Genomic DNA, 576,716 nt, shown 5'->3' on the forward strand with positions numbered 1-576,716 from the left:
TCTATGGGTGTCATTTAAAGTTTCTCATTTGGATCATATAAAGAGCTATTTCCATGAATCTGCCATAGCAGTCATTGGAAGACATCCTTTTCTCCATAAAGGACATTGGCCCACATACTGAACTCCATTTTAGACTTTTAGAAAAGAAAATGTCATTCTTCTGCCAAGTAGAGTCCATCAGCATCCCCAGGGCCTCAATAGAATGTGTATACCTAGAGCACATGCCAGACATTTTCAGTCAAAATTTCCAGTGGCAGGACACAAGGATTCACATAAAAAAAGCTCCCTAAGTGATTCTATATATATTAAATATTGAAAAGCATGCCATTTTTACTTTTTCTTCAACAGCTTTGAACACCTATGACTGCATGACAAAAATGGCTTTTAGTTCTGGTGGTCTGATGGCCTTGGTTTATGTAACATGATGATTTTAGTGAACAGATTAAAACAAAAATAGGCTTATATGGGACAAGTGTTTAAGAATTAGAGAGAAAATTGAGGCTTAATGTAAAAATTACCCACAGAAAGTTTAATGTAATAAAAACTATGTTGACTTTTCAAGACAACTTAGTAAGGCTAAATGGGAAACTTCAGGGTCACTCATACATCAATGTGTGAGATGCAGAAAGGAGACCCTGGATACAGATGTAGATGCAGGCATGGGAGGGCTGGGATGGAATGGGCAAACCTGCTCCTCTTGTGCTTCTTGGGAAGTAATGGCATAATCATTTTGAAGGGAGAGAGGGTAGCCCAGGAGGGATTCCGGGAGAATCCCAGTCACAGCACATGAGGAGGATTCTCCCGTGTGGGCTCACTGTGCTGAGGTAGTGTTGCCTAAACTTCCTTCAAATACCATAGGATTATTTTTCACTTTGCCATTCTTCTGGGGTTCTGTAGTGTTTTCTCATCCTTAATCAAAGTCCAGAAATAGATGGAATAGCCACTATCAACACTGTTCCTTGTCATAGGACAAAGGCAAAACTAGAAGGCCTAGCAAGGCTATTAATTGGCAATCTAGAGAGTGACACATGTCATTTCCACTCGTCTTCTTGTCTGGAACTGGCTATATAATCCTAATACACCATAGTAGAGCTGAGAAGTATGATTCTAACATGTTCTAGGAAGACAAATAATGAAAAACAGAACCCCTCTGAGTATGTTATAGGGAAGTAAAGCTTTTTACAGCTAATTTACTATGTCTAGAGGTTCATCCAATTTTATTCAAAGTTGGTTACTGAATGTCTTATTCAGGCATCATGTAATGGTAAGAAATTTTTTAAAAATACTCCAATTAGTCAAAGCGAACAATGAGAATTTCATCACTATTTATTATTAGCATGGGCTATGAAAATTGCTAAGACATAAGATCTCATAAATGCTAGAACTCTCCTCCATTCAACCAATGGCAGCATCCTTCCTTCCATGCCAAACACTGTTATTTCCCCCAACTCTGCAAATTTTCTTGCATATGGCTCTTTTCTCAAATGGTTACACTGACCTAAAATGATATCTCCAGTCATTAAGCCTCAGCTACCTTTCCTGGCCAGCTCTGTCTCCAAATTCCAAAATTGCTGGAAAAAAACAAAAAAGCCTCTATGACTCACTTAGTGGGTCCATTTTTTTTTTTTCATATCAAAATGCCACTAATTTTTTTTTACACTGAGGACTGAAAGGACAGCCTCCTGTTAGGCAAGAATATCCCCTGAGCTATATCCCCAGCCTTTAAATATCCCTTATTGTTGTCACGATTCTGATCTTGGTCCCTCCCTTATGGCTAAAGTCATATGGTGACCCACTGGAAAAACTGGAAAGCCTTCTTCTCTCACATGTCCAGCTGTTAAGGGTAGCTGCCAGTTAGACCCCACAGAGGCTTACCATCTACTATGCTGACAAGACTTCCTCATAGCATGGTTACTGAGTTCTGGCAGCTAGTGTGCAGGGAAAGTAAGGCATCAGGCAGGTGGGATGAACATACTAAGAGAATTATGTCTGTCCCTTTATATGGCGCATTCTCAGAAATCATAATATGTTCAGTGAGTCACACACTGGTGAGTTTGTGCCTGGGTTTGAGGTCACAGAATACAGGCTATTGTGTGAAGGGAGCATAGCAGGGTAAATTGTAAGCTAGGACTACACAAAGGGAAAGTCCCCCACTCTGCCATTGAACCTTTACTTCCCTGTCTGGGATTTTGAAACATGTCTCCAAAAGCCTCTGAGAGCTTACAACAGCAGAGTACTGCCACACAGAAAAATAAAAACATGTTTACCTGTGTGATAGGAGTTGCTTCCATTAGTCCAAAGCTGCTCAATGCATATCTTAAGGCTCCAAATCTTTCAACAATGGTTGTCATATTGTCTTGTCTCAGGACCTTGTTACACTCCTAAAAAAAAGTTTTAAAGGTCATAATGAGGGTTTGCTTCTTTAGCAATACTGTATACAATTATTAATATTCAAGATTAAAATGCAGAACATTTAAATTTTATTTATAAAAGTCATAGCCAGATGGGAGGAACAAGTCTGGTGTTCTATTACACAGAAGTGTGATTATAGTTAGCAATATTGTAATGCATAATTCAAAATAGCTCCAAGAAAATGTTTAAATGTCCTCAACACAAAGAAATGGATGATACTTGTGATGACGGAAAACTGAAGCTTCCTTTTGTCAACATGCAACATATAAATGTAAATGTACTGGGACATTACACCGTACCACACAAGGATGTACGATTTTGATCTGTCAATAAAGACAAGTGAAAAGAAACATGTATTTATTAGTTTATTTTACAGTAACAATGCAGCAATGATGTGCTAATGTGAATAACATATTCTTGTGGAAATGACTATAATTTCAAAAAGCAAATTAGCCAGAAGTTTGAAATTGCTTTATACTTTTGCAAATTGTTGAAAGTCTGGCTTTCTAGAAAACTACCAGATTCTAATATTTGTTTCTGTAGTTAATCAGCTGTGACATCACAGACAGTGCATCTCCCAGGGACAGCCTGCTGAACACGGAAGCGGGAAAAGGATTCTCACAGAAGAAAGAGTGGACAGTGTGCCCCCTTTCCCGGTATGGCCATGTAGCCTAAGATAAGCCTGAGTTAGGGAATGGAAGAAACTTGAGTTTTATAGTATTTGGAAGCTAACAATCATGGGTTGCATTTACTCATTAAGGTAGAGGAAACACCATGCAATTTCTTATTCTAGGAAAAACGTAAAAAAACAGGGCGGGGGATGAAATAAAGTTGTTTATTGATGGTACACTACATTTTCCTGGCTTGCTATATGGCTATGCATATAAAACCACTTGGCCTGGGAGCTGGGTGGGAAAAAAATTTGTTCTGAAAACTTCCTAGAAGGGCTGCTGTGAGGATTAGAAACCATTTGATATGATTGATGGAAGGTAAGAAGACTTTCCTAAATTAAAGGCAAAATCTTCAAAGCAGCATAAGAGAAGATGGGGAAAAAAAGACATGATGCACAGACAACTGGTTCTTGGTTATATATTGTCCTTGTCACTGCTCTGTGTCCCCAGTTTCTCCTTGTCAAACTCTGGTCTTAGCATGTCACTATAGACACATCACTCAGATCAGAAGAAACTGAAAAATAAAAGAAAGAAAGAGAAAAAGAAAACCGCTGATCAGCCAGCTTTCATATACAACTACAGATCTCTGGCTAGGGAAAGCACTGCCCACAGTGGACTAGGCTTTCTATTTCAGTCATCAATCAACCAAGATAATATAGAACAGGCCGATCTGATGGGGGCAATTCTTCAGTTGGGGTCCCTCCCCTTAGGTATGTCAAGATGGCAAGCCTACACAAGATTTTTATTTTTCTTTAAATTTTGAGTGTAATACCAGAATAAAGGAGACTGTAATAGGAGGATTGTTCCAAGATCTAGGCAAACTTGGTCTATAGAATGGCACCCTTTCTCACACACATACAGAAATGGATTAGATACTCTGTGTATTAATCAGTCTCTAGAGGGACAGAACTGATGGGATGAGCAAGCAGGCAAAGAAAGAGCAAGCTTCCTTCTTCCATATCCTTTCTATATGCTGCCATCAAAAGGCATGGCCCAGATTAAAGGTGTATTTTCCCACCTCAAAAGATCTGGATTAAAGGTGTGTCTTCCCATTCCAAATGGTTTAATTTAGAAAATAATCCTTCACAGGTGTACTTCACAGCTGCTTGGGTTTCAGTTAATTCCATGCGTAGTCAAGTTGACAACCGAGAACAACCATCACATTCCACATGATTATTTTTGTTTCTAATGTAGACTAATGAAATAGTTAGCAGCAGACAATATATATCACAAATGTCCTGCCCATATGTGATTATGATTATTATCACATGTGCTGTGCTTGGAAATCTAGACTGAGGGTATGTGCAAAAGTGTAAAATGAACAGATTAGCAAATCAATTATCTTATCCACTAAGTAATGAGAATCCATCCAGTTTGTATGGCTTTATTTAAATAGTTTCTCATTTTTCTACTAACATATATTACTCTTCTTCATATAATAACTAATACATGTACTGTGGAAAATATCACAAAACTGTTATATATGAATTCACATAAATGTGTGCATCACAAAATCACTGGGAAGAAAATTCTCCAAATTACTAATTGTAGTAGTGAATGTAAGCAGCTTTTAAAATAGTTTTACTTTTATGTGTTTCCCAATGTTTTATAACAAGCATATATTACATTTTAATGGAAACAAAAATATTTATTCTTTTAATTTTTGAATGGAATGGGACTAAAGGGCTGTCTTTTAATTTTTATTCATTTTACATATCAACCACAGTTTCCCCTTCCTCCCCTTCTCCCCCTCCCTGTCTTCCTCCCTCCCTCCCTCCTATACCCATCTACTTCTTAGAGAGAGTAAGGCTTCCTATGGGGAGTCAACAAAGCCTGGCCTATCAAGTTGAAGCAAGACCAAGCCCCTCACCCTATGTCAAGATTGAGCATGGTATTCCACCATAGTCAATGGGCTCTAAAACCCAGTTCATGTACTAGAAATAAATCCTGGTCCCACTACCTGGGGTCCCACAAAAAAAAGACCAAGCCACACAATTGTCACCCACATTTAGAGGGCCTAGTTCGGTCCCATACAGACTCCCCAGTTGTCAGACCAGAATCCAGGAGTTTCCCAGCTGTCTCTGTGGGCTCCCCCAACATGATCTTTACTGCCCTTGCTCATATAATCCCTCCTCTAGAAGGCTCTATGATATGTATGTATGTATGTATGTATGTATGTACACATGCATATATGTATATATATAACATTATATATAATATATAATATAATATGATATATATTTAATTTAAATTTGAAACAAGTTTGTTTTACTTGTCAAATCCAGTTCCTGCACCCTCCTGCCCTCTCTTGTTCCTCCCACCAACCTCCATCCCATCCCCTTTCTGCTCCCCAGGGAGGGTGAGGCCTTCTATAGAGAGCCTTCAAAGTCTGTCATATCATTTGGAGCAGGGCCCAGGTCCTTCCCCATGTGTCTAGGCTGAGGGAGTATCCCTCTATGTGGAATAGGCTCCCAAAGTCCATTTGTATACTAGGGATAAATACTGATCCACCACCAGAGGCCCCACAGACTGCCCAGTCCTCCCAATTAATACCACATTCAGGGAATCTGTGTCTGACCTATGCTAGTTTCCCTAGAGGGCACTGTTTGGCAACAAGGTCACATACTCCTGGAAGAAGAGCATCAAAAGTACCCTGTCATTCTTGGCTGAGGCCACTTCTATAAAGTGTGTGTGTGGGGGGGGGTTCTTGGGTACCTGCTGTGAAGAATCAAAGTTGGGACCCTTTTCCTCCTATGGGATGCCTCATCCAGCCTTAATATGAGGGAATGTGCCTGGTCTTATTGGCAACTTGATATGCCATGTTTGGTTGATATACCTGGGAGGCATGCTCTTTTCTGAAGGGAAACAGAGAAGAGGAGGAGGAAGAGAAGAGTCTACCATTATCCGTCTTTACCATTTCCCCCTTTGTTTTCTAGAACAGTGCTTGTATGACTATCTAATAGGCTTCTCCTATTCCTATAGTAGTTTTTTTTTATGGGTGGGGAACTGGTAAATTAAAAGCTAGAAGATGCTGGTGATCATTATCCCCACCCTTTAGAAAGAACCTGCTCCCCTTAGACCACTCAGCTCCCTGAAGTCCATACTATATCCTTCATAAATCAATTACTATTGCCTTTAAAGAAACACACTTCCTGAGCTATTTTTAATTTGCCCTAATATTTTGTCTGTTGGATCTATTAAGAGGTGGTGAAATCCATGTCAAAAGGGAGGGCATAAGCTCCAACTGGAGAAACAAGTACAGCTCATCCCAGAAAATACAGTAACCCCTCACTACTAATATGATTGTCTCTTTGATTTCACCTCAGAATAGGATGAAACATGTGCATCAAAGACAGTAAAAATGAGATCACCTCACGGCCACAGCAGGCCAGCATCTTCCTCATCTGTTTTTCCACAGAAATTAAGGTCAGTCAGTTCTTCTCCAAACTAAATTACTAGGCAGGCGGGATTATATGATATGTACCAGAAGGTGATCTGATCTGACCCAAGTGCCACCTTTGACTTGAAATGCCATCCCATGAAGCAGCACAGCACAGACCTGGCATATCCTTCTAGGAAGACAAAACCTCTTGTTTCCACCTTTGTCCAGGTTCAAGTCAACACAGGGAAGCTTTCCATGTCAATAATCACTTCTGAGCATAAAGCTCACTGGGGGAAATCCCCATAAAAGGACCAGGGGTGACAAGGAGGGTGGGAAGCACTTTGTCTCTGAAGCTGGGCCACTTCCTACCTTTAGAACTTAGATTTGCTCTCTTCTTGCTCCAGTCAACCTAACTATAAAATGGGGTTACAACTGCGCATAATTATTCTTTTGTAAATATAAAGTAATTCAACACTTGTAAAGCACTTAAAATCATACTTAGGGTGTGTTGATGCACACCCACAATTTCAGTACTCGGGGGAATGAGCCAGGAAGTTTGCAGGGATTTCAAGGCTAGTTTAGACTACTTAGTGAGTACACAATCAGGGCTACATGGTTAGTCGCTGCCTCAAAACAAGCAAAATAATAACAATAAAAACTGCTCTTGGTGCAGAGTAAGGATTAAAGAAGGTTTGGAGATTGTGACCTCCATCACATGCAATAGCTGTGAATGGGGAGTTATAAGGCTAACCACATAAAAATCTATAGTATGTCCCTGTCTCAGAGAGTGCCCATGCTAAACAAATTCACAATGCTGTAATATATATATATATTATATATATGTACAATGGTTATAGCTCCTTTCAATCAAAATATGTTTCCAAAGTCTCCCTTACGTAATTAAAAAGTTCCAAGTATTGCTTTCAGAGGCCTTGATTCCACTGTATTTATCTTCCCATCTCAAAAGAAAATAAATGTGCATGTATATGCATATCTGAAAATACATACACACAGGAAGCAATGACTCTGAAGACAATATTACATAAAAAAGGACAGAGGTCGCTACAAAGTATGAAACCCACAAGGAAGCTTTATGTCTGCCCCAGCTCATTGCTTCGGAAGAAATTCCAGAATGAAAAGACATCAAACACATTTTAGCCTGAAGGAGAAGGTAACGGTCAATCATGTAATCATGTATCTGACAGAGGACTTTTCCCAGAGTACAAAAACAATTCTAAAAAATAAATAACCAAAACATCTTTGCCAAAATGGGGGAAGGATAATATTTGGATAGATATTTTACAAAAGAAGATGTAATGTACGTCAAGTAAGAGACGAAATTCTTCTCAAAACTGAACATTGTGGAAGGTAGGGTGGAAAGAATGTAAGAATTAGAGGATGAGAAGGCAAGCTTCAAAATACTCGCTTCTGACAAGACATGGCTGCTGTACCCAGGAACTCAGATGTATGAGAAAGGGCTTGCAAAGTCCAAACCATCCTTGAAGATCCATTGGCTGATGGAGGAGGGGTCATTTTCTTTAGTGATACTGCCACTGGTAGGTGGTCCATGCTCCAGTTTCATGCAAGGGACCCAGATCATAAAAATAAAGGCCCAGAAATAGGAGGGGGGCTTGTTGGAAAGATGAAAGGATTCAGTTGGGATGGGAAGGGTAATTTGGGATGAAAGTGACCAAAAATGCATTGTGTACAAGTATAAATAATTTAAGTAATAAAAAGTTCAAAATCACTTAACCTTCAGGAAATATAAATCAGCATCACAATGAGATGCTGCTATTCAGTATTAAAATGGCTAAAACCAGAAAGAATCCTGCCTCATGGGTAAGAAGGCTTCCTTGAATCCATCTCCCCTCCCTCCAATGTAGACATACTCACCCCTTTAGTTACCCAGACCTGAGAACTAGCTTGTCTATAGCACTGACTGACAGTACAATTATAAGGACAATAGCTTAACTTCTGGGCTTTCTGTTGTCTATAGATTGGGAATATTTATAATGTTCCTCTTACAACAAAAAAAATTTTCCTAGTGCTGAGAACAAACGTATGCAATCATTCAATAGACCCTACTAAGCAATTCTATATAAATTTTGTCTACTTATTTTTCATACAATAGGGAAGTATTCTTATTATTTTCGTAAAATTTACTTTTATTTTTACTTATGCATCATGTGTGTGTTGCTGGAGTTTCTTGTCCCGCCACCCTTCTCAGCCCCAAATAAGCACACAGATGGCTCAGGGATTCTTATTGTCTAGCTCTGTCTTAATTGTTAACCCATTTCTATAATTCTGTGTTTTTCGTGTGGTCTTGGTTTACCAGAGAATGCCTGAACCTGTTACTGGTTTGGCAGCTACATGGCATCTTTCTCTTTGTCTCACTGCCTCTCTCCCCAACATTCTCCTTGTCTTCTAGCCCCATCTATCCTCCTGCCTCTAATGGCTAAACAGTGTTTTATTCATCAATCAATAAGAGAAACATATATACAGAAGGACACCCCCCATCATGTGTGTTTGAGAGTATATACCATGCATGTGGGTGGCCATGAAGAACAGAAGCTGGAGCTCAAGCCACCTGATGTGAGCACCAGAAACTAAACCTGGGTTCTCTGCAAGGGCATCCAGTGCTGTTAACCACTGAGCCATCTCTCCAGCCCAATATTTTTTTTCCTTATCAACTTACTTTACTAGAATAGTCATCAAATATTGTTTTAATGGTTGTTCACAAAAGCACTTGGTGGTTTAGCAAAGCCCTCAACCCTACTAGCTTGTCAAGGAGAGGAATTCCACAAAAGAAATTCTCAAATCCTGCACTCTCTCCACCTCCACACCCTAAGGATGTCCTTGGCAACTTTCTCAGCTCCTAGAACTGACTCTCTGGGAGAGTCAAGTGGGAGTCCACTTGAAACTTCTCCAACCCTACAGCTCAATAAACAGTAACTGGAGTTTCCTCTACTGGAACTCCCAGATCTCTTCATTCCCTACAGATTTGTCTCTGCTTCATCACTATGGGCCATGGGAGGGAATGAACAAGACAAAATTCCTCCCTGTACTTTATCTTCCCATATCAATCAGAGTTTGCCAGAGAAATGAATCCACCATCTGCCACCTGAAAAACAGAGACAGTTAGTGTCATAGTTAGAAGGCCTGAGAGGAGCAAAGCCACTGGGGTAGATTCAGGCAGGAGTTTGGGCCTGAACACATGTGCTTGGGATGGATGACCAATGTCCTCGCTCATGCAGTTAGGCAGTGTTAACGTGTTAACTCAACCTCCATCTACCTTTTATTCTCTTCCTGCCCTCAACAGATTGGATGATGTGCACACACATGGGGAGGCCCACCTGCTTCATAAAATCAGCCCACCAATTTAAATGCTAATTTCTTCTGGAAACTCCCAGAAATAATGTCTTACTAGCTATTTATGTGACTATGCTATAACCCAGTCAAGTTGACATGTACAAGATGAGCCACCACAATCACTAACTGAGTTTCCCTACGTTTTCTGATTTTTTATTTTAAAACAATGCAGAGAAAGCCAATTCTTCACAGAGATGCACAGTAGCCCAACTCCATCTCCTTCAAACCCACACGCTGTGATCAGGACACATCCCTCCCTGTGAATGGTTCCCTCTTATGTCTGCCTTGCATTGTCTCCCAAATACAAGCCATGGAGGTGGCTCCCTGAAGAGTATAAGCTCTGACTGCATAACCTCTGCTGGTTTTAATGCAGGTTGTCTTTGTTTAGTTAGACATGAGTCACTGATACTTGGCGGTGGTGTGGGAGGTTGACTTGCAGCAGGTGAGATTATTTACATGGGTCACTATAGATCTCATACCAGTTGTGAATCCACAAAGTTGAAGGGCTTGCTTAACTGAAGTGGGATTCTCTGAGAAGGAAACCCAGGAGCCCTTCTCCATGGAGCCTAGTTAACAAATGTCATCATATGTAAGAATTATCTGGAAAGTGTATGAGCTGAGAGCCATGCTCAAACCTTCCCTTTCAAGGGGTCTGAGTTGGGGACCAATAATTAGCATTTCTATTGTTTTTGGGGACAGCTGCTGCTGCCACATGGCTAAGACTACCTAGGAACAATGACCCCAGCCCTTGAGCAGAGCAGAGATAATCATTACATCTCAAAGTTCTTCAAGGCTATGTTAGCTCCCCACTTCAATGCTTTGGCCATTGTGAGTTTTCATTTCAGACCTGGCCTCTGGACCTAAAGAAGTCCTTCCCCTCTGGGACTGAACCCAAGGCTTTCAGCTTTGCAGGCTAGCACTCTACCACTGATCACTACATCCCCAGCCTTATTATAACATCCCCAGTGTTATTATTATGATTAATTAATTAATTAATTTTACTTTGAGACAAAGTCTAGCTTAGTTGCTAATGCAGGCCCTAAACTCAGGTCTGTCTCAGTCTCCAGAGAATCTGAAGTTACAAACCTGTGCCAACAAGCCCAGCAAAGATACTTTGCAGTTCAGTGATTGAACTTGCTAGATAATGCTCTCTACCCATGATCCATGACCCCAGACCCTAGGATCTGAAGGGATCTTAAAGGGGAAAAAATAATGGTTAGTGAACTAGCTTTCTCTTATGGTTTATGTCACCTCTCTAGGCTCATATAAACAAGAATATTTGAAGAAACAGAGAAGGGTTTTGGGCAGCAGCTCTTTGCTATAGTACTTGCCTACCATGCATGAGGCCCTTTTCCAATTCCCAGCACTGGAGAGAGAGAGCTCCTAACAGGATATATGCTATCACTTGCCTCTTGCTTTCATCTTTTCTTTGAGTTCTCCCTAGTGTATCCAAAAAGGAGAAATTACATGCGAGTGCTTACATTTTTTTTATGTTATGTGTATCGGTGTTTTGTACACCATGCACATGCGGTGCCTGAAGAGTCCAGAAGTGGGTGTTAGATCCTCTGATCCTGAAGATGCAGATGGTAATGATATTTCCTGTCCTGTGTGCTGCAAATCAAAGCTGTGTCCTTTGGAAGAGGATCCTGCACTCTTACCAACAGAGCCATCTCTCCAGCCCCTATGGATTGTGGTTTTAAAAGAGAAAAAACAGACAAAGGATCTAAGTGAATCCACTTCCCCCTAGTGAAGAAAGATCTTTCCAGGAAACTGATGATTCTCTTCCTTGACTTGCCCTGACATGAAACTGACATGCCCTGGGGTCTCCTAGAGATCTTCCAGGCTTGGGCCTCTAGCTGCTGGTCAACCGCACTGGAACATGGTCTGGTGATCATTTCCCTTTTTATATGCCGGAGATGGGCCCAGAGCCTTGTGCCTAAGTGTGTGTTATGTCACCTAGCACCAGCCCCAGTCCCTGATCGTATATGAAAATATCCCCAGGTGATTTAAATTGTAGCTGCATTGAGAAGCCAGGCAGCAAGAGCTATACATTCTAACAAAACTTACCTGTAACTGTGTGGAATGTTCCTCTCTGTGGATATTGGCCCGCTGTGCCCTGGAAATAATTTGATCCACTATGACCAGCTCAAAGCTAAATCTAAATCTTCAAATTGTATTCACAAATGTATATATGCTACACAAATTCATAAGTGAGTTGCCACCAGAAAGACTGGCTCCATAGATCTGCAAGAAGTGTATAATTTCCTCTAAAACCAGGGAGGACTACATCTAAGAACTAAAGTTCACCCCAAACCCAACAATTCTCACAATTGCTGAAAGATCCAAGAAAGCGTGCTTTCATTGTGACATTCCTTATTCTGCCCACCTGTATCCTGTGGTGTAAAATGCAACTTAAGCTCTATAGATGATTATAATTAAGTGGTGTGTGGAACTCAATTTTAAAAATAGCTTCATCAACTCTTCATAGCATATTTATGCAAGACAAGTGTATGTGAAAGTAAGTAGGACCATTATTGTTTAGCAGGTTTAATTAAGTAAGTATTTCTTTCACCCTTTGGGAATTAAACATAGAGTGGGGAATAAACACAGGAAAAGCTGCCCATATTAATTTCTGGTTTACTGCTTTCATTCAAAAGCAGGTTGAGAACTGAGGGTCATGTCTACGATCTGCAGCTTTTATGTGCTGACTGAATGCATTAAAGGCCTCCCCTTCACTCCTGCTATTGAAATAGCCCAGGAAGTGGCCCCTTTGTGTTCTAGCTCAACTCTTTCCTTGAAGGATCCTTTCTCCTTACCAATAAACATATGCAATTTTTTCTCCTTATGCACAAGTTGTTACTCTCATTTAACAAGGGATGGGCAGAACTGAAGCTGGTCTACTGTGAGGGAACATGCTCATACCAGGAAGTCCAATGTGCGTGTGATAGATCTAGGGCCCAGGTGATGTCATGAGGACCCACTTTCTCCTCTTCATCGCTCAGCTCCCTTCCATTGTTCAAGCTCCACTTTTAGATGGTTCTTCCCCTCAAAGAGCCCAGGTGGCTGCCAAGCTTTGCCATCTGTCCTCCCAATTTCAAAACCAGTAGAATATAGAAATCCCCATTACTTCAACAGTCAAACAGAACCTCTGTCTGACCCTACTATTCTAATGGGATTGAATGAGCATCAAGCATTATTGATTGGGGACCAGTCATAAAAAACCTGCTTCAGGCAGAACTGGGGGCTGAGCTTTTCTGGAAATATGTGGACTAGGACTAGTGTATGAAAAGGCCTAAGGGCTGAGAGTTTTTTAATCAAAACCTGACTGATAGTTACTGGAAGAGTATAGGATTTGTGGCTAGCTCTGATGGCACACATCTATAATTCCAGTTACTTGAAAGGTTGAGCAAGGTGGATCATGGACAGTCTAGGATACATAGTGAAACTCTATCTCAACAAACAGGCAAACAAATGGACAAGACAGACCTGCAGTCTCAGAACTTGAGAGACTGAGACAGGAAGATTACCATGAATTCCAGGCCAGTCTGGTCTGTGTAACAATTTCCAGGCAGGCCAGGGCTTCGCAATGAAGCCTTATCTCCAAAAGCCAACAAACTGTGCAGGACACAACAAAATAAGCAACAAAATATTTTTTTGTGTTAAGTATGCTCCATTTTGTTTTGCACTTCATGCAATAGTTGGGACATTCCTAAAACTTTTATTCATTGCTTATCTGAAGTATGCCTTTTCTGGTCATGTTCCTTGGGGCCATGATGACCACTTCTAAGAACTCTCCTTTATGTTTCTGGTAGACATGCTTTTGGGTAGCTGTCTGATTGAGAGGGGTTCTCTGACACAAGGTGTTCTGGCTTCTCACAGTCTGTCCTCCACAGTTAGGCCATTACTCCAATTCCAGGGCTGTTCTGATCGATCAGGGTACCTGTCCAGCCTTCACCTTACAGCTTTCTGTACTCATATAAGTTGTAAGTTCTATGCTGAAATCTGCCACAAGCAGAGGGACACTGATCCACTCCACTTGTATCCAGTGGGCTGCAGGAAACTGTGTCAGGCCCAGCTAGCTGTCAGTTCTCAGGATTCTCCTCTCTCTCTCTCTCTCTCTCTCTCTCTCTCTCTCTCTCTCTCTCTCTCTCTCTCTCTCTCTCGGGCAGGGCTTGTAATACGTGATTAAGCTCTCAGGTGAAGGAGCTCTTGGTATATATACAGCTCTCCCTTTGTCCTTGCTGAAACAGCAGTTTATATAGACTTATTTATTTGTTTATTCATTTGAGACAGGATCTTGCCATGTAGCCCAGGCTAACCTGGAACTTATAATTCTCCTGCCTCATATTCTCATGCCCTGGGAACACACACACACACACACACACACACACACACACACACACACACACGTGATTGTATCAGGCCTTGTGTAGACTTTATAACTATGCCCTCAGCTATGAACTCCTATAAGCAACACAGCTACTTATGCTGTTTCCTTCCCGGTATAACCCCAAACTGATCCTCTATTTAGTTTCAGCTCTCCCCCCTAATCTTAGAAAGTGATTGGACATGGCCTCATCAAGATGCATTCTGGTCCCTCTCCTTGGTCCTTCCCCTGTCTTACACCAAGGCTTAGGTTGCAATAGGGTCTGGAGTTTTCCCTTACTTTAGCTGGGAAGTGTGGCCCACATGTCATATTTTCCAAGACATCTGGGTATTTCTGCCATCACTGTCACCCCATCCTTCTTCCTGGACCTACCTGAAAGAGTGTCACAGCTTTGCCCAAGGCATCTGTTGCTATGGTCTCTTTATTTGTCTTGCTGGGGATCAAACCCAGAGATTTGGGCATTCTAGACAAGTGTCCCACCACTGAGAAATATTGCAAGCCCCCTTTTAATTATATGTTTTCTTTTGCCACCAGTTCTCACTGAGTTGCTTGGGCTGACATTAAACTTTCTTTATAGCCCACACAGACCTTGAACTTGTCACCTTCTTGCCCCAGCCTCCCTATCACTGGGATTACAGGCCTCTTCCTTTGCTTCTTATGTCTTCTTTGTGAAGAAATCAGCTTATTGTAGTCCAGGTGCCCTTATCCCTCTATGGTTTAGATGGATAATCTCTTAGTCTGCCTGCTGTGTCCTGTATATCCAAAGCCAAGTTTTAGAATTAAAACACACATGCACAGCAAGGCAAAGCTTCTCACCCTCTATGTGCTTAGTTATTATGGTATAAGAAAATACATAGTGTGGCCATCACATCTATTGCCTCTGCTTTGTGTTAAAAGTGATTCAGAGTCAAAGGGCTGTATCCTCTCCTGAGGACTAGAGTATTGCTAACTCACTGGATAGAAAGCCATAGGACAATATGGAGAGCCATAGGACAACATGGAGAGCCATAGGACAACATGGAGAGACAGGAAAACTCCCAGTTACTACCTCAGAATCTATTCCCTAGTCACAGCTGCCAGCACATTCTACAAGTTTATATTACCAGAGAACCACAGCAGAGAGTGCAAATGTAATATATGAATGAATGCCTATAGTAATCCTTCCAGCTGTGTGGAAACACCTCCAGATGAGAACCAAGTAGGCTCTTAAGTTTGAGGTCAAAACTCATTGCACAGGTTTTAGTTCTGACCTGAAATATTTTAAATCACAAGATAAAAGGGTAGAGGAAAAAATTCTCAAATATTCAAGTAATATTTCAACACTTCTTACCTACCAAAAAAAAAAAAAAAAAAAAAAAAAAGGAAAAGAAAGAAGGAAACAGCAAGCTAAACCCCTCAAGGGAGGTTTCATTGGGCTTTCTCAGCAGTAGCTGGAGACACACACTGGCAATGCAGGATTAGCCTTGGGGGTCCTCCTCAGGTACAAGTGAGACCTTGATTTACATCACAGAAAAGGGCCAGCTGGTATGAAGCATACGTGGAGTTTATTAGGAACTAATTTAAATTAAGAATTAAATGACTTATTATAGGTTTAAATGTTGAGGGATGCCATAGGACTCCATCTCCCCACATACACACATTCCTCTGTGTGGGAAGTACTGGGGATTGAACCCAGAGTTTCACACATGCTAAGTGCACTTCCACCAATCTGTGCCGCTAACCTTTACATTTGTATTTGAAGAGAGAATCTTACTAAGTTGCAAGCTGACCTTTAACCTGCCCTGTAGACCAGGCTAGGCTTGAACTCATGATCCCTCTGCCTGAGCCTCCTAAGTAACTGGTAGAGTTGAGGCAGGCAAGTTGACTGGGACTCAGTTTCGTTTCAGTTATGTATGGAAACAATGCTCTTGGAAGCCAAGCTCCTTTATCTGCAAGTACTACACACATGCACTACTCCAAAACAACACACCTGGCTATCTCAAATCCACTCACACCCAAACCCTCATCAAGCTTCACATACACCCTCTATGAACAATATGTGTTTCTCTGCCACTAGCAACAGTCAAATTCAGATGGGTTCTATTTGAATCTAGTCCCCATTCTGGGTATATGGGTGTGAAGACCAAAAAGGTTGTCCCCGGCCTAAACTGGTTTCAGGCTCTTGTGCAGTAAGGCAAATTCTGTCCTCAATTAAACTTTTAAAGGAAATGTATTTACCATCTTATGCCTATGCATAACTGGGCATGCATATGACTAAAGTCAGATACATTATGGGAAATGACCTAACCCACCAATCAAAATAGAGAACCATCCAGACTACACAGCTTAGTAACCAACTCTTCCTTCTTTTAGATTACTTGGAGCCTTCAAGTATCTTTACTCATTTGTTTCCTTTCAATATGGTCTGACGTTTTCCCTTGCTTTTTTCTTAAAATAAGCTTTCTTTGTTGTTTTTGCAAATCACTCAGCTTCTATTTCAGTTCCTTGAATAAGAAGCCAAGAACCAGGAATCATCCTGCTGAGGCCCTGACCACCAGTAATAGAGAAACACAAACAAGGCAGCTGTCCATGAAGCAGGAGAGAAAGCTAAAGGGACATGAGACACAGGAAGGTCAGAAAGCCCTCACCATGGAATCTGGTTTGCCTTTACTGATGACTGAGATCGAATACACTTCTACACAACCAGTAAAGCTCACTTGCACACAGAGATTATGTGTGTTTGCCGAAAGCTATCTCAGACAAGGATGCTGCAACTACACACACTGCTTTCTTAGGACTAGAACGCTGCTAACTTCAAGTAATACTGTCTTAGTATCCTTCTCACATCCCTAAGTCTAAATAGTGATTTTATAAGATGAACTTAATTTCATTTCTAAAAGGAATTTATTTCCCATCATTTTATTAGTTAATTGTGAATTTCCTACAATGCATTTTGACTATATTCACTCCCTTCTCCAACTTCTTCCAGATCTATCCCCTCCTCCTTAGCTACCCAAACTTATCCTAGCCCTCTAACACATCAAGTGTAGTGTGTGCTATTTATATTAGTTTTGGATGGGTCACTGTCACTGGACCATGGTGGCACACCCCTTTAATCACAGAACTTGGGAGACAGAGGCAGGTAGATTTCTGATTTTGAGGCCATCCTGGTCTATAGAGCAAATTCCAGGTCCAGGAACCTTGTCTCAAACAAAAAAAAGGAAAGAATAAAGGAAGGTAAGAAAGAAAGAAAGAAAGGAAGGAAGGAAGGAAGGAAGGAAGGAAGGAAAGAAGAAAGAGAGGGGGAGGGATGGAGGGAGAGAGGAAGGAAGGAATTATACTCCCTCTCCCCAAAGCTATCAACTGCAATAGCTCCTTAGCTGGAGGTGTTGGTGGGCTTTATTCCCAACTTCCCTCTCTCCATGCAGCAATTTGTCTGGCCTGAGCCTGCATAATTCTTGTGCATGCTGTCACAACCACTGTGAGTTCATATATACAGTTACCTTGCTGTGTCCAGAAAATACTGTTGCATTGTAGATGTCTACTATATATACATCTAGCCCTCTTTCTTCATGAACTACAGAAGAAGGAGATGTGATATAGATGTCACATTTAGTGCTGAGCCTTCTGCTGTCTCCTATTCTCTGCACTCTGATCACTTGTGGGTCTCTGTATTAACTAAATGGGCATAGTACTAAACTGATACCTAATAACATTATGTCCATATTACATTGATTAAAAAGCATCGGAGAAACACTTTTTTGTTGTAAATAGTGATTGATTGTGCAAAGACCCCAAAGAAAATTCTTTAAGAAAAACAATAAGTATGAGGAATTATGATGACAGACAAGACTCAAGAGTTTCTAGGGAACAATCTAGAAAAAGCTGAAAACCAATTACTAGACAAGCAATGGACACACTAAGGTTCCTCCACTGGCACTGGAAACCAACAGATAAGAAACAAAGTGCAATTTCATGAAGATTTATACTGTATTGGCATCTTTAGAACCAAACACACACACACACACACACACACACACACACGAGAGAGAGAGAGAGAGAGAGAGAGAGAGAGAGAGAGAGAGAGAGAAAGAAAGAGACTTAAATATAAATGAAAACATGGAAATTAAGGTATAAAAAGAATAATAAGTTGGATTGCTGCTTCCAAGAAACATATCTCACTATCAAAGACCAATATTAATTATCTTTGGGGAAAGGATAGAAAAGTTGTTCCAGGCACAGAGCACTAAGAAACAGGTTGGTGTTGCTGTTCTTGTATTTAACAAGATAGGCTTTGAATAAAAACTGGTCAAAGGAGCAGAGAAAGTCACCCCAAGCTAATTAAATATACAACCCATTAAGAGGATATAACAATTCTCCACAGTGAGCACAGGTGAGGAATCAGGGAGAACTATGAAAGTCCCAATAGCTCAAAATAAATAGATAATAAACCTTGGAGTAAATTTCACTAAGAGAGTGAAAGATCTCTAGAGAGCAAACTTTCTCATGCTGGAGAAGAAAACTGAAGAGGACATTAGCGATGGCAAGGTCTCCAGTGTTCATGGATTAGAAGTAATTTTGTGAAAATAGTTGTCCTACCAAAAGCAATCCACAGATTCAGTGTAAATCCCCTTCCAGTTGCAACACCAATCTTTACAGAAAAAAAAGGCTTAAAATTCAAAGGAAAGCTCAAAAGATCCTAGATAGCCAAAGCACTGCTAAGCAGTAATAATGCCAGAGATGTCACCCTGTTGCTCTCAAGTTATACTATTGAGCCATGGTCAACAAAACAGCATGGTAATGGTACAAAGACAGACATTTGGGTCAATGGAGTAGAACAGAAGATTCATATATGAATTCACAAAGCTACAACCAGATGATTGTTTACAAAGAGGCCAAAAATACACACTGGAGAACAGACAGCCTCTTCAACAGATGGTGCTGAAGAAATTGGGTATTTGTACATGGAAAGGGGAAAGTAGATATTTATCTCTCACCCCATACAAAACTCAATTCCAAGAAGATGGGAGACTGTAGTGTAAGACCTCTAGTAAACTGCTAGAGGGGAAAACACTTGAAGATACAGGCATGGGTATGGCTGTTATGGATACAACTTTGAATGTTTAGGAAATCAGACTAACAACTGACAGAAGGAACCTCGGGCAATTACAGAAAGTCTGTACAGTAAAGGAAACAATCAACCAACTAAAGAGGCAGCCTACAGAATGGGAGAAAATCTTCATTAATTATATCTCTGACAGAGGCTTAATATGTATAATACAAAAAGAAATCCAAAAAAACAATAAACATCAATAAAATAATCTAATCCAAAAATTTGCTACAGAAATGAACAGAGTTTGCAAAAGAATAAGCACAAATACCTAACAAACATTTTAAAGCATTAAACATCATTAACAATCAGAAAGATGCAAATTAAAATGATTTTTAGATTCCATCTCACCCCAGGCATAACGGCCATCAACAAAAATGCAAATGACAACAATTTCTGGTGAGGATGTGGAGAAAGAGGAACAGTGTAAAATAGTGCAGCAACTGTGTTGTGTATGTTTCTCACAAGGCATAGAACAACCACCTGATCATATAGCCAATAGTTTCTGTATCCTACTAAAGAGAAATTTGCCTATCTCTGTTCCCGCTGCTGTTTCTGTATCCTACTATTGAGACACTTGACAATCTCTGTCCCTGCTGCACCTGAACAAGGAAAGGGAATAGGGACTATGGGGTACACATACAGTGGAACTTTATTTAGCAACAATAAAAGTGAAGTGAAATTTGCAGGAAAATAAATGGAACTGGAAAACAATATACTAAGTGAATTTACTAAAGCCAATGCTGCCTCCCAATACTCAAGAAATGCTGCATGTTGGCTCATATATGAATCCTAGCTTCACATATTTAGATTTGTATGTTTACTTTGTTGTTCAGATAGAATCCATGAAGCTAGACAGGGGTCATTATAGGAAAATACTAAAATAAGTAGTCCTTAAGAGAAAGCATAGTTGAACATCAATGATACAAAAGTAGAGGTGGAAGGGTTTAAGCAGAGATAGAGGTAGGGAATTGGGGCACAAGTGGGTCAATAGAAGGTTAAATGAAACTACAGATATGTGAAAAGGATATACAAAAACCTGGTAATTTTAAGCCAATTAAAATATAATGTTAAAAATGTCTGAACGGGGGTATACTACATGGGTGTTAATACTGCTCCCAGAAGTCATATGTTTGTAAATAAAATTCAAGTTCCTGGTATGTAATGCTTCTCTAAATTGCAGGTTAGGGAGATTCCAGAGGCCCCCAAAACAAGACAGGTTATTGTCACTGCTCTCAGCTGCCCATAGAACTCCATGCGGTCTTATGGGATAGAGAAATGAAGTTTTGACTGAGCTTGCTCCCTGCCAGCTATCTGGCAGGGCAAAAAAAAAAAGTTATTAATGGTCTTACTCATCAGTAAGCCCTGTGAACAACAATATCATCCTACCAGGAATGTTGTGCCCATTGGTGCAATAGTGGAAGACTGTTATGGGAGTGACTGACCACATTTTTTTATTGGACTTGAGGCCTGCTCCATAGAAGGGAATTCATTCCTGGTACTAAAATTTTAGTTAACAGTTCATGGCTGTGAGGTCATAGTCCTAGCATTCTTGTGTTTTACTAAAAGCACTTGATATCACATTACTTTGTAAACATCTGCTTATACTTAGCTTAATGGTAATCTCAGTATTCATCAGAGAAACTTTTATCTGCAGTAGATGATGGTTAAAATACAGACACCATATTGGCCAAAATGCTAAGAATATGTGACTGTTGGTTTCCCAGACCTAAATAGTACATCTATATCACCCTCTCCCCCAAGACACAGGGCATATTGAAGAAGAAGAGGGAAAAGGAATGTAAGAAGCAGAGGTTAGAGAGAAGTGCTGACATTCAAGCACATTATGACCACTGGACCCATTAATTCATAGTACTTGTGGTTAACTGAATGTCACCTGCACATGATGGAGCCTGCCAACACACCAAAAATGAATGAAGCTTGAGCAAAAGACATAGTGACATACTTCCTCCAACAAGGCCATACCTACTTCAACAAGTGCACAACTTCTAATATTGCCACATATTTTGGGGGCCATTTCCTTTCAAACACCACATTATACTTTCTGGCCCCCAAAGGCTTATAAGAGATATCATAATTCAAAAATGCATTTAGTCCAACTTCAAAAGTCCCCATAGTCTATCACAGTTCCAACAATATGTAAAAGTTCAAATTCTCTTCTGAGATTCATGCAGTTTCTTAACTGTAATATCCTATAAAATAAAAACCAAAAAGCAAATCACATAATGGCACAGGATATATATTACCATTCCAAAACATAGGTATTGGAGCATAATGAAGAAATACTGGACCAAAGCAAGACTGAAAACAAGCTGGGCAACCTCCAGACTCTGCATATCCTTGATAATGTCAAGGCTCTTTTCAGATCTCCAACTGCTTTCAGCTTTGTTTACTACAACATACTTCTTTCCCTTGGATTGGTTCCACTCCCTGTTAGCAGCTTCCTCAGGCAAGTATCCCACTACTCTGACATCTCTAACATCTTGGGTTCTCCAAGGCAATCCGGGCTGTACCTTTACAACTTCACACAATGGCCTTTCGAGGCCTCCATGCAGGGACACCCCTGACAAATACCTAGCCTCCCCAGGTTTCCTTAGTCACAGAGACAAATTCCATAGCCCCTTCCTTCTATTCTTAACTTAAGAATCATATGGCCAAAGCTGCCTATTTCTCCTGCTTGCTGGGGTAGGAACATGGCCCCCTCGTTCAATTATATCCTCACCAGCTTTCTGTTTAAGATGGTGTCTTTCACTGCCTAAGCTTGACTGTACTGAAACTGGATCTATAGACCGGCTGGCCTCAAACTTTGAGACCTAATAGCTTTTCCCTCTAGAGTACTGGGATTAAAGGTATGCATCACCTCACCTGGCTCTAAATTTTTCTTTAATTCATTTGCACAGGTTGGAAACTTAGCTGGGTAGAATCTTGCTCTGAGGTTACCCCTTTTATTCTACCTCTTAATCTGTTTATCTCCCTGGACACAGGATTTAGCTCTGTTCCACTCCCTGATGTCCCCTTTCTCAATCTGCATATTTTGTATTTTCATTTCCTCAGATTGTTCCTTTTTATTATAAATCTTCATTAGAATTAACATTAGTAATCACACAACAGGGTCTGTCCTAGGTTGTTTTGAGATTTCCTCTGCCAACAGAATGAATCCAAAACTTTTCACTTTAGCCTCAGGCAGACTTTTCAGACAAGGGCAAAAAACAGCTACATTCTTCATCAACATATCACAAGAATGATCTCTAGGCATCATTCTAAAGTTCTTCTTCCTGAAAACAAAAACATGGTTGGGTCTATCACAGCATCACTCCAGTCCCCTGGTACCAACTTCTGTCTTAGGGTTTCTATTCCTGTGAGAAGACTGCATGAGTCCAGCAACTCTTATAAAGGAAAATATTTAATTGGGGTGCCTTGCTTACAGTTCAGAAATTCAGTCCATTATCATCTGGTGGGACATGGTGATGTGAAGGCAGACATGGTGCTGGAGCAGTAGCTAAAAGTTAGTACATCTTGACTGGCAGGCAACAGGAAGTAAACAAAGTTTCACATGGAGTGAAGCTTGAGCAGAAGAGACCTCAAAGACCACACCACCACACCCACAGTGACACACTCCCTCCCTCTGGGGCCATGTTCTTTCAAACCACTACAGATGGGATTATTGTAGCCTATAGGTCCCGGTTATTTTCCATCATTATGAGGATGTCAAGGCAGGAATTTCACATAGTTAGGCACATTACATCTATAGCTAAGGGCAAAGGTAAATAAATGTACATGTGCTCACTTGATTTGTGTGTGTGGTGTGTGTGTGTGTGTGTGTGTGTGTGTGTGTGTGTGCTCTACTTGATTTCTCCATCTTAAATGGTTCAGAACCCCTTCCTAGGGAATGGTGCTACCTACAGTAGTCTGGAATTATAGAATATTCATTGACATTGTAAAGATGTGTCACTGCCTAAAGCACCTTCTGATTGGCTTAATAAAAAGTTGAATAGCCAATAGCTAGGCAGGAGAGGATAAGGCAAGATTTCTGGGGAAGGAGAGGGAAGGAGGTAGAATCTAAGTGTGCAGAGGAGAGGACAGGAGATTCGTGAGGGAAACAGGTAGTGCAAGATAAAAGAGAGGCAGTACCACATGATGGAGCATAGATTAATATAAATGGGTTAATTTAAGTTATAAGAAATAGTGGGAGAAGCCTAAGCTAAGGTTGAAATTTCATGATTAATATTAACTTTGTACGTCATTATTTAAGAGCTGTCTGGAGAGATAGAAAAAAAAATCTGAAGCTGAATGAACCCTACTGAGAAAACCCTCCACATACATACCCATAGGTCTACACCTAATATAGACCATTTTCCACTGAGGCTCCTTTCCATTCTAGGTTGTGTTAAATTGCCAATTAAAGCAATGGTCAGTGACATAACCAAAATGCATTTAATACATGCATGAAATTTTCAAAACAATAAAGAAAAACTATAAGTAAGCCAACTCCTATGTTTTAAACTCCTAATCTTTATTTAAATACTTCATCTTTAAATAGTGCTATAAGCCATGTCCATTGAGAAACATAATTTGAAAATCCCCAAGACTGTACACATAACCATTGTAATGCTGCCCAAGCATGAGTTGCTCATGAAGCCTGTGTTCACACGATGGAGTCATATACTGTCCTTTTTCTATATAACTGTTGGTTTAAATATTTCCTAAACTAACTACCCTTAACTCTGATTTGCCTGGAAATGGTTTCCTGTTACTTAATCAAAGATCCAACTTTACTTCAGTAGAGGTCTCATAGGAGACAGAGAACCCCTCAGGATGCTGATGGCAGTGCTGGGTGGTCATCTCACCATCACAGCTGGTGCACATCCAAATATGGGCATAGGCTACTGGAGAGAATCATCTTTCATAGCCTTAGCAATAACTATCTGTACAACTTCGAAGTTACATTGTTAAGAGTCTTAAAAAGATTAAGTAGAAATGTTTGTTTTGCTTCTTGTCTTTGTTACTGTTCTATTACTGTGAAGAGACACCATGATCAAGACAACTCTAAAAAAACATTTAACTAGAGTCTCACTTATGGTTTTAGAAGGTTAGTCCATTTTCATCATGGCAGGAAGCATGACAGCAGAAAGGCAGGCTTGGGACTCAGAGCTTACATCCTGATCCACAGGCAGGCAGGCAGAGAGAAAGACTGTGTCTGGGAGAGGCTTTTGAAACCTCAAAGCGCACTCCAAGTGATACATTCCCTCCAATAAGGTCAGACTTACTCCAACAAACGCCACATGTCATAATCCTTCTCAAATAGCTCCATTAACCGAGGACAAAATGTTCAAACATATAAACCTATGAAGGCCATTCTCATTCAAACCACTACACTCCTCGTCCTGACCCACATAGGCTTATAGCCATATCATAATTCAAGATTCATTAAGTCCAACTTCAAAAGTCCCCAGAGTCTTTCACAATCTCAACACTGCTCAAAAGTCCAAAGGCTCTTCTGAGGCTCAAGGCGATTCTTTAACTGTAACCCTACATAAAGGCAAAAGCAAAAGTGCAAATCACATACATCTAACACACAATAGCATACAATATACATTACCACTCCAAAAGGGAAGGAAAAGGCTGTAGAAAGGAACTAATTGTCTAAAGCAAAACCAAAACTCAACATGACAAACTTCAAATCTTATATCTCTATGATGGAAAAGGACTTAGATGACTTTTCCCTTCCAAGATTTCTGACTGCAACGTACTTCTACCTTGGGCTGATTACACACCAAGTATTCAGCTCTCCTTGGTAGGTATCCCATAGCTCTAGCATTTCCTAAATCTTGGAGTCTCTAACATAATCCAGACTCCAGTTTCATAGCTTCGCACAGTGACCCTCTGGGCTTCCATGCAGGTATGCTCCTGTCACGCTACTGGCCTCAATAGCTTTCTTCAACCATGGATGATGATTCTATGCTGCATTTCCCATATTCTTTGAAGGTGAGGGTGTAATTATTTCACTAGACCTAAGATAAATGATAAATGGGTGTTTATTTTGGAACACTTGACACAGAAAAATACAAAGAACTGCAGGAGCTCTTCTCTGCCCTTCCTACCTGATCAGCTGACCAAAGAGAAACCCCTGTGCAAGCAAGGCCATACCTTATGCTTCCCTCTTTCAGCTTCCATCCCCCTGAAGCCACACCCAAAGTGGTGTGGCCATCATTACAAGTTTGCAGGCAATACTGCTACAATTTTTCTCTGACTCTAAAGTCAGAGCTACATGGCAGATGTTATCAAGTTCTACTTGCTGGGGCTGGAATCTTGATCTGTCCTTGAATTGTGTTTGTAGAAGCCTTCTAATTTTGAAGTCTTCCTTCAATTATATTTTTGTAAAGGAAGCTTAGCCTGGCAGGGTCTTTCCCTGAGGACACTACTCTCTTTATTCCATTTTGAATCAGGTCTTTCTTCAAACATTATATCTCCATGAGCACAGAACTTGGCTTCAACATTACATTTCCTGCTTCTCTTTTCCCCCCTCAAACTGTACATTGCATTTCTCTTTGCCCTGCTTGCTCTTTTTTATTGTAGGTCTGCATAAGCCTGACCACTAATGACCGTGTAACACAGTAATACTAGGTTGTCTTGAAATCTCCTCTGCCACTGACATTATTCCCAAACTCTTCAATTTAGCCTCAGGTGGATTTTGGGGACAAGGGCAAAAAGCAGCCACATTTTTTGCCAAAGTATTGTAAGAATGTTCTCCAAGCTACTTGCTGATATTCTTGCCCTCTGAAACCTCATGGGCTGGGTCCCCACAATACACATTGCTCTTTCAACATTACTGTCTTCTATGTTCCTAGAACTCCCTATGAAGCCCTATTTACAACATTCAACTGCTCCTCAATCCATAGGCCCACAGTCTTCAAACAACAGCATGGCCAAGCTTGTCACAGCAAACCAGCTCCTGGTATCAACTTCTATCTTAGTTATTGTTTTATTGCTGGGAAAAGACACCATGACCAAGGCCACTGTTATACAAGAAAGCATTTAACTGGGGGCTTGCTTACAGTTTTAGTCAATTATCATCATGGCAGGGAGCATGACATCTGGAAGGCAGGTTTGGGACTCAGAGCTTCCATCCTGACCCACAGGCAGGCAGTCAGAGAGGTAGGCTTTTTGACTCTCTGTGTCACCTCCAATGACATACTTCCTTCAACAAGGCCACACCTCCTAATCTTTCCAAACAGTTCCATTAACTGGGGACCAAACATTTAATCGCATGAGCCCATAGGAGGTCATTCTCATTCAAACCACCATATTTACTTTCATTTAAGCAACTTACATAAATGATATTATGAGGTGGTTTACTAAACTCATAGGATAGTTGAAGAGATTAATAAGATGAAAATAGATTTTAAAAAAGTCAAAGGATTTGAGACATATATTTTGTCAGTAAACATGTCTTATTTAAATTGTTTGTTCAGAATTTTTTTTTTTTTTGTGAGAGACTTAAACCAGATCTCTGATATAAAGGGCTACTTTTCTTTTCCTCTCTCTAGTTAATTTTTCCCTTCTACTCTGCCTCAATTTGAAAGATAAGAAGTATTACACCAAATGATCATATCTCACCCAAATCTGGGCTGGACATAAGGACTTGCGTGTGAGCCATTTGCATAAAGGGAAGAATTGTTGCTTTGTATAAATAAGTTCATACAAGAAGAGGGTGAAAGTTGAGAAGACTGTGGATGAGGCAGGTTATCATAATACTAATGTTGAAGGGACAGGAATAGCAGAAGAAGACAAGGAGACTAAGAAGAAATGGTCACACAGGAAGGAGAAAAAAAAGGAAAGAAAGAAAGCTTGTCATAAAGCCAAAACAATAAAAGGCTTCCCCATCCAGGAATCAAGACTCAACTGGATCGAACAGAGACAAGAAGCACAGTAGAACAGTAGAGAGACAACAGCAAGCAGTGCTTACTGGACTGGATAACAAAGACACCACTAGTAACACATTTTATTATGAGGTTTAATTTGTAAGATATTTAATTATAATTTTATAAATGCAAAATTATAAGCACTGCCATTATATAGACCGAACTTCACATCTTTTGAGATAGAGTCTCAAATAGCACAATGTAGTTGAAAGTGTATATGAATTCAAAGATAATCTTGAATTATCTCTAAGTGTTGAGGTTACAAACATGCAACCCACAGTTCTTATTTATTTGAAACAAGACATTACTACATAGCCCAAGTTAATCTTGTCCTTGCCTGTGATTACCTTAGTCTCCCAAGTGCTGGAATTATAGGCATGAGCAACCATGTTGACTTACTTATTTTACTGTGCATTATGTAACTATATACAAAGAAGTAAACGTATAAAATTGAATAAGAATGGTAAAAATGAAAACCCATACTTGGACAAGGACAATACCAATAGACATGCTAACATGCATGAGGGAAAGCTCACAAGGCTTCAACCCTAAAGAACCAAAGGCAAATAAATGCTGAGAGCAGGAGAAACTGTCTTCCCCAGGGAAGAACACACCAACTGGTTATCCAATACTAATGGTCACCTCTGAAAATATATACAGGCAAGTAATGTGCAGACTGAGCAGGTTATATGTACCTAGGAACCTAGGAATACACACACACACACACACCACCACCACCACCACCACCACCACCACCACCAGCAGCAGCAGCAGCAGCAGCAGCAATTTCAGGAAGAGGCCATGAACTTGAAAAGGAGTCAACCCTGACCTGACAATTTAGAGTGTGTGCCATCTTGCAGGTGACACTCCAAGTCTGCTCTGGTCTTCGGATGTTGATGAAGCCCTGATGGGGTTATACATTCACCATCTCAAAAGATCCTAATCCACAACCATCTAGACAAGCTGTTTTCAGCATCCTCACCCTCTGCAAAATGCCTGGGATTAAGAATTCATTGTATTTTAAACTGCTAGGTTTGGGGGTAATTTCTTGTTGTGCCATATAGATGATATAGATATAGATATAGATGATATAGATATAGATATAGATGATATAGATATAGATATAGATATAGACATAGATATAGATATAGATATAGATATCATATTACATTGTTTCAAATAAAACCTAAAAAATTTCCTTCAAAAAAAAAAGTCAACTTCTAAAATGAACAGAAAGTGTGTTTTAGAGAAACAGGAAAACAGATGGCAATGTTTGGGAGACCACCTTCAGGCAGACATCTTCAGGGATTCTTTCACTCTCTGTATGTGTATGTACTCACATGCTTGTACAAGCTCATATGTACATGCCTGCCCCATACCAGTCAGAGCAGGATGTGGGGCATCTTTCTCTATAGCTCCCTGCCCTATTTTCTTGATAAAGGGTCTCTCATTGGACCAGAAGTTCACTGCTAGGTTCAGTAGCCAGTGAGTTCTTAGGATTTGTCTGTCCCTGACACTTCAGTGTTGGGGTTACAGTTATGCATAGCTTTTAGCATAGGTCTTGTGGAGTGGGGGTTGAACTCAAATCCTTGTGCTTGCCAAGCAAGTTCTCCTACCCATTAACACATTTTCTCACCCCATCATTCATCAGTTTTTATATAGTTGGTGCATGAGACAAATGAGATGAAGGGGTGGCGGCAGGGTGGGCAGGAAAGCCAGAGCAAGAGTGGCATAACTTTTATTTGAAAAGCTTATAGGAAGTGAATGGCCCTGAGTTCACTCTATGTACAAAACATAAGCAAATCGATACATTGGAGACATTAGCCATCAAAATGGCCATGAGGACTTCTTATGGGAAGGAGGGAAGAAGAGAGGGAGGGAAAGAGGGCAGAAGAAAGGAATGAAGGAAGGAATTATAGCATATGTAGGAAACCTCTGACATTTTTATTTTTTGCAATGTCTTTTTGGAAATAACAGTTATCAGATTCATTTTTATGCTTTCTTCCTAATCACTCTGCTTGCTGTTTAATGCATCAATGATAAAACACTCTGCATAGACATAATAAAGATCCATTTTCTAATGCAAACATTTTCATCACAGAACCCCTGGGTCCCAGTTATTGAGAAATCAATCATTTTAGCTTCTAGGCACTGTTGTTGTCCTGAGGGGGTCTTGTTAAGCCAAGCTGCTTTGATAAGTGCCACTCTGTTAATATTCCTTTGAAGCCTATTGTAAGCATCCACTTTACTCAGAAACCCTGCAGTCCCTGGGAGGTAATACAATCAGAGTGGAGGTGCAAAAAGTGGATTCTTGCAGACCTGCGGGCCTCATGCTGAGTGTCCATTTCCCTGGTACCCACACACCTTCACCATGCATACAAAGGCCCAAGCTGTTGATTCTGATCATGCAGAAGGATGGTGCCTGGGAGAAGTGATAATTTCAGGAAGAAATGCTTAGCATGCCACATATTTACATGTGCTTCAGAACATTTAAGAAAGGACCTGGGGCCTCTCCCACATAATCACCCAGCACAGATGCTCTTTTGGCAGATGAAGGCGTAGGCAGAGCAAAGTACTGGAGAATATTTTTATGATAATTTATTATAAATGTTTGAAGTGGTTACTAGCCACATGTACCTACTTAATTGTAAATTTAAATGAAACAATTAAGGCCTAAGTCTCACCAACAGATTGCCTGTAATTTGCAAAAAGAAAAAATCTCTCAGACGGTACTCTCCTAAAGTCTGTGAGTTATCACCTTGGAAAAAGACATGTGTATTGCATCCAACTTCCTTACATTTGTGGCGTTATGATTTGGCATTGGAAGTAACTTTTTAAATTATATATTTGGGATAGAGTAAGAGAATTATGTTGCTTGTGTATTGAGGCGTCTGAAGACTCTGATCTCACCATAGACAAAGGAATCCCACGCAAGCCTTTGCCTTGCTTTCTTCTGCACACCTCAGTCTACCAGACCATACTGGAAATGGGAGCCTCCACCAGTTTCCCAGCAACAGCGACGCGACCCCGCCCCTTCCCAGCCCCTTCCTACCTTATCAACTTAATGGGGCGGAGCTAGAGTACAGTACCCAATATAAGGAGAGCAGAGGCGGGAGGATTTGGTCTCCCTGTCGCTAGGGAAACACACGCGGTAGCAGCACGCAATGCCGGGCGCCGAGAAGCCAGCCGCACTGGCGGAGTCCGAGGATGAGGAGCCCAGCGACCCGAGGCTGCAGCTTCTGGGGACTTTCGTGACTCGGAGTCTGCGTCCAGTCGCGGGTGCCTGGGAGCGCTGCGCGGGCACAGCGGAGGTGGGCCAGCTGCTGCAAGCATTCCTGGATCATGGTGCTGCCACAGAGCCGCGGCCGCTGCTGGTGGTGCAGCCTGGGCCCGGGGGCCTGGCGGTACGACCCTGCCTGGACGCAGGACCGGAGACCGGCCCAGCTGGCGCCAAGGGGCTTTTTTTCTTGCGCACCAGGACAGAACCTCCGGGAAGCCACAGCCTCCGCGGCGCGGTGCTCTGCGGAGACCTGCCAGCGATGCCTCTGGAGCACCTAGAACCGCTGCTCTCGCAGGTGAGGGTGGGTGGGTAGCCCCTTACTAGAAGAGGTTGAAGCCCGGGGCGGGGGGGGGGGGGGACGACGACGACGGGGGAGGCGTGTGCATGAGGGGCGGAGTCAGAGCCAAAAGGGTGGGGCAACATACTTGGAAGGGTGAGTGGGTGGGGTCACAGCCAGAGGAGAGAGAAAAGGGGTGGAGTCTGGAAGAAGTGAGCTGTGGATGGAGCACAGCCTGAGAAGGAGTGGAAAGGCGGAGCTTCAAGGAAATCAAAACCCTGGTGAGCAGTAAGGAACCCGCTGGGGGCAAGCCTAGGTGGAGTCCTGGCCACAGTGAGAATCAGCCTTGGGTCGGGGTCGTGCTTTAAAGGGAACTGAGGAGTATCCGAGTCCTGGCAGCTTTGTAAGTCAAGAGGCAAGAACTAAGGATAGGAAAGTGGTGAAGTGGGGAGAGGGTGTATTTCGAGTGGGTCTGCTGGGTGAAGAAGCTTTGGTGCTTTAAACATTATTTTCCTTAGCAGAGTTTTGGGGGAGGCAGTTTGGTTTTGACTTTTATGTCATTCATTTACAATGTAACCATTTACCAAAAGGTCAGTCCTGTTCCTATAGAAATTGAGAATCATTTTGGAAATGGCTAGTGGTATTTGGAAAGGGGAAAGGCACATGGATGGAGCCTCTACCTCTCAGAGGATTTTCACGAGGGTATTCAGGAGACATTCTTGTTCTCCTTTAAACCTTAAACCTTCCCTAGTGAAAGAAAACTTTTCTGTGCTTCTGGGGGTTGGTCCTCTCTAGGTTCAGCTAGTTGCAAAATTGGTGTATGCAGATGCTAGCTGTGTGATTGGCACCCTGCAGACCACACAGAAATAGAAAGTAAGTTCTCATCCATGAAATGCTTCCCTTAAAGAAGCAAAAATGTATAAATCTATCCATGCATTCAAAATATTTGACACTGAAGACAGTGAGGATAAGCACTTTGAACTTATTGGTAGAACCAGGACATGGATGTTCCTTGCCACATCTAATGTTTCCTCCATAGTTGCTACTGAAGGGAGAAACCCAAGGAAGAACATGATGGATGGGCCAGCTCTCAGGGACCAGGGAAGCTAGACTAGCAATAACTTCTCTGATACTTTGAAATTGAATGGTCTTATCACTATATTATATGTGGACACCTTTTGTACAGAAGGTCACCTGTGGGTCACATTCCCTAGTGAAGGATGATAGGAAGAGCCCTTGGCTTCATAGGAAAGAAAGATTCAGGTAGTCTCAGATGCTGCCTTCATCTAAGTGTTGCACTGACTCCTGAGCAGGAAAGGCAGTTATGAAAGAGCTCATATTTCTTTTGCAAAAGATCCATGTCAGGCAGCTCACACCACCAATAGTTCCAGCTCTGGGGGATTTGATGCCCTCATCTGATGCCCTCTTCTTCCTCCTGTAGGTTTCTAAAGTCATGTGTGCGCATATACACACAGATATGTAACCTTACAAAATAAAATAATACTTTTTAAAGATTCGGAGATGAGACACAAACTGGTATATGTAGAGGGCTTAAGCACAACTCAGGATTGTGCAAGTACAAAGGAAGTACAGTCCAGCGAGCAAAGTTAATTTTAATTTTAGGGCCTGCAAATATGACTTAATGCTTACAAAAACACACTTCCAGAGGACCAGAGTTTGGTCACAACACCCAAATCAGGCAGCTCACAACAGTCTAAAACTCCACCTCCAGTGTATCTGACACCTTCTATGCATCAGGAGAACCTGTATACATGTGGCATGCATGCACATAGACCCATATGCATGCACATTAAATGAATAGATGATTCACTTTTAAAGGATTTCTTTTTTCTTTTTACTTTTTAAGGAAGAGTCTCATGTAGCCCAGGCTGGGCTCTAACCTAGCTATGTAGCTAAAGTTGATCTTTAACTCCTGCCTCCACCTCTCAAGTGCTAAGAGTGCAGGTACACAGCACTAAATACCTACCTGACTTTTCAGAAAACTTAGATTGGAGACAAAATTACTCAGTTAAGGAATAAATGAACAAATAATTGGGGCATTTATGCAGTTAAATACTGTAAAGTTGTTCAAAAAGAATTAACAATACAGAATACTCTTTAAAGTGTTATTTCTATCTTGGAAAAAAAAAACACATAAGATTCATCCATGTCCCCCTCCTTCCAGGAGTCAGACACTTCCAGATCTCCCCTACCCAACATGATTGAAACTGCATTCACTAAACAACACCTATATCTGTCTCTGCCAACCCATCAAACAGTATTCTCCAATTTGTCTTCATGAATTTGACTGCTGTAGGTGTGGTGGTTTGAATAGGAATGGCCCTCATAGACTCATGTGCTTGAATACTTGGCCTATAGGGAGTGGCCCTATTGGGAGATGTGGCCTTGTTAGAATAGGTGTGACCTTCATAGAGAAATTGTATTACTGGAGATGGGCTTTGAGGCCTCATGCTCAAACTATGCTCAGTGTAGGAGACAGACTCCTTCTGCTACTTATGGATCAAGATGTGGGATTTTCAGCTGCTTTTCCAGCACCATGAAGATAATGGACTAAACCTCTGAAACTGTAAGCCAGACCTAATTAAATGTTTTCCTTTATAAGAGTTTCTGTGATCATGGTGTCTCTTCACAGAAATGGAAACCCTAATTCAGGCTCTGTAAATGGAGTCATGTAGCATCTATCTCCTTGTGACTCTCATTGTTTCTCCTGACTTAGCACATATTTCAACAATTAAGAGGTTCTCCAATCACATGGCTTCTGGGTTCCCTGAGTCTGTTCTGTCCAGTTTCCCCTTCTTTGTGATCCAGCCCACCCCCTCTGAACAGAGCTTCTGATTTTCCAGTTTGCTTCCTCCCATACCTTGACCACACCAGTCTCTGGAATCTGTTGGGACTTCAATCCATTGTCTTTCCAATGTGCCTTGGTCCCAACAGTGCATGGGTTCCTTACCCCCCCCCCCGAAAGGCAGCATCATCAATTATCATTATCATTACACTGGATCACTTCACTTAGCCGATGCCCTCGTGGTTCTTCTTGTTGTCACACACAGCAATTGTTTCTTAAAGCCAAATAATATTACATGGTATTTATATAGCATTTTTTTCAATTATTATCTCCATTGTATTTGCCTGTGGGCATGTCTATGGGGCATCTTCTTAATTGCTGATTGATGTGGGAGGGTCCAGTTCACTGTGGGTGCTAGCACCTCTGGGCAAGTGATCCTGGGGTCTATAAGAAAGCAGACTGAGCAAGGCATGGAGAACAAGCCAGAAAACAGTACTCCTCCATGGTCACTGCTTCAATTCCTGCCTCCAGGTTGTTGCATGTATTCCTGCCCTGACTTGCATCAATTACAGATTGTGACCAGGAAGTGTAAGATAAACATTTTCCTTCCCCAAGCTGCTTCTTATTGTGGTAGTTATCACAGCAATGGAAAGTAAACTAAGACAAAGGTTGATTCCTGTTCTTGGCTATCATTGTAAATAATATGTTAATATGGATTTTTTTAAAGTACAGAATGTATATATAATATGCAACTATTTGTATTAAAGGGAAGAAAGGGGGCCTAGAGAGATGGCTCAGTAGCTAAGAGCACTCGCTGCTCAGTCACCAGAACTCCTTTCCAGCTTACTCCCTTCTAGACCGTGACTACAATAATCTCTAAACTTTGCTGGGACCTCTAGTCCATTGCCTCTCGGTGTCTCTCACTCACATTTAGGTTCTTGTACTTTGCCCAATTTCAGTAGCTGTTCATTTGTCATCATATCCTTGGGCCATCTCCCAACTGGCTTCTGACTTGCTGAGACATACTCATTAAGCAAAACTACAATCCACATGGAATCCAACTCTCTGCAAGCTCCATGTCTGCTCCAAGAAGTCAACAGGGCTTGGGAAAAGCCAAGTGACATCACTCTTAATACCTGATGGTGAATGCCCTTGTTGCTTTCTTTAAAAACAAGAATATAAGAATTAAAAATGGGGGGGAAGAGGAAGAGGAAAAGGAAGAAAAAAGAAGAAGAGGAAGAAGAAGAGGAGGAGGAAGAGGAGGAAAAAGAAGAAAAAAGAGGAGGAGGAGGAGAAGAAGAAAGCAACTTGAAACAAAAGAGCAAAGGTTTCACAAACTCTTACATCTACTCTGCTTACCAATACCCCAGCACTATCTTCTGCCATCCATTCCTTGCTATACGTTAGACTAGCAATTGCATGTTTGTGTGTGAGGGTGCATGTGTATGTGTGTATGTGTATGTGGTGGTTTGAAAGCAAATGTCTTCCATAGGAAGTGGCACTATGAGGAGTTGTGACTTTGTTGGAGTAGGTGTGGCCTTGTTGGAGGAAGTGTGCCGCTGTGGGGGTGGACTTTGATGTCTTCTATGCTCAAGCTACACCCAGTGTGGACACTGGTGCTTCTGCTGCCTGGAGATAAAAATGTAGAACTTTCAGCTCCTTCTCCAACATCATGTGTGCCTGCATGCTGCCATGAAGATAACGGAATAAACTTTTGAAATGGTAAGCTTTATAAGAGTTGCTGTGGTCACAGTGTCTCTTCACAGCAATAAAAATCCTCACAAAGACAGAAGTTGGAACCTGGTGGTGGTGGCACACTCCTTTAATCCCAGCAGTTGGGAGGCAGAGGCAGGCATATCTCTGTGAGTTCAAGGCCAGTATGGTCTACAAATTGAGTTCCAGGATTGTTACACAGAGAAACCCTGTCTTGAAAAGCAAAACAAATAAACGAAAGACAGAAGTTGGTGCCAGGAACTGGGGTTATGATAGGCCTAACCATGTTGGGACTGTGGGTTAGAAAATTAGTGGAATACTTTAAGTGCTGCTTAATGGGCCTTAATAGTAGGAGCATTGAAGACAGTGCTGCTTACAGTTATTTGAGCTGGGTGGGGAGCAGGGGTGCCTGGCTCAGGAGGTTTCAGATGAGAAGAGTTTTAGAATGTTGCCTACAGGTCATTCTTGTGACATTTTGGTGAAAAAAAAATATAGCTACTTTTTGCCTTTGTCTGAAAAGTCTGTCTGGGGCTAAAGTGAAAAGTTTTGGATTCATTCTGTTGGCAGAGGAAATCTCAAAACAGCCTAGTGTGGACTCTGTTATGTGGTTACTAGTGTTAATTCTAATGAAGATTATAGTGAAAAGGAGCAAGCTGAGGAAATGAAAACACAAAATATACAGATTGAGAAAGGGGGCACCAGGAAGTGGAACTGAGCTAAATCCTGTGTCCAGGCAGATAAACAGATTAAGAGATGGAATAAAGGGATGGTAACCTCATAGCAAGATTCCACCCAGCTAAGTTTCCAACCTATGAAAATGAATTCAAGAAAATTTTAGAGCCAGGTGAGGCGGTGCATACCTATAATTCCAGTACTCTAGAAGCAAAGGCTGGTAGATCTCTGAGTCTGAGGCTAGCCCAGCCTACAAATCCAGTTTCAGTATAGCCAAGCATAGGGTGAAGGATCCCATCTTAAACAGAAAGCTGGTGAAGATGTAATTGAATGAGGGGGCCATAGCATCTTCAGCTACTTGGTTCTTGCTTTAGACTCAAGGATAGAAGAAAGGGGTTACAGACTCTTCATCAGTGACTAAGAGAAGCCACTGAACCCAGGCCAACTATGTGTCAGCAGTGTCCCTGCATGGAGGCCTTGGGAGAAAATTATGTGAAGCTGTAAATGTGAAGCCTGGATTAATTTGGAGAACCTAAGATCTTGGAAATGCCAGAGCTGTGAGGTATCTACCTAGGAGAACTACTAAGCAGGAGTGGACCAGCTCAAGAGAAAGAAGTATGTTGCAGTCAACATAGCTGAAAAGAGTTAGAGATTTGAAGAGCATTTTAACATCAGACATGAAGATGCAGAGTTTGAAGTTTTCCCAGCTGGTTTTCAATATGCTTTGGTCCAGTATTTCCTCACTATCCTCCCTCTTCTCCATTTTGGAATGGTAATGTAAATCCTTTGCCATTGTAGGAAGTATGTGATCTTCTTTTTGATTTTAACTTTATATGGTATTGTAATTATGGTATTGCATAAATCTCAGAGGAAACTTTTAACTTTAGACTTTTAAACAAGTTTAAGACTATGAGGACTTTTGAAGTTGGCCTAAATGCATTTTGTATTATGTTATGGCTATGGTTCTACTGGGGCTAGGGTGTGTAACATGGTGATTTGAATGAAAATGTCACCGATATAGAGTGGCACTATTAGGAGGTATGGCTTTGTTGGAATAGGTATGGTCTTACTGGAGGATGTGTGTCGCTGAGGGAATGGGCTTTGAGATCTCCTATGCTCAAGCTACACCCATTGCGGATACAGTTGCTTCTGCTCCCTTCGGATCACGAGGTAGAATTCTCAGATCCTTCTCCATCACCATGTCTGCCTGCATGCCACCCTGAAGATAATGGAGTGACCCTCTGAAATTGTAAGCTAACCCCAATTAAATGTTTTTCTTTATAAGAATTACTGTGGTCATGGTGTCTCTTCACAGTGATAGAAACCCTAACTAAGACATTGTATATACCCATGTGTGTGGAAGCCAGAAAAAAACCTTGGGTGTTACTGTCATGTTCACCTCCTTTGAAGCAAGTCATCTCACTTGTCTAGGGGGTTGTTACCATTTGGACTAGATTGGATGGCTAGCAAGCCTCAAAGCCCATCCCCCAACCTCCCCGTCACTGACATTACAAATGTAGGCCACCACATGTAACATTTTTGTGGGTTCTAGAAATTGAGGTCAGCTGAGTCCTCTGGCTTGCCAAGGAGACATTTTTCCAACTGATCTATCTCTGCACCCTTAGAAGATATTTTGAGACAATGTCTATCATGGGTATCCCAGGCTGTCCTTGAACCCATGATCCTCCTGTCTCAGCCTGTGGCACCACATTTGGCTATTCTCTTTAAATCAATTCTGGAATGTGTTCTCCTGCTATCCCAGTCACCTTTCTTGTCCGCTCAGGCTTTCACTCCCACACTCCCTGAGAGAAGACAAAAACTGCAGTATTTCCAGTAGTGTCTGCTGGTCCACATCAAGTTGCTATAATTGGTGCCCATCCCACTGGCACTGTGGGTGGTTCATGAGTCACCTCTGCTCCACAGATGAACATTCTCCCTTTGGCTCCCAGGACCCCAACTCTTCAGTTGTTTCACATGGTCAGGACTATCAGCTCCATCCTCACTCCATCCTTGGTGTCTGCTGATGGTGCCCCCCCTCCCAGCTTCTGAACATAAGAACCTGTGTTGTTCTCACTCCTTGGATATCTTCCTTTGTCTATAAACCCTCCTTACTTTGGAACTCTCAGTCAGTTTCAAAATGTGTCAAACCACCTGTGCTTGATTTCTTCCAGGTTTGTTGTTTGCAGCCTTACTCCTGAACCCTCAAACCCCCAGAAGGCTTATCCATCTTACCACCCAGAGTGTCCTTGATATACAATAGATGCATCAAATTCCTGATGTCCAAGTACAAGCTGTTCATCCTTCCTGACGAGCTTCATCCTTTTCCTTTCCCATATTCCATGATGGAATGACATTGTTTCTTCTGCTGAAGACCTATAGTATCACATCAACTTCTTTATGCCTCCTACCATCCCCAAACTCGCTCATTAGCATGTGATATTGGATGCACCTTCAGAATTTATATAGACTCCAGTCATTCACAATTTGATCACTATCCTGATACCAAACCACTCGACCCTAGAGTTCATAGTAGCTGGTGCATACCTACCAAAGGATATCAAACCATGCCACTCAGAACCAGTCAACGAAGTTCATTTTCCTGGGAACAAAAACAAAACACCTATAAGCAAGGCTGTATATAATTTGGCTCCCTACTCTTTCTCTCATCCTGGTTCAGTGATGTTGGTCTCCACACTAGTCCATCACACACATGGGTTTCTATCTTGGGACCTTTGTACTAGTTCTGCCTTGTATCTGTAACATACTTCCCCTATGGCTTCACAGGCTCTCTCCCTTTCCTACCAACTTTTTGGTTAGATTTTGTTTCTCAGGAGGGCCTGCGCTGACTTACTAATAATGGTTCTATCAGTCCTGCCCACCCTGGATCTTCATGGAAATCCTACTCACACATGCAAACACACTAAATATTAAAGTTTTCTACCAGTTAAGATATATACCATAGAGGAACTAAATATTTTAATACGGTAATCACTCATCATGCTTATGTATAACTGAATGAATAGATTTTCATTTCTTCAGAACTTTAGCCATTGTTTTCTGGTCCTCAAAACCCTACAAAATTCAGTGCAAATCTCCCCCCCACTTTTTCCTCTGTTGGTTTATGTTTGTCAACCTCTAAGGGATGTGCCATGATGCCAGAACCTAGGGAAGAATATGAGTACTCAAGGATCAATTGAGATTCAGTCTCAGCCTTTGAGATCCTAGGAAAATCCTTTCCTTGCTCAGACTTCTGGACTGAGTCCAACATAAATGTGACTGAAACTTAGCTTTTTTTGCTGTTCCTGAGTTCCCTGATGGAATGATTATCTCTGCTCAAAACATGATTCCAGAAAGACCCACAAGAACTATTTTGCAGCCAACAGCTTTGAATCCATTTTGTCTTTCCATGATTGCCTAAACCTGTTACCTGACCAGCACATGCCCATCTGTCTGGCATTTCCATTGTATTAGTTGTCATATCGTAATGGGAAGTGGTTCCTAGTGAGCTGTGATGTTCAAGTTACTAGCATTAGAAACTCAGTTTTAAGCAAAATGGAAACTTCAAGAGCAGCTTGACTTAGGGGCTCAAATGGCCACTTGGTCTTTCTTCCCCTGTAAATTCTCTCTACTCTATATTACTTTGTTTTAAAGTTACTTATGAGTAAAGGGTTTACTCCTCCAATAGGTGAGTGTGAAGGAGTTGCTTTGTCTTCCACAAGAAGTTGGGACAAAGGTTGAGCCTGTCTCCCATTGTCTCAGATGGGGGTTGCCCAAGTCAGCTCATTTTCACCCTAGAGATGAAGTCAAGATTTTCAATGTGGCTGCTCTTTGAAAATGCCTACCTACACACCCATAGGGGGTATCATCATCTTTAGCAACATTGTTTTTTTTTTTTTCTTTTCTTTTTGTCTTTTGGGGCCATTTCTGTCAGTTCATATTCACCCTGTTAATTGGTGGACTGATTGATACCCCAGTGTTATGGAGACAGCAAATCATATTACTTCCAATACAGTAGATGACCTGGTCAGTGTTTACTAGTCATGTCTCCCAGGGAGAGGAGTAAGTCTGTCTACCATACAGGACCATATGGAGCTGACTATGGGAATAGAGTGAACCAGGGATTGTGGGGTGGAGCTGACTCTGGGAACAGAGTTAGCCAGGGATTGTGGGATGCAGGTGACTTTAGGAACAGAGTAAACTAGGTATGGAGCTGACCTTGGGAACAGAGTGAGATAGGGACCATGGGGGATATACTTTATAGTATCAAGATGGAGGGGTGCCCCTGATTCCTATCCCCTCTTGGAGAGAAAAACTGTTTGGCTAGGGAACATTCTCCAAGGAGCAGATGAGATGGAAAATCAAAGGAAGGCTGTGGGAGGCTTTCTTGATTTCCCCAGGGGTCAAGGCAATATGTAATGTTGGACTCTAACCTTAAGTCTTATAATGTAGTGAGCTGTAGAAGAATATGTATAGGGCTCTAGAAATGGTTCCTCTCCTCTCTCTCCTCCATCTTTCCTTTTCTCCCTACATTTCCTTTCCCACTCTTTTTCTGTTTTTTTTCTCTTACTTGAGTTTTAAAATTATTGATAGTTTCAAACTTATATATTATTAGCATACACCCTGTTCCTTCTCTTGTTCTTCCCTCACTCCTGCTGACCCCTTCACAATCCCCTCTGTGTGTGTGTGTGTGTGTGTGTGTGTGTACACGTGCATGTGCACGTATGTGTGCATGTGTGTGTGCTTCTGTCTGTGTGCTATCTGTCTTGTGCAACTGGTCACAGTTCTTATGTATTCATGATTGTCAGAGCCATGAGATCCCCAGAAGACAGCATTTTAAAGCTTTCTTCCCCATGTCCTGGTGGTCTCAATCTTACTTTTCCTTCATCTACAGTGTCTGCTGGACCTTGGGTTGGGTGATGGAGATATTCCATCTAGACATGAGTACTCAGCAGTCCCTTATTCTCAGTACTCCAATGGGTTCTGATTCTCTGTTTTAACCTGTCCATTGCCAAAAGAGGTTTCTCTGGCTAAGGCAGAGGCTACACTAACCTGTGGATGTTTAGGTGTCTTAGTTACTTTTCTACTCCCATGAAGAGACACCACAACCTTGGAAACATATAGAAATAAAAGCTAATTCAGGCTCACAGTGCCAGAATGTTAAGAGTCCATGACCACCATGATGTGGAGCATGGCAGCAAGCAGGCATGGCACAGGAGCAGTAGCTGAGAGACGACATCCTTATCTGTAAGTAGATGGCAGAGATAGCACACTTGGAATAGTGCAAGTATTTTGAAACCTAAGAGTCCACTTCTAGTGACATAAATCTTCCAACAAGGCCACACCTTCCAATCCTTCCCCAATAGTTCTAGCCCTGGGGGAACCAAGTATCCAAACATAAGCCTACAGGGTTATTCTCCTTCAGACCCTACTACCCAAGGCAACTTAACAACACATACATTTATCAGAACCCCAAAAGTAGAACCTCCTCAACCATGCCACACATGGGAAGATGCAATTGGACATAACCACAGTAGTCATATTATTACTCCACCAGTGGGGATATTTCTTTGGTCAGTATTGTTATGCATAGTGTCTACATATGGGTTAAATTACTGATGAATTTTCTTCCCCAAAGCTTTCGTTGTATCTTCTTGCACTGTCTAGTTCAATCCAAATTTGATTGCTCTATGTCCTATATACAAAGTATGTGTTGTCTTCAGCAATAGGATCTTCTTGTCTAGTCCTGGTGAGCAGCCCAAACCAGTGACAATAGCCTGTATTATTCTGAGGACCTTTGGGTATTCCTTCCAGTAACTAATAAGGAGGTATCCCACACCTGGTACTAGTATTTTTGGTTTAATAACCCATGACTTGTAGAAGCAGCAGCATCCACCCATGCAGGGTATTTCTATTAAAGCTCTTTTTTTTTCTTTCTATTGAGACAAGGTCTCACCATGTAGCACAGGCTGGCTTGAATTTTCAATCCTCTTGCTCTCTTGGTGTGTCTCTGTTTCAGGTCATTATCCCTGTCCTGGCCAATGAAAAGAACCATCTAGACTGGCCCCACATTGTGTGTCAAGACATCAGGCATCACGCCCACTCCCTGCAGTGTGACCTCCTGGTAATCCTTGAGCACATGAAGGGGAGAACCTTGCTGCCTCTTCCAATTGGCTTAGAAAAAGTAGAGTTCGTGGATGGCCACAGTGAGCCAGTGTAAGTACCACTAGCCTGTAAGCCTTGATGATGGAATAGAAGCTGTTTTTATCAGAGCCTTTCTCCCAGGGCCTTTCTCTTCCTGTCATTACACATCTCAATCCACACACAGTCCACTGTGGGCTCTGTCTGCCAGCATCCATGAACTGTATATTCACACTGATATGTCACTTGCCCAGTCCTGGAGGTCTCCTAAGGTTCTCTCAGCAATGTGGTCTTTTTTTTTTTTTCTACCCCAAATCATTTCAGGGCTGAGAAAAACCATGGCAGTTTCATGTGGGTCATGGCTGAATGATACCTAACCCAGTAACTGTGCATCTCCTACCTGCATCCCCTGTGCACTGTGCCATAGAGCCAGCTTTTTTTTTTTTTTTTTTTTTTTACTGTTACAGCCTCCTCTCCAGCCACTGCAGACTTTTCAGACCCTGGGGATCCCCCACCCACGTCTAGAAAAATCTGGCTCCACTGGGGCCTCTTGCATATGAGTGGGCATTAGAACCCCAACCTTCTTTGGTATGTTGGTTTTGTCTATCTATTTAAGATAGGCACTCATCCTATGGTCTAAATCTTCCTAGAACTTTCTAGGTAATGCAAGCTGGCCTCAAACTCAAGATTCTCCTGCTTCAAGCACTGGCCCAGGGCTGGGATACTGGCCTGGGACACCTGGGGCACCTGGGACATCAGATCCTTTGCTTTCTACTGTTCTGTCTCCCATCTGCTTTCTCCCAACTAATCCAGTTTTCTTTGTCTTTGTGTCCAAGGGTGCTTTTCCCCCTTCTAATCCAGTCTATGTATGTACATATAGATTTTTCTATATTTTTACCCAGCATTTCTATGCATTTATGGGCAATAGGTCACCTTCCTGAATGAGTGTGGTCTGCCATATTGCCAGTTTCCTCTCAGTACGTGACTGTCACTGTGTTTATTCAGAAGCCATGATATATCCGAAGAATAAGTAGTGCATGCAACTGCAGCACACTTAATGATTTTATGTGGGAAATGATTGTATAGCTATACATAATTTGAGGGAGCATCCCAGCTAACAGGAAAACTTATTGTAGTTTAATAAAAATATCCAATATTCAAAATAAATACAATTAATCTCCCCGTTTATCTCAGTTCCTTTATACCACACCTTAATAACATTCAGCCTGTGTATATAATTCCTTGCTGAGTTTGTCTCCTTTTGTTCAACTTTGATAATTTCCCTGAAGGCTGCATCATTTGGGAGAGGAGAGCATTTTCTTTTAATGTCTTTCATAACCACTTGTGCTGTATCATTTCTAAGCAAATATGAATTTTGCATCAAGTGTATGGAGGTGAGTTCCTGATGTGGAAATATCTACATATTGCCTTTCTCCATCACTATGTCTGTTACCTGGCACATACAAGTTTCAGCTAAGACTCTGAATGGCACCTGATTTTTATTTTAATTTATTTAAAATGAAAATGTATTTATTATTATTGTAGTGTGTATGTGTGTGTGTGTGTGTGTGGTATGTGTGTCCATACTATGCACATATGTAGAGGTCAGAGGACAAGAGGACACTTTCGAGAGTAAGTTCTCTCCTCTGCCCATTGTGTTCTAGCAATAGAACACAAGACATCAAATTTATGTGGCAGATATTTTTGAAAGAAAAGCCATCTCATCTGTCCTATTTTAATTTTAATCTATTGCCATCATACCTAAGTTATTTAAAACAAAACAATGTGTTTGAAGGGGGATGCTTGAGATACCATTCTTCGTTGGAAATCTGAAAACAGAATGGAATTGTCCTGGCATCCAGGGCTGCAGTTCATCTCCTGGAGGAAGATGTCACCTATTTGTCCTTGCTATAGAGTTAGAACTAACAACGGAGGCCTGGGGAGGTAGATGTGGCAAACTGTCTCCTGGAAGAGCCCAGCAGCTGAGGAATAAGCCACTGAGCTATGCAGGGAGCTTTCCTCTGGTGATATTCAAGCAGGGTTTGGGTAGCTGATTCAATGCTTCTTGACTTGATAAGATTTTGTGCCATTTAAAGTTCTTAAGTCAGTCTTCAGATTATTGATGGACCCTGGCTGTACAATAATGTTGAACGGACGCAAGAGTAAGCATGTCTTCCCAGAGAAGGATTTGTACACTTGATTTGCTTAAGGGAGTCTATTACTTGGGGGGAGGGGGAGTTAACAATTCATAGGTTAGAGACCATAGAGAGGGCTCTGTTGGTAAAATGCCTGGCACACAAGCATGAGGACCTGAGTTCAGATCCTAGCACCTACAAAACAGTGCATATGAAATCATGTAGTGCACCTGTAACCCCAACACTGGAGAAAAGTGAGCACTGGAGACAAGTGCATCCCTGGAGCTCATTGGCCAGCAAGCCTAGCCCAATCAGTGAACTCCAAGTTCACTGAGAGTATCAGAAAGTAAGGTGAAATGCTTCTGCAGAGACATTGAACATCAGCCTCTGCCATCCACATGCATATGCACAGGCAAAGCACCAACATGTTACTCTACCACACACACACACCACATACATGCACACCACACACACACACACACACACACACACACACACACACACACACACACCACTATAAAAACCAAAGGATTCACAGAGTAGGTGGATTTTCCACCTATTTTAAAAGACTTTAGGTTCTCTTTAGAGAATACCCAGATAAGTCTTGAATTGGCTTGAGTTTGTTCCCCAAAGATTTGTGTACTGGTGATTTGTTCCTTAGTGTTTCTCTATTGGAAAGTGGTAGGTCCCTTAAGACTTGGAGCTTAGTGTAGGGAAGTTAGGTCTCTGGGAGCACTGCTCTTGAAGAAGACTAATGTAGACTAATTTAAACCCTGGGAGACCTCAGCTCCCCCCAGATTAGCATGTTATAAAAAGGTAAAGATAACCCCTCCTGATTAATTGGCTTCTCTTGTTGCCCTTTGAATCTCCAAGTATATATTACTACTACAGTGTGTCCCCATGCATCTGTTACCACCACAGTGCCATCCACAGTGTATCATGACACTGGATAGTGAACTTCTGACCCTACAAAATATGAGCTAAATGAACATCGTTGTAAATTTTCCTGCCTCTGGAATGTTCTTATAGCAACAGAGGACAGGTGAATACAACCAGGCTCAAACAATTTTCCCATGCACTGAGATTTCTTTTGTCTGTTGCAGCCTGGATTCTGTAGACAAGTCAATTGTCTATGCCATTGAGTCTGCAGTGATCAAATGGAGCCACCAAGTCCAGGTGGTACTCAAAAAAGAGTCTTCCCAGCCACTCTTACACGGGGAAAATCCCACCCCCAAGGTGGAACTGGAGTTCTGGAAGAGCAGGTAGGCGGGGGGTGGGTGGTGGGTGGGGGGATGGCACATGTTCAGATCCTTGGAGAGGAGTACTGACAGAAGACAAAGCCAGGGCTGGCCTGCTGGAGCCGCCAGTGAATCTGGTTCCATCTCCAGATGTTTCTCATCTTTCCTAGGGTAGATGACTGTGTGTCTTAGGGTCAGTAAAGTTTCTTTCTATAGACTGGAAGAAGAATTCTTTCCCTGCTGCTCAGTAGCTGCCCTTGCTTTCTTGGGGGGCACTGTCAGTTCACTGGGGGAATCATTCAACCACATGCATGCGATTAAATCAAGACTTAAAATTTATCTTTTGGTCTTTGATTTTAAGAACGGTTTTCATTTTTTGTGTGTATAAATGTTTGTCTGCTAGTATGATGTGACCCCCCAGTTGTTCATTCCCCTTCAACTGGAGTTACAGATGGTTGTGAGTCACTATGTGTGTATTGGGAAGCAAACCTGGATCCTCTGCAAGAGCTTCCAGCACTCTTAACTATGGAGCCATCTCTCCAGCCCCGACTCTTAATACCTTTATTCTAAATTCCATTCCCCTTCTCTTGGTTATACATATACCTCTGGAAGGATCTGAAGAAAAGAAGGGATTTGGGGTATTGGCTGCAGAACTGCTTGGTCTAAGTTGCAGCTAATCATTATAGCAGCCACTGTGTCTCGTCCTATGGGGTGACCAGAATGCCTAACCATTGCTCTTAACTACTCCCCTCCTTCCCTCCATGCCTTTGCTCCTATTTATCATTGTGCTGGCAAATCTTTTCTGGAGGAGACAAGCAGATGTTGGAAGCAGATGTCCCTGACCCTACATAGAACAGAGTGTCTGTGTCATAGGACGACCTGTCCTGTAGGGCTCCAGACCTCTCTGCACCACCACGCTGAGAAGCTCATCCTCTCCCCCAATTCCTAAACATTAACTGACCTATGATGAGGACCTTCTCAAGAAGTCCCACTTCAACAATGCTTCTGTCTCCCAGGCACAACCTTGCTGCAAGAGCTAATGACCTCCAGCTGCCTTGATTTTAGGCCACCAGCTGGTCCAGACAGTGTTTCCTGGAGCTTTTGCTCTGAGTCCTTGTTCCTGACTCAGGTTTTTGTCCATACTGTTCTGAAACAATGTCTGGCTCTTGGGATTAGAGATCAGGCTGTGGAGGCACCTGAGGCATGGCTACACTCTACCCGCAGGAGTGTGGGGCATCACAGTGTGACAGTATTTCCCAATACTCAACCTACTCTGTGGTATTGCAGGTGTGAGGACTTGGAACACATTTATAATCAACTGATGGCCATTAAGGTGAGGGGCATGGCTGGACTACTGGACAAACTTCAGAGCAGCTACTTGCCAGCTTTAAGAGCCATGTTCAGAGATGTTGAAGCAGGTGAGGAACGGCAAGTGTTTCCACAAATCAGTTTGACTGGGCGTTTTCCTTGGTGCTGCATCTATTTTTCTCTGTGATGCCAGGATCTCCACATCCTTATTACCTTCTTATCTGGCACAGGGCAGCACGGTGGCAGGAATGCTACTTCAAGAAGCAACTATGTTTTTGGGTCAGTTGCCTGTGACCTTAGATAAACCATGCACCCTCTCTGTGGTTGGAACACTGGCTCTGGTGTGCCAACTGCCTTGTCTCCCTCAGCCCTTGAGAAATAATCTAGATGGAAGAATGCAATTATTAGCTGCAACACACTCGGAATACGTGCTGTGACAGAGGTGAACAGCTCCGCTCTGGAGTCCAGGCCCCTGCACCCTTGGCATCTTGAGGAATCTCTGTTCTGTTTCTAACATCATTCTGCCTTTTCTGTTCAGACAGGACTACAATTTCCTGTCCCTCTGAGTACCAGACCAGATCAGCCTTGGGCACAATTGCACAGCGGCCAAGGACTATGATGAGATATGGGTGTACTTTTTTCCCAGGGCTCCTTCTTCCCTCATTGATGTGGTCTTTACCCCCCCTCCCGCCACCATTTTCTTACTAAACCACCTCCTTGTTCTTAATACTGTAGTTCAAAATGTGCTTTTAAAGATATTTTCAATTTTGTATGAATTAAACTTAATCTAAACAATGACTTTTCAAATGCTCTCTTCTCCCAGAATTTTCTTTAAATACTCTATTGTTATAAGCATGTTTTCCCCACCATCCTGGTCCCACAGCCACGCCAGCCCCAAATAACACACAGAGATGCTGTATGAGATATAATGCTGTTAGCTTATCACTAGCATTTCTTATTGGCTAGCTCTATCTTAAATATTAACCCATTTCTATTAATTTGAGTATTTCCATGTGGTCTTATCTTACTGGAGAGAGAGCCCAGAGTTCTACCCTGTTGGTCCTACATCTTAAAACTCCTTCCTACTACTTCCCGAATCCTCCTTGTCTCCTAGTCCTGCCTATCTTGCTTTCCTATTGGCTAACAGTACTTTATTCATTACCCAATAAGAGAAACATATTTACAGAATGACATCTCCCATCACTCTGTCCCATGTTATGTCCAAAATATAAACCTAACCAAGGTCTACTTGTTCTCCTAACAAGAGTAATATCCTATATCCAGAGCCTACTAGCTGACCTGTCTTGTCATCCTACTCTCTCCTTCTGCCCTGGGGAACAAAGAAGTTAGGGACAGGCTATCTTTTTTCCTCTTTTCCTTTCTATGGATATATCTTTGTTGTTGTTTTTAAGACAGCATCTTGTTGTGTAATTCAGGTTGGCCTTGAGCTTAGTATGTAGTCCATGCTGGCCTGAAATTCTAACACTTACAGCGTCTTAAGTATTAGCATTACAGGCATGTGCTACCACCCCCAGCTTCAGTGCAGAGGTTCCTGGGGGGCTGGTAGCCAAACAACAAAGAAGAGCTGTCCTAAAATGTCCTGAGGTTTGCCTGGCCCCTTAAGCCATTGCAGTGGCTACTGAGCCAGGAGCTAAAGCTGCCTTGGAACAGGATGTCTGTTGAGGGTCAGTTCACCCTTTCTTCAGAGCTGCTGTGTCTCAAGGATACTATGTGTGTTCCCAATTTAAGCTTCAGTCAAAATATGTAGTCATCACTTACATTTTTTGTGGTATACCCTTGTGGATTTGATGGATGAGTGCACAGGTATGTTATAAAATGACTTGAAAGATGCTGTTTGGTAGATGCTACCAGCTTTCTACTCAGGTTTGAAACAACATTTGAGTGTATACGCAGTTAGCACTCCACATCCGTGGATTGTCAGTCATAGACTCAACTCAATGTTTTGAATTTTGTCCACCCTAAACACACACAGATTTCTTTCTTGTTATTATATACTAAACAACACGGTGCACAACTTTCTACATAGGCTTTGTATTCTATGAGTTAGTATGAGTGAACTCTAGATGATTTCAAGAATGCAGGAATGTTTCATACATGTAAATCTCAGTGCCTAGGAAGTTGATGCCATCCTTGACTAGTATGAGACAAAAAAAAAATCAACAATAAAAATATACAGCATTGAGTGACGAGGTTATACACAAACACTACACTCCTTTATACAAGGGGATTGAAAATTCATAGCAAGAGGTTCTGAAACTGATTCCACCCACCCACCCCACCATGGAACTGTTATAATCTTATCTAGGTTAAAATGGGAGATGATTTAGAGAACTGCGGGGGAAGCTGTGCTATGCACACATATGATGCATACAAATGTCTAAAGTTTAGAACGCAACTAACAGCACAATGGAAGAGTGTGCTGTGCATTGGTTATTCGGTAGCCATCTGTATCTTTCACACTAATAGACTTGTACTGAAGGTTGTAAAGAATTTGTTTCTCTAGGCAAGTTTTCAAAATGTTTTCTTTCCAGTCGAATGTGTACAGGGAGTAATACTTGAAAAAAAAAAAAAAACAGCACTATGGTGGTGTCAGATGTACAGTAAGACAATGGCAGAAGTCCTTTACATATGTGAGCAGACTACCATAAAGAGAGAGGAAAAAGGTGATAGGGAGAGCCCTAGTTAGGAATTTGGCAGAGTCTAAAAGAATAAAAAGATTTTAAAAGCTATTGACTAGTTTTTATCACTTCTAATCTGATTTCAGAATGTCTGGCTTTCTTGATCCTGAGTAGATAGAGTGGATACATTATTCTTATTAGTCATAGCAGTTCCTTGGCTCTCCTTATGGATTAGAGAAATATGGAAGAAAAAGAGTATCTGTGGGTGTGAGTTCAGATCAGAGAACTAAGGAGGAGAGGGAGAATGGATAAAGTGTGGGAACAAAGCTGATTGGATATTGGATTGACTGGAAATTGAAGATACTTGGGAAAAAGGAAGTGGAATTGGTCATCCCTTGGGGGCAAGAATGTCTGGCTAGAGGATTCTCTTCCTAGTCATTAGCAGGAATGATTGACATAGGACAGCCTGATTTCCAGTAGTCTTGGTATATCCCTACTGCCCTAACAACTACCACCACAGACTGGGTCATTTAGTTCTCAGTATTTTGTAAGCTAAGAGGGTTAAGACCATGGCCAAGGAGATTCAGTTTTCTGGTGAGGGTTGCTCCCCTCCTGCAGGGCAGCACTTGGTTGCTGCCTCCTGTTGCTGGAGAAGTGCTGTGTCTTCAGATATGGAAGTGGAAGGCAGGCTAGCAGAATGCTACAAGAAGCCTTAATCCTAGGAGCAAAGGAGGATCCCCAATTGCTAATTCCCCCCACTGACCATTAATTTTCGATACCTGATTTTTTGGGGGAGGGAGCCACAGCCCCAACCAGAGATGTTTGAAGGTCTAGACTATCCCTGAAAGAAGGCAAAGCCTTGTACTACACTGGAGTCACTGAGGACTTGCCTTCCCTTACATGGATCTTCTTACTTTCCTATTCCTACTCCCCAAGAAGCACTCAGAAAAGGTAAGCCAGTAGCTTGTAACTGGACATAGTAGATATATGGTGAATATTTATACCAGAGATTAGGAAATGGACACATAAAAGCATATTCCCTTAAAGTTTGTTATTAAGGGTTTACCAGCAAATGAGTGAACATGTTTGCTGGTCCTCTATCTGATTATTCAATTAATGGAGATTAAAGTTTAAATAAATAAATACAGTATAATAACATAAAACTATACAAATTCTAAAACAGGCAAGTGGAAAGATTGTTCGATGATAAAGTCACTTTCTCTGCAAACATTAGGACCTGAGTTTAAGCCCTGGCATCCAGACAAATGCTAGCCATGGATATGAGTGCCTATAAACCCAACATTGTGGGATAGAGGATAGCAGAGCCCAGGAGCTTCCTGGTCAACCATCCTAGTAGAAAGGAAAACTTGCAGTTCAGTGAGATACCTTGTCTCAAGGGGAAAAAAATGGAGGTTCATACAGGAATACATCTGATGACCCTCTCTGGTCTCACATGCACCTATGCTTGGGCAATACACACATATGCACACACACAAACATACACATTTACACACAAACTGAAAACAATATGGAATATCAGATTTCAAGGTATAGTAATGAACATAGCGTGAGACTGGCATAAAAACAGACATGTAAAATAGAACAAAACAGAAAAAAAAAAACATGAGCACACATAATTACACTCATCTCATATTGACAGTGGTGCCCAAAACACACTGGAGGAAAGAAAGAATCATTAAGAAATGGTTCTGGAAAAACCAGATATCCATATGTAAGTAGACTCATATCTATTACTCTGCACAAATATGAACTGTAAATTGATTTAAGACTGTGGTACCTGAACCCTGAATCTGTTAGAAGAAGACATAGTCAGTACCCTATAGGACATAGGCATGTGAAAGGACTTTCTGAATGGGACTTCATTCACTTAGGAATTAAAGTGACCAGTTAACAAATGGGACCTCTTTAAAACTAAAAGACATCTGTACAGAAAAGGAAGCAATCAGGTGAAAAGGATACCCAAAAAGGGAGAAAATCACTTTAGACTGTATGTCTAATAGAGGAATAATTTTCAGAATATACAGAGAACTCAAACAAAGACTTTAGCAAACAAACCATCCTATTAAAACTGAGCTCCAGATCTGAACAGTGACTTTGCAAAAGAAAGTAGCTAAGAAATATCTTTCAAGGTGTTCAACATCTGTAACAATTAGGGAAATGCAAAATATAACTGCTTGGAAATTCTATCTCACCTGAGTAGTAAAGATCAACAAAACAACAACAAATGCTGAAGAGGGTGTGGGGAAAGAGTACCCTTATTGCAGACTGTTGCAGCCACTCCAGAAATCAGTGTGGAGAAGTTCTTAAAAAGCTAAAAGTAAATATGCCACAGGACCCCGGCTATACCATCCTTGTTATATGCCCAAAAAGACTTGATATCGTTGTTCATTGCTGCTCTATTCACAGTAGGTTGGAAATGGAAACAACCTAAATATCCTCCAACTGGTTAAAATGTGGTGCGCGCACACACACACACACACACACACACACACACACACACACACACACACACACACAGTGTGATACTATTCATCTGTAAAGAAAAGTAGATTGTAAAATTTTCAGGTAATAGTTGGAACTGAAAAGTATACTGAGGTGACCTATACCTGGAAAGAAAAACTCAGTATCTTCTCTCTTATTGTGGTTCCTAGTTCTGAGTCTTTACATGTGGGTATATGACATGATGTAACTGCAGATATATATATATCAGTCAGTAATTCTCCCCACTAAAGCCATAACTAACAGGCATAGCAAACCTCTCTTGGAGTTGTTGGTTGGGTTCAAGAGACTCCCCAAACAATAAAGGCTGTTATCATTGCCTTTGGTTGCCTCCCAAAACTTGGAGGTAAGCTCCTATTGCTGAAGACACCACACAGTTTGGACAGAGGAATTGGAGGAACCCTGCTAGAACTAACAGACAGCCTCCTATTTGAGGACTAGCATTATCATAAGAGGAATTAACAATAGTTCTTTCTATCCATCTGCAAAGCCTACTAGCCACAACAATGACTGTTCCAACAAGGTTCCCAAATGGTATGCTAATGGCCCTTTTATCCTGGAGGCGACAGATAGCTGTGTAACTGAATGTAAAGCCTGTCCAACAGGCACTGCAATTCTAGCCAGCGGTTAGAGGTCATAGACTCTAGAGGAGAGCCATTTCCCTGAACTAATATAATTTCTAATGGTATTCTAAATGCCTATCCTTCTATACACAGGTAAGTGTAGCTCTTTCTCATCATCTCCTCTTACAGAAAATGGGGACTATCACAGAGATTCAGAACTGGTCAAAATTGAGAGAAAAAGTGACCATAGGATATTCATATAATGGTACATATAGTGACACAACACCTAAAATGGGGGAAAAAAGGGGGGGCTGGAAAGTTCCAGAGGACTGGAATGCCTACTGCTACCTAGTACCTTCTAGACATTACAGGGAGATTTACACCCATGATATCTCAGCAATATATAACATATGAACATATATGGGTGAAATTTCACAAGGTTCCACCCCTAGATGAAGAGCTATAGGTAATCAGTGGCTTTCTGAGCTAGGGTGATACAGTTTTCTCTGGGGACAAGGTCTGTGATAGGTTATCTAATCCCAAGTAGTCAATGCTAAACACATCTACATAGGAGTAATACCAAATTGACCCAGTAGGTGTGTTTAACATTGACTACACATGTGTGTGTGTTGGGGGGGGGGTCAGTAATACTTATATGTGTGTGTGTTATATATATATATATGTGTGTGTGTGTGTGTGTGTGTGTGTGTGTGTGCCTATAATGAGGAAGAAAAGGTTATGCATCTGAGAAGTAGTGAGAGGGCTGACAGGATTTGAAGGGGAAGCAGGATGGAAAGAAGTAATATAAATATACAGTACTTATTTATGAATTTTTGAAAAAATTTAAATAAAGAACTAACATAATGACTAAGTGTGAGCTCAGTGATGGAGTGAATGCTGAACATACATAAGGCCTTAGGTTTCATCCCTAACATGCACAGAAAGTGCAATTTAACATCTACTCAGCAGTGTCACTATATTAGCTACTGTAAGTGACACAAAGTAGATTTAACATACACAAGAGGACATGTAGAGCGTATATGCCAGCACTACGCCTTTTCATGTAAGAGATGCAAGTGGGACAATCAACCAGTACCCTTCAGAAATCGAGGAATAGATAATCTTAAAGACAAAACAAAAAAAAAACACCAATCATAATCCTAGTTCTGTCTTCACTTTTTTGCCGTTATTGCCATTTTTGTCTCATTTTGTTTTTCAATCAGTTGCTCCCTGATTGAACTATGGAGCAGCCCATGCTTTCTCCAATTCTGTGGTATTAAAACAATCAAGCTTATGTCCACATGTCCGGGTGTCTGAAGAAAGATTTGAGTTTTAAAGGGCCCTCAAACAGGGTGACATCCAGAGCAGGCTCCTGTGCATACACCTCAGCCTCTCCTCCAATAGCCCCTGCCTCAACTTCAACAGCACAGGTGAAGCCAGGTCTTGTGCTCTTTCGAATGGCTATTGGATATGAAATCCCGCTGTCTCAACTCAGTGGTCCTAATGCTCACTGTGAACCTCCCACATAGTATTATCGCTCTTATTAGACAGCCAAGTCATTTGAGTGACTCACACAGCGATTCTGTACACCACTTGGAATATAAAGTACAAGCATGCATATCCATTTCTCATATGTCCCTTGAGCTTCAGGCAATTGATGCAGAGGTTCAGAATAAACACGGATACCACTCCTTTTGTTAGGTAAGAGGGCTGTTTGAGCCACACAGTGAGCCTAGGAAATTACTTAGGCCTTATAGGATGCTGTGTGTCTAGTGGTAGAAAAATTCCTGATATATTAGAGGTTGCAGCTAGATCAGGGATATTTTGAGTTCCTTTAGGGTAGACATGGAGCCTCATCTGTATAATATGACCTAAGACCACCTGCTGTCACAGACACCCAATTACCTGCCCAGGAGGGGAACATCTGCAGATGTTCCCTTCAGCCCAGCTTCTGTGTCTTCTGGGTTGCTATGCACATGTCAGTGTTACCAGCTTTGTCACATGTCCTTCAGTTACCTCAAGATGACCATTGAAGGCTTCTCCCTTGGAGCTGTGTTCAAGCAGATGATAGGACAGTTCTGTGGTTTAAAAACCAGCAGAATCTTGTCATCTCTAGTCCCCGCTACTCCTCCATTCCCTGTGGCTTCTCTTTCATAAGCATTCTCGACAGTTTCTATTAAACACATACCTGCTGTGCACTAACTATATGCTACAGTCCAGACACCATGTTACTCTCTAGAAAGATGCCATTTGTACCCCCTACCTTTTTCATGACATGGGAAATAATCTTCCAGATCAGCCCAGTTTTGAGGCTTACAGATATTAGATGTGTTCAAAGTCACAGTGTTGGGAGGTGTCTGGATCAGCATCTGAAGGCACACTCTTTTGTGCTTGTCCCATCATCTGTATTCATGTCATCTTTGTGGTACCATCATCAAAGTCATCATCAGACATTTATCAAGGGAGGGGATCTGCCTAAATAGAGCAGCAGATTGGAGCAGTGTGCTGTCTAGTACCGTGTCAACTTGACACAAGCTAGAGTCATCTGAGAGGGGGGAGCCTCAGTTGAGAAATTGCCTCCATAGGATCAGGCTGCAAGCAAGCCTTAAGGCATTTTCCTAATTAGTGATTGATGGGGGAGGGCCCAGCCCATCGTGGGTGGGGCTGCTCCTGAGATGAGGAGGCTGAGTAGGCCATGAGAAGCATGCCAGTAAGCAGCTCCCCTCCATGGCCTCTGTATCAGCTCCTACCTCAAGGTTCCTGCCCCATTTGAGTTTGTATCCTGACTTCCTTTGATAATGAACTGTGATGTGGAAGGGTAAGCTGAATAAACCCTTTCCTTCCCAAGTTGTTTTGGTTATGGTGTTTCATCACAGCAGTAGTAACCCTGACTAAGACAGGCTGGGAAAACCAGGAAGAAATCCTGATACAGGAATGTTGTCAGTGAGATTTTTTTCTAGTACATCATTCTAGATTTTTCAGAGTGCTCCAGGTTTCAGTCTCCCTTCAGAAGATCCTGGAAGCTTTTTGAAATCATCTTCTCCATCTTCTCAAGTCAGGAAGAAATTGCAGTCTTGGCTTTGCTAACCCTTTGCTCCCCAGACACTGGGGCTCTGGGAAGTAGGTGGTAGCCCAGCAGACATAGCTGATCATCTCTAATTCCTTTCAGCCCTGACAGAGGCCCAGGATATCCACGTGCACCTGTTACCACTCCAGAGACACCTGGACATCCTAGAAAGCATGGAGTTTCCCGAGGTGAAGGGCAGGCTGAGGCCTCTTCTCCATGTGGTCTGCCTGATTTGGACCACCTGCAAGTGGTACCAATCCCCAGGGAGGCTCACTGTGCTGCTCCAGGAAATCTGCAACCTCCTCATCCAGCAGGTGAGCTCATCTGCACAGCCCAGCAAATTCTCCCTGGGGGCTGGATGGCACAAAGCAAGGCACATGGAGGAAGTAATTGCTGCCCAAAAAATTCTCTCACATTTGAATTTTATATCTTCACAAGCCAGCAATTGCCAAAGAGGAATTTGGGTACTGTTGACACACCCGGAGTGATCCAGTCTTGTCTTGCTTTCTGTCTAAGGCTTGAATGAGGCAAAGGGACGGATTGGTAAATTGCAATCTCATTCATGATCTGTGTGAGGGATTTATATCAAGTCACCAACAGAGCCCTGTAGTTTAGAAGGGTATTTCTGAAGGCAAGGGATTCTGCTCCTGACTTAGCATGGGTGAGCTGTGCGTTCCAGGGCAAGCTGCCTGCCTGCTCTGTGCCTTATCATCTTGTTTATAATGATGCAGCGAGAAGAGAACCATCTCACAGGGGTAACTGGGAGGCTTCAATGTAATGATGCCAAGGATGTCTGTGCCCTGCACATTCTCAAAGCTCCTTAGCTGTGAATGTTTGGGATGCTGCTGTTTGGGTTGCACAGATCATTCCTGCACTTTGTGTTGTAGCTGGTGGTTGTTTGTTTATTTGTTGTTCATTTGGTGATTGAACCCAATGCCCTTCACATGTTCGACAGGAAATCTATCAATGAGCTACATTTGCATTTTATTTTGAGGCAAGGCCTTGTTAAATTTCTCAGCTGAGCATTAAGCTTAAATTGCTATCCTTTTGTCTCACCTTTCCAAGCAGATGGGAATCCAGCTGTGTGCCATCACACTGGCATTCCTACCCCGTTAGGGATTCCTGTAGCGCCAAAGCAGTATGGCTCATAAAGACTACATCTGTAAGAGGGACTAGAAGCCTTGGCTTGGGTGACCTCCCCTCCATATTGATTTCTTTTGCCACCCAAGAACAGTCAACCCTAAGAAAACAACAAGCAAGCATACAGAATGGCTCATAGTAACTAGTACCCACTGAGCATGTTGAGGCCACAAAATGATATTATATTTCTAATCCCGGTCAGACATCAGATGAGGAGACAAGAGGGATCTTAGAACTTATTACTTATTTAGTGATGTTGGTCAAGGTTCAGGACATTGACTGCTTACCCAAGCATACCCACAGCAGCACCCACATCTGTTTGTCTGACAGATGTGCATGTCACCACCATCAGTGGGGACTTTGGGTTGAAATTATAAGGAGAACTAAGAAAATGGAGTATCTATAGAGAACACAGACTAGCTCCCATGCTTTGAAAATCTGTGCAAGGCAGGCTCCAGTCTGACTTACATTGTGGTTTCAGATGATGCCTCCCAAACCCAGTACTCTCTGCTGGTTCCTGTGCTGGTGACAGGGACTATCCAGTAGCTTAGCTTCCCAAATCCCAGGTTTAAGTCTCTCGAAGAGAGAGAAATATATGTGGCCCAAAGAATTCTTGCATTCAAAGTATTTTCTTGTCAAAATCAATAAATCACAGAATATTTGGAAAATAACTGACAAAGCCCAGCTGATCTAGCCACATCCCATAATGCCTTCTGTTCTCTGACTGGTCACTTGTCACATCACAGCATGGTTCAACAAACTGTGAGTGAAGGACCTTAGACTGTTGGGCTTAAACATTGGCTCAAGATTACCTGTGGAACTGAAAACTTGGTCAGAAGTTTTCTGAGTTGTACTTGTGAAAAGCAGTAGTTGGGCAATTATCTACTTCTGAGACAATGTTGACATGGTCATGGGATATCCTGTGCCTGCCACCATGCTCATGGTTACTAATTTATCTATATCCCAGGCCTCTGATTACCTCAGCCCGGAAGACCTCCTGAGAAGCGAGGTAGAAGAAAGTCAGAGAAAACTGCAAGTGGTCTCAGATACCTTAAACTTCTTCAAATGGGCATTTCAGGACAGAAGAGAACATCTCCACACTTACTTCAAAGAGGCCTCAGACATCAGGAGATGGGATTTCCAGGCATCTTTGGTCTTTGTGCGCCTGGATGGCTTTATGGGCCGACTGTGTTTGGTAGAGGTGAATATATTTATTCATCCCAGGCTTCAGTTCAATACCAGAGTAAAGACAAACCCTCAGAAGCTTCTGGGTGGGCAGAAAGATTTATTTTGGCTCAGATGGCAGAGAGATTTAGTTTTTCATGGAGGTGAAGTCAGGATGGCAATGAACTCCAGCTGTGGCCACAGGAACATGTATCGGTGATGTTCGAATAGAGATGAAACAGAAAGTAGAGAGCAAGGCTCGAGGCAGGGACCAAGCTGTAAGCTCAGAAGGCCTGCCCCTAGGGATCATGTATCAGCTAGGCTCTGCCTCCTAAAGATTTCAGAGCCTCCCAAAACAGCACCACCATCTGTGGGGTAGGTGTGCAAATATGAGAGCCTGTGGGGTAACATTTTTAGAGCCAAACACAACAGTCAAACATGGTTGACCGTCAGGACCATTAAAAAGTTGTCATTTGGATTGACCACCAAGCAGTGGTGGTTCTCTCAGCCTTTGGAGACTCTGATAGTAGCTACTTAGGAAGAAAGCCCCCAAAATCAGTCTGCTACCTCAGCTTATTTGCAAACTTGGGCTGGAAAGTCTGGTGTGCTAAACTGATAGAGTATGTCTACTTACGGCTGCCCATTCTCACAGACCAGCTGCTTTGAACTTCCCTTCCACTCCTAGACTGCCCAGTGACTCTCTAACAATCCCTGGGCAAAAGAAACACATCTTATTCATAGTTGTCTTCCCTGCCAAATATTGAAAAATTAATATGAATTTTCATTCAAGAACTAGGAAGCATGAGACTTTTCCATTTGTGTTTAAATCTCAGAATTTAGTACCTTACAGCTGCAGGCTTACTGATTGAATTTTGATATTTTTTAAAAAATATTGTTATCACTTTCATTCTCCCCTTTCCACCTCCCGGCCATTCCCAGCTACCTTTCCTTGAACCCCTCCCATGTATCCCCCAACTCTGAAGTGGATAGCCTATTTTATTATTATCATCATCATCATCTTATTATGTATGTGCCCTGTATAGATATGCATATACACATATGTATATATCCTGCCAAGCCTGATTTTTTTTTTTTTGTTGTTGTTGTTTGTGTGTATATGGTTTTAGGACTGACTGGCCATTTTGCATTGGACAAACAATAAGGAGGCTTGTCCCTGGGAGGGGGTAATTATCTTCCCAGAAGATGTTAGTTGCCTATAAGTCTTTGTCTAGGGGCAAGACCCAATGACATTTCCATGCTTCCCTGTTAACATATTCTATTCTTTGCATTGTTCTGGTCCCTTTTATGCAGTCATTTCTAGGAGAGACATCCCCCAGCAAACTTCTTGGTATTCCATCTCTTACACTTTTTTCAGTCCCTCTTTCTACAACTTCTCTGAGCAGGAACTGTGATGCAGATGCATCCACTAGGGCTGGGCTCTCCACAATTTGTTGTTCTCTGAACTGTGTCTAGTTGTGGTTTTCTGTGATGGTGTTTGTTGTAAAGAGAGGCTTCTTTGCTGAGGGCTGGTAGCCACACTTACTCAGCAAAGGTGGCTCATGGACACTGATTGAATTTTTGTGAAAAGGATAAGGGTCATAATAAGAAATACATATTTAGGAGTAACCTGCGGACTTGGGGTCTAGTTCAATAATAGACCAATAGCCGAGGGAACAAAGAAGGGATTAGACTTATGTTTCTAGTTATTAGTAGCAGAGATTTGGAGTGAAGAGAGATGTGTTATGGAAATTCTGTAACAAACCTAACAGTCCATTAGATGACAAAGATGAAATCAGGATAGACTAAATATGTTCATATCAATTTTTTAAAGTGCATATTTCAAAAATTCTCTAGGCACTGAGCTAAGTAGGGAGAGCCAAAGATGGATAGAACATAGTTTTGCCTAAATAACTTCCTGGACATACAGTCATGGCATGGAAGAAGAAAGACAAATTAGCACAGGACATTCAGGGTAGGATCAGTAAACTTTCCTGAGGTGAATTGAATGTCATAATAAGAGTACATTTGGGTTACTGGGAGCAAAAGAGAAGGGGAGGGGACCCTAACCCAGGAGAGCTTTGAAAAATAGCAAAGAGCACAAGAGGAAATCAATTTTGAACTAGAAAAAGAATTCACTGGGGAAAGGCATACAGGCAGAAAAATATATGAGAGAAAGCCAGAAGCTAGATTTTATGAAAGGCATACCTTAAAACCTTCGTCAGAATCGGGGAAGTATTAATAATTGATATCTGGTGTCATCCTAAATACCTCATTTTCTCTCAGCTGTTTCCAGCACAACTCTTGCTGCTCAGCACCTTCTCCCTTCCTCCTCTACTCATTATTCTTCTCATCTCCTACATCAACTCCTTGCTGTTTAGCCAAGGTGATGGACACCCTGACCTCAGGGCTGACCATGGAGGAATAATTACCTCTGTAGCACTGCAACCTTCATGTTTGCAGGCTCTCTCTCCAGCCTTGAAATAAGCTTCCAGTGACTGTTTGGGGGGGATCTTCAGCCTGGTATACACATGCTAATGATATGACTTCACATGGACAGCTATTCTAACATAAGGGCACCTAATCTGCATGGGGTATCAGTAAATATTAGCATAGCTGACCAAAGCTTCCCCAGAGCCATTACCTCACCATAGTCCCTTCTCAGGCTCCCTTATTTTCTGAATCAAAGACCCAGATGCATAAAAAGCAGCTGCTCTGGCTTGCCTGGAGGGAACTTGGAAACCTTCTGCCCTCAGTTCCTTTCCTTCTGGCCCTCCAAAGTTGTCTGTCTTGTGTTGCTCCTTTGCTCCCGGGCACAGCTCCTCCATTTCTTATTTTTCATCTCTCCACTTTTGGCTCTGATTCATCCCCCTTGCCCTTTGCTGTCTTCTGCCTCCCCCATCTCTTCCCTCCTCAGCTTAGTGCAGAAGGACAGGGGACTATTGATCGTCTTCTGGCATATTTCATGTAGCCCTTTAGTTAACATTCCGAGTATCAGAGTGATCAATGCCTGTTTGAAATGGGATTAATCTGCTTCTCTCCAGCAAGAATTAGCATGAACTTAACCTTCTCCATCTTCTATTCTCATGCAATGTGTGATCACTGTGATGCTGGCACTTGCGATTAATAAATAAAAGAAGCGAAGTGAAGAGAATGTCATCAGTACACATAGCTCTCCTCTGCTCATGCTGGGGAACAGATTACAGGGGGCTAGTTTCTAATCTCCACGGGTTCTCCCAGCCTTCTCTCCTCTCATCTATAATGCTCTTTACCCATTTGCTTTTTTTTTTTTTTCCCACAAGTATTCTGTTGTGCAGGTCTATGCTTCCCCTCTGGCTGCTTGTTAAAAGAAGGTAGGAGGCAAAGGAGGTGTGTAGTAAGAAGGGTGTGTGCTGGTGAATTGTGTGCAGTATGTGGAGCATATCAATCTTCTTCCTCGTGGTCAGTACCACATGAACTGATCTTTGCTGTGGAAACTGAGAACTAAGAACATAGGGAAATGACACATTTCTCATGTTAGAGCATGCGTCACTGAAGTCATTAGAAATGCTAATCATCACTATCCATCTTGAATAAACAGTCCAATCTAATTCATCAATTAATTTATCCACAGTCACCCAGAGCAAAATGCTGAGCTAGAATTTGTTCCTAGAAACATGTACTCTATTCATCAAACTTTGATATCCTCCAAGGAATTGTAAACATCTCCTTCCCCTGCTTCTTCCTTTCCTCCCTCCCTCCCTTCCTTCTTTCCTTCCTTCCTTTCTTCCTTTCATTCTTCCTTTTTTTCCTCCCTCTCACCATCCTTCCTTCTCTCCCTACCTTTCTGTTTTCAGGAGCTCACTCTGGCTTGGTGGTTTTATTTCTACTTATACATTCTTTTCTATCTTTGCATACCCTGTTTTTAACCATACAGTTTCTAGGTCTTTGTAACTAAGTACTTTGCTTAGGTAAAGTTCTAGTTCCTATTCTATAGAGGGCTTCATTAGACTTCATGGCTTCACTGAAGAGAATCTCCAACATATATAAAAATCTTTTGCATTTGAATGGTCAAGGAACTAAACAAAAGCTGTCTCCACATGCCTCTGAATTCCCTGACTCATGCTACTTCCCAGAGCCTCACTGGACCATAGCACACATGCACACAAACATTCACAGGCACAGTTCATTTTCATGCTGCACTATTGTAGAATCTGCACATTCTTGTTTATGTTTCTGTTTGCAGCCTCTTCCCTGTAAGTGATGTGGGGAGCAGCTTGGAAAGAGCCCTCATTTCTTTCATTATAAAATTGCTGTGATTCACTTGGAGACAAAATGATTTCCTGCTGGGGCTTTATGCAGAGTGATTAGCGGGGAGAAAGGTAATAAGCTGACCTGATACACCGCATTTCCTTGCGGTCCCTCTGCCATCTCCAGCCACTTTGCCCAGCCTCTTTTCATTCCTAGCCTAATTGGGCTGGCTTTCCTTTCAGCCCAGCTTGAACACGTGGTCACATGAGAGACCATTAGCTGCATAAGGTCGGTGGCAGTCTAAAGGTAAAGAAAACAGTCTTTTTTCAAATGACCTTTTGAGATTTTCATCTGTGAGTATCTGCTTTGTGCTGTCCCTTAATGAATTCCGAAGACATTTCTTTTAAGACGGGCAGCCTGCATGACCTCTCCTCCTCCGGGAATAGAGTAACTGTTGGTGAAGCTTGCCATTACATCTGGTTTTTGATTCTCCATCTCATGGGCCAGAGCACAAATTGAACCCCATCTCTCCACCTGCCACCACCATTAAATGTTGCATCATTTTTCATAACAATAGGTCCCAATCAGCCGAGTAAGTCTCCTGGGACCCTGGGGTGATTTGTGATATCTACCTACAAAGGAGCAGCAGGGTGTCTCCTGGGTAAGCTTTTATTTATCCAGTATCTAATGATATTAGGATGTTCATAATTGATTATAATGGTGACACTTTCCTGATGCCCTACATAGGACCATTCCAAAGAACCCCATGGTATGTTAAATATTACCGTCCCCCACTCCTGGGGTATATTAAATGTCATTGTACCCATCTATAGGTTAGGCAAATGAGCCATACAAGCTCAGTGCCTTACTCCAAGCCAGTAAAGAGCAGAACCAGGGTTGTATGAACATGAGTATCACAGCCCTTCTATGATGTGTACTTTAGCTGCAAGGCTCATAGGCACATCCTGTACCCAGCATAATGCATTTCATGGTTTTACTAGTAGGATTAATAAACATTAACATTTAAAAATGTTTAACCCTATTGGCTTAAATTTGTCATTTATCTGTCACTGAAGACTTTTAAAAAGAAAAGAGCCTTTATCTAAATTAGGAATCAGTAATGGGTTGTAGTCAAGGTTTAAAACCTGTACTCTAGAAATCATTTCTACAACATTGGCCACTGTACATTGTACCAGAATCTTCCTAGTGATAGGTTACTGTCCAGGATTCCCAGGCTATTGACCATCTGAAAAGTGGATGGTTTGTTTTATTTGATGGTGCCCCAGGAACTGCTCCAGGAACTTTTTTCCATATTAAAATTATTACTTATCAGCAGTTGCCTAACTTTGATATACATGGTGAGACCAGTTCTGTTCATTCAGGCATTTGCCTCTTCCCTCAAAGTAACAGAAGTGTCTACCTTGCACTTGCCAGAGAGCCTTCCAACACTGAGGTATCCTGTCTTTGTTTTCTCCACCTAATTTTTCTCATTCTCGCTAACTACTCAGCAGCCGTGGTTGCTACGTGTTCTGTCACTTTGTCACTTTCTGGTGGATGTGTGGTAGCTAAGTCAAAGTAGAAAGAACATTCCTTCACTCACCGAATACTGACTTAGCATGAAGCATTCTTTCAGGCACAGGGGAAACTGAGATACCTTCAGAATATGTGTAAACCTCCTGAGAAAGATGGCCAGAAAATAATATGACACAATATAATATTAAATATTACCATGCCAGCGTAATTGCCCAGAAGAAAGCTAAAAAAGCAGCAGAGGGGTGGTACTGGGGAAGTAAGAGGGAGAAACCCTACTAATAGAGGTTTAAGGAAAATCCCCCACACCTTCAGATGAGCCCCAAATAATTGTGTCATCCACTACATATTTGTTAAGTTATATAAAACATTATGAAGTTAGACAAACATTATAAATATAATCATTTCCTAACAAGAGACCACAGTGGGATGTTACAGCTGGCTTTAGGGACCCAGTATCCTTCTCCTTTGATGTCTGGGACCCTCCCTATATGGCAGTTGTGGCAGCAAAGACTGATAACTTGTCGTAACATCTGTAATTCCTGCAGTGAAAATGTGGCCCATTTGTTAGAATGGAGAAAGAATTTTGGAGAAAGATAATAACTAGACTTTCTCCAAAAATACAATGACTAAATACTGCTTGGATACCTGTGATCTCCTGCTTATATTACCAATAAAACACCTCCCACTGACTGCCTCAGAGCATACTTCAAGTCTTCCTGAGAAGTAAAAGAATATAATGAAATTATCTCATTTTCTGCTATAAGCAGACATATCAAGATGCATTGTTTTTTAAACATGGTTAGAGAGGATTTCCTAACAAATTGAAATTGACATCCACACAATTGTGAAGAATAACAACCAAGGAAATAGTCCAAGGTACAGATATTTTTCTCCTGTAAAACTAAGCAGCTTGTAAGAGATATGAATTACCATCAAAGTCAATTGCATTTAAATAGAATCCATTTGTTTTCTTGTAAGCATATAAAGTTGAACGTTGTTTCTTGAGTTGGGGTCTTGCTATGTAGTCTAGGCTGACCTAGAACTCACAGTCCTCACTTAGCCTCCAGAGTAGTGAGATTATATGTGTGTTTGCATTCCCAGCCTATATTTTGTGATTATTTGAATTGTGTAAATTTTTGAGACTCGGTTATGATAATGTGTCATGTGTATATAGTGTGGTGATCAAACCAGAGTGGTTAACATGGCCTTTTACTGACTAACACAGTAATCACTGTACATATTGATATTTCAATGCATTGTGCAATACATATTATCAAGTCAGGGTGATCAATAATTTTCATACTCCCCTTACTCTATGGAGCCTTTGAGCTCCTTCTTTCTACTCTCTTATCAAATGTGTGGTATGTTATGATGAACTGCCACTTCCCACTATTCTGCGGGAGTACTAGACCTTACTCCTATCTGTGTTTATGTACTCATTCTCAAACCTCCGCCCCCACCCTTGCTCTGACCTTCTCTGTCTCCAGGAGTCCCCAGTGTACTTTTTGACTGAATTGTTTTTAGCATCCTCAGGTGAGAGAACATGGCTTATTTGTCTTCTTGCATCTGACTTATTTTACCTCACATATATTTCTCCAGTCCATAGATTTGGGTACAAATGATAAAGTGTCATTACTTATAACTAATTTCACCCCTTCACCAGCTGATAGACATAAGGGTCATTCCATATCTCATTAGCTGTGAGAAGTACAGCAACAAACAAGAGCGTGAGGTGTGTCTGTAATATTCTGAAATAATTTCCTTTGGATACTTACGCAGAAGGGGATGGGGGTGGGGTGGTAGATCCAGCTTCAGTTTCTTGGTGACCCTCCATACTGTTCTCTCTTTGGAGCTGGCTGACATTTTTTTTTTTTTTAATCAGCATTTCTTAGCTTGTGTCTTTTGGACTCCAGCCACCCTAACTGTGCTGAGATATCTCATTGCAGTTTTGACTTGAATTTCCTTAAACACTAGTCGAGTTGAACTCTTTTTTTTTTTTCCCCACAAACTTGAGAGCCCCTGGTTTTCTTTCCTTTTTTTTTTTTTTAAAGCAAAATGTAAATATAAACTTTTAATGAATAGTGATCACACCAACTACCACACACCCACAATCACCACAGGCCAAGAATAAAACATGGTCAGCACACAGACATGTTTCTGTGTTCTTCCATGATTCAAACTCATCCCCTCTGGGTAAAAGCATCGGCTGACTTTGTGGTGTTTGTGTTATATGTACCTCCTCTACTCTTTTAGCGATTATGCGGGAAATCACAACATGAGCATTCACTCATCAAAACCTGCACATAATGTTACTCTCTTCCTAATGTCTTCAGGGCTGATGACCAGTGGAGTCTTTTAGCACACAAAAGATACCAACTTTAATTCTACTACATCATGCCTAGCCTTTATAGCTGACGCTCAGATACCACTAGTCCATCTAATCCTTGTCTCGTTTTTCCTATTTCTTTTTACAGGAAGTGTCTGATTCATGCCCTTTATCCAACTTATAATGGGATTATTTAGCTTTTGCTTACCAAGTTTTTAAAGTCCCTTATATATTCTGGACATTCGTTTCCCATCCGGTGAATCATTTGTAACACTTTGTATATTCACTGTTGTCTCCTCCCTCTGTTCCCTTTGCTGTACAGAAGCCAGCAACTTTATCTGTCACTGTAGATCTGCTATCAATTCTGTATCCTCTCGTTGGGAGGTCTCACCCAAAAAGCCGTTGCCTGTACTGATGTCTTGAAGTGTTTCCATTACTTTCTTCCAGTACTTTCCTTCCTTCCTCCCCCGCCCCCTCTCCCTTTTCCATTTCTGAAGCTAGAACTGGATACATCTCCATGCTAGACAGGTGCTTTTTCCATGACATACACCCTAATATTTTAAAGCAGGATTCCCTCAACCCCTTCCCCAGGAGGCAGATGCTTTGATTCTCCTGTCCCTGTCTCTTTTTTGCTGCTGTCCCTGTCCTGCCCGTCTGCTGACTTCTGCTGACAATGCCTCGGCATGGCTGAATGAATATACTTCTGAATGACTGCCAGAAGCTTTCTGGGTGACCTCCTGGAGTGTGGGAACTTGGTGACTCCTCCTCACTGCTATGCCTCCGTCACTATTTCTGAACTTGGTGTCAGTAGCAGCAACGATGCTGGTCATGGGAAGTATTGGAGCAGAGGCACGGCCTGATGTCCCACAGCCTAGGTGTGGTACTATGATCTGCTCCTGCCCTTCCAACCTCTTCATGTTGGATAGCCCTTCCCAGGCGTCCTCACTAACTGTTTGCAGAATGACTTATAACCTTTACCTTCACCTCTCCATGGGAGGAACGGGTACACAGACTGAGGGTTCTGACAGCAAGCACATTTTCATTTGGGGGTTTTGTGATTTTGGACAGGTGCTTACAAGGAATAAATTCATTCTTTCCCATTCAACATGCTCAGAAGACATTTATACTATTAGATGTGACATGGCTTTCATAGACCTGAGAGGGAGGCTATGCCATCCATCTGCCATTTGATTGTGAGCACAACTGGGATGTGGTGTGTCAGTGGTGATAGTCATGTACACTGTGTCCTGGCTTGCACTTCAATCCTATGCCTGCACTGACTCAAGTTAGTTCCCACAGCAGTGTCGTGGAGTGTTATCATTACCCTGTGCTGGGAGAAACCCAGCAAAGAGATGCTAAATAGCTGCCTTCTGTCACCGAGGGGAAATGTGGGTTCCCCTGCCCCAGGATACTTGTGTTGTGAGTCCAGGGTGATTCTTAATTTGATAGAGGGAGTTACAGGAAGGCCAGAGCCACCCTCTGAATTGGTATTCTTTTGAACACAGGGACCTCAAATTAACAAAGCTGGCCTTGATCCTCCTGCATCCATCTCCTCAGTGCTGGGACTACAGGAATGCATCACCATGCCTGGCTTGACATAGACATTTTGAATAAAAATCCATGCTAAACCTACTGATTATTATCATCTTTTATAATTTGTGGTAGAATGGAGAGATGCTGAAACATAATTTCTTGACTTACTATTTATTCTGGCTTCTGTGAATATACTTTATCTGTACTTTTTCTTCACTTTGTTAGGGAGTTTAAGCAATCCAATCTAATAATAGGTTAAAAAAAAAAAAAAAAAGACTGTCCATACCTTGTGTTTCCCTAAGCAACTACCACTCCTGTAATTTCTTTCTCCTCCATTTGGTATTGAGGAGGATGGTGGCAATGGTTCCCTTTACTGTTGGCAAATTGTCTTGATAGGATCTTCTGAAGACTGCATTGGATTTCAACAAGCTGGAAAAGCTAGAGTTCAGCGGCATCAGAGGAAATGCCCTGAGTCAGCAAGTCCAACAAATGCACGAGGAGTTTGAGGAGATGTACAAGGTCTTCTCAGAGTGCTCCTACAACTGCCTGGACCTCCAGAGCAAGGTAGGACTGGGAGGGGCTAAATCACAAGCCTTGGCCCTTTCCCCCACTGTGTCCAGCCACAGCACCTAAGTGTGTATGTGCTTTTGTTCTCAAGGATCCTCTTTGGCTCTGTGGTCCTAGTGGTTTTGTTATTTATTGTTAGGGTCAGGAGAGATTGTCATCCTTGTGTCATTAGAAAGATCTTAATTATTCTGTGTGCAGGAAGATAAATCAGAAAGAGCATCCCTTCACCACGGACAGGTCCAGACTAATGCTACCTAGGGTTATCAGCATGGGAGGACAGGGGGAAGCAGTGGCAGCTTTATGGCTTCAAAAGTTTCAGCTGAGCAAAATAGGCCAGTTGTAAGAGGACAAATACTTCATGACCTCCCTTAAACCTGAATCTAAGACAGTCAAATTGCCAGGTATACAGAGCTGACTAGAATGGACCTTGCCACTGGGCTGAGAGAGAGAAATGAAAGGAGCTGGTCAATGCGAGTGAATTCTATGGGTGTAATGTACAATGCGGTGATGATAGTTCATAACACTGTATTGTGTATTTGAAAGCTGCTAAATGGGTAGTTCGCATACGCACAAATGGTAGTTATGTGAGGTGATAAATTCCTGTGAATTTTGAATAAAAATCTATACAATTGATCCATTCCCTCCAGTGCTTTGATCATTTCACAGCACGTACATGTATCAAAAACATCACTGTGCACCTTAAATACACAGTTTTACCAATTATACTCAATAAAGCTGCCAATAAATTCTAAGGTTCAAGCACAGACTGCCAATCAAAGGCCAGGCATATTGATAGTTTATTATTGGTTAAGGGATGGCTAAAGGAAGCCCCACTTGAGATAAGGAAAAGCACTAAGGTTGGGACCACACCAAGGTCTCACCCTCAGTCCCTCAAAGCCAGGACCTATGAATTCAAAAGCACCAGAGGAGAATAAAGAACTTGCTACCATGGAGAAGGAGAATCCCAAAGAAAGGTGGGATTACAGGAGAAGAAATTGTAAATCAGAAAGGAAAAGCAGATATTAGGGCAGGAAGCTGTTCTGAGCACATTCAGTTTCCAGGGATCCTTGTTGACCAGATCCGAGGTGATGGGACTTAATACAATTTCCATTAGTTGGAAGAAGAAAAGAATAAAGATAGATTACAAAAGAGAATGTATACACATGTTTAATATTAAGTATGCATAAATTCCATATATGATGTGTATGCAAAAGTATAACAAAATATCATAATCCCATTTATTTTGTATTTTGTATATGTATTATATAAATATTTATTATATCTGCCCATGTATTACACACACATATACATATTATTTATAATCTATATAATATATATACATATATACATATACATATGTATATATGTATATATATTATATATATATTATATATATAGTTAACCATAATACCACAATGCCAGTGTAGTTGGAAAGTAGAGATGTACTGTTTTCTTACTTTTGTTTTTTTTCTTTTAAAGTACAAACATGTGGGGGCTGAAGAGATGCCTCAGTAGTTAAAAGTGCTTGCTGTTCTTTTACAGGATCATAGTTCAGTTCCCAGCATCCACTTTAGGCAACTCACAAACACTTACAATTTCAGATCCAATCTGACACCCTCTTCTGGCATCTACACGCCCCTGCACTCACACAGATACCACACAGACAGATGCCTACACATTAATGCAAAAAAGTAAACCTTTAAAATACAAAATGAGAATGCATATTGCAGTTATGAAACAATAATAACAAATAGTAATTGTACAAATTAATGAGTTGAATCACCAAAGTTTTATTGAAAATTGCCGCACACTAAGAAGTGATACACATTTAGCATTGCCAGATAAAGGACAATAATTAAAGCAAACATATATTTTTTAAAAAAATAATTGCTTATCTGCAACTCAGATTTAACTATGTTTCCTGTGTTTTTATTTGCTAAATTAGGAAACTTAAGAACAATGGCTAATTGCCGTCTTTGCCAATTAAGATGTATTTGGAGGGAATAGCATGTATTCGTTTAATTAGTTTGCTTTCCTTCTAAGGATTAGATTAATTTGGTTATGCTAAAAAAGAAATGTGTTTCGACTTGGGGGAGGAAGATAAGAAGGTGGTGACCCTGGGGCTGTTGCTCTTGAGATAATCTAGTATAGTATAAGCTGACCCTGTGGGCAGAAGAGAAAGGGGCTCGTAAAGTGGAAGAGACAGGGACACCGTGAGGAAGGCGAGTGGATGGCAACCACTGTGCCATTTGGGCCAAAGTGTCATGCTACCATGGTGTCACAGTAAGGTTTTGTCAACTTGACACACTCCTAGACAATCCTAGGAAGAAGAAAACTCAGTTGAGAAGTACCTCGATTACATTGTCTTCTGGACATGTTTGTGGGGCATTTTCATCATTGTTGATTGGTATGGGAGATCACAGCCCACTGTGGGTGGTACCATCCCTAAGCAAGTAGGTCTTGTCTGGATAATAAAGCTAAGCACGCCAGAAATCCAAGCCAGTATGCAGCTTTCCTTCATGGCTTCCACTTCAGTTCTATCTGCAGGTTTCAGCTTGCAGTTCCTGCTTACAGTTCCTGCTCTGACTTCCTTTAATGCTGCACTGTGATGTGGGAATGTAAGCCAAGTAAACCTTTTCCTCCCAAAGGGATTTTAGTCAGTGTTTTATTGCAGCAACAAGAGAACAAGCTAGGAGACATAGTGAGGTTTGGAGAATTAAAATAAATCTTTTGTATGACTGAGATCAGCACAAAAGTTAGCAACCAAGACTGTAGTGAGACTGGGTTGCAGAAAACCATGGTTTCCTTATATACATGTGGTGTCTCCTCAGGAATTTGAAAACGATGTGTACGAATTTAACAAGAGAGTAGAAGATCTTGACCGGAGATTGGGGACTATCCTAATTCAAGCTTTTGATGACACACCTGATGCAGAGCATGCCTTTAAGGTTGGTGCAAGTGGAGCAGAAGTCACCCCAAGTACCCCTCAATGTTTATCAGAGGACAATATGGCTACTCTTCTAATTTCTTCCTTCAAATATCCATGGGGGGGCAAGCATATATAATTGGGCTTCTCAGGTAGATCATTTATGCATTTTTGAACATATAAAAATGCTTTAAAAATGACAGTGATCTTTTTAGACACTGTGCATTTATCAGTAGGGCCACCATCAAGAGTAAAATGCTCTAGTGCAGTTGCTCTCCTGAAAGCATGGGTCAGCTCTACCAAGACTGCTTAATCATTAAGGCAAGGGTGACTTAGCCCGGAGCAAAGCATTTGCCAAGAGTGGCTTATAGGATCCGGGCACAGGTAGCTGCCATGCTTCTTGCCCTGGTTCTATGTCTCCCATATCAAGTAGTAAAAAGAAGAGATGAGGTTTGTGATGATGAGGGCATAATTAGCTGCACAGTCAGGGATGCTGATGTGAGATGTAGGACACTGTTGAGTGTGCTAGGTCTCCTGTAAACTTTGTAGAAGTCTGGTCCTTCAAGGACTTGAGTCTGGAAAAAGTCACAGGGAGAGACACTTTTGGTTCAGAATAGAAAGAAGATTTCTGTCAACATCATGAAATGAACATTCTTGAGAAACAGTTAATTTTCTGGTGATTGAAGATGTTCAGAGACTAAGTGATTCATAGGCCAATTGTCAAAGACACATGAACTTTGGATGGGCAAATGTATGCTATTCTAGAATATTAAATAGCCCCACTGTGGCATACTCCATTTGCTGTTGTGTGTGTGTGATTAAATAAACACCTATTATTTAATAACTCACCTGCCAAGACACCAGACATCCCTCTTCCAGCACCAGAAAGCGTTTCCGTGTGTCCATGGAATGATCTTATACACTATTAAGTGTCGTGACCAATTGGGAGTCAGACCCCAAATACACTGTAAAGCTGTATATAGCTCTACTTATGTGCCGGGACTACCATCTTCCACCCTAGGAATCCCTTTGCACCTGCTGTTCTGAGAGTGTTCATGTGAACCACTGGGCTCATCCCTGTCGCTGCCTGTGCCATCATTGCATGTCACTGCTCTGTATCTAGAGTGTCCTTTGGGAATTCATCTTCTTTGGAAGCTATTTCGAGTCTTCCTATTGCTCCTTGGATGCTCCCCTCATGAAAACATCTATATTTATCCCAGGAGCATATCTCTATCTACAGGCTTTTAAATTTTCAGTTCTTGAAAAAATACATGGCATAAGGGTTCTAGACAAAAGGAGAAGGTGCCCTTTACAGCATTGGCCCTGGTCCTGAAACATCTCTGTTTGCAGCCAGACTCCCAAAGTGCTCTCATAAAAGTATATCCCTTAGCTAACCCTAACTCTTCTTAACAGCTATTGGATACCGCTGGGAAAACCTGCCTGACCCATTTCCCTCTTTTTGGTCATCTCACAATTAGGAGATTAGCACTCTTCCCTCCTCTATCACCCAGTACAAATGTTCCAGTGGACATAAATTCACAGAAATAAGTAGTTTTTAGGATTTGGGAAGCTGGCCAAAGAGATCATCTACCCCCAGTTACCCACTGGTTACTGTCCACAATAATCTAACATCTTATGCAGCTCAGAACTCATGGCCAGGGTATGTGACCCCGAGTCAGTAGCACATGGCAGCCCCTGCAGACTATCACCTCTTTGTCTGCACATTCTCAAGAGGAAGATTGAATCCATAGTACAGCAGAGAATACACAGAGCACAGCTGCTCTCATGCCTCCATCAAAGGGAGCTGCATTCTCTGGCTTCTTCTATAAGCCCAGGGGCCTGAGATCAACCCCTACAGCTCACATTTGGAAAAAAAAAAACAGACTTATTATCAAAGTGCTGAAGATACAGAGACAAGTAAATCTTTGGGCAGTGTTGGCTGGCTATAGCTTCTTTGGTGAGTTCCAAGCCAGTGAGAGACCTTGTTTCAAAAAGTAATGGTAGATGGCTCTTGGGGAATAATACTTGAGTCAGTCCTCTGGTTTCTACATGCATATACATGTATGCATGCAGGTGCAGTCATGTACACACACGCGCGTGCATGTGTGCACGTAAAGGGACTGCTTTCAATTCTGTACCTGGGTGTTGTTTATAGAGGAAAAACCATCCCTACAGACTTCATTGAGAAACTTTTAGCATCCTTACTTAGGCTCAGAGGGCACCTAGAATCATTGAGGAAACAATTCAGGCTATCTGTCCTAGGATAGAATGTGTCCTGACTCATTGAATCCTCTCTGTGCTTACATGTTAGCCATGGCATGGCCTGAAAACTCAAGACTTTCTAGAACAATCTCAGATTCAGAGCCAGGCTAGCCTGCTCTTGGCACTTGCCCCCACTCCCTCTTCAGCAGACTTTGAAAGTTAGTGATAAAATGTGGTAATGAGAGAATGACTGGTATACATATGCTTGTGACAGAATGGGCTTGGGTCTAGGACACATGGGGTATATTCCACTTCCAGTTTTAGGATTTATGGCTATAATCTTGACATTATATCTCTTACTCCCATTTTCGTTGATTTAAAGCAAATCATGGCAGCTTTTTTCTTCCGGCAAAGACTCAGAGAATAAATATTTTAAACTGTGAGCATATATGTCCTTTGCCATATTCTCCTTCCCTCCCTCCCTCTCTCTGTAAAAGCTCATTTGAAAAATGTACCATGAAATAAGGTCATGGACCAAGTTTGGCTGTGCACCAGCTGTTCTCTTTCAACCTCTGACTTGAAGTGTGAAGTAGAGATGGGAGCTTATAATGCAGCAGTTCTCAACCTATGGGCTGTGACCTCCTTGGCAAACCCTCATCTCCAAAAATATTTACATTCCCATTTATAACAGTAGCAAAATTACACTTATGAAGTAGCAGTGGAAATAATGTTATAGCTGGAGGTCACCACAACATAAGGAACTGTATTGAAGGCCTAGGGAGGTTTAGAACCACTGTTACAATAGAATTGGGGTTTAGAAACAGCAGTGTATATCCTGATATGGCTCAGTCCTTATGTGGCTTAGGCTCAGGCAGCATGACACTAAAAATATTCACAATCCAGGAACAGGGCCATCATTAAACTATGTCCATTTTCTGCTGATTTAGTAGACACCTGGGGCTGGGTTAAATGTACAGGAAGACATCTCAGATTATCCTCATCATGCCTGTGATTGACAGGGCAGTCGATTCCTGAAACTTTCTTCTTTTATCTTTTTCCATCACCACCTCCCTCCCTTATGTGTCATGCCTTCTGTGCATAGTTCAGTTTACCTTGCTGGTGTCTTCACTTTATTTCAATTTCAGTTCTTAGAAAACTTGGTAGATTCCCGGCAGGACAAAGGGCAGACTACATATGGTGGGATAGATGAGTAATCCCAGCATTGGGGATGCTGACACAGGAGGATCATGAGTTTCAAGCCAAGCCTGTACCACATGGTGAAAACTTCACCTATAAAACAAATACTCCACCCTTCCCCCCTCGAAGAATTAAGAAGCCAAGAAATGAAAAGGGGAAAGTTCCAGATATCCACATGCTGGGGCACTGCTAGGGTTTCATCATAGCATATGTGTATCCCTCCTGCACCAGAAGAGAGAGAGAGAAAACACAAAGCAGATTTGTTTTTTGTAGCCCTGGGAAGGTTAAGTGCCTGTCCTTATCCTCTCTACAGCTGTTAGACATCGCGGGAACCCTCCTTGAAAGACCTCTGGTAGCACAGGATGTGTCACACAAATACCTGGCCCTCATCCAAATGTTCAACAGAGACCTGGATGCTGTGAGGCTCATCTACAATCAGCACATCCAGGAGGAGGCGGAGCATGGTAGAGTGGTTGCTGTGGGAATACGAGGGGCATGTTCTTTTACTGGGATGGATAGAATGCACTTATGTTCTTCTGGTTAACTATGGTGTCCTCCTGGGAGCAACAAGCATAGTCCTTTTTGCTGGAAATTCCAAATCATCTTGGGTGATTGTAGAGTTCACTGAACTGTATACATTTCTCAGAGTGGGAGGCTGCGATTGCCAGGGTGACCTAGACCAGTGAAACCTGGACACCCCTGGTCAGCTGTGGCTGTGGCATAATGGGTAAGTTGATGGGTCCCCGTTGCCACACTGGTTAATCATCATCATAACTCAATGTACATTTATATGCCTAAAAAGGAGTTTTGCCATACCTTGTACTGCCATGACCACTGTGCTTCTGCAGGGAGGAGCTAGCAGGAGCCTGACCAGGTGCAGTCACTTTGCAGATGTGTGACTCCACACCATCTTCTTCCACCCTTGGACCTGCTGGCCACAGAGACTTTTCTTTTCATCTTGGGTGGAGTGTGGCTCACATGCTGTGACGAGCCACTGTTCAGTGTTAATTATTTTGCCTCTCACCCAGACCCCACATACATTCCTTCCACATAGCAAGAACTCAAGACACATGTATGAAACTGAAACAAACTCATGTTTGACTTTCAAACATGTAAGATAGAGTATGTAGTTAATATAAATCTGCCAATGTCACAGCTCTGAAGTGGAACTCATGGTGAGGTAAAGGGAGTGTCCTCTCAGCTCCTACTGAGAGTTAGAAATGACAGCAGATGGTCATTTTACCAGGGAAACTGAATGTGGAGTGGTTTTACTTTAGGGTGAAATCTTACCTTTCTAAATCATGATAACCGTCTATAAAAAAATTCAAGGTATGGGCAAAGACAGCAACACACAGGCAGCTGACATACTTCTTAGCCCACATGATTTGTCCTTTCACAACCTAACCGAATTCTCACAGAATCCTTTGGCTGTTGTTAAGGAAGAGAGATGCCACCCCCATTTTACAGATGAGAAAACTGGGTCCCAGAGAGATGAAAATGTCTGTTTAAGACAGTTATCTCAACCCTCAGTGTTCAAGTAAAACTTTCTTGAGATGTCTTAAAAGATAACTATGACCAACCGCCACACCAATTCAATCAGAATGACTGGGCAGGAGACTCATGTACTCTGTTCTCCCAGGGGTCTCTTTAGCAGGGCATTTGACTCACGGTAGGCCCAGGATGACTTCAGTCTGGAAATAGATGCAGCAATGTGGGGGTAATTAGAGAAGGCTCTCCTGGGGTGGAGGAAGCTAGGGCTGTATCCTCTCTTAAGCATAGTTGTTTATGTCTCCAGGATTCTCTCATGTGCACAAGAACATGCCCACCATGGCTGGGGGCATCTGCTGGGCCCGGGAGCTGAGGCAGCGTATCAAAGGTCCCTTCAGCAACTTCACACACATCACACATCCGTGAGTATCTGGCTCTTGAGAGGTACTTATTGAACCTCCCACATCCACCAAAAACTAGCATGTGCCCATAAGTCCATGTTCAGCCCCAGACTAGGTTCTGTGTCTCAAACAGTGACGATTTTAGGACATGTGGGCTGAGATGTGGGTCCTTCAGGGTTAACTGAAGCTTAGCTTGCTGTAGGCTGCCTCCTGCTCCACTGGGTCATTTCTGGAGGAAAGCCAAGCAGGGGCTTTACACTCTGAGGAGGCCCTCAGCATTACTTCCTTGGAAAAGAATTCTGTGCCACTGGAGCAGCTGGGAAATAACAAGTGCTTCCCAAATGTGATGTAAAGATTGTGTTAGAGATACAGCTTCCTGGTCTCACCTGTCAAGTCTGAATCTAAGCTGGGATTCTGTTTCTTTGGCAACCTTCTTTGGTGACTGAAGATAGCCAGGTTAAAGAAGTACAAGACTGTTTCATGACTGGGTCTAGAAGCTGGGCCCCTTAGCAGGCTGTCAGCTGCTAGCAATGAGCGAGAGGAGACATCGAATTTGGGATGCCTCCTGTCCAGGGACAGGCAGTCTTTCTCTGATCCCTTCTTTATAGAAGACTTGATCTTGTTCAAAGCTCTTGGCATCAGTAAGTGCAACAAAGGCAAAGAATCTGGAAGCTGGCCATTGATGTGAGCCATGGATGTCCACAGAGACCCTGGGCTCAGGTAGCAAGATTAAGTGTCTTTCAAGATGTGAGACAGAAGCATGGCATCTGTGGGGATCAGTCACTGCCCCACTCCAGGGTCACCAGCCTGACAAGCAGCCCTCACATAAGCAATCTCCCCTTGGAGTGAGAACCTGATATCTGCTTTGCTCTGAGTAAGCTTTTGATGCTACAGGTTGAGAAACCAGACCAAAAGAAGGGAGGTGATGCCCCTCCTATCCAAGAGACAGCCAAGAAGTAACTGAGAGGCATCTGAGTCTCCAGCTTCCAGTCCACAGTTCCTTTCAATGGTCTCCAACTCTATAGAGGATTTAGCCAGAAGTAGGGTTGAGCCCTCAAGGCCTCTCAGACATGCCCCCTAACAGAAAAATGAAGATGGGCTGTAGGGAGCCAAGGCTACTTGCAGGCCAAGGAACTACAGAGCTGCTGTAGGTCTGGTTCCTAGGAAGCAAACTCTGAGACTGCAAAGGATGCCTCTAGGAACAGCAGCTGAAGGACAGAGTATTCTGGGGTTGGGTGGCTGGTGGGTGGGGATGAGCTGCTGGTTGGCTGTATCAGAGATTTTAGTGGATCCTGCAAAGAGCATAGCTCTTCAGAGGTCCCCATCTCGGATGGCTCTTAGCTCTGGGTTTCCACCACAAGTAACATGACTATGTGCTAGGTGTCTCTCAGTCCAGGGAATCCAATGTCCTCTTCTGACTCCATGGACACCAGTGCATGGGTATATATGCATGCAAAACACTAATACACACAAAATAATATTTTTAAAATGAGAATGCTATAGGTTTATACCACAAAGTGAAGAGGAAACATTAATTGCATTGTTTTGGGTGATCTCTCTGCAAAGCTACTGGCAAAATGGCCTGACACACACTATATACATCTCTGCTTTAGTCTCTCCAGATTCAAATCTGAGATGTGGTCATTGTGAGGCCTGTAGAAATCCTGCACCAGTGTGTGAGGGAATTAGGGGATATGAGGGGCAAGCCACCTGCCTGGTCTGAAGCACTCTGTGATACAGCTGCTCAATCAGCACAAAGGGAAAAGCAATCCAGCGCTTTCCCTGCAGAAGTGAAGGTTTGTGGAAGGCTCCAGGGATTGTGTGAGGAAACCTGTGCTGGCATAAGGAGAAAGTGGATGCTAAAGATTTGGCAATAAGCTGCCTCATTTTGCTAGCAAGACAAACAAAAACAGTCTCCACACAGTGTGAAGGTATTTGAAAATTAAAGATCCCTCACCCATTTTCCCTGGAGCTGGACATTTATTTATTATTACAGCCAGTGTCAAAAGCAGGGGAGCAAGCTGTGAGTAGCAGTTCTGCAGGGCAGGCCTTCCTTTTCTCTTCTGCCATTCTTAGCATTCTGGTAGGACCCTGTGTGAGAACACAGTGTTTGTGATGCATGACTGTGTGCAGGTGCATGTATGTGCTTCATTACGTATGTACACATTTTAGGAGGTGGGAGGAGGGTGGGGATTCATGTCAACATGTCAAGGAATAGCAGTGTTTCTGATCAAGTGTCCTAGATAGATTTCAGAAAGCCCTCTATCTGCACCTATCTAGCAAAGGGGAGTCACTTTCTCTGTGTTCCTGTATCTGTCTCTCTATGTCGTCTTCTGCATATCTATCTACTGACCATCATCATCTATTACCTATATAGTATATACACATATACATACATGAAATGTTATTAATGTTATATGGGTATTTTTTCTTTATACACAGAAATCAGGATCACCTAGAATTTTTTACTCCATCAAATCTCTTTTTATTCATATTTTGTGGAACCTCAATTACCTAGTGTGTATATGACGAGCTTAGCCAGGAGAACAGTTGGTGGAGCCCACAAGCAACAGAGAGTGCACTGACCCTGTCATCTGGGGAACTGCCTGGAACTTTAGGAAGTGCAGGTGCCCCCTAGTGGCCCATGGAGGATGTTCAGGGAGGAGTACACAACCTCTTCTAAGGCCCTTTAAAAACTAGTCCAGGAGACCGTTTCATCTCAGTTTTGTTAGGTGTTTGTTATAATCATTTTATTTCTTCAGATGCATAGGATCCCCATATGTATCCCAGGCAGGGATGGGACACATGATCCTCCTGTCTCAGTCTCCTAATTAACAATACTTGCCCTGTAGACTGCAGTTTATTCATTGGATCATAATTTGGACTTCTAATTGTACATTCCCCCCCCCCCTTTTTGTGTGAACTGATAGGTGCTTGCAGTCTGCTGAAGGAAAGCGAATGATACAGAAATACGAAGATTTGCTCTCACTGTTAGAAAAGTAAGTAGCTTCTGCAATTGCGATGTCCTGCAGATTGCCCAGCCCCCATACCCTGCGCCTTTTGCTGATCATAGCCCATGTTCCATATCAGCTCTGAAATATCGTTGTGTGCTTTATGTTATGGCCAAGCTATTTGTGAGTACAGTATTCCAGGGCCTTGAAAACAAGTCTCTGGGGGAATGTGGCTTTACTCTGGGTACAAATACATTCCCAGTGTCACTTTCTTGGATCTATGAACCTTGTGGAGAGGCGTGGGATGCCACACATGGTACTCTGAGAGGCCTGGAATTGCAATCACTGCTCAGTGAACAGAAAGCAATAGTTTATATTGCCTGAAGTGAAATTAGGTCTCGAAATACATCTTCTGTACGTTTAGAGAGAAAGCATAAGACAGATTTGCACACAGGCACATAATTGCTCCTGCTCTAAAACCCAGTGGATATTTCAGAGGTTCAGGGTCTCCAGGAACCTCCTCCAACGTGGTCCTGCCTCTGCCATTGTTCTTTCTCTTGATTCTGGAGAGTAGGCATAAAAGCTCAGATTCTGATACTGCTTGCCATAGGATTAGACAAACGAACTGGTGTAACCTCTACCTTCCAGCAACTCACACATCTCCCCCCTTTACCCTGTAAATATCTCAAGCGCATCTTCTCTTCCTTGTCTCTGTCACTGGACCCTTCTCAAAAGACTAGGTCTGCTGCAGCCTGAACTGCCATAGTGGCTTCCTGACAGTCCTCCCTGCCTCCATATTTGTGTCCCTTGGTCTACACACTGTGGTTAAATCCAATAACGTCACTATATCCCCAACAACTGCAAACCTCTTGGAGGTTCCCATTGTTCCCCAAGATGTCCTTCCCTCCAGCCTTAGCTATACCCTCCACATTTTGTTCCCAGTTCAGTGAGGCTGCTTCTCACTTCCACACCTCACCATTTTTTTCATGGGAATCATCACTCTGCCTCTCCTCAGCACGTGGCAGAGTTAAGAATTGCCCCCATTATCTCTCCCATGAGGCTTTCCTTATGCCCCTCCAGCTCCTTGCCTCTGCCATCAGATGCCCGACACCCACTACAACTCTCTAAGATTGATTTTACTGCACTGTGTTATTGTAATCTTCCTGTGGTCCCCACATTTAGCACTATTTATCTTGAGTTATTAATTCATTGATTTATTCTCCAAGCTCAGCACATGGCATGTGTCAGGTCAATGTGTGATGACTGAATAATGGACTCTATGAGCTACTTGACAGTTCAGTGTGAGAACAGTTGTTACCAATATCTTCTCTCTGTGTCTCTTGAGCTAATCACACTTTCCACCCCCAAAGATCGTGTAGAATCCATTCTCTTTTGATTGCAGTGGTATTGCCTTTAGAGATCAGTGGGCACCTCAAGATGCTGACTCAGCCTGGCTGGATCAGATACTACTAGTTGCTTCTCCAGTTTGAATTCCAGAACAAGGCCAGGATCTGGGAATTTTTCAGGCTGTTTCTGAGGTGGCTGCCATCTCTGGTTGTTGCAGGTATGAAAGGAGACTTTATGAGGACTGGTGCCAGACGGTGTCTGAGAAGTCACAGTACAATCTCTCCCTACCACTTCTGCATCGTGACCCCAGTACAAAGCAGCTCTCTGTCAACTTTAGCCCACAGGTCAGCTGGATGACAGGAACTTTCATTGGGGTTCCAGAAGCATTCAGATAACTGCTGATTTCAAGAGTCAAGAGGTTTTTTTAAAAGAATTTATACCCTGCACCTTCATGTGTGTGTTGGGGAGGGGGATTAATCCTCAGGTGGAATATTTTCATAAGTTACCCATGGTCATGATCTTTCTCTAGGGTTAACTAGAGTATTTGATTTTGCCCAACAGGGAACCAGAGTTGCATAATGGCAGGGACACTTCCTCAGAAATACATTGCTAGCCTGGTGGTGGTGGCTCATGCCTTTAATCCCAGCACTTGTGAGGCAGAGGCACAAAGAAACAACCAAAATGTACATTCCATCTCTGCATGTGGGTTGCTCAAGCAGATGATTGACCCCAGGTGGCTGGCTGGCAGTATAGCCTCTTTTCAGGAGCCACATACTCTGAGTATAGAAAGAAGAGCCCTCCCCTCTGCTGCCAATGAATGGCTCCTTTTGCAGTATCCCCTCTTCTTGCTCTTGTGCTTTACACATCATCTTACTGTCCTCCAACTTATCTTCTTTCTACGGCACACTTACCCTTCCTTCCCTGAAGCTGGCTGCCAGGATCTGATGGGAACAGAGGTCAACAAGAGGCCCAAGGCCTGTAGGCCCTTGAGATCCTTGGGTCCTCCCTGGACACAGCTGCTGTCTTGCTGATCCTGAGCAAATGCTACTTGTATCTGCCTCTCTTCTCAGCTGGTTTCAGTGTTGAAAGAAATGAGCTATCTTCAGCCCACTGAGGTGGAACTTATTCCCGAGACAGCAGCAACCATGTTCTCCTCCAGGGAATTCTATCGGCAGCTTGTGGCCAACTTGGAGCTGATGGCAAATTGGTACAACAAGGTTATGAAAACTCTGCTTGAGGTGGAATTTCCGCTAGTAGAGGAAGAACTGCAAAATATTGATCTCTGCCTGAGAGCTGCAGAGGAGACTCTGAGCTGGGAAACAGAAGGTAAGAGAACAACCTTCAGTCAGAAAGGAATGTAGGAACTGAAAAACGCAGTAAAGTTAAAAGAACCCCTCATTATTAACCACCCGTAACCCGATTTTAGTCGGAAGCACAAACCTGGCATCTACCATTCACATTTGTAGGAAGTGGGGGGGGGGCGGGGCTGTGTACAGTCCAAATCATGTAAGCCTGGCCATGATTTTTAAATGCATTATAATGTCTAATCTGAAGAGTAAAGATTTATGGAATAGAGAAGAAAATTAAAATTAAGGTCCTCAGAAAACTTATGAAAAGGTCATAGTCAACTCATGGCAGTCATAGAATGTTCTATTAAGTATGGAGGACTTTACCCAATATATGAAAAGGTACAACTTTTTTTAATATGCAACACACCACAAGTTACTATAATCAAAACGTGATTAATCCTAATAAAATCCTCAAATTTCTCTGGTATTCCCTGGCAACTATGATAACTCTTATGTACATGATAGCTAAGTACATCCCTGTTTGACTGTATAATCAGAATAATGGTAAGGGCTGGCTTTTTAATATAACCAGGAAAGGATGGGTTCTGCTAATAATGAAGTATTCTGTACAGAAAAGTTTGTTTCCTAAAGCCTGTAGGCATAAACTGCCATCATTCATAGTGCCCAGCCGTCAGCTTTGCCACCACCATGTGCCATTTCAGTTAATTCTGTTTCTTTTGGGGAGCAGGCATTTGGGATTATGCCATGCAAATAACCAAACGCATTCATGACCTGGAACAAAGAATTCAGAAGGCAAAAGACAACGTGGAAGAAATTCAGAACATCATGAAAACATGGTTATCTCCAATATTTAAGAGAAAAGATGGGAAAAAAGAATGCCCCCTTTCTTTGGATGATCAACAGGATCGCATGGAAAAATATTACAGCCTCGTCAGGGAATCTGGTCTTAAAATTCACACTCTTGTTCAGGTAACAACTGGCCTGTTAGACACAGTACCAAGAAGGGTATCTGAATGCTGAAAAGGAATCTGTTCATTAAAATAATCAATAGATAATGTGCCGTCTTCAGGCAACAATAAAACTTTAGAGTTACAATAAAATAGCTAAAGATAATACATAACAGGGGCCCAAAAATCAATGTGTCAGTATTAGCACTGTCAAAATTCATTCAAGTCTCACTCCTAACTCCTCAAACTAGAAGGTGATGGCAAAGCAGAATCCTAAATCATCTGCTATGCTAACCTGTGCCCATGTAGTCCTGTGTGGCTCTACCGAGTTATCCATATAGCCTATGGCTGAAGAGCCTGAGAGATGAGAGAGTGCTGTGGCACCCCTGTCTTTGAACAGGAGAAGAAAGAATTTAACAGTTAATACAGCAAGGCCTTTTTGTCCTGTAGCATGGTCAGGGCAGCCTCATGCCCCACCGTCAACAACTAAAGCGTTTCTGTGAACATTGGCATATAAATGGCCACTAGCCCCAACCCTAGTGAAAAAGCCACCAACACTTTCTGACAGGTTGACTCATGTCAGAAGTTGGGAATAAATCACTATTCTGTAAAGGTTGTGGTTTAAAACACAACTAAGATGACCAATTAAACGGAGGAGATAATTGCCTGTATTATGCCATTGAAAGATGAAAAACTTTTTTACTTTAGTTTTTCACATCTTCTGGTCCTACATTTAGTAATTTTAGGATGTATTTGTTTATCTTTCATAAACAGACTCCCATAGAAATGTAGGGTCTTGTTGTCAGGCCTTTCTTTCTTCCTTTGGCGATATCCTCTTTGCCAGTATGTTGCTTCCCTGGCAGAGTCTTAACCTGCCTCATGTCAACATTGAATTCAGTGTTTGCCTGTGCCACATTGTTAATCCAATGGTCATTTAGGAATATGAGTTCTAATTCCCTTGTATTTGGGGTTTCTCTGCAGATCTTAATGAAACTGATGCCTAATTTAACTCTGTGACCAGAGAGATGCTTAGAATTGTCTTGGTGGGGATTTCTTGGTCATTGACAATGTCTGTACTTCTGTTGGTTGGGTGTGGCATCCTTTGAATAAGAGATACAATAGTGCTGTTATAATCCTTGGGATACTTTCTGACCTTGTTTACTTATTTGTTTATCCATTGATGGAGGTGGAATATTAAAATCTCTGCGATTTTAGATGTGTCTATTTAATCCTTTAGTTTAGTCACAGTTTTCATCATGGATGTGAACTCTGTTGGCACAAGCTCACGTATAATTTATAGTGATCACAGCACCATCATTGTGAAAGTCCCTCTTGATTTCCAATAATACTCCCTTCATCTTGAAGTCTGCCTTTTTCTGATAATAATGTTACTTTCTCCTCCTGATTCATTATACCTATTACTTGCACTGTCCATCTCCTCACACTTCTACTTTCAACCTATTTACTTCTCCATACTAAAAATATTCTCCTTTGTAACCAGCACATAGTAGAAGCATTTGTATTTTCTTAGATTAAAAAATATGCACATGTACATGTCTGTAGGTATGTGGATCAGTCAGTGCAGGTGCCCATGGAATCCAGAGACAGCACTGAATCCCCAGATGCTGGAGTTACAGGTGGTCACTCCAAGTGGATGCTGACGACCTAATTTGGATCCTCTATGAGAACAGCATGTGCTCTTAATTGTTGAGTTGTCTTTCTTGGCCCAAGAAATGTGTTCTTATCAGTAACAATTCCATGTTTTAATTGGAATGCTTGGATTGTTATGTGCAATATGGATAGAATGGAATCTAATTCTGCTGTGTTCCTAGTTGTTTTGTTTCTTTCTTTCCCTCTGCTTTTCTGTGTCCATGGCCTTGTGGGTTCACATACAATTTTGAGTGTTCAGTTGACAGCTCAGTTGCTGTTCCAGCTTCTACACGATTGCTTTCCCTTGCTATTGGATGATCTAGGTTTCAACTCAGTTTTGTCCTGAGGCATAGAGACCTCGGACAGTACAGGTCTACTTAACTCCTCCTCCCCCTTGTGATGGTTAGCTTGGATGGACACAATGTACGTTCACCTAGGTAGGGAGTTTTAAGGAGAAATGATCTCAGTTGGTTGGCCTTTGAGTAAGTCTGGAGGGGCTTTGTTCGTGGGGTTGTTTGAGCCCACCCTGAACATGGGTGGCTCAAGCTGGACAGGCTGAACCTGTGAGGGCGAGTTGAGCACTGTCATACATACACTGTTTCATTGCTGTCTCTGCTTAACTGTGAGTGTACTGTTCCTACTGCAAGTATCTGCCACCTTGGCCTCCACACAATGATGGACTGGAATTACGAGATTAAAAAACACCTCTTTTTTACTTTTTTTTGGGGGGGGTGGAGTGGGGTGTTTTACCACAGCAATAGAAAGCAAAACTAAGATGCCCTCATTATATAATGCCTATGCTATATTAATGTATCAAACAGTAATATAGTAGTATATTCAAACATTAATATATTAAATGCTGATTTTTTTAATTAAAATTTTGAGAAAAAAAGAAATGAAAATGGGAGGAAGACTTAATGAGGAGAAGGGCTATCAAAGAGGAGTGGGAGAGGAATGGTAGAGTGTAATGAGAAGTGAATGCATCAGAATACAGTGTGCACATTTATAAAGATTTCAAGAATAAACACGAACTTAAAGAAAATAGGGAAATTCATTAATGACTGTTACACATGATTTACCCATCTTCTTTGTAAAAGTAAGTTAAAAATATTGATAGTGTTCTCTTTTTGCCCACATACTCAGCATAATAATGCTTTGTATTCTTTTCTTTAGATCTGAGCTGCTATCTATATTCATTTATCTTAGACCTAAAGAATCTTATTTAGTCTCCTGTAGTTCAGGCTCAGCTTTGAGCAAAACTTGCCTTGACCTCACTCACCTGGTTTTGGAAGGGCAATTTTACTGTATACAGAATCCTGTGCAGTCTTGTTTTACTTCCTCCATTGTTGCTTGGCCTTCATCCCCATACTGTGTTCCATAAGAAGCAATCCATAACCACATCTTTGTTTTCTCTGGGACACGTTGCCTCTTTTCAAGTTGCTTTTACTAGATGGATGCTTAATCTTTTCTCAGTTTTCCATTTGGCTATGATGTGCCTGAGTGGATTTTCATTGCTCTCACCCTGCTTGGAGTTTACAAGCTCTTTGGATCTTCTTTTCACCAGATTTGAGAATGTATTTTGGTTGCCAGTTGTTTTATTTTAGTAATGGGGTCTCCCTATTTAACCCAGACTGGCCTTGAGGTCATGATCCTCCCCTCTCAGACTACTGAGAATTAGGATTGCAGGTGTGTGCAAAACATACTTGGATTACTTGTTCACTGTTTGTTTTACAACTACAATGGTCTTGTCTAATCCAAAGCTATTCTATTTTCTAAGCCTGGTGTGTGTGTGTGTGTGTGTGTGTGTGTGTGTGTGTGTGAAACAGAAGTTTGTCACATAAAATAAGCCTAGCCATTACTTAGTGTAGAAACATACATCTTAACACCTGCAAGCCACTGCACATCATCACGTATTACAATTTGCATGATGATGGGCTTAAAGTCATTAAGGAAACCTTAAATCTACTTAGGATGTAAAGGCATTGGTAATGCATCTTAAAAATTTTAGAATCATGTCATTTGAAAGCAAGATTGTGAAATCATTAAGCCCCAGCAGGATCTGTAATGTGGCAGTGTTTCCTAAAGGGGTAAGTGTGAGCCATTGAAGAGAGTCACTTCCCTGGGCTACCTGCTGCCTTCTCTGAAAACATCAGCTCCCTTGAAAAAAGCTGTAAAGTCTTAATGAAAATAACAAAAAGCAGATGGATGTCTGTGCTGAGCATCATTGAGCACTTAGGCTCCCTCTCCTTGATGTCCAATCTTTGTTACCATGGTGATACTCAGGGTACCCTGGGTCAAGAAGTAAGAGAGGAGAGAGAGAGAGAGAGAGAGAGAGAGAGAGAGAGAGAGAGAGAGAGAGAGAGAGAAAGAGAGAGAGAGATCACTTAGCGTAATGATGTAAGACCTTAATATCAAATGCCAACCACAGAGCACAGCCCATTTCTAAGGATTATCTGTGAAATACTTTGCATCCTTGACTCCTAGGCATCCTCCTGCCTACCCTATCTCTTCCTCCTCTGAGGGTCCTCCCTCAGCAGCATGAACAGTGGGAATTGGCAAAGTACACATGTGCCATATCCCTTGGCATTCCTCCCAAGAAGCCATCCAGATCCTGTCTTCCATCCTTAGAGACAGACAAGACACCACAACCCCTTTATGGAACTGATTTGTGTCCCTCTTAATAAATGGCTTTCTCCATTTGGAAGAAGAGAATGTAAAGACATGTAACTGTGAATTATTTGCAGAGAGCTTTTTGTGCATGTGCGTGTGCGTGCGTTGCGTGTGTGTGCATGTGTGTGTGTTGTGTGTGTGTGTATGTGTATTCCCATTGGTGATGATTTTTCCAGTTCTTCTGTGTTGTTAAATATGGCTCACACCATTCTTTCTCTTGTAGGAAAACCTGGTTTTGTTTGCAGCAGACCCGGCATCCAGCATCTGGAAAACCTACGTTGACTACATCGATTCCATGTTGGTGGATGGATTCTTTCTTGCCATCGAGTGCTCCCTCAAATATCTCCTGGAAAACACTGGTGACTACCAACTGATGGCAGTAGGCCATGACTGGGCAGATAGTAGCAGCAGTCACTGCTATATTAAAATGAAGTGTAATTGAGGTTTGCCAAAGTGAGTAATGCAGAGTAAACTAGCAAAGGGTGGAGCAAAGATAAAATAATCATGCCTCTCAACATCACACATCACACCAGGCTGTAAGATCATAAGGATCATAGCAAAAGTAAAGTGAGAACTCTCCCAAACTCAGGGTCCAGGAGAGAAGTGACTGAAGCTGGAGCCATAGGAAATGGTTACTAAGGACAGCTTCGTCCACAGTTGACTTGTGGGCAGTTGGGGGGTGGGGGAGTGGGGTTTCTGTGACTTCAGGTTCTACATAATCTAGCTCTGTGGCCTTTGGGGAACACAGAGGGTTTGAATTTGCCAGGCAAAGAGGGAAAAATAACATCAACAACAACAAAAACCCCCCAAAGCAAAAACAAAACAAAAAACCCACAACTATGTATGGAAAAGAGACAAGAAGCAAGAGAGAGGAAAGCTCTCAGAAGGAAGACAAATGTTAGGAAGGCAATGAGCTACCTCTGAGGCTATTAGAAATAGGTAAAGGCTGGAGCGATGGCTCAGAGGTTAAGAGCACTGATTGCTTTTTCAGGGGTCCTGAGTTCAATTCCCAGTAACCACAGGGTGGCTCATAACCATCTGTAATGAGATCTGGTGCCCTCTTCTGGTCTGTAGGTATACATGCAGGCAGAACATTGTAGGCATAAATAACAAATCTTAAGGAAGAAAGGAAAGAAAGAAAGAAACAAAGGGGAAGAAAAAAGGAAGGAAGAAAGGAGGGGAGGAAGAAAGAAAGGTAGGTAAAGGCTGAATTAGAATTAGGGTGGACAAACTGGGGTAAGGCGCACAGAGTCAAAATCCTTATAACAGGCAAACTTGGCTAGTAAATGGTGAGACAGAAAGGGCAGAAGAGTGCAAGACTACAAATTAAATCAGACCCACATTGTGGTAGAGTCCGGGTTGCCTAGCAAGAGTCATGTTGAAGAATGAGTAAAAATACACCAGCAAAGGAATATTTTGAAGGCAGAAGATCCAGGTGAGATGGGTGTTTAATGTCAGGTCTAACCAAGTACAGAGATAACATCAGCAGGCCTACATGAATCCTGACACCTGTGAAAGAGGCTGTGGAATCAAACTGAGGATGCAGACAGGAGCAGTGCTCAGCTCAGTATATCTGCAAAAAATAGCTCCATGCCATTGGTACCTGGAAAGGCTGGATGTGGTCTCTGGCATGGTCTTTCTCTGTAGGGAACAGGGCTGCCCAAATGAATGAAATGCCGCAATGCATGCAGGGAGGTTAGTTTCTAGAGCCTGGGGCATGAACACAGAGCCTGAAATCTGAGACCTTACCCTTAGCTACCAACATGAGCATTTTCTCCTTAGTGAACTGGACAGAATTCTCTGTCCAGTTGAAAGTTTGGGCAGCCTCCCCTCCAGCCCTTGTCTAGACTGTGATGATGCCACGGCCACCTTAGGGACAGTGCCCACAGATGGCATCTCAGGTTAGTAGCTCTACTCTTGCCTAGTTGCCATCTGACTGTTGATATGGAGTGACCTGATGTGCCACTTGCCCTCTGATGGAAGACAAGATTAGAAACGAAAGGATGGAGAGTAGCTGACAGTATTTCTCTAAGATCACCAGGGTAATATTCCCTCCACAAAGACCAGGACACAGAGGAACACCTTTCCTTCAGACTACAGCCCTTCCAAATTCTTTGAGTGGTGACTATTTTGTAGTAGCACATGGGCTTTGCAGCTGCCTGAACTGAGACATTATAGGTTAAGATTTTAAACACAGGCAATGCTGATGTACACAAGTAATCCTAGCATCTAGGAGGCTAAGGCAAGAGAAATACAACTTGGAAGCCAGCAGGGGCTACACAGCAGAGTCCAGGCCAACTGGACTACGTGGAAGGACCAAAATCACAGCAAAACAAAAACACGTGCTTTACAGATAAAGACACTAGATTTTTCTTGTTAGGTCTAGTTTTTGCCTCCCTGCGTTGACTCAAGACTATATATCTCTATGGCTTTGGTTGCCTTCCTTGTCCTATCTACTCAAATTTGCATAAATAACAAATTACGTGCGACGTACCCCAACCAAAAAGTATCTCCTACAACCTTCTAAAGGACTGCCTTGTACCTGCATTGAGGAAGTGGGGCAGTTTTCCTCCTGCCATAATGATGTCTGCATTTTATCCAATGTAGGAATTTTGTTCTTATGCCAGCATGTGTATTAAAAAGCCCCATAGTCTCCAAATATTCTTCCAAATCTTGTAAGTGCTGTAAGCAGTATTTAGCTTTATCTACTAGCTTATGATGTTTTCCAGTAATGTGCAAAGTACCATGACTGCACATTGAGCACCCCTGATTAAAAATCTGAAATCCAAATGCTCTGAGATAGTAACCAGGCTCTAAAAGCTTCAGATTTTGGACCATTTGAGACTTTGGATTAGGAGTGCTCCGTGAGCAGTCTGTGGAGCTACTCTAACTCCCTTGAAGTCCTCCTAGCACCAAGCACTTCAGGCAAATGATGTCCAACCTATGTAAAAACAAATCCACGGGATTTTATTGCTGTTTGTATTGTGGTTGTTTCCCTGGCTCTCCCCAGAGATCAAACCTGCGAGACTATTGGTAAACTTGTCTCCCTTAGGTTAAAATGCACTTGTTGACACTCCAGAGTTCCACAATACATATTTATTTTTTATTTATTATTCAATCCCTGTGGTTTTTAAAAACAAGATCTTAGCCTTACATGGGATCTTAGTGGACCCTGCAGTTTTTAGTTAAAGTGAATGGGCAAGCTACAGCCACCAAAAACTCCATCCAAAATGTGATTTAAGGGATAAAGCCCATCCCACTGCAAATAATGGTCCTTGAGAATGGCTGTTTTGTGGCAGGTTGCCTCATTCATTAGCTCTGCCATTCTCCTGGGATTTTGGTTGATAGAGTCATGTCACATCCAAGGTTTAGTCTGTGAGGAGAGAAAAAGGAATGTGTAGGAAAGGATCACCAGGGGTCCCTTCCTATCTTCCCCTAGTGGGAATCCCATTACTACCTATAACTCTATGTAGGGCTGAGGAATTTGGTCACACACTCAGTTGTAGCTCTTTTACTAGGAAATGAGAAGGCAATGGATGGTTCGGTCAGGAGATTCTTTCACCCACACTGTCCAACCCATGGCACTCTCCCACTTAATTTCTACTATTAAAAGACACACAATTGTCAGTGGTTACCGGTTAAAACTTTATTTATCTTAGACAGGGAACATGGTGCTCCATGTAACATTTTGACTTAAATCTAGCAAGGCAACTTCATCTAGCAAGTAATCAGGAATCTGTGAATTATTTATGCTGTTTTTAAAATTTTTATCACTGCAAGACTAAAGTAAGTCCCTTGTTTATAGAAAAAGAACAGGAAATTTAGGATTGTGTTCTTTCCCGTGTGACTGTAGTCAGGCATACCCCTCGTGAAATGGGAAATGGTGGGGTTTCATGGTTGACTACTTGGGGTCTTCTTGAGGAAAAGCAGCATCACCCCGGGAGGCAGTTGAGAATGTAGAAGGGAACTGGCTTGGGTTGGTCAGTCACTGGGGTGTTCTCTTCAAGGACAAGGAAAGTAAATGTCCTATGATACCCAGGAGAGCCCCACATAAGAACAGGCTCGCTCAGAATGTCAGCAGTTCCCCATGGAGACACACTACATTTTCAGCTGTCCGCATTCTAAAGAAATGCTCAAGTCTGGGTTTTAGGGAACAGTGCCTTGCCCACTTGCCCCACTCACCGCTATTCTGTTGCTCTGTTTTCCAGAGTGTAAGGCTGGAATCCACCCGACATTTGAAGCACAGCTCAGCCTTGTCCCTCCAGACTTAATTTTCCACCCATCTCTGGACTCCGGAGTGAAGGGGGGCTTATATGACATTGTTGAGAGTCTCCTCAGCAGCATTTTTGCAGTACCATCTCTGGTGCCCCGGCTTTCCCCACACAGTGGCTCTCCTCACTATCAGGTACCGGACCTGCAAGCATCTGCTTCCCTCCTCACATCTAGAAGGTCTCACTCAGCACTGGCGTAACCTCCCTGCTGTTTTCTTACTCTCCCAGGGTGACCTGGAGGACATGGCTGGCTTAGCCAGCCTACGGAGTATGGTCATGGAGAGGGTGCAGAATATGATGACTGTCTGCTGTGGCTACCGGAATACCTTCAGCCAGTACTCTTACCTGTACGTGGAGGACAGGAAGGAGATTCTTGGTCAGTTTCTGCTCTATGGGCATGTCCTCACACCTGAGGAGATAGAAGCCCATGCAGAAGAAGGCATCCCAGAGAGTCCACCCCTCCTCCATCACTTTAAAGTCCAGATAGACTCCTATGAAAAGCTCTGTGAAGAGGTGGTCAGCCTGGAGCCCACCAAGGTGTTTGATGGCTGGATGCAAGTTGATGTGCGACCCTTTAAGGCATCTCTGTTGAACACAATAAAGAAGTGGAGCCTCATGTTCAAGCAGCATCTTGTTGACTATGTCACCAGCAGGTAACACCATTGTCCTAGCCACCTTCCAGCATCCCAGGCTGCAGGGATGTCATGCTTGGAATCCTCTTGGTATCTTTCCCCACTGATTGGCTGATTAAGTTAAAACAGCTTGTTGACATTGCTAGTCCTTCTGATAATGTGACCATTTCAGCCCTGTCCCTTCTGTCACTCACCAGATAGTGGTCTGTGTTAGTTTTCTCTTGGTGCTCAGTGGGTGAGAGGCACCCAGTAAGTGGTAAATAATGTTAGAGACCATAGCCACAGATCTTCTCCCTTCCACAATTCTGAGTGTGAAATCTAAGCCTTGGAGGTAGACGGAGGTCTAATTTCATTTTAGATTTTATTTCCCACCACTTCTGACTTGCTCCAGATGCTCCAGCTGAGCAATGTGGAAGTCATTAGAGCAGCAGGCTCCCGTGTGCCCCTCTGTGCCATCCTAACCATGTCACACATAGACCTCTGAAAGCCGTCTCTCCAAAGACCCAGACTACATAGCAACATATCCTGTGATCTGGAACACTGTTATCTGTATGAATGATCTAATAGATTGACAGTCCCCTGGCCGTTCTGTCTTAGTCATTGTCCCTAGAGTCTCACCGGCTGTCTCCACTTCCAGCTTCAAGGAGTGAGTATGCACAGAGAAGGTACAGACCCTCAGTCCAATGATCGCCCTTAGTGTGTCAGATGACCTTGCAAGGGAGCCTGGCCCCGCTCCTTCATTCTGAGCTGACGCAGCTCAGTGCTAAAGCTGCCCCGTCCATGATCTAGAACAGTAAGCAGAAATGAGACAGCAATACTGAAGCATCACCTACCTAAAAGAAATCCAAAGGATGACCAGAGTGGTGCCCCAGCACTGTACAAAGCCTTGCAAAGCACAGTGGGGGTGGCTTGCACACCAGGGTTCCTTCAGAAGCAGCAGCTGGTTTCCGGACATTCGGGAAAGCTTTTGCTCACCAAGAAGGTAGAGGGGAGGCAAGAGGGTGAATTGCTGGTGGGTGGTTTGGTACAGACAGGTGCCCTGGGGACAAGCACCATGAAGGGAATGTTTTGTGCTCCTCCAGCAGTAGGCCTGCTAACGCATAAACACTGGGCACATTTTGGAATGTACGATTTCTTTTTGATTAGGGTGAGAGCAGCACATTACAAGTGTGTGTGTGTGTGTGTGTGTGTGTGTGTGTGCACGTGCGCGTGTAGTTTCCAAGCAGAAAAATACCTGTCATGCGACACAATTTTATGCAGGGAGCATTTGGGTTGGGCAAGGAGAAGGGAGATAGTGTGAGTAAAAGACCCTTTTGTGGTTTCTGTGGAAAGAAATGGGTGAGGCATGTAATTCACTTACAATTGGTGCATTTGAGTAATTTTAACTTAGAATTGGTGCATTTGAGTAATGTTAGTGGGCTCTGGAGCTTAGGGCTGTCCTAGGGCTAATAGGGATAGGGAATCATGGCCAGAATATAGAGACCTATATAGGTAGGTTTGTGAGGCAAAGGAGCACTTGTCAGTCAGGAAGGCTCTATTAATGTGGACTCTTCCTGCTTAGAGTGGTCCCCTCATATGTGACTAAATAAAAGACCCTGGCTGCAAAGCACATCGATGGAGAAATCATGGCAAGATAGTACATAGATTCAGGGTGCCTGACAGTAAGGTTTAACAGGATGAAGCCAAAGCAGAACAATTTGGGGGCCTGAGCTCTTGCCTTTAACCTTATTTTCTTCTTTCCTCCTTCCTTCCTCCCTCCCTTCCTTCCTTTCTCCTTCCCTCCCTCCCTTCCTCCCTCTTTCCCTCCCTCCCTTCCTCCCTCTTTCCCTCCCTCCTTCTGTCCTTCCCTGTATCCTTTCTTGTTTGTTTTTCAAGACAGGGTTTCTCTGTGTAGTCCTGGCTGTCCTGAAACTCACTCTGTAGACCAGGCTGGCCTCAAACTCAGAATTAAGTCTGCCTCTGCATTCTGAGTGCTGGGATTAAAGGCATGCATCACCACTGTCTGGCAACCTTATTTCTGAAAACATACAATATAAGGTGGCTTCAGCTTAAACATTAATTCAGAGATTCTACCCACATTGCAAATCTTGAATATTTTATTGCTCTATTGAAGACTACATTAAAATAAAAATAATAAAAACTAAAAGACATTTGCTACTGAGCATCTGTTCTGTCCTATAAAATTAGTGACTTCTGCCTTCATTTAGTGACCCAGATGGACTACAACTTGCCTTACATGTTATACATGTCACTAAGTATCCAAAGCCCAACCCTCTATTATCACATAAACTCTTTTCCCAGTTGGCCAGGATGTCTCTAATCTGACCCAGTCCTAGAGAGGTCTGCCCTCCCTGCCTGTGTCTTTCACTAGACTCAGCAAAAAGTGACCCTGTTCCCTTTTCTTCTCTCTACCCCTAACTGGAACTTGGTTGTCCCTTTAGGACACTACAGTCCTCCCAGATGGAGGCTGGCTCTTCTGTATCCTCTGAGCACTGAGCCTGGAATAGAACTATGCCCTGCTGTTACCTACAGCTGGTTAGCCACTCCCCTCCATTTTCCCCCAACATCACTAGCTCCACTGAAGTAACTTCTATCAGAGAGTACCAACTGCTGCTTGTCCTTGCTGAAGCCACCTACAGAGCCCTTATTCTTCCTCACCATCCCCTTCAAGTCTTTTCCCATCACTCTAGCGACCTCACATGCCCACTGAATCTCCAGAAACACCTAATATGTTTTGTTGACTCTTGCATGCTCCATCTCTCTGCCATATGACTACACCTGATTGTGTGCTTTGCTCTCAGTAGGGGAGCGAAAGATGGGGAAGTAATTGTTCTCTATTCAAAAGCTCAGGTGTAAGCATTCCATTTTCTGACCACACCTGGTGTCTTTCCACCTCACTTATTCGGCAGTCCCACAGTGCAGAAGTTTTCAGACCAATCAGAATTTCCAGCCCATTGTTTCTACCGCCTTCTCAGTATCTGTCAGTTCACCATAGAGTTTTCTTCCTCCCACCCTGAAAAGTACTGACTCTATTTAAATCTCCACATCTGCACAGAGCAGTTTATCTTGGCTGAAACCAAAATAATTTGCTCTTCTGACCAGCTCTATATTCAGATATGTCAAGAACCTGCATGTAGAAGAGCCTCCAAGTACCTTAATAATGTTCTCCCTGATTCCATATCTCCCAGACTTCCTTGCCTTTGCTCTCCACAAACTCTGAAGGTTTGCCAATATCAGCAATGATGCTATAAGTAGTGTTGCATGCATATCATTATCTGCATGGGCAGACATTCCTTCAAGATCCATACATTTGGGCAGAGTACCTTGGTCAAGAGCAGGTCAGTTGTAGTAAACCTGTTCCAAGGTAGAGAATAGCCTTGTGTGAGAGTCGCTGCATCCCAGCATCCTTAGTACCTCTTGGCCCCAGCAGACTGTTTCATCCTGGCTTCTTTAGTGGGAATTTCACGGTGTTTCATGGAACTTGGCACGTTCCATTACTTTGATCAGCAATAAGGTGCACATTTTTTTTTTCATGTCTTTGGTGAACATTTTCTTTCTGTGCTATTCTCACGTCATCTTCCCTTTTCTATTGGACTTTATTTTGTATTTGTTACTATTTAAACATTACTTACATGTTTGAGCTGGAGAGATGGCTCAATAACAAAGAGCCCTTGCTGCTTTTGTAGAGAACCAGGATTTGGTTAGCAGCACACACATGGTGGCCCACAATCACCTGTAACTCCAGTTCCAGGAACTCTGGTGCCTTCTTCTGGCCTCTGTTGAAACTGCATGTGTTGTGTGTGCGTGCGTGCGTGTGAGCATGCGTGCGTGCGTGTGTGTGTGCGTGTGTGTGTATAACATTCATTACTCATGATAAAACTCAAACAAAACATTCATACACATAAATTAAAAGTAAAATCTTTTAAAAGTTTATTTATATGTTCTATGTGTGATATTTTGCTAGTTTTACATACATCGTCAATATACAACTACCCAATATTGTCACTAGTCTAGTGGCCTGTCTTTCCACTCCATTTACGGACAGCCATTTGTATTCACATGGTCTACATGTGTAGATTCAAACCACCACACATCAAAAATATAAAAACTGCCTTTGAGCTGAACATGTACAGACTTTGTCATTGTTTCTAAATAATATAGCATGGATATTGTTTCAGGTAGTTATAAATGACCTATGTGGGGGGGGGTGATTTGAAGTTCATGGGAAGTTTTGCATAGGGAAGAAGTAAATAACATACCTTTCTACAGAAGGGATTTGGATGTCTATGGAATTTGATATCCACAGATGGTCCTGGAACCCACCATGTACACAAAAGGATGACTGCATTCAGTGAACAGTTCCTAGATTCATTATAGCCAAATGCATCTGTCTTCTCCACTGGACCCTTTTTCTCTTGTTGAATAAATTATCCCAAGAATACCCTCTCATATTCTATTCGTAAAGTTTTAGAAATTCTCTCCCACATTGAGTAGTTCTTTGCTTCAAGAATATGGCAAAATCCTAATTATTGCAGCTTTTAAAATATCTTGACATCTGTTACCCACTCAACTTTCACTGAAAATGTCTTGACAATTCTTGACCATTTTTAATATAAAGTTTATCAATCATTTTGTAAAAAAAAAATGGGGCCTTTAAGACTTCTGATAAAATTTGTACTGACCATAAGTAAGTTTGGGAATCATTATCTGTACAACATCAAATGTTCCTGTGTAAGGCCATGATTTTTTTCTCACTCATGTCACTCTTGTTTGCCAAGGAAAATTTATAATTATGTTTATCATGTTATAAACATTATATAATGTTTTATAATTATATATATAATAAAAAGGTAATGTTATGATCATTATATAATTATATAAACATTATATAGTGTTTATAATGTTACCTTTAAGTTAATTCACACATGGTTTTGTTAAGATTATTTTAGTTCTTAGTTAAAAATATTTAAAAAAAATTATCTGTGAAAATAGAATTGTTTTTAATATATTGATTGTATTTTCAAGGCACCTTGCTAAATTACCTTGTTAATCCTAATGAACATTTTGTTGACTGTTTGGGGATTGCTATGTATATAGTCACAACTACAGATTTTATGATTTTAATTTCTTCCTCTCCAGTCATTGCAGATCTGGATTTCTTGTCTTACTATCTATAGGACTTCCTATCTATTGTTGAAACATGTGTATTGAAAGGCACCCATGTCTTAAGCATGACCTTGCTAAGAATTTGACTACTGAGTTATAGTTGCTGTGAGAATGTAGTCTGTGTGCAAGTGTGTGTAGTGTAGCATTATATATGTGTATGAGAGTGGGGAGGGAACACATATGTGGGTATTTGTTTGTATATATGTGGGTGAGTTTGTATGTGAGTTTGTGTTAATGTGTTGTGTATATGAGGAAGTATAAAGTATGCAGTGTAGTGTGTATGAGAATGTGTGGAATGTGGTGTGTGTGTGTGTGTGTGTGTGTGTGTGTGTGTGTGAAAGAGAGAGAGAGAGAGACTCCTCCTGACTAAGAAGTCCTCTCCTTTTCCTAATTTGTTAAGAGCATTTAAGTGCAAGCATAATTTTTCAAGTACTTTTTCTAAGTATACCATGATAATTCTGTTTACTCCTTCAAAATGTTCAGTCTTGAGAAATATTGTTTTGATTTCTAATATCAAACCAACTAGTGCTGCTGGGATAAACCCATCAGGAAGTGTCACAGTTTCCACTCTAGCCATGGGTTGATCTTGTCTGAAAATCCTTCCTTTAGCATTGCTATTCCTGTACTCGTGACAAGCTAACATTGGCCTCTTATTTGCCTTTTTCACACTATCTTTGTCAGATTTTAATTTTGAGAATTTGCCAGCTTTATGAAACAAGCTACGTTGTGATTCTATTTCCTTATTTCCTGGGAGAGCTATATGGTGTTGGGATCTTTTGGTATTTGGAAGTTTGATTTAAGTTGTTTACAAAGGCATTGGGACTTGTAGTTTTCTCTGTGTGAAGATTATTTAAAATACAGTTTCTTTAATGGCTATAAAGATTTGAAGATTTTCTAGTCATTATGAAGTCATACATTCTATAAATGTATCCAACACACATTAGTCATTAGATTTCTGTCATGTAATATTTAACTTCATCTTATTTCATCTATTCCAAGCCCTTTCATTTCTATTGATTTTGATCCTTTCCTGATCAGTCTACAAAGAACTACCTCATACACTCATTGATTGTGCTGTTATAATTTGACTTTTATTTCAACAATTTATTATGTCATAGAAGTATTGTTTCCTTTGGGTTTATTTTCTATTTCTTGGCTGGCTTAAGATGAATGCTTCATTTATCTTGAGTTCACTGCCTTTTTGAATGCTAGCATTTTAGATCATAAATTCCCTTCTCTGTGGAGGTTTACCTACATACTTGCCTTTAATGTGTAATATATTCATAATGATCTAGTTCAAAATATATTTAACATTTTAACATTCATCTTAATGATATTTGTTTCAATTGCTCTGCTCTGTGACTTATTTCTGAGTTGCATTGTGATATATTTTTCTGTTATATGCACAATTAAGGAGAGAGTATGTCCTGTAATGGACATACTGTATGTTGTGTTCTATGCCCCCGATATTTGCTAAAGTTTGTTTTAGTGAAATCTCCTGTCTCCTTGATGCCTTTTTGATTCTGCTTAATTATCAATTGCTGAGCTCAATCTGTTTAAGTCTTTTGTTTCAGAGCTATCTGCATTGTCGCATTGTCTGTGGGATCCCACCACTTTGCCCTATGCTGTGGGTGTCTACATCACTTGATCTAACTTATTGTAAACCAAATCCTTACCTGAACATCAGAGACTCCCTTCACCCTGGCTTTGTCTGTTGTAGTTAAGTCTGCTTTGTTGGGCATTACAGACCATAGCTAAAGTGACTTCTGTCTGAGTGCTACTTGCCTGGTGTATCCCATTATCCTTTGGCTTTCAACCTCCCCATGCAATTATATTAGAGGAAAGTTTTATTATACACATAACTGAATGTTTAAACTGCTTTTAGCATGCTCACCTTTAATGGTGGGCTTTGTTCACTCTACTCATTGGGCTGTGATTTAGTTTAAGTAAGTCTAGTATTTTATTTGGCATTATTTGTTTTATTTTTTACAACCATTTCTTCCTTGCTTTTATGTTGAACATTTTATTGTCCATTCCTATATTCCATTTTCCTCCTCTGCCAGCTTCCAGACTACACTATTATGCAGATCTGAAGGCTGTTTTAACCATCACTGTTAAGTGGATAAATGCAGCTGTATGGTCACTCTCCTCAAAACCAGTGCAGAAAGCTGGAAATAGAACTCAGGGGGCAGAATACTTACTTAGCATGTACAACTTCCTGGTTTCCATGACCAGCATCACACACACACACACACACACACACACACACACACACACACACACACACACACACCATGCACACTATACTATGCACACACACACATAGAGTATGAATTGCATTCTGCTATTCATTCACCAAAGTATATCATCTTATTCCAGGTCATTTAGATCACTTTCCAACATTTATTTAACTCTCTCAAATTGCATTTCATTTGAAGTATTGTACAGGTTGGTTTTTTGTTTTTGTTTTTTATTTTTGCTTTGTTTTGGTTTTGTTTGTTTGTTTGTTTCTGTAGTGCTTGGGATCAAACCAGTCTTGTAGATCCAGCAAGTGCTATGCTACTGATCCATATCCCTAGACCTCACTGCTATGTTCTGTTTTATGTAGATCCACTCATATCACAGTTTCAGGTATATCCATGAGCAGTTCCTTTAGAGGGGTCTAACGATGGGACTCTGTTCTTCATCTGAGTGTACTGATTTTACTCTTGTTAAAGAATGTGAATAACATTTTTTAGAAAGTCAAATTTTCTCAGATTATTGAAACATTATTCCACAGTGTCCTGGCTTCTGTTACACTTTCACTACTAATTAGTAGCTGTTAGTAAAATTATCCATCCTTCCCCTCCCCGTTTCTTCTTTTCCTTCTTCTGTTAACCTGACACTGAAACATCTACAGCTAGTTCTTTATATTTATTATTGCTTATTACTTTTGTTTTTGTTTGTTTGTTTCTTTTTGGCCTTTCTTGATACTGTCTACCAGCTTTCAGAAATTCAAGAAAATTCTTAGCCAGGCTTTCCTCAAATACTACTTTTCATTCATTCTTTCTGCTGTTCCCTTCCAGAGCTCTAGTCATGCTTAGAGTAGATCTTCACATTCTCCCATATCTGAACATCATCCATGTTGTGTCCTTGTTGTGTCACAGTTGAGATGGACAGATCTCAAGTCAATCATAGAGCAATCTGATCCCTTCAGCTTTAAACCATTCATTGAGAGTCTCACTCTGCAGCCTAAGTTGACCTGAACTCACACTGAAGCCCAAGCTAGCCTTAAATTAGCAGAGATCTTCCCACCTCTGCCCCTTATCACTGAGGTTACAGGCCTGAAATGTCACACTGTCTTCACTGCTAATAGATTTGAATATCCCTGTAGGTTTTTCCGTAAGAACGTATTTGCATCATCACATACACTGGGTGAAATTAAAAGTCCATGATTCTCTGTCTTGCTCTCACTCTGGGCTTCACTGCACCATGTCACTGACATTGTTTTTGTAAAAGTCACCAGAAATACTCACATTGTCCATGGTCATTTCCACTCTTTGCCTCTCTTCTGCTTGTCAGTGGCAAGTCGTCTCTCCTCCCCGAGGCCCTGGGTCCTTCAGGTTTGCTTGCTCTTCTTGTTTTCCTCTTGCCTCATTAGCTGTGTCTTCCTGGTGCCTTTTGCTGGGTTAAGCACCTCCCTGGGGTCTCTAAGCACAAGAATTCCCAAAGCCTCCATCCCAGTCTTCCTTCTCTGGCTAACTTCACTGTTTCAGGCATTTCTAATGCTTCAAAAATGTCTGTAGAACTAATGATGTAGCTCAGTTGTAAAACACTTGATTAGCATGTGAGAGTCACTGGATTTCATCCAACTTATTTAATCAATTGATTGGTATAAAATACCAGTGTGCCAGGCATAGTGACAGATAACCTACCATCTCATCATTTGGGAAACTGAGGCAGGAGAATCATAGCTCCAAGTCCACAGATACTACATGTTGAATCCTTGCACCAAAACAACACAAAGAAACTAAGTGGTGGTAATCGCCAGCTTTACATTTTAAGCCTCATCCCTCCGAAAGTCTAGAATTCTATGTAACAGCCTGTATGAGTTATTTTTCTCATTGCTATGACCAAGTGGTAGACAAGAAGCTACTTAAGGTGTTTGTTTTGGTTTACATTTTGAGAATGTGTGGGACACATCATTGTGGAGAAGCTGTGGTGGCTGTGAGGCAGCTGCCCAGTTTACATTTGCCCCCAGGAAGTAGAGAGGCAGATGGACACGGGTGCTCTGCTAGCTCTCTCCTTTTGTTCAGTCCAGGACCCCAGCTCCTGCAATAGTACTGCCTACCTTTAAAGTGGGTGTGGTGGTTTGAAAGGAAATGGCACCCAAAGGAAGTGGCACTATTAAGAGGTGTGGCACTATTGGAAGAAGTGTGTCACTGTGGAGGTGGGCTTTGAGGTCTCATATATGCTCAAGATACCACCGAGGGTCACATTTGACTTCCTGCTGCCTGCAAGATGTAGGACTCTCGGCTATTTCTCCAGTATCACATCAGCTTGCATCCATGCTCCCTACCTTGATGATGATGGACTGAATTTCTGAAACTATAAGTGAGCCACCCCAGTTAAATATTATCCTTGTTGGAGCTACCATGGTCATGGTGTCTCTTCACAGCAATGAAAAATCCTAAGTCAGTTGGTCTTCCTTCTTCAGGTAATCCAACCCAGAAACTTTCTCACTGACATGCCCAGAGGCTTGTCTCTCTGGTGACTCTAGATCCTATCAAGTTTACAATCACTACTAACCATCACACCTGGCTGATGTCTCCCTTAGGTGTCTGGAGTCTGCTAAATGTTCAAGACATTGCCCTCTTTTGTTCCCCACAATATAACTTAGCCTTACCTAGTCTTCCTCACGTCTGTAAATGGTGTTATTATTTGTCTCACTGCTAGAGGCTACTAGGAATTTTTCTCATCCCTTTATAACTCTCATTCAACCCGGTGACTAGTCCTGTACTCTGTGTGAAGAATTATCCGGAATCTCATCACTTGTTTTGTGTATTCTCCAGGGCAAGTGCAGCACTGTCTGTCAGGTGGACAATGCTAACCTCCTCCAGATACTCCCTTTGGCTGTTTTCATTCTTGTCTCCCATCTCCACTGCCACCATCCCCTGCAGCAGACCTCCAGTCAAAGTCCACTCTCCAGCTGCAATGCATGTATCATAGCATGCATTGTCTTCAGAGTTCTTTCATCTAGACTAGGACCTGAGCTTCCTAAGGTTGACAAGGACCCTGTTAACCACACTTTCCTTCTCTTTGTGTTCCTCTGCCACCTTGATTTTGCCTTCCCTAAGCCCTCAAAATGTAACCAACCCCTACTGCCTTTGCTCATGTCCTTCCTGCCATTAGGGTCCCATCTCTCACTCCATTACCCATTCACTTTTCTGATCAATATGCCCTTCATAGGAAGGCCTTTGTTGACCTCTCATCACACCAAGTCTTCACTTGACTCTCCATCTCATCTTCCTGATTTTCTCCAGTGTCTTTTCCTCTCTGTAAGAAGCTGTGTAGTGTATGTCATCCTCTTGCTTCCCACTTCCTTGCTTTTATGCAAGTTTCATAAGTGCGGGGACTTTGTTCATCTTCTCTGTCAATTTACTCTCATCCCCTGAAAAAATGACAGGGCTCCTGATGGATGCTCAATGAACACTTGCTGAATTATAGGGTGCATCTCACTGAACTGTCATAACAGCTAGCGACAGAGGAGAGTCTTCCAATCTTCTAGGTAAAGGAAACTGAGAACTTGAGATATTAAGTGTCTTGCCCTTACTGAATTGTCTAATAGCTGAGAAAAGGTTTCTCTACATGGCCCTGACTTCCTAGATCTCACTATATGGACCAGGCTGTCTTCAAACTACCAGAGACCCATCTGCATCAGCCTTTTGAGTACTAGAATTAAAAGCATGCACCACTGTGCTTAACTCTCATTTTTGTCTTTAAAAATTTATTGATTTAAAATTATTTCAGACTTAACAAAAATTACAGAAACAGCACAAAGAGTTTCTGTTTATGACCTGACTTTCCAAATATAACATCTTGTCTAGCTGCAATACATGATCAAACAGGAGTCATTATTGATGTAGAAGCAATAACTAATCCATAGCCCTACATGACCTAACATAAATTGTCCCACTCACATCCTTTTTCTGGTCCAAGATCTTTCCATTCACATGTCACATCTCTTGAGGGGTCAGAGCTGCCCCCATCTTTCACAACCAGCACACTGGTGAAAAAAGCCACATTAATCACAAGGGTAGTCCCTTGAAGTGCCAGGCCCATGGTGAGCTTTCTTCCACAATCACTCCTGTTAAAGATGTCATTATCCTTCCCCTAAAGGGGCTCAAGGAGACTGGTCCTGTGCTTTTGTGTTCTCCCAGCCTGGCTGACCTTGATGTATTTATAAAGAGCACTGAGAGCGGTTTGCTCAAGAAAGTGGAGAAAGGAGATTTCCAAGGATTGGTTGAGATCATGGGACACCTTGTCACCCTTAAAGAACGGCAGAGCAGCATTGATGACATGTTTGAGCCCCTGAAGCAAACAATTGAACTGCTCACGTCCTATGAACAAGAGCTGCCGGAAGCTGTGTTTAAGCAACTGGAGGTCAGTACATTGGACTATTCCTTGCAGAAGGAGAGTCTTGGGATTTTACAGTAGGGTGGTAGGTGGGGTTGAAGTAAATGAAGAATGGCTTGGTGATGAGTCCAGACCCAAAGTCCATGTCTTAGAACTACAATGTATAACACAGGAGTGATGTCTGACATTTGGGAGAAATCACGAAATACTGAAGGTTGTAGTGGCAGAACGCATGGGGATACAGGTTTTATCCCAGACTTAAAGATTAGTCAACTTTTTTTTTTTGAAACTGGGTTTTGCTGTGTAGCCTGGACTAGGGATTGTTTCATTTTATACCTCTCAGGTCATACTCCATCACTGAAGGAAGTCAGGGAAGGTACTAAAGGCAAGAACTGGAGGCAGGAACTAAAGCATAGACCATGGAGGCATGGTGCTTACTGGCTACTTACTGGCTTGTTCGCTGACTTCCTCAGCCTCCTCCTCTCTTTTGTACCATACAGCATCATTTGTACAGGGTCAGCAGAGCATATAAGGGACCTTCCCATATCCATAATTAATCAAGAAAAAGTTTGACAAACTTGCCTACAAGCCAGTATTATGAAGTATTATGAGGGCATTCTCTCAGTTGAAGTTCCCTCTTCACAAATGATACTGGCTTGAACCAAGTTGACAAAACAACAACAACAATAACTATAAAAACCCTCATCTAAGGTATCTTCCCTGCCAGATTCCCACTCTCTGACCAAAGGTTGAGCCAAGCACTTGATTTGGGGGAAACAAGCAGATCTTAGTGATGTTAAGAAGGTTTGAGGGAGAAAACCGGGATTCAAGAAAATACCTTGAAGGCTATAGAGAAGGGCAAGAGTTACCAGGTCAAAGGCTGAAGGGTCTAGGAGTGTTGCTGAGTTAAAAGCAGGTGGCTGTGGAGAGGGGCAAGATGAGGAAGAGTAGGATGGTGCGCAGTTAAAAATGGCACCACTACATCCCAGGGTGCCGTACTACAGGGATGGAAGCAGAGAGGTGGGGCGCAGTCTCTGGCTATAGCGGAGGGGAGAACAGCATGGATGCAAGCACTCCCAGGTCGTCTTTACAGGAACTTCCTGAGAAGTGGAAGAACATGAAGAAGATGGCCATCACTGTGAGGCAGCAGGTGGCCCCACTGCAAGCAAATGAAGTGGCCCTCCTCCGCCAGCGATGCACAGCATTTGACGTCCAGCAGCAGCAATTCCAGGAGAGGTTACGCAAAGAAGCCCCCTTCAGGTGTGGCCCAGGGTGACGCTCTTGCCCCAGACAAAAGCTTGTTACCAGTCTTCCCTCCATGTAGGTCCTTTGGTTACAGTGCAGTCCTGGGGTGGGCAGAGTCTTAGCCTTATCTGAATGACAAACCATCCACCCTTCAAGAAGGATTTAGAAGCTTCTTGTGCCCCTGGGTTAATGAGGGATGCATAGGGACTCATTGTGGAACTATGGTAAAAAGCAATTAGGATTTCTGAAGTTATAATTCTGAATTCTCAGACTTCTGGTCTTTGTAGGGGCTTAAAAAGTGATTGCTAGAAAACACATGGACACATATCATATTCACATGCCCCCCACCGGCCACACACACATTTTTAAAACTGGATATTAGACTGTTTAAATAATGCTTGAAAGTGGTTTGGTAGTTTAAGATTTTTATCAATGGTTAATGTCCCAGGTCATTTCTCTGCACTTGATAATCCTGTTGTACCTCTCTGTTGATAATCATAGTTCTTACATAAAGACATCAACCTCCGGAAAAAATAGCACCACTCATGTATGTCCTGTAGCATGCTCCTGGGTTCAGGTCTATAGGGCATCAGCTTCCCAAGCACTGCTTAACATCCAGGTCTCACCCAGAGGCAAAGCCACATCTGAATATCTAGGGACACCCCCCCCCCCTCAGCCCCTGTACTATGGTCTGTTTTCCAAGGCTGAGTTTCTTGCAGACTAAGAAATCTCCAAAGGGAGAAAGCACACACAAGGACTGAGAAATTTCTCCAGTTCTGCTACTCGTGTCTGGACCACATCAAGCTGTTTAATATCTTCATGATCCAAATAATTATAGTAGTCACCTCATAGGCTATTATTGGAATTAACAAGATAATTGCTAGAAGTATTTACTGTTGTGCCCAATGTGTTGATGTCCATCTGTCCTGGTAGGCCACTGTTCTAGTGTTCTAGTTTTTGCCCTGAAAGTCTCATGTCTAGGCCTAAAGTTATTTTTTAATCAATTGTAGTTGACAGGTAATTATTGCATATCTTCTGGGACACAGTATAATGCTGTGGCCCCTTTATACTCTATAAAGATCAATCTGGAATATTGAAGATATCCCTCATCTCAAACATTTCTGTTACTTTGTGGTGAAAAAAAAAAAATGTGACATCCTCTCTTCCAGCTGTTTTGATTCATATCATCCAATCATATGTCATCAAACCTATAACCAGCCATCTGGATAAGGAACTCTCACATGCTTCCCTCCCAGTCTGTCTATCTCTGTACCCCTTCATTCTTCACCCTCAGTAAGGACCTGCCCTCATCACTCAATCATCTAATGCTTACTAAGCAGCTGCCATATTGTAAGCAATGTCATTTCATCTACAAAACATGAGACATGACTAAGAGAGAAGCTAGAACAGGAGTCTAAATGATATACAATATGAACATATAAAGCTTGTGGCTCTATAGCAGGATAGTATCATACAATCCTAAAAGGAGCTTTAAAAGCCTGCTCTGTCCAGCCTGCCCTGAAGACCCACTAAATTGGACCTTCAGGGGCAAGACCCATGCATTAGTATCAAGTCAAGCCCCCCCCCTCAATTATTTCTGTGCAGCCAAGTTTGAGCATCATTACCTGAAAGGGCAGTAAACTGCTTTTCTTTGAAGCAGACATACAAGAACATTGACTTTCAAATGACTCTGCACTTTACACTTACTTTAGTGGGCCATAAAATTTTCCCAAAGAAATCCATTGTCAAGAACATTTGCGGAACATGCTGGGAAACCTTTCAGAATTCAAGTCATATTTTTTTGGGTCCTCTTTTTGGTGTACATTGGAAGTTCTAAGTTGAACTCAAACTGTAAGGAGGTAACCTGAATGAGGGAAGTTGGTTTTCAGGAAGCTCAGAGTTTATCACAGCAATGTTAATGGCAGCTATAAACAAGCCTTTCTGTCAACTGTCTACTTAAAAATGAATTCCATAGGTGCGTAGGTAAATATCTTCCAAGACTGACTGTTCTACAGAAAACCACCATGGTGTCCTTTTGTAGGTCCATCAGAATAATGGTGGCCATGGTTCATGGTCAGCTGGTGGGCTATTTTGTTCTCTTTCTGTGTGACTGCTTTTTTTTTTTTTTTCCATATCAGTGCTCCTTTCCGGTGGCTGCTACAATGCTGTTACTCTTTGCTGGGCATTTTAGATTCACATCTGTTAATTTCACATGCAGATGAGTCTTCAGAGAAGAATTCTTCAAAAAGCACTCTCACAACAGTCTGAGAAAACAAATGTTCCTGAAATTTTGATGTGTTTCTCTTCCAGAATTGTGGGGCTCTTGCTAAAGGGAACCTTAGCAGGCATTGATTCATGTGTTATTTGTTTTGTTCCTTACTTTGGTGTGTGTATGTGTGTGTGTGTAAAATTTGTAGTCAAGTATGCATTTATGCCTTTACATTTTGATCATTTATAGATCTCCAGACCCTGCTGCATTATCTAACAATACAAGTTTCTGTCCCTGAAGCTGGCCATGTTCAGCCTCTGATGTTCTTGTCTTTGAGAAGGAAGAAGAAAATGAGTGTCTCATTAGGCCCTTGCCATCTGACAGGTGCAAAGTTGGACTTCCAAAATTTAGATTCCCTCTTCATGCCCAAGTCAAATGTTCCTTCTTCCCTTAGTTCTTAACTCTAAGACAGCTCAGCATATTTCTTAGCTGAGTTCCCACTCTTCATAATAATTGACTAAACTGTCATATTCAAATTCAAGGACCCTCTACTGCTTTTTAAACCTGTGACAGAGTCTACTGAAAGGAATGTTCCATGCTCTGTTATTCTCTTGTTCAGACTTTGACTTTGAGCACCATTTGCTACCCTTAAAGAACCAGTGCCATGATAAGTACTCTCCCTCCCATCTCCAAGGCCAAGGTAATCAAAGGATTTTTATAGTCTACACAGTCTATCCTATCAGCTTCAACTTATGGAGAAGCTGTTATGGCTCTCAGCAGGCCACTGTATTTGTGATCAGCTGGCAAAACCTACCTGAAGATGACCTCCATTAGAGGCTATAACAACAGCAATAGGAAAGAACACATTTTCTTAATGGCCTGATGCAGAAGCATGAGGGAAAGGGGGGCCATGGGTCCTGTTTATAAAGTACTTGTCACTTCCAAAGCTTGAGAAAAGAGCCATATTGGTCACTCAGTTCACACCAGGAACAAAGCAATATCCTAACATAAAGACATGTCATTGGTTAAGCTTTCCTGACTTACCAGTTAGCCTGACTCATTTGTATGGTTTAGAATTCTGTAGAGTAGATGGGGCTTGGCCTCAACAGTGAGGTTAGCTAAGAATTATATGGGTACTATAAATTTTTAGAGATACACATCCCCTGACATCAATAAGTTGTAGCCTTAGTGATCATTTCAAAAATTGGTAATAAGACACATACTTGGTACTGTCTTTAGCTGAAGCTGCTCACACATCTTGGGAAACATGGCAACAGAGCCAATGCCAAGCAAGTTCCATTTGAGATTAATAATCAAAGTAGAAAGCAAGGATGTTCTATAGAAAGTAAACATAGACCAAAAGGCACGGTGACTGAAATTATGAGCCATGCAGTGAGCAGAGATGCAGGAGCTGGGACATGAGTGAGACACGAAGTGAGTGCAGAGCTAGGACATGAGGATTGACAGAGTGAGACATGGAGCGAGTACAGCTGAGATGCAAGAGCTGGAATATGGAGGGAGAGAGAGAGGTGGAGGTGACCCTGATGGAGAAGTTGGCATATAGAAGTGCAGTCTTTCTGATGTGCAGTAGGCTTTGTTCTAACCATATTCAATGCACCTGACCTACCAAACGCCACATCTAGCAACACAGTATGACACAGAAGGTCAGTTGTGTCTCTCATGATCACATGCCTGTTTCATGATGCCTGCTCTCTGGCATCATGACAGAGGCCTGAACCACATGGCTATTGCTAGCTCCAAAGAAAAATGAAATTTACATTCCAAATTACGGTGCTACTGAATTAGTATTGCTTTTGTGCCACTATAGGATAGAAGACATACATTAAAGCATTGAATATTGGAAATGTGTCTGTACTATAACTCCTACTTTCTCATGGAGCAGGACAGACTGAAGACCAGGTCTCAAATGAGAGGTTATAGCAGCCATGAATCAAAATGGTAGGGCCTGAACTGAAGCAGTGGCAAAGATTGTAGATTTGAGAAACAGGAGAATCAACAAGAACTGAGGGAAGAGAATATGGAATGCTTCTCCATCTTTTAGTGTGGGCAGATAAATGGATACTGGTAGGAAATGGGCTTGCATGGAGTTTGCAGGGCTAGGGATCATGGTTCAGGGTGAGCACCTGGAATTTTGTGTGCTGGTAGAGTATTGTGTGGGTGCACGCCATTCTTCATTCTCCATCAGATGCAGTACTATAGTCAGCATTCCCAGTGGCTAGCTTCCCAAGAGTCACAAGTGGCTCTTCCTCCTCTCTCTCTCTCTCTCTCTCTCTCTCTCTCTCTCTCTCTCTCTGTCTCTCTCTGGGCTCATATTTGAACAATATATTTCCATTACTTAATTGTAGTTTTGTTCATGTAGTCATTCCTCCTTCAGTCTAAGATACTCAATACTCATTGCATCTTTAGTTCATTTTCAAAGACATGGTGTGCCCTTCCCTTCTATGACTTTCTTGTCCTTAAACTCTCTTCTTTCCCTGGTTTGGAAAAAATGCTTGTTAGCAATTTTATGAATATCTTAACGAGTTGCCATAAGGAATGTTTTTGAGGGAGAGTCTCATTATATAGTTCAGGCTGGACCTCAGGAGCCTCCCATCACAGCCTCCTGAGCTTATAGGCTGTGCCATTATGCCCATTTTATTCTAAACGTTTGAAAGTGCTGCAAACACCCCTAACTTGCACCTTGTCTGATAGCTTCTTTGTGATTTTGCACTATGATGAATTAAATGGGATGCAGAATTTTTTAGTTTGTCTGAATTTCATAGATTTTGTTCTAACACCAAGTAGTCGATGTCACAGTCTAACTTCACTGTAGACTAGAGAGAAAAGAAAGTCCACAGACATCATCAGTTCATCTCTGCAAGCAAAAACCAAGAAGAAGAATCCTTTGTGCCTCGGTGACCTTTCTTGCTGAAACACTTGTCACAATGATAATTCTGTCTTCCATTTAGTTCATTACCTACTGCTCATTGTAGAGGAGGGAGGAAAAACCAAGAGTGGGCTTTTTCCACTCTGAAAACCACCCAGTATTCTGTGCTGAAGGCTAGCCCTGACCTATGCATGGTGTTCAGCCACATGTCTTGGTGGCTACAGACCACAAGCCAAAATTGGTTCAGAAGGAGCAAGTACACAGCAGACAGAACATGTACCCAAGCTAACCTGGCACTAATGCAATGGTGTACATGACTGTTATTGCATTGCACGGTGATGTGGAGTAAAGAGCAAGCAGTTCAGGTAAATAGCTTTAATTAGGATATCTTTCCATCAGTTATGGCAGACACTTCTAGAGACAAAGAAAGGGAGTCCATATGTCATCCTATTCCTCCCTTCCAGCCTTCCATATGCTGTCAGTAAACATACTGTAAACAATAGAAAGAGTAAATAGCAGTTCTCTAGTCTCTTGTATCTATTCATCATCCCCTTGAGCCTGTGGGGCCCTGTCCATTTGGAAGAATGTCTTCATCTTCATTAAGTCATAGGACCCTAAATATCTACCTCTCTAAACACACAGAAACAGAAAGAGCAAGCCTGGGGTTGGAGATGAAAGCTAACTGGTGATAAGAGAAGGAAAAGCAGAGGCCCCTTGAAACTTGGGTCATGCATGCCCTTGACTATGGGACTGCGTTGTGAGCCCCCTTACACATGAGGCTCTTCTGTTGAGGAAGGACCATGCCCTGAAGAGTGCCTTGTGGGGCAGAAGTGCAAAGTGTTAATACTCAAGGATCAGGAGCCATCTTCAACTGGGTGTGTGCTTTTAGTACACCACAGAAAGGGACAAGAGAACAGAACCACTAAATTCAAAGCTATGTTTCACTGGAACAATGGATATTGGTCAGCCAGGGCTGAAGAATCAGCTGTGGTTGAGAAGAGACCAGCATCACTGAGGTGAAATCTTCTAGGAATTGTTTCCTCAGAGTGAGCACACAGAAACTATGGTCCAAGTTTGTACCTCACACTCGAAAATGAACTTGGTAGAGTAGGGTCACAAACATAGTACTGGTTTTGAAGGCATGAGGGGTCATAGAAAGCAACTGAGGCTTCGCATTGTGGGAGAGCAGGAGATGCTGTTGGTGAAGGTGCAGCTTCAGTGGCAGTTGGCCACCCAGGTGCAGCAGAAGACCTCTGTTGCAGAATAAACATGTTTCAAGTTATGATGTGGATCAGCTCTGGCATATGTCTTTGATATGGGAGCTTTCTGCTTGAATATTGTGGACAGGCTTGTGTGGGGTCAACTAGAGGTCAAGAAGTGGAGCAAGCAACCAGTTAAGAGGAAATAAACATAGATATTAAGGGGGAGTCAGGAGGATGGGTAGTGAAACACACAAGAAGTGCAAAGGAGGGATATTGAGTTTGAGGAGATTTGTTTGAGATAGTAGGAGAGAGGAGGTAGATCAGCTAGGTGCTCTCTATGCCTCTCTGAGCCAGCAGGCTTTCACACCAGTATCTGGCTCCTGAGTCTATTGGTAAAATCAAATGATTGAGAATTTGTCAAAAACAACAGACCTCAGCATTCTGGGGATGCTAGTACCATGGGACAACCACCAAGAACAGCATCAGCAGTGGAGTGGAGTCAACCAAAGCCCTGAAGACACATTATGTGTGCTGCAGAGGGCAAAGCCAGAGAAATGATCCAACATTTTGGAGGAGCCCAAAAGATTGTAGTGGATCCCAGATATTGGATACTGAGTTGGTTTTGCTTTGCTTTGCTTATGACTTACCTCTTGAGGTAAGGAAATAATTTATTTTTTATTTTACTGGAGACCACAGTTGAGAGGCTTTGAACTTTTAAAAAGATTTTAGAGTTTTGCAGAGACCCTTTAAAACAGATGTTTTGGTTTGGTTTTCTGAGACACGGTTTCTCTGTGTAGCCCTGGCTTCCTGAAACTCCCTTAGTAGACCAGGCTCACCTTACCTTGAACTCTCAGAGATCTGCCTGCCTCTGCCTCCCGAGTGCTGGGCCTAAATGCACCACTTCCAATCGACAAGACTGGATAATTTTAAAGAGATAACTTTTAAAGTATTTAAATTTGTAAGGTTTTGAATTGTGATGTCTTTAATAATTAAAATTTTATTTTAATACCAACCACAGTTTCTCCTCCCTCCTCTCATCCCGTTCCCCCTTCCTGCCTCCTATATATACTACCATTCCATCTATTTCATCTTTGTTCAGAAAGGGGCAGATTTCCATGTGATGTCTTTATTAATGTGTGATCTTGGGACTAAACAACAAAGGAAAGATTGTGGCTTATCAATGATGTGTTTATGTGTCAAGTTGACAAGGATTCAGTTGTGCTGTCTACATTTATGTCAACTTGACCCAAGCTATCAGTATTAGAAAGGAAGGACCCTCCATTGAGAAAATGTCCCCAAAGGTCAGGCTGTAGGCAAGCCTGTAGAGTATTTTCTTAATAATTGATGGTGGGGGGCCAAGCCCATTATGAGTGGTGCTATCCCTGGGTTGTTGCTACAGGGTTCTACTAGAAAGCAAGCTTAGAAACCATGGAGGAACAAGACAGTAAGCAAAATCCATGGCCTCTGCATCAGCTCCTGCTTCCAAGTTCTAACCCTGCTTGAATTCCAGTCTGACTTCCTTCAGTGATAGACTATGATGTGGAAGGATAAGACAAATAAACCCTTTCCTTCCCAACTTGATTTTGGTCATGATGTTTCATTATAACAATAGTAACCCTGAGTAGAATACTGATTTCAGAGATCTGGGAGATGTTTGTGCATAGAAAACACACATATGCTATGCTATGTGCATAGCATAGAAAGTGCTAACATTCAGCCAAGGCTGAGAGCACTGACCTCATGAGGGACAAAGGCAGAGCAGTCTAATAGGGGCCAGAATAAAAGCCCTATGGATACATTTGGAGAAATACAAGATGACTGGTCTATTTTTATCTTCTTGGATTTGATAAGGTCTAAGCACATTGTTCTTTTATAATTGCTGTGCCTTTTGAGACAGGGTCTCAGTGTGGAGCCCATACTGACCTCAAGCTCAAGATCTTCCTGCCTCTGTCTTCCAAGTGTGAGGATTAGAGTCACGTACCACCACATCTTCTCTGATGTTAATGAATAGCTTTTCCTTCTAGTGGTCACACCACCCATTCATCCTAGGATGAGAAGCTGTGTTAGGATCCTTTCCTCTCCCCTGGGATGTAAACATTTCTGCAAATGCTAACATAGGGTTCTAGGAGTTTGTTCCTGTGTGTCATGCTTACCAAGAGAATATGTTTATTTTCTAGGTTTGATAGTGTCAGTCCCCATAAAATGCTGGATGCCTGGCACATGGAGATCCAGCACATGGAATCCACCATGGCTACCATCTCCAAGTCAGCAGATTTGTTTGAGGTCAATGTTCCCGACTATAAGCAGCTGAAGCAGTGCAGAAAGGAGGCCTGCCAGCTAAAGGAGCTCTGGGACACCGTTGCAATGGTGACCTCTAGTATCCATGCCTGGGAGGCCACCAGCTGGAGGAACATCAGTGTAGAAGCCATGGACTTGGAGTGTAAGCAGTTTGCCCGGCACATCCGGAACCTAGATAAGGAGCTCAGAGCCTGGGATGCATTCACAGGACTGGAAAGTACTGTGTTGAATACTCTGACCTCCCTGAGGGCTGTGGCTGAGCTGCAGAATCCTGCCATCCGGGATCGTCATTGGAGGCAGCTAATGCAGGCCACTGGTGTGAGTTTCACCATGGATCAGGACACCACCCTAGCTCACCTCCTACAGCTCCAGCTTCACCACTTTGAAGATGAGGTCCGGGGCATTGTGGACAGAGCAGTGAAAGAGATGGGTATGGAGAAGACCTTAAATGAACTGCAGACTACCTGGGCCAGCATGGAATTCCAGTATGAGCCCCACACACGAACTCACATACCCTTGCTGCAGTCAGATGAGGACCTCATCGAGGTTTTGGAGGACAATCAAGTGCAACTTCAGAACCTGATGATGTCCAAGTATGTTGCTTTCTTCCTGGAAGAAGTATCAAGTTGGCAGAAGAAGCTGTCCACAGCTGACTCAGTCATCTCTATCTGGTTTGAGGTGCAACGTACCTGGTCTCACCTGGAAAGCATATTCATAGGCTCTGAAGACATCAGGTCTCAGCTACCACAGGTATCTACTTAGGGAATCATATGCTACGTAGTCTCTGGTCCAGGTGAAGGGATGACCATCCCACCCCTGCAGTGTTGGTGTTCATTTCTCTGAACCTCAGGGTCCCTCCTACATACACTGACCTCATTCACCACCCAAGAAGTGGTAACATGGTTTGCAACCAGTTTGCCTTTACATGAGAAGGAGAAAGAAAGCCACGTTTTACTCCGTTTCTTTCAAGTATGTGTGAGAAGAGATAGAAGATTCTAGCTGCTGTGGCTGGGGAATGGTTCCTTAAGGGCCACTTAATAGGCCTTATATCACAAAAGAAACTGAGTCTTGTTGCGAAGCAAGTTCAAAATCATTCTCTCCATGCAATGGGCTATGCTGCAAATCTTTAATCAGCACTAGCATGTCAGTTACCAGTGCTGCTAAAGATTAACAGCAGATTTCCCCATAACATATGCTCCCATTATCACATTCGTCCATGCCTTCCCCTTCTCACTAGCCCTAATTAATGTGTCATTAACCAACACCTATCTCAGTGGACTCTAATTCCTTCTCCTTTTGCCCGAGACTACTTCTGTACCCATTAAGTACAGCCAGTTCTTTGCTGACAAATTAGTTTGATTATGAAATGTCACCAGTTGTCCAGGCCTTGTTATGAACTTAAAACACATGCCACCACACGTTGCCATTTTCTAGTACATCCTGCAGAAGCATGCCAGAGCAATAAGGTGGCCTAACGATTGCCGTTCACAACAGAAATTAACAGGGAACAGTTCTGTACAGCAGTTGCAATGAAGACAGCATCAGACTTTATCCTACACACCAGCAACTGAAGAAGAATAGGCTTAATTAGAAGGGTGAGGACACAAGTAGAGACTGTGGGAACTGTGGGAAAGACTTTAAGGGGATATTTGAGAGCCTCTTATGAAAAACAAAACAACAACAACAAAGAAAAATCTAGTTTCCAGATAGTGCTGCAGGTTTGTGAACACAGCATATAAATGCCCGCATTTCCTCCCTTCTAGCAACATAACAGAAAAGGGTTCAGTCTCATTACAGCCTAACAAGTAACTACTTTCATCGATTATGACTATTTCCCAACTTTTGTGCATGTATATATTTAGTTTTTACATGATTGCTTCCAGTGTAATTACAGTTTTCTGATTGGCTCTTTTCATTTGAACATTCATGCCAGGTATGAGTATACTTCTGTCACCTTCATGCCTTTTCATCTTCAGTCAAAACAAAACACCTCATGAGAGGGGATTATAAAGTATTTTATCCATGGCTCTTGTCTTTTGATGGTGATGGGTGTATGTTACACAGGGTAGGGCAGCAAGCCTAGGCTTCCTTCTTGATTCTCCCATGTTTGGCAAGTTGTTTACTTAATGTCTTCATGCCTTGATTTCCTCATATGTAAATTAGGACAGGCACTAGCGTCTACTTCGGAAAGTCGTTTAAAACAATGCACAGAGCATATAACATTATGATTACTGTTTTTAATAACAGCGTATGTTCTCACCAGGTGCCACATTTAGGCTGAAATCCTTTATATATACATTAGGGTTTTTTATTATTATGTTAGCAGCACAGTGAGAATGATGGTATTAAATAAATTTGACAGCATAGTAGTACATTTGAGGAAAAAGACTTTGTTTATACAAGTATTTTCATAGATCTAGAAAAAATCATCCAATATACTGCCTACTTGACTTAGGAATCATTTATTGGACAGTTGGAGTAAGAGTGATCATGCGTGTTATTTAACTTTTTGGCCTTTGCTCTTTCATGAGCACACATCAGCTTTTGTGATGCTGCATGGTCTGTGATGCCAAAGTCATTCAGTTGCAGAAGCAGATGTGAGAACACAGTCACGCAGTACAGCAATTTGGAGGGTGAAAGGATAGCAAAAGGATGCTACTTGTATTTTTATTGTAGTGGATTAGGGGTTTTGTTTGTAAATTATTTTTAGATTAAAAGCATGGTAGTACACTATATTGATAGGTTTATTATTATTACATTTGAACTTTTATTTTGAAGCCTCAGAGCAAACCCTCTGTTTCTCCAGTTCTTTTCACCCCCTTCCCCCTTTCACAATAATCCCAGGGCTGTGGGTGTAGGATTTGTGCTGATGAGGTATGATTTGTGGGCCCAGGCTCCATAAATATGCATTTGATCAATTGTGACTTTCTATAATGGACTCCATCTGTTGCAAAGAAAAATTTTCCTGATGAGGAGTGAGAACTACACTTATCAGCGGTATAAGGATAATTGTTCAGAATGTAGTGATGGATTATGTTGGTTTAGTGAAGTGGTGATTATAGGTTCTTCTCTTGGATCCATGAGTTTACTAGCCTGGAGTAGTTGCTTAGGTTTCTAGTACCACACATGGTTTCCTTCCTGTTAAATGGGTCTTAATTCCAATTAGGAGCTGTTGGTTACTGCCAAGGTATTCTTGCCACTATTGCACCCTTAGGGTTGTGGTACCATGCTTTTGCTGTTGTGGCTCATAGGTGGCATAGCTGCATAGCATTGTTGATTTCTTCCCTCCCTTGGGAACTTATGTGGCAGCTTCAAGCACCATGGAGGCTAGTCCTCAAGGAGCATGCTTTCAGGTGAGATTCCCTTAAGTGCCCTGTATCTAAAGTTCATGGTGTCTTTAGCAGTGAGAACTTATCTTCTACCTCTGGCAAGGGAGTGGACAATCTAGATCATCAGCAATGGCTGTAATGTTTTGGGAGTTTCTTGGAAAATCCTGGCCAACTCAAAAGAGGGCTTCCCATGCCTGATATTGGAGGTTTTGTTTAATAGTCTATGGCTCCTAGGTAGAGCATTGTCAGCTCACATGGGAAATTTTCATTTAAACTATAGATGTGAATTTACACAGAGACTTACATGTATTGTAGGTATTTGCGGGCAGAGAGTCAAATTACAATTCCTTATGATTCTTTGAGATATCCTTACTGACATTTTATCCCCCTCTGTATTTATCTTTCCTCCTCCTTCCTAATTAAAGTCTCCTGTGCCTTCTAAATGAATTAAATAATGAAAATTTTTCTTTTAAAATACTTTAGCTTCTTATGCAGAAAACACGCTCAGCAGATCATCTGCATAAACAAATGACAAAGGGTTCCAAGATGAACGTGTCCAGATGCTGCCTGTACCTTCTAAATGAATTAAATAATTTAAGTTCTTGTTTTAAAATACTTTAGCTTCTAATGCACGAAATATTTTTCAGCAGATCATCTGCATAAACAAAAGACAAAGAGTGCTGCCCTTTCTGGCCCACATATCTTCTTGGGATTGGGTGGATTTCTGCCCTCAAATGACTGCAAGGACCAAGCTGAGACAAATATTGATTATTAATTTCTGTATGTTTCATCCGTAGGACTCTAAGAGATTTGAAAGCATTGACTCTGACTTCAGAAAGCTGGCTTATGATGCTCAGAAAACCCCGAATGTGGTAGAAGCCACAAATAAGCCAGGTCTCTATGACAAGCTTGAGGATCTTCAGAGCAGGTGGGTAGGCTTGCTGCCCCTGCTGTGAGAGGATACAAACTTCCCTTCTTGGTCGCTGACCTTTATTAACTGCCTGCCAATGAGAGCACGCTTGGCCCTTGCTTTCCCTACAGGTTTGGGTAATACAGGGTATGGTATCATTAAGAGTTTTGATACAGATGTGAACAGATATGTCCATTTGCAAATCTCCCTAGGTATTCATTGTTCTTAAATCTGAAAATGTCCTACATATTGTAAATACAATCATCCTTCAGTTTCCTACTCAGAATTACTCCAAGACAACCTACAGATATAATCTGCAGCTGCAAGTTCCTTATGCAAAATATTGTTGCATATCAACCCGTGTAACCCTCCCATGGGTTTTATGCCCCCTTTAGCTTATCTATACTACCTAACACAATACAAATGCTTTGTAAAGTAAATGGTTATGTTGTATTATTTAGGGATTAATAAACAAACATATTTGTGTGTGTTCAAAACATGTGAAAATTTGTCGCAAATATTTTCAATCTGTAGGTGGTAGGAGCCTCAGATGAGGAAGTCATCTGAGGGCTGGCTGTGTTTGTATTTAGGTTACGTGTGTGTGTGTGTGTGTGTGTGTGTGTGTGTGTGTGTGTGTGTGTAGCTATGGCCAAGTTATGCTAGTTATACTAAACTAGGGGAACCTGTGTTCTGTGTCATCAGGTTGTTCCTGTGTGAGAAAGCCCTAGCAGAGTACCTAGACACCAAGAGGCTTGCCTTTCCTCGGTTTTACTTCCTGTCCTCCTCTGACCTGCTGGACATCCTTTCCAATGGCACAGCCCCACAACAGGTAAGCTGGGTAGCAGCTTTAAAACCATCCAAATGGCTGGTAACACCCAGCAGGAACCCACTCTCAGGCAAGAAACAAGCATTTCAGACACCACCACCACCCATTCCCCAGCAGCTAAAACAGAAGCAGAGTAGCAAAGGAGCATGAATTTAAGCCTCCGTCAGGAATGCCTTTGGTCTGGTTCTGAAGAAACCTCTAGTCAATTGTGGTCAACAGTGACAGCTATACAAAGACGCATGGTATCTGTCACTGGTAGGACAGCATGCATGACGCTGGGGGATCTGACGTGAAATAAGATAAGTCAGTCACAGAAAGACAAATGGCAGCTGGAGTTGACCTCATAGAAGTAGAGACAAGGGCACTGATAACAGAGGGGTGGAGGTAGTAGCTAGTACATGATGGGCACTGGATGTGGCATAACTGGATAACTTGTGAAAGTCTATAACACACTAAGATAATTATAGGACACAAAAGGTTCAAGAAAGCTAATAAAATTTCAATAATCCCAATAAAGAAGGAGCCAATTGTTTGATGGGACAGAAGTACCAATCACCCTGACCTAATCATATTTGTGATATAGATGTGTTGAAGGGTCACATCAGACCCCATAAATCTATACAATTATTATGTACATGTTTGTCAACTACAAATAAGAAAAATGATGGCAATAGTTTCCACAAAGCTTATAAGTTGAGACATATTATTGATTGGGTCTTAGGGTGGTTTAATAAAAAAATAAAAGTATATGTGAGGAATTCCATATTTGAGTTTTCTCCTTTAATTCTCATCACTTGCTAGCCAGATAGGCTATTACTTCTTTATAAGTTTTTGCCTGTAAAAGTAGAGTCTGCTACATTACTCAGTTTTTAGAGTGTTAATCACTAGATGAAACTCTTTGCTGTTTGCATCAATAGGCACTGGTCCTCCAGCTTAAAGAAGTAATAGATCCCTGTGTATGGTCTGTAACAAACACAGATCCCCTCTTTCTCCACAGAACAACTGGTTTCCTGGGTCTACATGGGTCTCATGCTTTGCCTTTTGAAGGCTTTCCCAAATGAGACCCTACTACAAGATCCAATGCCATGGGCCATACAGCCCGTATCTACTCTAAATGTTGGGGTTTTCCCGCTACTCACATGCTGGGATGAGTTCAGAGATCTTTGATTTTGCCTCCACTGAAGATATGTAACCCAAGCACTGGCCTGACAAGTCACTTGGCTGAATTCCTTTCTTCCCTTCTGTGTGACTTTGCCATTCTTTTGAAGTATGAAGAGGTTTATTTGTTTCTCCTTTTTTTCCTGATTTAGGCTGTTTTTTTTTTTTTTTTCAATCATCTACACTATTTATTTTAGTTTAGTTTTTAGTTTGTAGAACACTGATTTGATTCCAAGAGCCGACCCATGTCAGAAGATGTCTCTTTAAGAAGTGTCTCTTCTTCCTCTGTTTATCTCCCACCATCACTGCCTGCCCTCCCTCCTCATAGTCTGCCAGTATCACTGGGTCCTGATGTATCTTTCCTGTGTTTATCTTTACACAGATAGGCAGGTACACATTTGCATCCAGTCAGATATGCCCCCTTCTCCTTTCTCACACAAAACGGAGCAGGCTGCAATACCTATTTGAACTTTGTCTTGGGGGGGGGGGGCACGTAGAGTCTTCTATGTAATCTAAACTGACCTTAAACTTGTGATTCCTCCACCTCTGCTTACTGAAATTGCAGGCATGTGGTACTAGTTTTGTGCCTCCTCCTTCTTTTTACTTAGTTTTATATCTTAGAAAACATTCCATATTTATCTGAGCTCTTTCTCCATTCAACGTTTGCCTCATACTCTATGCTGGTATATTATAGTCTGGCCATTAGATGACTATTATCTTCCAACCAAATGATGTGGCATTAGGTAACCTTGTGTCTTGAAGACCTGTCTTCTAGATCTAGAAATATTCCTAGAGAGTTCTGGCTTCAAGAGTAAACACACAAAAGTCTTGTTAGCACTACAATGCTTTGCTGCACAGGAACTGTCCCCTTTGGCATCACCACCAGCCATGGATGAGAGCTCCTCAACAGAGCCAAACAGCAGCTCCAGCAGGTCTTGCTCTACTTGTTAAGAGGAATTGAATGACATCGCCTTTGCATCTGTGTTCCCTCTGTTTTCATCCTGTAGACTGAATTATTTCCCAAGTAGTCTAGCGACAGTGGAGTGGCTATGAACTACCTATCATATCAGCATTGTACTACATATCATAACAGCATCATACTAATTCTATGTGTAGAAGGAGACGTCAGATCACCTCCATTCTTTCTGTACCTTTGATACCCATGGTACTCATTCTTAAGTATTTCTTTTGATTTATTTCTCATTTGGTTCTAGTAAATCTTTAAATAATCCACCCCTCCCATTCCCTAGAGAATGAAGCATAGTGAAGGTATTTTCTAACCCTTGTTCTGTGTGTTTGATGGATTTAGGAGTCATCATGATACAGATAATACAGATAATTTCCTTTTATCTGTACGTCTGTAGAAATCAAAATTTATACCAATAATGCTTAAAATACATCTTTGTTTATCTATTTATTTATATTGTTATATTTCTGTGACACTTGAGGCTTTCCACTATCTGGAAACCATAGCATCTAGCATCTTGACAGTTTTCTCCCATTATGTTTTAGAGACTTTCTAATTCCATTGATCTGCCTCACCCCGGAGGGTTCATCACACATCTGTAAACTGAGGTCTGTGGCCTTTGGCTGTAGACACCTCTCTTTGAGTATAGACTTAGCTCTTGGTCCATTTCCTTAGCACTCTTCAGAAATTCTTCACTGTATTTAGTTTTTTTGTCAGTTGTACCCTTGAGTGGTGTTAATACTGTTGTAAATTGATTTGGAGTTGGCTCCCTTTGTTTCTCTACCAACCAGTGTTTTACTTGTTTCTTTTGTTTCTTTTTTGTGTTTCTTTTGTTTACATGAAAGCAAAACCAAGTGGTGATTTCTCTTTAAAACCTAAAACATATCAGTGATTTTACTTGTATTCATTCCTCTTTGCTCTTGTTTGGTTTCAGGAAAGAATACTGGCTCCAATGATGGAACAACAGTGGTCGAACCATATTTTGCCAGTTTTTGCTTTTGTTTATTATTATTATTAATAATAATAATAATTATTATTATTATTATTATTATTCCATTGATCATGTCTGTCCAGTTCACATGGTTCCATTCTCCATAACTCCATGATGACTATAACCTTCCTTCCATAGGCATGGCATTCACACTCCTATTTTATGTAAAAGTTGTTCCCTGGAAGTCCATAGATGACTATGATCAGCTTCCTGTACATCCTCTTATATCCTTCGCCATGGTTTCCTTTCTCAGGTTCAGCGTCACCTCTCCAAACTCTTTGACAACATGGCGAAAATGCAGTTCCAATTAGACTCCAGTAAGAACCCAACCAAGACAAGTCTTGGCATGTATAGCAAAGAAGAAGAATATGTGGCCTTCAGTGAGCCCTGTGACTGCAGTGGGCAGGTGAGTGACAGCCCTTTTTTCTCCTCACACCTCACCCATCCCTTGCCATTCAAACCAAACTCAGTGAAAACCCATTTCCCTCACACCAGAGGTTGAGACCTGGAAGATCAGCTTTCCTTGGGTGGGGTCCACACTGGAGCTGCCTCTGGTGCCTTCCTCCCTCTGAGAAAAACACTGATATTTCCTCATTCAGTAGAGAGACCAGTGCAAAGAGAAATAAAATGCACACAGTCACTGTAGTCAGCTGTGAGGGGATTGTAAGATGATTGGCTGCACAGAAAATATTAAGTTGCCAACCCCTGGAACACCCCACAGGGGAATAAGGAACTCGGGCACCTTCCTCAGGAAGAAATATCCTTTACTGAGATGTCTCCTCTCTTTGAAAATATGTCCGGGGCCATTTCCTCACATAGTTCTTTTCCTCAGAGAACTGACTATCTACCACTACTCTAGGAAGTCCCATTTGACTCCCAGATCTTCCACATCCAACCACAGGTCCATGAATCATAGGACAGTTCATTCCTTACACCCCACCCTGTCCTTCAGCACCACTGAAGTAAAGTCCTGCCCTGCTCATCATTCTCAGCAACACAGCCAAGCGTTGCCCCCAGAGTCTCTATTCCCACACAGAATAAGGCCTGAACAAGATGGACTTTCAGAAATGTCTACCTTTTCCACATATGCTCGAAGAGAATTGCTTTGATCGGAAAATAATCCAAAGTTCTCTTGTTAGAGAGGGGGTGGATGACAACCTTGGTCTTTTAATAGACCAAGACCAGAACACATTCAACTGAGAAACTTAAACCCAACTAACAGCTCCATGCTGTGTAGACAAGTCTGTGAGATTAAATTTTGTGAGATTTAACTTGATTAAATCTGCCTCAGTCCAGATATGTGGTTCTTTGTATGAGCTCTAATTAGTATTCTACCACCCCTTTACCTGTTGTCATTTTTTTTCCTGTGCTCCACATGAGCATATTAGCCTAGCTCCCACTCATCACATCCCAGACTATAAATGCAAAATGTCTACCCTTGCCTTCTGGCATCTGGTTGGTATACAATGCTAGAGCTCCATTGCCATTACTCCCTCAGGCTGGGTGAAAGAAAACAGTATCTATCAAATTTCCTCAGCCTTGTGGTGTCTAACTCAGAGGTCTTCTTCTAGGTTGAAATATGGTTGAACCATGTGCTTCGTCACATGAAAGCTACTGTAAGGCATGAGATGACAGAAGGGGTAACTGCCTATGAAGAAAAGTCCAGGGAACAGTGGCTGTTTGAATACCCAGCTCAGGTATTTTTCTAGTTGTACCATCTTAGAGCTCTGTCCTCATCTGTCTTTCTCCTCTAACAGCCTATGTGGGCCTTCTGAGGTGAAGAACCTCAAACTAACTGCCCCTGTGTGTCCCAATAGGAGGGGCTCGAATCCCAGACCATTGTGAGGGCCAGAAGATGGCAGCCATGACTGAATTTAGTCATTACTTCGGAAAATTTGGGTTGTGGATCTGTTGACTGTAGGAAGAAGATCAAACAGTTCAAAACTTGGGAGTCTGCATACACTGCCCAGGCAGCTCTTTGCTGACTTTGAGAGGGGAAGCCCAACAGAAGACAAGATAAGGCAAACTGCCCTGCTGGAGTTCACAGGCTCCTATAGAACCCAGTCCCTTGTAAATGTGGCTAGTGTGACCACAGGTTAGGCTCAGGGTTCCCTGGGCACATGTAACTTTCTTGTGAGGTCTGACACTGTGTTCCTGAGGATACACTTAAGCCAAGATTTGAAGTAGCAGTTAGGGAGCTAAATCATGGGGGAAATAGCACTCCATACAGGGAAGAGCATAGGCAAACATTCAGAAGCAAAAGTGAACCCAAAGTGCCTGAAGAATGGAGAAGAGCTAGATATGGCTAAAGCAAGGCTAACAAGGGAGGGAGCAGGAAGCAGCTCATAGACTCTATCTGGAAGCCAGTTCCAATGGACCACATTAGGGAGACTGTCTTGATCCCAAATTTTAACTGAATTCTGCCCATGTTTCTCAAGAGGGTCTCAATTACAAAGACAAATGAAGACTTTTTATGACTCTGGCTGTGGAACACAACTCTTCCTGCCCTCAAGTGATAGGGTAGGACTAATGCTGGTTTATCTGAGGGTTGCAGTAAGTAGTTCTAATTGAAGCCATAGGATTAGATTAGTGACTATGAGAATTTGATGGTATGAGGAAAAGGTTTAGCACAGATCCCCAGCCATTACCAGGAGCCTAAGCAGGTAGGAAGAGTTGAAACAGAAAAGGAACAAAGAATCATCTTAGAAGGAAGGCCCAGGCCACAGTTATCATGAAACATAAAACAAGCTGTTAGTAGCAGAACAGTAAGAAAATTTCAGCTACTTCCACAAGATTAAGCAAAACAAGGATGAAGTCTGTCCCTGGATGACTGAATGAGGTCATTTCATCACAGTGCCATGGAACAGGCCACATGGAAGTGGGTAGGAGGGTCTGAAGAAAGCAGAAAGGACTGAGTGAGTACAGACAGAATGGAGAAATAGGACTGTAGAGAGAAATGAGTCCCATCAGGCCATCTGATAAAGCACCAATACAAAAGGGCTTTCTCTAACAAACTCCAGTAGGATGAAATCTCACAGGAAGACGAGGCAACTTAATGGATGGGACTGCTTACAGCAACTATTCCTGTTTCATGAAAGGAATAATTTCCACCAGGCTTTCTCATAGCACAAATCCTGAATTAGAATTTTGAGCTTAAAAAAATGTAATGCCTTCCTACTATTAAATATATAGCATCTAGAACAATGTCTCCAAGTCTAATGGGTCCCCAAATGAACAATGCATCTAAATCTTCCCCTGTAAATACTCAAAAGGATATATTTGTCATATACAGGTTCACAGTCAACAGAAGAAATGCTGATTTAAATCTCCATTTCCATGTTTATTTTTAATCTCTGAAAAATACAAGCATAATGACCACAGTGGATTTTGGTGTTATTCACCTGACCTTCAAAAGTGGTCATTTTGGGGTTATAGATTTTTGAGAAATTAAAGATGTGGTGAAAATATCAAGAACAAGCAGATGTGGACGGCCACTAAGTTAGAGTACTTGGGCTGCTAAAGGATCAAGGGTTGAGTGTCATTGAAATGCTCAGTCAGCCTGTTGTCCTCCTACATGTGGCAGAGGTGCCATCTGTGGAAAGTGAGAGGTGAATGACACCTGTAGCTATTCCTAGAAACCGAGACATCAGCCAGAGCCAGCCTCAGATGTTCTCAACCATGATCCATCATTTGGGAGCAGAATGTGCTCTTCTCATTTGTGTTGTAATTAGTTCACATCTCTGAGGATTTAAAGCATATGGTTGCTTTAGTCAATGATCAAGGAAGAGGGAGGGAAGGGGCCTGCACCCACACAGTCACATCCTGAACTCTTGCTGTGCCATGAGTGGGTTGCTTGGAAACAAGCCCTAGTAACAGCTTGACTAAGCAGCTCTTTGTGCCACAGGTAGCTCTGACCTGCACTCAGATCTGGTGGACAACAGAGGTGGGCATTGCATTTGCCAGGCTGGAGGAAGGCTATGAGAATGCCATGAAGGACTATTACAAGAAGCAAGTGGCCCAACTCAAAACCCTTATCACCATGCTAATTGGCCAGCTCTCCAAAGGAGACAGGCAGAAGATCATGACCATATGTACCATTGATGTGCATGCCCGGGATGTGGTAGCAAAGATGATTGCTCAAAAGGTAGGCACTGTAGATCCAGGTATATTTCTCTTGTAAGTAGTGTCTCCATCAGGATCACTCCAATACAGCCCCTGGGTCTGCATATCAGCTGGGTAGGGAGCATGGTAGTTCCTGCTGCTTCTCAAAACTTCCAGCACAGCAGCACAGGGGTAGTCCTTGATTTATGTCTAGCAGCTCATGGTGTTTTGATTTGATGGTGGTAGAAAAGCAATGTATATTTAGTAGGAACTGCACTTTTGTTATAGTGGGTGATTAATTACATAAGCTACTCAACACAATCATGTAATGCACATTATGTAAAGTGATTTTATCCAACCACAGGGTAATGAAAATACCTTCACTCTGTAATGTAGTCATGATGTTTAATGGGATAAGTGAATTAAATTCATTTTATACCTATCATGGGTTTATTATCAGTATATAGCCCCAGTGCAAGCTGGGAAGCATGTACAATCAGAAACGCTTGTGCTTCTATGCTATGGGCAGAGCGTCTTGCACTCTCAAGTGTCAGACAGCATCCAAGCCATCCAGAGGCTTTCACTTCCTGTGAGCAGAAGGCCAACTATGTGTAAGGCATTATAACTCAGCCACATGCTCTGCCACTCTTTCTTTAGGTTGACAATTCCCAGGCTTTCCTATGGCTGTCACAGCTACGTCATCGCTGGGATGATGAGGCCAAACACTGCTTTGCCAACATCTGTGACGCCCAGTTTCTATATTCCTATGAGTACCTGGGAAATACACCTCGCCTAGTAATAACACCTTTGACCGACAGGTAAGTGATAGTACCATCTAATAATAGATTTCTCTATTCCTGATAAGTCTAACTAATGATCATCCAGGATCAAGATCACCATAATTTTCTATTTGTTTGCATAGTTTCAGGGGGGAGAAATTTGACTCAATGTAGCAGTTGTAAAAACTTGAAAGGAGATAAGGTGGTTGTCTTCAAATAAGCCTCCAGGGCAAATCATTGATCTGTAACTTTCTTCAGTAATTACTAAAATGATGATGTACACCTGAATTCCAACACCCACACAATTAACCATGACTAAAGTGACCTCACCTTTGGTCTCTGAACTGTGACATGGAAGGAGTAATTCATACCTTTCATGCTCTTTCTCTCCTGGGGATAAGACAATAATCCTAATGAAAAGTTTTGAGTCTGTTGAGTCAAGTATCTTAGTTGGTAAAGTGCTTACCATGCAAACATGAGGATCTGAGTTCAATCCCAAGCACTCACGTTTAAAAAGCAAAACAGGTATTCTGCACTGGCACATCTATTCATTGCCTCTCACACTATGAGAATACAAAACTGTAAGGAACATATCCATAACCATTAAGGTGCTTTTGGTGTTTTGGGTGTATATATTCTCTATCCTTCATCCTAGTTCATACATGAATGAACTCAAGCCACACACTGAGCTGGCCACTGGCATTTCTAGATTGCTAAAATATTTCCTACTTTTAAATAATAATCCTAGTGGTAAAATCAAAACACAGGTAAAAATTTAAATAGTACAAGGGGGAAGCTCTAGACCTTAGACTAGTGCTTCTTAGCTTTCCTAATGCTGCAACTCTTTAATACAGTTCTATGTGGTGGGGACTCTCAACTATGAAATTATTTTGTTGCTATTTCATAGGTGTAATTCTGCTACTGTCATGAGTCATATTGTAAATATATGATATTCATGGTATCTGGTAGGTAACCTCCAAAGGGGTCATGACTCACAGGTTGAGAATTATTGTCTTAAACTCAAGTAAGGCTCAAAGCCATTTGCTGTGAATTTCCAAGTACAGGACACAGAATGTGCCTGTACTTTGAGCAGAGGGCTCCATCACAAAAGGAAGAAAATGATGTCTAGAAGGGTTTGAACAACAACAGAGAATGCATGCTCTGAACTTTCTAGGAAAATCTGTATCCTGGGGGAGACTGTCAGATGGCTGTCAGGGTGTCCATCATGCAATATCAAAATCTGTGTGTGTATCACTCTTGCTGATAAAAGAGACTCTAGCATCCGTTTTGTTTGTCTGGATTTTTTTGAAACACTGTCTCCCTTGTATGCACTGTATAACTCAGGTTAGCTGTGATTGTGCAGTAATCCTTCCTCAGGCTTGGGCTGCCACACACAGTGCATTTGTCAGTTGTCAAAGTAGTTCCACAAAGTGAAAGAAATATAGTTAATCATTAATGAAATATTGCAAAGCCATGGAAATCAGAGAGCTTGGAGAGGGATGTAGATACTTGACTCTGGGGAAGGCAGCCTGTCACCAGAATCAGACTAAAGAATGTAAAAGATGGATTCTTTATCCAGTAAGTAGTGATGAAAATCACACTTTACAAAATTTTATCCAGAAATGAAGTGGGGATTATCATAATCTGTGTTAAAACAGGCTGTGCCATGTGTGTGTGTGTGCATGTGCATACATGGGGAGGATCAGAAGACAACCTTGAATATTATTTCTCAGGTATTTCAACCTTTATCTATTGTTTTGAGGTTTGGGTGTCTTGTTTTGGACAGGGTCTTGTTTTGGCCAGGGACCTTGCCAAGTAGGCTAATCTGGCAGGAATCCACCTGCCTCTGCTTCCCCAGTTCTAGGATCACAAGTACATACTACCACATCTCCGTTTTCTGTTTTGTTTTGTTTTGTTTTCATATGGATTCTGTGGATTGAACTCAGGTCCTCATGCTTGCAGATAAGTACTTTACCAACTGAGATATCTCACCAGCCTTCTAGTTCCTATTTTAAGTGGTAACATCAAATACTCAAACACATTTCTAAACATCTGATAAACAGCTTCAAATGACTTAAACTGCTTATAGAACTGGGAAAGTCTGAATACCTAGCATCCATGGTGGATGAAGACCTCTTGGCTTGTTTGCCTCCAGGTTTTCCACCCTCTTCATTCATTTTCCTGCTCAGTTTGAAAAGTCTCTCACTCCTAGAGTCTTACTCAAATCATCCCATTTATTCTCATGACTCCTTTTCTGTGTGTTCTTCATGAGGCCACATCCTGGCCTCCAGTGGCTCTCTACTGCACTTCAGCCAAAACCTACAGTCCTTGTAGGACATGCTGATCCATGCCAATCTTCCTAATCCTCTCTCCCTGCACTGTCCTCAAAGCCTCCTTTCTACTCATCACTAGAGGTGTATTTCAGCCATCTCATGCCTGCATTCCTCCAGGCTCTCCATTCCACCATGGCCCCTCCGTCATCCTTCCCCAACCACCATTTCTAAAAGCAGCCACTTCCATCTGATGTGCACATACAGCAGACAGCCCTTATGGAACCCCTTCAGTCTCCCTCCTAACTTTCCTTGGAATGATCTATTTGTCTACTTGCTTTCTCTTTGAGATCAGGGACTTTCATTTGCCTTGTGTAAAATCACCAACATGTAGGAGCATTTGCTGAAAGGATGAATGAATGAATGATGGCTAAAAGTAAAAGTTTCTAATCATAGGAACAGGCAATATCAAGGAAAAGTTGACTTGTGTTTCACTTGAACTCAATTAAATCCAGGACCCCTCTAGTGAGAGATGAAGTTTTTCCCAATTCAAGGTACCTTGAGCTTGGATTCTCCCAAACATCTCTTACAATTGTGATTCCCAATAAGGCATCCATTGTTAGAAATAAATCTGGCAGCACATTTCTTTTTACTGTGACTTTTCTGGCTTGCCATGGAATAGGAGCTAACAGTTAAGGAAATTACATCATTTGAAACAATATAATGAAGCCATCACATGTTTGAGCAATTTGATTAATATCTGTCTTCCACTCTAGACTGAATGTGCTACGATAGCCTTGACTTTGGCTTGCCCTGCTCTGCTCTCACTGTGCACAACTATAACAGGCCTTCTGGATAGACTCCCTAAGCCCATGCTGGGAGATGAGTTCCAGGGTCTGGGGTATGGATGCTGCTTCCTCATAGTATTCAGAGTATTTCTGTACTTTGTTTCTGCTGGCCTGTGAGACATTATTATTCCACGTCATAAGAGTATAAGACTCTTATTTACCTGGATCTTGACATTTGCCTGGTAGCAGAAGAAGATGATTAGTACTTTGGATTTAAAGGACTCTGGTACCCTCATGCCTGATGTCTTCAGGGAGAGTGGTAAGAAGAGTTGACAATAAATTGTTTCTAAAACAAGGATTTATCTCCTCTTCTGTGGGATTTTGCAAATAATAGTTTGAAAGGAGGATTTGCTGCAAATATTAGTGAATGCAATATAAACCTTGACCTCGTTTTGCACATTAGATGTCTCTCTGACAGTGCATGTACTTGAATATTGACATTAGTCTCCCTTTCTCGTTGACTTCCATCATTATCTCAAGACATGGTTTACCCAGAAGAAATAAAATTATTCTCCACATAGGAAGTCACATTTTAGAGAGCATTCAGCCTTCATTTGTGTGTGGCATCGGGACATTTAATTCGCTCCTGCTGGAAGAATTAATCAAATGGACAATTGATCCATACAACCTCTGCACATTCATTAAAAACACGCCTATGTACAGTACATCTGACTGCTTGTACCCCTGTCTTTGGAATTTCCCACTGCCTGGATGGGACTTGAATTTGTAAGTAGGCTCAGTCGCTGTCACGGGACTTAGGTACAGCACTAAATTGAAGAACCAAATGGAAATGTTTTCTCAGGCTGAACAAAAGAAATTCTTCTAGGTTGTCCCTCAGCCTTGGATGAGCTCTCCCTACCTCCTCCCAGACCCTCCCTTTCCCTTCACACACAAATGCTTCTATCTGCCCTGTGCTATATTAAGTAGTTTTAATCAACTGCTTATCAATTTTGAGCACCTCCTAATTTCTCTGGAAAAAGTACAAGTAGGTGAGATATAATTGATGCAAGAGTCTTTGAAGGTGGTTTGCTAGACAAGGACAGAGCCAGCAAGAATCTGGAAGTTTTCCTTCAGTTTTTCTGTTAGAGAAAATCTGAAAACCTTAGTAATTAAAGAAGAAAGCCAAGGCACCCAAGGAGGATCATGTGGCTTCTGAAGACAGAAATGGAGATGATATCATGATCTGTTACAAGGCATGGGAGACTTCTCATTTTACTTAATACGGTGTTGTAGATAGCTCTTCTCTGGACATGGGAGCTATTACCACCTTCATCAGAGCCATTTAACAACCTGCAAGAGATCCTCAGGCTGGAGTTGGAGAGATGGCTCTGTAGTTAAGAGCACTGTCTGCTCTTCCAGAGGGCCAGGGTTCAATTCCCAGCATTCACATGGCAGCTCACAACTGTCTGTAACTCCCGGTCCAGAGGATCTGACATGCTTTCACAGACATGCATGCTGGCAAAATACCAATGCACATAAAATAAAATTAAAAGGGTTAATTACAAAAAAGTATGGGGAGAGAGAGTGTGACCCCTGCAGACTCTGGTCTGTTGGCATTGCATACTTGTACCACCTCTAGCTATCTGTGGTTCTGCCTCAACTGTCCATAGCCTCTGCAGGTGAAGGAGCATATAGATTGAAGTGAGTTAACTGAAGGGGGAGACTCCATCTATGTAGCTACCGGAAGTTGTCATCCATGCTTGGTGAGACTCTTGGGTGGCTAGGCTCCTATAAGTAACACCTCACCTATGCTTTCTAAGTTAGCCCAATAAATGCATTGGTTGGCCAAGTGGGACATTAGTGACATTGTATGTGGTCTGACTTTGGAGGCTCTTCTGGGATGTGGAGGCATCTGTTCACATCTGCATATGTATTCTCTGGGGATACTTCTAAAACCCTGAGAAGCTGACTCACAGACTGCTTGCAAGTGTCGCATAATGTATGGAATGTAACCATGTGATGGGATAGGGGCATTGGAGTTATTACCGAGCTTCTCTGTTAACAGTGAAGCCTCACAAACTCCTCTGCGAATGTTCCTTTAAGGTTCTCTGTGAATTTCCTCTAAGATACCAAGGAAGAAAATAACCCAGTGGTACAAACATGCACATTATCATCTGTACATGTGTGTGCACACAAACTCATAAGGGTGAGTGTCCATGGGGGACTGAAAAGGGTGTCAGGTCCCCTGGAGCTGGAGTTACAAGTGGCTATAAGTCACATGATGTAGGTGTTGGGATCCTAACTCTGGTCCTCTGGAAGAGCAGCAAGTTTTCTTAATGCTGAGCCATTTCTCCAGCCCCCGGTTCTGTTAAAAAATAAGGTTGTCCCCACTCTCACTAGTTTCTGAAAGTGTTGAGTGCAGAGTACATTACATAGCTGTATGAATTGCTCTCATGTCCCTATTCATTTTGCTGGTCACCCTACATCTCCTTTGGGTTTGGGCCTTAATTACTCATAGACTTCAGAACTCTATGTTTATTGGCAAGTAGATTTTCTTGTCCTGAGAGTTATGCCATCACCATGCTGGTTGTTTATAAATTGCTCTTAGGTTTAAGAACCCATTGTCTGAAGAAAAATATACCTACCTATATATTTTCCTAACTTACTTTACTTTGCTTTTTGTTTAAACTCTTTGAGTATTTTGGGGAATGTTTTGACTGTTAAGAACAATGAGTCCAAATACTTTTTTGGTCAAAGCATTTTCAATTAATAATGATAGCAATCCAAATTAAACCAGCTTTTACCTAGCTCTATGGTACAATGGATAGCACATTGGACTTCTAGACAAATTAAACCAACTTTTAAACCAAACTGTGTTCAGCTGACTGGAGCATAATTATCTCTGGGCCCTAAATGTAGACCTTGGGGCTTCAATTGCATGGACATATTGTATTTTGTCTCTACATTTGGGCAGTGCCAAACTCTTGGGCTGTTTCTAGTTAGGGCCATTATTACATTACTGATATGAACATTTTCATGCAAGTATTCACATGGGTGTATTTTTTTTTTCTTTTGCAATGGGTGGAGACCTGTTAGATCTTATGCTCTTTTGTGCTTGACTCTTAGAGAAGCTTCCAAATTGTTCTCCAAATTGTTCTCCAAAATGGCTATACCATTTTAAACTCTCACAGGTAATGTGTGAGCATTCCCATTTCTCTGCATCCTTGATGGTGTTGGTCATTGTTGACTTACTTATTGCAGCCATTGTGGGCAGTATGAAAGGCTATCTCACTCAGGCTATAATTGATATTTTTCAATTGTGCAGTAATATCAAGCAACTTTTATCATGTGCCTTGTACTGTTCAAGTTTTCTTCTTTGGTATAATAACATCTGTTTGTGGAATTGTAATAATCATATTTATTACATAGATAGTTATAGACATGGTATCCTAGACTGTGGTGAATCTTTTCTTTTTCTTCATGGCATCTTTTGAAGTTCAAATGTCTTAGATTTTTATTCAGTTCAATGTATCAGTTTATCAACATTACTGCTTTAGGTGTTAAGTTCTTTGCTTGACTTGATGTATCTTAATTTTCTTGTCTTTTGTGAATATGGGAATTTTTACATATTCACCTTTTATTTTATCCACTTAAGGTCCTGAATTACAAATTCCAAGTATGTTACTTACAAGTATTTTGGGTTTTCTAACTCACTTCTAATATTTCTTTTCATATGTGAGAACAGAAATCAGCAATTCACAGTGATTACTACTCAAACCTAGTCACAGGCATGCTGCTCCTTTTGCTAAAAAGATTGTCTCAGGGACAGAGCGGGCATTTGTGTCATTTCTTCCCATCACATTTTGATAAAGACACTTCCTGTTAGTATAAACAAAGAGAATGATGTGTCCGAATGGGGAAGGACTTTAGAAACAAAATAGACCCAGAATTGTAGGTATTTGTGGTAAACATAAGCTATTGAAATGTAAATGTTATAATGTAAAAGGAACCAATTTGTTCTAGATTAAAGTGGCTGCCATTTTTCTTCCTTACTGCCAACTGTTATGTTGAGCTTGGGACCTATCAAAAATTCTGACCCTTTTAATGGACTACCCTCTAACTACATTCTTCCAATTCTCTGTGAGTAAGGATGCTAGAGATCAGTTTTGCATTTGTCTTTCTGGAGATTGACTTTATCAAATCTAACTCAAAATTTAAATTTTTATTAATAATATTATATAATGTATTTTGATCATATTTCAGACCCATTCCTTACCTCCCTTACCCACTCCCAACTTTGTGCCTTAAAAATAATAAATAAATAAAAACCCGCTGAATTCATTTTGTGCTGCCCATATCCTCATGGGCATGAAGCAACATTTTTAATTCCTAAGATTGTTTAGAAATTTAGTCCTGGCTAAAATCAGTTGGTCACAAAACAAAAAGATATGAATCGAAAAGTGGTGGGGCTCTAGTAAGAAATTGGGAGAGGATGGGGATCAGAGACAAGAGAAGATGGGATAGAAGTAAATAGAATGCACTATGTACATGTATGAAATTGTCGAGAACCAATAAAAATGTTTTGCTTATCTTCTACATGATAAATTATTTCTTAATTATTTCTTAATTCAAATTACCGATAAAAAATATTACTGAATGTTGGGACAGCGTAGTCCTGGGCATATTGCTTGAGGCCTCCCTTCAGGTAGACATTAAGGTGTCAGTTCGATTCCTCAGTTTTCATTACTGTAAAATTCCCTCTTTGGGTGTGGGTGGAAATGATGCCTACCATGAGGTCATTTCTACAATTGTGTTTCATTCTGTGGCAGGTTAGTCAGCTTTCTGTCACTGTGACCAAAAAGAAAAAAACAAACAAACAAACAAAAAAAAAACCAAAAAAACAAAAAAAAAAAAAAAAAAAAAAAAAACCCTCAAGAAAGTCAACTTGAGAGAAGACTTGTTTTTGCTTCTGGTTGCAGAGGTTTTATTCCCCACCACCTGGCCATGGTGCTCTGGGCCTGTGATGGCACTGTGCATCATGGTGGACAATGGTAGACAAGGCATGTGTCATGAAGACCCAGATTTTACATGGATGGTGAGGGCTTGAACTTGGGTCCTCATGCTTGACCAGTACAAGCATTTTACCCACTGAGTCCTTTCCCCAATCCCACCAGAAGCAATTGTAAAGTTGTCTTTATTCTTTGTTATTAGTGAAGATAGTAACAGGAATATTAAATTGGATGATTATCTGTTCACTCATGGAGTCATTCATGTGTCTCTTAAAGAGTTATTAAAATCTTATATGTATCTATAGCTGTGCTAGGTTCTGAAGGTAAAACACTGAACAAGAAAGCTGTGCTTCCTAGCATTTGCAAACACACGTGTGAGAGATCTGTGTGATATATATGCGGTGGGCATTAGGGAGGAGCATAAAGGAATAGGAGTTCATCTGAGCAGCAGCTTCTTACTCATCCCAGTCCTGGACTAGGACTGCTTAGTACATGGACTAATGTCAATTCCTGACCAGGAGTTACTAGCCATTAGCTAGCCAGATGGAAAAGCGATGTCATCTAGGTATGTTCAAATGGGTTGCCAGGGTGGGGAGGAGAAAGGACCAGTACAGTATCAGAGCACCCGAAAAGCAAGTGTTGTTCTACATTGTTTGTTGTTAGTGTGTTTGGGGAGAGATAAGGAACACCAAAGCATTGAGAAAGGAAGCTAGAATAGAAAGCATGGTCAAGGTCAAGACAGGTCAGTAAGGAGCCATCATACCCTACAAGGAGGCAACCATGGCCAGGTTGTTCTCTGGGAAGTTCAGACTCTATGAGGAATGACGGGGGCTGTTTGGGGTTTTATTTCCTTTGTGGACCCTAAGCCAGTCCCATCTATCCTTGAGCTTCCATCTCCCTGACACCCAGCAATGCCATCTGAGGCACAGATAATGGCATTTGGCCTCTTTTGTTTGGCAGGTGCTACATCACTCTCACTCAGTCCCTGCACTTGACAATGAGTGGGGCTCCATCAGGACCTGCAGGCACAGGCAAGACAGAGACCACCAAGGACCTGGGCCGAGCACTGGGCATCATGGTCTATGTGTTTAACTGCTCGGAGCAGATGGACTACAAGGTACACATTCACTCAGCTGCTAGAGAGACTGGGACCTGGGTGGTAGCTGAGATCAGGTACATGGTTTATCCATTCTTTATTGGTCCCACTCTCCCAGTAAATGCAGAGTGCAGATCAGAGGTTTCTCCTTACTCTATCACAGTAGACTTAAGGATGCTTTAATCCTTATTGACCTCCTGCCAACCACTTATTTAACCCAGAGCCCCATACATTCTGACTTTGCTAATGAACTTTGTGAACAAATGGATTATTTGTTGTGGGTGGATTATTTGACATAGTTGCCTTTCTTCTGTCATGTGTGAAATGATGCTCCTGAACAAACCCCCCCCCAAAAAAAAGTCGTAAACTGATAGGTTAGGAAGGGCAGAAAGGCTCTTGAGTAGTTGTGATGACAACACTTTTCTCAAGGTAACAGCTTTATTCGGCTTCCTCTGTACAGGGGGCATTCCCTTAGGATAGTATACAAGGGCATATGAGGCTTCTGTAAACAGAGATGCAGGCAAATAGGCAGTGCAAAGTCCATGATCTTCATCCCAGAACTTTTCAAACAATCAGTGTGCTCCAGGTTGTATTGTGGAGAAAAGGCAGAGAAACAAAGGGCCCATGAGGTCACTTCCAGCTACCAATATTCTGCTCACAATTGAATAAAAGCTCATTTTAAAGATGTGTAATAACAACTTGCCCTGCTGCCTCTATTCTGGCGTTTTCTCATAGTATATGTTTTTAATAAGATGCCTTATGTTTCTCTTGTAAGCAGAATAAGCAGATAAAGTTTTAAAGTAGAAAAGCAAAGTTCCATAAAAAAGATCAAATTAAATTTCATGTTGGAAAATACATTTAATGTAGAAATTGCAGGTACCAAACTATGATTCTTCAGATGACACTCTTTTTCTAGAACTGGGATGATTTACTTTAGTACAAAACATTTCTGTGTACAAGTCAGAGTCCTGGGAAGCCATGTTTTCTCATACTGAACAAACACAGGGGACATCCAGACCTGAATCCAGTCCTTCCCAGAGCCATTGCCTCTAATTTTGAGTGCAGCTGTTTTTAGTGGTGAATACATTAAGATAATGTTTCTTTTCAAGGATGGAAGACAATTTTCCCCTTTGAAGAAATAAACTCTGCCTTAAGGATTATCTTGAGCTTCTAGATTCTTCTATCATTTTTTAAATTATTCTATAATTAATTATTGGCAGCATTGCTAAAGTAAGTAAGTCTCCCATGGGGAATGTTCTGGAAGACATAGTCATTTGGATGTAGAAGGTATGTGTTTTCATGGCAGGAAATTAGCAGATTCCTCCAAAGTCAAACCAAGCACAGCAAATAGGAAGAGAGGAGTTGACTCCGTGGCCAGAGATTGCAAAGGTTGTTCATCACAGTTCTTTCAAAGTTAAACAATTGTCCCTAATCCTACCTATTCCTTTGAAAGTACACTGTAGAAGAGCATTTGTCCTTGGCTCACCTAGGCTTTAAGTAAAATTTCAGACAAGAGCACTATCAATAGAAGGAGTCTAATAACACTTCCTAAGCCCCAAATATCACTGTAGCCAGAGAGCCTTGCTAAACTGCTTCTGTAAGCCTTTCTCCTTTACTACCCAGCTGTTCAGAAATTGTATTTTATCATGGAGTGCTCCAGAAACAAAGTGTATTGGTTTATCAGTTGTTGTCATTGCTCAGAATGCATGGCACATTTTAGGAAGATACCAAAATAAAAGATGTTTTGTCCTGCAGAACTGGTGAGGGAGATGCTCCAAAAGTAGCCACAAGGGAGTTCCCACCAGGGAGTGTCCTAGGCTACCCCAAAATGGGACTGATTAGGATTCCAAAGAAAGAAACACAAAAAACTAGGGGGTAACTCAGTAGGAGAATGCTCACTTAATGTGTAGAAATCTATGGGAAGCTCAGTTTGATTTCCAGCATCCAAGGGAGCCCAGGAAGAACTGAAGGGAAGGAGGGAAGGAGGGAGGGAGGAAGTAAAGGAGGGAAAGAGGGAGAAAGGAAAGGAGGGAGGAGGGAGGAAGTAAAGGAGGGAAGAGGGAGGAAGGGAAGGAAGATGGGCAGACGTACTAGGTGCTAAGAGGATCAATGTAAAGCACTTAGTAGAGGAACGTGTAAAGTACTAAAACTTATCTCTGAACTGTGACAGACTGGGATATTCTGTCTAAGAATGTCCTCAGCTGTGACTCAATATGTGTCGTTCATATGAGTTTTAAGGAATTTTCTTCAGGACTGGGACCAGTTTCTTCAAGTAGTTTGGGAAGCAACCTAAATGTCTTTACCAGTGTCTAGGAATATTTAAATTTCCTGTTTAGATTCACGACTGGAATAACCTGCAGCCAGCTGAGTCGAGTGGTCATTGTACTATGGTTTCCAGTGAGGACACATAAGGAAAGTAAAAGGGCCCTGGGGAATCCTATGGATGATATAGACAATTAAATAGGTAGAGAAGGAAGAGCAATAATTAAAATTGATATATACATAGATATATACATATATCAAATATAGCCTAGTCTATCTGAAGGAACAAGATACTTATGGAATAATTAATAGAACTATTTTTTTGCTGAAATACAACAATCTTGGGCATGAATGAGAAACCTACAAACTCTAGGCCCTGGAATATTCCAGAACAGGGAGACAGAGTGGTTTCTGGTGAGGAAACACACTGAGGAGCTCCTGAGATTCAAGGCTGTTTGATTCCTGGTATGTAGCACTTCAACACAACCTGGCCTATAGCCAGGACCTAGTTCTAAGAAGCCAGCATCCCTACCCCAGCCCTCATCAGCTTCATCCTTTATCTTTTCTCCTAGAGCCTGGCTGGAGTAAAGAGAGAAAAAACAGAGAGCCAGGCATAACTGTCACACATTGTGATGTGTCTGTTGTGACACAAACAATAATAGATTCTGTTTGCATTTCTCAAGGGTAGACTCTAGAACCAAGCATAGCGGCTTTAGGAAGCATTGAGAAATATGCAGAGGAGGATGGGATAGAGTACAGATGTCAGGGGCCATGGTCCCTTCAAGTGGTGGGCAACAGAAGGCCTGCAGACTTCAGAATAGCCAGGAAACATAAGCATGAGAGGATGCTAATGCTGGGAGCCTTGTGAGCAGCCAGCTGGAGGGGAGACTGGAGAGGACTTTGTAATACTGTATGGAAAGGGAGAAAACCCAAGTGTCAGGACATTAAAATGAGAAAAGAAATAGCAAGAGGCTTAAGGAAATCAAACCAAATGGTAATCTAGGTAACATGGGGAAGCAGTGGGTTGATGAAACTAAGAGGCATTAGAGGGGAGGGCTATGGCTATAGTAGGTAGTATCTCCATATACTTTTGCCCCAGCAATTCCATCACAACACAAGCCCACTCAGCTCCATGGACCCAGGGGCAGGGCCTGGGTGCTCCTAGAGCAGCAGAGAAATATGGATGGAAGGGAAAGTGGAAAGCCTATAAAGCTAGCCAATGTCCCTAAACACAGCCAGTTAACACTGAGGAGCTCTATAGGTCTTGCCAGCGATGGGATTTGACAAGTTGAATTCACCAACATCGGAATAAAGCCACAGGGCTTATTAGAACACTGCAGAAGAGCTGAAATGGGTAAAACAGCACAGAGAATCTGCATAGAGTCACTCAAGGGTTGCTTTTATGTGCAAGGTTTGCACATGGACTGTCAGGCAGTGTTTCAATGACACAGTGTCCTGGAATAATTGTAGTAGGGATTTATCATGTAAGTAACAGCCTGGCTCTGAGGCAATGATGGTCTTGCCCCAGTCTTGCAATGATGGTCTTGCCCCAGTCAGAAGTTGCTCAGCACAACCACCTGTCCTAAGCCAGCACCCACATTCTGCCGGCAGGACATGTGAAGACAAGCTTTTCCTGATGAGATAATGGCCAGGTTTGGAGGCAGAAGTGACCTTGCAAAAGCAGTTCTGTTGTGAGGCTGGCTTGGCACAGCCATTTTTTTTTTTTCAGATTGGCATCTACACTTCCTATTACAGCACCAATACTTTCCCCTTGACCTCAATATAGAGGCCAGTGCAGAAACGCCCGATGGCTTTGAAGCTGAGCATTTAGAGCGATTTCTGAACCTCAGGGGGCATAACCTCCTGTAAGAGTTATGACTGTTTCTCAGGGCTTCTGCCTCCCTCAGCTTACTACGTGTCACTCTTCCACTCCTCCCAACTCTCCCCCACTGGGATCCCTATTTCCAGTGCTGTCCCTCTTCCAGAATGACCATCTCAATATGTCCTCTGGTGCCTCTGCGTCTGCTCCCATCCTCACCCATATTCTAGTTCTGGCTCTGGTATAGAGAGAGGGTCTTGCCCAACTTGGGAGGAGCCTATAAGTCTTCCCTGCCATATTCCTCACCGCAATTTTAAAGTAGAAATCTCAGTCATCCTGCCTGTGTGTACCCCCATTTCCCCAGTGCAAATCGCTCATCAACATGGATTCCCTCTTAGCATCTTCTGCTTTTCAGCCTTTTGCCATGGCCTGTCTTTTTTTCCAGCCCAGAATCTTGACCTCATGGCCAGGTGATGCCACTGTTAGCCAATAATAACACCAGAAGATGTATACAATGTGTATACAATAAGCAAGAGGGGTGTTGTGGGTTCTGCTGTTGGTCCTCAGAGAATAATGGGGTTGGGGGAATGTATCTACTTATAGAAATTCTCTTTAAGGTTTTATGTATTGTCTACAGTTCATAAAAGGGACACACAACTTTAAAGGCTTTCAATTCCCTATTAGGCATAGGATTTGGCTCCTGCATTTCTAACTTAACGATTTGTGATGTTTAATTGGTTGATATAGACACATACATACCTACATGTACACATACATACATTAGAAGGAGGATGACTAAATGAATGGGTAGATAGATAGATATAGATAGATATAGATGATAGATAGATAGATAGATAGATGGATAGGCAGACATGGTATTCTCAACCTATAGGTATATATGAGAATAAAACCTAATGCCTGGAACCACCTAGCCCTTCTGGAGACATCCCTAAGTACTGACTCTAAGGTTGCTGGTCATTCTCATCCTGAATACCATGTAACTCTCTCCACATTTGACATGTGTGTTGTTGTTCACTGTATTTTTCCTCACAGGAATGTCTGCCCAGAAAGGTCTTTCTTTTCCATCCTGGGTACCACTGATTCCCCATGTTCCAGAACATTATCTAACAGACAATACTTGCTCAACTAATATTTGTTGGATGAATAGATGAGCAACCAAAAGACATGTTTTTGCTTTATCTTATTAATAGTTTACTTTGTAGAGCATTCCTAAATCTTGGGAATAATTGGTACATAGCACCCCATGTACTCTTTCTTCCCCATGCATAACCCCCTCCCCTGCTATTATTAAATTTTAGGTGTACTGGGTAGTTTTATGTCATCAGAGAGAAGGAAGACTCAAGTGAGAAAATACCTTAACATCAGGCTGTAGGCAAGCCCATAGGGCATTTTCTTAATTAATGGTTGATATGTGAGGGCCTATCCTATTGTTGGTGGGGCCACCCCTGGGCTGATGGTCCTGGATGCTACAAGGAAGGAGGCTGTGCAACACATGAGAGCAAGCCAGTAAGCAATACTCCTCCATGGCCTCTGCATCAGCTCCTGCCTCTAAGCTCCTGACCTGCTTGAGTTCCTGTCCTGACTTCCTCTAATGATAAACAGTGATGTATAGAAGTATAAACCAAATAAACCCTTTCCTCCATACTTTGCTGTTGGTCATGGTGTTACATCACAGCAATAGTAACACTAACTAAGACAATAGGTTAGTGTAGCATATACAGTGCCAATATGCTGTTCTAAACTAAAAGCCAAGACTATGTTGCGATTTGCTGTTTGGAAGAACGATTGAATATATAGTCCTACAGGTTTAGGAAAGTGTATAATGTCATCTACCCAATGTCACCATACCACACACAGTAGTTTCTCCACCTTAGCTTGCCTCTGCTCCTGGAAACTGCTAATCTTTCTGGTTCTCCTTTGTTCACATTTTGAGTTTGAGCATTTTGGGGTTTAATGCGATGTGGATATATTTTCCCTTCTTCTTTAAACTCTGCCCTACATCCAACCTTGCCTAGGTAGATGTCTGACTGAGTCTGACAAGATGTTGCCTTAATCATTGTCTCTCATGCAAACCTCTGGAGACTCCTTGTAATAATTCAAGGCTTTCTGTTCCTAAGACTTTCTTCAGTAATCAATTTTCCAGCCCAAATGGTACCTTTACTTTTCTCTGGGCACATTGTTATTTTGCTCATTTTTCTTCCAAAATCTTTCATCTTCCTGGAAAGCCTTCCCCTCTCCCTGTCACACAGATATGAGCAAGAGCTTTAGAGTATATGCTGAAGCACCTTGTTCTGGGAGCTAGGTATTCAGGTGACTTCCTGCATCATTTTGTTTTCTCCCTGTGCCCATTTTTTTGGAGAATATTCTGAAAAAAAATCATAGGTTGTATGAGAAAAAGGGAACCTTATCCATGTATGAAATTTATCTTGTTACAGACATCTAAAGTGTGTATATGCATATGTGTATGTGTATGAACGGTTATATGTGTGGGGAGAAAGAGAAGGAGGGAGGGAGAGAGAAACAGATGGCTAGAGACAGAAACAGAGAAATAGAGACACACAGAGAGATACTCTTTCAAACATTTAACTAATGCATGCTCTGCTACTGGCCTACCCTCACAGCCCAACAGTATATATTTATAACTTGACTAGGTAGGTTATGGAATATAGTGCTTTCCCAGCTTTCTTAACAACACAATCCTTTCCTCAAGGAATACCTGGTTTCCCACAAAATGCATCTTGCATTGTGCTATTGTTCTGCCATCCCATCTTCATTGATCATACTGGGGCACTCTGACCCATTCCTCTCTGGTCTCTTTGACAGTGTGATGTGCAGTATTCATTATAACCAATACTTCTATAGTAGTAATTCCCTTTCATTTGTGTGCCTTATTGCCAACACCTTCCTAAAAGTTCTTGGAGGAACTGTATGTAGCACAGGGTCTTATGCACGCAACTAATCATTTTTTAAAATGACCCCTGGTCAAGTACACCACAAGGACCCACAGGGGTTCACAGGGGCTCACAGAGACCAAACTGACAATCAGGGCCCTCTGCTTATATGTTACAGATGTGTAGCTTGGTCTTCTTGTGGGACTCCTAACAAACAGAGGGAGCAGGGACTGTCTCTGACTCTGTTACCTGCTTTAGGGTTTCCTTTTTCCTACATGGTTGCCTTGTTCATCCTCAATAGGAGAGGTAGTGCCAAGTCTTACTGCAATTAGATATGACATGGCTGATTGTCATCTATGGGAGGCCTGGCCTTTTCTAAAGAGAAATGGAGGAGGAGTGGAAGGCAGGAGGGAGGTGGAAAAGATTGGGAAGAGAGAAAGGAGGTGAAACTGAGGTTGGGATATAAAAACAAACAAATGAATGAATGAATAAAATAGCCTCTGGATAAATGCCAGGACTCCAACAAATGCATATCCCCAGCACCTAGCCAATGGCCTCCAGTAACTGCACCTTACCATGGATACATAGCTCACTAGCTCCCCTTTAATGCTGGAGTTCCTTTTCATTTCAGGATAGAAATACATTCTTGCCTTTGAAATTCTTTTCTCGCTTTCTTTTGGCAAGATTTGCCCATAGTTTGTTTCTGTGACTGTTGTCAGATCCTGACATTTTCAACTCCACATCATCTGGGAGACCTGAGTGTCTGGGCATGGATTGAAGATACATGCATTAGCTTCCCATTAGGGTTTGCCAGAGCCGGAACAGAAGCCTGTTTGTCTATGTGGTATAAGAAAATGTATCTTTTATTCATTTTCTGGGACTTTGAAAGCTATATCGTGCTCAGAAAGAAACCCTGATGGCATCTTAAAGGGAATTTTCACTGCAGCATCTTGGAAAGTGTGCTTGATTCCATGACCCATGTTGTCACCCATCACCTTCAAAAATTTAATTGTTCTTGAGATTACAATGCAAGTTTCAGGGGACCGAATGTTTCCACAATAAAGAAGCTGGGAAATGAGTATGGACACAACTCTCAGATAGTGTCATCATTTAATCCTTATATGTTTCCTTGCAGTCCTGTGGTAACATCTACAAAGGCCTGGCACAGACTGGCGCCTGGGGCTGTTTTGATGAGTTTAACCGAATCTCTGTGGAGGTCTTGTCAGTGGTGGCTGTACAGGTATGGGTCGGAAGGGGGGGGGGGGCGTTGCAGTTTTCATGGCTGATCCTGTGAAAGTCTGTGGCCTGTTGTTTACATTCTTTAGCATCACTTCCCCCTCTATTTGCCATTCCATCCCCCTTCCTTCATCCTTACAATAAACATCCCTCTATTACCCACCAAAGCATACCCTATTCTAACTCGAAGAATGTCTTTCCATGTGTAAAACAGGGACATAAATTATCTATCCTACCTGCTCATAGAGGGGCACAAAGGATCAGCCAAGGAGGTGGATCCCAGCTGCTAGGAAACATCATGCAGTTTGGCTGTAAACCAGGGCTCCAGTTACAGCTCTTGCATTTGCTATAGAAGTCTGGAAGCAGATGCTCTGCCTCTCTCAGCCTAATGCACTCATTTATGTATAAGGCTGTGGTGTCCCTGGGCTTGAGTGAGTGGAGATGCCTGGCTGAAAAAGACATGCTTCCTGACTTCAAAGATGTTTTGAAAATGACACGAATCCTGACTTCAAAGATGTCTTGAGTGTTTGAGACAGATATGAACACTTTTGGTGTTCTAGAATTGATCATAATATCCATAGTATAGAATAAAACTTTGAAAGGTATTATCTTAAAGACAATCCCTAAATGCTGGCAGGAAAGGGTTTGAATTGAGCTCAGGGACCCATGGACAAAGAGGGGAGAAAAGAAGGAGGGGAAGCAGAAGGTGAATTCCTTTGCTCTCTTGTATCTCTTGTACCAGATACTCTTCACTTATCACCCCTCATCCTCCAGTGGCTCTTCTGGCATAACTACTACTTTCTATGTAGAAAGCATAGCAGGGAAGAAAAGGAACTTGTCCAAGGCCCAGTGTTGCAAACTGAAAGGGGAGGATTTGAACCCTGTTCCTCCATCCACATCATCAATGTACACATGTGAATTGCCAGAGAAGCAAGCTCAAACGGAAAAAAAATGGATGTAAAGGCCTTCTGGTGCAGGTGACAAGGAGCCCTGAGGAGAGTTCACCTGTGTTTGGCAGCAGTTTTAAGGAGCAGTGGTCTTTCTGAGGCACCCTCCTTGGGCTGCAAAGACTTGGGTACCCTTGTGCCTCCCAGGCTCCATTGCCAGGCCCTTTCCTTGTGCCCCTCCCTTTAAGCTGAGCATTTGCATTTCCACCAAGGGCTGACTGCTTGCAGGGACCCTCTTCCACCCTCCTTCCCCAAGGCAACACCTCTGTAGAGCACTACTTGCAATGAAGTGATTGGACAATGCTGTGCCTACTGCTCCAGGTTTGTGCCTGCATACCATACAGCCAAAGACAGTGGAAGCCACCTCCCTTTTGGTTCATTTCCAAAGCGTTCTGCAGAGAGAGTTATTTCAGGGGGAAAGGGGATGAAGGAAGAGAAAGGAAGGGGAGGGGGAGGGGAAAGGAGAATAAAGGGAGACAATAGAAGGAAAAGAAGCAGACAGGAAGGGAGGGAAGAGGATGGAGGACAGGAGAGTGAGTGGGAGGGGAGGGAGTCTATGGTCCCTGGAAATCTGTGGAATCCTTCCAGCCTGAAAATGGGGCTGAATATTTTCTTTTTCTTTGGCAAGAGCATGGAGTGGAGGGAGGGTTGGCAGAGCAGGGGTGGGATGGGACATCAGGCAGGTCAACCTTGTGGGAGAAACTGACCAAGGCAGCATTGTCCCCTTCGCTGGACTATGTGCCCTGGCAGGAGCCAGCCTCTGTCTACATAACCTCCAGCTGTCACCCCTCTCATCCAGCATGCTGTCCCTGTCACTGGAGGCTAAATGTGGAGCTGAAGCAAGTGCATGGCTGTGACGTGGCAGCCCCTATACCAGATGCTATTTCACAACACCACACCCCTGGGCTTCAGCTGCCACTGGGAACTAGGGGCCATCGAGGGAATCTCATGAGCCCTGCCCTTGCCTGCTCCACAGTGGTCAGTCCTCTGGGCTCCCTCATCTGACAAAGACTGCTTACAAACACAGACCCTTGTCCCAACTGTCCCTAAGTGAAGATTCCCCAGAGTGAGCTGTGGTTTCCCCTTCCTTAGATTTGCTCTTCTCAGTAGGAATTAGTGACAGTGACAGTGGGGGTTGTGAGGCCCAAGCAGTGACCTAAACACTGCCTTGCAGTGCTTACACTGACTGTCATGATCTGCCTTAGCTTGGTGTGTTGATCCTGCAAATTTCTGTGGCATGATTTGACAGGGCCTAGAGAAGGAGTACTGCCATCAGGAAACTGGAGCTGGGGATGTGGGCCAATGGTAGAGTGCTTGCCTAACAGGAACGGGATCCTCGGTTTAATCCCTGTAACTGTTTCTCCCAAAACCTACAGTTTGTGGCACTGATTTCATTCTACACATGAAGGCCTTGTTTCTCTGGAAAGTCAATGGTTAAACATTTATCAGCATACCTCTGCCTTATATAGATGGGAGTCTGGCATTACCTAAACTGAAACTGAATATTCATATGTATTCAGGAAGTTATATTAGTCTTTTTTTTTCCTGTGATAATAATGAAATACTTGAAGTTGGTCTGAACATAAAGAAATATTTTATTTTGACTTACACTCCTGAACTTTTTTTTTTCTTTTATCAGTTTTCAAGACAGTGTTTCTCTGTGTAACAGCCACAGCTGTCCTGGAACTAGCTCTGTAGACCAAGTTGGCCTCGAACTCACTGAGATCCACCTGCCTCTGCCTCCCAAGTGCTAGGATTAAAGGTGCGTGCCACCAACACCTGCCACACTCTGGACTTTCGAAGATACACATCTGGCAATGACGTCTTGCTGTCAAACCACGGGATTCAGTCATGAGCCCTATCCCACAACCTTGTCTAAACATAGCCACCTCCCAAAAGTTGAATCTCTAGACACTGTAGCTGGATCAATTTCCCACCCTCTCAGTGTCTCATAATGAGGATTTAATTCAATATATAAACCCCTGGAGATAGACTGAAACCATGCCCACACTCCAGCAGAAGTTGAGCATGTATTCTGGCTGTTTCTGCACTTAGGTAGTCACATCACAACATGGAGCCAGGAACAGTGTCATTGAATCAATCTCTCTGTGAACTGTGGGGTCTGATCCCTCCCTGAGTAGCTTGTGTAGAGTAAGCAAACCCTTATCAGGGCACTGGTTGCAGCCCATGAGTGGCCCTGAAGATCTGGGAGAAGCTGTCTTCCCCCCTGCCTTGCCCACTGGAAGTGGCTCCAATTCATTCCACCGCACCATGTGTTTAGAGCTTCCCTTCCTATTTTTCCCATCGCAGGCATCTGTCTTCTTATCCCCTTGCCTACTTACTGTCCTATTGTTTCTTCTTACCTGTATGTCTTCCTCTCATCTCTGCATTCATGATTTCTGTGCCCTCTCCTCTGGCTGCTTGCCACAGGATTTAGAGGACATCTCTTCTTCTCAGCAGCTAGGTATTATGTTTCCGATTCCACTAAGTCCAGAGTCACTCATTATGCATAATTCTATTGATCCTGGGGTTACGATTAGTGCTAGGGATTCACCACAGGTTATCTCCATATGTGTCCCAAGGCATTTTTCCTAGCATGCTCCACAGAGTGCTCATTGTGCTAAACACAGTTCTTTCATTATAACCTTTTTTTCAATGAGTTGATGTCTAAAACATTTAAATCAACATCTACAAAACATAGGTGCTCAAGTGTTAGGGTAACAATACTGGTAGTGGCCATGGTGATGATGGTGATGATGGAAGTAACTGATGATAATGCAATGGTGGTGGTAGTGATGGTGATGGTGGTGGTATTTGTGGTGATGGTGGTGATGAATTTGATCATTGTTCTGGAGGTAGTGCTAGTGGTGGTGATGATGATAATGAAAGTGGTGATGATGACTGATGATGATAGTGGATACATGATGTGGATGAGCATGGCACCGGTGATGATAATGATAATTGTGGTAGTGATGAAGGTGATAATGTTTTAGCAAATGAGACAAATGATGGTGGTGGTGGGAATGATAATGAAGGCAGTGGGGTTTGTGGTAGTGGTGATAGCGATGAGGAGGAGGGTAGAGGAGATAATTGTTATATCAGTGGGGGTAATGTATTGAAGGTGGTAGTGATGATGATGGTGGTGGTGATTATGAGGGCATGATGATTACACTTATAGTGATGATGGTAAGGATGATGGTAGTGATTACAATGGTAATGATGATGAATATGGTAGTGATGGACTATGGTAATGATGATGAGGGTACAAAGATTACAAAGGTAGTGGTGATGAAGGTAGTAAAGGTGATAAAATGATCTTTATCCTTGTTATTTTAACGTGACAGGAAATAATGGGAAATAGATGGCTGTGACCCATGGGACAGGGGTAAAAGTCCATACCTGCCTTGAATAGGTCTGTACTACCTATACCCTCACCCATCTCAACTGAACCATCCCCAGGTTATCATACCCACCCTAACCATTTACTAGCTGTTGAGAGGGTACCCATCAGCTGTCAGAAAACGGAATAACTTTATTTGGAAAGGTCAAAACAGGGCTTCTCTTTTGCTCCTAGAATAGAGTAAAATAAGTTCAACTTGGAATTCTCTGATGCTGCCACATTCTGGTCTAGGGATACACCCATAAAAGACAGTCAGGACGAAGTGGTCTGACAACAATTCAGGCAGAATTGGAGCTGGTAACATTTAAAATCATATAAGCATCCAAGGAGAAAATTGTGCTTAATTATTCACACAGTAATCCTGGCTGGCATATTGGTTTGGAAGCTGCACCAGCTGTTGACAGTTCTCTGCCATCCTCTCCTCTCCTCTCCGTGCTTCTCATCCCAGGAACTTCTGTAGAAGTGATTATGCTTAAGTGTTTACATTGCTGGATATTTTCATGCCTCTGTCATATTGGTCAAGCAGAATTGCATACCCATTTGGGAAAATCCTCAGTGTGGCAATTGCAAGAGAAATTACTTGCTATTTTTAAAAAGCATTATACTACTTAATGCTTTTCAGAATCTCCTCATTGCTGGCTCAGTCAGCTCTCTAGACCTTGGATTAGCTGAGCCTTGGGAAACATCCCACCAAGGTAACAACTCACCACATTGACCCTGTACCCTTGCCCTCCTCTCCCCCATATTCTTTGGTGGCCCCACTACTTGCAGTACAGGCATTGACAGGGTGTGGGCTGAGGTAAGAAGCAACTGAGCAACGGACCGAAGCCAGGTATGACAGCAAACACATAAAATCCCAGCTAAGACTGGGAGTTCAGGGCCAGCCTGAACTGCATATTTGGGCCATGTCCCAAATAAATAAATAAATAAATAAATAAATAAATAAATAAATAAATAAATATCAGAAGCTGTATTAGCAAAGGACTTACAGCATGGTTCCAAGGACTCCAAGCAAGGAACAAATGCTAGTCTCAGAGCCAAGAGAATGTCCCAAGTTGTACCCTTTGTAGAGGAGCTGATTATGAAAACAAAAACCAACAACAAAAACAAAACAAAACAAAAAAACTCCACAGAACTGTGACAAAATATACAAGGTGGTGATTGTGTTGTACTTCCTGAAAGCAGCAAGTTACAACCTATCATTATTGTAGAATTCAGCCAGGTTTTTAGTGATACATGGAATCTGGGCAAAGGTGACATAAAATAGTGACTGGAGAGTGGGCTACATCCCTGCATTAGAAGGAGTATGGTAAAGGGGTGAGGAGAAAAAACAGAACATTCACAGAGATTGGATTAGCCTGTGACCTCCTTAAATTATACCACCTGAAAAAAAAGATAGGACAATTTGTACATGTTGTCCACTATGACAGATTCAAGACCTAAATGGGAAGACACAAGACATAATCTTCTGAGAATGCCAGCTTCCAGGATAGGTCTGCTGCAAAGGTTTGTCCTGTGCAATGCAGAATGTCAACTTACCAGATACCTGCAGCATCCTTCCCTCCATGCTTCGAGAATATCTCTGGATGTCAAATATACCCATGGGGTATGGGTAAAAATGATCCCAGTTGGGAACCATAACATCTTCACAGCTTTACATTTCTTTTTCTTTAATGGGTAATCGGAACTTTCCTTGTTTTGTAAGAAAAGTTCTAGTGTACCATAAGCATCATTTTCATGGTAAAACAAGTAACATGTACATAAATACAAATAAACCTTGCAGAGACTCTCACCTAAGTGATAGCATCCTGATAGTTAATCATTGTGATAGTCATATAACAACCAAACTGCCTAACAGATTCTCAGAATATGTAGAGACCTATGATCAGTTAACTGATGTCAGACTGAGTCTGATGAGGTCATGCTCGACCAGAGCCATGCCCCTTCGGGTGAAGTGACTAAACATATGTGCTTTGTTTCCACCTTGCTTGCCTTTAAGATTTGACGTGTCCTTCTATTCATTTCTCCCTTAGTTTCCCCTGATGCTAACTTATAAATAGAATAGTTTCTCAACCACCATCTGCCTCATTCCTACCTCTATTAGGGTCTAAGACCACCCATCTCAGTATTGAGAGAATTGAGTGGGACATAGAATGTTCAAAATAGTGCTTGGTACAGACTAGTGCTTCAAAAATATTAGATGTATTATTAGTAGTAGTAGTAGTAGTAGTAATTATTCCTGGTGGCTCTAAAATTCCAGAGGTGATGCAGTCTTAGACAGGTGTATGCAGAGTTGACTTGGTGGCCTCCACCAAGTAGAGCTTGCACTTTGGCACTTCTCTCTCCTCTTTCCTGTATACCTATATTCCTCTTCAGCATCCCCAACCCTGGTCTTTATCCAGGCCCCTTGGATTCTGATTGCCATCACATCCCTGGGTTGGTTCCAAGAATCTCAGTTGCTGCAGTAGCAGTAAGTCATAGCCAGTGGTGTCAGGCTAAGAGAAACACCTGACAGCATAGAGGCTCCAGCCTCACCCACATCCCACAGCCTGCTCTGTTATTTCCCTCAAGAGCCCCCTACAGAATTTTACACAAAAGCACAGATGCCTCCAATCCGAAGTATGCCATAAATTCCTGCTGAATGTGGGCTTTCTGGGCTTCAGCATTCGGTAGAGTGCTGAGTCAGAGCAAACAGCAGGAGGGTCCTAGGCTCTAGCTTTGGCCTTTGCCCAAAGGTAGCACAGCATCTGGTAGATGCTAATTAAAGCTAATTAAACTTGCCTCCCTGTCCCTAGTCTAGAAAATGCTCTGTATATTTTACTTCTATAAGGTCTGAGAAGGGAGGGAGGGAGGGGAAAATGAAGGAAGGAAGGAAGGAAAGAAGGAAGAGAGGAAAGGGAAGGGAGGGAAGGGGAAGAGAGGGAAGGGGAGGTGAGGGGAAGAAGGAAGAAGGTGCAAGGAGGAAGGAAGGAAGGAAGGAAGGAAGGAAGGAAGGAAGGAAACTTGCAGATAGTGAGGGTAGCAAGGCTGTGAGCCTATCATGAATCAGCTAAGTTCTGCCTGGTGTTGGAGGCTGGCTCTGCCTGGATGGCATTGGTATTCTGTACATAGAGAAGTCTCAGGTTCCCACTAATTGCTGTGAGCTCAAATACATTCAGTTGTTAGAACTTCACTGCAGAAGAGCTGAATCCTAATTGCAGAACTGTCACATATCCTAGCAATATTGTACCCTTCCCTTTCTCTCCCACCTATACACACACACACACACACACACACACACACACACACACACACACACACACACGAGAGAGAGAGAGAGAGAGAGAGAGAGAGAGAGAGAGAGAGAGAGAGAGAGAGCACACCCTACCCCTCCATAGCCCTTGGCAGAACTAGGCTACCCTTGGCTTTCCTAGCAGCCATACTTGAAAGACTGGAGGCTCATTTCAAACCCTGCCTTGGTCCCAGCTTCAGGTTGTCCTTCCAAGTCCCACATGAGGCTAGAAATTTCCAGAGACATTGCGGTGCCTGGCTGAGCAAAGCCAGCCTGCTGGTGTGTGCCTTTTGTCTTCTTCTATACTGCACCCGATCATGATTGCATGTATTTCAAAGCAGAGTGTGAAAAGCATACACGGCTGAGTTCCAATTCTATCCCCCTCTCACTGCTGTAAGAGTTAACCCAGAATGGAGCTCTGACCAGGTCACACTAGTTAGATCAGGATTGATGGAGGTGACCTGGAAATAAAAGAAAGAGGAGAGGATCTCTACATTAGCAATGGTAACCTTTACTCAGAATAATGGGAGGCAGCAGTCTGAGTGGGTGCTGAGGTATGAGGCTGGGGTGGGGAAGGCTTGGGGTTTTATAGGGCAGAAACTAGAGCTTTGCAGGTAGAAGTTTCCATCCACAGGTTGGTTTCCCTGCATCTCAAAGCTGTAAATACCAGCAGGTTCCATGCTGACCTGTTTATCAGGAGTGGTCCAGGTCCTAACCTCTTGAAAAGCCTGTGAGACCATCCTGTCCAGAGCTGCTCAGCTCACCTGAAGATTTGGGGTTAGCAGCCCTTTAAGTAATGCCTCAGCTATCATAGTCCTCTGGCTTCATCAGAGGCATTTAGGGAGTGGATTCTCCTTGAAAATGCCCCCTTTCAAGTCTTAGCTTACCTGTGCCATCCTGGCACATACCACCCCTTCTCATAGTCAGAGCTCTGCAATGTGTGAAGGAACTGTCATTCAGCCTCCACCAGCTCACCTAGTCACTCTGGTCATGCAATCAGGGGAGAGATGGGGGGGGGCGCTTAAGTTGAGACAATAAACACAACTGCAGGAACAGTGTTCACATTCCAAAGTCCCATGCATGCTTCTGCTGCTGGGTTTTCTCTCCTTAGATCAAGCCCGAGGGTCAGGTGCAGGCATTCTCACCACGGGCCATGCCCCAGAGCACATGCTCGAGAATCCCTGGACATGGTTACTGCTGCCTCAGAGAGGGGCTCTGTGACTGTGGGAAAACCTTCACCTCTCTGCTAGTTTTATCATAGTGATGTGGAGGCAGTGTGTTCAAGTGTTCCAACTATCTTGATGAGGTTTGAATGGCTTTCAATATATAAAGCATACTCAGGGCTAGGACTCAGGTCTGGGGGTACATAACATATGTAAGGCCTGAGTTTGATCCCCAGCACATCTCTCTCTCTCTCTCTCTCTCTCTCTCTCCCTCTCTCCCCCTCTCTCCCTCTCTGACAGACACACACACACACACACACACACACACACACACACTAGCACTAGTTGTATTTTAGGTACCACTTCAAGGAACCCAGATTACAAGTGGAAAAAAAAAATCACCTGTTTCCTGCCCACTCCCATCTGAGTAGCCACAGCATGATGAATGTTGATGTGGACAGTTAGATGATTCCTTTTAGACTCACATATAGTGCCCATCAACAAAGGCTCCAGGACACAGCCATGGTGTCTGGCTTCAGTGCAGAGAGCCACCACATAATTGCCTGTGTTATGTCTAAATTTCCAGCTTTAGCTACTGCCCACCACCAGAATGCTGGGGGTCATTTTCCTCTGATCTCCCACCAGGTGAAAAGCATCCAGGATGCTATCAGAGACAGGAAGCAGAGGTTCAGCTTCCTTGGGGAGGAGATTAGCCTGGATCCTTCTGTGGGCATCTTCATTACCATGAATCCTGGCTATGCTGGCCGCACAGAACTTCCGGAGAACCTCAAGGCTCTCTTCAGGTGGGTGGCAGTGTGTCTTCACACACGGATGCTGCAAAGAGAAATTCCTTGTATTTTCCTACTGAAAATGTAGTTTATATATTAGGAGAAAATTGCAACATTAAGAGTAAGTCTTTTTTTTTTTAACCCATTGACATTCCATTGGAGAAAACTGATTTTCCCTTTGCCATCAAGTACCAGTTGTGAGTAGCCTCTGGGTCATGAGTGGGACCCTCTGTTTACTTCACTCTCCATGCTGGGTCCCAGGCTGACTTGAACCTGTGCAGGGCTTATGTGTGCTCCACTTTCTCTATGAGGAGTTCATATGTGTGCCAGTACTGTTATGTAAGGTAGGGGAAAACATGACCAAAATATATGTATGATAAATTTTATAAAAAGTGTAAAAAGTTTTAAATTAAAAACAATAGGTTGCTAAAGATCTACTTTTACTCTAATGGCAGCATCAGTAAAATCCTCCTTTGTTTAATTGTAGCCCATCCAGTTACATAAGTATAAATTTATTTTATGTACTTGCAATGTACAATCGTGACTAGTGCACAAATTCATTGTTTATTTTTTAATCCCCTAGACTATCATAAATATTTTCTCCTATTGGGTATTTTTTAGAAATCTCATTCCATGGCGGCATATTTTTCTATCAAATACATCGCCCATGGTGTAATTAACTAGCCCCTCATGGCTGAATATTAAGAGTGTTTCTAGCATTTAAAATAAATTCATACATAATTCTGTAATGTACATTTTTTGTATATAAATCTTTTTTCTGTATGCGTGATTATTTTGTTTGGCTAGCTTCCCAGAGTGGAATTATGGAGTTAACGAGCAGGAACATTTTTAAGGCTTTTGATACACATTGCCAAATTACTTTCTAAAAAGCTCAGTGTCAAATTACAACCTGGTAAAGACACGGAGAAACACCTCTTTTATTTCACCCTTGCCACCCTTGCCAATGGAGATCGTGTGTGTGTGCGAGCGCACATATGTGTGTGTGTGTGTGTGTGTGTGTGTGTGTGTGTGTGTGTGTGTGTGCTTTCCTAGCAAAAGCAAGAGTTGTATCCTTTTTTCAGACAAGACAAATTGGCCCAACAAGGAGAAAACTAGAGGATATATCCTGCTCTTGAATCTTCTGCTTATTAAACTTTTTCCCAGGAGAGATAGTAGGAAGTGTGAGAATATTGTCTGTCTCATTTGGCAGCTGGGGTGCAGTGCCCTCTCCAGGAGTAGGTGGCATCAACATTGTGATGGCCAGTCAGGCTGCCAGACATCTCCCTGGCTGTCTTAGTCTCTTCTGGTTTTGGGATTTTTGTTTGTTTGCTTCCTTACTTTAAAACAGGGTCCCCACTGTGTAACCCAGGCTGGCCAGGGACATGTGATCCTGTTTGCCTCAGACTCCTGAGTGCTAGGACTATGGCTATGTGCCACCACACATTTGGCCCAGCCTCTCACTTTAGAAGTCACTCCTGTTGTAGCAACTCCTGTGTGGCATCAATGTTGGTATGTCCTCACTCTGGCAATTCCTACTTGAACCAAAACCCATTGAAGTGTTAGCAGAACAGTGCACTGTTAGCTGTTTGTTTACCCAGAGTATTAGGTAATACAGTGGTCCAGGTAGGTCATCACCCAGGTAGGAATTACTCCTCATATGCTCTTCCTAAATTTACTGTAATCTTAGTCTAGGCCATCTGCAATAACAAACTGCCATAAACTTGCTGACTGAAACAGTAGACACATCTCAGGTTGCTTGAAGCCAGAAGTCCAAGGTCAGAGGGCCAGATGGTCAAGTTCTGGGATGGCTCACTTCCAAGTTGCAAGGGATGCTTACCTCACAGTGTTCTACTGTGGCAGGGGCCCAGCAAGCTTACCTCTCAGACTTCATCCTACTCATGTTCTCATGACCTCCACCACCCTATCCCATCACACTGGGGGTTTCCATAAAAATTCAGACTCTGGTAGTCTATGTTATATTTGCAGAAGAATGTTGGGAAAGAATGAGAACAATATTTTTGAGTTATCTATTTTTATTTGAGGTGTATGAGTTTGCCTGCACATATGTATAAATACCACATGCACACCTGATATTTATGAAGGCCAGAAAAGGACATTGTATTTCTGGGACTAGAGGTCACAAGTGGTTGTTAGTAGCCATGTGGAGCTTAGAACCAAACCAAGGTCCTTTGTCAGAGCAGCAAATTATCTTAAGCACAGTCCCATCTTTCCAGTCCTGAGAAAGATATTTTTAAAACATTCAGATAAACAACAATTTTACACTTAATTCTCATAAAGGCCCTGTGACGTAGATTCTATTAGTTTCCTCTATGTCCTGTGAGAAGACCAGTGTATTCCCTGGTTGGTAAACAGCAGAGCTGGTATTTGAACCTAGAGACTAAGCTCGTCCCAGCCCAGTCCTGTTACCCAGAGACAATCCTGTAACCACTTGGCATTTTTCTTCCCATACTGTGTTAGCATTTATTTTTCAAAGCTGGGAACTGGCCATATTGTTTAATATACTACTTTCATTAATTAATATTTTCCCATGCTACTTGCTAATCTTCCTTCTGCAGCATAATTTTTTCACAGCCGAATTAAATTCTGTTGATATCCTCATGTTCAGACTGCCAAATAATTTTGAGAATCTAAATATTTGGTGGTTCCTGTGATTTCAAATACAGTATAAAATATTTCAAAGGACAATATGTACTTGAATTATTTTGAAATATAAATGTTATCAACACGGGGAAATGCAGGGAAGAGAGTTCACCCAGTAAAGTGCTTGCTATGCAAATATAAGGTTATGCATTTAGTATAGGTTTTCAAAGCTGGGTGTGGTGTCAGGCTCTTGTCATTCCAGTGCGGGGGAGGGGGAGGGAGGGGAAAGGAAGACACAGGTAGCTTTCTGGGGCTTGCTGGCCAGCCAGCCTACCTGAGTCAGTGAGCTGCAAGCCAGTGAGAGGAATTGTCTCAACAAGGTGGGTGGCTTCTGAGGGACAACATTCAAGCTTGTCTTCTGGCCTCCACATACAAGTTCATAACCAGGCATATGCATGTGTATGCATGTGCACACACACATATACACACACAATTTAATAATGATATATTCCCAAAACATACCAAATAAATTAATGGCTTTAACAAGGCATTTAAAAATTATATATGTATATATGATATATACATAATGTATATATGTGTATGGATATATATATATGTGTGTGTGTGTGTGTGTGTGTGTGTGTGTGTGTGTGTGTATTGCCAGAAAGAGGAAAAGGATAGTAAGTTCTTATATAGAGATAAAAATCTCAGATCTTCTGCATTTTTGTGTATGTTATCCTGTGTTAAGATGTTGCTAATTAGTACCTACACAGTCCTTTCCACTGGAAACAAATAATTTTTTATACAAATAAGTACAAAATAAGCCATGGATATCTAGATAACATCCCTACTTTGAGGAGATGAAGCAGGGGAATGCTCTGATTCCATCAGACACCCATTGAGAGACTCCATCCTCCAATATTAGCTTCTAGCCTATTTTGATTTGCTGTGTTAACCCTTGCCTTGCCTGAGGCACAATGACCCCATCATATGAGACCTGAGCTGTAATTCCAACTAGGTCCCCTCCTGCTGATATTATCCACCACTTTGGGTAGGAGGGTCACTTCCTTCACCCTTAGTTAACAACCTCAGATTTAGAAGTGTGAGGTGAAATGATTACAACAGTCAGTCCTTCCATGAACTTTTGCCCTTGAAGACAGCTCTTTGTGTGATCGCAGCCAGCATCCCTTGTCCTGTAATCTCCCCTTCAACTCAATTTCTCAGCTTCTGTCTCCCCATATCCAGGCCTTGTGCAATGGTAGTACCAGACTTTGAGCTGATCTGTGAGATTATGCTGGTAGCAGAAGGATTCATTGAAGCCAGATCGTTGGCCAGGAAGTTCATCACACTTTATCAGCTGTGTAAAGAACTTCTCTCCAAACAGGTAGGCCAATGACCAAGCACCCTGCTGTGTCCCAACTATAAACCAATGGACTAGATTTCTTACAGAGTCTGGGTTGATAAACAATAATAAAACCTTAAAGTCCTTCTTTAGTAAAAATTTGTCTTCAGTTTTCAACTCATCACTCTTTCAAAGTCTTTGAGCTCTAAATTAGTTAATAGCCTTTCTCAGACAAGTGTCCCATGAGATTCATGACAATGGTAAGTGACAGTCCCTGGAATGAATGGTATCTTCCTAAGGGGACATGAGATGGGCTGGATGCTGGGAGTTATTTAGAAGAACAACTCCATGTTCTCCCTCAGTAATGTTATTTTCAAATGCCTCCTGCTGGAGGCAGGCCCAGGAAACAGCACCTTAATGAGGTCAGTACTCTGCACAGACAACTTCTTGATGTCAAGGTCAACCAACAAAGCTTCCCTGAACCAGTGAGGTTCACACTCCCTTGTGGTCATCTTGCCTTGATCATATTCACTGTCATGGACTTTATCAGCCCTGTGACATATTTACAAGAGAGAGGGATCCTGTTTTCTCCATATATCATCATTGTGTCTGTTCTTTCCATTCTCTGTCACCACCAACTTCCAGGCCTGTGACTTCTATGCTCAGAACTCCATCACAAACCTTTCTCTTATGTCTAAACATATGTTGTTAGTGGTGTACCACACCATTCCCCCTACATCTGAAGAGCACATCCACTCAGTGTGTTCAAAGCTGATTTCCCTGTTGTCTTGACACAGCATGAGAAGCCATCATTTAGTGCTGGTTCATGGGGGTGAAGTAACAGGATTCAACTTTGACACTTTCTTCTCCCTGCTGAACCTGATCATTGGGAAAAGTGTAGGTGGACATTTCTGTCCTGCCAGCCACTCCCCAAATAACCACAAAGAAACTTATCATTACTTATAAATGCTTGGCTGATAGCCTGGGCTTATTTTTAACCTAGCTCTTATAACTTAAATCAACCCATTCCTATTAATCTGTGTGCTGCCCCAAGGCTTGTTTACCTCACATACATACTTCCCGTCCTGCTCACTCTGCATCTCATGATATCTCCTATGACTCTGCCCTTCTCCCTAGCATTCTCTCTGCTCCAAAAATCCTGCCTAGGTATCAGCTTTTTATTAACAATGAGAGCAACATGTCTTCATAGTACGCAAAAGGATTATTCCACAGCAACAGAGTGATGTTGATTCTACTTTCTGGAGTCTCCTTAGGATGGTTCATCATCTCAATTGAGGAACTGTCTCCATCAGACTCACCTGTGGGGAATTTTCTTGATCCATAATTGATATAGGAAGTCCTAGATCATTGTGGGTGATACCATCCATAGGCAGGTATAGAGCTATAGAAGAAAGCACAAAGCTATGGAAGGGAGCTCAAAATGAGCCTAGAAACAAACTAGTGAGTGATTCTCAGTGATTTCTGCTTCAAGATCCTTGCTTGAGTTCCTCTCTTGGCTTCTCAATGATGAATTGTAATCTGTAAACTAAAATAAACCTTTTCTTCCCAAGTTGCTTTTGATCATGGTGTTTATCACAGCCAAGAATATACATGCTTCTCTGTCCTGAGTGCTGGAGCTCTAGTTACAAGTGCCCATGTCTCTTAGTTAAACTCTTGATTCTGCCTCTGAAATAATTTTTGCTGCTGGTGATTCAGCTTCCTCAACCCATTTTTGAGATTCCAGCTAAAGTAATTATTTTCAAATGCATCTCACTGCTCTTAGCATCAAAACAAACTTCTGGTCCCTCTGCTCAAGACTATAGAGCTCTGTGGTCTGCTGTCCTCAACAGCTCATGCCCATGGTTCTACCTGCCTAAGCCTCCTTAAGATAAATTATCCTCTCATCTCAAGCTTAGGGACATCTGCTCCTCAGGGCTTGACTGCAGTGCTCCATTGTCTGGGCCTAAATGACTTTTACTCCTTCCAGTGTTCTTCAGTGCCTTTTCTTCGGGACTATCTCTGGTCCAAAGCCCCCAGGTATAGCCACTGGGTCTTTTGCCTTCATTGCACATGGGGTTTTGTCCTTTGTAGCATTTATCAGAGCTCTAATTATGCAGTGATCTGGTGTAAATCAAGTAGTAAAGCAGGGACTTGAACCTGGATTCGTATAGTTTCAAACTCTGTATTCTGAATTATTACCTCCCCTTGCCATGTTGTGAGTCCTGGTGTAAGTCAGTTTTATGATCCATTAACCTCAGAATCTCCTATCAGCACTGGTAGTATAGTAGAACTCTTAAAGTTTTTGCTTGTTTGTTTGTTTGTTTTTTGTAGTGGTGGGAATCAAACCTAGAAGCTTGCCTACAACTAGGCATGATTTCTGCCATTAAGCTAAGCTCCCAGCCTCAAGGACTATACTTTTAAAAGACTATTCTCAGTATGTTTGAAGGTATCCAGGGAAAAATCTCATAAACCCATCATGTACCTTCTCTAACATTAAGTTGCTTTCTCCTTGACAGTTTGCCCACCCTCTGAATATATGAGAAGCAACTAGATCAATTTGAAAATGATTCTTGTTCATCCCCCAGAGCCCCATCTCATTGAATGTTCTATGTCTGCTTTACTATCATAGCTGAAAAAATACAGTCAATGCCAGACCAGGAACCATAGTGTTCAGAGATCTATTGACTCCACTCTCTACCTGAGCTTCACTAGTGACCTCTAGCATGTTGTATATGTAAATGTGTGGGCCATGCATGTGATGTTCCACACCCAAGCAACTCTGGCTTCAGCTCTGCTGCCTTCCCACAGGATCACTATGACTGGGGATTGCGGGCCATCAAGTCTGTTCTCGTGGTAGCAGGATCCCTGAAACGAGGAGACCCTGACCGACCAGAGGACCAAGTCCTCATGCGCTCCTTGAGAGATTTCAACATCCCCAAGATTGTGACAGATGACATGCCAGTATTCATGGGTCTCATTGGTGACCTCTTTCCTGCTCTGGATGTCCCCCGGAGGAGAGACCAGAACTTTGAAGCTGTGGTTCGGAAAGCAATCTTGGACCTTAAGCTCCAGGCTGAGGACAACTTTGTGCTCAAGGTACATGAGGCAGCTTTCCCTTAAAAGCTTTTTTTTTGTTTGTTTGTTTTGTTTTGTTTTTGGATTCTTTCCTTGGACCATGAGTTATACTTCATCCTTCATTCAAATAGAATTTTAGCCATACAGATATATATATATATATCCAATTAGTGAGGCCTCAATTCAGGTATTATTTCTTTTCTGGAAGGCCACAATGTGGAATGATGATAGGGAGGACAGGAGAAAGAGGGAGGCCCTGCCATTAGCATCAGTGGAAAATGAACTATCTAGTGTTTTAGCCATTAAGGAGGAGACACTAGTGTCTTTAAGAACCAATTTGGGTGCTCTGTGCTCTGCTTCAGAAGCTGCAAGGACACATGGAGAGCCTGGGAAACCATCTCCCTCACATTCAAACAGTGGATTAATGAGGAAGGTTCCATCTGGCTCTGATCTCTAATTGATATTAGAATAGTCTCCAACATAAAGGACCTGCCTCTCTAATGAGGAAGCCTAGTACCTGGTTGAAGCCTACAAAGGCAGACTGCCAATGAGGCAAGGTGAAAATGCATAGGAATAAGCTATTGCTGCCACTGGGTTAGAGACAGGATTCACTACTGACTTTTAGAGGGTTTGAAGCACAAAGTTCTCTGCATGTCTTACAGACCACACCCAGGATGGTTTTCCATAAGACTGCTGTTTTTGCAGAATGTGATGGTTACAGGATGTGTACCATCTAGAAATGCTAGAAATAACTGCAACGGGACAGGTTTAGCTTGCATCAAAAGACAGTTGCCACAAAGAACAACCAAGGCTTCTGAGTACAAAGACACAGGTTACACTTCCCATCATATAATAAGTGTGAGAAACACATGGCATCACTGTAGAGTTCACACGTTTTACATAATGTCTCATATTTGATTTCCCCTAACAACCCGAAATAGATCATACAGAGGCAATTCTCAGGTGGGAAAATGAGCCTTTACAACACAACACTGTACAGGAAGGCCTTTTATGAAGGAAAGTGTGCCCCCTGAAGGCATGTATGGCAAAGATCTTCTAGGAAGAATTTCCAACACAGTATGCTCACTGGTAGAGGTTAAGCCCTGATTATGTAAAGTCAAATTGAAAAGTGAATTGAACACATACCCCTTCCAATGCAATAAGGTGTATGTTTCCATTGCCAGACTTTCATTTACAAAAGAAAGGAAAGCATGACCTGCCCTTTGCAGCAAGTTGATCCATCCTCACTCACCATCCTGTGCCTTCCAAGTTCAATGAATAGACTGACTTTTGAAGTATAGGAAGGCAAAATTGCCTTCTATTTAGGGTAAAAGGGGTCAACAAAGGGGTGCATGTAGGAAACATAGAGGATGTACAGGAAGCCCAGTAATGCCAAAGGAAAGGGTAATGAGGTGGTGGGAACTGGGGTAAAGGATGTCAGTAAGACTGGAGAGACAGCAGGAGAGCCATCATAGAGAGGGCTCTGAATGTCAGACTGAGCATGTTCCCCTTCAAGAGGCTAATCCTCGGGTCCACCCTCTTTAGAGAGATGAGTGAAACTCAGAGAGGTTCATAACAATACTTGTAACTAAAGATGTTGCCTTAAAATCAGGGCTGGCTGTGTCCTTCCAGACTCTCTGAAGTCTGATCAGGGCAGCTGGCACCTCAACCCCTGACAGTTTTTTCCTTTTTTCCTTTTAGAATCCTCCTTTCCTTTTTGTTGGTTGAACAGCATTCTATTCCCCCTACCCCCTTCCCATGGTGGCTTCTGATAAGATGGAGGCTCAGCTGAAGATTCTTCAATAACAAGACAGTATTCCCTACCAACTTTGTATTTGCTTTTCCACTTTAGCTTCTAAAAAAAATAATTCCCCCCAAACTGTCCCATGGAGACCTTGTTGAATCCTGTGATTCCCTTTAAAAACAATTATATTTCAATCATGTAAAGGCAAAGAAATTTTCTATAGTTCATAGACCTTTAGAAACAGACATCACAGCAATTGTTTGAAAACACGGCAGAAGTGTCAGAGCCAGCAGACTAGAGGGGATGGTGGCATAGGGTGCCCTTAGGCAGAGCTTCTTTGGGGGAAAACATTCTGCATCTGGGAAGTGATGTATTCATCCTAGAAGGACTCAGCCCTGAGGAGGATTGAGTGCTTCAGGGTCAGTTAGAGATGCATCCTGATGGAGTTTCAGTGGTCAGGAGCCAAGAAGTAAGTTTTCTAGATGGATGGTAGAAGAAGTAATACAGTTGACCAGAACTTCAGTGTTCAAGGATATAATATATACACTGTCTTAGCCCTGATGAGGGCCAGCATGGTAAACAGCAATGGTGAAAGTATGTTCTCAAGCAAGCAAGCAAGCACATCTCATTACAAAGCCAGCGAGAACAGGATAGGAATGTGCGGGGTCTCCTTTGAACATGATGAAAACAGGATCTCACAAAAACCCTAGTCCTTCCAATACCATATCCCCAAGTGATCTAATAATAGTCACTCGCTAGGCCCCCCACTCCTTAAAACTCTGGTATCCTTTAATGGGCCAATGACCAAATAGTAAGACAGAAAAGTAGCCACTGTGATACTGTCAAATGCTGGGCTACGGGAAGGGTACCTTGTAAGCAGAAGGCAGAGAAACCAGCATAAGAGAGGAGCTGCATGCATGTCACTGTTGAAAATGTGTGTAGTGAGGGATGAGAGATGACTGTGGAGTCTGGTTTGGGTCAGATTGTCAAAGGGATTTTAAGCCAGTCTAGTGAGTTAGGACTTCATCTCCAAACCTATAGGTAGCTACTTAAGGAGGAGAAGGATGGCAATACCTTGATTATCTATGGGTCTGTTTGTTACTTTGGGCCTTAATTTAGTGTCTAACTGGCTGCACAGTGGTTTGATGCCTACCATCTCCATGAGGTTTTCTGACTCCATCCTCCACAAACAACCCAGCCAACCCCATCATACCCCATCATACTGCAAACCTTTGTTTATGCTGTCACCCTCCCACCCCATTTCTCCAAAATATCCTTCCTGTGCATCCTCTGAACAAACTCCTATCACCTGTGGAGCCCTGTTTCATATGCCTCTTCCTTTGGAAAGCTTTCCTTATTCTTGTTGTCTTTGAGCACTTTGTAACTATATCTGTTAGAGCATTATCACCTTGTACTGTGATTTTCCAACATGACTTTCATCCCAATCATAACATGGTAGCATTTTGGAATGCCCCCCATCTGGTACCTTCTTAAAACTTAGTTGGCCAGTGATACTCACATGGATGAATGAGGGACATATGAATAAATGAACTGTGATGCTCCTGCATTTTAGACCCACCATGCTTGTGATAAACATTATTGTCTTCAAATCTCGCTTCACATACGGGCCTTGCTCACAGAAGAGCCATCAAATGTATATGACAACCTGTCCCTCCAGCTGCTTTTCCTCCTCCCAGGTGGTCCAGCTGGAAGAGCTGCTAGCTGTAAGGCACTCTGTGTTCGTGGTGGGTAGTGCCGGTACTGGCAAGTCACAGGTACTGAGGTCTTTACACAAGACTTATCAGGTCATGAGACGTCGCCCCGTGTGGACTGACCTCAACCCCAAAGCTGTCACAAATGATGAACTCTTTGGTATCATCAATCCAGCCACACGAGAATGGAAGGATGGTAAGAATGAAACAAAGTCTTTCCTATTCTTAGAGTCAGACTCACTGTTCCAAGGGTAAGCTGGGGGGGTAGGGGCGGGGCACCAGAGAAAATCAGTGGAGCATCAGAAAGGAAGAAGTCACTTTGGGCTGAGAGGAGAAGCCTGGCTTTTCAATGACCCTCCCCTGAGAACTCTTCTAGCCCCCTTTAATAAAGGTCCTTAAAGTAGATAAAATATATGATACAACCAGAGTGGCTGCATTGCCTTGCATGGTTTCAAGGGACATGCAAGGAAGGGGAGCTCATTCTTAAAGAAATGGCACTTGCCAACATCCCACAGAGGGCCCTAGCAGTGATAGAGAGAGTGCTTGCTATGGACCAGAGTCTGGACCTGGTCCCTGGTGATGCTTGGAATGACCTTTCTACTTCAGAAGGGTTTGTGGGCCCATGTTGCCTTCCACAGGAATGAAGGGGACCCCAAACCCTGTAGGTTGGCTGAGGAAATATCAGGCTCTCTTGATGGCTCAGTGTATGATTTCATCAGAGCCAAACTGTCTGGTCTTCTCTAAGGAGTTTCAATCAGAGGCCCAGAACAAGTTAAGTTACTGAGCTGTGTCTCTGATTTTTATTTCCCTGTTAGTGATGCTTTCCTTCTATTAGTTCCCTGCCTCTTGTGTTTTGCTATTTTTTTGTATCAATGTGTAAGAGTTCATATATACACACATAAGCCACAAAGGCAACTCTATTTGTGACATGTTATGTGTGTTGTATTGCTGATGCTATCTCCTCTTGTGTGTCTATAGAACTTCATCTTGCAACTTACCACATATTCTTAAAAGGAAATTATGTGTGTCTCACTCTTTTAGCAGCTGGGATTTCTGTTCATTTATAACTCTAATTCTCAGCTGCAGATATAGGATCATAAATTTGTTCAATAAGGATTCTTTTACATTAACATTTTTTAATCCATCTGGAATTTAGTTGGTGAGGTAATGTAGGAAACTCAACTTTATTTCCTTCCAGATGGGCAATTGATTATGCCAGTGCCATTTATTAAATAAGCCATTCTTTCCATCTGAGCCTAAATACCAGCTTGTCATGTATTGAACCCATGCACACTGAGCTGACTCCAGGGTTTCCAGTCTGTTCCACTAATATTTTCCTGTTCCTAAACTACTATCATTCTGTGTCAGTTGCAGCTGTTTCAAAGCATATTTTACAATCTGATGAGGCACATTGGCCCTCACAAGTCTTCTGTAGTTTTGTTTTGAGACAGGGTTTCTCTGTAGCCCTGACCATCCTAGAATTCACTCTGTAAACCTTAGAGATCCACCTGCCTCTGCCTCCTGAGTGCTGGGATTAAAGGCATGCACCACCAACACCTTGGATATTCTCAGGCACTTATTTCCCCATATTAAATTTGAGCTTGTTTTTATAATTCAACATTTTAAACTCTGCTGTAATTATAATTAAAGCTATATTAAGATTATACATTATGTTTAAGAAGACTGGCAGAGATGATATAATAATCAAGAATTTGTATTAGTTAATTGCCCAATTTTTAAGCAAATGAAATATAGGCTATTTTTCTATACACTTTTCCAATATCATTTGGTTCCGATAGAGTGAAAAGGAAGTGTACACACAGAATTTCCAGATATATCATTGAATTCAAAGTGATACATAGTTATTCAACTTTACATTCCATAAATAGAAAATCCTTTCTTGTTTGGTTCATGATATAGTTTCAAATTCAAGGTCTCATTTTATAGGTTACATTCTCTGATAAAGCAACAGAATTAGAATTAATTAGCAAGAAAATAACCACAAACAATCTCCTACTTGAAAATCAAGTAGTGTTCTCTATACAGGAATCAGGAGGAAAATCAAATGAAACCCACGGAAGAACCAATGAATGGAATGCTTCCCACAGAGTCCGTAGAATCTTCTGAATCTGCAGATCTGAAACCTAGAATGACACTAAATTCTATCAAAAAATTAAACTGGAAATAAAGGAAGTTGTTATCCACACTGAGCAATAAAACTATACCTGAGTGAAGTGACATGAATAAATCTAGAACTAGAGGGACACAAACCAACAAACATAACCAAACATGGAAAAGATGGTACCAAATATCAGTCCTGTGTAAAGATAGATAAGCTCATTGGGAGCGTTCTTGGTGGGGAAACAGTATAGATTATGTGTGTGCATGTGTGTACATGAGAGAGAGTGTCGTAGCCAATGCAGCAGGGAAGCTGTGTGAAGAGAATGAGGGCCAGTGCTGAAAAATAAGCCACCTGTGATTCCTTTCAGGACTGTTCTCTTCCATCATGAGGGAACTTGCCAACATCTCCCATGATGGGCCCAAGTGGATCTTATTAGATGGTGATATAGACCCGATGTGGATTGAGTCTCTGAACACAGTCATGGATGATAACAAGGTATCACAGGGAGGGACCCCACATAATCCACGTTCATCCATGCAATGTTATCTGTGAAGCCAAATTTCCAGTGTGATAGCACACCTGTAAATCCTGTGATACCCAGCCCAGAGTAAGCAGCCATCACTAGTGTCTTCTGTGAGACACCCTAGAAATTACCTGCCCTTACTCTGACCTGCTTAAGAGGCTCTGCCATCGCCCACCCTGCTTTTTGGTGTTGTTTTCAGTGTCTTTCAGAATCTCCTATCTGTGGTTTCATTTAATATTTAGAGCTGAGAAGAATCTTAGTCATCCATTTGTATGTATCCTTTTTATAATTCATTACCCTTCAATAAATAAAGAAACTAAATATCAGAAACACCCCAAGTCTGTCACCCACCCTCTGGGATGATAAATGCCTACCCCAAAGAGTAAATGTTATTTCTTACAGTGGAAACTACGGAATCTCAGCAAAATGGTTGCTATGCTGATAGCTGCTTCTAAACTTGTTTAGAAACCATGTCCAGATTGGAAATGTTCAAATGGCCCTAGCACTCACAGACTCATTAGAATAAATGCATAGATTCCCAGCGGGGCCACTTAGAAGGAAGAGCAGAAATGTAACACCAGAAGTCCCTTTCTTTTTATAGTTTTATTGTTCCAGTATGGTCTGCTTCATTCAAACTATCAACCTCGATTTAAAGTGTTTAAATAACTTTTTTCCAGACTCACTGAGATGCAAGGGTGAGAGTGGGAAGTATACAAAAGAATAAAGAGAAAGGACTGTTGTAGAAAACATATGGGTGTGATGGCACACACTTGCAACCCCAGCACTGAAGAGGTGGGAGCAGGAGGATCTTGAATTCATTGGCACCTTGGGCTACATTTATTGTGTTCACAATTACAGGGGCTCGAAGTTCAAGATCAGAGGGCCATATCTAATGAAGGCTTTCTAGCCATGTAACCCCACGGTAGATGGGAGAAGGGCAAGAAAAAGCCAAGGGTGAAACTCAGACCAGAGCTCTTTTGTGTTCAGCATTAATCCATATATGGGGGTGGAGGGTTCAGGGCCTCAGCACATCTAAAAGATTCTACTTCTTATGCTGTTTGAGGAACATTCTCAAAGTATAACATATTCATGTTCCCCAACTGACAAGAACCCATCAAACCCCACTAGCTACCTACACATCTACACCATCTACTTGTTCTTCACTATGACTACACAACCCAAGAAGAAACTTAATAGAGGGAGGGCTGACTTCCATCACTACCATCATGGTGGGAAGACACACCAAGAGCAAACACCTGGGGACGGGTCTGGGCATCTCGGCTCATGGCATGTAGAATGCAGGACTGTAAATAGCACCCGGCTATAACCTTCACAGGCCTGCCACCCACAACCACCTCTGCCAGGCAGATCCCAACTCCCAAGGATTCCATAACCTCCCAACAGCACTGCCAGCTGAGGACAAAGTGTTTTCATGGGCCTCTGGGGGGCATTTCACCTTCAAACCACAACAGCATCACGGCTCCATTCTAAGTGACTACCCCTCCTGTGGTTTCCAGGTACTGACCCTAGCAAGCAATGAGAGGATTCCCCTTAACCCCACAATGCGTCTCCTTTTTGAGATCAGCCACCTGCGCACAGCCACACCAGCAACTGTCTCCAGAGCAGGTATGACCAGCCCTTCAAGTCATGTGGCTCACTTGAGGCAGGTGCTTATGAAATCACATTTGCTTTGGCATGTGCTGAAGGAAGTTCGAGACAGGAGCTATGAACCTGATCCATCAAAACTGTGTCCAAGTTCTCAGTCCTTAAACCACACCCACAAGGCAAAAAGGCACCATAAAGCCAAGGCCACATGACTTTGTATCTTCCAAAATGCTGTGTCTGTGGAAAGGGAAATAGCTCCTGATCTGGACTGTACACTGCATGGGAATGTCTTGAATTGGGTGGCATTCAGGCCAGCTCTAGCCTCCTTGTCATAGGAGACAAATAAGTACCACCACTTCTCATTAAACTATTGGTGGCAAGTGGCAGTATGATCTTAACCTCCCTCTGTCTCCACCCAACCAATTTATTAGCAGACACAACTGCATAAAGTCACCTTTCTGATGAGATGATCAAACTGAAGGTAAGATGCTGCAATGGTTGCTAGGATCCTACTGAAATACAGAACATCATGAGCATCATAGAAATCATGCATGTGATGGGCATATTGATGACCTCCACCATGGCGATGGTTTCCCAGATGGATTCACATATCCCAAACAAACAAGGAGTGTACATTAAATGTATGGTGCTTTATATGTCATTTGATGTCTCACCAATACTACTCAAAGCTTTGACAAGGTAATATAAAAATAAATAAACAGAAACTTTGTGATCTCAGACATAATAGATTTTCTCTAAATGGCCATACTGAGATTGGTAAACACAGGGCTGGAGAGCTGACTGTCTACTCTCCCTGTTCATTTTCTAGGGTAGCTGTGACAGGTCTAACAAGTTACATACACTTGGTAGCTTTGGAAACAGCAAAACTGTATTTGCCCATGTTTCCAGAAGTGAGACATCCAAAATTAAGGTCATCAAAGCTGTACTCCCTCCAAAGGCTCTTGGGAACATTATTCCTTTGTATCTCAGAGCTCAGGCAGCCATTAGATGGCAAATGTCCCATCTAGTTAATTCATTATAATCTCCTCCCAAGGTATTTAACTCAGTTATATCCAGAAAGGCTTTTGGTAAATAATGCCAAATTGAGAGTATCAGCAACTAAGATATGGACATATCCTTAGGGAACCTCCATTTTACTCAGTGTACATTTCCATGTGCTGACAACCATTGCTGATCAATCCCAGCTTTCTTTCTTCCTATCTAGACTTGACCCTAGGTTCCTTTCCAACACTACTCTTTGTCCATGAATTGACATTGGCCCTCAGGACCAATTACATGTGCCTCTCTGAACTAGATGAGGACCCAGTTCTATGTCTAATCTTCTATTCACTTTTAAACTGGGACTCTGACTTCCTCGGGTGAAGAATCTCCTGACATGCATGGGATACTTACCTAACCACATTCCCTGTGTACTCAGGGATCCTATACATCAACCCTGCAGACCTTGGATGGAATCCTCCAGTGAGCAGTTGGATTGACCAGAGAGAGATCCAGACTGAGAGAGCAAACCTGACCATCTTGTTTGACAAATACCTTCCTACGTGCTTGGACACCCTCAGGACCAGGTGGGCCAAGAAACAGGCAGAAAGTCCATTGATTCAGCCAGAGGGAACCTGCTGGCTCATAGTTGAAGCCCTGCTGATGTTCTGTCCCATTCTCAAAATGAGAGCTCTCTAGACACAGCAGTTGATAGAGGGGAACACACATTAGGAAGGCCATATGATGCTTGTTGTCAGTTCAGACAGGAGTGGAGGTGCAGGAAGATGGGAGGAAGGTTTAAAGTACTTTTCAACAATCTAACAGGAGGCAATGGCTGCCAGCAGTTCAGGTTTACAGAGCAGGCAGCTGTCCCTTCAACTGGCCCATGGGTAAATGATACGCTTTTCAAGCACATGGAATCTACTTCCTGTTCCTGGCTGTGTGCAATAATGTGGGATCGAATGTGATATGTCACTTGACCTGTCCTGCGGATGCTAGATTCAGTGAGTATGTCTTGATTCTGACCACCTGTGTTAGTCAGGTTTCCATCCCTGGAAAAGAGAAATGTCCTAAATAGTTCATTCCTAAAGAAGAAAGATTTGTCTTGGCTCTAGATCTGCAGCTTTAGTCCATGATCAGTTGATCCTGTTTTGAGGATGTCTAGAGGTATGCATGGGAGGGGTGCGTGGCAAAGCTAAACCATTCATCTCACACAAGGGAAGCAATAGAAAGAAGAAAAAAAATCAGACTGTCATATCTTTACAAATTTACATCCCCAGTAACTTACACAACTACACCCATCCTCTTAAAGGCTCCAGTCCCTTCCTCCCAATTGCACTAAAAATGAAGACCAAGCCACTAACACATTATTAGGAGACACTCAAGATCCAAACTCTAGCACTACCTGTCACTTAAATAGAAAACTAATTATGCTTAACTGGGTGGACAACTATTATAGCAAGAATAGTACATGGGTCAATGAAAATGCTCCCAAACTTAAAACCTACTTTCCTCTCATTCATTCATAATTTGCTGGTTGGTATATGTGTTTATGTTCCATTTGATGCATTACTCTGGAAACTTGAGACCCATCACCATAATTTGGCCAAGAACGGCCATCAGAGATGATATTGGAAAAAAAAAAAAACATGGCTCTTAGTCACTGGCTTCTCAAGCACACAGTGATTCCATTTGCTCACAGAGGCAGTGGGAAAGAAAATTCCAACATGCAATGAAGTCATAGGGAACCCAGACACTCTTACTCTATATTCCCTGCCGGGCCCCATTTTAAATAATAGATCTACCCACTTTGACAGTGTATTCTGTACAATTAAGAAATGTAGCTGTAGTCTACTAATTGAGATAGTAGCAGTTTGATTTTGATTTTGTGGTTTCATAATTATTTTCCACCTTTGAAGCATTTGAAAGCCTTCAGCACCTGGCGATTCTGAGCCCTGTGTCTTTTGTAGCTGATGGATCTCTGGAAGCCAGAACACTCTTGAAATAGTAACACAGTGTCTCAAGTGAGCACAATATGCAGCTAGAATGACACTGAAGGAGGAGGTATTAGCAAGATGGACTGGTGTTGTGTGACACAGCTTTTTCTGGGAAGACGCAATACATAATGTGTACTAACCCCATGACAGACCACCAATGTGCAACCTACTGAACCAAGGAGTTTTATTGGGATTACTTACAGGAGCAGAAATGACTCAAAGACAGCTGCTTCAGCAAAGCCCACCCAAGAACAGTGACAGCTCACAAAAGCTAGGAACCTTAAGCACACTGCACAGCCTGCAGGCAGCTCAACAGACCAACTGGTTTCCCTTCCAAGTGACTTGGTTGATCTAAACCTTTTCCTGGCAGCTCAGCTCATTTCTGCTTCTTCCAGGCAGCTGGTCTGCTCTCTGAGTCTCCTTTGCAACCTGGCATGTCTGAGAGTGACCCCCAGCAGTCTTCCCTATTTATGTACCATTGAGGAGGGAGGGACCTAGTGAACCTGGTTACTTTGGGGGCTTACTGAAGGGATTTTGAGTTGTTTATCTTCTGTCTTAGAGTGCTTCCCTGCAGAATAGAGTTGTTGTTTTCTCTTAGCTCTTTGGGGGTCTGCTACCCAGCTGTCAAATAAAACACAGGGGGTATTCTTATTACATATAAAAGCCATATCTTAGCTTGGCTTGTTTCTTGCCAGCTTTTCTTAACTTTAAATTACCCCATCTGCCTTTTGTGTCTGGGCTTTTACCTTCCTCCATCTCCATACATCTTTTCTTTCCTTCCTATTCCATGTCTGGCTGTGCAGCTGTGTGGCTGGCTGCTGGAGTCCTCCTCTCTCCTTTTCTCATTTGTTGAGTTCTCTTGCTTCCCAATCCGTCCTTTTCCCTTTTCTCCTTTCATTTATTCCCTCTGTCAGCCAGGCCCACCTGCCCTTTCCCCTGCCTTGCTTATTGGCCATTCAGCTCTTTATTATACAAATCAGATGTTTTAGATAGGCAAAGTAACACAGCTCCACAGAGTTAAATAAATTCAACATAAAAGAATGCAACACATCTTTACATCACTAAACAAATATTCCACAACATAAACAAATATAACACATCTTAGAATAATATTCCACAACAATATAGAATGTTTCAGTCTCCGAGGAAACTGCTGTACAACAGCTAGTCCCTCTTCTTTCTGCTGAGACCCTGAGTGACACTAACATATATTAGGATGTTTTTTTGTTTTTGTTTTATTGTTTATATTCATTGTCCATGCTACTGTGTCACATAAAGGCATTGTCATACAAGTACATCTGTTGCATCATCAGTGAATCTCATCTATACTCCCTCATCCCATGCCCATTAGTCCTCTTTGTTCTCCTGGCCAAGTTTTACCTCTACTTTCTTATCATGAATTCATGTGATATTATGTGCTTTTGTAAAATCAAGGAATTGCAAATAAGAAAAATATAGTGGCCTTTCTGAGACTAGGTGCATTTTATTAATATGATCATCTCTAATTGCATTCATTTCCTTACAAAAAGCACAGCTTTATTCTTCTTTATGACAGATGAAAACGTCTGTTATATATCTATACCACATTTCCCCCATCTATTCTTTTGTTGCTGAATATCCAGGTTGAGTCTATAACACAGCTATTGTGGATAGTGCTTCAACTCTGTGATACATTGACTTGGAGACCTTCCAGTAAGTACCTAAGAATATAGTATAGTCCGGTCATATGGTAGGTGTATTAATAGTGTTTTTAGAAACTCACATGGTAATTTCCATAGTAGTTGGACTGGTTTCATTCCTACCAGCAGTACATATAAAGTATTCCTTCTTGATTGCATCTTTATCAGAAGTTATTTGATTCCTGTATGACTGACATTCTGATTGAAGTAAGACTCTCAGAGTGTTTTCAATTTGCTTTTCCCTGGTGGCAAATGAGGATGAATATTGTTTCACATGTGTACTGACCATTGTATTTCATCTTTTTAGAACTGTTCATTTTATTATTGCATTTTTTTCATTGAGCTGTTTGGGTTTGTTTATTTAGTTTTTTGAGTTCTTTTTGTATTCTAGATAGTGATCCTTTATCAGGTATGTAACTAGAAAAGTTTTCTCTATCCCTATTGTCTGTCTTTTCCCTGGGTTGTTTCCTATTCTGCACAGACACTTTATAACTTCGTAAGGATCTACTTAGCAACCATTGACATTATTTTCTGAGCAACTGCAGTCCTATTCAGAAACTGCTTACATATGCCTATATCTTGAAATATTTCCTTACTTTCTTCTCTAACAATTTCAAAGCTTCAGGTCTTACATGAGGTCATTGATCATTTGAAGTTAATTGTTTTGTTTATTGACATATAGGGATCTAGTTTTATTCTTCCACAAGGAAAGCTTCAGTTTTCTCAACACTGTTTCTTGAAGGAGCTATATTTCCTCCAATGTGTACTTTTGGCAATTTTGTCACAAACTACCTGTCTTTAACTGTGTAGGTTGATATAGATGTTTTCTACTATATCCTATTGATCTATATACCTGCTTTTGTGTCCTACCCTGCTTTTTTGTCACTATGGCTTTGTAGTATAATTTGAGATCAGGTGACATGATATCTCCAGCTGTGTTATTTCTGCTTAAGATTGCTTTGGATATCCATGGCATTACATGTTTTGATGTGAACTTAATTTTCTTCTAGTCTAGTTCTGCATGACTGTCATTATAAATTTTATTGATATTACACTGAATATATAGATTACTTTTGTAATGCTTTCACAATATTAATTCTTTTCATACACTAGCATAGTTTTTAGAGGTTCTAAGTTCTTGTTCAGTTTTTTTCCTAGATATGTTACGCTTTCATTATAGAGGCCTTTTCCTTCCTTAGGTTATGCCAAGGTTTATTGTTGAAGCAATTATGAATGTGTTTATGTACCATATTTCTTTCTCAGCATGTTGTTTATTGGTATTTAGGAAGGATACTGATTTTAATATTATATTTTCCACTTATATGATAATTTCATAGAATATATTTCAATAATATTTATTTCATCCTCAAACTCCTTCCACATCCATGTAACATCTCCCTCCCTGCCCAACTTCCTTTCCCACCCAACTTCTTGTTCTCTCTCTTTCAAAAAAAAAAAATCAAGTCCAGTTTGTATTGCCTAAATACTCTTGAGTGTGAGGCCTGCTCTGGAGAGTCTTTGCCCTGCCATGAGTCATGTGCTAGAAAGAAACAGACTCTCCCACTCATAGCAGCTATCAAATACCAATAGCTCCTCATCTAGGAGTAGGACTTTGTGCCTAGCACTTTTTCTCCATGCTGAGATTTTTGTGTGGTCTGAGCTTGCACTGGTCTTGTGCATGTGGTCACAAATATTTTTAATTAATACATGTAACTAACTTCCCTGTGTATGTAGAAAACACTGTTTTCTTACAGCCATGCACTAGCTTAGCACTTACAATCTTTCTACTCCCTCTTCTACCATGGTTCCTTAGTCTTTCAGGAAAAGAGTAGATTTCCTGTTTGGGTCCACAGCCTCTTCTTGTACACTGAGCAGCAGAGTCTATTTGTCAATCACTTTCTCCTGCAAGAAACTTCTCTAGTAAGGATTGAGAGATGCACTAGTCTGTGGACACAGCAGTAAGTCAAAGGAGTTGTCTGAATACTATGTCCACTTAGCAAAATATTAGTAGGTTCCCCACTAAGACCTATAACCCATCTAGCCGCAGGTTCTTGGCCCCACTATGATGGCCTTTTTATATATTAATTTTTATGAGAACACTAATCATTTCTAGGAGTTTTTAGGGAGTTTTAATATCATCTACAAATGAAGATACTTTGACTTCTTTTCCTAATCATAGCCCTTTCATTTACTTCTGTAAATTAAATTTACAGAACTCTAAGTTTCTGTTATTTCTGTAAAGAAGATTTCAGGAACTATATGGAACAAGAATGGAAAGAATGAACACAACATCTCTGTCTTAATCCTGACTTAAGAGGAAATGCTTTCAGGTTCACATTTACAATAAGTGTGTAATATACAGATGTTATTATTTAGAAACATGTTCCTTCTGTTGTCAGTTGTTTTATTTTTTCAGAGCTTTGTTGTTGTTGTTGTTGTTATAAAGACATATTGGATTTTGTCAAAAGCTTTTCTGAATCTTCTGGCATGACTGCATGCAAAGTTGGCATTGGGCATAAAGCAAAAGAGGAATCCGTGTGAAGAGGAGCCCTGGATGGGGATAGTGCTTGAATCCAGTATGTTATACTTTGCAGGTTCCAGTTTCAGGTCCTTCAGGCATCCAGATGTCTGATGTACCCCTGAGGGTTCTTTCCAAGGTCAGACCACAGGTGCTGGTCATACATCTGGGTGAGCTTCAGATGTGTGGTTGGCCCTTCCCCAAGGCAGTCCTTCCTAGTGTTGGCCACACCACTTGTTCCCCTACAGACACTGGCTCTAACCAGTTTTCCACCTCACTGACTACTGTGTGCAGCTTTGATTTAAACTTTCTTCCCAGTGGTAGGAGTATCCTTGCCCAGGTGTTAGTGTAGAGTCCCATGTCTCTTGTTCTGAGTTTCTGGAGAGCATGATTTGCAGATGCTCTTGTGCCACCAAACGCCAATTCAACAGGGGTCTTTGTAAGATGGCTTTTCAGGGCTGCTCCCCTATAGTCTAAGAAGAGAGGATTTTCCCAGTGTGTCTCCGCTTTCTGCCATTGTAGCACATTTTAATCTACTTCCAATTCCTGTCCAGTTTTCCTGCTCTCTAAAAGTACAGTACAGGCTTCCTGAGGTTCTCTGCCTTGAGTTATAGATTCTGCAGCCTGCTGTATGCACTGTCTCTTACTAGGGGAAGGAAAAGTTCCTAAAGTGAGAAGATCCTCTGGGAGAAACTCTGAGCTATGCCCCCTACTTTGTAAAGTTCATAGTTGATTTGCTACTAAAGCTATATGTATCTGAAGAATGCTGCCCATCTCTCCTGAGCTATGTTCTAACGTCATTCCCTTATGAATATCCCAGTTCACTCCCTGATGATTCTAGCAGAATGTGCCTGTGTGTTGCTGTAGTAGGGGTTTTAGTATCATTCATTTTACAAGGCATAATTATAAAGCAACTTTATTGTCCCTTCAAAACTGTTTCACAGGGGCTGCCTTATCTCCTGCCCCTGGGTAAGATCTAGGTATGAGATATGTGTGGTGGCACATGTATGTAATCATGGAACTCTGGAAAATGTAGTGTTCAAGATGAGAGTACAAGATTGAGTTGCAGAGCAAGATAACTATCTCAAACAAGCAAACATGTACAAAAGATCTGAGTCAGTGTCTCCAAAGTTCCTGGTCATTATTTAGTAATAAATATCTGTATGCTCACTTCTACTCTCTCTCTCTCTCTCTCTCTTTATATATATATATATATATATATATATATATATCACACACACAATGCACTGAGAATTTAAAGAAACAAACCTTATTTATTTATGTATTTATTTATTTATGGTGGGGACTTCTGGTCCCAAAGCTAGCTCTGTCCCACAGTGAGGATGGACAGGCAGGGTTCTTCACCTCCTCTTTCCTATCTTCAGAAGTATCTTCTCATCCCTCAGAGCTGAAAGAAGACAGTGCAAAGAGAAAGGGAGAGGGGAATGTCACTTGGCTGGACCTGTGTATACATGGCTACTATAACTATAAAAGATCTCAAAATCTAACTCCTTCCTTTGGGAGATGTGGGAGCTCCTTGTACTCCTCCTCATCACTAGCATCTCCCATCTACATTTCTTTAAAAATATGTGTTCATCTCCTTCATCTACTGTTGTGCTACAAAGTGATCCCATTGTCAGCAAACAACCCCACATGCACACCAGATTTCAGAAACCCTTCCTTTGACATACTGGAGCTCAGGATACTGGAGCTAGAAACTGCTCTACACTCTGCTCTCAGATCCACAAGCCCCTTGGGTTTCCCAGGCACCAAACTTCTCAGCTCAGAGCAATCCAAGTGAAGCCTGTTCCCTTCTCTTTTTCTCCTCAAGACAAATCCTCAATTTCCTGTGCAAGGCAGGGTGTTTGCTGCACACCAGGGTTCTCACTGCAGTCCCTCTTTGATCCACAATACCACTAAGAAGTTGAGAGGTCAGAGCTGCAAGCTGGTCCTGCCTGAGTGGTTTGGACTCTCATTTTGAAGTGGAAGGACAGGGACAGCCAGCATCATTTATTTTGGTGCCTCATCCAATATGGAGCTAGAGATAATTCCATTTTATCATTCTGTCACAAGTGAGTATTGAACAAATGATGGATGGCTCATTAGGACTTGGCTTCCTTGTTACTCATGGAAGTAATGTCTACCATTAGAGCACACACTCATGCTGTTGTAGAGACTACAGACAGATCAGAAGCAGCTGCAAACAAAAACAAAACAAAGCAAACAAACATTGAAGAAAGTGGGCAACTCATAGGCCTGAGGGAGGTAAACAACTTTCAAGGTGGCCGTTGACAGTGCTATTTATCTGATAACACTAGAAGCCTAGGAAGACAGCATCTCATGGCAGGATGTGAATGAGGACTGGGTGTATGGTTGTATGATGTATACTGTCAATATAGATAGAGGGATAAAAGTGGGAAGACACGTGTGTATGAGCATGTGTGCATGCATGTGTGTATGTGTACATGCACATGTGGTGCTAGAGATTGACCCATGACCTTGGCACGTGCTCCATCAATTACTTACATCCCCAGCATTTAGCTTTTCTTTGGGCTTTAAAGAAATTACAAGATAGGTAAAAACACAAACACCAGGTCATTTTGTCCTTCCCCCCCACCCACCCCCCACAAATATTGTGAAGAAAATTTCAATGCAAATAGAGAATAAAGGAAAACTCTTATCAGAGGAAAGATCAGACAAGGAACCTTCTCTCAAAAGGCTCTATGCTCCCATTCTTTAAAGGACCCAAGAGTTGCTATGACTAGCAAACACCTACATAGCACCATTGTCCTTTGTGCTCCAAATATATACAACAAACCTTGAGCCCCTTGAAACCAGTAGGCTTCCATGGCTGGGCAATTGCACCATAAGACTAAAATACTCATGGATTCTCTCTCTTCCTCCCTCCTTTCCTTCCTCCTTCCCTCCCTCTCTCAATCCTTCCCTTCAAATCTCTCTCTCTCTCTCTCTCTCTCTTTCCAGATTTAAGAAGATGATCCCAGTCCCAGAGCAGAGCATGATTCAGATGCTATGCTACCTCCTTGAGTGCCTCCTGACCAAGGAGGACATCCCTGCAGACTGCCCCAAGGAAATTTACGAACTCTATTTTGTGTTTGCTGCCATCTGGGCTTTTGGCGGTGCTATGGTCCAAGATCAGGTAAGGTGACAAGCTGAGATCAACACCATGTTGAAGCATACAGTCACAAAAACTGATACTCCTATAGACTCAGCAAGTAGGCTATTAAACATTGCATCAGGGTAGTCTCCCCACACGCTACCCCATTAGAGGCATGCCCCCCTCTCTGGCAGGGGCCTCAGTGCCTGAGACAGAGGAGGGTGTGGAGTGTTTGGAGCTGTTGCTTTCTTAGCTAGAAAGTGCATCTTTGCTTCCATAAAATGCTGTGCAGTGTAGGAGCTTAGACAACTGCTGGAGTATGTAGATGATACTCTGCCAGATGATGTGTCTTTGATAGAGAGGCGTGAGCAGATGCTGTACTGTAGAAACCTAACTGAGAGGAGTGTTTTCAGCCTTCTAGAGATCTTCAGAAGCATATGCTATTTACTCTGTAGCAAGGCCGAGTTCACCAGGGTGTCTCCATATCCTTTGAACACCAAGAAGACCAGGTCAAATGTTAACTGTGAGTGAAAAACCAAGTAGTGGTTATCACCAGGTGTTATCCTCTGTAGCCTCATGCTGTTCAGGAATAGAGACATTGACTCAGAATATCTTGTCATTGGAGTCCCTAACCCTTCCTATATTCACTGCCCCTTTCTTTAGTATATTTTACTAGATATAACATATTCAATATTATACAAACCAGTGTTTTATAACAGGGTCTTTCTGTCATACAATGTTAGAAAGACACCAAGAAATGGACTAAGTGAGCAAATGTTTAAATCCACATTTAAGTGTTTTTAACTTTAGGCACAACCTATATAGATTTGTTTGTTTAGACGTATCTGCCTGGTATGAATGAAACATTTGACCAAGACTTACTACTTTCTGCTTCCCACAGTCTCTAGCTATTGCTTTTCTACCCTCTGCTTCTGTGAGCTTGACTATTTATCAGTCATTACATATGTAGAATTAGCCCCTCCATGCCTGGCTTATTTCACCTAATACTTCCCTGTTAACACCATGTTTTCATAAAGAGATTATATGTTTGGTATGCTTATCCCAAAATGCAACAATATTAACAGAAACTAGAGGAATGTGAGGAAATTGGGATGGATTGGGTAGGATTATAGCAATGACCTCACAAGAGTATACTTAGCTCCAAACTCACTACATTATATACATTGAGTAGGTTCAGCTTTATGTATCAATAAAACAGTTCCAAAATCAACCACTGAGAAGAGAAAGAAGGAAGAAAAGTAGGAAAGGAAAAGAAAAAACATTGACAGAATTTGAATTGTAACTGTCAATATTACCTGGGAGACTTTGAGTGAGAAATTCAACCTGTGTCTTTCTTACTCTTCCTGTGTGCCCAGAGAGAATTTGAATTGTAACTGTCAATATTACCTGGGAGACTTTGAGTGAGAAATTCAACCTGTGTCTTTCTTACTCTTCCTGTGTGCCCAGAGGATGCTGACAGCTCCTGGGTTGTTGATGAAGATATTGTTCTAATCACCCAATGTGGATATGTGGAAGGTACAAAGGATAATGCTGGTATGCATATGTGTTTGTTAGCAATATTCTCCTTACTGAGATACTTAGCTATATGGAAATAACTGGTGCTATCTCGCAACAGGAGGCCAGACAAACTGTGATTGCTATGGAGTTATGATTTATTCCTTCTGGTCTGGGTTGGTTGTGGGGCGGCTCTCACTCTCTCTGTCTCTTTCACTCTCTCTTCCTCTCTCTCCTTTTTCTCCCATTTTCTCCTTCCCTCCCTCCTTCCCTCCTCCCCTCCCTCCTTCCCTCCCTCCCTCCCTCTCTCTCTCTCTCTCTCTCTCTCTCTCTCTCTCTCTGTATGTATGTGTGTGTGTGCACATGCATGTGGAAGTCAGAAGTGGGCTCAACTTTTACATGGGTGTGGGAGTTTGAGCTAGGGTCTTCAAGCTTGTGTGGCAAGCACTTGACCAACTAACCCATTTTATAAACCATCTGAAGCTTGTTTTAAGAAAACTGAAGTTTCAGCCTTGCGGGACAGCCATATTAGAAGAATCTGAAAAGGCAAGGAATGAGACCCGAGGAATAAACACTTTGCTCCTTCAGAGGGTGCACAAGCCCTTATTGCACGTTGCTCAGAAAACACAGGGCAGCTCTCACAGGCTCCCTATTCCCTGATCCCAACACAGACTTGGAGGCCGGGTGGGAAGGGAAGATGTGCAGGCTCAGGTGTCTGACATCTGGAAAGTTCTGCACCTGCTCTGCAGTAGGCAGGAGCTGTTCTTTGTATTAGGGGTCAGTCTGCTCTTGCAGTGCTCTACAGTTCCCCTCAGAGGTCAAGTGTGCAGGGTGGATGGCATTTGGCTGGAAAGCACAAAAATCCCAAATGCAGAAGCTTATGCTTACCATCAAATGCAGTTTCTGGCCTTCTAGCTTCTAGCAACTCCTGGGCTCCTCACCCACATTAGCAGTGGGGTGTCAGGATGACAACACCTGATCAATTTTCCAATCTACATAGCGATATTTGAATCTATTCTACACTTTCTAAAAGCCTGGAAGGAAGCACCATTCCTAAGTGTCTTAAGCTCTGGGAACCAGGGGAAGCCATGTTGGTTTATGGGGAGAGACACAGGAGAAAGCTTTTAGCAGCAGGGAGTGCCTGGAATCCCACTCAACCTACATTAAAGCAAAACACCAAAGAGAGTGCTGTAATTACAGAGTAGAAGTTTGGCCAGATATTTGCATCAGCACCGCCAATGGTGCCTCACTTAAGAACCTGTCAATAAGGCCACACACTAAACAAAAATGGAACCTACACCTGTGTGGAAGGTCCCATTAAAAAAAAAGTCATAGTGAATACTTTTCAACAATCACAGAAAGTGATCTCCCACAGAGCACAGAGACATGGTAGAGAGAGCACAAGACTGGGCGAGGGCTTACACGTACAAATTAGGGATCATTCTAACCAGCCAGAATAAATCATTGTGAAGACTGAATGTGGTGAAGTCAGACCCCAAACTCTATAATAGGATGCCAGTAACATTTTAACGTTGTCTAGGTTAAAGGGCATGGCTGTAACAAAATGTAAAGCCATGGAGGACAGGATTTCATTAAAAATGCATTGCTGCAAAAAGCCCCACAGAGCTGAATACAAAAAGGACCAACCAATGGCTCGGTCAGCACAGGTCACCTTGTCTCCAATCAGAGTGGAAGCTGAGATCAAGTGACAGATTATGGGATGGCAGGGGGACAAATTATTATGACCCAGTCTGCCCAAGAACAAACCAGTTAGATCAAGGATGAACTGAGGTGATATGAGAAAACGGGTAGACATGTTCTTTCCAAAGGTTGCTTCAACTAGGGTCTCCCTAGTTGATTTCTAGGTTCTCCCTAGAAATCAAAAGTGTCCCCAAGGACTTCATTCATGAGTTAAAAATTGGGTTTTCTCTGGGGCTACAATTAGAGAGAAAAAGACAGCATTCCTTTAATCTGACTTGAAATCAGAGTCAAAACTACACAGAAGCCTGCCCATGTTTTTTGGCCTCTTCCCATTTATTTTTCTTGTTCTTGTTTTTGTTTTTCTATTTTGGTTTCACGTTGGCATTCTTCCTGTTTTGAGGCAGGCTCCACTTTATAGTCCAGGCTGGCCCTAAACTTTTGGTCCTCCTGCTCCAGCTTCTGAATTACTGGGATTACATGTGTGTGCCACTAGGTCAACCTCTACCCTTATTTTGAAACAAAATAATCCTATCCTATCACCTTGGGAGACAGTAAAATGAGAAGTGTCCTGTCTACTTCAGGATGCAGATTCATTCATCCACACCATCCCAGTCACTTGTCTATTCTTGGAATGCTGTCTCTGCCCTGCCCTCTTTGGATGTCTCCTACAATGACCAGTCTATGTTCCCTATGATATTGAACAATGAAGTACATTGGGCATTCAACCCTACCTGTAAGGGGTTTGTGCTTTCTATTAAGGCATATAAATTATATGTACAACCTGTTATCTCTGTCAGAAACAAACAAGGCCAAAAGGCTTTGTCTCCTCTGCTGTTTCCAGATGCTATACTAGGTCTTAAAGGACACTTAGAAGACTTTTCTAGAACCTGCATCCTTAGGTGACAAAAGTGAGACCCAGGAGGGTGTGACTAGTCTCTGTGCCTCTTCTTGCTCAACTTCACTGTGTCCCTTGCTGTCAGCCTTCATTTATGTCATGAAATTTCTCAGTCTCAGATGGCTAGGAGGGTGGCAGCTGGTTTCTCTCTTCCTGAGGTCTTGCCCCACACTTGTTCTTCTGGTGGTCAAGGACCATTCTTTCTTCTGTATCCTCACATCCTTCCTCCCTCAGCCCTCTTTACTTTTGGGCAACTGTGATATGGCAGTGGCAATGTTATAGCCACATTGTCAAGCCAGGATGCTGTATGTGGTTATCTTACTCCATATTCTTTGTACCACATGCTAGGACATTTATAAAGAATAGAAATTTGTTTAGCTCTTGGTTCTAAAAGCTAGACTTCTGGGAGTCTGACACTACACCTGCTTTCCAAATGCATCACAACAGGAAATAGAGCATTCATAGGTGACAGAGAAAAATGTTCTAACTTGAATCTGTCTTCTTTGGAATCCACCATGGAGGCCCTGCCATGTGAACTCATCTCATGCTATGTCCCCTTTCTATGAAGGTAGCACCTCCAGGTACCTTTACATATGACTTTGAACATTAACTTTCCAGCATATAAATGCTAGGACACATCTAAACCCTAGAAACTGCCAGAGGGCAACTGTCCCAGGGCATCCCCTACCTTCTGGTCCTTGATGGAGCCTATGCTCCAGGAGCCCTGTCGTTCCTGGGAGCTGCTTCATCATAGTGACATACATAGGCGGGAGTTCTTTGTGCCCCTGTCCCAACCTCTGTCAGTGCTAGGTTTACCTTCTTGGGCTCCTTGCGCTCTGAAGGATCTGTGGCCTCACCAACCTTGTCTTTGCAGCTTGTAGACTACCGGGCAGAGTTCAGCAAATGGTGGCTGACTGAGTTCAAAACAGTCAAGTTTCCTTCCCAAGGAACTGTCTTTGACTACTACATAGACCCAGAGACCAAGAAATTTGAGCCCTGGGCCAAGCTCATCCCCCAGTTTGAATTCGACCCTGAGATGCCTTTGCAGGTAAATGAGACTGAATAACCAGGAACATGGGTACCCACGAGGGTGCTCAGAAGTGACCCCTGTAGGTATCGAGTATTTGACTTTGTGTAAACCAGTTGGTCCCCAGATGCATTCTTTTTCAAATACCAGATGCAATGAAGCTGCAGGATCCCCTACAGGAAAGGAAGCAAATAGAGAGCCCAATCAGCATCATTAGAGACAGAGGACAGGAGGTGGCAAGGCCAGGAGATCCTGAAGTCCCTTTGGAGATGCCTCAGAGAGACAGACAACAGTAGTGGGTCTCTACTGAACTTCAGGGTGCATTGACAGTGAGTTTATAAGATGGGCAAAGAGAAGCAGCTAAGATGGATACTCAGACCTGTCCTGACTAAGCAAGCTTCCCTATGACAAGAACTCCTCTTCTGGAATGTCCCAGAACATGATGCCTATCACATTTCTGCTCCAGGCCTGTCTGGTACACACCAGTGAGACCATCCGTGTGTGCTACTTCGTGGAGCGGCTTATGGAGCGGCGGCGGCCTGTTATGTTGGTTGGCTCTGCTGGCTCAGGCAAGTCCGTGCTGGTGGGAGCAAAATTGGCCAGCCTCGACTCTGAGAAATACCTGGTGAAAAATGTGCCCTTCAACTACTATACTACATCAGCAATGCTGCAGGGTAAGCAGCCGCAGGGGGGCTGGGGTGTGCATGGCTAAAAGGATTTCTGGGCTGGGCACTCGTCACCCTTAACACTGCTTCCTCCCTTGCCCCACACACCTCTGTCCCATATCCCCAGCATGCCTTAACACTCCCTCCTTCTATGCTTCTTCCTGTACCCTGTGGCCTATTAAATCCCATCAGAGTAGTGTCAGAGATTTACAGACGGCCCAGCACCACATGGAGGTCTTGCCTTGTAAGCTCGGGTGCGGGAAACATCTACAAATATCTACAGATATCATTTCATCCATCCTCTGGGCTGGGCACTCGTCACCCTTAACACTGCTTCCTCCCTTGCCCCACACACCTCTGTCCCATATCCCCAGCATGCCTTAACACTCCCTCCTTCTATGCTTCTTCCTGTACCCTGTGGCCTATTAAATCCCATCAGAGTAGTGTCAGAGATTTACAGACGGCCCAGCACCACATGGAGGTCTTGCCTTGTAAGCTCGGGTGCGGGAAACATCTACAAATATCTACAGATATCATTTCATCCATCCTCAAATCTGGTAGGTGGGATCAGAGACTCAGGTTAGGAGGATAGCTGCCTAGGGTTCCACCAAGCAGAACCTCATGATGCATCTGTCTTCTGAATTCTCCTAGGGTCAGTAGTGAGCTATCCATGGATGTTCATTCAGTGGCTACCAGTGGAGGTGGACTCAGTGCAGACCTTCCCCCTGTGCTAGTCACTTCTCATTGGTCCTCTCTTACAAGAGGGTCTCAATTTATGAAGAAGCACCCAACATAGTAAAGAAAAACATTTCTAAGTTGAATGGAGGTATACTCTTGTAACCTCCATACCTGGAGGCAAAGACAGGAAGGGCAGCCTGAGTCCATCACCAGTGTGGACTACATCCTCAGTTCCATAATAGTCGGAGCTACAGACAATCCCTGTCTCAGAAAACAAAGCAAAACAAGCCTTCTTTTGAAAATCCATCCAACATGATCTTTCAGCAAAATGAAGGTAGAAGCGGGTTTGGGGAGCAGCCTCATCCCTGCCCTGACAATTGTAGCTGATAGAGCTGTGGGAAGTGTGTACACACACACACACACACACACACACACACCCATATCTATGAATGCACACTTGCACTCACACAAGCGTATATGGACACCCACATACATTCACACATGTGCACACACACATACTCATGAATGCACACTAGCACTCACATATGCATATATGCACACATACACACACCAATATACACACATACACACATACACACCAATACACTCACGCTGGAAAAGCTACAATTTAGATATTTAGATAGATGATGCTTGTATATTTTTATCTAAGTCATCATCATTTTGCTTGTTAACTTTAAGCATTTTTATGTAGTAAGCCCATGTCTATGATGCAAATACTTCCATCATAGCCTATTATAAGATATTAGCACAATGTCAGACAGCACAGAATCACTGAGAAAGAGATGTCCCCTGCATGCCCACTGCCCCATACATAACCCCTCGGATCTGAACAGAGAAAAGGACCTCCAGGGTATAGCTAATGGAAAAATGCAGTAAATTCATTAGGCTATCATGAGTTTTATGTTTTTATCCCATTGTTATTATAGTTACTTATATGTTCATTCTTTTTAAATAATGGTCTCATTGACTAAACAGCCAAGTGCTGTAGATAGTTCTGTCAACAATTCAAAATGGGGGAAGTTAGACACCAAGTGTCAAAGAGGAAGTGGAGCACTGAAAGACACCAATGAACTCAGGAGACAGCCATTCCAGGCTCACTTCACAAAGAGGCAAATTAGTGCAGCTACTGTGCAAACCCCTTAGTCTGACAACCTACTGTTTCAACCGCTGCTAGGATGTAAGGCACTGTGGATTAAGAAGACTGAAAGCACATGGCTTGGGAATACAAGGCAGACAATATGCTGGCAGAAACAATGAATGTTTACAATGGATGTCCAAGGGCAGGAGATGGGATGCAGCCTAGTTACTCAATGTGGTGGAGTAATTTTCAGAATTACAGACAGAAAAGTTTCACAAGGGTAAAGTTGGAATTATTTCCATAGCATTATCAGGGACAGAAAGGAGGATACAAGGCAGTGTGTGGAGCACTCTCTACATGAGGGTTTAAAAGGTGTGCACACGCGCAGAGAAGAGTAAAACTCTTTAAAATGTACTACAGGCTGCTTTACATTTGCAAAAGCTTGTAACACAATAGCTACATACCATGGCACATACATATTATCTCCAGAAGGACATATATGAAACTGGTAATAGTAGTTGTCTCTGGCATGATGAAACTAACACTGAGAGTATGGTGGGTAATTAAATGATTCTTAAATTAAGTATTTCAAGAGTGCAGAGAAATCCATATTGTGACTTAACAGATGCCCATGTACCACCCAGATTCAGCAGATGCTAACACACCTGCCATAAACCATCCTCCTTCCAACTTCTTATTAATGTGAGTACCACACCCAGTATGCATCATTATAGAAACTCTTGATACCTACCTGTAGTCATAAAACATATAGTGCTCTTGCATTAAATTCATATCACACTGTTCTCTTTGGCAACTTACTTTTTTATCAGTGTTTTGATACATGCAGATCTATTTCATTTACCTTCACTACTACATAGCATTCCATTGTGAAAATACATCGAGGCTCTTACATTCATCATCTTACCAAAAGGCAGCTTAACTTCCTTTTAAAATTTCTGTTAGTTCTTTGAGAATCATATACAGTATGTTCTTTCCATATTCACACATTACACAACTAGATCTATCCCCTTTCCTACCTACCCAACTTTGTGGTTTTTCTTATTTTTAACCCCTGTCTGACTTGTGCTTCCCATATATTGGATATGTATCCTTCTATTAGGACATGGTCAACTTACCAGGGAACACAATCTTAAGAAAAATTGATTCTGTCTCTCCCAGAAACTATCCATTGCCAAAAGTTCCTTTTCTGTGGGTGGGGGTGAGGCTTTGTGCCTACCACCCCTTATCAATCTTGCAATTTAGTCTGTGCATGCTCTCACAACTTTGATGTCCTGCTGTGTCAGAAGACACTGTTTATCTTTGTAGTTATCCACTGTCTTAGGCTCTTGCCACTCCCTTCTCCATGATTCCTGAGTCTAAGGAAAAGAGGGTATGAGGCAGATGTCCCACTTAAGGCTAAGCATTCCTCATTCTCTTACTATCCACATCTTTACCAGTTGATGGTCTCAGTGTTCATTGCCATCTATTGGAAATACAAACTTCTCTGACAAGGATTAAGATAGACATTAACCTGTGAACATAACAGTAAGTCATTAGCAATAAGTTAAATGCTATTTCCATTTAGAAGAACAATAGTAATAAATCCTCCTCAGGGCCTCTGAACTATCTAGCCATAGGTTCATGGCCTGAAAATACAGTGCCAGGGATATGTTTCATCTTGTGGAGCAGAATTAATTCCAATCAAATAGTGATTGGTTACTCCCATAGTATTCATAGCACTAGTACAAAAATGGGCATGTCTTACCAGGCCAGTTATTACTGTAGTTCCTAGGGTTCACAGGGAGTAAGGAGTGATGATTGCTTTTCTTCTACAGTAGTGTATATGGCACCTTCACAAACTTTGAAAACTAGAGCAAGTAGGGATAATGCTTCCTTCTCAATACCAGCTTGATTGATATGGTATTGATATGCTCTATAACTCAAGTGTGTGGTATTATCAGCAATAGGGTCTTACCATCAAATCTCAAAGGACAATTAAGATCATTAGCAATAGCCTATAATGTTTTAGGGTCTGTGGGTTTCACTGGCCAACAACTCCAAAAGAGGTAGCCCATTCCAGACACTGGGCTTTTTATTTGTTAGCCTGTGGTGTCAACTAGGGGCATTGTGGCACAATTAGGGTAGCTCCTAATTCTAACTACTTATATCTATTATATATAAGCATATATCTACATACTAAGAAGCTTCTACTGTAATAGGTTTCCATGTGATATTTGAAAAGGTCTGTAGCATTATTTATCACTCCCCATATTCCTTTATCTGCCCTGCCCTCCCATCTCCCAGCCCAGATTAATCCTCCCTGTTACATTGTTATCCTTTTACTCTATACCACTGACCCCCATCTCTTACTAATTTTCTGACATATATGAGTATTTCTAATGAAATATTGACTAATACTCCATTGTATAAATGCATCATGTTTTTGCTGCCCATTCCTCAGTTGATGGACATCTAGGCTCTTCCCTTATACAGTGGCAATGGACACAGGTAAGCAAGTACCTCTGTAGTAGGAGGCAGCTCTCTTGAGTATATGCCCCAAATTGGTGTACCTGGATCATGTAGACCTGTTTCTAGATTTTAGAGGAACCTGCACTCTGATTTCCATAGTGTCATGACAGATTCTACTCCCAAGCAGCAATGAATAAATGTTCCTCCTTCCCTTCATCCATGACAGCATTGTAACCATTTGTGGGTTGTTTTTGTTTATTTGCTTTCTTTGTGTGTGTGTGTGTGTGTGTGTGTGTGTGTGTGTGTGTGAGAGAGAGAGAGAGAGAGAGAGAGAGAGAGAGAGAGAGAGAGAGAGAGAGAGTTGATCTTGGCCATTCTGACTAGGGTAAGATGAAATTTTGAAATAATTTTAATTTGCATTTCCTTGATGGCTAAAGATGTTGAACATTAAAATACTTTTTCTTAGCCATTTGTGTTTCATCTTTTGAGAGCCTATTTAGTTTCATGCTTTTTTTTTTAAGTTGTGCTGTTTGGTTTCTTGATGTTTTGTCTTTTGAGTTTTTTGTATGTTCAAGATAATAACCCTTTGTGTCTGTCAGATGTATCTGATAAAGAACTTTTCTCATTTTACTGGCTCCATTTTATGAAAGGTTTTAATGAGTTAGAACAAATGTAACAAACTACACATATTAAAAGTGTTAACTTTGGTAGGTTTTTAAATATTCATACATCTATGAAACTGTTGCCATTGTTGAAATACTGAACATACCCACCTCCAGGTTTCCTCATGTCCTTTGATAATCCCTCACTGCTACCCCTCCACCCTGCCCTATGCCATCTTCCTTCACAGCCAATGAGGAGTTTGTATCATCTATTGTTTTATATACTAAAATAGCATACTTGTTCTAATTTGTTTGTTTGTTTGCCTCCTCACTCAGCTGCAATTTAAATTAACCCATGTTGTTCAGTGTCAACAGTTCATTCTTGAATAGGAAGATAAAATTTGTAAAAACACTCCAGATGATTCATAGCACACAAGTGCTTAGTAGGGGGAATCTATTATTATAATATTAACAAAAGTGCTTCTCAAAGTTGAGACTGTATGATATACCATTTTTAAGTCACAGCTGCCAGAATCAAAAGAGCATAAACTTTAACAAAGAAGCTGAGCAAAAATTATTCTGAAGAAGAAAAACGCTAGTATTATTGGAAGAAATGTTCTTTCTTTGAAATAAGAAATAGCCCCACCCCACAGAACAATCCCAAGGGATCTGGGGGACATTTTATGGCTCACACATTGTTTTAGCCCAGCAGGTTCTTTTTTTTTTTCCCTTCCCATCAGAAATGCTTGTATAAAGGAGGCACCTGCCTCTCTTCTCTCTCAAAGCATCCAGTTCTGGAATCTCCATTCAGTCCTCTTTGAACTGACTGAAATACAAATGAGAAATGTGCTTTGGGTGCTCCCACAGCTCACATAACTGTATAGACAGCACAAATTTAATGTTAATATAGTCAGCTTTTGCTAAGAGCTCCATCCCCACCCCTTTAGTTCATTTAATCCCCCCAGCCATCCTATGATGCTTCATTGGTAATGCTTTGGATACTTTGGGTTATAAGTAGCAGAAAACCCTAAGGGTGGTGGCATAGAAATTACAAATACACACACACACACACACACACACACACACACACACACACATGTTTGCATGCACACAAACACAAAGAAATTCAAAGGTAAATAGTTACAAGCTGTATATCAGTTGTTTAATAATACCAGTGTTCAAATATTTATTATCTCTTTGACTTATCCTTCAAGATGACAGAATATCTTCTATTTCATTCATTGTCTTTTCATTGCAAATAGGAAAAGGAGGGTGGTACATACATGGTGGTACAGACCCATAATCCTAGCTCTGGGGTGCTGCAGCAGGTGAATTGAAAATTGGAAGGTAGCCTGGGTATATGGGTAAACCAGATATAGATGGGTAGATGTGGATGGATGGATGCATGCATGCATGGATGGATGGATGCATGAATGCACAAGTGGATGAATGTATAGGTAGAACACTCAGGAACCTCCTAGGTTTGTGCTTGTGTCTCACTGTTCACAGTCGTGACCACCCCAGCTGGAAAGCATTAAAAGAGAATGAAGTTGGGAGCCATGATGATCACAGCTCTGACCATGACTTCCTTTTATAAGATGAGCACATAAGGCTTACTATTTTAAATATGTCTTCCTTCAAAGTCACCCTATGGGTTAGTAGCAAAGTTGTCTGATTTTATCCACCTATATGGCACTTCTATTCTGATACTCTCTCTCTTAATTTGCATAGTAGAATACCATCTTTGCTCTGTGAACTGTGGAATGTGCTAGGATCTGTCTCTTGGACAGTGACTATAATAGGACCTTCTTTCATCATGAAAAAAAAAACTCATCTTTTAGCAAGCCACTCTCTGTTCCATTCATAGCAAGGCTGGCAGTGCTTCAGCTCAAGCTGAGGCGTCTGTTCTCCATTCTAACAGATTCTCCACACACCCAGCTCTATGGCTATTCTTCTATTGGCAACAACCTAATTGTTTATCCTTGGATTTTGCTGAGGGTCACTGTGATGAAAGCTCATTTCAGCTTTATGTGGTGATATATTGTTTATGACTTATTAAAGTCACTGAAGATCAGATAAGCAAAGCAGCCAACCCAGGAGATCTTACCTCTACCCAGCTGAAATGGCAATCATGTCTCCATGAATTCTAAGGGGCAAAAGTTCTCAGTTCCTGTCTCCTCCTGCATTTTATTCCTTTCCCCGCCCAGCCATATCACTCCTATCTCCAGTTCCCTAGTGCTGGGATTAAAGGTGTGTGATCCCAGGAGCTAAGATCACATCACCTTGTGTGAACAGTTTCTTTTAGGACTGGATGAATTTTGTGTAATCAGTGTAGCCTTGAACTAACAGAGATCAGTCTACCTCTTAATCCTGAGTCCTGGGATTAAAGGTGTGTACTGTCACTGCCTAGCTCTATGGCTCACTAGTATGGTTGTTTGGCTATTTTGATTTTCACTGGTTTTAATAAATCATAAATAATATATCGCCACAGCTTTATTTGAATATCTTCTCTGTTGAAGACCATTTTATATCCTGGTATCTCTTTTATGAATAACTATGACCTATACATCTCAGATTGTCACCTGGAACAAGTTTTCATTTAAAAGAGGTTTGAGAAATTGTGGTTACTGAGATTATACATAGATTTAGCTCTGCAATTTTTAACAAGAAGTTCATAAAGGCAAATGTGAGATAGATTTTATGGGGTATGATAACTGTGTCATTTTAGATTACTAATACAAATAAGTTGCCTCTCTTTCCAAACTGTTTTGGGGGTCCCTTTCGGTCTGTGTTTTAGTAGATCTTTTTCTGTCTCTCCTCTCTTTGCTCACCTCTCATGCTTATAGAAAATGTTAATATATTTTTTAAATAATAATAATAAAATTTGCAAAGAGCTACAGACTGACCAAAATAGAAAAGGGGGAATAAAGAACTTGATAAATGTCAATGAACTCAGAGTTTCTGCTCAAAGAAGCTGGCTGAACTTCATGGTAATCCTGCATTCTCTCACCATCCAACTGCAATTGAATTATTAGTTCAACAAATACTTGAGAACTTAATTGCACTAATTAGAGAGGAGCTCAGATGTCTGAACGTGTAAGATGAGTCTCTATAACTTGCTCATTAAAACTTAAGGTTATCGAATACCTTCAAAGGTTTTCTCAAATCCCTACCTCAAGGCAGTGTTGTGCTTATACTGCTGTTGGTAGGTAGCTTCTCTTTGCTCAGTGTTTTTCAAAAAGGAAATGACACAAAATAATGCTAGGTCATCTGCAATCCATCATCTAATGAGCAAGGATTCTGCTTGGAATTATAGGTGATTCAAAACAAAATGAAACTACAAGCACTAACTTCAGACAATAGAGAACTCATCCCATTACTTATGAAACATAGCCCAGCCATTAAAATCATGCTTCAAAGGGATCTTTATTATCAGATAGAGAAATTTGCCATAGAGCCAGGCATGATGGCTCACACCTGCAATCCCAGCCTTCCAGAGGCTAGGGCAGGAGGTTCATTCGTTTAAGGCAGGCCTGTGTTTTATATATTTATATATGTTAAATAAAAACCAAAATATATAAGCAATATATTCACAACAACTATGGTTTGTAGGGATTTTTTTTAATCTAAAGAAAAAGGTGTCTTGAATCAAGTACAGGACACAAGAATATTGAAAGAACTGCTAACTGCTTGGTGATAGAATTTTGGCCAATTGTCACTTTCATCACTGCGAATTTTTGTGCATTCTAATCTTTGCAGAATGAATATGTATGATTTTATAGTCATGCAAAGCAAGCTATTTCTTGAAAGAATACATCAAAAAGCCTTACAGATACAATTGAAAAGTCTTAACATATGAAAAACTTAAATAATCTGAAAGGAAAATAGTTCAAACACAAGTACACAAATCATGTGATTGCAGGGGAAGTCATGATTAATTAATTATTGATGCTATCTACAAAAAATACCAAGCAGGCTATAAGCTGACAGTTCCTAAAGGCAGAAAGCAGATTGAAGGCCCTATGCAGACATAGTTGGCAGCAGAGTTTCCTTGAAAGTCTGCATCCAGGCAGACTTGGGGTAAAGCTCTAGCTTTACCTCTTTGTGGTCATTTGATCTTGGGGGTGGAGACTTTATTTATCTAAAGCTCAGCTTTCTTCCCTAAAATTCTTCGGAGAAGTAAAGACTGTTTGTTAGGAGCTCTAAGGGGAACTGGTTACACAGTGCAGATCAACTACTCATCACAGCAGGTCCCTGGCATACTGTATGGATGCATGAATGTACTTTTCTTGAATCTAGATACTGGAGGACCTGAATGGTCAGGTACAAGCTAGAGATGCTGAGGATGAAGGCACAAGGGATTACTCACCCGGTGGGATAGTTAATGTTTATTGTCAAGTTGACAAAATACAGAATCACCGAAGACACAAACCCCTAGACATATCTGTCAGGAGTTTTCTAGATTGAATTAACTTAGGTATGGAAATCCACCCTAAATGTGAAAGGCACTATGCCAAGGGCTTGGGTTTTGGCATGAATAAAAAGGATAAAGCATACTCATCTCTCTGCTTCCTGAAGATATATACAATGGACCAATTGCTTCTTGCCTCTTTTGCCATGATGGACTGTACTCTCAAGCCTAAGTTACTTTTATCATGTATTTTGTTATATTAACCAGAAAAGTCACTTCTCTATCCAGTGAGGAAGTGTCAGGATCAGTACCTAAGGATCAGTTTCAATAAGGAACTCAACCTTCCTTGCTTAACTCCTGTGTCATTAATTCTAATATGGAGAAAATAATTTCTTTTGCTGTCTTTCGGGGCTTGCTATAATATTTTCATTCACCCCTCAACTGAATAAACAATCCCTAAGCATTCTTCTGTGTGCTGAAGAATGTGCTAGAGAAACAAAATAATCCCTGTCCTCAGGAGTTTAAATTCTCATATGGAATGAGTGGGTAAGATAACAAACAAGCTAGATAGTAAACAACAAAACACAATAAGTAGTGTTATAAAGAAAAAAAATTAAACAGAGATAGGGGAAATATGTGGAGAGCTCAAATTTAGAGTACTAGGAAGACCTTACTGGGCAGTGGGCATAGTTGAGTAGATATGAAGAAACAAGTCATACTGGCATTTGGAAGAAGAGATGCCAGCTGTAAGTAGTCAGAGCCAGTTTTCGGAGGCAGTGAATGATACTTATAGGTGGTCAGAACAGAGAGTGAGGAGGCTGTCTAGACTGAAATGAGATATGATGAGGAGCTCAAGCAGGGCACGATCTAGCTCCCTCTGTGCCAGGGCTTCCCTGTCTGCTGCTTTGAGAGCATAATGCAGAGTGGAGCGGTAAGTCAAGGTGAGCAGCTGGAGTAGTCCTGCAATTGCCATGTGAGAGCCAGAGTACAAGATGGCAGCCACAGTTATGCTGAAGTGGTCTTCATATGGAAGATGGCAGTCACAAGACACTGGGGATTGGCATTAATAAAAACACAGATCTCAAAAGAAATGGATAGCATCGCTCTCTGAAGCCACAGGCTGAACTCTGCTCTTCCACACAGATCTCAAGAAGTTCAGAAAAAACAAATCAAAAAATGTGGTGGGCTTCACTCAGACCTGTGTGTAATAGGTCAGAACTCAACCAGAAATGCTCAGTGAGGGCTGCTCTCCTCGTCACTACTGTTTGTCTTACAACATCAATATCAACAGGGTCCTTCAAACCTAAGCCACACCCACACCCACTCCTCCAGTCCCACCAGGACACAGAACTGCCATTCAGTGTCATTCCCTCTTAGACATGAACAGAAGCAGAGGGAGGTCCACAAGGCTGAAGACCATGCCCCTCTCTTTCCTTTCTTTCTCAGGAGAACTTTGCATATTCCATTTGAGACAAACCCGCACTCTCCAAGGCCACTTCTTGCTGACTGGGGTACTTTTCTCCTCCACCATCCTGTAGATGCCTAAAGAGCTTAATCAACCCAAATTACAGGGTCTGCTTAATTCAAGGGTTTGATTTGAATGCTATTGCCTTGGGAGGTGGAGAAACAAGTATTCCTAAGGAGAAGCTTCCTATTAGCAGGACTGTTCTCAAAGTGTGTCCTTGGCAGCCCATTAATTATATTTCATTTTGACAGATCTCGTATATAGTTGTTATATCTTTTGGGGGTGGGGGAGAAGGTGTTGGGTGATTAATTGGTTGATAGTGTATGTTAATTGCATGCTAATTAAATTTAAATTTAATTCATATTTGAAACACTTAATTTAACTTGGGCCCAGGAAATTAGAATATTCAAGCGTCTTGAAGGAACTTGTCTTTCTATCTGTCACCTTCCTTGTCTGTTGACACTTTCTCCTTGTTTACAAACTTGTTTTTCAGGAGAAGAAATGAGATGGTTCTTAGGGCTCCCAGCTGTAATAAGGAAGTGTTGGTTCTTGCAATCCATACATATTTAATTGCTTTACTAGAAAAAAAAAAAGTAAACCCTAACTCTCCACCCTTTCCTTAAGTTTGTTCCGAACAAGCCCCATCAGGCTGGAAGCGGGGTGTCTGCTTCCTTCCCTCTGGCTTGATAATGGAAAAGACAAGTCCAGGAGAGTGTCTGTACTTAGTTCTCAGAAGGTCACTGTTCTTTACCGATAGGGAGCCATCAGACTGAAGGCAGGTAAGGGCACCCATGGATGCCTCTCAGACATTCTCCAAGGTTGTTTTTCCACTTCCACTCATGGAAAACACCAGGAGGTGAAGATTCTGCAAAGAAATATCCAGTGATTCCTCCTACAGCTTTCAGGTCAGAGGGGCCTCCAGCTGATCCCTGAAGCCACAGCTGTTAGTCTCCTCTGTGCTTGGGCACAGTGGAGAGGCCTTCCAGGGTCCAGTTCTATCTAGAGTTCCTTGGGGATAGAAACCTGGCCTGGTGACCATGAATGCATCTTCAGTTTCTAACCTATAAACAACAAAAACTGGGAACCATGAGAATGGCAAGAGCAAAGGCTTTGGGGCTTGACTGTTCTGTTTTGCATCCTTGCTCTCCCTTAGCAATGTAGTTTAGTGCTTCCATGCCTTGACACCCTTAGCTCTGAAATGGAATAGGATTCGTTTTATCATCCTATATTGTAAGAATTAGATGAGGTAGTAAGTACAACCTAACAAAACATAACAGTGGATGCTTAGTGCCTGGTGGGTAGTGAGTACCACAATTGCTGCCTGGTCACTCCAGGTTCCTCTTCTGGTCCTGCAGAATGTCTAATGTAACAGTATGATAGTTGCTCTTTGTGCATTCATGGGAATGCACCTCAGCTCATCCTGGACATGGACTGCCTCAGTATTCACTTCTAAGGTTCAAACTTGCTTCTCTAACTATCCGGATCTCTCCTCAGCTGTCCTGGAGAAACCTCTAGAAAAGAAAGCTGGCAGGAATTACGGACCTCCAGGAAACAGGAAGCTCATATATTTCATCGATGATATGAACATGCCCGAGGTGGATGCCTATGGAACAGTACAGCCCCACACTGTCATCAGGCAACACCTAGACTATGGCCACTGGTAAGTGTCCCTGCAGGAGGGTTTCAAGTCACTCAGCTATCTTGGGGTCACAGTGACAAACTTCATTCAGCTTTAATGGCACAAGAGGAGCCCAAGGTAAACCCTATTCCTTGGGAGATTCTGTGCTTTTTGGAGTGTTCCCTCAGAGGAGGCTTCCAGGTCAAAGGATACTGAGCTCTCACCCAAGTAGGAAGCTCTGGTTCTCTACAAGACTCACTGCCAAGACCTCTGGAGGTTTGGAAGAATGGATGTGTTGGAAGAGTGGTCAGGATGAAAAGGGAATTCGGAATATTATTGGCTATATGCTACACATACATATGGAAACATACCAAACTGCACTAAATGCACTGTTAATATTTTTCAAATATAGAGTGATGATAATACAATTTTAAAAAGAAAATGTTATCTCAAAATTGTATCCTCTGAGACTTCATCTATCCTCAGAGCTGAGGTCCCCCGACTTGACTGTGCTGTGAGTTGCTTCTCAGTCCTTCCTAAAATCTCTCTCAAATGCCGTTTGCACCTTGCCCACAGTCTCCACACCAGGGTCTGAGCTACTAAACACTGTAGAAAACATAAAGCTAAGTTGTTTAGCTTTGCTTCATTGTCACACATCTTAAGTGGGAAGTAGAAACGATGAAAATTCTGCCCTATTGCATTCTTTCTTTGTGTGTACTCTCTCTGAAATTCCTAGTCCAAACCCTCTTCTCTCTCCTCAAATTCCCAGTGTACCAAAGCCAATGACTTTGGTTTTCTGAGAAGACTGTTGGTAAATCCACCTGTGCTTCTGTACAACTTGCTCACTGACTTCCACACTCTGTGTCCCTGCCTCACATGACATCTTTAAACATAACTCCAGCATATTGGTTCCATTGTCTTCTGCTCCTAAAGTCTACATTAGCTGTTCCCATCTCTTTGTTGGCTCCTTTGTATCATTGAAACTTCTGTTTTGCTTTTTAAAACTCATTCTCCAATGGTTATTTGCTCTTTCTTCTGTGTATAACTAAATCCCCGCCCCTCTTCTTGCTTCCTGCTTGGCTTTCAACTCATTCTTTCATGCATTCCTCTTTGATTTCTGCCCCAACCTTCCTAATTTCTGAGTTGTTCCTGCAATCCTCCTCACTGTTGTTTCTGTGGGATCTGATGGACTCTGTTGGGGGGTCTTTCTTATCTTTACAGTGCTAATTGAGGAATATTGTCTTCCATTGCTTTCTGGGCTGCCACATCCCCCTGATTTCCTTCTTGCCAATCAGTCCTCAGCAATGTTCTCCTCCTGGGCTAATTCCATAGATATCAGGTTCCTCTTAATCTTGTCTTGGGCTATTGGTTCTTCTTAGTCTCTCAGTAAATCTACTTCTACTTTTTATATATATATAAACACCTGTTGTAGTTTGAATGAAAATGGCCCCCATAGGTTGCTTTACTTGGTCCCTAGTTGGTACTGTTTGAGGGAAGGATTAGGTGTGGATTTGTTGGAGGAGACTGCAGTTTCATGTGGTCAGACTGCAATTTCAAAAGACACATGTGATTCCCCATGCACTCTTGTTGTCTCAGGTTATGGATTAAGATGTGGATGCTCAGCTATTCCTTCACTCTGCTAATGTGGACTCTTACCCGTTGAAACCATCAGCAAAGTTAAACATGGTCTTTTATAAGTTTCTTTGGTCATGATGTCTTATCACAGCAATAGAAAAGTATGAAAGACACAATAAAAGCTTATGAATCATGGAAATTTTCCTACTTCATCTTGAGGAAGTGCTACTTGCCTCAGCCCTCACACATAACTCTCACTATAAATTTATTTGTTTGTTTGTTTTGTTTAGAGAGAGAATGCCACTATGTGACCTAGCCTGCTCTCATACTCACAACTTTCTGCCTCCTGAGCACCTGATATATATATATATATATATATATGTATGTATGTATGTATGTATGTATGTATGTATATGTATATGTATGTATGTATGTATATATATATATATATATATATATATATATATATATATATATGGAGGCATCTATTTCAGGTATGATCGGAACAAGCTGTCCCTAAAGGAGATCATGAATGTACAGTACATCTCCTGTATGAATCCCACTGCAGGCAGCTTTACCATCAACCCAAGGCTTCAGGTATGAAAGGAGTCAAGCATGGGTGATACTTCTGAATCCTAATGTTATCTCTCAGGGCTGATGGCCTTTGCTATCAATGGTAACTGGCCTTTGCTCTGGACAGCCTACCAAAGTAGCAAATCAACTTGCATTTCTAAGATAAAAGCCCTTAGAGTCAGCATCACAAGATTGAAAACTAGAGGAGTTCCCAGAGTCTACATGACTTGACTCCCTCATTCTCAATATAATACTTCTGATAGATGAAATTACCTTTTCAAGTGTACAGATACAGTGTCAACTCAGATTTGGATTCAGATTCTTTTCCTACTATCCTATATAGTGTCTTTGGTCAAAGCTTCAATGCCATTATTCTTCCAGTCACTTCGGGCTCAACCTAAGTTTGGATACAGAATCTTTGATTACTGTCCCCAGTCCAGAGCAGTTAACTTCACTGGGTGATAAATGATATCCAGCTTACTCCTGTCCCATGTTTCTTGTTTTCTTCTGCAGCGTCACTTCAGCGTGTTTGTTCTCTCCTTCCCGGGGGCTGATGCCCTCTCCTCTATTTATAGCACCATCCTGACTCATCACCTGAAGCTTGGAAACTTCCCCACCACCCTACAGAAATCCATTCCTTCTCTGATCAACCTGGCTATCACCTTCCACCAGAAAATTGCTACCACATTCCTGCCCACAGCAATCAAATTTCACTACATCTTCAATCTCAGAGATTTTGCCAATATTTTCCAGGTAAGTTTTTGAGATACTCTAAGAGCTTAGAGATGATCCATAGGCTCCTATTTGTAATAAAGTAGATGTTGAATGGTAAATCCCTCTCAGCAAAGACACAAATTGTATGGAGTTGTGATCATAAATAGATAAAGAATGTCATGAGCTTCATGAAGAAGACTTCAACAAAAGAAAGTTTTATTTTAAAACTAAATTATTTCTCAGTGAAGACAGCATATCTCTCAGTTGGTTCCTTTGTTCCAAGGCTCGGCATCAGTTAGGAAATTCTATATTACTATTCTAATGTATTGAAAAGGAAAAGGGAGAAGATAGGCAAGAAAATAGAAAGAGAAGAGAGAATGAAAAGGAACAATAAGAGAAGGGAAAAGAAGAAGAAAGGAAAAGGGAAGAGAAGAAGAAAGAAGAGTAATTATTAACAAAAATCCTTCATCACTTGTATTCATTATTTTCCTAATACTCCTAAAGTGCCACCTGCCATTTTCTGATACAGCCTCAGTCCTACAAATTTCAGGTTCATTTCCATATCAAATCTATTTCAGATATAGTCTAGTCTGGTCTCCAATGTGAGATTCTCCTGTCACAGCCAGTTGGGAAGGTCAGAGTAGACTATATAGTAAGATCCTATCTCAAAAATAACAAAAGCAAAACCTCACTACCCTGTAAAGCTTATGGTTCCAAGGTTCTCAGAGCATGGCAAAGTCTTGCTTATTCATAATTTGCTTGCATGCTTTAACATTAATTGAAGAAGAGATTGATTACACCATAGACCCATGCTTACACTCACTGAAATGTGATGGAGTCTGGGTATTAATGTCTGTGTTTCCTAAATGAAAAGGAAGAGGTAAAAACTTTGGTCAAATTCATATTGCTCTTCAGTGGCAGTGCTAAAAGAGAACTGATCAACCTTCCCTGACCAGAAGCAACCTTGCCTTGGTTCATGTGTGGACATTTGCCTTGTCATCTAGACATTCTAAAACTCACGCTTCAACTCAATATTTTGCAATCAATGTTGTTTTGGTTGTTTTTATCAAGTTGACATGAACCTAGACATATGTAGGAAGCAGGAATCTTTAATTGAGAAAATTTCTCCCAAAACTGGCCTGTGTTCAAGTCTAGGAAGCATTTTTTTAAAAAAATAATTGATGTTGGCCCAGCCCACTATTGGCAGTGCCATCCCTGACCAGGTGCTCCTTGGTTGTAACAAAAAAGTAGGCTGAACAAGCCATGGGAATCAATCTTGAAACAGCACTCCTCCATGGCCTCCTTAATAGTTCCTGCCTAGAGTCCCTGTCCCAACTCCCTCAGGGAAGCCATAAGGTGAAGTAAGCCTTGTCCTCCCCAAGTTACTTTTGATCGTGGTTATTCAGTAGAGACTTGGAGAAGTTACTGGCTAGCATGAATACTCAGGGAGACAGAAAGCACAAGGTGGTGTTAGCTTACATTGGCTGGGTGGGAACAGTGGTGGTAGGTAGTGGAGACACAAGAGATGAGACTACAATATAATGGGAAACCTGAAGAGGTCCTTGTATAGTTTATAATATTTGCTGAGCACATCACTAAGCCTTTATACACATTAATTCATTTAATCCTCTCAACAGCCATAGAAGGTAAAACACTGACTATAATCAGCCTTCTTTAACCTTGAGTTCCACAGAGCAACTGTGGATTGAAAATGTTTTGAAGACTTAGATCTGTACAGAAGAGATAGATTATTTGCTTTTTGATCAGTAATCCACTAATAGTAGAATGTACAAATGATTTATCCTATCAGCTTCATTAGATGTTGTACATAGTTTAGAGATGGCTAAAGGTATAAAGAAGAATCTGCATAGGCTATATGCTTATATTGCTATATTTTATAGAAATACACAAGTGTCCATGGATTATGATGCTCAAGGGGGTCCTGGAACCAGTGTCCTATGGGTTAACAGAAATGACTCTATTTCAATGTAAAAATAACATAATTGTGAGTTTCCTTGAACATTATCACAGAACCTGTAGTCAGCAGCATGTCCCAAGCATAGGTCCCAAGTATATGGCTTGATTTATTATCACAAGTGACCACACTTGAAATCACACCTTGCTCAAGAACTAAAATACCTCTAGTATCAACATAGCTCTCTTTCTCATTCACTCTTTCTTCTCCTTCTAACCCTCAATATTATCCAGACTTCTAATACCATACCTTACTTTAACCTAGTTCTTGACTTTGTAACAATAAAGTTTAAGTGAATATTACCAATCCATCCAGTATTTTTTCTGTTATTCATTTCTTTAATCATGTTAGTTATAAAAGTAATCTTTAAGGCAGAGCACAATGGTACAGGCCTTAAGTTATAGCATTATAGGCACAGAGGCTGGGGATCTCTATGAGTCTGAGGCCAGAATGGTCTACGAATGAGACCATGTCCAAAAAAAAAAAAAAAAAAATTTATATTTCCTTCCAATCTTTAATTTTTTTATTTCTTTTCCTTGTGGTATTTTGTTGGCTTCAGCTTCCAGTACAGTTTTTGAAGAAGAGTGTGAGAGCAGAATCTTTTCACAATCATCATTTTTCAGAGAGAAAAGCTTTAACAGCTCATTGCTACAAATATTATTCATAGGTTTCTGAGGGTAATCTTTGCCTTGGTAAGATGATTTTTCATAGTTTATTAAGAGTTTTATTCACAACTGAGTACAGAAACTTAACAAATTTGTTTACTGAATGAAATCATTAAAACCTTTTTTCTTCCCTAGTCTGATACTGTACTAAATTATGTTAATTCCTTTTGAATCATAGGTTAGCTTAGCATTCCTGGGTAATTTTGTTACTACCTATATTGTTTCACTGTTTTTCTGCTAGCCTACATAATTTCTACATCTGTATTACTAAATCTCTTTCCTTGCCATCCTAAGATAATAAAATCTAGATAAAATATTTTGGATTTTTTCTCCCCCCCCCCCACTTCTGGAAGATTTTGTAAAACATGGCATTGTGCTTTCCTCACGTGCTGACAGCCACCTAGAGTTTTCATTCACAGAAGGCTGAAATTATGAATTCAATTCTTCTGATACATGTAACACTACTGCATTTTGTATCATATATTTACCACTGTATCATAGAACAACTTAATAGGCCAAAAATCTACTGTTGTCCTTATAGTGTCTTTGAAGACTTTCTGCAGGCAGAATTATGGCTGTCTCAAGAAACTGTCTTTTTCCCCAAAGACTTCATCTGGCTGGTGGAGGCCCACCTACACAGTAGGCTTAATGTCTTTAGCATGTCGAAGACTTCATGGCCACAGACACAGCTGTGTCTGACCTATGTCAGATTTTTTATATTCTTGTGCTTCAGGAGACAAAGTTTTTAGAAGTCAAGCCTTACAGTTGTGCCTTTCCATAATACTGTTCATCTGCTCACGTTGTTATACATAATAATACATTTGAGATTTAGTCTACCTGTACTGTTTGTTTATGTATCCTCCATTCTGTTTCCTTTCACTCCCTTCTTGTATTCTGTGGAACTTTTATGTGTTTCTATTGTTTTATTTTCTCCCTCTTTCAAGATATACATTTTTTCACTATTCATCTAGTGAATGGCCTATCAATCATAGTTTTGTAAATGTTTGCATTTGTTCAGTCTAATACTTAGACCTTCTGTGAATTGAGCTTCTTTTTCTTCTCTTCTTGGATCATTTAGTCTTAACTGGTCCTAATATTATCCATAATTTTTGTTTGATATGCAGTTATTATTGGCTTTACCGTGTGCAGATAATTTGAGGGTTAGACAATGTTATTTGCCTTTGGAAGTTACACTCTTCTGCTTCCATGAGCAGCTGTGAAGCCTGCAATGACTGCTCTGGGCTTTCATCCCTGTAAGAGCCTAGAACAACTCTTTGGGGGCCTCCCTGTGAGTTATAAGCATGATTCTCCTCCTTAGCAATCCTTGCACCTAGTTCTCATCCTCCCTGCTTCATGAGACAAGACAAGATCATGCGGCATCTTAACTTCCTCTTGTCTCTGCCTTTTCCTTTTCCTAACTTGTATCCACAGTTTGTGACTTGATAAAAGTCTTAAGAGGAAAAGTGAATGTTAGTTCTTTGGATCTTCTCTCCTCTATCTTATCCCCTCTAGTCTTCACTATCTTGGTCACTTTCTCTATAACAACTGAAAGTAAGGAGCTTTAAAATAACATTAGTCTTTTTCTTGTTGATATAAGTGGGTTGGTCCAAGATCAGCCAGTCTGCCATTACTAAAACGGAAATCTTGATGAAGATTTTTTTTCTGTGCCATATGTGTGGAAGATTTAATGCTAGCCCACTCTTTGTTTCAAAAAGAATTCATTTCAGAGGGCTAGAGAGATGTCTTAATGGTTAAAAGAACCCATGTCGGGAACTAATAGCCTTCTATATCCCCAGATCCAGAGGATCTGGCATCTCTGGACTGTAGAACCTGCACTTATGTCCATATATCCACACTCAGATACACACATACACACACACACACACACACACACACACACAGAGAGAGAGAGAGAGAGAGAGAGAGAGAGAGAGAGAGAGAGAGAGAGAAGGAGGATATGTTTTAAATAGATCTTTCAAAGGGAGAGTTCATTGCAAATCTATGTCAGGCAGTATGCTAGGCCCAATAACAAAAATCAACTATAATCACAATGAAATCCACCTGCTGCTTTCTTTGAGTTATCAAGAGCATCAGGAAACATTTGAAGAAAAATAATCTGAGGAGATAATGATTCTATATTGGAGATTTATGCAGAAAAGACCTTGGGGGGTATATCAGAGGGGGGACTGTTTAACAGGAGAGGGAGTTTCTCAGAAGTCTTCAACAAAGGCATTAAGAAATGAAATCATGAAAGGCAAGCATAGGAAGTAACAAGAAGAATGGAGGCACAACATGTGTGCAGTATCAGAAAAACAAAAGTAAAAGTGGAAACTAGGTGTCATGGGAAGTAATGATGAGGATGATTATGAAGGAGTACACTGTAGCAATGTTACAACCAGATGTCTGTATTGTGTTGATGAATCTGAGTTTTATTGTAAGAATAACAAAGAACCATTGAGTGGCCCCATGTCCTCAAGCACAAGAAAGCAATGATAGAGAACAGGTGATGAATTAAAGCTAGATAGAGGATCAGTTGATATTGTTAAGTCTACCTCCATTTTCTTTTTCATTGAAAGCAGATGTTCATGTGTTGGCTAATAATAGCAAAGAGAGGTGTCAGAGACTTGAAGAATCAACACGTCTCTGTGCCACATGAAAAAGGAACTCAATCGAGATGAACACATTGGTTGCTGACCTGCAAAGGCCAGCTATTCTCATCCTTTCATCTGTCATTATTCTGATTTTATACAGTCAATCATTGGCAAAATCAATTTGCAAAATGAACCATGGAGGACTGAAATATATCATCTTCTGCACAAATTTGTTCGGAGAATTCAAGTGTACCCTCCATTGCAAGGAATTCTTTAGTGAGATAACCCCCAGTACCATCCCAGGTTGGACAAAAATGCTCTAGAGAAGTAGTTCTCAGCCTGTGGGTAATGGCCTCTTTGTCAAACCTCTATCTACAAATCTATTTACATTATGATTCATAACAGTAGAAAATTATGAAGTAGCAATGAAATATTCTTATGGTTGGGAGGTCACCACAAGATAAGGAACTGTATTAAAGGGTCACAACATTAGGGAGGTTGAGAACCACTGCTCTAGAGAGTTTTTTGATTTGCTGTCCTTCTGAGCTGTTGTTAACATTATCTGTTGTCTGATCTCCTTGAAGGGCATCCTTTTCTCTTCTGTGGAATGTGTGAAGTCCACACAGGACCTAGTAAAACTCTATGTGCATGAATCAAATCGGGTTTATCGGGATAAGATGGTGGAAGAAAAGGATTTGCATGTTTTTGACAAAATCCAAAGAGACTTCCTCAAGAAAAATTTTGATGTAAGTATTGCCTGTGATGTTTTTAGTTTTAAAAAGTATATATAGTGATGACCATGCAGATGATCACTCCAAATCAATCTAATCCACCAAGTTGGGGAAAGCCAGAGAATGGACTCAAAAGGAAATTCTATCATGATTTTGCTCAGTCAAAAAAATAAAGGGCAAAGCCTAGTGTACTCATAGATCTCATATGGAAAGGATCCCTAGAGAGTATCTGATCCAAAGACTCATATGATACCAAGGCCCATCCTGTCTCCTGGGTGATATCTCTGATGGTATTCAGCATCCTGAGATTGTAAACACTCATCTCTCCCATGGTCGCCATTTTGAAAGTGTTAATAACTGGAAATGTGGTGCTATTCTAAAACAACATTTAGAATGACTTCAGACCCGAATGTTCATGTTAATGACTTAATATAGTTCTCTGTTCAGAAATCAGAGAATGACTGATGATCTCATTAGTCATCCTCTCCTTTCCCCCTCCCTCCTCCCCCTCCTCTCTTCCCTCCTTCCTTTACTGTGAGATAGGGTTTTGCTATATAGTTTAACTGTTTTTGAATTCACTATGTATCCAAGTCATTATGTAACAGAGGCTAGCCTTGAACTCTCCATTTTCCTGCCTCCACCTCCTGACAAATAGGGTCACAAAAATGTGTCACCATGTGACCCTGTTTTTTGCCATACCATAGTTTTGTCACTGTTATCCTCAAAATGTGCCCTTCTAAACAGTTTTTTTTGATGGAGAGAGTGGAGAAGAGCTTCATATTCTGCCCCTTTCTTGGAAACTCATTGGGTATTTAACCCTTGAACCTGGAAATCTGGAATCATCCTAATTCACACACCATTTTGCATGCATCCTAGCTCTGGGATCAGGACGTTTCTAGATTCATCACAAAGTGATTCAGCCTTTTTTTTTTTTTTTTAAGTCTCCAGTTCCCTGACTGGTAGCTTAGGGTGGCATAGTGTCACTATTAAGTATGCTTTAGTTCACTGTATTGGGTGGCTTCATCTCTCCCTTCTACATAACGTGGCTCTGGTCATTAAACTGGAGAATCTTTGTAGATGAGGCTTTTCAAAATGCTGCTTTCCTTTCTCTTCTGATAGATCCTTAGTGTAAATTGACACCCATCAGAACCAACCCACTGTGTTAACTTCAGCCAAGGTGTTGCTGTACTCCTTTCCTGTGCTTTCTTACATATTTTATTTATATTTTATGTATGTGGGTATTGTGCCTGCATGTATGTGTGTGTACTGTATACATGTCTGGTGCCCTTGGAGGCTGGAGGAGGGGACTGGATCACCTGGAACTGAAGTTACAGATAGTGCTTAGAATCTAACCCTGGTCATCTTGAAGGGCATCCAGTGCTCTTAATCACTGAGTCATTTCTCCAAAGCTGTCTTAGTTAGAGTAACTATTACTATGATGTATTACTGTGATGAAGCACCATGACCAAAAAAGCAACTTGGGCAGGAAAGGGTTTATTTCATCCACAGTTTCATGTAACAGTTAATCATCAAAAACAGTGAGGGCAGGAACTCAAGCTGGGCAGAAATCAGGAGGCAGGAGTTGATGTAGAGGCCATGGAGGGGTGTGGCTTACTGGTTTGCTCCCCATGGTTTGCTCAGTCTCCTTTATTATAGAAACCAGGACCACTAGTCCAGGAGTGGCTCCACCAGCAATGGTCTGGGCCCTCCCACATCAATCACTAATTAAGAAAATTCTTTACAGGTTTGTCTATAGTCTGATTTTGTGGTGGCATTTTTCTCAACTGAGGCTCCCTCCTCTCTGATGATTCTAGCTTGTGTCAAGTTGACATAAAACTAGCCAGCACAGACTCTTACTGTCTTTTTAAACTAGAGAAACAGCTCTTTTGCATTTCATTCAACCTATCCAGATGTCTGGGCAATTGTTGTTACAATTAACAAAGCTAGAATAGGTTAGGGTTTTCTATGGCCCTGAAAAGACCTTCAAAAAACAGGGCAAATCTGATAGTCAGTCTTCTAGCCCTCTATTCTTATTTCTCAGATAGCTGGCCTTGTTTCTCTGTGTGTGATTTGTCCTGCTCACTTCCCTCCATTGTGTTTAGTGGATCTTGCCCAGGGAGTTTATGAGGCTAACACTGCTGTGACTTATCCCTGGCAATGGCCCCTACTGGTTATCTTTTTCCTAGTCTGTATTTTAGAAAGCCTTCCTAGGACACATCACTTCTATAATATTTCTTCCCACATGAAGTCTTAGGTATCTAAGATTTTGACAAGCAAATAATTTGCTACTGTGCCCTCTAATGTGAACTAACAATAGCAGCCTCCAAAATACTTAGAGAATAAATGGATAACAAAGAGATGAAGAGTTGTATCTGTTTAATTAATCAGATTATACTAGTCAATATACAACATGGTAATGTTTGTCCTGGGGTAAGATTTGACAAACAGTAAGACAGGATCCTAATGAAAGTTTTATTAACAGCACATTGCACTCTAAATGTTTTAATAGTATCAACAACCTTATATATAAACCAGCAAAGTAAGGATGGGAGCTATTAGAATATTCTTCACAAATCAAGTCCTCTCAATGAGTGGAGCCAACCTCACAGGAGACAGGAAATGTGTTTTATGACCAGACTGTAGGTTAGAGAATAAGGACCATTGGAATCGATGTAGAGTGAGGACACTGGGCAATGATCTCTTGAATCCAAAGTTGCCAAAGGAGGCCCTGCTTACGGAAATCCACCCATGTCCTCATCTCCTCTTTTGAAAACAAAAACATTCTTACGGTTCTTTAAAGATAGAGTCATCCCATTTTCCACTTCCCACCACTAATCTGTAAGGATTAACAAACAAACAAAGTTTATGAATTCCTAGATGTGGTCAAACCAGGGTAAAAGTCCACCTTCTAATGAAGTGTCAATGAGGCTGTGTTGGGAGTAGCTCTGATGCTTTCTTTGCAGGGAGCATGAAGAGAAAGCAGCCAGGCTGGTGCCTCCATCATATGTAGTACCAGACAAAAGTATGTAAGAACCTCACGCCTGTGTCTTCTCACCAGGGTATTGAAGAGATGATGCAGCAGACAGAAAGTCTGAATATGTATTGCCACTTTGCAAATGGCATTGGTGAGCCCAAATACATGCCTGTGCAATCATGGGAACTTCTGAGCCAGACTTTGGTGGAAGCCCTGGAGAGTCACAATGAAGTAAATGCTGTGATGGACCTGGTTCTCTTTGAGGATGCCATGCGCCACGTGTGAGTGTGAACGTCTTCCTTGTGTCTCCTTGGTGGCTTCCCTCTTCCCAGGGTCAGGGGTCTCATTTGGTTATTCTAAGTCACTTCCTTTCTTACTAGAGTTTTTAAATTAGTTCTTTAAGAATTTCATACAATGTATTTTTGACCACACACACACACCTCTCACCCCAGAACAGTTTCAGTTCAGTAAAGCCAGAAGTCAGCCACTGTTATCTCTGAGTGAAGGTCAAGATGGCTGCTGGTAGTGCTACAGCTGCAGTTTTACCAATGGCCTTAGGGGGCAGTAGAACACAGAACTCAGCTCAGACAGCATTGGATTTATTTCCACATTCACATTTACTATACCTGTCCATAATCACAGCAACACCAACAGACTTGAGATCATAAAAGAGGCAACAGGACCCCCCCATACACACACACACACACACACACACACACACACACACACACACACACACACACACACACCTTTTCCAAGTACACATATATTTCAAAACTTAAATATTAATTACTATATGTGTTCATACCATCTAGTGAGTCACTGCAATAGTCACCAGCACTCTCAGATAACTGACATTCACACAGTGTGCCTTATATCTAACTCTTTATATTGTCTGAGTTCTACTTAACACTCTTGGTGCCTTCCAGTATCCTTCCTCCCTGACCAAGGTTTCCAGAGTTTTAACTGCTAAATTATGACTGAAGCATGGCTGGCTCCTGAGTCCAGAGAAACTGTTTCCCTTCCCCAGCCATCCCATGAACCCCAGAGCTCAGAGAGGGACTGGCTCCTCATCCTCACCCTCACCACAATAGTACACTTAACTCCCTTTTTAAAGTTGTATTTGCTTTTTATGTTTTATGTGTATAAGTGTGTTGCCTGTGTGTATGCATGTATGTATGTGTGTGTATATACTACGTATGTGCCTAGTACCTGTAGAGACTAGAAGAGGACATCAGCATGCCTGCTATCAGTCATGAACTCACGTTCAGAGTCTGAATTACAAATCTCTCTGTGACTCACATGTCCATTTCCCCTCCTACTTACCATGGAAACCTCAGCTGTACTTCATCTCCATCAAGACTTCCATTTATAGGCCAGATGCTATATCATACTCCCATATCCATTTCCCTGCCACATCTTCTTGATTAACAGCTGGTTATCCCAACCCAGGCTTCCATAATTCTCCTGTCAGTGTGTCTATAGTACCAAATACACCTCTAGTTAAACCATCCCTCTTCCAATTGTTGAAGAAAATCCCCCAAACATGATGGCTAGTGTTTCTTCATATTTGTGGCCAGGCAAATCAGGTAGTCCCTAATGTGGCCTGAAATCCTCCCCCTCTACTCTGGTAACTCTATCCCCTTTGGATTCCTGAGATAACCACAAATATACAATTGTCCTTTCTTCTCAAACAAAGTCTTGTTTCCAGTTACAGCTAGAGAATGCATCTCTTATTTGGCTGAGATAAAGAAAAAAAGTGACTAGAAGAGAGTGTTCACACTCACCTCCAGGGCACATGTAGCCTACCTGAACCCCATCTCATGCATCCCAAGCACAAAGGCCGTTCAGCTTATCTGTTCCTTCTGAAGGCCAGTTACTTCACCTGTCATAGGATCCCATCCCTTTTCACCTCCTTGATAACCTCCTTCCTGCAGTTATCCCCTATTCCCTCCCTCCTCACACTTTATCCCATCGCTAATTTCTGAGTCATATGGATCAGCATGCAAACATTTTCAGTTGTCAAAAAATATAAGCTATTGCTTGGCCCAATCTTCCTTTTCATCTACTACCACCATTTCTATGCTCCTGATCACAACCAAACCCATCAAAAAGGCAGTCCATGTCCAAAAAGCCTGTCACATTTTCTCCCCTCTAGTTCTCTCCTCAATAAGCTCATCTTGCAACATGAGCAAATCACTGTACCCATCCCAGACCTCGCTGAGGTCAAATGCTATAGCTGGGTTCATACCTTGTGTTCCTTGGTCAGATGCTGCATACCTCATGATTTTGTACTTTGTTTAATATCCACCCATCCATCCACCATCTAACATGTGCTTGTAGACCAGATAATGTTTACCCCTACACAGCTTCTGGGAAGCATCCTGGCCTGATTGTGTACCTTCTTCTCTTTCTGAGAGACCCTTTGGTAACTCCTTGATTAACCATGCCAACAGAGTCTGCTCTGCCCTTGCTGAAGGCTTTATATAGATCTTTAACTTCACTTTCTTCATCCAACTGTTCTCCTTGTCTATTTGTTTTTCCTCCTTGTGTATATTTTCAGCATGTTCTTTTCATCCTCTTAGAATCACTGTAATTATTAATCACACAGAACTTCACATATACTGCTTTTTTGCTCCAAAAGTCTTATTAGTCCTCCAGGGTGAGTGAGTGTGTGTGTGTGTGTGTGTGTGTGTGTGTGTGTGTGTGTGTGTGTGTGTGTGTGTGTGTTCAAAGAACCAGTTTCCTCCAGCTGTGCTATGGGGCATCTTCAGCTTTTGTTTTTAATCTCTCAGAAATTCAGTAATGGGCTTAACATAGACAGTCTTGGTTTTCTAGCCCAGGAGTCCTCTAGAATATTGATCTTCTTTTTAAATTTTGTGATTAAAATTCAGAGTCCCTTGCCCTTGTCAGAGGTTGTTAATGAAACCCCAGCTGGAGTCTAATGCTGACAGCTGCAGACTAACCCATTCTAACTCAGAAACTTCATCACTAGCAATGTGTTTCACATCTATATATTGAGTAACACAGCCCTTGCTATGATGAATTCAGGCCTACAAGAATAGATCTGGGTACCAAGAAGCCCAGGGACCCTGTTGTGCCCCAATTCTTCCTCCAAGTCTGCCTCTCTCCTCCAGCAATCCATATGGTCTGGTCTCTCTCTTTCCTGAATGAAAAGATAGGGCCTGGACACTTGGCACCAGTGTCTCCTTTCGTCAGGCACTAATTCAGATGCAGAAAAAAACAATCCCCTGCACAGAATATAATGAAAAGTTACAAACAGTGCCTTCAATGTGATATTGCATGCAAACACTGGGTTTTGTTTCAGCTTAATAAAATTGTATTGGATAGCTTCAATGTGCTTGCTCTGTAATGGATACAAAATGAACATTTACACTCTTTAGGCATGTGGAAATGATAGTTTAATAAGAAGGCAAGAGAAGGGTAAATCTAGCTGATAATGACAGAGTATACGTTCCACAATTAAATAAGTGGAGTGAAAAGGGAAACTAATAAAAGAAGTAACTGTAGGCCAATAAATAACTCCTGAATATTTAGGCAGACAAGTCTTAACCACACAGAATTCAGTGACATACAATTTTAAGTCCTAAATAATTCTCTATGTCTAAGGCCTGGAAGGAAAACAAAAGGGATAAAAGCGAAAATTGAAGGGAACTCAGAATGCACATGAAAAGGACTTACAAATTTAAAAGTGAGCCTTGGTTGAGAAAACATCAATAGAAAATGCACAAATGAAAAACATTGTGGCTCATATACACGATAAGTATTCAACTCCCTAGAAAATCAAATTGAAATTAAGACTATACTATTTAGCTTTTAAAATTGTCAAATATATGTGTGTATATACAACAAATGTATACATACATAAATGGGGGTCTGTGCCTACTGCATGCTGCTGAAAGGGTCGTTGATACACAAACACTTATGCAAGGGTTTCCTTCCTAGCAGCACATATACTTCCCAGGAGAGATGAGGCAATGAGGACCCAGTTTCTGATGCTGATCATGACTGGGCCATACATGTACCTTTACAAACACACTTATTTTGTTAACATGTCAAACCCCATCTTCCAAATCCACTCCCAAGCACAATCCCCACCATGAGGTTACCCAGAACTTAATTGTTCACTGTTGTTTATTTTGAATATGCAGTGGCATCCTTAACCTATCTTGAATATGGTGTAACAGGGATGCAGGAGTGGAGTGTAGTAGTATTATCCAGTATCAAATAGAGCCTCTGCTTTGTAGCCAGAAGTACAGCACCCAAATTTTAATTCCCATACTCTTTGTCCAAAGATCCCCAATACCAGAATTCACTGACATACACTGTAATGCAGTGACTACAGCTCTGTGTGTTCTTGCCCCCCCAGCATGACAGAACCATTGATTGGGTCAGTTGTTTCACTCGAGAAGAGCACAGATGGGCACCTCACTTCTGAGGAGCTTTTCTTTTTTCATTAAATTTCCAGAGCCATTAAAAAATTGCCTTGCTATTTGGCTCAACAATTTTACAACTAGGAAACTCACCCCCAAGGAAATGATTAGGAATATAAAATACAAACAAAATGTTATAACACATTATTGGACCACCTAAGTATCCAATAGTAGGATATTTCAGACAAGCAAGTTACTGTGTTTTTATTATCAATACAATATTGATATCCTATCCATATACTGTTCCACCATCAAAAGCATAGTTTGGGAGATTGCTTAATGGCTTAGAGAAGTCATCACAATCTACCGCTAAATGAAAATCTGGTCTCAAGACAATATATTCCGTGTTTAGGGATTGGCTTGGTGGTAGAGTGCTGCTTATTATTGAGGGGACATGGATGTTATCACCAGGACTGGAAACAAATAAACAAAGTATTATGCTCATATATAAGCTGCCCTCAAATTTTAAAAGCTACAGGATAGAAATGCATTGACATTTCAAATGCAATAACCAAATATATATTCACAGACATCCAGACACACTGGTCCAGAAGACCATAAAATTAATGTCAGTAGGATTTATTGCTAGACAATAGAATTGTGGTGTTTTTTCTTTCCTATGTTTTCTATATTTTGTATAATGAGAAGCCGTTGGGTTCCTTATATAAGATCCACTGTAGGTGGAGATTAATGAAAGTTTGGCATGACAGCCTGGAGGAAGCTACCAGTATGTCATTTGAAGAAGGCCTCTTGGGTTGGGAATGACTTCCTTTGGAGAGTAGGAACTAAACCCAAGATAACCTGAGATACTCTCCCATCACTGAGGAGAAGAATGGGTACTGGAAGTGCTAAGATACTAGAGGGGAAAAATCTAGAACTCGAGGAAGTGAGTGCCTTGAAGGCTGCCATTAAGCATCTGCAAACACCCATTGCTTGAACTTGAGCATCTAGGAAGGGTCAGAGGATGGAGACTCAAGTCTGAACTCCCTGCTTTCTTTCAATTACTTTAACTTTATTCCCTATCTTCCTAAAACATTCAGACACTTGTAGCCTTGCCTCATCAGTTCTAGCCTACTCTGATTATTTTCCTAATAGCATGCTTATCTTTTTCTTTATAGTCTCTTTTTTACCTAAAGTCACAATTAGGTAAGAAAGGGAACTGGAACAAAGCTGGGTTCGGTGAGGGAGAAGAAGAAACTCACCCTGAGTCCCTCTCCAGCCTCACCCCTCACCCTACCAGGCATCCTGGCCTTCCCTGACTCTCACTAATTCACTGGGTCCTCTAGCTTTAGGGAAAAAAAATGACAATTGCAGTGCACTTAGGGAGGAAGATGATATCAAGTTAGAGGACAAGCTATGAAAGTTCCCCAGAGTACAGTTGTGCCTCCAAGAGAGGCTCCAGCTTCCTCTCCAACCATTATGCCCTTTGTACTTCTCACTGTGGACAGTGGCCTCTGTGACGTGTTTCTGCTCACTGTTCAGCTGCCATATCAACCGAATCCTGGAGTCCCCTAGAGGGAATGCCCTGCTAGTTGGTGTAGGTGGGAGTGGTAAGCAGAGTCTCACGAGGCTGGCGGCTTTTATCAGCTCCATGGACGTGTCCCAGATCACCCTGCGCAAAGGCTACCAAATTCCCGACTTCAAGGTAAGTTTGGCTACTTTTGGAAGAGACCCTGCCTCTCTCCAGTCACCTACAATCCTTGTCATCTTTCTTTGGTTCTCTACATCCCCTACCCAGAACCTCCCATTCATTGTCCATTTTCTCCTTAGTTCCCAGGCTGGTGAGACAAGGGGCTCTTTTCTCATTAGGCTCAGCTTAAGGACAGTGTTCTTTCCAGGGCCAGCCTCTGTGAGACCTCATCTGCCCTTTTACATCAATGTACCTTGGCTCTTGCCCAATTTGTATCAAACTTAGCATACAGCTTGCTAGCTGCTCAAGTAGACTTGGGAAAGGTTCAAACAGTCTGGCCAAGTTTTATGAGAAAATCATATTTGAAAAGAGAGGGAATAACCACTGCCACTGGGATCTTCTGTCATATTTACTGGTTTCAGATAGAAGCCATGATTTGTGTTCTGGACAGTGAAGAAGGGTAGTATGCACAACTTTCAAAGGTCATTTGTCCAGCAGCCTCTTGTATCTACAGCCATAACCATGTCATTGTAGAAAGTCACGGTATAGTTTCTAGCAGGAATTTTCCTTAGTATTCCTAGGAGAACTCTAGCCAGTGCTAAGCCAGACCTACCCACCTGCCCTCATCATCTCTCAGGTCATGATGAGAGCAGTAGAGGTTCACTTTTGCTCTGAAGCCACAGACCAGTTTGCAAATACTGGCTGCATCCAGGTTCATGTGTGGTCTTTGTTCAGTGTTTCCAAAGACAAGCTAGTGGGATAGGGAACAGGAATTTACAGAATGATGTTATTCTAAATTTTGGCTATGGACCAGAACCTCTGAGAATCTTCCAGTAATGCTGATAGCTGCCTCCCTCCCCATGCTGTTCAGATTTAGCTTGTGTGGGGAACCACGTGGGCATCAGAACTCACCTGGGGCAAAGGTTCTCAACCTGCTACAAACTTTTAAGATAGTTCCTCATGTGGTGGTGACCCCAACCATAAAATTATTTTTCATTGCTACTGTATAACTATAATTTTGCTAGTATTATGAATTGCTATGTACATATCTGTGCTTTCCAATGCTCTTCAGTTCATTCTGTGGAGGGTGGGTTGACCACCAAAGGGACCGTGCCACAGGCTGAGAACCACTGCTCTACATTATTCTAATGACAGTTGAGAAACGCTGTCTTAGATCATAAGTGTAGGATAAGAACCATTCATCCAAAGAGAAGTCAGTTGCCTCTGAGGGATTATTTGAATTCTACAGAAATTCTATAATAAAAGAAGGTATGAGGCTGTTAGGAAATCAGGTCTGAAGGACACTAGAGAAAATAAAGCATAGCAGAATGAAATGTAAACTTTATAGGAGTTATACTACAAGGAGCCAAGACTGATTATAGTAGGTAAAATTCAGGGCTCGGCATCTTAGCCCCAGATTTCATGCATCTTCAGCTTTGATTGGGTTTCCTGCAGGTGGTTTTGAATTTTCACCTATGCCTGTGTTCTTCAGAACATTTTTTTTTTTCGGTCTAAGTCTGTCTCTTGAGCTAGTCATAAGAGGCTAAGGCATTGCTGGTATGAGATACTTTCAATCCCATACAAGTAGACCTTAGTACATGACTTTTCTGATAGCTTGCCTTCTGGAGCAAGCCATTCCCTTACTTGATGACATTAGTAAAAACAGATGAGCAAGGTAAGGTCCTTTGGAAAGAACCAGCTCAGTTACCTTTCTGCAGGAGCTCAGACACAGTACATGGACAACTGTGGTGGTATGAATTAAGGACCCTATCATGTGGTCTTAACTGTTAACCTCCGTTGGACTGATGAAATGTGGCATATTTCCCTACCTCTTGCTCAATAGTAGCTTCCCTACCTACCTCTCATTGTCATCTTGCTCAATTTCCAACTGAATTAGACAAGAACATACTTCCATTCCTGAAGAGAGAGTTGATGATCTCTTCTAAGGAGCCTCTGTCATTGATGATCTTGCAGATGGACCTGGCCAGCCTGTGTCTGAAAGCTGGGGTGAAAAATCTCAGCACGGTGTTTCTTATGACTGATGCCCATGTGGCTGATGAGAGGTTCCTGGTGCTCATCAATGATCTCCTGGCATCTGGTAAGAAAGTCTCCACATTCAAAAACCTCTAACGAGGCTGGAGTCATTTAAAGATAGATAGGTGGTCCGAGGTCAGGAAAGTCAGGTCATAGGCAATAGAAAATTCATATAATGAGTCACCAAAGGCCTTCCCAAAACTGTTGTAGCTGACAGTTCTGTTGCTTCTTAGAGTCTGTTTTCACTGTGGATCAAGCAGTAATTCTGAGACTCTTTGTTGGATAAAATCTGATCAAGGGAAGAAAAGAGATTAAAGGTCTGAAATTTTTCTAAGTTCAGAGAGTAGATGCTGTTTGCTCAGAATACCCATGAGAAAGAGAAAGTAGAACATATGTATGTCTTCAGAGTTGTTAGATGCTAGGAGAAGACAGAGGGAGAGAAGATGCACTGACATCACAGGGTGAGATCAAATCACCAGTTAGTGGTTTAGCAAGGATTCAGAACTTTAATGAAGAAAAGTGAAAGCAGCAACAGACAAAGAAATTCTCCAGGTAACTGTCTTTGGTGTCCAGTGAAGTTCACATGAATTGCCAAGTGCCCCACAACTGAGGAAGAAGAAAGCTTAGTTCTTGGCTACTTTGTTGTTCTTATTTATGTAGGAATTCGGGATTTATGTAAGGCATTCTAAAACCGATTGTGTACATTTAAAGATGTACATAAACACATGAAAAAATATAGCACACAAATGACCCAAAGTAGTTAACAAATTTTGCCTATGACAATAGGTTTTGCAGTTGCATAAATATATATTAATGTCAATCAAAGAGAATATGTGTCCCCAGATCTTACATGAAACATACATGTAAACCACCTTTTCACCTGGGTCAAGAAACCATTCAATATATTAGTGTCCCTAAACAAAATGCTCATATCAGCTTCCTGTACACCAAAAGCCCATTCCCCAGGACCCACCCCTGTCCATTTCATGCCTCTTAGTCTAAGGACTATGGTTATGATATTTCTCCATCATTTCTCCCATATCATAAGTGTTACATTTCAGGATGATGTCACTGCTTCAGAGTCACTGTCTGCTTCATGTCACACACACATAGCACTGCCTCCTGTGGTATATGACAGTCATTCCATGAAGAACCACCAGCTCCTGACCCAGATGGTACACTAACACATCTGTATAGGCTTGTTTCTAAATGAAGATCTGTGTTCTGGATTCCTTACTGCTCTGGCTCCTAGCATAACACTGAGCCTACATTTATTTCTTTCCCACTTGATCCTGCTTAAACTAGTTTTATATCCAAGAGTTTTCCTGCCAATGTGTATGCTTTTTCTCCTCCAATCACAACTGTTCCCCTTCTTAAACAGTCTCCAACATCTCATTGTAGTATTTAACCTAAGGTATCACCACACTTTTGTGGTTGCATTAAAAGAGAGAGGGATCAATTATCCTCCCACCCCAAAGCTATCTTAAAACCTAATTTCTAAAACAACTAAGAGAGTAAACCCAAGTTTACTTACACCTTACAGCTTTGGAGACATGGGGGAAAGTGCCAGCTTCACTCTGTATTTCATTTGGTGTCAATCTAGCCAGGCCACCTTCTCCTAAAATAACATCCAAAACACTGACATTGTTCAACTTTAGCCAAATGGAGTTTCATTTCTCAATGAAGTATCTTTAATTTCTTTCATTTAAAAGACAACCCTGTTGAAGTACAGATGAATTTATGAAGCCTTGTGCAATAAAAATACAGCTAGCCTGCTTGGGAGTCATTGGGTACATGATTTCCCCTTGAGGGTGCAGTTGCCCAAAGGCTGTGCTTTGCCCATGAGTGTTAAAGTGGGAAAGCAGGTTGGATTTTGTTTGTTGCGTTGTTTTTTTTTTTTTAATGCCTTCCCTTTTAACTCAATAACATCAACAGAGAGGTTCAGAACATATCTTCTACTTTTCATTTTCAAATGAATAATTTCTGACTGGAAAGCAACTGGATGCCTGTCTAGCCACGGTCATAGGGGTTTCTAAAACATCTCACAATAATCCTTCAGTTCTGCTCTGCAGGGTTATGCTATCACAGGGGAAGGAAGAAACTGTACTTTGTGATCTAAGGGCAGAAAAGTTGGACTGTAGAAATAAGGGAGAAATCTGCCACAGTAAAAGCCTGGGTTGTGAAAGCTTTTCCCAGACCAGATGCCTTGGGTGCTCCTGCCAATAACTCAGTTTGTCATAGTAGTTTATCTGCACGTTGGGATGGCTGGAAACTTGCAAGGAGTGTGTGCTAATGGTTCCACCCTCCCCCAACATGTCCGTCCCAAAGAGCCAGTGACCTCATGCCACAGGCTATGGTCTTTCCTCCCACATACTTTCGGTTATTATGACATCATTACCAAAATCAGATCATGAAGACAATGCCAAAAAAAAAAAAAAGCCTAAATGATTACCTTCTAGTTTTCCTTTTTCTATTTTAGACTCTTAGACTCTGCATCCATGAGTCCCTCCTTCTGTCAGACTTTCCTTTTATATGTATGTATATGTATATGTATATGAGATAACCAACTAATGCTATTTTCTCTTTACCTATTTCTGAGACTGTTCCAAGATGTCAATTTTTGATATGACAAATTATGATACTTATTAACTTATGTCCTTCTCTCCCAGGCAATTCCCTAGTAATATAGTTGAGGCAGGATCTGTCTAAACCACACTCCTTTATGAATCTCTGAGTACAGTATAAAACCCAAAACCCTTTGGAATAGGGAAATAGTCTTTCTGCTTGCTACCCCTTCACTGATCAATCATGAGTGAGCAGTTGCTAATTCCTTGATGCCACATACCATAGTCTTTGCAGACATCCTGACCTCAGTGTTCCTTTTGAACCTTATCCTCTTCACTCATATCAGGAGTCCCTTCTCAGTCTCAAGTGTCTTCTTGGTTAGTACATCCTCACTCTTCCACTGTCAGAACTAGGAATGGACTCAGCCTCATCCACTCTGAAACATCAGTGGCTGCACATGTTCCCACCACATTGGAAGAAGATTGTAAGGATACTAAAACTATACTGTCAGTTGTTTGCTAATTTTATGATGCCAAGTAATTCTGAGACAAAAAACAATCATAATAATTAAATAGCTGCTCTCCAGTTTATGAGAGAAAGATGACAAAGCTATAGCCATTTACAGACTTTATTTTGCCTATCTTCTTAGTACTTAATGTCTCCTGGGTCCTAAACTAAAAGCTGTCTTTTAAACTAAAATACATAATACTGTGTGGATAGTACTATGAGAATGGTGTGTCAATTTAGATATTGAGCATTACTATAGGATAGTATGTTTTAGTAAGTCTCCATCATGCCATAAAGAGGAACATGGGTACTGAAATAATCATTGCAACCCTCTGATTTTTCTTCTGGGGTCAAAGGAAGTAGATTTGGGTCATGTTTTTTGTTTTGTTTTTTTGGTTTTTTTTTTTTTTTTTTTTTTTTTTTTTTGCTTTTTTATTTAACCATAGGTTGTAGGTGGGGTCAAAGTTGATAGGCAAGTGTAAGACAGAATCAAGCACTTTCCTTTCATCCCAGGCTCTAACTGACCGAGCCATACCAAGATATCAGTCTCTTCTACCAAAGCACACTGTGGTGGTTTGAAAAATAAAAAAAAAAATAAATAAATGGGCCCAAAAAGGAGTGGAACTATTAGGAGGTGTGGCCTTGTTGGAGTAGATGTGGCCTTGTTAAGGGTTACTGTGGAGGTGGGCTTTGAAGTTTCATATATGCTCAAGCTATCCCCAGGATCTTAATAGCAACTTCCTGTTGGTTGAGGGATCGCGATGTAAGAACCCTCACCTCCTTCTCCAGCACCATGTCTGCTTGCTTGTTGCCTTGCTTCCTACAATGATGATAATGGATTAAATCTCTGAACTGTAGGCCACCACAATTAAGTGTTTTCTTTTGTAAGAGTTGCTGTGGTCATTGTGTCTCTTCACAGCAAGAGAAGCCCCGAGACACACACTAACTGCACAAATGATAATCTGTCTTGCAAAACACTGAAAGCATGTAGCTGGAGGTGGAGATGAGTCCCTAGAAGGAAAGTTTTAAGATGCTAAAAGAACCTCTGCCTCCATGTACATCACAAAATTCCCCTCTGACAGCTTCCATCCAAGCATAGTGTTAATATATCACAGAGAAAGTGACAGGAATGTTGTCAGAAATAGAGGAACACATCTAAAAATGGGGACTTTGCTCACAGTGCATATGTATGTGTCACTAGATATTCCAGCCAGTACTTTTTTTTAAGTACTTGGGATCTTGAGTACACCAAGCACAACCATGATGAGCCTGGGTGACTGCATAAATGTCCCAGAGCTCTCATCCTCTTGGGACTAAGAATATTCCACAAGCTCAGAGCAGCAAGCATTCTCTATGGGGTCAGAAAGTAAAGACTTCAGGCTTCGAAGGTCATCTGGTCTCTGTCACAACTGCTCAACTCTGTCACTGAAGTACGGAAATAAACACAAACAATAAATAAACATATCAGCATGACTGTACCCAATAAAAATGATTCATGAACAATAAAACTTGAATTTCACATAGGTTTTGTGTGCTACTAGATATTATTTTATTTTGGACATTAAGGATTGTCTAAAATGTCCAATTCTTAGCTTGGAGGACATAATAAAAAGAGAGAGTAAACAAAATATAGTGTGCAGGCCATAGTTCTAATCCTCAATCTGCATCATATTCTAGAGAAACATCAAAAAGTACATCAACTCTGCATCTTTCAGATGACAGTAAGGTGAAAAAGATGCAGACCAGTCTATTATAAATATCTAAGATGGGAGGGGAAGATCCACACCATACCTGGAGGGCTAAACCACACACACACACACACACACACACGTGCAGAAAAGTGCAGAGGTCACAGAGCTAGAAACCCTGACCACTGCAGACACTGTGAGCATAGTGCAAGCCAACTCCTCCTGAGTACATCTTCAAATACAACACAAGCCCTGAGCTGAACCCCAATACTCCCAAAACACTAAATACCCTTTTATTTTCCTAGCAGATTTCTTGGTTGTTTTTAATCAATAGAGGCTGATATATGTTATTCTGTTTGGAAGTCCTTAATTTCAACAAATGATAGCATAAGACATTTTATAGGTATGATGCTTAATTTTTATATTTATTTATTTTATGTGTATGGGCATTTTGCCTACATGTAATGTTGGCTGTGTGCCACAGGGGTGCATGGTGCCTATGGAGACCAGAAGAAGTTGCTAGATGCCTTAGAACTGGAGTTAGGTGGTTATGAGCTACTATGTGGGTGCTGGGGATTAAACCCAGAACCTCTTTGGAAGAGCAGCCAATGCTCTTAACTGGTGAGCCATCTCTCTAGCCCTATTTTGATCTTTCAAATGACTTAGGTTATCTGGCACAGTATCCCTACCTGGGTTAGTGCAGGTGTAATAGTAGTCCAAGGATGTGCACTAGTTTGGGTAAATAACAGGAACATAATTCCAGACACACTAGTATTGGAGACCGTTGGCTAACTTGCACACTTCGGGAACATCAAGTACTCTTGAAAGGAGAATGGGCAGGATGAAATCAAGAATTTCTTTCATCTCCAGAATTTTTGCAGCACTGACTTTTCCATGCTGGTTTGGAAGAAGAAGAAACAAGGGCTCCTAAGAGTTAAGGACCTAATGGGACCTTTGGGTGGTTCTGTGTCCAGTTGTACCATACTAGCATGATGGTTTGCTCCAGGAATGTGCAAGGGTTTTCCTGACACCTATGAGATTTCCTAAGCCTTCATATCATGACAGTGCTTTTCAACTATTTAACTAATTCACTGCTTCCTTCATTCTTTCCTCTCTCAAACTCAGTTCCTTGAGACTGGTCTACACCATTGAACAAAGAGTCTCACATCTCCTTTGGGCCTCAGTTTCTGAGTTTCTTTTCAGTACCCTCCTGGCCTTCCTCATCTCCATTTCACCTTTCCAAAGCCCTTTCAGTAGGGCTTTGGTGGTATAGTGGTGAGCAGAGCTGCCTTCCAAGATCAGCCATTCTATCTGAGGAGAAGCCGTCCCAAGTCAGAATTTTTCTCTATCCCATCTCTTCCTTTGATTTCTGCCTCACTCAATTCCTAGCTTTCAAACATGTGTGTGTGTGTGTGTGTGTGTGTGTGTGTGTGTGTGTGTATGTGTATGTAGGTGTATATATATATATATATTCTCTGATATTAAATCCAAACAGCAATCTTAGATCCTTCTCCCAGACTAAATTATTTGAAGAATAAAATTTGCAATATTCACGTTATCACCCCCACATTGACTGTTTTCTTTACAAAATATTTTGAACACTCAAAAATCAGTAAAACAAACACCCTTGGGATTGGAAATGATGTTGAAATATTAAAATTTTTCCCTGTGTGTATGAGAGTTTCTTTAAGTAGATGTTCCACAGGTGCTAGGTGACTTGATTGCCCAATTATATGTCTCTCAACTTTAAGAATGAAGCATGAAACTGCTTTCCATGGTGGCTATGCTAATTGAGATTCTGCCATGGGGACTCTATGTGTTCTTTCCCTATCTCTTTTTCCTCCAATCCTCACCAACACTCCATTCATCTGACATTAAGTTTGTCAACAGGAATAACTGAAATCTCATCATTTTCCTTTACCATTTTTCAAGTGACGTTGAGCTATATGGAGCTCAAATATTTATTTAAAATATTAAATAAAGAGGGTGAAAGTACTTGCTGCCAAACCTGATGAGCTAACTTCAATCCCTGGAGCCCACACAGCAGAAGGAGAGAGCTCGCCCCTTCAAGTTACCCTCTGACTTCCACATGCTAAGTCTTACTGGATCACTCCATCCCGCCTATATATGGTCCTTCCTTACACACTTTGACCCTTGGGCTGATGTTAATTAAGAGTTTGTAGATGTTCTTTCTATACTTGGGATACTAACCCTCTCCTCATTGTGTATGTGGGTGATAAATGCCATTGTAAAGTCTTTATCTAATTTTCATCATAGCAATTTAGTTGTAATGCCATAAAAGTGAACCGTGTTTTTAACATCTTGGGTTTTTTTTTTTTCATGCTGTATTTCAGTAATTCTGTCCTATCCCCAATGTCTCCTGTCTTGATTTTGTATGTATGTCCTTTATCCACCTGGAATTGATTTTCACATCATGATCTAACTGTTTTATGATGCTCATATTGAATTATCCTAGCATCTTTACTTACTAGTCTATCCCATTGCATGTCAATCTTCAATATTAGATTTTGTCTTTATTTTTTCTCTGAGTCATCTTTTAAATATTTCACCTTTATTATGTTAATTTACCCCAGGACCAATTTCACCTCGCTTTAACAATCTTAAGCTTTACTTGGTATCTGATAGGGTGAGTATCTCACTCTTCACTCCTCTTCCAAGTACATCTTGGGATATGGTTGTTAGAATCAGATTCTGTCTTGTGTTTTTGCCTCTGTGTCGGGTGTGGTACTCACTGCATCATACTCAATGTGTACATGTCTCTCCTTCCTCCTAAGGATCTCATTTCTTTCCTTCAATAACACTTTGCTTTAGGACTAGTCCTTTGCACATTGTATGTATTCATTAGTTGGCAACCTATAGTTGTGTAGCTGTTCTAAGTGATAACTTCTAAATTAACTTTTTTTTCTTTTGCTGGAGAACAAAAATGTAATTTATTTTAGCATGTTGCCTTTGTATCCAGTAAGGCTGGCATTGAACTCTCTTGTGAGTTGTGCATATTAGTGTGAACGTTTCTCTGTTTAAAATTGGATTTCAAATGATAATAGTTGTGTGGCTTTAATTATCTTTATGTGTGCATCTGTTTTTCTTTTCTTAATGTTTTGCAAAGTCTGAAACAACCTGTAAGATGCTAAATAGAAAACATGACAGCAGCTATGCATGTCTTGTTCTTCCTTTAAAAGCAAACATTTAGTGTTTTATGGTTAGCATGTTTGGGATTGATATCTGTCATTGGATTAAGACAAATTCATTTATTCCTGTTTTAGTGGTTTTGATGTTTTAATCTTTTTAAAATATTTTATTGCTTTTCTTTATTGTAATACATGTGCCATAGTGCATGTGGAGGTCAGAGGGAAGTCACTTGAAGGACTGAACTCACTCCTTCTACCTTATGGATTCCAAACTCTGATGTCAGGTTTGGTGGCATGTGCCTTTACCTGCTTAGGCATCTCACCAGACTTTGCTTTGCTTCTTAAATCTTTTAATGTAGTAAAATATTTTCATTAAGTTTTCTAACATCTTGGCATTTCCAGGAAGAACCCTAGTTATCAATTCTGATTTTATGCATTTGTTAGGTTTTTAAATTTTATTCACTTGTGGGATTAAGCATGCAATTTTGTTCTCATATTGCCTCATTAAAATGTTTTCTGCCACTTTAAGGTCTCATCAATGTGGTTAAAAATCAACAATTAAACATACTTTCAGTATACATCTCTATTATTATGGGCAAGTGTAGAGTCTTTTCTTACTTGCAAACCTGATATATATAAACAAAAAGTCACCAGTTTTGATCAACATTTTTGTTATTACAACTAGGTTAGGCATCTATCCATGAGTCTAAAAGACATTTTTATTTCCCTTTGTATGGAATCCCCTTTCCTACCCTTCACTCATCTTTCTGCCGATTATTCATCTTTTATTGGTGAAGAATGTCTTCATCTAGTGAGGGAATAACCTGAGTTAGTGTCTATCCTCTGCAGTTCCTGTGTCATGCTATTGATTTGACATTTTTTAAGTGATCAAATATCTCCATTTGAGATCACCAGTTTTATTTTTATTTTAAAGTAGATTGAGTTCAAGTCAGAAAATCATTTCTTACTCAGAGCTCTTAAGGATTTTTTTCTCACCCCTTTTCTGGTATTTTTTTTATCAGTTTCTAATAGTTAAATAGTTGATCTACTTAAAATTCAACCTAGAATACAAATTAAGATGAGAAGCCAACCCTGATTTTGTAAGTCTTAGTTCTGCAAGTACAGCCTGTGGAATTCTTAGGTAATTCACACCCCCCCCCTTGACTTAATGCACTGTTCTCAGATTAAATCACAGCAGTCCATTCTTATGTCCTTTGTCCTGTAGAAAGTGACTATACCTCAGTCTCCTTCACTATATGTGCATAACTTTATGTTGCTTTTGTTTCCCTTTATCACAAATCTTGTAGATAAGTATGGTTTATATCTCCTTCTAAATAATAAACTTCTTGAGGGTAGAGTTTTCATAAAGGTCAGTAATATAGTAGTTAGTAAATAAATGCCTTGAACAAAAGAAGAAACTGCCAGTATGGTGTTACCACAAGATAACAAAAAAAGATATTCTATACCCCTTCTTCTCATTAATACATTTGCTTCCTGTCTTTGTATCATATGGCACCTGTCTGGTTTCACCAGTATGTGAGGCTGAACATAATGAAAAACCAAGAGGCCTGTATCTTAATGCCAAAGAACTCCCTTTATTTGATTATATCAATTATCAAGATGTCAAACCCATCCCCTCTGTGCCCCCCCTTATCCCCAGGTGAGATCCCAGATCTCTACTCTGATGATGAGGTAGAGGACATCATAAACAATGTGAGGAATGAAGTCAAAAGCCAAGGTCTCATCGACAGCAGAGAGAACTGCTGGAAGTTCTTCATAGACAGAGTCCGGCGACAACTTAAGGTACAGAAAGACAGCCTGATGGGCATGGACAAGAGCAGAGGTGGCTACAGGATGTAATAAATTGGACTCTGTCCCTCTCAACTGTCTCAGGAGGGGTTGGTGAAGATATAATGCTCTTTTTAAAACAATTTATTAAGATTTCTTTATTTTATGTATGTGGTACTCTACCTGCATGACAGGAAAGGGCACTAGACCTCATTACAGATGGTTTGTGAGCCACCATGTTGTTGCTGGGAATTGAACTCAGGACCTCTGGAAGAGCCCCCAATGCTCTTATCTGCTGAGCCATCTCTCTAGCCCATAATGCTCTTTTTTGACTGAGCATCACTCCTAGGATATGATTTCCCTCTTTGAACAGGGCTTTCTCATGCACAGAGCAGCCCTGTTGCTATTGCTCTCTTAGCTAGACGGATGGGCTCACATGGGAAGCTTCTACCACTGTTCAGCATGCTTTTCAGTTGTCTAAGAGATCAACAACCTGAACCCATGCCTGCTTCTCTGTGGACTTCTCTGATACCTTCTTGGTTCTCCCTCCCCTTGTGATGTCTCAGGTGACTCTCTGTTTCTCCCCTGTGGGGAACAAGCTGAGAATTCGAAGCAGGAAGTTCCCAGCCATTGTGAACTGCACTGCTATCAACTGGTTCCATGAGTGGCCTCAGGAGGCACTGGAGTCCGTGAGCCTCCGCTTCTTGCAGAACACAAAGAACATTGAGGTAAGAGGAGAAAGTGTCTGCCACTCCTCGGATGTCCAGAAATCAAAGTTAAAGTTGTGGGTTCAATAGAGCTATTGAGTGTAACTTTCCATGTGATGAAGGATTGAATAGTCATCTTCAATCTGGTTATTTCCTGATTTTAGCCTGCTGTGAAGCAGTCAATTAGCAAGTTCATGGCTTTTGTCCATACAAGTGTCAACAAGACATCCCAATCTTACCTGACCAATGAGCAGCGTTATAACTACACGACACCCAAGTCCTTTCTGGAGTTCATCAGACTATACCAGAGCTTGCTGGACAGAAATGGAAAAGAACTCCAGTCCAAAGTAGAGAGGCTGGAGAATGGATTGTTGAAGCTGCACAGCACCTCAGCCCAGGTGAGCAGTGTCCCCCTCTTCCACCTAGTAAGGAGCAGCCCCAAACCACTGCACTGCAAGTAAAGGACTGAAAACCCTCTGTGCTCATCTCAAGCCCCATAGCATCCACCAAGATGATCAAAAGTCAAGAGCAAGTTACCCCAGCAGGAGTGCACATCTTCAGTGTCAGGTCTTGCCTGTTCCCCTCCCTGAGGCTGGAATCTTCTGAGGGACCTCCTTCCCATTCCTCATTGACATCTTCTCCTCCTTCTCCTCCATTTTCCTTTCCTCTTCATTCATTACCCTTCTGGTATAGTCTGATTTGAGTTGCTATAACAAAATACCTGAGGTGGAATACTTTATAAAGAACAGAAAGATTTTTTTATTCACACTTCTGGAGGTTCAAAAGCACAGCACCTACATATGTGGAACGCTAATGAAGGCGATGTAGTGGTGGTAACCACACAGACAAGATCAGTATTAATCCATTTGTAAGGATAGAGGCCTTATGACCTTCTACACTGAACATCTGGGGAACAACACCACACCAAACCACACATCGTTCATACTCTGTGTGTGTGTGTGTGTGTGTGTGTGTGTGTGTGTGTGTGTGTGTGTGTACTGAATCTGACAAACAGCCCTTAGAGCCTCATATTTAAATGAATCTTGTCTCACTTTGTGCATTTCTTATAATACTTCTAAATAGTTGGTCATGGTAAGAAGGGCTGCTTCATCCTATTCTTTTTGTATTTTTCTGTCTACTCTTCCAGATGGAACTGACTTATTTCTCCCATCCTTCTGTTCTGCCCTTAAGGATTAGAAGATGTTCAACACCTACTTTGCCTTCACTCATTCTTGTCAAATACCACCTTGCCCTCAAGAGCCCATTTCTATCCTGTTTGTCAGCAATCAAGCCAGCTGCTAACTGCAATGGTGGCATTTCAGAAATCTGAAAAATTAAGGTGCCATTACGCTCACCCTAATAAACATCACATGTTCCTGTAGATACATGGGCCTCTTGATGAACAACAACCTGTGTTACCAAAGATATCTGGCCCTTTCTTTGTCTCCAAATTTTGCCTTTGAAATTATGATTTTGAACTTCTTTCTCTTCTGCCTATTTTGGTTCGTTGATTCAGAATACAATGTATCTAAAGGATTTAAGTTCCCTCAAGGGGATGAAGTGAGCCGTTGCAATCTGATAGGAAAATTCCTCTCTCCTGTGTGGTTCTGTTTATCTGGCCTGGCCTCTCTTCTTGGAGCAAAGCATGGCTAACTGCACTGGTTCCTGTCCCGAATGGATTATGTTCTCACTGAGTTTTTCATCCTGCTGGTCATTTTCTCTGCTGTATAGGAAAGATTCCCAAGTTAATGCCAACAATGATGTATTCATAATATGTAATATTGCATCTGCTTCATATGCTTGCAACATGAATTTTAATTATGCCATTGTGCTTTAATGTCCTAAAGGCCCTTCCTCATCTCACCCTTATCAGTACACTCAATTGCTTTTTACATTGTCTGATTTTCTGCAAATGGGTTCCTGCAATTCCTCGTACCCGTGAATCCAACATTCTGCCATGCTTTCTCCAGTCTGATTATGGTGTGTTCTTCGTCTTCTAGACTATGCCACTTCCTTGTTTGTTGTACAGGTTGGGTTTAATTATTTTTCTTGGCTTACCTGTAGGCAAATTGATATCAGTTCAGTGTTTGTCATCGAATCATTTGTGTCATGACCAACACCCTGTCTTGGAACTCCAGTTCGTGAAAAACTGAAGCACACAGATCCTAAGCATTGTACTGGTGCTTTATGCCTTTTTAAAAAATTGTTTCTCTTCTGCTTCTTTCAATCTCTCAATCGAAATAGAGAAAAATCAGAGTTTAGTCCCCAATACAATATCAGACTTCCTGATGCCTCCTACTTCGCCTTCCTTCCTCCTGTTATCACCTAGAGGTCTTCAGAACATCCCCCAACCCCCACCCCTGCCCCAGCATCTGTGCCTCCTCCTCCTCCCCTCTGCTCTGGTAGCTGTAACGTGTACGGTTTTTCCTCCCGCCGCCAGTATTGTCCCGCCGCCGCGCCAGCCCCAAATAATACACAGAGACTCTGTATTTGATACAATGCTGTTGGCCCGGTTACTTGTTTCTTATCGGCTAGCTCTGCCTTAAGTATTAACCCATTTCTGCTGATCTATGTATTTCTCTTACCGGGGAGCTGGCAGCATACTGCTTTCTTCACACTCTCCATCTTGACCCCTCCTTCCTATTTCCTATTTCCTCCTTGTCTCCTAGTCCCTCCTATCTTCCTTTCCTATTGGCCAACAGTGCTTTATTATTAACCAGTATGAGAAACATATACAGAATGACATCTCCCATCAGGCAGCTATTGATTTATTTGTGCAGAGTGGTAGCAGAGTGGTAGTGCAGGAAGTGAGGGGTGCGAAATGCATGGGGCAGACACTGATACCTCTGTGTTCAGATGCTGTGTCTTTTTGTAGAAAATGAAGAAGGCACAAGTGGAGGTGACATCTATTAACAAGCCAAGGTCAGGTTATCCCATTAGGTAAGTCTAGCTCTCAGTGTACACAGTAGAGAATCTCAGCCTCAGTTTCAATACCTGCCACTATGAAGAACAAGCTTCTCCTTCTGTGTTCTCTACCTCTGTGATTTCTACCTCCAGCTACCTATTTACCCACACCAGAAAGTGTCACATTCAAGACTCCCCAAGTCCTGTGTTTCCTGAGTATTTTAAAATCTGTTCACTAAGCTATTTCACCAATTCATTCTCTTTTTTTGAAAAAAAAAATGGTTTCTACCTGATTGCTTTTGATAGAGTGACTTCTTGATCTCTCCTCCACTCCAAATACACTTCACCTATTATCCCACATCACCCATCTCAGCCCAAATCCCTGGAGCCATCCTCGGCTCTGCTCAATCCTCTCTCCTTGCATGCTCCCACCCAGGCCATCAGAGTGTCCCTGTTAGCTCAGGCTTCAGTCTGCTCACATTCTCTACCCCACTCCCTGTACTGTCACCAGCTCAGTCTGAGCTACCATCTTGACCGGGATAATCTTAACACTCTCAGAACTCACTTATCTGCTTCTGCTTTTACCAAGTGAGCAGCCAGGGTTTCAAAGGGAAATCAGGCTCTGTCTTTTCTGTTTAAGACCTGGTGGTCCCCTTCTCTGCTTCCCAGGAGCTTCCAAGGCTCCTCTCTAACCCTGCCCTTCAACTCCCAGACTTCATCTCTTACTAACCCATCACTGCAACATCCCTCTCCAGCCAGGCCACACTCTTCTCAGATGCACTGGGGCTTGGCATCACTGTTCCCTCTACCTGAATAAGGAACACAACTCTTTGCTTAGTATCACTTTCCCAATAAGTCCTATTCTGATGACTACAACATAAATCACCACTCCTCTCCACTCTCCCCCCCCCCCATTATTCTACCCTACCAATTCTCTATAGTGTGCTCCCATATCTGGCATAATTTACATGTTACTTATTACTTATTAGTTATTTAATCACTTTGGTCTGTTGCTATCAGTTGCTTACGAGCTCTGTAAGGACCAGAATTCTTGTCTGTCTGAACATTATATCCCAAGAACCTAAAGAATGACTGACAGGATGAAACTGATGTAATAGCTATTGCATGGATAAATCAATGAATGAACAGTGTTCAATTCAGTGTCCCTGGCTATGTTCTGGACCCTTGCATGCTGTTCCACTCTATGCTTTTCCCCCTCTAGCTAGTTTCTGTGTATGTCTTCAATGACTGCACTTTGCCAACTGATCCTGAGTGGTTTTGCTATCCCTTCCAAAGCACTTCTAAGCTGACGGAGTTATGCATGCCCTTGTCTGTGGTTCCTTCCTTGAATTACATTTCTTCTCCTGCATAGATCATTATCAGTCCTTAGTAGAAAACAGCAAGATTCATTTCTCTTTCATCTCAAAGACCAGTACACAGTAGGTACTTATGAAATATGTGATTAAATGGACATGTGAAAATATGGTGGATGAATAGACAGTCAATTCATCACCTCCAAGCTTGCAGTAGGGATCCAGGCTGACATTGGGCAATGTTGCATAAATGGGGAACATTCTATAAATATTTATCAATGGCTGCCTGGATTATTCTTTTAGTAAAATTGCATCTCTGTTCCTAACTCTGGTGTAAGCACTTTATCTGCCATTGTTTTGGTTGATTTTTTTTGGGGTAGGAAATTGCTAAATTATATCATCATAATCATGGTATAAGGCTAATAATTTAAATTATATTATTAACAGAATTCTACCACCTGAGTATGACAGTTTTCTGTGATCCTAATCAGTATGAGTACACTAAAAGAATGTTACAGCTCTGTCTCAAACAAGATGCAAATTAATTTACTAATACTTTTTATACCAGAAGCACTCATGATTATGATAATAATGAAAATTATGTGATAGGGACTGGAGAGGTGGCTCAGCAGTTGTGAATGCCCATTGGTGTTGCAAAGAGCTCAAGCTCAGTTCCTAGCACCTATGTCACTCACAGCTGTCTGTAACTGTAGCTCCAGGAGATCCAATGCCCTCTTCTGGCCTCCATAGGCATCTGCACTCATAATTACACATGCCCACATTATTTGCTTGTGTGGTAAATTGAAAGAAAATTGACCACCATAAGCTCATAGGGAGTGACACTATTAGGAGGTATGGCCTTGTTGAAGTAGTTGTGAAACAGGCTTTGAGATCTCATATGCTCAAGCTACCCCCAGTATGCTCCTCAGTCACCTTCTATTGCTTGTGGATCAAGATGTAGAACTCTTGGCTCCTTCTCCAGCACCATGCCTGCTCGTCCACCACCATGTCCCACTATGAGGATTTAGTCAGTTCAGACAAAACCTCTGAACTGAAGGCCAGCTTCAAATAAATGTTTTCCTTAAGAGTCATGGTCATGGTGTCTCTTCACAGCAATAGCAACCCTGACTAAGACAATGTATAACTAAAACTAAGTAAATCTTTTAGAAAATTGTTTAATAATCCAACATTTATCAGCTTCAGATGTATGATTTTTGTACTGAGATCTTGTCAGACATGTAGTTTTATTATTGTACAACTAAACTTAACTTCCTTCTGATCCAACCTTTTCAATTCAGACTCTGGGCTCTTAATTTTAAATTTTAACATGATTTATCTCCTCTGAATTCTAAAGCTTGAGTATTCAGGGGATGAGACCCAAGAGCTTGTATGTTGGGGCCTCAGCCAATGTTCTGGTGGTGTTAAGGAATATTTAAGAGGTGGAACATAAATTAAGGTAATTATATCATGGGGGCCAACTGTGGAGGGATTAATAGTTTCTGAGAATTTAGTTCTTTAAAGGGTAGGTTGCTTACTTTTGTTTGGTTGGTTGACTGATTGGTTGGTTAGGGTTTTCGGTTGTGTTTCTTATATTCTGAGACAGGTTCTCACTTTGTGTTTTAGCCCAGGCTGATTTGTGTTTTAGCTCAGGCTGGTCTCAAAGTCATGGTGATTCTCCTCCCTCAGCATCCCAAGTGAGCCACCTCAGCTGATAAAAGCTGTTATGTGTATTTCTCCTCTTCTATATACAACCAGTTCACTTTCCACTTCTCTACCATGTTGTGATGCAGCCGGAACTCCACCAGCATGTTGGTGCCATACTATTTGGATGCGCTACCCACCAGAGTCAGAAGCCAAGTCTTAAACCTCCTTACTCTGTAACATAGCCAGTTTCATGTGTTTTCTTACAGCAAGAACAAATTCTAAAGCTTAGTATTGGGGATTTCTCAGCAATTAAAATACATATTGCTCCTTCAGGTGACCTAAATTCAGTTCTTTCACTCACAGTTCAGGCACCCACGCACAGTGTGTATACTTACCTACAAGAACACACACACACACACACACACACACACACACACACACACACACACACTAAAGCTTTTGATAAAGCCTAGTGTTTTGGAAGACAATCACTTCAGATTTAAAACTCCACCTCATGGATAGTTTCCTCAGACATGTCTTTATCCTCCTTTTCTTGCTATACTGGTATGTAGTTCCAGGAAACTGCTGAAAAGCTTCATAGTGTTGGCACTTATAGTTGGCAGTGGCTCTGATGGAGGTCTTTAGGTGACATCTTCAGTTGAAGCTGAAGTCTTGGTGTAAACTGTATCGTCCCTTGGTATGCTCAGAGAACCCAGCCTGACTGAGGAGGGAGGGGGCTGTTGGACTCAAGAAATATGCACTAAAGACTCAGTTCCCTGCATACAGTATTTAATCTACAAACAAAACCTTGGAGGGGCTTTTAAAATTATTTTACATTTTTTAAAGTACAGTCTAATGTTGTGAATCATATATATTAGATCCAGTTTATGTTGGGGTTCTCAAATAGTGTCAGGAATTGAAGGTACTAAAAGATGATGGGTTTAGTGACATTCACCCCTTTGTTTACACAGTTAAAATGTAATTCAAATTCAAGAATACAAAAATGGGAGGGAGAAAGAGAAGGAGGGGAGGAGGAGGATGAGAAGGGAAGGGAACAGAAGGATAGAAAGGAAATACACAAAGTTCCCAATCACATGGTGGACACACTCAGCCACTTATATGTAAACTGAGTTCTTAATTAGTCTAGATAATAAAAAGCCAGAGTCAGATATAGAGGGAAATGCTGAGAGATCAAAGAGAAGGAGCAAGCCACAGTACACCTTATCTCCTTAGCATCTCAGAAAGAAAACAAGAGAGCAAATTCCTTTCTCCCTGCTTATATCCTGTTTCTGCCCAGCCACCTCACTTCCTGTATGTCTGTACAGACCTCCAGACCTCTATGGTTAGCTAGCTAGTGGCAAGCTCTGTTCTCTGACCCTATGACAGGCTTTATTTGTACAAGTAAGATATCACCACACTTATCACCTATAACTACCAAATACTCAAACTATGACTATGGTAGGTGTAGTGCTCAGGGCTAGACCATTAACCTAATTGGCACAGGGGCCTAAGTTTGATGTCCAATACCATAGAAGAAGAGAAAACTTGGGGCAGGGGATCAACTGGTTGTCATGTGCATGTCTGTAATCCCAGGATGTAATGGCACATGCCTGTAATCCTAGATTGTCAAGGTGCATGTCTGTAATCCCAGGTTGTTATGGTACATGACTGTAATTCCAGACTGTCATTAGGCATGCCTGTAATCCCAGGTTGCCATGGTGCCTGTAGTCCCAACACTCAGGAAGTTGTGATTGAAAGATCCTGAGTTTGAGACTGGCCTGGACGATATAGAGAGACCCTGTTTCAAAACACCAGTAACAAAAATGTGGCTAGAGGTAGGTATCATGCTAGAAGTAGGTATCATGTACACCCTGGAACTTGAAGATTTAATTTGCTAAAAGGGATGTAAGATAGCTTAGTAGTTTCCTATAATTAAGTGTTAAAATAACACGTTGCCTATGTTGGTTAAATACAGTGTAGTGTTGTAATTTTTTAAATTACATGATATAGTTATGACTCTTTTGATAACTATCCAACCAAACTTTAAGTTGGTTTAAGAAAAACAAAACAAAATTTAAAATATGGCTTGATTAATGAAACTGAAATATCCTGTAGGACTTAACTTGGCTCAGGCTAGCACTAGCTTCTCACACTAGGCCCTTGTACATTGTGGCTTCATCCACATCTCAGCTGTCTTCTCTGTCACTTATGCTCAAACAGGTGACCTCTTGTCCCATAGCAACCTCCGGCTTATATGATGCCGGCTTGACAACCAACCCCAGGGTCTTTTCCTAGGATTTTCAGCCAAGTTCCCAGGAGAAGAACCATTGGCTCTGATGAGCCACTCTGTCCACAGTCTAATATTCTCTGTGATCTGGATCCCCATTGGTCAACCTAGGATCAAAACCAGCACCATCTTAATTACAAGGGCTTTGTGAGGGATGTTCTCCAATGCAAACTCTGCTCCCAAAAGAGATAAAACATTTGTATTACAAAGGTAAACATGCTGGTAGAAAGGGGGTCTGTGTTTGAAAGGAAGATGCTTTGAGGTCTGTGGTAGTGTGAAAGAGGTGTTCCCATATTCTCAGGCATTTGAATACTTAATCCCCAGTTGATGACTTTATTTGAGGAGGTGTAGGACATGTGGATTTGCCGAAGGAAGTACATCACTGAGGGGTGAGCTCTCCCGCATCCCCAGTTCACTCTCTCTGCTTCCTATTTGTGGTTCAAGATAGAAGCCCTCAGGTCTGTTTCTGGCTCAAGTCACTATGTCTGCCTGCTGCCATGCTTGCCTCCCATGATGATGAACTAAAGCATTAATCTAATTAATCTTTAACAATAAAAAAATCAGGAGTCAAATGTCAGGGTAAGAACCTGAAAGATCAGAGAAGCAGGGAGCAATTGCTCCCTACCTCTACCATTCCTCTGTCCAGAAGAGCTGAGATCCACTCTCAGCCCCGCCTTACTACTTCCTATCTCCTCTCTGTCTACAGTCCTCCAAACCTCTATGGTTAGCTAGTGGCTAGCTCTGCCCTCTGACTCCAAGCAAGCTTTATTTGTCAGAGCACAATCAAAATATCATATAGCAATGAACCCTTATTCCTCTGGAACCATGAACCCCAAATAATAGTCACTTCCATCTATAAATTGCCTTGATCTTGGTGTTCTATTGCAGCAACAGAAAAGAAACTGATACAAAATCCACATTCTCATTAGAAGAGTTGGCAGAATGGATGAGGAAGAAAGATGTTCTGTACTCCTACCCCTTGCTGGAGTGCCTGCTCCTACTGGTACTAAAGCTCCATTTATCCAGCAAGTGATCTGGTCACAGCCCTCCCCAAGCACCTTAAGCTGCAGGAAGTCAGTGTTTCCCCCAGCATGGACAACTCTAGGAAGATGCATGCAAAATGCATGCACTTTTGTCCAAGAAACATGCTTCTTCTCAGCTGTGATTCTCAGCCACATTCCTTGGGTTCTGGGATTCTGGGGCTCTAGGGAAGAGGCCAGGAGAAATTAAGCCTCCCTCTTTGGCACTATGTGTTTGGTCCTTAAACATCCAATGCCTTACCACAACCTGGATGCCCTTACCCTCTCATCAGGTGTTTTCTTGAGAATGGAGTATGGTTCTGATTCATGGATCCAGCAATACTGTGGGAAGAGTTTTTCTGTGTTTCTGAGATTTTTTTTTTTTTTTCATATTGCTGTTTGGGGAGCATTAAGTAAGGAGACAAACAAAGTGTGGCTTGGATGATTTCTTAAGAGAACAAGAAAGCTTTAAACCAGTCATCTCTAATTTGTTTTTCTGTTGAAGAGGAATCCTAAAATGACCCTGAGCTCCCTGTCTTGGGTGATTAGGGGGAGTGGCCTCCTTCTGACTGACAGGACCCTGCTGTCACTCCACATCACAGTTTAAGAGCTATTAAACTCCTATTCATAGTGAAGAGGATTATTTACCTTGGGCTTGAGGTCACAGCCATATCTGCAATCAGCAAAACAAAACAAGCACAAAGAAAAACGAAGATGAAAAAGAAAAGAAGAAAACTTCAATTTTCTCAAATCTCTCAAGATTTAAAAAGAAACAAAGTTACTGGTGTGTTTGCTGACTGGGTGATTATGCAGCTCAATCATTTTGATTTACAATTGCATCTTTGTCCTTGTAGAAGCAACGTGGCAGCTGAACAACTGGAGATGGAAGCAGATTAACCTTCCAACTTGTGAATATAAGACATGTTCCAAGGAGCAGCCTCTATTTGAGGTTAAAACAGGCTCTGGCTTCCATGAATACACAAAATTAAAGAATATTCTTCTTTTTTTTTTTTTTTTTTTTTTGCCCCCTTTCCTTTTCTTCCTTTTGATCTGCCATGAAAGGGGAATTATCAGAGGCGTCTAAGCCTCAGTTTTATTTTTCGACTTATGCATTTTGCATCATAAAGCACTCAAATCTGTTTGGCGTGTTGTAGGAGCTCCGAAGTAATCTGTGGTTGTTGCATGCAGTAGACCACAAGAATGAGAGGCAAGAGGTCAGGCTGCAATGTAAGGTTTATGAGCCATACTGCAAATACAAAGGGCTTCTTAGCTTTTCAGAATAAATAGGTCTGTCTTCCCTTTGCACTTGAAAAGGACATTATGCTAGACCAGCCAGTCTCAAAAACCTAGGCTAGCATCAGAATCCACAGAGGCCACTAAGGCCTCACCTCCAGAGTTTGACTCAGTAGGGGTTGGAGTAGGACCTGGGTGTTTGCATAGTCAACTTGTTTGCATAGTCACCAGAATCCTGGGTGATGCTGATGTTGATGCTGATGATGCTGGCCCAGTAAACACTGTCTCAAACCATAACTCTGCTGATCTAAAGAGACACAGAAAACCAGACCCTCTCTAATCCATTCATGAGGCTTCATTATGTCTCCATAGGACATTTGACATCAGAAGCTGTGTGGGGAATCCAGCTTGCTAGGGTCATTGGTACTCTGGCTATCTAATCTTTATATAGTCATCCTTTAAGGATTGTAGAAATTAAATAAAGACTAACCACATGGAGGCTTTCCAGAGCTTCCAAATTAGAGCCTATTAACGGTACAGCTGTGCCTGTAGTTAACCAAGACCCAAGGGGAAGAGTAGAAGAGCTTTGTAGGATACAAAGAGAAGGCCCTGATTGGAGGCTGTTCACCTGGGGAAGTGAAGGCAGGCATCCCTAGAAAGCAGCATTCTATGGGATGGGTTAGGGCTTTCTTTGAACCTACATGGCAAGTAACAACAAAATAATAATAATAATAATAATAATAATAATAAGTTAGTTGTCTATTATTAATCACATTCTTGCCATTGAGAGCAACTGTTATATTTATCTTTCTGGATTGTGGCTACACGATGTCAATCAGATTGCGTACGTCTCTAATTCAAAGCAGGCTGGCTTCTTGAGTTAGTCATTAGGCAGTTTCACCTGGGTTTCCTTTGAATTTGTTCTAGGCATGGAGGGAGTGTTGTTCTTTTGTTACAGTTATAAGATAAAGCTGGAGAAGGGGGTTATCCCTCGTGGGGGTCCCAAGGTAAGGGACCATGTAGGAGAGTATATCAGGTTCCATAACAGGAGAGGGTGTCCGAGGTGGAGGGAATAAAATGCCAGGCAGACAGGGCTTAAGTAAGAAGTTTATTTAGAAAGGGGAGTGAGGAAAAAGAGACAGAGGAACCAGGAACAGAAGAGGGAGAGAGAGGGAGAGAGAAAGAGAGAGAGAGAACAAGAGAAAACAAGAGAGAACAAGAGAGAACGAGCAAAAGAGCTTAAGTGGGCTGGGGGGGGGCTTGCCTTTTAAAGGGGTCCTTTACACCTGCCTGCAGACTAGTACGCATGGAACGCTGGGCTGGCCAGAGTACTGACTGAGTGGCCTGAGTGCATTCTGCCAGGTGACAGGGGCAGGCCAGTATAATGCCTGAATCCTTAGAGGGAGACTGCGTGGGTTTGTACATCTCTCTTTTCTCATTTCTCTTGAAGATAAGAGGTTAACTACCTGGACAATTGCTGGAGGTCATAGGTCAGACTTGTCCTTGTTTGTATACAAGGCCGGGACACTGCCCATTTGCACACTTGATCTCAGGCTGCAGAGCAGACATTCCCTTTGGTGAATATCCAGCACATTTGGCAACACACAATTTGAATTATGTAACTACTGATCCTTGCTAAGGAGCTATCACAGGGAAGTATAATGTTAGGCACATCAAAGGTTTTAATAACTATTTTTAGATTTACATGGAAAAGAATTGAGTTTCATCATGGCCTCTTCATGTGTCATTACACTGTTTTCTCATTCATTACCCTCCCCCACTGCCATTGTACTAGTTACTTTGTGTCAACTAAACACACATTAGAGACACCTGGGAAGAAGGAACGTCATTGGAGGCATTGTGACCACAGCTGTGGAGTATTTTCTTAATTGCTAACTGATGGAGGAGGGCCCAGCCCACTGTGGGTGGTGCCAGCCACCCCTAGTCCTCTGCCATGAAGAGCAAGCCTGGAAGCAATGTCCTCTGTGGTCTCTGTGCTTCCCATTCCTGCCCCGAGTTCCTGCCCTGGCTTCCTGCCCTGGCTTCCTTCTAAAGGACACCAACCTGTAAGATAAACCCTTCCTCCCCAAGTTGCTTTTAGTCAATATTTTATCACAAACAGAGAAGCAAACTGAGATATTGCCCCCTCACTCCCTCCCCACCCCTAGCTAGTTTACTCCCTTCTCCTGGTTTCTTCTCCTATGTTTATCTCATTACTCTTTATTTCCACCTCCCTTAAGACCTCTTCTCTCCTCTCATAATCCCCTTTATAGCTTTATGGTGTATAACATAAACACACACAGACACACACACACAGACACACACACACAGACACACACACACAGACACACACAGACACACACACATACACGGGGAGGGGGAGGAGGAGGGGGAGATTTTAAATCTCAGAGCTGCATGTAAGAGAAAATATGTGTACTTGTTTTGACTCTAGCTTTTTTTTTTTTTTTTTTTTTTTTTTTTTGCTTAATTATTTCCAGTTTCTTCAATAAGCGGCATGGCATGATTTTTCTGTGTGGCTGAAAAAAAACTCCATGTGTGTCTTTCTCTGTGTGTGTGTGTGTGTGTGTGTGTGTGTGTGTGTGTGTGTTTGTATGTTTGTCCAAAGGTTGATGGAAGCCTAGGCTGGTTCCATTTCATGGTTATTGTGCCCACATCATTTGAGCATCAAGGAGAAGGTTCTAGGCATTTGGATTTCAGGGCACTTAAGGGCATCCTGCATGTCTTTTCTTTTTCCCAGTTCAGGGAGTTTTGTTCCTCTTGAGAGTGCAGCCTCTGTCTGTATATGAATGGGCTCTCGGTTCTTTTCCTGCAGCTTTAGGTTCATGGGGCCATGAGCACCATCTCTCTGGTCTGCTCCTAATCGGCCCTGTGTTCTCTGCTGCAGGTGGATGATCTGAAAGCCAAGCTTGCCACCCAGGAGGTGGAGCTGAAGCTGAAGAATGAAGATGCCGACAAGCTGATTCAGGTGGTGGGTGTGGAGACCACCAAGGTGAGCAGAGAGAAAGCCATCGCAGATGAGGAGGAGCAGAAGGTGGCCCTGATCATGCTGGAGGTGCAGCAGAAGCAGAGGGACTGTGAAGAGGACCTGGCTAAAGCTGAACCAGCCCTTACAGCAGCCCAGGCAGCCCTCAACACTCTCAACAAGGTGGGACAGCCAGGCAGCCTTGCCTACCTTTCACACCTAACACCTGGTTCTCATAAAGTGATGCAGAGCACATCTGGGGGAGGGGGAAGGCTGAGGGTGGGTCCCCAGCAGCCACAACTGCTGATCATTAAGTAAATAGACATCAGTGTAAATTGGCTGCACAGTACAGCCCAGGGCCTTGCAACGAAATCCCAAAATTGTGAGTCTTAGAGAAACAACCAAAGAGTCCATGAAAGATCAATTGGTCCACCCTCCCCCCTTCAGAGATGAGAAAACCAAGACCCAGGAAAGAGCTTTACATGCCGAGGTTCACAGATTTTGAAAGCTGGAACTCTGAATTTTTATCTTCAGAGCTCAATCCTAAGGTTTGTCTGTTACATAAAGCCAGGGTTATTTTCCCACCAGTCACTGCAGGCCACACAGGTTGGTAGGTACTTGAACATTTGAGCTCTGGGACTTAAATAAGGTGCTGGTTCCAAACTATATTTTAAAAAAAATAATAAGCCACAAACCCAAATGAAAACACATTCAGCTAAGTGGCAACAGCATAATTATGCCTCGACTAAGTTTAAGTTACATTTGGTGCAGAAAGTGTGACTTTGACATGAATTTGTCAAATTCCTTTAAGTCCGATGTGGGTGAGACAGGCATATGGCTTTCTGGTTCTCCTTTCTCCTTTTCCACATTTAACTTTCCCATTTGGTAACAATTGTTGAGAAGCAAAGGAAGAAGGAAAGAAATGAGTGAGCAGACACATTTGCTATGAGGTGACACCAGAGAAGGGCTGGGGACTGACCCTGCATTCAGATGCCCACAAGGGTTCCTGGGAGATGCTGCTCTAGTCTCTGAGACCTGGCCCGGTCCCAGTGGACTTCTTCCTCCTGATCTTCCTGGGGCTCTGGCAATTCATTTCACCCTGTGAACAAGCATCTTACCTCAGATCTATGAAAGCATTTGGCATCTCTGCCCTGCAAGTAGCTTGCTTGCTTCTCATCTACTGGAGACATCTGTATCTCTGTGTCATCTCCAAATAAGTTGGATTTTTCATGTTTTTGTTTTGTTTGATTGTTTTTTATTTAAATTTTTATGTTTTGATCATACTTTTTCTCCTCCCCTAACTCCTCTCTGATTTCCCCATACCTCTAGCCACTCAACTTTGTGTTCTTGTTGTCTTTCTCTATCAGTTTAAACAAAAGCCCAAAAATGAAGCGCACACACACACACACACACACACACACACACACACACACACACACACACACACATATCCTGGGCATGGGACCTGCCTTAGAAAGTGGTTCATATACCCAGTGTCACTCTATTGTAGAGAACCAATTTTTTTCCTTTCCCAGTAGGTATCAATTCAATTGCAAATAGCTTCCTGGTTAGGATTGGGTGACTGTGTCCACTTCCCTTCTCAGTGCTGGGGTTTTGTGGATTTGAACCTGTACAAGTCTTTTGTGCACAGGCACAACCTATGAGATAAGATGTACATCAGTCCTATTGTATCAGGTTCCTCCCTAATTACATCACCCATGCCTGCCTTCAGGCCTGCAACCCTACCCAGATTTCAAAACAGAACTTATACCCACCTTCTGATTTATAGGTTACAAAAAAAAAGAAGAAAAGAAAAAGAATATACCCCTGGCTTGTGGCTTGTTCACTAATAATTTCTACTAAGAAAATTAACATCTTTCTTAAGATCTTTTGACACAGGGATTACAGTTCCTAAGATGTACTGAAGTAAATATAGTACGTTTGCTGTGCTACTTTGGAGCAACAATGATATAAAGTCCCCTCCACATTGTTATAATGACTAGAGGAGATAATGTATGAAAACTAAGTAATCAATAGCAGTTGTCAGAAGCTGTCTTTGTGGGACTGCAATTGGAACCAGTGGAGTGGCCCCAAGTTTGTACGCAAGTGCGGTGTGTGGATGAGGGAAAGGCCAGCTGTACACAATAAAGAAAAGATGGAGACACAGAATAAAATCAGGAAGGCAGATCAGTCAATACTGAATTGCCATGAGTTTATTTTTCACCACTCTTATATACCGTAACCAAAAAGGGGAACATGGTATCATGTATACGGAACAGACTTTTCTTCCTCCTTATTCTAAGGGTTCAGTAACCACAACTTATATTCAACTTCTCCTTCCCTAGTCTTGAGGGTCAGGAGTAGCCATGCCTCAGACCGGTTCTGTTATTTAGAATAAGACAGCCAAACACCCTACTGTAACCTTTAGGTCTTAATGACTTGCTGAGGACAGTTTTGAACTCTGTCCTTGTGCCAAGATGGAGTGCAATCATCTTTATGGGTACCAACAAGCAGCCACTAACAAAAACTTCATTGCTATCCCTATTGTCATGGTTGGCACAATCGCTTTGGTTTTCATAAAACCAGAATAAAGTGAACACCTGTAAACTCTCTGGTTGGTTGTTTAAATGATAGATTGGTAAATAGATATAAATAACAGAGTATAAGTCAATAACTCAAGAAGTGATAGACACAAATCATCCTGGATCCCTCTGCCACAAAGGAGGTGAAATGAGTTTTAATCACTGCAGGCAGCATGATAGGTTGTTTACCTACCTGTGTGGGATGATGCAGTTTACTCTTCCTTCCAGTTCATTTTCCTATGGCATAGATAGGAAAAGATGGGGATTAGTGGGCTCTTTGTGATACATAAATAGTATGTCAATCTATTAGAAAGTTTGATCAATGTTATTTTTACAATACACCTAGGATCCAAATGCTTGCAGAATCTCGCCTGCATCAGCTTGATGAATGCATATCCATCTTCTGGTGCTGTGTACACCAGTGCAGCCTCATAGTGATCTGTCCCCTTTACTAAACACTGACAAATTATAAGAGGGTATGATATGTTCATGGGATATGTGTATCTATGTGTGTGTGTGTATGTAGAATGATTAAGCTAATTATCATATTACTTGCCTCAATATGTAACAATTTTGAGATTATAAGAGTTGAAATTTATTCTATTCGTGCTACAAATTGTATAGCCCTTAACTATTAACTATACATTTACCACGCACAGTGGGATAGATCTCCAAATGCTGATGTTTGACATGCTATCCTAATCCACGTGGTTTCTGGCAGCCACTGCTACATTCTCTATTTGTGGGAGCTTAATTGTTTTAGACTGTACACATAAATGCCATGTGATGTTTGCCTTTGTTTCGTTTATTCCAGGTAGCATAATGTTTTCTGATTATAGTTGCCTTCCCACAAATGACAGATTTTCATATCATCCACTTAATCTACTGGTGAGACTTGAGTATCTTTCTACGGTGACCCCGGTGAATGGTAGTCATGAACATGGAGGTGCAGACATTGCTTTAGTGTACTGATTTTAGAGCATTCGGGTAGATACCTACAAATGGATTGTTGAATCATTCATTGACTGTTGGGGTTTTTCTGACACATCTTGGTGTTGTTTCCCATAATGTCTGTATTATTGTGCATTCCTATCAGAACTGTACAAGGGTTCCCCTTTCTCTGTGCCCTTGTCAGAAGACTCATCATCCAATCTGTCTAAAAGGCCAGAGTGAAGTGCACTTTAACTTGTGTTTCTCTAATGAATGCTGAGACTCTTGTAAGCTATGAGCCATTCGTGTTGACTTCACTTACAACTATCTATTTATAACCATTAACCTTTTCTTAAATTGATTGCTTCCTATCTATGGAGTTGTTTGACATCTTCATGGATTTTAGATGTCAGCTCTAAATCAGAATGAATGCAGGTTGCAGATATTTTCTACCAGTTTGTAGATTCTACCTCCTTACTCTATTCGTTCCTTAGTCATGAAGAAAATAAAGATAATCTATATCCATATATCCATTTTTGCTTTTTTTGCAGGTGTTTTAAGGATCAAATCAATGTTGTGCCATTTTTCCCCTAGTTTAGTGTCTAGTGGTTTTACAACTTCAGGCAGGTCTTAGACTTGAATCTTTAATGCATTATGAGTTGATTTTTATATGAGACCTAAGTATTCTGTTTCAAACCTTTGCATTTGAAGACCCAGTTTTCTCACATTGTTCACTGAATGAGATGTATATTCTCCACACTTTTTATCAAGATTCAACTAACCATAGACTAGTAAGTTCAATTCTGGGCATTTGGTTCCATTGATCAAATTGTCTATTTTTATGCCAGTATCATGTGGTTTTGATTAATATTACTTTACAGTATACTTTGAACTCAGGCAATATGATGCCTCCAGTTTTGTTCTTGGGTTTTGTGGTTTTGCTATCTGTGAACCCACATGTACTTTAGGTTCATATTTTCTATATGAAAATGGCATTTGAATTTTGAAAGGGATTACACTAAGTCTGTAGATCACTCTTAGTAGTATGGACATTTTAAAATACTAAGTTTTCCTAATCCATGACTATATAGTATCTTTTCACTTATCTGTGCCTTCACTATCTGTTTTATAGTTTCCAGTGTTCTTCTCTCTTTCTTCCTTGGTTAAATTTACTCCCAAGTGTTCTGTGCACCTAGCATAAATGGGATATGTGGTTTCAATGAGGACACACCATAGGCTCGTGTGCTCAAATGTTTGGGCCCTAGTTAGTGAACTATTAGGGAAGAATGAGAGGTTATGGGCTTGTTGGAAGAGGTGTGTTGCTGGGGGTGAGCTTTGATGTTTCAAAAGCTCACACCAGGCCTCTGTGAGTGTGTGTGTATGTGTCTGTCTGTCAGTCTGTCACTTGTAGATCAGGATATAGCTCTCAGCTACTTCTTCAACATCAAGCCTGCCTGTTGTCATGTTCCCCACCATGAGTCCAATGAACTAAACATCTAAGACTGTAAGGAAGCCCCAATAAAATCCTTTCATCTATAAGTTGCCTTGGTTATGGTGTCTCTTCACAACAATAGAGAAGTAACAGACAGGATAAATCGCTTGGTTTCCTTTCTGGAACAGTCATTGTGAATGTGAAGAAATGTTAATTGCTTTTTGTGCACTCACTTCTTTGTCTCCCTTAACCATACTGAACTCATAGTTCAGTCATGTCACACAAGTTGGTTAGTGGATTATTTAAATTTGACACATGGTATTGTGTTGTCAGCAAATAGCAACAGTTTTCTGCATCTTGTATGTCTTTTATTTCTTTGTTACTTTATTTTCCATACAAGAATTTGAACTCATATGTTGAATGGAAATTGTAAGGTTGGGTGTCATTTTCATCTTCCAGACTTTGGGAGGAAGGATTTTAGTTTTCCATCATTGCACATAATGTTAGTTGTAAGTTTATTTTATATGAAGTGCATCCTTACTACACCTAATCTGTTAAGTGCTTTTGTCATAAAACACTTGAATACTGTTAAAATGTTATTAATGCTTTTCTACATCTAAAAAAAGATTCTTTGTCCTTTAATCAGTTAGTATTATTGAACCTTACATTCCAGGCATAAATCCTATTTGAGGTTCATGAATTTTCCAGGTAAAGTATTGTAGGATGATACTTACTGCCATTTGTTAAGGACTTTTTCATCTTTGTTCATAAAAGATGTTGGGCTATTGGGCTATAGTTTTCTTGTGCCATCCTTTCTGTCCTTGGTGTCAGAGTAATGCTGACTTCATAAAGGAACTTGAAAGTATTTCTTCCTCTATAGATTTGAGGGATTTTTTTTGGTTTGTTTGTTTGTTTGTTTGTTTTTAAACAGTATGTTTTTTAATCATCTTTAACGGTTTTGTGAAATTCATCACTGAACCCACCAGGTTCACTTAATTGAGAGGATTCTTAGAACTGATTCAGTTTCCTCATTCATTATCAGTCTATTCAGACATGCTATTTCTTCATGACCCATTATTTTATGTGCTAATTTGTCAATTTCTCTGAGCTTACACAACTTGGGGGTGGGGAGTAATGACTGTTCAGGGTAGTCTCTCATGATCCTCCGTATAAGTAGTCTTTTTACCCTGTGAGTGTGATACAGTCCAAAGTGGTCATCATGATTGCAAGGCACTATGAAATTTCTCCTACGATGCCTCCTCTATTACACTGGCTGTTGTGTTTTCCTTTGCTATTCTCTTCAGCCATTACTGACCTCTCTCTGTACCTCTATTATTCCAGCCACAGCCAAGAGCTCTAAATAAACCTGTGGAGAATATTCATTTCCCTTTCTTTCAGTGTTTTCTCAAATTACCTTAACAAATAAAAATATCAATTTCAGAAAGTTAAACTATTCCTGAAAACATATAATCTAAAGCAATGTTAATAATTATATACACATAAAAGCTAACTAAAAATTTTATGCCATTATTTAGAGAGAAAAGTCACTAAAAGTAATCAAATAGTCAAGATGAATGTTTGAAAAGAAAAGATAGTTGCATGAACATGCTCTTTGTTGATAAGGTATGAAGTGTGGACATGAGAGTGAAGTCGAGAGCATATGGGGGCCTCTGGGAGTAACAGTCAGGATATATGGTCTTGCATCTGCCCTATTAAGGTTTATAAGCTGCCTGTAGGTAATACACAATAATAACAAACCTTTTCAACGGCTTGTGAGCATGGATGAAAACAGAGATAGCTGCCTGAACAGGTAGGAAATTGAAAAGAACGCCCTTTTACACAAATATTATTAGGACGGAATCTGTAGTAGGAAGGGCTATCCCACTTAGGAAAGACATTTGCAAAAATACAGATGCATGAGGGGCATGGTGTGAGTGAGCTGCCAGTATAGAAGTAGGTAGGTCTGATGCTGATAAGACAGGAGGGATTGTAAAGGTGAGCCAAGCAACACTAAGATTTACTGACAAGGAGTGTTACCCTCTGCAGGTGGCAATGGTCAAATGGTTCTTTGTTGTTTGATAGAGTAAGATGGACTGGGGCAGTCCATATGTAGTTAAAACAAACATTACTTCATGATCTAGAAGGATCCTGGGTATTATCCCCAGATCCTTTGGCATTCCCAGCACTCTGGCATTTAAGAACCATTTCCCTGTTTGCTCATTGTTCTCAAAGTTAAAAATAAATCTTTAACCAATGCATAAACAATTCCTGTAAATCAGAGCTCAGTAGTAACTGCATAGTCTATCTCCATCATGGCAGGTTTATTTTGCTTTTATTACTCAGATGAAATAAATCCAGTGTCACTTTCCCTGCCTTAGTTTAGGATTATTTTATCTTTTAATGTCATGGCCTTTCCCCCTCCACAAAGCTATGTGTAATTTTCTTTTGTCCATGCATTTTTACAGTGAATTTATTTTTACTACACATATAATATTCAGTGACATTTTTATTGCTAACTAATTCAAATGGCAGAGAACACACAGGGTTAAATGCAAAGTCTTTCTCATTTCCCCTCTAGTCACAGCTTTCTCCCAAAAGGACCCCCTGTAACAATTCAGGGGTCTCCACCCCAGCAATTCTTTATGCATTCAGTTTTTATGGAAACACACATACAGTATATATTATATTTTGGCTGGATGTAGTCCACACCTATAATCCTAACACTTAGGAAGCAAAAGCAGAAAGATGGGTGAAAACTCAAGCCAAGGGCTACATAGAATGTTCCAGGCAATTAGACCTAAAAAAAGATGTAAATACAAATGCAAGTCAATGCTAACAATTTCATTTCTCTTTTTGATGCATGCAACATGTTTTAATGTCTGTAATGAAATAATCAAGGAAACCAACAAAGCCATCATTTTACAAGCTTCTAGTATGGTAGGTGTCTTAATTTTATTCTATTACTGTTATGGAAACCCCCGATGAAAGCACCTAAAGGGCAAAGGGGTTTCTTTTATCTTACAGTCCCATGGGACAATTCATCACAGCAGATGTCACAGTAGCAAGAACAATAGATGGCTGGTCACAAGGCATCTATACTCAACATGGCAGAGAGCAAGAAATGAATGTTGGGTGCCATTCAGCTTGCTTTCTTTATTTAATAGTCTTAAATCCTGTTCCTGGGGAATGGTCCTATCTTCAAGTGCTTCAAGTATGGTGTGTCTTTCCATATCTACAAACATTATCAAGATAATCCTTCACAGGCATGCTCAGAGATACACCTCCTGGATAGTCCTAGATTCTGTCAGGTTGACAACACTAAACATCTTTATTAGTTAGGGTTTCTATAACTGTTATGAACATCATAACCAAGATCAACTTGTAGGGGTGGAGGAAAGGGTAGATATTTCACCTTATTTCCAAAATCCCCTCCATCCCTGAGAGGAGGAAAGGCAGGAACTCAAGGCAGGAACCTAGAGGTAGGAACTGATGGAGAGACCATGAGGACTTCAGCTATCACCTTGCTCACTTGTGCCTTACTCAGTCAGCTCTTTTCTTAGGACTCCCAAGACCACTAGCCTAGGGGTAGCATGATCTACCTTAAGCTGAGTCCCCCCACATCAACTACTAATTAAGAAAATGCACTACTAACTTGCCCACTGGCAAATCTTACAGAGGCATTTTCTCAACTGAAAGTCCCTCTTTCTAAATGACACTAATCTGTGTCAAATTGGCATAAAACTAATGAGCACCATCATAGTGAATGCAGGTGTTAAGCAGAACTAAAACCTCCTCTCTTAGCAAATTCCCTATGAGATGGGGGGTCTAGGTTATAGAGAAAAGGGATCTTTTATATTCTGATGTTAATGTGACTGAAAAGTGACATCTGTATGGCTCCAAAAATAAAGCAACTGAAAAATTCACTTCTAAGATGGAAGCAACCTTTGTCTATTAGCAGGTACATGAATCAAACATCAATTTCACTTATGCTGAATGACATAGGCAAAGAAAAATAATTTGTGATCTAGCCTACATGTAGAATCTTGGTTCCCCCTCACAAGATGATTTAATGCACATACCGATCATGAAACTTCATGTAATATGTTAGAGTTCCCCATGTTTGACTTGCTCTACATTTTATTGGTTCATCCAACATTGAGCACTTAAAGTCTATTTTTTTCATAATGAAAATATTCTTATACATATTTTAAACTGCAAAATCATTTGGGGGTCAAATAAGTAGTTCTTTGATTGAACAATGTGACAGGCTGAATAGTATCCTTTCCAAAAATATCCAAACTGTAATCCCTGGGACACATGCAATGTTATTACATACGGAAAGAATGGTGCTAGAGATACAATTAAGTGACAAACCCTGGGATGGGAAATTTTCCTGGCTTGTCCTGGTGGACTCAGCACATAATCACAAAGACCTACAGAAGTGGGAGACAGGAAAGTCAGAGAGAGAGAGAGAGATGTGTGATGGAGGAAGTGGGGGTAGATGGCGTGATGCTGGCCATGAGCGTGGGAGTAAGGACAACTGTGAGGAGCTTGAAGAAGCATGGAAAGTGTTCTTATAGCTTTAGAAGGAACAAGCCCTTCCAGAATTTCATTTTCATGTTGTGCTTCCAGAACTGTAAGATAACAAATCTGGATGTTTTAAAATCACTGAGTTACAGAAGCAATAAAAAACTCAACATGGTCTTTTTAATAAACACTGCCTGGTTTCTGTTCAAGATGGCTGCTCTTGTCAATACTTACAAATAAGATTTCCCCTACTTTTTTGCTGCCGTTGGATATTTTCAGACATTTTAGTTTTTCTCAAGTGAGTAAAAATTTACTTTCAATTTGAAATAGTTTCAGTTACAATACAGGGTGTATACACATATTTTTTTTTCCTCCATTTGCTAGTAAGAGATTTGATCCTCCTTTTTTTTTTAAACTTTAGTTTTGAGATTACAGTATTTCTCTCTTCCCTTCCTCCTTCCAAATTCTCCCATATACCCCTCCCAATCTCCCCCAAACTCATGGCCCCTTTTTGCACTAATCATCATTGCATGCATATATGTATTTTCCTATATTTATTTTATATATAATATATATATTTTTTTTCCAAATTATAACCAGTTGAGTTCATGTTATGGCACGTATATGTATGTTTTTGAGGCTGACCATTTGGCACTGGATAACAAATTGTTGAGTTCTTCCCTAGAGATGACTACCTTTCCTGGCTCAGCTTTACTCAGTTGTCTATAGCTCTTTGTGAAGGGTTAAGGCCTCATGGTTTTTTCCCCCATCCACTTTGTCATGTCTATATTGGTGTTGTCCTTGTTCAGTTTATGCTTGGGTGGTAATGTTGGTGAGACTTTATGGGTATAGCTTCTGATATTACTAGGATACACAATCTCACAGTAAGCTTCCTGATCCTCTGGCTCTTGGAACCTTTTTCCCCCTCTTTCACAATGTTCTATGGGCTGTAGGTACAGAAACGTTTTGTAGATGTATCTCCATTGGGACTGGGCTCCACAACTCTGTATTTTGATTGGTTGTGGTTTTCTGTAGTGGTCTCCATTTGTTTCAAAGAGATTTCCTTGATCTGTGGGTCTAAGGACAACTGTTTATAGATTGTTAGAGATTTTGCTGGTTTAGTAAACTAATGGTTGTAGATTAATCTCCAATAATTATGACTTAACAAGCACTGGATAGTTAGCTAGGTTTCCAGTGCTGGCATAGTTTCTATCTTACTAAATGAATGTGAAGTCCAAATAAAGAGCTGTTGTTACCACCAAGGTATGTGTGCCACTACTGCACTCTTGGGGTTATAATGCCATGCTGGTTATTGTTCTAAGTGGGACTTTTGGTTGCCTTCATTCTTTAGAAGCTTGCATGGTGCCTTCTGGTACCACAAAAACTAGTCTATTGGGGTTATTTCCAGCTCAAGGATATTTGGGTCATTTCTCTGAAGTTCATGATTTCTTCAACAATAAGGACTTACCTTCCACCTCTGGGAGTGGGGATAAACAAGGACAACATCCATAGGCTATGAGTTTGGGAAATCATACCATTAGCAAATAGACTTCTTCTTTCCCTATTTATATCCCTTTAATTTCTCTCTCTTGCCTTATTATTCCAGCTAGTACTTCTAGCTCAGTATTGAAAAGGAATGGGGATAGTGGGCATCCATGTATACTTCCTGACCAATGGGATTGCTCCAAAATTTTCCCCATTTAGGATATTGGCTCTAAATTTCTTACATATAGAATTTATTATAGTGAAGCACATTCCCAGTAGCCCTTCATTCTCTAGGATTTTTATAACAAAGGCATGTTGTATTTTTGCCTAAGAATTTATCAACATCTATTGCTGTGATCATGTGACTTTTATATTTTAGTCTATTTATGTGGTTTATTGTATTTATTGTCTTGTACATGTTGAGTCATCACTGCATTTCAGGGAAAAAGCCAATTTAGTTATGGTGTATAATCTTTCTGGTACATGTTTATATTCTGTTTTCAAATACCATGTTCTTCTTGAGTTTTTCTTGTGGGCACTTAGAGCTATAAATTTCCCTCATGAGACTGCTTCAATGTGTCCCAGAGGTTTTGTGTTGTATTTTAATTTTCATTTAGTTCCAGGAAGTTTTTCTTTCTTGGTTACTTCTTTAACCCACTCATTATTCAGTAATGAGACATTTAATCTCCATATGTTTGAATATTATTAGAGTGTTTTTGCTCTCAATTGTAAGTTTTATTGTGTTGTGCTAAGATAGAGATACAGGAAGGGATTTCAGTCTTTCTGACTTAAGATTGTGTGTGTGTGTGTCCCAGAATGTGTTCTACTTTAGAAAAGCTTCCTTTGGATGTATGACATCAATTAATTCTGATGTTTCTTTTTTTTTTTAACTTCATACAGATGACATGTTTATTATAGAAAGTTGGGTATTGAAGTATCTAATATTAATGGATTGGTGTTATCCCATGTCTGTAAATCTAGTAGTAGATTTTGATTTTCTTTTTATGAAGTTGGGCACCCCACAGTGTGGTGCATGTGTGTTCAGGATAGTTATGTTTTCTTGGTTAGAATGAAGTGTCCATCTTCATTTTGAAGTCTTCAGTTTGAAGTCTATTTTCTCAAATATTAGGATAATGACACTTTCTTGTTTCCTGGTCCCATTTGATCAGAATACTTTTATCCATCATTTTACTCTAAGGTGGTGCTATATTTTAAAAATTAACGTGTGTTTCTCATAGGCAGAAAATAGATGGATTTTTTTTTCTTGATCCATTTGGTCAGTTTGTATCTTTTGAATGAAGAATTGAAATTGTTAATATTTAAAGTTTATTTAAAGTTCTTATTCAAATGTGTGTGTAAATTGTGGTCAGGTGCTGGATTTTGGTGATGGTGGTGCTCTCAGTGGTGTTTTATGTTTTAGTAACTGTGGCTTTGTATTTTTTCCACAGTCCATCTACTATGCTCACTCAGCCCAAAATATTCTCATTCTCTCTCTCTCTCTCTCTCTCTCTCTCTCTCTCTCTCTCTCTCTCTCTCTATCTATCTCTATCTATCTATCTATCTCTGTGTGTGTGTGTGTGTGTGTGTGTGGTATGTGTGTGCGCACACGTGTGCATGCGTGCGTGTTTTCAAGACAGGGTTTCTCTGTGTGGTCCTGGCTGTCCTGGAACTCACTTTGTAGACCAGACTGGCCTCAAATTCACTAAAATCCACCTGCCTCTGCCTCCCAAGTGGCCCAGCAAGGGAATGGACTCTACATGGGCTGGGGAAATGAACCCAACTATATTTTCTTTGTGTCGTTTTAATTTTTTTAGGATGCTTATGCCATGGAAAAGTTCTTTCTTCTTCAATCAGGACGAATAGTTTTGCTTGATATGTTATTCTAGTGTGGCCTTTTCTAGCTTTCAAAGTTCCCACTGAGAAATCAACTGTTTTTGAAGGGTTTTCCTTCACATATGTCTTGCAGTTTTCTTCTTGCGGCTTTCAACATACTTTTTTTGTAATATATACACTTAAAAGTTTTAACTATGATATGCCATGGGGGTTTCCTTTTCTAGTCCTGTCTATTTGGCCATTTGTGTATCTCTTGTATTTGTTTTATTTGTTCAGGTGTATCTTTCCTTATTTGGGGGAAGTTTAGTTTCTATGATTACATTGAGAGCCTGATGTACGCCATTGACTTGGGGCTCTTCTCCCTGATCTCTGTAAGTCAAAAGTTTGGGATTTGGGGGTTTGGGGGTTTGGAGGTTTTTGTTGTTGTTGTTTTTGTTTGTTTGTTTTTATGTTGTTCCATATTCCCTGTGTGTTGCTTTCTTATTTTTTAATGTTTCATATTCCTTTATTTTGTCTAGGTCCTCTACTTTATCCTTGAGGCCTGATATTCTGTCGTCTTCTTGATTCATTCTATGTATAAGGCTTTTCTTTCAGTTTTCTAGTTGTGCTATTGGGTTTTTCAATTTCATCTTCATTTCAGCTTGAGTCATCTTCACTGTTTCTCTCCCCTGACTCAATTCCATTCTCAGGTTTTGGATTGTCCCATTAGCTGTATGTTTGTCTTTTCTTAGACATCATTTAGATGTTTATTCTACTTGGGCTTTTGCTCCTTCATTTCACCCAGCTGTTTCGAAGTGTCGTCTTTAAACAACTGGAGTTCATTGATGAAGTTTATTATTGTTCTTCTACATTCTATGTCCTGGAGTTCATCTAGGTAATTCTCAATGGCAAATATTTCTACATGACTGGTAGGATTGGAGAGTAGATACTGGCTTGGTCTTTCATATTGTTGATATTTTTGTGATAAGATCTGGGCATATGGACTTCCTTTATTCTGTGTTTATGAACAGGATAAATTAGGGAAAAGAGAAGACATGATTGCAGAAAAGGTCTAAAGGTTGGAAATGGCTTGTGTGACATGAAGTCATGTGGATAAAGGCACTGGGCTGGTGTACAGGATTTGCTTCCTGTTCCAAGCATGGATTGTGGGGGTGGCTTTGTCTAAGTGGAAAGGTTGACTATGACAAGGTAAAGTCATATGGCTTGGGGGATAGGGATGGGGGGATCTTGGCCCAAACATAGAGCTCTTTTGTACTGAAGTCAGGGGAAGGCCAGGCTAGGCCTGGTGCACTGGTGGTGGAACCAAAACTAAATATGGTGGGTTGCAGGGAAAGCATGGATGGGGAGAGCAGGGTTGTTCATAGGTGGGACCCTGGAGACTGATGTAGGAAGTCTATGTACCTAGTGAGGTGGTGGAGGCAACCCAGAATGGACCTATGGGTGGTTGCAGATAGGGAAGGTCCTAGCAGAAGCCTGGAGCCTGGCTGTGGCATAGAGAGATGGCCCATTTCATTTTCCTACTAATTTATACTATTGTTCTGCAATTGTTTCTATTAATTCTTGGTATATACATTGTCATATTCTCTTTCAGTCCATCATTTGACTTTTAGCTTATTAATAAGCAATATTAAAACAGATTTTTATACTCAAATAATTTTTAGAAATACAGCTTAACAGAATTAGGCAGCCTTCTTTCCTATTGGACTACTTTAGGCCCTTATTATAGGATAAGATTAATCCTAAAAGTGATAGATATCATATAAGAAAATAAAACTTCTGGTTAATTTATGAGCAGTCTATATGAAGCCTCATGAAATGCTAATCATGTGAATCCAGCAATTCAATGAAATACCAATATGCCAGCAAATGGTACAATACATTAAGCTACTCATATAACCATACCCACCCAGTCATATACCTAAAAAACTGAGTTGTCACTTTGAGAAATGTTAACAATGACTGCATTTACTACTTCACTGTTGCCATGACAATATACCTGACAGAAACAGCATAAGGGAGGGAAGTTTGACTCATGTTTCAATACCTTTGGTCTCTTGGCCCCTTGTACACAGACAGATCACAGCAGTGGAAGCCTATGGTACAGGAGAACTTTGTTCATGGCCAACCAGAAGGAAAGAATGAGACAAGAAAGGACCTGGGATATTATACTCCCAAGGACCCCAGAAATCTATTATCTCTATCTTTACATCACCTCCTAGTTTCTACAGCTTCAACAAATAACCACTATCTAGGGCTAAAGCCTTCAAATTGTGAGCCTTTGGGGGAGTGGCATTACATAGTCAAACAGTAACAATGGTGTTTAATACAACTCAACAACCATTACTTAGCAAAGCAGGAATGGAAGGGCATTTGGATACATTGCCAACAGAAAACAATTAACCCAACCCAAGGACAAAGCACCTACTAACAGGGCATGAGACATAGTCCCATTAACATAGGGAAAGCACAACAACAACCACCTTTGCTGCTATTACTAAAAAGAGCTTGTCCTAGATTCTTATCTAATGCAATAATACATTAAAATATTAACTACATACCTATTATGAGATAGCATATAAATGTGTAATTTTCCATACAAGTTATAGAAATATAGTAAAACAAATAAAAGGGAAAGAATTGGGTCTGATTATAAAATAAATTATAAGATGTAATAGCTTTTCTAATAACAGCAGTAGCCAGTTGGAAAACAATTTCAAAATAACAACCAAAACATAACGTACAAATAAGTGTAAGGAAATTTGTTGAAGCTGTGAAGAAAACTGTACCTCATTTTTGAAGGATTAAGAAATGATGTGGACAAATTCATGTATCAAGCTTGGAAATGCCAAGACTACTCTTGCTGTTATCAATCATCCAATTTATTCATCAGTTAAATATAAATCTAATTGAAGTCCAATTTGGTTTTTAGCTTGTCTCTAATGTCATTAGAAGTTCATATTTTTAATTGTTTCAACAACATAAAACTGGCTAAATTGTGATTCAAGTAAGAGAACAGTACATTGCTCATTTTAAATCATGATTTATAAAATGATGACATTAGAAGTTTGATGCTTGCAGTAAAAAAGGTTTAAAAATAGAATGATTAATATGTATGTGTAAGTCTCTGTACATATAGGGTGTATGTGTGTGTGTGTGTGTGTGTGTGTGTGTGTGTGTGTGTGTGTGTGTGTGTGTGTTACAGAAGAGGGAGGAATGTCAGCCTAATAGAAAGACAGATCCAAGAAATCTACTCGATAGAATATACCAGGACATAAGTATCTTGTATTAGTGAAGCTATGAACGCTGCTTGCTTTCATTTTTTTTTTTTTTTGTCTTTGCTGAATCTTCCACAGTGTGCCCTCCTTTAATAAAAGAACAAGACAGTGTTGCCTTCTAAAATACTGACTGACACATCAGAAAGAAAGCCTAAAACAAGCAAACTTCAGCCCAGGTTTTAAACAAGTGAAAGCTTTCTTTGAATAGAAATAAAGTATAATGTCATTGAGAAAAAATTGTGCTAGACTTGACAACACAGAAACTTTAAACTGTTGTAGAGCACAAAATACCATAAAATTCAACAAGAAACTTTCAATCTGTAAGAGAAAATGTAGAGAGCCTTTATACATAAAAAGTCCTCAAACTGTGTTGAAAAGCATCCATGTCTCTCTCTCTCTCTCTCTCTCTCTCTCTCTCTCTCTCTCTCTCTCTCTCTCTCTCTCTCTCTCTCTCCTACTGATCACATCAGTTTCCCCCATTCTGTTGTTCCTATGACCTGAAGACTGAGCTGTATCGCCTTTGTCCTCCAGCTTCCTTTGATCTTGTCCCACATGAGCCCAGGAAGTCACTGGAAGAAGAGCCATCAAGATGCAGGCATGCATTCCTTCCATCCCAGCTTGCCCAAGCTGAAGGTTACAGATCTCTACAGACTCCTAACTCACATACATTTACTCACATACATTTACTCAGCCAAAACCCTAAACCAATCCATCCTCCTCTCTTCCCTGGACAACTTCAGTAGCCTAGCTTTCATATTCACATAGCCCCTGCTGGAAGATTTCCCACCCAACATCAAGCTCTCAAAAACATAAGTCTGATCACTTCATTTCTGCCTTAAGCTTCAAACTGCTTCCCATTCAACTGAGAATAAAGATAAACTATGTTTTTATAAGCACCTTGTGCTGATGGTTGCTGTGATTGATTGAGACACAGCTGCTTTTATATAAAAAAATAATTCTTCAAGAATTTCATACATTGTATTTTGAACATTTTTATCCCCTCTGCAATCTTCTCCAAGATTCACCCTCTATTCCATACCCACTAACTTTGACTTCATCATTTTTTAAACCCACAGTATCCCATTAGTGAAGCTTATATACTCTTGGTGTCTGGTTATTGACAAGGGACTGATGAATTAGACCTACCAGAGGCCACACACTTGAAAAATAATAAATAATAGCTCTTTCTCTCCTGGCAGCTGTTAATTACTAGTAGCTCTTCAGATAGGAGTGAGACTTTGTGACCATTCTCCTTTCCCTTTCTCTCTATACTTGGATGTTTGTCTGTTTTGAGTTTATACAGGTCTTGTGCATGCCATCATAAACTCTGAGTTCTTAAGGGCAACTGGCCTTTTGTGTCTGGCAAACACTTTCTTGCAGTCATCATCACCTCTGGTTCTTATAATATTTCTGTGCCTTCTTCCAAAATGATCCCTGAGCCTTGGGAAGTGGGTGTGATATAAATGCCCCAATTAGGGTTGAACCCTCCATGGTCAGTTATTTGCAACACCTTGACCAATTGTCAGGAATGAATTGTCTATTGGAGTTGCTGGACAATGAGACCTATGAACCCCAAAACATTACAAGTTATTGCTATTGGTCTTGGTTACCCTCCAGAGCTTGCTGGTAAGACCATAAAACATCACATACTTGAGTCACAGGACATGGAGATCAAGCTGGTATTGACCTGGAAGCTTCATGTACTATCAAGGGAGTCAAGTAAGCATCAGTCTTACTTAGCTATGAATGCCATGAACTGTATCTTGTCATTAGTAATGACCTGATTCTCCCTTTCTCTCTCTCTCTCTCTCTCTCTCTCTCTCTCTCTCTCTCTATCTATCTCTATCTCTATCTCTATCTTTATCTATCTCTATCTCTATCTCTATATCTCTCTGTCACACACACACACACACACACACACACACACACTTATTGGGCTAAGCACAAATCTATGAGTACAGCAGAATATTGTTAGGCATCATTATATTAATATTTCTTTTTAGAGCCTTACCATCCCAAACGTGCCCAATCCATCTAAAATAAGGATTTTTAAAAGGAAGAAAATGTTTAGACTCGCTGGTGAATAGGTATACCCACATACATATATGTAAACTAACCAAAGTTTAATGCCATCTTAACCTATCAATTAAACACTAAAATGTGCTATGCAGTATTGGAAGAATGGGGATGTATGTAGGCCTCTTCAAATACTTATCATTGGACTGGAATTTATGCCAATAATTTTATGGTATGGGGCTGGGAAGGTGGCTCATACTATAAGGTGCTAGCCTACAATACACAAAGACCTAAGTTCAGTCACTAAAACCTAAACTTTTAAAAAGCTGGCCTTGAGGCACACACTTGTTACCTAAGGATATCTCATTTAGAACTGAGTGCTCCAAAATCTGTCTCTACACATTGTCCAGTTGTGGATCTCTGTATTAATTCTCATCTCTACAATAGGAAGCTTCTCTTGTAATGAATGAGAGAGACACTGACCAGTGGGTATAACATGTCATTAGGAGTTCTTCTGTTGCTCTGTGTCTTTCTTAGAACAGTAGCACTTAGTTTTCTCCTAAGCTCATGGCCTGTCTAGTCTAAGGTTCTTGGCCACCCAGACATTGTCAGGCATGGGTTCAATTTCCTGGAGTGGCCTTAAAACCAACTAGAGAGTGGTTGATGACTCCCACAACTTTTGTGTCACTATTGTACCAACATGTCTTGCAGACAGGTCACTGTTTTAGACCACTGGATTTGTAGCTGGGGTAGTGTTAACCTTCCTCCTCTGGAAACATGCAGAGTACCTTTCAGTACCATAAACTCTAGTCAGAAGTGATGAAGGCGCTAGGTAAGCACCTATCTACTTCTCCATTTTCAGTGAGATATATAATCTGTTATTTTCAGAAATAGGCCTTACCATCAATTTTTAGAGAGACCAATAACCTTGGCAATAGCCTTAGTTATTGGTATTTTCCATAGGACTCTTTTATCCAATGACTCAATTCGATGTAAGGTAAACCATTTCTGGTAGTGGAGTGTTCACTTGGTTAGGAAAGATATCTAGTTGGGTGTTGTCTCTCCCTCACTATTTGATTCCACTTAGATTTCTTTCACATACATTAATGTATTTATTTTATATAGTAGGTTTCCATATGGGCCTTAGTTTTATTTGCTCATCCCTATATTTCTTCCTTTATCCTTTTCACCTATCCCCTTCCCCATTTAATCCTCCCACTCAAGTCTCCCCCATTTCCCATAAATAAATAAATATTACATTCCCCCTTTTGTGGGGAATTCTCCCTTTCTCTAGTTCCTAACTTAAAACATAACCTCTGTGGTTATACAAATTGTAGCATGCCTATTGAAGGCTTAAAAGCTAACATTTACATATAAAAGAATAAATAGAATATTTGTCTGTTTGGATCTGGAGTAACTCACTCAGAATGATTTTTTACTAACTATCCACTTACCTAAAAATTTTATGATAGTGTTTTTTTTAAAACTAAATAATATTCCATTGTATAAATGCATTGCATTTTCATCATCCATTCATCAGCTGGTGGACATCTAGGCTGTTTCTAATTCCTATCTATTATGAATAAAGCAGCAATGAATATGGATGAGCAAGGGTTTCTGTGGTAGAATGTATGTCCAAGAATGGTATAGCTGTATCTTGTGACAGTAAATTCTCAACTTCCTGAGAAACTGCCAACACTTATTCCCATGGTAGCTGTACAAGTTTGCACTCCCACCAGCAATGGATGAGGGTTCCCCTTTTTATATATCCATGCCAGGTTCTACAAACTGTTATTTGTTTTATTGATCTTAGTCATTCTGATTGGTGGAAGATAAAGTCTAAAACTAGCTTTAATTTGCATTTCTCCAATAACTGAAGATACTGAGCATATCTTTAGTTATTTCTCGGCCATTTGTGTTTTATCTTTTGAGAGTTCTCTGTTTGAATCTATGCACCATTTTTAATTGTGTTGCTTTCTTTTTTTTTAAGTTCTTTGTATTAACCCTCTGTAAGATATGTAATCAGTGAAGATCTTTTTCATTCTGTACCCTGATGTTTTACCTGAATGATAGTATCCTTTGCTATATAGAGGCTTTTCATTATCATGAGGTCCCATTCCTTAATACCTGTACTATTGATGTTCTATTCAGAAAGGCTTTTCCTGTGCTAGTGAGTCCAAGACTATTCCACACTTTCTCTTCTATCAGACTCAAGGTATCTATCTGGCCTTATGTTGAGGTCTTTGATCCATTTGGAATTAAATTTTGGTTATTATGGTATATTGAGATCTATTTGTATTCTTCAACATGCAATGTCCAGTTTGACCAGCACCATTTGTCAAAGATGTTTTGTTGTTGCTGTTGTTGGGTTTTTTCAATGTGTAATTTTTTGCTTCTTTGCTAAAAATCAAGTGTCCATAGTTCTGTGGACTTGGGTCTGGGTCTCTAATTTTAATCATTTGATCAGTGTTTTATGTCAATACCATTCTGATTATATTACTGTAATGCTGTAGAGCTACTTGAGATCAGGGTTGCTGATGCCTCAAGCAATTCCTTTATCATTCAGACATGTTTTAGGTATCCTGAAACTTGTGTTTTCATGTGAGGCTGATTTTTTTCAATTTGTATGGAAATTGTTTTGTCATTTTGATTGGGATTGCACTGAATATTTAGATTGCTTTTGGTAGGATGGCCAATTTTACTACATTAATCTTACTGAACCATGAGCATGGATCTTTCCATCCTCTGATGTCTTCTTCAGTGTCTTAAAGTTTTTATTATATAAATCTTTCACTTGCTTGGAGTTATCCACAAGATAATTTTTGAGGCTATGCCTACGCCAATCTGTTAATCTGTGTCTTTTACTAAAGAACTGAGACCATTGATATTGATAGTTAACAACAAGCAGTGTTTATTGATTCCTGTTATTTTGTTTCCCCCTTCTTTTGATTTACTCTACTGGGATTATGTATCCTGTGTTTTCTTGGTTATTGTTATCCTCTTCAGACTGAAGTTTTTCTTCTTATACTTTCTATAGAGTTGAATTGATGATAATATACATCTTAAATTTGGTTTTATTGAGTTTTTCTTTCTCTACCTATTATGATCCATGGTTTTGCTAGGTATAGTAGTCTGGGCAAGCATTTGTGATCTTTCAGAGCTTATAAGAATATCTGTTCAGCTCTTCTGGTTTTCAGGGTCTCCACTGAGAAGTCAGGAGTTATGATATTCTATTAGGGCTGTCTTTATGTGTTACTCGAACTTTCTCTTGCAAATGTTTATATTCTTTCTTGGTTTTGAATATTTTGTGTTTTTATTATGTGTCATAGGAATTTCTTTTCTGGTCCTGCCTATTTGGTTCTCTGCTTCTAGTACTTTGGGAGGTACCACCTACTTCAGAATCAGGACATTTTCTTCTATGATATTCTTGAAAATATTTTCTGTGCCTTTTATCTGGGCAGCTTTTCCTTCTCTATCCCTATTATTCTTATAATTGGCCTTTTCACAGTGTGCCGAGATTTTTTTTTTTTTTAATTTAACATTTTCTTTGACTGGGCTACCTATTTCTTCTGCCTTGCCTTCAAAGCTTAAGACTCTTTTTTACCACATCTTGTTGGTGAGATTTACTTATGAATTTCTGTTTGTCTTCCTAAATGTTTTGTTTCCAATTTTATTTCATTCTGGGTTTCCTTTAATAATTCTGTTTCTGCTTTCATCTTGAACTGTCTCATTATTATGTTCCACTCTTCCTTGTGTTTTCAGACTTCATTAAGTGATTTGTTCAAACCCTTTTTAACATCCTTGACCACATTCATAAATGGTATTTAAAGATCCTTGTCTTGTACTTCAGCTATATTGCATTTCTCATGCCCTATTATAGTAGGGTTACTGAGTTCTGGTGGAAGCATATTGTCTTGTTCATGTCTGTGGTTTTGTGCTGATGTCTAGACATCTGGAATTAGGATGGTTGAAGTGATTCTGGGTGTTGTCATCTAGTTTATCTTTATGAGTGGATGTTCTATTGTTTGGTTTCTGTGACCCTCTTTGCATATTATGAAAGTGTGGTAGCTGTGGGTTCCCTCATAGAGACTGCTTCTGAAGGTCAATGGGTAGCAGAGAGGAATAGTGATAGACTAGGAGAAAATGTTCTGCTCTGTGAGTTTCCCCATAGAGATGTAGCAGTTCTGCTCTGCTCTGCTCCAATGAGAGTCCTTACATCTCTGCTCTGTTCTGACAAAAGCTGTTACTTCTCTGCCATGTTCCATTCCAGCAAAAGGTCATTACCCAAAACTTATTCAAGAGATTTATTGGGAGAGAGAATCCAGGAGAGTGGCTGCCTCTGCCACGGTGGAAAAGGGCAGCTCCCCACTGTACAGGTACAGGGCTTATATAGGATTTCTTAGTGGCAGAGTTTTTCCAGGGTGAATATTTCAGGGTGGAAATTATTTGAATTTCAATCCCTGATCTTGGACAAGCTCAGACATTGGCTGAATTTCCTGTTCAGGGATTGGTTGATGGTTGTTGTTGGGGTTTTTGCTTGTTTGTTTTTGTTTTGTTTTTGTGCCCAAGGAATGGTTGGTTTCCATGATGAGTTGGTAAGGGTCAGGGAGTGCTTCTTTGGCTCTGGTTTCAGAGCCAGGGTGTGTTTCTTTCACTGACCCTTTTTAACCTTTTAGCTCTGGTTTCAGGGCCAGTGAATTGGCTGTGGTCTCAGTGTCGGAGTGTGTTTCTTTGGCTGGCCCTTTTACTCAACATAAGATTCCTACTTCTAGGAAGTTTATTCTAGCTAAGGCAGGAAACACTGAACCAGATAAAGCTATTTTATCCAAAGTAGTAAAACACAACAGATGCTATGAAGGAAAATGTGCAACAGAGGGATAGAGTGCTAGGGCAGGCAGCTGGGGAGTGGAGGTGAGGGGACCAGATGGTTTCTGTGGTACAGAAGGTGGCATTAGCTTATTTAGCCAGAAAGGGGGCACAGCAAGAAGGTTTACATCAATCACAACAGTCATTTCTCCAAATGAATGGCTCTGCTTTCTGATGCCATAGTGGTGAGGATCCCCCACTGACTTAAAAATTCAAAAATTAAGTAAATCAAAGTCTAAGTACTTAGCTAAGTTTAAATGAAAGCAAACACACACACACACACACACACACACACACACACACCAAAGTCACTAACATTAACAAACATTAACCATGCATTAACAGTATTTACAGTACTCTAATGCCCGTGAGACTCCTGCCCCATTGCTCCAGAGAGAGATGGATTCCTCTCATCTGTCGTCTGAGGCAGGAGTGGAGTGGTGCCAAAGGCCCCTAATGTGTGTTCACTGAAAATAGTGTCTACTCCCTCCTGAGAAATGTTCCTTTCCATCTTGTGTTCCGCTCTGTGGTGGCTGGCTTGAGATCTATGCCTCACTAAACAAGACCTTTTCGTAGGCATTTTCAAGTGTTGACTTCTGTTGGAGGAAAGGCTGTTTCCCTTCTGCTTGCAAAGCTAAGGATGTGAGCTGAGTTGCCATCATGCACTCACCCCATTCAGCCATTCTATGTCCAATCTGGTGGGTGTTGGCCAAAGAACAGTTTCTCCAGAGCAGAGGAAACCAGGTTCTTAGAGGTTCAGCAGGGGTCCCTGTTCTCCTGAGGAAGAGTATAGTAGGTCTGCTAGGAAGAAGTGATAACTTTCAGATTGCAGTAAGTTTTCTGAAGAAAATCACCATGGTTCTAAGATAGGAAAACTGAAGGAGAAGAGAGGTTTGTGGCTAGAGTTTCTAAGTAGAGACTCTTTGTAGTAAGATCTTAAGGAACACAGGATGGCCCAGCCATGCAAATGCCCCGGGAAGAAATGTTCTTATAAGGATTCTAAGATAGACATGAGCTTCATAAGTTAAGACCCCCTGAAAGGAAGTGTAACAGTCAGTGCTGAGGTGCTATAATAAATACTCCACACTGGCAGCTTACAGGAAATATAGGTTTGTTCAGGTTTATGGTTGTGGTGGCTCATGACCAAGATCAGGTCTCTGTCAAGGGTGGTGCATCATTGTAGGAGCTAGTGTTTATACCTCCAGCCAAAGAAGAGAAGAGGCCTGAATCCCAGAAGCCTCTTTGAGGCCATACCCTGTTAAACCAGGTACTTCCCACTAGACTCCTTAAAGAGCCAAAGCATCATAATAAACAATGCAACCTTTGGAACCCAGTTTCACACTTTCAGGGACACTTCCAAATCCCAACAGAAAGAATTTGTAATCTGAAAGGGAAAAGGGGGAAGGGTCCCAGGGCAGAGAGTCCAGAGAGTTGGGCCAAGTGCCTTGCAACATGTGAAAATCAATATGTGAAAATTAACCTCCACAAGGAGACTGAGAAGCATGAAAATAGCCAGAGTTCCCTGTGGACACTCAACATGTGGTTGTGCTTTTCACTGCCCCCAATCCCTACCCTGCCTAGACAAGTAAGCCATAAAAGAAAGCCCATCTCAACTCCAGCGGGCTTTTGTCTTTTCAACCAACACAATCGCCATTGATTGGTAGATATATGTGGATATGAAAAGGGTTGAAATGAACTCTATTAAAATCATAACAGTACAAGACCTGGGTTATGAACCTATATCTTTATACATGTTTTCTACTAATTCTATCCATTGACGGTGTCTAATTCACTAGTTTAGATGATGAAGATTCTTGCTCCAATTTGTTTGCTCCTCAAGACATGTCCCCACCCATGCTAGCACCCACTTAATTTATGCTGTTCTTTCCTCCTGGCTGGCAATGTGTCATGATCAAATATGAAAAGAGTTCAAGAGTGGGTATAACCTATGAGTTCATTTTAGGTATTTGTGTGTATATGCTTTCAAGTCTGACCACTCTGGACTAGACAACCAATAAGGGGGGGTTCATAAATATGTCTATGTACACACACGCACACACACAACCAAAGAAAAAGAGGATATCAACTTCAAGGGGGTTGTGGGGGGGTCCATGGGGCTGAAAGGAGGAAAGGGAAGGAAATAGTGATGTAATTATAGTTCAATTAAAAGCATTTTTTATCTGGAAGAAAAGAGTAAATGGAGCATCTCCCCCCTCCTACCCCCACCTCTAGAGGTGATAGATTGGTTCCCCTCACTGTGGAAGGGAGCTCTGAAGGAGCTCAAGCTAATTTGCAGGTCTAAAACTTTGAAATAAGAACCTCCCCACTCCACTTTCAAAATCACCCTTGCAAAAACAGCCTTGCCTGTCTTTCTCAGTGAATGTTACAGCTTGCCTTGAATCAACTTCACATGCTCATCCCTGGCAGCCACAATTTCATGTCCAGATCAATGATGCTCCGATTCCAGATTACAGAGGAGGGCACCAAGAGCTGGGAAGCCTGAGTGTCAGAGTCAGCACTTTCAGGTTACCTGAGTGTCAGAGTCAACACTTCTGGGTTACAGATGAGGACATTGAGGCCTGGGATCAAGGTCAACATCTTCTTGTAGCAAAGGACAGGACACACCTGAGACCAGTCAGCAGCAGCTGACTCTCAAGCCACTCATGACTTTCTATCTGAGTTATTTCTTGGCAAAAAATGCCACTGTGCATTAAGGACAGTCAAGTGTATTTAGAATGAGATCAGGGAAGAAAGCAGTTTAATTAAAAGAAGAAGAAGAAGAAGAAAGAAACGTTGAGTTTCAGTGCTATCCTCTTCAATCCAAGATGGAAATTAATTTATAATAACCTTATCTTTTATTCATGTCATGCTGCATGTTACAGATGTATTGGCATCCTTTTATTTCTCAGCTAGATGTGAAATAATAGTGTGTTTCTAATGGGCTGTAAGTCACTTAGTCCTGGAGGAACATAGCTGAGTTTCCTCCAGTAACCATTCAGGGATCTCTGCAGCCACTGGGGAGTCACTCTGCTTTCCCTTTGATGAGTCATGATATTTAAAATTCAGAGGGCTGCTGCAGGCTTCAAAGCAAGCCCTTTCAGATTGATCACTCCACAGCCGAACTCCATTAGCAGCCTAGGACAAAGAGAACTCATCCATTTTCCTCTAACAACCTCTTCCTCTTTTCTCAGACCAACCTGACAGAGCTGAAGACATTTGGGTCCCCACCTCTGGCTGTTAGCAATGTCAGTGCTGCAGTGATGGTACTCATGGCCCCAGGAGGCAAGGTGCCCAAGGACCGCAGCTGGAAGGCTGCCAAGATCACCATGGCCAAGGTGGACAGCTTCCTGGATTCCCTAATCCACTTTGACAAGGAAAACATTCATGAGAATTGCCTCAAAGCCATCAGGCCCTATCTGCAAGACCCTGCATTCAACCCAGAGTTTGTGGCCACCAAGTCCTATGCAGCTTCAGGCCTCTGCTCTTGGGTAATAAACATTGTGAAGTTCTACGAGGTCTTCTGTGATGTGGAACCAAAGCGTCAAGCTTTGAACAAGGCCACCTCAGACCTCACAGCTGCCCAGGAGAAACTGGCAGCCATCAAAGCCAAGATCACTGTAAGTGAACCTAGAACCCTCCTACACAACACTGTCAACCTATAAAATAGGCAGCACTCTCTGGCCAATTCCAAAGCCTGACAATATAATGCCTAAGGAGAAACCAAATGTTATGCAACATTTCATCCCTTTTCAACTAGCACAGTTTTTACATTTCTTTCGCCAAAACACATAGACCAAACAAGAGTGGGCAATTTGTACATAGCTCTGAGGGGAAAAGCGGGGGTGGGGGTATATTGTTCTCCTATGAGGAAAGAGGAGCCCCAGAGACACATAGCAAACTAAGAGTAGGACCAGTGGAGTCTTGGCTGTTCCCTCATCAGTCAAATATGAATTAAATGCTGTAGTAAAGAACAAAAGGTTAAGGCTTTGAGATTCTTTTCTCCCTTGAAATGTAAGTTAGAGCTGTCTTAACTTCACTGTAACGAGTATGTTTTTTCTCCGCCTGCCGCCGCTGGTTTTGTCCCGCCAACGCACCAGCCCCAAATAACACACAGAGACTCTGTATTTGATATTATACTGTTGGCCAGTTACTACTTTCTTATCGGCTAGCTCTGTCTTAATTATTTCTATGTATTTCCACGTGGTCTTACCAGCGAGAGGCAGCTAGCAGTTCTATTCTCTTCAGATTCTCCATCTTGACTCCTCCTTACTACTTCCTATTTTCTCCTTGTCTCTCCTATCTTCCTTTCCTATTGGCCAACAGTGTTTTATTATTACCCAGTATGAAAAACATATACAGAATGACATCTCCCATCACTTCTCCTTTTCTACCCATTATTTCCAATTCTGACCCCGTTGTCAAGTCTGCCTCACTTTCTGGTGTGGGCATGGTGTGTGAGATCATCACTGTTCATTGGAAGTTATTAAAAACAAGTCATCGTGATGCAGTATCAGCACTCAGGAGGCCAAGAATTAGTAGACTGAACTACAAAATGAGATTAAAATAAGTAAATAAGTAGTATGCTGTGGGTTATAGTGGTCCCTGTTCCATCTGAGGCTTGTTAGCATTTATAAACACCATGCATCATTAAGTTTGTTTAACTCAGATGTGAGGGGTTGTGACCTTGGGATTACACCTACTAGAGCAGCGGTTCTCAACCTGGAGCTTGAATGACCCTTTCACAGGGTTTACATACCAGATATCCTGCATAGCAGATATTTCCATCATAATTCATAACAGAAGCAAAATGACAGGAAGTAGCAACAAAATAATTTTATGGTTGGGGTCACCACAAGATGAGGAACTGAATTAAAAGGTCGCAGCTTTAGGAAGGTTTGCCCTTGAATTTCACTTTTACCATTGAAATGTTTACTACCCCACTGGGTAGAGTACAGCCAGCTTGGAAGCACACATAATGCCATAGGCTTGAATCTCAGCCAAAAAGATTTAAAATGAGCAAAATGAGAGGTAGCCATCAGAAGAAGACTTAAGATAGCATAGTTAAAAATCTGTCCTCCTCCACAAAGTCCCACCCCTAACCAGGAAGGTATTCCTCAATGGATACCTGCTGGGAAATGAAAATAAGTTTTCTCCAGTGGAGTGTCTCTGGGTATAATGGCCACACTTCAGAACAGGCTAAAAGGCCAGAACTCATCAGCCAACAGAAGATGAACTCATGCTTTGTTTCGGGGGTTTTGTCTAATTTTTTTGTTTTGTTATTTTTGTTTTGTTTGTTTGTTTGTTTGTTTTTGTTTTTGTTTTTTTTTCCTGTTTTGCATTTTTTTCCCAAGGGAAAGAGACAGAGAAAAAGATGAAGATGGCTTGGGAAGGGAGGTAAGAAGAACCTGAGAGGAGTTAGGGGTGGGGGAAGAATATGATCAAAATATATTACATGAAAAAAAAATAAAGGTTTTAAAAAATAAGTAAGTAATGTGTCCATCTCAGCAGACCTTGGCTTCAATTTCAGCTGTAATATTTACTTCTTGTGTCTTTAGAGTTCCCAGACTTCAGTTCCCTGAGGGAAAGTAGACAGGATAATAGCATCTGCCTCAGGGGAGATTATCCTAGGAATGGAAGACAACCATGCATAGAGCATGAGCGAGAGGCAGCCTGTGACAAAGAAAACAGCAAGAAGGGCCTTGGGGACCATGATCACTGTTGCTGCTCTCCCTCCAAATCCCCCTTGCTTCCTGTGCTGGCTCTCTCCCCCTGCCCCCCTCCCTCTCTCTCTCTCTCTCTCTCTCACACACACACACACACACACACATACATCCCACATGTACAAGTTCAGTTACTGCCAGGATCAAGTGCAATCCAAACAGTATTCTGGGTATCTCCTTCCTCCACATGCACTCCAGGCAAATAAGATTCTTGCTGTGAATGTGTGGTAATGAAAGGCAGGTTTTACACACTGAGAAGTAGGATTGGATTGTAGATGTGTTACATTGCTCATGTGGCATGAGTTTATTGATGTTTATTGATGGTAAGGTGAGAAGAGGCACATGGAAGCACTAGGTGGAGGATCATTGCAAACAGTCTTTCAGTGTAATGCAAATCCTTGAGACTGTGGATGTAGCTCATTACTAACATAAATTTAAGATGCTCAATCCATAGCATCTTAATAAATAACAATAGTAACTTTGGTGAAGAAACTGCATTCTAAGTACATGCTTTCTAAACCCAGATGTTTGTAGACCAGTTCCTTAGTACAGGTGGTAATGGCCAGAACCAGCCTTCCACAAATACAAAACACCTTAACAACCCCATTGTAGCTTTTTGGGGGAAGGATTTCCTAATAATTTTCATATCATTCATTCCCAGAAAAGTGTAAAGAACTGAATTTTGAAGGACTTTTTACTCAAGTTACTTTAACTAAAAGAACATGTTTATACTTTTCCAGTAGCCAAATTCGCATGGGAATGCAAGAAGTTAAGAACACTTGGCTACCGTAGCAAATGTTCTGTTCTGCCAAAATATTTTCTTCTTTTAACAGCCTCCTACTCTTCCCATTCTTATATGTTTGCCTATTAACAGCCCAAGAATATGACCCCAAACACTTACTACTACATCAGAAAGAGGCAGCACCCATCCTTTTCATGGAGGCCCACCTGGGCCAAGGAGATGCATTTCAGCCTTCTTCATTCACATATGTGTAGTCACACTTTCACACGTTTACACACACACACACTCTCTCTCTCTCTCTCTCTCTCTCTCTCTCTCTCTCTCTCACACACACACACACACACACACACATACACACTGTTAACAGTATTTCGCCTCTAAGTGATATGTGGGACTTTTTTTATCATCTAGTTTTTATTCTTTTGCAATAAGCATATATTGACATTACAACAAATAAAGCAAAATAGTAATAAGAACAAGTTGGGACATTTTAGTAGAACCAGGAAAAGATCAAATGGTAGAGAAAGGTCCTCATAAGAAACAGCAGTTCTTTTTTAAGTCTTTGATCTGCTTCAACCACTTCAGAACATCTCAGAGCCTGCAACAGGGCAGCTGAACTGTCTCCTCTGGCCTGTATTTCATTTCAGAGGTCCTATGAAGTTGGTGTCTTGGTTAATACTCTATCATTGTGACAAGACACCATGACCAAGGCAACTGTGGTGATATGAATGAGAGCGGCCCCCATAGAGTCATATGTGTGAACACTTGATCTCCAGTTGGTGGATCTATTCGGGAAGGATTAGGAGGTGTGGAATTGGTGGAGGAAGTAGTCACTGGGATGGGCTTTGAGGTTTCAAAAGCCCATTCCAGGCACCCAGGGTGCATTCTGTCTCTCTGTCTCTACCTCTCTCTGTCTCTGTCTCCCTCCCTCCCCCTCCCCCTTTCCCTCCCCCACCTACTTCCCTCTTCCTCTCCTTCTTTGCCCCCTCTCCTTATAGATCAGGGTATAGTTTGAGAATCACTTCTCCAGTACCATACCTCACTGCCACCTCGCTCTCTGCTGTGATAATGAACTAAGTCTGATTTCTGGCCATTATACAATCAGAAGACTCCTCTATATCATTCACTGCCCTGCCGTTAACTAGCGTCTTCGTATTGGAGTGAATGGCAGTGTTGCATTTTGCAGTCAGCCCCATTAGTGCCTGCTTCCTAAGACTGGACTCTTGTCTAGCTGGTTCTTGCTCTGTTCATTTAAACATTCAACTTTTGTCCTTATGCTACTCCCTGTGTCCTCTTCAGGTATCTGACTTGTCTTAAGTCATTGATTCTGACATCTTCCAAGAAAATTTATGGCAACTGGTTTTAGGTGACATCCTCTTTATTTCTTGCTCCATTGCATAAAGGTGGCTTCCTGGACACCTCATCTTCTGGGATGAAGCTGTTTATCATCCCAAACTTCTGCTCTTCTCTCATCCTTCTGCCTCCCAACTTCCGTCATCACAACATTTTTTCTGTTTTGTGATTGCCATGGCCAGGATTATCTACACTGACTTCTGTAACCAAAATTCTCTCCCCATAGACTGATACATGAAACTTTTAAAAATCAGTAACTTCCATTTATTTTAAAGTGAACATCTCTATTGTTCACAGTAGATCTAAGTGATAAGCTGTACTAATATTTTCTTTTAAAAATATTTTATTGTATGTGTTATGCATGTTTGCCCTACATGTACACATGTGTACTACACATATACCCAGTTGTCCTCAGGGACCAGAAGAGGATGTCAAATCCCCTGAAAGTGGAGGTGCAGCTGGTTGTGACCCACCATGTAGGTGCTGGAAATGAAACCTAGGTCTGCTGCAATAGCAACAAGTGCTCTTAGCTGCTGAGGTCTTTCTCTGGCTCCTAACTTCCTTTTTTACCATCTTTCCCCTGTGGAGTTTTGATCTTCCTTTATTGGTTTTCATCCATGACTTCCTTTTGTGTAGTTGCCATTATTTATCCATTCTCCACCTCGCCAAGTGCTCTATTAGGTTATCTACAGTGTCTTGTTCAGAGCTCAGAGCTCCAGGTAGTTCAAGGATAAGCAAGGACCACTGACTGACTCATTTCTTGAGCTTGTTTCAATGGTGTCTAAACCCTATAATGGCTCCTTTCTTGGTTATTATTTTATTTTGCTGTATCCGATCCATAAGTCACTTTCTCAGGAAAGTGAAGTGTTATTGGAGAAGTAAATTTTCACAACAATTAGTCTGGTGATGTCTTTATTTTGCTAACAAACTGAAACGAGAACTTTGCAGAGTTACAGAATATGGAAATCTGAATTGTTCATTTTTTTTCTCCCTTGAAACACTGAACACATTCTCTGCTCTAGTCTGCTGAACTGTCAATCTCCTGACCCTTGTGCTGACTGCCTTTACAGAAGCCCTTTGACCTATTATTCATAGCACCTGATGATCAGCACTGATGTACTTAGCTTTCATTATTTGTTATTTCTTCACAATTTCATACATGCATGTGATGAATTTTCATTTTTGCATATATCTTATTGCCTTCCTTAGCTTTCTCTTTTCCACTGAAACCTTCCTAATCCCTGCTCCAATTGTGTATGTGTGTGTGTGTCCCACTGAGTTTCAGGAGGGTTGCTTGTATATGCATAGATGGGGTTGTTACTGCCTTGAAACTTAGCAGTGTCTACATTGTTGAAGAAAATGACAGCTCCTCTCCCAGGAACCATTAACTATAAACAGACCCTCAGAGAAGGGTGGAGCCTCACAGGCCTCTCATTCATGGTAAAATGATCAATGGCTCTTAGGAGGGCAACCCATACCTTGGCACTTCAATTTTCATTTAATAACCAATGGCTTCTGAGAGAAGCATTATCCACCCAATGCAAGCTTTCTCCTTTCAAACTCTTTTTAAATTATAATGTTTAATAATCTTATAAGATGGTAGGTTTCCATAGGACTTTTTCGTGCCTTCTTAGTTTGAGATAAACCATACCCCCACCCTCTTGTCTTCCCTATCCTCTGCCCAACTTCCATCTTCACTCAAGCCCTTCTGTCTCAGTACAGCTCCCTATTTTTCTTACCTGTCTCTAATATCCCATTCTTTTATGTTATTCATGCTGACATGGGAAGAAGTACTATCTTCAACCCTGAGATATTACTGTTTTCTTCTTTGGCAATCCCTCTCCCATTTTCTTTGTAATCTTATCTTCTGCAAAACAAGTAGATTGAATGCTGAACATCCTAACTTAGTCCTCCATTTCCTCTCACCCTTTCATCACTGTTCATTTTATCAGGCTTATTGGGAGATTTCTGAATCCTTGCCTGGTTCATCTTTCTAACCCACACGCCAGTCACTATTGTTTATATTAACAATAAACTGGTGATTTCCCAATAGTGACTTTGTTCTCCATCCTGTTCTCATGTTATAGCTGAACCCTCTTGGACCTCTCTGAGAACTGGCCACAAGGCCTTTAGTGCTGTTCTTATTGCTATTGAGAGCCCTAATAATAAACACACAGCAGCTGTGATCACCTGTAGGAAACCTACAAAGACAAGAAAGCTGGAGAGGAGTTAATAGGGAGAGGAGGGCTAGCAGGAATAAGGGGAATATGAGAAGATAAGGTCACTATGCACTGTATATAATTAGGAAAATGTCAACAATTCAAAGATAATTTTTTTAAAGCTGGTATTATCCCTGAAGATAAAGGCAGATCTGACTGATAAGGTTTATTTTTAAGATCAGATGAACTATGCTGGAAGCATCCTAAATGCTAGAGTTTCTCCTTGGTGGCTGTGGTGATGCTGCATTCTACATTTGGATAGAAGATACTTGTTGGGATACCAATAGGCTTCCAGTTAGCCCTCCTTTCTGCCACCCACCCAGCCACAGTTCCAGTATCTCCAGTTGATGGAGGCTTTGCAGATAAATAACCTTTGTAGTAACCTATGGAAGCCACAGCCTCCTCTGCCCATCTCCAGCCATCATCTACCATTCTGCTGGACTCTTTCACTCCTGAGCAATACCCATTGGTTCACATGGTGTGTAGAGCTTATGCCTGTTGAAATTGCTTCCTGATCACTTTAGTGATTGCTTGGGAAGAAGAGGAGGTGATGGGCATGTTCAGTCTATCATTAATCGGCTGCTTTTTAACATGCTGGTTGTGTGAGCTCAGACACTGTCTATTTTACACCTTCACAAGGGCTCACAAAGCAGCCTGAACTTCAGTTATGGCACAGACACAGGACGTGTGCAGAGCTATCAACTGTGTGCCCCTGTGTCTTCACCTATGTAGATGCACACTCCCAAGGTGACAAGTGTCATGCTGCTGTTCTTGATAAACTTAGAGCTATGCCTTTTCTTAAAAACCACCCCACCCTTTATGATGGTTTAGGGCACGAAATGGAGGAAAATAGATGAGGGCTAAGTACGCTCCAACCAAAGAAGGCCCGCCCAGCCTCAAGCCAGTGCAGCCCAGTGTGCTGCCACATCCCCACTGGGCCTGCAGCCATGGTCTTGCTTCTCCAGCTGTACTTTTGCCTCCCACAGTAGCTTTGTAAACTCACCAGAACCCCTTCCCCCAACCAAGGAGAGGTGGGACTTTTTCTGTCTCTTTCCTCTGCTGAATGCCTGCCTCAACTCATTGCCTCTCAGCTTTGCTCAGCCATCTCTGGGCTTCCATTCCGGGCTCCCCCTGCAGGAAGAAGCTGAGATTGTCTCTGGGTTGCCACCTGAGATCACCCCTCATTTGGCTTCCTTCCTCTTTTCCTTCCTGGCTACCCTTAGTCTCTTGGCCTTCTTCCCCTGCCCAGCATTTGCATCAAAACCCCCTTCTCATGTAGCTTTATCACAGAAGCACTAGAAGTGGCTTGGAGTTACTTAACCAACTTTCCGTCCCTTCCTCAACAGCACCTTAACGAAAACCTGGCAAAGCTCACCGCCAAGTTTGAGAAAGCTACAGCAGAGAAACTCAAGTGTCAGCAGGAAGCTGAAGTGACAGCAGGCACCATCTCCCTTGCAAACCGCCTGGTGAGTCTGAGTTCTAATTACATTAGCACTTTGTCAAGTGCCCCAGAGGTGTGACTACATGAGTTCAGCACAGCTGAGCTTTGACTGGCCTTGCGGAGGAGGGCGGGACAGTATTAAAACTTGCAGGGATGCAGGGACTGTGCCCTGAGACGTGTGGGTACTTAGTCTTCTCAGTACAAAGCTGATTTGATAAGGGGGACGCTTGACAGAAAGGTACACCGGATCTACCAGATAGCTGCTGCAAGTGTGGCCGTGCTTGTGACTATGAGTGGGCCAGAGAAGTTAGCGTTTTGTGGGTCAGTCCCAGAGTTCCGCGCCATGTGACGTCATAAGGTGCAAGGTCAGGGACAGCAAAGCAGAAAGGAAAGAGAATGACTGGCCCGGAACATTTCTGAATGTGACCTTATTTGTGTACACCTGTGTGTACACATAGGGAAATAGGGGAGAAACGGCCAGGCTCTAGCCTTCCTGAGAAAACAAATCTAAGTGTCAGGACAAAGGTGTATTGTTAACTCAGGAGCAAGTGTAGATATGCCATCCTTGGTTGGGGTAGGAGAGAGCAGGAATTGGTATGTGTGGGACCAGAGGAAAGTACTAAGGGTTAAAGCAGCATTTTATGTCTCCTGAATTGGTTTACTGGGGCCCAGTGATGGAAGGCTTCATAGTCCAGGCTGTGTTTATAAAATTCAGACTAATGGTAGTTCCCTTCTTCTTTCCTAAGAATCCAATAAACCAAACTGTTTTAGAAAAGCAAAACAGTAACCATTATTACAGTTTTTCAGTTTTATGGGGACAGGTCTTTGGGTAGAACATAGCTTGCTGTGTTATCTCCATGCCTGAAGAATTCAGGGTTATTTGGTCCTGGGCCTGGGCTGGGCTGGGTTAGAGACTCCAGAATAACTTCCTTTACCTGCTAGGTACCCTGACAGGTAAGGCTAGTAGGGTGGACTCAGAAGGGCCTCTCTGTCTCCATGAACCTTATCGCGGTAAATAAGGATCAGGATAAACAAATAGGCCGAATAGATGTTTATTCAGGGAGAAATAACTTACAACCTAGACAGATGAACACCAGGAAATTCAACCCGATCCTCTCCTGTCCGAGTCACGCCAGAAAGAGAGAGCCTTTCCTGGCCCCCTCCGACCTCCTTCCACCGGTCACTTCCGCCCATGGCTCCACCCCCCAATGGGCGTGGTCAGTGCCACAGAAGGACTATCTCACTATAACTCCCCTTTTAGTCTAAAGAAAAGATTTAGGCTTAATACAAAACTATATACAAAACAGTGAATAACAAGTGTGCTCTAAGAAAAGGAAAATCGAGAACAAAATGACCTACATATCTAGTCCTAGGGTGAGGGCATAATGGAGTTTACAATAGAGTTGTTCTAAGCTGGAAAACGTAAGTCTAGTACCTAATATATCTAACTAGGAAGAGAGAATAATAGTTGTGATAGTTTAATCTTCAACCTCATCAAGACCTGAGAAGGAAATTAACAATACTAGAGTAGACAGGAAATGCGGATGGACACCTTCCAAAAGGTGCAGCAAGGACAGAAACAGCAAGCCATCTGAACAGTCACCCTAGGTCTCACAGCAACGTTGGTACACCCAGATTTGGCTAAGGCCAAGAGAACTTGACAGACCACAACAACAGCAGAGAGGTAGAATGGCTGTCTTACCCTGACTTGGCAAGGTCAAGCAGTCTTCTATATTTGTCTCCTGCAAGCACATAGGACTGTATGTCCAAATCAGTGGTCAAGGTGGGGGCAATTCTATGCCCAACAGGCCATTAGCTGAGGCGAGATTGAACTCCAGCAGGAGCAACAAAAGTGTCCAACATATTTTCGGGAAAGTGCACGGTGCTGTCAGGAGCAACAGTGTCTCATGTCAATGGAGTACTAATATTAAAACATTTAAATGCCATGTTCTGCATGTCTATGAAGTGATTGAAGATTAAGCATCTATATCTGACTAATCTCATAGGTACAGGAAATGTGAGTGAAGATAATCTGTAATACTCGGGAACTTAGCTAAAAAGACTGATTAAAACTTTCCTGAGTAAAGCAGGAACAAATACTTAAACAATATAACTATTTACATATACATACATGTAAATCCCTAAAATAGAGGTAGAGTATAAGTGTCAAGACAAGAGGTAGAACTATAAAGGGCAGCAAGATAAATATCCCAAATTGTATCAATATACAAAATGTCTTGAATACAAGAAAAGTATACATACATAGAATATGGTAAAAAAAAAATAATGTGCATAAAACATTGTAAGTGGAAATATTTAACATAATATAACAAAATATAAACTTAATTTTACATAGCTTACCACATAAGAATACACAACAATGTAAGCTGTAAAATACGATCTCGATGAGAGGTCAAAGAACTTATGGCCTTTTAAAACTCCTCATGGCTTGTATTTCTCTCACATCCAGCAGAAGAGACTGGAGAGCAGCTTCTACTGAGTGTGACCTCCCTTTATTCTGGAGTCTCTGAAGCACCACCCTCACCACAGAAGGGAATTACAATAAATTTCTTTCCTCATTTTTTCCAGCTACAGCCATGTTTCTTTAAGGAGCCATGTGTTATAGCCACCACTGGACTGGGCCTTGGTTTATGGAGACAGAAATCCACATGTGTGTCAGTTACTATGTATTCTGATGTTGCATTAGGACAGAAAATTGATTTCCTCTTAGAACAGTTTAGACCAAGAATGAGCATAAGTATGAATTCTCCACTTCTCTCCCTATGTCTTCCCTGTCTTGTGTTTGTGGTCTGTGGCCTGTCGGCTGTGTTTATCTGACCTGTATCTGTTGTCTGTCTGTCCCTAACAAAAAACTTGGCTCTGTGTTAACTGAACCAAAATCAATGGTATGGGAAATAAATGGGGGATATTTTTCAACAGAAATCTCTAACAATTTTGCAGGGAAGAGGTTACTTTACTGACCACAACTGTCAGAATAGCACTCAAACCCACACAGATCTTAGTAACCATTAACATAGTGCTGCCAATACTTATGGGAGATATGTTTTAAGGTTGCTTTTAATCTATTGGCTGCTTTCTGGAAATAATTTCCACAGCACACATACACATACTGTATTATGGGTGAGGAGCTTGGAAGTACATGAATTAAGATTAAAGCTATGCACTAGCTTAGGTTGAGAAAGCTGATTACACCGGAAGGGTAAAGCATGATAATGAGGCTGGTTACATTGTTCTCATAAAGACAGTTGTTACATTGTTCTCATAAAGGCAGGTCTGGGTCAAACAGGCTGAGCTCATAATAGGAGAGCAGGCTAAGTACATAGTCCTAAACAATCTCAAAGCATGTTACCAGCTTAAAGGCAGGCAGAAAATGTGTCACCACAGGTATGGATGGAACAGGCTGCTGTGCATCCTTGAGATGATCAATTTCATCAAACAACTTGATTTAGAGATGGCACCCCACAGATGTGCAAGAAATTAGCCAGATCTGGCTAGCCTGCCTCCTATCTAGCTGCTTACCTGGCTTCCAAACCTCAGCACAGCCTTCTCCATGAGATGGGGACTTAACCATATGCATCTCCATGGGAAGCTCCCAAGAAGAGTAGTGTCTTCCAAATATGAGCCAGGCCAAATGAGATGTGTTCTATAGTCTCTGCTACTTTTTACACACTCATATGTATATTCCTATCACTGTTTTAATTCACCTCTATCATCCCACCCACTGGAAAATTATTTAGGGCACATAGACTTGACTTTATTTCCATATCTCCAGCACTTAGGGAGGAGAAAGAAGAAAAGACCTGGCACTGTGCTTAGTGGTAACATACATGAGCATGTTCGATCCTCACAATAACCCGTGGAATTGTATAGCTGTCTCCACATGTAGAAAGGGCAGAGCCCTGCATCCTGCATCCAGAACTGATTATCACCCCGAGGACATGTGAAGGACAACAAAGAGTAGGGGCTTGTGTGCTGGAGTGTCACCGGAAGCTGGGACATTGCTTAGGGAAGGGCAGTATGATGATAATGCACAATGGTTTGCTGGGACTTGTTGCCGTGGACATATGGCATGTGATCTCCTTGACTAAATACATAGCTCTGTGTATTCCAGTTGATATTTCTCTATCCTTTCTGTCCTTTAAATGGTAGGTTGGAGGACTTGCTTCTGAAAACATCAGGTGGGCAGAGGCTGTGCAGAACTTCAAACAGCAGGAGAGGACGTTATGTGGAGACATTCTTCTTACTACAGCTTTTATTTCCTACTTGGGCTTCTTTACAAAAAAGTACCGAAAGAGCCTCATGGATGGGACCTGGAAACCCTATCTGAGCCAGCTGAAAGTATGTATGACCTGAACTTGTCCTGACTCTGCCAGCCTGTGTGTACCACTAAGATCGTATGACCATCACAACCCACACCTTCCAGTATTCCTTGCATATGCACTGACACTCTCACCTGAGCATCAGGCATGGGGCATACACGATCATATCCTTTACACTGTCAAGTATTATGGTCCTCTGTGCTCCGGTCCCATGCCTTAATGGGGTTCTCATGGGAATTCCATGCTCTGGTCTTCCATACTCTGGTTCTTTGATGAACTCTACCTCCTGACTCACTTCCAAGTGGTGAAACCTGGGAGACACCAAAAGATCTCTCTGTTCCTTCTCTGTTCTTCCTGGGCCATTGTTGTTGGGTCCCAAAACCATGCAGTTTATACCCATGGCTCAGAAACACAGCTATAAAAGCAACCTTGCACACCAAAGCTTCCATGGTGCAGAGGGACACGCACCTGTCTGTATAACTATTCCCAGATACTCCCTATGTATATAAAAGTGCTGAAATGGGGAGGGGGTGATGGTTGCTGAGTAAAGGAGATTTCAAGCCTTACCTAGACCCTAATATTCCCTTGGCACGTTCTTATCACTCGGGCTCATCAGTTCCCAAACACTAACCAAATATTCAGAGTATCTTACATGCTATGCCAATGGAATACAAAAGACATGGCAGGCCAGGATGGCTCCAGGTGATCAGGTCCACAGATAGAGAGTAAAATTCACACTGCACCCTGAGACATATTCCAAACTTCACCCACAAGTACCACCCTGGAATTGCAAAATGCATTTCTGTAGTGATACCTAAGTTTTCCCATATCTGCTCATAAAATTCTAGCCACATGATGATATGATGGACTGGCTTAAAATGGATAGTACTGGGAATAGCATGAATATTAGTGGTACTAGTTGTGTTATCTAGTGGAGCTAGCAGCACTCGTTGAGCTGTGATTTGGATGGAAGAACTAGCAACAGAGAGGATGCTTGGCTCTTAGCAACATAGGGAGGTTGGGCATGTCTGTGATGCATAAGCGTTCTTGTGCCATAGATGCCTTTGGCAGTGTCTTAGTCTATTGTCTTGTGCTGAAACAGAGTGCTGGAGAGCAGCTAATCAATAAAGAACTAATATTTACTTGGTTCATGATGCTACAGTCTGGTGAGTCTGCTGTAGGTGGCCTTCAGTACTTTGACATCCTGTGGCAGAAGAGGAAGAAAAAGTGAGAGCTGGAGAGAAAAATGGGACCAAACTCACCTCTATGGCCCACTTAACAGGAACTACGTCTTTCCCATGATATCAATGGGAGCCATTTACAGGGCAGAGCCACAATGACCTGCTCACTGGGGATTAAGTTTTCAGTTCCTAAATTTGGGGAAACACATTTGAACCACAGCAAGCAATCTCTGGTAAAGTCTGTGAACCCCAGAATAATGTTTTGTTCATGAGATTATAAAGAAAACATGGCAAAACACATCTCTGGTTTCATTTTGTTTTCTCTATATATATCTCAAGTCTACCTCAAAAATCACAATCCTCCTGCCTCAGCCTCCACCACAGTGCCTGGCTATATCAAGCTTCCTGAGATAAGAGGTGTGTTTCAAGCTGTGCATAGTGTCATATATGTGTAATGTATATGAAATTACAGCCATCAGGAAACTGAGATGACAAGATTATGAGTTCAAGGTCAGCCTGAGCTACATAATTAAGATGTTAGAGGGAGAGAGAGAGAGAGAGAGAGAGAGAGAGAGAGAGAGAGAGAGAGAGAGAGAGAGAGAGCACTAGTGCATGATACTATAGCATGGAACGTCTGTTTCCTTCATTTAAAAACTTGTTTAACCTTTCACATTGTGGCATGATATTGTCACAATAAATTTCACAATCTTAGAATGAATAATCGCATTATCAAAAACAACAAAAATAACTTTTGAAAAATATCATGATGTTTTATATAAGTTCATGATTTTTGTGAGACAATATTCACAGCTGTCCTGGGGATCATGTGGCTAAGGACTACCACTTCAACATGCGTAAGAGAAAAGGAACTTGAAAAGGGTTAAATAGTTTTCCTGAGATACCTGAGCAAATCAAACTGCAAAGACAGTTGAATCAAAGAGTTTAAAGAGTGTAAGTCTAAACCTCAGAAGCATTGTACTAAACGGAAGTGGCCAGACCACAAAAGGTCACATCTTGTATGATTCCATTTGTATTAAATATCTAAAGTAAGAAAATCTATAGAGACAGAAAGCATATTAGTGATTGCCAGGAACTTGTGTCAGAGACACAGGGAGGATTTTGAATGATCATGCAGCTTCCTTTGGAGCCATGAAAATACCTGGGATTAGATGGATCAGATTGAAGACTGCATAACACTGAGAATGTTCTATCCCCCACCAAACTGTACAGCTTACCACGGTGCATTTTACATTGTGTAAAGTTTACCTCTTTTTAAAAGTATATAAGCCAATGAAAAAGATTGTTTATAGAAGAATTAGATGAGCTGAGAGAGGCTAAAATAGAAAAACAGAAAGGACTTCCCAGCTCTGAGGATACACATGGGTGGAGGAGGTCATGGGTGGAGTTCTCAAGGCTGAGGGTGGGCTCCCCAGCAAACCCCAGTAGGTATGCTTGTTGCAAGGGCCTTGTGAGCAACCTTAAGGAGGAAGGATTGGGGTAGGGGAAAAAACATGAACCCAGCCATTTGCAAGCTGGTAAAATAATGAGAGGAGAAAGTGGTCTGTGTGGGCTAGTACAGCCACCAGAAAACTGATGTAAGAGATAGAGGAAAAATGGCAAGGAAGTAAATGTCCACATGGTTATGGATATCATAGATAAAGTTATAAATAATCAGGCTGGCAAGATAGCTCAGTCTCTAAACTCAGCTACCTGAGTTACATCATGGAGACCCACACAGTAGAGCAAGAGAACCAATTCCCCAAATTATGCTCTGACTTCCACGCACATGCCATGGCATGTGCACACCCATACATATACATACACATGCAATGAGTAATTAAAAAAAGACATAAATAAGCTGTAGAAGGGATTTGATTAAGATGAATATAATGAAGAACATAGAGTTGGTTATATGAATTTCTACTCATCTATCATGATGCTTTTGGCAACAATCACATATCCAGAAAAGCACTCTCTGGAGTGGGGGGGGGATGTTGGTTGCTTTTAAAGGGGTATGTTACACAGTAGGATACTATGGATTCTCCACATAGAGATGGAGATTCCCATTCAGAGTGTGCCTGTCACCTCTTCATCAGGTTCCCATCCCAATCACCTCAACCCTGGACCCCTTGAGGATGCTGACTGATGATGCTGATGTGGCTGCCTGGCAGAATGAGGGCCTCCCTGCTGACCGCATGTCCATGGAGAATGCCACCATCCTCATCAACTGTGAGCGCTGGCCACTCATGGTTGACCCTCAACTGCAAGGCATCAAATGGATCAAGAACAAGTATGGAGAAGAACTCCGAGTCACCCAGATTGGCCAGAAAGGGTGAGTGGCTGGGCACACAAGTTGACACTATTGCTGTTTGTGTAAGAAGGAAATATTCCATGGAGTAGACAAGCCCTAGTGGCTTTTTTTCTCCTCTTCTGACCTCTCCATTAGGCAAACCTCCTGATTTCTTGCAGGTTTCCCTTTCAGTTTAGGAAATATTTCAACAAGATACTTGGGTACCAGCTCTGTGCTTTTTCTCATTAGGAATCATATGGTCAGTAGGATGGCTGTAGTCTATAATTTATTATACATTTTATAGGAAGAGAAGAATTCAAAGGTTCTCCAACACAAAGAAATGGTGTTTAAGGAAGCAGAAACCCCATTTACTCTGACCATTGTGTTAAATAGATCATATCATAATCACCTAGAAGATAAACCCCTGGGCTTGTTTGTTGGGAATCATCTTGACTAGGTTAGTTTCTGGCCCTTGATTGATGTGATTAAAGTGAGAGGACCCACCATAAAAGTAGATAGCACCATTCCCTAGACTTGAGTCCTGAAATCTGTGATTCTTGGAGAAATCTAACTGTGGTAGTTTGAATGAAAATGGTCCCCAAAGACTCATAGGAGATGGCATTATTTGAATGAATAGGATATGTTGGAATAGGTGTGGCTTTATTGGAGAAAGTGCATCACTGGGTAGGGGCTTTGAGGTTTCCGAAACTCAAGCCAGGTCCAGTGGCTCAAACTCTCTTCCTGCTGCCTGATGATCCAGATGTAGGACTCACAGCTATCTTTCTAGCACCATGTCTATCTGCATGCTGCCATGTTTCCTACCATGATGATAATTCACTAAACCTCTGAACTATAAGCCAGCCTCAATTAAATGCTTTGCTTATAAAAGTTGCTGTGGTGATGGTGTCTTTTCCTAGTAATGGAACAATGACTAAGACAGAAGTAGGTTCCAGGGACTTTGGAATTACTGTGATAGGCCTGACTACGCTTTTGTTTGGAGGGACGTGGACTTTGGGGACTTTGGTTTAGGAAAGCAATGGAATGCTTTAAGCAGTAGAACATGGAAGACAGTGGTGCTGAGAGTAATTTGAAGTATGGAGGCTGGGCTCGAGGTTTCAGAAGAAATGAATATTAGAATGTGGACTATAGACCATTTTTGTGATATTTTTGGTGATGTGAATGTGGCTGTTTTCTGCCCTTGTCCAAAAAGTCTGCCTGAAGATAAATTGAAGAGTTTTAACTTAACAACATTGGCAAGGTTTCAAAACAGCCTAATACTGACTATGTTGAATGGTTCTTAGACAGATATAATGAAAAGGAGAAATTGAAGCAAGGAAAAATGCAAAACGTACAATTATAGAAGAAAGGAATGTCTGGAAAGTTCTGTGCCCAAGGAGACAAAGGGATTAAAGAAAAGCCCACTGCTAAATAGAATAAAGGGAGTAGTGACCTCAGGGCAAGACTACCTTGTATACTCCCTATGCAGAGGCAGGCAGATGTCTGAGTTCAAGGTCATCCTAGTCTACAGAATAATTTCTATGGCAGCCAAGCTTAGGAAGTGAAGGAAAACATTGAAACAGAAAGCTGGTGAAAATGTATTTGAATGAGGGAGCATGATCCAGCCCTAGCAAACAAAAGAACTTGGCAACTTCAGCCAATAGTTTTGGCTTTAGAGATACAAGAAAGGGATTATTGTCTATACCCCTGTGACTAAGGAAAACCACTTAAGCTAGGTGTGTGTCAAGGGTGTCCCTGCATGGAGGCTCAGAGAGGCAATTGAGTGAAGCTATGAAGATGAACCCTGCACTTTGTTGAAGAACCTAAGATGTTGGAGATGCTGAAGTTATGGGATATCTCAAGGAGAGCTGCTAACAGGATGAAAGAAATATGTTTCAATCAACAAACCTGAAAGGAGTTACAGATATGAAGAAAGTTTGGACAGCAGACATGAAGATGCAGAGTTTGGAGTTTCCCCAGCTGTTTTTTTGGGGGGCTTGCTTTGATCCATATTTCCTCATTATGCTCCCATCCTTCCCTTTTGGAATGGTAATATATACCCTGTGCCATTCTATTTTGGAAGTATGTGATCTCCTTTTTCATTTTTATTTTATGGGGGTTATAGTTAAGAGACTGCCCTGAGAATCAGAGACTTTAAACTGTGGACATTTAAGCAGTGTTGAGACTGTGATAAATTGTGACGACTTTTGAAATTGGACTAAATGTGTTATGGAGATCAGGGAGTGGAATGTGAAAGTTTGAATGAAACTGGACCCCATAGGCTCATAGGGAGTGGCATTATTTGAAAGATTAGGACATAGGCCTGGTTGGAGTAGGTATAGCCTTATTGGAGGAAGTGTGTCACTGAGGATGTGTTTTGAGGTTTCAGAAGCTCAAGCCAGACCCAATGACTCTCTGTCTTCCTGTTCTCTGCTGATCTGGATGTAGAACTCTCAGCTACCTCTCTAGCACCATGTTTGTCTGCATATCACCATGCTTCCCATCATGATGATAATGGACTAAACCTCTGAACTGTAAGCTATCCCCAATGAAATGTTTTCCTTTGTAAAAGTTGCTGTGACCATGGTGTCTCTTCAAAGTGACAAAACATTGACTAAGACACTAACAGCATAAGCATTCAATTCCCTCTAGGTGGGGGCTATAAATGCAACTTAATCACCTTAAGCTTTTCCCTGTAGGCTTTCCCTAATGGATGGTACCCACGAGCCAAAATAGACCTTTTCCCCTTGATCCAGATCAGGCCTAGAGGCACACTAAGTGCAGGCCAGCAGCAATCAGGACTACCTCTTGATGGAGGAGGGCAACCTCATCACTGTAGTAGGTTCACTATGTTCAGCATGGGTTCATGAGTGCTTGGACTTTGCTGCCAGTTCCCATGATACTCTTCAGGAGCCTGACAGGTTTAGTGATAATGTTTGACCTAGTCTGGCAGCTAAGTAAGCATCAGCTTCTCCTCCTGCTACATCATAACTTTCATGATGTTCAACATGGACTGGCAGGCTCATATAGAGAGAGCCACAGAGGTCATCCTGACTGGCACCTATCACTCCATTCTCACTGAACACAGATTGACAAAGGAAAGTCCCCATGTACCTATCTGGCTAAAACAAATGTCATGAGGAAGTAACTAGACCAGACTATTATATGGCCTTAAGAAAAGATCACAGAAGGGGACCCCCTGCCCACAGATGGGACTGGCAGTGATAAATGGGAAGTCACAGAGTGAGATTGTCACTGGAAATGAAAAATAGCCTAAGGCAAGGCTGGCCTCTAGCCCCAGAGTGGCTTCAAAGTGTTTCCATACCCATAGGAATCAATGGGAATAAATTGAGTTCTGGCAGCAGCTTCAAGCACCACCATGGATCTGTTCCCTTCTCCTGTGATGGGGAAAAATGACGGCCATGTTGTCCCTCAGTTTTGAGGAGGGATTATCTTGGAAAAGGGGGAATAGGGCCAGGACCCACTAACAGTTATAGAGACAGTGCCCAAAGGAGAGCCATGGGAGTCTAACGGCCAGAACATCCTAAACTGGTCTATGTAGTCTTTATGGTGAGCTACCAAGGCTTTCTTCTGAGTGACCAAGTGTGAAGGTACTGTCTTGCCTGTGTTTGGAGTGGTTTCCAGATCCATGTGGTCATCCAAAAGTTGTCTGGAAAGATGGGACAAGATGAGTTTCCTTGATTGTCTCAATCCCCTGTGTTCCGTTCAAACAACAGAAAGCAATTGGATCATGTCATATATAAAAAGTATCCCAGATGGTCTTCGTATAATACTGACATAATTGGTTCTGTAGCCTTTCCAACTAGCAAAGCCTCAGTGTCAGAGTTAAGGTATAAGAATGGTCAAACAGTGGGTAGATTTTCAGCATTGCCTTACAGTCACCTCCTATTGCCTTATCTGCATGCACACAGTACTGCCCTGCAGCCCTGCAGCCCTGCTTTGATCTGCATCATCACACAAACCATAGTCCAGTCTGAACTCCCTGGAAGCTGGTTGGTGTGAAAAGATACTCTTGAGCATGTTTTTAACTGGAAAGACACTTGGAATTGGGAACCTTTCAAAAGATTATTGCTTTCTGGTGCAATGTCAGATGAGAACATCTTGATTATTATGAAGTTCTTTTGGAGTTATTTTCTTGTCTTTGAGATAGGATCTTAGATAGCCCTTGGACTTCTGATGTTCCTCCCTCCACTACTCTAATGCTAGGTCTACAGGAGTAAACCTCAATCCAGTTTATGAGGTAGTAGAGATGAACCCCATTGCTTCACACATGCTAAGCAAACACTCTGTCAACTGAGCAATAGCCTAGTTTTTCATGAAGTTCTTAATGTATCTTGAATACACACTCTTAAGGGATCCTGTCTAAGATAGTGTTTTAGCTTGTCTCTGGTCATCCAATAGAAGTAGATATTTGTAATGATTCCCTGTTCAGTCTGGGGTGACATGTTACCATTTCTGCATTTTATAGAATCATTTTGATCTGTGGTGCTTGAAATATCACCTAAATGGAGGCCCTGTGGTAGAGTTGCAACATTAAATTAAGAATAATCTTCTCAAACTAGGAACTCTAGCAACCCTCAGTACAAAGGAACCCAAGCCTGTCTCTATCGCTCAGATATAGAAAGCAAGTCACATACCTCCCTTGGAAATTTCCCAGTACTAAGAGTTGAGATACCTTTTCAATATTTTGTTTTGTTTTGATATTTAGTTACTTGGGGCTGTGGGTAAATGTGCCACAGTATATGTTGTGGAGGTCAGAGGTCAGTTCTCTCCTTCTACTATGTGGGTTCTGTATGTGTTACAGCTCTGAGGGGAATGGCTTTCCCAAGGTGTTAACAGCTGGTGAGGGAAAGACTTCCCCAGTGGAAGTGTTACAGCTCTTCTCTGGGATGCAGGAAAAGTTTCCCCACTGCAAGTATTACAGATCTGCTTTGACAGAGGAAGTTTTCCCCTAAGTGCTACAGCTCTGAAGGGAAAGGTATCCTGGCAGTTGGGAGCCAAGGAATACCACAAAGTCACACTGTGCAAAAGACCTCATACAAAGGATTTATTGGAGGGAAGAATCCAGGAGGGTGATTGCCTCTGCTTGGGTGAGAAACAGTAGAGAACTGAGCAGAAGTCAGGGTTTATATAGTGTTTCTTAGGGGTGGAGCTTTCTGGGGGTTAAACTTTCCAGGGTGGAGCTTTCCAGGGTAGTGATTAGTGGGATTTCAAGTACTGGGTTTGGATTTTTTACTCTGTAGGAAAGCTATTAAGGGCAGTTGAGTATTCTGTGGGTGGAACCCAACAGTTGGAGGGCCTCAGAGGATGGGCCTGGCCACTCATGCTCCTTGAAAGGATTACAGGCTTCAGGAATCAAACTCAAATTTTCACCATTGGTGAATGCTTTTATCCACTGAGCCTTCTTACGAGCCAGCCCCAAAGTCCCTTTTACATTAAGATTTTCCCAAAATAATCCCCTTGTTTTGTTTTAAAAATTTAATAAAACTCATTTAGAAATGTGTATTTGCAAACACAGCATGCAAATAATAAAAACAAATCTTTTAAAATAATATTTGTGTCCTAGGACTTGTAGGGTAAAGGGGCCAAGGGAAGATCAGCCTTACCTTGACATGACCACAAGACCAGGGCCAAGGGAAAATACCCTGACTCTGACTTGACCCCAAGACCAGGGCCAAGAAACAGAATCTCACCAATACCTGAGCTTGCCCCAAGGTCAAACCACAGAATTCCACCATTCCCTAAGATTTCCCCCATGATCAAGCCACAAAAGTAATCCCTAATTCCTGGGTCACCCTAGAAAGCTCTGTCCCCCAAGAAACTCTATAAACTCTGCTCAGTTCACTGGTGTTTCTCACCCAAGCAAAGGCAGCCCACACTCCTGGATTTTTCCCTCCTAATCAATCTCTTGTGAGAGGTTGGTTGTGCAGTGTAATTTTGTGGTGTTCCTTGGTACCCAATTGCTAGGATACCTTCATCTTCAGAGCTGTAACACTTGCATTGGAAAATATTCCCTGCTGGAGCAGACAACACTTCTGTTGGGAAAGCCTTTCCCTTCAGAGCTGCAACACTTACAGGACTCCCAAAGTGAGACTTAAAAGCAGCTATCTGTGGGTTAACAGGTGGCATATGCCAACTTGTGCTGTGTGCTAAAGGGATACATCATGCGCTATTTTAGTGTTCTCATCAAGTGGATAAAATCTGTTCTTAAGTATAATGAATCTTACTTTACATGTATAAAAAATGACTTTAGAAGAATATTCAATGCTTTGAGAAAATGCTTATATTTTGTTAAAATAATACTAGATTATAAAGCAAAAGTGCCATATGAATTCAGTAATATGAAAGCTAAAATTAAGAAAGTAATGTTGTCAGCTCTCCATACCAAGTTGCACAGAGAGCCAACCATATACTTGGCAACAATTTCATCTGTGCAAAACATACAGACTTTCCCTCTTACTAATAAAACTATGTAGCCACCATTACATAGCATTTCTCTGAATCATGTGTTATAAATAAAAGTCCATGAAAGGATGGCTGCAGATTGTATGCAAACATAACACCATTTCATGTAAAGTAAAATAGAACACTTGTTTTTGTTTCCCATTAAGCCCCAAGCCAATTCCCCAGTACAAAAGGACCACCCAAACAACCAGATGTCCACAATAAACACTGAATTATACATAATAGACAGACTATGGTTAATCTTCATATTGTTTTTTATTTTATCATATCTATTTCTGAAAGATGTAAAAAGTCTATATAAATCTCAGAGACATTTTAAAATAGAAAAAAGTATAATAGCTGAAGACATTTCTGGAAGCTGTGCCTCCCTGCCCAGCACTGTACTTCCCTCCCTCTGAGGCATGATGGTCTTGTTACATTGCCTTGGATCCATGCATTTTGGACTCACACTGTCTAACTTGCTCTGCAGCTGCCTTCAGACCATAGAGCGTGCCCTGGAAGCTGGAGATGTGGTGCTCATTGAGAACCTCGAGGAGTCCATTGATCCTGTCCTGGGACCTCTGCTTGGGAGAGAAGTCATTAAGAAAGGACGGTGAGATATACCAATGCACAGCTGCCCTGGTCTAGACCTCTTCCCCTCCACTCAGATCAGAGAGCACTCTGCAGCTGACTGACCTTCCTCTACTCTAATAGCAGGCCATTTCATTGCCCTTGGAATCTGGAGAGACTTCTGGAAACCTGCAATTCCTCACAGTGTGCAATGTGAGAGGAACCCTGAGGGGAATGGTCAAAAGCAGAGAGACTTTTAAGACAAGCATTTTATTCAAGCCAGATGTGTGACCTCAGACCTCAGTGCCCTGTCAGTTTGACGGCCTTTTGTGACTTTGAAGGCTTAGCACATACAGGGAAGAAAGAGGTGGTTGATATGAATGAGAAATCGAGAAAAAGTGGAAGGACTTCCATCTCACGTGATATAAGTGCTAACTAACATGAAGGTGTGGTTGACTCGGGTCATCCTTGCCTGTTTTCTGTTACTATAGCAAAATACTCAAAGCTAGGTAGTTTATTAAGAAAACCCATTTGTATAGTTCGTGGCTTTGGAAACAGAAAGTTCAAAATTGACCAGTTATATCCTATAAGAGTCTTTATTTTATAGTATCACAACATGCCAGATGACATCGTGATAGGAGTACATGAGGTGAGGGACCACATAATGAGACAGGGAGCAAGAGATTGTGAAGGGTCTAGACCTACTCTCTGAGGCTAATCCACTCCTGCTAGACTCAGCCCCCTCCCAAAAGATAGCACCTAACTCTCCCCCTTCCAGTTATCTTCCACCTCTACCTCTCAGGTTCTCTCTCTCTCTCTCATACAGAAAACATGGATCTTTGGAGACAAACCATATCCAAGCCTTAGCAGGAGCCTTACCAGTTGCTCAGTCCCCAGGTTACCCTTCTGTGTTTTAGGCTATACCTGCTTCTTAATTATTTTATTTTTGCCCATCAAACCATTCTCTATCTGGGAAAAAAAAAAAAAAGGAAGCTCTCTGGCTTGCCTAGGAAGATCTTCCTGCCAACCACATGCAGATGCCCCTTGCGCCACACTCTATGCTGCCATCTGCTGGGGCATTTCCATAGCGTCTGAATCTATACTGACACAGTGGGAACAGCTCTGCCAGGAGTTTCTCGCTGTAAAATGAAACATGGTGACTCTGAGACAAGACTTAATCCTTCCAACCTGCTCCCAACATTAAGGCAAAAAAAGGGTCCTAGGTAGTTGTTAGGCGTAATTGGGAAAAATTATGATATGGTATACTGTTGAGTATGCTCTTATTAAAAACAAAACAAAACAAAAAAATCTAAGATTCTACCAGAAGGCACCCTGCCTTCACTTGAGCCTTTGTATTGCAGATTCATTAAGATTGGAGACAAAGAATGTGAATTCAATCCCAAGTTCCGGCTCATCCTTCACACCAAGCTAGCCAACCCTCACTACCAGCCTGAGCTACAGGCCCAGGCCACCCTGATCAACTTCACAGTGACCAGGGATGGCCTGGAGGACCAGCTGCTGGCCGCTGTGGTCAGCATGGAGAGACCAGACCTGGAGCAGCTGAAGGTATGTCAGAGATTCCCTGAGGAAGAAAGAGATGCTCTGCTACCAGATCCTACAGTGCAGCCACTGTGGGGACGGGGGTGGGTAGTTTTTCCCAGGATTCAGCAGAGTGGGTTCTACTAGACACTGGATGAGTCCGACCCTGCCTTGTCACCTCTGCACACCCAGTTTGGAAAGGGAGAATGTGGTGAGCTGAAGGACAGAAGTAGGGATAGCTGGGAGACTGGGCATTCCTGTCCCCAAGAGCAGGACCTGGCTCAGGGCTCTGATATGTAGACATCTGATATCACATACTCACAAGGAGACATCTCGAACTAAGCAGGGTTAAATTATGCATGGGTGTCAGAAACAGGGTTATCCTTGCTGAGGCTGTGTCAGTGCAAGGCACAGGTCAGGCATCTTAAAAAGCAAGAACCTAGGTCCTATCAGCTGTGAAGGCTGGGAGCCCAAGACCGTGGTGCTGCCATAGCTGTTCCTTGTGAGGCTTCTTATCTTGGCTAGATGCCTGCTCACATAACCTCTTATACATGATAGAGCTGGGAGAGTGTTTCTTCTAGGAACATTAATCCCATCTAGCAAGAGCTCCCCTCTTACATCTAAGCACTTTCCTATGTAGTCAATTGGGGGATTAGAGTTTCAGTATACAAATTTGGGGGAGCATAATTCAGTCTATAGCATGAACATGCTTTCCTTCCTCTCTTCAAATTTGATTAGATTAGATAATGCAGGTCAAGAAGGGAAAGCAGCCTTCCATAGCATATGTGAGACTGAGTTCAAGGCTCCCCAGAACTCTCCCCTAAACCATCATGTATTATTCAACAGATGTCCTGGAATCTAAGTCTACAACAAACAAAATTATAGCATGTAAGACTCAGCAGAGCTGAAGGAAGACCATGTAGTTGTTCATAGTGCTTATAGCCAAGCTGAGAAACACAGAAAGTAGAAATGCAAACTGAGAAATAATGTATTTTTAGCTACTCATAAGATGTTTCAGGAAATGGAACAAGGTAATATGAAAATTAAGGAAAATAAGGAAATATGAGCCCCATACTGGCCTCAAACTCACCATCCCTCATGCCTCTGTCTCCCACTTGCCAGAATTGTGTGTGCATGTATGTATGTATGTATGTATGTATGTATGTATGTATGTATGTGTACATGTCCCAGTGTCCATGTCTAAGCACACACACAGCTTAGGGAGACTAAATAGTAGTTATCAGAAAAGTTCTAAGAGGTGTTGGCATCTGAGCTAACTCCTAAGTGCTTTGAAAGCTTCCAGGTACAGAGTGTTCCCAGAAGAGACCTAACTGCACACATCCTAACCTCAGGCTTGACTGAGGTCTGAGTTTGTAAAAGACAGAACAGGGGCTGAAGCAATGGCTCGGCTATTAGGAATGCTTAGTGCTCTTATGGAAGATCCAAGAGCAGTCTCCAGCACACATATGACAGCTCACAACTATCTATATACCTCCAGCCCCAAGAGATCTGACACTTTCTGGCCTCTTTGGGCACCTGTACATAAAGACACATATGCACATGCTTAAAAATTTTTTTAATATAAATCTTAAAAGTATTTTTAAAAGAAACAGTGGTAAGAGTTGGCATGGGTAAAAGCCCTAACATATAAGTTATTTTTTGGCTGGGATCAAAAGTTTTCACAGGTCAAAGATGCTAGAGCTACCTGGAGTTAACTCCTAACTGCCAGCATACAAACAAAAAATGCCCAGTGCTTTAGGATACCAGCCTAAAGATCATAAAGCAAAGAGGACCTGAGAGCTACTCAGATTCTAATCCCACCCCAACCTCAAGGTAGGAGCTTGTTGGAACTATATGAGGCAGATGGGGTTGTCTTTCAAGTACTTCTTTACTGTTAATCCATTGCTAGTGAAGTGAGAACTGAAATAATATTCTCTGTTCACAAGTTTCATATAGTGACCTTAGCTCTGTTCCAAGCATAGTATAGAGCTCTTACGTGTAAGGACTGAGAGTCACAGATTACTAACATGGAAAGAGAATAAACCAGCCCATGGTCTCCACTCTAAATCAGTGAGGGATGATATCCTGGAACCCCTCAGATAACAGATCAGCTAATAATTCCAGTCCCTTGTGTAAATGGAGTGGATTTTACATAGAACATGCCTACATCTTCCCATATACTTTGAATCACATCTAGATTGCTTCTAACACCGACTGCAATGTAAATGCTACAGCAATCACACATAGACTGCTGTTTGGGAACAATGATGTGAGAAGGTCTGGACATGTTTCAATCAGCTGCAACTTTAACAGTAGTTTCTCAGGCTAGGCTACTTGCATTTCCACACTCAGGATCAGGGTGGTACCTGCGGATGGGACCCCACTCACCTGCTCACATCTGCTCATGGTCAAAAGCACTCTACTGTTTTGCCTTGGTTCACTATCTCTGCAGGGAGGAACTCTGGCCCTTCCAACAGTTATTTATTTGGGCCTATCCTAGAGTAGAATGCCTTGGTATCTCTACCTGACCCCTCCTTGCTTGTTGTTTACCAGTCGGATCTCACGAAACAGCAGAACGGGTTCAAAATCACCCTCAAAACCTTAGAGGACAACCTGCTGTCTCGCCTCTCTTCAGCCTCGGGGAACTTCCTGGGAGAAACAGCCTTGGTGGAGAACCTGGAGGTCACCAAGAAGACTGCTGCAGAGGTGGAGGATAAGGTACACATACACTGTGAAGTGCCGAAAGCCCCAGGCCAAATGTTTCCTTGGTTTCCACTTCTCTGCTTTTAGTACCCGAATCTGGCTTCTGTTTCCATCTTCCTAAGTTTCTTCTAAAAAGCACATACACACACACACACACACACACACACACACACACGCACGCACGCACGCACGCACGCACGCACGCACACACACACACACACACACACACACACACACACTCACACACATGGGTAGCCCTACTTGGATGTAGTAGGTTGTCAAGAAAGACATAAAATTAGGAGAGAGACATGTTGAGGGTGATATAGGGAAGACTGGAGGAGGAAAATGGGGTGGGTGTGATCAAGTTCATTATATACATGTATGAAGTCCTCAAGAATAAAGAAAAATTGGAATTTTCTTTTAAAAAGTTGGAATGACCCTTACCCATCCTGGGTTACAGAGCTTCTACCTTCTAGAAGACTTTTGATATTTACACTTCACAAATTGGGCCCTGGTTTTTCTGCAGGCAATGGTGTCCACAGAGAATGCCTTAGTTTGTGGAATAGCCCCATAGTTGTATAAATTGACACTCCAGATGTGATTATGTACTAAGACAATCCACTGGGCTGATGAGAGAGAGAGAGAGAGAGAGAGAGAGAGAGAGAGAGAGAGAGAGAGAGAGAGAGATACATAGCCCCCTTTCTGCATAGCATGTTGGGAAAGATTTTTTTCTCCCATGGAGACTAGAAAATGACTTAATGAAACCTCCAACCATGCATGGGCCCTGCTGCATTTCCTTGATGCCCAGATCAGACCAGTCATGAGACTGCCTCTGATGAGGACTTCACACATCTGCAATGGGGACCGGAGCAACATGTCCCTACATGAGTGTTCTGACTGCCTCCATCCTGGGATTCTTCCAAACAGGAAAGTCTTTCCAAATAGGGACAAAATAGAAATTAATTAATTCATTAATTCATTCATTAAAAGGTGGGTAGAATGGTGGCTTGTTAGAGAGCATTTTCCTTGTGCTCAGTCCACAGTGTTAAAAACAGAATAAGTGAAAAGTCACAAGCAGCCAGATCATTCCCACTGTGAACCAAGAAATAACTGTGATGACCCTCAAGTCCAGCCTAGCTCAATGGCTACTCTGTGACCAAGGTTTACCAAGGTGATCAAGGTTATCTTGGCAGCTACATCTTCAGAGGGAACCACACAAGCTTGTAAAGTGTAGAATGTCCACAGCCCTAGGCCAGAGAGACCCAGCTCACCTAGAGGGAGTAGGTCAGAGGGTGGAACCAGCCTTGTCAATCTCTCCGCCGCCTCCTTCTTCCTTTCCTCATCTTTTCTTAAAAATCGACTGCCTACCACATATCATATGGAATTTTGTCATCTATTTCACCCCCCCCTTTTTAAGGTTTTCTTTCTTTCTTTCTTTCTTTCTCATGTAATAGATATTTATTTGGCAGCTGTCAGGTTCCAAATTCAATGACAGCAGTTGGGGATATAACAAGCAGCATGCATGGGTTGTAAGGGGAGATGGGCATTTGAGGAAAGGCCCTGAATTCATGGCAATGAGAGAGGATGTTTAATACAGTGGAGCTGGTGAGAATGTCTACTTCAGGGTAGATGAAAGGTTTGTGGGAAAATGGAGAATCAGTTTCTGATGACATAAGGGACAAACACAACTCTACAATTGGTCTGTGGGTTCATGTGTGAAACTAGGAGATACAGATATTTAGAGACTGGAGACAGGCAAAAATGAAGGGAGACTGTTCCTGATTGTCTCTATAAACAGTCATGGGGGCCTAATAGCAAGGGTGCATTCTGAGAAGTGTGTCATTTTGAGGATATTACAATGTACTTACACAGAAACCCATACAGTTAGGCCATCTTTGTACAGTCTCAATATGGGACTCCATTACATATGCATTGTGTCCTTGACCGAAACCATTATGTGACTGTACTTTGGGAACCCAGGAGTCAATCTTATCTATTACAAGTGAGGGAGTTGTGATGAGTTGGATGACAGGTGAAAATTTATAATATTTATGAAAAATTAGAATAAAATTTGACTAGAGGCATAGAGATTAATGAGTAGTGTTAAGTAGTTGAGAGCATTGAAAACTAAATCTGTAATGACACCGACTGAAATTATTTGATTTTTTTAATGCTCTTCTAAGGTTCAGCTACTGAGCTTAACCAATATATATTTATTAACATCATTGACATATGATAGTTGGGTTTATCTTAGAGTTTCTTATTAATTAGCATTTTCTTTCAAGTGTTACTGCTTGTGTGTTCTTCAACATTTCATCCCCTCCTAGTGAGTTTGAAATAGGTCACAAATTCTTATAGACTCTAGGCTATTGGATCCCAGAACTATTTGTGTGGGGTGTCTCTTAACAAACCCTTTTCTCATTACTCCCCTCACTGTACCCTGTTCTAGCTATCACCAATCCACTCTCTGCTTCTGTATTATCCATTTTCCAAGCTACACAAATTAGTGAAAACACACTAATTGTGTGCCTGGCTTATTTTACTTAACACAGTTGCGTCTAGTTTCATTTACTTTGATACTAATAGCAAAAATACAATCCTCCTTTTAGCTGAATAAAATTCCATTGTGGATATCTACCACATTTTTCTTTGTCTACTCATGTGCCAGTGGCCATCTTTGTTGATTCTATAACTTGGCTATTGTGAATTGAAAATGTTTTGTGTGAGTGTGTGTGTGAGTGTGTGTGTGTGTGTGTGTGTGTGTGTGTGTTTTGTTCTTTTGCTTGTTTTGTTTGTTTTTTGAGACAGGGTTTCTCTGTATTGTTTTGGAACCTGTCTTGGTCCTGTAGACCAGGCTGGCCTGGAACTCAAAGAGATCTACCTGCCTCTGCCTCCTGAGTGCTGGGATTAAATGCTATTTGTAATGAACTACCTCTTGATACATGTATTTCATCCTTTAGATATGTGCCCAGTGATAGAATTTCCCCTTCTACAGCTCTACAAAAATGTTCATCCTTTTTAACTTTAAAAGACTTATTGACGTTAAGAAAACGAACCATTTTCTTAAAACTTTTTAAAAATTTTTTCTTTGTTTTTGAGAATTCATATATGTATACAATAAAATATGATCATATTTGGTGGTTTGAGTAAGAATAATATATTTGAATGCTTAGTCATTAGGGTGTGGCACTACTTGAAAGGATTTTAAGGATTAGAGGGTGTGGCCTTGTTGGAGGAAATGTGACACTGGAGTCCAGCTTTGAGGTTTCAAAAGCCATGACAGGCCCAGACTCCCCCCTACTTGCCTAGAGATCAAGATGTAACTCTGAGCTACTTCTCCAATACCTGCCTGCATGCCATGCCATCATGCTCCCACCAAAATGATAGTGTACTAAACCTCTGAAACTACAAGCAAGCCCCTAATTAAATGATTTCTTACATTGGTCATGGGGTCTCTTTACAGCAATATAACAGTGAATAAGGCATATATCTACCCCCCATTCCCCTGAAACTTCTCCCAAATCATCCTATTCCATCAAACCTCTTCCAACTTCATGTCTTTTCATGTTTTGATAACCAATAAGTCCAGTTAGAGCTGCCTATATGCTCCTGAGGGTGGCTGTATTTGCTGGAACATGGAAATCATAGTAGTGGCCCATATCCTCAGGAAGAATGATTCTCCCTCCCCAGCAACCATCCACTGCCAATAGCACCTCAGTAAGGGATGGAACCTAGAGATCATCTACTCTGTGTATGCCAACATCAGGCTGGCTTGATCTTTTGTAGCTCCTGTGAAGGTAACCATAGCTGCTGTGAGCTAATGATGCTGATGGCTATGTCATGTCCAGAAGACAGCATTTCACAATACTCCACAATATTTTGACCATCCAAGTATCTCTCCATTAACTCCTATTCACTGCAAGTAGATGCTTCCTGACCAAGGCTGAGAAAAGCCGAAGTCTGTAGCTATAAACATTGATATTCAGAAAGGATCTTGATATTGTAATCATTTGACAAAATAACAATAGCAGGTTTTAACTCTTTGACCTCTCTGACCATGAGTTTTGATTAGGATTAAAGTAATAAGCATAGAAATACTCCTACACAGCAGGTTTCAAATCCAACCAGAAACTATTTAGTTACCCCCATAACAATCATGCCACTATTGCATGAGTGGACATTTCTCACCTGGCAGGTCAACATTGCAGCATTCAGGGTCAATCACTAGGTAAGACCATTGATGCCTTTTCTTCTCAACAGTCACATAATACTTTCTAGTACCAGTACTATGAAAACTAGCCAACAGGTACAAATTTTCCTATGTGGTTTGACTTAATATTTCTATGTCCTTGCAACCAGCATATGCTATATTGAGCAATAGGGTTTTGCCATGTAATTGTTGAAAGTAATGAGGATAGTAGCAATGGCCTGTGTTGTTTGGGGGAATCTCAGAGGTATCTTTGAATAAATAACTTTTAGGGAGGTACCCCATACCTTATATTGTGGTTTTTCATGTTAATCCATATCTTCTGGGGTCAACATTATTCCCTTGTGCAGAATAATTCCATCCTACTCTTTTTTAAAGTTTATTTTGAAATTAGTATACTGACTACTGTGTAAAATAAGACTTTTTGATCATATATCCTTAGTTTGAGCTAATACCAATTTAACCAGATTAAGATTGTCTTTCTTTTTTTTATTTAATTATTATTTTACATGTCAATCATGGTTCCCCTCCCTCCCTCACTTTTACCTACTCTGCCCTCTCACATGCACCCTAACCACCCTCCCCTCCCATCCCCCCACCCCAAGATTGTCCTTCTTCACTATTTTTTCTTTATACTTCTTCTCTTAGAATTTGATGATTTGAAAGATGTTCACTATATTGTATTTTAACAGTTTTTGCTTTACATATAAAATCATTTCATTTTAAATGTGATTTTAATAAATGTTTTAATGAGGTATAAAATTAACCAATAAATCTAGTGTCTTTCAAAATCAATTTTCAAGTTCTTTGGTTTTAATCATTTCCTTGCATCTTTTGTTGTTATTTCACAATGTAGCTTGTAGGTTATAATTGCTGTTAAGAGTCTGTTTTCAGTCTAATTACTGTTCTTATAGGTACTTTATACTTTTTGATTGCTTTTAATATTATATTGTCATCACTGATATTCTAAAACTTCACTATCTGGTGAAGATACATCCTTATTTATTATACTTAAGAGGGATATACTTCTTCCAAATAAAGAAAGCTCTGATATTTTGTTGACTTGTGGAAATTCTTAGCTTCAGACATTGCCTCTCTTTGATTTTCTTTATTCTCTACATGTTTCTGTTAAATTTATTTATATTTCCTCTTCCTACCTGCCAGTTCCTATAAATGTTCCCAATTTCCTATCTTTGTGTCATCCACGGCTGATTGTAACCATTCTTCAGACCTTTCTACCCATTTCCTTATTTTACTTATACACCATTTCATCTAAATAACTGTGTTATTTTCAGGCATTCTTATTGGTGCCTTTACAGGTAACCCTGCACCTTTTTGGAATGTCTTTGCCTTAGGCTTTGTGTACCTACTGTCCTAAGTTACTAATTTAATGATTGCTTTTAGGTTGTTTAATCCTCCTCAATTCTTGGTGTACTAACTTTTATGAATTTGTGTTTTGTTTTGTTTTTTATTTTTGTTGTTGATGTTTCAGGGGTGGGGAAAAGCAGTGTTTTAGAAGAAGTCTTTGCTTTTGAGACAAAGCCTCACTGTGTGCCCCAGTGATCATGTGATTTTCCTGCCTCAGCCTCCCAAGTGCTGAATGAAAGAAGTATCCAACCCATTCTTTTGGTTACTTTCTGTTGCTGTGATGAAACACCATGACTAAGGCAACACATAAAAAGAAAACATATAATTTGGGGCTCATGGTTCAAAGGGTTAGAACCCATGACAACCACAGCAGGAAACATAGTAGCAGGCAGTCAGAATGATGCAGATATGAAGCAGAGAGAATTTACTGGGAATTGCATAGACTTTTGAGACCTCAAAAAACTCCCCCAATGACACATCTCTTATTCCCAAAATTTCTACTGACTGAGGACCAAGAATTCAAACATGGAGGCCATTCTCATTCAAACCACCACATTCCATTCCCCAGCCCCCAAAGCTTATGGCCACATAATAATGCAAAATGCTTTAGTGTAATTTCAAAAGTCCGGACAGTGATTCACAGTTTAAAAGTCCAAAGTCCAAAATTTCTTCTGAGACTTAAATGGTAATCTCTCAGCTGTAATCCTTTGTAAAATCAAAAAGCAAATTGCATGCTTCCAACAATACAGTGTCACAGGATATATATTACCATTCCAAGAGGATGGAAAGAGGGCATAGTGAGGAAATACTGAAGCAAACAAGACTGGAACCAGCAGGGCAAACTCTAAATCCTGTAGTTCTATGTCCAGTGTCAAAGGGCTTTTATGGGTCTTCCCTTCTGGTGTTGCTGACGGCAACATACTTCCCTCTTCTGGTTCCACTTCTGTCTACAGCTGTCCTTGGCAGGTATCCCATGGCTCTGACATCTCCAACATTCTAAGATCACCAATATAATTCACTTTCACAGCTCTACACTGTCTATACTATGGCCACTCTAGGTCTGGATGCAGGGACTTCCCAACCTCACACTTGGCCTCTGCAGCTTTCCTTAACCATAGAAGATTTCTACAACCCTTTACCCTTATATCATTCATGATTCTAAAGCCAGAACCACATGGCCAATGTTGTCAAGTTCTGCTGCCTGCTTGGGATGGAACCTAGACCCCTCCTTGATTTACATGTGCCTACTCTTTGATTTGTTGATGCACATGGTTTTTACAAATTGCAGGACTCGTTGGGTCTTGCAATGAGAACACCACTACCCTTATCCCATTTCACATCAGGCCTCCTCTCTTTTCAGAACAAGAATTGGTTCCAACATTAAATATCCTGGTGCTCTTTTTTTTTTTCAAAATTACCATGTTTTATTTCTTTTTGCCTTTTCTCGATTTAAATTTTCATAAGGGTGATTACTAAAAACCAAGTGACATTGTCGGAATTGGGCTGTCTTCACACTTCCTCTTCCAGTGAAATTTATCCCATGCTCTTCAATTTAGCCTCAGGCAGATTCTTAGTACAAGGAGAAAAAGAAGCTACATTCTTTTCCAAAATATCACAAGAATGGTCTTTAGCCCAGGTGCTAATATTTTTCTCCTCTGAAATCTGAGTTGGGCCTTCATAGAGGATTATCCTTTCAGCACTACTGCCTTCCATGTTCCTATTAAAATGGCCCATTAAGACCCATTTACAGAGTTCAACCACATTTCTAGTCAAAGTCCTAATGTCTTCCACATTTCTCAAAAAAGCAGCATGGGAAGGCCTGCCACAACAGCCCACTAGTACCAACTTCCATCTTAGTTACTTTTCTTTTGATGTGGTAAAATACCTCAACCAAGACACCTTATAAAAATAAAGCATTTAATTTAGGCCCCACAGTTCCAGAGAGTTAGAGTCTAACATAGTGGGGAGCATAGTGGCAGGCAACCAGGTATGGTTCTGAAGCAGTAGCCAAGAGCTTAGACATTGATCCACAAGAACAAGGCAGAGGTAGCTACCTGAGAATGTCTTGGGCTTTGGAAACTTTAAAGCCCACCCTCAATGGCACACTTCCTCCAGCAAGGCCACATCTTCCAACCCTTCCCAAACAGTTCTACCAACTGGGAATCAAGTATTTGAACATGCCACCACAACTTCCAAAAGAAATGAGTCATTATCATTGCTTTTTCCTGATGGACTTTCCAGTTACCAATAGTTTTATTGTTTAGAATCTAAGAACAAAATAAGCTAAAGGCCATGTGCAGAGACACAGTATAAAAGGAGGTTTCTCTGTCATGCCCTGTCCTGTAGCCTCTTCCAAATAATCACTCAGAGGTTTATATTAATTATTAATGCTCAACCAATAGCTCAGGATTATTACTAGCTAACTCTTACATTTAAATTAGCCCATACTTAGCTTGTTTGGTTGGTTGGTTTTGTTTGTTTGTTTTTTCTTTTGCCACATGACTCAAGGCTTAATACCTCATTTACTACACATTGTCCTGCTTGTTTAGGGTGGCTGGCATCACCCTTGACTCTGCTTTTCTTTTCCCAATCATTCTCCATTTGGCCTGATCTTATCCTGATTGGCTATTGGCCAGTCAGTTTCTTTATTAAGCCAATCAGAGCATAATTTACCTACTGTACAGGAATATTCCACAGCACCACAATCTTACAGAAATATATATTCTGGGTACTTAAATCTCTTCTTATTAACTGTGATAAGAACTCCTCTGAAAAAACCATTCTACTAAGGTATTCTCCTTGTGGTTTCACTATAAAACTATTCCAATTGAATTAAGGAGAGGGCTATGATTCCTTGGTGGTGAAATACTTTCTAGCATGTACATGACTCTATAATAAACTCCCAGCATTGCACAGACACATGGGGGGGGGAGGCACACAAGAATAAAGTATGCTGTGATTCCTTCCTGAACTTTTACTACTTCTTGTTTTCGAGTGATGTGTATTGCTTGGTTTTCCAAGAATTTGTTCTGTTAAACATGGTGCTTAGAGTTTTTCATACTTGCCTAGTTAAGGAGATGACACACTCACTGCTGTGGTAAACCTGGAATATATAATCTTCTCTTACACTTAAGTTCTACTAAGAAATACCACAGTGACTTTTTGAGCTTCTACCCACTTAACCCCACCCCAGGTCACTGCATTCCATATGCAGATAGGTATCTACTCACATGGAAGGCCCAGGCTGCTTCCCTGAAGTCCTAATTGATTTGAACCATGGACTGCTATTTGTGTTCCCAGGTCCAGGAAGCCAAATTAACTGAAGTGAAAATCAACGAAGCCCGAGAACACTATCGGCCAGCAGCTGCCCGGGCATCTCTGCTCTACTTCATCATGAATGACCTCAGCAAGATCCACCCAATGTACCAGTTCTCCCTCAAGGTAACTTTCTCCTGGAGTTTTCCCTATAGTCATAATATGCAGAATAGCACTACGAACCTAGGGTAGCATGAGTGCTTACACACAAACCCCATTAGTGATGGCAGATCTTTAACACTGAAGCCAGGGGAGCAGCTACATTCCCTTTAGACCTATGTCACAGCCCCCACCCTCTTTGATTTCATCTTACATAACTTACTCTAACAGAAAAGGATGCTGCTGCAAATGAATGTTGGCCTCATTTGTTCAGTAAGCACATTGAATATCCATTAATACTGGGTGATGCATAGCAGAGGATACCAAAGAAACAGGAAGTACAAGAAGCTATTCTGTCCCCAAAGAGCTTAAGACATAATGGAGAAGATCCAAAATGTATATTGTTTTTATTGATGAAAGACCAACTCTAGCAATTAGGATGGGCCAGCATTAAATTACTTTTCTTATTATCCTAATATTCCCAAAGCTACCACTTAGGGTTGTTAAAATACCCATAAAACTAAAGTTCTTAGCACATTTTAAGTGCTGACTAAACTTATCTTACTCATGAAAAAATAAAGACCTATAAATTTTTGGGACTCTCTAGAAGTGCAACGTATCCCCTAGTGCATTCATCAAAAGGCCATAATTAAAGAGGCATTAAGATGTCATGGGAGGGGTGAAGTTCTGAACAGAGGTTTGCACCAACAAGCAGAAAGTTTGTGCACAGAGAGACTGAGAGACATAGACACAAATTCTGGCATTTCCCTCTGAATGGACCATGCATGCACACAGAGAGCTCACCTCAGTTCCATAAAATATTTTCAGCCAAGGTATAGGGTTGGTGAAAACAAACAAAAAACCACTTCAGACTTCCAATCCCTAGACTCAATTTAATTGGAAATGGTATGTCACCATTTCCCAGTCTCTTTCTTACAGACTTGAGTCTCTGTAGCTTGGATGAACTGTGTTTATGATATTTTGTGGTTTTAAAAAAGAAACATGAGTTTATATCCATATCAGGACCACGCAAAAAGAATTACAGGATAGTGAAAAGCCAGCATAAAAGTCAGAATAAGCCAGCTGTGGGATGTTGTCCTTAGTTCAGGAGTAGTTGAAAACCACAGTAAGAGGACCAGGGACCGGCCACAGTGATGCTTTCTGGAAACAGGACCTCACCTGGAAATTGTGGGTATGTGTTCAAAAGTAGGTGTAAGTTGTTGTGCAGTGTTAGCATTCTGACACAGGAGGCTCTGGAGTGACTTCTGAAAAGGGAAAGGGTCACCTGGCATGGTATCCCACCTGTAATGCCAACCTTAAGGTGTAGGACTGAGGCAGGGGGATCATGAATTCAAGACCAGTTTAGTATGCAGAACTTGTCTAAAAGAATAATGAAAAATGTAGTTTTCATTCTCGGGTTGTGAAGAATTTACAAAGACAGTTGTTTGCTGACCAACTTGATCTTTGAAAACAGATTTAAATGAGTAATGATTTGGTAGCTGTGAAAAGACTTTGGGTAATACAAGCCAACAGAGAGGAGGAAGAAGAGCGATGGAGGGAGAAAAGGGGAGGGGCCCCTTCTGGACTCCATGGACACTGGACACAAATTTGGTTCACAGATAATACTTAAAAGGAAATAATGGCAATAGAGACTTCACCTAACTCGAGTTTCTGGCTTCTTGTGAAAATTAGGAAGATGCAACACTGTGCACATGGTGTGAACTTGCTGACACTAAGGCTGCTGCTCCTTCCTTAGGCCCCCATGTGCCATGTTCGGTGAGGACACAGCCCTTTTCTTTTTGGTCTTAGGTGCCATGCTCCTTAAAGCATTTGACTTTAGCCCCTTGTCTGAGCACCCCTTAAACTTTCTCCACTATTTTTCGGTCATTAGAGGAACACAGTCATTCATTCACTCAGTGTTTTCTGGAGCCTGTGCTAAGTAAGACAGGGGTGGGATTCTGAGAAATACAAGCATAAGGGCCAGCTCTACGCTCACAGCGTTCATATCATTTTCATGTAAGTGGGAAGGGTTTATAAAAAACACTAGTAAGTTTAAAAAAAAATTGACTTAGCTCCTAAAAGTTTCAGAACAGCTGCTGAGGATCTTTGGAGGCAGCCAGAGTCAGTGAGAAAACCTTTTGTAGAAGAGAGCTTCTGGGGAAAGCTGTGAATGTAGAGATCAAGCCCAGCCCCAGAGCTCTTCACACACCAACCGGGGGGAGAAAATAGCAGCCAAAGTACACCCAGTGTGAAGGGAAGGCTAAGTGTAGCCAGGATTTCTATTTTCTCCAGGTATTTTCCTGGATCACCTTACCCCAATTCAGTGACTCAAGGTCCTTTACTGACCACTGCCTTTGAACAGAATTTTAAAGGAAATGGGCAGTAACAACCTGAGGAAAGCTGACCACCCCATGCTATGTGCTTGCTCTGCCTGGAAGTTTCACAGCCTCTAACAAGCTATTATTTCATTTGAAAATCTACCAAGGGAAGGTAAGCCTCACAACGGGTTAGGTTAAGTATGAGCAGATTTGCTGAGATCACCAGCACATGAAGAAAGCTCTGAGGACTTGGTTAACAAGTAACACCTCTGCATGGCGCATAGGGGAGGGAGGGCGTCATCTCACATTCTTAAATAAAGAACACCAAGACTCAGGGTTTCCATGGCTTCCACGTAGGTCCAAATACTGATGTGACCGGAAAAAAAAAAAACTAGGAGGCTTTTATTTTCCTCTTGGAACCACAAGAATTTTGTTATTTTGTCATCTATTAGATAACATCACTAACTCAAATAGTCACTGTTGGCTGCCTCATCTTTGCATGTAGGTAATTATCCAATAAAAATTTACTGGATCAAGTCCTTTGGCTACAGCCCATTTGCTTTTCATTGACTTCACTAATCAACATTCAATATGCACATGTATTGATCCAGTTTGTTTTGCTAATAATGAAGTACCACAGACTGGGTATGTCATAAAGCGAAGTCTATTTTGGCACAAAGTTCTTGGTCCAAGGCCTAGAGGAGGCTAGATCTAGCGACAGTCAACTTGTTGGCAAAGTCCAGAAATTGCACAGGACAACACTTGATACAGTGTCCTGCTCCTTCACCCCTAAAAGCTACCAAGATTCAGTCATGGAAGGACCTACTCTGAGGACCTCACCTCCCAAAGGCCACACCTCCACATACCATAGTCAAAACACATTTCCACCCTCTTAAGAACCCAAGAGAGGGATTAAATCCCAATGTGAGCTAATAAAATGCCCGGTGCCCTCAGAGGACATCAGCTCCCCTGGGACTGCAGTTACAGACAGTTGTGAACAACCATGTGGGTACTGAGAACTAAGCCTGGGTCCTTTGAAAGAACAGCCAGTGCTCTTAAGCATCTCTCTGAGCCATCTCTCCAGTCCCTTATAGCGTGGCAGCTTCTTACTAGTGTCTCCTTTTAGCAGGACGTACTGGGGAAAGTTTTCAATGAGCAGACTAGAAAATTATAATAGTCTTCATAGGAAAGAGGATTTTACAAATCGCCTGTGATTCATCTTCTCTCCTAGGCATTCAGCATCGTCTTCCAGAAAGCTGTGGAGAAGGCAGCTCCCAGTGAAGGTGTCAAAGAGAGAGTGGCCAGTCTAATAGACAGCATAACCTTCTCAGTGTTCCAGTACACAACACGCAGCCTCTTCGAGTGTGATAAGCTGACCTACCTTGCCCAGCTTACCTTTCAGGTAAAAGCAAATCAGAAATATTTCCAGAAGTCATATTTACCATCCAGGCAGCAAATGTTAAGGAAACCTCTGTTACATCATTTCTCAAACAAGTTCAACCTTGCCAGAGCCCATGCACTGACTCACCATTGTCCAACTCATGGAAAACACTCTTTCTTGACCATTGTCCCACTCAGAGCAGACTTTCTTAGTCATTGTGGTTTTCCCTGCTGATACTGCATACCCTGAGATGTTTCTCAAAACGGTACTGGTACTTCAGAAACCACAAGTCCATCAGATTAGCACTGGACATACAGTGCTTTCTATTGCTGTAGCCACAGCACATTTTGGGGTATTTCCAAAAACTTTGGTTCTTAGGTGCTTGGGAATCTAGAACTTGCCATGTCAGTGCATCATTAGGAAGAAACCTTGATCTGCTACTTAATCCCAACATCAAAAAGCCTTAAAATGTCACTTCTTTGTACATAACTCCCTCCCCATTTAGAATTGGGATTTTTCAAAATATAAGTGTATGTAGCACAGGCTCTATGAGCCCAGTGCTCCCTCCAATGCTAAAAGTCAGATAGTCTGCCATCCACTTGTGCTGTTTGTATGTTTTGATGCCTGGGTTCATGGGTGCATGCTAGCATGCCTATATCACTCATCCTCTGTATTCCCAGCTGTGACCCACAGCTTGATCTTCACAAAGACACCTGGATCCCACTTCTCATTGTGAATCATATCCATAGCCAAGCCAAAGGCTTCCATCCTGTGTACACACCTCTCTTAGGTGTCCCTCCAAGCCTCTGTACCGTCAGTTCCCCTTCCCTGCGAAGTCCTCCCTTCCCGTTCCAATATCTCCATCTCTTAGCTTCCCCACGACCCCGAGACAGAAAGCTTAGTTGAACTAATCTCTCCCTTCTTCTTCCTGCTAGACACTCCCCTACTCCAGGATGCTTTCACATTATTGATTTATATATGCGCTTCTATTTTGCATATATTCATATGTTGCTTTGACACTTGCCTCAAATCATGTCGTTTGTATGTGTCATCTGCTCAATTAAATTGCAGGCACATACTCCATGGCACTTCTGATTGATACATAATACTTGCTAACCAAGATATATAGTCATCCTCTGTGTGCATTGAAGTCACTCTGGTGTTTTGGTTGAAAACAGATGCACACAAAAGAAATTTGCATGAATACACACTTCCAATCCACCCTCTTAAAACAGCCAAAATTGATGGGCAAGCTCTTCAGCTAAAGGCAGCAGTAATTACACTGAGTGACAATCCCCAAGATCTCCAGCCACCATGACCACAGCTGAAGAATCACAGTGTTATTTTTTTCCCACATTGCAGATTCTCCTCGTGAACCAGGAAGTCAATGCAGCAGAGATGGACTTCCTGCTTCGGGCTCCTGTACAGACAGGAACCCCCAGCCCAGTGGAATTTCTCTCCCACCAGGCCTGGGGAAGCATCAAGGTCAGTACCAACCCCCAGAAAAAGTCAAGTTCTCTCAAAGGTTTGACCTCATGTGTCCTCATGACATCAGTGTGGCTAGCTGTCTCAGAGTAATAGATGCAGTCCCTCGCTTCCTTGTCCCACCACAACCACCTCACCCTCCCAAGCCTGCTGAAAAGAAACACATACATTCTGGGGTGAGAGATCTCCCTTTAGGGTGGGAGCGAACTGAAAAGGTCCTGATGGGTTTTATTGGGTTTTTTTGTTTTGTTTTGTTTTTTTGTTTTTTTTGGTTTTTTTTTGGCCAAACTATCTTTCATCTGCTCCTCAGACTAGCCCAGGGGTTCTTGTGAAGATGCTGTCACACCATTTCTAGAAGTGAGGCAAAGACTGGAGCTCTGGATATCTCTGTTGTTCTGAACTGAAAATCCAAGCAGAGGATACTTTTCCAGTCTGAGACTCTTAGCACTTAGGAGCAGCTCAAGCCTATTGAGTTCATTGGACATAATCTACTATTTCATCCTCTTGTCCATCTGGGAAATGGGTCTTGTGTTCCATTTAACATAGGAACATGAAACATAGGCCCTACCACTTACAAATAGAAAATCCAGGACACAAAGCCATGTTAGGCAGATGAGTCTAGTTAGGATTTTATGAATGTTGAAAAGATCACAAACTCTAAAGTCTTTCAGTAGGGACTGATTCAGCGTTCAGAGCCAGACCTGATGTCTGCCAGGAAATGAGGAGTAAGTGACTTCCAGCTGCAGAGAGTCCACACCTGCACTCTGTGTAGGCAGCTCTCTAGTCCATACCCAAGGGAACACACGAAACAGCATGTTTGTAGGATGAATCCTGCTTATGGTCTCTCATGTTTGTTCTCACATTGTAAAACGTTTAATAGCACTAAAAGCATTCAACTGAAGTAACATAATCAGCTTTCTCTATATTTCTTGTTCAGTGTTTTTAAGCAATTTTAAGAAATGATTCACAGATATCCCTTATACCCTATCTCCTAAATGCTGAATCCTTGCAGTACTGTCCTACAATGCCACATCCTGAAAGCTGATACTATGATTGTCCACCTGTCTTCCTCTGATTTCACTGGCCCCCACATTCTTTTCTGTGTGTGTGGTATGTGTACCTGTGTATATTTAGTTCCATCATATGCATTCTTAACCATCTTATAAATTGATTTGGCTTGCTCTTATGAATGGAATACTCCTTTATTTCTTTCCCAATGTAGTTTTCCTCTTCTCATACCAAATGGGCATGTGTAGATTGAAGCAATCACTAGTATCAAAATTCAGGAAAGGCCTGTTATTACAAAGACTCCCAACTGGCTCCCTCTGTCCTTAGCACCAACCAACCACCAACCTGTTCTCCATCTTGCAGAATGATAATTGCCTCAGGGATGTCTCATGAACAGAAACACAGTATAAACCCTTTATAGATTGGACCATCCACTCAACCCGATTCCCTTAAGCTTAATGCAAGCTGATTCATAACCCCGAATGTAATCACTTATAAACATGCTGCCCGCATCAAAAGAGTCACCCTTGGGAAATCCCAGGCTAATTCCACTACTGCAACTGTTGCTCAAAATACTGCCCTAACTTCCATTTTAGAGAATCGGTAACTGTTCTTACAGTCTTTCAGGACTGCATTAGCTACCTTCCCTGCTATTGCTACAAAATACCTGACCAATCAGCTTAAAAGAAAAGTTTGCTTTGGCTCACAGTTTAAGTGTACAGTCAGTCAGTCAGTCATGGCGGGAAGTCAGAGTTCAAAAAGAGATGAATGCTGGCTCTCCACTCACTTTTTTATTTAGCCCAGTACTTAACACATGGAAGGGTGCCATATACCTTCAGGATGAATCTTCCCACCTCACTTAATGCAATCTAGAAACCTCTTTACAAGCATGCCCAGAGGCTTGTTTCCATGGAAACTTTTAAGTCCTATCAAGATATCAATCAAAATTAACCACCCCAATTCTAGTTCTTGTCCAGTTGATACCCAGACATTGCCTATAAGCCATAATCTTCCATTACTTGCCCCCAAAAGCTCTTGGTCATCTCAAAATGCAAGATATATTCAACCCATTTCTGAAAGTCCTCAAAGTCTTCAAGAGCCCCAGCACTGTCCAAAATATGAGACTCTTGGGAGACCCATGTCATCTCTTACCTGTGAGCTCCTTATAAGATGAAGAATAAATCACATACTCCTAGCATACAATGACAAGGCCCTTGGTCCCATCCCCAGCAAAGGAGCAAAATTAGCTTAAAATGAGGTAATATATGTTTGACTCACAGTTTTAGAGGTTTCTGTCCATGGCTTCTTGGGTCCCATTGCTTTTATCTTTGTTCCTGTTTTGTTTGTATTTATCATTAGCATTCAAAATAATCCCTTTCATTAGGGATTCACATGCATATTTATTATTTTAAGACAGAGTTGCACTACAGAGCCCAAGCTGGCCTTGAATTCACAATTCTCTGCCTCAGCTTCCTGAATGCTGGGGTTAAAGACATACACGTCCATTCTCAGCAGGGCCATTGCCCTTGGGCCTTTGGGGAAGCAGTACATTGTGGGATGGAGGAAAGTTCATGGCAGCTAAGAAACAAAGAAACAGATGGGGGGGGAGAGAAGGGGAGCATTAACCCCTTCAGGGACTGCACCTTTGGTGATCCAGCGTCTTGTCACTGGGCCTTGCTTCCTAGAGTTTTTGTCATCTCTCAGTGGTTCCACAAGTAACACCCAAACCATTCAGAATATGAGTCTGTTAGATATTTAATGACCAAACCATAACTCTTATTAATGAGATATTGTGCTTATATGCTGTCTTTGAAACCTGCTGAATATTTTGTACATATATACTCAACTCAGATGTCAATCGTCCCTCCAAAGTATTTGTACTTAGATTTTACGTTCTTGTTGAAACAGTTCCCTCATACATCCCTCCATAAATTTTTTAATTACTAATGTAAGTTGTAGTTTCTACTCTTAAGCTGTAAAAATCATTCAAATTACATACAGTTGAAAATTAAGTCTAAACCAGACAAGTGGCATTTGCCTTACAGTCCCATCTGTCTAGGCACTGAAATAGGAGGATCTCTTGAGTTCAGAAGGTCAAGGACAACCTGAAATGCAGAGAGAAGCCTCAAAAAACAGCCCCACCAAATGGTGGGGGCACACACCTTTAATCCCAGCACTCAGAGGCAGAGACAAGTGGGTCTCTGTGAGTTCAAGGCCAGCTTGGTCTACATCCAAGACAGTCAGGGTTACACAGAGAAACTGTCTAAAAACAAAATACAACAAACTAACCCTATCTCAAGTTCTCAATATTCCTCCGTGGCTACCTTGTTGGACTTGGAAGTCCTGCTGCCTTTATGGAAAGTACAGTTCTGAGTGAAGCCATGTGCAGAACAAGAGCAGCAGTGGAGATGGACTAGTAAGGACAGACCCTGGATTCAAGCATACCTGGGTCCAAGTGTAAGAGTGAGTGTGTGTGTGTGTGTGTGTGTGTGTGTGTGAGAGAGAGAGAGAGAGAGAGAGAGACAGACAGACAGACAGACAGACAGACAGAGACAGAGACAGAGACAGAGACAGACAGAAATAGAGAATGTGTATGAGTGTGAATGTGTGTGTGTGCTTGAGTATGAGTATGTATATGAAAGTATTGTATGAGTGTCTGAGAGAGAGAATATGTATGAGAGTATTGTGTATGAGAGAGAGTGTATATATATATATATATATATATATATATATATATATATATATGGTAGGGTGTGTGTGGGTGTGTGTGTGGGTGTGTTCTCTGGCAGGTTATTTAACCATTTGTATCCTTATCTTCAAAGTGACCATCATAACATCTTCCACATAGTGAATGTTGGGTATTCAAAATCCGCTGATGGCTGTAGTGATGTTGGCGTTGATGGCTGCTGTTATCAAGCTCTATAGGCCGAGTTTCCTAAAATGATAGAAGTGTACAGTTGTGAAGCCTAGAAATCGGAGGTGATGATATAGGAAGAACAAGGTTGCCTCCAAGTCCTCTAGGCAGGACTTGCCTTTGCATCTTCCAGTTTCTGGTAGCATTCCACATTTAGGTATTCAGAGACCCAGTCTCCATCTCAATCTGTACAATCAACACAAAGCTGCCTTCCCTCTGTCTCTGCCTTTCTCCTCCTTGTAAAGGCACCAGTCATAGTGGATTAGAGCCCACCCTAGTAAAACCATTTTAAGTTGAGTATACCTACAAAGACCCTATTAATTTTTTAAATTTAATATTGTTGAAAGACAAACTATGCTAGGGAACAACTCTCCATATATCTTTTGAAGAATGAAACTCATAATAATCTTGATTATTAATTTCTCCAAAATAAGGGACATACATGCTGTGCCTGACAGGTCTGCCTATAGAATCTGTCCACGGAAAGAAAAACTTTTTCAGGCACTGTGAACTGCCCAGCTAGGCCAAATCTGGTATTCTTCTCTGTATTCTTCCCCACTATGCACTCCACAACAAAAGTGAGGAAGGCCCCAAAAGCAATGGGGCTGCTGAGAATGGATGTGCATATCTTATTAATCCCAGCAATCAGGAAGCTGAGGCTTCCATCTTACACAGCTTACCTCAAGCTACTATATAAATTATTTCCTTTCTTCTCTCTCAGAATGCATGCTTGGCTTGGCTTGGCTCCCTCTGCTTTTTCTGTTTTATTTTGTGGACTGAGCTCATCTGGCCGTTACAAGTGTTCTGCAAATGAGCAAAGCTCTCTCTCTCTCTCTCTCTCTCTCTCTCTCTCTCTCTCTCTCTCTCTCTCTCTCTCTGTGTGTGTGTGTGTGTGTGTGTGTGTGCGCGTGTGAGTTTGTTATGTGCAACACACACTCAAACACACAGCCTGGGATGTACACAGGTGAAGCCCAGAGCAATAGGTGGTACATCTCGCAGAGGCCTTTGATGGATGCTTTTCAAGTGTACGCTTGGATTTTAGCCTAAAGAAACAAACTGAGTATAATTGAATAGGAGATAATAAAAAAAAACATTTTAAATGATTCTATCTAATGAGGAGGGTTGATTGCCTTGCTTCCTTCCCCAGAAGAACTAATAAGCAGGTAATGAATGACATTTCTGTGATAGAATCCTGCTTTTGTTGTTATCCTTTGTAAGGATGTTTTCAGTCCCCTCAAATGTTGAACTTTCAGGTAATGGGCATGTTCTGTTCTTCATTAGAAAATCTCATCTGCACTGAATTTCTTTGTTTGCCTTTGAAAAGGCCCCTCACTGCCACTCTGGATGCCAATTTAGCACTGTTGTATTTTGCTGCACAGCCCAAAGTAATTAGGTTAATTAGTCATTTCCATTTAGCTTATTAGAAGGCTAGAAATCCCTTTCCCTCATTTGGGAGATTAAATGGTGCAATTGTGTTCACCAAAGAGCTTCAAGGATGAGGCTTCGGACCGAGTCCTGGCAGCTGGGAGCTCTGGTCATGGTATAATTTGCTTTGTTTTGTGGAGACAGGGTAAAGGCAATTGAACAGGAAAGGGTTAATGCTGCAGGCTGAGAAGTGTGGCAGCCTGGAAGTAGGGGAAAGTCCCTGCTCCTTGGCACACAGAGAAAGAATGACAGCAGCTGCAGTTTTGAGCAGCCCCGCCCCAGGTCCAGCACCAGGCCCAGCACCACCACCACTGGCCCTCTAATGGCTCTGCAGATATTAGACTTCCTTAATTAAACACTTGCCAAAGGCTGCCCATGCCTGAGGAAGTTCTTACCCACGGGGAACTCACAATCTTGTGGGAATTAGAGAAAAATAATGTGCCAGTTGAAACCCAATAGCTCCAGGGAAGGAATGTTTGTAGTCTTCAGAGTTTTGTGTCTAGGCTAGAATATAAGATATGACACTTGATCACCTGGCCTCGTTTTTTGTCATTGTTTTTGTTGTTTGGCATGAATAAACCCAAGCACAAGTAAATGCATGCCCAGTTGGCAGTGCTGGGATTGAACTCTGTCTCCCTGTGCCTCATCCACCTTTCTTCGTATCAGCCCTAACCACTTGTCATAAAGGAAGGTATCTTACAGCTATGGAGCTGGGGTGAAACTGGTAACCCACAGAGCCCAGGTGAAAGGATGTGTGTTAGTCCCCACAGGAGAAGAGTGCAGGCCAGTGTCTGTGTCCTCCTTCAGCCTTCCTTCAGCCTTGTTCCCAGGAAGGGTTCTGTTGCCACCATGTTTTCACAGTCCCATCTCAGCCCTCAATGTTTTGGCTCATTTTTATCCTTCCCTTAAGACGATTTCTCATTTTCTCAATCTTTTGCCTACCTAACAGAATTCTCATACCTTCTAAGACTTCCCTTACCTCCCTTTTCCTTAAAATTGAAAGCTACTTGAAGCTATGCATCATTTTTTCCACTATTGCCTTCTGATGTCCTTGGGATGTAATAGGACATTAGTAAATGTTGAAAGAAATATGAAAGGGTGGATGATTAGTTTCAAATAATTATAATAATTTTGAAATCCTTAACTTTCACTGTACTGAATGGGTGATTTTGACCCTCAGTCTACTGTTGAAAAAATGAAATATAAAGGCAGAGTGGAAGCATTGCCAGTCACTAAATGTATAAGGGGGTTGGTCTATGTCAAATCCCCTACTGAATTCATTTGCTTTATGGCACTGTGGTGAAATACCTAATAGTACAACTTAAGGTGGCAATATTAGTTTTGGTTCACAGTGCTAGAGGGCTCAGGTCATCAGGATGGAGAAGGTGTAAGGGACAGTTCAATTTACATCACAGTAGACTAGAAAACAGAGAGCAAGACAGAAAGTAGCCAGGGATGATATACCCACCAATGTCCACTACCAGAAACCTTCTTCCAGCTAGCCGTTACATCAGATTTCCAAAATAACACCACAAAGTTAGTGATGAAGGTTTCAAAACAAAAGCTCTATTTAAGCCATAATACCCACCCAAATTTTCAGTATTAAGACTGATGATACCATAGACATACTAAGGCAGTATAATACGGTTTACTAGTCTTTGCATACCCTGAAATAGATCATCTATACTACATCCCTTACCTAGTGTCAGAGATCTTTGTAGAAGAAAAGACGGAAAGGTCTTAAGAGCCAGAAGAAATGATGGATAACTGCAAATAGACAATGTTTGTTTTCTGGACACAATAGGCCAGTTGCAATATAAACTCACAGTGACTGTGACAGCATGCACAAAAGACCTATGTCAACTTAACTAGACAAAAGCCCAACATGAAGGGAGGGAGATGGGAGTTAGTCCCCTAACTGGAGAGCTATTGGCTTTTGATAGCTGTTGGGAGAGGAAGATTCAATTTTCTTTAGGTGACCTCTGGTAGGTCTACCACACTCTAGAATAGGCACTACACCCAAGAATAGATGGGCAACACAACTTGGACTCAATTTGGGGGTAGGGGAGAGAAAAAGAGAGAGATAAAATTGGGTGTCCAAGTGTTAGAATTCTGAGGGGAAAGGTACCCTGACTGTGGAGACCCAGGATATGCCTACAGCTGTGAAGGGAAGGTGTCCTGGATACCTACAGCTCTGAAGAAAAAGCTAACCTGACTGCTGGGAGCTAGGCTAAGCCTATAGCTGTGTTCTGGTGGGGGTTGGTTTCCCAGCAGGAATGTGGCAATACAGCTCCTCCTCATGAAGAGAACCATTACAGAGACATCCATTGCTTTGCTGCTCTCCTGAAAGTTGTTACTTCTCAGCTTCACTCTGCTAAGCGGGGGAAATGGCCATAGAAATGTAGTGTTCTGCTCCTGCTTGGGTGAAAATTGTTACTTCTCTGTTCTACCAAGGAGTTGCCTAGAAGAGATGTTCATTGCATCTCTGAGCCACTCCACTCTGGCAAGAAAGAAGGTCTTCACCCAAAACTCATCCTAGAGATTTATTATTGGGAGGGAGGAATGCAGGAGAGTGGCTGCCTCTGCCAGGGTGGAAAAAGGGAGCTTCCAACTGAATAGGAACAGGACTTACATAGGGCTTTTTAGGGGCAGAACTTTTCCAGGGTGAAGATTTTCAGGGCAGGAATTGGTCAGATTTCAATCCCTGAGCTTGGACAAGCTCAGAGATTGGCTGGGTTTTGTGCTCAGGGATTGGTTGGATTCATGCTCAGTTGGTTGGAGGCAGAGTGTGTTTCTTTGGCTCTGGTTCCATGGACAAAATGTTTCTTCCACTGGCCCTTTCTAACCTCTTGGTTCTGGTTTCAGGGCCCTGGTGTATTTCTTTCACTGGCCCTTTTCTCCTCCAGGGTGGGTAGGAAGGTAGGGGTGGATCTGGGAGAAGTTGGAGGAAGGAGATAAATATGATCAAAGAACTTTACACTACTGTGAGAATGAAGTTTTCTGGAATGAAAATACAAGCTTCCAAGTTGTGCACAAAAGGCTAGAGATCCAGCAATGAGGACTGCCTCGGGGTGGTGGGAGCTATGAATGGGCTGGGGTAGGGCTTCTGCACATGGACAGAGGTTACATGGTACAGGTTCCCTCCAGCTTCAGAGGAAGGAATGGCCTGGCTTACTTCCTATCCTTCCCAAATATGAGGAAGAAGAAGGTATAAGATGCATACTATCTGTGAATAGCTGTAGGAGTTCTAGCAAAAAGGTGCAATGACATCTTGTTCTAATTTGCAAGAGGATGTGCTATGTTTGTTGACTTTGAACTGGACTTTGTAGAGCCTTAACAAACAATAAACATAACCAGCACAAGAAAAGGCAGGAGTCAAAGTTAGTGGAGATGAGAACAGAACTTGAATTGAATTGGTAGAGTCAGGCACACACCCAAGGTTGTCATAGGAAAGTTCAGTTGGGATGGGATGGGATAGAGAAAAACACCTTGGAGAGGGGCAGTAAATGAAGAAGTGTGGTTCCCGTGTTCTTTATTTGAAGTTGATGCTTACAGACTAGGTAGCTCCTGAAAATGTTGAGTTGGCCTTCCAGAGATATTGGAGAGATGGATGGACACAGTGCGGTGGTACAGTAAGTGTGAAAATGCAAGGAAGAGCATCTGACTTACATGCTGAGGCTCTGTGATCCCCCACACACACACACACAAAAAAAACCCTGCAGCACCTACTTTGACCCATTTCCTGTGTAATAGTGCTGCTGGGTGTGCCTGTATTGTAACTGGCGGGCAATGTGTGAACGAAGACCTTGTGTATATTCTTCCTCGTTTTTGACTTTTTATAAAGAAAGATCCAAGACTCATAGACCAGACTAAAAAATGAGGCCTGTTTGTATAAAGAATGTCACTTGCCGCTCAGTCCTCTACCCCCAATCTAGTGCAATCAGCTTTCTAGAGAAACTGCATTTTCAAACAAGATTCTCTAACCTTCCTTAGGCACTTTCATCAATGGAAGAATTCTGCAATCTGGATAGAGACATTGAAGGATCTGCCAAGAGCTGGAAAAAGTTTGTGGAGTCAGAGTGTCCTGAGAAGGAGAAGTTCCCCCAGGAGTGGAAGAACAAGACAGCCCTGCAGCGCCTCTGCATGATGAGGGCCATGAGGCCTGACCGGATGACCTATGCCATGCGGTAGGCAATAGGCCACAGGTTCTAGGAAGGCATGTATACAGAGAAATCTCAGGAAGACCAGACTGGCATACCTGAACTTCAAGGCCATGTTCTTAATAGTAATGGTCACCTTTATACCAACCCATGAGACCAGTTGCCTTGGGTACGCTATCTGTTGTCTTAATGTCCTAATAGAAAGTTTGGGAGGAGATGCTCATCAATATCAGCATTTAAAAAAAAAAAGATGCAAATCACCTATAATATGAAGAAAGATGGAGGGATCCAGAAAGTATATGGAAATTCTTTTAACATCACAGAAACAAAGAGAACGAGTGAGGTGGTTAAAACTTTAGGTTGATAAATGAATGGTAAAGAATTAATAAGGATATTTGACTTCTAACTTCCCTGAGAAGTATGATGATCACTTAAATGGAGCTAAAAATCAGAGAATGGAAAAGACTTGAAAAGAGGTCTGTGACTGGAGAGATGGTAAAGCATACCATGCAAGTGTGAAGATCAGACTGTAGGACTTCAGAACATATACACCCACTGAATAGGTATGACAGCCTCCCTATAACCCCGGTGAATGCACAAAATCTTTAGAGATGCCGAAGCCAGCTAGTCAGAATCAATGAGGTCTGAGTACCAGTGAGAGACCTTATCTCAAGAGCAAAGGTGGGGAGAAGGTATTTAGTGCCAACTTCAGCCCTCCACAAGCACATACACACATATTCATGAGGACTCTACAAATGCATGCACCATGTATGTAAACATGCATACATGCACACATACCACATATATGCAAAAGAAAGAACAAGGGTCTGTGCAAATAAGAGAGAAGAGGGATAGACATATATATATATATATATATATATATATATATATATATATATATATCTCAGTCAGTGTAATGCTTGCCTAGCATTCATGCAGCCTACAGCTAGATCCCAGCACCACATAAACTGGGCATGGTAGCACAAGCCTCTAATCCTAGCACTCCGGAGGTAGAGGCAGGAGGATCATCAGAAGTTCAAGATCATCCTTGCTTCATAGAAAATTTGAGACCAGCCTGGAATACATGAAACCCTGTCTCAAAAGAGAGGAGGAAGAAGAGAGCAGGGAGCAAATGATGGAGAGATGGGGGAAAGTGAGAAGAAATAAACAGAAGTATGGCTAAGGAAACTCAAAGACTCCCAAAGCTACACTTGTAGTGGTGCCAGACATCACCAATGGATGATTCTCTCCCTGAAGATGTAAGAGTCAAAGGTACACGGTTCCCAGGCTAAAGTTCCAGTGACTTCAAAGCAGCGAAATAAGAGTCAGGAAAGGCAGGGTACAATATGATTCAAAGCCAAATGCCATGGAGTCTACAAAGGCAGAAAGCAGCTTAGCAGCTGCTTGGGAAATATGTGATTGTGAAAGGTCTATCTGGTGCAATGAAAATATTCAGATACTGGACTGTCAAGATTGTATAATTTGGTAAATTTATTTTTTTAATCATTGGGTAATATACATACACGGGTGAGTCATATGGGGCATTTACTATACCTCAAAACATTACTTTTTAAGGAAATTAATTAAGACACAGCATCTACACTAGATAGGAAAGAAGTGAGAAGAATGAGCTGATGGGGCCCAGAAATGGAAATTCCTGCACTTTTCATGGCACTCATTCAAGCAAAGGCTTGTTGAGATAAAAATATAGTAGCAGTGACTGCAAGGACTGAAGATTTCTGTCTGAGAATGAACTGTTTCAGAATTACAATAGTTTACAAAATCTCAAGTTATGACTTTGATTAAAGGATGGCCATGTACTGGGTAGAGGAAGGGGTAAAGAACGAAAATCAATTGGTTTGAGATCTGTCCACACAGATGTTGATGTCACTCAGACTGTAGGAAGGTTCATGAGCCAAGAAGCCAAGTGTTGAGTGAATGGGGAAAAGTACCAAATGGGATGATAGATGGCACTGGTGTGATGGGTTATATCATTCTGTAAATATGTTTCTCATACTGGTTAATGAATAAAGCACTGTTGGCCAATAGGAAAGCAAGATAGGCGGGACTAGGAGACAAGGAGGAGAGAGGAAGTAGTAAGGAGGAGTCAGCATGTAGAGACTGGAGAGAACAGAGGTCTAGGCCCACTCTCCGGTAAGATGAGACCACATGGAAATACTTAGATTAATAGAAATGGGTTAATAATTAAGACAGAGCTAGCCAATAAGAAACTAGTACCTGGCCAACAGCATTATATCAAATACAGAGTCTCTGTGTGTTATTTTGGGCTGGTGTGGCAGTGGGACCAGACCGGCAGAGAAAAACCTACTTGTAACACTGGTGTGCATGTAACAGCCAGGAGAAATGAATCTCAGTGAAGCCACACAAGTGGAAATGTGTTGACTTGTGAATATTATGTGGTCACCACCCACATTGAGGTCCATCTACTGCAATAGAATAGCCCAGCTGAGAAGGATACAGGAGAAGCTATGTCTTGGGGGAATAGTGGAAGGGTTGATGAATGTCAGGAGTTTGTCCAGACATCTAGTAAGCTGGAAGGATTTGTTTCACACAAAATGAGAACACTTTGGAAGAGTACTGTGGGTAGAAGAAAAGCCAGTGAAGACAGACTATCAAAGGGTCCTGTGGGACCTTAAATCTTGGGCATGTTGGCACATCACAGGGATATAGAGTAGGTCAGGTTTAGCTGCCAAAGTCATTCAAAGACAATGATGCTGACAGTGTCCAGAATGGTGAGGTGATTGAGAAGATGCCAGGTCTACAGAGAGTCTACAGGTCTGGGTAGAGAGCAGTCAAGAGCCCAGATCTAGATGCATGGCTTGGAACTAGTAGTATAGACAGTAAGTGTTGACAAGGTCTGAACTTAGAACCAGTCCTACCTCTTTAATTGTCATGCCTTTTCCTTTCTAGGAACCTCTTTTTCTCAAGTGTTGACTTTTAGACTGATACACATGCTTATCTTCTCCCGCAGAGATTTTGTTGAGGAAAAGTTAGGAAGCAAATATGTAATGGGAAGAGCACTCGATTTTGTAGCCTCATTTGAAGAGTCAGGACCAGCCACTCCCATGTTTTTCATCCTGTCTCCAGGGGTGGACCCACTAAAGGATGTGGAAAATCAAGGTGAGGAAAACTTGGTTTGGAGCTAAGGTTGCAGTAGTCTATGCCTTACATTTGTCAGGTCTATTGCTTTTTCTTTTCTACATTCAAGGATCACTGTGCAAAACTCTACCTTTGTAGCCCAGCAAAGCTACAGCATTGTGAACCAGAGAGAAGATTGGATTTCTTTTTAGCCATTCTGGGTTATAAATAGTATGAATAAGGTATCCAATTTTGTCATTTGGTGTGTAGATACCTTGTCTCAGGATTAGCTGTTGAAAAGATTGAATTGTCTGGGAATTCCTGTCAAAGTGAAGTTTATCCAAAGTAGGAAAAGTGGATCAGCAGTTTAAAGTGCTTGCTGCTTTTGCAGAGGACCTAAGTTCAATTCCCAGCACCTACATCAGGTGACTCATGAACACCTGGAATCCTAGGTCTGGGGAATGTGATACCCTATTCTGGCCTCCATGGGCACCACATTCGGCATACACCCACAGAGATACACATAAATAAAGATAACAATATTAATTTTTAAATTGATCATAAGTATAAGAGCTTCTTTGGGGATAATTAATTCTAATCCATTAATCTGTGTGTTTATGTATGCCAACAGCAATACTGACATTGGAGCTTTATGATAAAATTTTTAAGTCAGGAAATGAGTCCTTTAATATTTTTCTTTATTTTAAGATTATTTCAGCTCCTTAGAGTCTCTTGTATTTCCATACAACTTTTAAAATTATCTTGTCAAGTTCTGTAGAAACTAAGGAGAAATGAGAAGTCCATTCAGGTTTAAATAGGGATTTTTATGATTACAATGTAAGTCAATTGAGGACATGTGGCTACCTTAACAATATGATGTGCTCTAACACATGAAAATGGATTATCTTTCCATGTGATTTTTAAATTAAGTTTGAAACTATTGCATAGTTTGTAGTGCATATATCCTGCACTTGTGTTAATTCTATTGTATATAAAATTTTTTTCTTAATTTCAATTTCATTGTTATGGAAATTTTATATATAAACTTCTGTTGGAAAAATTGCTAAATTTGTCTATTGGTCTAGTGTCCTTATGACTGAAATGTTACAATTTTTCCAAGATACTGAATTCCATACACATGCATACGTGCAACGCACACACCAACACAATATACACATACACACATGTATACATACACACATACATATACATACACACCCTCAGCACATATATACACATGCATATATATATATATACACATACACAAATATATATACACACATATATACATATACACAAGCATATACATACACAATTTTCTAAGTATAAGACCATGTCATCTACAAGTAGAGATAATATCATTTATAATCTGAATGTTTTTTTATTCCTTTTTTCTTATTGCCTTGATAAGAATTTCAGTATGATGTTAAATAAAAAGTGGCTAATTTGGATATCTTTATCCTATTCCTAGTCTTAGAAGAAGGAAGATTTTTCAACCTTACCCATTGAATATATTAGCCATGAATCTTTTGTAGACATCCTTGATCAGACCCAGGAAGCTGCTTCTATATCTTAAATATTTCAATTTTTCTTTAATTGTGAAAACATGTTAGATTTTATCAAATATTTGATCTTCTAGTAAAGTGATAATGTAGGGGTTTTTTCTTCATTGTATTTATACAACATATTATATTGCTTGATTTTTTTTTTAATTAAACCAACCTTGCCTTCTAAGGACCCCAAATGATCCTACCATACAATTCATTTTCTACATTACTAGGTTCAGTTTGTCTGTATTTTGTTAAAGATATTGGTGAGTATCTTCATCAAGGATGTTGGCCTACCTTTTCCTTTCATTCTGGTTTTAGTTACAAAATAATACTAGGAATCTATTAATTTTCTTAATTTGACTTTATTCCCTCTTATTTGTGTGTGTGTGTGTGTGTGTGTGTGTGTGTGTGTAGATTCTGTGATGGATTTGTGTATTAGTCACATTTAATCATTACAACAAAATAATTGAGGCAGCTAACTTCATTAAGAAAAAGAGGTATGTTCATCTTTGAGATTAAAAGTCCAAACAGCACAGTGAAAGACCCATGATAAAGTCCTGGATCATAAATGGGGAGAGAATCACAGAGGTAGGCCTGGAAAAAGAAAGGAGAGGCCAGGCTTGGTTAAGATAATGAAACCTTCTCAGACTTCTCAGAGAGCTCAAGGGTAGACCACTCAGTGACCCAAGGAATTCTCATTATGTCCCACCTCTTTAAAAGCTCCACAGCACCTCCCAATAATGCCACTCTGGACACTGGACCTCCAGTCACTTAGACCCTTGGGAAACACCCAAATGATGGGACCTTGCTTCCATTCCTATGAATGTTTGTGGGAACTCAGTGAGGAAGCCATTGAGCTTGGGATTTTCTAAACAGGAATTTCTAAAATGAGAAGTTCAGTCTCCTTGCCATTTTATGTCTTTTCTAAGTTTCAATTTCTCTCACTAGGTAAGTTTCAGGACTTTGTTTTTTTCCAGTCCTTTGTTCACTTCATCAAAGTTATGTAATTTGTTGATAAGTAAGCATGTCCCTAATGATATCTGTATTAAAATGTATTAAATAGAGTTTCTCTGTGGTGTGTGTGTGTACATACACACATATATATGTATTTATTATATACATATGTATATATGTATATTTTAACTAGTATAAGACTTAGTTGTGTGTGTATGTGTGTATACAGGTATGTGTCCATGTGAGTGCATGTGTGATCGTAGGTCAGAGGTCAACATCAGACATCATTTCTCATGAGCCATCCATCTTGGTTTTTTGAGACAGGATCTCTGTGTTGAATGGGAATGACACTTACAGGCTCATATGTTTGAATACTTAGTCTCCAATTGGTAGGACTGTTTGAGAAGAATTAGGGGATGAGGCCCAGTTGGAGGAGGTATGTCACTGGGAGTGAGCTTTGGAGTTTCAAAAGACTTGTGCCATTCCCAATGTGTTCTCTGCCATTCCTTGTGTGTTCTCTACCTCCTATGTGTTCTCAGATCTCGAACCAAGATGTGAGCTCTCAGCTGCTTCCATGCCTTCACTTTATCATAGACTCTAACCCCCGGATCTGTCACTCTATCATAGACTCTAACCCCTGGATCTGTCAGCCCAGTTAAACTCATTCTTTTATAAGTTGCCTTGGTCACTGTGTCTTATCCCAGCAATAAAAAAACAAAAAAAAACAAAAAACCAATAGTCTGTAATTGCCATGAAGCTCACTGACAAGGGTAGGCTGGCTAGCCCCAGGGATCCATCTATCTATGCCTTCCCAGCAGTAGGATTATAAGCATATACCAACACAGCTGGCTCTTTCGTGCAAGTTCTAGGAATTAAACTCAGGTCCTCATGATTGCATGGCAAGCATTTAACCAGCTAAGCCATCTCCTCAGTCCCAAAGAAATATTTTATGCTACAAATTTTAGATATTCTTCTTGACTTCCCACTATATAAGCTAAGGCTTCCATTTTTCAGCTGGAAGCTGTGGTTTTATTTTTAGATAATCAAGGCCAAGTGTATGGTCATTTTCCTCTGTTACGATCATTAATTCTATACATGTCTGATCTACTATGTTCACATTTAAACTTGAAAATAATAAATAGCCTTATCCTAGTTAATAGAAAAGTCTCCCTCTGAGATAAACAACAAGGCACATGCACATGATGTTGGGGAGTAGACATGTGGTAGTAGACATGTAGAGGTCAGAGGACAACTTTGTGGAGTGGGTGGAGTCTAAGCCATCTCACTGGCCCACTGACTTAATTAGGGTTTCTATTCCTGTGTTGGAACACCATAACCAAAAGCAGTTTTGGGGGGAGGTTTATTTTGCTTACTTTTCCATATCACAGTCCATCATCAAAGGCAGTCAGGGCAGAAACTCCCAAAGGAACCTGGTGGCATCAGCAGAGACTGTGGAGGAGTGCTGCTTACCGGCTTGTTCCTCATAACTTTCTCAGTCCGCTTCCCTATACCATCCAGGGCCACCTGAGATAGTGACACCACCTCCTATGGGATGCTCACCCACATCCATCATCAATCAAGAATATGCACCACAGACTTCTCCATAAGCTAATCTGATGGGGATACTTTCTTAATTGAGGTTCCATCTTCCAAAATGACTCAAGCCTGTGTCAAGTTGACATGAAACTAGCCAGCACAACTGTATTCTGTGGTTTTTGGTTCAGTGTTATGATCTCTAGATATCCTCAGAAGGATTAAAAAAAAAAAAAAAAAAAAACAGGTGGTTAAGCCCATGTGAAATTACACTTTGTTTCATATGTAAATGAAGATTTTCTTTGAGAGCTTCCAGTTTTTCCTGCAAATTCCCTTGAGAAAAGACATAAATATCATTTATAATTATCACTAGCTTCATACTCATTCTCTGTATTGAAAGGCATTCTCTTTTTTACTCTAGAAGGCACTCTTACTAGTGTTATTAGCATTCTCTTACAATGTGAATGAATTCTATTTTAGCTTTCTAGGAAGTTGATATCCCCAGATTTGATTTGACAGTCTACCTTAATTATTTATATTGTAATCCCACTTATTTCCTATGTCCCATCCTCATTTTGCTGGCACACATTATCAGAAAAAAAAATCCTATGAAATAACATTCCTGAGCCCTGGTTTGACCCTATATTTTTTCGGATAGTTTTGCTAGGTACAAAAATGATTTCTACTTGGATTTTTTTGGCTACATGGATCTGCTGTTCTAGAAGCCAGTTTTGTTTGTGAGTGAACGTATATCATGTTTCTTGGTTGGTGAACCATTTTTATCCCCTGGTAACTTTGAGATAATCTGACTTGTGTTCTGTTCTTTCATAAGCTGTGTCTACCTGTGGGTCCTTTTTCACTCATTTGTTCAGTTCTTGGTATGTCTGTTCAAGAGAGATTCACACCTTTCTTCAGCTTCCCTCTATAACTTTTGGTAAATGCCACCATTAGTTACCAAGAAGGAATTGGTCATCTTAAATGACCCTTACCCAACCCTATCAAATTATTTATCAAATTGTTTTAGATTTTTCCCTGGGTTCTACTTAATGGCCATAATCTCTCACCTGGGTTATCAAGATTACCTCCTGACTCGTTTCTGCCCTCCTCCCCTGAAAATCCTTTGCTACTCTGTGAGCAAAGTTCCCTTGCTAAATCTCAGATCCTTTAATATCACTCTGCTCCTTGAAACATTCTCATGGGCTCCCATTATCCTAAAGGTTAAGTCAAGCATCCTTACATGATCAATGTAGCCTGTAAGGTCTGGGCTTTCTGTTGAATCTTGGATCTTACCTGCACCTGGATTCCCTCTTTCAGATCCTTGGCCACATTGTAAGAATTTCAGCAATTAGCTCCCTTCATGTGAAATATTCTCAACAGTGCAGTATTTACGCATTGACTTAGATAGGATTTCTATTGCTGTGAAGAGACATCATGACCATAGCAATTCTTATAAAGGAAAACATTTAATTGGGGTGGCAGTTTACAGTTCATAAGTTTAGTCCATTATAATCATGACAGGGAGCATGGCACTGGGAATATAGCATCATGCAGCAGACATGGTGCTAGAGAATTCTACACCTTAATCCAAAGCCAACAGAAAGTGAAGTGTCGCAGAGGACATGACTTGAGCAGCTATGAGACCTCAAAGACCTCAAAGCCTGCCTACCTGCCTACTCAGTGACACACTTTTCCCCACAAGACCACACCTACTCCAGCAAGGCCTCCTAATAGTGCCACTCCCTTTGGGGGTTATTTTCTTTCAAACCACCACATTCCACTCCCTGGCCCCAAAAGGCCAGGCTTGTAGGCATATCATAATGCAAAAATGCATTCAGTCCAACTTCAAAAGTTTCCAGAATCCATAACAGTCCCAAACCTACTTATAAGTCTAAAAGTTCAGTCTCTTCTGAAATGCATGCAATTTCTTAACCATAATTTCTCGTAAAATTAAAATCAAAAAGCATAGCATATACTTGCAAGATATAATGGCACAGGATATACAATACCAATCCAAAATGTAGGAGATGGAACATAGTGAGGAAATACTGGACCAAAGCAAGACTGAAAACCAGCTGGGCAAACTCCAAACTCTGCATCTCCATGTCTGATGTCAAAGCACTCTTCAGATCTCTAACTCTTCACCTTTGTTGACTGCAACACATTCCTCTCTCTGGGGCTGGTTCCACTCCCTGTTAGAGCTTTCTATGGCAGACACTCCACTGATTTGGCATCTCTAACTTCCTGGGGTCTCAAAGGCCATCCATGTTTCAATGTCACTGTTTCACACATGGCCTTTCTAGGTCTCCATTCAGGGAACGCCCTGACATATGCCTGGCCTCAGTAGCCTTCCTTAGTATCTCCTTGACTCTAAAGCCAGAACATATGGCTGAAGCTTCCAGTTATTCTGCTTGCTAGTTCTAGAACATGCCCCCCTTGTTCAGTTATGGTTACCTTCACTGTCCTTGAATTTGCTCTGTAGATCAGGCTGACCTCAAACTCAGATATCTGCCAGCCTTTGCCTCCCAAGTGCTGGGATTAAAGGCATGTGCCACCATCACACATGAGCTTTTCTTTAGTTCCTTTTCACAAGTTGGAAACCTAGCTGGGTGGGATCTTGCCCTGAGGTCACCACTCCCTTTGTTCTTAATCCATTTATCTCCTTGAACATAGGATTTAGCTCTATTCCACTTCCTGGTGCCCCATTTCTCAATCTATACATTTTGTATTTTTATTTGCTCAACTTGCTCCCTTTCCTTAAAAATCTTCAAAGTTATCACTAATAACTATATAACAGAGTCTATATTAGGCTCTTTGAGGTTTCCTCTGCCAGGGGAATTAATCCAAAACCCTTCACTTTAGCCTCAGGCAGACTTTTTGGACAAGGGCAAAAAGCAGCCACGGTCTTCATCAAAATATCTCAAAGCCAGACTTTAGGCCACATATTAATATTCCTCTCCTCTGAAAACTCTTGTGCCAGCACCCCACAGTTCAAATCACTCTTTGCAACACTGTCTCCCACACTCCTACTAGAATGGCCAACTAGTTAGCACTTAAAGCATTCCACTGCTTTCCTAAACCAAAGTCCAGATTATTCCAAATAAAAACATGATCTAGCCTATCACAGCAATACCCCACTCTTGGTACCAACTTTTATCTACTGCTATGAGGAGACACCATGACCGAGGCAACTCTTACAAAGGAAAATGTTTAATGGGGTGGCTTGATCATAAGACAACAAGTAGACTGTCTCACAAGTCTCACAAGATATGGCTTGAACATATAGGAGCCCTTAAAGCCCACCTCCACATTGTCACACTTTTTCCCACAGGACCACACCTACTCCAGCAAGGTCAACTTAATAGTGCCCATTCTTTGGGAACCATTTTATTTCAAATCACACTCATCATGCAAAGTTCAGCCTATCCTGATCTCATTACTGCATGACCATTTGGTTTTCCATCATGACACTCTGTGTATTTGTGTCATAGCACTTAATACAATTCTAATTTAATCCCTTTCATTGCTGGATATTAAGTTTGTTTGCTTGCTTTTTACTAAGATCCTTGGGGTCAGAAACCATGTCATCTTGGTCCTCATCTTAACAGAGTCTGTTATTGTGACTAGCACAGGGAAAGCATTCAGTAAATATTTGTTAAATGAGTTAATGAATATCATAAACTATTTATCATAACTACGGTATTCTTGACTTCCATAAGTTTCTGGAACTCTGCCTTCTTTCTATCCACAGGGGCTTTATTGGTTTCAGATGAATAAATTTAGTTTCCTCATTTTCATTCACCATTCTTCCTTTGAAAGCTTTCATGTACGCTGTTTACGAGCAATTTTGTTCTTAGCCAATTGACCTCCAACTACTCCATCATGTTATTTGAAGCTTTCTGTCATCTCAGGAAGACTTGCCCCTCCCTATCTACACTGTTTATCTGTCTCTGACCTCATTGCCTTGCCCTTGGCTTCATCTTAACACATACTTCTAGAAGCATTTTGCTGTTCATCAACAGGCGATCACTTGGGCACCTGTGCCCTTCTCTCTTTCCTTACCTTCCTCCCTGACTTCTCGATGGTTTGATTTACTTTCTGATTTTCCCATTTAGACATAGATTCTGGGCTTACATATTTCCCGTTTCTTGAATCCAATCAGTTTGTCTGATGAGCCCCAGTTCTCGATTGGAATCCACACAGCTGACCCAAGCAGTTTCCCCAATTGCCCTTAATACCGGCATATTAAGTACAGTCTCCTTGCCTGGTTTCATAGTGTGTGTATCAGATAATTCATCATAGCCCTCTGCTTAGTCGCAGAATATTAGTATCCCTTCGCACCCTTAGGCAGCTGCTATCCTCTTAACCCTTTCAATGCTTTTCTCCTCTGTTTTATTGTGCAGTTGTTGGCACTTGGTGTGTAAAACCCTGAAAGTCAGATTGGAGATTTGTTTTCTTGTCTTCATCTACTTCTCTACTGAAATGCATGTGACCAAATACTAACAGATCTATGACTCTGCTCAGCAGCCAAAGCATGCCTCTGATCCCTGGCTAGGAGTCTATACTTTTGGTACTTTGTGCCACTGGGTCTCCTCCAGGATGGCATGCCCTGGACACTGTAGAGCAGAAGAGAGAAGGAAGAAGGGGGAACAAAGAGAGGAATGGGAGAAGAGGATGGAGACAAGGACCAGGAAGTGGAAGAGAGAATTGGATCCATACTTCTTGGCCTCTGTTTGAACTCGGAACTCCACCACCCCCCTTGTGTCTCTCCTTGCGTACTCTGATTAATCCCCTAACAGTGCTTTAATGTTACCTGTCTTCTCTCTTTTCTTGTCACTTTCTTTGCACATTATTTTCTCTTTTCCCCTTGTTTTCTATCACCCAACCTGCCTCCCTAGCCCTTCGGGTTACTGTGGGGATAAAAATGAAATCTCTGATGTGAGAAGACTTTGAAAAGTTAAAAGTGAAGCAGCCTGTACAGCACGATACTGACAGAGACACAGCTTCTCTTCTCCGAGGCGGCGCAGTGCGCTCCTTCCCTCATATCCTGTCACATCTTTCAAAGCCAGCTCCATCTTCACCCTCACACAGGCCTCTTCTCTGGCTTTTCACATGTCTGTAGCATGGTCTTGCTTGGTCCCCTTTCTCCTTTACCTAAGTACTTGGCTTTGAGCAAATGAGTTTAGCTGCTTCTGTTTTGTGATCAGAAAGCAGCTGTTTACCTCACATCTGGCTTCTTCTGCATCCTCTCTTGTGTGTTCAGAATAGCAAGCTCACATAGATTGGGCTAGGCTGCCACAAGGTAAATTCAGAGACAAGATTTCATCAGTGTCTTTGCAACCAGATTATCAATATGTTGCTTAGGTCTCCCTTCAGAGTTCTAGCCCATATTCTTTTTCCTTTGAGAGGCAATGAAATGTGGGTTAGACTGGCCAAAACTGGCCTCCAGAAGGCAGTGTGAGGACTGATGCTTTTTTTTTTTTTTTTTTTTTTTGAAGGTGAGAGAACTCCTGTGTTCATGTGCAAGGGAGCAGAAGGGTGAAGAAAGAGAAAAGTTGAAGATGTGAAGAAACAGTATTTATAGAACAGACTGATGAGCAGAAGGAGAGTGTCCCTTCTATTAAGGGGGGAATGCACAGGAGGAGACACAATGGCAACCAATTGAAGGGGTCCTGTCAGAGGGGGGCATAAGAGAGTGTAGAGTAACCAATTCAGTGGTTCTGAGGAGGGGGGAGGCTTAAAAACAGAAAGGAAGGATGACATGGCTAACATCTGAATACATGAAAAGCTTTCCCAATAGCATTGAGACAGAGGGCCATGAGCTTGTGGTGGCACCAATTCACCAAAGGCATGTGTCCATTTTCTCTTTTATTAATGCTTGGGTTCATGTAGGGCTAAGATGTCTCAAGGTTCCAAAATGAAGATATAGAAGGAAACAGTGGAGCTGAAGATTTTATGAGATCATGGTTCAAGTTCAGCATTATTGGATACATATTAAACTAAGGGAAAAATGGAGGAGCCGATAATCTGGACATTGATTGAAGTAGAGTAATAGGTGGAAAGGGAATCAGGTGGAACCTGGGAGTCAGCTGTCATAGTCTTGATGCTGCATGGCTTAACCATGCAACAGTTTTCAGTAAAGGGAACATCCTGGGTGCAGCCTTTGGGGGAGGAGAAGGGGCAGTAGCAATGGTTCCAAGGTAAGTTCTCAATGGTTATAGAGAATAAGGAGGCATGAAGGTGTGTGTTAGCCAACTCATCCATAATGGCATTAATAACAATGATGAAACAGCGACCAATTTATGCCCTTCACAAAAGTCAGTCTCACCAGGAAGCCAGTCAAAGCACAGAACACGAAAGTTAGTAGCCAAAAGGCACACGTACTAACAGGTGGGGTAGAGTGGGGGGGGGGAGGCTTTTTCTAGCATGTAGCAAGAGAATTCTAGAAAAGCATGCACCTTTCTCAGAACTGGGGAGATAAATACCTAACATAGGTAACTCGAGAATGGGCTGCTGAAGCTGTGGGATCCTCAGAAACTACAGGGAGATGAAGCACCCTAGGAGAAGATAAATGGGATGTATGGCACTTGCAGGTAACATAGCTATCTAGAGAGGTAGACAGATCAGAAATAGGAAAGAGGCTCACACACTGCAAGGTGAGCATGGAAGAGATCTCACGAGCAGTGTGAATGTGACCCTCATAGGAACATCAATATCTTGAGGAACTTGCTAATGACTTACATGGTACCTATGGGCCTCACAGCTGTGCATGAAGACTCCAGTGGTTCACCTCACACACCATAAGGCTCATGTCTGATATGGCTGGCTGAGTGTGGAGTAAACAGAGCCCCATCAATTGTCCCCCTCCCTACCACTTACAAGATCCATTTCTTTTTTGTCAGCCTGGATTAATACAGATTAGTCCAAGGTGACTCTGCAATGCCAGGCTTTGTCTCACCATGACCCCGCCAAGTCTGCCATTTTCCAACTAATCTTTATTAAGCACCTCTTTCCCCTTATCCTTCTCCAGCGAATAAAAGGGAACAAATGGGCTCCTTTGTGAACAGAAAAACATCACGGGAGCCATCCAATAATCCCCGTACCTTTTAGCCTGGTGTTTGCACTCGAATTAGGTGTTTATCTCCCCAGTTCTAAAGCTGACATCAAATGCTTGCCAGCTAGGATTTACCGAGTTTAATAAAGGTATTGCATGGGTTCATCTCAGTTGAATCTATAGTAACTATTTCTCAATATAAAAAGTCATCATCCTACTTGTATACAGTTGAAGGAGAGTACACGTACTTTTTAGTATTTAAAGGAACTATCCAATATAAACTGTTTTAAGGGATTTCTCACATGAGTATCAAATTACATCTATAATTTTATCTTCTGGAAGTAAAATTCTTTGTACAACTTTGTATTACTCTTACCTTTTTTTTTTTTTTTAAACTTCTTCCTCATCTATTTTACCTTCCCAGGGGAGGGGGGTGGAAATGTTCAATAGTTCCTTCATGGTATTACACAGTTTTATGATCTTTTATATAAAGAATGACATACACCTTTCCAAAACTTTATTGGATTGTGCTAACAGCTAATGTGTAAATAAAATTGGTCCTCTATATTAAGGTCATTTTTTTTTAGGTTCAGTTTTCTTTGGGCTTGAAGAATAACTCTGTGCCATTGGATTTGCTTCTGTGGTGTGGCTATATTTTTTTTTATTGTTGCTAATCCTATCTTGTTTCCTACACTACCAGCACAATACAATATTCACACCAATCCCTGTTCTTATTTTCTTTCTTCTCTCTACTTTCTTACACACAAGGGTGACACAAAGCTTCCTATGTATTGTGAATAGTAATGGAGGATGGGAAGCCAGGACTGACTGAATTCTGCCCACACCTTCCTAGAAAGTCCCAAAGAAGATTGAATATAATCAGAAGATAAGGAAAACCAGAAGGGAACACAGCCACATGCCTGTCCTTTATCTTTTTTTAATGTTAGCATTTTGTGGACCAATGCCAAGTTTTCAAGTAGGGACTATATAAGAGAACATCAACAACTTCAAGCCATTCTTGAGGGATAGCTGATGAAGCAGGGGTGAGGTGACTTGGAGGTGACAAATGTTTCTCCTTTTATCTGAGATGGCACAACTGAAATTTTTAGGCTATGAAGAGAAAGAAATTATGAGGCTTGGGTCTGGTCCAGGCATACCTAGGTTTGAGGGATGACAACTGGGGGCACTTCTTAGGAATAGCAGCATGGATAATTAGACTCAGGAAATGATACTAACAATCTGGTGCTTGTTTCAGGAAAGAAACTTGGATATACGTTCAACAATCGAAACTTCCACAATGTGTCTCTGGGGCAAGGACAGGAAGTAGTTGCTGAGGCTGCACTGGACCTGGCAGCCAAGAAAGGTCACTGGGTCATTCTGCAGGTATAACCCCTCTGCCCAGATCTGGATTACTCTTGCCTTTGTGTCTGTTCAGGCTGCATCCCATAGACTCTGGGCTTCCTGTGCCCTCTGCCCCTCTTACCCTCCTGGCTCTCCATGCCATTTCCCCCTTGACTTCCTCCGCGCTCTGACTCTACAGTCTCATGTTCTCTTCCCAAGACAACCTCCAATGACTCTTCTTCCCAACGGGTACTTTACCATTGTCTCCAAACAGTTCTGAATTCCACTCTGATCTGCTCTCAAGAAATTAGCATTTGACTAAAGGCCAAAGTGGCTAGATATTTTCAGTGGCTGGTCTCTTCCTATGAATGCCATGGCTGCTCTCTCTGTGCTCTTTTTTTCTGTCCTGTGATAAGTTCTGAGTGACCTTATGACTAAAAGTTAGCTACTTCTTTGGGAACTCGTGCTGGTATCTGGAAATGTGGAAACCTTCTGCTGTGATTCTGCAGAACAAGGGTTCAAGGATAAAGCTACCATTCTTCTGCTGAAGGCTGCCTGTTTCCTACACAGCTCATTTAGAAACTATGGCTGAGTCAGAAGCAGCTCTTTTTTCTTCTCTCTGAATGCACTCCATACTCAATCCTGTCAGGGCATCCATTGGCTTGCTGACTGGTTTGTTATGACATGTTCTTCACCAAATAATCCTTTGACAAAATGATGCTTCTTATTTACCTTTACCATCAAGACCACTGCCTTAAACTGCTCGGCAAAAGCCTATGGGGGGGGGGAGGTGATTACTTGGTTAAGAGTGCTTGCTATTCCATCAGAGGACCAGAGGTCTATTCTTCTATTCTAGCATCTGTGTGTCAGGTGGACTTGCAGCCACCTCTTCTGGACTCTGCAGGCACATGTATACATATATCCATTCTCTCTGTGTCTGTCTCTAGCTCCCTGGATCTCGATCTCGATCTCTCTCTCTCTCTCTCTCTCTCTCTCTCTCTCACACACACACACAATAAATAAATAAATAAATAATTTTTAAGAAGGCCTATTGGGTATGAGAGGGTAACAAGAGAGTCATAGTGAGGGTTGAAGTATATAATGGGCATTTTTCAAAACCTGTTGGGTGACAGAATTAATGAGGAAACTAAAGAAAGAATGGCTGCAAAAGCCAGTCATCCACCCATCCTGACTTCATTACCAAGAACTTCATCAGTCCCCTGATTACTTACTCCCCCACATCTTGCTGCTGATTTCTCCTTAATTATCCTTGTATTTATGGGGAGCCTGGCAGCTGAGAGATCTGCCATTCCCCGAAACTCCTTTTTCGGGAGCAGTAGGAATCCCAGGAGAAACAGTGACAACAGCTGGAGTCCCTGGTCCCTCAATGTGCCAGGAGATAAAATCCCCATGTTTGCAGATTCAGCTGACATGCTCCTGGCCACCAGTAACTAAAGGAACCCAAGCCCTGCCATGGAAGAAAAGGAACTGTTTCTGAAACTGGTTCCCCAGACAAGGAGCTGAGTTTCCTTTCTTAGCACCCACTTAGCACCCAGTACCCCTACATCTTAAGTTGATGAACTCTTAACTATCTCAGCATCTGAGTTCAAAGCCCCTCTTTAATCCCTGGTGAACTACAGAGTAGAGGTAGAAAAGGACCCCTCAAAACTTATATCTTCCTGAGACTCCTAGATACTTTATTATTAACCTGGGGTTGCAAAGCATGGTGACATACACATGCAACCCCAACAGTCAGATGGGAGAATCAGGAGGATCTTGAGTTTGAGGCCAACCTGGGCTACCTATCAGGTTCCAGGCTAGCATGGGCTATGTAGTGAAAACCTGTCTTAACACCCCAACCCAAAATAGTTACTGGAAAAGGAAAATCCATTGAAATCATTCCTCTTTCAAAATTGGAAAACTAAATAATAATAACTTTCTCAAGAAGAGTTCAGCATCAACAGGCAAGTGCTTCTGAGAACTTGACAGTTCCAGTCACTGTTTTCAACAACTGTTATATACCATGTCATACTGGGAAAAGCTGCCTGAGCTCCCAACCCAAGAACAACCAGTGATCTTTCCCAGGAGGCCTGGCTTCCTCGGACCTGAGGACCAGCCAAAGCTTAGGCATTCTCTGCTCTTCCAGGCTGTAATAGCTGTGGTTGAGTTTCCCCAGTTCTGGAAGTCCCTGAGATCCTTGAATACTCCCCCAGAGTTCCTTCCATAGGAAACAGTTTTTCCTCCCAGCCTTGCCCTACTCAAACATGCCCTGCTCTGTAGGGACTTGGAGTTCTGAGGCACTGCTAGCTTGCTGGTATTGCCACCTAACAGGAACCTTGGCTCTCCAGAAAGTTCACTGAACTCTGCCTCACTGACATGATTCAGAATGAACTCCTTAACAAGTTTTTATTTCACCCTCTGCTACTAACCTTCACACAGCAGCTTCCAGTATAAAGAGCCATTTTAAATCCATCACCTATGGGTCTTTGCAGAAACTCTGGAGTAAGTGTAGCAAGCATGATTGTTACTTCTTTCTATAGGAAAGAAAGCAGCACTCAGAGGCCAAATTACTGTGTTTCTCAGACTGTGCTCGGTGCTGATCTGTGTATTTAAGGCTCTTCAAGCCTGCTTGCTCAAATATTGATTGAGGAGCCTTTATCTGTTCATTATAATGAAACATTTCAATGATGCCAAGGGACCTGCTTCCTAAAGGGAAGGCTCTTTCTCCAAAGAAGTATGATGAACTAAGTGCTGGTCTTGATAAAAAAGAGGAATCAGATTTGGAAGCAAAAGACAGGGTCAAAAGCTAGACAGAGATGCCAATAATGAGAGTAGGCATACACATGGGCCTTTGACAGCAGTGCCCCCCTGTGTTTTAGGGAGATAATTTTAATGGCAATTAGAATGGTCTGGTGAGGAGGAAGCTTGGTAGACGTAGTTTGAATCTGTGCCTTTTAAAATTGAACATGCACATACCTCACTAGAAGGTCCCATTAATATATGATGAGTCAGTAAGTCTGAATGGAACCTGAGATTCTGTTTTTCCCAGCTCCCAGGCACTGCAGCAATGTTCATCCCTTTAGGTTCTCAGGGGTTCAAATAATCCAGGCTCCAGGTAGTGGAGAACTAGACTGAAAGTGTAATTAGATTTTAGACTTAAAGTACAGTCCCAGTACCAGCAGTGTATCATCATCTGGGTGCTTGTTGAAAATACAAATGGTCAGGTTCCACTCTAGCTATTGAATCAGAAGCTGTAAGGAGGGGCCAACAATCAGTGCTTGAAGCTGTCCTCCAGGGAATTCACATACAGTCAGGTCTGAAGACAAAATGCTATATGATTTATGATTATCATAGGGACAAGGTTCAACAGGACGATGCTGGGAAGGCACCAACCATGGTTTCCCTAACCCTTTCAGTATTGTGATTTTAGACAGTTCTGTCACTGAAAGCTATGTATTACATGGCAGCCTTGGTGAACATAATTCCACTTTAAAATGTATGTTATAGGTCTAGGGCACAGTAAGTGATAAAGTTCACACACGCCTGGCATGTATAAGACTTGAGTTTTATCCCTAGCACCACCCAAAACAATAACTGTACACTCAAAAGTAGTTCAGGTAGGAAGTTTTACATTGTGTCTGTTTCATTGCAATTTTTTTAAAATTACTTCAAGTTAAACCCAAACAGTGACAACTCCAATAGTCATGCTAATGCCCCCCCCCCCCAGACAAAGATCTGTAGGTAACTAACCACCGCTGAGAGAGAGAAATCATCTTCAAGGACGAGCCCCGGGTACCAAGTGCTCAGCCTTGAAGCCATGCATATACAAGCAACAATAAACAGAGGTGGCAGGTTGTATTTATATAGTCATAAATTTGTGTATGTAGATGTATGTATAACAACAATAATCATTGAAAAAGAGCTCCTGAACTTGAGGAGTGAGGGAGAATTAAAGTTACAAAAACAAAAAACAAAAAAATTAAGCTGATGAAAGGTGAGGTGTCCCCCCAAGCTACCCACCTGATGACTGTTTACTGCTAACAATGTAAACACATGCCAGCTTCCTTTCCAACAGAATATCCACCTGGTGGCCAAGTGGCTTGGTGCCCTGGAGAAGAAGCTGGAGGAGCTCAGCAAGGAAAGTCACCCCGACTTCAGGGTCTTCATCAGTGCTGAGCCTGCGCCCTCCCCTGAGGGCCACATCATACCCCAGGGCATCCTGGAAGACTCTATTAAGATCACCAATGAGCCCCCCACGGGCATGCATGCTAACTTGCACAAAGCCCTGGACAACTTCACTCAGGTACTGTGTGGGAAGGAAGGGTTAAGAGCACCCCACCCCACAAGGGACAATTCAAACCCAGTGGGAGAAAAGTATGCGTCAGGAACTGCCCATCAGCACTGACTGATGTGAGCAAATGTGCACTGTCTGGAGTTGACTGCCACCCAGTGCCCACTCAATATCTCTCAGCTCTCAGTTTCTAGACAGATCTCAAGGTGCTGAAGGTAGGCCCTTTCTTTTGCAAGAAGAGGAAATTTCGCGCAAGTCTGTTAACTAATATTTCAAAATGAAAAGGGGGCCAGTTGCTATCTAATTGATAAAACCATCTGTAACGAGTAAGGGTTTTTTGCTGGCCTGAACCCACCATGACACCAGCCCCAAATAACACATAAAGACTCTGTATTTGATATAATTTTGTTGGCCAGTTACTTGTTTCTTATTGGCTAGTTCTGTTTTAATTATTAACCCATTTCTTTTAATTTAAGCACTTCCATATGGTCTTATCTTACCAGAGAGGCCCCAGACATTCTGCTCTCTTCGTATTTTATCTTGACTCCTCCCTACTACTTCCTGGAATCCTCCTTGTCTCTTAGCCCCGCCTATCTTGCTTTCCTATTGGCCAACAGTGCTTTATTTATTAACTGGCGGCCTCTATCTCCGGTAAGATAAGACCACGTGAAAATACTTAAATTAATAAAAATGGGTTAATAATAAAGACAGAGCTAGCTGGTAAAAAAAACAAGTAACTGGCCAACAGCATTATATCAAATATCAAATATAGAGTCTCTGTATGTTATTTGGGGCTGGCATAACTTTAGGACCGGCGGTGGGGGAAAAAACATACTCCTTACAAACATCAGGTTAGCTGAGCATCCTATCTTCAAGCAGAATGATGCTCCATTCAGTTATTATCACTGGCTAGCTGCATCCATCCTCAATAGTAAGGGATCAAATAATCTAGGTGTTGGGTATCTAAATCTAGGTGTTGGATGGTATCTAAAAGTTATAAAGTGTGGTCTCTGGATCAGGAGCAGCACCTGGGGACTCTATGGAAATACAAACCCCAAGTCCCACTCCAGAAAATGAGGCTCACACAAGTCAGATTTGAGAGTATTGTGCTCTAGAGAGACTCAGAATACTCAGAATATCAAGGCATAGGACTCAGGAACATTCCCACAATTCCCCATTACTCGGAATCTTAGACTCATGCTGTAGAGGAGTTCTTTAAAACATAGTCAAGGAAAGAAGGGTGTGTGTGTGTGTGTGTGTGTGTGTGTGTGTGTGTGTGTGTGTGTGTGTGTCATGAAAGCAGAAAGGACAGGGGCCTGTGAAGAGGGAAAAGAGACACAGGAGAGGGCAATGTTGCAGGAGAATATGGGAAAAAGAAAATGATATATGCATATGAAAATGTCAAAATAAACCCATAATTTTGTTTGCTACCAAAAAGGTTGATTTAAAACCAGGCCCATGGGTGGCTGAACCCTTATGTGCAGTGTTGCTGCTCAGACCTCTTCAAGATTCTCAGGAAGAAACCACTTCTCATTGCTTCTCCCTGGGGAAGGGAAATACATGAAGGTGTCCATCAAAGGAGGGTAGGGGCAAGGGACCATCTTGAAACCCCAGTGAGCTTTATTAGTATCTACAGAGAAGTTTCTAGGAGCTGCCAGAGGGTCTTTGTCTCTGATGTCACCAGTGAGGCTCTGATTTCTAGACATGCTAACACACACATCACATCCAGGATCTTTAGGTGTGCCAGCAAGTCCCCAGCTAAGTCTCCAGGCTGTGTTAACCACCTGTGTCACTAGCCCTTTGGGCCTGGTTTAACTTACAATATGGTAAAGACAATGGCAGCGTCTCAAAAGGTTTTACTGACTCCATGTTTCAGCCACAGTATGGAAGTCACAGACTGAAGAGGGAATCTTGCACAGACCTGAGAAGTAAACTTGTCCATTCTTTTCATGTCCTATGATCCTCTCCCCCCACCACCACCAAACTCCCCCCCCCCAACACCCTTTATCACCTCATGATGAGGAACACCAAGAGGAGTTGTAGCATTATTTTAGCTTGAAATGTTGGGTAAGAAATATCCTGGTCATTGCAAAGCAGGATAGAAGCTAGGTATTCCCCTAGCCAGAGGCATTTTCTTTACTTTCCCCAGGTAATTAAACTTGATTAAATTCCTAAACATTCCTAGGTGCCAAGAGCAGAGGTCAAACATCTAAATTTTCCATCTTTACTATTCCATGTATGGGGAACACACAGGCTTAAGTCTACACCCAAATAGAGAAGCCTTGCCCTCAGAAGTATGGGGTTGGACAGCAGCATCACCACATGTAGTACCTGGGAAAGTGACAATGATGGGAAGTTTTATGTTTGTCTGTTTTACCACAGCCATTATTATTATTAATTATTATTATTTGGAGGATGGGGATGTAGCTCAGTGGTAGGGTACTTACCTCACTTGAGCAAGGCTCTGGGTTTAATCCCCTGTGTTAGGAGAGGCTGGCAGAGAAGTTGGAAGAGAGTGGTTGTGTTGGGGGAGGGGCTTTCAGAGAAGGGAAGCATCAGAATGTACTTAGCTGGCTCGAGATCCAAGAGCCCAGCAGCAAACCACTCTTCACCTGCTGTACCTTCCTATCATGAAATATACCTGGCCGCCTCTTCACAGCCAGCCTGTGGCTCATTGTCTCTGAGCTGCTTCCCCTGCGCTCCTGATAGTCAGTCTTGGATATGGCCCAAGTGGGAATAAATCCAAAGAGATGCTCTCTCTTCCTGGCTATGTGGTCCCTGCCTCAAAAAGTTCATTCATAGTTTACTGCCACCCTAAGTAACTCATTCTGAGAAGGATAGATTCATTGTTTACAGCAGAGGCCTTTGTAAATTCACCCTGCTCCCCCACAGGGCCACTTCAACCACATGAGGGATAAATTCCTTGGCCTCCTTTTCATTCCTGCTTCCCTAACACACTATTTGGGGGGAGGGGGGATTATTTTATTCTAACTTCTGTGTGAGTGTTTTTCATAGTCAACCAGTCTGGGCATTAAAGGCATTTTTGTGCTTAAAGGCATTCTCCCACAGAATTTTTTTTTTTTTCCCAAATGTGTAAGAAGTAACATAGCATCCTATAGTTTATGGAGTGCTCCATCTAGAAAACAGTTGTGAACGTGTCACAAGGTAGTATCTTTACTGTCCATACCACCTCTGACCACTGAGGATACCACAGAGATGCCATGTGTTCAGGAAGCATGTATCCATGGGAACATGAGCAATACCAGAAGCTACCACTGTTTCCTCTGTGTGAACACAGCCTGAGTGATTCCTAGAAACATCATCGGGACTGAACAAATCTAGTGGTGGGAGCCTTGAGAGCACCTTCTTGGGCTCTGACTACCACATCTTGATCCAAAATGAACAGAAAGAATCTCATTCAGAGAAAACTATTTTTCAGAAATCACCTCCCTGCTATCCCTTCAGTCTGAGTCCTGTCCCATCCTCTTCCTCATTTCAAAAGCTCATCAGTATAGAAGGGGTCCCTTAAGACATAGATGGAAGGACATTTTCTTATTCTGTGATGTGCAGGAAAAGACAGTGTAGAGGTAAGGCTGTAGGTGTTCCCACCTACCTGGTGCACAGTGACATTGATAGAATGAATAAGACACTCATGTCCACAGGCTGTCTACAGCTGTCATTAGCTATGCTTGGGAACCAAAATAGTTAATCCATGTGCACAAACTTAAATCATAGACAAGCACACTGTAGCCTGAATACAAATCTTAACTCAAGTGCTGGACTGAAACTCGTCTCTTTTGCATGTCTGCCTCAATCTCTGAGCCCCACCCTGCCTCATGTCAGTACGATCGCTAACTAGTCCCTTCACCATGGGTGAAAACCTAAACCTTACCCAGGTGTGAACCCTGATCTTCCCCGGACCCTCACCTACCCCAGGCAAGAGAAACTGTGTTAGCATTGTAAATGATGCTTCTCTTCCAGGACACTCTGGAAATGTGCTCCCGGGAGACAGAGTTCAAGAGCATCCTCTTTGCTCTCTGTTACTTTCATGCTGTGGTTGCTGAAAGACGGAAGTTTGGGCCACAGGGATGGAATCGCTCCTACCCTTTTAACACGGGGGACCTCACCATCTCTGTCAATGTGCTCTACAACTTCCTGGAGGCTAACACAAAGGTATAGCAAAGGGGTACGGGTGAAGGTCATTATGATGTGGCCTTCCCATACACAAGGGTTTTGTGGAACGAGGAAAGTCTAAGACCCTACACAAATAACATAAGGAAGTTCCAGGCCCAGGACCAACCTAAGGCTGAGAGGTCAGAACACAGGAAGCATGGGGACCCATACGGTTGGCCCCATGAGAATCCATTCAAGCACCCATCAGACCACCTGTATGTACTGGCATCAGCAGGGATTTGTTAATTGACAGGAAGAGACCACATACTCACCTATTATAAGTTTCCAACCCAACTTGCTTAGGCAACAGGGTAGAGCTTTTATTGGTACACACAGCTCCTCCTGTGGATATGATTTTGCCATGGGAGAAAAGGCCAAATCCTGTAACCAACTGCCTCTTTGTCAATTCCATTTCAGAGAAACTTGTGCTAACAAAGCCTTCTGTCTAAAGGACTGCTCATATCATCAAGGTACCTCTTGTCTGAAGCATCAGCAAGGGCACCATAGGCTCAAATGCCCTGAGAAATTCTGCTAGGAGCCCTAGGTCCTAGGAAGCCCAGCCCCACAGCCTCTCCCCCTTTATTGACTGGCTTGTGGCAAATGCTTTCCCTCCCTAACTCTTACTCCAGAGATTTGTCTAAGCTGTGTTTTATTTATTCTGAACTTTCAGAGGGGACAACTGATCCTGTTGTTATTGGCATAATACTTTGAAAAGTGTCATGGTCCTCACTTCCTCCATTTGATAGTCACTGCCTATGTGAAGGGCTTCTAGGAAAATTCTTCTGTAATTTTTCAAGCCTTTAGTGATATCCCCCAAGCAAGCTTAATACTGCCAGGCTCTGTGGGCACAATGTTTAAAAAGGCATCACTTTTAATCTCAGGAAGATTCTGGCACTAAAGCTTGTGGTGAAATCGTTCTTTCCTGCTCTCTTGTCTCTGACTCAGGTGCCCTACGATGACTTGCGCTACCTGTTTGGTGAGATCATGTATGGAGGTCATATCACAGACGACTGGGACAGGAGACTTTGCAGAACCTATTTGGAGGAATTCATTAAGCCAGAAATGCTAGAAGGAGAGCTGTCCCTGGCGCCGGGGTTCCCACTCCCAGGCAACATGGACTACAGTGGTTATCATCAGGTGAGGCATAGCTGGGTATACAGCAGTGTGATGGTCTCGTGGGGGGACTGAGTATTCCTCCTGTCTGCCATGCACATGTGCACATGCTCACACTGGAACAAGACTGGGGGCCAGGAAAGGATGGCCAGAAGAACTGAGCAGATTTCAGCCTTGTTCTCTGCCCCAACTTTGCTTAACCCAAGAGGCTCAGGATTTCTAGTCACAAATTAAAGATGAAATTGAGCCTGGAGATCTTTGTATCCTAGATGGCTGATTCCATAATTCTATCTGTCATTATTTTATACAGCTAGCATCCTGGGGCAGTTATTTGTTCTTATGATGTTGACAAAACAAACAAACAAAACCCAAAACATTAATAGGGAAAAGTCTCAGATAAGAATTTCAAGACCTTTGCATAAACTTTGAGTGTCGTGATAGAAAATGATCTTGTGCTCATATCACTCACTCCTTCCATTTCCTGTTGGTTGCTATGGACACAGGCATGTTTACTCACATAAAAGAAAAACAGTGTCACTAAGACTTTTCTTACTAGCATTTCAGTTTTTTTATGTGCTATTATTGTGTACAGGGTTTCTCTGTATTGCTTTGGAACCTGTCCTGGAACTAGCTCTGTAGACCAGGCTGGCCTTGAACTCACAGAGATCCACCTGCCTCAGCCTCTGGAATGCTGGAATTAAAGGTGTGTGCCACCAACACCTGGCCCTATTGCATTTATTTTTAAATCATTCAGCTCTCTCTTTAACCTGCCATGAGAAATCTACTGAGAGATAGAGGGGAGGGTTTAGACTTTTAAGCATTCTTGAAAGAAAACTTACTGAAGTTTATGCCAAATTTAAGTGAAAAGAGTGGTCATATAAACAAACAAACAAACAAAACCGAACTTTTAATTCAGAAAACTTAAGAATCATAGTCACTGTTACTGAGAGTTGTAAGCAGAAAAAACTCTTGCATCCCCAAGTTAAAAAAAAAATATATCAATCACAGTCACACCTGTAAGAAGAAATTCAAAATGAGGGGACTCCTTATGAGAAATAAGGAAGTTCTAACCACCTGGAAGGCTTTGCCCAAGATGATAGTGCAAGAGCATCCCCTGGTGTCTAAGGACAATCCACCTATCAGAGCAGCATCCTTGAGGAGGCCTGGTCCTTGCATCCCACAGTAACAGGACTTGCCCATTCCCAGTGGATTAAGGTAGAATCCCTTCCTTGCACATCCCTGGAATTAACCAAATCAAAATGGTTCTAGTGCACCTGCCAAGGGCCCAGGAATAGGCTAGAGAAAATGCAAGGGAAAACCACAAAATTGTCTTTAAAGAATGAGCAACATTTAAACTAATCAGTAACAACACCAAGACATTTCAAAAGTCCCTTGAGGAACTTAACAGGGGATGTAGCTTTCCCCTTTAAAAAAAGAACTGTGAAGGGGTACACAAAACAATGAAGAAAGCGACTTCTATAAACTGGGCAAGATTCTTGGGCAGTCTGTCTGTGGCTACCAGAATTAACCAGAGATGTGTTCCGTGACACGGTGTTTTAAATGCTTCAACTCCAATTCCTTTCCTTGGGAGTATGAGCCCTTCAGTTTGTATGGGCATTTATATTTTGTACCATGTTTATATTTTGTAGGGGAGTTTCAGGGAACTGGTTTGGTGTGAAAAGAGGGTGACCTCAAGAGCAGAGTAGGGGAAACTGTGCCCGATGGGAGAAGTATGCCATGGTCCTCCACCAGGATATTGGTGCTCTGTCCCACAGAGGACCTTGCAGATAGGAGAAAAGTTAGTTACTCTGGCTGATCTCGCCCTTGGTTTCAGTATATCGATGCTGAGCTGCCCCCCGAGTCTCCTTACCTATATGGACTTCACCCGAATGCCGAGATTGGCTTCCTTACCCAGACATCAGAAAAGCTCTTCCGAACTGTGCTGGAGATGCAGCCTCGGGACCACCAAGCTGGAGATGGAGCTGGCGTTACAAGGGAAGAAAAGGTGCGTGGTGGGTATTGCCTGAGATAGTTTGGGATCGCAAGGCTTGCAAGTGGACGCCTTCTGCTAGTAACATTGGCAGGATTGCCAGATGGCTTTGCCAATCCAAAATCAGATTTCATTTGCCTTGTCTGCTGAGGGACGGTCAGGGCTGAGCAGGAAGGGGCATTGATATCAACTTATGGATTTGGGGGGGGAGCAAAGTAAACAATGATGCTGCAATTAGTTGCAAAACAGCTTTCCACTCACCTGCCAACCAGACCCCATCTGGACAGCCACACTTCTCATTGTGGATGACCTCTAGCCCCAGTGTTACGGACACAAAATACTTTAAGCACAATGCAGGCAAGTTTCATGAAGCTAGGGAGAAGTTACAGAGTAGAAAACAAAGGTGGCTGGCATACCAGTTTTAGGAGAATCAAAGGCTTAACATGATGTAGAACAAAGGACAGAAGAATGGGCCGTCAGAGTGAAATTTCTTTATTTTTTCTGAGACCAATGAATTCTACTTAGAAGAGGTGTGTGTTCACCAGCCCCCCAGACCCCCCAGCATTGCCAGACCCCTCTAACTCAGTGGTTCTCAACCATCCTCATGCTGCGATCCTTAAACACAGCTCCTCATGTTGTGGTGACCCCCCCACCATCAAATTATTTCATTGCTACTCCATCACTGTAATTTTGCTACTGTTATGAATTGTAGTGTAAAAAGTAGATGTGCAGCACCTGTCAGGACTCACAGGTTGAAAATCATTGACTGCTCTAATTGGCACCACTATGGGGCTCAACAAGGAAACAGTTTTGGAAGGTTAGGGTAGAAAAGCTGGGCACTTATCAAACATTCATGCTGATTCTAGGACTGATTCCTAGAAAGCAAACTGATTGACACTGAGGAGGCTAGACTTTTACTAAAAATTGGGAGTGATATCCTTCAAATAGGAGTTATAAAGTTGTAATATGCAGTTAAAGTGAACTACAGGGTTTGAAAGTATAATTGAGGGATATGTGTAAAGCTCAGTAGTAAAATAACTTTCCTGTATGTACAAGACCCCTAAACTCAATCTTCAGAACTTGGAAAAAAGGAAAGGGAATTCTGAGTCGTAAATAGAAGGTAACTGGTTACTGACACATCTCTGTAACTACAGAAACAACTTAGGAAGAACGTGCTTTGGCTAATGGCTTCAGGGGGATTTCCACTCCCATGGCATGCAAGGCCATGTAGAACAGCTGGGAGCATGGGGTAGATACCCTTCTTCACCAAAGAATAGACCATGATGCAGAGAGAGCACAGTCAGAAGCAGGGGAGAAGAACAGAACTTAATGGCCTACTTCTAGAAGCCAGGCCCTATCTATCTCCCAGACATCAGCAGCCTTCAAAATGAATCCTTGGGGGGACATTTCAGACTCAAACCATGACAAAGGGTTAGGTCCAGGAGTTGGTACACTAATGATTTTGATGTAGATGAGCATATTAACCAACCTTTTCCACCATCCCATGTGTAAGATAAAGCCAGAGGATGAGGGGAAACAGTGACATCACCCAGAATGAAAAATGCCCCTGTTCTCTGCAGTGGTCAGTTCCTCAATTGTGCCCTTACATGCCCTTGTTTTCCTTTTTGTATGTGCCCAAACCTCCTCATCTGCACTAATAAGATTGGAGTGAGGCCAAGCCTAACAGCCCCATTATCACATAATGTCCTCTGTAGAGCTCTGTGTTCAAATCCAGTCATATTCTGAGATACTGAGGATTGGAGTTCAACATCTAAATGTGGTGATGCATTATTTATGATTAAAGCTTGCCTGAGGATTCAAAAAAGAAGTGGGCCACTAGCTCTTACCACTACCCCAGGCTGAATGGGCTGACCCTGCTGCCTCTCCTCAATGTGGCTGAAGAATCCTGACACTGGATGTCTTGCTATCCTCAATGTGGCTGGAGAATGAATGCCTGATACTGAGACCTTGCTCCTGTCTTATATACCTCCCTAATGCTGGGATTAAAGGTGTGTGATCCCAGGTGCTGAGAACACCTCTGTGTGAGCTGTTTCTCTTTAGGTCTGGGTCAGTCTTGTGTAGATCTGGGTGGCCTTGGACTCACAGAGATCCATCTACCTCTTAATCCTGAGTTTTAGGATTAAAGGTGTATACTACTGTCAGGTAGTGGTGGCACACACCTTTAATCCCAGCATTTGGGATTAAAGGCAGGCAGATTTTTGTGAGTTCAAGGCCAGCCTGGTCTACAGTGAGTGCCAGAAGAGGCTCCAAAGCTGCACAGAGAAACCCTGTCTCGAAAAAACAAAACACCAAAAATAGAGGTTTGTACCACCACCTCCTAGCTTCTGGCTGCTGGGATTAAAGGTGTGTGCCTGGCTTCTATGGCTTGTGGCTGACTTTGCTTTCTGAATCCTCAGGCAAGATTTAATAAATCATAAATATCTCCACATCTAAACCTGGAGGGGACTACTGTGATCAGCCAGAGCACTGGCCCCCTCCAGTAGTGCCCTGGAATGTAAGCCTTCCTCCCTTCTGTGATGATAAAGCAGTTCAGTGCCTAAAAAAGAGCTAGCCATTTGGAGAATAGCTTCAGATTCTCACATATTTAAATGTAAAACACGAAAACCATAAACACATTGTACCTTCTTTTATTAGAAACCTCAAAGTCTGGGGAAACAAAGATTGGTACTTTTGGCAGATTAAATTTCTTTAATGCCTAGAGAGAAGTTAGGTGCACTTGCTGCTTGGGTTCAGGTTCCAGCACCCACATTAGGCAGCTCACAACCACCTGTAGTTCCAGTTCAAAGGGTTCATTTTCAGTTACAAAAGTGACACTATCTCAGTGACACCTAAGGGAAGCAAAATGTCATTTTTCATAATGCTAAAGCTTTTCATATGTGATGATCCACAGTGGTGAGACCTAAAAAATGTAGGCCTGTTCATCTGTTGGTAAAGGCTGAATTGACAGTAGAACAATCTAACAGTAGCTACCCAAGCTCAAAATGTTCGTTTTCCATTCATGATTCTGTTTCTTAGAAACCATCCACAGGAAGCACTCAAATGTACACAGATGATTTTATGATATATTTACATGTATTTATTGCCAAATTTTTATGGTGTAGAAATGAACAGAGCAATTACTTACCAATAGAAGGACAATAAATTGTGTGTGTCAAAATAGCAAAATAATCCATACTTAGAATTAAAGCCATCCCATATGTAGTGACAGAAAAGTGCACTCAAGATTTATAGGAAAGCCAGCCATGGTAGAACACACCTTTAATCCCAGCACTGGGGAGGCAGCAGCTGGTAGAGCTCAGTGAGTTCAAGGCTCGCCTGTTCTTCATAGCAAGTTCCAGGCCAGTCAAAGGTACAAAGTAAGACCCTGTCTCAATAAGTAAATAAATAAGGAGACATTATAGGGACAGCTCTGTAGCTCAGTGGTTGAGTGCCTGCCTAGTATGCATAAGACCCTGGATTCAATCCTCCTGAAGGGGAGAAAAGATTATAAGGCAGATTATATATATATATATATAATATATATATTATATATATATATATTATATATATTATATATATTATATATATTATATATATGTGTGTGTGTGTGTGTAAAGGCAGATTTTATATATATATATATGTGTGTGTGTGTGTGTGTGTGTGTGTAAAGAAAGGAGAGACTGATAAGCATCGTGGTGGGTGAATGGGTAATAAATGCATAAATAACAATTGTTAAGTGAATGTGGCTAGCTAGCTGATGACTGAAAAGACAAAGTCTTCTATACATTGAAGGACATCTGTATGACCCAATCAAATAATCAAATATTGGCAGCTTAACAGTATTTTCCCTCTTATGAGAAGGTTCTAGGAGGTGCTTTTCTGATATTTCTGGAAAATATGTATTACTTTACCAAATAGAAGGGAAAGCAAAGGTTTTGGCTTATGAAGTAGACATAATCCCTTGGAGCCCACCTCCAAGGAGCCATGGGGTTCCCTGAGCACAGGAGAGAGTCCTCCTTTGTCTATGTCCAGCTCTTCTCCCTCCCCAGCTCCTTCCCTAGCCTCCAAACCTCTTCTGACCTGATGAGAGGCAGGAAAGAACTCTGCGTCCCCATGTTTGTGTATTCTGAAGCAATGCCTCTAGACCATCTCTTCATCTCTTTGTGAGTCACAGCCAAATGGCTGCTCACCGATACAGAACTGTTTCTTCAATTCCACTCCAGAGACAGAAGTATAATATAAATTTAGTCATTTGTCTTCGGCTCTGGCAGCAGCTTTCAGGTACCATTTAAATTCCATTCTACTTTTTGCTATGACAGCAACCAGAGACCCATTTGGTGTGGGGTGATAGGCTCTTGGTTTCTTTTTTTTTTTATTTTTTTTTTCTAGCATTAGCTCTTTTCCTTGGAAGTGGATTGTGTGTTAGCAATTCAAGGCAAGGTGAATATTAATCATCCTTTACATTTATATAGTTCTCCAAAGCTTTAGATGCTGTGACATCCATCAGCTCATTTGATTTGATCTTCAAGACAACCCTGGGAGTTGGGGGAGGGGAGCAGCCAGCCAAGACACTCTATGTATATGGATGAAAACCTAAGGCCTAACTGACTTGCTTGCATCCCATGAGAACTGAGTAAGATGATGCTTGGGCCCAGTGACTATGTCCAGAAAGAGGGGCAAGGATCATTTCTCGAAGGAGATAGAGGCCTGCTGTTGGAGGAGGGGATGGAGATGCTAAAGCTGACAAAGCCCAGGCAGGTGCAGGCCTGTAGAGCTTAGCCCTTAGGACTTGGGAGGGCTGGTGCTTGCTTACCTGCTCCCACTTTCCTGTTCCTTCCCCCCCTACTCTGCAGCCCATATGACCATTGTGTGTGTGCAGCTTCATTTGTCTTTCTCTGCTAACAGACCTCCTGGGCTAGCCCATTTACTCCAAAATGGCAGACTCAGCCTCCAAGTGCTTGCCCCCAAATAACCCACAATCTCTGTAACTCAGTTCCAATTTTCTAGGAGAGAAATCCAGGTTATTCTGGCTCCCCTGGTCTAATTAGCTGATGGTTTGTATGGGAAAAGGGATGTGTGGGAGGGTGTTTAAGTGATAGATGGCCATGCCTCTTTTAGAATTCACAAATAGAAAACCACAGTATCGCCCCCTGGGGATACTGAATAGAAGGAAGTGTGTGTGGGACGGGGGGGGGGGTCCCTCAATATCCATGCCCCTCCCTATGTATGCTAAAGACCCAAATGCCTTATGTTGATGGCTTTTTATCTGCATATGTTATGCACATCTTCTGGTATATTTTTTACACAGTGCTGGGCCTTAGGCATCCATTTCATATACCTTAAATCACCACTAGTTTAGTTATAATGTCTAAGGTTGTGCAGACAATTATACAGTTTATGGAATAATGACAAGGTATATTTAGTTTTTGATCCATGATTTGCTGGACCTGAGGATGTGAGGACCCACACACACGTGTCACTGTTGCCCACCACTTCATCCCCGTGCAGAACCACAAGGAGCATCTTAGGTCAAAGCCTTAAGGGTTTCCAGTTTAGTTCCTGTAGCTGACTGGGTCAGGTCAGCCTGTGAGTTTTTCCACCTCATTTCTTAGAAAGGTGTGTTGATCTTTTTTATGCTGGTGACAGAAGTCACCGGGAACTGGTCAACCTCTAGAGAGAAGTGTCCTGAGGTCACTCCTCAACCCTGACCTAGCAAACCGGAGTGTGATGAGAAGAAGGGCAGCAGGTGACTTGTCACCTAGTGTTCATTGCAGGAGGATGGAATCCCATAGCTTAAAAATAAATATTTTTTTAATTCTTCAAGAATTTCACACATATACACACCACACACTCCTTCCCTTAACTCCAGATTCAGGACTCTCACCTCCATACACCCTCAACTCCATGGTTTGTTTGTTTTTTTAATAATCAACTACGGGGAGGAGTGGACTCACTTGCAACCACAGCTGAGACTGAGTTTAAAAGTACAACAGTCCTATCACATCCTGACAGTGCTTTGCTCAGGCCCTTACTAGCTTCTGGCTATTACAATCGTCCTGTTCCCTCTCCAGCACTGCTCCTGATCCCTGGAGTGATATAGATGTCCCATGTGAGACTGAGCACTCCACAGTCAGTACTTGAAGCGCTCTGGTTTTGAGTTGCTTCTGTGCTAACCCTCATCTACCGAACAGAGCAGGTTGTCTGATGAGGTCAAAGAGCTGCATTATGTATGGGTAAAGAACTATGAATTTAGAAGGCAGTTTAATACTATGTCCATTTAGGAGATTACTAAAAGTAAGGACCTAATACTCCTGGAGCTTGTGAGGCCCCCCAGCCATCAGATTATTGGCCAGATTTACTATATACCAGGCATATATTTCCATGGAGGCCCTCCTTAATCGCCTATTTTCTACCATGGAGCAGGTCAAGACCCTTCTGGAAGAAATACTGGATCGGGTGACAGATGAATTTAACATCCCAGAATTGATGTCCAAGGTGGAGGAGCGCACCCCCTACATTGTAGTTGCCTTCCAGGAGTGTGAACGCATGAACACCCTTACCAGAGAGATCCAGCGCTCACTGAGAGAGCTGCACCTCGGTTTACAGGTGAGCAAGGTCATGGGTAAGACAAATATGGCTGGACCCCACAGGGGCAGAGTGACAGACACCAAGGAGTCTAGGAGCTGAAGGGCAACTGTCCCAAAGCCACCTAAATGTCTGAGAGGTGTCAATACAGAAGCCAGAGTCTGGTCCTGGGGACATCTGAAAGAATCTGCATAGAGCTCGGCCCCTGTTCAAAGAGTCTTCTATGCCCATGGGTAATGACTTACATCTTTAATTTTAGTAAGAGTTATAATCTCTGGCTGGTGGAACAGCTCAGTGATAGAGCTTGCCCAACATACATAAAGCCCTGGGTTTGATTCCCAGGGTCTCAGAAGTTTGTATGTATGTGTGTCTTTTGGTTTTGTAGCTTACAGTGAAAGCCCAGCTAGGCTCCCATAATCCAAGTCTGGATTCTTCTGGTGCTTCATGTCTAGTTTTTAGAGCTACAAAGTCCAGTTGTATGTGAAAAGCAATTAAATTTTCTGCATGTAGACACCTATAGAAAGTACCAAATAGAACAAAAGCTAAGGTTGTTTTAATTTTTCTACTTTTAATCTCCAATCCCCCCTACACACACACACACAATATGGACAGAGGGAAATAATAGGAATGCCTAGCCTATTAAGGACAGGCAGTGTTTGATGGCTTTCAAATTCCATGCCAGCATATAATCAGATAAATGTGAAATTCCACAGCAGTCTCAAATGTAAAGCAGTCCCTCGCCCATCATATTTTGCATCTCCAATCCTGGGGAAGCAGGTGTATAGTGGCAATTATCCTGAGTAGGTTTGCTGCAGTCATAGCTTATTGAAGCCATGCAATTTGGTGCAGGCTATTTACCCATTTGACTTCCAATTTGTTCATTTTTCTTCTAAGAACCTTCACTGTGGCTCTGTGTAGTCAATCATGAAGAATGCCTGGGCAAAGATGGGAAAGCAGAGTGGAGTTTCTCTTTCAGTCTAGTTCCCACAATGTTGATTGATGGGCTCTGTGGGGAAGGATACTAAGAGGCTAAAGAGGAGCCTTCCCTGTCTGAACAGCCTGATAGAAGGTGGGGGTTCATAAATAAGAGGCTCAAGGAAGAAGCAGACAAAGGCCTGTGACACAAGGGAAGGCCCCAGAGGAGAAGGCACAGAAGAGACCTTTGAGGAAAGGTAGACAGGGACAGTTGAGGACAAAAGAACGGGGCTTCTAGTGATCAAAGGCTCCTCTAAGAGTTCACCTAGACAAGAAACAATATAAGATGAACTTCTAGAAAGTGATAGAATGATGACCTAGAAGTAGTGAGGAACTTGTATGAGCTGTAAGGTATTTTCAGAATCCTCAGAAAACAGTTCCATGAGTTTCCCCAGAGTAGTCTGGTCATCAGACTCATAACACATTCTCCCATCCCTATCTCCATCTACCAGTCCTTCTGTCCTCCCTGATGACATCAAGGTTGAAGCCCTGTAAGCAGTGCAAGCTGACCCTGGGGTGAGTGCAGCTTCTAAAACACATCACGAGAAAGAAAGAAGACAGACAGAGGATGCCCTTCATGGCAAAAGGAAGCAGAGTTCAGAACAGGGAAAGCAGCAGAGGAAGGGCCTCCCAGATGGGCTGGCCAAGACATAAAGCACTCCAGCACCTGCTAGATGGGACAGTGGGGAAGTCTGCTTCCAAGCTTGCTGGGGGAGGGGGAGAGTAGGTGACCTGCTGACTTTCCCTTTGTCCTTTACTTAGCTTCAGCAGTCACTGGTTCAATATAGGAAAAAGTGGGCATCTCCAGTCCCCCAGCACATAAGACAAGCCAAATGACATCCCAACTAAGCACCACAGTTCCAAAATGCCTGACCCTTTGAGTCATTAACCAAACACTCTTAGCCTTTATGATGAAAACGGACTGACTGGCCATAAGACCATGTTCCCAGAAAGTCCTAGCTGAGCTGCCAGATATATCCCTGAAAGCCTGGAGCAGCTCAAAGCACACAGAATATGTATGGGTAGGGAAGAAATCTGGGGAAAGGCAGCCAGCCATGGACACGTACCACAGAGAGAATTTCTCTTGGGAATTCACCACTGTCAGACATCTGGCTCTCAGCCTCCCTAGGTGTTCTCATTCCCATTAGTCAGATGCACAAAGGCCTGATCTACAAAATTCTTAAATGGTAGTCCATTGTTTTTTTCATTGTTTGTAATTTTCAAGGGAGCATATACTTTTCAAAGGAGCATGTTTAGGAGACTATTTAGAAAATTCTCTTCTTAGAGGTAAACATGAGAATTCAAGTTTTAGACTTATCCAAAACAGTAGACATTAATATAAATGACACATTAGATTTTAAAGATAAAAGACCAAAAACTGTAAAATATGTCATTAATAATTTGTTGATTATATATTCAAATATTTGGCATTTTATTTTAGGTATCATGCAAAGAAATATTAGAAAAATTAAACTAACCTGTTTCACAATTTGAAATGCAGCTGCCAGAAAAATCTCAGAACCCTCATGGGTCCCATTTCACTTGGCTAGCCCAGCATCTGGGCATGTCTGGAACTTCTCATTATTCAAATGATGGATGACTTTGGGTTTTTTCACTATGCTTTAGTTTTTCTAATTTGTGCACTTGTTCAAATGCAAAGGCTGACTTTCATTTGGTCTTGACTCCTGCAGACTATGCTGACTTCCAGATCAAGTTGGGAGGGGCATAATGTTCTGATCTTTTGATCAGCAGCTAGCCAGGCCTGATGATACCATGATACCTTTGGCTATCTTGTTCTCTACCAGACACTAAAATGCACAAGCCACTACCAACTTCAGTCTGGAAGGCAGAGTGGAAGATGACTTCCTGGTGACTTATATAAATGAAAGCTAATGGCCAGGAGTAATGATTTGTATATATGCCAGCAATGCCTACACTTGGGAGGTGAGCTTACAAATTCAAGGTCAGCTTTAACCATGTGAAATTCTATTTCCCAACACTGAGGGTTGGAGAAGTAGTTCAGTCATAGTGTAGTGCTTACCTAGAACATGTGAAGGTACCAGCAGAGTCAAGCCCAGCAAGGGGTGGGAGAAAATGGATAGTGATCTGTCAGCATAGGGTTGGCATGAAATACCCAAGGTAGTGTTTTCCCCAGCCTATCTATGTACTGATGCTGCTGCTGCCATCTGACCATAGCCTGGCTACTGACGACCTTTCAAGGGGAGGCTTCTCGTCTCACCTATACCTTCTTCCTTAGCTTTGGCCTGACCACAGCCTATGAATCTAACACATTGTGACTAAAAGGAATGAAGGCCTATAGGAAAAAATAAAGCTTCTATTCTATTGTACCAACAGAAGATTATGAAAGCACTTATTTATAGGGATGGATAAAGAGGATAAGGTCACAGACAAGCAGCCTTCATCATACCTGGGAAAGGTGCCACACAAACTGCAGTGTTCTCTCAGCTTCCCATCTGTATGGGAACCAAGGAAGTATGTCACAGGACTCTGGGACACAAGGCTGCCCGATAGATGCAAGAGTCCGATTTTTAAGTTTTCTTCTTGCTGGCCCACTCTGTGGGCAGGTAGGCTTGGATACTAACCAGTACTGCTCAGAGCCAGGCCAGAAAAAGTCAGGAAACCATTTTCATTATTGTATCATAATTTTAAGGAGACCTGTACTAGAGGTTGCTGAAGGAGAGGGGTGGGGAGGGCTGGTGGCCAGAGTTTGGCCATAGACTCTTGCCTGCCCCCCTATGACAGCTTCCATTGATCTGGCAAAATCTTAGGAAATGTGTTGTTTGTTCTGAATAGTTTTAAGGACAGGCTGCCAGTGCTGTATTTCTCTAGGCTAAGGAGGCGATGCAGGTACACTTTGTGAATCGGGGAAGGGCAGGAACTGGTTGCCTCCAGCCCCTTGAAGACAATCCTTTCTACACTGCTCAAGGTAATGAAAATGCCTGCATTCGGAAACCAAACTACAAGGTGGCTCCCACTCTTCAGTACGTCCTGCTTCTGTGGTAAAGTGGGAAGCCTAGGAGACAGCACATTCTTTTAGTTTCTCTTGCTTGTGCATTTGGTCATTCATTGCAAAATCATCAGAATAAATGATACTATAAGCAGATGCATGAGAAATCCTAAGGAAACTAAGTTAGATATTTTATGCTTCTTTGCTGTCAAAAAAGGAGTTTAGGTTTCTGAAGGGTGTTAAGTATTGCACTTAAGAAATTATTTAAGTTCATAGCAACTACAGATTCACATCAGGCAGTCCCATCACACAAAACACTCCTAGCATCCCCAAAGTCTACACGTGTTACAACTGATGAGCAACGCACCCACAGTTCACTTGGGGATTTCTCTTGGTGTTCTCCTTCCTATGGGTTTGGACAAATAACTCAGTACATAGCCACAATCGCATAGTTCCACTTCTCTTCACATCTGTGGGGCAGGGAGGTGGGTTTGTGAGGATTTATGTGGGTGAGATATATATACACATGCATATAGGGACCACGGGTCAGCCACGAATGTTGTTCCTCAGGGACCATCCATCTCATTTGGGTTTCTCATTGGCCTGGAACTCAAGTAGACAAGTCTAGATGGCCCCAGTGAGTCTCCACCTCCCCAGCACTGGGACTAAAAAGCACATACCACCATGCCTGGTTTTTTTACGTGTGATCTGGGGGATAGACCTCAGGTCCTCGTGTTTGACAACTAAGCTAGCTATCTGCCCAGACCATGACACTTATTTCAACAGTAAGCACATCATTTCTTATAACCAAGACTTAGCAGGCTTCAGTGAAATCTGAAACTAACAGTATTGTTGACTTGTCCAGGGAGATAAATGGAGACAAAGGACTTCTTTTTACAAGCAAAGGGCAGGTGCTGTCTCAAGTCCTGAATTACTAAGTATTTGTCTCACTCTGACATAGTCCGCACAGTAGACTACCAAAGAACCAAGGCGTTTTCATTTCATCACACTTCACTGCCCTAAAGACTTATGAATCCTGTGGGGTTGCACTATGGAAACAAATCCCAGACTTCCCGAAGTACAGTAAATAACTTCCATAGATAAACCCAAACTTGATAAAGCCTAGGACTGTTTTGTGGAGGCGTAAACTTAACCTTATCACTTCCCAGACATGGTGCTGTACACCTGCAATCCTAGCACTTGGAAGGCCGAGGCAGAAGGATGTAAGCTGAAGACCAGCCTTGGTTATGAAATCTTTTACACACATACACGTGCATGCATGTCACACCATTTTTTTCTTCTCGATAGCGCATTTAACCAAATTGGCAAACTAATGGTGACATTATAGGCACATTAAGTTTGTAGTTCTCTGGCTGTCCTGGAACTCTGTAGACCACACTGACCTCAAACTCAGATTTATCTGCCTGCCTCTGCTTCCTGAGTCCTGGGATTAAAGGCATGTACCACCGCCAGCTCAAACATATAAGGTTTGTAACATAACCTGGAAAAGGCACATCCTACAGAAAACATAGCCTTCCCCATCTATGGGGACTAACTACTCTGAGAACCCAACTTAATACCCAGTATCATTATCCTCTGTATCTGTGCTGTGCAGGACAGACTGGAACATCTGTTCTGCCCGTCTTTCCTCAGCCCCTTTACTCATATTCATGTTGAAAAGAGTTCACAAGCACTCTGGGAATCCAGGAGAGCCTTCTGAAGATCAGAATCCTGCTTGGCTTCTTTTGCAGCTGCCTGACTTCCTTACCTTCTCTCAGAATTCAACAGTAAGACCAAGCAAAAAGCTTGAGTTGCTAGGAAATCCATGCCTGCCAGGCCACGTGTAGCTTCTGGGCACATGAAATGCAGCCAACAGGACTTAAGAAGTGTGAAGCCACAAAAAGGTTGCTGAATTTGTCAGGTTTGTGGGAGCCTTTAGCACCGAGGCCCAGTAATTCCAGTAGGAATTCAGCTTATGCGCCTGTGCTGCCTCAGCCTCATGGAGCAGAAGCAGCTTTTATCATTGTCATTGTGAAGAGGCAGCAGTGGGTGTTAGGCACGCTCTAAAGCACCAGCCTTGATAAGACAAATCTTGCAAAGCAAAATACTAGACAGGACCACACTTTGTAGCCCCCACAACTGGAGTCAGCTCCTACCTGTGAGTCACAGTATGCAGAGGTCAGTGCTTCCCAGGACTTCTGCCTCCTTACTCTTTGTTCTACTCTTGGTCTTTAGGGGGAGCTGACCATGACCAGTGAGATGGAAATCTTACAGAATGCCCTGTACCTAGATGTGGTCCCAGAACCCTGGGCCAGGCGCGCTTACCCATCCACGGCAGGCCTGGCAGTCTGGTTTCTGGACCTGCTTAACAGGATCAAAGAGCTGGAGGTGTGGACAGGCGATTTCTCGATGCCTTCAACTGTGTGGTTAACAGGCTTCTTCAACCCCCAGTCCTTCCTGACTGCCATCATGCAGTCCATGGCTCGCAAGAATGAATGGCCACTAGACCAGATGGCCCTGCAATGTGATGTGACAAAGAAGAACAGAGAGGAGTTCCGGAGCCCTCCTCGGGAAGGGGCCTACATCTATGGTCTCTTCATGGAAGGTGCCTGCTGGGACACACAGGTATAGTCTGGGTGCAAGCCGAAGGACACCTTGGGGCAGGTTGAATGACATGCACATTGACTGCCCAGTGCAGTGCTCCGGAATATTTTTTACATGGGTACATTTCTCTAGAGAGCATTTTTATGCAGTGAGAATGATACAGAGCATAGGCTCTGAAGAGGGAGAAGGATGTACTTAAAATGAGGCCTGTGCAACCACACTAGCTGGGTCTGATCTCAGCACCACCATTTACTAACCATGTGGCTGTAGTCTATATTTCCTCTCAAAAGCCCCCTCCCCCACCCATTAACCAAACTGTTAAATGAGAGAACAGCCACTGTGAAAATCAAACGGGTTACCATGTAAGAGAACTGGACTGCATTTGGCACATAGATAGCTGACGATGGCAACTGGTAAGAGACACTGCATTTCTCTCTGGGGTGACGAAGCTAACCTGAAACTAGTAAATTGTTATTAATCTCTAGGAATGCTGAATCATGCGCTTTAAAGGGGATGGCTTTATGGTATGTTAAAAACAAACAGTCTGAGCTTGCCCTGCTCCTCTTCAGCATCAGTGGTCTGCCCCAAGGACTAATGAAAGCCCCGCTGTCCACTAATTCTGGCACCCACCAAGCCTCCCATCAGCCTCAGAACTAGAAAGACAAATCCTTTCAATACGCTTCCTCCCCTGCTAGATCTCTAGCACCTAGCACGACATCTGCCAAATACTTGCCTTTCATATTCTGATGAAATGAATGTATGAAAAAGTAAAAAAGAGAATCTATCTGGAGATGGATTAATCTATACATGATGGGCAAACTAAGAATTCTACATCAGCATCTGACTTTTAAAGGCAGTTGTGGTATCACCTACTTAAAATCCCAACACTCAAGAAGCTAAAGCAGGGGGATCATGGCTACATAGCAACGCCTCCCTCTCAAACAAATGAACAAACAGTTTCCATTGTGCATTAATGGGTGAGCCTGAAGAGTGGGCAGGAATGACAGTAGAATATCTTGATTCCTCTCATTGAAGCAAGGCTGGTTGGCTGAGCTCTGGCACTAAAGTGCATCTCTTTGTATTCTTATTCCCAGGCTGGCATCATTACAGAGGCAAAGCTGAAGGACCTGACACCTCCCATGCCTGTGATGTTCCTCAAGGCCATTCCAGCAGAGAAGCAAGATTTCCGAAGTGCCTATGCTTGTCCTGTGTACAAGACTTGTCAGCGGGGACCCACCTACGTGTGGACTTTCAACCTGAAGACTAAAGAAAACCCATCCAAGTGGGTTCTAGCTGGTGTTGCCTTGCTTCTCCAAATTTAGCATCCTGAAGAGCCCTTGGGAGAACGGCGGAGGGTGGCTGACAGGGAAGTGGGTGAAGGGTAATGGCAGATTTTTAAGAAGAAATCACAGGCACTAACCTTCTGTAGAATTCTCTGGGGGACTTGGGGTGCCTGAAGTGAGGCTAAGATGAAGAATCTACCCAGGAGTAATGAAAGAACTCTGTAGTAGTGCAATTTTTCTAATAAAATGATTCATTCAATTCTTCTAAGAATTTCTGAGTCATAAATAATGGTGAAAAGACCAAGAGAACCACACTGGAAATGAACTCTGACCCTGTTACACAGTACAGTGCTGGACCCTGGGGCACTAGCTAGCTCCCAGATGCCTCAAGCACATAGGGAGTGCCCATCGGTAGGGATTTCCCTTATTACTGTTTGAGAAACATTAATATTTCTCTCTAAATACAGAGTCAGAATAAATACGCAAAGCTTTGCAAGCCAGTCTTGGCCCAAAGCAGCCTAGACAGCAGGTAAACAAGTGAGTGTGACCACATTCTAGTAGACTCATAAATACCTCTACGATGGCAGTTGCTATATGATCTGTCAGTGATCTGTGACTAAGTCATACATCTACTAATGTTTAGTTAGCACTGCTCTGAACACTACTAATGAGAGACCCGAAAAGCAACTTATCCCATAAAGCTACTCACCGGAAACTTTCCAAATTGCCTACTTTGGAAATGTCCACTGGAAACCAAAGGGCTCTGCAGTTTGATGGGTTCCACAGAGCTCTGCGAGGTGAGATTGGTAAGGAAGGACAGGGTGAGTGGGAATCACTCTCCCTTTGGACCCTTGCAGCAGTGTACGTCTATTCAGATAGTGCTTCATGAACTGGAGCAGGCACCAGACGCCCCTGGAGAACTTGTTAAACTAAGAGTCCCACCCTGCAGAATTCTGACCAGACTCAATAAGATTTAAGAAAGAAATGGGAAAGAGGAGTGCTCTAGGGACAAGGGAAGAAGGTAAACCCGGAAGATGGAGGGAAGTAGATAAAACTATTAGGATGCCCGAAAAAGCCAGGGGGAATCATACCATTATCACAAAAAAAACCCCAAAAAACCTATAATACACATAATCCTGTATGTAAATATGCATATATAGTTTTGATGACCTTTTCTCATCTGAACTAACAGTGCTCCCTCCAAGAGCCAAAGACTACCTAACAAAAACCCCAACACCAGAATGAGAAGCTGACTTTTGAGTTGTTGCCCAGTGCTATCCAAGACTCCCAAAACATATAGCCTATTGCTGTTGCTCTTGGTTACCCCCCAAGAGGTGGAAGGTTAAGTTCCTATCAAGGACACCATGTGCTTCAGAAATAGGGATCGAAGACCTCTAAGCTATAACTGACCTGAGCACCCCCTCCCTGAGAACTCTCATGGTATCTACCAGAAGGCACCATGCAAGCCTCCAAAGGAGAGAGGGAAACAAGAGTCCTAACTAGCTATAACACCTATGAACCACACCACACCACACCAGCATAGTACAATAACCTTATGGTGTACTGGTGGCACACATACCTTGGCATGTAACCAACAGCCCTCTAATTGAACATAAGATCTGCTCAACCAGAGGGAGACTACTAACTAGCTAACTACTCAGTGTGAATGAAGTCATGACTATTGAAGGAGAATCTACAACCAGTAATTTACTAAGCCAGAATAATCCATAACAACAATCTATACAGTTGTCCTTAGACCCACAGATAAGTGTAGTCTAACAGAGACCACCACAACCAATCAAAATACTGAACTGTGGAGCACAGTCCCAACAGATACATTTACAAAACACTCCCACAACTAAGGCACAGGGAACACTGGGTAGAGACAGTGAAAATGTTTTAAAGTCAGAAACTATACCTATGAAGTGGCACTAACATGACTGAAAGAACAAATGGGCAGGTTAGACATATATATGTTAATAAAGTCCTAGGCAGTATTAAAAACTAGATCGATACTATTGGTTTCTTCCCAATACCCTACAGGCAAAAAAGGTAATAAAGAACATTTGAAAACATAAAATACTCTAGCAAAAATAATAGTCCAAGAAGGATGCAAGGATAAAGAGGGGACACTTGAGCTATTTGATCAAGTGGAAGACAGACTCAAAAAAAGCTCATCACAAACAGACTTACCTGAGATAAAGGTGTTCCCAGCATGGACCATTCTCTCACTTTCTAGTTACTTTCTGCTACATATTAATGTGATAGGTTTCTATGGGCTGGTCCTGGAGCTCTCAATTCCCAAGTGCATTCTTCTATGAAAATGGTATGCTCAGAATTGATAATTAACACAGTGAACACAACAAATACAAGGAAGATAGAGACTAACTCAGTTCAGTTTATTTCAAATAAGGGACAATTAAATAACTTTGTCACCTGTCTGACAAAGACAGCATGCACTCAGGCCTCCCTGCCTTAGCCTGTTCTAGACCCACATTTCTAAAGCTGATCTGAAGTTCTCACTGCCAGCAGCAATCGTGGCCTTATCAGTAAGGCTCTTGTCAGAGAAAGCTACTAAAGCCATTATCTACATGAGATGTCTTTCCAAAGGGGTCCAAAGTAAGAGACCAGCTGAGAAAGACTGGTTTCTTTTCCTGGTGCAAACGGAAAAATTAAACCAAGAAATCCAACTCACAATAACATCCCTCCATGTCACAACAGTGCCCAGCTCCTCTCCCTTCAACCTTCAGGGAAGAGGGCAGGTCCATTCTAGTCGCAGTCCCTCCAGGCAGAGCTAAGCAGGGCTGCAATGGACTGGCAGGCTGGCTGGGAGTGTGGCTATGGGCAGGGCTTCTTACCCAGGTGTGATCTCTGATGCTTGTCAAGGCTGGAGCTCCAGCTGAAGCGCTTGCCACAGTGGGTACATTTATAAGGTTTCTCACCTGTGTGAACCCTTTGATGCCTATTAAAGTTTGACCTCTGAATAAACCTTTTCTCACAGATGGGACATTTATAGGGTTTCTCTCCTGTGTGGATTTTCTCATGGTAGCGCAAGCCTGATAAGTCACTAAAGCCTTTCCCACAGTAATCACATTTACAGGGCTTCTCTCCTGTGTGAGTTCTCTGATGTTTCACAAAGTCTGAGCTTCGAAGAAAAGCTTTCTTGCAAATGGGGCAATGAAAGTATGTCTCTCCAGTATGAGTCCTTTGGTGGAAAACAAGCTGTGAATTCCTATAGAAGGTTTTCCCACAGTCTCTGCAGGTGGGCAGTTTCTGGGCCATGGGAGCTCTGGCCTGTCCCTTCTGAGAGGCCTCTCTCTTCTCCTCCAGCCACAAGGCAGACAGCTCTCCTGAAGAAGAGCTCTGTATGTGCTGACCTAGCTGTTTCCCAGGGCCCCTTTCAGGAGGAAAAGGCTGCCCTCCTGGTGGTCCCTCACCCTGAAGGCTTTCCAGAGCTTCAGGGACATTCTCTCCTCCAAAACGATGTAGTTCACTCTCACCGAGGAAATCCAAGGCAGTCTGTGGTGGTGCCTCACCTGATTGCTGGCAGAAAACATCCAGAGACCCCTGGTCCCTGTGATTTTCCAAGTTTAGGTTCTCTTTGTCATTTTCTTGTCTGTCTTCTGAAAGGAAAAAGGAGGTTTAAATGGCAACAATTGTTACTCCCTCTTCTCCAACTGATGAAAGAGGCACCAGGGCAGCTTCCTTTTTACTGAGAGGGTATCAATAGTGTGGAAGAACACTATCACCTGGCTGCGTGAGCGCTACAGACTCCCTTTACCTGTGCTGAGTTCAAGGCTAGACTGGCTCTGGAACTAAGCCACTCTCAACACCACAGGCTGCTAATGGGCTTTTTGGACCCCTTTACAAGCAAGAAGCAGGCACTTATAAAAACAAAACAAACATGCTATATTAAGCCGTGCCTGTTAAGATGGTTGGTTTTCATTTTAAGATTTATTTTTTATTATATTTAATTATGTGTATCGAGTATGTTTGTGTATATATGCAAATGGTGTAGGTATCCACATAGGAGCTAGTGTCACAGACATCTGTGAGCCACCTGACATGTCCTCTGCAAGAACAACAAACATGCTCTCAACTGCTGAGCTATCCCTCTAGCTCCAAGATTTTTGTTTGAATATATATAAAATATAAGCATAATTTTTAAAACTTTAGAAAGGGAAAATAAACATACATGAGAAAACCAAATCAACCCCAACAGCACTACCAAACATGACTACATCTGTCTTCTCCCAGTCTTCACTTTGAGATAGGGTCTCATCTTGTGGTCCCAGCTAGCCTGAACTTTTGTAGATTCAGAGTGGCCTCAAACTCCTGCCCTAAGTGCTGGGATTAAAGGCATGAGACACCACTATAGCTGGACTTCCAGTCTTTCTAATTTAATTTCCATTTATATATATACAACTACTTTTAGATATCACTGATGTCATACTGACATCAGTTCTCTGGCTATGTAACATTAATAAATATTGACACTGGTTTATTTAATATTAAACAATTTAACTAATAAACTTTATTAATGTAACAATTTTATTGTAGGTTAATGCAATAAGGCTATATTGTACCACACTGGTTAAATACAGCAATTGTGTGTGCCTTGTTTTTAATGTATGTTTTCATATATTATTTTGGTTTTGCTATGTTGTCCAGGCTAGACTCAAGTGATCCTCCTGCTCAGCCTCCTGGGTAGCTAGGAATTCAGGTATTGGACACCATACCCAGCTATACATACTTTATTAACTTTTATAAGTAATTATACTTTCTCTCATAATGTAGATTTCTGATTATTAGTCATGATGCAAATGGTATTTTATTTTGGTTAGAAGACTTAAAATTTTTAAAATTATTTTATCCCTATAAATCTAAGATTCTATTCAGTGTCGGGCATGGTATCATACACTATAATCCCAGAGTGGGAAGGTGAGGCAGAATGATCAGAAGTTCAAGGACAGCCTAGACCACACAGCGAGAGCTACCTAAGGTAAAGAGGCTACTTAAGCTGGGTCTGGTAACACATACCTGTAATGCCACCTGCCAGGAAGTAGACGAAAAAGGGACAGACGTTCAACAGCATCCTAGGCTACACAGTGGGTTTGAGGCTAGCAGGTCTACTTAAGACTCTGCCCCAAAAAAATTAAATAAAAGGAAACAAACATAAAATAAGAGGCTGTTTTCTTTTTTTTCATTTTCACCTTACCAGTGGCCTGCCAGATATAGGAACCTGTCAGAGAACTACAACTGAATGTATTAATTCTCAGAGTGCCAGGATATAACCCACTCAAAGTGTACAAGTACCATCTCTCTCATCTTGAAAGACGACTCTATAAACAGAACCTTAAAGAGCCAAGTAACAGCCACCATCAAAGAGCTATAATAAACACATTGTGTACTGAAGATTTCCCAACAGGTATCCCAGCACCTGGGAGGCAGAGGCAGGTGGATCTGAGTTTGAGGCCAGCCTGGTCTACAGGGAGAATTCTAGGACAGCCAAGAATAGCTACGGCTACACAGAGAAACCTGTCTCAAAAAAAACCACCCACTGTGGAAATCTATGCTGTTATAATCATGTGTTTACTACAATAAGTACCACTGTAATAAGCAATTTCCTTTAAGTTTTTGCCCATTTTCTGATCAATACCTTAAAGGAATTCCTCAGAGCACAACTGTTATACTTATGGCATGAATATTACTGGTTCTTTTCTAAAAAATTGTTCTTAGGTTTATTTATTTTAGTGTGTGTCTGAGTGTATGTATGTGAATCACAGGAGCCTATGTAGGTCAGAAGAGGGTATCAGATCTCCTGGGACTGGAGTTACTGATGGTTGTGAGCTGTATGTAGACACTGGGAACCAAACCCAGGGCCTCTATATGAGCAGTAAGAGTCCTAAACCACTGAGCTGTCTCTCCAGCCCCGAGGTCATTAACACCTACTGGCAATTTCACTCCCAGAAGGATTCTCCCAATTCTGGTATGTAGTAAAGCAGAGGAGATGCAGAAGGAGCTAATAAATACTGAATATTAAATGGTTTTCTACATATGCTACTTAGACCAATGGAAAATGGGTTTTTGTTATTGTAAATCTTAATTCCTCAGTGATGAAAGGATAATTTTTTTTCACCACATCTGGGAGCTATTTTTCATATTCCAGGACTGCTGTCCAAATCTTACTGAGAAAGTAATTTGTTTTCATCAACTTGCTTTCTAACTTTCTCTATATTAAGAAAGATAGTATAGACCATCATTTATCTATCAAGTTCACCAAAATGTTTTACACCAATTTAGTTGCAGTAATTTTGTTTGGACTAATTTCTATGTATAGAATTTTTTTACTTTACAAGTATGAGTATCTGTTAATCTTTTCCTCAACAATTTTTTTTATTGTCTCTATCCTTAGAAAAAATGTTTTCAATCCAGACAGGATGCAGATATCTACTCATTTTCTTCTTTATGTCTACTTAGCACATTACTTTTCAAAAATTGATTTCTAACTTATTTTGTTAAGCAACACAGAAAAAACTGAACAGTTTTCCCCATCGCTTCCTTACAGCCCTGCACAGGGAAGCAGCTGGAGCTATGCTTCCTCCATCAGAAGTGAGCCGGACAGTCTAGCTCTTCCTGGGTTCCTTTCCTAGGTGACATTCCGGAAGCATCTCCCAGCTTTTCTCACCACTATCCCTTGCCACTAAGACATCCACTTAGGAATCATAACTTTTTGATTTTTGTTGAGTTTTTTCAATCCCTTGGGACTCTGATTACAAACACAGACCTGATTTTACTCTAACTGTCCTTCCATATGGTCAAAGAAAACAGCATTTCTCTCTTGTGACTTCTACAGCTGGTCTGTTATTATTTTCCAACTGGCCCTATACTCTGCCCCAGTTCAGAGTCTCTTCCCTGTGCAGCTGCTTCTCTATTTCGGCTCTTCACAGGCATCCTCTTCCCATTTGTCCTTATCATCACCAAATTAGTCTCTCCACACTTCCTTCCACTACCTTTCCTCGCAATTCCATCTCTAGCTATAAAGACAGGCTTATTCAAGGAAGAACCTAATGGGGCCAAGTCAGCAAGGGGGATGGCTTTAAAACAGAAACAGTTTGGGATATAGTGAACTATCACAAAATCCTATTGCTACAAGGTATAGGCAACCTCTGTCTTTAACTCTTTTTGTTTTTCGAGATAGGGTTTCTCTGTGTAGCTTCGGAGCCTGTTCTGGAACTCGCTCTGTAGACCAGGCTGGCTTCAAACTCATAGAAATCTACCTGCCTCTGCCTCCCAAGTTCTGGGATTAAAGGTGTGCACCACCAATGCCCAGCCACTTTACTCATTTGTATTGGGAATATAATACTGCACCAAAAAACAGTATCATGTAGTAATAATAATACTGGGCTCGGCATATAAGACCGCTTACTGCTTATACAGAGGACCTGGGTTCCTTTGCAGCAATGGATTTTAAAGTATTTCATGTCAGCAGAGAAGAGTGGTGAGAAAAGCTGAGAGAGGTTTCATGAATGTCCCCTAGGAAAAGGAGCCCAGGGATAGCTGTACTGTCTGGTTCACTTAGTAGGATTAATACTGTCATTTTTTAGATGTTCAAATTTTGCCTGCATTTGTCTGTGAACCATGTGTACATGTAGTGATTAAGGAGGCCAGGAAATACCATCAGATCCCCTGGAAGTAGAGTTACAGAATGTTGCTGAGCTGCCATGTGGGCGCTAAGAACACAACCTAGCAATATTATGTTGTTTCAAATTAAAATCATAACTGGGTATGACGTGTGCTTTGCATATAAGAGATGTCTTGACTCACAGGACCAAAACAAAAAACAAAAACAAAACCTGATAATAAAGTCATATCTATCAGTTCTTGTTCTCTGTAATCCATTAACAATTAGACTCCTTTAGGGAAAGGATTATGTGTCACGTAATTTCTACCCTAAGTCCTTTTCTTTCTTCAAGGTTCTAGAACACAATGGGCATGTGTGTTCACATAGGTGTATGTGAGTGAACTCTTAAGGTTTCCATGACAGACGTGTTTTAGAAAGAGCATCCAGGGCAAAGGAGAGCACAGCACAATAAACTCAGATTTATTCCCAGTGTTCAAAACACGCTAAGCATCAGTTGCTGCTGCTATTTAATGAAGGTTAGGTACACAAAGAATAAATAAAACATTTTTCTGTTGGCTTATTTTGCTGATGGTAGGTGGTTACTAATGATTATGAGCACAGTAAGAAAAATTTAGTTTTGGGCCAGCAAGATGGTTGACTGGGTAACAGTGCTTGCCACACAAGCCAGATGATCTGAGTGTGATCCCCACAACCCATAAAAAGGTAGAATTAGATTACATTACATAAAGCTGTCCTCTAGCCTCTACGCACATGCACTGGCAAAGCATACCCCTACACACAAATAATAAACATAGATTAATAATAAAAGTATTATTTTTAAATCAAGAAGAGTAATTTCTCTGAATTTTCTGGTTGGTGATATTAATAACGACTATTACAAAGTATCTTTTTAAGGAATTCTAATGACCTGTATTGACCTCATTTTGTCTGAATGTGAATTCTCTCTGAGAAGGGAAACTATCAAACTACACAAGACTGAAAGTAAATCCAACATGTGGTCTTCCTTTCATGATTAATTATGTCAATGGCCCTGAGTGAGCAACAAGGAAACCCAACTTTGTCATTCAGTCAGATCATAGTTAGCTATAAATAATGGGAAAAATTTTTTACCCACTGCTTCCAATTTAATATGAGGAGGTCAGAAATGACTGGAGACCAATGAAACCCACTGACCTTTGCAGGTGAGTCTTGGTATCTTCTCACTGATGTGAAGTTGCAGCCCTGCCAGCTCTTCCCCATATTCGGCTATGTTAGTCAGTTCAGGTTTGGAGTTAGAAATACCTGCTACCAAGAGAGATAAATTTTGTGGACTTAGGTGAACAGTGACCTCTGGGAACTCAAACTGTGTCTTTTAAAACAGAACCCTACACATGGAGACAGTGATGCCAACAGAGAATGAGATGATAGAAACATGTGGTGAATACCAAGAAAGCAATCCAGACAGGTGACCTCAAAGATGTGGGGGCCACTGGCAGGCTGGTACAAGGATCAGGACATGGACTCCACCAGCTAATTTAGGCAACTTAGGAGAAGAGAGCATAGATTCAAAACCAGTCACAGCTGAATGCATCATAACCCAGGCCCTGGGAGCTGTGGAAGAATGAGCAAGTCCTTGGTCTGATGCTACTTCCAGCATCTTTAAAAGAGGAATGGCATGGCTGGGTGGTGGTGCATACCTTTAGTCCCACCACTCAGACGGCAAAGACAAGCAGGTCTCTGTGAGTTCAAGGGCTACAAAGTGAGACTGTCTCAAGAAGGGAAAAATAAGGGGTTGGGATAGGGAATGCTATCACCATGCCTATTTATTTCATACATTAAAGGTATTACTGAATGTAAGACACCCACACAGTTTCTGACAAACAGCAATTTCAATATCAGGACATTCCTACTTATAAGCCTGCTCCCCAAGTTCATACAGTAGCACCAATGATTCCCTTCAACCACAAATCCTGAGCAGGTCTCTAGGAATGCACAGATAATGCCTAATACTTTTCCAGTCTTTTCATCTCCTATCAAGCGGGCCCATGCCCTCACCTCCTGAGACCATTTTCCCATAGGTCTCCAGCATGAAATCCCAGTACTGTTCCTTCTGAGTAGAATCCAGGAGTCTCCACTGCTCCTAGGAAAAAAAAAACAAAACCACACAAGTAGCATTGCAATGAAGGTGCTTAAGCCTGCTTCCCAAAGCACAGAAAGCTGAGAGGAAGGAATGGGCCATTGACCCTGGTCAACAGAGACCTAAGAACTCACAGGAACACAGGACAAGAACAAAGAAACCAAAGGGAAGACAACAGGCTTCAGGTCAGCATTTCTTGCCTGGTTTAAAAAACACTAGGGGTTTCCTGCTGACAGGGGGCGCTGTTACGGGGATCCTAAGAAGATGCAGATATCCTGGCTGTAGTCTGCAAGGCTGCCTTGTTCAAGCTGTTTTGAATGTTGGATCACCAGGAACTCTGTTTCAGGGGGTCTGGCTTGATCAAACCACATTAGTCTGGAAGGAATCCATAGCTTTTCATTTTTTTGTGGAAACAAAAATAGAAATCCTTTTCCCCAGTAACTTGTCCTTAGACTTAAATTTTGAAGACAAAGCATTTTTAAAATATATAAATTGAATTAATCCAACAGTATTTCCTTTAACAGTTGTTTCCTCAGCAGTCAAATGATATAAAGACAATATAATGTCATATGGTATACATTGGGGTTTTATGCTGCATGTATTTAGGAGTGAAGAGCGCCACCACACACAATGACCCTTGTTCTTATCTCTTTCAAAAGCTGCAGTGAAGCTTTTGTGGCTCTGAGGACATGCTGTTCTCACTATTGGAAACCTAGATATTTCAGAAAGGAAAGAAACAATAAGGAATTACTGGGAAAAGCAAGTGTAAAGGAGTGAAAGGTAGGAAAAGTCAACAATGAAGTCAACTGCAAAAGCTGATTCTAAAACAAAAGCTGGTGGATTCAAAAGCATCAGGTGTTGCAGCTGGACTCCCTCAATGGTGCACAGAAGGCCTAACATGAAGTTGGTTTAACTCTCAGTGCTCCTGAGCAAGGTGTTCCCTTATTACCCAAAGTAGCATTTCTTCTTCTCTTCAACGGCAGGCTTAAGACCCAAAACCTGGAAGGCACCCATCTCACATCTATCTACTTTTTAAACTCAACTTTCAGACTCCCCAGGAGACGCTGACAATAGCAACCCAGAGAGGCTGGCAGCACGCTCTGTGGAGTCACACATAATGAACCCCAAGTCCCAGACTGGCCACTTTCTAGCTGTGTGACCTTATACAAGTTATTTAACCTTCTGCAGTGTTGGTCTTCACCTGCTAGTAGCATTGAACTCAAGAATTTATTGGGAGGTTTGAAAGAAATAATACAAGTACCCCTCACTGTTACAACAGGACATGGCCAATTTTCTCAGTTCTAAAGCAAGTCTGCCACCTAGTGTCAGGAATGTCTCCAGGAGTGACACCAAAGGTCTCAAGTTAGATGCTGGGGTGGGGGTATTTGGTATTAAAAATATCAGAACACTCAGAAGCTCTCTCAATATGCCTATCTATGTTTTATACAAAAAATACAAATTTAAATTTACTATTTTGTTACTTTTCAATGAATGAAGCCTGAGTAAATATTGCTGAATACAGGAGTCCTTCTCTGGAACACATGAGATCCTCATTTTGGTTCTGGCATGGGAAAGGACCCACACAAGCACCTGACAGAATGCCAGCTTTGCTGGACACTGGGCATTTCCCACAGCACAAAGCAGCTGTTGCTAAATGCAGTGTCAAGCAAAAGAGCACAAACACCGGACACTCCAAGAGTCACCAGCAGCCAACAGACAGTCCAGAGCAGTGGGTCAGGCTCACTCAACTCCAGAAATTCCAAAAAGCTGAGTCTTGAATATAACTCCCTCTAGGGATGCAAGGTAGCAGCAGCCATCACCTTTCCCTGTGAAAACCACAAGGTCCTCCTACTTTGGAGGACACAAGCAAGTGCTGTGATGGGGAACTCATGTTCCTGTGTGGAAATAGCACCATCTTGTGGCCGTATGAGCTATGCCACCTTTGACTCAGTGAAGGCAGGAGTCCTACCCATTCAGTTTCTGATAATGAAGTGAGGTAATCACACCCCTTCAGTATCCTGACATGATTAGCAAAATCCCCAATTTACAGATAAGACTGGAGGTAGGGGTTACTTATATATAAATTTCCCTTCATTTTCAAAGGATTCCATTAAATATGAATGCTTTGCCAAGGCAGATGATGGATGACTTGTTTGCTTTAGTGCTTGGTAAGTGGTTGTCAGCTAATACAGGTACCGTATTGTATGTATAATTGCCAATCAGCTAATACAGACACTGTATTTGTGCATAGTCACCAATGAGCGAATACAGGCACTGTATGTGTCTACAATTGCGAATCTGCTAATATAAGCATTGTACTGTATATATAACTAACTGCCTAACAGCTAATACAGGTACTGTGCATGTTTATAGTTGCCAATTGGCTAATATAGGCACTGAAGGTGTGTATAGTCACCAACTGGCTAATACAGATACTCTAAGTGTGTACAGTCATCAATCATCTAATATAGGCACTGTGTATGTGCAACTACCAATAATGAACAGTGCTGATTAACATTTGGTTATTGTTTTAGTTTGTGACTGGCCTTAAATTCTAATCCTGTTTCCTCAGCCTTCAGCATGCTAGAATTACACGCAAGTACTACCATGATCTTTGATCTTTCAAGTTATCCAAAAGAAAGTGATAGTTGGTGTCTGCCCTGTTTAAACTATATTAACCAATTCTCCAGGACTGTCCCTATATACTCCAGAAACAATAATCCTTTCATAAATTAATAAAGGCATCTTGGTACTAACATAAATTTAGACAGATAGACCAATGTCACAGAATAGAGGATTTGAACATAAGATGACAAAGCCTTGCACACATAATTTTTGACTACAGAGGCAAGAATTTACATTGGGAAAAAAGATAGCTGTTCAACAAACGGTACTGGCAAAACCAGTAATCTGAAGAATGAAATTAGGTTATTTCACCATGTACAAAAATCAACTCAAAAACGGGCTGAAAACCTTACTTTAAAACCTTAAATGCTAGTACAAGGTGATCCTACATTCAAAACAGCTGGACAAAACAGCCCTACAGACTACAGCCAGGATATCTGAATCTTCTTCGAATCCCCCATGGACAGCGCCCCTTACCAGCAGGAAGTAGTTTGGAAAGAACAACGCCCAAATTCCCAAATATTGTGTATAAATGTTTGTTTTCATTTAATTGGACTTTGTTATATAAAATTAAATAAAATAATAATAATAAAAAAATAAAAAATCTTTGCCACAGTGATTCTTCAATAAAGGCTGATATGAGATAGAAAAAAAACAAAACAAAACAAACAAAAAAAACAAACAAACAAACAAAAAAAAAACAACCTTAAATGCTGAAACTTCCAGAAGAAAACAGGGACTTTCTGAATAGAACACCAGCAGCACAGGAACTGGCAGTAACAAACAGATGGACCTCATGAAAATCAAACCCTGCACAGCAAAGAAAGCAAGCAGCAGAACACACAACCCACAGGATGGAAGGGAGAAAAATACCCAGAATTTACAAAGAACTGCAGAAACTAAATACCATGGAATGGAAATGCCACTAAACAGAAAGGAATGAACAGTTTTCAAATGAACCTTATCCCTGAGTAACAGGCTTCTCTAGTACTATGCCACAATCCTCCCAATCTATATTTCCACATCTCTGGTTTCAGTCACTCACTGTCAACTGGAAATGGAGAGGATCAAATGAAACTTTTCAGGGTGAATTCCTAGAGTTTAAGATGTATGCCATTCTTTAATTTATAATCTGTCTGCTTGTTTGTTGTTTTTTAAGACAGCTTCTTCAGTACAGTTCAGTCTGTCATGAAACTCACTATGGAGTCTAAGATGGCCTAGAACCTACAATTCTCCTACTTCATTCTTCAAAGTGCTGGAATTACAAGTGTGTCACAACACCTAGCATCTGTGCATCATTCTAAGTGGATGCTTCTATCTTGAACAGGATGAAAGTCAATTTATCTAGCATATCCACCGTGCATGTGCTACACACCCACTTGTCAGCAGCTGTTTGCTCAGACTCACTGTTGCAGTATCATAGTGCTTCTGCTCAACTGGTCCTTATTTTACTTAACAGAGGCCCCCACAGAAGTACAAAAGATGATGGACATGCCAGACAGAGCCATAAAGTACTGTGTGGAAAATGAAAACATTCTCTATTCATTAAGAAAAAAAGCCATACACAGAGGTTGCTGAGACATGTAGTAAGAATGAATCTTCTACCCATAAGATGGTGAAAAAGAAAGAAAAATTAGTGCTAGTAATGTTGTGAAATGTGCTTACATTGTGAAGGTGTCTGTGCTAAGGCGACCTCTGACTGGTTTAATAAACAGCTGAATAGCCAATAGCTAGGCAGGAAGAGGTTAGGCGGGGCTTCCTGATGACTTCTTTTTCTTGGGTAGGCTTGGCATACAGAGGTGCAGCTCTTTTAAGAGGCTCTGCAGTGCAGCTGAGCACTTGAGCAGATGGCACTGGGTACAAACACCTGCTGCAGGCAGACACAACATATTCCCAGAGATAGAGCAGGCAAATGCTGCTCTAGGGCTAATACCTACTAGGCCTGAGGCTAGACTCTCAGGAAACCAAGGGAGCAGAGCCAGCCAAAGCACAGGACCTAGTCGCCTTCTACAGTTTTAAGTTTTGGCTCAAATGGTAAGAGAATACTACAAACTCAGGGTTTGGGGGAAAAAAAGCCACGTCCAGGCCAAGAAAACCTGGATTAATATAAATAGGTTAATTTAAGTTGAAACAAGTCTAAACTAAAGGCTAAGCTTTCAAATTAGTAAGTCTCCATGTTGTTATTTGTGAGTTAACTGCCCAAAGAAAAGTCTGACTATAGAAGTGTTGCTGTCACACTGTGAATTGTGATGTTATGGCCAGAGTGGATGACAGCACTATCATCTACCTTACTCCATCTTGTCACAAAGGCCTGTGCCATCTGACATGGGCACATAAAGGGTGAGTACAGCACTGCATGGTAAGACACAGTAACATAGGAAATCATACTCATCTAACTCTCATTACAGTTGCCATTATAATTACTGTTATTAGATGTTAATCTCTCACCTTTCATAACTTACAAATTCATCTTTATCAGAGGACTGATAGGATAAGGAAGCCCCACTATGTACAGGGTGTGCAATGTTATCTATAGTTTCCAATATCTACTAGGTCTATGAAATGACACACACACATACACTGGAAAAGTCTGGGCAAATTAGAACAAACTTTGTTCAAATAACTATATCCCCTAGCAAAGCCCAAGAATATATATATGATGCCCAGCAACTGCTTTAGATGTAGCTCAGGAGTAGATGTCACTGAGCATGAATGAAGACTTGAATGCCACCCCTGGAATGGACAATACAAAACCAGCCTGAAGACATTAAAAACAAAAACAAACAAACAAAAAACAGGAAATAATACATTATGTATTATAGGAAATACATAGGAAAAAGGAAGGTGTGTTATTCGGTAAAATTCGATTTTACATAAATTCTAGAAAACACAAACAACTGTATGCTAACAGAAGGTAGTTAGTGGGTGTCTCAGAATGGCTGGGGTACAAAAAAAAAAAAAAATGACAAGAGATAAGAATTCAAAAAGTAAAAGAGGAGCTGGAGAGACAGCTCAGCAGTTAAGAGCACTGGTTACTTTTCCATGGAACCTGGGTTCAATTCTCAGCACCCACATAGTGGCTCACTGACAGGGAGGGACCTAGCAGAAATTATAGTACCTTTAACAAATGAGGGAATTTCCTCCTTATGGAAAGATAATGAATATTGGCACAGAGTTCCTGGGCAATCTGCCCTCTTTTGGCCTCTGTAGGTACCAGGTATACACCTAGCACACACCAGGTAAAACATCCATACACTTATTTTTTTTTTTTCTTAAAGAAAAACTTAAAAGGCAACTTGAATGTGATAGAAACATGTATTCTTGATTATTCGTGTATTTTAGAGCTGCATATGTACATCAAAATTTACCAAACCGTATGTTTTGAGTATATGTAGTATATCAACAATACTCCCATGATATCAGAAATGAACATATTCTCTTGTCACACGTGAGAACTATCCATTCCCAGTTTCTAACAGACCCCTGTGTGGGTATCTCATACTAGGAAATGAAAAGCCCTTTCTTCTTAGCACAGATTCAAAGTAATTTTTTTTTAAAAAGCAGAAACTACCATATTTGGGCAAAGACTTACCCGAGGTCAGCTCAGACCCATCAGTCAAAATGACTGACTAGAGATGCAGGGACTCAACATGGAGCATGGCTGAATACCATTTGTAGTGTGTGGATTGAGCCTCACCTCCACACCTTTTCTGAGTCTGTGGCCCCATAAATCCTCCTGGGCCAGGAGAGGGAGGGCAAAGGACCTGGCTCACCTGATGTACTGCTGGGAGAAATGCTGTTCCCATGTCCTGGTCTCTGCTACTAGGCCTCTCCTCTGGTCTTGAAGGAAGCTGGGAAGCAGCCAGAGCTGTGGCAAAGAATGGACTTTCAGAATCAAGATGTCTCACTTAACCATTCCCCAGAGGGCACCATGAATTCTTCATAAATTACAACAATTTGCCGTAGCAATCAAATTCACAGGCTTGTATTTTACCTCCTAACAACTACACCCCCTCCAAACTTCCAAAAAGTTTCACCCATGTTCCTCCCAGTTCCCTCCAAAGAACCAGAACCCAGATGGTGTGGCCCAAACACAGAATGGTTTAACACACAGACTCGGGTCATTTCCATACTTTCCAGGCACTATATAGTTTTAGGATACAGTTAGCCCTACTACCATAACCCCCAAATTTCTCCCAGAGAGCACACATAGCACAATGGATAACTGTCCCTCACCTAATTCTGGGTCCATGTCTGACTCTTCTTTCACACCATGGCTCAGCAGCTCCCCAGGAGCTGATGGTGAATTCTGAAGGGGGAGATCCTGAGACACCACTTCCAGCCTGGGCTCCACCTCACCACCTTGGCAGTGTGCTGAGTTCACCTTCTCAGACGGGATCTCTTGCCCTAGAACTTGGATGCCAATCTGGACACCAAACACCGTTAATTACCAAAGGATGCAGAGTCAAGGTTGCTGAAAAGTTAGTGCAACTAGCCTTCCACAACAGAGCGTGAGACAGTCTTATAGCCATGAGGCACAGAATGAGAAAAAAAAAAAAACCTTTTTAGCTCATAAAAAAGACCAGGAGCTGAAGCCTGAACCAGGTCTGGGAGACCTTCAAATCATGCCACTAACATGTGTTCTACTGGACAGCCTCCAATAATCAAAACTCAAGGCTGCTTTTTAGTAAGTCAAAATTTCTTAGGTGGTGTGGGTGGAAGCTAAGTCATGAAACCAAGTAAAATATGAGGAGACCTAGATTTAATGTAAGCAGCACATACTGTGGTCTTTGTTTTCTGTTCTGAGAACTCCTTGAACCCTTGTTATTCCAGAACAGGAATTTTCCATTATGCATAATGCAGACTTTCCACCCACCTCAGAGTCCAAGCTGGAAGCCAGGTCTTGGTGGCCCTTAAATAGTTTCAGGATGGGGCCTGGTTAACAGATGAGCACACCATGGATTCCAGGCTTAAGAATTTTAGCTGACCCCACCCCCAACTCAGAGGAAGGGAAAGAGACCAGAAACATCCAACCATTGATGGCAAGTGAGTTAAGCAACTGTGATAGAATGGTGAAACCCCAGAAAAATGTCTAAACAATGGGGTTTCTGGAGCTACCAATTGGAGTACTCACCAAGGCTCTGAGGAGGTGACACCCTGGGAGAGGACTGGTTTGCTCATGCATTTCACTCTATACAATGAACTGGTTAACAGTAATGAAAGCACTCTCCTGGTCACTAATCATCCAATCTGACAATCAGTTTGTTAAGACACATGGTTCATGGTATTAGTGAGTGACATCTCAAGTGCAAGAGTAGCTCTGTAGGGCCAGGCTCTGGACTAGTATAGACACAGTTGTCAGAATTGCACTGACTTACTAATGCTTGGTTTGTATCAGAGAATCAAAGGACTGATTATTGGCTTAGAGACCCTACATATTTGCAGTCTTAAGAACTATCAGAAAGGAAAAAGAAAGGAAGGAAGAAAGAAAGAAAGAAAAAGAAAAGACAATGAACCAGAGAAGCCCCAGAGGAATCTGAGCTTAATTCACAGACAAGATACTATGCTTACCCACTGCCATAGTCTCCGAGGATCTCCCTTCAAGCTTTCCACAAGGGTCACTGCCTCTTCTCCACTGCCTGGACACTGTTTCCTCACCCACATCTGGATCTCCCCGGGAAGGATGGTCAGAAACTGCTCCAGCATGAGGATCTCCAGGATCTGCTCTTTGGTGTGAACCTCTGGCCGCAGCCACTGGAAACAGAGCTTCCGAAGTTGTCTCAGGGTCTCCTGGGGCCCAGACATCACCTGATAACGAAACTGCCTGAAAAGCTGGCGAGCAGTCTCAGGGTTGGTGAGTTCTCTTTGCTGGGTCACATCTGATCCAGAGAATGTGGCAGCCTCAGCTTTGGCCTTGGCCAGAGAAGGCTGCAGGCCCAGGGCCTGCCCCAAGTCAACAGGCATCGTCTGGCTTCACAGGGCCTTTTAGGTGAAGGGTTTCCAGGATGGAACTGTCTCTGAAGAGAACTGTGTCTTCTAGGGACACTGAAGAATGAGAGCCAAGGCTGAACAACAACAATACATGATCAGGAACAACATAAGTGTGTACCCCCAAAGGCCTGCAGGTTCACAACTGTTCAATGCATATATACTTCCATTTTGAGACTTTATAAACTTGAAGCTACAAAGCTAACTACACAATTATCCTGTCCATATTTATATTTTTCATCGATCTTCAAATGTCCAGAGACTCTATAAAAGAATGGAATGTGCCAGGCATGGTGATACACCCCTATAATCTTAGAACTTAGGAGGTGGAGGCAAGAAGCGGTGAGTTTGGAGCCAACTTGAGCTCAAGGTATTCTTTGGATATATGGCAAGACTCTATTTCAAAACAGGAAAATAAGAAGCTGACATGATGGCTCAGAAGATAAAAGCATTTGCTGTGCAAATCTAACAACTTGAGTTTGATCCATAGAGCCCATGGAAGGAGAGAACCATGCCCAAAAGTTGTTCTCTGACCTCCATACATGCACTGTAGCATGTACATGAGTATCTGTGCATACATATTTTAAGTTTTTAAAGAGAAAAACATGAAAGAAATGCACACATGAAATAATTTTCACTATTTCCAAGAAAACATGTATTCCTGCATCTCTGCACCTATATACCAGTAGGCTAACATGTAATGTTTTTCCGGGCTGGTGATGCGCTCAGTGAGTACAATGCCTATCTAGCATGAACAAGGTCCTAGGTTCAATCCCTAGCATCTGTAAACTGGCACAATGACCCATGACTGCAACACCAGCACTCAGGAGGTAGACACAAGAAGGTCAGTAGTTCAAGGTCCTCCTCAGTTACACTGAATTCAAGACCAACCTGGGATACACGTTTCGAAATAAATATAAATCAACAACTCTGGACAAGAGTTACCAGTACCCTAGGGATACAGGCTAATGCTGAATCATATACTTCATAAGATATATATCTCCAATGTATACTGTCTCAGCATAGTTCATTATCACAGGGCCAAGGCAACAGGGTCAAGAGACCACAGATCAAAGCCTACAGTTTCTTTCCTTCTTAGAACTTGTTTATCTCAGGTATTTTGTTACAAAGACACAAAGCTTTCTAACACAGCATCAGGATTTAGAAGGCAGCAAATGAGGCAGTGAGAAGAGAAGCACTAAGTGCCAAAGCTTAAGAGTTTTCAAAGGACCATTTATTCTGTAACAGTTGACTTTATTAAAGGTACTCATTACAGCGGGTCACTGGACTGACCCTTCAGATGTCATTTCTCTGTATCACTAATAGTGCACATGCAACAAACGCACACAAACACACCATGCGCATATACAATATGCAGCACATATACAACAACAACAAATAAATTTAAATAAAAATGACAAGAGGGGGAGGACAAAAGGGACGGGGAGAGAGGGTGGGAGGAGGGAGAAAAGGGGGAAAGAAAAGGTAAGTACAATATTCAAAGATGCACAAAAAGGAGAGGAAAGAACAACTTAATGGCATACATTTTTCATGTGGACCTCACTAAACTCATGGCTTTTATTTTTTGTTTTGTTATTGTTGTTTTAAAGAGTTTACAGATTTCATTTATATACTCAGGTAGTACTCTGTGGCACTAAAGTAATAAAACACATATTTGGGAAATTCCATTTCTGACCCTGGCAAAATAAGTGATAATACAGACTAGTCAGACAGCTAAACAACCCCCAAGCTAGAGAAAGCATGTAAGACAGGCAGTTTTAGACCCTCCACACAGCAGATGAGAATGCAGTCCTGAAGAGAAATTGCTGAGGTAGGCCCAAGACCATATGGCTGATTATGTGAGGATAACTCTGCAGCCATAGTGCAGAAAGCTCAAGAGGTACACGATGGTCTTGAAAGCTGAGGCAACAAGAACAGAACTGAAAGCCATTCGAGTGACTGGATTCTGAAGAATAGGGCAGGGAGGAACTTTGGGGTGAGGGTGAGGACAGGTGTCTCTATACAGTGTCCCCTTGACCCTTGTATATGCTAGAGACTACCTATCATCAGAATGGAAACACCAAGGTTTAACAAAAAGCAGAACACACAAAAGGCCAGTCAGGAATGAGGCGCTGGAATTTTTAATCACACAGGCTGAAAATGCATGCAAAGACCATGTGTTAAGAATGACAATCACAGACCCCGGCAAGGCCCATTCTCACCTGCCCTAACAAAACCTAAAAGTAAGTTGCTACCAGATTCATTCTATCAACTTGGAAAGCTGTGGGGAAACACCCTGCTCCTTCCAAAAATCTGATCCATCAAAGCATAAAGTAAAGCCTAGTATAAGTACAGTACCTGCCCCCAACAAACAGCAAGAACTCTCAAGAAGAGAACTGGTCCTCAGAATCAATAATACACCCTCTGAAAGAGTCAGAATGTGATCCAGGATCAATAGATATACAAATAAATAGGAAAATATGGCTCAAAGTCAAGGAAGAGAAGTAGTCTACAGAAACCAACTTAAAGATAATCAAAGGACTTAAGGAAAATTTACTGAAATATGAAACAGAATAAGGACTCTCCACAAAGAAATGAAAATAAAAGCAAAAAGAAGTTAATTCTAGAGGAAAAAAAAAAATTAGACCCCAAAATTCTAAGACCAGCATAAACATCCTCCAAATATTAGAATTAAAATACAGTTTACAGGAGCTAGGTAGAATACATGCCTAGCATGCATGAGGCTGTGGACTCAGTCTTCAGAACAAACACACACACAGACTCATGAACAGATTTTTCAAAAGACCCAAGAAAATCTGTCACCAGTGAATAGATGCTACAAGAATAAAGGGCATTCATTTCTCCAACTAACAGAAAACTCAGACCTTCAGAAAATAAACAAAAGCAAAAACAATCAATGTTTGGTGAATACAATTACTGTAGTTTATTATTATTATTATCTGATAACATTCTTAAAAGGCAAATGAGGGTTGTTAAGATGGCTCAGCAGGTAAAGGGACTTGTTGTCAATCCTGACAACCTGAGCTCGTTCTCTGGTACCCATATAGTGGAAGGAGAGAACTGAATTCCACAAATTGTCCTCTGACTGCCACACATACACTGTGACCTGTGTACATTCACATACATAGACAAGTAAATAATATAATTTTAAAATTAACACACAGTATCAGATATTAAAAGTGCATGGTGAGGACACATTTAAAGAATCTATTGTGTTAATATATTTGTTACTTGCCAAGCCAGATTAAGAAAATGGGGAGCAATTTCTGGGGGTGTCAAGTGGGAAATGAGAAACATTAAGCTAGAGGTAAGAAATGGCAGATCTAAACTGGGAAGTGTAAACTGATAAAATTATAAAGGAGACTTTGACAGATTAAACTCTACTTAAAGGTTAAGGATGCATACTATTAGCATTGGTTGCTTTTCCAGAGGACCCGGGTTTGGAACTCAGCATCCAAAAGTGACCCATAACCATCTGAAACTCCAATTTGAAGGGATCTAATACCCTATTCTAGCCTCCTCTGCCAGAACCAGATACACATGACACTGCAGACATGCACATATGCAAAAAAAGATAAAAAGAAAGAAATAAATCCATATACACATAAAAATAAGTAATTTATTTATTTAGTAAAGAAATGTCATAGGAAAGAAGAAATAACCAGAATTTTTTAATGGAAAACAAGAAGACAATGCAGTAAAACCCAACCACATCAAAAACTACCTTAAGTGTAAATGAATAAACACTCAAAGTACAAGAGAGAGCTTTCAGATTTTAAAAAGCAAGACTCAGCTATATGCTATCTGAAGCAGACATTTTAAATGTAAAGACAATAGCCTGACATGTAGCTAAGTGGTTAAAACACTTGACTAGCCTATGTGAGACCCTGGGCTCCATCCTCAGCACCACAAATATTTAAATATTAACTAGTTGGATATAAGAATAGTTTAAAAATAAAAACTAAGGAAAACTATATTCTGTATGAAGATATTTCTATTTCAACTGCACTGTAGTTGAAGAATACATACTTGAAGTTTCCAGTTCTACAAAACTTGTGCCTAGGATTAGTGTTTATGTACTTGAATATATTGCAGCTGTTGTGTCTAATTTTGATTGCTACTACTAGGAGCTGGCACAATTAGCATATGAAAATCTATATGGCTATCAGTATATGGTCAAGCTGACTGGAGGACTGTCTTAGGGTTTCTACTGCTGCTATGAAACACTGTAATCAAAATTAACTTGGGGAAGGAAGGGTTTTACCCATACTCTCCATCTAAAAGATCATCACTGAAAGTAAGTTAGGGCAAGAACCCAAACAAGGAAGAAACCTGGAGGCAAAAGCTGATGCAGAGGCCATGAAGACTGCTTATAGCATATTCCTCCTGGTTTATTCGGCCTGCTTTTTATAGAACCCAGGACCACTAGGCTAGGGGTGGCACTATCCATAATGGGCTGGGCCCTCCTTCATCACTAATTTACGAAAATGCCATTTAGGCTTGCCTACAGCCCTATCTTAATGGAAGCAATTTCTCAAGTGAGGCTCCCTCCTCTCAAGGGACTATAGCTTGTGCCAACTTGAAGTAAAACTACCTAGAACAACAACAAAGGTCATTTCATTTTGAGAAATGTGTCGATTCGTCAATAATAAATAGTATGGCTACAATAGAACTGACAAAGAAAAGGGAAAATAGAGGGCATGTCATTAAAACAGATGGGTCGGATCATCTCCAACATGTAATACATCTAGTATCAATTTTTGTTGCTGTTTTGGTGGGTTTTCTTCTTGAGAGAGAGAGAGTTGTGTATTTGGGGTTATTTTGATAGGGCTATCTCTATAGCCCAGGCTAGCCTGGAACTCAAGGTAATCTCACTGCATGCATCAGGCTGTTATTACAGGAGTAAGGTGATCTGCCTGACTTCTAGTATTAACCAAAAGCTAGACTGAACACCTAAGGTATGCTTAATTTAAGTGCATAAAAAACACTCAGGAAAACAAAGCATGGATACACATTTCATACAACTACAAACTTCGGGTCTAAGTCTTCTATTGTAACAGTGTCCAAGTTAAGGTTGCGATTATTAGGCTGAAACACCCTGGCCAAAAGCAAGTTGGGGAGGAAAGGGTTTTTATTTGGTTTATACTTCCACATCATACAGTCCATCACTGAAGGAACTCAAGACTGGAGCTCAGGTAGGGCTGGAACCTGAAAGGCAGGAGCTGATACAGAGGTCATAGAGAGGTGCTACTTACTCATTTGCTCATCATGGCTGACTCGGCCTTCTTTTTTACCAAACCCTAGAACATCAGTTCAGGGATGGTACCACCCACAATGTGCTGGGCCACCCCCATCAAACACAAATTAAGAAAATGCCCTACGGCCAGAACTTATGGAGGCATTTTCTCAATTGAGGTCTCTCCTTTCAGATTAACTCTAGCTTTAAGAATTCAAACACTTAAAATTCCAGTCTCAGCTAAGCAGTGGTGGCCTACACCTTTAGTCTCAGCACCTGGGAGGCAGAGGCAAGCAGATTATCTGTGAGTTCGAGGCCAACCTGGTTTACAGAGTGAGTTCCAGGACAGTCAAGGCTACACAGAAACCCTGTCTCAAAAAAAAAAAAAAACGTTGTGGAATACTCCTTTACACTGTGTGAAGATTTCGTCATTGGTTTAATAAAAAGCTAAATGGCCAGTAGCTAACCAGAATTTTTCCAAGCAGAGAGAATACTAAGAAAATAGAATCATCAGCGAGGCACAAAGGAAGCAACATGAACTCAAAAAAAAAAAAAAAAAAAAAAAAAAAAAAAAACCAAAAACTTATTAAAAGTTCGAATCAAAATCTCTCAACTATGGGCTCCTGTAAAATCTAAAACAAGTGCTTTCTTACTTCAAGAGGGAAGAACCAGGGCACACTCACAACCAAATCAAAGTAAAACCAAACTCCAACTGTGTAAATAACTCAATGTCACAATCTTCTGGGCTTCTCTGAAGGGCTTGTGTCACCTTAACTCTGCCCTCTGCAGCACACACAGCTTGTCTTCTAGGCTCTGGCTGACTCCACTCCGATGCTCCTGCCATTTTTTGGTGGTCATTCCACAGTACTGGTATCTCCAAAACGCTGTGGTCTTCTGATGTAATTGGCCTATACTTTCACCAATGCCCTCTCCTAGGCTCTCTTCATGGTGCCAAGCCTCAACTTCTCTCCATGACCCCTCCAAATCTGGAGTTTCAAATGCTTCTGAAGCTGCACTGTCTCCAAGGGCCTATCCATGTCTCTCACAGTGCCACACTGCAGCTGCTTTTCCTGGCCCCTTCAAAACCAGCACCACCTGGGTGGCTCTTAACAGTACCAGGTTCAGCTGCTGACACAAGATACAACCTTGGTCACCTCTGGAACACAGCTTCTGTGTGCTAGCCCTAAGAAAACACTTCCTAGAAGATTTCACATCAGTGATGCTGATCTCTTCTTAATCACCACTAATTTATTAGCTACAGTGGACCAGCATCAATTGTCCCAGAAAAGCAAGGGTTTTATTTTAGAGCAGTGACACTCAACTTTCCTAATGCTTCATGTTGTGGTGACCACCACCCACCACCATAAAATTATTTTTGCTACTTCATAGCTGAAATTTTGCTGTTATAAATCATAATGTAAATATCTGATATGCAAGATATCCAATATGTAACCCCTGTGAAAGGATAATGGCTATGGGATCTCAACCTACAGGTTAAGAACCATTGCTTTAGTCATTCTGGTCCCTTGTTAACCACAGCTGATTCTTCAACCACAGCTAATCAGAACCACAGATTAAGTGAAAATATGCAACAACCTTGATAGTCTTTAAATGACTCTCAAACTTCACAACTAGGCCTCTATGGTCTGCATTTCTCAACTCTCTCATCATCCAAGCTCCCACAGAACAACTCCCCAAGGTTTGAACACTCCATGGCTTTTTCTAGCCCAAAGTTCCAAAGTCTTTCCTCCCAAAACAATATGGGCATGTCTGTCACAGCAATACTCAGCTATGCTGGTACCGATTTCTACTGCTATGATGAAACAACATGACCAAAAGAAAAGTTGGGGAAGAGGTTTGTTTGGCTTACATTTCCACATCATATAGTTCATTACTGAGGGAAGTCAGAACAGGAACTCAAGCAGCACTGGAACCTGGAAGCAGGAGGCGATGCAAAGGCCATGGAGTCTTCTGGCTTGCTCCTGTTGGCTTACCCAGCCTGCTTTCTTATAGAACCCAAGACTAGGGAAAAAGAGCAAGTCAAAGAAACACACTCTGGCCCTGAATCCAGAGCCAAAGAAAACACACCCTGAGTGTGAAACCAGAGCCAAAGAAATACACTTTGACCCCGAAACCAGAGCCAGTGAAAGAAACACACCCTGACCCTGAAACCAGAGCCAAAAAGTTAAAAGGAGCCAAAGAAATGCATGCTTTCCTGGCCAACTCAGTACAAAACCCAACCAATCCTTGAGCAAGAAAACCAACCAACCAATCCCTGAGGACAAAACCCAGCCAATCTCTGAGCTGTCCAAGCTCTGGGATTGAACTCTGACCAATTCCCACCCTGAAAAACTTGGCCCCTAAGAAGCCCTATATAAGCCCAGTGCCTGTCCAGTTTTCTCAAGGTAGAAAAGGCAGAATCGCCCTGCTGGATTCTCCCCTCCAAGTAAATGTCTTGAATGAGTTTGGGGTGAGACCTTCTTACCCAGGAATAAAGCTGAGCCAATCAGAACTGTAACAACTGCGCTGGGGAAACCCTCCACTGGCAGAGCAGAGCAGAGTTGTTACACTGGGGAAACCTTTCCCTGGAACAGGGCTGTAAAACTGTTATGCTTAAGATGAATTTGTGCTAGCCTTTGGCTCCTGACTGTCAGGATCCCTTTCCATCCCAGGCCCTTTCCATCTGAGCTGCTATGCTTACAAAGTCCAACAACCCAGGAATGTAATCACCCATAAAGGGCTATGCCCTCCCCATCAATCACTAAGCAAGTGCCCTACAGCTGGATCTTATTGAGGCATTTTTTCTCAGCTAAGGTTCCCTCCTTTCAGAGGGCTCAAGCTTGTGTCAATATGACACAACTTGTGTTTTATAACCAACCAGCCTGAACACACAGTACAATTAAATTAGAAATGAAATTAGAGATCAACACCAATAAGGAAACTTGAAATTCCAACTTGTAGAAATTAATAATCAGTAGTCGAAAAACATCACAATGGAAATTAAAATATATGCTAACACAAAATGATCATGAAATCACAGCATACCAAACATTTTGAGCTTAGAGTAGTGGTTTTCAACCTGCAAGTCACTACCCCTTTGGGAGTCAAGCAACCTTTTCACATAGGTTTCTTAGACCATGGGAAAACACAGATATTTACATTATGATTTGTAACAGTAGCAAAATTATAAAGTAGTCAGGGGTCACAACAACATGAGGGAACTGTATTAAAGGGTTACAGAGCGTTAGGAAGGTTGAGAACCACTGGTTTAGGTGGAAAACCACTGGGTTAGGGAAAACTTACAAAGAAGCCTGTTTTATAAATGAGTATACAAAAATCCTCCACTATCTAAATGAACTTATTTCTTGAGTTTCACAAAAAAATAGCAGGATTTCAGTCGGCAAAATTTCCACTTATAAACTTATTCACACTTAGTTCCTGAAACTAATTTGGAGAATATTCAGAAAACTTTAACACTCAATCTTACATATTTAAATCTTATGCTAATACTACTTGCTCCGTGCAGTAAAGGCCAACTGCTAGCTAGTAAATGACAAGATGTCCATTTACTCAAAATTAAATTACTTTATGGAGGGACTTATGGGATTTTACTGTAACGAGGATTTAACTTATCACAGAAGGAACTCCAAGATCATCAGTTACATTTCTATTACTGACGTCGCTTTAACAAATCGAAATGAAATGCGCATGTAGGTCAGCATTCTTCTACACACAGGTTAAATTTCACACACGTAGGGTAGCCCTTTGTTTATCAGCTCACTGTGGGCTCTGCTCCTGCTGTAGCTGACCTTCTGGAGCGCCCTGTACGATAAGTATTAAAAGTTTACAGATCCGGTTCCTCCATAGCTCCCGAGCTGCAGCGGTTTAAGCCCAGGAATCCCTAGAGCCGACTTCTGGGGATTGCGGGGCGCGTCAGTGGTTGTCGCTGAGGGCAGGGTAACTAGCAGCTGGCCTTCCAGAGTGCAACCTGAGCCCCGGGTCATCCGAACCCCTCTCCTGGGGCCGACAACCCGGAAGAGCACTTTGCGTTCCGCCCCAGTCCCCTCCCCCGCACGCGCCTGCTGCCAGCGAACGCTACGAGAGGGCGGCCGAGGCCGCAGTCCCCACCGCGTCTCGCTCCCGACAGTTAGCGAGCTGGAGCGACAACAGGCTTGACCACAGGAGTTAGGGACCCCGACCGTCAGCGTAACTCCTGCGCTTACCTCCGTCCGAGCCACCCGTTCTGGCGCACTTCCGGAAGCTGGGCAGCTGCGCGCCGCCGCGGCCCTGATGATGCGCCGTGCCGGGGCGGAGTAAGAGGCGGGGCCTGTGAGGAGCAACCTGAGGCCGGCTTTCCCATTGGTTCCCGCGAAGCGCCGGAGGCACGGCCCGGGGCCTGTGCCTCCCCGAGCTAGGACCGGAGCCGGTGGTTCTGATCACCACAATTACCGTCCGGGCCGCCATTCTAACCCACAAAGCGGCCACACGTCTCGCCCATTTTCTGACCGTCCTACGTGACACTAAAGCGAGGCGCCCACTGAGCCTCGTGTCTAAATCCGGGAGTCCAGTATTGAGTAACTGACATACGGATAGTAACCGTTTAGACGAAGTGAGCTCTCCCTGTCCCGTGGTTAGAAGGATTGACATCTCCAACGAAACAAGGCGGGGGCAAGGGGAGCATGGTATGCTCACACGCCTGAAAAACTGAGCAATGGGAAAGGGACCCAGAGTGTTGGCGCAAAAAGGATCTTCGTAGTTAGTGAGAAAGCATTTCACAGCGCTGGTTAAAGCAATCATTAACTCAAAAGTCAAGAGACATAAGCGGTTGACAGGTTACCAGCCCTACTGAGGAGGAAGTGTCTGTCACAGCTCCTGAGGAGAGTTGGGCTGACTGATCAGACATTTAGGGGGAGACCTACCCTGTGGGTTATTTTTTACTATTATTATTCCGAGAAACACCGTTTGGTCGGGACCTTGATAAGGTTCCTGTTAAACGCGTTGGGCTTTATTTGAACAACATTAACAGAGAAACTCAAAGCTTTGAATTGCTCAATAACCTATGAAAATCTGATGGGAGCTGAGACTTTTCCCACGGGAAACGTTTTGTTCTGAAACTAGGCAACCTTGAAGTCCACAAACCCCAAGCTGACAGTTCTAAAAGGATGTTCTTTTAGCAATTTTTTTTTTAATTAAGCTGGCAATAGGGAAGAGGCATGGCACTTTTTGAACAGACTGAGCAACCAAAACACGTTTTAAAAATAGACGTCTAACTTAGCTGAAGAAATAATAGAAAAGTACCATCTATTTTCATTTACTTCATAAATATTTACCACCTGCCCCGTTTGTGCCCAATATTATTCCGTTAGTAGGGAAATAGCAGTGAACTACACATGCAATGCTCTGGAACTTACAAGACTATTTTGTGACGAAAGTTGAACAAATAAATAAATGCATGGGTAAAAAGAATGTTGGGTAATGGTAAGTGGAAAAAATTAGGTAAGACCGATGGTATTAGAGCTCGATTGCAGTTTATGCAGGATGATTAGGGAAGGACTAAAAGATATAATAATCTTGAATTCAGACCAGAAATTAAGGAGCAAGTCTTGTGTTCAGGTGAAGTTTTCCAAGCATAGGAAATAACAAATGTCAAAGCCTGAACACAATGAGTGAAAATAAAGGGGTATGAGGTCTGAGCCCTGGTCCACACCAACAAATAGTCCATATTAATGAGCATTTGTTGAGGAAGAAGGGGAGTATAACTAGGTGATAGAATGCATTTCTAGCATGCAGGAAATCTGACTTCCCTGGGACTGAATATAATGGACTGAGTTAGCTCCAGTGTTGAGCAGTCAAGAATGCCCAAGGGAGACATTATAATGAAAGGAGAGATCCTTCTCATGGAACAGGTGAGTTCAAGGCCAGCCTGGGCTACATGGGATCCTGTCTCAAAAACAATACAATATATTTGCTTGTTTTAAACCTACTGAGACAGACAAGTTGACATTGAGTTCAATAGATTTGTTACATGGTTTTAACGAAACACTAGTAAAATGTACATCTCATTTCAAAAGTTCACTGCCAATAATGTCAGTTAAAAGATGTGAGTTATAATACATGTAAACATGGCAAAACTATATTTCTGTTTTGTTGTTGTAGCCAAGGCTAGTCTTGAACTCACTTCTGACCCTCCCGCCTCTACTTTCAAGTGCAGAACTGAAGCTAGAAGCAGAATATAAATAAACAAATATTTATGAATTGTAAATAAATAACTTAAAAACATGTGTATTTATTTATGCATTCTGTGTACCTGTGCCAAGGTCTTTGTGTATGGAGGTCAGAAAGCAACTTTAGGGAGTTAATTCTTTCCTCATCATGTAGGTTCCAGGATCAAACTCAGCATCATTACCCACATTCACTACATGCTTAGTCAAGCACTATACCAACAGAGCTATATCCCAGACCCTGAAGTACATTCATGATCAAGTCCTTTACACATACAGTAGATCAACAGTAATACTAACTAAATCAGATATGACCAAGAAGCCAGCAAAATACATATGTGATACATATGTGTATATACATATAAATTATATGTACAGATAATATAGTTATTATACATACAAATCATCTATGTAAATTGCATGAAGATTATATGTGTATATATTGTGTTGTGTGTTTAGTTCTGGAACATAGAGAAACCTTTTTAGCAGTTTGCAATCATATAGTATTTTATGAAGCACTTTATGAAACATTACTAAACCTAAGGAAAATGTTTGGCAGCTTCTACTTGGTACCTAATAGGCAAGAATCAACATATAAAATATTCCATATGAAACACTTTAATGCTTTTCATTGTGAGACTATTGATTAAAATTATTAAGAATGAAAACTACATGATGATTAGCTTGCAAGAGCTACTTACTCACATAAAAGACTATGGAAATTAATAGCCACAGATGATATTAAAAATAAATATGTAGTCAATAAATTAATTTATCCATTTGGAGTTTTTGTGAGGTGTTTTTACTTTTTACTTTGACGATGGTTAAAACTATAACAAACTTAAAAGTGACCCTAAAAGTCTCTATATTGTAGAATAGTAAAACAGTATTTGCTCAAATTCAGAGTCCATTATATTTTAATAATAACTTTATTTAATAAGTAACATTTATCTTATTCTTTTTCATTTTTACTTCCTCCCCCATCCTCTTTTACACATCTCATTGTATATATTAGCAAAGGAGGCAAAATAATTACATAGTTACTAGTTTAGCTTCGATATTTTAACCCATTGAAAGTGCTTGAACAAAAAGTAGAGTCACATTCTAATTCCATTCTGGCCATGCAGCATACAGTGAGAGCATGTTAAAACTATGTTATTTATGCCTTCTCCAAATTGGAGTCTCTCAGATACAGAGCCTGCAATTGAATCTTTTAAACAAACATTTTAATGCAGTTCTGTGGTCACTGATCTGGGGAACAATTCATGATTTTAAGGCCAGTCCATGGGAGATGGAGAGATGGTTCAGTGGTCTGGAACACATACTGCCCTTGCAGAACACAACAATTCCTATCCTAGCACCAATGTTGGCTGGGTCCCAAGGGCCTATAACTTCATCTTCAGGAGATTTTAAAGCCTCTGTTCTCTGAAGGCACCCTCAAAGACATGCACAAACACAAATGAATGCACACATACATACACATACACATAAAAACTATTTCCTCAGTCTTTAAAAGACAGATACCATTATTTGCAGTGTTAGTGAGTTTTCAGTTAATGTAATAAATACACAAGGTAATCAACTTATAAAAGAAAGAAATATTTGATTTATAGTTTGGTTGCTTTGGCCTTATAGCTTTGGATCCTGTGGCAAATTAGCACATCATGACAAACAGTGGAGAATAAAATCACTACTTATGGCAGGGAAAAAAAAAGAATGGTGTGGTCAGGGTCCACTATTCTGTTCAAAATCATCCTCCCCCGGGGGGGGGGGAGTTGGATAAATGGCTTAGTGGTTAAGAGAACCCATTGCTCTTCCATAGAATCAATGTTTAATTCCCAACAACCATATGGTGACTCACAAAGGTAGGGAGTTCTAGTTCTGGAGGATCCACTGCCTTTTTCTGACCCTCGAGGGTACCTAGTGCATAGACATACATGCAGACAAAACATTCATACGTGTACATCTAAAACAATTTTTAATCTTGTATTCCCTCTGAGAAAGGGCTTAGGGATTTAGTCCCAGATACCCTTCCAAACCAACAAAAGCAGAGAGAGTTTCTCTGTGTAGCCCTGGCTGTCCTGGAACTCCATTTGTAGATCAGGCTGGCTTCAAACTCAGAGATTCACCTGCCTCTGTCTCCCAAGTGCTGGGATTAAAGGTGGACACCACCACTGCCTGGCAAGACTTCACTTTTAAGATGTTTGTGTCCACTGATCACTTTTTAAGCTTCAATTCTTGCTGATGAAAGGGCAGCCTTCACTTAGACTGTCAAGCTGTTGAACTCTATAGGAGGTTCCTATTTGTTTTCTTTTGTTTCATTTTTGTTGTTGTTAGGTTTGCTGCTTGTGGATGAAACCAGAGGCTCCAGCTCAGCCTGGGCCAGGGCTGTACTCTTAGCTTGACCCAAGCCCTATGTATGATTGTCTCAATTAACTAACCTAAGATCCTTTAAAGTTCAGTTCAATTGTCTTTAAAGTGCTTCCTTCACTTTAAGATACCTAATTCCTTGTTATGCCTACAAATCTGCCAGCTCTGAACAGGCAATTTCTGCCCAGCTATGACATCAACTCACCTTGACAACTAGGAATCTGCAAACTCTCTTAGCATTGAGTAGTGGGAGGTCCCATCTGTCCCTGCTGCCTGTACTGGAAATGAAAATGGTTGGATGCCTGCCCAGGCTGAGATTCTGTCTGCATATGTTTTTTTTTTTTTTTTTTTTTTTTTTTTAAGACTGAACTTAACTCCTTCCAACAGAAGCCCCTGGGAGCATGTGGTGGCTCCTGAAGGTCGCCTGGATTAAGGGAGAAACAAGTTTTTTTCTTCCCCTGGAGAGATGACAAGACTGAGTTATCTGTCACAGCTAATTAGCACACAGGTCTGAATAATGTGGAACACACAAAGAGAAAAAGATTGGGATTAACAGATTCCAGGGGGCTTTTCTTTAAACTACTACTTCTCAGAATGTGGTATGTCAGTCAGGAAAACAGAAAGAAAATGAAAAGTTTATCAGCAAAAGGGGATCTGTTTTAGAAAGGGTTAAAACAGATGCTTGAGGGAGTTTGGGGCTGCCAGTGGAGACATGTGTAACCAAAGACACCAAATATAAGTTCAATGGTGAAGACACTAGTTACCAACAAGCCAGCAAGGAATGAACACAGATTTGTGCTGGAGAAATGGGTCAGCAATTAAGGGCTCATAGAAGATACAGGTTCACTTCTCAACACCCACATTTGGCAGCTCACAACCTCTTGTAATTCCCAGCTCCAGGGAAGTCATTGCCCTATTTTGGCCTCCTTGGTACTACATGTGTATCACATGCACACAGAGAAGGGGGCAAACAGACATACATATAAACACAAACGACATGTTTTAAAGTGTTTATCCATACATGATGTGTATGAGTGTTTGTCTGCATGGATATCTGTGTATCACATGTGTGCAGTGCCTACAGAAGCAAGAAAAGGTCATCATTCCCTGAACCTGAAGTTACAGACAGTTGTGAGTCACCATGTGGGTGCTGGGAACAAAACCAGGATCCTCTGAAAGAGCAGCAAGTGCTCTTAACCACTGAGCAATCTCTCCATATCCCCATCTGAGAATGTCACATGATCACACCCTCATCAACATAGTGTGTTAATAAAAGTATGCCAATTCAGTTACTAAAACATCATATCTCATTGTGCTTTTAATTTGCAATTCATTTTAGTATGACTAAGGTTTTTTTCCCAACACTCATCCATTGCTGGTAAGAGTGCAAACTTGTATAACTACTATGGAAATCAGTGTGGCAGTTCATCAGAAATATGGGACTCAATCTACCTCAAGATCTAGCTATACCACTCTTGGGTATATACCTAAAGGATGATTCATCGTACTACAGACATCCTGTTCAATCATTACTGTTGCTGCTCTGCTCATAACACCCCAAAATTAGAAAGAACCTAGGTGTCCATTGATATGTGAATAAAGAAAATGTGGTCAGAATAAAGAAAATGGAATGTCTCTCAGGCACTTAAAATTAAATCATAAAATTCACTAGCAAATGTATGGAATTAGAAAAAAAATAATCCTGAATGATGTAATTCAGACCCAGAAAAACAAGTATGGTATATATTCACTTATATGTGGATGATAGCTGTTAAGTCATTGATAAGCAAGTTACAATCCATAGAACCACAGAGGCTAGGAAAAGAGTAAGGGACTGGGGGGTGGGGATAGATCTCCCTAGGAAGGATAACCAGAATAGTTATGGATGGATGAGGAAGGGGAGGACTGGAATGGGAGGATCAGACAGGGATGGGAAGTGAAGAAGGGGTGAGGGAGGAAACAAGTTAAGCAAAGGTCATTTGAGGGGTCATATGAAAACTCAGTACAATAGAAACTCCCTATAATATAAATAAGTGAGGGCAGACAAAGTTCCAATTGGACACCTCTCAACACCAAATGTAGCTTTCAGGACTGAGAACCGGTTAAAGCCAATTGAGTTCTTGGACAAAGGGATCCCCATGGGAACCCTCAAACAACCCAGACTATTGTCAATGCTATTTGTCGCTCTCCACAAACTGACAGACTCTATGGATGAAGACAACACCTACACAACTCATTAAACTCAGAGAAGTCAAGCTGGCATTTACCGAGAGCCTTCATCCCTATTCGTGGTACTGGAAGGTATTCTTCATGCTGCCCAAGGAGAAAGGTAAATACCAACCCAGCTACAAACCCCACAATCCACAAGAGTGCCATGCCTGCAACAGATGCTGGTGCGATAGCAGCACAAAGCTGGTGGGAGTAACCAACCAAAACCCGCTTTTAGTTAAGGCCCACTCCATGAGCTAGAACCCATACCCAACACTACTTGGGTAGCCAAGAACCTGAGACTAGATAGACCAGGAACCCAGGAGACAAAATACCACTGTTCTTCTAAAGGAATACAGCAATAAAATGACTCCTAATGACATTCTGATATACTCAGATCTCTGCCTGGGTCGGCAATCACCTGATAAGCGTCCTTCTGCAACAGATCAGAACAAACGCAGAGACCTTCAGCCAGACAATATGCAGAGAATGAGAGACCTTGGAACACTGAGCCCTAAAAGGGAGGTCTCCATCAAGTTCCTTCTCTTGAGGCTCAGGGGACTCTGTGGAAGAGGCAACAAAAAGCATATAAGAGCCAGAGGTGATAGTGGACACCAAGGAATCAGGGCCTTCTAATCACATATGTACTCACAGACATGTGACAACATGCACAGGGCCTGCAGGCGTCTGTAGCAGATAGTATCCTAGAGCTGAAGGAAGAAGTAGCCTTACATTTTATCCCTAACTAAGAACCTATCTCCAATTGATAGCCACTTGTAAATGAATAATTAGTTTCCTCCAAGGGAGTCTCACCTGGGAAACAAGGCACCCTGAAGGGTAGGCCCCATGCCCAGCAGTTGATGGCTAAGAGAAAACAAACTCAACAGTATCTCTGGAGGTTCTTTGTCTCATAACATTAAATCAGGGCGTTGTTATTATTATCATCATTATTGTTGCCTTACAGGTCTTTTGCATATATATATTATAGTTCCTGGTTTGGAATCCTGTGGAATTTCTCCATGTGCAAACATATGTATCTGTACATCTATATGCATTTCTTGTGCTCTTTTCTTGCATGGTTGTTTTGTCATATCCAAATTTGTTTGTTTTTGATTGATCATATTTTATTTTAATAGTATTATGTCTTAAATGCCAATGTGTTTTCTATGGAGAGACAGAAAGGATGTAGATTTGGATGGGATGGGCGGTAGAGAGGATCTAGGAGGAAAGGAAACTGTAATCAGAACATATTGTATAGTAAAACAATCTATTTTCAATAAAAATTTTCCTCATTTTTCTTTCTTTATTACTTCCTTATATTTTCTTCCTTTATTTTGTTTTGGTGTGTGTGCATGTGTGTGTGTGCTGGGGCTCTAAGCCAGAACCTTGCGCATGCTAAGATTGCACCCTCTTGTGCTATATCACTCCTATAGGAAATTTTAACAGTTAAAGTAGCTCTTTATCTGTTATAGACTGAAGCATACAATCCCTGTCAGTTGTTTGGTCTTCAATTTGTTCACCATAACTTTTGACAAAAAGCAGTATTTTCTTTCTCCTTTATCCCTTTTGTGTTAGCCTCAGAAATGATGGGATCTTCTTGTATTGTATTGATTTCTTGGTGGGTTTTGTGTATGTGTGTGAATATTTTTTTAATTATGTTGCCAAAATTCCTTCTCTGGGGTAGAGGTAAAAAATGTCTACCCCTTCTATTGAGGTCCCAATAACAAACCACAGCACGATTCTACCATAGTTCATTGGGGAAACCTATCTTAATTACTTTTCTATCCCTCTGACAAAACACAATTACCAAGGCAACTTATGGAAGAAAGAGTTTACTGGGGACTTACATGTTAAGAAGGTGAGTCCATGAGCATCTTGGGGGTATGACAACAGGCAGGTGTGGTGCTGGAGGAGTAGCTGAGAGCTTACATCTCCAGACAACCACCAGGAAAAAAAAAAAAAAGAGAGAGAGAGAGAGATAGAGAGGCTTAGGCTTTTGAAAACTCCATTTGAATCCACAGTAACACACCTCCTCCAAGACCACATCTCCTAATCCTTCCCAAGCATTTTCATCAAATGGGGACCAAGTATTCAGTTATATGAGTCTATGTACACAACTGGCTGGGAGAGTTAGATAGATACTCATGTGAGGATTCTATGACCTTCCTCACCCTGTCCTTCTATGAGGAAGGTAAATAAACAATAGGCCAAGCTCTGATGTTCTTTTGTGGCCAGGCACAGCAGAACTCTTGAAGGTGATCGTAGTTTGTCTCAGAGGATAGTCCTGTGTTCCAGATCCATTGTACCTTATGCTGATTTAATGTTTGAGACATGAATTAAAGTTTAGCTGTTTGCAGATGTCTGCCTCTAATTTGAGAGCCCCCATCTTCAATTATACTATGCTGCTGTAAGTATGTGTTTTATTTCTGATTTTGCTCATTAGTTATATAACTCTCTATGCTCATACACTAAGGGTCAGAACTACTACCCTGGACTTTCTAGGGAAGGATTCTGTCACTCTCAACCCCTCAAATATATTTTCTCAGTCTGTTATATTTGGTGAATGATATTTTATCAATCTATCTTAATCCAAGAGAATGAAATTGACCATGTTGTCATTTCTATATAACCTGGATGAGATTACTTTTCACATTTGATATGAACTATAATTCCTTCTTTATTCTTTAATGATTTTTATTGTGTATGTATGTGTGTAAGAGAATGTCCTCTCTCTCTCTCTCTCTCTCTCTCTCTCTCTCTCTGTGTGTGTGTGTGTGTGTGTGCATGCACGCATGTGTATGTGTTTGTGCTTGTGCATAGGCATGCTCTGGTGCTCACATGCCCTAACATTGGTGTGGACATCTGAGAAGAGCTCTCGGGAGTCGGGCCCCTCCTTCCACAATGGTTTCTGTGGATCAGACTCAGGTCATCAGGTTCTCACAGAAAACATTTTTACCCAGAATCACCTCAGTGACCTACAATTTCTACAATTTACCCTTTCCATAAGTTAAGTTAGCTATATTTTATAGGAGAAAAATGAGTTTTTGTTTTGTTTTGTTTTTGTTTTAGTCTTGGTTTGAAAAAACCTGGACTGATTGTAAGGCAGAACTCTAAAGGATGAAAAATCAAGAATCTCTAATCTCTAGGTATTAAAATGAACCAGGCTGGCCTCAAACTCACTCTGTGGGAGGGTTTATGAGGGTGACTTTGAACTTCTGGTTCTGCTTTTACCTGCCCCATGCTAAGATTGCAGGTGTGTTTGTCACCACACTGGTTTACATGGTGCTGGGAATTGAACCTAAGACTTTCTGCATGCTATACAAGCACTAAACCAACTAAGCTATACTATGCCAAATTTGGACAGGCCCAGCCCAAATTTCATCTCTTTACAACAAGATTTACCTATTGGAATTTGAAGATTGTGCAGTTCTGTGTTGACATTTAATGTATTATATAAAATTCAGGAGGGGTGTGTGTTTTTTTTTTCCTATTTTTTTTTTCAAATGCTAACACTTGAACTTAGGGCCACACATTTGCTAGGTAAGCACTCTTTCTTTGAGCAACAGTCCCAGGTCAATCTTTTCAGCTACTAGTTAAAAATAGAAATAGAATGAGAAACGGAAGAATTTTGAATAGGAGTTAAATGAGTTGTCTTTGAAATTCTAGGGATTATATATGAGATATCTTATAAACTAAAAAAGCAAAAAGGAACTGGTTGTGGTGGTGTATATCTATGATCCCAGTATCTCAGAGGCTGAGGTAGGATTTTTAAAAGCTCCAGATCAGCACAGTACAGAGAGGGACGCCTTCATGAATAAAACCTATAAAACAACAATTACAAAAGTCCAGCAGTTGGGTATTGTGTGATCTGTTCCTAAGGGGATGTAAACAAATTATCTACTCACTCTGATAGGAAACAGACAATAGATCAAAGCAATGATACTGTCAAAGTCTAATTGGTGAATCAATGAATTTACCAGGATTACTTAGAGCAATGTAGGTGAGGGGCTGATTAGCATAACAAATTTCTCAAAGATAGTTACATTACTTAAGTCCATACCAGCACAGGTGGCAACCCACAAAGGTTGGAAAGTTAAGAGTGCACTGAAATGCTTCCAAGTAGCTCAATAGGTTACAAAGTATCTTTTTTTTTTAGGTTGTTCTGATGGTCTGAGAGTATAATCCTTTGGGCTTGTATATGCTTGCAGAGGAAGGGGCCTAGTGATCTGGTCAGTTTCAGAGACTTCGTGAAGCTTTTGTGTTGGATACTTCTTGATCTTCAGGAGCTTCCCTGAATAATGGAATGTTTTACCCACCTGTAGAGCATTTCCAGGATTAATGAGCTTCCTGGAAAGATGGGATATTTTATATAGGCAGAAATTGCTATGTAGAGGCTGGTGGATCACTTAGAGTTCAAAGCCAGACTGGTCATGTAGCCAGGACCAGCCTAGGCATAGCTACACAGTGACACCTTGTCTAAAAAAGGTGGTGGTAAAGGAAAATCAATTTAAAAAAGAAAAACATATCTCTATTTGTCTATTTTATTTGCAAAATGTTATAATAAATCATTGTTTTAATGTGCATTACTATAATTACATGAGAGTTGTAATCACAGGTTATAAGTAATGAAACATAAGTAAATCATTCATGTTTTATTCATTTTTATTGCATTGTATTAGCATATTGGCTGTATGGTCTTTAGGCATTAAAATAATCAAATGCTTTTTTATGAATTATGCATCTTATACAAACAAGAATATAAAGTCTTTTTGGTAGCTGGTCATGGTGGAGCATACTTGTAATCTCAGCACACAAGATACTGAGGCAGGAAAACTGGGAGTCTGAGGTCATCTTGGCTTTCAGTGAGTACTGAGACTACATCTGAAAAAAATCCAAGCCAACCACACATAATCATTCTTTAAAATTAACCCAGTTTTTCCTCTTGTGACATCTCTCTCGCTCATTAATATTATTGTGCTGTGTATAACTTTATTTTCTTGTTAGTCCCTAAAGTTGGGGAATTCCACATTCCTAAAATAGTTACACGTCCAGCAATAATTGTCAATCTATGCTGATGGTAAAGTGCTTTCTTTTTCAATCACTAGAGGATTTTAATTTCTGGTATGTGCCTCTTGCACAGAGAGGACAGCTTTCTTGAGCTCTGATTGGTTGAATCTGTTGTGATCTGATTCATTCAGAAGTGACTGATAATGGCCTCAGAATTCATGGCAGTCACTCTTGGAACACACAATGGTACATGGTTCCTTTGTAGTTCTTGTATATTCTTCATATAGTTTTATATATAAAATAGTTTTATATATAAAATGCAATATATGTTAATGTTCAGTTCATTGACTAGTGTAGGCAAAATGCCCCCCCCCAAACATAATGAGACTCACTAGGGAGGCCACAGTAAGAAAAAGACAGATAACAATCTGCATGTATGTGGTGAAATTGTACCTCAGGTACTCTGGGAAGACAAATGAGGCAGCCACTCTGAGGAGTCTGATAGTCCTGTAAGTGGGTACACACAGAGCTTCTCTATGAGTCATCATTTTTACTCCACATACCCAGAGATCAGAAAATTGAGGTCCCATACACAAACATTCACTGCAACATTGTTGTGACTAACCAAAAAGTGAAAATGCCCTGAAATGCCCATCATTGGACAAAATGGATAACAAAATAATCACATTAATGCAATGTACTGCTATTGTCATCATTTGTATATATTAGTGTTCACCTAGATCTGGGGAGGGTGTGTTAGTTTTATGGTTTCTGTCCATGTAATAAACATGACCAAAAGCAACTTGGGGAGAAAAGGGTTTATTTCATTTTACAGCTTACAGTTCATCATGAAGGGAAGCCAGTGCAAGAACACAAGGCAGGAACATAGACACAAGAGTGGAAGCAGAAACCATGGGAGAATGCTGCTTACTGGCTTGTTCCTGCTGCTTTGCTCAGTTTGCCTCCTCATACCTCCCAGGACCACCTGCCCAGGCATGACATAGCCTACACTGGGCTCTTCTACATCAACCACCAACCAAGAAAATATCTCACAGACTTGCCAATGGGCCCGTCTGATGGAGACATTTTCTCGGTTGAGGTTCCCTCTTCCCAGACAACTTTAGCCTGTGTCAAGTGACAATACAGAGGGCATGGCGGGTAGTCACTGCAAGGTGCTGGTAAAAGAGATAGGATTCTTTGGGGGGGGGATGATGGAAAAATTCTAAATTTTCTTCTTGTGATGGCTGCATAATTCAGCAACTATACTAAAATCACCGGCTTGTGTGTTTTAAATAAGTAAACTATGTGGTATATGGAGCATAGTTTAAATCTCTTGCCAGAAAGACAGACCGAGCCATGTGCACCCACACTTTTCTTCTTGCTGTGACCAAATACCCTTAGAAGAAGCAACTTAAAGAAGAAAGGTCTGGCTCACAGAGTGATGGTATAGTCACTCCATCACGATGGCAAAGGTATGACAGCAGGGGCATGACTCCGTTGGTCACATTGCACCTGCGGTCAGGAGCTTAGAGAGATGAATGCCAGTTGGTGTTCAGCTCAGTTCCCCCTTTTTATTCAGGCCACAACCCCAGCCTGTGAGATGGTGCCTGCCACATTTTCAGAGTGAGATTTCTCACCTGAATCAACCCGACTCAGAAATTCTCTCTCAGATTCTCCCAGAGGTGCCACTCCTAGATCGTTCTAATAGAGTCTGTGTTTGTCTAGTTGATAATCAACATTGGCCTTCCCAGCAAGCAAGAGGGCACGTGCCTATAATCCTGCACGTGGGAGACTGAGACTGACTAAAAGATCGCTAGTTGTTTCCATAAAACTAGCCTCTGTTCTATGACAAACTGCCCAAAAGCAAAAGAAACAATGAGTTAAAGCAATGTTATTAAATTCACTCCATGTATTGCTATCTAATTCCAAATAACAACAAAACAACCACCCAACCAGAAGGCAGCAATAATGTACTATACATTCCCTTAAACAATGACTAAATTCTACAGTCAAGAACTAGCCAGTGGGTCAAACTTTACTTAGGTTTAAATTACATTGTTTCTTTTGTAATTTCATGGACAGCATAATTTAGCAACGTGTTTAATTTTAGAATTTTTTTTTTTAGTGGTCTTGTACTTTTGAGTTTTGTGATATTATGAACAACTTCAGACATGAAACTGGAAAACATTATAGTTTGAATCAGTGTACTGATCCTCTAGATTTGTCAGTAATGTTTTATAAAGCTTGCTTTAGCACGCATCTACTGATCTTTTCATCCCTGTGTTCTTCAACTCTCCATTTTTCAAAGTATACTGCAGATTATCAGTCAGTACACACCTCCTTGATTACCTCGATGTATAATTAGCTACAGCTTTGACATATGTTAGGTTTCTTTGAATGTGAAATAGACACACAAAAGTACACAAGTCTTAGGTATCCATTTATAGCTTTTTTGCTACGTGTGTACACTTGTGTAACAAAACATCAAGAAACACAATAGTGCCACCATCCCTGGATGGTACCTCTTCCCTCTCCTTTCAGCTCCATGCTCCTGCTCCCAGAGGAGAACATACTGTTTACTTCCCTCCCTATTCTCCTTCCCTATGCCCAGATCTCCTTCCTTTTTCTATAGTGTCTCACTATGTAGGCCAACCTGGCCTTGAACTTGTGATTTCCCTACCCAAGCCCAAGCCGGTGGTCCTGGGAGGTAAGAGGAGGCAAACTGATCATACAGTTGTATGCAGCCATGCTTGAGTTTCACTTGACTTTTCTTATCTCCCTGACTTCTCTCCTTCCTCACTCCCTCTCTTTCTTTCTCTTTTCCCTTCTCCCCTCCCCCTTTCTTCTTTTTGATATAACCTCCCTCCTCCCTTCCTTCTGTTTGAGATAATTTCTCCCTATGTGGCCCAGGCTGGCTGGGAATTCTCAATTTTCCTATCTTAGCTTTCCTTCCAGCATTCTGGGATACAGACTTGCACCACAGCACTCAGTTTCCCAGTGTGTGTGTGTGTGTGTGTGTGTGTGTGTGTGTGTGTGTGTTTTCTGAGTTGGAGAAATAAAACACAGGTTCTGAGTGTTGGGGTGTGGATGTAGTTCTGGTAGACTAAAATCACATCCCTTTGAAGTGTATTTTTATCCATGCAGCCCATGGCCAGTGCTGTCAATATTCCTTTTCCCTTGGTGGTAATAACTTAGAGTTTTACTACTTCCATTTTTTTTATTGTAACAAGCAATGCCATGATAAACATTTGCCTGCAGATGCATAATTATTAGTAGTCAAAATTAGTAACATCACCTGAATGGCCATCTGACTCTGGTTGAAGCTCTGGCTTTTCTGGTGGTAGGATGGGTCAAAGCTCCTCTCATCCACCACGTTTCCAGTTGACAAGCTGCTCAAATGGTACCCAGAATTAGATGGTTTGGTCTTCAGTCCTTGGTGACTTCAGGTGTAAAGGAAATGTGTTTTTTGTGAAGTTATCTGTGGAACCCTTACAGGAAATATCTGATGACTCTGTTAGCCACATCAGGGTGTCTGATCTCTTATTACTTTCCCAGAGGCTGACACTGGGGTCCTGAGGGGAACTCTGGTAGAATATAAAGTGAAATATATCCTTTTTACTTAAAACAGTTTTAGATTTATTTTCTTTTATGTTTATATTGCTTTGCCTGTATGTATGTAGCATGTGCATGCTTGCTGTAAGCAGAGGTCAGAAGAGGATGTCAGAGTTCATTGTGGATGGTTGTGAGCCACCATGATATGCTGAGGGCTTCTGTAGGAAAAACAAATGCTCTTGACCACTAAGTTATAGCTCTAACCTCTGAAAATTGGATTCTTAATCTAACCTCTGAGACATGACTCAGAAAGAAGCAGCAAGCTAGATTTTCCAACCAAGTTTCTCTAATCAGGGGCCAGACAAACACATCTTTTTCTATGCAGCTTCTCCCAGTGAAGTTGCTGAGGTTTGATACAGGTTGCCTAATTGCCTTCCCCCTCCCATCAAAGTATGCCAGCTACTATTATTATTACCCCAAATTGTACATTTCTTTAGAGGTTTTTTTGTTTGTTTGTTTGTTTGTTTTTTAGTTTTTCAAGACAGGGTTTCTCTGTGCTGGCTGTCCTAGACCATGCTGGCCTCAAACTCACAGAGATACTCACAGAAATCTGCTTGTCTCTGCCTCTTGAGAAATGGGATCAAAGGTGTGGGCCAACATGGCCTGACTGAGAATTTCATTTTGTAAAAGCCATGGACAGTGTTTGCTGTGACTGCCATAACAAAATACTGCCAGCAGGCAGCTTAAGCAACATAAGTTTGTTTGCTCAAAGCCCTGCGACCAAGGTGTGGGTAAATGTGGTTTCTTCTCTTGGCTGGTTGATCCCCATCTTCTTGTTTCCTCATGGGGATCTCACCTATGTGTGCCCATCCACAACCTCATGATATTCACACCAGGCAAGTGGGATAGGACTTACCCACATGATCTCTTCTACCTTACCGATCTCTTTAAAGATGCTATCATCTTCGGACACAGTGTCTGTCACAGTAGTGGGGCTCAGGATTTCAACAAATGAATTTTGAGGACTCCAACTCAGTCTATAACAAGCACAGTACAGAAAAATACAAGAAAAATAGAAACATGAGAACAAGCAAACACCAAGTGGGTAGGTTTTTCATCTTTAACAAATTAAAAAAAATATTTTTTTTTTTTGCCAATGTGTAGACTTAATGAGACATTCCTATTCTCACTCCTTATCTATTAGTGTACAATACCAACAGTGATGCAAATTTTACCAGCTTTATCACAAAGCTCAACATTAGACAAATAGCTTAACTGGGTTCGTGTTGTCCCTTTAATTGCCTTGCCATCATGAACTTGCCTGGATTGATTGTATTCTCCAGTTTTCTTGGCTACTTATTTTTCTCATTCATGTTTATTTAATTATATTAGGCCAATGTTTTCCATAGATAAATTAAAATCCTTTTGAACAACTTACACACCCTCTAAGGCAATATTGGAAACTATGATATATACATCTTTCACTACTTATCCAAGCTGTGGTAATGCCTTTAAGAGATTGGTATAGCTACATATACATTAAGTTCTTACTAAAGAACTATGTACCTGGTAGAAGGGGGTAGGGGGTGGTTTACAAACGCACTTTTCATAAGACTGTGAGTATATTGATTATTCACACCACAGAGTAGGAGTGGTGCTTATGGAAATTTAAGAGGAAATTTAAAACCCTTCAAACTATTTCTTGGCATCACTCCAGACCCCAAAGAACTGAAACTGAGAACGGCGATGACGCTAACACACCACAGCACACGGCACAGTGATGTTAAGGCTGCCTGAGAACTACTGGCAAGGCAAATGTCATGACACATTGTAGTTAGAGTCTGATAATGATAGGATATAATATTTGGGACACTGCTAGCAAATTATGGGGCCCTTGATGCCTTTTCCTTGTGTGTTGAAGTGTCCAAGCCAAAAGAAACACACAACTGTATTTGTGGTTTTGTACCCATCCATGTTTTCTAATATTGCAAGTTGTTTTGGAAGGGGTACCTCCTAAGTACTGGAATTAAAGGCATGCATCACCACGGTCAGTCTTATGATTTTTGAGTCTTATCCTGGAACTAAAAAATAACCTCTCTCAAAGAAAGCCCCCTTTTAACCTGCACTTGAGAAGGAGATATTTGAGAGTCACCACTGTTTCTCCTTTTGTTGTTTGCTGTTCTCTTCCCACACAGAATGAACAAATAATAAAATTAGACAAAATATTTAGCATGCATTCTGGGCTGAAAAGTCTGAACTGGAACTTTTCCGTTTTCTTTCAAAGCCCCCTGCTAGCTTCCAGCAGTGCAGAGAGCATTGGTCTGAGACCACAGCTACAACAGACTCTTTTGCAGAAGCTGGACAGGAAGCCTGACCTCTGAGATTTCTTCCAGAGCTACTATTCTGATTTTGGGTTCTGAGGTTCCAAGAAGGTAGTTCTAAAGCTTTGGAGTCATAGGCCTTCCCCTCCCCGCAAAGCGTACAAATATTTCTGATTCTTCAGATCACTTTGGGTCCCTGGAGGGTAGAGGACCACTGCATCCAGGATTGCAGGCCCTGTTGGTCCTCAGCACAACCTGAATTGCTTCTCTGGCGGGGGCGTGCGCGGGGGCGTGTCAGAGGCGTGTTCGGGGCGGGGCCAAGGCGGCGCACGCCGCGCCCTCAGCGGAGTGAGAGGCCGAGCTTACTGCATTGCAGCCGCCGCGGCGCCGCTCGGCTCCTGACTTCCAACAATGGCGGCTCCGACCCCGAGCGGCGGCGGCGGCGGCTCCGGGGGCGGTGGCGGCACCCCGGGTCCCATCGGTCCTTCCGCCCCCGGCCACCCGACGGTCAGCAGCATGCAGGGTAAGGACGGCGGGCGCGCCGAGACTACGGGGCCTCTTGCGAGGCGCTTGACTGAGCCGCGGCCTGTGAGCCGCCGCGTCCCCGGGGCTGTCTGAGGAAGCCGCCCGAGCTCCGCGTCCCGGGCCCGGCCTCACCCCGTCTCCCAGCTCCGGCTGGGAGCTCGCTGCGGCGGCTCCGGCGTCGCCGGCTCGGGCCCACCTGGCTGCCCCCGCCCGCCGCTCACCTGGAGCCCGCGGGCTTCGGGAAGGCGCGCGTCCGGGCCTCTAGCTCGCAGGTCGGCCGCGTCCCGGCCCTCGGCCCCGCCGCCCCCGCGCGCCGCAGTGGGGCCGGCTCAGGGCCATCTTGCGCCTCGCCGGGCGCCGCTGGGGCCGGGCCACTGCGCTGCCCCCCGATCCCCAAAACTTTGCAGGGTGTCTGCGTGGGAGGGGCGGGGGTTCGCGAGGCCCAATGCCACCTGTAAGGTGGGTAGACAGCCCTTGGTCCTGGAGAGGCGATTCGACCCAGGCTTGGAGATGTGCTTTCCTCTCGCATGCAGAAAAGAAAATCAGATAAAAATAAAAGACCGAGTAGGGTTGAAAGGGAGAGATTCAGGAAACCGAATGGCAGAGGTCAAAGTGATCGAGTCTGGGCATCTGAGACAGCTCTCCTGTAATGGCCTTTCCCCACTGGGAGGCCTTAGTAGCTCTGTGTGGGTTTTGACAGGGGGTGTTATGAAAATAACAGGCCTGGGCCCATTAGGGACCATTTCTTAAGTTTACTGGAGGGATTTTTTGGGTAGTAGTGCTATTTTTTGAAACAGACAAGCCCAGAAATCTCTTGATAACTTTAGCAAACGACTCGTTGAATTATTAGAGTCATTTGGATGTCCTTGGCATTCAGTATGACCATAGTTTCTCAGTAAAGGGCTTCTTGTGTCTAGTTAACAGATTATATGTTGAATATATTGTGTTATGATAGAATACCATGATTCAGGCAGCATAAATAACGATCTGCATTTGCATCCCTCCGAATAATAAAAATTTAGCATACATATGATAGATATATCAACAGGACCAGGACGAGCTCGGCATTCAGAAGATATATTCTGTGCAGTCCCTAATTAATTCAAATTGATCTAGTTATTGGATGCCTGCTGTGCTGCATATTACATTATTTAGAATACATGATTGATTTCTCGATCTCACACTTTTACTACCTGCTCAGATAATTTAGGATTATCTTCTCTTGTGCCTTTTCCACAATGGGTGACTTAAAGTTTTTTTAAAAAAATATTTTAAGGTTAGAGATGTAGCCTGATCTGAGTTCAATCCCTGGGACCTACATGGCAAGGAGAGGGCTGATTCCCTCAAGTTGTCCTCTTACCTCCACTTAAACACACAATAAATAACTCAGCAAAACAATGTATGTATTTCAAGCTCACCCCCCCAGGCTGATAGTTTGAAAAACTGTAATAATTTTTTTCTTCTTGTTCAGAAAATACTGAACAGATGCTTAAATCCAAAACAGTGCTGCTCATAGTGTGTAGACACCAGTGAACACAGCCATCTCACCTCTGATGGAGCATGTCCCCTTGAGAATGGAGAAGGGAAGACGTGTAGGTAAATAGTAGAGGTTGCTTAAGAAAAATGGAAGGCAACAAGCTGGGTTTTGTGATAGAAGATAACAGGGCAGTCTCCTTGATAGGGCAGACAGAGAAAGCCTGTTTGGAAAGGACAAAGATGGGGCCAAGGCAGAGAGAAAAGTGAATGGGAGGTTTCTGCAGTGAGGAAGAGCTCCTACAAATTCAAAGTCACATGGCCAGGAATTATTCTGGTGTTCTCTAGTCTCCTGTATCTCTGCCTTTTGATTTTTGGAACCCTTTTTAAAAGGGAGAAGGGCTCTAAACTGTCTTTGAATTATTGCTGAATTTTAAAAAGACTTTTTGTGTGTGTGTGTGTTTTGTGTGCATTTTTATATGAGCACCACATGCATGCCTGGTGCTGGAAAGGTCAGAAGAGGTCATTAGATTCCCTGGGACTGGCTTTACAAATGGCCGAGCTGCCCTGTGGGTGCTAGGAATCAAACCAGGCTCTTTTACAATAGCAACATGTTCTTAACCCCTAAGTTGTTACTTTTTTTTTTTTTTTAATCTTTTCTGAAAAATCTTTGATGAACGCAGGAACATGCTAGTTATATCTTGTGTTTTGAATCTGTTTTGATTGCTCAGAATAAAGAGATGTACTTGAAATGTTCAAGGTGTTGTGTAGCATATTCTGAATTAGAAAGCTTGAACTTAAGCAGCAAATTAGGTTTTTGTTGTTTTAGTTTTGAGCCAAACTTCCCATTCTTTACCAATAGATTTATTTTTATGCAGTTGCAGGACATAAGAATTATACTTCAGTAGTCATTGAAGTCATTGAACAGTCTCCTGTACTATACTTGACAAAGGACTTGGTACTGTTTCATTGTTTCATGGCTTGACATCTGTGATCAACTGTGGTCCAAAGTTGGAAACATTATTTCCTTTTTATTGTAATGTTTTAATGGCCAGAGCTCTGGAGTCTTGCCTTTGAATCTTATCCTCCCTCCACCCCACCAGTACCTAAGCTTTCTGTGAGTACATTACTTAGCCTTGCTAAGCCTCTGTTTCACAGTTGGAAAATAAGAATAATGCTTGTCCCCCGGGCACAAGGAGAATGCACACAAAGTATGGGACCTGGCATTCAGTAAGTTGTTGAAGTAAGCCATGAGTGTTGGCTATCAGCATTCTCAGCACACATCCTGTTATTTGCAATGATCTCTCCACTTTACACCATGGGTCCCTAGTCCCTTAAGACCAACTTGCACATTTCTTTTTTTGAGCTTTATCATCTGTGGGTTGGACAATTCTCCTAACCTGTTGATGTAACCGTTTTTTCACTATTAAGGGATCCTATTTTTAGATTCCAGAGAAGACACTGTTCTGCTTCAAACTCTAAATCCTGTTGTTTTCTGGATCTGAGAATCTCAAATGGTGATAATGTTGCTATTATGAGGTACTACTGTAGCTGTAAATAGGCTGTGGGTTGTGAGTAGCTGGAATGAGAATTGTAGTGATTTTGTTTCATCATTTGTTCAATTGGTTACATTTTCACAGAGAAGTTGTACTTCTGATCTGGCCATTTTTAGAGCATTCTTCCCACAGTCTCAGCTGATAGAGAATAGTAGCTGATTTTGTTATTACTCATACCTTTTGCGTTTTCATTCATTCTGACTCATTTTTTTTTCTTTTTAATTTCCTCATGCCCATATACAGAAGTACAAACATTTACAAGCTTACTATGCCTCCCTCACCTTTCCTCCCTTGATTGTTTGGTGACTAAAACTATCAAAATGTAGATCTGCTTACCCAGTAGTGTAAATAGTATTATAAAAATGTATTAGACATAAGGGTAAGCATTCTTTTGAGAAAGAAACAGATATTCAAATGAGCTACTATGAAATGGGCTTTTATTCTCAATAACTAGTTGAGATTTGGAAAAATTATTTCCTCAGTAGTTTAAGAATTTGAAAAATCATTTCCTTGACAATTTGTCATTACAGATGAATTTAACTGAAAGGTTTTTTGAATGGTACAGTACTATGTAATAGTGTAATTCTTTAGCTCAAGAAATTTTAGTGAACTTAAAAAAGTGCAACTGCTATCTTAATATTGAAGAGTCTTTCTAGTGGTGGCTTGTAAAAACATAGGTATTTAACTAAGCTAGTGGAAGGATACCAAGTGATCAATCTCAGGTGAGCTGGGCAGATGTCTAGGACCTAATGTTCTAAAAAGTCACCATGGGCATGTCAGAGAATAACAAATATTCTAGTGAATAAAGCTTGCCAGCTCAGAGTTGAACATCTTCAACAATGAAGACACAGCAGGTGATTTCTCCTGTGCTGGTGGTTTTATCTTTGCATGGATGAATATTTTTAAGAAATAGGACATCAGTGTTGAGACACGGTGGATTTGGACTAGGAAAAACCAATGCTTAGCATCTGCCATATACAGGCTCTGTACCCTTGAGAAATTACTAGGTTTTTCTATTTCCCATAATTTCTCATCTATTAAAACAGATGATACACAGTTTATAGACTGTTTTAAGAATCATGTTAAATTATTGCATGTGAAAAAATGCTTTAAATCATAAAATATGACTATGTAAAGATTATTAGAAATGATATTTACCTACTTTAGTTGCTAGTCACTTAATATGTAATGATTATAAAAGATCTTTTAAAAATACGTGATGTTAAATTTATTATAAAGGCTTAGGACATTGGGGAGATGGCTCAGTCTATAAAGTGCTTGTTGCATAAGAACAAGGCCCTGAGTTTGAACCCTCAGCACCCACGTCAAAAGCTGGACATGGCAGCATGCATCTACAATTCTAGCTAGCCATGGGGAGTTAAATACAGAAGGATTTCTGGAGCTTGCTGGCCAGGAGGCTCAGTGAGAGATGCTGCCTCAAAAAATAAGTTGGAAAGCAATTGAGTAAGACAGTGTATGTTGACATCTGGCTCCTACATGCACCCACACCTGAATGCACAAATGCAAACACACACACACAATAAATTAAAGTCGTAATATATATATATATATATATATATATATATATATATATATATATATATATCTTAAACTTGAGTAGTTAGGGAATACCACTTTAGAAATGTTTTTTTTTTTTTTCCAAAGTGGTTAGCATAGTTACAATTTATTATGTTTTTATTTATTTATCTGGATTTATGCTGGACTCAAATTTGTAATCTAAGGATTGAGACTACAGGTATGTACCAGCATGTCCAGTTTAGAATCCCATCAATTTTGAAAAACACTGAGCTATTTGTCAAGCACCTTACTGTACAAGTAGCTGTAGCATAATATACTCTGATTCTCTTAATGTGTTGATTTAGGCAGTTTTGCTCTATTTTCTCCTCAGATCTTAAGTATAGATATATAGCGTGTGATTAATGCCCATGTATTTAACCCTCAAGTGAGCATTTTATATGTACCAATTAAAGTAAAAGTATGATAACTTAATGCAGGAATATAAACTTTAAAATGTCATGAAGTGTGTCTATTAAGAGAAAGTGAAGATTTCACATCATTCCCAGCAATATTTAAATGTATATAACGTATATGAAAATCCTGCCTTTGATTTAGTGTGTGGTTTAAAGAACCGAATTCTGAGTTGGGAATGTAGCTGAGTTGGTGGAGTATTGCCTGACTTGCAAGAAACCCTGGATTCTAGCCTAAGCATCATATAAATTGAGTGTTGTGAATGCTGTGACCCAGTTCTGAGAGGTGGAGGCAGAAGGAGTAGAACCTCAGCATCATCCTCCATTACATAGTGGGTTCAAGGCCAGCCTGATTCGTGTGTGTGTGTGTGTGTGTGTGTGTGTGTGTGTGTGTGTGTGTATTTCATACACACAACAACAAACAGACAAGCAATAGATCCTGACTGCAGACAGTGAAGAGTTCCAAATCCTATAGTTGCCTATTTGTTCCAGGATACTGTTGCTTTGTTTGTACCTGCGGTGTGCACAGGTTGTGAGTACATATGCAGGTAGAGGACAGAAATCAATCTTAAAATAGCCATTCTTTTAAAAGATGGTCTCACTGGGATCTGAGGACCTTCAATTAGTCTAGACTGGCTAGCTAGTGAGCTCTAGGGAGCCCCTGAGTCTGTCATCACTGGTCTGGAGTTACAGGTATATGCCACTTTAATACCTGGCCTCTTATATGGATAAGCTTGAGACCTTGTGTTTGCAGTTACTTTTTGTGTTGCTGTGGTAAAGTGCCTGGCCAAAGCAACTCAAGGAAGGCAGGTTTATTTTGGCCCACAGTTCCAGGGTACAGTCTGCCTTGGCAAGGAAGTCATGGTGGCAGGAATTTGAAATTGATGGCCACATTGTGTCTATAGTCATGAAGAAGAGAACAGTGAATGCTTGTATCCAGTTCACATTCTCCTTTTTATATATGCTGTCCAGAATGCTAGCTCAGGAATGGTGCCCCCCTGACTCACATATACACAAAGATTCGGGCATCCCACTCCTTTTAACCTAATCACGATAATCTCATGTTGACAACTGAGATTAACCACGCATGGCAACACTTTACTATGCATTTCACTTCTGTTTAACATGACCTGATACGAATACAGTGCAAAGATAAGTTCTCCCCTAAAGCACGTGTTGAAATTCTCATATGTGCCTTTATATGAGAGCATACTTAATAAGATCCCCAAAGCTACAGAAAAGAAAAAAAAAATCTTGTAGAATACATACTTTCTCAATTTTGTCTCCTGTACCTTAGAGTGATGACATGGTGAAAGGAGTCCTAAGATGAGCTAGACTGGGAACACACAGTGAAGCAGCATCAGCTAATAGTTAACACTGCCCAAGGTGGGCTCTTCAAAGGACAAAACAGACCATGTGCTGCTTGATTCTTGAAGAACAGCACATTGTGCCCACCACTTGGGAAGAGAACAGAAGTGAATATTACATGAACCTTGTGCAGCTCTAATGTGTTTCATCTTACTCAAAATTGCCGGAAGTTGTTTAAAAGGATAAAAAAAGTGCTACCATATGTATTTGTATGTGTGTGTGTGTGTGTGTGTGTGTGTTGTGTGCAGGCACAGGGCGCATGTGGGGTCGAGGACACATATAAATGGCATGTTTATATTAGTGTGTGGCTTTGCCAAGAAGTGAGATTATTGTCTCCTGGTTTTATTTTATTTTTTGAGTATGGATATTTTGTCTGCATTTATGTATGTGTACCATGATTATGCTTGGTGCCTGAAAGGCAAGAAGAGGACATTGCACTTCCTGGGACTGGAGTTAACAGATGGTTGTTAGCCACCATGTGGGCCCTGGGAATTGAACCCAGTTCCTCCAGAAGAGCAGCCAGTGCTAGTAACTATGGCACCATCTCTCTAGCCTTTCTTCTGATTCTTTTGGCAGTTTCTCTGGGACCTGGGTTAGGTGCTTGTCAGGAAGTAGTAGTCACGTTAGGGGGTATCAGAGGCTTCAGGACACCAGATTGTGTCAGCAAGAGCTGTAGGTGAAGCATTTTGTTTGAAAAACATTGTCTGTTTTTTGCCTCTGTTGACACAGAAGACTGCTGTGATCTCAAAAGGTGTGCACATATTTCCTTACCAGCAAGCTAGTGATAATTTTTGCTGGGTGACTTCTGCTTCAGTTCTGATAGTTTGTTAGGAGATTAGAACTGATTGCACAGCTTAATCACCTCCCCCATATTTATATGCCAGTTGAAAGTCCAGAAATTGGCATTCTTGATCTAGTAAACAAGTTCACTAACTTTTTATAAAGAATATTACAAGGGATACAGAAGAGAGGATGCCTAGAGCAAAGTAAGAAGAGGGAGCTTGGAGCTTCAGCTCACTCTCCAGGAGACAGAGGGGGGGGAGGAGGGAGGGAGGGAGGGAGGGAGGGAGGGAGAGAGAGAGAGAGAGAGAGAGAGAGAGAGAGAGAGAGAGAGAGAGAGAGAGAGGACGAACCATGCCTAAGCTGTACAAGGAAGATAACTGCAGCCTACTCTACTTTTGGGGTGACAGGAATTATTTCAGGTTCTCAAGCATGCTGAGCAGATGATATTTCACATGGTGACATTCCCAGCAGCCACAGAAATTCAGTGCCAAGGCTGAGAAGTCAGAGAAGATTAGAGCTGTCACCAGGTGATGGTGGCACATACCTTTAATCTCAGCACTCAGGAGGCAGAGGTAGGCAGATCTCTGTTGAGTTTGAGGCCAGCCTGGTCTACAGAGCTTGTTCCAGGACAGGCTCCAAAGCTACATAGAGAAACACTGTCTCAAAAAAACAGACAAACAAAAAGATTAGAGCTGTTAAGATTCTTTGGGGGAAGAGAAGCCTGTTCTCATGGCCTGCTTGGCGAGGGAGTTACCAGCCAAAAATTGTAGGTGGAAACCAAAACATAGATGTCATAATACCAAGGTGGTAGGATGTTGGGTGTGGGGTTGGCTGTGAGTTCTTCCTTGTTACCCTCTTAGGTTCCTGGGAATCAAAAGAAGATGAATGGGCTTTGTATAGGGTAAGCTGCTCAGATGAGCACAGGGAAAGGCAGAGAAGGTGTTGTTGGTGTTGCTCACCCAAGGGAAGGAACAGGATAATTATTTCTGCAGTAATGAAAACCTGCTCTATTTTGGTTCTATACTGATCATCCCAGTCCATTCTGGGTCTTACTGAGTCTGATAGAAGAGAGGCCCTTACTTACTGTCATACAATTCTATGTTGTTCACCCTGGGAGCCATGCTACATTGAAACAATGTGGTATTCAGTTATGCACCCAGAATGTAGAGAGGGTGGCTGTTGGGCACAAGGAGAAAAAGAGTGGGCATATATGGACTACAAAATCCCGAGTTTAAAAAAAAAAAAAAAAAAAAAACATGGGAAGAATTTGATGACTGGTGTCTGAGTGATGTAGACAACCTGGAATTACTAAATTAGGGAAGCTCCCTTTTGATAATGATAAGAAATAAAAGGGAAACAAACCATCAGAAAAGTCTTGTAGAAGTTACTCTGAAGTAATAATGCAAATACAAAGTTAGGACAAGTTCAGATAACTAGGTTTTAGAGCTATATAGTGATGTGATGTGCTTAGCTGTGCTGTCAGGGATGTGCCAGGATTTTGAGGTGGAAGTTGGCCAACAACAATAATCTTAATGCTTGTGCTAGAAGGAAGGATTTGTACCTGGGCTGTGGCATGAGCCAGTAAAGAATCACTGATTTCTTTTTACATTAATGTGGCTTTGTGATGTATTTCAGCAGCTCTAAGCCCCTAAATGCTCAGATGAGGAGGATATGTACTGTGCTTTACAACCAAAGGAAGGAGAACAGAGGTAACTGCCTAACTCTACAAGGGCCAATATACAGTCGAAGCTAGGCTTAACCACAGCTTTCAACCCCAGAGGCCAGAGGTTCCTGTGGTTATTCTCCCTCCCTCCCTCCCTCCCTCTCTCTCTTTCTCTCTGTTAAATTTTTTTAAAACTTTTATGTTTTGTGGGTTTCACATCATGTGTTCCTATCCCACTTATCTCCTTGTTCCCTCACATCTGCCCTCTGCCCATGCAACCTCCCCTTCCCAAAACAAAACCAAATTTAGAAGAAAAGTCAAAAACCAAACAAAAAAAGAACCAAAACAAAAATAAAAACAAAAAGAGAAGAAGAATCTTGTGGAAGCTATAGTGTGGCCCCGTGAGTCACACAGTTCACCCTTTAGTCCATACAGCTTGTCTTCATTGATATGAGTCATTGGTCTGGTTCGAGGCCTCTGGTTTCTGCTACACCCCCATAATGGAGTCTCACTGGGACTCCTCTTATATGTCCTGTGTCATGGAGATCTTGCTGTTTTGAATTTTAACTTAATATATAAACAAGAAAACTAGAGCTGTTTCATGGAGGGCCTACAATGCTGGTGTGATACCCTTTAATTTGTTTACCTCTTGGGTAAACTTATTTACCTTTTGGTTTACTGCTTGGGTTCTGCTTTTATGTTATAGCACAACCAGGATTTTAAACTATATGGGCCATCTTCTATAGTAAATTACAGATTTCCAGTAATGGATCTCAGAATTGAGGGAGAATTTGAGAATGAGGAGAAAGCCTGCGGTGAGCCATAGCAAGAGGGAGAGGAAATCCTCTTAAAACTTTATTTCCATGTAGCCTTATTAGCAGTTGGTACTGTGAAGTCTGGATGCTGCCTCTTTAGTTAGGGGAAGCAGAGATTTACTTGTCTGGGACCAGGAAAATAGAAGGACTTCCCCTGGATGCAGTAGGGAGATTGAAGGGGAGGGTCATAAATTAAATCATGAAGAATAGATAAGGGTATGAAGAAAGGAGGAATCGCTTGCAGTGATGAGTTACTGTCAAAAATTCACCTGACAGCTTGCACTGGTGGGGTGGAAGACTTAATGTAGATGAATGGCAGGATGGAGTTTAGGAGATAGAGAAGCCTCAGATTGAACAAAGGTGTGCCTTGGTAGGAATGAACACTCTACAGAGGTGAAGGTATTGGGTCTCCTTATACTTTTACTTCAACTATCTGCACAAGCTCTTTGAGTATAATGGGTCTAGTGATCCACTGGGCACTAACTTCATGACTTGCACAAGTCTCTCATACAGACATACATGGGGCATAAAATGATTTAGCTAGAATAATTTTAAAAAATTTAATTGATGTTTTTGAAAAGTGATAGAATTACTAAAGAAATGGTGAAATACTGTGTTGTAATTAATTATCCTTTGCTTATCAGGGCCCCAAGTCTGCAGAGAGTGAGAAGTAATTCTTAGAACTGAACATTGAGGGTTCAGAATTCAGACACTTCGTTATTAATAATTAGGTAAAATGAGCAAGTTTATAACTATGCATTAAGACTTGAGACCTTCAGTTGAACAATTCTGGATTGATGGCAGAACTTAAAGTTTTAGGAATTTTTTTTTTTTTAAGTACTCAAACTAGGTTAGTTCTAATGTGTTACAGTAATATTTGGTGATAGTTCACCATTCTCAGCCAAATGTTCTTCCACTGAGCCACTCCTCAGCCCCCCTCCCCATCTAATCAGGTTTTATTGTGTATTTCTGCATGTGAAACCTTGTACTCAGTTTTGACTCCTACATTAACATACACCTTTCAAGTTTACTTATATTTTGTTTTGTTGGGGGACAGGGACTCACTATGTAGCTGTGACTGGCCTGGAATTTGCTATGCAGATCAGGTTGGCCTCTAACTCAGTGATCTGCCTGCTTTTGTCTCTGCCTTCCCAGTGCTAGGATTAAAGACTTGTGCAACTATGTTTCTTGTGCCACCATTCACATTGCTGTTTGTCCACAGGCTCTCTCCCTACCTCTATCCCCCTTTCCCTCCTCTAATAGCCATTAGCTTTGAAGAGAAAGTTAACTGTTGTCCTAATTAATTGCTACTTTGTTTTCTAGTTTCTCCCTGCTGTGATGATACCCTGACCACACTTGCTTTTGAACTAAGAGTCTCAGGGTTCTCTTTCAGTGCTGCTTCCAGAAGCCCTTTCCTCCTTACTTGTACTCTTCTCATTTTGTCTGCTAGGAGGCTGGCTGGCTTTTGGATGCTTCAGTCTGAAGAGCATGGATTTCTAGTTTCCTTCCTGTATTCTGCTCTGCTGTATAGTTGATAGTACAGCATGTAGAGTTGCTGTCTAGGCTTCCCAGGACTTTGTTCCCTTGATGTTTCCATTTCTGTCTCTTTTTTAATTCATTTGGGGTATTAAAGGGTCAGCAGTGGGTTATTTAGTTGTGTGTGAAATTAACTGCATAAGCATGTCCCAGCTTTTACTCATTGTAAATGTTATTTGTATCTTCTTAAGTCTTATTTTGGCAACTGAATAAACATCTTTTAGATAATGCTCTTATTTATTTTTTATTTTTTTAAAAAAAACCTGTTTTGATTTAATTTGTATAAACAATTTGCCCCTCTCCCCAAAGCACTAGTATGTACAAGTTTAGGCAGATTTCTAAGAAAACCAACCACATAACTGACTCAGTAAACTGGGGGTAAAAGAATGTTTTGCAGAGGCATTGAGCTTCATTTTGATTTTTGAGACAGGGTCTTGCTATGTGGCTTTAGCTGGCTTCAAACTTGTATCCCCCACTTTTTCCTGAGTGCTGAGACTGCAGCTGCTTCACTGTGTAAATGTCTTACTATACCAGGCCATTTGACAGATAATGATGTGTGGATATGGTACATACACAGGGTATACAGACCTTAGGAGACCTAGAGATGGGTTATTAGGAAAGGTCATAGGTCTATAACTTCTAAAATCCCATTCTGCTAAAGAATTCCCAAGAACACTTTTTTTTTGGTGGGGGGAGGGTGTCCTGTATAGGTCTGGTTGGCCTCAGACTAGAAGCAATACCTTATGAGTGCTAAAATTACAAAGCATGCCTTTACACCCAGCAAGGACCCCCCTTCCCCACCTACTATAGGAGAATTTTACTATTACTTTAGTGATTTTATTCTTGTCACTTGAAGTTAGCAAGTTTAGAAAATTCTGCTTTCTAATAAATACATTTTAATATATTCTGAATTTGTAGATTGAAAACATTAAAACAATTGAAACAGCCTTAAAACTTTTGGAAATATGGGAAAAATAAAGACTAACAATATAAGATAATTTAAACTTTGAGTGTAATTCAGTGCATCTGAAAGAACTCAGTATTTACAGCAAGCCCTCTGCTGTCTTTGTTTCTGTGGTGGGGTAAAATGTGGTTTGAATTGTTCATTAGTTTTATTCACAATGTAATATAAAGATGAAATGTCATGTTCTGACTTGGTTTGTTTGATTTACAGCAAATGAACTGCAATTTATCTCTTTTACTTTAGGCTTTCAGATAAACTTCTGTGAAAAGGCACAAAGTAAGCTAAAATTTTGATATTCTGTTACTTATTTTTTTATTTTTCATATCCATCTTGGTATTGGGAATGTTTCCACTATTGTTTCAACTAACAGACCATGGTGATTTCACATTGAAAGAGCTTCCATTTTTCATTCTGTTCCTTCCCATTCTTTGTTTTATTCTTGACTATAAATTGTTCTTATTTTTACTTGAAATTCAGATAGGAAAAAAGGTCTGTATAGAGATTCAGATGCATGTGGGCTTAGAAAAAGAAGTATTCAGACTTAACTGTAATTTAAACCACAAATTGCAAGTTCACATTTAAGATTGTGGTGCTGAAAGCCCTTAACTGAATATAAAGACTATGCTTTTATTTAAAAGTATTTAATGTTCTTACTTTTTTTCCCCTTTAAAACACATCTTATTGCAGCCATGTCCATCTGTCTGCATCCCTCCCTCTGCAAAGAGCTCCATGGATAGGTTAACAGTATTGTGGAGCTCTTCATAGACTTCTTCAGAGACCCATGAGCTGGACTTAGCACAGCCATAACTCTTTGACAATGTAAGTGCTAGTCTCTAGATTTGCGTCCCAGTACCAGATTAAAACAAAACAAAACAAACAAAAAACAAATAAAATGTTTGGGTTTATAGAATATAGAATAGATTTTGTTTAAAATAACAAACTATAAAGCTAAGTCAAAATAGATTTTGAACTTTTGAACTTTAAACAGATTATAAAATGCAGTTTTTAAAAAAGGCTCATCTCAAGGAGACTAGTCTAGTTTACATGAAGACATTCCAAAATGAAGTAGTTTTATCTTCTGATTCTTCATGTCTGGGGAAGAATGATAACCACTTGATGTATATCATTCTTAGTTTGTAGGGAGAGTTTAACTGGAGAAAAAGAAAAAGCAGTTCTGTTATATAAAGCTTTTATTTTACTTTTTTTTTTTTTTTTTTGGATGGGTCAGGGTCAGAAAGTTTAATTTTTATTGGCTGGACATGGTGGTTTTCTTTGTAATGCATTGAACAGAAATTTATTTCTTGAATGGGTTACCTGTGATGTGAGTATGTGTATATGGTAGAGTTGAGGCAACAAACAATACACTTGGATAAAAGTTTTTTAGTAGGCACACTATTATCTTCCTCTTTTAAGCACTGTACCGAAAGTGTATAGGAATTTCTGCCCATAGCAAATCTACAATTATGTAGGTATGAAGTTGTCGTTTCTATTCCATGCTATCCTAATTTTTAATACACTCATGGTAAATTTTAGCTTTCATTTACATTTTAACATAATATTTGCTTAATATTTAGCAGTTTTATTATATACTCCAAGGCTGATCTATTTAGAATTTATTATTTTCACTGTAGTCTCTTTGCCTTTAGTTCTGCTGTGTATGTAAAACAAGAGGCACATGGTTGTGCTAACTCTAAAATGTGTGCAGTGCTGCAAACAGCTCTGAAGATAGGTTAGCAGTACTGTGGGGCTCTGAGTGGCTCTGCCCTTTCCTGTTGCTGCAGCTCTGCGTGCTATGTCATTCATGGGTGACTCTAATGAGGAGCCCCAGAACCTATAGGAGATTAATTGTAAGGGAGGGACATATGCAGGCACACTTTTGAACTCATTTTTTCATGCTGCTTGTCATTGTTCCTGTTTTCTCCTGACTTTCCTCAACACTCCCTTTGTCTTTCCCATTTCTCTTTATTTTCTGCCTTTGAGATTCAATATCATTATATTCCCTTTTTCATGAGGTACCCATTGATATTAAGAATGGAACAGTGAGTGAGGTTCCTGTGCAGAAATGAATAAAAAGAGGTACCTGTCCTTAGCAGGCTCACTAATTATCAATATCTAACTACTGATGCTACATGCAGACAACTGAGAAACTGAAGCCAGGTTGAGAATGGTTGCAGGAGCGGATGTGTCCAGGACACCTGTATTTCTGCTGATTTCAGGAGAGAGCAAGCCTAAGAACACAGTGTGTCTTATGTTCACGCCTTTCTTCCTTTTTCCTTTTCTTGAGATGGGAGTCTGACTTTGTCGCTGAGATTGGCTTTGAGCTTGGTGCTCATATGGTCTTCCTGCCTCACTGAGCAGTTGGAACTGTATGTACATTCCACCATGCCCGTTTCAGTTTCTGCTTTCCTAATGAGAACTGTAGGCTTGGGGACCCTGCTATGGGCCTAACCTACTTCAGAGTTGAGCAGAGCTGTCTCTGTTGACTTATCTTAGAGAACTCCAGACAGGAAGTGCACATAATCAGGGAGAGGAGAAACTGGAGAGTTAGTAGGGATGGCCAGCCTTTAGCCAAGAGCATTGGTTTTTGTGCACATCACTGCTTATGTTTTAGGATAAGGATAAGCTTATATGTTAACACTTTTCTAATGTTTTAATGAATTTAAAACTTTAAAGTGCAATTTGTAATGTCTGTGGCAGTTTTCTAGTTTGCAAATGTTAAGTTTGTTAATCACCATTTCTTTAAAAATTAAGAATTTGAAATTGTCATTTGAGTAGTTGTTATCTCTTGGCTGATGCTTTGCCAAAAATGCCAAAAGAGTTTCAGAATTAAGGAAATCTATTTAATTCATTAACACTAAGTATATGTCTTATAGTAGTTGTAGGAGAGAATGTAGCAAAGAACAGAAAATTAGGCATTTTAAAGGTGCAGTTGAAGCAGCAATACCCAATTCCCCACCACAATCCAGATTGTTCTAAAATAATCATGACTAATGGAAGCTCTGAGAGATTAATGTTCCCATTGCTTGACATGCACAGTTTTTGTTCTTTATGTTTCTCCATTGCTATTCCAATCAGATATTGTGATTGACTGTTTTAAGTTATTGGAAAGTTATTGGAAATGTTTATATGCATACTTATATGCACAGATAGTTTGAGATTCCAGTTTTAATTTGTGGTCCAGATTTTAGTAGAAACTGAATACTCACTTTGTATCTCATTTTTTTTTTTTTTTATTTTTTAAATAAATTAGTCTGTGCATGACTGATTTTTGATTTTAGAAGTATTTAAGATAATATATTTTAGATAATACAAATAAGTAATTTATTTATGATAACTATGTTTCTTTTAACACTCCTGAATCATTGAATTTTTCTGAATGTAAAATTCTTGAGGAAGAAATAAATGCCTTTTCATTTGTCAGAGTTCTAGATGTACAGTTTCTGCATTCCCAAGATTAAATTTCAGTTAGAGCCTATTGGTTACCCATGTTAAGTAATTATCTTGTTCATGTAAATATGCTTATGTAGCTTATGAATGCATCTTTTGTTTTTAGTAGATGAACTTCACAGTATGATTTGCTTACTTTATAAAAACCAGTCTCTAGGAGTGAAGGTAAAGGATTACTTAGAAACATGTTCTGAGAACTTTTTTTTTTTGCCTGAGGTCTGCCAACCACTTGACTTTGGGGTGGATAGGGGACAAGGACAATGTCTATTATAGATACTTGGACATAGGGTTTCCTCAGAAAATATCTGAAATCCTGTGCTAATCAAATTGAGAGTTTTTAGGAGGCTGTCCAATAATTTAGTTTTTATTTCACTGTATTTGTCAGCCCATAGCAGAAGACTTCTTGATCTCTGAAGAAAATTTGGTTTCTGTAGCTTTGTCTTTTACACTTTTAGTGGCTTTAAAAGCTTCTTGTGTCTTTTAAAAATGTTTTGCTTGGGAATGTTTGCATAGCAGTAGAATATTGCCCCCACTCCCCTTCCTGTGTCTCCACCATAACCTAGGCTTACTTAGGACTCATTTTGTAGCTCAGGTTGGGATTACAAACCTCTTCTGCGATTCTTAGTTTACAGCAGATTTATTCTGCAGAAAGTGTGTGCTCCAGAGGTAAGCATTGTCCCATGGCATTAGGTGAATTAGACTACATAGCAGTTATTTTTGGTGATGCTACACATTGATAGATTGCAGAAAGGTTTATGTTTATGTGTGGAAGAGAGGCTTTCTCATGGCTGATTCTTCTTGCTATTTTTTTTTTTTTTAATATTTTCTGAGCCAGCTGTAGCTTACTATTGTAGCCTAGGCTGGCTTGAACTCTGAAGTTATGATCTTCCTGCCTCAGCTTCGGAATGCTAGGATTACAAGCATGTATCTTCATACCCTTAATTGTGAAGCCTCTCTTTTACAGTAATTATCTCTTATTGTTTTAAATTGGTGGCAATAGTAAAACTGGAGGAAGGATGTTTCCTGAATCTTTTCAGAAGTTTGTGTTAGACATTCATAGTTTGCTGAGCTGATAGGAGTGTTTGTAAAAGGTGGTGTTTTGGCTTTATTGATGGGATAAAGAGAACCAGGGTAAAGAAGTTGTGGATCGAGGGTCAATTCTTCATGTTTTAAATACTTAGAAATTCATTTCTTAAAAAATATTTATTTGTTTTTATTTATCTGTATATACCACTGTGTGTAATACACATATTCAGGATCCTCTAAGCCAGAAGAGGGTGTTGGAGCTCTTGGAACTGGGGTTACAGGTGACTGTGAGCTGCCTGATAAAGGTAGGCACTGGGAACTGAAGATGGTTCTACATAAGAGCATTAAGTCTTCCTCATTGCTGAGTCATCTTCCCAGCCCTGGCTGATTACATTTCTAAATTTTTGTTGTTGTTGTTGTTGTTGTTTTGTAGTAACTGCAACCAATGACTAAAATTTTGTCATTTAAAAGTTACTGACCTCAGCTGAGTTTTTTTAAGGAAACAAATGAACACATTGGCTTTTGGGTATCAGTACCATTTATTTAGCTTGATACAGATGATGAAGTAGTTTTGTTTTGTTTTTCCAAGACAGGGTTTCTTTGTATAGCTTTGTTGACCATGCTGAACTCACAGAGATTTGCTTGCCTCTGCTTCCTGAGTGCCAGGATTAAAGGCATAAACCACCACTGCCCAGGGATTAAAGGCATACACCACCACTGCCCAGCTCAACAAAAGCGATTTTTTGTAGAGCTGGCCCATAAGCTATAGAGGCTGATGCCCAGTATATTCATCACTTTCTCTGAGGACCATGATAAAATGCCTGTATACACCCTTCCTTGGAACAACACCACTTCTATGCTGAAGCCCCAGAAATATATCTATGGTGTATGGGCAGAGCCATGTCCATTTGTTCCCTTTTAACATACCATCCCAAGAGATGTTCCTAATTATTTTCCACCTTGGAAGTTGTTAGAACACAAATTCTCCCTAACATTTACTTTTGTTACTAGAAGGAAGATTTCTAATGGTCCTTATGTTTAAGCCTGTGCTATTTTTGAAGAAGGAAAGCATGTAAGTGGGATCCTCTCACATTACCGAGTTTTTCCTTTATGTGCCAGTTGCTATTACAGACAGTAAAGAGATGTTTGACAGAACATGTGTGGCTGAATGGATGAGAGTAGATGTGGTGTGGAAAGACTAGTCTCAGCTGCATTACCGTTCAAATCTTTTCAGGGTTGCTTACAAAGTTAGGGTGGTGGTTTTCAAATAAGATGTGGTAAATGCTTGAATTCTCACTTCTTGGTTTTCTTTGTGTTTCAAGTCCAGACAAAAATTTTCTAGGAGGTAGGCTGTGTCACCAGAAATTTGTGGCTGTCATCTTGGTATTGGTCTTCCTATCAGGTGGGACTACAAAGCAAATATTAACCTGAAGTGAGGACTAAGTGTGGACAAGCATTTCTCCCCTTTAGCTTGGCTCTTATAACAATATCTTGAATGACTGAGATCCATCTGTACCTGTGTCTCAGTGCTAGAGACTTTAAAGCTGAAATAAATCTAGAGTTCTCTTTGAAGAACCATGTCTCCTTAGAGAGTGGACATGTGTACACCGGCTGTGTGGTAGAAATTATAGGTGATTATTATGATGATTTGAGACAGGGTCTTACCACCCTGGCCTCTTCACTTAACCAAAGGTTCTGTCTCCTAATTAAAAAAAAAAAAAAAATCTAATTAGTGGTCATCATTAAGTAAAAAGACATTTTTCATGTACAAGACTGGCCTTCTGAATCAAAAGATTTGCTGTTTAAATTTTCTTATTTTATTTTTTCCCCAGATCCCAGCAGGCGCCATTCACTATTTAGCAGCAACACTGTTAGCCACTTCTTTTTTAACATTCCCATTAGCACGCTGATTCTGAAAGTGGAAAGGGTGCCCCCCCACTGTGTTCTAAAACTGATTTGATCTTTCGTTATTTTCCTTTTTGGGTCCTGAGGGTGTATGAGACAAAAAAGAAATATGTCAGTCAGGATCTGTCTGTGTACTGCATGCACAAGAAGCAGGTAGGGTGCCGGGTGTCTTCTTAGAGTACCATTTACTCCTGCTGTGCTTAATGTAGGCTAACCTTTTCAAAAACATAAATTCATAGAATAGTTCATGGGCAACAAATAGTGGTTAATTGTGTCCCCTAAGAAATGAAAATCGTATTTACATTTTGGTGTTTCTGAACTTGGAAAGTGTGATGGTTTGAATAAGAATGACCCCCATAGACTCAGGTTTTAATGCTTGGAGCAGCACTATTTGAGAAGGATTAAAACTTGTGGCCTTGCTGGAGTAGATCTTGTTGGAGGAAGTGTGTCAGTGGGGGCTTTGAGGTTTCAAAAGCCTCTAACCGGCCCAAGTCAGTCAGTCAGTCAGTCAGTCAGTCAGTCTGTCTACCTCCCTCTCCTTCTGATTTCAGGTCAGGATGTAGCTCTAACCTCCTGATGATGATAATGGACTAAACTTTGTACAGCAAGCAAACCTTCTTTTATAAGAGTTTGCTTGCTTTTTTAAAATAAGAGTTGCCTTGGCTATGGTGTCTCTCCACAGCAATAGAATAGTGACTGAGACAGGAGGTGTTCAGTAAGGGTCAGAAGGAGCTATTCCTTTTGTAGAAAGAGGTAGAACAGTGCTGTGATACTGTACTGACTTTGCATAGATGAGTTCACTCTTTTCCTACCTCTCTTGATTGCCTTGGTAATAACACAGTTAGGTTTAAATTAAAATTGGACTGTACTTTCTTTCCTTGAGCAAATGCGTGCATTCACTGTGAATTGTCTGTATCTTAAAGCTTACTTTATCCTAGTCTGTTTGCTAATGAAGTTTTTACAGAATTGGGAAGTCCAGAAGAGTTAATTACTTAAAGACTGATGGGAATCCCTATGGTAGTTGGGCAAATAAGGAAAGAGTATATATATCACATTCGTTTTTGACAAAGAATCTGAGTTTCTTATATGGTTAATAATAATATCCTAAGCAAACTTCCTAAAGAGGAAAACTCAGATCTGGTGGTTTTTGTGGCTTCTCAGCTTATGTGCTGCTGTGCATATTTTGCCTGCCTGTTGTATACAGGTGTCCTTAGTTCTGTTAAGGCTCAGTGGAGCTGCAGGCCAATGTGCTTCAGTCAGGAACATTCTTGTTTTCCTTCATTGCATTGAACAACATTTTTTATCTCATCATGACACATACAGTTTTATAATATTGACTGAAAAAAATACTGATAGAATAGTAAGAAATGTGGTTAAGGTGCTAAATGTTTTCTATGAGGAGTTTTGTGGAGCAGAGCTCAGTGATATAGTCCTCTCTTTTCATTATGCAAAGCCCTGGGCTTAATCCCCAATACCACAAAACATTTGAAAGACAAAAATATGGGAGAACTCTGACCTGGGAATAAGTGAAGGACTCAGAGAATGAACACCCTCTTTCTCCATCCCTGAACTTGAGCTGGAGCTGCTACCTTTTAGGTATCTACTTGGTACCATATAGGGTGATGATATAGTTGTGGAATTCCAACTCTTAGATTCCTGTAGAGCTTGTTTGTAGAACCATTCATACTTGGTGTTAGGTAACATGTCTTCATTCATTACATCAGTGATTACAATGTCATTAGATGTAACTGAGACACACTCCTGAGACTAAATAGGTATCATCTGTGAAAATGAGAAATGATAGGAGCATGAATGTTCAGGTTGTTTCAGCAGGTATATGAAAATGTGTGTATTTGTATTTTAAGGACTTGAAAAACCCAACTTGTTCTCTAAGCATCAGTATGACTGAGTTTAGAGAACTTTTTTCCTTTAGAAAGATCTGGAATAAGTGACAAGGAAATTGTAATTTAAAACAAACAATAAATGCTAATTATAGAAAATTATGTGTATGTATGTCCATGCATGGTCATGTATTTGCTTGTATGTGTGGAGGCTACAGGATGCAGACGTGTGTGTACATGTATGTGTATGCATCTATATACTAGTGGTCTAGTTAGCATGTGGAGGTCAGAGGAGTCTCTCCTTACAACATTTGATCCCTGGGAATTGAACTCAGTGCCTTTATTTTATCTTGTTGGCTGTAGTCATTTTTTCAAATGGAATTTTTTCTTGACAGTAATGGGCATGGAGCGTGGACCCTCATGCCCCGACTCAGGAAAGGTGCCCCTCCCCCCAAATCACTCACGAGAAGCGGTCTTGATGTAAAAGCATGAGGTCTTTTATATTCCAAGTGCACTGGGGTCCACAGTCAAGTGCCATGCAGAGGCAGAGAGCTAAGGACTACGAGGGCGGAAGTAAGATAGCTTTTATAGGATTACAACAAAGCCCGAACATCTTAAACCAATCACCTCATAGCATCCAGAGCCCGTGCGGTGCAGACCAATCAATTTAAACCATCCAAGCCTGCACTTTATAGACCAATCAGTTTCCTATAGCCCCAGAGGTTTGTATTCCCGCGGGTCCTGGGTGGGGTGAAAAAGCTCACGAACTTACAGGTCCTGCCGTAAACCGCAAAGAATGTGACTTTTTGCCTATTTATTGGCTGAGGATATGGTCTGGAATTTAAGGTTTAAACTTCTAGCTTCCTGGGGGTCATTGGAGAGTTGGGCTGTATTTTTCCATTCTTACAGTTGGCTGTAGTCATTTTTTCAAATGGAGTTTTTCTTGACAGTAATGTAATAAATAGTTAGTTATGGATGTGCCACAGTTTTTATAAGTAATGTAGCATAAGTCATCAATGCTTTGAGCATTGTCTTTGTATACTTTTTAATATCCTTCACATAATTTGTAGAAATGGAATTATCAGTTAGTTAAAGATACTTTTAAATGTTTGCTACATGCTGCCTTTTGGAACTTGGATCAGTTTATAGTCATAGTGACAGTGTGTTGAAGGTTAATGTATCTGACATAACAAGTGCTAAGACAAGTAAGAAGAAAATGAATTTTTGCTCTCCAGGCAGATGACATGCTTGTGGTCAGAAAAGTACTCATTCCTCAGATAGTGGCAGATTGATTGGGCATTTGAAGAGCATGTCTACCACTGCATTATTTTGCTAATATTGACACTAGGATCTCTTTATTTATGATGGGAATAATGTTTTAATTTTCTTATTGCTATGACCAGAAAGAAACAGAAGTAAGGGAGGAAAAAATTCATTTTGACTCGTGGTTTCAGATGGTTTAGTCTGTGATAACTTGACCCCTTGCATTTGGGATGGCAAGTACTTCATCATGACAGTCTGTGTGAGGATGTTGGATCCCTCAGAAGTGTAGTTACAGATAGTTGTGAGCTGCCATATGGGTGCTGGGAATTGAACCCAAGTCCTCTGCAAGAGCAGCCCATACTCTTAACTCCTGAGCCATCTCTCCAGCCTTCCATAGCCTTTTTATAACACAAGTTCTTTTCTGGTAGTGAAACATTACTTCAGGCTCTCTCTCTCTCAAAAAATACATAGTAGTGTTATGTGTGTTTGTATTTTTAGTAATTACAAATAACTGAGTATATAGTTTAGTGTTAGAGTGGGTGCTTAGTGTGCAGGAAGCCTCAGGTTCCACCTTCAATACCAACCTATCAACAGGAAATACCTGCATGCATAGCAACAGTGTTTGATACCCTGGATCTTTTGGGGCACTTGAGAAAGGGAGGAGTCAGCATTGATGGGTGAGGGAAGAGGATGCTCTGAAGGAAAAGCTATGGCTGTTTGGAAGGATCATCTCCGGTCTGAAAGGCCATCCTTTCCTCCCTTGCCTTAGTCTCACCTGCCTGGGTTCTTCCTTTTCATCCTCAGAACTGTTTAGTTTCATATTCATCATCAGCTAATCATATGCAGGGTTAGGGTGTCTGCATGAGAGCTGGCAGGATAGTCTTTTTGTAGTCGAGATGTTTGTATCTGGAGGGACTGGAGACTTACAGTTCTTTCATAATATATATATATATATATATATATATATATATATATATATGGTTGGCATATATACTTATTTGCAAGATTGAGTTTAGAACATGTTTAAATCTAACTTATGTAAGTCATATTGTGTTAAATTATGTAATTTGTTTTTGAAGTCAATTGCCTTTAAAGCCCCTCTCTTCCAATTTGATTTTTGTTAAAATACATTGCTGAAAGAAAATTCCTCTTTTCTGTGTGCTTTAAACATCATTAAGACCATAGTTCAATTGAGTATTCGTTGTAGCAACATGCTTCCGTATTCCCAGAGTTTGCCTGTTACTGGCCCCTCACCCACAAATTGAGAAAATTGTTTAGTGTTTTGCTTTCATAACAATTCTTTGTTCTATCTTTGACTCATGTTTAGTCTGCATCTTTTGTCAGTTTTTCTTCATGAAGAGATGTCATACATGATTTGTGTTAGTTATTTTTAAAAAGATTTATTTATTTATTTATTATACAGTGCTCTGCCTGCATGTGTGCCTGCAGAACTAGATCTCATTACAGATGGTTGTGAGCCACCATGTGGTTGCTGGGGATTGAACTCAGGACCTCTGGAAGAGTAGCCAGTGCTCTTAACCTCAGAGCCATCACTTCATCCCTACTGATGAGTGAGGGAAGAGGAAGAGTTGTTTTTAAGCAAAGCATGTGACAAATGATATTCAGCTTTTGACTTGGTGACTTTGTTGGGTTTCAGCTCACTAAGATACGTGCTTGCTCATCTTTAGTCTTCTTGCTATCCCTGCTATATAATGTAATATTCATAGGTTCCAGGGGTTAGAACTTGAACTCTTTGGGAGTCACCATTCGGCCCACTGCACTCTGGTCCTAAGTTAGTTATATATAGCTTATGTGCAAAATACATTTATATTACTTCAACCATCCGCAGAGTTTTTTCACATCACAGCATCAACACAGACAATCATCAGAATCACTTCAGTCAGTTAGTGTTGAGACTCAGTGTGTTGTCCATCCTGGCTCAGTAATTTGTATTTGTGGATCTAGACTCCACAGTTCAGTGGTGAGAGGGTGGTGTGAGCAACAATCGCATTCACAGAAGACCAAGTAGAAGGAACAGTTTAGAATCAAAACAGTGAGTCCCATCAAGGCAAATCCCTTGCCTTTGAGAATCACAAGGACAGATTTTCAAGAAGAAAGGAACATTTCATTAAAAAATGGGTTTATATGGCTGAATTCTGTCAGTTTGCTTTTAAAAAGCTATTTGCTGTTCATGATTCTTTCGCCCAGTCACTCTGATCAGTATGTTCTTTTAGCCAAGCTTGTACTTAACACAAATCCTCTAGACTGGGCCACTTTAACAAATAAAACATCTTGAATGTTTCTGGTGTTAGCATTTCACACAGTTCTTCTTGTTGATATTAATGTTCTTTGTCAAATTCGTTTTGTTTTGCTTGAGAAGGAGACTCACAGTATAGCCGTGGCAACCTGGAATCTGCTTGTGTTGACCAGCTGGGCCTCACACCTGCGGTAATTCTCCTGCCATGGCTTCCTGTGTGCTGGCATGAACCACCATACTCAACACGTTTGCTTCTTGTTTTGCTTTTAAATGTTAAAGATCACATTGCTGTGCCACATGTGGTGGTGACACCTGTAATCCCAGCACATGAAAGGCAGAAGCAGGAGATGAGTTGTTAGTTTGAGGCTAGCCTGGTGTATATTAGCAGGCTCTGTTTGGCTGGGTTACTCTGTCATTGTCTCCCTCCTTATCCCACAAATCCAAAGAAGCAGTTAAAATGATTTTATTTAATTTTTTATTTTATTGAGAATATTTTTTTCGATGAAATATTTCTTGATTGTGGTTTCTCTTCTCCCTACTCCTTGCAGTTTCTCTCCATCTCCCCTCCCATCCAGATCCACTGCCTTTGTGTCTCTCCTTAGAAAACAAACAGGTGTCTAAGGAATAATAATACAATACTATACAATACAATGATAATACAAAAACAAACAAATTAGGCTATGACAAAACAAACAAGAAAAAGAGCCAAAGAAACAGTACAAGAAACACATATAGGTGCAGAGACACAAATGTTGATGAACTCTTAAAAACCCCGAACTAGAAACTCTAATATATACACAAAGGACCTGTAAAATTAGAAAAAAAAAATACCCCCAAAAAACAAAAAAGAAATAGAACCCTCCCTGATATAACACTATGAGACAACCTCCAAAGATGCCTTTGAGTTCATTTTGTGTTAGCCATCTACTGCTGGGCATGGGGCCTACCCATAAGAGTAGTTTCCCCAGTGAGACTCCATCTGAGAAAACTAACTTTTCATTTGCAAGTAGTTATCAATTGGAATTAATCTCTCCTTGCAGCTCTAGGACCCCATCTGGTGTAGACCCCTGCAGGCCCTGTGAATATTGTCACAGTCTCTGTGAGTTCATATGTGTGCCAGCCCTGTTGTGATGAGAAGGCCTTGATTCCTTGGTGTCCTTGGCTCTTACACTCTTTCTGTCCCCTCTTCCACAGAGTCCCCTGAGCCTCGAGAGAAGGAACTTGATGGAGACCTCCCTTTTAGGGCTCAGTGTTCCAAGGTCTCTCATTCTCTGCATATTGTCTGGCTGAAGGTCTCTGCGTTTGTTCTGATCTGTTGCAGAAGGACGCTTATCAGATGATTGCTGACCCAGGCAGAGATCTGAGTATATCAGAATGTCATTAGGAGTCATTTTATTGCTGTATTCCTTTAGAAGAACAGTGGTATTTTGTCTCCTGGGTTCCTGGTCTATCTAGTCTCAGGTTCTTGGCTACCCAAGTAGTGTTGGGTATGGGTTCTAGCTCATGGAGTGGGCCTTAACTAAAAGCGGGTATTGGTTGGTTACTCCCACCAGCTTTGTGCTGCTATTGCACCAGCATCTGTTGCAGGCATGGCACTCTTGTGGATTGTGGGGTTTGTAGCTGGGTTGGTATTTACCTTTCTCCTTGGGCAGCATGAAGAATACCTTCCAGTACCACGAATAGGGATGAAGGCTCTCGGTAAATGCCAGCTTGACTTCTCTGAGTTTAATGAGTTGTGTAGGTGTTGTCTTCATCCATAGAGTCTGTCAGTTTGTGGAGAGCGACAAACAGCATTGACAATAGTCTGGGTTGTTTGAGGGTTCCCATGGGGATCCCTTTGTCCAAGAACTTGATTTGTTGAGACCCTCCCTCAGTAATGGAAGCTTTGTTTTGGCTTTGAGAGGTGTTCAGTTGGGGCTGTCTCTCCCCCATTATATAGTCATTTCATTTAGATTGCTTTCACACACATATATATTATAGGAAGCTTCTACTGTATTAGGTTTCCATGGCCCTCAGTTTTAATTCCTCCCCACATTCCCTTTTTTGTTCCCCTTTTTCTGTCTCCCTACCTATTTGATCTCCCAATCCAGTCTTCCCTCTTTCTCATCCATCCATAATTATCTATCCTGTTTATCCTAGGGAGATCTATTGCCATCCCAAGTCCCTTACTCTCTTCCTAGCCTCTGTGGTTGGATTGTAGCTTCCTTATCAATGACTTAACAGCTAACATCCACATATAAGTGAATACACATCATATTTGTCTTTTTGTCTTTCTGGGTCTTTTTGTCTTTCAGGTTTTTTTCCTGGTTTCATCCATTTACCTGCAAATTTTATGTTTTTTTTTTTTTTATGGCTGAGTAATATTCCATTGTGTAAATGTACCACATTTTCTTTTATCCATTTATCCTTCATCATACGTCTGGTTTCTTTCCAGTTTCTGGTTATTATGAATAGAGCAGCAATGTACATGATTGAACTAGTGTCTTTATAGGATTAAGCATCCTGTAAGTATATGCTTGAGGGTGGTATGGCTGGAAATTGAGATAAATTGAGTGCCATCTTTCTGAAGAACCACCAAACCGATTTCCGTAGTGACTGTACACTCCCTTCAGCAATGGGAGTTCCTTACTGTATATCCTTACTAGCATGAGTTGTCTTTTATTTTATTGACTTTGGCCATTCTCATTAATATAATGAAATCCCATAGTTTTGATTTGCATTTCTCTGATGACTAAGGATGTTGAACATTTTTTTTAAGTGCTCTCATCCATTTGAGTTTCTTCATTTGAGAATTCTGTTTAGATCTCTACTCCATTTTTAATGGAATTATGTTTTCTTGATGTTCAGTTTATTGTGTTCTTTATATATTTTGGATATTAGTCCTCTATCAGATGGTAAAATCTTTCCCTATTCTTTAGTCAGCTGCTTTATCCAAATGGTTTTTCCTAGTTTTGGTTTTAATTTTAAAAGTTTTAAACTAGGTGTGATAATGCATGCCTATAATCCTAATACACTCAGGAGGTGGAGACAGGGAAAATTAACACATCAAACTCATTATTCAGCTACATGGTGATTTTGAGGCCAGGTGGGCTATGAGAAACCTTGTATCAAAACTAAACAACAAAAAATGTTTTGTTCCTCAACCGCCTAGTAATATATACTTTTGAAATTAAATATGATGTTTTTGTTCACAGAGCATCTTTTCATGTAGTTTGAATCTTCCTAGTTGAATCAGATGAAAGTGGTTTGAAAGTAAAATTTTGATACCTGGAAAACTCCTGTAGTGTCCTCATTTCTGAAGCAGCTATGCCCAGTGTCTTCCTTATCTTCTGGAAAGGTCCATCCCTCTGCTCTTAGGACTGCCCAAGAGCTGTATTCTCTCAGCCTGTTACCGGTTGCTCCACTCCCCAAGCACATCTGGTGCGGTCTTGTAAACCTTTAGCATGTACAGGTGGGAAAATTGATTGTAGAGATCAACTGAGTAGCTAGACATCTGTATAAAACACTTTGGAAACAGGAAGGCTGGAGAAAGTATCCCTACAATAAACATTAAACTAGAATGAGTGAAAACTTGCATCTGTTATAGAATATATGTAGAATCCCTAAAGTGATTCTTTGTGTTTTATTGGCCCAGACAGAAATATGGCTAGCAAGGAAAAGCACATTGAAGCAGTACCATGGCCTGAGTAAAATTTTGAGATAAAGCATGTGACTATGCTTAGGGAAATAGATTGTAACAGAAAGCAACAAATCGTTATTTTGGGGGTAATTAGAGTGATAAGTGATTACACTTTTTTTTTTTTAAATGCTATGTATTACACATTTGTTTAACATTTCAAAAACCTGTTTTCTCTGAATTTTCTGCCTTTTTATAATGGACAATGTTAAAAAATTGAATACTTCCCTGCTTTTAAGCCCAAAGAAATTGCTTCAAGGACGTAATTATTGAGGCTGGTACTTTCCCTGGCAAGTATTAGGCTTCTGGACTCTCAATTGGAAGCACCAAGCATCGTCTGATGCCCTGCAGCACAGAGTGATTTATGGGAGTGGGCATATGATAACTTTTGTTTACTTTCTTTTCAAAGGGAGATACTTGTTGCTTTTAAAATATTGTTCTATATTGACTGATTTATTAAAGCAAGTTTCTCTGCCTTTCACTGAATTTCTCATGCCTTCAAAGAAATACCTGCTTTTATAATACTTGAATGTTTAAAAATTATTAAATTTAATCCACAAAAATTGCATGTATTTATGGTTAGTATTTGAAACTTTACTTTATGTTTGTTATTTCTCAGGTAAACGCAAAGCACTGAAGTTGAATTTTGCCAATCCACCTGTCAAATCAACTGCACGGTTTACTCTCCATCCTAACACTACAGGAGTCCAGAACCCACACATGTGAGTATTCTCAGGGACTAAGGGCAGAACTTTCCCTCTGCTGCACTTTATGCAAAGCAAGAGGCTGCTGTTTCTGGTTGTTTTTTTTTTTTTTAACAATAATTTGAATGTTACTCTTTGAATTTAAATAGAAAGTTAAAGTTACCGATTCTGTATTCTTAAGTTGATGAACACAGTTTCCTTTTTTAAAAGTTTACTTTGGAAAATACTGTCAAAGACACAGGTTCACTTATCCCTCTCTAAATATCTCTTAATAAACTTGGGGCTTTCAGTTACAGTGCAGGTTGTATCTAGGCAAGCAGCTATATCAGTCCTCACTATTCACTTAGTGAAAACATTGATTCTTGTTTCTAGAATGCTGATGTGATAAATCAAAGTTGGGTTAAGTTAGTATATAGATTTTGGTGTTATCTTTTATTAGTTAATATTTTAAAAAGATAGAAATGATAGTGTATCTTACTGAAAATACTGGGAACATGTTAGTTGATTTTTAACTAATAACATCAGAAATAATAATTTACCAAAACCTTCAATCTAAGTGATATGGTGTATTAAATACTGTATTAAATAGCATGACAGCCAGAGGATTTACATTAATTCATTTGCATTTTCATCTAGTCCTAGTATTGAGACACAGACAGGTGGTGAAAGTTATAGTTAAAAAGCTGGCAATGGAGTACTTTATGTTTAAAAAATAGTTTATTAATGTCTGGATTCAGGCTTTATTGGACTTCAGATGTATCTAGTCTTCTCAGAGAGGTACAGTTATTGGTTCGCTTATGAAGTTAGACACACCTTGTGTTTGCAAACAGTAACAAGTGGGTGCAGTGTGCTTTAGCAAGGGTGACTAAAATACTTTATTTTTGCAATAGTAATGTCTACAAGTGAGGACTCTATATGTATTAAGGGTTTCACCAGTAACCTTAGAATGAAGGATAGCTTATCTTTCTGGGAAAGCTATGTACTCATGGTTAAGTTTCTCTTAAGAACTTAGTTGAGTCCTAGTCTTTTTCTTTGGAAACATCAAGCAGGGCTTATATTAAGTAAGGAAACCCAGTACCTAACCAGTCAAAGCTCCAGCACCAAGCAATGTTCCTTTCACACTTTCTACTGTTTAGTGAAAACAAGTCCAAAGTGCACCCCCCAAACATAGTTTACTTTATTGCTGTGGTTACCAGTTAGTCACATGCTTGCAGTATAAGCTACCTCCAGTCTCCTTTTCCTTTCCCCTTCCCATTTTAGTCCTTGGAGGATAAAGAAATCATCTCACTAGGAAGTACCAGGCTTTAATTAACATCAATTAAAACTATAAATATTTCTAGCATGTGAGAAATTAGTTATATAATAGAGACCTTTCTACATTTAACAGCTGTTTTTTGTTTTCTTTTGTTTTTTTTTTTCTTCTTTTTTTAGCTCCTAAAATGAAAATTGTCTGCTGACATAGGTGTTGAGAACTGAACCTGGGTCCTCTCTAAGAGCAGTATGTGCTCTCAACCACTGAGCCATCTTTCCAGTCCCGAAAAATTAAGTTGTATAAACCAAAGAGTGTAAAGGAAAATAGATTAAAGGAAAATGTATGACCCATTTCTATTTATTATTTCTGTCATATTTGCATTATGGCAGACACACTGTCTTCCTTACACCCCAGGACTATTTGCATCAGGCTTGTGCTAAAATCATATTCAGCATGTAAACTTGAAAAGAACTAGATACTCTATTGCTAAATTCTATGACTTTATCATTCTGAACAAAATTGTGTAAAGAATGCATAGGACAGCTGTTGTATAACACACTGCAGTTATTCAACAAGAAAAAAGAAGTTTAAAAGTTAACTTGGAAATGGGCCTAAGCGATGGCTCATCTGATAAGAGAAATCAGACTTCATTCCCACCATCCACATGGTGTTTAAAATCATCTGTAACTCCAGTTCCCTGGAATCTGATACCCTCTTCTCGCCTTTGTGATACTGGGTGCACAAGCATACATGCAGTTGAAATACCCCCCCACCCCCACCCTCCCATGTACACACACACACACACACACACACACACACACACACACACGCTTCCCCCAACCCCTGCACACTATATAGTTAGATTAACCTGAAAATAAATGAGTCCTGATATGTTTGGGGCTTAAGCACTGGGAGCTACAATTTAAATTCAGGACATTTTTTGAGTCCAAGGCCTCATTTACCTTTGCTTGACATATTAGAACAAAGATTCCATATTAGATTCCACATATTAGAACAAAGTGCTATGTTAATTATCAGGACCCTGAATTCTAAAACACTCTTCTTCATTGAAGCTTCTCTGAAAAGATAGATCACTTACTGTTGGGAAAAGTATAGAAACTTTGATCTTTTTTATAGGTTCACACTGACCTAACTGACAGCATCCCTCCGGCTTCAATTTTCTGAGTGCTAAGATTATAGATGTGGGGCAGTGTACCTGGCAAACTCTTGCCTTTAACCTTTTCTGTCCATATGAGCTTTAGGTGGAAACTAAGTGTGGCTTGTACTCAGCGTTATCTCTGGCTTGATTGTGGTGTGCATTCCAAGCCTGACTTAGAATACCAGTGTTCATTATGAGGGAGAGACTGGGAAAGGTGAAGAGTTTGGTGGGAGGGCAGGGAGAATGAGTTCTGTGGAAGTGCTTTCTTCACTTTGTGTACAGAGTCGACAGGCTGAAAGACAAGGAGATTTTTATGTGGGTGTAGGTGGGAAAGGGCTCTGTCTGCATTCTCCAAACAGCCTAGTCTTTCTTTGTCCCTTTCTCCCCCTTTAATAGGCAGAGAGTAGATTTTTTTTTGTGGAGGGAAGGTTTATATATGAGGCTGCTTGCTGCACTTTGGGATTCAAACTAGGCAAAAATGTAAGATTTAATCTATGTTACAGACCTTTACTGTGTTTCTTCCCTATAATTGTGCCTTTGGTACAGTCACTCCAGAGTAAACAGCCTTATGTCACTGCTGAAGCAAAGAGGGGTCATGTTTGCTTGACATCATTAAGGCTCTGTGACTTCTTATGTCCTGTGGGTTTAAATAGCTTCTGGGATTGACCCTATCTATCCTGCATCCTCACTGATGCGTCTTGTGTTTGATATTCTATAGTGAAAACCAACCAACATTCCTTCCTTCTTCTGTCTGTCTGTGTGCCTGTCTGTCTGCTCTCTTGAATCCTCTGTTGTAGGCAGTTCTTCATTTCAGTTTTTTTTTTTTTTCCTGCGTTGCTGATTCAGTTACTGCTTACTCTATTGCTTTGATCTTCCTAGTATTGTTACTATTTCTTCTTTTTCTTCTTCTTCTTCTTTTTTTTTTTTTTTGGTAACAAGTTTTGCTTTTATTTTAGTAGATATTATAGAAAGTAACTTTAAATTTCTGAATTTGGAAGCTATGGTAATTGGATGACAATGCTAGTTAGCTCTGTGACTTACTATATATACATAAGGTAATAAACAATATGTACAAAATTAACTAAGAGACTCTTGTAATAGTTCAAATAAAAAATGAAACAGGTCAGAATCTATAGACGAAACTTTACAGATCAGTTAGATTGAGAAGATTCTTAATTGATTAGGTCCAAATCAAGAAAACACCTTGTAACAAGTATGGTTTTTTCTGCCCGCCACCGCTAGTCATGTCCCGCCGCCACGCCACCAGCCCCAAATAACACACAGAGACTCTGTATTTGATACAATAATGATGGCCCGGTTACTTGTTTCTTATCGGCTAGCCCTGCCTTTAATTATTAACCCATTTCTGCTGATCTATGTATTTCTCTTACCGGGGAGCCAGCGGCATACTGTTTTCTTCAGACTCTCCATCTTGACTCCTCCTTACTACTTCCTATTTCCTCCTTGTCTCCTAGTCCCTCCTATCTTCCTTTCCTATTGGCCAACAGTGCTTTATTATTAACCAGTATGAGAAACGTATATACATAATGGCATCTCCCATCATCTCCTCTTTTCTGTTTAAATAAAAAGAAGGGTTTTAACCTTAACATAGCAAAATATATCACATAACAGTTATCAAATAAGAATCACAGTTAACAATATTTAGTCCATTAATATTTAGCAAGATTTGAAGAAAATATTTCATCATCTATTCTATCTTTGTGTGTCTAAAGTCTAAGTAACTTATCTTTAATCCTAACTAATGAAAACTATAACCATAACTATCTGTCTTCAACTCCTTCAAAGACCACAGAAGGATAATATATAAGCTCTAGAAATGACAGAGACAACTCATTGCCTGGCCACCTGAAGTTCTTCTGTAATCTTCCATCTTCAGCCCATAGGCCATAGTGTGTCAGGCAGACTCTTCAGCAACGTGGGAAACTTTAAACTGTCTTCTTGTATTGGCAGTTTGTCAGTCACTTTTGTCTGTGTCCTGCATACTGTCTCGCAGACTCTTCCATGAAGCAGGATCTCTGTAGCAATGTCCATCTTGAATCAGAAGTCACTTTCCTGTGGGTCCTGCATGTCCAGTTTATACAGCATAAAGTCAAACAGTCCAGACAAGAGCAGTATCTTGTCCAAATGGCTAGTCTTGCCATATTGGAAGCAAACTCCATAACACGTTTCTTCTATGTCCATCTTCCTTTCTGACCCAGGTGGCGTTGCCAGGGGCAGTTATGTCTCACTGTCAAGAAAAACCCTAAACCATTTTAAATGCCATATTCTGTAGGTCTTTGAAAGGTTTGAAGAATGCCTATCTATCTCAAATACATCTCTGTATATCTAGAAAACCTAACTAACTTAGCTATAAGTTTTGACTATTATAGGTAACTATGTAAAATCTGTACTAAATTATACGTTACATTTTTAAATGAGCTATATAAACACAATACATAAGCAAGAAGAGAAATATACATATCACAACATTGACCTTAAATTGTATCAATAAATGAAAATCCATTCCAAAACAAAGTATTCATATCTATACCATAATCCCCTTTTTACCTTTAAAAAGAATTGGCTGTGATCATTACCCATTTATAACCAAGTCCATTTAAATGAAAACAAACATAAACAATATTTGGGAATTTGGGCGTCGTTCTTTCCAAACTACTTCCTGCTGATAGGGGGCGCTGTCATGGGGATCCTAAGAAGTATCTTGGCTGTAGTCTTCGAGGATGCTTTGTCCAAGCTGTTTTGAATGTTGGATCGCCAGGAACTCTGTTTCAGGGGCCCTGGCTTGATCAAACCACATTAGTCGGAAAGAATCCACAGCTTTTCATTTTCTGTGGAAACAAAAATAGAAATCCTTTTCCCCAGTAACTTGTCCTTGAACTTAAATGTTGGAGTCAAAGCATTTTTAAAATATATAAATTGAATTAATCCAGCAGCATTTCCTTATCAGTTGTTGTTATTTTCTCAGCAGTCAAACAATGCAGAGACAACACAATAGCATACAGTAACCAGATTCTCTCTGAGCTTTTCATCTTTACGTGGCTTTATTATTACTCTGTTTATTTTAATTTTTTATTTTTTTTTATTTTTTGACATAGGGTTTCACTGTGTAACTCTTATCTGTCCTGGAATTTACTCTGCATACCAGGTTTACTTTGCAAATCACAGAGATCTGCTTGCTTCTGTCTCTTGAGTGCTGGGATTAAAGGCGTGTGCTACAACACCCAGTTCCTCTTTGTCTCTTTAAAACCATTTTTTTTTCATGTCTACGTATATTTTAAAACACATTGTAAACCTTTAGAGGTTTTTCTTAATATGAATCTGTCTTTACTGTAAATCTTTATCTTCGTCTGGCCACAAGACTTTTATCTGGTAAACAACAACATTGCTAAAATGAAAGTCATAGCTGTGTCAGCCGCGGTTTACCAAAGATGGTGGCGGGTAATTTACCGCCAGCACGGAAAGCTGTGCTCACTGCCCTAGTCAACGCTGCCATCCAGCCGCATGCTGCCGGCTTGGAGATGTGGTCACTGCCATTTTCATCTCTCATACACACCAATAAATTGTTAGCAGAGTTATTTAAAAGCTGTGCGTTTTTTTGCCGCTTATTCAAAGTAAGTAATCTTCCCTTAAAGGAGCCGCGCGAATATCTGCTTGTCTCTAGCAAAGCAGAGTTCAACTGAGAAAAATGCTGCTACCAAGAAACCTTGCTTATCTCTGTTCTTTTGTTTCTAAAATCCATTTTTAACCTTTTGTTAAATTTTAAGTGGAAGTTCTTACTAGCCACGTGGGCGCCATTTGTACACCTTACAACACCTTAAATACCTCTCTCTCTCTCTCTCTCACATGCACGCGCTCACACACACATACAAACACATACACACACACACACCATTCCTGAAAAAATTATATTAAAAATAGAAAATTAGAATGATTTTCACTTCTAAGACCCTCAGAATGAGGAGTCTCCCAGTTTCGGTCAGTACCCCCAAGAACTCAATGTCCAGTCCAATTGCTGCAACATGCAAGAGGCTTTAATGAACAGGAAACTAGGTTGCCAGACATGTTTTTAACATTATAGAATACTCAGAATCATCTTGTTAGAGGATTTTTTTTTCATTAAAAAACAACAACAACAACAAAAACAACCCCCCCCCAAAAAATCCAGACTAACAATGAGATCAATAGGACCATGCTTAGTCCCACAGGCAGTAACACATCCAATTGTTCTGAGGCTGTTTTCAGCCTCATGTTTGTGCTGTATCCATAATCTTCAGTTTTAAATTTATTTCTCTTATATTCAATGTGGATACAAGCAGTATTTTTATGTATACCATCAGTTCTCTTTGGATAAAGTCTTAACTACTTAATATAGGCTTTACTAAAAATAAATAGGAGGGGATGTATAAAATTAAGTGTTATGCTGTCATTTTAGATGTAAAAACACAGAAACACAACTTCAAAAATGTCACACCTACTAAGAAAAAAATACAAAACTATGCTTTCTAAAATATATTTAAGATTAAACTTTTTGGTTTATTAATAGTTTTACAAATATAGGATGTCCAGGTGCTTAGATGACTGTATTACAATGGTGAGCTATATATACACACATATAAAATACTGATATGTATATATGTATATGCATAAATACACACATACACATTCTTTCAAGGTTAAAACATCTTTCTTGACAGTTGAATCCAAATGAAATAGAATACTAATTGTGATGTTTTCTTTTTTGTTATAGGTATGTAACTTAAAGCCAAAGGGTTATACAATAGAAAGGATATTGAGGATAATTGAATAGTTAATATTAAATTCTAGACAACTCTTATTACATAAGTGTTTATCATCTTATGGAAAATCTTTTCTGAGCAAAGTATCGTCATAGAAAGGGAAGGAACTATAAAGAAACAGACTATTAATGATCAGTATTTTACAGATTTGAGACTGAGTCTCTTCTCTTTTTCCCAATACTGGTGACTGAGCTCAAAGGCCTTGTATAAGCTAGCAAGTTCTCTATCACCAAGCTACATTCCCAGACCTCTGAGAGTCAAGACACTAGTTTGTTCAAGTCATATGCCAGTGGCAGACCAGTACTGACACAGTCTAGCAGTTTTGACTGTATTTTTATTCTGTTCTTTTTATAAACAAATTTTACTGTTTTAGCTAAAATTAGGAAAACTATCAAGTAATAAAACCATTTCTGTTTCTTCAGCCTAATACCTCTTCTGTTTCCCCTATTATAATGGTCATTGTAAGATCAGGATGTTGTTTGTTCCATTAGGGCATTTTCATAGCTTAAGAACTTTACAGGTCAAAGTTTACTTTATGTATAATTTTGACTTAAGTGGGGGAAAGCTTTTACAAAAATCAAAACTTATAGTGACATTGTGTGTTGTGAAATGGTTCTCTGTTATCTTGACATTTTCTTCAGATAGCCAATTCTCCTGCTATAGTTGGCTTATAAAAGCTTCCAAAGCCTTCAGTCTTGCTAGAGATTGTTCTTGTAGCTCAAGAAGAGTAACCTTTGAATATAGGTTGGAGACTTGCCAAAGATGTTCCTTCTTTATGCTTTGTCTGCAGTATGAATGTTCGTCTTGTATAACTTCTGCACTGTGGTCTATATCCTTATTTAAGTAGTCTAAGTCAGTGTCTTCCATTCCCATGGCTTACTTTGGGTCTGATATGACAGAGTTAACTGCAGCTTTTGAATTTTCTGTAGGTATAAAAATGGCAATAAGAGATTTGTTATTTATGTTTAATTCTTAAATGTGCTAAAGGGAATGAATTTTCCTGACCTGACACAGTTTTCACATAATTATTTATAACATTTGAATTAGCAAGATGATTGGTAATGACATCTTCTGAATTTGAAGTTGTCAGAATAACAGTTGTAGAGTTGGATCCTCAGAAGATGCACAAAACCCAGATACACCTAAATCTTGATTTACTGATGTTTCCCAAGTATCTTGTTTAATATAATACTTTGTATATTCTGCTATTAAAGCTGGTGGCTTCACTAGGGAAGTTGAATCAAGTAGGTAACTGTACATGTTCAGGTAGTACACCTGTGTTACCTGTATTTTCTTTGCTTCATTTGATGCAAATGATTCTTTGGACTCAGCTTTCAGGCATACTTCTTTCTTATCTCCCAGTTTTCTCATCTGGTATTTTTTTTTTTTAAGAAGTATCTTTTCCATGACAGTTTACTGTTAGAATTGCAGTTTGCTTTAAATAAGGGATACCCTATCTGATGTCAACAGAGTCAGGAGAAAAATGATCACTACATGGGAACTGATATTTACTGGGAGTCCAAGAGTCTCATTTCATACTCTCTAGCCACTTTTCAAGTCTTTCTTTATCATGTAGAATAAAAAAAAAAAAAAAAAACTCAGCTTCCAGTCTTTACTATTACTGTGGTTCTTGCAATATATGGCTGAGTAGTAGCCATCATACCCACTTGGTGGTCCGGCTGCCAAGGGTGCAGGCAGCTGCTGTTTCTTTTCTAGTGCTACCTCCTTTCCTAGTTTCTTCTACATTGTGAGTTTGATTCTCGAAAACATCTGTTTACTTGTGTTAGAAGAGCAAAGGGAAGATACTGCATTTATATTTAGAAGTTGTTGTTAAAGGGGATTTTGAAATTAAGCATTTTGATTGAAGGAATTATGTGCTTCCATTGAAACCTGATCTCTGAATACTTTTCTTTTTGTGATGTAAGAGAGTTTAAGAGAGAGTTATAAGAACGATCTTAAAATCAGTATATAGCCCAGGCTGGCTTGAAACTCCTGCATCAACTATCTAAATGTATGGATTCTGGGTATATACCATGAATCTTGGCCCTACATCACTCTGTTCCCCAGCCAAATGGGCATGAGTCAAACTCAATGTGAGAAATAATGAAAGTTCTAAAGAGTCAGAAAAAGAAGCCTAAGGATATTGTACTAAGTATCTCACTGCCTAATCAAGGCACAAAGTCTCTTTAGAAGATTAATGAGTAATATTGAAGAGCTAGGAAAGAGTGAATTCAAGTGTTAAATTAGAAGAAAGGAGATAATAAAAATAGCAGAACTCTAGGAGACCTTAAATAGATGAATAGTAAAAGATATTCAAACATTACAAAGGGTATTCCTAAAACGCTAGTAAGTGAGGTACTGTATTGCAAAGTACAATATTACTAAGCTGTCCATTCTTATTACTTTCATTTATTAATTCAACTCAGGAATAGCTTAACAACTTTAATAACACACACACAAAGCCATTTTGATTATGTAATTTATGTGGAAATGTAAAGGTTATAGAATAGTGAAAAATACTTTTACAAAAAGTAATGAAGGTAGCCAGACCACCTGAAACAGAGTACCAGGTGATCCTACATTCAAAACAGCTGGACAAAGCAGCCTTACAGACTACGACTACAGCCAGGATTTTTGAATCTTCTTCAAATCCCCCATGACAGCTCCCCTTACCAGCAGGAAGTAGTTTGGAAAGAACAATGCCCAAATTCCCAAATGTTGTCTATAAATGTTTGTTTTCATTTAAATGGACTTGGTTATATAAAATAAATTTAAAAAAAGTAATGAAGGTGAAAGATGTAAATTACTTGATTTCAAGATTTAATATGACGGTACAATAATTAAAGCTTTGTTGAAAGATGGTATTGTGGTTAGACAAATAAATTAATAAGATGGAATGGAAGTTTAGCACATGAGCACATATGTTCAGTCTGTTAGTTTTTGTCTAAGATGCCTGTACAGTTCCAGGTAAAGGATAGACTGTTTATGATGAAGGAGCACACTGGGATGACAGCTATAACAGAATGAACCCCAATTCCTAATTCACACCGTGTGCTTGAGATACAACATTGTCCTAAGGGGTAGAACAGAGATTCCATTCAACTTAGAAAGGGGAACATCCTAATATATTTATCTGGCACAGGCAAAGACTTCACAGAGGAGCATACTTAGTAGTGTAAATCACCACCAACTATAAATTGAACTTCACTCAAGATAATGTTTCTGCTTACCAGAAGTTTCTTAGAAAAGTATATGGGCCATTATGCAATGAGAAAATACTGTGTATTTACCTGACAAAAGACTTTCAGATATATAATGAACTACTCAGATCAAATGATCCTGTTTTAAAAATGGTTCTTAGGCTTATGTGGACATTTCACAAAGAAGCTTAGGAATAGGTAATAAATGCATGGAAAAGGAAGATATGTTTAACATTAGTAATCAGAAGAGAGAGATTAAATTGAGAATGATGTTGCTTACCTGCCAGAATGGCCCACACTTAAAAACATGGTATTACAATTCTCATATGTTGTTGAGGAAATGGAAAAGGGTTCAGTTATTATAGGAAACGCCTTGATAATTTCTTATGAATTAAAACATGGCCTAGCCTTGTTACCATTGCCCAGGGTGAAAATGTTTTATGAAAATTTACATTTGAATATTCATAGTAACTATTCATTGTGGTACCCACAACAAGAAAGGATGAGAGGGATGAATGGATAAATGGTGTCTTACTATAATGCAATAAAAATTACTGATTCACATGATCATATGTGAATACAGAAGTGCTAAGGCAAAACCAGGCACAAAGGAGACTACACACCATTTGGTTCATCTGTCTGAAATTTCAGTCGACAACCCTGAAATCAATTGTAGTGGTTGAGATTAGAACAGTCCTTGTCTTGGGAGATTGACAAGAATGGTACAAGGAGCCACTTAGGGTGGCGGTTTTCTTTCTTGTTAAATCTTGCAATACCTAAGTGTGTATGAATTTGCCAAAACCTAAGATCTGGACATTTCACTATATGTAAATGATACTGTAATTTAAATAAACAGAAAGTAACAATAATACATTTTTATTCCTACTCAACAGTAAAAGTGGTTTTCTGTCCTTTTTCTCAAAATGCATTTCAACAGTCATGATATTTGGTGGTTAAATATATGAACATGCTTGTTGGTTGGATTCACTTCTTAGGCTAGTAGAGAAGTATGTGACAAATGTCATTTCTGCTCATTCAATTTCCCTTGCTAGGATGCTTCAAAGAAACCTAGAATGATTAATTTATTTAGTAGTACTAGTAATTTCATCTAGGGCCTTGAAAACTGCTGTTAAGGTTTCTGCTATTGGACAGACTCAACTATAGAGAGATTTGCTTGTGTACATTTTACTTAATTTATGTGCATATATTGTATGTGTGCTTGAGTAAGTTCATGTGTACCATATGTGTACTGGTGCCTATGGAGGCCAGAAGAGGGTGTTGGATCCCTTAGAACTAAAGTTACAGGTGGTTACTACCTGATGTAGGTATTGGGAGCTAAACACAGGTCCTCTGAAAGAGCATTAAGCACACTTAGCTACTGAACCATCTCCCTAACCTGACTAAAAATTTTTATCACGTTGTTAACAAATATTATGTGGTGCTCAGTCTATTCTGGAGCATTTGTTGCATCATGCCAAATGTAGGGGTATGCCTGAGTGGTTGGCTGCCTTTAGATAACATTGGGGACTTGCCTTTATTGTGCTTTTAAAAGAAGGTTTTTGAGTCAGGTATGTATCTTACACCTATAGTCCCAGCTACTAAGAAAACCAAAATGGGAGTTCCCTTGTGCCCATGAGAAAGGCTAGCCTAGATAGCATAGTGAGGCCCTGTCTTAACAAACAAAACAAAATCACATTCTTTTAATGTAGATAAGTAATCGTATCATTTAGAGTGAACATATTATCTTTAAAAAATTAATGCATGCTTCAGGTTAAGAGTATTCAATTTGGCCAGATAAGGTGGGTGCAAACCTTTAATCCCAGCACTTGGGAGGTAGAGGCAGAGGCAGGTGGATCTCTGTGAGTTCAAGGCCAGCCTGGTCTACATAATGGGTGGACAGCCAGAACTATATAGGGAGTCCTTGTCTCAATAAACAACAAAAAAGGAGGAATTTTTTGATAAAGAAAATTATAAAATAGTAAACTCTGAGCTATTACTACTTCTTTTCTAAAAGCCTCACTAAAATAAGCATAAATATGTTCTTGTGGGAAAACTTAGCAAATATCAAAATATACCCTTGACTTTTCATTGTAATAAAGTATGTGACAGCAATAACTTAAGAGGGAGGATTAATTTTGACTTGTAGTTTTAGAGAATTTCACTCATGGCAACAGTGGTATGTGGTGAGAATAACTGTGTGGGTGGGAGTGTGATATAACCTGGTCACATCTATGGACTTGACAAGAAGTAGGTACTAAATTAGAGCTTTAAGAGAAGCTAAGAGTCGTCAGGATATTGGTAATAAAGTTGCCTAGTCAGAAGATAGAACTTTATTTTGGTGAGAAATTATACATAGGGCCAAACCTCAAAGAAATGTGATAGAGGCTTAAGGAACATGCAGAGAATAAGATGATTGAGAGGTGGAAGGCACATTGGTTTTGTGTCATGTCATAGGAGTCCAGCATTTTTCAAGGAAGAAGTTGGGAAAGGACAATTTAGCAATGTGTAATGCCAAGAGAATCTTTAGTGGAATTCCTTCCATACATTTTTAAGTGCTGTGGTGGGGTTAGGGGTTGCAATATAACCTGTTAGGTTCACCTTCCTCTGTATGAAGCATAGCCCAGGGAACAGAAATGACTGTAGTGGTAAGCTTTGAGCACTGGTAAAAGGGCTAGCCCTAAGCAAATACACCAGCTGTAGCAGCAATATATGAACATGAATGTTTGCCTCATCCTCTTTACCATCACTCTTTCCTTGATGAGGAAACATTTGTCTTTTCATCTTAAATCAGTATTGGCCCAACTACTGCATATTTCTTTAGTGTGTCCCTTCCTCTTCCTTCCCATCCTTCCAAGAGACAGGGTCTCACTACTTAGCCCAGACTGGATGAGGTCTTCCAACCTCTGACTGCAGCCTCTTGAATGCTGGGGTTGTAGGTGCCTGCAGTACATCCAGATTCTTACTATTTTCTCACTAAGAATATGAAAGTGTGAGTGCTTCTAAGTGGATTGTTTGAGCAAATTTTTTGGTGACTTTTTTCAGATTTTCCTTTTGCTGCTTCTTAGGTCTAGAGAAAGATACTCATTTTGTTAGTAGTGCCAGGAAGCAGGCAGTTTCCATGGTAACCAACAGGCTGAGTTTACTGTGGAAATTTCCGGAATTAACAGAGCTGCATTGCAGAAGGATGCTTAGAGCAGTATTCATCTAGAGAGCTTCACAGCGTATGCAGGGAGGAGCAGTTGCTGTGGATCAGGATATGTGCATGTTTATTTTCTTGTCTAAGGAAGATTGACAGTGTGTGTGTGTGTGTGTGTGTGTGTGTGTGTGTGTGTGTGTGTGTGTGTGCCTGTGTGTGTAAAATAATTTTGTACATCCTCGTTTGGTAACCTGGAGCTTGCTTAAAGACAAAAAGGAAATAGTGATTTGGAAAGAAGGATCTGCTGGGTATCTTGGGGAGAGAATTAGGTAAGTGCATCTCTTGGAGGAGTGGTGAGGAGCCGGAGAAACACACTTCCGTTTCAGTAGACAGGGAGAGGCTCTTAAGGAAGGTGGGCCTAGACAGAAAGTGGGTTTTAAAGGAAAAGCATCATCATGTTTGAGAAATCTGGTGTCTATTTTGAGCAAGAAAGCCATCAAGGTAATTAGTATCACCTGCTGATAGACAGCAGCTAAGAGGCACCCAACACACTAGTAAGGAAATCTGCTGCCTTCTTAGTGCATTTAACTAAATATTAAGGAAGCCTGGAAAAAGGTTAGCAGATCCCTAATCCTATTGATGTGGGGGCAAAATTTTTAAGAAAAAAAATACAGGTTTTGAGATTAAATTCTGGAAATAAATCTGTAGGATCTGAGTAGATAATTAGGGTTTCTTATGGTATAGGTTAGAAATTTAAAAGAGCAAGGGATCTAGAAAAATAAACCATGGTTTTGATGTTTTGATAACCAGGCAGCGTTCAAGTCATGTAGTCAGTGTGCTGTACCTTCTGGCCAGGTTGATCTTGTAAGTGAAGTTTAACTGGGACACAGCCACAATGATGTGGCAGCTTGTTTACAGCAGAGATTGTATTGCAGTGGTTGCATTCTGAAGCCTGAAGTAATGTTTGAGACATATAACATATTCTTATGTCTGTTATAATTAATTGTGACAGACTTGTACCTTAAAGCAGTAGCAATTATTCCCTCACAGTACTAAAGGCCAGAAATGGAAAATTAAGGTGTTGGCAGGGCTTCTCAGGCAGGCTCTAGAGAAGGCTCCCTCCTCTCTTCTTCCTTTTGATAGTTCCAAGCTTTTCTGACCTCGTCTCAGAAGAGCTATAATCTGTGCCTTTATCTTTATTTTACCACCTTCTGTGTTTTTCTCTGTCTCCTTTAAGGGGAGTCATCTTGTTTGAAATGTCTGAAAAATCATGCACGTGTATGAACAGCAAAATTCTGGGGTAGGTTGTTTGTTTGTTTGCTTGCTTGCTTTATTTTAAGATAGGGTTTCACTACATAGCGCAGTTGCTTGGAACTTGTTATGTAGACCAGACTATCCTCAAACCCATAGGTCTCCTACCTGCTTAGGGCTGAGATTAAAGGCAGATGTCGCCACACCCAGTGCTTCTACTACTTGGGACCTACTGAAATTAAGGTGATCCCTTTCTGAGGTTTTAAAATCTTAAGATTTATAAAGATAAGGTTACATTCTGGGGTTCTGGGTAGACATGCATTTGGGGAGTACAGGGGATTGTTGAAGAACTGGGTTTGTTTTCTTAAACCACATTCTGTGTTAAGGCTAGTCAGTTCCTGGCCAGTTTCCTTTGGACACCTGTGAAGAATACACTCTGCAGGAGACTTGAACTATTGGGAAAGACACTGGACTCATTCTTCAAGTATGGGACCATCTAAACCATATAGCATGGCCATGCGGTATGAACAGAGCAGAGCTCACAGGGGATTTAGGAAGACAGTGCCAGGATCCTTATATATCCTCTTCTCATCTTTTCATGTCTTTCCTCAGCTCTCAGCTCTCAAACTCCAAACAGTAACAAAATTTGGAGTTTTAATGAAAAATGATTGGAACCAAAGCAAGAATCTGAGTTATGAGGGATGAGACTCATGGCTATGTCACTGGAAACAAACTGATTCAGAAGAAACACCAAGTAAGCAAATAGTAGATGGCGGTGTCAAAGAAACACACCTTTGTAAGAACCTGAGGCTTGGCTTTTGCTGGGATGTGTGTACTGTGGGAGTATTTAAATAAGCAGCAGAGGCTGGGAGGTCTACAATGCTTTTTTCTTCCTGCGTGAACACATTTGTGAGCTGTGGTCAGGATAGTGGTATCTGCCCTTGTTGTCTCTGGAAATCTCAATCACTATATTTAGGTGTATGTTTGAGGCATGATGAATATGTGTAGTGAAGAATCAAACTAGGGGTTCCAGTGCGGATATTGGTCTAGAGAGAGAAAACCCTCTCACATTTTAATTAGATGGGTTAATGCCTATGGCTTTATATGAACACTTTAAAATGAAATCCCTGATAGAGACACTGTGGAGATGACCATAAGAATTAAGCAAAAATAATTAGAAGTATACCCAAATTAAAATTTACTGTAAATAGGAAGTACTAAACGACCACCCCCATACTTTTTGATAATATTGCTGGGATTATAGGTCAAATGTCTACTAGGGACTTGTATGTTCTGATTCCATTCATAGATGCAGTGGAGAAACATAAAGCCCAGCCCTTAATTTCCAGGGAGAGTTTCCCAGAGAGAAAAGACCAAGTGAAGTCTTTTCTAGTTGAATTCTTTAGTCTATAAATATGTTCACATTGGATGCCAAGTTGAGATGGTAGGAGGTCATGGGAATATATATTTTTTTCACTTTATCAAAACATCTGTGATATGATTGAATTATATGATATGATTAAGCCTAAATAGTTTTCTAGAAATATAAAAATTCTCATGAATACAATAACAGCTTTATTTACTGTAATCATGAGTATATGGTAAGAAATATCCTAAGAAAACAGAATGAAGTCAGGCATATGGTATAGTCTGGATTAGATTAAGCTGCTTTATTCCAGATTCCAGCTGTGCTGAACTCTTCACTTCCCCTGGGACAGGTCTTGCTGTATGCCCTAGGCTGGGCTAGAATCTGTGATCTGCTTTTAGCCCCCTGGGTGCTGCCTTAGAGGTTTGTAGAGCACACCTACCTCTCATGCGGACCTCTTATTGGCAGCTGTGCTTGTTATGATGCTACCAAAATTTTTTTATCCAGGTTTTGTCCTCAAGCAGAGACTGCCTGTGGAGGGATGGGCCCCTCTCCCCTATCTCAGGCCCCCTTTTATCCCTTTCTCCAGATGGAAAAAACCATTTTTTTTTTCCTTCATGGAGGAGAAATGGATGGGGACACACCTTATCTGGGAAATGGGTCGTCATGAGTAAAGCCTTTGACTGTCAGTAGAATATTTAGCAGCAGTAATTTATGGTCGTTTTTACCAGGATTTATGCTTTACAATCCTCTACTGTCAGTTCAGAGTTTATTAGTAAAGAACAGGGAGACTAGAGGTGGGAGAATTTGCACTGGAGCAGTGGATTTTCCCACTACTACACTAGGCCCTGGGTCTCTCACCAGCTTCTCATTCCTCACATGCACTGGTCTGGAATAGGGAAAGGTCCACTACCATCTATGCATGATGTCCAGTGCCTTTAAAATTGTTTTGTGAGTCTGTCTTTTCAGCTGTGAGAGTCATCCATGTCTCCTACTCTGTAATGGGAAACTTGGTGCTACCCTGACACAGATAGGATTTGTAGGAGTAGATAGAAAACATCTTGGCGGGTCTTAGAAAGATTATCTCTCAGTAACATTTCTCAGGACTCAAAATATTTTTTCCCCCCACTCCTAGCAATGATTAGTTTTCTTCATAATTTAAAAAAAAAATGAATTTGTGGGGGTTGGAGAGTTGGCTCAGTGGTTAATAACACTTGTTGCTCTTGCAGGGAACCTGGGTGCAATTTCCAACACCCACATGGTAGCTCTTAACTGTCCATAACTCCAGTTTTAAGGGATCTGACATCCTCGTCTGGCCTCTGTGGACACTAGACGTGTACATGGTACACGTACATACATGCAGGCAAAGCATTCATTACAAAAATACAAAAATTTTAAGGAAATATAACTTACAAAAAAGAGACTGAAAAATCCGAATGTGAAACTGGGTTTGGATGAATGAGCAGCAACATTACTGAACAGGGTGTCAAATGAGGAAGAGTGATTCTTAGGAACCTGGAGACACAGTGGTAGAGTGAGAGCATGTTATGTGCAGCATGCGTACATATACACACCAAGAACTAGAGGGAAATGATTGATTTCAAAACATAAATAACTGAATTTTTTACATACATAAATTCTTGGCCTTCAATGAGGTGAACAAATCAGTGAAACATGTATGATGGTCAGGATTTATGGTTCTAGATAAGAACTTGTTAGGTGAAGTAGCAATGACAAAACAGACAGCTGGATTAGCAAGTCTCAGTGGTGCTCTTTCAGGTGTTAACAGAACAAAATGCTTATTAATCAACAGGCACAGGATTGTTCAAGTGCAGCAGTGACACAGTAAAGTGCAATTGGAAACTGTCTCCAGCCAGTACTGGTGGTATTTGCCTGAAACTCCAGTACCTGTGGGGCTGAAGCAGGAGTTAGAGACAAACTCAGTCTGTATAGACCCTGTCTCAAAAAAGAGGGGGGATAGTTACTTAATCTTAGTACCCTTTCAAATTAGAATGCAAGGCAGAGTGTGCTCTCTTGATTGGTGGGTATTGTTGCTTCTGCTAGATCTGTGCAAGCATGCTGTGGAGCCCCGACCAAAAACGAGGTCTCTGTTTATTTAATGACTGCTATGTTAAAATATTTTAGTGGAATTTGTAAACTAGTTTTTTTTTTTTGTTATTTATGCATACTGTATAGAAAAATACAAACAGAAAGTGTTTTCTTGCTGAATTGTGAGTGACATTTTCCTTCTCTCTACCGCTACCTTGGTGAGGGTGCAGAGGTAGACAGGAGTGGCTCACAAACCTGTCTTGCCACTGAGTTTGCAAAGCAGACACTGCCACTGTATTAACAACAGAGGTTAGGTATGACGTTTCCAGTGAGGCTGGACCTGCCTGTCATTTCTTGGTTGTGTCACTATATTTAAAACAAAAGCAATGTGGAGTCTGCCCATCTACATAGAAAACAACATGAGATTTACCCACCTATATAGAAACCCCTGGACAGCTTTCTCAGTCACATGAGATGGAAATACAACTTTTTGCCTGGTGGTGGTAGAAGCAGAAGCAGGTAGATCTCTATGAGATCAAGGCCAGTCTTGAACTGGTCTACAGAGTGAGTTTCAGGACAGCTGAGCCTACCCAGAGAAATTCAGGGTTTGGTCTGATTAATGTTCTGTAACATCATGTCACAGCTCTTTGTTTTGTAAATCTGTAGGTTTTGAGAAATTATAGATTCTGTGTGGGTCAGTGAAAGATGACAGCTATCTTAGACACAGTGTTAAGTAGTAAATGAACAAGTTGGTTATATCTGTCCAAAAGCTAAATAATCAGAAAAGACTTCAGTACAAATTTGTAGGATCAAAAGGGACAGTTTGCAGATTTTCATGTGACAAGGTAAGTCTGTGATTTCAGACTTTAATCTCTGTGCATTGATTCACAAAGGCTTGTATTGAATGCATTAAAACCCAATGTCAAATGTCCTCCTTATAATCTTGTCCAACTTTTATGAAGTTTTTCTCTCTGTGAGTATGTATGTGTTTTCTTTAGGAACCAATAATTATTAGATTTAAGACTTATGTCGCTAAGAATCCAGAGATACATGAGTTGAGGATTCCTTTCAAGGCAGAGCTTTTGGCTAGAATTTGGCTGTAGGTTTGAATATATTTGGGGTTATTGTCTCCAGATGCTATATTGTGAGTGAATCTTTCTGCTGACCTGTCTCTTCTTGTGCCAGATGCTAGGGATGTGGGACTCTCCCTCCTTTGAGAACCACTGGGAGATAAAATAAGATTAGGGACTTTATTAGTTCAGAGTAAATTTGTGTGCATATAAGCATAAAGTACAGACAATAGCATAGGTCTCATAGTTTGCTTTCCCCTTTCCATAGATTCATTTAGAGATCAGCCAGGGCTTATGTAGTGTTGTCACAGGTGAAGTCTAGAGTGCTTTTGTGGTCACCCTGTCATTCTCAAGATACTTTTTCCATTCTCAAGAATCTTGAAAAAGCCTGGGACAACAAAGAGGAGGAGAGGGAGTTATATCAATTCCTTTTAAAGTGCTTTGTTCCCATTTACCACTTCTAACTGTAAGAGTTGTTGGTATTCTAGATTGGCCTGCTTAAAAACTAAAACCAAACCATTGACTGTGTGGCTTAAATAGCAGAAAACATTTCTCACAGTTGTGGAGGGTAAAGAGTCCAAGTTCAGCTTACTAATAAGATAGTTCCATTCTGTGGTCTCTTCTCACAACTTCCAGGTGGCACAATCTCATTCAATGTTCATGGGACCTTTTTTCTTTATGCATGTGGGAATGAAGCAAGGTCTCTAGTGATTTCTTTTACAAGAATACCAGTCTTGTTGGAATAGGCCCCACCTTATTAACCTTCTTTAACCTTGGTTATCTCTATAGACCCTATCTTCAATACAGTCAAGCCAGGGATTCTTTGGTATGTGAATGTTGAGAGGAAAGATAATTTAGTTCATAATTGGTTAGGATTACTACCTCATGTGGGAAGGATGGAGAGGAGGATGGGTGCTGGGCAGCATGATGATTATATCTGCCTCATACTCTGGTTGAGTTTCCCAGCTTGGTAATAAAGAGCTTGCAGTTGGGACATTATGGATTTATTCACTGAAGGCAGCTTAGGGTGGTTTGTAGAAAACTGTGAAGAGAACATGAAGGCTGTTGGAGATATTTTTGGATAAAACATGTTATTTTTGTTTTCTCAAGAAAGGGGTTACCTTAGAGAGTCAGGGAACTTTTTTCTTTTTAAGAGTGCCGTCAAAAGAGTATGAATTTACATATTTTCTGTGTTTTTTTTTAAAACCCATTTTTCAACTGTGTGTGTGTGTGTGTATACGTATGTGTACGTACATACACACCTGCCATAGCATGCTTTTTGAGATGAGAGCACAACTGTGGGAGTCGATTTTCCCCTTCTTATGTGTGATCTAGGGGTTGAACCAAGGTAATTGGGCTTGGCAGCAAGTGTCTTTATCCACTGAGCCTTAATGCTGGCCTGCTTGCCAGGCTTTCCAATTCAAATTCATATGTTCTTTTGTTTATAGGCTTCCTTTCCTAGGTCCCTGGCCCTGGCTTAGTACTCTCCTATTATTGTGAGGAAATGCCATGAAGGTCACAATCATCATGGAGGCAGGCAGGTAGCAGGCAGGCAGGGTACTGGCGCAGTAGCTAAGAGCTTACTTACATCCTGGTCCATAGGGAAGAGACAGAAAGACTGGTCTTGGTTTGGGCTTTTGAAACCTTACTGGTAGTGACATCTCCTCCAGTAAGGCCACACTATTTCAACAAGGCCACACCCCCTAAACCTTCTCCAAAACATATCAACAACTGGGAGTCCAACATACAAATAAATGAGCTTGTGGAGGCCATTTTCATTCAAACTATTATGGCCCCTAAAGTAATTTAGGGCAGATATTGACTGACAACTAGAGTTCAGACAAGTTTCCTAGCTACTGCTATACTTACTTATTTTTTGGAAGCCATTTAACTGGGCTTTTGAAGCAAAAGGTTTAGATTTCCTGCAAAGGTTGTCAGCCCAGGTATGAGTGAAGGCTGTAGGAACATGGTGTGCTGATATCATAACCATGTAATGTTCTCTGTAGTATGTTAAAAAAAGTTGACTATATGGTGGCTTACTCAATTTGTGGCCTTTTATTAGCTCAGTAAGCTATTTTGTGTCTCTTAGCTATTTATTTAACTGTTCATTTTCAAAAAGAAAGTAAGAGTTAATCTCAAAACGATATAGCTGACTAAAGTAAACTGAACTGTTACCAGAGAGATTCCATAATGCTAAAATTTGCCCTTAAAATTATAGAGCTTTATGCCTGTTGGCATTCCATGCTTTTTATGTAAGAGTGATGCATTCATTTCCATTCTCAAGGAGAGTAGCATATGCGTGTGACATAATGTAGTCATGGAGTGGTATCCCATAATCTCTTCCATATTTCGTTGGTTCAAAGCAACTCACAGATTGGCCCCTCCAAAAAGAGAATCCTGAAAACAGCCTGAGGCCAGGAGGGGAAAGATACTGGGAACCATGTGGCCCTAGTGTTAGTGAATATTTTAAATTTGGCTTCCAGTTTACAAGTGGTTTCAATTAACTCTTTCTAGCTACTTTCACTGTTAGGCCAGTGGGGTGCTTCATCAGTGATTAAAATGGGCTGTGGAGCTGGTATTACCAACAATTATAGAACGATGGTCATTATCAATGGAATTTCTTGGCTTACTCTGTCTACTTCAGGAGAAAGGTAACCAAGAAGAAACTCTTTGTTATCACCTGAATATATTTTCCATCTTCAGAGATCAGTGCTGGTTTCATCAGGACTGAAGTGGTCCCTTGTCCCTGGCTCTGGGATTCTATCACTGGGAGCTAGGCAGAGGTGGAAGTGGAAAGCACTTTTGTGACTCCAGCCTGCAGTGTGAGCATGGCTTTCCTACATCATTTAGATAAAATATACAAGGCTTTTAACTATACCCTTCAATACTGGTTATTACCAACATTAGTCAGTGTGGCCATTTGGGAAAAGAGACTTTTAGCATTCTAAAGTTTTTGAGGCCCTTAGAAGAAGCCACAGGAAACCATTTCTACAAAATGAAGATAGTCTAGAGTTCTGCAAGAACAAGATAGAAAACTGAGCCTGTAAACCTTCCTTGTTCGCACTACAAGGCTAGACTTTGAAACAGATTCTGGTAATTTAGTGTGAAACTGAAAACTAGTTAGTTGAAACTCAGTCACCTGTACGTGTTGCACATCCTATGTAAAAATAGCTTATTCTCACATGTGGGAAGAGGGAGAAGAGAAAGGTTTCTGTGTTGGGATTGGGTATGGTATTTAATGCAATAAATACCTCTGTTTTTCCTAGTAACCAACTCCCTTTTCAGCTCATTATTCTTGCTGTTGAACAGAGGTTGCAAGGTTTGAATGAAGACAGCACAGACTTCCTTTTAGTATCTGGCACTTCAGCATGGTGTAAGCAATAACAGGATAGTATATTAAAGTACTCATTCCCACATATCACTGGGGATGCTTAGAAATGCTGCTCCCAGTTTATCTCATACACTCTGCTTTAACTGCTATAGGCTGCTTCCTGGACTTTGGAGTTTAGAACAGTAGGTCAGACTGTCCTCAGGTACAGCAAAGTTTTGAAACAGCTTTACCATCTAGAAGGTGTGATAGGGTAAGCACTTTGTAGAAATGTCTCAACTCTGGGGCTCTTGCTTGGTAACACAGTTTTGTAGGCTCAAAAAGGATCTACTATTGAGTAATCAAAACTGGTAGACAGTGTTAGTTTCATCAGCAAAAGGAGATTGGATTGAATGAATGTCTTTGAAGCTGTGCCTTTTGGTACCTAAATGTATTTTACCAAAATTCAGTGTGTAAAAAGCAAGGTGATACAAATGGCTCCAGAACTGAAGGTCATGCTACTTGTATCCTTATGATTTGATGAGCTCTCCCACACAGAACTCAGTGATAGGTAAAAGAAAAAAAGTTAAAACCTATTTAAAATGTGGAAAAATTGCTTCCCAATATTTTAACAGAGAGAGACTGAGAACACACAGCATTGAGTCATCAGGAAAACTGAAGATCTCCCCTGAACAACACTGGGATTTCACTGCAGAGGACTTGAAAGACCTTGGAGAAATTGGACGAGGAGCTTATGGTTCTGTCAACAAAATGGTCCACAAACCAAGTGGGCAGATAATGGCAGTTAAAGTAGGTGATGCCATGATTACTTTCAGTACTTTAATGCATTAGCTGGAATTTTGTGGTGCAGCAACGCACTGCACTGCTCTGTTCTTAACCTTTGTGGTAATAATGGGTGTTAAAAAAATTCTGTCTCTGCTTTCCTGAGGGTGTTTTGTGTAGAGGTTGTCTTACTGGTTGTGTTTTCTTGCTCTGGAACATGAGTGTGTGAAGTGTGTGTGTGTGTTCATTACACTTTTGCCATGATGCCATAACAGGTTTTAAACTTCTGGCCCCTTCACAGCCAAGGTGAGTTCGTGCTGGGCCACCACACTCCTGGGAGCAGGGCAGTGCTGCTCTGAGCCAGGCCAGGCGGGAGCTGGAGGAAGAAGCAGCACACTGGGCTGGGCAAGGTGCGGGGCTAGGGCTAACAGCAGTCTTACTGAAGGTTTCCTGGAAACCACACACATGCTGTTGCCACTAACCTCAACCTTACTCAGTCCTGACCGGCTCGGCTTCTGTTGGTTTATTCCATCTCTACTCAGTACTGCCCTGTTCCCTGGTTTAAAAGTTGTATATAAATGCGTACCTTGTGATAAACTGTCACATTCTGTCCTTATTGTGTTGTGCCAATTAATTTGTTCATTTACCTCCTTCCCCTAAAAAGGGCCAGAAGTGGAGATTTGGTTTAGAAGCCATATCCAGCAGGCCTCTGTGTACCTGTGACGAACTAGTGTTAGTCTCACTCTTAAAGGATTTGCTTAACTGTACTTTGCTTGTTCAAATGTTTAAAAAGTATTCCCTTCTGTTTAAAATGTTTAAGGCACATCAGCAATTTGGAGGCATTTTTAAAAGTTAAAAACAAGACACAGCCATATTCTCATTAAACTTAAAATATCTATGAGAATAAATAACATCTCAGTTTATAACAGTTAAGAGTGGCTTTGCAGGTAGTCTAATTTAATCTTGTCACAATGACTTGGAGAGATGACACTGGGGAGTGGGTCTGTCTCACAGCCCTTGAACGCTGTCAGGCCTGTTTCAGCAGCATCTTACTTGACAGTCGGTGTTTGTCTCCGGTGCTCAGTGCTTCCTCACTGCTGGGTCATCTCATGATAATGTTAAATTAATGTGGAGGAAACATTTAATGTTTCTCCTCAGTTTCTTGTTTTTCACCATATTTTTACAATGAGGAGAAAAAGGTGCTTTTGGTAGGAAAAAGTGTGTACTTTCATGATATTTTGCATACAGTCCAGAGACCTAAAAATGTACAGACTGAGACCTCTGCTCTAGAGTATCCATCAAGACAAAACGTGCTTCCAAGAAATGGTTTCTGTATTCTTGTCTTGTGCTCCTGCAGTGTAAAGAGAAAGAAAGGCATTGGGTTTAGATGCTTCTGATGAATGTTCTGTTGTCCTTCTGTCCTCGTACTGTCTGCATGTGGGATCCAGCTTCAGGTGAAGGTGCTTTAAGGGAAGGCTTCATGAATAGCTCAGGCTTGAAACTTGCTTCCCAAGTACGAGGGAAAGTACTTTTACATATTATTACTGACTTTTTTCTTAGTGCTGAATGTACTTCATCTGTGGTGATCAACACCGTATGTTATTTAGTAATGTGGACAAACTTTAAAATGAGTAAAAGACTTTAAAGGAAAAGAAAGCACTTCATTTTGACATTTCTCTGATTAATTTGATCACATTTGGGGTTGTATAATGGTTACTCAAGTTTTGATGGTGAAAATATTGAATTATTGTCCAACACTCATAATATAAATAATAGATACTATTATAATACCGGTGACTTTTGAGGGCTCCATTGGGGTGCTAATATGAACTCTACCTCTTATGAGATGCACAGAGACAGTTATGGAATCTACACCTGTTGCTGTCAAATGTACACTTGCTAGCTGAACTGTCTATGTTTACTCCCTTAAGAAACTGAGCACACACAGCAGTTTGGTGGTACACGAGAGGATAGCAGTAAAGCACAACTTAACAAAGATGAGCGAGTGTCATTGGATTCCATGACTTCATTAATACTGGAAGAATAAGATCAATGTACATTCATTTGATGTCAGTTGATGAATGATAGCTGTCACCTACTATAGAATTTTAAACAAATTTATTGTTGATTTCTTTGTCACATGTCATCATGTAGGCACTCACACCACCCTCACAAGCATAATTATATAGAAGTGATGAGTGGTTAAGCATGAGTTACATTTGGTATGCTATATTTAAAGAGAGATAGCTACATAGTCAATAACTTTTTATGTTAACTGAGAAACATTTCCTGAGGTAGCTCAACACTAGTATTTAAATATGTATTTCGGTACTATGGAGAAGGATTGCTTTATTAAACATTAAGTCTGCCCTACAAATCATTTTCAGGATTTACTTTCAGGATTCACCCAAAAGTGAACTGGAATTTCTTTTCATATTATGATTCCTCATTCTTCCTTTTTAGAATGCCTTTTCCCAGATTGATTTTGCTGTGTATAAGAAAAGCTATCATCTTAGTTATCTGACATAGTTATCTCAAAGACTTAATCTGAAAGTTGACTAAGGTGTAATAAATCAGATTCAATAAGGAACATGTAAAATGTGTCTTTAGATAGTTCCTGATGTGTTAGCAGACAGATGTAGACAGTTTTAATCTCAAAACTTTAATTGCACACACTAGGCAAAGATCTATTGCTAATCAGTGAGTGTGAGTAATACCATTTGCCTCTCAACCCATGCCAGGATGGTTGGGCCATAGCTGCCTAGGAGAAGTCATTGTTGGCAGTGAAATCTCCTGAAGTGTTGTAAAAGGAGGGCAGTTGTCAACTCTTGACTTTGATCAGTATTCTCTACAAATGACATTTATTTAATATTCCTTTAAAAATTAAAATTAAAAAATTCTAGAACAGACCCATAAAAACAAAAACTTCATAATGAGGAAATGTCCCCCCAATATACACACATGTATATACACACATACACAGAGAGAGGTGGGAGGGAGAGGGAGCAAGAGAGAGAGAGAGAGAGTAGTACTTAAATTCATTTAAAAGTATCAATTACCTTAAATTTGTCATTTTTTATGTTGGACAAAACTAGTTTTTTGAAATGTACAGCACATTCTCTATTAAAACATTAATTTCTATGCAATAAAATAGCATACTAGAAGTTCCAACTATAGTAATAACTATACCCATAGCTCTCTCTTGTCCCTACTACCCCAATATCCACAACTGTGTTCTCAGCTTCAGAGAAGAACTTTTGTCAGGCTCCACAAATGAGACTGCATAGCTTGCCTGCACAACTGGCTGGCTTGCAGTGCCAACAATGCCTTTATGACCAGTACTCCATACTTTTTTATGAATGAATAGTATTCCACAATGTAAGTGCACTGCATTCTTTTTATCTACTTCTTCACTGGTGGATGTGCAAGTTGTTTTTGTTTGTGGCTGTTGTGAACAGCACTGAAGTGAATTTTGAGGTTACTGGCCCATTTTCCTTTGATGGTGGAGTAATCACGGAACAGAACAAACACGAATTCACTGTCCTCTAAGTAAAGAAGGTTTCTCTGCATAGCTGTCCACAGGGGTTGATTGTAGTAGGTAAATCTCAAGGTTTGAACCCTGTCTATGAAGAAGTTATTAGGATTAGATTTCTTAGGGTTAGAGAAGTTCAGGTCTGGGACAAACAACTTAGTTGCATCAGAATGTGGGTAAATCAGACAAGACAGGTCCTGGTATGTGGGAAGAGATGAGAAAGAGCCAACGAGGTGTCATTCAGTAACTCAGACTTATGGCCTGACGTGTGCCCAGTGAGCAGCACCGATTGCTAACTACGCAAAGTAAGACTTACATGATCATCCACCTAGGTCTTTTCCACAGTAAACCCTGCATGCCCAGAAAGTGTGGTGTTAGGATGGTGTTACATCCTCTGCTTGGGGAGCAACCTAAGCTAGTCAGGAAAATAGTCCAGTTGTTTAGATTGGATTTTTGTACTAGACTGCTAATGGCATGATAGTGTACATTAGGGCTTCAGGAAATTTCTTTTTTGTTGATGATCTGCCTAATTTGTCTCATTTTTTTTCTACCCTCAACTCTGCTCTTTTGCTTTTTCTGTTTCATTCAACTATTTTTAATCCAGGACTGGCCACTTTATTGTTTATATTTGGATTTTTACTTGAGTGTTCTTGAACTAGAACATAGATGTTTAGTGGGAAGGACAAGGTTCCTCTGGTGACAGTATCAGCAGCCGCACAACTGTTCAACACTTCCCTATCATCTGCTGGTTAGGTATGTCTACCTTTGGCGCAGATGGTACAGGTGTGGTATTGTGTAATTTTTCCAGGGAGATATAAACAAACATTTACCAGAAGTAGGGCACCAATGACATAGTGTACTTATTGAGTTACTTATAGGGGCATATAAGATGAGAGATTACTTAGAGGAGTAGGAGGACTTGGGCAGTTGTAGTAGAGAAAAGCCCCGCCCCAGCACTTAGGAAATCTGCATCCCTGATGATGTATATGTATATGTATATGTATATGTATATGTATATGTATATGTATATGTATATGTATATGTATATGTATATGTATATGTATATGTATATGTATATGTATATGTATATGTATATGTATATATCTTTCAGGTAGCTCAGCCTGCTGTGGAGAGCAGTTGTTACTATTTATGTATTCCCCAGGGTATGTGAGTCTACTAACTTTCAGGAGTTTCCTGAGCCTTTTGCATTTCATTTATTTTCTGAGTCTTAATGTCTTTCCTCTCTCCCAGTTGGAAATACTTCAGTTTGAAGGAAAGAGCTACACATTGTTCTACCTCTCTCTCCAGCTTACTGTTTTTGTTTCCTCTTCGCCACCCACTTCAAGTTCTCTTAGATGTGGAATGGGTAGTGGGTATATCTGATTATTTTCTCCCATTTATCACTGAACATTGGGCTACTGTACTACAGCAACAGGCATCTACTCTCAAGAGCTTGATGGGCTATGAATCTGCACTAAACACTGACCTTTACAAGAAAGAAGTTTCTCTTCATGAGTCACATAAGGTGATGATAGCAGTAACCTGTGGTTGTAAATACAAATATTAAGAAGGCAATTGGATAGGCATATCATATCTGTTTAACAAATAATAGTTTTGTTCTGTTTTTCCCCACATTAGGCCCTATTATCTCCCTAGCCATAGCCTTTTGTCCTAGAATATAGTAGCAGATACAAGTTCCATCTGCTGCAAAGGACCTTACATCCAATCAGAAGGTAGTTGGTTGTACCCATGACAGTTGTGGAATGCACTATTACTCCAGTTAGCATATCTTAACTGGTGTGGTGGTATAGCTTACAGGGTCCATAACTGAGCAGCACTGTCAGTGACAGTTAGCTCCTAGAAATCTACATAATGCCTTCCATCACAGTCCTAGTCAGATCCCTTCATGTCTGAGTCAAAACCATGGTGTGTCAGCCTGGGGTTTTACTTCTAGTTCTGGCATGTAACCAATAGCAGTGGCGATAGACTTTATGGTTTGTAGGGGCCTCCCTGGCCAATAACCTTCAAAAAGGAAGCACAACTCCTGGTACTGATTTTTCAACCAACAACCTTAGGGCTCCCAAGAGTGTCATTTTCCACTTAACAAGGCATTTTCATTTAAACTTCTTAACTATTCTTCCCAATGCTTTTAGATTACTCAAGGTTTACATTATGTAAATGAGCCTTTTTACAGGTAGACAGGATCCCTGGAAGCCTACTGTTTGTTCCAGCCAAGTACCAGTTTCTTGGATGTCTAAGAATAGTTAAGAAGAAAGATTATCCCAGGTCCATTACAGCATGAAAAGATCACAGTACTTTGTATCTTTCCTTAGGAGAGCATATTGAATGGGTGAGGTGGCTCAGCTGTAGGCCCTTGGTGGCAACCTGATAGCCTTATTTCAGTCCCCGGGACAAACATGAGGGAAAGAGAGAGCCAACTCCCAGCAGGTATCCTCTGACTTTTGAACATACACATGTGAACTCCCTCCACCCCCAGAAAATATATTAAGAAAATATAAAAATGTAAAACAAAAAACAATATTGGGTACAACAGTGTGGATGAGAAACACCACTTATGTGACACTCTAATCCACTCATATTCCATGAGTCATCTACTGGCCCAACCTGAGGTGCTGTGTTTTACTCCACCCTGATGGTCTCTGTAGGACCAGCACACTCTGATTGGCCTGGCTTACTCCTAAGGGAGAGCAGGGCCACAGTGGTGTCTATCACTGGATCTGCTACCCAGTTCTGACAGGCTCTGGGTGGTGGCCCCTGCTTTTCCATCAGCTACATCTGGCTGCTGAAAGGGCGCCAACCCAGGGAAACAGTATACACTCCCAGAGTTGCATTACTTTTCCTGGGGGAAAGGGAACAATAATTCACCCCAGATAGGACACTAGCAGCAGATCAGAGAAACAACTTCACCCAAGTGTAGCTTAGTAAAGCACTGAATTCATTAGGGCTGCTCACAGGAGCATAGGTGAGGGATTACTTTATTGCAGCATTGGTGACTCAAAGGCATCCATACCACTGAAAGCCCCACCCCAGAGTGGGTGATGCCTCATGAAAGCTGCATTCCTCAAGTTCCCTGCACAACTTGTAGGTGGCAGAGCCAGTAGGAGCCTCCTCCCTGGCAGTTGTTACTGTTTGTATAACCCTAGGGTGGAAGTGTATAGGAGAGGGCAGCTTATGAATCTTGTGAGCTTCAGGAGTTTCCTGAGTCTTTAAATTCATCTCAAGTTCCTGAGTCTTGTAAACCTTCCTCTTCCCGGGGGGGGGGTAGCAGGGAGGTGGTGCTTTAACATATGGAAAGACAGGGATGGTAAAAATACAGTTTTGTTTTTCCACCACTCTGGGACTGTGTCAACACTTCTGTTTAAAGTTCCATCATTGAATGATTTTGGTGAATATTGATGGCCTGTAATCATTGGGGAAGAGTGTTCATTTTAGTGTTTATATTTATGTCTTGCATATTGTCCTGAAGGCCCGAATGTGGTAGTAACAGAGGTGACTCCAATGGGAAAGTTCCCTTTTGATATCATACAGTGCTTTATTAGGCATTTGGAAGACCATAGTGACAACATTTGATTATGTAAATCTGGATGGGATACAGAATTTGTGGCTATGTTGCTTGATTCAAGAATGATCTTTATTGTCTTGTGGTCTTTTTTTAATTGGTCAAATCATGTGGATAAATTAAGAAATCCATGACTGACTGAGCCATTACCTTCCTAGTGTTGCTTAGAGGGAATTCTAGATATGACAAACCTGCCTCCAGTCAGGCTGGGTTTTGAATTACATCTGTGCTTTCTTTGTTGTAGCTCCAAGTTACTGGTTTTCACAATATGGGTTCTTTCTTGTAAGAGTTCTACATGAAACTCGGTAAATAAAATAAGATATCAGTAGAGGTTAAAAGAGGCTAAGAATATAGTAAAGTGGTAGAATGTGTTTAAGTATGCCTAAGGTCCTGGGTTCAGTCTTTACCATGAAACAAACAAACAAAATAAAAAGGAAGGTATTAGAATTATGGGGGAAGTAGTTTGGAGATGCTTGTTACATTGTGTACTTCAGATCATACTTGAATCTAGTTTTTGAAACTGACCATTGCTTAGTAAATCTATCTGATTCATGATACTGAATTATACCCCAGCATGCATAGTTATTTGAAGAAATACTAGGCTTATTATACCTCACTTTCCATGGGGACATCTGAACTAACATTTGGTGTATTTCCTAATACTGCTTGCTGTCTTAAGACCTTTCTCCTGACTATCCTTTAGATTTGGATCATTGTCTCTTTTAATGTCTTAGGTACAGGAGTGATGACATGATCTTTAGATGTTAGAAACTTTAGTGCTGGTCACTATTATGCTATTTGAATGACCATGATGGATATGCTTAGTGAAGAGGAAGATGCTCCTTTGTCAAGGCTTATCAAGCTTATTCCATTAACTCTGTCTTTTTCCTGTGGTAGGATATGACATATTCTCCCAAGTTCTCAGTGCACAGCCCAAATATGTAAGAAGTATCAGCCCCTAGTGTCCTCAATGAGAAAAATGGGCAGCACTAATATTAATTTGTTAATTTGTTCAAGATAAAACTAGAATTTTATAAATTGATTTAAAAGACATCTGTGAGCTTACAGCTAAATAAACTTCACAACATTTCTTCTGGACTAAGTAACTGCAAATACCCTCATAATAATTTCATACTCAGTAGATAAGATTTATTACTTTTGGACATGAAAACAAATTTATCTTTGATCTGCATTTCGTGCTCCTTGCTATATCTCACCTTCCCTGCTTGTTCTGGATGATATTGCCATCTGTTTGTCCTTGTTGGTTATGGTGCTGTGAGATGTCTTGGGAATTTAAGCATGCCATCTGTATAGAGGCTCTAAGGATGAACTTGGTCAGCAGGGATATGAGTCAGTGGAAGACAGAAAATACAAATTCTTAAGATTGTATGTGGCCCAGAGGAAGGTTATATAGAGTAATAGGGCTCTAGCAGGGTCCTGGGCATCTCCTTTTCTATTTTCTTATCTGAATTTGCAACTCTAGCTAGTGGGACATGCTATTGTAGTAATTTTAGGAGAATGAAGATCTTTTTCTAAAAAAAGAACTATAAGAAATAGCACTATTCCAAAAGCTAGAGAGCTGCACATTTAATTTATATCTTTCTTCTGTGATAATAGTAGAGCCATTTGGCACTTCTGACCATATCAACATGCTTATTTTATTGATGTTTACCTGCTTTTAAAGTCTTACCAGGTGCTTAAATGACCTCAAATACAAATTTGCACTATTAAAATAGTTTTGCTGCTCTAAGAATATAATTTCGTCACTGGGGGAAAAAAAAACCCTGTATGTGAAAGTTATAATTTCCAATTTTTGTTTTAGATGTTTATTTAAGTTGTGTTACATTCAGATAGAGTAAAAATAGAAATAGTTCAAAGATATTTTGTATTAGAAAGAGATGTGAATTGCTTTTCAAGAATGACAGGTATGCTTTTTTTTTTTTTTTTTTTTTTTTTTTTTTTTTAACCAGGGGATGTGTTCACTAAACATGGTTAATAAAATAGTGATCAATGAAAACCTCACAATGGCCATAATAAAGAAAACTATGATTTTGTAGAACTTCCCTATATTTGATTGTAAATGAAACCTCTTTAATCATGAGATGACTTTTTAAAGTGTTCTGTGGTCTCTTATGGACATGTCACCTACTATTTGAGTAAGAGAAAAGAAAGAAGAAAAGGATAAAGGCTTGTGCTGCCCAAGCTAGTATCACTCCTACTCAGCTTAAATTTAAGATGTAAATAAGTGAACATTTCTTAGAAACCAGTGCGTGAGTTCCCTGGTTGAACATCTGAGCATGGTGAGTGTTGTTTCGGTTCTTACTGATGTGTTCAGCTTTTCAAGGTTTTGCTCCCTTGTTGAAAATGGTAGAAACCCTTCCCATGCTACTGTTCTGATTTCCCATAAGAATTGTGTTCTGGTAGTGACTGTGTTACTACTAGCTTTATACTAGTCATTATCCTTAGATATTCTCTAACTTTAGTTATTCATCAACATCCTGAGTTAAGTCATCAACTTGAATATACTGATAATATAGGTTTGTACTTGTAGTTAATTCTCCTTTGGGAGTACCGTTAGGCCTCTTGAATTGGTTTAGTTTGTAAAGTGCTCACTGAGATAACTGTTACAACTCAAACCTTATAACTTTACATAGTTACTGAGTTATGCTTGCTCAGTCCAACATCATTTCCGTAGAATCCCACAGCTGGCTGCTGCTCACCTCTACCCAGTGTTTCTTGAACAGAGTGAGAATGTAAGGATGTATTAATCTAGTGCAGAGTCCATGTACAGTGGTGTCACGTTGGCTCCGAAGCCATCAGTGGTGGTGTTCCTTTTTGTTCAGAGTGAACTGTGTACAGTGTTGCCGGAGCCTTAAGCTGCCCAGGAGCTGTCCCTATATTCTAGTTGCTCACAGGGCTGTCACCAGGCATTTCAGCTGAGCCTCAGCACTATGGAGCAGCACTCATACTTTCGTTAGCTATGGTCAGGTTTTGGAAACCTGCTTCTAGAAGTTAGACAAGACTGTGAACTGTTGTGGTTTTAACTGTAATGTTCCTTTTTTAGACTTAGATAAACTTTGTAAAAAACCTAGGAATATAGAATTTAAAATTATATGCTCTAATCTTGTGTGTTAGTATAGTTATATTATATATATATATATACTAAATATTACATATATATATATATATATGAATAGTGAGAATTCATAAACTACTACATAGAAATCTCAACCAAAGGGTAGTCTTGAGTTTTTTTCTCTCTTTTTTTAAAAAAATTAATTATCAGCTTTTTGTTTTAAATTCTGATATATGGAAATAATAATTCTTTTAAAATCACATTCACTATTTTTACAACCACACATTAAAATTGTATTGTTAAAATAAAAATAAATGCCAATTCAAATAATTACTGATTATTAGTTAAAATTATCCTTGCCATGTTTGTTTGTGTTTTGAACAAGCACAAATCACATGTCTATTTTAGACTTTTCACAGGTATCCTTCTGCAGCAAGATGTTGAGTTAGAAGCAAAGTTATTCTCAAACTATGAAAATGAGAGAATAAGAGTGAAAGAAGGAAACTGTTCTCACCTCTAAGGGTGCTAGTTGTCTTTTCTGTCTCAAATCCTTTTATTTTTATTTCTATGACAGTGATATTCAATGTAACATTCTAAATCAAAGTCAAGACATTTCCTTTTATATGAAACACTGTAGCTAGCAAGGTATGCATTTTAATTAAATACATTAAAAAATTTATTTGGAGTATATGGGATGGATGCCTGGTGTAGTGTCAAAACATAAAACTGAGAGAACCCACTTCTGTTCTTTAACTGCTTGTTCTCGTGTCACATGGAATACTCTTTTGTATCTCTGCCTCTGGCTTCTCTTCTGTAAAATGGGCTCAAGAATTTAATTGACTGCCTTCACCCCTTGCAAGAACATTGAGGACAGATACCTTGAAGTCTTGGAGGACAAATTGCTACCTTGTGTATTTTTTGATACTAACTTACCTTGTAAGTATGTGCTTTGTGTTGTGTACAGTGACAAAGTGTGACATTGTGAACTTTTTTATAAGAATAAAAGTTCTTTGCATGCTTTAATGTTAAACTGTACTTCCGTTATTACTGTTTTATTTTTCTGAACTTGATTCTATCTTAGTAGTATGCAGTAGGGAATGCTCATCTAAAGCCTATGCATTTTATAGTGTTCTGGGTGGGAGGTGGAGTATAGATGTTTTCTGACAGTCTTAGAAATGTGCAGAGTTGTACAGTTTATTAGGTCTCTGCCTCAGGTCTGCACTGTACAGAAGACTGTCTTTTCAGCTTAGGAACAGGCTAAAGGAGCCCTCTGTTTCTCCATATTAGGGTTTCCCCACAAATTTCTGCTGACCTGCATGCCAAATCACTAATAGAAAGCCAGGGAGAGCTTCCTGTTTTTAATGTAGAGGAAGTTCAGTGAAAGAAGACCCCAGTCAGTATTTGAAAGGCTTGGAATCTCATCTCTATGCTCCCCATACTGGTCCTCACCTTTTATATTTATTTATTTATTTTTAAATCTCAGACGGTTTTCCATCACAGTCTAGTGACTGAAGTTGCTAGGTAGTTAAGACTGTTGTTGCATTGGTTGCTAGAGCCCATACAATTCTGAGATGATGGTTAAAAATATATGTTGTGAAGCTGCCTGTAATCATTCATATGAAAACTTCTATACTCTATGGTTTTCTTTGTATTTGCATGTGAGCATAATTCTCAGAGCCTAAGAGCATTGTTGTGTAACCCCTGCAATCATCAGTGAATGTGTGATCCAGAGTCCTGTGCCCTTAAAAGAATTCCTGAGTGCTTTTTGTTAAGTGTTCTGTGATCAAACTTAATTATAAAGTAAAAGAAACAATTTTCCTGTCTGGTTAATATTGTGAAGTTTGGTAATTTTCAGTGCTCTGACAAAGGTTTTACTCAAGTTTCTAAATCTATTTTGTTTGCATGACATCTGTTATCATTCTTTTCCAGAGAATACGGTCAACCGTGGATGAAAAAGAACAAAAACAACTTCTCATGGATTTGGATGTAGTAATGCGGAGTAGTGATTGCCCATACATTGTTCAGTTCTATGGTGCACTCTTCAGAGAGGTAAGGGTAAACTGTTGGGGTTTCAGCTGATAAATGAATATCTAATTTGAATGTGTAAGAAATGGGCAGGATAAAGTTCTGATCTTCAGCAAAGTGACCCATTAACAAGGAAGTTATCTCCCGTTATTATAGTACAGAGCCATCCAAGTTAACCTATAGGTTATTCTGCTTAGGATCGCTTTGGCTACTCATTTGTATGCTTTTGTTTTGCTTTTCTTACTAGTTGTAGAGAGGAATGCCAGTGAAATTTGGGCTCACAGCTTCTCATACATTAAAGGATGATTATCATCAACAGAAATGTGAAGTTTTGTATATTTATAGTTGCTACTTCTGATTTCCATAGGTTTTATGTAAAGAGTGTGACACATCTGTGTGTCAGTACTTCAATGTAGATTTTTAAAAATCAATGCTTAATTTTTTTTTTTTTTTGGTTAGTAATGAGTGTCATGGTGACATTTTTAGTTTTTAAAAATAAAATTAAAATAGGCATATCACTTTCCCCCTTTCCTTCCTGTAGCCCCCATTGTGTACATATTATGTTACTCTTCATTCTTATTTGCCCCACCCATCTTCCCTTCCTTGTTTTTCTTTGTCTCTGTCTTAGGTGGGCTTTTCTTTATTACTGTGAAGGGACACCATAACCATGGCATCTCTTACAAAGAAAACATTTAATTGAGGTGGTAACTTACAATTTCAGAGGTTCAGTCCATTGTCATCACAATGTTGGGAGCATGTTGGCATGCAGGCAGATGTGGTGCTGGCTACATCTTGACCAGAAGGCAGCAGGGAGTCAACCGACTGTCTCGCTGAGGGAATTTTGAGCAAAACAGACCTCAAAGCCTGTCCCCCACAGTGACACACTTCCTCCAACACCTCCTAACAATGCCATTCCTTTTGGGGACCAATTTCTTTCAAACTACCACACTCCCTCTTGCTGAACACCTTCCATTTTCTTCTAATGGTCAGCTTTTCTGCTCTCATGTCAGTGTTTTAATACACCTTATTTACTCTCTCCTTCAGACCTCTTCCTTCCCCCAGTTCCTTTTCTAATTTCATACCCCCCCTCTCTGTGTGTGTGTGTGTGTGTGTGTGTGTGTGTGTATACATGCGCATATACATATATATGTATGTGTATATATGTATATATATATATATGTCTCTGTGTTTGTGTGTGTGTGTTTACATATGTATTATAGTATGCATGTGGCAGAAAATATGTAGTATTTATCTTTCTGAAATCTGGCTCATTTTGCTTCATATGATTATTTTCTGTCTCATCCATTTTTTTTTTTCTGCAGCAGATGTAATTTCATTCTGTACAAAGGAGTGAAATTCCATTGTATATATGTACCACATTTTAAAAAGTCCATTCTTCTGTTGGTAGACATCAAGGCTTGTTCCATACTTTGACTGTTGTGAATGTGTTAGCATCTCCAATGGGATGATTAAGATCTTCAGATGTGTACCTGGGAGTGGTTATGGCTGGATCATGTGATAGTTCTACTTGTAGTGTTTTTGAGGAGTGTCTCTACTGATTTTCATAATGACTGTACAAGTTTACACTCCTACCGGCAGTTTTCAAGGTTGCTCTCTTTCTATGTCTCCATTGGCATTTGTTTTCTTCATGAGAGCCATTTTGATGAGGTGGGATGCAATCTCAAAGCAGTTTTAATTTGTGTTTTCTTGACGGATAAGCATTTTGAAAATCACTTTCAAATGTTTCTTGGACATTTGTATTTCTTCCTTTGATAATTATCTATTCATTAGCTTACTTATTGATTGGATGATCAGGTTTTGTCAGTTACATCACAGGAAAGACTTTACCCCATTCTATAGAAAGTTACTTTGCTCTGTTCATAGTTTTCTTTGGTGTTTAGAACTTTTTTTAATTTCATGGAATCCCATTTTTCAGTTTTAGGATTGCTTCTGTGCCATTGGAGTCCTTGTTAAAAAGACCTTGGCTGCCTGCCCCTCTGCCTGGAATGTTGTGCTTGTTTTCCTCTAGCACCTATAGGTCTTAGATTAAGTCTTTGTGTGTGTGTGTGTGTGTGTGTGTGTGTGTGTGTGTGTGTGGAATGTAAGATATGGACCTAGTTTCTTTCTTTTACATTCATTACCCAGTTAACCAGCCTTATTTGTTGAAGAGGCTTTTTTTTTTTTTTTTTTTTTTTTTTTTGTAATTTTACTTTTTAACAAATTTGTCTAAGGTTTTATGGCTGTAGCTTTGTGGATTTATTTCTGGGTCCTATCTTGTATATCTTTGGTCTCAGTGTAGTACCACTACTATTTTTGCCATTGTGTCTCTGCTGGGATAGTTTTAGATCAGATATTATGATGCCTCCAGCATAGTTTCTTTTTATTATTGCTTATTCATTTGTTTGGTTATTTGATCTGCTTTTCTTACTAGTTCTGTGTGGAATCCCACTGAGATTTGGATGGGACTGTCTTGGTTAGGGTTATTATTGCTGTGATGAAACACCATGACCAAAAACCAACTTGGAAAGGAAAGGATTTAATTTCATTCACAGTTCTACATAATAGTTCATCATCAAAACCAGTGAGATCAGGAGCTTAAGAAGGGCAGGAACTAATACAGAGGCCACGAGGGGTGCTGCTTCATACTGGCTTGCTTCCCATGGCCTGCTTAGCCTGCTTTCTTACAGAACCCAGGACTTCCAGCTTGCGGTAGCCCCACCCACAATAGGCTGGGCCCTCCCTGATCAGTTATTAATGTAAAAAATACCCTGTAGCCTTGTCTACTGCCCAATCATACAGGCATTAACTCAATTGAGGTTCCCTCTTCTCTGATGACTCTAGCTTGTATCAAGATGATATAAAACTATCCGGAACAGGAACTGTACTGAGCTTGTAGGTTGTTTTGGAACTTTTTATCTTCAGTTATCACAATGTTAATTCTGCCCATTAATGTGCCTTAGAGATCTTTCCATCTTCTAGTATATTCTTCAGTTTCTTTTTTCCAGGCTTTACAGTTTTATCCTTTTTGTTAGGGTTTTGCTAGGTATTTTATTATTTACTTTTTGAAATTGATTAAAAAAAGGGGGGGTGTTTTGTTTTGTTTGTTTGTTTGTTTGTTTTATTTTGTTCCCAATTTCTTTCTGAGCAAGTTCATTGGTGCTACATGAAAAGGCCACTAAGTTTTACATTCATAGTAGATATAGAATACAGTTTATGTCTTAGTTACTTTTCTGTTGCTATGAAGAGAAACCATGACCAAGGCAACTTATAGAAGAAAGAGTTTATTGAGGCTTACAGTTTCAGAGGGCTAGAGTCAGTGACTGTTATAGCAATAAGCAGAAGGCAAAGAGAGCTAACTGGGAATGGCATGAGCTTTTGAAACCACAAAGCCCACCCCCAGTGTCATACTTCCTCCAACAAGGTCACACTGCCTAATCCTTCCCAAACATTTCTACTAACTGGGGACCAAGTGTTCAAATATCTGAGCCTATGGGGACATTCTCATTCAAACCACAACTACTTTACTGTGATTACCCATCTAGAGTTTTCTGGTGGAGTTTGTAGGGTCTTTCAAGATCAGGATTATGTCAGCCAGTCATGATGGTACATGCCTTTAATTCCAGCACTTGGGAGGCAGAGGCAGGTCTCTTTGAGTTTGAGGCCAATCTGGTCTACAAATTAAGTCTTAGGACAGACAGGGCTGCAAAAAAAAAAAGAGGGGGGGGAGGTATTATGCCATTTGTAAATAGGGATTGTTTGACTTCTTCCTTTAGTATCTGTATCCGTTTACATTTCTTTTTCTTGTCTCATTGCTCTAGCTAAGACTTTCAGCATTACATCAAATGAGAGTGGACACCCTTGTTTCTTTTTTGATGTTGAAATGCATTCAGTTCTCTTAATTCACAATAATCTTGGCTATAAGTTTGTCATATATGCCTTATGTTGTGCTGTGCTTTTTATGCTTCTAACCTTAGTTTTCTTTAGGGCCTTCATCCTGAAGGAATGTTGCACATTGTCGAAAAGCCTTGTCTGTACCTATTGAGATGATCATGCAAGTCTCTCCTTGAGTTTTATTAATGTGCTGTATTATTTTATTGCATGTAGTGGCTTGAGTGAGAAATATCCCCTGTAACTCAGATGTTTGACACTTGGTCCCCAATTCCAGTTGGTGGAGAGTTACAGTTCATTCTCTGCTTCATGCTCGTACTTAAAGATATAAACATTCAGCCTGCTGTTTCTGCTGCTGCTTGCCACCATGTCTTCCCACTGTGATATGTTCTTCTTCTAGACCTGTCAGTCCAAGTACATTTGTAAGATTTGCCTTGGTTATGGTGCTTTATAATGACAACAGAAAAGTATACGTAAGTGTATGTGTGAAGCAATCCTTACATTACTGAAACCAGCTTGATATTTAGGAGTTCTTGAATTTGATTTGCTAGTATTTTGCTGAAAATAACCTGTGTATGTGTGGGTTAGTGTTATTGTAATGCCAGTTTTGTAGAGTGGATTCTTTCCTTCCTATTTTGTGGAACAATCTGAAGATACTGATGCTAGCTCTTCTGGAAAAGCTGGTCAAATTCATTAGTCAGTCTTTTCTCTCCTGGGCTTTTCCTTATTGAGGGATTTTATTACCACTTCAATTTCATTGCTCTTTGTGGATCTGCTTAGTTGTTCATATCTTCTTGATTTAATTTTGGTAAGCTATATATGCCTGTAAATTATCTTTCCTAGATTTTCTAGTTTTTTGAAAATATATATTTTAGCCGTGCAGTGGTGGCCCACAGCTTTAATCCCAGCACTTGGGAGGCAGAGGCAGACAGATCTCTGTGAGTTCAAGGCCAGCCTGGTTGAAAGAGTAAGTTTCAGGACAGGTAGGGCTATTACACAGAGAAACCCTATCACAAAAAACAAAAGCAATACACATGTGTATGTATTTATGTATATAACTTATATATGTCTTTAAAGCAATTTCTAGTGATCCTCTATCAGTGGCATATGTTGTTATTTTAATTTTCTCTAGTTAGATTGACTAGGGTTCTGTCGGTTTTGTTTATTAGAGAACCAACTTCCTCCCTCCCTCCCTCCCTTCTGTGTGTGTGTGTGTGTGTGTGTGTGTGTGTGTGTGTGTGTGTGTGTGTGTGTGTCTCAGACAGATTCTGTCTATGTAGCTCTGGCGGCCTGGAACTCGCTCTGACCTCAAACTCAGATCTACCTACCTCTACTTCCTGAAGTGTTGATATTAATGATGTAGCCACCATACCAGGCAGAGGTAGCTTTTTCTTTGATTGTTTCTATATGTAATTTTTTGTCTCTCTTTCAATAATTTTTACCTTGACTTTCATTATGCATTGATGAATAATGTTCTTATTTTTATAAGACCTCAGAATATTTTAGGCTACTTATTTGTGATTGTTGCAATTTTTCTTTTAGTATAACTACTCATAGCTGTGTATTTTCCTCTTAGAAGAGGAGTAGGTGTATTCTGAAGTTCTGGCAAACTGCTTTCATTTTCATTTAGTTCTGAAAAGCATCTAGCTTCCTTCTTGATTTCTTCCATTAGTACACTTCATTCCAGAAAGTATTGTTCAGTCTCTTGACTTGTGCCTTTTCTTGCTATTGATAATTTATTAGCTTTTCTACTGATTTGATAATGTCTAAGTTGTTATTTTGATTTTTTTTCCTTGTTTGTTTTGTGAACACTTGCTTTGTGAATTAGAATGTATTCTGTTATAAAGAAAGTTTCCTGGACTGCTCAGATTCCATAGCTGTTGTAAGGAAGACTCTAGAGATACCTATTAAGTTAATTTTATCTATGGTGGAGTCTTCATTTGCTCAAATTGTTAATGGTCTTTTGGCAACATTTTGCAGTTTGTTGTGGTGTTTGTCTTTCTCCTGTCTCATTTGATCCACTCCTGTATGGATTTCATCATCTTCTACCTTTGTTTCCCAGTAAATGAACATTCAGGGATTTCTTGTTTTGTGTTCCAGGCACCTCTGGTTTGAACATGGCAGTGTTGTTACTGTCACCCCACTTTCAGTCAGCTCTGGTGGTTTTTCTCCCATTCTCTTCCCTCCTTCCTTTTCCTTCAAGCATGGCTCATGGCTTTTGCCTGTTTTCAGCTATGGACAAAAGGAGATGTCAGAGAAAACTTTGTTATGCACCTACAAACTGCAAGTCTAGAGAGTCTTTCTGTTTTTCCTCATCTTCAGTTCTCAGTTCCTTCTTCCATCCTGTTGTTCATCTGCTCAGACCCCCAATCTTATCCACACAGTAACTGTAGCTTTTAGTGCATGCAAGGCACTTTATATGTATGAACTCAATGTGACCTTTATTATAGTCCATAGAGGGTGATGGGCAGTCTCATTTTATAGATGAGGTGGGAAGAGGCCTAGGCATATATAAATAAACAAAGTGTCAGGCTTCCTATGATCTCAGAAGGAAGGATCTTTCCACCCTTGAAATTACTTATTTGCTGGTGCTGATCTGAGTGCACTGTAGTCTTCTCTAATAAAAAGCTGTAAATCTAGTGAGAAAGTGTCATTAGATTAAAATAAAATTGAGTTTGTGTTTTTGGTGGAGAGTTTTGATTTTTCAAGGAGAACTATTCTCTTAGAACCCTGTAGAAGGTTAGCATTGAAGAACGGCAATGAAAGGTTCATTGGGTCAAATAATGTTTAAAAATATGTTCACCAGTCTCTTAGTGACATAAATGTTCTAGTCCTATTACTCCTCTTGGTGTTCTTTAGTGTATGTTCTTCGTACTTGAGAGTTAAATGTGCTTGTGCTATGTATGAGGCCTAACTTTCCCTAAAAGACTCTGGAAAGCTTCATTCTACTCATAGCTAGTGAATGATTTTCCCTTAAGGGGCAGTAAAACAGGCTTGAGAGATCAGGCTGGAAAAATCTTTGAAAGTATCGGTATTATAAATTAGTGGCAGCATAAAAGCTGTTGATGATGTATTACTTTGGTCAGTGCTTTATATCCTGTTCAGATGGACACAGCTGCTAGTTCTTTGCCTGCCTTCCTCATACCTTTTCTCCTACCTCCACAAGCAGTGTCAAGAAAAGGAATTTAAGATACTCTTCAGTGTTGTACACCATTCCCTTTTTTTGAGTTGTTCAGAGTTTTCTAGTTTTTGTTATTTCTTTCTGTAGTTTATGGAATATTAAATATGTATTCCTATTCATGGGATGTTCTATCAAATGTCAGTATGACTACAGCAGGCTCCCCTTATTTGCCCAAAGTGCATCTCAAGATATCCAGTGGATTCCTGAGACCTCTGATATTATCAAACTCTTATATTTTTTTTTCTTGCACATATACCTGTGAAAAAATCCAATATACTATTGGCACAGTATAGGCTGGAGAAATGGCTCAGCAGTTAAGAGCACTGCCTGCTCTTCCAGAGATCCCTAGTTCAATTCCTAGCAACAACATGGTGACTCATAAACATCTGTAATGAGATTTGGTGCCCTTCTCTGGTCTGTAGGCATGCATGCAGGGAGAACAATGTATACATAATAAATAAATAAATATTGGCACAGTAAATGATAATCATATCAATCATAAAATGTAATAATTATAATACCTTATGGATACCTGAAGCATAGCATTGCAATACTGTTTATGTAATAACATACTATAGAAACATGGCTACTCAGGGTGAAAAGCAGACTCACATCAGTGGTGGGATGGGGAGGACAGCACAGGGTTTTCTCACCTATGCAGATAAACACGTTTGTGACTTAGGAATTGCTTATCACTAGAATACTATTTGTACTGTTATCTGATCACAATGACTGAAAGAAAGCAGAGACTTCTTCCTGTGTCTTTGACAAAATTGCTTTCCTGCACTGTCTTAATTGTTGCCAGTATTTCCTGAGGACAAAGTAATTAATGAGCAGTTGTACTGTATTAGACAGTGGTACACGCTGCATGGAACAAACAGGGAAAAGGGATACTGAGCAAGCTGACTCACCTTACCACAAAGGTTTCTGGTTTGAACAAGGTGGCCTTTACTATTCCTTTTTAGCTTTCTAATTTGAGAAATTTTACTTTCTCAAGATAAACTTTTCTGTCAAGGAGAAAGGGTAGTTTTCCATATATTTCCTAATTTTATGCTCAGTTATAGCAACTGAGCATTTTTTATCAAAGCACACAAGTTTTCTGTGTAAATTAAGAGTGAGTAAAATAGGGCTGAAGAGATGGCTCAGTCATTAAAAGCGTTGACTGCTCTTGTAAAGGACCTGGGTTCAATTTCTAGCACCCAATTGTTGTAGCCCTATTCCCAAGGGATTTGACACCCTCTGTTAGCCTCTGAGGGTACTGCACTCTCTCACACAAAGACATACCTTTGGGGGAAAAAAGTAAATTAATTAAAAGAGAGAGAGGGAGGGAGGGAGAGAGAGAGAGAGAAAGAGAAAGAGAGAAAGGGGGGGGAAACAGGCTCTAGCTACATAGTTATGTTTAAACCCAGATAGGATATCTTTTCCAGGTTCTTAATGATGAATAGAAAATGATCATGAGTTGGAGGTTCAGTGTAAAAGCAGAGAAAGGTGTCTTCCTTCTTAATTCTGTTTCTGTCCTAACTAGGGTGAGGCACCAGTGTTTAATATTAGGATTGTAGTGGTGACAAGCATCTGTTGTTTTACAGGGCGACTGTTGGATCTGTATGGAGCTCATGTCTACCTCGTTCGATAAGTTTTACAAATATGTATATAGTGTGTTAGATGATGTTATTCCAGAAGAGATCTTAGGCAAAATCACTTTAGCAGTAAGTATCTGGCTTTCACACTACTGAATATAACTGTGTGAAGTTGCTGGTATTTCTGAATGCACATGCTTTCGGATTGTTGTTGCCTTCCTAAGAATATCAGTTTTAGTAGGATAAGAGATAAAGTCACTTCTGTGATCTAATTAACACAATAGGTCTGAAGAACACTTTTCAAAATGTGTTTTGTGAATACTACGGTGGTGTTCTCATCCAAATCTAAAAGAACTGTAACAGACTGGTTTAAGTAAAACTAGAAATGGAATTTTTTTTTTGTTTCTCCTGTTGTTTTAACATCTTAAGTAGATTATATCCCTAAACTAATCAGAGTGGCAGAAGTTTGTTTGTTTGTTTGTTTGTTTTTTGAAGCCCTTTAGACAAAATATGTTTTGCTATGGTTTAAGACTAAGGGTTATTCAGTTTAAGCCATTTAAAATGTTGACTTGCAATTTTAGTAACTAGCATTATGATTAATTTGATCCCCTAGTTTTTATCAGAACACCAAAAAGTGAAGAGTTCTCTTGTTAAATATGTGCTGTGGTTTGAAAACTGAATTCACATTCACTTGTTTTCTTGTTCTCATATTTTATTTGATGAGTGTGTATAATTTATTTTACAATGAAAAGGGCAACTTCTTTTTTTTTTTTTTTTTTTTTTTTTTTTTAGAAAACAAAATTAATAAGACATTAGAACCCCTGAGAACCTGAGCCAGAGATACTGGTCTATTTAGTTGGTGTGTGAGCTAAGTCACACTGTGGTTACTTCTGATTTCTTTCAATTTAGTTTATTTGTCAGTTGCTAATTTAGTGATGTCTAAAGTTAATGAAACTGATTTAAAAATATAAATAATTTCTAAACTCTATTTCAGTTGTAAGAGATGTGTGTATCTATTAGACTTTTCAATTTTTGATTAAACCATACTAAGTTACTTTGAGATTGGTAATTCTGTTAAAATTTTGTTCACTGCCAAATTGATTAAATTTAATTTTTTATGAGCTAGCTAAGTTTTAAGACATATGTTCTTTCATATAATACTATAGAGTAAACTGAGTTGAACTAGAAACTTATTCATTGCTTAGATGAATTGTAAATATTGATAATTTGTTTAGTCATCCCTCCATTGTACCAAGCTACTGTTGTCTTGAACTTGCCACTGTTCACAATATTAGAATATAATAGTACTATACAGTAGGTTAGTATTGTAGTACTATACAATAATAGAATAATCATGGTAGCTAATGGCGAGTAAATATTATTTGTGTTGAGCCAAGATTCTATAATATAATTTTCTTGTTAACTCTATGGTAAGTAATATCCCATTTTTACAGATGGTAAATCCGAAAGCATGAAAATAGTAATTTGCTTTGGTATTTACAGTTTTAAGTTGTTGATGGTCATAACCTCTACAGCCTCATTTTATAATCTCACCCTTAACTACAACATAATAGGATGGCTGTGAGATTTGGAAAACAAATACAGAGTTATTTTATCATGTATTGTAATATATATAGTATACACATGAATAACTTATTTAGTTCACGTGTCTTTGTGTTTTTCACACTAGGTGATCACCTTATATATTAAGCACATTTTAAATTACTTTCTGTAAAGTTTCTTGCTAATTAACAGATCAGTGAACACACAGGAAGAGTTTTTCAGATAACACAAGTTGGTTTTTTCTACGCTCCTCATATAATCCCTCTGACCTCCCTCCCTCCCTCCCTCCCTCCCTCCCTCCCTCCCTCCCTCCCTCCCTCCCTTTCTCCCTTTCTTTTTTAACAGCAAATGTGTTGCCCTGTTGTCAAGTTTCTGTTGCCTCCCTTTCTGAAGAAGCCTATGATTTCTAATAATGAATAGACCCAGGACAAGCTAAATTGCTGTTGGCTGAGCAGATATGTCTGATCTGCAGAACTTACTTCAGGGGTTTAGTGAATGAGTGTGAGGAACTGAGGGTTTATGGAAATTATCACCATCATGGGTAGTAGAATCAGTCCAATGAACTGGTACTGTTTTTATGATTGTACAGGTTTGAGGTACAAAATACAATATTTTAGTTATTTAATACATAAGTCATGTTACTGTCTTCTTCATTGTCAGAGAGGGCCATGTAAAGTCAACTTTTTATGTAAAATTATATGCCATCATCATTCAAAATACAGGATAGCATTTGAAATGCTAAGCTGAGAAAGTGTACAGGGGGCTATGGATGCTATTACTCGTTATAGGTTGTTGGGCTATTTTATTAAAAACACAAGATCTTTATCCCACCTCTTCTTTTTCTCCCTAGACTGTGAAAGCACTAAACCACTTAAAAGAAAACTTGAAAATTATTCACAGAGGTGGGTATGGATTGCTTTCTGTGGCATAGAAGTCAGCCTTTTCTCCTTGTATTGGTTAAAACATTTTTTTAATGAAATCTGCCATAATACTATGTAAACTTCCATGGAATAAGTGTGTTTGTGGCCAACAAAAACAAAAAACAAAAAAAAAAAAAAAAAAAAAAAAAAACCCCACAAAACTCAACTAATGAAACAAGCACAGAGAAAAATCCAAATGCTTTATACCCTTAATAATCAGCTTTCTCTCCCCTGGGATTCTTTAAATTTCCATCTAACTTAGTAAGTGTATGGGTTTAAAATTGCATTTTGCTACAGATTATTGATCTTAATTAGAAATAGCTACTGTTGATAATGAAGCCTCTTTGTACAGTTCAAATGTGCCAATAAAAATTAATAAAAGGGTAGCATGAATGGCTAAAAACAATTCACTCATTGCTCAGTGTAATTGATGACTGCATCCAGTCAAAGTGTAAGAGTGATTGTGCAGACATCCAAAGAAGAATCTGAGGAGACAGCACCTTAAGGCACCCCCCCCCATTTCTGGGAATTGAACCCATGTCCTGTGTGTGCTGGACAAGTGCTCCCTACCACTTAACTATATCCCCAGCTCCTGTACGCAAGCATTTTAAAGCCATGGTATTTCTCCTATGAAATGTTTCTTCTCACTTTAGAGCATGTGTTTGTAAAAGAGACTTAAAATTCCCATTATAAAGTGAAACTTCCCTAAAACATGCCCTCTTTGTAAAAGCTTTGATTGCTTGGCATTAATGACCAGCCCAGCTCTCACTACCACCTCTAGACCCAACAGTGTCCTGAATAAAGGATAACTTCCTGGATGGCTGTTTTTAGCAGCAGAGACTTTAAAAAAAAAAAAAAAAAAAAAAAAAAAGTTTGTATTTTCTGTCACATTTGCTAGAATTGTCCCCTGCTCTAAGAGCATAAGACAGACCCTGATAAAGCTGAGACTAGTCAGGGGGCACATTTGGCGGTGTGAATAGAAGCCTTGACAAGATGCAGGTCCTACAGGAAGGATGGGAAGATTAGGAACGGATGTTTTTAAGAGGCGATCTTCTGGCTCTATTATTGTAGGGGAGCTTTTCTGAACTTTTCAAGTTATATATAGTTGTTTTCTGTGTCTAAATTTGTTAAGTTTTCCATGATACTGATAATGAAATAGATAGAAAGATTGTGATAGAAGTAGAGAATTGGCAAGTATAGGGGAATATTTGACAGCTCATTGGCACATGGTAGTGATTATCAGTGAAGAGGAGCTTTGGCTCTCTGCATGCTGACCAAAGGGACAGCAACTCTGTCATAGAAATGAGTCTAAGGGAAAGTTGGTTGGGAGAAACTGGAGAAAGCCACTTAAGATCAGAAAACCCTGAGAGGGGCTGAGAATTGGCTCAGCAGTTAAAAGTACTTGCTGCTTTCCAGAGGACCCAGATTCTGCCCCAGCACCCACAGTGGGTGGCTCATAGGCTCCCATAACTCCAGCTCCAGGATATCTGATGTCTTCTGGCCTCTCAGGGTCTCTCCTCATATACTTGGCCTACACTTGAAAATTGAGGTTCAATAAGGATCAGGAGAAACAAATAGGCCAAATAGATTTTATTCAGGGAGAAATAACTTACAACATAGACAGATGAACACCAGCAGTTTCCTGGTCCCAAGGATGCCTCCAGATGTACTCCTGTCCCGGTGCTACAAGCAAGAGAGCTCCTGGAGCCCCTTCCTCAGACTTAGTTCTCCCAGGAAATGTCTGCCCTTGTCCCCACCCCAAATGGGCGTGGTCTGTGCCACAGGTGCGAACAAAGTGAATATCTCACTACTACACACACACACACACACACACACACACACACACACACACACAAGTAAAAATTAATCTTAAAAATCTTTTAGAAATAATTGCGTTTTTGAGGATAATTTCCTTTAAAATAATTTCATAAATTAAAGCTATACTTAATGAAATTGTTGGTTCATGACTGGTATACCTTATACTTTGTTGTATAATTGTTGACATCTTTTGAAAATAAGCTTAGTATATTATCTGATAAAGATCATACCTTGTTCTGCCTGCAGAAAAGCATGACTTGTCTTTGGGCTTGTTAAATTGTAATGGTGAAAGGCGTTTGACTGTTACATTACAGTTCTAGTCTCTTTTTAGTTTTATGAACAATATTTTAACTCTGTAGCCCAGGTTGGCCTCAAAGTAATCCTCCCCCAACACTGTCACAAGTACTGGGATTACAGGGATGAGACACCATCTTTGGTCTTAGTTATTGATGTATGTTTAAAACTAAGTGAAGTTTTGTTTTTTGTATATTTGAATTTAAGGACTCAAAATTATCAGTAGTTTCAACTGTAGTACTTTAGAGTTGCTTGATTGATGAGTTGTATACTGAATGGCATATATCTCTTGCAGATATCAAACCTTCTAATATTCTTCTGGACAGAAGTGGAAATATTAAGCTCTGTGATTTTGGCATCAGTGGACAGCTTGTGGACTCCATTGCTAAGACAAGAGATGCTGGGTGTAGGCCGTATATGGCAGTAAGTGTGCAGCCAAGTCTCTTGCTTAGCAGTCATCTCATAGAGAGCCTGTGTACTTTGGTGCTAGGTGTAAGGATCTGCCTTCAGCCATGCAGCTTCACTGTGCTAGAATATTTCTCTCCCTAAGCATTTCTAAGCTCGTTTTAACTTCTGAAAACATTATGAAATTATTTTGGTACACTCCCATATACACATTAATCCTCTTGTTTGGTGTTTAGCATTTATAGTCTTTCCTGATTTTTTGTTTTCATTATATCAAACTCACCCAATCAACCATGTGATAAATTGTCCATGTCTTTGTGTTCCCTCTATCTCTTGTACTTTCTTGGCCGTAATAGATAATCAGTATCAGTTGAGAGATGGGTATTCTAGGCCGCTAAAAGATGCTGTTACAAGTTGCAGAAGAGTAGGTACAGGAAGGCAGTTCCTGGCAGAATGCAGTGTATCTTACAGAGTCTGTAGCTGTGCTGTAATAGTGATGTCTTACTTCAGGGATGGATGGAACACAGTGATAACTGCAAAGCTAGAGATTGGCCTTAGGTATTTAGCAGGAAGCAGCTTTCTCCTCAGGAAGACAGATGGACACTATCCTTTCAGAGCTTCTCTGATTACCTTATCCCCATGAATTTGCAAGGCCTGTTCCACAGCCCAGATTTTGGACTCCATTTGATTTGTGTTTGATGTCTATATTTTAATATTTTCCCCCATGGGTGCCAATTCTTTTCCTTTAGTGTCCATGGTCCCTTAGAGGAGACCAGCATGCTCCTGTAAGTGTTGATAAAGTTTGCTGTTGTTTATTGAGCCTTGAGCCTTTTCTGTTAGTCTGTTTCAGTATTGTAGCCATTTTAAATCATCGTTGGTGGGGACATGCATGCCATGGAGCATGTGGAGGTCAGAGGACACCTTAATGGAGTCAGTTATCTCTCTCTACCTTTACTTAGCTTCTAAGAATTGAACTGAGGTTGCCAGTCTCTCTCAACAAGTACCTTTACTCACTGAGCTGTCATGCCTCTAAGAACCTTTTAAAAAATACAGGTTAGCTAAGAGTTGAATAAAGTTTTTCTTTCCTTCATTGCTTCCTTCATGATTGTGTCTATAAGTGCTATGGAAATTTTAAGTAAGAACAATCACAAGGTATATGCTCATTTTTTTTTCTAGCATGCTCTGATGGATGGGCCTGGTACCTCCTCAGATTTCATTTTCATTCAAAACCTTGAATATATTTTCTTCCCTACTTCACTTGGAAGTCAGTTTGCCATCAGTTCTGTTTCTTACCTCAGTGTGTGATCATGGGAAATACAATGCTACCTATTCTTTGCATATATTATCTTGCTGTATATACATGGGCTCCATGTTTGGAAAGTATTGCACATTAAATGTTTCAGTGTTGACACTACTTTAGAATTGTTGCATTGTCAGTACCCTAAGTTTATTAGATTCTTTAATTCATTTTTTCTATAAACAAAAATGTATAAGTGTATGTATGTAGATAAAAAGACATTTTCTTTTAGAATTTAATCTTTGTGAATGTTGTCTCACTTGAGAGATGCAATTTAGAAAATACTATTTTCATGTTAATTAGGAACAAGTGACTTAGCAGATTCAAAGGCAAGAAATAAGAATGATTAGACACATTTGGTAACTGCCATAATTAACACATTCAGTAACTATGCAGCCCAGAGAATAACTGAGCATATTACCTGGCTTAGAGCTGGCTTAGTGCTAAGGTTATCTGGAGCAATTTTCCCTATGACAGTATGATTTTATTGCTGTTCTTGTGATAGTAGAATGCCTAGAGCTGAGTACTTGTAGGGAAAGAATGTTGAACTTCTAATTTTAGAGGCTGAAAGTTGAAGATTGGGTGGCCCTCATCTGTTTGCTTCTGGTGAGAGCCTTTGGCTTTACCACAATATGGCGAAGAAATGGAAAAGGAATTGTCTCTATGCAGAAAGGGCTAAAGGGCCCTGTTTTATAATAACCCATTCCCAGGAGACCTGACTTAAAAGCCCATTGCCAATTCTTTCTGAGTCCCCCCTTGACCAGCTAACCTCTTTAGAGGCCTCACCTCTTAATGGTCATTTTCTAAATGATTATCTGTCTTACTACTGACAACTCCCGGACCAAGCCTCTAGCACCAGAACACTTAGGAACAAAAACAAACCCAAACATTAGCATTAACTGTGTGATGTTCCTTAAGAATTACTTTTGATTCATACAAGTCTTAAAAGATGTAGCTGTGGCCCAGATACAGCAAACTGCTCGAAATTCAGATAACGTTTAAAGAAAGAAGCAGTTTCTGTGTTCTTGTGTAGAGTTGTGGTTTCAAGGCCATAGCAAGAGGAGGTTGCTTGACTCTCCTTGATACATTGTAACATGTCAGAAATGCCTTTTGCTTGTGTTCTTGAAACAAGGTCTTATAAAGCCCATGCTGACTCCAAATTTGAGATCTTTCTGCTTCAACCTCCATTTTGTAAGTACTGGGTTCACCAGAAATGCCTTTGTGTAGTGGCTTTTATAGTTCCCCCCACCCCCTCAGTGTAGAGAAGCTAAAATAGCAGAGGTGGACATCTCCATTAGAAAGTGTTGTTTCTGGAATTAACTCTAGGTTGTTTTGTATTTCTTTGATGAATTGAGTGCTTTTATCTATTCTTAATATGCTAAGACTTGTTGGTATTGCCATTATTACTGGGTTTGAATTTGAGTTTTGTCAGAAGCTAAAGTTATTGACCATATAGATTTTCCCCATTATATGAATGTGTATTCCATTCATGTTACATGTATAAGGCTCTTCCTAAGACAGAGTGTACTGGTCCTGATGCATTAGCTCTTCTGTGGTTGTGTTGGATTTACCTATGTTGCTAGTGAGTTCTGTGCCTTTGTGTAAGGGGGGGCATTGTCTTGTACTGTCTGTGTCAGGTTTTCCTAAGAGCTTTTAGTGGCATCGTGGAATGAGTTGGGAACCTTTTTTTTTTTTTTTTAATTATTTTATTTTATTGTCTTTTGAAATAAAATTTGTATAAGATGGCTTGCAGATTTGAAAGGGATTAGTGAACTCATCTTAATGTGAGCCTGTTTCTGGGAGACTCTCCATTTTTCTTTTAAGAGGGGGTCTTTCACTGTAGCCCAGAATATCCTGGTACCTGCTATACAGCCCAAGCTTACTTTGGACTTATGGTAACCCTCTTGCCTTAGTCTCCCCAGCATTGAGATTATAGGTGTGAGCCATGACACCTAGCTTGTTGGATGGTTTTTAATGACAAATTCATTTATAAAATATACTTCTGTGATTATTTGTATTTCTTTATTGTCTTGATAGGTTTTTATTTTCCTTTTAAAATATATTTTTTATTATTTTTTAGAACTCCATAGTGCTTTGGATCATATCCATGCCTCTGTCTTCTTCCATTTCCTCTCAGACCCACTCTCAAGTCCAATTTGTGCTAACCATATACTCCTAGATTTGCAGCCATCTAGCCACTGGAGTGTGACTGATCTATCTATCACAGGTCTTCAGAAAGACCTGACCTTCTCTCCTGTAGCAGCCACCAGCTGTTACTAGCTCCTCAGTTACACATGCATACTTGGGCACTTCTCCCAACCCCATATCAGAGGGTTTCATTTGTTTGTTGCTTTCAGGTCAATAGGAATTCCCAGCCTTCATTCTTGTTTAGAAATGTCAAGATTTTCTCGTTTTCTTGGTCTGCTTAACTCTGGCCTTCAGTGTGTGATTCTGCTATTGCCCAAGAAGTGCTGTGGCTTTGTTGACTTCTTTTTTTATTTTTTAATTCCTACTTTATTTAGCTTAGTGTCTTTATTACTTCCTGAAGCTCAGTTCCTCGTGTCTGATTTCTTTTCTTTTTTGTGGCTATTGTTGCTGTTGTGTTTGTTTGATGTTTGATTTTCTAGTTTCTTAGTCTGTACATCTGGGTGATGATCCGAGACATCTTCTCCATTATTTGCTTTAAGGAGTCGATTTCGCTCTTAGTAAGACTCTGCCACATTCTGCCAGGCCTAGGTTGGAATCTATTTTTTATGTAGTTCAAAATAGATTTTTCTACTTCTTGAAACTTTTTTGATCCACATGTTACTTGGTATTTTTTTTTCTCTCAAAATATTTGATGATTGAAAGATAAGGTTAGAGTTTGAAGATACTCATGATTTCTAGTTTATCTCATCATCTCAGAATGTGCTATGCATTGTTGCATATATATATATTGTGTGTGTGTGTGTCTTATACTAGTATGGATTAGTGATGCTGGGACAATGTTTTCTACTATGGTTGAATAGTCAGTGTTTCTGTGTAGTGTGTATCATTTTCAATAAAGTAATGATATAACAACAATGTAAATAGCTTTCAGTGAATATTGATGCAGCACAGTACTTGTTTTCAAATTAAAATGCATAGGTCTCCAAATTAGTGGTGTAGTTACAACTATTACACTTGAGATGTTTCTTTTAGTAGCAATTACTGTCAGACTCCAGGAACAACCCATTGTTATCTCTGATACACTCTCATGCTGTTCTTCTGCATCCATTGACACACTTTATAAAAATGTTACCTAATTTCAAGGAAATATTAAAATGTTTCCTTCATGGAAATTACTAAAAACTTTTTTGTTTTGCTGCTCATAGGATGATATTTTACACTATTATGTTTTAATTTGGCTAAAATGATTCATAGGCATACATCTTTAAAGGCAATTTAAGTAATAAGTTTAACCTTATTGAGAAGAATTAAAGGGTGGTCTAGTATAGTTATGTCAGTTCTTGCTTTGCTTTTTGTTTGTTTGTTTGATTGTTTCTAGTACGTTGTGATCAATCTTGACCATTGAGCAAAGGCTGAGAGAATCAAAAAGTTGACATTGTCTTCCTCCTGCTTCTTCCTAGTTACCAATTTTTGTTTCAGCTTTGCCAGGGCCGTGAATTTTAGGGGAGAAATTCAGAAAGACTATAATATAGTTCCCATGTTGGTTAGGGTTATTGCCCTGATGGAACACTATGAGCAAAAGCAAGTAGGTGAGGAAAGGGTGTTTTCACTTCCACATAGCAATTCATCATCCAAGAAGTCAGGATAGGAACTCAAATAGGGCAGGAACTTGGAGGCAGGCGCTGATTCAGAGGCCATGCACAGGAGCTGCTTACTGGCTTGCTCCCCATGGCTTGTTCAGCCTGCTTTCTTCTGAACACAGCACCACCAGTCCAAGGATGGCCACCCATAATGGGCTGTCTCCCTACCCCCAACACTAATTAAGAAAATGCTTTACAGCCAGATCTTATGGAGGTGTTTTGTTTATGTTTGTTTTGTTTACCCCATCTGAGGCTCTCTTCTCTTTGATGACTCTCCCTTGTATTGAGTTGACATATGACTAGCCAGCACAGTCTTTCTGATGTAGCCATTGAGTTCAGTGGAGTCTTTTGTTAGTTGTTTGTTTCTAATACAGTGATGTTTTCCTGTTAACTCCTAGCCTGGCCTTGGGCATGAGTTCTAGGAAGATGCTGAGGTTTTGTCTCCCTTCCCAGCTACTGCTTCCTTTCACCTGTTTCTTTAGGGCTCGCATAATAAATGACTTTGACTTCTCTTTGTTTTCTAGCCTGAAAGAATAGACCCAAGTGCATCACGACAAGGGTATGATGTCCGCTCTGATGTCTGGAGTTTGGGGATCACATTGGTATGTTTCTGTGGGCACAATTTTGTCATAGTGATGTAATAATAAGAGATTAAGAGGTAAAAAATGTTGAAAAGGGATAATGAGAAACTTCATGATTTGTAACAAGCAGAAGCTTTTCATCTTATCTAGAGACAGTATTGAATTTTCATTTAATTTTCAATGTATTTGCTCTAGTTTGGAGTGCTTTAGCAAAGTACTGTAAGTTGGTTATCTTAATAAGTCTGGGAATTTATTTCTTGCATTTCTGGAGACTTCGAAAACCAAGATCAAGGGTTTGACATATTTTGTAGAGTAAGCTGTTGTCGTTGTTGTTTTCACATAGCAAAATGGATGAGGGACATGGCTGTCTAAGGTGTGGCTTGTAAGTGCACTAATCCTATTTGTGAGGCACCAAGAACTCTGATGACCTAGTCACTTCCTCAAGCCCTGTCTCCTTGAGGCCATCACCTTGGGTCTTGGCTTCTACATAAGAACTTTGAGGGAACATAGTCTAAGCTGTACTTTTTATATACTCATTTCTTTTCCAATGTTTATTTTCTTATGTTTACTGTTATTCCAGACCTTACTAAGATTGTTGTTTGTTTCTGGTTTTTGAATAGCTTCTGTAGCTTCTTCTACATTATCTGTAGAGTTTCTGTCCCACATGGATTCTGTGAGGTAGATAATGTATAATGCCTTTTCTTACATTTCCTTCTCATTTCAATTTGAACCAAGATCCCTTAGTTTAGTTTTAGAGCAATGAGCTTTTTGTGCTCACCAGTCTCATTTTTTAAAAATTGGAACTTCTTCCTGAAATCAGAATGGCATGTCCTTGTTACGTTTGGTGAGAACTGTTGACAGACTAATGGATTCTCTCTTCTAAAGAGGCTAACAGTTTGCCTCAGCAGGTCTGCAGCTGTCTCCTCTTTTTCTCGTCATGAAACCAGTTCACAGATTATAGGCAGACCTATTGCTCCCACTTAGGTGATTGCTTGCATGTATTTTAAATTCACAAATACCAGCCTAATACCAAGAGCAGGTATAATGGCCTGAATTTGTAATGCTAGAGCAGCTTCAAGGCTGAGACAGGTGAATCCTTGGGCTTTGCTAAAAGCTAGCCAGTCTAGCCTCCTTGGTGAATTCTTGGTCATAGAGAGACCCAGTGTCAAAACCAAGATTGGTGATGCCTGGGGAACAATATTCAAAGTTACCCCATACCCTCCATGCACCTGTGTGTGAATGAACATACATAAATATATTCATGCGCACCTGTACACACAGATATACTCATGTATACCTACACACACACACACACACACACACACACACACACACACACCTAACCCTAACCCTGTGTACATACACCCAGAGCAATTCCTCACTAAAGAGAAATTTTGTTTTAAAGTTGCTTTTCTTTTGTTTTTGTTGGGGAGGAGGTATGGCAATTATACCAAGGTCTTAGGCATATAGGTGAGAGCTCTACCACTGAATTGCACACCGCATCTGTAAAAAGTTTTAACTGAGAAACAGTTTACACAAGTTCCTTTAAGCTGTTTTAGCAAAGCTTTGTTTAGGAACAAAGTGTTTCAGTTCTCTTAGGATTCTCTTAAAGAAAGTAGTCCCTCACCATAGAAGGCACAGACTTCTTGTCCAGCCTGTCCTCCTGAGCATAGGGAGGTTATTCCTCATAGGTAAGGGTTAGTCTTTCAAAGTGTTCTCAGCTTTACTGAAAAGAAACTTCAGCCAAAGCTGTGGCCCTCCCCTCCCCGATGTGTGTGTGTGTGCATGCGTGCATACATTCGTGCATACATGTGCGTGTGTTAATCTTCTCACTTCCCTTCCCTGTGCACCTGGGTCTGAGTGGAGGTACCAGCAAGCTGACAGCTGTGCTGAGGGGAAAGGGGGATTGCTTTTCCAAGAATATTCACTCTTATGGGCCATTTTCTGTACAAGCTTGGAGCCTTAATCTCATCTATTAGTCTTTGTAAAAGCACATAAAATGGGACTTATGATGCTTGGTGTGATATCTTGGGAAAAGTACACAATTTCTTGGTTTTCATTGAATTTCAGAACAGAGCCAGGGGAATGTTAGACATAATGGTTGTTAGCAAATGTTTAAATGCCATACCATAGTTTTAGGACCATGTGTATTGTGTGCTTTTATGACATTGTTGTGTGCCCTTTATTAGGTCCTTAAGCCTCACTTGGTTTCTTGAATAATTATAAAGTCTGGCTGTGGTTGAAGTAACTATAAGATTTGCATACTGTTTCCTCTGGATTCAGACTGGGTTTTCCTTTGTTAAATGTTCTTTTTACTTTATAAAGGAATCTGGCCACTGTTTGGACTGAGAACTCCTGTGCAGGTGACTACAGAGTGTGAAACTGTTTGCTGTAGAAGTCTAGACTAAACCTCCCAGAGCCTTTCATACAAATGGGTTGGGCCTGCATTATGGAAATATAGTTGGCCCTAGATTCAGAGTTTGGTATTCACTTGTAGTTCAAGTCCTTGAGTCTGGTTGAGGCACACTTCTCTACATTGTCTTTCACCTAGCCTCATGATCCAAGGATTCCTTCCTAACTTGACAGTTTGAGGGAGGGCTTTAAAGGAGTTTGGATGTTTGGATTGACATCACTCTTCCATTAGGGAGTAGTAAATCATTCCTGGTGTCTTTCTGTTTCCTTTTTGTTCTCTTCAGTACGAATTGGCCACAGGCCGATTTCCTTATCCAAAGTGGAATAGTGTATTTGATCAGCTAACACAAGTGGTGAAAGGAGACCCTCCACAACTAAGTAATTCTGAAGAAAGGGAATTCTCCCCCAGTTTCATCAACTTTGTCAACTTGTGGTAAGTACTCAGTCAGGCAATTTAATCAAAATTATATGAATGCCTTATGTAGGGTTATATCACCCCAGCTAGGACTATGGGTCACTGCTCTGTGGAAATTCCAGCCAGCCTAGAGAGGCATCCTCTCCCCGACCCCCACCCCAACCCCCCATCCTATTTTAGGTAGTGGTGAAAAGCAGCTGTGGGTGGTGGAGAAGCAGCTGCTTCCAGCTCACCAGTTTCTGGTATAATTACCAGGTTAAATGTCTAGGTGAGACTGGTAATCTTATCATGATGAGATTGTGCCAGGATCACCTGGATGCTTTTAAAACTCAGTGACTCATCAGACCAGACTTAAACGCATGCATCTCTGCCCCGATAAAGCTAGAGTATAGCTAAGTATGGGTATGAGTTGGAAGGTCAAGCCCAAAGAAGGCATGAACTCCATGCTTGTTCTGTTGTTTACTGTCAGTTCTTTTTATATGTACACGGCTCCTGAGATGGCTCAGTGGATAAAGCACTTGCCTTGCAGTTATGAGGACTGGAACTCTGTTTATCACAGAACCCATTAAAAGCCAGGTGGACAAGATTGCCTGTTTGTAGTTCCAGAGCTTCTACTTGGAGACAGGACAAACTGGCTAAGTAGACAACAGAATCAGTGAGCTCTTCATTCAGAGAGCTTTCCTTAGTAAATGAAGCAGAGTAGACAGTGATTGAGGAAGAAATATGTCAACCTGTGCCCTTAACACATAAATGTGTGCCCATGCTTCCACACATGTGAGCATGTGCCCATATTTGCATGCAGAACACAGGTAAAGAATAAATGTGTATATATAGATATGGCTGGCTTAGTGTTGTATTCTGTTTTAAATAGCATTTTTAGGTTAGCATTAAACAGTTTGGATAATTGCTCATTTTATTTAGTGTAATTTAAAGATAGCTTGTTTACTCTTGAGCATGCTTTTGTTTTTTTTTAAGATTGCTGTCTCTCTGTACTTTGTCTAGGTTTTATAAGACTTCTGTTGCAGGGTCTAACATTGTCCTCTTCCTGGATAATGAGAAAACATTTGTTGACTGGAGTTTTCAAGTGGCTTTCATCTTCCCCGACCAAGTTATGCCTGTTGTGATCTTTCAGAAAGGGAAGAGAATGCCTCAAGAACTAGATAGAAGAAAGCTTGTGAATGACAATTGGCTGGTTTCCTCTCCTCACTGAAAAACAGTCTGTTGTCTACTAATTTGCACTTGTATAATTCCATAAATTTGGCCATTCTGTATATCACATTTTAATGAATTCTTGCTTAACAGACTCTAATGTATATCACAGACTCTTTATTTTTAAATGTTATTTGTCTGTTGTATGCAGCCACACAGGTGCCAGAGCACACATGTGGAGATCAGGGAACAGCTTGTGGGAGTTCACTCTCACCTTCTACCTTGCTTTGTGTGGGAGTTTGCTCTCACCTCCCACCTCGCTTTATGAGGCAGGGTCTCACACTGTACTATGTACTCCAGCCTGGCAGGCTGCTCCACAAACTGTCTCAGTCTCCCATCTCTTGGGAGTATAGGGATTGCATACATAAGCTACTGCATCTGCCTTTTTTTTAATTTTTTTAACCTGAGTTCTAGAGATCTAGATTTAAGGCGGCAGACTTTCAGGGCAGTGCTTTCCCCACTGAGTCATTTCCCTAGCTCTGCTTTGTTCGGATCCCAAGACCTCTCTGTGGTTTTATTTATTTGTGTGTGTGTGTGTGTGTGTGTTGCTTATGTTATATTTTCTCCTTGTTTGCCTCTGTGCCACAGAGGCACAGTGATTGTGGTTTCTTAGTATGTCAAAGTTACTGTCTAAATCATTATATCTACAGGTGAAGGATATCTGTACTGTCCTCCTAAGAGTCTAATATAACGCAGGCTGGCCTTGAACTTTCTGCATAGCCAAAGATGACCTTGTCCTGCCTTTCATCTGTAAAAAGCAAAATAATTGGGTCAATGTGACTTAATCTTAACACTGTTACTTTTATGTCATTTTAGCCTTACGAAGGACGAATCCAAAAGGCCAAAGTATAAAGAGCTTCTGGTGAGTATGGAGTCCATAGTCAGTTCATTAAGCTGCATGGGCCTCCATAGAAAGGCTTGGCCTTGCAGAATGCTTCAGACAACAGTTTTTAATCAGAGGAAACTTGGTGGTTAGTTGTCCTTATAATTTACTAGCTCATTTCTCATAAAAAGAATTTGGTTTTAACATGTTAGAAAATTTTCCTAAAGCATTTCATTAAATAGTCTTAAGTATATGTAACTCCTGTGTAAGAAAAAGTTATTGGAAATTTTATTCATTATGTTTACTTGCCCTCTGCTAATGTACATTGCCTGCCAATTCACATATCTTTGAGAGGTTTTCATTCATATGATGATAAGCAGTCTCCTTTGTATGGTTTTCCTCTGAGCAGAGAAGGAAGTATTATCTAGTCCAATGATGAGGGAATGTTTTAAGAAAAGATTAGATTGCTTATCACATTTGTGGCTTAGAAAGGCTGTAAATCCAGATTTTTGATCAACCCAGCAATGACTATAAAGATACTCAGGTGCTATAGCCAGAGAAATTGTAGGAAAAAGTATTGCTTATAGTGATAAAAGACAAAAAGAAGGCTTGGTGAAGCAGATCCCAGGCTATGGGCTACTACTCTTTTGGAGTAGAAATCAGAAGATTTGAAACTGAAAACTCCTTTGAGCTGCCAATGGGGGAAGTGAAGGCTTGTGATTTACTCTGATGTCCTAAGAGGCTGGCCTGAGATTCCTGTAGTTCTTGGCTCTCACATGGTGTGGTTGCATGCTGAGGAACAAACAACTCTGTTTTCTTCCTCTGTGAATCCTCTCTGTATGTAGGTAAGTTCTAAGACCTCCCTGCCCGGGTGGACCCTCTAGATGGTAACCTAGTATGTCACATCTAGGGTGTCCACATGTGTGCATGTGCATGTGATCCTATCAGTGCCTCTCCTATGCTATACTGAAGGTGTGTGTAGTTGGGAGCCTATAGTTCTGTACCATATAGAAATTGAGAAAGGTTGAATTAGGGCTCTGATATAAATGTTTGAAGCTTTTGTATGTTCAATTTTCTTGCAGAAACATCCCTTTATTTTGATGTATGAAGAACGTACTGTTGAGGTCGCATGCTATGTTTGTAAAATCCTGGATCAGATGCCAGCTACTCCCAGCTCTCCCATGTATGTCGACTGATACGGCTGCTACACCAGACTTTAGAAAAAAGGGCTGAGAGGAAGCAAGACGTAAAGAGTTTTCATCCTGTATCACAGTGTTTTTATTGCTCGCCCAGACACCATGTGCAATAAGATTGGTGTTCGTTTCCATCATGTCTGTATACTTCTGTCACCTAGAATGTGCATCCCTGTAATACCTGACTGATCACAGTGTTAGTGCTGGTCAGAGACCTCATCCTGCTCTTTTGTGGTGAACATATTCATGACGTGTGGAAGTCAGTACGATCAAGTTGTTGACTGTGATTAGATCACACCTTAAATTCATTTCTAGACTCAAAACCTGGAGACACAGCTACTGGAATGGTGTTTTGTCAGACTTCCAAAGCCTGGAAGAACACAGTGATGGATATACTATGTCTGAACATAGAGACTTGGGCTTGAGTGAGAAGAGCTTGCACAGCCAGTGAGACACATTGCCTTCTGGAGCTGGGAGACAAAGGAGGGATTTCCCTTTTTTCACCAAGTGCAATAGATTTCCTGATCTGATATTCTGTTGCTTTACAGTCACAGTTGATGTTTGGAGATCAATGTGCTCAGCCAAATTCCCAATTCAAAATATCATTTCAAATTAGAATGAATCTATTTTTACCAAAACCATGTTGCTTTCAGAGAGGTGAACATTAAAATACTGAGACAGGACAGAATGTGTTCTTTGTCCTTTTCCAGCCCTGCTCTTCACTGGGAAGGTGCAGGAGTCTACCACTTGTAGTGGAAGGGTGCTGCCAACTTGATGCTCTGCCTGCCACCTACTGCCAGGACTGATTGAAGGAAACAGTACTGAGGGCAAAGTTTACAGATGCTTTTGATTCTGGTTTCTTCTCCAGAACAGTTTGTAGCAGCTATAGATTTTCCTTTAGCCCCAAGCCTGATCCTTGAGCCATCATAACTGACTAACAGGGAGAAGTGGCTAGTAGCAATGTGCCTTGATGATGAGATGATTTCCTGAAGGCAGCAAAACACCAAATCACAATTCTTTGCTTCTTGCCAAGTCTTCAGTTTCTAGTTCTTTCCCTTCCCCACAATCTGTTGTCACCACATGACTTTTGCTCAACCCAGCATTTCACCTTGTTTTTCACGTTTGGGATTCTAACATTACCAGCAATGTTACTTACTGAGGATTTATAGCCCTGAATATCTCCTGTGCTGTAATGTTTGAAAAGCTGAGACAGCCAGTCCCAGTTGGTGTGATAGGTAAGAAAGAGGCAGTCTGTTGGAGAGGCACATTTGAGCAGAATGAAGATCTTAAATGGCAGCCTTTCAAATAGGCTTGTCACTTGTCGGGGCCTCTACTAGTTCACTATCTCTCCCAGACGTGGAATTTTACCCACCTCTGCCCTCCCCTCAAAAAAGGCAAAATGTAAAGGAAGCCACTTCATCTCATGTGCTGCCTGTCTTCACTTTCCCATTAGCCAGGCACTGAGCTTCAGGCTTTGCATAGCAGGTAATCAGCACTAGAAGTTGGCCCTTACAGAATCAAGTCCTGGTAGGTATTGCTGTGTCTCCCAGAGTGGCACACATAAATACGATAAAACAATAAAGGGAGAATGGTGCTGTTCAAAGTTACATCCCTAGTCACTGCAGAGTTTAAAAATGGTTCATCTCTTGGTCCACTTGCCTAACCTCCCTCATTCCTACCCCTGGCCACCTAACCCGTAGACTCTCTGAGTACCAAGCCATCGTCCTCCATTGCTCCCCCAGGACTCAAGAGGAATTTGTTTCTCTGCTGTCAGCTTCCTGTCTGGCTCAGTATAGCCTCACTCCGCCATTATGCAAATGGAGATCAAAGCAATTCTGACTGTCCAGGAGCTATCTCACTTTCTGCTGTGTGGGTGACCACATAAAAAGGCAATTTTAGTGTATTAATCATAGATTATTATAAACTATAAACTTAAGGGCAAGGAGTTTATTACAATGTATCTTTATTAAAACAAAAGGGTGTATAGTGTTCACAAACTGTGAAAATAGTGTAAGAACTGTACATTGTGAGCTCTGGTTATTTTTCTCTTGTACCATATGAAAGTATATAAAAAATATCAAAAAAGCTGATGTGCAGGGATTTTGCCTTATTTGTCTGTAACATAACTGCTTCTTGGAGCTTTGGAATATTTTATCCTGTATTCTTGTTTGAATCCCTCCTCTATTTAAGACATAGCCATGGAATCCACATGTTTATGGAATAGTCTACCCTTTGCCTGCAGGTCAGTTGTAATAAATCTAGGATGTGATGATGACATTGTAAGTTGATTTTCTGCAGTCATACCCCGAGAAAGAAAGTCAAGAAAAAATGATTAAATTATCTGTGCATTTCATATGGAGGAGAGTTATCTCCTTCCAGAAGTTTCTGGCTTTTTTCTTATTCCTCTTCTTTCCGTGCTTGTTCCCCGACCACAGAGGTTAAGAGTGTGTCATAGCTTGCTTTGCCTTTCATCAGCTGTGGTGCAGTCTTTTCAAGCCTGTGCTTGGTTGGGTGTCTTGACCTACCTTGCTGCAGAATGCTGCAGGAAGCAGGTGCAGTTCTGCCTGTATCCTAGTTGACAGATGTGACCTTAGGCCCATGTTGCAGCCAGGTTCCTGGTGCTGGGACTCCCAGGTGAGAGGCTAGTGGTAATTTCTCACTGCTACTTGAGAAGAAAGTAGGATGAGGATGTAGTTTAAAAAGAGCTATAGCGGTCATGCCTGGGGAGTTTATCCGGGAGGGGTTAATGAAGGTGAACAGAAGATCACAGGAGCCTGGAAGTTGTGGAAGCATTCCCAGTGCTAAATTGTTCTGTTGTGTTACCACTACCACGGGAGTCAATGTCTCAAAGCCTGCTCATCACACAGTAGTAGTTGAGCATTGTGAGCTGTGTCCTCTGTGTCTGCTCCTCAGCTAAGTGTCAGCTGTTGAGGGAAACACCACCTCAGAGTTTCACATTCCACTTGAGCCCAGGGTGGCAGGAGGGACAGAGTGCACTCTGAGTTGTGTTTGTTCGTCTCTTTGGATTCGGACAGTCTTTGGTAGGACAGTCGCCCTTTCTGGACGGGAGAAATAAAAGGGGTTGGAGATGTTCCAGCTCAGATAACAGTAGTGAATGGGATACCCAGGACTATAAAACAAATGTTAATTTAAAGCCACTGCCTGAGGCAGGCAAGATGGCTCAGTAGATAAAGGAACTCACTACCAAGTCTGATGACCTGAGTTCAGCCTCCAGGACCCACATAGTAGAAAGGGAGAACCAACTCCTGCAAGTTGTTCTCTGACCTCAACAGACATGGCAGTGACACAGGCCCCCTCCAAGCCCCATAATCATAAAAACAAAAACAAACAAACAAAAAAACACCCTAAAAACCACTACTTTTAAAGAAGAGGGCCATTGAAAAGTAGTTAGAGGTCCTGTGCTTGTAAACCTTACCAGGATCTGCTCTCTTGTGGAAATGAGTTGAAGGTGGAGGTTCTGTGGCATGCACACACAGCAGGTATGAGGTTACCTGAGAACTCTGGGTCGTTCTATTAAGTATAGCACTTAGGGGATCAATGTAAAAGATTGCCTTTCACTAGCATGGCGTGGCAGCTGCAGAAGGGGAACTTCAAGCTGTCCTTGGAGTTTGCATTGATAACTACCCAGCTGCTTAGCTACAGCATATAAAACAGAGACACTGGCCATGAGGGCATATTTGGAATCCTGGCTGCCCAGCGTGTTTGGAAGCAGTGGTTTGTCTCTATCTTGACCAGTTGGTAACTGTAAGTGACGTTTTACATCAGACAAGTCAGCCATTGTTTAGTACGGTTAAGCTGTGTGTAAGTCTGAGGCAGCAATACCACCCTTCCCTGTCAACCTCAGAGCTGTGTTCACTTTACATCACTTATAAGAACTGAAAAACCACAGGTTCTGCCCCACAGTTCTTACATATGTATGTAGAAAATTTACAGGCAGACAACAGTCTACATTATGAATGATATAACCATTTAATTGACAATTTAAAATAGCATCATCAGTACTGGGGAGATGGCTCAGTCACTGAAGCCCTTGCTTGCCAAACATGAAGGCCTGAGTTTAACTCTCTAGATCCCATGTTAGAAAAACACTCAAGTGTAGCAGCACACACCTATACTTGGTGCGCTGGAAGGGAGGAGATGAGAGGCAAATGAGTGTGAAGAGTGATTAAGGAAGACATCCTGTGTCAACTTTGGCAGCCTTCACATGTGTGGGCACTTGGCATGTGCGTGCACACACAAAATAGCATAAATGTATTTTAACATATCTGAAAAAAATGTACAGAGCACCAGTGATCTTCATGGGCTCAAGATCTGAGGTGGGCTGGACATGGTGGTACTGAAGGAGGGTAGGAGAGGAGGCTGAAGCAGCAGGATCTTAAGTTCAAGGCCAACCTGGATTATTAGCTAAGAGCCTGTCTCCAGCCATAATGTAAGTGCATCTTATCTGTTAATTTTTTTGAATGCCTGTAACCCACTTTTTGTAGCTGTTCACCTGCATATTCCTGTGTGTGCATGTATTTTAATTTCTCAGAACCTTCTGCAGGCTCTGGACCCTGTCCTTACTGATGGGGCAGCTGCCAGACCTTTACAAAGAACCACATCATTGAATATTCCCACTTAAAGAGTTTGGTCGTTGTGATTCATATCTTTACACGGCTGCCCACTTTCCACTTTTTTAGATGGCATAAATAAAGAGACCACTTCATACTGTCACCTGTGACATCCCTCTGTCCCTGCACCTCTGCTGAGCCCATTCTTTTCCTCATCGAGAACTCTTACTGCTCTTCCTGACAACTTCCTAGTCACAGGGATCTGGACTAACTTCCAGATCCTCTGCACAGCCTCGATGCCTTGACTGCATTGCTTTGCTGTAACTTTGGACTCTGCTGTTTTCCTTTCAAGGGGCCTTTATACTTCAGTCAACTCCACACAGATGTTAACATCAGCTTTACTGTTCCTTTAGAAGTCTGCTGAGGACCTCACAGGGGTGGTCCTTCACTAGTGGATGAGCATGAGGGAATTGGTTTACCTCTTAAAGCTTTGTCTTCCATGAATTGGAATGTTTTCCAGTTTCTTTAAATACTTCATTTCATTCTAAACAGTGTTTTGTAGTGTCAGTTTTTTAGAATTATTTATGCATATTTGTTGATGCCCTTATGAGAAGGATTGTTTTCTTGCCCTAAGTTTCAAACACTGTAAGTCCATGGGTTATAACTTAGATCTGTCACCTTACTGAATTCATTTATCCTAATAGTTTTAAAGTAGATTCTTTCAGGCTGGCTATGTACAAAGTTATGTTACCTACAAATGCAGTTTTGACCCTCCACATCTTTCTGATTTATGTTATTATTCTAACATAGCATTTAAATTTCTGTACTGATTTCTTACCATGCAGATTTTGATTTTTTTTTTCTCACATGGATACTCTGGAATTTAGTAGGATATGTACATTAAATTAATCAACTACAGTTTTACTCTAAATTCCAGTGGTTCCCTAGAACCACTTTGTTACTTTGATATGTCTGTCTCCCTTTCTGCTGGGTGATACACACAGAACCACACAGTCATGTATACACATCCCTCACGAGCACACATGTGAACACACACACACACACACACACACACACACACACACACACACACACATTTCCTAATGCTGGAAGTACTGCTCATTTGCCCATTCCTTTTCAGTAATAGGCTGGGTTGTTTTCATGAAATTTACTTCCTTTCCCTCTGCAATCTCCTCTGTTTTCTGAAATCTTTACTATTTTAATACAGTTACAGTTTTTCTATGGAGATGTAGCAGAAAATATGATTATCACCAGGTACGTACATTACTGGCCATTAATATAAATGTGGTCTTATGCAGCGGAGCTGGATTTTGGTGTTAATCTTACCTCTGCTCCTCCCTCACTTCTCCTTTTGCCTCTAGGAATAGACTGATAGTTTTCAATTTTGCATTTAAGTGGTCAGATCACCTACCAATAATATTTTCTTTTTTTCTTCTTTAGTCATCAGTTTAACTTACTCTGTCTTGTTACTCTGACTATGATTGCCAGTACCACACTGATTGGAAGGGTGATGAGGAAGCCCAGTGAGCAAAAAAAGCCCTGTTCTCCAACATTCAGGAGCTGTGCTATCACTGTTTGTTGGTTGACTCGAGCTGGAAGCAGGAAGCTGTTTCTTCTCTCTTGTGATATACTGGAGGGGTCTCCGGGTTCGCTCTGATGTGATGTCCAGGTTCTTTGTGTCTTGGAGAAAGTGTTGAAGAAAGTATAGCTTTAGTAATGTAAGAATAAAGCATGGGATGTTCTGGAATGTACTCCACAGTTTAGGATAGGAGTGGGACCCAGAAAGCATGTAGCTCAAGACCCCTGAGTTTTTTTTTTTTTTTTTTTTTTTTTTTTTGGTTTTTTTTTTTTTTTTTTTTGGTGTGGGGGTGACAGGATCAATGCCTTAGGTCACTGAAATGTCCCTACATTTCTCACCCTCAGTTGCAAGCCTGTTCCCTCCACTGAAGTGATTTTTTTTTTCTAAGAGATGTAGGGGACCAAGAGCCTCCCTCCTAACTTCTGTAGAAGAGAACATGCAACATAACGAAAACCATATAGAAAAACACACAGTGAAAGACAGTGTGGTCTTACATGTCTATAACCCCAACACTCCAGGTAGAAGCAGGAGTTCAAGATCTCTGGTGCATAGGGAGATGGAAACCAGCATAGGCTGCATGTGACCCTGTCTCAAACAAAACCAGCATCATTCTCCAGGAAAAAGGACTGACAATGCTTCCTCTTGATGTTAGCATGATACTGAAAATCACAGACAGTAATTAGGGAAAGAAAAGGCAACTGTTGAAAATAAGAAATACCACATTTTTATATGATATGATTATATGTACAAGCCTCCAAAAAGTTTCACATAAAAGCTATCAAAGTTGATAACAGCTTATACAATTAGTAGGGTACATAGTAAGTTGCAAGATGGCTCAACACGTGAAGGCATGTGGTCACCAAGCCTGATGACTTGAGTTCATTCCCTAGAATCTGTGTGGTGGAAGAGAGAGCATAGTGGAGACCAACTGCCCTGGCCTTCAGAGATCTGCCTGTCTCTGCCTCCCAAGAGCTGGGAATAAAGGCGTGTATCACCCACCCAGCTAATCTGCACACTTTTGAAGGAACTACTTAGTTTTACGAACCCTAGATATTTCCATTACAGTTTTCTCTAATTTGGGGGCACTCTCCCCTAAATATTACAAGCAGCCTCCCTGTATACATGAAATTCCATTCATAAAGTAACACTCCCCCAAACAGTATTGATTCAGTGCTATTATCAAACTCTTAATGGCACTTGTGCTTACAAATAGGAAAGCTCAGCCTACAGAGGGCTCAGCAGTTGGAAGCTCCTGATGCTCTTCCAGAGAACCTGAGTTCAGTTCCCAGCACTCTTATCAGGCAACCCAAAACCACCAGCCAGTACCTGCGGCCGAGGATCTGCTGCCTCTGTTCTCCAGAGGCATTCATGCACATAGCATATATCCACACAAACACGTTAAATAAAATATAAAAGAAAGGTGCAACCTGAACTCAAGAGTAACTAGAGTTAGGGAGTGGATGGGGGGAAGAATCTAAGAAAAACAATACGATATGTGCTGATGTAAAAACAGATATATACATGAGTAGAATAATATAGAAAGCCCAGAAATGTACAAACATGATTTTTTGTAATAGTTCTAAGACCAGTAAGGAAAGGCAGGTGGTGGTGGTGTATGCCTTTAATCCCAGCACTGGGGAAACAGAGGCAGGCAAATCTCAGTGAGTTTGAGGCCAGCCTGGTCTACCGAGCAAGTTCAGGGCAGACTCTAAAGCTACAAAGGGAAACCCTGTCTGTAAAAACAAGAAGAGGAGGAGGGGAAAATTTTAAATGATGTATATAATAAAAAAAAAATGTAGATATGCTCATAGAGATGGCTCAGTCATTAAAAGAAATTGCTGCTCTTGTACAAGGATTAGGGGAGTTAGTTCTGTTCCCAGGGCCTCATTAAGAGGTACACAACTTCCTGTAACTCCAGCTCCAGGGGAACTAATGTCCTCTTCTGGCCTTCACGGGTACTGTACACAAATAACATTTGAATATTCTAAAGCTTAAAGAATTGGCATTTATTTTGGCTTACAGTTCCAGAGGGATGAGAATCACATGAGGGAGGCATAGGAGCAAGAGGCAGGCTTGGCCTCACGGACAGGAAACTGAGAGCTCACATCTTCAACTACACACACAAAGCCCAGCCCTGATGACTTACTTCCTTCAACAAGACTATACCACCCAAACCTCCCCAAATGGTACCAGTTTGAGGAACAAGTGTTCAAATACCGAGGAACATTTCTCACTCAAACTATAGCTGTGTGATGAGATTAGCCTGAACTGTAGAGACCCCATCTCAGTGATAAAGTAGTGCCTTGAAAAGATATATGTACACTAATGCTAGCAGCAGTGTATTCACTTGGAAGCTACCCACATGCCGATCAGCAGACATAAATAAAACATAAATTATGTATCCACTGAAATATTACTCAGCCTTAAAAAGAAAAGGAATCCTGACATGTGCTTCAACGGAGACAATCCCTGAGGGTATTAGGCCAAGTCAAATAGACAGTCATGAAAGACAAATACTTCCTGGTCCCACATACATGAGGAATCTTTAGTTGTCAATGTCAGAGAGACAAGAGCAGACAGTGGTTGCTTGGGGCTGGAAATTAGGGCTTTGAGGCATGTTTTCTCTCCATAAAATGAGAGTTCAGGAGAGGGATGGTGTGGTTCACGTTATGAGAAATATTTAATGTTGCTGCAGTGTGCCTAAAAAATGCTTATAAACTATGTTCTGTGCATTTTTTAACACACTGAAAGTGTGAGAAAATAAACATGCCAGAGAAGAGTGACAGGACAGTGTGGGAAGATCCTTGGCAGCTCTCATACTGATGAGGACCTCCAGCCCCTCCCACGAATTACTAACTTGTTGGACTCTGGCAAGTCAATCAAACCATAGGCTAGGCTATGACAATGAATTCTCCAAGCATTTATTCTTTCTTTTGAACTGGGATGTACTGAGAAAATGAAGCAGGTTTGCAGTGGAACTGGATGCCGAAAGGAACGAATGGGGAGTGAGGGTTGTTAGTATTTAGGCATCTGTACTGGCCTGCCTTTGGAGTTCTGACGAGATACACCCTCAGTTGCTGCCACTAAGAGCACCACCTGTGCCTATTCAACATGTTCCCTTTTAAAAGGGCGCTGCCCACCTCTCCTCTCTCTCTCCCTTTCCCTCTCTCTCCCTCTCTCCCTCTGCCTCTCTTCTTTCCAGCTGTCCTGGAGGATGCCTGCTGTGGAATTCCCTCATCCTCATACTCTTTAAGCACTAAGAACTTCATGAATCCTCCAAAAAATGCAGTATTTGACTCTGACTGCAGCTTCTCTTCCATGAAGAGCAACTGACAACTCTAGACAACCAAAGAAGCAACTGAGGAGGAGGCTGAAAGGTCACCACTAGGGATGGGTGAGAAGGGAACTCAACACTGGAGGACTTGTCTTGTCATAGCCCACAGAAATGCAGAGCACAAAGAGCACCTTTCACAATTTAAGACCTAGAAAAAAAAAATAGAGGAAATTATGTGGAATGTTCCAGAAGTGGGTTCCAGGTTCGGTGACTTGTTAGTTCCTTGTCCTGGGTCACTTAACTGAATTGAATAAAAAACAATACCCTCAGCTCAGTGTGGTTTCAACACTTGTGAAGGTGAGGCAGGAGGATCACCAGTTTGAGGTCATTCTGAACTCCATAGTGAGCCCCTGTTCTGAAACAAAAGACAATTGAAGGAAAGCCAAAGGGAACCACAGACACTGCAGGCAAACAAGAAGAGCGAGCCAATGTCTTTTCTGTGTGTCATTTGAAAATAGATACTTTTATCTTTTAAATGTGTTTGCTTTATCTGTATGGGTGTTTTTGACTCTGTGTATACATGTGCAGCAACTGCATGCCTGATGTTTGCACAGGTTAGAAATGGGTGTTGGCTCCCCTGAAACTGATGTTACTGATCATTGTGAGTCACAGTGCCAGTGTTCCTAGGTCCTCTGCAAGAGCAAGGGCTCCTTACCACCGAGCCAACTCGCCAGCCCTTTAAAGCAGTTTTTTGTTTTGTTTTCTTTTAATTATAGTATAACCGTTGTACAAAACAGAGTTCCATTTATGATGGTTTCCTACACATATATCATGACTGTTGACTACATTCATGGTTCTCTAAGACCCTTTTTGCACCCCGGCTGATTTCATGTAGTGAACATGGCTGTGCGGATGTCTCTGAGTTACACTTGGGTCCCTCTGAATGTATTCCTGGACGTGCCTGGGTCACAGAGTAGTTCTGTGGAGTTCTTTGAGGAGCCTCCACTCTCATTTCCATAGTAGCTGGACCAGTTCCCATCCTCACCAGCGTGTTCTAAGGTCATCCCACCTTCCAATCCCTTGCAGTGTTTGTTGATTTCCTCTTAGCAGCTGTCTGACTGGGATGGGGGTGGAATCTCATCAGAATTCAGGCCACTCCCTGATTATGCCATTTAGGTGGTTGATCCAAGGAAACTTCCTGAGGTAAAAGGTTCCTTTCAGTGGACACCTCCCTCACAGCAGTGACTGGAGGACATGGAAGAGGTGTTGGTTTCCCAAGACATCCTGTCTGGCTTCAGAAATGCTTTCTGGCTAGAGGTAGAGAAGAGCGACATCCTGTCACTGGCTGCATCCACAGCTTTCCGAGTCAGCTTCCCCTCTGACATCTCTGCTCTGACTGGGGCACTCAAGAGCTCTGACTGGGGTACTCGAACTCCTGGATGTGAACCATGTCCGTCAGTCTGGGTGTGAGCCGTGTATTGTCACCTGTAAGATGCTGGTGGAAGCAATAACCAGCTCATTGTGTTTGGGTGAGAACTCAAGCAAGTGAACCCAGGCTGCCTACCGATATCTGACACACGTCGGAGGGTTTCTAAGTATTAATAAACAGTGCATAAGACACAGGCATTCATTCCACTTCCATTCATCCCCTTGGGCACTTGGGGGAGCCATCTGATTGTAAAACAGGCATAAGCCAGGGATGGGTGCTTGGAGTAAAGATTTTAGTGGCTGGAAGTTAAGGAGGGCTAAGGGCCATGTAATTCCATGCCTGCCCTTTGTACAAGGGGAAACTGGCCCAGACAGTAGAAGTTTGTAGTCGTGCAAATAGCAGGTAGTGTGAAGGTTGGAGTCTTTATTTAACATTTGTTAGCACTCCAAAGCCTACTAGGGACCTATTCTCTGGGTCTGTGTAGAGTTTAAAACAACCTTACCTTTATCAAATTCTCTGCTGATGAATTTGTGTTACTTTTATTTTGCAGATGTTTGAGCTGAGCAAGCAGAAACTCCAACAGATGCTGTTCATTAAATTCATCAGAGTGATGTACACACACACACACACACACACACACACACACACACACCTATGCATCCCCACATATATACAAACTCACACATTCTCTCCTCCCTCCCCCCCTCCACTCTCAGTTTTCACAAAACACATCAGGCACTGCTTTCAGGAACCTCACCTTTATAGAGGAACGAAGACACCCTCCCATCTCTTTAAATGACCAAGTTCAAAGCTAAAGCTCCATTTATAAGTGGATAACTGGATTTCTCTGTCTAAACTAGATCTGTCCCCCACTCTTGAGGTGGTTCTATCTACTTTTTTATAAACATTTCCATGGAGAGCTCAGGTGTCTCTTCATGTGCTTCCTGCTCAGAGCTCAGAACCTCCTCACCTCCTTCCCTTTCCCCTCCCCCAACATTTCAGTTAGCAGCAGCCCTGTCTAGCCTCCCATTTTCTCAGCCCAAACCTCTTCTCTAGCTTTTCCTCATACTACTTTATTATATCCGCTATCAAACTTGTTGGCTCTATATTCTAAAGAAATCTGGGGTCTAACAGCCCCTCCCCATCTCCATGGTTCCCACTCTGGTCTTTGCCACTGTTGTGGGTGTCATTGGGTCATCATTATCTTAACCTGGCTCCAAACAGTCCCCTACTGTGTTCCCTGTGTTTATCCATGCTTCCTCCTCCTAGTGGCAGCATGACTCTGATAAACGTGAACGACATCTTGCACCCCACCATGGTCTGAATGTGTGTGCACTCCCAACTCTTCTGTCAGAACCCTGGTCCCCAAAGAAGTGGAAGGAGAAGAGATTTTTGATAGGTCATAACGGAGAAGCCCATGTAAAATAAGCCTTAAGAGAAGATAACTGGTCATGAACCAATCAGGGTCTGGCTTGAAGACTGGAGCGTGAACCTCTGACATGGTTTCACCTGCAGACCTGGGAGAAATCAGCCTCCTTGTTAGAATGAGAATGCCCTATCTCTGGTGTTTGTTTCAGCATCCCCAGCAGATGAAGACTCCCTTGTCACTCAGTGCTCCCAGCCTCCAGCATGTCTCCGTCTCCGGTCTGTCCTACTCCATACCTGGCAGGGCTTCTAGCTGGCAGGATTGCCACAACAACCTCCAGGCTGTTACTGCCTCCAGCCCTCAACCCTGCCTGCAGCATTCTGACCCAGAGACCTGAAGCGCCTGCTGTCAGTCTCCCATGGAGGTCTCCTCTGAGCACGGTGAAAAGTGCTTAGTCCACCCACTCTCCCTCCTATCATCATGGTTTCCTTGCTCTTGCTCACCCCAGCACATCTTATTTATAACATTCCATGTGTACCTACCCCTCAGCATCCACAGGAAATCAGTCCCAGGACCCCCGTGGATGTCAAACACCTCAGAGCTTCCCAGAAGCTCATGCCCTTTATAGAAAGTGGTGCAGCTTACAATTTGAATGCATACACAGCTGTATAGTTTAAGTCATCTTTACATTACTTTATGTATTACTTATAATGGTAAAGAGAGAATGACAAGAAAGAAAAGTCTCAATTTGTTCAATATTCAGTATTGCCCATACATTCTATGGTTGGTAGAACCTGCTGACAAAGACCCGTGTGTGTGTGTGTGTGTGTGTGTGTGTGTGTGTGTGTGTGTGTAGGACAGAGTGTATCATAGCTTGGCTCGATTACTTCCGTTTCTCTCCCTTGGAGCCTTAGCTCTATCTAGTGGGCAAGGTTCCCCATCCCTGTCCATTTGATGTCCCCATTGCCTCAACTGCAATCCAGCATGCCTGGTGCTGGTATGGAGGCAGGGCAGGCAGCAAAGAGGCTCTGAGAGCCTGTGGGGGGTGGGGGGGTGAGAAAAGCTACAAAGAAAGAGTGAAGCCAGGGTGAGAGGATTTGAGGGTAGGCCAGAAGTGTAAGGATTCAGGCATTATGCTGGCCTGCCCCTGTCACCTGGCAGAATGTACTTAGTCAGCATGAAGGTGCAAAGGACCCCTTTAAAATGAAGACCCCTGCCCACATAAGCTCTCTTTCCCCTCTCTTTCTCTCTCTTCTCTTCTGTCCTCTGTCTGTGTCTCTTATCTCCCCCCCCCAAAAAAAAATAAAACATTCCCTTTGTAATAAACTTCTCATTTAAGCTATGTCTGCCTGGCATATTTGTCCCCAGCCTCAGTTACCTTCGCCTGCCATGGAATCCGCAAAATTCCCCTCTCCTAACAAGAAGAAGGTCTAAAGAGCCTCAATTCACTGGCGAGGCATAGACAGTCATGAGCAGACCAAGACCTAGGCGACAGCTTGGAATGATGAGATGACAGAGGATGGGTTAAAGTGACTGTGGAGCCAGGGGCCACTGGAAAGGTGGTTAAATGTCTTAGGTCCCCAGAGGACAAAGACTGGGAAAGGGTGCCACTAGAGCTGGAACTTCAAAGAGAAAATTGGATTAGGGAGTGGCAAGAGAAAGTTGGGGCTGGGTATTTCATTCAGTGGCAGAGAACTTGATTGACAGGCAAGAGAACCTAGGTTCATTCTCCAACATTGCAAGGAAAGGAAGGAAAGATAGGGGGAGGGATTTGGGGGAGGTCAGAGATAGGAAGAAAGCAAAGAACAGTCTTTAGCACATAACTGGGGAAACAGCAGGAAAGAGGTAGGTGGGGGCAGGTTGGTGGCTGGAAGTGTCACACTCCTAGGCTGTGGATGTTGTATAGGGGAGGAGACTGGTTTAGAGTCCTGTTTCTTCCAAGTAAAGCATCAAAATTCCAGGAAATGTGTGGCAGATTGAAAGCAACAGAAGGAGGCAGCACAGCAGGAAAGGGTCAAGCAAGGAGAGGATGTCTGCCCAGGGTAAGGAAAGGGGCCTCCCACCTCATACAGAGGCCAGAGTGAGTGAGGGCAGACCCAGAAGCAGGGATAAGGAGGCACTGTGAGGTTATTGCTGAGTGATGCTTCTGGGGAGGAAGGACACTTGGTTATCTAGCTGAGTGAGGCAAGAGCCAGGCATCACTGGGGCTTGCCAGGGAATAGGGGTAACTTGGCATAGGATGATGGCCTCCCACATCCAAGGCTTAAATATGTCCACATCCTCCATCACAGTCATTCTGTACCTCAACTTATGTACCGAGCCTGCAGTTTTCATGGTGTGATAGCGTGTTTTATATTTCCCTTTCTAGAATGAAAACGAGGGTGGTTTGGGGTATGAATGAGGATATCACTGAAATGATTGGCCATGCACTGGTGCCTGGGTACCAAGATCACCTTGACTGCATGATGCTCATGCCATCTTTCACTGTCCCTGTCTTCTATGTTTAGGCTTCTTTCAGGTTTTACTTAGAGTCCATGCATGACCAATCTTTTAAATGTTTTCTTGACCTTCATTTTTCTATTGTTGTTGTTGCAAAACTACACCCCTGAAATACTTCAACTTTCTGCTTACTCTGTTTCCATACTAGTTGAACATGGTTGGATAAACACACACACACCCTACACACACTTCTGATGACCAGCCCCCTTCTAAATTCATGATCACTTACTCCAAATAGGCATCCAGGGAAATATAAGCAGGGTATTTGTTCCTCTGACCTTCCAGATGATCTTCTCTAATGCTCATCATCCTTTCTTACCCACACACCCAGATGATAACCCTGTTTGCCACTTTGCTGACAAGATGGCAGCAATTGAGACTTTCCCACTCTCCCTACAGTATCTGCCTTCTCCTTTGCCTTGCCCCACCTTCCCTGCTGAGCTAGGTAAATCTGTCCTGACATCTGCACTGGGGCAACAGATATCCCTCCTCTTGCCTGTTGTGGAGTATTATTTTAACTGGGCAAAGATGTGTTATGTTTGTTTATGCTGCGGAATATTACTTTAACAGTGTAAAAGTGTGTTGCATTTGTTTGCACTGCATCTGTTTAACAATGTAAAGATGTGTGTTTAATTATGTAAAGATGTGTTGCATCTATTTCACCTTGCCTACCTAAGGCACCTGATTGCTCTAATAAAGATCTGAATGGCCAGTAACTAGGCAGAGAAGGGATAGTCAGGGCTGGCAGGCAGAGAGAATAAATAGGAGGAGAGAGAAGAGAGGGAGGAAAGGAACGAGAGAGAGAGAGAGAGAGAGAGAGAGAGAGAGAGAGAGAGAGAGAGAGAGAGGAATGAGGATAAAAAGGAGGATATACCAGGGCATGAAGCCAGGCTGCTGCCAGCCAGCTGCAGGCCAGCCAGACATAAGACGCAGTGAAAGTAGGGCAGACAGAAGGAAAGAAAAGTAAAGAGCCCTGAGGCAACAGGTAGATTAACAGGTTAACTTAAGTCAAAAGAGCTAGCCAGAAACAAGCCTAAGCTAGGCTGAGCATTCCAAACGAGTAAGTCTCCATGTCATGATTTGGGAGCTGGTCGGTGACCTAAAAGAAAGCCTGGTACACTTGCCTGTGCAAAAACGTCGCTTCTGGTTCCCAAGTCTCGGACTCTTCTGCAACAGTCACCTCACCCCTATCAGACTTCCCTGACAATGAACTCTCATCTTGACAATCCCATGTGTCCCACATCCCCTTCCCATTTCCTTTTTATGCACTACAGAAAGATTTTCTTCAAATGTTATTATGGTGGTTAATAGTCAACTCAAAATTTAGAGCCACCTTGGAAACAAATCTCTGGGCGTTTTTGTGGGTTTTTTTTTTTTTAGAGTGGGTTCATTGAGATGGGAAGACTCCCCCTAAATGTGGACGGTACTAGAGTGTGCTAGAGTCCTGGACTAAACACAAGGAGAAAGTGAGCCACCAAGCACAGGATTCGTCCTCCACTTTCTGCAGTGGAAGCCGTGTGACCATCAGTCACAGCCCCCCACTGCCCTGACATTCCCATCGTGATGGACTGTGCCCTCAGACTCGGAGTCAGAATAAAGCTTGCCTTAAGTTGCGTTTGTCAGCTATGTCTCGTCACTGTGAGACAGACATCTATGTGCTACCTCCAAACTCTCAGCTTTCCCCGCCTCGGGATTTCCCTTCATTGGGTGTTTGTCACCTTTTAAAAGACATGTTTCTTTCTGTTTTTTGGGAAGACCTATTCTGCAGCCCCTTCCCTGAATTTCCTGTAACATTGCCAAAGCTTCCCCACCTTGCTATTCAGGACACCAGTGGAGCCTTGCCTGTGGCACAATTCGAGGTTCTCCCTGTCTTGACACACTGATCTCATCTAGTCATTTGATTTTAAATATTACATATACTCATGGCTCAAAACCTCCTGTTTTGGAGCTTTGATCTCTGATCATGAGGAAGTGACAGTGTCTAGGGTTGTCCCAACCCCATGTATAACAACTACAAAATAGGATGAAATACATAATATGTATAAATAAATAATTTACACACACACACTCCCATATGTGTGTGTGTGTGTGTGTGTGTGTGTGTGTGTGTGTGTGTATGTGTGATGGGGGATGTCCTTCTGAATACTGTGACTATATGTTTCTCTTTTTGGTTGATGAATAGTTTTGGCCAATGGACAGGCAGGATGTAGCCAGGCAGGAAGTATAGGCAGGGCTATCAGATTATGAGAATTATGGGAAGAGATTGGGAGAGTGTGAGGCCAGGGATACACCATGTAGCTGCCAAGAGAGAAAGAGATCTGAGCATCACTGGAAAGCCAAGATCATGTGGAGATACACAGATTAATAGTTATGGGTTAATAATTAAGAGAGAGCTCGCCAGTAAGAAGCCTGAGCAATAGGTCAGTTTATAATTTATATAAGCCTCTGTGTGTGTTTATTTGGGACTAAATGGCTGTGGGACCTGGTGGGACAGAAACTTCCATTCATGTGTGTGTGTGTGTGTGTGTACACAAATGTCTTCCACTAGGAACAATAATACTGTTATATTCAAGGAGAATAATGTGAACTGAGACAAGCAAGCATAGGGACTAAGCAGCCTAAGACACTACGTGGCTTGGGCTATGTACAGCCTCCTCTCTAAATAATGTTCCTAGCATCCTGTTAACAAAATAAGTACCCTGTGCATCTATCTGCTTTAAACAACGGAAATAAATTACCCATGAGTAATCACCTGCTAACATCCTGTTTCTAATAAAACACATTCTGGAACACAATCCAGGAACTATGGGGGGATGGGCTGATCCCACCAGATGATTTTTGGATGAATGTGCAGTAAGAAAAACTATGTCGTGGAGATGAACTTTTAGGGTGAATTCCCTGTTTACTATCTTATGCCTCTAAACAATTGAGTGTGCATATGATTAAAATGAGTTAGATGCGCTGTGGATGGGGCATGGAAGGTGAACAAGGGATTCTATAATCCAAGCCTCTCAGTCAAAATGGAGAATCACCAAATTACACTCTGTCCTGAGTATCCAAACTCCTCCTTCTCTTGAATCCCATAAAAGGAAGCCCTAAACATGCCCAGGGCTCTTGAGTGTCCTCGTTCATGTTGCCTACTGTCAGTCTTGACAGTGTATTTCCAGCCCGTTTTTATCACTTTGCTTTAAATAAGTTTTTCTCAAGACTTTGTAATCTGTGAGGACTTTTATTTCATTCTTGAGAAAGAATCTGGGAATAACAGGCCCAGGCCATGACCACCAGTAAGTAACAGGGGTCTCAGCCTGCCTTTCCAGCTGGAAGTAATTTCCAGAACACAGACCTAGAGGAGAGGTGAGAGCAGCTGCTTTCTCCTCCTTCTGGGGCAAAGCTGCCCAAGACCAAGAGTGGGAAAGGAGTTTGGTGGCTGAAGACATCTGCCCAGAGTGGAGCTGCTCTCCCGGAGCTGGGGTTATGTGCTGGGATAAGTGTGGGAAGGCTCAAACGTACAGATTCTCAGTGTTTTGCCAAGATTTAGAACTTTTTAAAAATTTCTTTAAAGTTGGGCAGTGGCAGCACACGTCTTTAATCCCAGCACTTGCAAGGCAGAGGCAGAAGGATCTGGGCAAGTTCAAGGCCAGCCTGGTCTACAAAATGAGTTATAGGACAGCAGGGCTACACAGAGAAACCCTGTCTTGAAAAATATAAATAAATATTTTTTCCTTTAAATTTGTGTGCATGTGTGTGTGCATGTGAGTGCTGGTGCCTGTGGGGGTCAGAAGAAAGTGGATCCCTTGGAATTACAAGGGGTTGTGCATTTGGGGTAGGTGCTGGGAATTAAACTCAGATCTTCCTGAAGAGTAGAACAAGCTGTTAACCTCTGTGACATCTCTTCAGCCAGAGCCTATATATCTATTTCATGAGATTTTCTTTCTTTCCTTTTTTTTTTTTTTTGGTTTTACCTTTATTTTGGATTTTTAATGATAATATTATTTTTATTTAAATTTGAAACAAGCTTGCTTTACATGTCAATCCCAGTTCTCTCATCTTCCTCCCCTGTTCCTCCCCCAACCCCCATTCCATTTCCTTTCTGCTACCCCCCAGGGAGGGCGAGGCCTTCCATGGGGAGTCTTCAAAGTCTGTCATATCCTTTGGAGCATCCCCCCATGTGTCTAGGCTGAGGGAGTATCCCTCTATGTGGAATGGGCCCCCAAAATCCATTTGTATATTAGGGATAAATACTGATCCACTACCAGAGGACCCATAAACTGCCCAGTCCTCCTAACTAACACCACATTCAGGAAATCCGGGTCGGCCCTATGCTGGTTTCCCAGCTGTCAGACTGGGGTCCATGAGCTCCCCCTTGTTCAGATCAGCTGCTTCTGTGGGTTTCTCCAGCCTGGTCTTGGCCCTTTTGCTCATCACTCCTCCCTGTCAGCAACTGGGTTCGAGGAATTTGGCTCAGTGTTTAGCTGTGGGTGTCTGCTTCTGTTTCCATGAGCTACTAGATGAAGGCTCTAGGATGGCATATAAAGTAGTCATCAATCACATTGTTCAGGAAGGGCATTTAAGGTAGCCTTTCCACTATTGCTTAGGTTGTTAGTTGTGGGTCATCCTTGTAGATATTTGGACATTTCCCTAGTGCCAGATTTCTCTTTAAACCTATAATGGCTCCCTTAATTATGGTATCCTTTTTCTTACTCTCCTCTATTTTTCCCCTGACTCAATCTTCCTGCTCTCTCCTGCCCCTTCTCTTTCTCCTAACTCCCTATGCCCTCCCCCCATGCTCCCAATTTGCTCAGGAGATCTTTCCCCTTCTCGGGAGGGCCATATATGTGTCTCTTAGGGTCCTCTTTGTTTCCTAGCTTTTCTGGTGGTGTGGATTGTAGGCTGGTAATTCTTTGCTCTATGTCTAAAATCAATATATGAGTGCGTACATACCATGTTTGTCTTTTTGTGACTGGGTTACCTCACTCAGGGTGGTTTCTTCTATTTCTATCCATTTGCCTGAGAATTTCAAAATTACATTGTTTTTTTTTAACTGCTGAGTAGTACTCCACTGTGTAAATGTACCACATTTTCTCCATCCATTCTTCAGTTGAGGGGCATTTAGATTGCTTCCAGGTTCTGGCTATTAGAAATAATGCTGCCATGAACATAGTTGAATAAATGTCCTTGGTGTATGAATGTGCATCTTTTGGGTATATGCCTAAGAGTGGAATTACTGGATCTTGTGGTAGGCTGATTCCCATTTTCCCGAGGAACCACCATACTGATTTCCAAAGTGGCTGTACAAGTTTGCACTCCCACCACCAGTGGAGGAGAGTTGTCCCAAACTGTATTTGGTGTATTTTATTTTAGCCATTCTGATAGGAGTAAGATGGTATCTCAGAGTTGTTTATTTGCATTTTCCTGATGGCTAAAGATGTTGAGCGCTTTAAGTATCTTTCAGCCATTTTAGATTCCTCTATTGAAAATTCTCTATTTAGTTCCGTACTCTACTTTTTAATTGGATTATTGTGTGTTTTGGTAATTAGTTTCTTGAGTTCTTTGTATATTTTGGAAATTAGCCCTCTATCAGATGTGGGTTTTGTGAATATCTTTTTCCATTCTGTGGGCTGCCATTTTGTCTTTTTGACTGTGTCCTGGCCTTACAGAAGCTTTTCAGTTTCAGGAGGTCCCATTTATTAATTGTTGATCTCAGTATCTGTGGTAATAGTATTATGTTCAGGAAGTGGTCTGTACTGATTTGTTCAAGGGTACTTCCTTCTTTCCCTTCTAAGAGGATCAGTGTGGCTGGATTTATGTTGAGGTCTTTGATCCATTTGGACTTAAGTTTTGTACATGGCAGTAGATATGGATCTATCTATAGTCTTCTTCACACCAGAGTCCAGTTATGGCAGCATCATTTGTTGAAGATAATTTTTTTCCATTGTCTTTTAGCTTCTTTGTCAAAAATCAGGTGTTTGTAGGTGTGTGCGTTAATGTTAGGGTTTTCAATTTGATTCCATTGGTCTTCCTGTCTAATTTTGCACCATTACCAAGCTGTTTTCAGGACTACATCTCTATAATAGAGCTTGAAGTCAGGGATAGTGATGCCTCCTGAAGTGCCTTTATTGTACAGGGTTGTTTTGGCTATCCTGGGTCTTTTGTTTTTTCCATATAAAGTTGAGTTTTGTTCTTTCAAGATCTGTGAAGAATTGTTTTGGGATTTGGATGGGGATTGCACTGAATCTGTAGATTGCTTTTGGCAAGACTGCTATTTTTACTATGTTGATCATACCTATCCAAGAGCATGGGAGATATTTCCATTTTCTGGTATCTTCATTAATTTCTTTCTTTAAAGACTCAAAGTTCTCATTATATAGGTCTTTCACTTGTTTGGATAGTATTATCCCAAGATATTTTATATTGTTTGTGGCTATTGTAAAGAGTGACGTTTCTTTGATTTCTTTCTCAGCCCCTTTATTGTCTGTATATAGTAGGGCTACTGCTTTTTTAAAAATTAATCTTGTATCCTGCCACTTTGCTGAAGGTGTTTATCAGCTGTAGGAGTTCCCTGGTAGAGATTTTCAGGTCACTTATGTAAGCTATCATATCATCTGCAAATGTGAAAGTTTGACTCCTTCCTTTCCAGTTTGTGTCCCCTTAATCTCCTTTGTTGTCTTACTGCTCTAGCTAGAACTTCAAGTAAATTATTAAAGAGATATGGAGAGAGTGGACAGCCTTGTCTTGTTCCTGATTTTAGAGTAATTGCACTAAGTTTCTCTCCATTTAGTTTGATGTTGGCTGTCGGTTTGCTCTATATCGCTTTTATTTTGTTTAGGTATGTTCCTGTTATCTCTGATCTCTCCAAGATCTTTATCATGAAGGGGTGTTGGATTTTGTCAAAGGCCTTTTCAGCATCTAGTGAGATGATCATGTGGTTTTTCTTTTTCAGTTTGTTTATATGGTGGATTACATTGATGGATTTTTGTGTGTTGAACCATCCCTGCATCTCTGGGATGAAGCCTACTTGATCATGGTGGATGATTTCTCTGATGTGTTCTTGGATTCGATTTGCCAGTATTTTATTGAATATTCTTGGCTCAATGTTCATGAGGGATATTGGTCTGTAGTTCTCTTTCTTAGTTGTGTCTTTTGTGTGTCTTGAGTACCAAGGTAATTGTAGCCTCATAAAAGGAGTTTAGCAATGACCCTTCTGGTTCTATTGTGTGGAACACTTTGAGAAGTATTGGTATTAGGTGTTCTTTGAATTTCTGGTAGAAGTCTGCTCTGAAACCATCTGGTCCTGGAATTTTTTTTTTTTTTTTGGTTGGGAGACTTTTAATGACTGCTTTTATTTCATTAAGGATTATAGGTCTATTTAAATTGCTTATCTGTTCTTGATTTAATTTTCGTAAGTGATATCTATCCAGAAAATTGTCCATTTCTGTTAAATTTTCTAATTTTGTGGAGTACAGGTTTTCAAAGTATGACCTGAAGATTCTCTGGATTTCCTCAGTGTCCATTGTTATGTCCCCCTTTTCATTTCTGATTTTATTAATTTGCATGTTCTCTCTCTGCCTTTTGGTTAGTTTGGATAAAGGTTTGTCTATCTTGTTGATTTTCTCAAAGAACCAACTCTTTGTTATATTGATTCTTTGTATTGCTTTCCTAGTTTCTACTTTCTTGATTTCAGCCCTCATTTTGATTATTTCCTGGTGTCTACTCCTCCTGGGTGAGTTTGCTTCTATTTGTTCTAGAGCTTTCAGTTGTGCTGTTAATTCTCTAGCATGACTATTCACTAATTTCTTCATGTGGGCACTTAGTGCAATGAACTTTCCTCTTAGCATTGCTTTCAAAATGTCCCATAAGCTTGGGTATGTTGTATCTTCATTCTCATTGAATTCTAGTAAGTCTTTAATTTTTTTCTTGACCCAGGAATGATGCAATTGTGCATTGTTCAGTTTCCATGAGTTTGTAGGGTTTCTGCAATTTGTGTTGTTGTTGAATTCTAATTTTAAAGCATGGCAGTCTGATAAGATACAGGGGGTTATTCCAATTATTTTTGTACCTATTGAGGTTTGCTATATTGCTAAGTATGTGGTGTATTTTAGAAAAGGTTCCCTGTGGTGCTGAGAAGAAGGTATATTCTTTTTATTTGGATGGAATGTTCTATAAATGTCTGTTAAACCCTTGGGTCATAACTTCTGTTAGTTCCTTTGTTTCTTTGTTAAGTTTCTGTCTGGTAGTTCTGTCTAGTAGTGAGAGTGGGATATTGAAATCTCCTACTATAAGTGTGTAAAGTTTTGTGTGCGATTTGAGTTTTAGTAATGTTTCTTTTACGAATGTGGATGCCTTTCTATTTGGGGCATAGATGTTCAGAATTGAGACTTCATCTTGATGGGTTTCTCCTGTGATGAATAAGAAATGACCTTCTTTATCTCTTTTGATTGATTTAAAGTCTAATTTTTTAGATATTAGGATTGCTATACCTGCTTGTTTCTTGGATCCATTTGATTGGAAAATCTTTTCCCAACCCTTAACTCTGAGGTAACTTCTGTCTTTGAAGTTGAGGTGTGTTTCTTGTATGCAGCAGAGTAGCATGAGTCTTTTTATAGGTGAGTTAAAACAATTAATATTGAGGGATATTAATGACCATTGATTGTTAATTCTAGTTTGATTTGAATTTGTTGTTGTTGGTGGTATTGTGTATGGATTTCCTACTATTTTTCTTTTGGCTGTTGGTAAAGTGGGATTATCTATTGCCTATGATTTGGTGGGTGCAGTTAACTTCCCTGGGTTAGAGTTTTCCTTCCAGAACTTTCTGTAGGGCTGTATTAGTTGATAAGTATTTTTTAAATCTGGTTTTGTCATGAAATATCTTTGTTTCTCCATCTATAGTAATTGAAACCTTTGCTGGGTATAGTAATCTGGGCTGGCATTTTGTGGTCTCTTAGTGTTGGTAGAATATCCAGGACCTTCTGGCCTTCAGAGTTTCCATGGAGAAGTCAGGTGTGATTCTGATAGGGTTGCCTTTATATGTTACTTGGCCTTTACTGCTCTTAATATTATTTCTTTATTCTGTATGTATGGTGTTTTGATTATTATGTGATGAACTATTTTAAAATTTAGTTGGGAACGTATAATGAAAGTTTTACATTTCTTTCAGAATTTTACTTTGTATTTATTCATAAGTGAAATTGTCATGCAATTTTTCATCATTGTTTCATCCTTTCGTTTTTGTTATGAAAGGTTTTAGTTTTTTAAATATATGTGAAGGCAATTCTTTAACTATTTCATTTTGGTTGGGTTTTCAATTCACACAACATCATCATCATCTTGCATTGTGGGAGACCAACCCTAGGACCACATGGACACAGTGTAGGTGAACATCAGTCCCATTGTGAGCATTGATTTTTCCTTTGAACTGTGACAGCATTACAATAGTCAGTCCTGGATCTCCCTTTTGTGTTGGCTTAAGGAGAAGGTCTATTGCTATGTTCTACATTTCCTAAGTTTAAATAAACTTAAATTTAAACTTAGGAAATGTAAACTTAAAAGTGATGAACTTAAACTTAAAAGTTTAAATAAACTGTTGTTTTGTGCTAAATTAATTTTTGGGACTTTGTTTTTTTTATTTTAAAAATAGTCCCTCTCGTCACTTCTGGGTCTTGCTCTGTTGATGGGAACTTCATCATACTTCCCTGGAATCATCAATATTTCATCTGTCCCTCTTTATTTTTATTCATTTTATCTTCTCTGTCTCTTGATCTCTGTTTATAGAAATTTATCAGCCCTTTCTACGAACGAGCTCTTATTTTATTCATCACCTAAAATTAGTTTTCACCTCGTGCATTGTTGACTCTTGTCTTTGATATTTCTGTGTTTTGTTTGTTTGTGTGCTTTAGGTGTTCAGTCAGGCTACATCATTAGCACCCAGGCATTGAGCTCATTTGTTGTCTGTGGATGTCTTTTGAGGTGTGGTACCCATTAAATGGAGACCCTGTAAGTTTTGAAATATTTATGTGTAAGAAAGACCAGGAGCCAAGAATTTCTGGGAAGGTAAACATTTGATGGCTAGTTTTGAAAGCAGTTTCCAGATCCACTGTGGCTCCATCAAGATTGTAAGTGTTCCTTACTCAGGTCAGGGACATCCCCGGATGTTCCAGTGCAGCAAAGAGAGTCTGCCACCCATGGTTCTTCCTGCCATATAAAGCAGAGTTCACATAAAAATGACCTGGAGGCTTGTTATAAATACAGGCGCTGAACCTTGCCTGGGCTTTACTGACTTAGGACCCTGGCAACAGTCTGGGGAGAATTTGGTCTGGCACTTTCATTTTATAAGGGAAAAATGAAGAGCCCAAGAGGTAAGGTTAATAAAGACTATGCACAGGAGGAGATTCTTGTGGGAAAATGGGAAGAAGGAGGGAAGAGAGAAAGAAGGGAAAGAAGGAAGGGGAAGGGAAAGAGAGGGAGAGGGAAAAAGGAAAGGGGGGGTGGGAGGTGGAAAGAAGGAGGGAGTGGGGAGGAAGGCACCAGCAAGTGTCTGGGGAAACATTCTTCCCTGAGGTATAGTCTTTTGGGGCAGAGTAGCTAGCTAGGAGAATTTCTTTCACAATAATAGAAGTTGTCTCCGTACCCCTGGTATCACAGTTGAGTGGCTGTTGGAAAATACACTCATCTCCAATAAATGTCAAGTTCTGTGTCTAGCAGCGGGAGCGGCCGCTACAAAGCCTAGAAAGTAGGAACATTTGGTGCATGGCCCAGGAGGTGCCTGGGAGTCACACCCCAGGACCAGCTGTCACTTTGCAGCAAGGTTTCCTTAGACCTCCCACTTCTCAGCCGGCCCCTGGACTGTGGCTCACCCACTGCCTGGAAGACACAGGCATAAATCTGCAGTGGCCCTCCTGTCCCACAGAGCTCCCTTCCAGAAACCTTGGGGATTATTTATTTCGACCCCTGGAATCCTCTGCAAAGTTTCATCCCCAGGTGCAGGAGGTGCATGTTCTATTTCTGTTTGACATCCTTTGTCACACACGAGCCCCGGACAAGGCGTAAGTCATTCAGCATTATATACAGAGGGTGAAGTTATGTGGCCATATATCAACACCAGGCCCTGGAAGTCCTTGGAAATCAGGAGAGTATAATTTTAGAATGAACGTAATGAAAATCTTACAGACGATCCATTTTTCTCTTCTACCCCTGGGATGTGCCAAAAATAATTGAGATATTGTTTCCCAAGTATGGGGGGGCACAGTCAGGGGGAGGCCCCCAAAGAGGAACTGACAAGGGAAAGAACACCTCTGGGTCACTAGTCTTGACCTCTCTGCACTTTCAAGAACCTTATTTATAGTTGCTCCTCAGACACTTTTCCAGGAATTCCAAGCCTGAAGCTCTTCCAACTCCTCCTGAAGGGACCTTACTAAGTATCTTCCAGATCCATCCCTCTCTCTATTTCAAGTGTAGATTGTTAGCCCCACCCAGTTTCCTGTTGTCTCTAAGAAGCTGCCCTCCTTGACTCCTCCTATCTACTTCTTTGACCACAGGTCCACTGGTTCCTGTCAAATCTGATTCCAGAAGGTTCTCAGATTCCTTCTCTTCCTAATTCAGGCTGTCATTCCTCATCTGGATTGAAGTATATAAACTGGAGATGCAGCACCAGGCCTTCAGTTGCTCTCTAAAGCCTCTGACTTTATCAAAGCCCTGTGTGTGTGTGTGTGTGTGTGTGTGTGTGTGTGTGTGTGTGTGTGCATGCGTGCGTGCGTGCCTGTGCCTGCGTGCTTGTGAGTTTGTGGTATGTGTGTGATGTATGTTTATGTGTGTGGTGTGTGTGTTTCAGTGTGTGTGCATACATTCAGTATTCTAGAATAAACTGAATTGATTGATGCCACTTAACAACTGAGAGATTGTCCACTTGTTAGAGGTAGGCTTTGCTCTCTGGTTTCTCTAGAATATCATCAGATCTAGCTTCCATGGGCTCTCATTCCCCAGAGCAGAAGCTGCCTGCTAGAGTCATGGGAGCTCCTGTTTGCTACAATTTCCCTACCCCCATTATGTGCTTCTCAGTCGCTCAATCATTCATGTTACCTATATGTGATTGTTGACATTTGAGTTTTGGATCTGACTCTAATTGCTTTTTGGTGTGTGTGCGTGTTGGGGGGGGTGCCTTAAAAAGGTCTCCTGCAAACCTGGTTGTCAGCTGTCCTAAGTGTTCTCAGAAAGTTGGTTGCAGGGAGCCCCACCACTCCAGAATACCACACTTTGCAGATGCCCAAGTCCCCATGCACACTGGTTTAGTATCTTCCTGTAACCCATGCAGTTTCCCATAGACTTGAAATCCTCTTTAACTGTTTCATAACACCTAGCCCTGTACAATGCTGTGTGCACAGTTGCTTTTCTCTATGGAATAAGGTATGGAATAGGGAGTGACACTATTAGGCATGGCTTTATTGGGGTAAGTGGGGCCTTGTTGTCACTGTGGAGGCGGGCTTTGAGGTCTCATAGATGCTCAAGCCACATCCAATACCTCAGACCACATTCTGTTGCCTGCAAGCCAGGACGTAGGAAACTCAGTTATTTCTCCAGCACCATGTCTGCCTGCACACCATCCTGTTGCACCATGATGATAATGGACTAAACCTCTGAAACTCTAAGCCACCCCAGTTAAATATTTTTTCCTTTATAAGAGTTGCAATGGTCATGGTGTCTCTTCACAGCAATAGAAACCCTAACTAAGACAAAGGGTAAGGAAATAAGCAGGAATTTGATATAGACACCATATATGTTTCCTTTGTAAATATTTGAAGTGTGAAGATTTGAATCCAGGACTCTATGGATTCTAGGCAAGTTCTCCACACTGAGTTACATCCACAGCCCTTTAAATGTTTATTTTGAGACAGTGACTGATTACTCGAGGGAACCTATTGCATTGGCATCTGGGATTACAGGTGCATGCTACCGTGCCAGGCTCTGATATTCTAACCCTTCGGCTGACCAGATTCACTCACTGGAGTTTACAGATGCAGGCAGCTGCCCATCTATGAGACACTCAGAAGATTTGCTTTCATAGAAGGGAAAGGGGATAGCCTGAAGCTGAATAACCAAGGGCATCTGGACTTCAGGAAGGAACTTGGGGTTCTGCAGGATGTTGTCCAGGGACCCTTGCTCCAACCTCTGGGAACTTAAACTTGTCCTTGCAGCCCTTTGCTGAGTCTGATCCCCAAATTACCAACTTAAGGGAACTGTGCATTAGACCCCTCAGATCATTCCATTCACTGTTTTGCCCACCCTCTTGCCTGCATGCCTGGGTCTGTGTGGTCTCAAGGCTGACAAGGACCATGCAAAATTTACAGGCAGCCCCCTTCTCAAGTCTCCATGGTCACTAGCTAGTTCTCCAGAATTTTATGGAAACGCTGCATTTCCCTGTGACCATTCCACGAATGACAAAGTTAAACAAATGATTCGAGTATGAATCAAGTATTCACATAAAAACGGAAACGCTTGGGGACTGGGGGGTGGGGGGGCCTTGGTCCAAGTACAGAATGGTCTCTAGCCTTTCCTTTTCTAAATATTTGCCACTCTCTATCAGAGGCTGAGAGCATGGGTGAAGAATGTGAGCTTGCAGGGGAAGAAAATAACCATCTCCAGCCTGGAGGATGTTTTGAAATGATGCCAGTGAGCTAGCACTCTGGCCATGGGCATAGAATTTACTCGGCACCAGCTCTCCTTCTGTCAATGACTAACTGAGGAGAGAAGATTGTTCTTTTGTTTGGCATGAAGGCGTATGTTTCCCCAGATCTTGTGTATTGTATGTCTAGCTAGCTCAAGGGTCCTATCACCTCACTTTTTCCTGATTTGGCTCAGAGTGTGAAATCATAGATCCCTTTGGAAAACAGCTTGTCAGGTCTTCATGAAGTTAAGCACTTATTCTCTCCTGAACAGTTTTTTTCCCCCTAACTGAAGAGATATGTGCAATCAAGGCCTAGGTTCGAACGCTCACAGCAGTCTTTCTCATGGGGAGCTGTAACTTGCAAACAGCTGAAACTCATCACCATGTGAAGAGGTCAACATTCCTTTCACAGCATGGAGTACAACTCAGCAATAAAAAGGAGCACATTTTCATGAATGCAGAAGAATACAGATGGATCTCAAAGGCCCATGCTAAGGGAAAGAAGCCAGACATAAGAGAATAAGAGTGTGATTCTGTTTTACATGACATTCTGACACAAGTCCAAGTGAAAACAAACAAAATTGTGATAGATCCTTGGTTGTCTGGCTCTGAGACTGGGGTTGACTAAAAGAGGGGCATATCGAAAAGTTTTGGGATAAAGCTTCCTAATTTTAGCTTTTACCTTTAAGTCCATGGTCTATTATGAGTTAGAGTTTGTGTATGGTATTTGATTATTACAGTAACAATGGTTAAAAAAGATTCTCATCTTCCCACCAAATTCCTTTGCAATTTTATCAAACACCTGATGATCATATGAATATGTGATGATTTTAATTATTTTTAAAAATTATACATTTTATTTGAATTCATTTTAGTTTCTTGTTTAGCTATAGCTATTTGTCATATAACACAGTATTGTTATTTTTTGTTGTTGTTGCTGTTTTTTCTTTAATTTTGAGACAAAGTTTTGCTATTTATTCCTGGAATTCATAATCTTCCTGCCTTTTCCCTCCATCTAGTTTACATACATTAATGCACTGTGGAAATATGTTGTTTATGATCTGATAAAGCCACTGAAGATCAAAATGCAAAGCCAGCCACACTAGTTAGCCATAGAAGCCAGGAGGCGGTGGCATATACCTTTAATCCCAGGATTTAGGAGACTAGCAGATGGATCTCTTTGAGTCCAAGACCACCCTGAGTGACACTAGATGAGTTTACACCTTTAATCCCAGCACTTAAGGTATATAGGATACAGCAGACATTTAGTCTGGAACAATTGGTTCAGCATTTGGGCAGTTAGTCTTCAGCCATGTTGAGGACAGAATTGCAGTCTATGATTCTGAGGCTTGATGGAGAGCAGTGCAGTCTGGAGATGCAACCTGAGGATCAGTGGATCACCCCTTCTGTCTGAGCATTGGTAGAGGTGAGAATGTTCTACTGGATGTTTCTCTTATTCTGATTGCAGAAGTAGCCTCTGTGGAGTAAAATTATTTTTATTACTTTCATTAAGTGTGAGTTGAGTGTGTGTGTGTGTGTGTGTGTGTGTGTGTGTGTGTGTGTGCACATGCGCGCACACACACACGCGCACGTGTGTGGGTTGCATGTGCTCATGTGTGTGCATGCTTGCTACGACATGCATGTAGAGGTCAGAGAACACCTTGTGGGACTTGGGTCTTGCCTTCTCTCATTGGGTCCCAGAAATCAAACTCTAGTTTGTCAGGTTTGGCAGCCAGTGCCTTTGCCTGCTGAGCTGTCCTGCTAGTTCCTTATTCCCTGCATGGATTAATAAAAGATGAAACTTCTAAAACTATTTTAGAGAGCACATTACAAAGCCATAAAATGTATAATTTTACAGTCATGGACAGTATAATATAGTCATTGGTTAGCTCACAGCAGTAGCTATCTCACAGAGTAATATCATCATTGACATCAGGCCAAGCAATCTTCAGATAGGATCAGAATTGAACTGGAGCTGCTAATTATAGGCACAGAAATTTGGGTTTGTTTAGAACAGTGGTTCCTAACTTTCCTAATGCTGTGACCCTTTAATACAGTTCTTTATGTTGCTGTGACTCCCAACCATAGAAATTATTTTCTTTGCTTCATAACTTTAATTTTGCACTGTTATGAATCATAATATACATATCTATATTTTACAATGGTCTTAGATGCCCCTTGTGAAAGGATTGTTTGACCCCCAAAGGGGTTGTGACCCTCAGGTTGAGAACCACTGGTTTGGAAGGCTCTGCAAACTGAAAGGACACAAGAACCCAGGCAGCAAAGGCCAAGAGCTAATCTCTCATGGCCTCCTTCATCACCTCACATATGGGTCTGCCTGGAGCTTTCAGCTTTTCACTGGAATGAGAGGTGATCTCCATGCTTGACAGGGTGGAACAGTCTAGACCAGGGACAATTCCTCCTCTAAGGCTAAGCTTTCTAGAGGTTCTCTGTGAGGCCTGGGACAAATCAGTTTTAATGTCTGCATGTTCCTCTTGTCCATACTATGCTGTGTCTTTTCCACGTATCTCATCAGAATCTGAGGACAAGTATCCATGAAGTCTCATTCAAGTTTCACCCAGGCCTAAGGAAGAGTGAATAGGGCATGACGGAAAAGATTTCAGAAGTTTCTTTTCATAACCACCCTCTTCAGTGTGGGTTGTGGGAAGGTACCTTAAAACTCATATGCCCATGTCCAGGGCTTTTGGTTGGTAGGGATTTGGATGACTGGTAGCCAGGTATGGGAAGTCTGTTGGGAAATCTTACTATTCACTAGCTGGGTGTAATGCCTAAAATCCCAAGGAGCTCAGCATGAGTGAGACAAAGGACTCTGGAGTGTGCACCAGAATCAGCTTCCCACTTCAAGATGTTTCAGTGGCTATACCCATGGGCACCTTGGCATCTTCTATGACAACCCTTCTTGTTCACAATGTCTCTGTCACATTAGTGCCTCCTGTATACCTCAATCACGTTAGACTTTCCCAGGTCTACTCCTACCTGGACAACCTTCCCATCAGCTCTCTCATGCCCTTCCCTTTTGCACTTAGGGCTCAGTTTAGATGCTACTTCTTCAAGAAAGGCTGTCTGACAGCCATATCTACAGGTGTTCCTTTATAGCCCAAGCCTCCTCCTGCTTTATCGTCTTGGTTTTAGCACAACACTCATGTTAAACATTCCATATTGCATTGCACATAATTGCTTACCTGTGTCTGTCACCTGAACGCATGCTCCTAATGGTTCCCAGCAGACATCTGTCAAATGAATAAACAGGTGACCGAATGAGGATCATATCTCTTCCCCAAGCCTGAACAAAATGACCCATCAGAAATTTACATGTGCATTTTTCTGTGCCTCATTTTTTCCTCCTGAGGCTGTGTAACCACACTGCTATGTGCATAATTACAGACTGAGCCAGGTGTGGTCATTCATACTTGTACTCCCAGTATTAGAGAGGTTGTGGTTGGAGGACCAAGACCTCCAGACCAGTCTGGGCTATGCAACCCTACCTCACAGCTGTAAACAATCAAAAAAAAAAAAAAAAAAAAAAAAAAAAAGAAATAATAAAACTCTGAGGTTCTATAGATCTATAAGCCTGGTAGGGACAAACCCTTGAGCTGAGGACTGAGGAGGAGGAAGCCTGTACTGGGTGAAGAATATGGCAAGAAGGTTACAGAGGAGGCAGTGCATAAGCCATGGTGCTCCGTGTCCCAGGATGTCGTGTCCCATTTCTGAATTTGAAGGATTTTTGGAATCAAGAGCAAGTCACAGCCATTCTGGGCCAGGTGGCATTCAAGACGTATTGTCTTGGCCTGTATTCCTGAGACTCCCATGTTCATAGAGGTAGGACAAGATACTTGAATATACATTTTGGACATCACTTGAGCACCTTCCTTTGGTATCTTCTGACTGGGCCAAGAGATCACCGACGTCAAACATTTCAGAATGTGTCTGGGGTTTGGGAGGAAGCCTGAAGGCCATGGAGGGGCTGCTGCAGGGTGCTTGCTTGGAGTCACCCAAGCCTAGAGTATAAGAGTACCAAGAGTATGGACAGAAGTGTCTCACAGTGGAGAAGCCGGTTAGACTATTGGACTTAGTGTGTAGAGGAGTTGTTCTCATCCTCCTTAATGCTGCAACCCTTTAATACTGTTCCTTATGTTGTGGTGACCCCCAACCATAAAATTATTTCACTGCTACTTTATAGCTGTCATTTTGCTGCTGTTATGAATTGTAATGTGAATACCCAATATATGACCCCTGTACCCACAGGTTGATAGCCAGTGGTGCAGAGGCTTGAGAAACACGAACAATGACTAGCATAGCATGTGTTTGCTTTCCTACATGCACAAAGGCCACAAACCATTCAGTTCAGTGTCTAAGGAAACCTGATGGAACCCTTTCCCTAGTAAATGTAGAACAGCAGTTCTGAATGTGTGGCCGAGACGCCTTGTTTCATGTTATATTAAATAACCACGTTGCAGAACCAGTAAAGCCTTAGATAAGAATCAAGCTGTAAGACTCTTGTAAAGGCCAGAGAGAACAGAATGGGTTGGGCATTCCTAGTCTGAAACCCCAAATCTAAAGCATTCTGAAGGCAGGCAGCATGCCACAGCAGAAAAGTCACACTGGATCTCATTGATGGCTCACAGTTCAAACACAGGCATGCTGCAGACATGACACAAACCCCTTCTAGACTGTGTACATAAAGTATATATAAGACATACATTTCATATTTCTATTCAGGTCCCACCCCAACATACCTTATTATACATACTTCATTATTCTATGATATGAATAGAGAGTCCAAAATACCCAAGCATTTAGATAATGGTTGCCAGCCCCATTGCAGATGAGATGGGAGACGGGGATGGTGCTGAGTAGTGACTGCCCCTGGTGCACCCTGGGAAGTAACAGCTACTCTCAGGTTGACCTAACAGCTGGTTGATTTTCTGAGCCTCAGCGCACCTCCCTCTTAACAGCCCTCCACACAGCTCAAGCATAGGAGTTGCCTTGGTCTGACACTGAGCAAAACCACATGGCACCGAGACACAATACTTACTCTCCAAGTCACTCCAAGTAAATAAATAAATGACTAGAAGAATGTTATAGGCACCCTCAGGATCCAGAGGAGAGAAAAGAAGGCAGTGGCCAGTCCAGTTCTGTGGGCCAGGAGAGGAAAGAGAGGTCTGTTTGTCTCTGTAGGTCATTGAAGATTTGCAAGCAGTAAATGATTTTTCTCATGAAAATGTCCACTGAGCGTTTGAAGTGAGTAACGCTTTTCTTATGACCTAAAGGAGGCCTTTTAATGTTGAGCCCTTGGGACAAAAGGGGCCTTTTGTTCTTGCTCCATATCTGCCGTTTGCTGGCACCTTTCACATTGGCTTATGCAGCCCAGAATCCAGGTGGATGGCAGTAGCTGCTGTCAACCAGCTCAGGTACCAGCAACCCCTGGGTTTGCCTGTTGCCCAGGTGAGGTCTGTTCATTGCAAATAGTTTGCTTTGCAAGATACTTTAGCAGGATGGGACATGAAAGGAATATGGCTTCATAAGTCTTGTAGATAAATGTCTAGGTTAGTTACCTCATGTTAATTAATCTCTTAGTAAAGAGAGTTGTTAGGGTTTATTTGGGTGGGAGGAATAAAGTTAAATGAACGTGCAGCTTTGCTTGAATTCTTTGTTCTTTTTTTCTCCTCTTCTTTCTCCACTCATTTACCATTCTTCTTCCACTTTCTCCTTTCCTTCCTCCTCTTTTCCTCTTCCTCCTCTGTACTCTGTCCTTCCCTCCTTTCCTCCTCCACCCTTCTTCACTTTCCTCTCCTCTTCTTCCTTCTCCTCTTCCTCCCTTATGTCCACCCTCTCCTGTCCCCCTTCCCTTCTTTGCCTTCTCCTTTCCCACTCTCTCCCTTCCTCCTCTTAATGATTCTTTTCTAAGAGCAGGGTAGATGATTATTTACTTTTCTGGTGAAGAAAGACCATATAAACTCCACAGCTGCAAAGGATGTCTGAAGTCCCAGAAGATGCTTTTCAGGCCACTCTGAGGATTCTGAAGGGTTTTAATGCCCAGTTCATGAATGCAACTAAAAGGTGGACTGGACAGGGCCTCCACCCTCGAACTCAGTTACAAAGGCTTACTGTTAGTTTTGGTTCTCCATGATGATTTCTGTCTCAGGCTCTGAGTAGAATATTTACAAGGTCTGAAAATCTGCTGGTGCAGATTAAGATTCTCATTTTCAGTAAACTGCAACCATAAGAGGAAATGTGACTAGCTCCAGGTCACAGAGCTCCTTGGTGATGAGTAGGGACAGAGAAGCCTGTTCTTTCCCACTGTACACTTATGAAGTTTGGAAGCAAATAAACAACTCACAAGTCTCAGAAAGTCCATGAATCTTACCAGATGCAAAAGGATCTTCTCTCTCCAGGGTTATATAAACATTTTGAATTCATGAGAAGACTCAGAACATCCTAACTGCCCAGAAGAAACTCTTTGACCTGAGGCATGCAGAGAGCTCCAGAGTTGCAGAGTTGTTACCCATGTTAGGGTGAGCCTTTGGAGAAATAACTGCCTTTCATCATCCATGCTCCTTTAAGTAACTCCTCCCAAACATTATGGGTTTTTGTTTGTTTGTTTGTTTTTTGTTCTCTTTTGAGACAGGGTTTCTCTGAGTAACCCTAGCTATCCTGGAACTAACTCTTGTAGATCAGGCTGGCCTCAAACTCACAGAGATCTGCCCACCTCTGCCTCCTAAGTGCTGGGATTAAAGGCATGTGCCACCACCATCTGACTTGCACACACTCTTGTAAGCAACCCCAACAAACTCATTGGTTCACCAAATTGGATTTCGATAGAATCATTACTTTGATTTGTTATTGATACCCTAGCTGTGATAAGTAGATGCTTGCTTACATCTTCCCAGGAAAATCGTTGCAAGAATATGTATTATCACATGTTTGGTATGTTAAATAAAGCAATGAAAATGTATTGCTTTAATGTACCAGAGACCAGAAGTTTGAATTGGAGGGAAATCTTTCCTTGTCTTCCCCAGCTTCTGCTATCCTCAGCCATTTCTTGGCTTGTGCCTCAGTCTCTACAAAGTCATCCTCCCCCTGTGTCTTTCCTCTGTGTGTGTGCAGTGCCCAGATCTCCCTGCTGTTATGTGGATACCACTCATATTGGATTAATGGCTCTCTCTGCTCAAGAATGACCATATCTTAACTAATTACATCTGCAGTTGCCTTGTTTCTATGCAGTCACTTTCTGAGGTACTTGAATAGCTCTCTCTGGAGGATGCAGCAAAGGTAGAAAGGCATCTCCTCCTATTGCAATTGGTCCACCTCCATATCTCCTCCCTGGTGGGCAGACAACAGGTTTAAACCCTGACCCTTCCTCTGCTCTCGACAGGATGTAGAGTGTGCTTTTATGCTTTTAGGTTCAGCACACAATGAGTCTCACACATCTGGAGAGTTTGCCTTAGCTTCTCTTGCCTTGACCTTTTGGATTTAGCTGTGGGTGGAAGGTCCTGTTCTGTGCATCTACTAGAGGCTGAGATTTAGAGCCAGACAGTGTCCTGCACAAGAGTGTTCTCAGAATGGATGATGAGGCTGCTAATACTTTTCCTTTGGGTCTAGTATGACAATCAGATCTATGTGTCAAAGAATAAAGATCAGTATGGGTAAGTGGAAATGGCTGTTGAAGAAACACTGGACATCTGCAGAGTCCTGTGGATGGGTGAGCAGTTAAAATGAAGCCCAGAGTTCTAAGGCTTTTTCTCAACCTTTGTTGTTGTTGTTTGTTTATCTAGACTTGCTGGTAAAATGCAAGACTGGTATATTAGGGAAACAATACTTTAAGGCTCGAATGGAGGCCGATCCAGGAACCCTGACCAGATTCCCAAAGATTCTCCTGAGAATGTTCCTCCCAGAAGAGGAGGGGCACATCAATGCAGATGAGAATTTTTGACTGAGCATGGACTTAGTGGACTTCAACATGTCATGTCACCTTCCTACATCATCTCAGCTTCCTCTTCTGTGACTTGCAAACTCCTTTTAGTGCTCATATTCCATTGATTAAAAATGAGAAGGTGACTGGAGAGAAAGCTCAGCAGTTAAGAGCACTGATGCCCTTTCAGAGGACCCCAGGGTCCATTCTCTGCATCCACATGGCAGCTCACAAAAAAACAAACAAACAAACAAACAAAAAAAAAAAACAAACAAAAAAAACCTTCAATGAATCTGGAAAATTTAAAGTCTTTGGTCAAACTATATGAAATTCACATTTTTGTTTTTTCAGCACATAGGCCAGTCTAAACATTATTTTTCATTGGAACATATTGTCCGGAAATATCTTAAGCTACCCTTCATGAAGGAATGGGGCCAAAATGCCTTTCTCCCTGTAAAGAATTCTCTAAATCAAGGCCGACTCTTTAATGACTCAGAGTCAACACAGCATTCACACATGAGAAAATGCTGCTCATTTACGCTAATGAGTCCATGATAAAAAGCTGGGGATACAGCAGATGCCGCCCAACTCCAGGTCTCTGTGAGTAGAACCATTCCAATTAGGGTTTATGGTAACATTTTTACTTCAATGCATACATCTCTCACAAATATCAGTGCTTTCCATTAAATATTATATTATTTTAAATATAAATGTATACAAAACCTAGCGATTTGTCAGAACGTGTGCAGCCAGCTCAAAACTCTGCTTGGGGGCAGATGGCAGTCAGCTGGAAGCTGTGGACCAGCGTGACTTGTGTATTTGGAATTAATTTCTCTCCTCCCCATCTAAAAGGGCAGCCAGACGTTCTGCTGGGGAAAACTCCTACCTATGTTCTGTGGCTACCCTAGATTTTGTTTTCATCTCCAGGGAGAGCGCTGTTTAGAATAAATACATCTAGAAAATGCCATCTCATTTACATCAGCCAGGCAGTCTGCTTGGATGTGTCCCTCATCTCCCCAGATTCATGTGTTGAAATAGCCTGACCCCTACAGCAGCTGTGGTGAGGCTATGGTGAGGCATACGGGAAGATGGTTGATCAATGACTAAGATATAAGACTTGGGCCTTGAGGGTAGAATCTCCTGTGAATGGAATTAGTGTTCTATGAAGGAGCTGAGGGAGGCTCCTACTCTCTAAATTCTGAGGGCACAGGAGGAACTTACCATATATGGGTCCTTATCAGACATTTAATTCTCAGCTGCCTTGACCATGTATTTCCCATCCTCCATTGTTTAAGGACTACCCAGTGTACAGCATTTTGTGATAGCAGCCTGAATGAGCTGAGACACAGACATTGTCCAGCCTCAGCAACTGGTGTAGACTCTTGGGCGGTATGGCAGTCAGTGCTATTGTGAGAAAGTGGCTTGTCCATGGGCAGGAATGAGGAGCATACACTAGGAGAAAATCCTCGTTTCTGCACTAGGTACCATGCCCCCATCCCATGGGAAGCAACGCTGATAAGCACAAAAATGAACAACTGTGCCGATTGCAGGGAAATCCTGTGGTGACCATTGGGCAGAGTGGCAGCAGGGAGGGGACCCAAAGTCAACACAGACATAAACACAGGAGGTTAGCTGCAAAGGAATGAAACGGATGGTACCAGGGGCAGCAGAGAGAAAACTGCCTCTGATGGAGAAGCAGGCAAGGTTGTGCTACAGCTCTATAGTCAACGCTTGGGGCTTAAACAAGTCTTGTAGTAGTAAACACAAATACATTTCCTGGCTTCTCATCCTGCAGACCTGATGTAGTGTCCGCTTCACTTTAGTGGACCGCAGTTTCCAAGGTTTCCTTTTCCAGGTTGCTGCAAAGTGACACAGGACTGAAAAGAAACCCCTCCTGGATGTTTCCTTTCACCGAATCCCCTGGAAGAGAGGGAAGCACTTTCACCTTGACGCCGCCTCTCCATGCAGGCCTGCCAAGGAATGCACTGGGTAGAAGAATGTCCACAGCTGTGAGGAGGGTGGTGTGGCAACAGCCAGGCCCCAGATGATGCTATTGACCCACAGGGAGGACTGGCCTTTGCAGGGAGGTCAAGGAAACCTAGGGAAAAAATGATGAAAGGGATGAAGGCAAGAATGGGGGAGAAGTATGAGAAGAATGGGGACAATGTCTCCTTGAGGAGAGCTGTCTGTGAGTAGACAGCTTCCATGCAAACCTCATCTTGAGGGCTCCCTCTCTGGGTCTCAGTCGCTCATCTAAAAAAATGACCCATGTAGTTGCTTCCAGCCCTTAATTTTATGATTCTAGGAGTAACTTTTGGATATAGATGGGAATCTTCTGCATATAAGCTCTATGCATAAGGGCGGAGTCTATTTCTGAAATAATCCTGTCTGAACAAAGGAAGGAAAAGTAAAAATCAAGGCAGAGTTTTTTGGCTTTGAGAGATGTTTCAATGCTAAGAGAAGATGGTAGGGATCAGGACATGCCAGTTTCTTGGAAATTTTTAAGGAAAATAACATATTGCTGCTTTTCTGGGATGAAACAATTCAAGGAATTCACTCCCTAACATGTAAATTTGAGTTGTATGGTTAATTTTTTAAAATGTAGACATTAGAATTTAAATGCTTCAAGGAGGCCTTGCACTAGAAGGGAGGTGTGGGGTATTTACTTCAGTATGAAGTGTTAAAAGCATTATCAGTCTCATGACTCCCTGATGAAGAGGACAGCCTTTCAAAACCAAGCAATTGACAGCATAACCCCAAAGTTAAAAAAAAATAAAGAAAAAGGAAGGAAGGAAAGAAACAAGGAAGGAAGGAAAGAAGGAAGAAAAAGAAAGTTGGGAGCATTAGGTGTGTAATTAGTATTAAAACAATGCTACAAGTTTCTTTTTGCTTGTTTGTTCATGTTTTTTTTTGAGATAGGGCCTAGCTATCCTGGAGCTCAATATATAGATCATGCTGGCTTTGAACTAACAGAGATCCACCTGCCTCCATCCCCCAAGTGCTGGGATTAAAGGCTTGCACCACGACACCGGGTTTAAAGCTCTACATTTTACAAATGTGGTAGACAGAAGAAATGAATCAGACCCTTTACTATGCAAGAAGTCCGAGTCTCCATTCCAGGGGTCTGGGGATGTGTGGTTTGCATGGCTCACAAGCATTTCCAATGGTGTAAACACTGGGAGAGGACCCTGGGGATACCCAAGGCAGCTTTGAAAGATAGATGAGAAAGGTGGAGGATCAAGAAAGGTACATGATGGTGGAAACAGGTGATATGGTCACTGAAAGGCTCATCAGCCATGGAACATAGGAGTCCTGCCAGAGAAGGCAACAGAACAGATCATCCTTTAGTGCCTGGAAGCCAAGTTGCCTGGCTGGCACTTTGATGGTCAACACTTTAGATTCTTGATCTCCTAGACTACCATAAGGTAATATGTGTGCTTACTGTTTGAAGCCACCAATGAGGCTTCAATGCAGAACAATTGAAAAGTACAGGGGTGGTGGTGATGGGGTGACAGGAGAAACAGGACCAAGACCAGGGGGTTGGATTTGTGAAGGGTGGCTATTGGTAGACCCCGAGTCTCTGGAGTGCTGGTCTCCTGGAGCCTATAGGGATGGGGAAGAGGTGCTGGAAGGGAGGATTGGCCAAGGCTACAACATCTCCTTCAGGGTACCTCAGCCTGCATTCCCTTCAAAGTTCAGCCTGGAGTGACCACGAGAGTGAGAGTGGATGGAACCAGGAAGAAGAGAGAGCCTGCCTTAGGACATATTACTGAGGTGGCCATTGCTACACATGACTGGTCCCTGACCAGCCCAGCATGTAGCAGGGGTGGGGGGTCCTATACAGCTTCTACATACTCTTCTATCCTTTACATTTATTTGTATCAAATGGTTTCTTCCATATGCCACTCACATTCATCAACAACCTTGTTCATCTAATGGTCGCTGTGAGTGACAGTCACTCTATGAGTGCTGAGTGAAGAGTGAGAGTCTGACTTGCATGGGTTATTGTTCTACTTCTAGTTGCCTGGATTATTATTTTAGTTTGATGGGAAATTACCTCTATCAGATTGTCCTGTGGGCATGTCTTTGGGGCATTTTATTGATTATTGATTGATGTGAGATGCTCATGTCCATTGTGGGTGGCACCACTCCTAGGCAGGTAGGTGGTTATATAAGAAAGAAGGCTGCCTTGGCTTCCCTAGATGATGGACTGTAAGCTGTAAGCCAAACAAACTCTTTCCTGCCCAAATTGGATTTGGGCAGTATTTTATGACAACTTCTCTGTAAGCAAATTAGGGCAAGCTATGATGCACAGGTTAACTGAAAAGTAGGATTGTCGAATCAGAGGGGAAAGACAGATCCACACAGGTGGGAAGTGGTCATCTAATGACCATGTTCCCTGGGAACCTTAATGGTTGTTGCCTAGCTCTGGACATTGTATCTCTTTAGTTACCTTGATTGTAACTCTGGCCTCCTCATGACTTCTCCTAATAGAACTCTTCAGGAATGGCGTATGAAGCCCAGGAGAATGGAATGATCTCAAATGCATAGAGAGTGCTATTGGCTACAGGGAGCTCCCTGGTGTTATGGGGAACATCATAATCATCATTCAAATTCAGCCACTGGAAGTGCCTTTGTTCCTTGGCCCCTGCTTACCTCTGTAGTATGTTTATAATCTCAAGACAGTGCATTCAGTCGCTCTCCCATCATCAACCCCAGGGGCATCAGTGTGTACTATGTAGGCAGAGGAGGGAGAGAGCTTAAATCATATATATGTATATATTCCCCAAGCCTCATTTAGGACATTGCTAAGCTTCACCTCTGACCTTTCCTCATCTCTGACCCTTTTCTGGCTAGCCAATTTGCAGCTGCTGAGGGAAAGATTGGATTTTCTTTTCCTATTGCTAAGCATGGAGGGGAAAAATTCATACTTCCAGTTTCTCTTGCAGCTAATTTGAGATTATGTGACAAACTGGCCAATGGGATGAAGTCAAAGAGACATGAGGCCAGGACAGGGAGGCAATGAGGTCTCCTCCATGCCTTCTTGCCTTGGTGATTTTGAGACTGCAGATCACAAGCCTTTGTGGGCCCATATTCCTGCAGGATGTGTAGCACAAAGTCCCTGACCAACATGCTTTGGAGGTGAGCATGAGGAAGAAATGGATCTTTATCAGATGAAATCCAGAGAGCTGGAGATGTACTCACTACTATAACATGACCCGACTTATGTAGGCTGGATGAAGAAAAGCTCACGTGTTTGTCTTTTCAGTTTTAATATTGTTTTAGATGGTTTCATATATATATATATATATATACATGTATTATATAATATATATATTAATTTCAGCTATTTTTACCACCATTCCTCTCCCACTGAATCCCTCCCTCCCAACAAGTCTCCTTACTTTTCCTTGTGTGTGAACCACTGAGTTTAATTACAGGTGCTTGTATGAGCATGAGTGGGGCTTAATGGGCAACTTCCCAATGACTCCATCACTTGAAAAAATGACTAGCTAGTGGACCCTCAAGGATGAGGTGGGCCTCATGGGTTTCTCCTAATTTTTATTTTTTGCCACTAATCCATGTTAGTTATACCAGTGTCCTCTTTCCAAGCTCTTTCAGATCCATTAATCCTTATTTTTAATTCTATTAACCCTGATGAACCCTACAGCATCAAATTCATTCCTCCCATCTAACCATAGTGCTGTTCCTATGTACTAACCTCATCCCAACTTCCCTTTCCACAAATTTCCCAGCCTCTGTTAACTTTCTACTTCCAACTTTTAGGAAATCAACTGTTTTAGATCCCACAGATGAGGACAATCACAGAGCACTTCGCTTTCTGTGTCCAACTTATTTCACTTAGCCTCCTCCAGGCACACCTCTACAGTCACACGGGACAGAATGCCATGCTTTGTAATGGCTGAACAGTATTCTAGTGCGTGTACATACTTTATTTCTTTCATCCTTTGGTTTGAGGGACATTTAGGCTGATGCTACATATAGAATCTTGTAATAGCCTTGAGCCCCCCCCATCTTTTCTTTGCTTTCAACACATGTAAATACTTAAGTTGTGCCAAGAGTAGTAGTTGGAGTGGAGCGATAATCCCGGAAAGGAAAACAGACACCAAGAGAGGTAATGTTTTTCTGGACTATTTCCAGGTTTGACAGCCTGTGGTTGTAAATGGCACAAATAGGGAATGACATAGGCTTTGGGCAGATAAAGTCAGTGGGAAGGCTGTCTAGGGCAGGATGCATTTAGGCTGCAAAAATGGCATTTCTGGTCACTGTGGCCCTCTTCCCTTTTAATAGCTTCTGTGTTGCCACGCTGCACAAAACAGCTCTTAATCATGCCTGCCTGCCCCGTGTCTTCAGAGCAGAGCAACAGGGAGTGGGCAAGAGTTGTTTGGTGAATGTGTGGAGTGCTACAGGCTGGGCTTTTGGCATTTTTTTTTCAGGAGGCTGAGTGAGGGAACGTCATTTTCCTGACTGTATTCTTTTCTTCCTTCCTCTCCCCTTCTCTTCCCCCACTCCCCTCCCTGTTCCTTCCTATCCCTTCTATTCCTCAGGGTGGTATTAAACTTACTATATACTTCAAGTTGGTCTTGAACCCGTGATACTCCAGTTTCAGCCTCAGGAATGCTGCTACCCCAGCACCTCTCTCCTGCTTTTTCCTTGTTCAGATCTGCTTTCTAGTGGTGGGGGACACTTTCCTTTCTGCCCCACCTCCAGTCCCCATGCCCATGACTCCTCAGATTTGCTGTGATATTTTTCTCTATCTGCCCTTTGTCTCCAATTGCACTTCAAAGGCCTGCCCCTGGTAACTTATAACATTTTAAAGGCTTCATTGCTTCCCAGAATTCAAAACATGAGCTTACAGGAGACATTTAACACACAGGAGACTGCTTCCGTGCACCTGAACTGTGGGACACATAGGATGTTCTCAGTGGCAATTCCACTCCTCCCATGTAATGGTGGGAGAAAGTACAGAGATTCTTTGCCATCACTGGTGATTGGAATGGGAGATCCAAAGTTCTAACTCCTCATCTAAAAGCCATTCTATTGAGCACTTAACACTGTGTGCATTTGCTGTGCAGCCTGTTGAGTATGCGGATATATGTGCACTGTGGAACCATCTTTCCTATCAGGCCCTAGTCATATCTTCTGTCTACTAAAGGTCCCTCCCTCTTCATTATTAGAAATCATTAACTATTTTGGTAAGAATATTTAACATGAAGTCTAGACCCTCAGCAAATGATACATATGCAATATTTATGTGAACCACAGTTACCATGAAGCTGTACACCAAAGTTTTGTTCTGCCTAAAGCTTTGTACTGCTTGAATGATATCTCCCATTTATCTACCTCTCCATCCCCTGCTGAAAGCCATTTTCCTCTCCGAGTGTGACTTTTTTGGAGTCCACATGTGAGTTCACACAGGAGTTCCTTCCTGTGCCTGGCTTATCGCACTTAGAAGATTATCCCCAGCGTTCATCCATGTTGTCAAAGACAGCAGGAATTCTATTCATTTTAGGCTTATGTTCTTTTGAGGTAGAGACCACCTTCCTACCTGTGTAAGGACATTTGGGCCCTTCCCTTATCTTGACTGTTGTGAATAAAACTACAATGAATCTGGACAAAATCTAATTATGAAGGAAGCAACGTATCATCACTTGATTATTTTCAAGCCTCAGGAAAGGCTGCGTCCCAGACTGGAAGGAAATTGAAAAGTCTCTTGTTATCTGGCTCCCAGAATAACCGGCTCCTCTTCACTTGAACTCTCACAGCTAATCTCTGGTTGCAGAGGTGGGCCTCTGGCTTCAGAGCTCTTGCATGGCTTTATCAGGGCACAGAGCCCTTCCCAGAGGCACTTTGCCTCCACAAGGGACTGTAGATCTGGCTGGAAGATCTGGAAGATCTGATCTAACATGGATTGTGCTCTCATCACATTTTTTTTCTAAATAAATACATTTTGCTATCTGCTTCCTTGAGGCAAATTCTCAGTACAGTTAACTTTTCCAGCAGAAATTCTCACTTAAATAATTGAATGGCTGGTTTTGTGTCAACTTGACACAAGCTAGAGTCATCAGAGAGGAAGGAGCCTCAGCTGAGGAAATGCCTCCATGAGATCCAGCTGTAAAGCATTTTCTCAATTAGTGATCAATGGGGGAGGGCCTAGGCCATTGTGAATGGTGCCATTCCTGGGCTGGGTTTTATAAGCATGAAGGCTGAGCAAGCCACGGGAGCAAGCGGCTCTGCCTCAGTTCCTGCCTCTGGAGTCCTGCCCTATTTGAGTTCCTGTTCTGACTCCTTCAGTGTTGAATAGCAATGCTGAAGTATTAGCCAAACAAGCCCCTTTCTCCCCAGTTTGCTTTTTGGATCATGTTGTTTCACTGCAACAATAGAAGACTTAACTAAGACAAATATTTTCCTGCATTCAGTTGGACTTTGAGAGACTGCAATTATTTTTTAAAATGCACTTTCGTATAATTCTAACAGTTCTGTCTCTGCTGGTAGGTTGGTTTAAACACCTGGTTTTCCTTTTGTATGAGCATGAAAGTGCACCAAGTCAAGACCAACTCTGCTTCCATCTGGGACCTTGTAAAAATCCGGGTTCTCCCAGCTTGGAAGGAGGTGACATTGGGCAATGGCTGGCTTGCATTTACTACTCAATTTGGATGGGTTTGGGAATGGAATCATTTGTCTGTATAGATGTCAGTCGCTATAGTAGATTGGATATTCCCAGAGGAATAGAATAAGAGTCTTAATATATATCCATATCTTTATCTAACTATCCATCATGACCCATCATCCATCTGTGTATGTATTATCTGTCTATCCACCTGCTTTCTCTATCCACCCACCCACCATACATCTATGTACATGTCCACCCATCTATTATTATTTACCCATATATTATCTATCTGTCTGACTGTCTGTCCATCCATCTGTCCATCCATCCATCCATCCATCCATCCATCCATCTATCTATCATGTATTTATCTATCCACTAAATTCATCAATATCATGTATTTATGTGTATACCTCTCTCTCCATCCATGACTTTGCTGGCTAGTGCTGAGGGAAGCCAGGACAGGAACTCAAATATGGCAGAGACAGAGCAGGAGTTGATGCAGAGGTCATGGAGGATTGCTGCTTACCAGCTTACTCAGTGTACTTTCTTACAGTACCCAGCCAAGACCACCAGCCTGGGGGTGACACCATCAGTGGAACAGGGAAATAGACAAACTAAAGTCATTTTTCAAGAGGAAATACCCCTACCAGATTGCCCTGTGGGCAAACCTGTAGTGCATTTTTTTGACCAATGATTGATGTGACAGGGTCCTTCTCATTGTGTGTGAATTCCTCTACTGACTTCCCTCAGTGATGGACTGTGATGTGGAACTGTAAACTGAAATAAATCCTTTCATTCCCAGTTGCTTTTGATCCATCCATCCATCCACCCACCCACCCACCCATCCATCTACTATTTGTCTATCTATCTATCTATCTATCTATCTACCATTTCCACTCCCTCCAAGATGAGATTATCTGAGGAACTGGATCACATTGTCAGGCCACTGAGCATTCCTACCCCCTGTTCTCATCACCATCTTCAGGCTAGAGAATAAGAATTGAATTCTAGTCTGGATTTGAAGGTCTGAGAGTTAGAAATAGGTTCCAGTTTGAGTCCAAAGGCTGGAGAACCTGGAAGGCAGAAGAATTTAGGACCTAGGTTCTAGGTGCTCTGACTTAGAAGGAGATTGCCCTTTCTCTACCTTTGCTTATATCTTGATACTCAGTGAATCTTCCAGATACAATGGAATACATCATTTCATCTTTCAGAGAAGTTGAGATGTGACATTAACCACACCACTAAATTTTGGCTGTGTTCAGGTAATGCCTTATCAGGGAGGCAGGTTAGCAGAAACAAGGTGCATCGGGCAGAGCCTAGATATGGGATCTGACCCCCTGGCTGGGAGCTTGGCCTTCCCACTTTCCATCCATGTTCATCTCCATATCTTTACATGGAAAGAGGTCTCACCTTACTCTTGAGGGAGTCAACCTTATGTGACTGCCAAGAGGGCTGAAGTTTTAGCTGTTTCCTCAATACAAGGAGTTACTGGGCATCTCCCTGAAGGTCATATCATGCTCAACTCCTAGAAAGTGGCAGAGAGGATGCTCCAATGACCTTGTAACCCCGGACAGTGGACTTGTGGAGGAGGGAATGAGAGGCCTTATGCTCTTGGCTGTTGCAAGATGATAGGAGGAGACTTGCTTGTGATGACAGCCGGAAGATGTGGGACAAGTTCTCCTGATATTTCCTAAGTGAAAACAACCTGCTATGTGGCCTGGCTCCATTGCCTGGTGGCCCCTCACTGTTCATGTTTCAGTCCACTTGGGAAGTTGTTGCTTCTTGCTACCAATTGGCAGGTGGCCTTTTAGGTTCAGTGGCTCTAATGAGGCTCAGGATAGGATTTGAAGTGTTCTGAAAGACCCATGTGTTGTGTCATCGGCACTGTATGCCAGCTGGGGCCCATGCAACCTCTAAGAGGTGATTCTCAGAGATCTTTAGATTTGAGAGAATACCCTTTAAGTGGACTGTGGGACCATGGACTCCAGCTCTTTTTGCTACCTGGCTATTAGGTTTGCTGCTTGCAGTGACACATCTTCCTGCTGTGATGGTTTGATTGTGACTGTCCCTCACAGGTTTATCTCCTTGAACACTTGGTCCGCAGGTGGTGGTGCTACTTTGAAGTCTGTCAAACCTTTGGGGAAAAGGGACTCTCTGGTAGAAGTAGGGTACTGAGGGGTGGCTTGTGGCCTGGCCCTGAGTCGGGTTGAGCTCTTGCTTTCTGCCCGGCTTAGCCTTGAAGAGCCTCAGTGATGCTCTAGGATGCTATGGATTCTGTTATGCCTTTTCTATCATGACAACTGCCCCCCTCTGACACCGCAACTCACAACAGCTCCTTCTCCCACTACAGTTGTTTCTTGTCAAGTATTTGGTTCTAGAAAGAAGAAATAGAATAGCATATGCCACAATGGCCTACCTCACCTAGGCCCAAAGCTATGGGACAACTGATCATGAGCTGGTATCTCCAAATGGTAAGCCCCAAATCTCTTCTCTCTAAATGATCATCTCAGATACTTTGTTTAAGTGAAAAAGAGATGGCCGACCCAGAGGAGCTGATAACTCCCCACATTAGATTTATCCTTTCATTGTTGAGTAGTGAAGCATTCATGTAGCTGGGACATTTGCCCGTTTTAACCATGTGGGCCTGAGGTCCCAAGTGATGGAAAACAGATACATGGTAGCATTGCCATTAATAGTGGCTGGGTACTGGTGACTCTGTTGATGTGATGTGATGATGGCTAGCTCTGTAACTGGGCTAGGATAGATGGACCACACACTATGGAGGTACCAGTGAACACAGTATGTGCACCTGACCCAGGTGGTTAGTGCTGGGGTTGTGAGAGCATGCCCCGTGTCCCTGTGGCAGCTTATAGTACTTTTCTTCCTTCCACACATCTGGGTACACACAGAAAGGAGAACCTGGTCTGCCTTTATTTCTGGGATGGAGCACGGTGACATTCACATAACTGGGTTAATGTGTCCTAAAAGATTAGGGCTGCCAGTTACAAGACAGGGTGTTCAGTTCAATCAAGTCAGAGGCATACTTATGCTGAAAATTTATGTGTGGTTTATCTGGAATTTGGGCTGACCTGAGCATCCTGTATTTTTATTTGCTCTAGCTGGTAATTCTGTGGGAGATAAAATTCTCCCCGGAGCCACTGAGCAAACTGAGTCACAGCTGCACAGTCTTGTTCTGGGTCTTCACTGCCAAGCTGATTCTCAGTGCTTTCTGGGAGTTCTCAGGAGGGCCACAGTGCATCCACAGCACTGCCAGATCTCCATACCAAGCCAGAGCAGGTCAATCACTTCTTTACAGTCTAGATGCTTCCACCGGGTAGACAAAATATTGAGCTGCTTGGCAGAATGGCTTGCTTGTCCTGTGGAAGTCTGGCATCTTGCAGCCATGGCCTTGGAGTTCCTCATGTGTGGAGGCAGTAACTTGACCTTGCTCTCTGATCTGCGATGACCCTGTGGACCCTCTCCCTTCCTTTTCCAATGAGGCCCAGACCACGCTACTAGAATTTTCAAGGATTTGTCTGAAGTCTGGACAGGCTTTACATTGTATTCATTTTTGGCCCGACACTCACATGTACATACAGTTGTTTTACTTCAGTCTGCTGATAAAGTTCAGACTTCTGCAGACTTCTTGTTATGCAGGAAGTCCAGCAAGAAAATCAGACCCACCCCCAAGAGCACAATGAACTGAAATAAATCCTGTGCGTGTTATAACATCGTGACTCCATTAAGAAGATGGATTGGGGGTGGGGGTGGGGGTGGAGCAGGGATTTCAAACAGCAATGAGGAGCCCCCAGCAGCCCTGAGTTTCTCTGAGAGGTACTTGCATTCATTGATTCAGCTGTTCATTCATTCATTCAACCAATTTTACTGGCTCTTTGTGGCCTTGAAGAGAGATGAGCAGCCACAGATGCAATGGTGGAGACAGACTGTTCAGTCTGTCCCAGGCTGGCGCTGGCTTCTGTCACCTGTTAGTTGTATAATCTTGGCCAGTTTCTTCATGTCTCTGTACCTCTGTTTGTTTGTTCATCTGTTAACAATGGTTCATAACGGTCCCCACTTCACAGGGGTGTTGGGAGCATTTAATGAGATTTCATGTAGCTGCTTAGGAATGTCTGACATTTAGTGGGTACTTAGAAATGTTAGTTTTTGTGCTGGACACAGAGCTGTGGGGCAGCTTTGATCTCAGAGAAGGTAGGATCCCGCCCTAAAGGTAAATTCAGACTCATTATTTGGCAGAGCTGGTTCTGAGTTCCAGTTTTATCTGGGTCCTTAAGATAATTGTCTCATTCTTCTTGATTAGTAATTGGTCTAGGAATGGCCCTGATCCCCAGGATACTGACACTATAAATAGAAACCTTTGGCTGGGACCTTCAAAAAATCTTTTGCTTTCCTGATAAAGAAGAGGAAAGAAGAAGAGAAGGAAGAGAAAAAGAAAGAGAGAAACAGGGTAAAGGAGGGGGGAAGAGAAAAAAGTAGGAGAGAGAGGAGGAGAGAAGGGGAGAGAGGAAGAGAGGGAGAGAGAGAGAGACAGACAGAGAGAGAGAGAGAGAGAGAGAGAGAGAGAGAGAGAGAGTCAGAGAGTTAGAGAGGTTTCTTGGCCTGGAACATATGGTAGCTGGTTATATAGCAGCAATTTTGTGACCCTGGAGTCATAGCATAAGAATTAAAGCTGAAGGGGGAAAAAGGGGACACTTAGGTGGCTAATGGCATGCTCAAATGCTCTCCTTGGGTGCTTAGATGATGTGTCCTTAGAGTTAGGGAGTTATGGAAACTGACATCTATTTTCTCAAGACACTATTGTTACATTTTCCATATCACCTCTGGCTAAAATGGAACATTTTTCATTTATTTAATCAAATTTAAAAAAAGAGAACTCTCTCTCTCTCTCTCTCTCTCTCTCTCTCTCTCTCTCTCTCTGTGTGTGTGTGTGTGTGTGAGAGAGAGAGAGAGAGAGAGAGAGAGAGAGAGTCAATATGCCCCCAGATTATGTGAAATTCTTTATACTCAGGAAAAAAAAAGGAGTGATTTGAAAGCTGTGGAGTATTCTGTCTGCCTGTAGAGACTCAGCTCCACTTTTAAAGACCTGTCTCTTGTTGTCAATGACTCTTCACTCCAGTCTGGTTCTCAGCCACATCACTTTCTGTATTACCTCGGTCCAGAGATTACCTGGTTCTTCTGGTCCCCTCACTGTATCAGCTGGCTCCTCTGTCACAGAAGCTCCCACTGTGACTGACTCTTGTTCCCTGTATACCCCCACCCCCACCATTGCTGCTGTCATCTCTGGTCTACAGGGGGTGAGACAAGAGCTGCTCATGGCCTGGGCTTGTTTAGGTCAGAGACAAGTTCAGTTCATCCATGGGGTGAAGGTCAACATGCAGAGGTGTCTAAGCATCTTTGATGTAGGGATGAACAGAGGAAGCAGCAGAGAATTATGTGTGGTGGAGGAAGGAGGAGGGTGGAGTTGTGAATGAGATGGAGAGACAGTGTAGCAGGTTCTCACAGTCATATTTCCACCATGGTAAGACCAGCAGCTGGGATCCTGCTGGGTTCAAGAATTTTAGAGAACACACTGGATGTGGTCATCACAGTCCCCGGGAAGGCTAGTTAGAAATACTATTGACTTAAGAATCAAGGGAGAGAAACACCAATGACAACTTATACTGGAGAGGATGTGGAGAAAGGGGAACACTCCTCCACTGCTGGAGGGAATGCAAACTTGTACAGCCCTTTTGGAGATCAGTATGGCGGTTCCTCAGGAAAATGGGAATCAGTCTACCACAGGACCCAGGAATCCCCCTCTTAGGCATATACCCAAATAATCCACATCCATGCAACAAAGATATATACTCAACTATGTTCATTGTAGCATTATTTGTAATAGCATGAACCTGGAAGCAACCTAGATGCCCCTCAACTGAAAAATGGATAAAGAAGATTTGGCACATCTACACAATGGAATACTACTCTGCAGAAAAACAAAACAAAACAATGGAATCTTGAAATTCGCAGGCAAGTGGATGGAACTTGAAGAAACCATCCTGAGTGAGGTAACCCAGTCACAAAAAGAGAAACATGGTATGTACTCACTCATATATGGATTTTAGACCCAGAGCAAAGGATCACCAGCCTATAATTCACACCACCAGAGGAAGTAGGATACAAGGTATTCTAAGAGATTCATACAAGGTCCCTCACAGAAGGGGAAAGGAACAAGATCTCATGAGCATATGGGAAGTGGGGGGACAGTGAGGGGAGAGGGAACTAGGAACTAGGAGAAAGAGAAGGGGAGGAGAGGAAAGCACGTGGGACTAGAAAGATTGAGTCAGGGGAGGAATAGAAGACAGAAGAGGGGGTGGAGAGAAAACGTAAAAGAGGGAGTCATTATAGGATTGAAGAGAAAACTGAACCTAATGAAATGTCCAGAGACCTACAAGACTGACTCCAACTAACAATTTGAGCAACCGTGGAAAGGCTACCATAAATGCCCTTCCCTGATAATGAGATCAATGACTAACTTATCCACCATCATGGAGCACTCATCTAGTACCTGATGGAAACAGAAGCAAACACCCACAACTAAACACTGAGCTGAACTAGAATCCAGATACAGAGAGGGAGGACAAGACCATGCTGCAGAAATAGAGACAGCTGACCTGAACAAGGAGGAGTAATGGGCCCCCGGACTGATAGCTGGGAATCCAGCATGGGACTGACTCAGGCCCCCCTGAATATGGGTCTCAGCCAGAAGGACTGAGCAGTCTAAGGGACCTTGGACAGTGGAACCAGGATGTGTTCCTGGTGCACAAAAAGACCTTGCGGGCACATCCCCCATGGAGGGACACTCCCTTAACCTAGAGACAGGAGAAAACTCCTAGTTCCTACTTCAAATGACTTGACAGATTTATATGACCCCTCTTGGATGGCATCACCCTACATATGGAGTGGGGGTATGGGAAATAGAAAAAAAATCAAGGGAGTTCTTCCATGTGCTCCAGCAGCTTCACAGTTGGGGTAGATGTTGGGGAGTGCCAACTCAGAGCCCCAGATGTGTGTTTGGGTGGTAGCCGAGTTGGTTAGTCCTGGCTTTTTGGGAATCCCCGCTCAGTGAAGGGGTGGAACCAGGTCTCACACACCCATGGTGAGGGCTGTGGGTGGCTTTCCCCAGTGCATGGCAGCCAGCTCTCTTAGGAGGGGTGAGACCAGCTCTCCCAGGTCCAGTGAGGGGTGGAGCAGGCTCAGCCAGGCCTTTGACTTCAGCATACATGGTTCGCATGGACTCCTATGGTAACATAGACAACAGCAACAGACATCAACACATACCTTAGCTATAGCAGGACCATGAACCCAGACATGGCCCTCAACAGAATAGCTACAGGATCTCCATGATTCAGGGGCAACAGCAGGATATCTGAGAGGAGTTTCAGTGAGGGTTCAGTATTGATGGTGTAGCAGAAGCCAGACACCTTGAACCTAAGCAACAACACATTGCACAATGAACATTTGCAAGTAAAGCTGCTTGGACTAAAAGGCCTGCTGTGTGACACACAGCAGCTCCCAATGCCACTAAGACAAATGAGGTGATGGAGAGGCAGAAAGACAGAGGAGCAAAGTGGTTTGTTTGTTTGTTTTTGTTTTGCTTTTTTATGTCATGCTGGGCTTTTTTGTTTCTAGTTAATATATTTTACTTTTTATTTATTTTTAAATTTTCTTTTTATGGGATGCTACAAGGGTGAAGGACAGATACAGAGGGACTGGGAAATGAGTGGGATTGGGGTGCATGATGTGAAATTCCCAAAGAATCAATAAAAATCATGCTTTTTCAAAAAGAATCAAGGAAGTTAGCCAAAAGATTTACAGTAATGAAAAAAAAATCTTCCAAGAAGTTTCAGAGACATAATTAAGAGCAAACAAACAAATGTAAGATTATTATTATTTTTTTTAGGCCAGAATCTTGCTGTAAGGTTCAGGCTGGTCTGGAATTTGTCCTCAGCTTTCCCAGTGCTGGGATTATAGGTGTATGCCAACATCAGTGGCAGGATTTATTTTAAATTAAAGAGCTAACTGTGTGTCGTGCAGTGGCCTAGAGCTCTATCATCACATTTTACAATGTTGGTGGAAATCAGCCTGTGTCTGGCTCTGAGTAGTTTGTAGACAGTGGCTTTCAGGCTGTTCTTGTCCTGAGTGACAAGCAGCAGTTTGCTTCATTTTGAGTGCAAAGGCAGAGGAAGATAAATCCATGTCTTGTTTATGCAAATAAACAGCTACCCTGTGTCCAGCACAATCCCTGGCATAGCTCACTGAGTCACATGGATAAGGTGCTAATACCTATGAAAGTTGCTTACACCAGGGACCCATGGGAACATGGCACATCAAAACCACATCACAAAAGTCCCCCAGGCCTATGAAATTTTCAAAGACACCAGACCAACAAATGATGCATCTGCTTGGCCTTGGATCATATAAAACTAGGGCTACATAACACTGGCTCCCATGGACTTGTTCTCAGAGCACATGGTACACTGGTCATGGCATTGGCAGGGGCTCTACAGGTGATGACATTTGGACTCTGCTCAGCATGCTACCCTCGTTGATGTGTCCCTCTTTCAGGACTCAGCACTGAGGCTTGAACCAGTTCTGCATGCATCAAAGCTCAGCCATTGGAGTCCATTGCTGTCTTATCAACTTGTACTGCTTCCCACCCCTGCCTTCCCCTAGGCTCTTTTAGTCCCCTGATTTCTTCAATCCATTTTTAGCCATTCTGTAGCCTGTATGTTATAAGAAATGCAATGTTTAACCTGTGTTAATATTAGTAGCTAGGTTTGGAATGAAGTATCTGTGATTGCCAATGGCCATACCATTAAGCGAGATAAGCAGATGGTGAATTACAAGCAATGATAACAACTTACTTGTAAGTTGACTGTAATTTAATAACTTTGGTATTGTGGAAAGGCACAAATGTTTCTGACATAGTATGCTCATGATAAATATACGCTTAATCCCATTTTGTGGATGAGAAAGGAGAGGTTTGGGAGATGGTCCGGAACCTACTGTTAAGTGATAAGTATTTGGATCCAATGAATATAGTATGGGAAGTGTAATATATATCACTAACTGCTCATTGTGGGATGGAACTCAGGACCTCCCAAATGCTAGGCAGGTGATCTCCTACTGTGGTCCAGTGCTGCTTTGGGACCTAGGGTTTAAGCACAGCCTGAATCCTATAGTTGAGATGGATGCTGTCTGATTAACTGTTCAATAGTGAGAGACTTGGGGACCTTATAGGGCATTGACAGGTATTTCTTCCCTAGAAAGCTGTCAGAGCCTGGGTAGAGACACTTCCTATTGCTTAAACACACAGTGGTGGAAAGGCACTCATCGGCAAGGACTTCCTTAACACAACAAGACATGTTTAAATAGGACTGTGCTTAGTTTCTAGGAACTGAATGTAAGTCACCTCTAAGAAATATGTGAAAAACATCTAGCGTGGCCTTCAGGTGGCCATTGACATTGTTAGTCTATAGGGGTGTTCTGTGAAGCATCCGGAGTGGACTGTGTTAAGAAGCAGAGGGACCTGCCGAAGCAGCGTGTACAGAAGGAAAGGAAGGCACTCTGCAACAGCATCTTGGCATGAACGCGTTCTCTTTTAGGTCTCTGAGCGCAAGCTATATGGCACCAACTGTAACAGCAAAGGATCAGCGTGCGAGCTTAGCATGGAGGGTCTGCTGCATATTGTCATACTTTAGAGGACTCTGCAACCACCGTTCCCCACCGTCTGAGTTCCTTTGTCACTGTGACAATAGTCAACAGAGATTGTTCTTTTCTTTCTGAAGTCCCAAGTCCCAGGTATTCCATTACAGTAACAGGAGAATGATGGGGAATTTCTAGAATTCTCTTGGATGACTTAGAGAGCTCACATTTCATTTCTTCCCTTTCCCCTGAAAGTTGCAGGCAATTAACTAATGAACCTACCTGAACTTCATCTAAGGTCTGTATGAGGTCTGTATGAAGTCTATCTATCTGAAGTCCATCCAAAGTCTTTTGCTGACTGATTTTCAAAAACTTTTCTAAAACCTTTTGAGATGGCTTGTCTATTGAGATCTTCTATATCTTCTAACATCAGAGCGTTTAGTATTTAAAACAAAAACATGAAATCATTGATTTCAGAACTGAGCAGTGTTGTACCTGGCATTGTCTATTCTTGTATACTTGATGCTTTTCTATTCTTTAACGCAGCTGAGTGTTTTTTTTTTTTTTTCTCCAGTAGGCCTGTTATTTCTATGGTTTACTTCATGGAGGAAGCAGTTGTTCACTCCAGGTTTGTGAAGTATAATGTCTAAAAGCTCAGAAGTGATCTGCTCTGGGCAGTTCTGCATGCCATCTAGAACAGGTCTAGATGAAGGGAGCAGTTTACACTTGAGGCTGTATTTCTGTTCCCATCTCTCCTAAGCTCATGCTGAAAATCATTCTAGTTTGAGAGTCTAGAGGCAGCATAGAACTCTTGGAGAGACAGCACACTGCTTTCACCTGTGTCTATCTGCCAGATTGGTCTCTGCCACTGTGGGACTGTCGGTTTGCACTGTATTATTGATGACAGTAGGTACATTAAAATCTTGTAGCTGGAAGACTATCCTAGGATGTCAAGTTTGTGTGGAACCTCAGGGTGGAGACTCTCCCTCCTTCTACATTTAAGGAATGTAAAAACTGAGGTCAGACACTCTGAAGGGAAACTTCTGAGGCCATGGGGAAAGCTGAGGTGGAAAGCCGGACTTGACCTCATTTCTGTACCCCTGGTACATCTGTCCTTTAAGCTGCTGTGCTGTTCTCACATTTGACCTAACAGACCCAGATGCCACATAGGTCGCCAGAGGAAAGGTGCTGCACAACCAGCCTTCCCTAGCAGAGTGCCTGTGCCGTCTGCTGTGATTATGTTGGCCACAGAAGCCATCAGGTCATATGGCTCATAAAGGAACTGACTGCTCAAGCCTCCATCAGCCACACTTTCTGAATCCCCACAGACAGCAGAGGACTTCAGAGGGCTTGCTTTATCTCTCCCATCTACTTCTGAAGTAAGCCTGAACTTTCAGAGCATAGCCAAGGGCTGGGATTCCTGCCAGTCCATATACACACTGTCCATCTGTAAGGGATAGACCAGAATTCAGGCTAAATGGAGATTCCCTCTTTTGGCTGCTGTGTGCTGTCTCAGACTGTGTATCTTGAAGTGGGATCCACATTCTTGGCAGGTCAGCTGTGAAACGTGTTTGACGTTGGTGGAAAAGGGCAGTTCTTGGATGCAGAAGGCTTGCTGCTGTGTTTGCCCTCACTCCCGAGGAACCCAGTGGCAGAAGCCAAGTTTTTGAGAGCCTGTTTGGCTATGTCTTTGACAGTGACATAGCAGGACAGGATGACTATGGGTTTTGAAAGTTCCCGTCTCTAAATATTTTGTAGACCACTTACAACCTGCTTACATGTAAAGAGCATGTTCAGTGTCCATTAGAGTTCTTCATTAAAGGAAGAGGTGGTATAGGAAATGAAAAGGCAAACTAAGCTTACCCTATGGTTGCATTGTAGGATGACAGCAATCTAATGAAGGGGTGGCAGTTTACTTTCTTCTCAACTCTAGGGACCAGGCTTATTGGTTTGTGTTCCCCCCTCCACACACACACATTTTATGTGGAGAATCAAATTAGTTGTCTGGCCCACATCCGGTGTTCCTGGCATTGAGCCCACACTACATCTAGATATCCTCAGAGAGGTATTGTGATTTCTCTTTTTAAAAGGATTTTAAAAAATTGTGTGTATGTGTATAAGTCTGTGTGTGAGTGCACAGAGGCTAGAGGCTGCAGATTTCCAGACCGCTGGAGATACTGGTGGTGGTGAACCATCTGATGTGGGTACTGGGATTGAACTCCAGACCTTGAGTAGAGCCATGTCTTCACCTCTGTACTATAATGCTTTCTGATGGTCCTTCTGACGTTATCTTAAAGGTCTAGTTATAAGGTAAGTCACTGTCCTGGAGAAGTGTTCAGGAAGCACAGATGCAAACCCAGAACAATCAAGGGAAGGTGTGAAGAGCCAGTCCCCAGGCACTGGCCATGATGTCTGGGTAAGGCCTGTTTCTTGTCATTCCTGGAGACCTTTTAAGATCATGTCACTGTGTCTTCCTCCAGCCCTGGACAAACAGATTGACTGATAAAGACAGTCACTGTGCTGAGAAACACAAAAGACAGCCAGAGGCCGCACCATATCAAGAAAAACCAACTTGTTAGGTGCTGACAAACATGCCTGTACTCCCAGCTACTGGAGAGGCTGAAAGAGGGGGATTATGAGTAGGAGGCAAGCCTGAGATACACTAAGGATCTAGCCAACTCCCCCAAACCCAAACCAAACCCCAACTCAACCAACCAAAACCAAAGAAAGGGCAACTTCTTTAGCAAGGTTTATGTAAAGTCAAGAGAGGCAACAACTAAGATGTTTCTCTTGACAGACATTTGGTCATTTGGTATAGTCCTGACTAGTGACACCCACTTGTGAACTTCAAATCCCCCCCCCCCCCCCCGTCCCAGGCCTAGCAGTGATGTATGTGTGACAGCCCTGATGTTGGTAGCTTCCAGAAGATATAACGGTAAAGGAGGACACTGGAAAAGCTGAGAAGTGGTTCTCCTTGAGTGTGGATTTAGCTCCATGGGTGCTTTCATCTGATGTAATAGGAAGTTCCCAGGGGTGGTAGTGGGTGGCGGTGGAGGTAGGTAGTTGTGGTGGTTGGTTGTTGTTGTTGTTGTTGGTGGGTTGTGGTGGTGGTGACTTGTGCACCAGCATACTTATTCAACCAGTATTTTAAAAATCTGCAAGGGGTTAAAGGAGCTAAGGGAGAAAACACTGTTCAAGAGAAGGTGCAATGATTCTAAGAGCCAGACGCCAGTGAAGCTGCACCAAGGCAATCTCAACAATATAGTCCAACAAACAAGAGCCGAGCAGCAATGACACGAGCTGACATACCAGCATGCATGGGGGAAATCTCACAAGGCCCTACCCTTACATGAAGAGCTTCGGGTAACTAATGACTACAGAGAGAAAGTCGGTCTTCTCCAGGGATAAGCCCTATGATTGGTTATTCAATGTCAAGTGATCAGTCCTAAGCACATAAGCACATACATATATGAGCAGCAACAACACCACACACACACACACACACACACACACACACACACACACGATAGATAGATCAACAAGGTTCTTTTTTAAAGTTCATAGTCTCTTATATTTAGTCATATTTTCATACTACTCAAATCAAATGACTGACAATTGATACATTTTTATGCTTTAAAGTAAAATGATTTAAGATGTATGTTTCATGCTTTAAAGCAGTTTTCCTATTACTGATTTCTTGATGGAGTGTCAGTCTTGACCCATCCAACTAGAGAAAGCTTGGCTTTTCTTCTTTAATCTTGGAAGAAAGCCACTTCTCCATACAAGCTCTGTAAGCTCGTTTTTATTCCCCTGTCTCTGTCATGCTGAAAGGATTCAGCTGAGTAGAACTTGTACCCAGCATGCAACTGGCTCATCTCAGGCTAAGGGGTATTGGTAGCCAGCATGCAGTAGTATTGGTACCCAGTATGTGTACCTGGCACATCTCAGATGCTCACCAAGTTTTCCCTAACTCTGTAGATGAGGATGGCTACAGAGGGGATGAGGTGCACCAGTCCTAATCTGTACAGCCTGTACTGTCACTGGCCTCTATATTCTCTAATGTTCTCCTGCCTAGTCTGTAGCACTGAATGGTTGGCTTTAGAAAAGACCTTATTAATACTTTTAGTAAATAAAATTGTTAGGGAAAGTCCTGGCTCATAAGTTTTACACATCTACACTCATCAAGTGCTCACCTGGAAAAACAATATGCCACTCTATTTATCTCTGTGGTTCCCTGCCATGTCAGTTCCTATGGTTATTGACAAGGGGTTTGTTACATTTTAGCAAACTACCCTACATTTCTACACAGGTACATCCCTGGACAGAATTATCACTTGGGTGAACTGACAATATTATTACAGCTGTCAATCATGAATGTGTATGAATATATTGGCAAATGCACATGAATGTGTATGAATATATTCATTAGCCTGAGCTCAGTGGATCTCAGACAAAAATAGTTTGGGTATTTTGTTCCCTCTAGTATATCTTCCACCTTTCTCTTATTTCTTTTGTCTATTTTTTTTTCATGATTCTAAGGCAGATATAATTTTGTGGTCATGCACTGCTGTTAAATTAAGTTTATGGTCTTCTGCTTTGTCCATAATGATAACCGGAGTGACCTTTCTATTTGAAACCAGAAAACAAGATGAAATATATGAGACAATGGATTGTAGGTAGCAGAGAGCAGGGTTACGGTAGAGGGACAAAGGAGGGTAATGGTGTGGGTACCCTGGAGGGGCTGAGGCATGGGGTGTGGACCTGCCTGAGCAGACAAATATATGGGAACTTGAGAACACCTGCTGTTAGTCATGGGGCACACCACCAAGGGAGAAAAGAACTCACAGAGAAAGATCTAAGGAGCTGCAGTGAGAGAGACTCCTTTGTACCTTGGATGAGGGCTGAAAAGTTGGCGAATGTGAAAAAAATGCCCCCAAGGTGGAGAAAGAGCTACCCAACATATCAGAGCCAATTACTTCCTATGTTTAGAATCTGAAGTGAACATTATGGATGAGCAGAATTAACAGGGAAAGGAGCGAGGTTGAGGAGGGCTAGTCTTCAGGCACAGGGGCATTCTTAACAGAGGGTGTCTTAACAGAGGCGTGCACAAATCCTAATGTGGTCCTGAATATGTGTTACCGTTCCCTATAAAATGCAAAATGAACCCACAAATTCCATTTGTGTCCCTCTTGCCTATTCCCATCTGCTAGTCCCCAGAGTACCATCAGCCCACTGTTGGCGCCACCACCACCTCCACCCTCGCCACTTGCATCTTTTCTGTGTCTACCATCACCTCCATGACCACGACCTCTCTCACCACCACTCCTACGTCTACCACTACTTGCACACCACATCTTCACGACCAATCCCCGTACACCGCCACCTCTATCGCAACCACCTTCTGTCTCCTCCTGCAACTCCACTCCCACCCCTCCCAGTTTCTATTCCCTTCCTCGCCGTCACACCCACCCCTACCACAATTTCTACCACCTCTACCCCCCCCCCACATGTCTTCCTCCTCCATCACCACCTCTTACTCTCACAGCTGCTGCTGCTGCCCCGGACCTCACTGCCAAGTGACTTATGAACTCTGTGTCGTGTGTTAGATGTCAAAACACTGGCTGTCTTGGAGATATTGCCTCGTTCTTTGGAAAACCCTGTGTGGCCTCCTCATTGCCCAATTCCCTGGCTCTTGATGAGTACCCATTCTCCATTAGTTCTGTTAGGAAGGTCTGGCTGCCAGTAGACAGTGCTCTTTATCGGGTACCAAAAATATGGCTCAAGTCCAGCTACATCCCATACTGTCCTTGATCCTGTGGGAAACTCTTGTATTCCAGCCATGCCAACCCATGGGCTATGGCTACCTTATAAGCCCCTCTGGGCTTCTCTCTCCTTCTGGTTTTCTTTCTTCCTGTCCCCAGGCCTGTGGGGACAGAGACCTGCCACTAAAGAATGCAATACTCGCCTGTCACTGCACATTCCCAGTTATTATTGCAGGGATTGTTTTTGTACCCCAATTGCTTTTTGTTGTTGTGATAAAATATTATGGTCCAGAGGCAACTTGGAGAGAACAAGGTTTATTTTAGCTTACAGCTTAGAGTCCATCATAAAGGGACATCATGACAGGAACTTGAAGTAGAAGCCACAGGAGAGAAATGCTTAGTGGCTTGTTTGTCACAGGCTGTCCATCATCTGGTGCCTGGTTCAGGGGTATTAGAATGACAAGCTAGTGACCAAGGGTGTGACAGCCAGAGAGAAGAAGTGGTTAGGGATACAGGTCCTGGTTTGGTTGTGTGCATTTGAAAGTGGCCAAAGGAAGTTCTTTCTTGTATCTATGAAGAAGGGGCAATCTTAGGGTCAGCACAGGCCCCATAGACCAAAGAATCTGAAGCCAGAAGACAGAAAGCATGGCTAAGAAAGCCACTTCTCTCATCTTATAGTAAGCACCAAAGGAGGTTTCTGGTCGATTCTGCTTAGAATGCAGAGTATTTCTTCCTTTTTTTCCCCCACAACTCTGCATGTTGACTGTCAGTTCTGCATAGATCTTAGTCAAAAGACTGATGGAGAAGTGATGTGACTGTCTATTCTGAAACAACAGGAAATATATCATTCAACAGCGTGCTAGTGATTAGAAATCAAAGTAACAGATGTTGAAGTGGATTGCACTGTGTGTGTGTGTGTGTGTGTGTGTGTGTGTGTGTGTGTGTGTGTGTGTGCACATGTGCACAGGCCACAGGCACATGTGTGAGTATGCTTATTAAGGTCAGTGTCAGGTACAATGTCACCTCTATTACTTCCTTTTTTTTTTTTTTTTTCCAAGACAGGATCTCTCTGTGTAGCACTGTCCTGGAACTTACTTTGTAGACCAGGCTGACCTCAAACTCACAAAGCTCTGCTTGCTTCAGCCTCCTGAGTGATGGAATTAAAAACATGAGCATGCCTAGCTCTTTATTTATTCACTGAGCTACACTGGCTGGACGGCAAGCTGTTGGGACTCTTTTGTTGGGACTCTATCTGTCCAGTGCTGGGGTATGGGCTTCCATGTCTGGGTTTTTCACAGGTTCTGAAGATCTGAAGTTACATCCTCATGCATGTGTAGCAGTAAACGCTTTCCCCACCAAGCCGTTGCCACAGCCTTGGAAGTGTACTTTGGGTCTATGTGAGATTCTTGGGATAGGATCTGGCTGGCTGATTTGAGCAAAATGAGAATCTGTTGAGTGGAGTCAGAGAGGATGGCTGTTGCTGTCATTCATCTGTCCCAGCACCCCACTTCATTTCTTTCCTTTTTGGACAAAGGGTCTCATTTTATAACCCAGGCTTATCTTGAACTTGTGATCTTGCTTCCCCAGTCTCCTGAGTCCTTATGGGGATTGCACCATCACAGTTGCGTCCCCAGCAAATTTTGCACCAGAGAGTCAGAGTTTAAGGAGGAGAGCCCTTAGGTGTAGGTTTGAGTAAGGGGCTCTTCACTAATATTCTCATCCAGGGTATTTCAAAAGAGGAGCTAACAAGATGGCTTAGTCATAAAGGCGCTTGTTGCCAAGTCTGATGCTCTGAGTTCGATCCCTGGACCCACGTGGTGGAAGTGGAGAAGTGACTCCTCCAAGTTACCCTCTGACCTCCAACCATGACATGTGCCCACCCACACTGTATAGATACATACATGTATATGTACATATACGTAATAAAAATAATAAGTAAAGAGGTTTTCAAAAGAATATGCATGGTTTCCTAGAGCAAAACAAGAGCTGGTACCAAAGGAAGGAACCGGAAATATGTGCAGGCAACAGTAAAATACATTCACTACAGGGAAGCACATGACTACCATTATTTATTGTTCTGGCCATGGCTTCTATGTGTTCCTGTCATCTCACCTCTACAGGGAAATAATAGCCACCTTACCTATAATACAATATTTAGGGAAAGATACCCATCTTATCATACTGTGGGGGACCACTAACACAAAAGAACTACAACAATGGCTTCTCACTACTAATTGTGCACATTAGTTCAAGGGCATTGTTCCTTCCGTTTCTGAGTCTCCCTGACCTTTTAGGTGGAAAACTGGATTGCTGCATGCTTTTGGACACATGCTCTATCTGGTTAGGCAAACACAGAAAACCTTAAGGATACCACAGAAATGCAGCATACTCTAGTTTAATACATGTCAGCTTCCACAGCCCTAAATGGAGTGGATCAGACACAGTCGTCAGTATTTGTATCGTTAACTGTGAAGTACTGCAAAAAGAAAAAATAAAATAAAATAAAATCCCCTTTATTTACCTAGATCCTCTATTTATCTTGAAACAGACTGTCACTGAGTCAAGAGGACTTCATGCTTCTCAGCATGCTAAATGCCAAACAGATCTTATCTGACCCATTGTTACCCCTGTGCACAGCCCTGAGCCGCTGCAGAATCTGTGTTGACAATATCGAGACGTGTTCAGCTGATGTGCCAAAACCTTTTGAAAATCCCAGGCCTGGACTGTGCTAACAGCACCTTTTCAAGTCCTTGGAATCCAGGCATATCCTGAGAGGAAAGAGGCAGGCTTCCACGGTGTCTCCCTTCCCTTGCAAGAGAAATGGTGGGCAGAGGATCAGAGCCTTGAGCTCCATTAGGGTTGCCCTTCACCAAGAGGAGGAAAATCATGCTTCTTCTTGAGCTGGGTTTCCTGATGGGATGTGGGCCTTTCAGTGGGGGCTCTGCTTAAGAGTCTAGGACTTCACAGTGAGCAAACAGACAGTGAGAACCAGGGTCCAGCACATTCTTTGTTGCCTTTAAAATACTTCCAAGGACAGGGAACTTCTGAGGGCTGTGTGGTTATTCGTATTTATTTTATAACACGGTTTCTCCAGGAGTGAGTAGATGAAGGGTGCCGTGCATCTGTAATGGACTGTGGACATAAAGTGCACATTAGACACCCAAAGTCTTAACCAAGTCAGGAGGCAGGCTGGCAGAGCAGAACTGTGGAGAAGAGAGAAGTGGCTTTTAATCAGAGGCTATATTCTCTAAGACCATTCCCCCAGTGCCCTGTGGTTTCTTGAAACTGCACACAGTACTAACTCCCCTACATATGCAAACATTTTGTACCTATGGTACAACTTAGTTTATAAATTGCACATAGCAGGAGACTTAAAAGAATAGCAACAAATTAGAAAAACGACATAACAGCATACTTAAGTTACTCTAGGTTTTGTTTTAGTTCTAGTTCTTTCTATAATTTAATATTTTGAGACTGTAAATTGACTATGGGCAACTGAAAGTGGATTTATAACATGGAAAATAAAAGGTGCATAGACAGATATTGGGGTTCAAACTTCAAGCTGAAGATTAGAGAAGCAAATCATAAACACTATATAGCTACATGGATTCCTCGGTTAGGGATCTTGTTCATGTTGCTAGGTGACATGGGCAAATGTGGAGAGTTGATACAGACACCATTTTATCAGTTCTCAAGGGTTTGTTAGGTTGAGTAATCAAGCAGGCTGTTTGGGAAATTCTTTGGCCTCAAATGACATATATTGGGCTATTCTATTGTATCTGTTTGATGCTTTTCTGCTCAAGGTGGCTCAGAGCCCTGCCCCATTGCAGAAACAGTTGGTAGCCTTAGCTCTCAGGGCTTTTCCATGTGGTGCCTCCTGCAGGAAGTCAGGCTTTAATGTGGTCTGTCAGTCCCCCTAGAGACCATGGCAGGTGCTGTGTATGGAACAATGTAAAGGTGTGAAAGGAGCCCATTCTTGGAGAAAGCAGTCCTACCTTCTCAGATGCAGGGGTAGAGAAAACAGACCTATCTTGATTGCAACATGTAGTTACCCGCAATATGCAGAGGTGTCTCCTTCATCCGCAGGCAACTGAGGCAGCTCCTGCTCCAAGATGCTTGGGAAAGCATGGGCCTTGGGGGAAGCAAAGTCTGGATGTGCAGTGGAGCCAATGTCCTAATCCAGCAGCTTGCTTATGAGACATAAGGTCCAGGGGAAACCCTCACTCACACCCTCCTTCAAGGAGCAGAAGGTAACAAATGGCCAAAGCAGTGTCTGCTGGCTGGATTCGAAAAGATCATGTGCAAGATACAAGAACTCCGTGGGTGGCCAGACTGGCCTGCAAAAGCTCTCTCCACGACACTTGCATGGATTCTTTTTCTTTCGATTTTTATATCAGCATACACCCATTGTACAAAGTTCTGTGTTTTATAGAGAAAATTTCATTCAAGTACACCATGTCTGTATAGATATTGATGTTAAAAGGGAGACATGGCCAGCAGAATCTGAGATATTAACTATTATTATTCTGTCAATACCCATGATCCAAGGGCAGGTTAAGCTTGTGAAGAATTGATTATGCCAAGATTTTGTTCTCCAGCCCTATCAAAGCTCACCCCTCAAAGTCAACACTTCTCTGCAGCTTGGGGGCTCCAGGTCTAAGTCCCGCCTCCATGTGCTGTCACCTGGGAGGCACAGGCTCCTATGTCAAGGCCTCAGCAGGGCCCACCCTGCACCTCTCTGCCTAGTCTCACAGCTTTGTAAACCTGCAGTATTAAGCCTCAGGTTTGCAGGGAGGAAATTGAGGCTGCAGAATAGTGAATCATACACCAAACTCACTCTGCTCTGGCAGGTCTGGGCACATGATGGTCTGATAGCCAGTTTGAGAAGGTACAGAACAGTACTAGAGCTAGGGGTCCTCTAAGATGAGTAGGCCTATGTTTCCCCATTTGTCAAGGAGCCCTCAGCCCTGCCTGCAAACCATCCATACCACACTGCTACCTTTTTATTCTTTCTCCTTCCCCCTTCTTCCTTCTCTCCCTCCTCGTCCTTCTCTTGTTCTTTCCAGCGCCTCCTTCCCTCTTTCTCCCCTCCCTTCATTCTCTCTTCCTACCTTTTTCGTCTCCCACTTGATTCTTTTCGTGGGGACTATGGTGTTGGGAATGCTAAGCAAGTACTCTGCTACCCTGAAATACACTCAGGCCTTTCTCTTTTCTTAACCAGGAATTCAGGGAATTTCTTCTGGAAGAGGTTCAGGGCAATGCTCAACGTGCAGCACAGTTCCCATCCTGGCACAATCCTGAAGGAAGGTAATGTTCAAGATCACCTGAGAGTCTCAGGATTTCAAGATCTTCTTGTGATCTTGCTCTTGCTTGGGTTCTTATATTGTAGACTCCCAGAAAGGAAAGGTGCTGTCTGCCTTTTCATCATTTCTGGTTTTACCCATGGGATATGGGAGGTGGACTGTGGAAGGGAAAGTATTCTCCAAGTCTGGTGTCCTTGTACCCCGGAGTGTATTCTCACTGTTGGAAGCACCAGCTCTTTCTGTCCATGGTGGGTTTCTACTGGGAACAGGTGTAGTCACGGATAACACGGAGGACAGTATTTTCTCCATATTTAAGGTGCTCAGCACCAAGATGACATATCTATTGCTGTTTCCTGTCATGGTCACTCAAGCCTATCTCATATCTATAGATAAAAATGAGCTATTTCCTGTTTAAGGTTTAGTGTCTTTCAGAAGATGAGTTGGGTTATTCTACTTGCTGTCATCTGGAATGTCCTAAAGGCCCATGTGTTACAGGGTTAGTTCCCAGGGTGCATAATTGGAAGGTGGTGGAACTTTGAGGTGGGGCCTAGTATGAGGTTCTGAGTCACTGATGAAAGCTCTAGAAGAGCATTGTGGGAGCCAGTCTTTTCTCTCTTCCTCCCTCTTCCTTCCTGGCCATGAGGAGCTTTGCCATACCCTGCCCATTTCTTGCTGTAACTTGCCACTTCATCACAGGTCCAAAGCAATGGGGCAGGCTATGAGCCAATTGGATCTTTGTATGCTAATGATCTTTATATGCTAATGGTCTCTGGTATTCTGTTACAGTGACAGAGAGATGACTCACTGACTCCCAAGCCTATTTGCACTCATACTAGGGCATCAATGCCCTCCTCTCTTGGTTTCTCTTTCTACCTCTTTACCTCACAACTCAAGAGAAATGAGGCTGTAAAAGTTTTGGATCTTTGTTTAACATTGACTTTGTGCTCTCCTTTCCCATCCTCTGAGAAGCTAGCCTGATCCCACACATCTGCCCAAGCTTCACCTTTCTGTTTTTGCGAAGCCTCGAGTGTGTTTCTTCTCTTTGAAAATCCTTGCTATGGAACATTCAGAGGTCCTTGCTGTCCCTTACAGCTCATATTTTCAGATGATGTCCCTGCACCATGGAAAAATTAGATCAATCACTGTCTCTTTAGATGCTTGTGAACTCTATGTCTTGGTAGTGGCATACAATGCTCTTCCCTGTCAATTTTAGATTTTATAAGTCATGGACAGGTTTTTTTTTTCTTCCATGGGCATCTGTCCTTGAATCTCTGCCTTATATAATCCTCATCTTTGTCTTATAGCAGCACTTCTCTTGGTAACTTTCTTACAGGCCCTCTGTTACTCTATGGCAGTGGTCCTCAACCTTCCAGATGCTGAGACCCTTTAACACAATTCCTCATGTTGTGATGACTCCCATCCATAAAATTATTTTCTTTGCTACTTCATAACTATGATTTTGCTACTGTTGTAAATCATAATATAAATATCTATGGTTTCTGATGGTCTTAGGCAACCCTGTGAAAGAGTTGTTCAACCTCGTGACCCATAGTTTGAGAATCACTGCTCCATGGGGAGCTTCAGGGCTGGCTTTGGAAACATGTGTTGAGTAGGAACTGCTACTTCTGTGCAGGAGAGTAATTGATCAGCGAGGTCCACAGCGAGGTCTTTCTTTCTGCCCTTAAGAACTTCCTAAAATCAGTGCCCGACAACTATGAAGAATTAGAAGACAGGATTTCACACACCATCCTTCTCTCCCTCAAGTTACTAAAGAAAATCATAAAATAGTGACTATTTTCAACTGTTGTTCAAAAGCTGTGTTTTGCTATTCAGAAGCAATGGCTCCTTGTTATGTATATATTGGCCTGGACATCTGAGACAGACTTAGTTTGCTTAATGTGTCCAGGACATTTACCACTTGGTGGCAGTGTCCCCTAATGACAAGATTCATAAGTGACTACTACACTCTGATTATTGCTCCAAGTATAAGCCAGAAGATATTAAGTGACATATCACCCCACATTTAGATTATTTTTCTTTATTGTAGGCAATTCTTGGTATGGATACCAATATACCATATACCCAAATACAGAAGTTAGTCTCTTACTGTGGTGACACATCTTAGCTAGCTTTTTCTTGTGAGCCAAAGAATAGAAGTGTAAGTTCTCATAAAGAAAAGCCGGAAAGTGTTAGGAATGAGAACAGGTGCTCACATACGATGAGGCAGCTTTTATTTCTCAATATGATCCGTGACATTTGTGGGGGTGGGGGAGTTTTGAGAAAAGCAGGCACATTCAGAGTGGTATGATTGCAGACAGAAGGAAGAGTTAGTTCCCTGTAAAATGGTTCATTCTTCCCAGAAGGTAATGCAAACAAATACAATTCTGGAAAATCCGAAGCCCATGAATCTAGGAAATGTATATATTTACCACAGTTTCCTTATCCATCCCCTGTTTTGGGTTCTTCAGTTGTCCCCATAAAGTAGCTATTGTAACAACACTTATTTAGCATTGATGTGCCAGTGTCTCTATAGTGCATTAACTTGGAGTCCTTTTGGCAAATACCAAGGTGTGGCAATGCTGGGTCATATAATCATAGAATTTTTTTCAGTTTTATTTTTGAGAAATCACCACACAGGCTGGCTAAGTGTCCATTCCCACCAGCAGTGGCTAAATGTTGCCCTTTGTTCACATCCAGCAATTCTTTGTTTTTCATTTTTAATGATCATCATTCTGTGTGGATATGGTGGAATCTTAATGTGTTTTAACTTGCATTTCTCAGTTAACTAGCAAGACTGAGTATTTTTTCTTGTCTATGGACCATTCATATTTCTTCTTTTGAGAACTGTCCTTTCATTTCATTAGTCCACTTAATGACTAGAGTCTTTGTTTTCTTGCTGCTTAGGCTTTTTAGTTCTTTGTATATTCCAGGTGAATTCTCTGGTAGAGGTGTGGCTAGAGAGGATTTTTCTTCCATTCTGTAGGCTTTTTGCTTTCTGTGAATAACTTTCCTTAGCTGTACAGAAATTTTCTAATTTCATGTGGTCTCATTTGTCAATTACTGACATTATTCCATGAGCAACTAGAGTCCTATATCTTTTCCTTCTTCTAGTTTGGGTGTTTTGAGCCTTATATTTGTGTCTCTTGTTCACTTGGAGTAGATTTGGGTGCAGAGTGAGATGAGATGAGGGTTTTAGTTTATGCTTTAACATGTGAATATCCTGTTTTCCCAACACCATTTCTTGAAGAGGCTATTTACTTTGATTATACACACAAACACACACACACACACACACACACACACACACACACACACAAACTCACACTATCCTATATATGTATATATCATCTTAGGGAAAATCAGAACCACAGTAGACTCCAAAAATCCATTCCTGCTTGGGGAGATGGTAAATACCTACCTATAATCTCAGCATTCTGGAGACTGAGGACCATTTATCCAGCCTGGGCTACATAATGAGTTATGTACCAGTTTGAACTGCCACGTCCTTAAACAGATTGGGTCCAGTGACTCTGGCTTGGGGCAACATGGGAAAGAAGAAAGGAACAACATGTAGACACAGATACAGAAAAGTTGGGGTCAGGTGGTCTGGGCTCTTGTATGGAGAAGCCTTAGCACACCAGAAGTTCACCATGTTTATTACATACAGCTGAATAAGAAGATAGCAGGGTTAGCTAATCCTGGTGGAAGCAGTCACTATAGAGGAGCAATCTTCAGACCTGAAACATCTGGGTGAAGAAAGCTGTGGTGGACATTGCCTGAATACACTGTCCACATCCAGACACAGACCACTGAAAGGTTTTGCCATCCCTCTAAGACTTTCCCTGGAGGAAGGATTTGTCATTCCCATGGATCTGAGGCATTGGATCTTTTACATGTCCATGTCAACAATACACACACTCAGGACTTTATTCACTCTATACATTCATTCAAGCTTTCCTCAGCTCTTTATATTGAAAAAAAATATATCACAAAACCTCATCTTGAATTGCCCATCAATCAAACGCCCAACCAGAACCAACCAACCAACCAACCAACCAAACAAACAAAACAATGAAAGAATACACTCTCAACTGTAACTAGTGCTCATTCTTTAATGTGTCCCACGCCTGTTCCCTCACCTGTAAAATAGAGATAGTAATGGCAGAAACCTCTTAGTGTTCTATGAGGATCAAATGAGATGCTTGTGTAAAAATAGAGTACCCAGCATACAGCAAGTCCTTAATGCATGTTCACAGTCCCCATCTTCAGTGGCATCATTGTCATAAGGGCTATTTTTTACATGCAGTTATGTTTTAGCTACTACACTCAAGAAGAGGCAAGAAGGAAAACTGAAAGAGAAAACTAAGGTGTTGTAACTGTGTATTTCTTCTGATTGACCTGCAAACAGGAAGCTTGTCAGGACACGGTGGTTGGAGGCCCTAAAGTGTTCCATAGCGTCTTCAGCAACATCCCTGGGTCCTAGTCCAGGTGCAGAATTTCCTGTGCTTTTTGGAGTCAACTGTGCTGCATCACTCCCTGGGACCAGGACTTGTGAGACTCTCATACCAGCCTCCCTGTTGGGAAGTGGGTGAGAACTCCCACCTGCCAGTCTGCTTGCCAGATAGGAAAACTCTGCCAGAGATGACGACCCCACCCAGAAGCAGCTGTCCTCAGCTGTTGGGTGCTCATTCAGGCACTAGCTTTGTTGGCACTTTCCTAGACATGACAAGACAAGAAAAAAAGTAGACCTGTTTTCCAAGAAGCCATGGGTCCAGAAGGGAGAAAGATGCCATTAGGGGGTCAGGAAACAATTCCTGCCAGCCATCCTGTAAAGAGGATGCGTGCAGCTGCAAGTGATGGGCTTTACTCTGGCCTTTGGATGGAAAAAAACAAAAAAGCCTGCACCATGACTCCACCCGTCATCTTCCTGCAGAGCACAGGCTACCCTTCTTCCCACCTAGGATGGGGCATGACCAGCTTGCTGCCACTAATGGTCACCCAACGATGTCTAAAGGGGCTACTATGAGCCACAGCCTTTTCTAGAGCTTGGAGTTTATAGAAGACCCCTCCTGAATCTGGGTGTCAGGTCCCAAACCCCAGTCCCCCACAAATGGTAGTGCCTGCCGCTGACAATGTTTTAATGGCAGTCTGGGCTCAGCTCAAGCTGGACTCTGACAGGGTGAAACAGGGAAGTACTGAAATGTGAGCTCCCCAGGTTCTATCTTTTCATCTTTGCCAATCTGTATTAGTGTTTTCTGAACTTAAAAAAAAAATCTAAATTGTAGCAGAGTACACATAACATAAACTATTTTGTTCCTTAACTATCTTAAGGGTCCAATTCAATAGTATTATATATAATGTGTGGCCATAGACTTCCTTTTTTGGAGCAGTTTTTTAAATTTTATTTTTAATTCATAGGTATTAATTATATGTAGTGATTTTTATTATGACATTTTCAAATGTGCACATAACTTACTTTGATCATATTTACTCCGGTGACCCTGTATTTTATCAGCAGCTACTTGACTAAAGAGATTGTCTTTCTTGAGCCCACAACAAGTAAGTATAGATATATTTCCCCCCCCCCCCAAGACTATTGACAGAGTCTGGTCCCCAGGACCCATGTGATGGTAGGAGAGAAATAACACTTGCAAGTTATCCTCTGATCTCCACACACATGCTGTGGCACTTGCTTCTCCTCCAAAAAATAGATAATAACGTAATAAAAATAATAAAAGCAAGTAAATGTTCCTTCGTCTTCTAGGATCCTAGGAACCAGTAGGGCTCCATTAGCCCCACCCAGTCTGTGATAGGATTTGGGCAGACCCCATTAGGAGTGGCCACCCACCTGCTGTGAGTCAATGGTGCTACAGCATGCCCCTCCCCCAGCATTGGAGTTGGTGTTCCACATCACTTCCCTGTTCTCTCATCTTCTTCCTGCTCCTATACTCTTTCTGCCCCCCTTTTCAAATGTTCTCTGGGCTTTGATGATGTGGGGTACCATAGATGACCAGTTAATGGTGGATAATCTGAGATATCACTTACTCAGCACTATTGTGTCAGGGCAAGACAGTACAGAGGGTCCTCCATCTTGTATTCTTGCTGAGACCATTTCATGTTTAAGTAGAATTTGATCTCCTTGATGGAGAATCCCATGGAAGACTTCCCAAGTCCATTCTAGAACTTGGGGCCATGGTGCCACAGCTTGCTTATCTTAGCTTCTGTTAAACTGCTTGCTTGTGCAAACCTCTTCCTGCAGCTGCTGAGTGAAATAATAGGATGTGGTTTTTGCCTTCAAAAGCTTCTTGGTCTAAATGCTCCAGGATACATACAGGTCTGAATATCTGAGTATAGTTCCAGCTAGCTAGAATAAAGACTTCCAAGTAGCTGTAAACTGTGACTGAGAGATCATCTTTAGTGGGCTCCCCATAATGCTACAAGCCTCTGTAGTTGCTTCTGCCCATTGCAAAACAAAGCTTCTCTGCCTGGCTGAAGATGACAGCAGCAATAATCTATAGGTGTAAACAGCTACTTAGAAGGCAATTTGATGGGCATATAGTGTCCATTTCTCAAAATAATAGCAGTATCTTCCCCAACTAAGACCTATGACTTCCTCAGGCATGGGCTTTTGATAAAGCTTACAATACCAAAGATTCCTTTCTGTGCAGTATATCTCAAATGCAATCTAAAGACTGGTTTACCCTGGTAACAGACCTGCCATTACTGTACCAGAGGATGCAACTTGCCTGGCACGTTGAAGGTGCTGGATACAAGCCCCACAGCTGAGTAAGACAGCTGATGACAGTTCTCTCCCAGCAGTCTGCACAGGACCATCTAGCACTATGAGACTAGCCACCAAAGAGGGAGATTTCAGCCCAATTCCAGCTTGATTTCTCAATGTCCTGTGACCAGAGTGTATGATGTCTTCAGCAACAGGCTCTCACTATCTTGTTCTGGTGGGCAACCAACAGCAGGTCAATTGCCTGTACTGGTTGAGCTTCATGGTGTCCTGAACAATAAATGATAGTGAGGTAGTCCACATTAGCAGTGGAGTTTTTATTTACTAGCCTGTGGTTTCTGGGAATAGTTTGATCTACCCATGCAGGGTGCCTATATTTGAACTCTAAAAATACTTTTTTTTTTCACTTATCAAGATTCATTTTTTTTATTTTAATTGTGTGTTTGAGCTTGTGGGTATGTGCGTATGAGTGCAGGAACCCTCAGTGGCCAGTGGTGTCAGATCTCCCTGGACTGAATTACAGGTAGTTGTGAGTCATCCAGATGTAGGTTCTGGGAACGAAACTCAGGTCCTAACTGCTAAGCATCTCTTTTCCATTTAAAGTTTTAAATTAGCTTACAAAGTATCAGGTTTCTTTAATGTTTTGTCCATTCTTTTTCCCTTCTCTATTTTCCCTCCTTACCCTGTCTACCCAATCTCTTAACCCTTCCTCTCCCAGCATTTCCCCTTCTACTCTCATATCTCATATCTGCCAAGCAAATGGGTCCTTTTAGTTTTCTAGGATGCATACACACTCATCCCCAACTATAAAAGCTACTTTTGGGGGCTTATGCTTTTCTGAAATGGGGTCCCATACTGCAGCCTAGATGGGCTGGCAGCAAACAGGACATAACCAGTTACCATATGTTCCCACTGCCACACCTTCCCTGCTCTAGTAACCCTTATGCCCTAGAACTGAAGGCCAAAATAAGCCCTTCCTTCCTTAAGCCGCTTCTTAGGGTGTCAGGATGGTCAAGTGGTCTAAGGTGCCTGATCCAAGCTTTGATTGTTCATAGCAATAAGAAAAGTAATTAGTACACAATTAGGAAGCTCTCAAGTTCAAGACAAGCATGGCCTCATCTGAAAAACAAAATGACATAAAAATAATGAAACTAATAAAAAATCTCTTGGATCATATTTATCTTTCTTGAAACTAAGAAAGTCCTTCATGAAACCATGGGGGGGGGGATAGGCATAGTTGAAGGAAGCTGCATAGGGAAGATCCTCAGTCAATTGTTAAGGGATTTAGGGAAATTTCCAGGTTTGAGGAGATGGTAAAGTGAGAGAAAGAAAGAGTATCTGACTCTAAGTACACTTCTGTCTTTACCATAATACCACAGTGCTCAGCTCTATCCATCCATCCATCCGTCCGTCCATCCATCCATTTACCCATCTATCCATCCATCCATCTATCCATCCATCCATCCATCCACCCACCCACCCACACATCCACCCACTCACCCATCCATCCACCCACCTACCCATCCATCCATTTACCCATCTATCTATCCATCCATCTACCCACCTACCCTCTTATCCATCTATCCATCCACCTACCCATCAATCCATCCATCCATCCATCCATCCATCCATCCATCCATCCATCCATTCCTCAGTCTTCCAGGCTCTGGGGATATAGGTAGCAGTGCACATGCCTTCTACAGCCCCATGGTTATTGATAACTAATCTTGGCTCATGTGGTTGTGGATGTTGATACATTGTGGTTAAGCACAGAAGTATATGTATGCACTTTTGTATTGGACAGGGATATAGGTAGCAGTGCACATGCCTTCTACAGCCCCATGGTTATTGATAACTAATCTTGGCTCATGTGGTTGTGGATGTTGATACATTGTGGTTAAGCACAGAAGTATATGTATGCACTTTTGTATTGGACAGGGAAGAATTTATTGCTCCAAGGCTCTGCCTTATTTTGCTTTCTCTCTTGACTTCCTCTCCTAGAGGGAGAATCTCACTTATATAAAGAACACGGTCCCTGTCTTCTACAAGGAAACATTCTTGCTGAAGTCTAACAGTAAAAAGGTAAAATAACAACAACAACAGTGTCAGATGGTGTATGATATAAAGTGAGGGGGGAAAAGTAAATTCTTTCCTCATTTCCTGGTATAACTGAGAACTACCTACCCAGTGGCTTAAACAATAGGTGTGTACTATCTTTCAGTTGTGGAGGCTGTAAGTCTGAGGTCAAGAGGTCAGCATGTCTTTGACCTTCTGAAAGTGCAAGTAACTGTCTTGGTAGCTCCTGGGCTTGTGGCAGGATAATCCCGAGTTCCCATGCCAATCTCCAACAGCTCTTAGTCCACATATCTCCCCATTCTAAGGATATTGCATATCTTGGAGGAGATTCACTAGAAGGGTCATAACTTAACCTGGTCATCTGGAAAGGCTCCATTTCCAGATAAGGTGGTATTCACAGGTGCTGAGAGTTAGAACTTCGACAGCTTTTCAGGACAAGCCAGTACAAAAGTAAAGTAGCAGGTGGGCTATTGTCCTACAGAAGCAGTGAAATGATAAATGATGCCTGCCAAAGTGCCAAGGGACCACAGATTTGGAGAAACTGAGCTCTGGGTCACAGTGGGATGTGGGAGAAGAGCCTTCCAGGAAAAATGGAGGTGCCCTGTGCATCTTCCAGTAGCAATAGTGATGCCATGGTTTGAGACTAGATTCCTGTAGGATAAGCAGTGGTGGAAACGAGAAAAGCTCTGGGGTTCACATCCTGGTATCCCAGTTGTTAGAGTTTGGAAAGATGAAGCCTTGGAAAGATTTGGTCTCCAAATAGGAGACCAAAATTCCATGTCTTGTGGTGGGGGGTGGGGGAGGAGGAGAATCAGAAACTGGGTTCTGTGAAGGTTAGAGCAGATGGAGTTTGGAGATAGGCCAGGGAATCTGTGTCAAGAAAGAGAGCTCAAGTGGCTGTGCATGGGACAATGTGAATGTCACTGGAGACTTTGATAGGAGCATTTTGAAGGGATAAATGGGAGGAAAACAGGCTGTAGATCAGGCAGAAGAAGCCTGCCTGGAGAAGGAATTTCCAAGTATTTCCACTTCCTTTAGAGCTTTTCCTTTAAAGGGAAGCAGAATTACTGCATCTAAATGTCAAGGGAGGGATTAGGTTTATTGGTTTTCAAATTGATGATGATTTATAGTTTCATAGTTATTAGAGACTTTGGAGTATAGAGAGAAGGCTAGATGAAAGAGATGGTGGAATTGCTAAAGCTATAGCTGTGAAGTTAACAGGTGAAATATCCAATGGGAAGGTCAGCAGAGGGGCACAGTGGATCCATGAAAATAGAGAAGGTGAAGCAAGAGGGCTATCTGAAGTACCCATGCAAGAAATCTTGTTGATGGATTGGTAACAGGATCTGGAAAGGCTTTTGCTGCTTCTACTTATTCAGAAAAAACTACAAAGCAAAACTTTTAGAAGATACTAGAGGGGATGTTTGATTACAGCAGTACTACTCAGACTCTATTAGACACATGGAACAATTAGGCTAAGAAACTCCGGGTACTAATTTAGAATTGGTGACTATGATTTCCAAGTGACTGGTTAGAATAATGGCTGGTTTTTGCAGTCAGTTTGCATAGGTTCAAGGTCAGAGAAAGCAAAGATTGCAATCAATAACAGAGAGGAAGGGGTTTTGAGAAATATGTGGTTGACTGATTGTAAGATCGGTCATGGAACCTAAGCCCTGTGAAGGGAAGGAGGGCAGAAAAGGACTGGATGAGGAAGAGCAAGAGCTGATCGGATGAGTTCCATGAGGCCCTGGTGGGCATGGAAGATTTTCATGAAAGAATATGCTGAGAAGGTAACAGTCGTTAGACTGTTAGACACAGGCACCTGGGACTGTGGAGTAGTGGGTGATGGTCTGTGTCTATCAGGTGTAGAACATGGCCAAGAAATGGATGATAGAAAGAAGGTGGAAGACAATATAAAGACCATGTCATTAGAGGCAAAGAGGCCAGGACCTGGAGGCTAGGCTTTTAGAAGATCACTGACTGGATACTAGAGTAACAATAGGACTTGACAGGAACATTTTCAGAGAGAATTCAGAACCAACCCTACAAGGACTAAGGGGGAATCTGCTCAGGTCTATGGGTGACTGTGGAGAGGGCATGATTGGTAAAGCCAAAAGCATGAGTTTTGTGGTTGAGGGTACTAGGATAGAGAGAGCAGTGTGGTTTGAATGGTCAAGGGTGGGGCTTAAGGAATGGGGGTAAAGAAAGCTGTCAATGCTCCAGAAAGAGAAATTGAGTCCTCTGCAGTGAGCTGGGTTCTTGTGAGCATGGTGACAGGCCAAGGAGGGCTCCAAACAGAGCCTGATTTTGTTTGATGAGTTAAGTGTGAGAAGCAGGCTGGAACACTATGCTGTGGAAGTTGTCAGGGTGACAGGAGGAAGTGTTGAGTGTGACTTCATCGGGGATGCAGGCCTTCACGACCTCCATGGTAGCCTAGAATCTTGAGGCTGCTGACATGCTCTGGACCATGGACTGTGGGCTTTTGGGGAGCAGATGGGTTTGATTCTCCTCCTTCACTCTGCCTCTCAGTTTTGCATCCTGGAGGAGCAGGATATCTGGGTCTCTGAGAGACTTCTTCATATCCTCTGCTGGCTGATTTAGGAGTAGCCAAACTTCTGCAGACACGACAAGGAGCAGCCTGGTGATGAAGGAAAGCCTTCCTCCTTGGTTTGGAATGCCATGGATCATTGAAAAGGAACCATGTGGTTAGTGGCTTGATCTAGTGGCTAGATCAGAAGGTGAACTCATGGGCACCTTCTCTCAGCCTGGTATCTAGTTGTGCCAGTTATAACCTGGCTCAAGCATTAAGTTTAGTTATCTCAATATATTTGAATTATCCAAACAAATGCACTATTTTGCTTCCCCATGGAAAGATAAAAGGCCATTTTTCCACAATGATAAACAAAAAGATTGTTTTTTTAGCTGACTGAAAAGTTAAGCTGCTGCTCACATTGTTTTGTCTGAAACCGATGGTAGAAGCAGCTTTGATTCTTACCATTTATAGATATGGAAAAAAAGGTAGGGTTTGGGGCAAGCATCGTTTGTGAAAGGTCTTTTTGACAGTTGTGACTTGAGTAGAAATGAAAGAACCAGGGTCTGTTCCCTAGAAGGGCTGAATGCCTTTCCAGCATTTTTGTTGTTGATGTTGTCTGGCTCTTAATGACTTCAGAGAAGGGAGACAGCTCTTAAACCCAGAGTAGCAAGTGAAGGGGATCAGAAGGTGAGTTTTGAACTGTGCCTTATAGGGTAGGCAACACTTAAGGTATCTAGAGAGCTAGAAAGAGAAAATGTGTTAGAAGCTCTTAAAATAAGACATTGGAGCTTGAGAGCTGGATCAGTGGTTAAGAGCATTGACTACTCTTCCAGAGGACCCAGGTTTGATTCTCAGCACTCACATGATGGCTTTCTGCTGTTTTTAATACCCATTCTGGGGCTCCAACACTCTCTGCTGGCCCCTATGAGTACTGCACCTATGTGATGTACAGACAATCATGAGGGTGGGCTAAGCACCCATACAAATACAAATCAAGGTTTAAAAAAAGCTAAGATATATATGTATATATATATATATTTCATATATTTCATATATATACATATATATTAACCTTTCTTCTCAATAGAAAATCATCTATGGGGATGGCTTCCCAACACAATTGCAGATCTACTTGACTTGAACAAGATGCATTTTTCTATAGAAGTGGGGGCCAAGTTGTGGGGAATGGTGAGCAAGAGAGTATAATGGGGTGGGACAAAGATGGAAAAATGCTGTGTTTGACTCACAGGAGGAATCTAAATTTAGTAATATATCTGCATTATCTTTCTCTACTTCTACTTACATTTAGACAAGGCGTGAAGGCAGAAGGGACAGGGAGGCCAAGGGGGCAAATTTGAGCAAAGAACAATGACATTGTATATGAAAATGCCAAGAATGAGTATCATTCATCAATGAAAATTATCTATTGGTCCATATGCCGTCGCCCTGCCCCCACCCCCCCACCGCACCTATTCATTTATACAAAGATAAAGACATGATGAATACACGATTGTAAATGGCATTTTATAATCCTTGTTCAAGTCAAAAGAAAGAAGAGAGTCACAAAGTGACAGAAAAATCAGATGATTCTAATCAGAATGGGAGATGGGAGCTGGCATTGCCCCGGCCCTTTGAGGCTCTGGGATTGAAGGCTGCAGAATGACTGTCCTAAGTGAATAGGGGAGAGGGCCTTACACTTATTGGCATGAAGTCTGGGCTCCCAAAGGCTGCTCTGGGGCAGTGCCATAGGATCAGGCCTTTGGGCAGGAAAAATGTAAAGCTCCTGGAGACACTCTACTCTAGGCTGGTGCTACTCATTTGTGCCATCTGCATGGTGTGAGAAAAATAACTAGGAAATGCATACAAACAGACAAGCTCTAAATCTTCAGTGGAGACCACCCTATGGAGTTATATTCTAACTCAGAAGGTGGGAGGAGTCATGGAACTACTCTGTAAAAAAATGTTTTCAGTGGCCATTTTGAAGAAAAGTTTTTTTTTTTTTTAAACTATGATGGTAATTGTTATTGAATTATTGTGTGTGTGTGCACATGCTCACAGACATACATGTTCTAAGGCCTCTCTTCCTGCACCCCCGTCACCCTGTGTGTGTGTGTGTGTGTGTGTGTGTGTGTGTGTGTGTGTGTGTGTGTAGGTAAGCTTTCAGAAGTTGGTTCTATCCTTCCACTATGGATTTCAGGGATCAGACTTAGATCACCAAGCTCGAGAGGAAAGTGCTTTTACCCACAGGTCACCTTGCTGATCTGATGTTCACCATTTTTAAAGACTGTGCTCATTTGCAGTGCTATTTAACAGTGCTTGCATGCTGTTGAGGCCCACGTTTACACTCAGGTCTGGGCCTCTCCTCTTCTTTCCAGAGGTTTCTCAGCTCTATGCTACCCTCAAAAGAGCTCCACCCAGGATCCCAACTCTCTCTCAAGCATGTTGACAGTAACCATCCCTGAGGATGGCACCGAGGGATCTGACACTCTTGCTGTCCCTTCCTTGTTCAGTATCTCCCACACTGAGTGAGGGTGGTCTGTGTGGTTGAAGATCATGGATGATATATTTGAAGAGACTATAGAAATCCTAGTTTGATGACAAAGGCTTAAACTATACAATGAAAAATGGATAGAATTATCATGTAAACTAACACATACAGAGACAACCTGTCTCTATCAGAGACTAATAAATCAAGAAGACAAATTTGTAACATAGCCAATAAACATATTGTAGCCTTTGACCACAGGCATTAAGATTAGAAATCATCTTTTAGGATGTAGAAAATCATTTCTGTGGTTAGAATAGGAATATTCCTCATGAACTCATACATGAGACACTTGGTCCTTAGGTGGTGCCTCTGTTTTTAATGGGGTCTAGTTGGATGAAATGGTTCACTGGTGACATGGCTTAGGAGGATATAGCTAGTGTCTAGTCCCTTCCACTCTCTTCCCTGTGTGCCATGAGTTGAGTGGCCTTTTCCTTCACATGTTTCTGCTTGTCATGATTTTCTGTGCAAGGGCATGGAGCAAAATGACCACACATGGAATTCTCCAAAATCATGACCAGGGACTCTGTCACAGGGGCCAGAAAGCTGATCAGAACAATCCACATTCTTGTAAATGACACACAGGAAGGAAGAGGAAATCACATCAAAACTCACAGGCCGTTGAGAATCATCTGAGGATGGATCACAGCAGCACAAGTGAGATGAAAAGTGACACAACAGAAAACAACATGGAACGTTGAAAAAAAAAATGGTATGTGCTCTGCTCTCACCGCACATCCTCCCGCTCTGTAGAGATGGGTCAGGTGCTACAGATGCTAAAGCCAGAGCAGAGATGGAGCAGTGGGATGGGTGTGTCTTCTCATCCATAAAGCCTGCATTATTGAGGCAGGGAGCATGATGTGTGAGCAACAACGGCACGAAAGCACAGACCTGGGAGAAATACAGACCAGCATGACAGGAGCCAGCTAGGCTTTAAGCAGGGCAAGGCCATCAGAGAAGAGACTGGAGACTCAAGGGAGTGTGGAACAGTCAGGAGGTCCAGGGAGAACACTGGTATTGGAGAGATAACAAAGCAGGAGGCCTCAAGATGAAATAGGCTGGGGGCAGAGTGAATGCCAGGTGAAGCAGACCACTGATAATGGATCTTTGTAGCACACCCGATGTCTAGAAGGGACTGTCACTCACAGGAAGGTGGTTGTGCCTGGTGGTCTTTTGGAGATGTGTAAGTGGTAACTTTAAACTATGAGCAAAGCAGTGACAGGGTACCCTCTCTTGAAGCTCAGTGGTCTCAGTGAGGATGGGACTGGTGGGGAGGGAGGCTCTCCTGTGCTTCCTACCCTCTAATCACTGCTGCCTTCTCAGTCTGTTCTACTGAGGGCATCTCCTTTTACTTACTAGTGTACTTATGCCCTCCTGTCATTCCCCCACCTCTCTTACCCGTAGGGAACCAGTTTCAAAACTCACAGTGGGTAGATGCAAAACCAACACTGAATCTGATAATCAAGGAGGTAGCTAAGTGCTTAACGGGTGTAACATATGTAGGGAAAATACTCTAGACAAAGGGCTGGCTCATGCTTTGGAAAGAATGATCTGTTCAGAAGAGGTATGGTATGGGATTTCAAAATGAGGCTTCATTGAAAGCTATGGACTGTTGTTGTTGATGGTGGTGTGTTTGTGTGTGTGTGTGTGTGTGTGTGTGTATGTGTGTGTGTGTGTCTGTGTGTGTGTGATTTTTCATTGGTATTTTGGGTCACATTTGACTGTGAGTGACTGAAATCCTTGTTAAGTTGGGGCCACCATACTGACAGCCAGAGACCATTATGACATCTAGAACTGGTGACAAAAATGTCTGCTTTGTCCTTGTTTTCCCTAGATGACTGGGTTCAAACTTTTTCATCTGCTTAGCTACTTCAAGAAGTAGTTACTGATGAGAGCTGCCCAGAACGAACAACAGAGCAGGGCAAAATCTAAGGAAAATGTTAAATGAAGAGAATGGAATTAAATTACATTTGTCCTTCCAGCAACCATGCCTTCCAGGTCTTCCCATCCCTTATGTGGACTCTGACACCAGCAGGAAAGACTTAACTTCTCACCATACCTGAGCGTGCTCACTGTGGCCCCAGAAGGAGTCCTGTCCCCTATCTCAGACACCAACTTTGGTCAAGAGTTTATTTCTTTAACTCAGATGACATGCCTGCACAGTTTTACAGGTAACAGTTTCCCCCAAGGGCTTCCAAACCCTTTGTTTCACAAGTACATTTGTTCCTTGCAGACTTTTGGCTGCCCTATAAGCCTTGGGCCGAGAATGAACAGTTGATTCTGGTTATCAAAGCTTTGTCTAAATAAACTGGGACCTCACTAGATCCCTCTTGGCTATGGAGCTAGGTATATGGACAGTCCATCTTGGAGGTGTTCCAGAATGCGGATGGTTATTGAAACATACAAAAAACAGACCTCCTTATTAGGAAGCTTCACCTAGGAGGAGGGGCCTCAGCACAGGCTTTGTAAAGAGCATGACAGAACAGCTCCGGAGTATCGGAGCCAAAGAGAAGTCTCTCTGCCCTTCACCAAAGACCCAGCCTGGTTTTTATAGGCTAGACATAAATCTGAGAAAGTGTTTATAAAATAGACTGAGTCTATCTGGAAGGCTTAAGAAACAACTTTTATAGGTTAATTCTTAGGAAACCAATTTGAGGCTATTTAGAGACATTGCGTTCATGGAGAATGGGATTCTTCTCAGCCTGTCCAGCTGG

The 576,716-nt window shown here is 41.4% G+C and overlaps 3 protein-coding genes across 4 annotated transcripts; 2 read left to right on the plus strand and 1 right to left on the minus strand.

The window, feature by feature from the left end:
* The first annotated feature begins 30,377 nt into the window (after nucleotides 1–30,377).
* On the plus strand, nucleotides 30,378–359,554 carry Dnah9 (dynein axonemal heavy chain 9). The gene is made up of 69 exons (XM_051180369.1): nucleotides 30,378–30,828; nucleotides 42,018–42,214; nucleotides 45,378–45,536; nucleotides 46,800–46,930; nucleotides 55,712–55,923; nucleotides 57,717–57,950; nucleotides 67,929–68,096; nucleotides 70,931–71,047; nucleotides 74,738–74,888; nucleotides 76,220–76,334; nucleotides 79,244–79,312; nucleotides 80,829–80,955; nucleotides 81,682–81,937; nucleotides 82,649–82,890; nucleotides 87,412–87,547; nucleotides 91,397–91,593; nucleotides 91,688–92,112; nucleotides 103,677–103,899; nucleotides 104,966–105,132; nucleotides 113,593–114,463; nucleotides 117,840–117,970; nucleotides 118,655–118,781; nucleotides 122,148–122,300; nucleotides 123,466–123,591; nucleotides 125,799–126,038; nucleotides 126,653–126,813; nucleotides 135,802–135,958; nucleotides 144,066–144,170; nucleotides 153,593–153,750; nucleotides 157,582–157,720; nucleotides 160,487–160,774; nucleotides 164,195–164,405; nucleotides 166,699–166,826; nucleotides 168,372–168,480; nucleotides 169,898–170,045; nucleotides 178,635–178,809; nucleotides 183,753–183,926; nucleotides 184,372–184,579; nucleotides 196,789–196,954; nucleotides 198,982–199,084; nucleotides 199,574–199,813; nucleotides 205,590–205,751; nucleotides 208,795–208,991; nucleotides 214,647–214,809; nucleotides 216,769–216,892; nucleotides 226,398–226,540; nucleotides 227,092–227,253; nucleotides 227,397–227,630; nucleotides 240,538–240,798; nucleotides 266,753–267,178; nucleotides 274,942–275,061; nucleotides 279,207–279,395; nucleotides 282,654–282,889; nucleotides 289,800–289,922; nucleotides 291,241–291,445; nucleotides 293,972–294,136; nucleotides 302,997–303,137; nucleotides 306,660–306,830; nucleotides 308,172–308,294; nucleotides 317,635–317,828; nucleotides 320,794–320,942; nucleotides 333,244–333,371; nucleotides 337,405–337,632; nucleotides 341,602–341,793; nucleotides 342,739–342,930; nucleotides 344,741–344,911; nucleotides 351,320–351,502; nucleotides 357,660–358,049; nucleotides 359,123–359,554. Exons 1-69 carry the CDS (start codon nucleotides 30,418–30,420, stop codon nucleotides 359,348–359,350), a joined length of 13,455 nt encoding a protein of 4,484 aa, XP_051036326.1. The 5' UTR covers nucleotides 30,378–30,417; the 3' UTR covers nucleotides 359,351–359,554.
* Nucleotides 359,555–361,696: 2,142 nt separating this feature from the next.
* Nucleotides 361,697–377,762, minus strand: Znf18 (zinc finger protein 18). The gene is made up of 6 exons (XM_051180361.1): nucleotides 377,269–377,762; nucleotides 375,934–376,123; nucleotides 375,471–375,565; nucleotides 368,991–369,075; nucleotides 368,130–368,240; nucleotides 361,697–362,934 (listed from the first exon to the last, which is right to left on the minus strand). Exons 1-6 carry the CDS (start codon nucleotides 377,659–377,661, stop codon nucleotides 362,150–362,152), a joined length of 1,659 nt encoding a protein of 552 aa, XP_051036318.1. The 5' UTR covers nucleotides 377,662–377,762; the 3' UTR covers nucleotides 361,697–362,149.
* A 27,198-nt stretch (nucleotides 377,763–404,960) lies between these two features.
* On the plus strand, nucleotides 404,961–496,653 carry Map2k4 (mitogen-activated protein kinase kinase 4). 2 transcript variants are annotated; one of them, XM_051180377.1, is made up of 12 exons: nucleotides 404,961–405,144; nucleotides 417,536–417,568; nucleotides 433,327–433,429; nucleotides 456,654–456,828; nucleotides 468,919–469,038; nucleotides 477,670–477,789; nucleotides 480,074–480,125; nucleotides 482,551–482,678; nucleotides 488,270–488,347; nucleotides 491,023–491,171; nucleotides 493,179–493,224; nucleotides 494,268–496,653. In XM_051180377.1, the coding sequence occupies exons 1-12, from the start codon at nucleotides 405,033–405,035 to the stop codon at nucleotides 494,379–494,381; spliced, it is 1,230 nt and encodes a 409-aa protein (XP_051036334.1). In that variant the 5' UTR covers nucleotides 404,961–405,032; the 3' UTR covers nucleotides 494,382–496,653. The 2 variants fall into 2 exon arrangements, with proteins under 2 accessions (XP_051036334.1, XP_051036335.1); XM_051180378.1 differs by lacking the exon at nucleotides 417,536–417,568 and having other exon boundaries at nucleotides 404,962–405,144.
* Nucleotides 496,654–576,716: the final 80,063 nt, after the last annotated feature.

Source organism: Phodopus roborovskii, unplaced genomic scaffold (assembly GCF_943737965.1).
Source record: "Phodopus roborovskii unplaced genomic scaffold, PHOROB, whole genome shotgun sequence".
NCBI classification, from domain to species: Eukaryota; Metazoa; Chordata; class Mammalia; order Rodentia; family Cricetidae; genus Phodopus; species Phodopus roborovskii.

Bases quoted from the DNA above. Each gene is read 5' to 3' on its own strand.
- Dnah9 (XM_051180369.1), top strand. From the start codon at position 30,418: ATGCCGGGCGCCGAGAAGCCAGCCGCACTGGCGGAGTCCGAGGATGAG. The intron at 91,594-91,687 runs GTACCGGACCTG...TTACTCTCCCAG, and splicing joins GTGGCTCTCCTCACTATCAG to GGTGACCTGGAGGACATGGC. The intron at 320,943-333,243 runs GTGAGGAAAACT...TGCTTGTTTCAG, and splicing joins AAAGGATGTGGAAAATCAAG to GAAAGAAACTTGGATATACG.
- Znf18 (XM_051180361.1), bottom strand. From the start codon at position 377,661: ATGCCTGTTGACTTGGGGCAGGCCCTGGGCCTGCAGCCTTCTCTGGCC. The intron at 376,124-377,268 runs GTAAGCATAGTA...TTTGGTGTCCAG, and splicing joins CTCGGAGACTATGGCAGTGG to ATTGGCATCCAAGTTCTAGG. The intron at 369,076-375,470 runs GTGAGCCAGGTC...TTTTTTTCCTAG, and splicing joins TTCTCCCAGCAGTACATCAG to GAGCAGTGGAGACTCCTGGA.
- Map2k4 (XM_051180377.1), top strand. From the start codon at position 405,033: ATGGCGGCTCCGACCCCGAGCGGCGGCGGCGGCGGCTCCGGGGGCGGT. The intron at 417,569-433,326 runs GTAAGCTAAAAT...GTTATTTCTCAG, and splicing joins CTTCTGTGAAAAGGCACAAA to GTAAACGCAAAGCACTGAAG. The intron at 433,430-456,653 runs GTGAGTATTCTC...ATATTTTAACAG, and splicing joins GGAGTCCAGAACCCACACAT to AGAGAGACTGAGAACACACA.